The sequence below is a fragment of the Tympanuchus pallidicinctus genome, unplaced genomic scaffold, assembly GCF_026119805.1.
Source record: "Tympanuchus pallidicinctus isolate F22 unplaced genomic scaffold, pur_lepc_1.0 scaffold20, whole genome shotgun sequence".
NCBI classification, from domain to species: Eukaryota; Metazoa; Chordata; class Aves; order Galliformes; family Phasianidae; genus Tympanuchus; species Tympanuchus pallidicinctus.
This window is the reverse complement of record NW_026294722.1, coordinates 12,259,574-12,823,708: the sequence shown is the minus strand read 5'-3', so window position 1 is coordinate 12,823,708 and position 564,135 is coordinate 12,259,574. Positions and strand designations below refer to the sequence as shown.

The window sequence follows — 564,135 nt, the reverse complement described above, 5'->3', positions numbered from 1 at the left end:
AAGGTCTTTGTTTTGCTGCAGTGTAAACCAGCAAGCCACACGAGTTCCTGGGCCTGCACTCTGCTTGCTCAGCATCACTGCCAGGGATGTTGTCATGAGGTGAATATGGCCCCGAGGTCCTCCTGCAGTGACCCCAGACCGAGCCTGTTCTGACTCACACTGCTGGGAAGTGGTCCTAAGCACCTCCTCGATGGCCACAGAGCAGCGGTGGCCAGATCTCTGTCCTTCTTTGCTCTCTGAGAGCTCTGAACTGCCGGGCCCTTGCAACAGCTCACAAGGCCTGGTGGCTGCAGCCCAGCCGCAGGCACATGGGCTCCCTGGGCGGGCAGACCTGCCGTGTGCCACAGCCTACAGTGGGGCGATACTGAGAAACACCGCAGAAAGCTTTCATACATGTGATGTCTTTGCAATAGCTCAGCACAGTGACTTCTGCCTGCAGAACTGGGCATAACTCGGCCCAACCCATGCAGTAACACAAAGTGAAGTGGGTCAGAATACTTGACAGGAGCAGGGTGACTGAACAGCCTGTTCATAACACACACTTAGCACCTGAAGCTCCCCGTCACACACCTGAGACATTCCGGTGCTTCCTGCGGCTCAGGGCTGTGCCCAGGAATCTTGTCTGCCTCTGAGCTCCAGGTGGGCTCTCCACAAGTCCTGCTTCTCCCAGCTGAGGCCACTGCCAGGACCACAGCAGCTGACCACAGCTCTGTGCCAACTGCCTGTGGGCTTTCCACAGAGCTTTCAAACCAAGGAGTTTTGAATCCTAAGCTTCACTACAAGCTTCTATCTAGACAGACTTTGCCTTTGTAGGAGAGAAAGCATTCTCCTGCCAGTCCAGAATCAAGAGAGTGTGTTCTGAACTCCTTTCTGCCCATTCTGCTCCAGCACTTCTTTTCTTCTTCCTGGCTGCCTTCTAGGTGGCTGGCATGCAGCACTTCATGCTCCTTTCCCCCATGCTGACCCCAGCTGTGCTCTGCAGATGTTGGGTGACCGTGAGGAAGGGCGTTCTCCTTCCCCAGTGTGCTGCTCCCATGCATGTGCCTGTTTGCATGTTCCTAGTGGAGCCTCTGCTCTCATGTGTGCCAGTAACAGCACCAGCGCATCACTCCCCTGAGTGGAAGGTTGAGAGAAGTGGTAATTATATATGGAGTTTAAATCAGCATGTAAATGGAAAAGAGTGCCAGGATTCTGTGATTATCTCAAACCAAACAGAGAAAAATTAAAAGAAACGCTGATGTATAAAGGTCTAAAAAAGTGCTGGTTGAAAAAGCTCCAGAATTCTGGTAGGTAGTTGACACAAAGTTTAAACAAACTTAAAGCTAGAGACACTTCAGTACTGCAGTTAGCTCCTTACCGCACCAAAATCACCAGATCCTGGGTTTGGCCTCAACAGGGCTGCTGACTTTCACTGTGGTATGAATGCATCCCAGCTCTTCCGTGCTTAAAGCTGCACTGCCCGAGCCATTGAGGTCATCTGGTGCAAAAACCTGTCTCTGTAACTAACTGTAAGATATGGAATGGTTACGATCACATAAATCTGCAGTGATGAAAGCCTGCTTGTCTCAAAGCTGTTTCTGTAATTCTTATATCACCCACAACTTCAACAGGCACAAGAAGAGGCTGCCATGGTGAGCTTTTTGTTGGTAGCCTTAATTCCATATATGCATTCAATTTCTACATTTCAAATCTTGTTAGCTGGAGTGGAAACTCGTATTGAAGCTCCCAAGGAGTGGGATTGGTGGCCATTGCAAATGTTCCTGATTGTAGAACGCCCAGAAGCAGAGCCCAGATGGACACATTTGGGCCTCATTCCTCTATGAAAGCAAAGGTTCGGGGACAGGGCACCGTGTGGGACTTCACACACAGCAAAGAAATTGGGAAGAAACCAGAGCACCTTGGGACTGCAGAAGTTTGGCACCGCTTTCTTTAGCGCCGTCATTACACAACGTGCAGAGATAGACACCCTAAGTTATTGTCACAGCTTTCCTCCCGTGGGTGAGGCAGTGTTAGCAACTGGATGGCTGAAACGTGTGGAAACCTGAGCTGTGGAGCAATGCAGGTTAAAAGTTCAGCTTTCCACCTTTATGATGGCAGGTCTCACTCTCTCACTGAGAATGCCTCATTTGTATTTACTTTTTAGGGTCATTATCTGTCCCACGAGAGTCTTTGTGAAGGTCCAAATTTTCAAATAAACAGTACACTATAAGACAGGTATGTGTGGATAATTTTTGTTGTATTTGGCTAAAATGTGGGTACTAAGCTGAATAGGTAAACATAAAAGTATGCCATTTAAAACAATGCATTCCCATTAGTGTTTGAATATGTGCCTAAACTCCATGTACACTTTTACATGGTTATGTCATTTCCTGTGTAAAATGTGCTTGTTTGTGCAGCAGCCATATGAAAGAAGCAGTAACCCGCTATGTGGGCTATTTGAAGCTTTCTGTAAGAAACATAAAAACCCCTTGACCCTTGTATAATAAAAGGTGTTAAAAGATACTGCTTTTATAACATCTTAGCCAAGACTAATAAGAATGTACAAAGAAAACAATTTTTTTTTTCCTCCATAGTCCTGGTCAATCACGTGGGTTTTTTTATGAATTTGCTGTTGCTGTTGGGTAGTAAAACAATATTTAAAAATAAAATCGCGTGAGCTTTCATTGCTTCTCAACAAACTTAATGAAGAAGGAAATCTTAACATTCTTTGAAGAACAATAAACGCAGTGCCGTAAATACGCGTTGCTGAGTGCTCAGAACAGCCCATTTGTTGCCATCCCGGGTTTGCTGATATTTTTGCAGAACTCATTCTGGTTTTCTGCAATGATTACATTAGCTGAAGTAGCACAACCAGATTCTGTTTTCCTTGGTGCCCTCCCTCCCCAAGCTGCACAGAGGAAGGGCTCTGCTCACAGTGAGCGCTCAGCTGGCTCTGCTAGAGGATGGGAGATGAGCTTTGTGATGGGATTCCCTGGGAACCTCAGAGCAGTGCCTTGTGCTGGGCTTTGCCATTCAGGAATCAGGGCTGAATCCCAGAATCACAGAATGGGCAGGGTTGGAAGGGACCTCAAGGATCAGGAATCTCCAGCCCCCTGCCACACACAGGGCCACCAACCTCCCCATTTCATGGCAGCCCAGGCTGCCCAGGGCCCCATCCAACCTGGCCTTGAACACCTCCAGGGATGGACGGGGCATCCACAGCCTCTCTGGGCAGCTGTTCCAGCACCTCACCACTCTCTCTGTAAAGAACTTCCCCCTGACATCCAATCTAAATGTCCTCTCCCTCAACGTAAAACCATTTCCCTTGTCCTGCTGTTATCTACCCTTTTCAAGAGTTGGTTCCCCTCCTGTTTGTAGGCTCCCTTTAGGTACTGAAAGGCTGCAATGAGGTCACCCCACAGTCTTCTTTTCTCCAGGCTGAACAAGCCCAGCTCCCTCAGCTTGTCTTTCTAGGGAGCTGCTCATCTCTGTGGCTCCTCTGGACCCCTCTCCAACAGCCCTCTGACTTCCTCGTACTGGGGCTCCAGACCTGGACACAGCACTGCAGATGGGGCCTCACAAGAGCAGAGCAGAGGGGGACGATCACCTCCCTGCCCTGCTGGCCTCCCCTCTTCTGATGGAGCCCAGGATACCATTTACTTTCCAAGCTGCAAGCACACACTGCTGGCTCATGTTACGTTTTTCATCCATCAGCACCCCCAGGTCCTTCTCCGCAGGGCTGCTCTCAAGGACGGCTCCCTTCAGTCTGCATGGATGCCTGGGATTCCTCCAGCCCTCACCAGGTTCGCCTGTTCCCACCTTTCCATCCTGTCGAGGTCCCTCTGAATGGCCTCTCTTCCTTCCACTGTGCCAACCGCACCACTCAGCTTGGTGTTGTCAGCAAACTTGCTGAGGCTGCACTCGATTCCCTCCTCGATGTCATTGATGAAGATGTTAAAAGGCACATAAAGATGTTAAAAAGCACAATAAAGATGTTAAAGAGCATAGCCTCTGCCCATTGTGCCACCAAGGCAGCGCCGTTTAAATGAGCACAATACTTCTGCACATTCAGGAACTGTCTGCTTGCTTTTGACAAGATGCCATTTATCAATGATAATAGCTTTTTATTGGGGAAAAAAAAGAAACAGCTGAAATTTGTTTTTTGCTTGTGCACGTGGCTTTAAGACATTAATCTTTCTCCAGAAGTGCTGAAAGAGAAACACAGCTTGGGTCCTGCACAGGCAAAGAGAAGGGGCTGTGGGTCTTCTCTGCAAAGATGCAGTAACAACACTCACAAACTTCAGGCAGCAAAGCTCATCTTGTTGGTGATCAGATGCCAGGAGCCCAGAGAAAAGGGAGAGGGGTGGCACGGGGAGAAGCACACGCAGGAGGTGCTCTAAGGAAGCACCCCAGGGAACCTGGAGTGGGAGGAAGGCAGCAGAGAGCCCACATGCCAAGCACTTTTCTTCTGTGGGCTTGGTATGAGCAATTCTCCTTTGTACACTGGCCAGTGGCTCTCAGTGGCCTGGAAGCTGCTGCAGGCTCAGAGCAGGCTGCTGAAATCCAGCAGAACCAACCAGCTCTGCCAGCAGCACCGCACAGCCAGCGCAGCACTCGCTTCAGCTCAAGGACTGACTGCAGCTGTGTGCGCTGCTGAGGAGCATCCAGAGCACCACAGCTGAGAAACCTGAGTCTGTGAGAGGAAGCACTTGCATTTAGGAGGCATTCAGATGGATGGTGTGTTTCACTGCTGGGCTGCTGGGCTGCAGGCAGGCAGGCGGTCTGTCCCCGCGCAGCCTAACATCAGAAAGACGAACCATGTGGCTCAGGGTGGTTACTTGAAGAGCTTTTACTTTGTTTTTTTTTTATGTTTTCCACTACACCCTTGGCTCTAGCTGATTTTGAACACTAAAGTGGCTTCACAGTCAGCACAGACGGGAGAGTCCGGTGCAAGACGTGAAACATCCAAGTGCTGAGCTGGGGGCTGCCGGGAGGAGCCAGGCTCAGAGCTTCCTCTCACCAAGGTCAGGTTCCTGTGGGCCAGGGCTGGATCCCTCCCCTGCAGTGTTCAGAGCCATTGGGAGACACAAGGAGAGGAGTGGGGACTGCATACCCCTCACCCTGCAAGAGGGAATGGAGCAGCTGCCTGGGCACGGCTGAGACAGAAGCCTTTCAGGCATACCTCACAGGGAGCACTGAGCTGCCCGGGTCTGTGACTCCAGGAATGCAGACAAAGGACTTGCACTGTACATTGCAACACTCAGCCGAGCCCTTTAACTGCTGGGCCCTGAGATAAGCAGCTGTGTTACAAAAACATGGATATTGTAGGTATGCTGTGAGGACAGCTGCTGGATGCATCCACCAGGCAAGAAATACTGAGTGTGGAGAGGGAGAGGGGAGAAAGAAATGGCTGGAGTGACTGGCGGCAGCACTGCCAGCATTTGGGCTCTGGGCATACATCCAAACCACCACTCCTTCACGTGGAGGTGTTTGCAAGAAGCTGTCACTGCTGTCAGTACTTTCACAGACCCCTGAGCCACATCCTGGTGCCCAAGCTTGGTCAAAGCATCCAGTGACCATAGTCCCTGGCCTCCACTTCACAGCATCCTCAATGGAACTTCACCCTTGAGGTGGGGTGGGGATGGAAGACCAAGTATTACGGAAATGGGACAAGTGCATTCTTTTTTTTTCAATGGAATGTCACGTGGTTATTATCCGATCAATAAGTTCCAGAAGATATAAGAGGCTGCTGGGAGTTTTCCTGAGGTATGCAGACTTTAAAAACAGATCGATTCTTCGGAGCTAAGAAAAATGACCTGCTATCCATCTCAAAATATAAATGCAGCAGAGCTATCTTTCTCTCCAAACATTGCAGTATTTTCGTCAGAGAAAAAGCCATATGAAATAATTCACTTCTTGCAATAGTAATGAAATATTCCCCGTGCCAGTAAGATAAGAAAGTGATGAGGAGCATGTGCTGGCGCTGTCCAAGTTTTAGAACATTTAACCTCCACCATTAAGCCTACTGATTTTTAATAAATCTTGGAATTCTGGGGAAATTCCAGAGGTTTGGGAGGCTCTGGAGAAAAGGAATTCAATTCAGTTCTATAAAGGGTTGCTGTGTTGACCCGGCAATTATAAGCAAATTATGGGACTGTTGATACTGACTGAATTTTATGATGTGAACAAAGGATGGTAGTTTAATTCATAGGTGATCAGGACAGGATGGACATTAAGATCATTTAGCCAGATGAGCTGCACACTTCAGGTATAAAATTTTACCTGGGGACTCCGCATCTCTGAAAATGCCATCTCAGTTTTCACAGCCATCAAGGCAGCAAACGCCATTGCAGCAAGGGCTGGGAGAGAAACAGAGAACAAATGGGAAAACAGTGTGCAGGCACTCCAGGGACTGACATGGCCCTTGAACACTGCGATATGGCAGAGCTGGAAGAAGGCAATAAGGAGGATTGGAAGCATGGAACAGCTTCTGTGAGAGGAGTAATTAGATAGAGCAGAGCTCCTCTGAGTGAGGTGGTTGGGGCAAGAAGGAAAGGTGATGAGGGCTAAGAATGTGGATGGGGAGCAGGCTTGTTCCCAGATGAGAACCACAGTGCCCTAAATGATACCAGTTCTGGGCAGGGTTGAAACAGAGATACTGATTCCTACAGTGTAGCCCAGAGGTACAGCGCCCGACCACTCGCTGCCTGGATGCTAAATGTCTCCATGTGTTAAAGAAAAACTGACTGCACAAGTTCATGGAAGAAAGCTCCATGAAAGCTGGTGGGCACAAGGCCCGCCTGACTTCCTGAGCCACTGCAGCTGGAAGCTGAGGAGCTGTGATAGGAAAACCACTCCTCATTCCTCCTGTCCTTATTGTCTTTAGGGACCCATCGCCCACTGGAGGCAGGCTGGATGCCCCACATGGTCTCACCCTGCAAAAACTATTCTCACGTTCTCTGTGGAGACCAAGGCTTCCAAGGAAACTGTACAGCAGGACCTCCTGGCTGGAGCCATTGGGCAGGACTTGTGGAGCCTTGGCCACTGCCTTGTTAGAGAAGCATGGCTTTCTGATGTGGGATCTCTTTTCCCACCAATTTGTTTTTAAAAGGAAGTCTATTTTTAAAGTTCCTTGGAATTAAATGATACTACATAATAGCTGGGTATTACATGTTTGGAAAGAGAGATCCAGGATTGATTTAAAGACCAGAAGTTTTAAAAAGCTCACCACAGTCAGCTCTGAGCTAATTCTGTGAATATTACCACTTCATTTTTTTAATAAGCAGCTTATTTCTACCTACTGTCCAGTTTCCACTTTGACTCAGTGAATTGCCTTCTTTGTCTGCTATGCTGAAAAACTTATTCCCAATGGCATTGTTCTACCTAGAGAGATGGTGATGAATTTTTCTCTTTTCTTTTCTATGGAGAACATAAATCAACTTGGTCATGCTCTTGCTGTGCTGCGTACCTTTCTTACCAGATTCTTGGTTTTTTATTATTTGTTCTTTCTTTAGATGTTTTTTCCATTTCTCCAAATATTATCTGCAGCACTGAGCGCCAGGTCTCATTTGGCTTTGGGTTAACAGTAACAGTCTCATCAGTGCCACAGACACAATACTATTTCTGTACCTTTCCTGGATTGTGACCTTCACTACAGTCCCTCCCAGCTATGGTTCCACGTTAGGAGCTCAAACTCAGCCTTCCACTATGATCAACACTGCTCTTCCATTGCTGATGAACAACTTTCCAGCTCACAAGTTCTTGCTTTGCAGTTGAAAATCCTAGTTTACAGACGAGTTAAAGAGCAGCTGAGTACCACAAAAAGGTTTCTGTCTGACAAGATTTATTTTATTCCTGTTAAAAGTAAAAGTTGCCCTGTTTTTTAGGACGAGGCGCTGAGGCAAGGCACCGGCTCACGAGCTGTGTCAGCAGCAGCCCCAGGAGCAGACCAGTGCCTGGCAGCATTTCTCGACACCTTCCCGGGCTGCCAGGGGGAGAGCTCCTCAGCAAGGGATTATAGGCAGCAGTCTGCACTTCCCAAATGCTGACCAAGCCCTGGGCAGAGGACTGACGGATCCTCTCCTGCAAACACGCATTTGCTGAATCCCTTTTTCTCAGGACGCTCTCCAGACACGTAGAGATGTGAAGATCAAGACGCGCTCCTGTTGGCATGGATCTGAAGGGGACATGAAAGCTGCTCTGGCACAGAGATGTGATCGGTACGGGTGTTGTTATCCACTCAGCAGGGCTCACAGGCACCCTGCTCTCCCTGGGGAATGCTGGCTGACACAAGGAGACCTCAGTGCTGGGCATCAGGCTGTGTTTGGTGCTGCAGCTGGCAATACGGTCACTGCTCACTGCCCAGCCCAGTGGAGGCGGGCGGCACTGACATTCTGATTGCAATATGGGCAATATACGGATGCTATGTGAGCCATCCCGTTGCTTAGTCCCTCCAGGATGCTTCAGAGCAGCAGGAGTCCCAGCCACCACGGGGGAAAGCTGCTTGCTGCCCTGCTCCCAACCTGGCCCGCTCCTGTAGCTCTCACTGGGAGCTGCGTGAAGGGGGGAAGAGGGACTTACTGCTGGACGGTGGGGGTGTTTCTCAGTGAAAATTGTTCAGTCTTTGCTAGGGGGGACTGACAGCACGCTCCTGATAGATTACCCCGGATAGCCAGGCCTTTCCCCATATTATGTGGTTTTGATCACCAGCATAAATGTACTTGGTATAAAACAGAAGGTCAGGAAGGTTTAAGACATGGTATATGAGAAAACATTTTCCAGATTTCAGCTTCCTCCAAGGTAATATGCAAGTGTAATTAAAACAGAACCTGGAAATATAGAGTACAGTACCCTATTGAAAGTGTGTTGTATGAGCTGAACTCCCTTCATTGATAGTTTTCCAAAACACACAGCTGCAATAATCTTTATCCAGGAGAAGGGAATAAATTAAGTCTGAACACCTCTGCATATAGTGCAGTACAGTGTACGGCGCTGCACCCCATATAACCTCCGAGCGGTAATGGAAAGCCGAAGGAGGCGCATGTGGAAAACCTCTCTGACCAGCAAACATTTTCTTCTTCAGAAAGCGTACAGATGGGAAGAAAAGCTCATGAAGCAGAGGCGGCTTAAGTACTGGGATGTCTTGTTCCTGAAGCTGTCTGCTCAAGTCGTTGAGGCTCTGCAATGGCAGGGTGCCAAAGCACACTCCAAGCTTGACAGGTGGGGAGGGAAACGTTCTGGGCTTGCCCCAGCAAACAGCGACTGCTGACAGCAAGCTAAAGTGAACAAATAGGAGTTTATCATATTTAACAGTAGCAGCAGCCACCAGGATATATAAGCTTGGAAAAAGTTATCAGGTCTGACTTTGACTTCCCTTGGACGGCTCAGTCATGGAGTTCAGACTTTGCTCACAAGGTTTCACCAAGCGCAGGCAGGGCAGCAGCGAGGAGCCTGCTGTGTGTCACATCTGCGTGTCCCTGCATTGCAGGGCTGGTGCAGAACAGGGGGAGTTTCCTCCTGCAGAACAGAGCAGGGACCACTTTGCACCCCTGGCCAAGGAATTCCAGGTCAGGGAATGGATTTTTCTCCTTGTCAAACCTTGCAGGATCCATTGGGCGTTGGCAGGACTGTAATTCCACTGAAAATTCGCTTTTTGCATTTTAAAAATAATGTTTAGCCTGGAAAGCAGCGGCGGCCAATGTGTTTATAGTGACACTCTAAACTGAGTATTCAGTCTTATGGAGAGGACTAAGCATCTTTATGTTGTTAATAATAGAATTAACTTCCATTAAAATTCCTTTTTCAGCAGGTGATGTTGCCTCAAAGGTGGACTTAATCTCAAAATGTCCAGATATATGCAAAGGAGAAAGATTCTGTGAAAGCAGAATTTGACAGATCCATTATAAATCACCAGTTCAATCCCAGAAATGTTGCTTTCCTTCAGCACAGAGCCCGAGCTGAAAACCAGCCGAACCTGGGCTTCCCCATGCCGAGTCAGACGGCCCCTCGCTGCATTTCTGGGACTGGGAGTTCTGGGAAGAGCAGCGCAGAGACATCCAAGTGAGTCTGGAAGAAGTCAGTCCACATACAGCAATGCTCCAAGGGCCCGTTATCGCTGATTTGTGCTCCAGCTCCTAAAAGGGCACATTAGACAGGATGCAGTGCCAGACCTGCGCTGGCTCTGTTGGTACATACAAGGCCCTTTCAGAACCTGGAGCACTGGGAAAGTGTGCTGCAAAGACAGTCAAATAGCTGAGGGGCCAGCTGGCAGTCTCGTAGTGTTGGCACTGAACCAGAGTTAATAAGACCTGCTGGACCCGAGCTGAGTTTTTGCAATTGGGTTTCTCTTGATCATGATCTCCAGGGTGCCCTGTGATATCCATACAGACTGTATTCCCTCTTGTTATCTGAAGGACCCCAGCCCCACTTGTTCCAGATAGCTGAAGAGATCCTGTTTCTCCATATGTTCATTACATTTCCTTCAACTTTTCCTCTGTGGAAGCAGCAACACAAGGTTAAGAAGGAAAATCAATATAAATTCTGCAGTTAGATAGGAACTCTAGTCTGATTAGAGAAGAGGCTGAAGTGGAGAGATCTCTACTTTTGCCCTAGGCTGAGCTGTGTTCGTCTTTCCGAACCAAGGAGCTTTCCCCTGGAAATGTTGGGACAGCGATTGCCTTAGGTTGGCTTTGATTCTTCATGAGACCGAGAGGAGAAAAGCTCAAGAAGTTGTCAAGGAACTATCAGACTATTATGAAAAGTTTGATTTACCTGTGCAATTACTTTTTAAAAGACTGAAATACATGCCTGCATAAAAATGACCAGTGAAACAGGAAAAAAGCACGTTCTGTGAAAACATCTGAAATAAAATCAGATGCTAACAGGAAATTAGGAGGACAGAAACGTTAAAATATTTTCAAATGCCTTTGTTTAAGAGCTATATGTCATTTCTTGTCTTTGTAATAATGACAACTGTGCTAGCTTAGAATAGGTAAATGCACACATAGTCTCAAAGTCTCAACAGCCCAAAGAGCTCTGTGCAGTATGTGGAAAGGCTGTGGGGTCTTCTGAAAGTGGACAGAAATCCAAAGAAATAAATAGAGAAAGATTTACCTGTCAGAAGGTCTGACTGCAGAGTGGTCAGCGTAGAAAATCATCACCGCTGGAGAGGAGGAAATGTAACAAGTAAAAAATAGCAAAGGTGTTCACTGAGGTGCTTGGTTCTTAAGTCTAAAAAGTAGAGAATTCAGGAAAGGTTTGGCCTGGGAAATTCCAGTTTAGCAGATCAGGCAATGCCTTCCATGCTCAATTCCCAGGTGCAGCCCCTTCATGCTTTGGGCGCTGCATTGCTCACTGAAAGACACGGGCATTCTGCAAAGCAGAGGCCACGTAGGACCTGGATTGCTGCGTCACCAAATCACGTCTGGTATTTTTTACAAACCTGCTTGTCTTTCTTAAAGGCACTCTAAGGACCCATTCGAAAAATAAAATAAGAATAATAATTTTAAAAGTCACTTCATTCTTTGAGAAAATCACAGAATGGCCAGGGTTGGAAGGGACCTCAAGGATCATGAAGCTCCAACCCCCTGCCACACGCAGGGCCACCAACCTCCACATTTCATGGCAGCCCAGGCTGCCCAGGGCCCCATCCAGCCTGGCCTTGAGCACCTCCAGGGGCATCCACAGCCTCTCTGGGCAGCTGTTCCAGCACCTCACCACTCTCTGTAAAGAACTTAAAGTAAACAGTAAAGAAGTAAAAATTAGTAAAGAACTTAAAATTTGTGTGTATCCACCAGCGGGGTGAAGAAAAGCCAACCTGCAAAGCTGCATTAAGAAGTCTGATCTCCAGAACAGCCAACCAAGTGCTTCTCCGCATCTCTACAGATCTTCTGACAGCAAATAGCCTGAGGCCCATTTACTAATGCCAAGCTCTGCTCTCACCTAAAATCTTCAGAACTGGACATCAAAGGGAGGAGACCAGGGCTGACACTGAGCGTCTTTATGGTAGGTATGAAAAAATGTTCACAGTGGAAGACTGGAATGAGTTTCATATGGAAACGGGGAATCCCTCTATTGAAACTTTTAGGTGCGCGTAAAAGAAACACGCATCAGAGAGATCTAAGAATATTTAGTACTGCCTTGGAAGTGGAGGATGGTTTAGGTGATCTTTTTAGCTACATACCTATAGGATTTGCAAATGTTTGTAATTAATTATGCCAACCAAGGAATAACATAACTACCTGGAATCAAAGTCATAGCCTCGCACACACAAGCAAGAGCAAACATTTTAGGACTAGTAAATCATCTAAGCATCATAGCTGGTTTGAAACACTTCATCTAAAAATGACAGTTCCTCCAAACTGGAGTTTGGGACTAGATAAATACTCAGTTTAGACAAGGTGGCATTCTGAGTTCAGCACTGAATTATTGGGTAAAATAGAGTCCCTGTGAGCAGAGTCCAGCAGCTGCCCTATGTTAGAGGACAGCCAGCTCCACCCAGCTCCAAGAAGAACCCACAGTGGAACAGTGCTTGGAGAGCTGCAGCCTGCGGGAAGCCCACCCTGCTGAGTTTGGGAAGGATGGCATCCATGGGAGGGACACAGCAGCAGCACGGGAAGGGAGTGAGGATGAGGGAGTGGCAGGGGCTGACCACAGCTTTCATCTTCCATTCCCTTCTGCTGCTCTGGGGCAGGAGGCAGGAGAAGGGGATAGGATCAATGTGTTTCAAGTTTGCTTTTAGTTCTCACTACTCATGCCTGTTACAAATAGGCAATAAATTACATTAATCTCCCTCAAGCTGAGTCTGTTTCATCCATTTAAATTCAGCTGCCCATCGGTGTGAAGCCACCACATTATGCTAGAGAGACATTGCCCTCCTCCAGTCTTTCTTGTGGCATTTTATATGATTAATTAGCAGTTCACTGAGTCAGCAAGTCAGTTTCTGTTCTGACAAATATTTAAAAAATATAACAGATGTCTGAGACTCCCAGTTGATGATAGTCAAATATTTCTCCCTCGCAACTCTTCTTTTCTTACATATGCTGCAAATGGACTACATGCCATTAAACAGGGCTGTGGTCCTGACAACTAAGTCAGTAGAAGGTGACCTGAGAGTGGATCTGTACAGCAGCAAGATTAATCATAGAATCATAGGATCGTAGAATCATGGAATCACCAAGGTTGGAAAGACCTCCAAGATCATCCAGTCCAACCACCCACCTACCATCAGTATTTCCCCACTAACCCACGTCTCTCAGAACAACATCTAAACATTTCTTGAAATTCATACAGCGGCTTACAGGGGCTAAGCTAAATTGAAATGGTCAAGAAAGAATGTCAGGCACAACTTGGATCTGTGAGTTGTTTCAAAGCGCTTAGTTTCAGTATAGCACCTTAGCACTGAAGAAGTTTCTGTATGCTTGTAACTAAGCTCCCTCCTGCTTCTGGGCTGTGAAATCACGGGGCCTTGTTGGTATATTGGATCCTTATTCCGTCTTCACTACCTTGATAACAGGTGGATGCAGACTTTTTCCTCCCTGAGTTTTCCAAGTCTGAACAAGCTTCAATCTTGCCCTTTGTGTGTTGATGCTTGCTGGTCTGAGGCTTTAATGAATAGGCTAGAATTATATCCTCTTTCCTCTCCTGCACAATAGCCAACTTGTCAAAATGAAGCCTTGGGCTAACTCAACAACATTGAGCTAGATGTCATGTGCTCTAGAAAATTTTATGCTTCTGCAGAACAAAAGTTGATCCCAAACTGAACACAAAGCAGCCCACAACACAGTGTTTTCTCTGCACAGCTTCAGGAAATGTTTTAATTGTTCTCTACATCTGGGCTATAATGATCCCATGAGGGTCTGAGATGGCTTCCTGCCTGGATTCTGCTGTAAAATACCAGTGCAAGACCTCATCAAGAGTGGTTCAAGCATCCCAGCCTCTCAAAATGGCCTCTTGGGGAAAGGGAGTTTTCCCCTTTATTACTTGAAGGAAAGGAATCACTATCACTACCTTAGCAGAAGGACTGACAGCAGCAGCAGTTGGGATGGAGGTTTCACGTGGTTTGACAACACAGCTAAGCTGACAGAACAGCCAGTCTGCTCTCCCCACCCTGTCCCCAGCCATGCATTCCTGGCATTTCTCCGATCCTAAGAAGGGCTGGTTCAGGTAGATACGTTCAGAGAAAATGAATCCTATTAAAAACACCAAAAAAGACAATTTTCAATGGTCTTGCTTCTTCAACCAGCTCACTGGCTCTGCATTCTTTTCATGAGAGCCAGTTGCTAGTACAGCCAGAAGAACCTTCCAGCTATTTTAAACTCTTTAGCTGCATTAAACACTGGCACCATTGAACCAGACTTGCAGGAACAAAGAGAGGCCTCTTCCAGCTCTACCCTGACACATGTAGATAATCACTGCACCCATCTGAATGCATACAACATGTTGGACTGCACAGCACATCCCCAAGCATTAGAGTAAAGGAGCAACCATTCCTGCTGTCACCAGGCTTCTGTCACCACCAGTGACAAAGAGCAGACTTGAGGGCAGGTGTGGAGAGTCAACTCCTTTTTTCTTGCTTTCTGCAGCCTGCTTCTCTGCCTTTAGCACACAGCAGTCCATGCCCCTTATTGGTCACACTTTGAAAATAACCAATATCAGCTGTTTGGAAGATTCTGCAATTTTTCACTCTCCTTTTTAGGAGAGTTCCTTTTTTTCTCCCCTAAACTCAATCTTCTTTCCAATTCACTATAACCCAGTTGCCAACACACTTGTTGCCATTGTTAATGTCCTTGGATGAACAAATACCAGCACCTAGATGGAAACTTCACTGCTCTGCTGGTGGGACTTCTTGGTGCTGTTTGAAAATGCTCACCCAGAAGCAGCAGCATGCTGAAGAGTCACTATGACAGGTAAGACTCATGCAGTCGTGGAACCACCCACCAAACAGAGATGAATGGTAGGAACTTGGGGATAACAAAAATTACATGAAACATAAAAAGGAGCAGATTGCCAGTGTTCTGAGTGACAAATCCTCCTAGAGTTGACATTGAAATTCAGATCCACCACCAAATGTTCTGTCTTCACCCTTCACCAGACCCTTTGGATTCAGTCCGATATGCTGTTTGGCGTGTGAGATAGAAAAGTTTGGCTAGATTGCCATGAAATCGGAGAATGAAATAACAGCAAAAAAAAGATAGAGGAATCTTAGGTGAGAGCACTAATTTTCTGCTACTGAAACATGTCAAAATTCTCCTGCGCATTATTAGCTGACACTGGAAGAAACATAGGCTGGTATCAGGAACTGGCATACTCAAGTGTATTTCTGACACACAGCTCCTAGCTGAAAGTATCTGCTGTGGTGGACGGATTACTGCACAGCACCGATACTCCTCTGCTGCTGACGTGAAGTCTTTTCACTATACAATTATATGGCAAAGGGATTCTTGAGTTTCATCACTTTCAGGGACTCTAACTCACTCGTGGCAAAAAGGAAGCTTCAGAAATGGGTATGCATTCCACTCCATTGCCTTCTCAGAAAAGAAAAATGGCTGCTATGAATGGTATTCAACATTGCTATGAGTCAAACACGCAGAGGACAGCTAGGCAAACAGAAAGCAGCAGAACTTAGCTCTGACCTTCCTCCCTAGAACTGGCAACAGGCACAAGAGCCAAATGAAATAAGAGTGCATCCCTGAGAGACATCTACAATCTGCCGTGTTGCTCAATATCCAGCACCGCATCAGAACAACTTGTTCAATAAACACGTTGTCAGATAGTTAGACCTGTTTTGACAGCGAGTTGCAGTGAGCCAGAATATGTCAGAGAGCACTGGTTGTGTGCATGGGGATCAGGGGCGCCTGCAGAAAGGAATCCCAAGCAGGTGTCTCCATTGGCCCTGTGAGAGCTGACATTTAGGAACATATGAAAGAATTCTAAAGACTACTGTGGAGTTTCAGGGCCATTAAAACAGCTTCTACTGCCCTCTGGAGAAGCTGCCGTCCCCATAAATACGTGGGGAAAGAAGGGAGGAGAATATTATGGCTCCCTGAGCCCTTCAAGCCAGCAAGCAGCACGCTGAGAAGCGCAGCCTCCATCCTCCCCAGCTGCTGTCACACATCTGCAGCAGCCTCCACGCATCAGCACGCGCACATTTGTGAGGTGACGTGGATGCGATCCAGAGCAAGCCGTGTAACCTGGCAGAAGCAGCAGCCCGGCTCTGCAGCCCCACGACAGCCGGTGGCAGCTGGAGGGCAGCGCCCTGAGGCGGGCGGGGCAGCGCGGCACCTCCAGCGCTGCAGGCTGCCATCTCTACAGAGACGGGCAGAGAAAACCGCTGCTGCCCTACCCATGCAGACGAGATAAAGCGCAACCGCCATCACTCCCACGAGCGGGGCTTTGCAGCAGAGAAGCCTCGCCAGCAGGTTGGCAGGGCATCACCACATTTATCCGTAAGAACCTGCCCCAAATCAGCCCCGCTTCCACCCCGCTCAACCACGCGGACGCACCCCCGCCCCTCTCCGTGCGGCACTGCGCCTGCGCGGCCTGCGGAGCGGAAGGGGCGGGGCCGCTCTACCGGAAATGGTGTGAGGAGGCATGGCGGCGCTGGCGCGGGCCGCGGTGAGTGGCATTGGCGGGTGGTGCCGCCGAGGGAACGTGCGGTGCTTCATGGCCCCGCCTGCCCGGCTCCGTCCCTCTGGCTCCGGCGGTTCGCCCGCCGCTCTGTGAGCGACCAGTTCTCGTCCTGAGCTTACCGGCGTGCCTCGTTGTGAGCCGTGCGCACGGCGCTCTGCACCGCGCTGCTGGGGCGCTCCCACTTTTGATGCACGGGGCCGGCTCCGATCCTTCCTTCAGAGCGTGTGATCCAGCAGGAGCCTGGGCAGACCTGCGCGTTCCGGCTGGGGCTTTGCCCTTGAGGCCTTCTTTCTGTGCCCCTGGGGCTTTGCTGGGCGGTGTGGATGTGCGTTCTTGCGGGCTCTCAGTTGGAGGTGTTGGGGTGGGAGGAGACGTTATCAAGTTGCAGAGTTTGCGTCGAGTGGCAAGAAATTGGATTCCCTTGAGGATGGATTCCCTCGAGGATGGATTCCCTCTGACTCCCCTCCCTTGTTTTTTCTCATGCATTTGTGTGCTTTTCGTCTGTCAGCTTTTAAAGCCCCTGCAGCACGTTGCCAGATGTCAGCACAGAGTTTACAAAAGGGCGCTTGGAGGCTGCAGCTGATTTGTGCCACAGCACAAACACAGGGGTGGCTGATGCTGTCAGATGGAGACAGGCTGGTGGCAGAAATGCAAGGCCTGTAGTCACAGAGCAGTGCCCACTTCTGAAAGTAATCCACCTCGTTTCTGGAATTGATGCCTCGGGTGTGGTATCACAGTGGTGAACCTCTCAGCCCTTCAGCTGAAAACAGCTGAGAGCAAATCTGCCTGAGAGCGACTGGAATGCAGTGAGCTGAGCTCCTCTTTCCTGCTTCAGTGGCTGTGCTCTGTCCTCGCCTGTGGCACTGTGCTACTGCATACCTCTGCATGCCCCAGCATTTTCCTTGGCCCCTGTGCTCTAATGCCAAAGCAGCAGAGCTGGGGCAGTTATGAAGTTAGTTTCCTGCTGTTTTAATGAGCTGAAGAGGCAATTGCTAGAAAAAAGCGAGAGGGAAGCCAGGCGGGAGCGGAGTAGTGAGTCACTGAGATCTTCCTTGGATCTGTGCCCCAGGGAGCCAGTTTCAATGTAAAGCTGCATGCAAAAGGTGCAGGTTTGTCTCCTGTGCTTCCTATCCCCATGCAGTGTTCCTCTCTCATCTGCTTCTGGTATTCATATTGCAGAGGAAGCTGCTTGAGCTTTTTATCCCAGCCGGAAGAAATTCTCTTTGGACAAGATGTCTGCCATTTTGGGGTCTGAAGCACCTTGCTTTGTAATTAGAGAAACTCAGGAGCTGTCATAAGTGGTGAGAGTACACAGATACAGATAGGAGGCAGGGGATTTCTAGCAGAAAGCAACATAGTTCTGCTCACGTTATGTGATATTGTATGATTGCTGATACATGATGTTCCATGCTGTCATCTTTTGCAGTAGGATTTAATAGTTGCCTAATCAAAGGAAGGCAAATCTTCAGCCTTTAAACATCTCTTCTTTATACTGAAAACAAGAAGGGGCAGTTTTGTTTTCTTCTAATCTTCAGGCTTTCTCAGGCATTTGTTGTATGATACAATCCTGGGTATTTTCTGAACGTTTCAGTCAATAGTTCTGTTGTGGTGAAACCATCCTTTATCTAAGAAGAGATACTAAAGGGTAGTTTGTCTGCTAACTATGGCTTTCCTAAAAGTTGCCAGGAAAGGTTTAGAAGGCCATAGGTATTTTCTTTCACCTGGATCTTGATAGGACAGCTGGCTGCAGGCTACCATGGAGTAACTCCTTTTGATTTAGACTGGGCATAGACCAGCCATATTGTAAAGAAGGAGCAGCATTTGTGGTTTAAATGGGAGTTGATGTTCTACAGATAGTGATAATGGCTTAGGGAAGATACCTTAACACACTGTTTTCCCTTATTTCCTTGTGTTTTTAATGGTGAATATCCCAATTTGTCTGTCCTGTCCTCTGGACAGATCTGCTATAGTTACACTTCCACTGGCACCATATGGTGGTTTGGCCATATCTGCCCTCATCCCAGTGCCTCTATTTGTGCACATTGGTAAAATTTCCCTGGAGTTTTCTTTTCTGAAAGCTGAATAGTCGTAGCTCTTGCAGCCTATCCTCACATGTTGGGTGCCTCAAACCCATAATCATCTTTGTCTCTGTTAAAAAAATAAAGCTATTTTTATAAGAAAGAAAAAAAAAAAAAAGCTTTTCCTCTCTAATAATATATCCACTGTTTCCAATACTGATGTAGATCATGTATGAAGGAGACAAGTATTATACTAGCTTGAGTATAGCAAGCAAATGAAAGATGCAAAGATAACCCTCTTGCCTCTAATTCCTATTGAAGGAATTTCTTATTGTTGAAATTGACTGGGATGATTTGTGTTTTGGAGTACTAAAGCACAGTGCCTGAGTATGATGAAGATGCATAGAATCTGAGTGTTTGAGTGCTTTTTAGAGATCCTTCAGTCAATGGAATACGTGTCTGAATTTATTCTGCAGGTGTAAATGTCATGCTGTGTTTCATGGTTTGGACAGCCCACTGCTTCCTCTGATTGATCTGCTTCTGCCAGCATTCTCAGGTGGCATGACTTTATTGGAGGGGAAGGGATTTTTTTTATAGTCAGAATTTATGCTTCTGTCAAATGCAAGTTTGGAATTTAATCTGAGGCTTTTGTTTAAACGACTAAAACCTGTGAAAACAGGAGGGCAGTTAAACTCTTCTTGAGTATTAGAACCTTCTTTTTCATTGCTCATCTTCCAGAGCTGCCAGGCTGAAGTAACTCAATGGATAGCAGCTTGCAGTGGCTTATTACAGACAGCCATGGTCCAAGGCCAGTGTAGGAGGATGCTTCATGGTATTTTCCAGGTAAGGTATCACTCTACATTAACTATGTAACAACTGGGATGTGTTTAAATCTGTAATAGTTTCTATCAGGCTTCCAGAAATGCTGTCCTTGCTTCGCTGTTGGTATATTGCTGAAACATCAAGGCAGCTTAAAAGGTTTTTGCTGCTGCAAGAGTGAGCTCCCCTACCCTCACTGTGTACCCTACACAGTTGTCATCATTCTAACAATGTAGTCTTGTAGTGGGAAAGAATATGAAGCTGTTTTGAGTAGATGACACACCAAAATTGAAATGTAGATGTTGTTTTTCCAAAGCAAATGTTACAAGTTTGTCACATTTGCAGTTAATTGCCAGCACTTTATTGTATTTAATATATATGCCACAATAGCCTTAGGCTTTCTGGTATTGATAGTATGTTTGCCTTGCGCAGTGCAACATAGAGTAATATTGTTTCAGTATAAAAGCACTGCTTTGCCTTTTTGCTCACAGTTTTCAAATAGCGTTCATTGCCTCAGGTTGTGTCTATCCACAGTAAGCTGACCATAAGATTGCTTAATAGTTGGAGGTTAAGAACCTATATATGAGAATGCAATTCAAAATGCAAATGCAGAAAGATGCAGCCTATCTGAACAGGATCAAGGTATGTCTGAGTGCTTTCTTCTTGCAAGCAATAAAGCCAGAGATTAAGCCTCCCCTTCTCCTGTATGTTACATCTGGACGAGTATTGTTGGAAGTAGTGAAGGAAATGAGTAGTTTTCAAGTTGACTGTTAAAATTAAAGTTAACTCTGAGCCACCAATTTGGGTTTAGTAGGCATCTGGGAATGACTACGCTGAACAAGACAGCGTATTTACTTTGTCTGAATTTATTCTTGAGCAGTTGACCACTGATCTGGGAAAATACTGTAGATGTGTGTCCCACTTCTTATGTGGAGATGCTGCTTGCTTTTACATGTTGTTCTTTATGGTATAGAAGCTTTGTAGCACAAATCATGTGCCATGTGGATGTTAAAGTGATCGCCGTTACTGTGCAGCTTGTTTTACTCTGGCCTTGGCCACAAAGGCAATTGAATGGACCATAGAGCTACAGCTGAAAATAGCGTGGTCTATTTTCGTGCCAGGCCAGGAAGAAGAATTATTCTTTACTGAAAGATTAAAGAAATGTAATTGTGAGGAAATGAAAGCAAATAACTTCTCGTTCTTGAGTTCTGCCAGGCCGTTCCATCAGTACATCTTCAGAACATTTAAAAACATGTAGAGAGAAGCATTAGGCATGGGCAACCATCTTGTTTGTAACTGTCAGTAATAGAGTTGTGCTTTTTGTTGCATAAGGTTTTTCAGAATTGTACCCAATCAGCTTGGAAACAAAGTAAGGATCATTGTTGTAAAGTGAAGTATTCACTTGTCAGCGATCTCTTCAATTTTTCCTTTTTTTCCTTTGTTCTGTCCTTTTTACTAGAGATGCAAGACCGGCCAGTTCCAGCTGCCTAAAGCCTGTGGTGGATTGATTGAAGCCAATAGAGCCAAAATGCATCCGAATAGATTGATTTACAGTACAAATAAGGTTAGAAGAGTTTGATGTTTTTGTTATTGGAGGGCACTTTATGCTAAGAATTAGTCAGATAGAGGTAACAAAATGCTTTGAAAGCACGTATCTGATCAGTCTATGTCAAATGGTTTAGAGTAGCATTCATAATGGGTCCAATAATTTGAGAAATGTTCTGTTGCTTTCCAGAAAATGAAGTGCTAGTGTAGGAAAGTCAAATCACAGCTGCATTATTTGTGGTGAAGCTTCTTATAATAAGCCCAGTAAGGAAAGAAGGTGGGTTAAGGAGAATAGTTACTGGTGGCAGGGTGGCAGATGCTCCCTTCTCACCTTCAAAGAAGGAAATGCAGAAGTTGCCCATACATACTGGCAGTAAATAAGATGAGTCCTGATTCCTTATCTTGGAGATAACCAAGATCTCCAACCTTATCTTGGAGATAAAAGTTTGACCATCTGCTAAACTGGAAGTTGTCACGTTGCATATTAATAAAGACTAATTATTGTTATACTTGGTATTGTTATCTGTATTATTTTGTTAATTTGTGATGTCTGCATCTCTTACATTTATTTCCTTCAGCTTAGTCTAGGAGTCTTCTGGAGCATGAATCACCTCCAGAACTTAATCAAAGGGAATCAGCATCTATCAATTAGTGAATGTCCTGATCCTATTCTTGCTATTTCATTGTGAAGGGAATGGCAAAAAGGAACGTTCACAAAAGAAAAGGGAGGGCAGGAAAAGGGCAGTAAGGGATTTTTGGGTAAAACTTGCATAAAAATCTCATTTTGCTGTCTGTCTGATTATGTCTTTTGCTGGTGTGTTAGAAATGTTTGGAATTTGAATTGCTTATTTTGACATGGGCAGTTAAAATGAACAAGGGGAGGTGTGAAATGAAGAACTACTGGCTGCTCTTTGCACCTAGTCCTTTTTTCAACTAGTTTTCACCTTTTTCTTCTTTTTAGCCAGTTTCTCAGTTTCTTGAGCTGGTGAAGCAAACCAAATGTGTGGTGTTTTTTTTTGTTTTGTTTTGTTTTTTTCTCAAAGACTGAAACAAAGTGGCTTGCACCACTTACACCAGGAATTGAGCTAAGAATAGAATCCAGGCCCTCAAAGCTGGGGCATGGCCTAATCACCGTGCCAGCCTGGGACACCTTTCACATTTGCAGAAATACCATTTGGAGGGCAGATCTGGGAGAGCAGAGTAAGATGACAGATCTCACAAGGACCATGAAGATCTTCAGGTTGGGAGTGAGGGCCCTTGGTTTTGATGTATTTCTCATTTATCCTTTTCCAGTGCAGAAGTAGAGAGAGGTGTAAGGGAGCTTCCTTAAGGTTAAAATAGCCTTGATGTAAGAATCTGTGCAGAGAGGAGGTGTCTTACTACAGGGTAGGTAAGGTAGATAAGTTTTTGGACTGCAACCTTGTTGTTTTGAATAGAAAAATACTTGTCTTTGAAATGTGAACTCGATGAGCTACTCCTAGTGGAAAAGTGGTTTAGATTTAAAGGCAAGCTCCAATTGTTTTTTTTTTTAATATATATTTTTTGACAAAGTGAAGAGGAATTTTATTTTGAACTCTCAGTTTTTGTGTGTTGAGCAGGAAAGATGGGCTTGTGTGCCTTGCAGTGTTTTTGGTGAGCTTGTTTAAATTTAAAAAAGAAGATTTCAAAAATGTTTTCTGTTTGGCTTTATACACACTTAAATGACTGTTTAATTGCATTTAGCTACAGTTTAGCATTGTCAGGATGAACTGTACATGTCTGTCCATACACTGAACAAAGAATTCACTGCTTAAAGCCCTGCTGCATTTCCTGAGCTAGTTGAGTCAGACTTCTGAATGAAGTAAGAGTCGTGGCAGTTTGTAGCAGAAGGCTGTTCTCAGCTTTTTTATGCTTTTTGGTGATGGGCTAACAACAGTTGAATCAAGAAAGTGTTGGCTTTTAACTTAATTTCCTCTGCATAATGAAAAGTCTGTAGCAAAGGAAGCTTCATAATGAATTTGTAGACAAGAGACACGTTGTAAAATTGGTGTGCCTGGGTTCACTAGGGATTTAGTATCACATTAATTGATGTGGAAGTTAATTTAGTGAGCTTCGTGTGACAGTGGTCATTGGGACCAAAGTTTCCCATTGAATGTATCCTGTTGTTGCCTGCCTGTCTTATGAAGAGATTCTATGGCATAAGATTAAGGGGTCATTTTTAGTGTACAGAAGAATAATGCATGGGATAATCTTGAAAAGCCAAGTAGTAAAATGGGATTAAATCTTTATTTACCTATTCATAAACTCATTGGGTCCTATCACATGTGGCAGAGGTTTGGAAAGCACCTGTAGGTGTGGCTGTTAGCAGTGGGTTGGTGAGCAGGTTGAACAGCCAGCATTCAAAGCAAAAGGGTCCTGGTAGCGGGGCGCTGTCTCACTGATCGCTGATCAAATGGCACTGAGCACATTGCTTCATACTGAGCTGGGCACGGTGGAGGTCCAGACACGGGCTGTACATGACACCTGTGGGCTGTACGTGAGTACAGACCGTTTTATCTCACGTGCCCTCTGTATGCCATGAGATCGATTCTGTCTCAAACTACAATTTTTATCACCTTTGCAGTCTTTTTTTTTTTTTTTTTGTGGAAGTATACCAGCTTGAGCTGAATATGTGTCAGTATTTCAATGCTTATTTGTCACTTACGTTGTTTCAAAAATTATTTGCACTAAGGACGCTATAGAGAATGTACAAATGAGAAATCTGGAAAGCCTGCTGTATGTGGCTTTCCTGAATTAAGGACTGTTAAATGGTGGGCATATACATAATACTAGTCTACAAAATTTGTAGAATAGATTGAGAAAGGGAATAGGTAATGGCAATCTGTATCTTCTTATAGATAAGTTGGGAGCTTTCAATGAACTTGCAAGATCTGAGGCACAAGGGAATTGATTTTACACAACAAAGCAGTGAAATTCATGTAGAAGCGTGCCATGGAGGTTAAATATTCAAAAACTGTTTGGGGTGCTGAAATTGTAGCTTCCAAAAACAAAGGAGTGCATGCATTTCTAGTAGAGGGACAAATCTTTAAAGCTGGGCAAGTACACCCTCGGGAGCTGCAGTGTGACTGTATTTCCCTGCTCTTCTAAGTAGCTCTTCCAGCAACTGGTATCTGCAACTGGTCCTTGCTGGAGCTGGGGCACTGGTCTGAGTGTTCTGGCCATGCATGGCAGTTCTTGTGTTCCTGAATTACTTCCCTACTGACGAAATTTTTGGTATTTTCATGTCTTAGGAGGAAGTGCGTTGTGAAATTCCATCAATTCAAAGCAATTTAACTTTCCTGGTCAAGGAACTTTCTCAGATGAAAAAGGTTCACACCTGTATTCCTCAAGTATATGTAGGAGATTCACTTGCAGTAGGTTTTGGTTTGAATGGTGAAAGTTAGTTTATTGCTGACATAATACTTATACCAAATCATTAGAATTAAATATACTTGATTCATTAGAAATTCTTTTCTGGAGTACAGATGGCAACTACATATTGTTGTTCAGTGCTGCAGTGATGTTTCAGGCAGAATACCATGAACTTTTCTTATCAGCCTAGTGCTGTTTGAGATGTATTGGTAAAACCTTTATCTTCGTGTTTGCAGGCACTGCAAGTCATTGAGGACTGAATATTTCCCTGATCTAGATTTTCTGCAAATAAAACTGAAAATATGTAACAGGATTAAGAATCAGGTGGAGCTTTTCAGTTAAAACAGTGGGTTCTTGTAGCTTCATTAATTTTAAGGGCAGTTGATTGGTTTATATCATATATAATTACTGTAGAATACAATATGTCTGTGAGAATGAGAGAAAATGTGGAAGGACCCAGAATTTATCTTATTTATGATTTATTTGCTCTCTTTCTGTGATTTATTTCCTCACTTTATCTACTCAAGTAAAGGGCAGTCACTCCGAAAGAATATGGTAATCCAGAATAGGAGAGCACTGTATTAGAAAGCAGATTTCTGTACAATCAGAGCCTGAGCTTACAGTGGAGTGCTTGAATTTATAAATAGAGGAAAGTAAAGTAAGAAAAACAGGATGCTATTCTGCAGAGAAAGCTTAATTGTGTTTGTGTTGTTGAACAAAGAAAGTAACCAGAAAATCCAACATTCTCTAAGCTTGTAGCCCGCCTCTGATCTGATGTGTCAGGTCTAATTGCTGAGACTGATGTGACAATCCTTCTGTTTTACAGCAACTTTCTGCAAAAGATTCTGTGCAGACATCTGAGGAGAAAGTGGGTCCTTTCACAAGGATGATAGAAGCCATGGGTTTCACAGGTCCACTGAAGTACAGCAGATGGGTAAAGCGTTTATTTGTCATCTTCTTGGTTGTCTGATACTGTTGGCTTTCTTAAGAAAAAAAAAACAAACCAGAAAAACCCATAACCAACTCTCTTTTGGTTGGAAGCAATGCTTACATGGAACAGTTCTAATTATTACCCATAAGAGTTACTGCTTTGTAATGTGGGAGTCTGGTAGTCCAGAGCTGGAACCTGCCCTGGTTGCTGTGTTGCCATTTTGGATGTAAGCAGGGGTATTGGATTTGATCTGTAGAGTCTTATCTAAGCCTTCCTAAATTTGTTCCCATATCCTATTTTCCTCTTTGTTGGTGCACCAAGGGACATGATAGCAGCTTTGTTATCTTAAAGTAAGTGCAGTGTCCACATAGGCCAGCTTCTTGTCTCTGATAAATGAACCAATAGCAGTTATCTAGAAAGAATTTAATTACAGGAAAACCATGAAATGGTATTTCTCTCACATGCTGCTCTACCTTCCAGCAGTTGTCTATTTCAGGACAACGTAAGCAGTTTTCTGTAGTATCCATTGACACTACATTGGTTTTTGTTCTGTCAATTTGTGCAGTTGCACTTGAAACTCTCATAAGCTTATAGTGTGTACAGTGTCCTGTATCACAGAGCTCCATAGCTGAAATACATGCTGTGGGAAGAAGTACAGTTGTTTTTATTATTTTTTTTTTTAAGAGGTGATTTTTTTTCTTTCCTTGGGGTGAATGTTGACATTCTCCCATTCAGTTGTGACTTTACAGTCTCAGATACACCCTATTAGCTGAGCCTTCCACTGGACTGAAGGGTGCCTGGTCTAACTTGTTTCTATTGCTGGATCTCTGTCATGTTTTTGTTTTTGTTGGCTTTCTTTGATTCTTTCAGTGCTCCGTATTTCTGTGGCAGGAGGATCTCCCACATGGACAGCAGTGAGATGTGTTACCACTGCTGTTTGTGTTGCTTTTCAGTCACAGCTGAGCCAACGTCACCCAAATACCTTCTCGTTGGTGTTTTTAAAATAGTCCTTCCCTAAAGCTGTTGTTAACAGTGATTAAATGAGAACAGCTCTGTAAAAACAGCTTCAGTTCCATCTGCAGAAAGGAAAAAGGCAAAGATGATATTTTGAACTTAGCTTTGATCAGGACATGGTATAAAGCAATCACTGGAAAAGGTGCCATGATTCTATGACTGAGAAGGGCTGAGTCCATCCCTGCCAAAGTCAAAAGAGCTGCTCTGAATACCTGCAAGGCAGAGTGGATGTTCTCTGATTCTAGTATGGTGGAGTTGCTTATTGCATCTCGCCCCTCAGAAAGAAAATACAAAGAAAAGATAACTGTATATTAAGGGAGTGAGTTATTTTGTTTAAAAATCAGTTTCTTTTATCAGGGGCTGCTAAACCTCAGGAGAGGGTAGTTTCTCTCTCATGTGTTTGTATACATATTGTTGTAATAAAGATTCTCATTAGCTACAAGTGTTGATTCAGAGTTCTCCTTAATTGCTTCTCTTTACTGCTTGCTTTTGGCTGGGGAACGTGGGTTTGAAGAGAGTTATTTTGTGGTTAGGGCCCAGGAGACCTGAGTTCATTTTTGGCCTTGCCAGTGCTCTCTATGAGATCTTAGGGAAGTTTCTTAATATTTCTGGTTTTTTTCCACTTTCTTCTCCCTCCCCCCTTACCTCTTTTACCCACCAAAAACTCCATGATTAAATTTCACCAGTTTCTCCTGTGTTACTTGCCTAATTTAAAGGCTGGATTGCAGAAACTGCTCTTTACAATATGTTTTTAATGTCTAGTAATGCCTGTTCTGGGGCTGTGGCTTTCACAAGGGAGATCTTTACTCCCAGGCCAGGCAGTGTTTCCTTTAAAATGGAAACCTTCACAACTCCAGTAAATGGTGTAAATTATTTTACTGCAAGAATTTTAGACATGCACTCAATTGTTGAGGAAGCTTCTAATCCTTCATTTTTGACAGAAACCTGTAAAAATATAATAGCCCCAGTGTTTCCACAGATGATCAGTTGTAACTTCCATGTCCTGGTTGGAGGATATACAAATATTACTTGGGTAATTTGAAGTGTCATTCAAAAGGTATAGGGTGTTTATCTGTAGCATAGTAATTACTGACACAATCCTTAATAGATAGCAATTAAAAACAAACAAATCAACCCAGGATTTCTTCCTGGCCTCCAATTTTTTATTTCTTTTTTGCTTTCCTTGAGATTGATGGAAGGAATGGATAGTGGTTCTTCTCTTTCAGATCTTTCCTGTCATTTCTTGTTCTTTTTGAAGCTTAAGCACATGTATCTTGTTTATATATTATGCCCTGAGGTGTTTCTGAACAAAATTAAGCTCTGAAGCACCTGAAATAAACCTCGTATCATTCATCGTGTGGCGTTATTTCCTTGACTTTGAAGCTTTGCTGGTCAGTTTTCATTACTGTGGGGAGGAAGAAGATACTTGTAGTGCATGTCTGGTATATAACTTCTTAAAAATTAAATTATACACAACACTCTTGCATACATAAACAGTGAAAATTATTGGAGGAAATTAAGAGTTGTGAATGGGGATCTTTGGAGTCTGTAGAGAAAGCCATTTCAATTATTTTTGTGATGCAAACATTATATTCAGCTAGATTTAGAAGGGCATTCAAATTAAGCCATTTGGCCATGTGTTTATTCTTTGGTAATTCCTGAGATGATGTTTAATGTGCTCTTGAAAAATCTCGAGGGATTGTGATTCTCAGAAGTCTTTTTGGAAGATGGCAGTTTAACAAAATGAATGGTGTTTAACAAAAGCAGTGGTGTTCACTAGCTCTTCTCATGAATACTTTGTGTATTGTCTTCTCTTTTTCTTCAGAAAATTAAGGTAGCAGCCCTGCGCATGTACACCTGCTGCGTGGAGAAAACCGACTACGAGGAATTTTTTAACAGTAAGTCATGAATTTGGTGCTACTGGAATTTGAAGTGTTACCCTGATGAGAGAAATGCTGGTGAAAATTGCATGTAACTATAAATAAGAAAGCACTTAGTCTTGCCAGGGGTTGAACAGTGCATGGCCAACAAGAAGCTGTCTGTGCTACACCGTTATACAGGACAGAGGTGCAGGGGAGAGCTCTGGAGCCTGAAACTGTTGGATTTGGTGTCCTGTAGTGATTTACAAGGGTGGGATAGGTAAAATCTCAGAATAACCTGGAATTGGAAGAATATTGCCTTTTTTTATTACTGAGAGTGAGGTAAGTGAAGAATTCAGATACCTATTACTTTTTTTTTTTTTAATGTGGTCCAATGTGTCCTATCTGTCCCTTGACTAGTTCTGAGAAGGTTCAGTGTAAGGCCTATCTTTGTCTGTTCACCTAGTGCAAAATGTACTGAGAGGGGTTTGTTATATGGTGTTGCTGCTGCAAAAATTTCCATTGCTTTTCAGAAGGTTTTCCAAAACTCTGATGTGGTTTCAGAGGTGGTAGAAGTGAGAGAACTTTATAAGCAGTTGGAGTCATCGTTAGTGATCAGAAAACTGGAACCTCATTTTTGCTGTGCAGGTACCTCTGCTCAGCTGCATGCCCTCTCAAACTTTGCCTTCATCATGTTTGCCTCTCAGATAGAGGTGTTACTGTTTCTAGCTGTTGTTTCACTATCTCTGCTTAACAGATTAATTGTAAAAAGGTGAATAGAGTGAATAGATGTTTCCCTAGATAAAAGGGATTTCAAAATGTGTCTGGGAAGGAGATGCCACATATTTTCTTTGCCACAGATTTTCAGGCTCAGCACTGAATAAAAATTACTTCAGTTGTATTCTTGGCATTGTCTTACTGTGTTAAAGCAAAGATACTCAGAGCTCTCAGCTGTAAGTGTATCACAAAGAGCAGGTGATCTTTCCCTCACGTTTCCCCGTTTTCTCCAGAACATCACTGTTGCTGTGTTTTTCTTTTTGCTCTACAGTGTAAGTTGTAGCCAGTCCAGCTCTGATTTTACACTTAAGGAAATCTTATTGCATACACTTGAAGCCTTTGTTCCATAAGGAAATCACTTGTTTTGCTCAGATTGACAGTGTGTGATGTGTCTGTTGCTGTTATAAGAATCCTGTGGTGTTGGAGTCATTGTGGCTCTAAAGAAACCGTTGCTCTGATACAAAAACAGGTGTAAGGAGTTTCTGTTATGGTTCTCTACCTGCAGCTGTTTGGGAGATTGGCTTTAAAACCTAACAGGCAAGTGATGCGATGTGTTTAAAGAGTAGTTTCCCCTAAGGCATGGTTTGGATGGACAGGGACCTTTTAACTGATGTAAAAGAGCTTAGGCTGTAATTCCATGGGTAGCTGAGTTGAAGCAGTGGCCGAAGGGAAAAGGCTCTGTGCTCCTCACGAGCTCTCTGCCTGTTCTCTGGACAGGAAATTACATATCTACTGAAGTGTGTAGGTCACTGTAAGAAACTAGTTCAGTGTTTTGCTGGCTTACTGTTTTGTTGTGTTGGGGAACTAGTGGCACATAGAAGGGTCTGATGGCAAGCAGCTGGCATGAATTGAGTGGTGAGGAATATGTGTTTAAAAGATGGGAAGCATGGAACCATGCAGGATATCCAACTTTTCTGATCGTTTTTTTTTTTTTTTTTTCTTCTTTTTTTTTAATCAAACTAGATCAGTGAGAATGGGGTTCTCCTGAGTTGTTCCTTTTTCAAGTAAAGATGGGCAAACCTTAAGCTAGGACCACAGCTTGTTCCCGAATGAGCAGTCTGGGTGACTGGAGTAGCAGAAACCCAGGAAGCAGTTACCCTTAGCTCTGTCTCTCAGTGATGTAGCAGGCAAAGGTGCACCTGAGACCATGCTGGTGTGGGTGCTGCACACCTACACGATAAATTGCACTGTTCAGGACCCTTAAGAATAGTAATGCTGTGGCACGGGACCCAGCTCAGGTCTATCCTCACTGAAACTGGCTGCACGCAGACCTAGCAGAGTACTTTTTACTTTTTTCTTGGCTTTGCTGCCCCCAGCACTTCTGGCTGAAGTTGTATGGTGTTGAGATATCCAAGTGAACTGCACAGAGTCAGCTCTGGTCTCTGGAGAGCTTATTAGCTTTTTCTCTGTAGTTTGTGAAAGCTGTTAACCTACTGAGCTGGCCTTGAAAACAGTACACCCATGCATGTGTAAAACCATTTGTGGGCTGATTAACCCTGTGTGATCCAAATTGGTTCTTCAGTGTTTCTGGACTTGCTTTTGTGATGTGGTTGCGCTGTGGCTTGAATCATAACTGCATGACCACGCAGATCTCATAGTGGTGTGCAGATTTCTGTAAGGTGGTTTTCCAACAGGTGAGATAGAACTGCCAGGATATTATGGTGTAGTGACAGATAGTATTTCACATCTTAAACTACTGCGCTTTCTCAGTGCCTTTCTGATGATACCCAGTGAACTTTCTGAGAGTTTCTCTAATGCAGAATGAGCCCTGTGAACTGCCTTTCTCTGTGTTATGCTTTTGAACAACAGTACCCAAAATACAGGAGTTGTGAATCCACCTGACATGTGAAGGAGGTGTTGCAATTGAGGCTGTCTGGTGTTCGATGGCAGTTAATTTTATTGTACCTGCCATTCTGCTGTCCCTTTGTCCATAAATGATCATCAAGCACAATTTTGGGAACTTTTGTTAAGGGCTGATGTCCCAAATGTCTGCTATCCTGTACTGCTTATATGGAAAGTGGAGCTGTTTTGGGACTTCAGATATACTTTGTGTAAAAGGGAACTGAGAAATAGTAGAGGGAATAGCTAGATTACCAGCAGAAAGCTTTCTGTGCATGAAGCTTGTGAAGTTTGGGTAGTTATAACAAATGAAGTACCTATTTGTGAGGATAATGCCTATCTTATAACTGAAAGACTAGAAGAGCTCTTAGGATCAGGTAGGTGATACTGAGAGCTGAGCTGGAATTGGTCGATGAGCCTGATCTATGGGGTTGCTGCAATTCATCTTGAACTGTTAATGCTATTAATTGCTCCACGGTCCTGCAGTTGTTGTAGCAAAGTGATGGCTCTATTTCCAGTAGTTTCTAGTGGGACTAACAAAGCAGCACAGAAGGGCTGGAGTTTACCTACAGCACTCTGAATCCTTCTGTTCTCTGCAGCCTTTGGGGCATCCTATAGATACCTGCTGCTCTCCCTGTCAGTCAGTACGAGTGGAATGCTGACACAAAAACAAGCCTGTTTTATGTTTTTTTTTGCAGGATGTGGAGATGTCATCTTATTTCATCCTTCCTTAAATTGTGGTAGTTGCATTTTCCATCATGAAAAATTCTACATTAAAGTTTGTTTCTCTTACCTGATGAATTTTAAGTGCAGTATATGGCTGGAAAAAGATATATGTCCCCATAAGCCTGAGTGTTTATGTCTCTTAAATACACAGATGTGAACAGAGTGTGTTCTGCAGGCAAAACAGATTTATTCCCCAGCTGATAATATCACAGTATTTCAGAGGTGGTTTTACAGTCTCACATTTTTTTTTTTCTCTATCTAACTACATTCTGAAGGGAATAATTTTCTATTGAATTTTAGGATGGATATTTCTTCCCTTTTAGTTTTCTGATACCAGGTCTCCCGAAACTCCAAATTTTGGAAATGCCTCCTTTCTAAAAGACTGGTAACCAAGGACAAAGTTGTTACTCTAAAGCAACATCCCTCCTTTGAATTAGGACATAGCCAGTCCTAATACAGAAATTAGAAAGTGAATGAAGAAACAGAAGTGCAACACTTGGGAAGTTAGAGGAAAAAATTCTTCCCTGAATTCTTCTACTGAATAGGTCTTTAAAAACTTTCAGAATTTCCAGCAGTGGAGGTGTGAGCTTTGCTTTGCAATGAAGAGCAGTTTCTGTGGTAGCAGACTGATGCATGCTAACTTCTATTTCAGAAACCTCTGTCTGTTGAACTAAGTGTTTCACTCTGAACCTTGTCTGTGGAACCCTCATTTAATTAACTGGTTTGATTAATGCAAGCACTGTGCATTCTTGCTCTGGTTGGAGATCCTTTGGCTTGCCTTTAGATCAAAGTATTCATTTTTAAGGACTTGAACTGTTTCTGCTTGCAATGAGACAGCCAAAAGGGGAGAAGGGTGGGGGAAACCTGTGGTTAACCTCCAAAACATACTGTTAGTTAGTGACTTTATATGCTCTTAGTGGTGGTGTAGGTGATGTATAGGCATTGATGCTGAAGCTTGGCACGTTCTGTCCCCTGATGGCATCGTCACTTTGAGGAGGAGGAATAGTGATGAGTTGCTTGTTTGCTGTGGTGGCTGCCTGACCGTGGTTGACATATAAAAAGAAAGAGCCTGTAAAAATTTTGCTTCGTGATCCATGTGAGCCTCCTTGTTACTGCCTGAGAGGCAGGAACTATAGGAATTAGGAAAGAATACATTGCAGTACCGAAAAAGGGATTGACTTCCCTGAGGCAGATCCAATGGGAAGGTCTGCTTCTGAACACTCTGCATCCCAGGTTTGAGTAGTCCAGAAGATGAGGCCAAGTGCTGGGTAGGCCAGGGTGTCAGATGCTTTTCATTAGGTACTTCTTCAAGGGACAGCTGTGGAAATGGCTTCCCATGAGGAAGCTTTAAATCTGAGAGGAACTGAAGGACTTCCTGTGCGCATAACCCCTAAGTCCATGCTTTCCTAGCATGAGGAAGAGTGGTCTGGTTGCTGTGGCATAAAGCCTGAATCTCCAGCCTCCCAACATCAAGACATGGATGGTTTTATGGTGTAATGTCCATGTGCATGTAGACATTTCTGGGAAACCCAGCAGCTATAGTAGTAGAACAGAATATGGAAAGAGAGATTATTTCCGTGTCTGGTTTGTTCTTTTAATCCTGATGTGTGATGGCTTGAGGCAAGGTGCTCCGAGAGAGCCGTGGGTTGTGCAGCCACCTAGCAAGTACAGCAGCTGAGTGAGAGCAAAGTGCCAGCTAGCACAGTGAGCAGCATCCTGCCTCTGGCAGCAGGAATCAGTGCGTGCTAAAGGAGGAGTGCAAGAACTGGGCAAAGCATCCACAAATACTTCCTTGTTATTCTTTCCTGCTCTGGGACGTCCTGAGGTAGAAGCCATATCTTTTTCTTTGTGATTCTTCATTGTGTTTTTTTTTTTTTTTTCCTCCTGTTAGTTTTACCTCAGTTCTAAATATATGAAGCCTTTTGGTATCTACAGTGTCCTGTGACTGCACATTCTAGATCTTAATGATGTCTGACAGTAAATATTTGCTCCCAATATGTACTTACTGAGTAAAGCTAGAAATTTAATTACTAATATCTATTCAGATTTTGGTGTAGTGAATCTGTTAGGTAAAAAAAAACAGATTAAATTTAAATTAACATTTGTTTTTATTTTTTTTTTCTCTCTCCCATCAAGGGTGCCAAATGCCTGATACATTGAATTCATGGTTTCTAGTAGCCCAGCTTCATGTCTGGTAAGTGAAGCTTGAATAGCAATATAAATAGTCTCAGGAAGTAAAATGATACGTACCTTACTGTGCAAAAAAGTAGGCTCCATGATTATTGATAAAAGTGGTAATATTCAATTTACAAAATAATGAATTCTAATAGTTTTCTACTAAGGAGCAAAAAAACCCATGGAGAAACTGACATCTTAAATCTCTGTATTTCTAGGTAATGGAATAACCCGTGCCGTGAGCTTTCTAAAAGCCTTACTCAGCCTGTGTGGAAAAATCCCATTTAGGTGTTTTAGGAAAAGTTTAAATTTATGTAGAAGCGGTTTAAATTGTGAGAATTTGTGGTGGTTGAAGTTTGCTGCTTGTCAGAAGCATTTAACAAATTATAGCACTGGCATTTATTCTTGCGCCTCTGAAATGTACGCACAGGTTGGTGAATGCCAGCTTGGCTACATCTAAAAATATTTAACACCTTAAACATTAAGTTTTTTTCCTCCTTTTTCATTTGTGAAAAGAGTAGCCAAAAAAATCAGTTTTTCATCTAATGTTACATACTTATAAAGGTCAGCAGGATGCACAGGGGAGTACAGTAATTCTTGTTAAGTGCCAGATCTTTCATGAAACTGAAGTCCATAGACTTACATTTTACTACCCAAAGACTCGAAAGGAAGTTTGTACTAAAATAGTTGCACTTAAGAACAGGCCTCTTATTTCCTTGCCTCCTTTTTTTTTTTCCCCCTTCCCTCCTTTTAATTTCCTGTCTCCTCAATATATTGAAAGATGGGGCAGCTCATTTCACTAAGGAATGAATTAATCAGCGGAACCATTGAATTGGTTAATGAAATCAGTGGACTCAATTAATGGGTCGCCCTTGAGATTTGCAGTCTATTTCTTACTGTTCCATGTGAAAAGGGCTTTAACAACTGAATTAATAAGCTAATCATTTGGTTTGATATTTGGGAAAACTGCTGCAATAAATTTTCAAACCAAGCCATTTGTAAGTACTTGAGGAGAAACAAAGGCAGATAACACAGAACTGCAAAAAACACACTTTTTTCACAACAATTTTGCATTGACAGGGAAATGTGCCATGTATTAGCATGGCATTTTGAGGTGCACAGTATTCTTTCACAACTGACAGGCATGAAAATAAATAAGGGAACGATGATAGAGAAGGTAGTATTTGATAGACATGGACCATCTGAGATCACAGTTATGTCAGAGGAAGCCAACAGTTGCTTCTCTTCGAGCCTGTGATGCTAAGGAGACCCTTGGGGGAAACTGAAACATTCTAATGCTTAACCTATAGTCAGTGTGTTAACAAGAAAGTCCTGAACAAGCAGAAAGGAACAAAATCACTGTTTTGTTGGACAATGATGAAAATGTGAATCTGGAAGGTAGTACTAGGCTAATTTGTAATACGAGGTTCGTTTTTTCTGAAGTTTTTGTACCTGGCTTCTCCTTGTTTCTGGCAGCTTGACCTACATGAATGCTGTCATTCTCACAAATCAGAGATCTGGTTTGATGCTCTAGAACACAGAGAAGCCTACTCACTACCGGGGCCACTGGCACATGGCTGCATGTTTTGGTTGTGACTATCTCAGTGGCCAAGATTCTGCTGTGACATGGCAGATATATCGCTGCGTTCTCTCTGATTCTCTTTTTTAAATCAGTATCTCAGTAAAGAGGGAGCAGGACACGAGGGATTCTGCTAACACTGGCATATGTAAAGGCACCCTACTTCTGAAGGCTCGAACACCTATCTCTCCTTCTAGCCTTTTGTCTCGAGCTAGAAGTCTTTCTGATATGGCAGCCAACAGCCGTACCATAGATTCTGTTTGCCATCTGTTAAGATGTTCCTGTTCCCCCTCATAAGTCTAGATCACTTTCTGGATTACTCGTTCCTTCCTTCTTCGCCTACAGACACTGGCTTTCAACTGATTTAGAATATCTTCTGAAGCAGGAAAGGATAAGATTTTTTTATATATACTTAGGTAAAAACCTTTCTCCTCTCTCGCTGCTGTCATTATCCATCGTGTTCCAGTCAACTCTTTGTACTGCTAGATCCCACCTCTTATAAACTTTAAGATGCTTGTCAGACCATACTCCTTGCATTACAGATTCTGATCGATTCACTGTTGGAATATCTGTCTCTTATTTTCTCTCCTTTTCTATGAACCAAATTTTGTATGTAACCAGAAAGGATGGAGAGAATCAGAAACTCATTTAGTTCAGTTTTCATTAACTTATTTAAAGATAACGTTCCTGCAGATACACTCCATTTCTTTCCAATGTTCTTCTAAAATTATACTTTAGAAAATCAACCTACTAGTGTTCTTCCCTGAGTTTTATAGGTTATTTCAGTTACCTCCCACTCTTGATGTCAGGAGGACATCAGGCTCAGAAGCCCATACCTTCTAGGAAATCTCAGGCTTTTCATTCCTTCTGCCACGTTGTTCTTTTCTTGTGACAGTCTGATTGAAGTATAGGCTGTGTCCACACAGCTTCTGAATTGCAAAAGAGATGACTTTGACTGTAGTAAGAAATGTCTTGTCTTATGTCTTATGTGGTACATCCTGCTTTACGTAGCACTTAGGGTCAGAATACAGCAGAGCTTCAGTTCCCTTTCTGAAACTCAGCAAGGTTTGTTCACTGCTTTCTGTAAGAAAAACTGTGCTTGTGAAAGTGTTGATCAGTTTGAGTGAGTGTAGAGGAGAAGAACCATCAAGTTTGTGCAAAACAGTTCCAGCAGGGATAGAGGTATCAGATTTGCAGAGAAAGGTTTGAGGCTGCTGTATTATTTTGAGGTACGCTGTCTCAAAAGAGAGTAAACTGTCCATGGTTCATCCTAGAAGAGCAGAGTGGAAGGAGTTTAAAATTACAGCAAAGAGAGCAATATCTTACCTGAGAGACATTTTAAGAACAAGTTTATCTGGGATGTCTTAAGGTTGATCCTGCCTCACCATGGGCAAATGGGCTGAACAGCCTAAGTGCAGGCATCAGGATGGAGGGAGACTACACAGCCAGGCTGAGGTCTGTTAGCTTGTACCTCCACAAAAACCTGAACTTAGCTATAAATACTGTACCTAGTGAGCTTGCTAGCAAAGGGTATCATGTGAACTTGCTAAAGGAGATAGCAAGAGTTCAGAATTCTGCCCTATACCATTATTCTGAGCTTCCATTCATGATGGAGGTGCATATCTCCACATCTGGTTGAAGTCTATTCAGGAGATTTCTTCTCCTGTCTTGAAGTTGCTGGCACTTCATGGATGATAGGTTAAGCAGAACAAAACAACAGCCTTCTTATTTGGTTGGTGTTACACCTGTTGTTAAACCAGAGTCATTTATCTGGTCTGGTATGATGTAACCCTAGAAATAATTGCCTTGGAACACCTGAGGAAGGCAGAATGCCTGGTCCAGTGAAAGGGGATAGCAGGAAGCTCTGAGTGGGCTTTAACCTTGGAGGCTTAATGCTTCATCAGGCATGGGCTGCATAGCACTGAGCTGCATCTCAACACTTGGATACAGTAGTGCTGATTTCTGCTTCTGGAGCTTAAACCAGTGTGTTTTACTGTACTGGCAGAAGCAGTCACAGCCGAGGCTCCTGTTGGAAACTGCTGCTTCTCACCTCAGGTGGAAAGAGGATGTATGTGCTCACGTTTCTTTTCAGGCATCCTTATGTATTATTTTCTTCTAGTGTAATCTTTCTGCCTAATTAAATATGACATAAATTATCCACCCCAACCAATAGTAGACAATTTTCTAAAGATGGTTTGGAATAGATTTGCTTTCGTGGTTTGACAAAGATGAGTCAGTATTTCAGTAAACTGCAGAACAGATTTGGTAGTGAAACGACAAAATGTTTCACACTGTGTTGACCCAGTTAGAAAGTTTATAGTCTTTAAAGAGTGTGTGTCTTTTTAAACCTCAGACGGCAGGTGTAGTAACAAACTACCAAACTTTAAAATAATCTGCAGAATTCCATGATCTCACTCGTGGTGCTGCAGAACAGCTCTATGACAGCACTGTGCATCCAAACACAGAGCTGCCTTTTAGGCTTCGAGGGTAGCAGGCTTTCCTCTGAGCACTGCTCCATTCCTGCTCATCGGTGAGCGGTTGTTAACTGCTGGTCTTTGTGCTGCACTCTCCTCTTGGTTCACTGCTGCTGAAGGGAGACGGATGGGAGCTTGTATTTATGCATGTGGGGGTGATTGCCAAGTCTCTCTTGCTATTTTTTTTTTTCCCTGAGGTTGCGAATTGAGTGAGAGCAGTGTAAAAATACTTCTCTCAACCCAAAGTTAGGCTTCCAAGTCTTAGGCTGAGGGGTTTTTCTCTTTGACTTGGTAAGAGTGAGCAAAAAAAAAACTTGGAATACAACAACTCTAACTAATTAACTGTTTTGTACAGGTTAATTAAGTAAAAGCATAAGAGGAACAAAGGTTTTGAAGCTGATGAAAGTAAGACAAGTTTTAAGCTCACAATGTGTCTGGCTCGTGTCAGGGCTGATAACTAGAGAGGTGTTCCGAATTCTGGATCATCATTCTAGCTGAAAGCTTTGCAGTTTTTCTTTTAGCAAGATGCTGATAGGTTTACTTCTTGCTACCATCTTCGCAGAATCTGGAGCACCTCTCCCATGGAGAAAGGTTGAGGGAACTGGGCTTGTTTAGCTTGGAGAAGAGAAAACTCCAGGGAGACCTCATGGTGGCCTTCCAGTACTTGAAGGGAGCATATAAACAGGAGGGAGAATGGTTGTTCACAAGGGTGGATAGTGACAGGACAAGGGGGAATGGATTTAAACTGAGACAGGAGGTTTAGGCTGGGTATTAGGAGGAAGTTTTTCACCCAGAGGATGGTGAGGCTCTGGAACAGGTTGCTCAAGGAGGCTGTGGATGCCCTGCAAGCATTCCAGGCCAGGCTGGATGTGGCTCTGGGCAGCCTGGGCTGCTGGTTGGGACCCTGCACACAGCAGGGGGTTGGAACTGGATGAGCGCTGTGGGCCTTTGCAACCCAGGCCATCCTATGATTCCCTGATTCTTTGATCTAAATTGTAATTGTTTGCTGGGTGCTGTTAGAAATGGAATTGTCACTACCACCATATATATCTTGAGAATCCTTACAGCTCTGTTTCCTGAGCCAGGAATTGCTGCTCTTCCCTTTGCTGACTGCTGTCCTTCCCCTTCTCTCCCTATTATCCTTTCCCAAGGCTCTCACTCACTTACCCTTTTCCATCACTGATCTCCTTGCCATGCCTCAGTCCCTCTCCAATCTTTTGACCTCATTCTGCCAGGACTGTTATGCTGGAGCCTGACCTGCCTCTCACCTGGTGGCTGCCATTTTCAAAAGCATTCATGTAGAAATCAGGTTCTGGCTCAAGGGCTTTTCTTCTTTTGATACTGTAGTGTGAGTGGAATGGACCTTGTATGGGACATAAATGTATGGTTCTATTTAGAAAAGAGTATAGGAGCAATGCAGCTCTTTCAGCTTGTTTTACCTCTGTGACTCAACATTGGCAGTAAGTTTTGCTTCCTTTGCTGGTTAAAAAAAAAAAAAAAAAAGAAACACTTTCCTTTACTAACTGGCAAATCAGATAGAATCCATCATGAAGATTGGCATCTGCCCTTTTACAGGTCAGCCCAACAGACAAGTTTCAGATGTTTATGATTTTCCCTGTTGAGCTGGCATTCACAGAGCACTGAATACTTCTAATGCCTGAAGGGAGGCCCAGATCTTATCTCTGCTGTAGAAATGAACAGATACATAAATCATTTTTACCTCTTAACTCTTGCAGTGCTTTCACTATTAGTAACACGGCTGCTTCAAAGTAGCCTATAGCAGCTCTGCTCTCTTGCTTTTTCAAAAGGTGTGAGAAAAAGCTTTTACATGAACAGCCTCCCAAGCATAGCATGTCTCTGTGCAAATCAGTGACTTATTTCAACTTCAGTGTTGGAGCATCCTGTCATCCCAGCTTTCTGCCTTGCAGTGCAGCAGCAGAGCTGACTAGCGAGGTAATGAACGTGTTCTGGTGGGGACTCACCTCCTGGCTCAGTGAGGGAGCAGCCTGCATTTCAGTTCATGCTGTTTACAGATGTAATTTTAAAAAAAAAAAAAGTATGGTTGTGATGGCTTGTTTTTTGGACTGAACAGCACCAGTAGCTTGAGTGGCTTTAAGGTAAAACAGCCCAACCTGGTATTCTCATTAAGATCCTGCTCACAAACTTGTGATTTCTTCTCGCATGTAGGGGTTTTGCCAAGTGGTTGGATGTGTATCCGAAGACCCCTGTAGATGAAATAATTTAGGACATTGCTAATGTGAGTTTGGGTGAAGTCTGTGACCTGCTTAAGCTTTCACTACTTGGCTAGTGCAGTCTTTTCCAGTATTTTAGTATACCAAGCTGAATTACAGCTGGCTTGTAGCCTAGGATTAGAAAAGACATTTGTTCTTGCTCCAAAGGATGGTATGTTCTTAAGGCTCTGGAATTTAAGTTGCAGTACTGCTTAACTAGATTACAGTGCTGTCAGCCAAAATAGAATCCACTGTCACTCTTCCGTAGCTGGATTGGCCAAAATCCAGGAGATACAGCCCTCAAGTACAGGATGAACAAGTTTATGATAGCTGCTTTTTAAAAAATCTTATTTTTATTACCTGATAATTTATTAACTGATTTTATAACTGACAAAAGCATGTACTGTAAGAAGAATCTTAAGTGAGCTGAAGCTGATTAAATTTATTGTTTAAACTTGAAGAAAAACTAAAAGCTATGGATGTGTTTATGTTCCTGCAGGATGTGTCTGGTGCGAATGAAGCAGGAGGGTCGAGCAGGAAAATACATGTGTCGCTACATCGTCCACTGCATGTGGGAGGATGTTGAGCAGCGTGGCAAGGTGATGGGGGTAAGCTAACTCTGGTGCTGGTAATCTTGATGACTGTAATGACTGAGTTCTTGCAATGGGTTTGTAATTTTGCATATCTTGGAAGAATGCTTAACAATAAATCTTAAACGTAGCTACGCGTATATTTCTTTATGAGCTCAAGCTGGTACAAGTGGATGTCATCTTGGCCACTCATTCCTGCAGCTGTTGTACTGAGCCACTGACTTTGTTTTGATAACTGTATCATGGCCTGGATGTGATGATGATTTGCATGGAAGTCATTAATTTTTCAGATATTTGCCATGTGATTACATAAACAAGGACACTGCTGTAACAGGATGGGCATTTGGGGATAGGAAATAAGCAGTTCGAGTAGGAAGATACGTCACTAGTGCCATGCTTACAACTGCAATTTAAGTCATTCCAGAAGAGCTTTGAGTTTTCTCTGTATCCAGGATGGTGAGCAAAAGGAAGGTCAAGGGACAAAGCTATTATGTTAAGTTCCTGCACGTGACTACGTACCTTTCATTAGCTTAATTTTCATTCTGGATTCTTAATATATCTAGTCATTTCAAAAGAAAAGTGTTAAGGAAAGCATAGCTCCAAGGATAGTTGATTTGGAAGTCTGAAAGAAGGAGAGACACGGTCTTCTTGGCCTATACTATGAGCAGGGTTATGCTAGGTAGTTGTAACAGTTGTTTCTGACCCTGTAGTCTGTGGATACGTTTCTCCTTCATCGTGTTGGTGACAGTGTCCAGTGGTGGCAGTAGCCTGATGTAGTTGAGAATATCAGTATTCAGGATACTTCTAGTGAGAGACCAGGGCTAGGAAAGGTCTCCTGTAATGCTGGAAAAAGAAGTATAGAATTGTTAAATTATTATATAGAGGTTTTTCTGACGAACAAGGAAATTAACGAGTGAGTTTATGATTTGGTGTGAGATCACACCAGTAATTCAAGAAGTTTTCTTTTTGTTGATATTCTGTTTTGCATGTGGTCAGTCTTAAAAAGCATTGATTCTGTTGCAACTTCAGTGATTCTATCGATCTTTTTATTTTAGTTTTTTCTTTTTTTCCCCAATCTGTTGGACGTTAACTTTCCTTGTTACAGATTGGTTTTTAAGATGGGTCTAAATTTAGGCATCTTAAAATTTCTGGCTACATTAATGAGCAAGACAAAAAGAAATGGGAATCCTTCTGTCCTGGTCAGATGCCATGAGGCAGTGTGATCAAGCCTGGGCAAATTAGGTGATTGCTAGTACAGAGCATTCTTCGTAGCACTTTCTTTTTCTGAAGCTCTTAAAGTATTCTTGCATTCTAGGAGACAGACAATGATATAAATACTCATATAACAGGTTTCAAACAGCTGCTTTGGTGCAATGCCTGTTGGGCACAAGCACTTCACAGAGCAGAGGAACTGAACCAGTTTCTGGAAGTCTTGAAGGCCAGATGGCAAACACCTCACATTATTAACTGGCTATTCTAATGTCTCTGTATTTACTTTAAGCATTGCAAATTATTAATTAGCATTCTAAACTCATCTTTAATTGTATTTCTCACTTATTTTGTTTTCAGTATTTCATTGTCCTGTGCTTTTGGCCTTAATTTCCTTTCTAACCTACTCCTGGCTAGAGAGAGAAACAAAAACATTAAGCCCATGGTGTATGAAAAGTATGAGGAAAAAGATGGAATTAAATGGGAAACTTAATGCTTTTGTCCTTTTCCTGTGCCTTCCATGTCGTAGCAGTGGTTGCTTCATGTTTCTGAAGGAACTGAAAGCAATTCAGATCCTTGATATGGGTGTAAATTTAAGGTTGCTTTTTTATAAGAGCAAACAAAGAAAAAAAAAAACCTACATTGCTGCTCCCCAATCCTCCAAAAATCCCTTTGGGGTTTTTTGAACTCCATCTGGGCAGAGAGTGAATGCTACTTCTGGACAGAAAGCTGTTTTTCAGTTCCTTTTGACACTGATTTTTCCTAATACCAACTAACCTCAAATGCCATCACCTAGTTTTCCTTGCAGGGTTTGAAACAGCAGAAAGCAGCAACGAGAAGCAAAGCTGTTTGCTACTCTTAAAATCATGCTGAACTCAAAAATGAAGCATGGTGCAAGTTGGAATTGTATGAAGTTTAATGAAGAACTTGAAAGGGAAAAAGATAAAACTCATAGTCTGTTCTTTGTGAAGAAAAGCATGCAACCATTTCTGCAAACTGAATTATTCCTTTGCTCTCAAAATTCCCCCCAGAATGTTTTAAATGAGAAGAAAAAAGTGTGTCCTTATGCTTTTCATCCAATCTGGAGCTTCGAATGTTAATAAATGCTTGTTATAATTGTATGGTTGCTGTATGATGCAACTGTGAAGAGTTCTTAAGTGGTTTGAATGCCATTCATTCCCTGCTTGACAAGCTAGGCGCCTTTTCAGTTTGACTTTGAGTTTAAATTTCACAATCTTTAATAATGATAATGCAACATAATAGCAAACAGGCTCGGATTGTAATAATGTGATTCCTGTGATGTGTTTTACATTGGTTCTAAGATAGTTTTTGGCTGTAGCCTAGTCTTAACGTAGCTTTTATGTAGCAATAGCTGATGCTTTAACAAAGTATGTACACACTTAAAGTCTTGATCCCACAAACAGCTTCGTCTGTGCCTATATTTAATGTTGTTGAACTGCACAGAGGCCCTTTGATTTTAATTACATTCCTTGTAAGAGAAGGTAAACTCTGGAGTGACAGCTAACTAGATGTGTGTAGATGTGAGGTGTGTCAGAAAGTGTGGTGAAGTGTGCTAGATAGTAAACTAGAAATCAGGACTGCTCTTTTCTCCATACTGTTTGTGAAGGTACAGCTTATGTGACCATTTAATGTTTTTCTATCTTTTAATTATTCCTGATCTTTCAATCACTAGTTTGTCAGCTTTGAACTCTTTAGTTTCTTCAAGTAGTGTTTATTGCGTATTGGATGAAAATAATTGTATACATTTTATGCACTTTATGCCTTAGCTCCCTTGCTTCTTATCTCTATTCCTTTCCTCTGTGCTGGTGATGTTACCTACCATCCCATTCTGGCCAAGACCCTGCGCAGGTGACCCCTGTTTTGTCCCTGCCTGCTCACCCTTCCTCACTTTCTTCACTGCACATCCATGTGCTCTGCCTGAACTCCTTCCTTACATCTCACTTGAGCAGTTCCAATGGGGAGAGAGGATAGGTGAAGGACATTTACCCTCAGTATTAGATTCTGCCTATTAGTCCTGATATATTATCCTTAGCAAATGAAGTTGAGGTCATGCTTTGCCTTCTCTCTCAAGCTCTGACAAAACATTTGTGAGCTGACTGAGCAATACGAGTAACAGGTACTTATTCTCAAGCATTTCAGTCTTGCAGTCAGTATATACTCTGCCTTCAAAAGAAGGTAATTAAATCTATCAAAAGAAGAACAGGAGATACAAAGATGATGGCATTACTGTTTCTCTGCTGATGATTTCAGATTTCATAATCTGAGCCTTTCTCAGAAGTAAGTCAAACGAAAGGAAATTTTCCTGGATTCTTTTAGGTCACTAAGCTGTCACCTGCATGGCTCCCAGGTGAGGACATTCTATACCCAGCTTTTTCTGTCCTGCAATGTCTCAGTGGTCAGCATTAAGCAGACTGGTACACTGCTGTATTGTGGTATAGGGGACAGAGCACCTGTATGAAACTTGCTGCTTGGATGCAATTAGCTGAACTTGCTGACAGGCCAGGCTGCAATTCTTCAGCTCGTTTTCATATCTAGCAGCAATTCCAGCACTTGATGTAGAAAATGGATATTATATTCCTGAATTGATACTGATGGTTTATTAAAATATGCCATCTGCTCTTAAGTACACAAGTTCAGTGGAGCCGAAAGTGATAGAATGCCAGGCATTTTAACTGCTAATTTACATCAGCTCCGACTCCAAATGGAGTTTGTATTATTTCAAAAACTGGTTGTTAAAATTGCTGAAATCTAAATCTCAGCTACAAAGTTTTGGGACTTGTTAGCCTGAGCTCCTTCAGCACTCCTGAATGTCGGCAAGAGTCAGAAACCAAAACTTGACGCAGCTGTAAAAACACACGGAGAGCCTGTGGCCTCAGCAAATTCTACTGGTGCAGGCATATTTCAGATATAAATTTTACTCTGCTGTCCCTACTACTAATGAAGTCAGTTTCTTTTGGTGGGTTTGCAGCCAGGTGTGTCCAGTTCTGTGGCTAACCAGTGCTCTTTACTTAATTTTTCCACTAGTGACATTTCTATCAAACTTTAAAAACAAACAGAAAAATTGGCTTGATGCAATGGCTCCAAGTGTTAATAGTAACATTAGGCTGGGTACAAGGCTTCCTTTCGATCCTGCTTTGCCAGAGATCTCCACCTTGTGGCTTGCACTGAATAGATTTATACTCCTCAAACGAGCAGATGCTTCATCCATTTGTAAGGGGAATTCAGGCAATACTGGAAACTGCAGCTATTTGTCTTCCTATCAGAGTGCTTCCCCAACGTGAATATTAACCTGAGCCGAGTATTGTCACAGTAACTGTGTATGTGAAAGCAGTTATTGTGGGTCTGAGTGTATTTGAACACCTTTAGATGATGCAGAAGGGCGTCTGGATGCTGGAGTTCCATGGAGCAGAATTTCAGCTGATTGACAACAGAAATATGATTTTTTTTTAAAGGAAAAAAAAAAAGAGTCACTCAAGAACAACGAAAACTGATGCAAATCACATGCTGTCTTAGATGCATCAGTCTTTATCCAACTACATGCAAGCTGCTGTTGGGCTGCTCTTGGCAGCGATATTCCAGTGCGTTGTGGTAGCGTTGTGCTTCTGAAATGAGTAACACATTTTCAGTGCAAAAGAACAATTCCAGTTTATAACCATATGTGTTCTTATCTCTTTTACAGCTTTCAGAACAAGAGGGGCTGACAAGCCAGGCATGCCAGACCTGTTTTAATTTATCTTAATCCCACTTTCCTGTTTTCCCACCAGACCACTCAGGACCCCTGCCCCCTTTTTCCAGGAACACATCTAGGTGTCTTTTGAATTCATTTATTGGCTCTGCAGCGCGTAGCACAATGCAGCCTTTGTTATACTCATAGCCAGAGCTGTTTATATACAGTGACCCATAATTTGCTCTCAGTTACATTGGTGTACATCTGAGGTAACACCATCAGAATCAATAACGTGGTTCACATCAGTGTAACTGAGAGCAGAATTTAGCTCTGTAAACTTGAACACAATTTTGTCTTTTAACTGAGAAGAGACATTAGAAGATTAAAATATCGTCTTGCCTTACACTAACAAAACAAGCAAACAAAAGCCAGCCAGAACTTAGGCTTACATCCTCCATTACTGGACTTGCCTAAACATGACACAGTACACTTCAAGTTGTTGTTTTTTGTGGAGAGTTAAAAGTTTGACACTTACCTAAGGACTCAGAAATCACAGTCAGAGTGAGACCAGTGTGATTCTGGAAGAGTTGAGGACATGGCATAAAGTTGATAGCATTTCAAGATTGAAGTCAGACTTTGTACTGACTGTTATTTGCTGTTGATTCACCCACTAGAAAGTGCTTGAAAGTTCAGGAGGTCCTTTTCAGGCTGGTCTTTAAAATCTTGTGGGAAATCATGGGTCAAATGGGGTTGCTCAGAACGCAAATTGCGTTGTTATGGGAGAACAGGAACAGCAGGAAAGTGTGATTTTTGTTTAGTTTATCTGTGCAACTGAGAGGAAAAGTTGAAATTCCAAATGATCCGTGTATTTTTAAATATGCAATGTTAATAGGACGTTTTAAGGAGAAAAGTGTTAGGATGCTAACAGCTGTATTCACAGAGCATGAAAGCCAAGCTGTGTCGGTTCTGTACACCACTCGTGGATCCAGTAATTCTTGTGCTCTCCTGCTGGTTTTTTGTTATCAGAGCTCTTCATCCGCAGTTCGTCAGGACAAGAAATACAGGAAAATACATTTATTGACAGTTCTTTAGTCCAATATAAGGTGATGGTGTTTGTTTTTTCTCTTAAGAAAATAATCCATGCATAAAAAGTTTAATACTTAACTTCTCTAGGTAGAGAAGCCATGTATGTAGACAACACTTGTTTAGAATGTGAAATACTGTGGACCTCAAGATCCTTGGCACAGAAGAGCATTGCCTGTGATCATGTAGAGTGAATATTTGTTCCTTTTTGGTGGTTGGAGTGTTCTTGAAATTGCAATTGTAGGACCTGTTTATTTAGCAGTATGAAGGCAATCAAAGAGACAAATCATGTAGCAGATGGGGTTCTTGTTGCTGCTCTTTTACCAAGATAAAGCAGCCTGCCAAGGATCTGGTGACCAATGGAGCTGCAGAGAGGCTGTATGAATAAAAGGGGGGAGAGGATCCACCAAAGCCATACCTGAGGACAGGATGGATTGCCCTTTGAGAGCTTCAGGTTCTTCTCCACTGGATTGAGAGAAAGGCTAGCTGACCAGTTTGAACTGGATGCTAAACTTCTGTCTAAATAGAAGTGAAAAATACTCCAAGGAGAATGTTCAACATCCTAAAGAGCTAAGAGATAGAATAATTTACATCTAGTTATCAATATTGTATTTGGAGTAGGAAAGCATGATGGGGTCACACCATATCCTGGGAGCTGCATGCTTCAGAGGGAAGTTGCAGACATGTATTGTGTGCTTGGGAATGTGTGTGAATACAAAATGATTAGCTGTTATCTATGCAATAGAGTAGTTAAAGTTTATTTAATAAAACTAAAAATAATTTTAAAAAAAGGGATACTTTCCCCTTAAGGGTAATCTGAAATCTTGAGTAGGTGGCCATGAAAATTTCAATAGATTGGTTACTGTCATTGAGGTTTTAATTAGGGAAGCCAAAAATGTGTGTTTTATGTCAAATCAAGTAAGATGGAACGTAAGAATCTTTGGCTGTTCTCAGAAGCTTTGTCTGTGGTGAAACATTGTTCTTGCTTCATCAATAGGACATGAACTTCGATTTCTTTGCCTGCAGTCACCTTCAGAATGTCACCGGGAAGTGTTTTCACAACACCAAATTCAAAGTCAGAATTTCATTCCGATTGCGTGAAGTCCACCAGCATGTAAAAGAAACAGGGATGCAAGCAGAAAAGGAATGAAGCATAAACTTTTGATCGCTTTTCAAAAAGCTCCAAAGCTCGTAGCAAACTTCCATTAGTTTGTCATTTAATAAGTGAGAAAGAGAGCCAGACACTGCTTCCAGAGCATATTTAGTGTGATCTCCTTTAACTTAAGTACGCAGGAGGATGTTTGTGTGTGGAATGTTACCTTGAAAACACCCAAACCATGATGAAGCCTGGCACAGGTAGTGTGGGTGGTGATAAGAGCTTAGCTTTGCCAGGTCGTAGAGGTTAGAAATGGGCTATTTCACAGGTCCTGTTTTTAATGTAGTTCTAGAACCAGGGTCTGTGGGACTAACATCCCTGACGGTCTGAAATAGGCATGTCCGCTGCGTGCCAAGGATACGTGGCATTGAAATCAAAGCATAAGATATGCTTGAATTCTTTTCAACTGGCCTGCCTCAGTTTTCTGTAGAATTTGACATAAAAATGTTGATTTCAGTTTCCCAGATGTGTTGGATGTTATTGCTGTATAGCAGTGTCCATAGTCTGTTTTGTGCCTTCCTCTGATGCCTACACTGGAGGCTGCCTTGTGCCTTTTCTACAAATACTTCTGCCATTATTCCCCACATACTACACCTGTGAGATTCACATGCCAAAACTGATGTTACTGTGCAGTGGCTGTAGGCACTAAGTGCTGCCTTGCACTCCTCAAACTCCTGCAGCGTAGCATAGCTCCAAAATCCAGTGCTGAGCAACAGAACTGCTGCTCACCACAACTGTATTATTTTTCTTTTGACAGCATAGCGATGACAGTGGAAACAGGGAAGGGACCCATATCGAACCTGCAGCCATCTCCAGGCTCAGCAGAGCTGGAATAGCAGTTAGAACTGGCTCAGCACTTAGGTTGTCAGTGTTGCCTGGCTTCTGCCATTGCTCTGTATATCACTCATGGTTCAGCTTGTGCTTTGCCTACAGTCAATGCAAAGTTAAATAACATGGTATTGTACTGGGTATTCTGAAATTTGCTATCAACTTCCTATCCTTTTGGAGTTTGTCCCAAAATTCCACAACCGAGTTCAACTGATCTTCTTGGCTAATTCTTGTGAGTCTCTTGGAAGCGAAGTATTTTATGTTATGAATGTAGTTCTTTGATAATGTTAAGCTGCTACAAGGAAAACACGTGCACTTTTAAGCAAAATATCTAGATCAGTGTCCCTTTTAAATCAAAGCATGTGGAGTTCTCAGTGCATTTTGATTATATTGTCGCCTGTGATTTTCACTGTGACTAGAATGTCACTGATACCTTCTGCTTCCTCTTCAAAGCCTGTATGATTTAACTGTGATTGAGGTGCTGTGTTTTGCATAACTTCTGGACTTAGCTCTAGGGCACAAATGGCACCGGTGAGATCTGCTTAGTGTTTGGGATCTCTTCTCTAATCTTTATTTTGAGGAAGAATTAGCAACTATTTTTGATTCCTGTGTTTCTGATGGAAAATGTGAAGGCAGATTCTCAGGCTACTCTGTTTACAGGAGAGAAAGGGGCACAGTTTGAGGGACACTGTTTTCTCTGTGACAGGCAGTGCATTCAATCTAGAAGGATCTTTGTCGTGCTTCAGCAATATCTACAGCTGTGCTGAGCAGCCTTTACCTGTGCTGCCTCGTCTTCTGTAATAAGAATGTGGTGATGCTGTTTTGATTGCCTTCTTTGCATGACTCGGTTTTTTTTTCAGGAGCAGCAAAAGTAGAAGTTTACTTCCCCATTTATGACTCTCCTTTGTGATGAATTGGCTGTACTGATTTCTGTTATGCCTCATTTTGACATTTACTTGCAGTACATGGGCAATTACTGAAGGTCTAATCTCACCAATTCTGAATGTTTTCTGAATGCTTCACCGAGGGAGGGTTGTGCCTGACCAGTCTGATGGTCTTCTATAATGGATTGACAGCATCGGTGGACAAAGACTGCCAATAATGTCATCTACCTGGACTTCTGCAAAGCCTGTGACATGGTCCCCTGACACATCCTTATCTCTAAATTAGAGAGATATGGCTTTGAGGGGTGGATAGTTTGGTGAATATTGAATTGTTGGGATGGTCACAATCGGAGGGTTGTGCTTAGTGACTCTATGTCCAGGTGGAGGCCAGTGACAAGCAATGTCCCTCAGGGGTCTGTGTGGGTCTGGTGTTTTTTAACATCTTTATCAGTTAGATAGATGATGGGATCAAGTGCACCCTCTGCAGGTCACTTTGACTCTAAGCTGAGTGGTGCAGTTAATATGGCAGAAGGAAGGGATGCCATCCACACGGACCTTGATAGACTCAAAAGCTGGGCCCATGTGAACCTAATCCCAGGTATGTATGCAGACTGGAAGAAGAACTCTTTGAAAGTAGTCTTGCTGAGAAGGACTTAAAGGTCATGATAGATGAAAAGATTGACATGAGACAGCAGTGTGTGCTTGCAGCCCAGAAGGCTGATAGTAATCCTGGGTGGGTGGTCCAGGGCAGGGGTGTGATTGTCCCTCTCTGCTCTGCCCTCGTGAGGCCTCAGCTGGAGGCTGCATCCAGGTCAGGGACCCACAGCAAAGGAAAGATGTGGAGCTTTTGGAGAGGATTCAGAGGAAGGCCATGGGCACCTCAGAAGGCTGGAGCGCCTCTCCTATGTAGACAGGCTGAAGGAGCTTAGGGTGTTCAGCTTGGAGAGGAGAAAGCTGTGGGGAGACCTCACTGCAGCCTTCCAATATTTAAAGAGAGATTATAAACAGGAGGGAAATGATTTTTTGCATGAGTAGATAATGATAGTACAAAGAACGGTTTTAAACCAGAGGAGAGAAGACTTAGATTAGATGTCAGGGGGAAGAGAGAGAGAGTGGCGAAGCATTGGAACAGGTTGGCTTGATGGGACCCTGGGCAGCCTGATCTGGTGGTTGGGAACCCTGCAGCAGGGAGGTTGAAGCCTGACGATCCTTGAGGTGCCTTCCTACCCAAGCTATTCTCTGATATATTTTTTTTCTTTCCCTTGTTGGCCTTGGTCATTTTTTGTTATGCTGATTCCTGAATTCGCTTGAGCTTCCGTCTTCCCTTTCTGGGGCTTTTGCCTGCTTTCGTATCTGTCATGTCAGCATGTCTCATACTTCTTTCCTACCTCTCATTCTGTAGAGAAATTAGCCTGTTGCTGTACCATTTCCTCTTAAATGTCTTCTGTTAATTATCTTTGTTTCTTTGCAGGACATCTTTTTTTATGTCACATTCTTGCTTCCTTATGTTCTTTCATGTTCAGCTAATCAGTTTAATAATTATTTCATTCAGCTAATAATCATCAGTGCCAGTTATGCCTGCCATGCAGCTTCACTGATTGCTTGGTCACACTGCCTCTGCTCAATATGCTCTTCCAGCAACTATGTATTGCAGAGGTCCACAATGAAGGCTTGGGATGTGCCCTCCTTTCTGCTTGTTTCAAACCTACACTTGTATGTTGAAGCATTTTCATGGCTTTGCCTTTTTCAACTCCAGATCATTTATTTTTCTTCAGTTTCATTATTTCTCTACCTGAACGTTTGCTTTTAATGAGGAGTCCAAAACCAAATACAGTATTTGAGGTGCAGCCTCATTGTGCCATGAACAAGGAGATGGTCACTTCCCTAGTCTTGCTGGCCACGTTATTTCTGATGCACACCAGACTGCTGTTGGCCTTTTTGGCCACCTGAGCACACTGCTGGCTCATGTTCAGCCAGCTGTTGTTCATGACCCCCAGGTCCTTTACTGCCAGGCAGCTTTCCAGCCACTTTTCCCCCAAGCCTGTACAGCTGCATGAGGTTGTTATGACCCAAGTGCAGGACCTGGCACTTACTCTTGTTAGATGTTATGTGACTGGGCTCAGCCCATATACTCAGCCTATTCAGATCCCTCTGTAGAGCCTTCCTGCCCTCAGGCAGATCCACGGTCCCACCTAACTTGGTATCGTCCAGAGACTTACAGGTACACTTTCTGCTCCTGCGGATGGTTCTGTGCCGATTGAATTGTACAGCTCCTTCATAGATCAGGTCTTAAATTCTGCTGCAGATGCAGTGTCTTCATGTTTGTAATGCACCTACTGTGGTGCCTTGTAGCCTGGCTACATAAGTGGGTTGCAAATGTTTATATTTTTCTGTTAGAACTCAGTTTATTTTTTTACTTCATTTTCTGACTTCTGCAGCCCATTTTACTTGTTTATAAAACTCTCTCAGTACTGTGAAGCCCTTTATGGCTGCTTTTGCTAATGACTCCCGCAGTAAAATAAATGACAATGGCTATGGAGTGCAAATACAGTGCATTCGAGTAATTTCAATGATGTCTTTCATGCTTCTTTACTGTCTTTTACTTTCATACAAGCAGTGGTATGTGATGCTTTTGTGCACACCTAGACAGACTTCTGTTTTCCATTCTATATTGGGAATCTCTGTAGATTCCGTTATTTCTGTTCCCTTTTGTTTTGGGACACAAACACCACTTGCTCAATCTCTCTTGGTATTGAGTAGCTAATTATCATTACACTTCTGAACGAGCTTGAATGTTGTTTCTATGTTCAAAGGGCAGGAAACAATGCAAAAAGTTAAAACAATATTACCAGAATACCAGCGTATCTGATCTTAGTAAGCGATCCCTATTTATTGCTTGCATCGTGTTGATTTTCAGGCTGGTCAGTTGGCCTTGTGGGCACAAGAACAACTGCATGTACAGAGGGATATTTGTCTTGCACTGTGGGATAATGTAGATGGGAGTCTGGATTGGTGAAGTCTTGGTGTATGTAAAATAAGCAACGCTGATCTGAGTTGATTTTCAGATGGCTTGGGTATATGTATCAAATGTAGGTGGTAGATAACAAAAAGCTGGCAGGCCTGTGAATGGTGGTTGTTCTGAGAATGTCACCTGAATGATAAATTCGTTTGTCTAGTTTGTGATACAGGCACTCCCTGCTTTCCTGCTGGTGGTTTCTATTGGTAAGCTTCTATGTGAAGTCTTGGTTTTTTTAAATTGAGGAAATGGTGGAGACCACGTAGTTGGTGGAAGTCCCTGGCTGTAGCCCTGCAGACAGCTTTGTACCAAAGAGCTGGAAAATAACGTGATTGAGAGCATCCTAAATTTACCCTTTTCTATTCCCTGTTTAATTCTGTTCTTGATGATGGTCCATATGCAGGTTTAATATGTGCTACTTAGGAAAAAGTGCACGAGGAAATTTTTGCCCTCTTAAAACCCTTGCCCAATCTCTCAGGATCTTCTGCAAGTTTATTTATCTACAGTAGCATCAAGCCTGAATGAAATGCTGAAGTGAGATGGAAAGCTCACAGTATCTCTTACCATGCGGCTTTTTCATGGTTTGCTTTCCTCCTTTGCCTTTTACTTGAGGGCAGAACTAGGGTAGAGAAATAATTTTTGTTCGCTTCTGAAAGGTTACAGTAATAAAGAAACTCTTGTTAACATCAGAGTATATGGCAGGCAGGAGTTTTCACAGTCTGGCATTGTTTATTTTACCAGCAATTTGGAACCTTCTACACTCTTAAAATATTGGCAAGAAAATATTTAACTGTTAACTATTCCGTGCCATGCGTATGCTGGAAGCCCTGGGGAGGAGGAGTGCTCAGGGAAATTGGGGTTTTTGCAGCTTATGATTGAAACCAGAAGGTGCAGGATATTGGTAGAAGGTGAAAGCAATGCGACTTCAAATTTCAGCTTTACCCAAAGGTCCAGCTGATGGCAGAATGTCCAACAGGTCACGTATAAAAGGCTGTGAAGATAGCGGGACGTCTGGAGCAAACACAACCAAGCTTAGATGCAGCAGAAAGGAATTTCAAAGATAGAGTGTTTGCATTTGCCTTGGCCTCTGTTACTGGGTAAAGACTGTAGCAGAGCTAGGTATTAGCATCAAAGTTTAGGCTGGTTAATTGCTTATTGATTGCATGGAATCTAATAATTGTCCCTCTGTTTTGAAAAGAAATTAATTCTTTTTTTTTTTTTTTGTGGAGAGGGTTTTTGGAGAGGAGATGGAAGAGCTGCTTTGGGTGACTTGCTGCTACCAGAAGAAACTTGGAGACTCCTTGGAAAAGGCATTTCCTTATTTTTTTCCCCAGGGAGAAATAATTATTTGCTACGAGCAGGATCATTCTTCTAGCATTTCTACATAATATGCAGCCTGTTCCTGTAAAACTACTAATAGCTGTGCTACAAACAGCATTTCTTTTCTAATTACACTGGCTTATTTCAGGTGAAATTAATAGGAAGTCAGCAAAGCGAGCTGAGGATCAGAATTTGTGATCTAATGGGCTGCGGCTGTGCTGCTGTGAGTTAGGGGGGAGCAGATGCCCAGAGAGATGTCAGTCTCTCTGCAAACATCAGTGAAAAAAATAATGAAATGGAACATATTCAGTGGTCATCTTCTGGTGTCGGATGAAGATCCTGCGTTCCACTCTTAACAACAACCAGAGATATTTGGGAAAAGGAATAAGAAGCAGAACAAATGTATAGCAGCTCTCTCCTGGTATGCCCTTTCACATTCACTACTGAGTAATGTGAGAGTCGTGTGGGAATTGTCACATGCACGGATACATTAAATACAATCATAGTGTGATGGGTGAGCAGCTGGCTGGCGGGCAGGACTCAAGGCTTATAGTAACCGAGGGTACATCAGGCTGGTGCCTGGTTACCAGTGGGCTTCTGCAGGGCCCTGTTCTAGGGATAGTCATATTTTTGTATTTTTGGTTTTTAATGTCCTGTGAAAAGACATCTACAAATTAATAAGAAAACTTTCTCTACATGAGAAAGTTTTTCCATTTGTTTTTCAGGTATTTTTTGGACCCTTCATCAGCTTTTTTTTTATGAGAGAGGAATAATTCCTTGTTTATTTGCTCCATACCACATGATTTTACCTCTCCCATCATCTTCCTCGTTCCTACCTGAACAAAGCTAGCACATCCTCACGTGTCTAATCATCTTGATCTTCTCTGTTTTCTACTTTTTAAAAATGTCTTTTCTGAAACGAAAATATAAGAAGTTTGTGCAGCATTTGGCATACAGGCACTCTATGGATTTGTGGCAGAAGAGTTTCTGTTCTGGTTTCTATTCCTTTCTGAACAATTCTTGAAATTGATTTCTTTCTCCACTATTGAATGTTAAGCTGAAATTTTGGAGATTTATCCACAAAAACTTTTAAGATCCATTTCCTGAATTATAGCTGTTAAACGGGGCACACTGTTCTGTAGATTTTATGGTTGCTTTTTCTTATCATTTACTACTAGTACATTTATCAGCACTGAATATTACTGGGCAGAGTCATCCGTGATTTTTAATTTCATTCATTACTGTATTTTCTACTAATTTTTACCAACGTCAGTCAGATTTCTATGTTTGTGCTGAACTGGATCACCTGAAATACTTGTCCAAATAGACTCTGTGCTTCATGGCTCTTCAATCTAATATTTTTCATGTAGTTTAGAACTTTGGGAGCACGGGGGTTTCGGTACGCTTGTGTTCTGTTAAGCCTTTTTCTGTGGGCAGATCATACTACATGGAACACAGTGGATGCTCTGAATCCTGTATGGTGGTGAGGTGGTGAAGTACTTCTTTCAGACTCATGCAGAGAAACACCAGGACCATCAGATGAAGCTAGCAGGCACCACTTTCAAAAGAAGCAAGCAGCAGATGGTTGTTCTCACGAGTAGTAGACCAGGGAACTGAAGCAGATGCAGCAAGTTCACTGAATAAGTTGTTTGAAATAGAGACCTTCTAAAGGCTGCTGTGTAAACACATGAAGGTTTAAGAAATGCCTGAGCTCAAAGTGTTTGTGAGAATGCTTCGAGGAAGCGCATGTCAGCTTGCACTCCTGCTATCTCTCCCAGTGTCTGGCTGCTGTTGAAGCCGGATGGCGTGTTGGGTGGACCCTCAGTCTGCTGCACTACAGTTGCATGTGACTCTTTCTCACAGTTACTCAAGTTTGTCTCAGTAATGAGATCAGGTTTTTTGGGATCTGTGTGAAGTGCTCATGGTGAGTATCTACCCTAATGATTTATTTTGCTTCACTACTGTCTTCTCCAAGTGCCTCTTTTAAACTGGATTGTGTAACTTCCTTTCAGTCTCTCAGTCAGAATTCTTGCTTCTGGTGCGTTCAGAAACATTTTAATGATCAGCTTTAGGATTTTAGCAAGTGATTTTTCTGAGAGGCATTACAGCAAAAAATCTTCTACACCTGCTCACCCCTACAGAGAATCAGAGCAACTAGACAGAGAGCACAGCAATTCGACCTTTCTTCCATGATCTCAATCTTCAGAGATCGTCAGTGAGCTCTGCCAGCCGTGCACCACGGAGAAAAGAAAAATTCAGAATAAGCCCCCATGTATTTAGTATGATTAGGATTGTATGGTGACCTCCTGCATTTTTTACTGTTACCATGGCAAAGTTTCCAAATTAATAGAGTGTAAGATAGAAACATACCTCCTAGTAGACATCTAGGGATGACCATCATTATTTTTGCTGAAATATGTAGATAATGTAGTATAACTTGCTTTTCTACGTCTGCCTGGAATACAGGCGTGCTCTGAGGTGTGTTGTTGGTCACTGCAGTTACGAAGGTAGCAGAGCATAAAAGAACTCTTTCCAATAGCATGTTGTTTTAATAGATTTAACATTTGGCAGAAACTGGTTCTGATACAATCTAAAATATATTTAGGTTAGTGCAATGTTGAAATAGGTTGTCACTGAATTTTTAAGAAGGCTTTAAAGACCATTTACCGAAGTTAATTATCTGCTGTGGTGCATTACAAAATTAATGACTTTTAATTAGAATCGTCAAAAAGTTAGTATTTTAAAGCATATGGGGAGTCACAGCTGCAGCTAATTGCAAGCCAGTAAACTTGACCTTATTTGCAGGCAAAGCAACAGTGGTTAATAAAAGACTCAAAAAATGAAGGTTGGAAAAATAATTTCTGCAATTTCTTTGTCATTCAGCTATGTGAGGTTGCCTGAAGGAGCCTTTGCGGCCCCTTACTAAGAAGCTATTTTTAATCTGCTTTATTAATTCAATCTTTTTGATCTTAACTGCAGTCTCAGTCGTTTTCAAGATTATTGTCCTACAAGTAGTAGTTATGTTCTTGGCAGAAATAAAAGGGCTGTGTGCAGTCTTCTCCATTTTATGCCATGTGCATTTATTAAAAGGGCAGCAAAACACTTCAAATGCCTGTGTATAACTGTATGTGGCTCCTTTATTTACAACTCATGTAAAGGTCTGCATACAAGTCATTCTTTCCAAATGCAGATTTAGGAAAGGTGTGGAGGGGGGAAAAAGAAAAAAAGCCTGAATTGCAGAGAAATGGCAAAAAAATATTGTGGAAGGTTCGTCCTATGTCTTCTTCAGGAACTTCTGCTGACACTGACTGTTCCAATAATCAAAAGTGTAAATAAGAGTGATTCATGTTTATGACAGCGTGGCAAGCAGAAGTCCTTGGAGTAGACTCAGTCATAACAGCAGAAGGGTTCTCATACCTGTGTGACTTGTTTTGCACAAGAGATGGACTGATTTCACTGCATCAGCAGAAAACGCTACTTTGCTGCCACGGCTTCTGAGCACTGCGGGTGTGCTCTGATGGTGCAGCACTCAGTGCACCCAGCACAAACTCACCTCTGCAAGCCTCAGTTTGGTGGAGAAGATGACTTTGGTGGCACTCTTACCATGTGTGTGTGCAGAGCAAATACATTGTATGGCACAGAAGAAGCTTTATATTCTAGCAGGAATGGTATAATGGGAATGAGGGGGTGGAAGCTAAAGCCAGAAAATTCAAATATGAAATGAGATGCACATGTTCAGCTGTGAGGGTGATATGCTGTAGCCAAGCACAACTTACTGAGCTTAGTACAGAGGGAACTCAGTGAAATGTAATGGCCTGTGATATGCAGAGGGTCAGGTTCTATGATCTAATCATTTCTTCTGGCTGAAATCTCTTCATAAAAAAATCTAGTTCAACCATAACTTATGGCCTAAAGAGAGGAATTGCTGCATGAAATTCAATGACCAGTGCTTGCACAAGGTGAGGTTAGAAGTGTCCCTTCTGGCTTTATAGTCTATGGATGGATTAATGTGTTAAAGTAGCTTAAGGGCAATACATGCTGGCAAAAAAGAAAAAAAAAAAGAAACTCCTGTTAAAGTACTTTCAACTAATGTAGCCTGTGGAGATGGCAGCTCTGTCAGCAATCACGTGTGCTATGGCCCAATAGGGAACATCTACGCTGAGGGGAACAGCTGACAATCCAGCATCCCTGTGACATGGTCTGCTCTTTGTGCTGGTGCTGGACCGATCCCGTGGGGCGAATGTCCCTCTGCAGGCAGAGCACAGCTCAGCACGTTATTTCCCTGTTTCTGCACTCTGGGAATTTTCTGCAGCGTAAACCAAAGATGGTAAGTGCAGGTGAGGAGATTCATGATGAAAGAACATTCTCCATTCAACAGAAGAGATTAATGCAGACTTATCCTAAAGCAGCTTTCAATTTAACTGTACCTGTACGTGAGATATTTCCATGTGTAGCATAAGCAATAGAGCAGTGTGCTCTTACATTCCTAGAAATTTTGTTAGAATAAAAAGGCCTCAACTGCGACATGATATAATAAGTTGCCTGGTATAACAGTAAGCCTCAGCATCTGGCTGCTGAACAGTGCATGTTGGACTTGCTGAAGCTGAAGATAAGGTTTCTTATTGCAATACAACAGTGCAGAATGAGGTTTTGCAGGCAGTGTGGGATGATGGAGTGTTTTAATGAAAAGTCGTCACGTGTAGGAAGATGTACAAAACCACATTCTGTGTTTTGAGCTAAGATGGTTCTGTTTGTCAATTAAGGTGATGGATGTAAACTTATTGTGGTGATGGCTCTACAATGGGTTGTTGCAAAGAAGGCAAAGGGCTCAGTTCTTAGAAGAGCTCCAGATGTTATTGATTTCTTTCTTGTTATTAGCAATTACTCACTTGGAATTGCCTGGCAGTTCTAGTTCTTAATAATGAACTGCAGAAGAGTCTGTGGAATCATGACCAACCAGGCCGTGAAACTGGCTAGTGGTAAGAATACGTACATCTTTGAGAAGAGGAAGCATTTCCAACAAACCCTGATTTGGGTTTGCTCGTTTTTCTTGCTTTACAAAGAAGAGTGGCTTTTTTCTTTTCCTGCAGCGATTGTGCCTAACGCAGGCTGTGGCATTCCTCAGAAAGTGCAGTATTCCTTTAAATGTAATTTTATTGCCTGAGATACTGCTTCATCCCCAAAGTCACATTTTACATTTTAAACTGTTTGTCTTTTAAGATGTATTTATTGCCGTGTTTGTTTAACTTGGTTATCTCCTTCATCAACCTATTTCTTGCTAACTTAAAGCTGCTGCTCTTTGTTTTTAGTACAGAAAGCTGTGTCCCGAGGGACGTATAGTCCAGGACTTGTCTCTGTAATGGGACTATTTGTTTTCTTTGCCCCTTGCAGTTGCCTGCTGTAACATTTGTAGTATGTGTTAAGTAATCCTTGAGGTAACATTTTTATTATGTCATAAAAAGTGCGTGGCAAATATATAATAACTCATGGAATTTGTTTGTTTAAAAATGGAAGGATAATTTATTGAGTGTGTTACATGAGACCTGCTCCCCCTTATTAGAGCTGTAGAAGTGCAGCTTATTTAGAAGTACGTTCTATTGAGAAAAACCACGATCTCTGACATGCATAGAAAGTTTGAGCATGGTTGGGTAGAAATGACATCATAGTTTATGTACTCAATAAAAATTTAATTAAGTCATTACAGAAGTTGCAGTCATCATTTAACCCTCTGATTTCTTATGTTTAGTTCTTTTTTTAAACATTCAGTAATAACCAGTCACCAAATCTTGATAGCCTATAAAATATCTGCATGAATTTTAATAGTTTATATTAATGGAAAAATATGAGTAACGGACATGAAAGGAATTTTCCTTGTGTTTGCACTATATGCATTTCTGTAAAAATCAACTGATGAAGAAAGATAGTGGTTTAATGGAGGAATATGTGAACTGGAGATTTGCTAGCGTGGTAAAAACTAAATCACATTCTGGTAGAAAAAGTTTGTCGTATTAGCACCAAGTTGAGTCTCTTGGGGATGCCAAGTATGCATTGGGATGTGGCTCACGCTGTCATCAGTTTTAAGATTCTAGATGTGATTATTTCACAGCTTTTCTTTAGCCTTGTCACAAGCTGTACGTCAAAGACAGTAGTGCTCACTCCACTGGAGAACTGGTTCTCTACCCCAGATCCCTGTTGTCAGTGCTTTGTTATTTGTAAAGCTGTCTCCAAGATGTGAGGTGTGTGAAACAAATAAAATGATGATTTACCAGTGGAAGCACAGCTCATCTCTCGGGAGAAGCGCTGTGTATTAAATTGTTCTGTTGGTAGAGGTAAAAGATCCAGGCAGAAGGAGCAGGCAGTTTGCACCAGGGAGGTGCATGTGAGTTATTCCAGCCATCGCTCTGGACCTAGCAGTTGATCGCTTTTCATTCTGTCTTCAGCTCACACGTGGGTCAGTTGTTCAAGCCAGTGAGTGGCAAAGACCAGGCGAGCATCTATTTAAGCAATTGTTAAATTATGTAAAAGTTAAATTATGTAAAAGTTCCATTAAACTGAGCCGCAGAGCGTGGGGGGAAGTAGCTGTAAGAAACGTAGTGTTTGTGAACAATAGCGAGTCTGAGCTTCTGGTGAGATGCTGTAAGAGCAGAAATGTGACTCCTGAATGCAATCTGGATTGAGAAGTAATTAAGAAGTGGTGGGGATGCTGCCTCTATCTCTAGCAGTGCATCACTTCTCCTGGTTATGGGATGTCCAGCTTTGGAGTCCCTTGCTTTAGGAAAAAAATTCTTGAAAGACTACAGAGTTTCTAAAAGCTCTGTGTGAATGAACCCAAGGTCTGGAAAACCTGCCCAACAGTTACAGTGCAGAAGTCTTCATTGTGTTAGTCAGTGCTGCTACTGAAAGTGAACTGCATTGCCTTCACTCTTCACCCAGTTGCTTTTTTTTTTTCCTCTACTCATGTGCCTGTACATCAGCTGTGGTGACTGAAATTCTTGTGCTATTTGAACATTCTAACATGGGCTGTCTTTCTTTTGTGCATAGACTAAGAGTTTTGTAAATTGTTCTAAAACCTTTGGCAACGTGAACATCACTGCTTACAACCAAATCCTAACCTATTTGGACCAAGGCACTTTGCCTTCTTTTCCTACAGCTAATGTTTCTTCATCACCTCCTGAGAACCTATACAATTGTGTTTCTGTTTTATTTTTCAGATTAATTCTGTTGTTCTGAAGCAAGATTTGAGAAGTATGGTAGAAAATTTCTATGCAGCTCTGTTTGGATATGATGAGGTAAGAAGGATGTTTTCAGAGAATGTGCAAGAAAAAACAGGCTGAGCAGAGAATGCTGCAGATGAGTAGCAGTTTGTTGTGAGCATCCTCAGAGAAATGTTAACTTGTGGAAGCAGAATTCTTAGTGATCACCTTAGGTCTTGAATTGCAGTGTTTTTAAGGAGAAAAGGAAGCATTTAACATAGCAGTTTAAACCATGGCACATGGAAGAAGGAATGTTCTTTCTTGTTCTTCACCATCCCTGCTGTCAGTAACATTTTCTCCCTCTGAATCCCATTGTATTCAGTTATACTTCAAGAGCAAAAAGTATTTATAGGCAGTGACTAAGTGAGAGAGTTTTTAAGGAATTATCTGGTAAATAATTGAAGCCAGAAGTGCTGCTGTGCACAAGCATCTATGGGGCTTCCAAAGGGAAAAATACATTTGTATTCAGCTCCTCTAGGAGTTAGTATATTTGCTCTCGTGGATATTGATCTTCAGATACTCTTATCGTTCACATGATGATGTTATTTTTTTAAAACATCGATTTGCATTATTATAAACTTGTTATTAAACTATGCTTTATATATATATACTTATTAAATTATAGTTTATTGTTATAAACTATAGTAAACTTAGATTGCAAGTCTTAATCTAGTTTTAAGCATAGCCAGGACATGTCTCCTTATCTTTTTTTTTTCCCCCCTTACAATCTCTTTGGAAACAAGATGTCTAGTTAAATTAAAGGCAAGTGCTGACCTCTTTTATTTTTAACTGAATTTTTTTAAGTCCTCTCTTGCCTTTGGCAAATGTGTCAGCTGAAGACAGAAGTTACAAGACTATGGTGCTAACACCATATAATCTAAAAAGACAATAAAAGTAAGAGAGAACTTAGACAAAAGTGCCTGTGGATGTGGTTCTTGTGTAAGCCAAAAATAATATTAGATTTAACTGGAAAAATGTAGATAGTTCTTGATGAATAATTCATTTTTTCCTCATTTAAACAGAAAATGGACAAGAAAAGCAAAATTGCAAAGCTGTGATTACTTTTCTGCAGCATCATGTTTTATATCCTTTCAGTTTTTCTTCTCCAAGCATCACAGCCTTCATGCAGCTTTGTGAGGTGGTGCTGTTTTTGAGGATATTGTAAATATCTGATAAGCAGAAGTCAGGTAGATGGGGCCAGGCTTTGCTCTGTGGCGCCCAGCAATGGAACAAGGGGCAACAGGCACAAAATGGAACATGGGAAGTTCCATCTAAACACAGGGAAGAAAATATTTACTGTCAGAGTGATGGAGCCGTGGAACAGGCTGCCCAAAGAGGTGGTGGAGTCTCCCTCTCTGGAGATGTTCAGACACACCTGGATGCTTTACTGTGCAACCTACTCTGGGGAACCTGCTTTAGCAGGAAGTGGGAGATCTCCAGAGGTTCCTTCCAGCTCCTCCAGTTCTGTGATTGTGTCATTTCATAGCTTCTAGAAATGCATTTATCAGCTTCTACATCAGGAATACCCTAGCCTAGGCTTTTTCCAGATTGATTTGCCAGAATATTTGTTACAAGCTGCTCTGTAAATCAGTTAATTTAAGCCCAGGGTTGTTTTTCCATTCTGGAAAAGAGTGATGCAGATGTCTTTTTGTACTACAGTCTACACCAGCTGTGGGTTTGAGGCATCTAATTTTGTCAGGTGCCAAGTAGAGTAGAATCATAGAATCATTAAGATTGGAAAAGACCTCTATCAAGTTCAACTGCCAACACACCACCACCATGCCCACTAAATCACGTCTCTCAGTGCCACATCCTACGTTTCTTGAACGCCTCCAGGGACAGGGACTCTACGAGTTTCCTGGGCAGCCTGTGCCAGTGCATTAGCGCTCTTTCTGAGAAGACATTTTTCCTAATGTCCAACCTGATCCTCCTCTGATGCAACTTCTCTCATCCTGTCACAAGTCAGCTAGGATAAAAGGCTGGTTCCTACCTTGTTACTGCCTCCTTTCAGGGAGGTGTAGAGAGCGATAAGGTGTCCCCTGACCATTCTCCAGACTGAACCATCCCAGTTCCCTCAGCTGCTCCTCATAAGATCTGTGTTCCAGACCCTTCACAGCTTCGTTGCCTCTCTCTGGACATGTTGCAGGGCCCCAGTGTCCTTCTTGTAATGAAGAGCCCAGCAGTGAACACAGTACCTGAGCTGTGGTCTCCCCAGTGCCAAGTACAGAGAGACCAGCACTTCCTTAGCACTTCTGACTACACCGTTTCAGTTGTCTTTAATTCAGACCCTCTTCGTGTGCACTTTTTAACCCCTCTTTATACTTCCCGTAGGGAATCCTGTCTGATGATCACGTTCTGGCAGCAGCTCTATGGAGAAACCTTTTTAACAGGAACTGTGAGGACCCTCGGCACCTGGAGTTGCTCGTGGAGTACGTGCGCAAACAGGTACACGGCAGCTCCCAGCACGGCTTCCCTCCATTCTCTTGGTTGGGGTATTGACTTTTGCTTTTATTCATTGGGTACTACATAGCCCCGTTGTCTTTATCACTTTTTTTTAACCTGTTGAATGTTTATAAGAAGATAAAAGTAAAAACATAAAAACTAACAGATTCATTGCAGTTTGAATAATATCTGGAGAGAAATTCGCAGAAGACTGGGAGCATCCCTGCTTATCCTTTTCCTGGACCCACTTTATGAAGGGGCTCAACAGAACGTTCCAGCTGTGGATGGTAACTTGTTGTGCAGTTACACCTGCTGCTGCGGAGACCAAATCCTCTTGATGATGAAGTAGATTACATACAGTGATTGAAAGTCTTCTGATTGCTTGGGGAAAGATGTAAAGTATTTGTTTTCCAGGTTCATTCCGTTATTACATGGAGGAAAATATGTTAAATAGTGTTTGTCCTCTGAACCTTTAGGAGGTTTCTGAGCCAGATTTCTAGGAAGCATTGGGTAGGAAAATGTGGTCCATGTGGGTACCAGAGACAGAAAATGGGTGAGAGAGGGCTGGAGGAAGGGTGTACCTGTGGGACAGGAAATTGGAGACCAGAAACTCCACAGCAGCATTCTCAGTAGAGTCTCCAATGCTGAATTTAGGACCAGATGGAGAGTTGGAGATATATTTCAGTGTAACTCAGAAAATGGAATGGAAAATGAGGGGAATTTGTCAAAGAGATTGAGGACGCTTTTGGAATGCCAGCAGGCAGTGTATGCTGGCTGTGCACTGCCATCTGGAAAGTGTGTAGCAGCTTTATAAACTGAAGCAGAAGATGGGAAAGAAGCTGTCAGCAGCCTAATAGGAAATAGAGATTACACAGATAAACACAGTACGTTGGAGAAAAGTCAGCACAGCTTCTATGGAGGCAGGTCACGTCTCACCCATCTGTGGCTTGAAAGCATCAGTGTAGGTAACAAGTATCTGATTTATGTCATGTTTATGGATTTTTAGGGAACATCCAAAAAAACACCTCTACAATGATTTCTTTTAAAAGCAAGAAAAAAATTGAGCAGTCACAGGGGAAGAGTGAATGTATTCACAGACAAGCGATTGAAATATAGACAACAGAGGTCAATAAATCCTCAATTTATTGAGAGAAGGTTCATTGCAGTAAGAATTCATAACTGCATGAAGAAATGGTTGATGCACTTGAGTGTGAACAGTTACAAAGTGGTGCACTTAAGGAGGAAAACAAATCCAACCTTACGTTTAAAGAGATGAGCTTTTAGACCTTTGTGGTCTAAATGAGTCCTTGAGATTATAATTTTAATATATAAATGACAACTCAGTGCTGATTAGTGTTTGAAAAAAAGTAAAACAAATGCTCAGAACTACTAAGGAAGGAATAGAGAGTAAACTATAGTGCCGTGGTGCCACTTTTTGAGTCCATGATACCATTGTGATTTTGAGTAATCTATAAGGGCCCAAAACAGCAAGAAAGATAAAAACTGAACTGAAAAAGGCTCAGAGAAGAGCAGTGGAATTGAGAGGAAAGAAATTCTGTAGCAGCAGTGACTAGATTCCTTGTCTCTAAAACAGTTGTGAAAGAATGTGAGACAGCTCTATGAGACCTGGAAGGTAAGGTGCATGGAAGGTGAGTGAGTGTGTTAGTTGCATACTAGTGAGAAGCTAAGCTTCACCACACTGTTCTCTCACTCCCCTTCCTCAGAAGAACAAGGGAAGAAAATATGATAGGGAAAAAAAGCTCACAGGTTGAGATAAGAACTCACCAATTACAATCACAGGCAAAATAGACTCAGCATAGGGAAATTAGTGTGGTTTGTGCTGCTAACTATTAACAGACTGGAACAATGGGAACTAAAAGCAAACTGAAAACACCAGTGGTGTTTTCATGCCCCAGTGGTGCTAGGGAATGGGGAAAAGGGGCTGTGATCAGTCCCTCATGCTTCCTTTCTGCTGTTCCCTGTTGGTTGCTGCCTCCCCCTGCTCCACATGGGGAGTTTGCTTAGTTTGTTCTTCCATCTGTTCTGCCATAGACCCAACGTCATTCCTCTGGCCAATGGCAGCTCCATTTTGGAGGGGGCTGGAGCTGGCTCAGGTCTAACATGGGGCTCTGCTCACAGACCTCTCCCTCTCTCTTGCATCCCTTCTCACTACCAAACCCTTGCTACTTAAACCCCATACAGCAAGGAAAGGCTGAGCATGGATTGCCACACGGTGCTTGGGATGCTGTGTCAGCTCCAATGTCACTGGCAACGCTTATGGAAGAGAAACCTGTCTAGGGGTATGAAGTACAGAACAACCACTTCAGGCTCAAAATCTCTGAACTGACAAATGGTAACACATGGAGGGGTGGGAAATAAGGAAGTAAGATGGTGCTTGTGCATTGTATTGAACAGCTGCTGGGAAGTCTGTTGACTCTCAGTAACACAGTGCTGTGCGTAGGTGGCTTTTCAGTCTGATCCTGTGACTGTTGCTGTATTCTTTCCTCTGTTGAGAAACTGCTTGTCAAATTATATTGTGTTTCTAGTAAACACTGTAAATCCTTTGTGTATGATATCTTTTGCACAAGTTCTTGCTGATCCTGTCTTTAACAGTGACTATTAGTGGATGCACAGAAAAGAATACAACAACAGGGCTGGTATGGGTACTAATTCCCTGTTGACTCTCCCAGCAATCTGTGTTCAGAGACGTCCTGAGCTAGAGATGGTACTTCTGAGTTTTAATGCCTCCTGATGGGCCCTTTTTCTTCTCCCATGCCCATTTCCCCCTCTCAAGTCCCTGAAATGTCCTGTGGCAGCAAGCTCGCATTTACAGTGTGTTAACAGTGCCTTGCCTGACAACAATACTGAAGTGTTCACTGAGTGTTTTGCTTACATTACACCTTAACGTTTCTTTTGATGTCAGTTATTTCTTGTAGTGTTCACTCTCTGTTCAGCTGCTCCAGCCTGTGTGTTTTTATAAATCTCAGCTGTTCCCTGCTGGTCAGGTCCTTTTCTATAGGAGAAAGCCCTGGCTGACATGAAACCACTCCTGTTAGAGCACTCCATGCAGGTAGTGACACCGGCAGTGTGTCATTGGAATTAACTGCCTGGAACTCGAAATGCTTTGCGTGGCTCTTCTTTGTCCTGTTGCCAGACTTTCAGAGGAAGCATTAGCTGAGGCATAAGCGGACAGCCTTGTGTGGTTAACTCCAGTTGATCTGCAGATGCTTATCTCCTTCCTTTCTGCAACGCTGAAGTAATCATGACTCTTTTTCACTCCTCAAAAATGACAAAGCATGCTAGAAAGGAAGATGTTTGCGTAGGTCTTGAGGACCTTGAATGGAGTGCAGGACTTTGTGCTAACACCCCATCTCCTGCAGGTGCAGCACCTGGATGCACTGAGCGGGGAGGACCTGCTGCTGACAGGCGAGGTGAGCTGGAGGCCTCTGGTGGAGAGCAACGCTCGCAGCATCCTCAAGCCCCTTTCTCCTGTTTACAACGACGAAGGACTCTGAGAGCGTTCGTCAAACCAGCTTGGGAAACAGGCCTGAATTGGGCTGAAGCTGTGGGATCAGGAAGGAAAGTTTGCTATTGAAAAGGAATGTATTTAAATAGATGTCTTACCTGTGGTGACTTGATAGCAAATTGGACAGCCATAGTCTTCTGAATTTTCACCCGGTTTGAGAACCTCTGTTCTTTTTATGGCACAGAGTGGTCCTTGCACACAAATTGCAAGACCTGCCTTCCATCTTTGGGAAAACAGCTGCTTTAACCGTGACTTAGTTATCTCCAGAAGCCATTTCTGTCCCTTGCCTCATCTGGAGAGCTGCTACCTACAGAAACAACGGTGTTCTTATGCTGGCTGAATGGTTGTGAATACAAATCTGTGCATTGCATTGTAGATATTAATGAATTCTAAAAGCCTGGTATCTAGAAAGAACAGCCCGTTTTTCTTTAATAGAGTTTAGAGTTACTTTATCAGGTTCTGAAGGATTTTCCATGAAAATCCTTCTTAGGAACTCTGCTCTGTTGCACAAGAATAGGAGGATGCAAAGAATAATGCACAGTCCTCAGCAGTCCTGTGACTGTAGCCATCTTAATGAGGAAAGAGTCTGAAGAGTGTTTGGGCTGCCACCCAAGGCTGCCTCAGAGTGCTTGGTATTTCAGAGGAGCTCTGCCTTGCTGATAGTTCCATATTCTTTTTAGAGCTGTGGTCTAAGAATTTCTTCCTGAAAATGACATTGCTGTTTCTGTGCGTGGCCCTTAATGGCACAGGACTGTGCTGCCTCCCACCCCCAGAGCAGTGGCCCAGGGCTTTTCAACAAGACCTGTCAATCCCAGCTAAAAGCTGATATGGCTCTGCAAGCAAATTACACCGATACAGTAATTATGGGAGCCAGAGCTCCACTAATTAAACCAGCAGAGGCTGAGGTGTACTGCGTAGGTGGATGGTTCACAGGGCTATTTCCAGGCCAAAACAGTTTTCATTTCACTCCTGTCAAAACTGCAGTTGGTAATAAATGCCATTCTGGGTACAATCCATGCGTGTGCATTTTCTGTGCTCTGCAAGACTTTGATAAGAATCAGTCCTCTGATATTAAGGCGTATTCCTAATAATACTATGATGCAAAAGTCGAGGATGGTAATTCTGTAGTGGATGAGGTGGTGTTTCCGTAGAAATTGTGACTGCCTGGATGTGACTGTTCTTCTTTCTGAAGCTGTTTTGGTGAGTACCTGACATCCCTCCTCTGAACAGCAGTTGGGTGCAGCAGACAGGCTCCCAAACACCGGCTTGCTTTTTTTTTTCCCCTTTGCCTCTCTTAAGGAGCCTTCTCTGTATAAAAAAGGCATTTTGTTATTTTTTTTTTTCCAGGGCGAACTTCCTCAGTTTAACTTGTTATAAAATGAGTCATGTAAAGAAACCCTCAATGTGTGAGGTGTATCCCTTCTCTGTGAAAACATTACAGACCAAACAACTTGCTTGCAGTTTATTTAAGATGCTTTTGTTGAAAGCTGAGCTAAGCAGAGAAACCTCTTATGTGTGAAGTATTATACAGTGTGTGTGAGATAATAACACCTTGTAATTCATTACAGCTGGGTTGTATTTACATAAAAGAAGGCTGAGCTGTGTAGGAATTTGCTGATTAATTTATTTTTAATGGGAGTGAAGTATACCAAGTACCAAAATAAACTTTACTTTGTGTATCTTACTGCTCCTGAAATAGGTGGAAAAATTAATGGTAGATATTTTGGCTCAAAGCTACATACATTAATTCACATACAAAACAGTCATTTAAACTTTAACCCCTTTCCTGCTACGTAATTTAAACCTGGGCTCGTGTTATCCATGCCATGGGAACACGGGACTGGGATACATCACCTCCTGAGGCAGAGCACCGGGTGCTGGGTGCCGCTCGGGGCTGCGTAGCGGCTGTGGTGCTGATGCTGCAGGGCCAGCAAGGCAGCATCCATGGGAGCGTTGGCGTGGGGGCAGCACGTGCCTTTGGTAGTGTGTGTGTGGGGCAGCCAAGTGGCCAGAACGTGAAGCTTCTCCTGGGTTCGTGGGCAAGAGGCTTCAGAGTTCACGGCGCTGGTTTGTGGTTGATGGCGTCTGCTTTTGCAGTTATTAATATGAGGATGGAAGACTTATAATCTTGCTGCAGAAGATGCCTTCAACTGCACCACTGTTACGGAGCCGAGCCAGCTGTCACGGTGTGTTCTGGACAGAAACGTGTGGGACATGCTAAGAAAACAAGGTAGATGCTGTCTGTGAATTAAGAGTGATCTCTTTTAAGGAGGAAACATACATGGAGGCTGCACGGGGCCAGAGAAGACTGCTTCCCAACCATTAGTAACCTGGAGACAGCATTTGGGTGCAAAGTATGACCCCTGCTCTTCAGAGAAGTGTGCCAATAGGCTAGAAGCACCACTGCCTACATCTTGTGGCACCTTTACAACCAGAACTTAGGGTCTTTTAGTGAGAATATGCATTGCCAGTAGCAAAATCTGCACCTTGCAAGCACTGCAGCAGCAATGATTAGCAGCTAAATGATTGCTACGTAATGAAGTGCAACAAAACACAGTTATTTTCACCAAGTGTTCCAAAGGCTGCTTTCCCATTGTGAAGGTTTTGCAAAGGGAATCGTTAGAAGTGTTTTGTTTATGGGCAGTTCTTTCTGTTGCATCAGCCTGGGGGCACTGACTGTATTTTAAGTGAATAAATGGATGTACATTTCTTCTGGAAGGAGCCATGTTGAGCACTTAGCCATCCAGCCTGCTCTCCCCTGTCACCTACAGAGTTTGGAGATGGCTGTTTAATCTTAAGGAGTTGTTCCCCTTACTGTCAAGAGAGACAAGTCTCTGCAAGCACTCTTTTCAGCTACATTGTGGCTTCCTTGTTTCTGTGAACAGAAAGCAAAGGCTGACCCTTGGTGTCCTTTGGTGTCCTTTGCTCTTGTGCAGCAGCAGGAGAGCAGGTGTGTTCTGCTTGCAGAGCCAAACCTGGGATGTCTCTTGCTGCAGTTATATTCTGAGATGTGCTGAGGCTGGGGGCAGCCATCCGATACCCTTGGATCCCTGATCTTTATTTTGGGTGGTTACATGTTTTTCTCCTCCTCTGTTCCTGTAGTTCACACTTCTTGTTGGTGTTTGTATCTAACAGTTTCTCCTATTTCTCACGACAGCTACAGCACTAAGATTGCAAGCATCCTCGGTGATGTGAGTGTTTCCTGCCCTGTTAAAATGCAGTTACCACTTCCCAGATTTCTGCAACCTGTCCTCACCTTCCACAAAGTGCAAATTTTAGTCATGTTCCTGCCACGCCAAGCCCTCAGGTCAGAATTGTGGCTCCTGACATAGCAATGGGGCTGAACCACTGCCCCATCTTGTTTATACTGCCTTGGGCATGGCTGATGAGGCGAGCAGAAACTGGAGATGGAGTAAGAGCAGATTTTTCCACTGGAGCTTTAAATTGTTGGAGAGGATGATGGATGATTCTACAAGTGTGGTCCCTGTGGTCTGTGCCACTGCGTGATGCTGTTTGAGAAGCAGGGGGCACCAGACCTGTGCTAGTTTACCCTGTGACCCACACCCATTCCTTTCTGTGCTCTCCTGCCCCTGCAGCCCTCCTCATTCACAAGCATAGACCTGGTGCAATCTGCTTGCAGCATTCTCTGGCATGAGCTGAATCCTCAGAGTATAAGAAAGATTCCATGCATCCTTGATGTCCTGAAGTACTGCTGAGGGCATGTGGAGAAGTTTACAGATCTGCTCAACAGGTGTGCAGAGCAATTCATCGCCCTTCTCTTGAGCTCCGTAGCTGAGCCGTGTGTGCTTTCTTCCAGGAAGATGAAAATATTGCTGTTGGAGATGGTAAATGTGTATCATACCTACAAATTACCAAGCATGCTTCTAACTCTTTTGCTAAGAGTTGTGCCACAGATGTGGCACTCCTGCCCTCCCCACGTGCCTTTTCTTTTCTTTTTTTTCCATGCTTTGTCCCATTTCTCTTATGATCTCTCATATAACGAGCTCCAATCAGAACTCCTTTTTGCCTGTTCCTCACCTGCTGAGCAGCACAGGGCCAAGACTCGCAGGGTCCTGGTGATCCCAGGGCAGTTATCAGTTCCTCCAGCGGTGGGGCTGATGGTACCATCACTGCAGCATGCCTGCACGAGCAACATCTCCATCTTTTGGGCACACCGTGCCTGCACAGCCTGCCTCAGCCCTGTGTTTTCTGATGGTCTGAGAGGTTAAGCAGAGGGCAGGAGCTTATACAGGAAGCAGAGGAGCTTGGTGAGGGCATGGGAAGGACCCTGAGGCTCTGCTGCATGGGCAACTGTGCTGTGCTTGGGAAATGTCCCGCTTGTTCCTGCCTGCAAGGAGTATCACTCACTGCTGCTGCTGGGCCTCTGCGCTGTGAGGGGCCGGCTGTGTGTTAATCATCTGCTGACCCTTCCCACACTGCTCTGCTGAGCTTTTCTTCCCTGCTGCATTTTTGACTGCCCTGTACATCCTATGTATTCTGTCTGAAGCTGCTGGATGTGCTGAGGGAGTACTGGAGTACTTGTTTCGCTGAAGTCATTTGACTTTGTCATTTGATTGCTCAGCGGCTTGCTTGGGGACAGCAGAGATGTTGGGGCCTCGTCTTTCCGCTGGGAATGCAGAGCAGGAGCTCATATGAGTATAATCCCATATTTTTCTACTGCATTTCAGTGACTGCACCCCAGGGGTTCAGGGGAGGTGGCAACAGAGCTGCTTATGCCTGGGGCAGAGCGGTGTAAACAAGAGAAATATCTGCAGCCCTGTTCTGGGGCAGATTTCTCTCTTGTGAGGCCCTGTGAGGTGCTGCTGAGGTTGGGTCCTGCTAGTGACAGAATGCTGCTGCAGCTCTTCCAGGTGCTGTGAGCCTCCATTACGCTTCTTTAGGAAGCAAGGAGTCTTGCAAATGCAAAGCTCTCATTAACAGTTACGTCACTGACAGAAGGAGCTGCCCCACATCCTGCCGGAGCACGGCATCCTGGGGGGGGTTTGCTCATTGTCCACATCCTTCCCTTCATGCCCCCTTCCTGCTGGTATCTAAACCCAATTCCACTTCTGTTTCCTTTGCAAGGAAGAGATGTCTGGAAATGCTCTACAACATGCCCAGCGCAGAGCAGTGCTGTGGGGCAGAGGGACTCTGTGGCCCTGGTTGGCAGCTGCCCATCTGCACCCACAAAGGGACCCTAAAGGGACAGCAGGGTGACCCCGTGGCCACGCAGAGGATTCCCACGTGGCACAGAGGCTGTAGGAGCCTCGGAGTGGCAAACATCTACTGCCACTGAGTTAGGAGAGCGATTCCAAAATGCTGTGATCAGAAACTTCAGGAAAGAAGTGGGAGGTTTGGCACTGCACCGTGCTGTTTGTGAGCTCTGCATCGACACGGATCTCTGTGCAGTAACTAAAATCCAGGGTTTTGTCATCTAGTTGCCTTTGCTGCATACACATGGCACAATCATCCACAATGGAACATTTTGGGGCTTTATGAGTTTCCAGAAACGCCTGTAGATGTATGTTTGAATGCCACGTCGTTTTGTGGTCGAGGATAAGGCTTGCAGTGCTAAGACAGAGGGACAAAAAGCCCACAGGGCTTCCTGTGTTCCTGGCTGCACGGCCTCCATGCAGTCCCAGCCAGGTGCTTGTGTTTGCTGAGCACTGAGAACACCTGTAGTCATCACTGTCTCTTGACTGCAGGAGGAACGTAGACAATGCTGTCAGATAAGATCCTTGCTTTCAGCTGACAAATATTAGCTGTGTGCTTCCCACATCCTGCCGGCTGATCAGACCGAGGCGTGCCAATTATAGACGTTTATCTCTTTCCCAGACAGGGAAGGGATATCTCTCATCTAATTTTAGATGTCTGCATGGTAAACCTCTGTCCCTGACTCCGACGGCCTGTGCTTTCCTTCTGCTCAGTGCAGAGAGATAAACAGCTTCATGGCACGTTTCCTCCAACCTGCTCCTCACATCTGCAGGGTGAGGTGGCTCAAAAGATCTCTGCCCTTCCCCTGCAACCCAAAGCAGCCCAGGCTGACAGCTGTGGATGGAGAAATTTACACCACAGGTGCTTTTGTGTGCTGGTGTGCATGAGAAGCACTTGGAGGCAGAGCAGCTCCCTACAAACCAGCTGGAGACGGTGGAGAGCCCTGCACAAAACTGTAAGCAGAGGTTTTTGTCAAGCATAAAACACACATCTGATGGCTTAAAAAAAAATAAAAGACGCTCCTTTAGCTCTTTAGGAAGGCAGAAAGAAGGGTGGTGGCGGTGCATTTCCTGTGTTCTTGATGGGGAGATGGTATCACTCTGGCAAAGCACCTAAAGAAAAACGCCCATTGAATGCCATACTCTTTTGCTTACTTTGCTGTTTTTTCCCCATAACTTCCTTATATTGTTTGTCTGTTCACCTCGCCACCTTATGCTATTCTCCAAGTGGCTCTTGCACTTATTTACACTTACTAAATTTCTTTTGTCCCAGATCTTTTGTCCACAGCAGCGAACTCTGCACCTGCAGCATGCAGCTCTGAGCCTCTGACCACACATGCCTGTGCTTCTGCTCCAGCACTTTGCACTGTAAGAGTTCCTCCTGACTGCAGCAGCCCAGGGACCAACAGCCCATCCCTATTGGCCCTCCTGCTGCTGTAGCCAATGGAGGTGATGTAGAACATAGTGTCCAAATGTGCTGGTTCACACTTAGACATGGCTGTGCGTCCCCACTGACTTCAGCCCGCTGATGATGAGGGAGCAGGCATCTAGCATTTAGGTGTATTAACTTAGCCTGGGTGAATGTAATCCCCAGAGATTTTGTGATTTGTAGATGAAAGGCTGGCTGACCGGCTCCCCACGCAGCCAGTTCTGCACTGGTTGGCTGTATGGAGTTGGTGGCTCCATGGGAAGGGAGGTGATGGGATGGAGGAGGTCCTGGCTGCAGCCTGGGGACTTCGGTGCACCTCCTGTGCACAGCTTTTCCTGCAGTGCGTTATGTTCTAGGTGCACTCCTAACGCAGTGTTTTAAATCCTGTATTAATGCTGCTCTGTACTGTTTTTCCAAAAATAACCTCATGATACACTGGAGTTCACTAGCCCAAAATACACAGAACACGGACAGTACTGTAAGTCCCAGTGCACAGGGATCAGACTCGGTTTGAATGGCCCCTTCCTCCAGGAAATCAGATGCAGAAAGAGCAAACGAGCCACTGCTCTCATAGCCTGCAGTATCTAATGACTGTGGATGGATCCTGCCACATTCCAGATTAATACCAGGGCCTTGTGACACCAAAGGCGGCTCTGAGCACCCGATGGAGCTGCAGCTGTCCCAGTTCATGGCAGGGGGCTGGATTACGGGACCTTTAAGGGTCCCTTCAAACTCAGTGATCCAGTGATTCTATGAAGGTGATGTTTTGGCTTCTGTGCCAGGCACCATGTGCCAGAGCCTGGCTCTCAGGAAATGCTGAGCAGGAGAGCAGCAGAGGTTTGGGGATAACTGAGCCTCATCACCCACCAGGGGTATTTGCACTTCCTTACAACTGCCATCGAGAAGCACGTTTGATTTGGAACAAATTTCAAGCAGGAACAAGTTTCGCCATCTGCATTTCCACTGTAAGCACAAGGAGGGACAAAACAGGTCGGAGCCTGCTTGGCTAAGGGTGGGGACCTGTCAGGAGCAGAGGGGAGGGCAGTGCATGAATCAGAGGCCGGGAGAAGGAAGGAGCGGCTGGGAGAGCCGACCTTCCTCCCCCTGGAGAAGGGATCTCCCAGCACCGCTGCCAGGTGCGCGCTGGCGGGGCCGAGCGGAGCCGGGGAGCAGCTCCTCCCCCGGGGTGGGAGGCTGAACCCGGTGATTAACGTGCGAAGGAGTGGAGCTCGTGCTGAATGCTGAAGGAACCTGTTGGGAGGAACTCGGGGAGGCACGAGAGGGCCGGAAATTACCTGGAGTCCTTCGGAGGACTAACGCAGCTGGAGAGGCACTGCTTAGCTCCGGTCATGTTCAACTACCTGGCAGTGGAGGTGAGGCCCCAGTCCCACCGCAGCTATGGGAGCCAGCAAGGGGTGTCGGGGCCGCTGAAGAACCGCCTGGAGCAGCTGAAGAAGCCGTGGTGGAGGGAGCCCACCCCGCTGGTGCTGCAGCACAGTGAGACAGCGAGGCTGGCCGTCGACGCCTTCCTGGAGCAGGGGGAGCGTGGCTACGTGAGTGCCATCACTGAGGAACGGGAACTGCCTTTTCTTTCCAGCCTGGACATGGAATATATGAGCCAGCAGAGAAGCCAGAGCTTTCCAGAGTCCAGTGCAAGGAGAGACAAAGAGGGTGAGCCTGCTGATGGAGATGGGTCCTCCCTCTACTCCGAGCTGACCTCTGGCACCTACTTTCCTCTCATGTCTGATGTGCACCCTCCAGAGCTGGAGCTGGGCTGGCCGGGGATGCCGATCGTCACCGTGACAGGCCAGACTCAAGCCACCATCATTTTCCAAAGAAACAAAGCTAACAGCATTAAGGATTTGCTCCGGTCTCTGATCAGCCGGGCACGGACGGTATGTACAGCGCAGCGTGGGCTCAGGGGGTCTCCTGTCCCGGCACAAATCCCAGTATCTGGTCCTACAGCTGCACGCCACCTGCTCCGAGCTGCTGCTGCAGTCTGGATGCCTGGCATGGTGCAGCTGCTCTTCCTCTATCAGATCTGTGACTCTTCCCGCTCCTTTCCTTCCCTGTAATTTCTTTCCCATTGGGATTTCATGTCATCCAGGCAGTGTGCTTTAAGGCATCCTGTCTGTGCTTGTGGGTGCGCAGAGCGCGGTGCCGAAGCCCGCAGCAAGCAGCAGGGCGCGCAGCGTTGGTACTCAGCTGTGCTCAGCCCGCAGCTGGGCCCCATCCGTTCCCCTCTGTGTGGCCTCAGGTCAGGGCTGTCTTGGCCTCTGGACCCCTCATGAGGTGGGACAGGAGGACAGCACTGGGGGTGCTGCAGGAGAACAGAGCGAACCAGTGGGATGAGAAGCCCTGCCTGTGGTTTGGGGTAGGCTAGAACACATCCTCATGTCTTCAGACTCCATGTGCGTGCTGCTCCGGGATGAGGGAGCTCAGCCCGTTTTGTCCTGTGGTGCCGTTCCTGCTGGGTGGGATCTCCAGCCCTCAGATGCCATCAGCACCATGCAGCTGCAGCGTTTGCCTATCGAGCACAGTCCTGCTGGGGATTTTCTTCTTCTTTTCACTCTGCTGTCATACAGCGTGCTAAAGCAGCCTCTCAGATGCATTTCCAGCTTTTATGAACCTTATACCCTTTATGGTTCTTTCAGTCTCTTCCGCGTTCATTTTTCTTTTGTGCTATTTTATTTCACAACTTCAGGGATACTGAGTTAACTTCCAGTGCAAAGTTCACTTCTAATCAGTCAGCTCCTCAGCAATTACTCTTATCACCCCAGTAATTTCTTGTTTCACTCTACAGGCATTCCTTAAGTGCCCGGTAGAGAAAGCAGGAACTGCAGAACTGCTAAGCCTGGACATTAGCTGTGTCAGGAACGCCAACAGCAGAAAGAAGGAAGGTGTTATCTTTACCACCACCTGCAGAACAGAGTGAGCAGGTGAAGCTGTGGCTGTGGAGCAGCCCCAATTGCTGGGCAGTATTTTAACAGCGCCTGACAGCTGCGTGTAGCTGAAATACAGGGGAAATCTCCAATTGTTTTGCCCAAAGGAGGACAGCTTGGCCGCAGTGTTTCATGCTGAATTTTGATAGCACCCTGTAGGTAAATATAGGAAGTTTCATCCAGGAAGTAACCAACAAAGCGCTCTGTTTGCCCTTACGGCAGCTGGGTTATGCACCTTCCATCACCTGAAAGGTCCCGTGACGCTTTTCAGCAGTGGGGATTAAGGCACAGCCATGGTAGAAGGCACAAAGTGAATGACTCCAAGGAATGGCCCCTTGCTTCTTAGCACGTGTCCCAGATCTCAGACAACATTTTGATCCTTTAAACACCTGAAAAATATCCTGCTGCTCTTCAGCTCACAGGAGCTTCCCTGGAGCTGCAGGGAGGCTGCACATCGGGGGATTTTTTATATCTAAGGGCATGTTGAGCTTTTTGTTCTCGCTTGGCTCAGAAGATCACTGACATTCTTCATCCCGTTGTGTCCAAGCTGGAGATTTTCGTGCGGCGTTTTTGGCTGTTGTGTAAAATGGGCTAACGAGCTTTCAGCCATTTTTTGGCTCTTTGCCATGTTCTGCTGGCTCCTGTTAGCAGCCCGCCAGCACTTCCCATGATTAACTCTGATTGACGGCAGTTCCAGCTCACTCACAACCCCAGTTACTCATCTTTAAGCAGTTACTGAGTCATTTTGCTCTTCAAACCACCCAAAAGGATGCTAGGTGTATGTCTGTCAGTGCTAAAAGAGCGACCAGAGGTGGAAGCACCTTTTGCCTGAAGTGCCAGTAGCAGCTGTGCAAGGAGCTGCTTGCTGCTTTGCAATGTTCTGGAAATACTTTCTGCATATTTTGCAACAGCGAAACATCCTGACAAGTGATCAAAATGGGCATTTGTTTCATTGGTCCTTTTTGTTGGTGCGGTTTGTTTTGCTCCTTGGCTACATTTATCAGCTTCTTTGGAGGTGTATTTTCAGATTGGAGCTTTTCCTTTTGCAGACATAAGAAGATGAAGCACAGCCACGCCTTAGCCTGCATTTGAAAACGCTCTCGTAAATGCTGTTTGTGCTGCCTGCACTCTGTTCGCTCCTCCTGTGCACCTTGGACCCTGGCTGTGTGTCTGCATTTGTGAGTGACAGCAGAAGGGTCCTTGATGGTCCCCCAGAGAGGCAGTGTATTGCTTGGAATGGCAGCACTACAGTAATGACCCAAACCATGCTATTGGCAAATACCAGTAAAACCAGCTGTGCTGGTTAGAAACCAGACAGATGGCAGCCCCAGCGGGATGCTGCTAAGTGCTGTAATTCCCAAAGTGATGACTGCAGTAATTGCTGAATTTGAGTTTCCAGAAGTTGATGCAGAAACATCATGATTTCACCCTACAACGGCAAGGTGTGAATTTTCCAGAGCCCGTGGGCAGCTGTCATTGCTGCGTCTTGGTGAGGAGCAGGGAGGCCCTGAGCCAGCCCCAGCTTTGCAGCTCCCACCTCTGCACCCATGGACATGTATCACTTAGGTCTGTAAGCCCAGGGTGACTTAATTGCTTGTAAGCTTGAGATTGAAGATGGCAGGAGCCTGAATGAGAGAGGATTCAGCTCAGTGCTATAGCTTTGAGGCTTTAAATCTCATTTTTAGGAAAATTTAAAGGGGAAGATTTCCAGGGACTTCATCTCTCGAGACGTATAGGATCACAGAATCTTTTGATTTGAAAGGGACCTTTAAAGTCCATGTGGTCCTGCAATGAATGGGGACACCCACAGCTCCATCAGCTGTCCAGAGCCCTGTCCAATGTGACTTGGACACCTCCAGAGATGGGGCATCTCTCACCTCTCTGGACAACCTGATCCAGTGCCTCAGCACACTCACTGTAAAAAACTTCTTCCTTACATCCAGTCCAAATCTTCCCTCTTTTTGTTTGGAACCACTTCCCCTTGTCCTGTCACAACGGACCCTGCTGAAGAGCCTGTCCCCTTCCTTATTATAGCCCCCCTTTAGATGCTGAAAGGCTGCTATACTTTCGCTTTGAGCCAATGTTATTACTAGAGCTGCCTGCCTTGTTTACCAAGAGGATATGTTAATGGAGCTGCAGCTGCCCTGCGGCACCCAGACTCTGTACAAGGGACCCCAAGGGCTCCTGCTCCTCCACCACGTGGGGCTGTGCTGGGACACATCCTCCCCTCTGTCTCCGCTGCAGTGTGCAGTGCCAGTGGGGCTGCTGGCCTTCTCCCCAGACATTGGCTTTGGGTGCTCACCAGCACCACCAGGTGCAAACCTACCATGCAAGGAGGGCACGAACGGAGCCAGCATTTCTTCCAGCTCCTGATGCCAGGTGAAGGCCCATTTTGGAAAACATGAGTCTGGCTGTGGCGTGGGGCTCCACCCAGCTTGCACAAGCTGCTGCCCTGCTGCCCGAGGCTCTCGCTCCCACAGCGACGCCAGAGCCCTGCCACAGCACTGCCAGCAGATGCAGATCTGCCTGGCAGCCAGCTGTGCCCCTGCCCAGAGCTCTGCCACACGCAGCCATAGCAGTGCCTGCTCAGCTGCATCCCTCTCGTGGCAAACACTGCAGGTGTCTGTGCTGCTGTGCGAAAATCCCAAATTCTGTGAAAAATGCTGGAGAAAAGCAAGCTGATGTGACCTGCTGCACCCACCTTGCACCCATGGGGCTTTTCAGCGTGGAGGAGCCAAGGCCAGAGAATCAACAGCCTCTGTTCACTGCATCTTATTGACTTTCCAAGGCATGTTTAGACTGTCTTCCAGGCCAAGCCTGCCCCAGGAGTTAAGCTGGAGACGAACTGGGCTATCATGAGGCAAGTGTGTCTGAGACGGACCTGCCTGGGGCCCCACACAAAGTTTGGGCTATAGATTTTTTCTTGATTCTTTTTCATTAGAGGATGAGTAGCCTACCAAAGTCAGTTGAATTGCCTGGTCTTGCGACCCTTGCTCTTTGGCTGAAATGTGGAAAGACAGGGCCAAGTAGTCCTACTCTTTTTTGTGGATCTCAGCAGTACCCAGTGCTGCCAGCACAGCAACAGAGTCAGTTTGGGAAGCTGAAGATGCTTCCCACTACCTTCACAGTGCACACAGGGCTGACTGTGATGAGTGGTGGGATTGCAGCATGAGATACTGGTTTGCCAGAGCCTCATAAGAGCAACAAGAACTATGAAAAATACCTTTTGCGCTCAGGCTCTGAAGCTCATATCTGCCAGAGTGAGGGTAAAGGAGACATGATTTTGGCCTGGATGGTAGGAATGGCTTTTAGTGCTTGTGGGAAGAGTACATCACTTTCCTACAGCTGCCTTGTGTCCCACATATATGTCTCCAGGAAAGTATTCCTTCACATCCCTCTGTGGTGGGCTGGGCCTGGAGTCTCCTGCAGGAGGACCACTGTCAGTGCGAGGTATGTGAACAAGATGGTCTGTGGCTCTCAATTCAGATAGAGCCAGAAACCTTGTCCATCCATGAAAGTCAGCAGAGGAAAGCTCACCCTACATGCCACCCTCCGTAGGTTGGCTTTGGCTATAGAGTACTGTGCATTGCTGTGCTCTAGCATGAGCAGAAGACGTCCAGACAGGCTTCCCACCCTGCTGGGTGTATGATGGGCAGCAGGAGCAAGCTCTGTCTCAGATTGTGCACAAGGTGTAGTGCAGGGCACAAGCACTGAGTGGCAGGGTGAAGTAGGCCATTGGAGTTTCACTGCAAAACTCGGAGCTTTTGGGTCATCCTTGTTTGGACATCCCATTTTGGGTGCAGAAACTCAAAATCAGACCTAAGAACCATTTATCTTACTCACTTCTAAGATATGGTAAGAACTCAGATCCTTGGTTGGTAATTCCAGTATTTCTTCAGCTTTTAAAATGAAAACAGCCTGTCTTAAAATCCTTTGTTACTTTTATTTTTCAGTCCCCCAGAGTGATGACCACTTCCCTGAGTTCTCAGTGTTAACTGATGCTAGATTAAGGTCTAGCTCACTAGATTGCTAGGATTGCTTCATAAGCACCTTCAGATGAAGTTCGTCAGGCCTGGCTGATTTTCCAGCTCAGCAAGCGCTCTGCTTCCAGGTTCTTCAATCTCCAAGCTGTCCCCCTATCCCCTATCCCATCACTAATGGTGATGACCTGCAGATGGATCTCAGCAGTCTCTTCCTGATCCGAATAATGGCCTCATTGCTGTTGCCTGCAGTATTTCTGTGAGGAAAAGTGGAACAGCTTTTCCCCTTACACCCCAGTGTATTTACGGCCGATTTCCCTTGGTCTGTTGTCCTCGCTGCAGGCCATGCTGTGCTGTGAACTTCCTCGTTCTGGTACAACTCACTGTATTAGGTACTTGTCATGACCTACCTTCTATTTTCTGTGTTTTCCTTCTAATCTTTGAAGAATACATTTAGGTTGTCTGCTGTCTCTCCCAGCTCCATCTTTCCTCCTCAGTGGGATGAGTTGCCATGGTCTTCAATCCTTCTTCTTCGTAAGACCTTATCTTTGGTGTATTGAGATGGACTTTCTTGACATCTGTTTTTTTGTTGTTGTTGTTTAATTTTTATGTTATTCGTTCTTTCCACTCTTGGGATTCTTAACTGCTCCTTCATGGTCGTGCTTAGAAATACGCGTTGAACTGTCAGTCTGCTTACAGGCAGAGTCACATTCAGAACAGCTCTTCCATTGGTCGCTTCTCACCTTCTGTATGAAAACCATCATGAGTGTATTCATAGTCAGTATCTGTCCTGCTGTGTCTTTGCCAAAAAATAACTGGGTAGTCAGTGATTCTGCCTTTCCGCCAAAGCCTGAGCTCTGAGCAGCTGCCAGTCCTGTGAAGTGCCCCATCTACGTGATCTTTCTGGCCCAGTGATCTGTAGGCAGTCGATGCGTACGTTCCTTTCCGCGTTACTTACGAGGCAGATTCTTTCAGCCTGCTGATGTCACTGTGAGGCCACTTTCTGCCATCTTCAAAATGGCATTGCAATTGGGGGAAGTTATTCATGCCTGGAAAAGGGCAAACACCACACCCATCTTCAAGAACTGTAAGGAGAGTCCAGGGAATTACAGGCACGTCAGCCTCACCTCTCTCCTGAGGAAGAAAGTGCATCCTGGAACATAAATCCAGGTACAGGAAGAACAAGATATGAATGTGAATGCCAGCACACCTTGCACCAGTCTGACACAATTCCCTTCCGTGAGGAGATGGCAGACGATGCGGATGAGGGAGGAGCAGAAGGCGCTGTGTTCCCTGAATTTAGCAAAGATTTGACGTGGTGTCCTGTAGTTCACTTGCAGCAAACTGCTAAGACGGGGTTGGGACTCGTGGACCATGAGATGGGTGAAAGGAAATGGGTTTGACAGCTGCACTGAGGTGGTTCAAAGCCTAACTAATGGTGTTCCCTGGAGATCAGTGCTGGAGCCAGTACTGCTTCTTGTCTTTGCTAATGATCTGGAGGATGGGATAGAGTACAGCCTGAGCATGCTTGCAGGCTATGTGACATTAAGAGCAATCAATAAACTCGAAAGTAGGATTTCTGTTCAGAAGGATGTCAACAGGCTAGAGAAATTGGCTGATGGAAACCTCATGAATTTTAGGAAAGACAAATACACAGTCCTGCCTGCAGGAAGGAACAACTACACAGAGCAGGATACAGTGGGAGCAGCAGCCTAGGAAGCGGCTTTCTAGAAGAATGTCCTAGAAGGAAAGGGGTACTGATGGACAAGAAGTTAAGCAGACATCACCGGTGTGCCCATGAAGGCCAGCTGCATGCCCAGCTGTGTTAGCAGGAGTGCCACCAGCAGGGAAGGGGAAGGGACCCTTCCCCCGTATGTTCCATGATTCTGTTTGGTGTCCATAGCAGGTGATTTTGGAACAAGGACACATGAGCTACATACCTTCTTTACCTGTCAGCGTGCTCCTCGTGAAGAAAGCATGCTTCTCTAGGTTCATACACTAGTCATGTGCGGAGTCACTCTTACACCAAATGAATCATGATTTTGGTCAGTCTCTGTTCTTCCTGTTTGCATGCCATGTTTCTGGCACATTTGCTTAAGGCAATGCATATTTGTTGCACCAGTGACACCAAGTTTGTGCACATGCATGACCCTTTCAGCTATTTCTTTCTGTGAAGGACGGATGGCTGAGGCAGGCGGCAGCAGGACGAGGAATGTCTTCACAGTTATTAAGAGTGATTTTATCTCCCGTGATGGGGCAAGTGCTATTAAATGCAAAGTTCCAGAGGCAGTTTTTGCTCACGTGGCCATTGCTACTCTTTGAGATTTGAATACTTCATTCTTAGTTTAAAGTACATTTGCACGTGAGATTTCATCTGTCTCCTTTTTTTTCTTCTTCTTCTTTCTTTTTCTCCCTTCTAGGTAATAGCAATTGTGATGGATCTGTTTACAGACATGGAAATACTGTGTGACCTGCTGGAGGCCTCAAGCAGACGGCACGTTCCTGTTTACCTGATCCTGGATGAAGAGTACTTGAAGCATTTTGTGGAAATGTGCAATAAAATGTCTCTCACTCAGGACAGTTTCCCAGTAAGTGTTCAGTCACACTCCAGATGTGACAACCAAGTCTTGGAACCGATAAAAATCGATTGTTCTATTCATTCTGCCTGGCCTTTGGGACCTATCTGTTGACCTCTCTCAGTCCTTGCCCTAGGAAACTGAATTGCAAGATCTAACTGGCTCTTAGTTCAGATCCCTGAGACCCCTCAGATCAGCTTTAGGTTCTGCCCAGAGCTACAGTGCAGCTCTGTGGCAGAGTGCGGGGAAGGAAAGCTGTGTGCCCCTTTGGAGGTCCTGATGCAGAAGCCACCATTTCCTCCTAGCCTCCTCTCGGTGTAAAACCAGAAGTTAAAAAAGTCACGTCAGGATTTATTTCTGGGCTTGTGATTCTTTGTGGCCCCCGTGTTCATGAAGGATTTGTGAAAAGCTTGATTCCCCACTCATTGGGGTGTCATCAGCAACCATCTGTGGTGCCCACATATGCACTAGGAGTTCATATTGCAGTGAAACAAGCACTTTTGGCTCAGAAACTCCCAGGCTCAGAAATGTCCCCCAGCATCGTGCTGTCCCCATATAACTTTCTGGCTGTCACCTCCCAGTGGAGGATGATTTTGATGTCATTTTTCAGTCCTACAAGGCCAACACTACTGGCTGTGCTCCTTCCTTCATGCTTTCCCTGGAGGAAGGGGCTGGTACTCTTCCAGCCATCCATTTAATCTTTTCCTCACCTTGGGAAAGCTCAAAAACAATGTTTTACAGCATTTTAAATACAGATAGATGCAATTGCAAACATCTAATTTCTTCCTCGTTTTTAACCTGTCTACACAAAGTGTAATTTAGAGATGCAGCTTTCTTTCCCCGTGTTGGTGATGCTCTGTCCTTTCTCACTTCTCACAAGCCAGATCCATTCTGTCTTGCCTCTTGCCATGGCAGCTATTAGAGAAAACTACTTGCCAGAGCATGTTTGGTTTCATAAACAAATGAGTCCCTAATGTCACCTGGCTGATCCAGATAAATTCCACTTCTTCAAAATCTATTTTATTCACTTCTTATCCAAGAATCTGGCCATTGTTTTAAATTCAAATCAGCATTGGTTTACATCCATGGAGATGCCTGTGTCTTTTTGTTAGACCCGATGTCACCTCTTGTGCTTTAATGGTTAATTAACGCTTTCCTCCCCCATTCAGTGACTCATCTGCAGGTTTCAATGTGAAGTGCCCCTTAGGCTGCTGCATCTCAAGCAGTACATTAACACACGTGCTCTGATATTCACATCTAACTGGAATGAATGTACATATTTTATTCCTGGTTCTGGGTTAAGACCGGATATGATGGAAAATCTCCATCTGGAATAATTAATGACAACTCCAAGTGTAATGGGGAATTTTCTTACTTCTAAGAACTTTGTGTGAGCCTAATGCTGTTGAATCTTGCTGCTGAGCATCAGCAGATCTGACAGGAGTGCATCAAGCATTGGCAGCGGTCCCAGCAGAAGGTTTTTGTATCTTTTTCAAAGGGACATCTATTGAAGCTAAAAGTATGCTAAGTGGCAGTGACACATGGTGGTCTGGGTTTCCTGCAAGACTGCAGGATTCTCATCCTGCTTGGACAGCTGAAGGTCAGGATTGCCAAGGGGAAGAAGAGGATGAAAAAATTGAGCCAGATGTCAGAAACTCATCCAGTCTTGGAAAGGAGAGAGGGAGTGAAGGTGCACTATGGAAATACATCTATGGGATATCTCTTACTTGTACTTGTTTCAACTTATGTGGGGGAGAAGGAAGCTGCTCTCTGTGAGAACCACTATTACTGAAACCTCAGCACTGGAAGAAAGAAAATTCCTGAATTGAATGGCAACAGGATTAGGTGATCACCTCCCCAAGCATATCTTGCTCTATTTCAGCAACTTGTGGTGGCACTTCATAGTAGAACAGAACAATTCAGGTTGGAAGGGACCTCAGGCAGTCATTAAGTCCAGCATCCTGCTCAAAGCAGGATCACCTGAGAGGTCAGCCTGAAAATCTTCAAGCACGAAGATGGCACAGCCTGCTCTGTAACGCATTCCAAAGCCAGGCTGTTCTCATGAGGAAAGATTCATGGTTCATCCCTTCTCATAGGTGACAACTCAGGAATGTTATGGGTTGCAAGAATAAGTGAGATCCACAGTGCAAAGCTCAAGAAGCTTCGGCTCTGTCCCTGCTAAAAGTTTCAATGAGCACAAGAGAAGACTGGAAAAGTACTTGGACAACTACAAGTAACATGAGGGGCAGCATCATAAATGGTTGCCTTGTTCCTGCTCTTCCCCTATCTCCCTATCATGGCCTATGGCAGGAGATAGACTATAGGATTAGTTGGACCTTTGTCTAGAGGAGATTCATGAAGCCCTGAAGGCAATGGTACTGTTTGCATGGGCGGAGAGACTTCCTCAGCATGATGTGTGTGTTGAGCCTTTCCCTCCCTGCCGTGCTGAGCTCCCAGCAGACATTTCCAGGAAGCCCACCTGCTGCCCACAGGGCTCTGGCAGATGAGGAAGGTCAGAGGAAGCAGAACTGAGCTGGGTCTCCTGCAGGTGGTTGCCCCCAGCTCCTCCCCGAGGCACAACTTCTGTGCCAGGAGCTGCACATGAGGCCACAGACTGGGCCAGCCGGTCCTGGCTGCGTACAGGCAGCCCTGCAAGCCCACGCTGCTCATCCTGCCCTGGAGGAGGAGAGGCCACAGCCATTCCCAGGAGCAGCTGCTGGAGAGCAAGAAGATAGATGGGATATGGGTCTGTGCACTGTGGAGGACGTCTGCAGGCAAATCACAACTATTTGTCATAGAATCATTGAGTCATTACGGTTGGACAAGACCACTAAGATCATCTAGTCAACCCACCACCACCATGCCCACTAAACCACGTCCCTCAGTGTCACATCTACACCTTCGTCCTTTGTCTTCAGCTTGCCAGTTGGGTGTTAATAACTGCTTTCTAGCTGGACTGGAAGATGCTGCGTGGTGTGGGCCAGCACCCACCTCTGCAGAGGAGCAGAACAGCCCTGGCAGCTTGTGCCACCCATAGTGACCACTGCGGCCACAGCGTTCCCATGTGTGGATGCTGGCACTGGGCAAGGATGACCTGCCCACAGAGGTGTGCCTGCCCAAATGCAGTGGGGACAGGTCGTGGCACTTCCCGGCGTGCCAAGGCCACTGCAGGTGGCCATGAACTGGCCTGGAGGGGCAGAAGGGGATGGGCTGGCAGGTGCCTGGAGGTGCTGCCTCACAGATGCTCGAGTTGTTTTGTTCGGCACCATTTCCTATAGACCTGTCCAGTAACTGCTTCCAGCAGCTGTTCTCCTCTCCCGTTTGCCCCACCTCAGGTGCAAATAACTCCTATTACTGGCAAAAACCTCTCCTTAAGACAAAGGCTCCTGTTGGATACCAGGAACCTCATTTCCTTTTTTTTGTGCTGGACAGTAGGTTTCATGGCTGAAGGTGGATCAGGGAAGCTCTTAAGACAGGTGAGAATCAGCTCTGCATTCACCTGAATGCAGCCACGTCAAATGTTAATATCATTTTAAAATATACTGATAAAGGGAACTCTTAAAACACGGACATACTTTCTGTAAATCTCTTATATTGAGCAGTATTTTTTTAAGAAGTCTGTCAGTATAGAAAAATCAGAACAGTGTACTCAATTTGATGGAAAAGCAGTTGTTTTGGGTCTGAAATCAGCTTTAATGCAGAGCCACAAACTAGTGAGGTTAGCTGAGTATTAGCAATATTCTGGAATAAACTGTACTCTTGCATACTTCAGAAATGATTTTTTTTTGTACCTAAGTACAACTTCTTCGTATTTACTGGCATTTTTATTTTATTTAAGCATGCATTGTGATAGAATACGTGGGATGTGGGACCCAGCAAACACTTGCTGCCACGCTGCATTCTACCTCTGGGCACAGCAATCCTGCATGAGATTTCATTGCTGACAAATTGTGGAACATCCAGGTTTGGCTCAGTGTGTGTTCCTTTACCATCTCTGCTTTCTTTGATTTCAGAACATGCGCATACGATGTCTGAGCGGAGACACGTACTACAGCAAAGCAGGCAAGAAATTTGTAGGCCAGGTTCTGGAGAAGTTTATCCTGATTGACTGTGATCAAGTTGTTGCTGGTACATACAGGTGAGAAAAAACAGCAACTGCTGACGCTGCATAATACTCCATAATTCCTATTTTCTTTTCCCTGTGATAAAGATGTGCAGCTGTTCTTCTTCATCTTACCTTCATAAGTGTCAGTTTTCACTCTGGTGCTTCATCCCTCACTCCATCAGCTCGCCTTACTTTGCTGTTTTGTTATCAGATCGCATTAACTGCCTGTCTGCCAACACTGACAGCTCCTGGAAGCAATGTCTATGAGTATCACCTAATTTCTTAACGATGTAAAAAACGCCCTACCAGGTCAGACGTTGCCCCACCTTTCCTCCCACAGTGCACACAGTGTTTGCATCAGGCCTGGTGGAGAGCGCTTCCCTGCTTGTTCCCTTCTGGGTCTGTTTTGGATCTATTATTCCTGACAGTGACCAGCTTTCATTGAATTTTTTCAGCTGCCGTTGTGCAGTCAGCGTTTTTACCCAGTTACCTTTCCTGAAATTGAATTTGCACGTGCTGCGTTTATTTAGATTGCTCTCTCCCACCACAGGGTTGAAGTTGTACTGTGAGCAGCATTACAAAGTGGCTCTTCCACTTCTGCCTCTTGAACTGAGTCTCATGCATCATTCCTGCCCACATCCTGAACGGCATCTTTTCTTGTGGGTCAAACCATTTAGGCTAGTTAATTCTGGGAAGTAATTGCTTATTTCTTCCAAGAAGTTTTTCTCCACAGCTCATCCCCTTGAAGCATTGGCCTTATTCTGGATGTGAAACCTCCTGCTCTTACACCTGCCCTAATTTTGCAGCTCTAATCTCACTTCACACTGCCTCATGCTGTTGCACTCTGTACTGTCCACCACAAACAGTGCAACTCCCCAGGGCGGATTGTTTGGCCATTTCTATTGATGCCCAGCAATACTTCATCCTCCCTCCACCAGATCTCCTTGAGCACTGCTCTCTCTCCTTCTTTCTTACTCTTTTCCATCCCCTCCCCAGAGCCAATAACCATCCAGTCAGCCACTGGTGCTGGAGCTCCTAGCTGCACTTCCCTTCTGCTGGATCACCACTGAGTGTAGAGTTCTCCTTCTACCAACCTCTGCCACTAAAAGATACAAGTACTCGATCCCAACTGGCTATGTCAGTTTTCTATTTAAACAGCAATGGAGAGCAGTGCCTTTGCTGGCATTTTGGCCATGCTAACACAGGGATGTAAGATGGGGTGCCTGGAAACATCACTCCATCTCTTTTGGCTGCACCGGGGGTTTGGATAACTGAAAGTACTCATTTTAAATGGCTAAAGTGGGGCATGGGTCTGCTGGGCTGCACTCCACAGCCGTGAGAACGTTTTGTTAATTTCCCTGTTGCCCTGAGTCAGGGGATTGCTTGAAACACAGATCAGTTCCCTGGGTCAGTTCCTCTCCTGCTGACCTGGAGCAGGGCTGTGGATCCAACGCCTGCTTGCTCTCCCTAGATCGCTGTAGCTGAATCTTCTCAGGTTGTAGAGGATATCTGCTCAGCTGGATATGGCCTTGTGTCTGATTCCCTGCTGTCCCACCAACCACCCCATGTTCTGCACTGTAAGAAATTGTCTCTGTCTATGGAATTTGGACAGAAAAATTTCCGCAGGAGAAAAGCAGGTACACTGCAGCTTGGCACTGTACCAGGTACAGCAGCCAGATAAATAACTCTCCCTGCAGTTGGGAAAATGAGATTCAAAAGACGAGAGCAATTCCTGAATGAAGCCAGATACTTTGCTCAGGAGACTTGTGTGCCAGGATCAGAGGCTTCAGGAGCTCTGGGGCTGGATGTTGTGCGTGCTTCTTCATGCTCACTTTCCCACAGCAGACTTTTCCCACCTTGATTGTTCCGTCTTTGGCTTCCACAACAGCCTCTGGCAGTGAGTTATGCAATTTAATTTATGCTTTGTGTGAAGTGATCTATTGTGTTTACATTGTCTTCTGCTGTACAATTATATTTGGTGCCCCCAAATTTCCATAACTCGGGAACAGTAAATCACTGTTCTCTATTTATTTCCTTGACTGCATCCATGATTTCATCTTCCTCCATTACAGTCTCTGTGTGAATCATCCCACAGCTGAAGTATCCTTAGCTCTTCAGTCATTTCTCATGCAGAACTTCCAGACCTTTAATCATTATTGCTGTCTTTTGAGAGACAAATTGACCAGAACTGCATGAGGAGGTCAGATATCCCCACTCACTATACCTCAGCATAGGTGTAAGGGGGACGTCCCTCCTTGTCTCCACTGTGGCAGTTCCCAGCCTGCTGTTTGCCTTTCTGGCCAGTGCGAAGCACAGCAACGATTCTTGTTTAGAACTGTCCATGGGCACTCTGGCCATTTTCCTAAGGAAATATTATTTCCTGTAATATCTGAGAGCTCATCAGTATATACAGAACATCCGATTTTTGCAGCAGTTTGCTTCTAGTGACGTAGAATTTTGTCCACCATCACGTCACTATACCATAAAATCCTCTCACCACTTCTTACATTGTCCAGTTTTCCCAGGACAATGTTGTTGGGTACAAACTGCTTTCATACAGCTTTCCAAAACTTGTGGGATTCCAGTGAGTACATTAAAATTATCGTTAGCGTTTGCTTCCCATCTTCATCCAGCTCCTTGGGAAGACATTCTTCTATAGTCCACGATCACTACAGCTTTCTAAGAGTCCTCGATGAACGGCTGTGTCCAGATCTCTGTAAATTCACCCATCGCACACCAAGCAGACGGTGCACGTCTGTGTGCTCCCTGCCTCCTCCAGAGAACGGCAGCAGGCTTTGAGGCATGGCTTCCTTCCACAGAAACATGCTGAGTCTTCAGCGTTATGATTATAGCTCTGTATGCATCTCATCATGTTACTTTCTGTTTGCTTCTACCAGTCTGTTCAGTATGGAAATAAGCCTGGCTGCTTCGTAGTTTTCCAGTAGCTCTTTGAAAGGTTCGCATTGACGACTTCCATTCCTCTGTTACCATCTTCAATTTGAAATGATAGGTTATTCTCTGGTTAATAATTGGAAAATTGCTGACTTCCATTTTTTGAAGGCTATTTATTTTAGTGTTTTCTTTTACTGTGCCTTTTGACTCTGGTGGCATTTGGATGCGTTGTCTTTATTTTATAGCTATATTTGCTCTGAGCCTCCAATATAGCATCTTTAAACAATCTTCACGCAGCCTCTTTGAGCAGTAACCTCTTTGGTTACTCATTTAAATTATTAATAGCATTCCTCACTTTCTCTTTTCAGTTAAACATTACTGTTGTGGATCATTTGCCTCCTGAAAGTATATTTGATAGGTGTATGTCATCGTTATTTTTGCAGAGTGGCGTTTCCGAAGGAGCTATTTCTCCTTTTGTAGGTTTTCTGGTTAGTTTCTCCCCAAAGCAGACATTTATAAAGGGCAAAATGCAGTTTCTGCAGCTCTCCTAGTCATGGCCTCTATTCAGTGCAGATATAACTGATGATCTCTATATTCCTCTGCCTTGAGCACACCATGTGCACTGTCAGTTCACAATACAGACCCACTCCTACATTTTCCATATTTGGGAGTGGAATTGTAATCTAGCAGGGATATATTTCATTTAATGATGCATTATTTACATTATTTGACTCATTTTTCTTTACTGTTTTGTGCCATTCCCCCAGCAACATATCTCCTATTCATTCTTTCTGTAAAATTTCTACACTTCAGTTACACTGTTCCCCAATTTCTTTTCCTCAGTCCCTTTCTGAGATGATTGCTGCATCAAAGGCATCATTCCAGCTCAGGCATCTCACAATATCTGTCACTTTAGTTTAGAAAATCTGTGCATGTGTCTATCTGTGTGTATCTGTGCATGTGTATCTGTGCATGTGTATCTGACCAGGCTGCCCCACACTGACCACTTCTCTAAACACAGCTTTATTTTTTCAGCTGTTACTTAACTCTAAATCCTTACTGGCGTTTCATTGATTTCCCCCTGTCCTTAAATCAGAATACGTTTCTGCTTTTATTCCTAAGTTAGAGTGGGCAGCTTCAAACTATTCTGCACATCACAGAATCATAGAATCATAGAATGGCCTGGGTTGAAAAGGACCACAATGATCATCTCATTTCAACCCCCCTGCTACGTGCAGGGTCGCCAGGCACCAGACCAGGCTGCCCAGAGCCACATCCAGCTTTGCTTCAGATTCTCATTTCAAACCTCCTGAAATGTTCTTTTACTTCTCTGTTCCATTCTGAATGTTGTAGAGGGAGCATTTTATGAGGCTATCAGAAAATCCTGTTTGCTTTCTGCCTCCTACTTAGATGCTCTTTTACTTTACATCCAAGAACCTATACAGGCATTGACCACTGGCTTCTCTGTAGTGCTCCATAACTTCGATCTGCCATCCTTCATCCTACTGTCCTTGATCTCATCTTCGTTCTTTGCTGACATCCTGTCTGAGCCTTCCCACATCTATTTACTTTCAGTACTTCCCTGTTGAATTGCATCTGTTTATTTCAGGACCCTTTTCAAGTTCAGGCCCACGCAGCTCCTCCCCATTGGATCTGATTTGCTGATGTAATGGGTGCACACTCATTCATGAAGCTGCTTGTGGAGATATGGAATAGCAGCTGAGATCCCTTCGAGTTTCAGTACATATTCAGTGCTGACAGTGAATCCATCCGGGTGCTTGCTTTGCCCACACTCTTTCCTTCAGGGGGGGTTTTCTTTCTCTGTTCTTGACCACTCAGGCATTTGGTGTCTCTTAATTCTTCAGCTGTAAGAAGAGAATACTTTCTCCTCACATAGGTTCTCATGTCTTGCCTGAACTTCTGACCTCTCCCCATGTCTGTAGCTGTAAGATTCCCTCCTCTGACTAAATATTTCCATTGCTTCCCTTCCTCACCATTATGTTTCCTGTCATTAACAGGGACATTCCTGTCATTAAAAAGGAAAACAAGGCTCAATGAGCTAAGCAGATATCCAGAAAAAGCAATAATCTAAAATTCAAAATATAATTGTATCTAGTTAGTATCATTCTGGGCACCAGAAGAAATAGCATTTCCCTGAGCACTTTTTAACCTCACAGAGTGAAGGGCACAAATACATTTATTAGTGCAGCAGAAGCCCAGGGGCAAATGGGGCTAGAGCTAAGCAGATTTTGAACAGGAAAACTTGAGTAAACATTTGCCAGGCTAGCGGTAGAGAAAAGAGGTGGTACTGTCAGCCTGAGGGCAGTTACAGGGCTGTTTGTGCTGCCCTAGGGGAGGTTTCTCAGTTGAAAATGGAAGATGGTCAAAGTACATCCTGCCAGTGGCACAGGGAGGAAAGAGCTCGTTGTGTGCTGTATATTCTTGAAAGAAAAGCAGTACTTGGGCTCGAAGCTGACACGACCCATGAAACTGAAAAACAAGGGAAGAAAGCTAAGAGAGGGTTACAAAACTCCACCCCTGGCTTCAGCACGAAGGAAGGCAAAAACAAGTGCACAGGTGTTTGGCAGAGGGAAGGTAAAGCTACAAGGGTTTGAAGCTGGAGGAGGCTTGGCTTTTCTTCAGGAGAGAAGTGCTCATGCCCTCAGGTAGCTGTGCCCCACACAGGAGGAAAGAGCTTTTAAGAGAGAGCTCCAGATCTAACCCAGGGAGCAGTCATCTTCAGAAATGAATTGCCAGTAAGCAGAAAGTGAGTGCAGGGGGAATGGAAAGCACAGCGCATCAGCCAAGGAACCCCAGGCTGAAATGTAAAGCACTGAAGTGCCAGCAGATAGGCGATGTAAAGCTCTGCAGAGCACACCAAATCAAAGAGGAGGAAGTCCTCAGGTGTACAAATAAAAACTGAATCCAGAAGGAAGAGACGAGGCATTGTGAGGTGAGGGTGAATAAGCAATAAGGGATGACCAGGATGGGATGCCCAAATTAACTGAATACATTGCACTGTAATATATTTATATTTTTAAAATATATTTAAATATATTTATATACATTTTTATATATTTATATATAAAAGATGTAAAAAGAGGGATGAAAATGATTGCAAATGCATTGGAAACAAGTTTAAAGAGCTTATCATGATAAAAACAGGTTATTATCATCTCAGAGAGGAAATGTCACATGAAATTAAACGTCTGGAAATAGTACGTATAGTAAGTATGCTTCATGTACTACATAGTGCCTCTGTTGAGCAGTGATGCACAGAGGCTGTTTGGGCACACAGAATGAGGACAGAACGCTTGGCAGCGTCAAGCAAGAAAAAGACGAAGACGAGTAATAGGAATTCCAGAGGGAACAAAACTGCTGCTGCACGCTGTTATCTTCTCAGCCCGCTGCAGTGAAGCAGAGCGGCTGAGCGCGAACAACGACAGCACGGCTGTGAGAAGGCAGCGGCTCCCCGGCCGCCACGCGGTGCCCCAGGGGCACGCGGAGGGGCTGAGCCCGCTGTCCCGCTGACACAGCTCGGCTGAGACACGCGGAGCGCCGGGCGGGCGCTGCCCCAGCCCTCGGTGGTGCTGTAACCCCATCTCCCGGCCGAGGGCTGAGCTGCACGGCCCCGTGCTTACTGCACTCTGCTGCCGCTCTGCCTGACTGCAGGGCCGGGGGAGGGCTGCTGTCCTCCGGCCTCCCGGGCGCCTGCCCCGGGGCGACCTGCAGCTGGCTGCTCCCCGTGCAGCAGTCCCTCGCGGAAGCAAATAATGGCAGTGTATTCAGTTAATTTGGGCATCCCATCCTGGTCATCCCTTATTGCTTATTCACCCTCACCTCACAATGCCTCATCTCTTCCTTCTGGATTCGGTTTTTATTTGTACACCTGAGGACTTCCTCCTCTTTGATTTGGTGTGCTCTGCAGAGCTTCACATCGTCTATCTGCTGGCACTTCAGTGCTTTACATTTCAGCCTGGGGTTCCTTGACTGGTGCACTGTGCTTTCCATTCCCCCTTTTGAACCCTTGTGAACTTTCAGCATCCAAAGCGCCCTGCAGGGAGGACACCCTCAGCTTGCTGTGCGTTGTGCTGTGGTGGGGAAGCACCTCTTTTTGTCTGCACTGAGTTTGTAACCCATTAGCTTCATTCAGTGCTTCGCTTTTATACCAAAATAGATCAGGAATGACCATTTTTGCTTCTCTTTGCCTTAGATGGGCTGAAGGAGTTGGGCTTGTTCAGCCTGGAGAAGAGAAGGCTGCAGGGAGACCTCATCGCAGCCTTCCACACTCAAATAGGCAGGAAGTCAACATTTAACATGGACAGATAGTGATAGTACAAGAAGGAGTCGTTTTAAACTGTAAGATGGGAAATTTAGATTAGATGCTGGGGAAATTTTTCACTGAGGACGGTCAGGCTGTGGCACTGCTGCCCACAGAAGTGTGAGTGCCTCGTCCCCGGAGGTGTTCAAGGCCAAGGTTGGATGGGGTCCTGAGCAGCCTGATCTGGTGCCTCATTTAGTGACTGGCAGCCCTACACACACTGGGTTGGAACTGAATGATCTCTGAGGTCCTTTCCAACCCACCCAGTCTATGAGTCTGTGATTCTATGAGCCTGTGATTCTCTGGCTCTTTCCTCCATGGCATTCATGGAGAAAAGACATTCGTCAGTTTGTGTGAGAGACTTCTGCTTTGCCCTGCCCTGTCCACCAAGCGAGTGCCTGCTGTCCTCAGCATGCAGTTGTCTCCAGGAGATGGCTTTGGGTAGCATGGCAGCATGCTGTGCCTAGCCATGCACTGCCAACAGCTGTCATACTCCTGGCGTTCCTATTGCATACAAAGACACCGGATCTTGGTCCGCATTGTCCCATGTCTCACCATAGGCTGAAGAACATGAGTTTGTTGGCACAGGGCTGGGTGGAAGCTGTAGTGGTGGGTATAGCCATGGCTGGCAAGGCCACATCATCCTGTCATGGAAATGATGGCGAGGAAGAGCTGTGCCTCAGCACAAATCCAGAGCTCCTTCATCACGTCAGGGTGCTTCAGGTCCTATTGGGATTTGAAGAGGGCAGGACCTGTTGCATTAGCACAGGAAACTGCAGTACTCCAGTTGGACTGAGGAAAGGAAGAACCACGAGAGGAATGGGTGGTGGGACAGTCATAAGGCCAGGGGGTTTCCCCTTGTGGGGGAAAGGCAGGTTCCTGTGGTAGGGCAGGGAGAGCTGCCTCATGTCTTGCTCTAGGGAGATGGACCTTGGGCCAGAGGGTGGGAGAAACTGAGGCAGAAGGTGGAAGTCATGGTGTCCAGAGAGGGAAAGAAAACTTAAACAAGCTCTGTTGTTTGCCCACTGATAAAGTGGGGCCAGAAGCCTTGATGGGTAGCTGTCGTGGTGCTCCTGCTAGACTGTGCAAGTCTATGAGACATGAAACCTCCTAGCCAGCACGAGGAGGGCCTCTTGCTTAGCTCTGCTTCCAGCTCTCCTGGCAAAAGTGGTAGATGTGGGTGGACAGGGATGGCAGCATTTTCTTCCACTTGTTTACTCCCATCGTTCACAGGATGGTGCTCACGATCTGAGGGACATAAGCCTGCCCCTCCAGAGCATGGGTGCTCAGTCCTATCAGCCCATTTGTGGTTCTGAGGAGTTCAAGTGAGCTCAGGTGTTTGTGCAGGCATCCCATAGCTGTCCTCAACAGCCTCATGGCCTATGAGCAGCTGATAGACTTCTCAGTAGATGGCTCCAAATAGTGCCTGTGCCATGCCATGGGTGACAAAACGCTGCGGGTCAGCCCTGCACTGGGGCATCTGGAGTTGTAAGGACTGCAAAGTGTGGACACAGCACACCTGTGCAGAAGGGCAATAGCTGTCAGTAACACAGATGGGAAGAGCAGCATCCCTGGGAGCCAGGCAGTGCTCCTGAGATCGATGCCTTTGAGGAAGTAGATATGGACTACATGAAATTGTCCGTCTGGGCTCTCAGATTTCTTCAAAGAACTCATGTAGCTTTGTGAGAGATGACTTTCCTTTACAAAAGCCACCTTTCCTATTATATTGTATTTACCTACGTGGCCATTAATTCCATTCTTGAGAAGGAGTCTCTGCTAATTTGTGCTGTGTGATTATGAGACTTAATGGTCTGGAACATGAAAAAAAATTGTATCACATTAGCAACCTTCTGATAATTAAAGCACTTTCAAGTGAGAGATTATACATCCTACATAGTTGTTGAGCTGCTTTGTCCTTTGGTGCTCTCAAGTTAATGTTAAGTGGTCCTGCAAATGTTTTGCTGATATGTTTCCTAACTTCTTCTACACAGGTTTCAATGTGAGACTCATTCTCTCATTGTGTATAAAGGTGGATTCAGGGCAGGGACCGTCCCAAGCTCCTGCATGGTAAACACCAATGCAGAATTCTCTTAACTTGCCATTGCACCACACATTAACCCCAGAATATTACTGAGTATTACTTCTTATACCTTTTGTAACATGTGACTTACATCATTACGAGCCATAATGACTTTGTACTGCTCAGGAAGAAGCCAAGAGCTGCTTTTCCTACTCTGAGTTCCCAGATAGCTGTACTGTAACATAAATATCGATGAGGTCCCAAAGCACAGTGTCAGCACCTTGTCCTGAGATGACATTTACTTGGGAACAAATGCAACCTCCCACTGCAATTGCTTTCCCATGGCTTCTGTGATTTCACCCTACTCTTGTGATATGCTATCTTGTTTTAGCAACTGATAGCGCAGCCTTAAGGTGGCACTTCTGCCCACAATGGTCCTGTTTCATTTAACACAATTAGTCTGTTTACTACAGTGAGAATAAAGGGAGAAGCTGAGGATTGGGATATCCAGGAGCCTGTGGAGCTTACCATATAGATGAAGCTTCCCTGTTTAATCAGGGAAAATGAAAACTGGGAGGAGAAATGTGGTTACTATCTGTAGATATGCAGTGGGGAGCAGAGAGCTCTTTAAGTTACAGTTGGCACAAACAACAGGTAGGGTTAAACAGGTAAGGCAGATATGCAGACTGGTAATAAGAGAATGTGCTTCATCAGCTGGAACAAAACTGATTATTTTTTTTTAAGAGTATAACAAGCTCTCCCAAAGGATCTCAGTTCTAGCGCCACATCTTTCTCAACTGGATGGTGACGAAAAGATAAAATGAGTTGGGGAATCTTATGGCAACATAAAGACATTGGTTTTCCTGTCCTGTGCTATCTCTTTGGGGCTCTGGAGACCTTCTCTGTTCCTCAGGACAGTGCTTGAGATCTCCATTCCTGCCTCACTGAGCAGCCCCCTCGAGCCCACCGTGTTGCAGATCTTAGGGACATGAGGACAGAGGACATGTCGAGGCAAGGGAAGAGAAGGGGAGTCCAGGCATGCCTTGATATCCCTCCAAAAAACTCTCCTTGCACTCTGTGAAAGGGGATGAAGCACTGTCTTGTACAGGACAAATGCTGAGCTAGGAGGTCTGCAATGCAAACTGGGCAGAAAGAGCCTTTCCATTCAGAATTCAAGAAGAGTTTGAGCAACACTCTCAGAAACACAGTTTGAATTTTGGGTGCTCCTCTGTGAAGCCAGGAGGTGGACCTGATGATCCTTGTGGGTTTCTTCCAACTCAGAATATCCTATGACTCTATGAATGCCGCGTGGATTTGTGTTTCAACGACCCATAGCCTCTCCATTGTCAGACAGCTGCAGGTCTCCTTGCTGCTGCCCAGTGGGTGCAACCCACACCTCCCACACAGGCTGACCAGCCTGCCCATGAATGTTTCACTGGTGTTCTCCACCACCTGAATGGGACTGCGAGTGGGAAAAGATGCTTGTCTGTGGGCAGAGTGCTAGCAGAAAGAAGAAGAAACAGCCAGAAACACACTGATGTGCTTTTTAGCACAGGGCCCATTTGCTGCTCTGTGCCCTTAACGAAGCTAAGAAAACCTACTGTTAGTGTATTAATGGTTGCTACACTCGCTGTACAGGATACCTCTTGTCTGTTGCTTATATTTTCATACACCTCATCATATCATCAAGCTGAAATTAAATGACCTTAAGTAATTATATAACGTGTATAGCCATTGCTACATGTAACCTCAGTTTGCATACTTCAGAAGAAGTGTTAATTCAGAAACATGAATGGGGTAGCGATACATCACTTAGATGTCAAAATCAATGCCAGGTGTCTGTATGAACAGAAGTTACATGTGATTTTTTTTCCTTTTTTGCAGTTTCACGTGGCTTTGCAGCCAAGTCCACACCAGCCTGGCAACCCATTTCCGTGGTCAAATAGTCGCAGAGTTTGACAAGGAATTTCGGTACCTGTATGCAGAGTCCAAAGCAGTGACCAGCTTCTGTGTGCCAGATTCCTCACTTCAGATCCCCTCGGAAGGTGACGATTTCCTTTTGAAACCCATCCGCATGAATGACGCAGAAACCGTGAGCGCCTCCAGCAGCCTCTCCAATGTAAGCATCAAAAGCGTAAAAATGTCTCCCTTCATGAAAAACTCCAGCTACAACGTTCACCAGGACAGGCAAGATTTGAGCCCTGATTCTGGTGATAAGAAGGGGAAGGATGATGCGTCTCTGAAGCCCACTTGCCCTACGCAGCAAGGGGAACCACCAGATTCGGCTAACAGTCCTCCGAATAAATCCACGCTGTATCACAAACCAAATCTCATGACAGGGAGGACATTCTTGCAGCCAGAGCTATCCCCTGTCTTTGGCTCCTATAAACCTTATTACCAAGGCAATGACAGGGCCAACAGCGGCCACTGCTCCACGCTGACACAGGAGCCGACGCAGCAGTGCCCTTCTGAAGGCACCAGCAGCACCGGGCCGAGCACGAAGCAGAAAGGGCCTGCTGCTCCCTCTGGGGAACCAGCAGCAGAAAATGACAGCAGTTTTTATGGGATGGAGAAAAGACAGGGTTTTGGACAAGGGAAATTGGACTTGCTGTCTCCGTACAACCAGCCAAAACGTGAGAAAAAGCCTGTAGTTCCTTCCTACGATAAACTCACTGAGGACATGCTGTCGGAAAAGAGCAGCGCGTACGGGGCTGAGAAAAGAATGACTCTTGGGCACAGTAAACTGGATCTGATCACCAAATACAACAAGTTGAAATCCAAACACATACACAGTCGGTTCGAACTCTGACCTGGTTCTCCCGCGCCCTGCTGTGTCCTTTGGTCTGAGTTTCAAGCAGTTACCACCAATCATTGTATCTGGGGCTTGAAATCAAAATATGGGTGGGAAATTGGTCTTGATGCTATTAAAGGGTGTCTGTGTTACGCTGCAATTTCTGATATATTCAGATGACTGATTCAGATAAGATTAGCAAGATTAATTCAAATTTTCAACTACAAGATGATAGCAAGAGGGGCAATGTGACATAAAAACGATGCACACTTCTACACACTTCTTACCCATTTCCCCCTAAGCCTAAAGTAAAACCCCCACAAGAGCTGCAAACTGGAACTGAGGTTTCCAGGACGAACCCCTGTTCTCTTTGCACCAAGCAATCCCACTGTCCACTTTCTGAAAACGAAATGAGCAAACGGGGTGATGTTAGAAATAAAAGTGCTGTTTCTGCTGGAAAGAGCCGTGTTGGGTCCCTGCTGCATGGGGAGCAGCCCAAGCTCAGCCATGCCGTGCATGGCCATGCCGTGCTGCGCCGTGCTGTGTTGTGCCGTGTTGTGTAGTTTTGTGCTGTGCCGTGCCGTGTTGTGTTGTGCTGTGTTGTGCCGTGCCGTGTTGTGTTGTGCCGTGCCGTGTTGTGTTGTGTTGTGCAGTGCTGTGTTGTGCCGTGCCGTGTTGTGTTGTGCGGTGCCGTGCCGGCGCAGAGCCGAGCGCCCGCATCCCTCGTGGAGGCGCGGAGGCAGCACCTCCCGGCCGGCAGAGGGCGCTGTTCCCTCTGGCGCTTCCGGGCCGCTCTGCCCCGCGGCTTCCGCCCTCCGCCGTCAGAAGCGGAAGCGGCCGTGCCGCGTGGGGTTGGCTGCGGCCGCCGCTCCCGGACGTCCATCGGTCCGTGCGCCGATCGAGATCGCGGCCATGGCCGTCCGCGCCAGCTTCGAGAACAACAACGAGCTGGGCTGCTTCGCCAAGCTCACCAATGCCTACTGCCTGGTGGCTATCGGCGGCTCCGAGAACTTCTACAGGTGAGGGAGCCGCGAGGGCCCTGCCCGGCCACCCCGAGCCCCGCGCCCGCTCCTAACGGCGCCTTCTTCTTGCAGCGTCTTCGAGGGAGAGCTCTTCGAGACCATCCCGGTGGTGCACGCCTCCATCGCCGGCTGCCGCATCATCGGCAGGATGTGTGTGGGTAGGTGGCCGGAGCTCGCAGCCCGGTGGGAGCGGAGGGACAGCGGGGCCGTGCTCTGCCCGTGCCCGCACCGAGGGGCCCCGGCTGCAATGCGGAGGCCGGGCGGAGGGCAGCGCTCCTCGTCCTTGAGGCTTTTATTTGCATCGTGCAGAGAAGTTGTAAAGCTGGAGTAAATCTTAGAATCGTTAGAGTTGGAAGGGACTTCTGAAGGCCATCTAGTCCAACTCCCCTGCAGTGAACAGGGACAGCACTGTCAGATTGCCTTGGGCCTTATCCAGCCTTAGCTTGGAACTCTCCAGGGATGGAGCATAAACCTCATCCCTCGGTAACCTGTTCCAGTGCCTCAATGCCCTCACTGTCAAAGTCTTTTTTATGTCTCTCCTGTTCTGAGGACTGCACTCCTGGACACAGTACTCCAGGTGAGTACTGTGCAGAGCAGAGGGGCAGATCCCCTCCCTTGCTTTCGTGGCCACGCATCTTTTGACGCAGCCCAAAGATACAATTGGCTTTCTGGACTAAGGGCACACTGCTGTGCTGTACTGGTTCCCACCCACAGTACCCCCAGGTCTTTCCTGGCAGGGCTGCACTCAGTCCTTTCATCCCCCAGCTTGTATTGGTAATGGGGGTTGCCTCGGTCCAGGTGCAGACCTTCACTTGAATTTGTTGGATCTCATGAGGTTCACCTGGGCCCAATGCTCAGCCTGTGTAGGTCCTTCTGAATGGTGTCCAGTCTTGAGCATGTTGACCCCACCCTACAGCTTGGTGTTATCAGTCAACTTGCTGAGGGTGCCCTTGATTCCCCTGTCAGTGTCACTGATATTAAAGAGCATCTGCCCCAGCACTGACCCCTGGGGGCACCACTCATCACTGATCTCCATCCAGACCATTGACCACTGCTCTTTGGTCTTGATCCTGCAATCAGTTCTTTGTTGAAGAGTCCACCCATCAAATCCGTATCTTTCCAATTTGGAGAGGAGGATGTTGTGGGCTGCTGTGTCAGTGAAGTCGAGGTAGATGCCATCAGTGCCTCTTCCCTTGTCCATAGATGCAGTGAAATAAAAAAAAGCTTGGCCAATACAAACAAATGAAACCCAACAATAAAGCAGCCACCCAAAATAGGGTTGCAGGGAGTGTCTGGTGGTCAGGACCTGAAGAGAGGTCATTGATGTGCATAAATTGGTTTTGTATAAACAGGGAGAAGCTGTTCCATTTCATGTGGAGGTTAGTGATTCAGAACCATTGCTGGAGGGAGCATTCCAGATGTGGAGGTCAAAGAGAGGGCTTTCCCTGACTGGCTGCTGACACGCTGTTTAGTGGAGCACGCTTTGTGCTTGCTTTTTGTTCCTGGAAGGTCTCTGCTCACGCAGCCTTACAGCCTTGCTAAAGGAAAGCAACAAAAACGAGCTCTATGGGGGCAGTCAGCACCTTTGGGGGAAATCATTCCATAGCGTTGTGTTTGGAACCTTGTGTGTCCTATTGAAAAGGCTGGATAAAAGTAGTGCAGTTTACCTGTTCATATTCTTAAATCTTTGTTTTATCTTCGTTTTCCACCTCACTTGTGCTTTTGTATTAATAAATGGTCGCATTATTTCTGTGGGACTGAATTTTGGGCTTGAAAAGAGTAGAGAGAGCAAGAGCCCCAAGCCATTGTGTCAGCATCAGGAAAGTAGTAAGCACAGTGGAAATGCCTGCTTTTTTTAAAGTTCAAGTGGAACTCTTTGTCTTCTTCTCTTGTTTTTGGGTCACCTTAGGGAACAGGCACGGGCTCTTGGTGCCAAGCAGCACAACAGACCAGGAGCTGCAGCACATCCGCAACAGCCTCCCCGATTCCGTGCGAATTCAGCGAGTGGAGGAGCGGCTCTCGGCGCTGGGCAACGTCACCACCTGCAATGACTACGTAGCTCTTGTTCATCCGGACCTGGACAGGGTATACGGCTTCTGAATTCAGTGTGGATACACCTGAAATTGCTGCTAAGTTGCAGTTTCAGCTTGTAGCTATTTGGGGATTACTGTAAGTAGTGTGAATGCCAGAGGAGCAGCGCCACCAGCTGAGCTAACAGCACGTAGGAAGCTGTGTTCCCTGTTTCCTTTCCTCTCAGGAGAAGAATCTCAGTATTGGATTTTGAACTTATGACTCGGTTTCAGTCCATCTGTTTCTTTTCCTATTGTTATCTTTACTTGCAGGTGTGGAGCCTGTCCTAAGTATGTAGTGTGCATACTGCATTGAGCATACTGTAGTTAGCTGTGCTTGTAGAAAGAAAGGAGTGGGTTATGGGAGAGTACTGTGAGGTGCAATTAGCTTTGCACGTGTAAAATTGAAGCAACAGTGTGTGTGTATGCAAAGAACATAGAAAGCTTAGAAAGTAGTAATAGTAATAAGATGTCACTGACCTGCTTGAAAGTTCTGTAATATCCATGGTCTCTGCCAGCACTGTAGTGGTGTGTGTGTCCATAGGGAAAAATAGAAGCTCTTGTATAGGCAGGGCAGAAGGAGGAGGGGAAAGCAGTGCTCAGTGGGGTGTGTTTGTTAGAGTTGTGCTGGCTTGCAGCTCACAGTGCAGGTAACTGGGTCCAGGTTAATCCAGAAGAGGAAGAGCATTCTGTAATGTCTGAATTGCAGTGGGTTGTGAAAGTGAGGGCAGGCTTTCAGTGGGGGGATCCCAGCTGGTCACTCTTTGAAAGAATACTGTGACTGCAATTTGTACAGTGCCATTTTGCTGAGGACTTTGTTCTCTTTGCAGGAAACTGAAGAGATCTTGGCAGATGTACTGAAGGTTGAAGTTTTCAGACAAACAGTAGCAGATCAGGTGCTGGTAGGAAGTTACTGTATATTTAGTAACCAAGGAGGAATTGTGCACCCCAAAACTTCCATTGAGGATCAGGACGAACTGTCTTCATTGCTGCAGGTCCCACTTGTGGTAAGGCTTGTGAGGTTTTGTGTTTTTCCTCACGGCTCCCTTCCATCCCAGTTTGTGGTTTTAGTGTTTCTGCATTCTCATGGGCTCCTAGACTGGTTTCCCTGTGAGGCTGCTCCAAATGGGAGGTGAGGAGAAGACCCGAAGGAGATCAGTTCTGAGGCACGTTCCCCTTCTTTTCCGTGTTTGAATAAGATGCACAGAACCTTCAGGTTGCTTCTGAAACGTTCTGCCAGGGTTTTGGGATTTGAGATGACTCGTTCACAGTGTGAAATGGCCGGTGGTTTGGCCGAAGGCAGTGTTGAAAAAGAGTTGAGCAATAAAATCCCGTGTCTGCACTGTGGGATTTTTAAATCCAGGGATTGCTCTGCCTGTTTGTTTCCTGTTTGTGATGGGGTGTTAGGATTGTTTTGGTTTTTGTTCTCTGGATTTCATGGACTTTTCTTTCCAGAGGATAAAGGCTGAGTAAGGAAGCATAATAAAATGTATTGATATCAGAATGCCATGCTGACTTTTGCCACTTTGTTTATTTTCCAGGCTGGAACGGTAAACCGTGGCAGTGAGGTCATTGGAGCAGGAATGGTTGTAAATGACTGGTGTGCCTTCTGTGGGCTGGACACAACCAGCACTGAGCTCTCGGTCATTGAGAGCATCTTCAAGCTGAATGAAGCTCAGCCAAGTACTATTGCTACCAACATGAGAGATTCCTTGATAGACAGGTAAGGAGGATCCAGCTCTGTGCATAATTGTAATCAAAACAGAGAGGATTTCAGTACAAGGAAGCTATAAAAACTAGCTGCCTCTCAAAGTTGATTGCTCTCTTCTTGTTTCAAGCATGATAGGGAAAAGAGTGGGGGAAGGGGGGCCCCTTTCACCCTTCTGTCCCTCTTTTGGAAAAGAAAAGCAACCCCACTCAGATAAGGAGAGATAAAAGATTTACTACAGATGGTAGAAGACTGTAAGATAATAAGAAAGAGTTACAATTAACAAAGAAAGCAAAATGGGAGAGAAGGGAAGGTTCTGACTGTGCTGCTCGCTGTGCTGCTGGAAGCTGAAAGAAACCTTCACCCAAATATCCAGAACTGGAGATCACGTGGGAATGGTTGGGGCTGGTGGTTGGGATGGAGACGCATCTCAGTGTGTCCTCCTCTTGGAGTTAGAACTCCAGTGAGGCTGCTGAGAGCACAGGACCAGCAGTGCAGTGTCGCTGTGTGCAGTGCCTACAGCCACCAGCCTGCTGCAGGATGTCCTGCTGTGGAATGCTGATAAAACCCTGACAGATTCCCCTTTGTTTTTATTGGGTTATGGATGAGAATTATTTTGTTGCGGAAAGATTTCTTTTATTGTAGCTGATAAGCCACTGAAGTCGCACGTGGGAGGTGTGACAGTTCCTGTTCAAAGTCAGGACTGGTGGTGCTATTGGACTTTTCCCATTCATTGATGAATGCAAAAAGTTCTACAGGCTTTAGGAGCCTGTATGGGTGAAAATTGGTTTATTTGGGCTTTCAACTGATTGTATTTCACTTGGTGATTGCTGTAATCCTAGAGGTGTATTCTGGAGCTACTCAAGGCACTGCAACTTCTAGTTCTCAGCTCTTATAGAAATGTATGGGAGTGCTTTATGTACAGGGAAAGAATAAGGAATTCCTTGAATGAAGAACCCTTCCAGAGTTCTTAGCTGCCCCTTCACTGTTCCTATTTAATGGCTCGATGCACAGTTAAACATGTGCTTTTAGCAACTACTGGGACAAGACTGTATGTGTTGCCTTTGCCAGCCTGACAAGCATGTTCTTAGAGCTGGCTGCCAGCAGTCACCAGGCCTCCTTCAGTCTTCTCCCAGGTTTATGTTTTAGGAGGGGAAATTACTGATGGTCCTTTATAACTGGAGGCTGAGAACTGGTTATAATGGGGTTTTGAAATGTGTTCTGCACTCTGGCACTTTTCTGCTAAATCTCATTTCTGTTTTGTCTCTTCAGCTTGGCGTGAGCAGTGTTGGTTCGTGCCATTCCAGAAGCTCCTAAGGAGTGAAGAGTCAAGCTGCAGTTTGGATTACAGGCCTCTAGACCTTTGTTTCTGCAGGACTGGCACCAGGAAGAGGCTCCCAAAACACCACCTTTTTTGTAATGTTTTGTAAACTAAATATTATTGCAAAAAAATGGCAAATAACTGACTTGAGTTCCAAATATGGAATGTTCTCCATCCCTTTGCTGATGCTCTTCATTTCTTCTTCAGCTGTGCTTTCTCTGTGATGCGGACCGCAGCCTTTAAATTAGCCCACAATATTCACCTGTTTGGATTTTGGTTACTGATAACTAGAAAATATTGCCTTAAGTAGAGGATTAATATTCTGCTCTGCAGCAGGAGTTTCAGCACATATATGGCACTGCCCACTCTTTCTTTTTGTGCTCTTGGTGTTTCTGCTGTAGGTAGGCATAAGAGCCCCTGTGTTTCCTGTACCAAAAGCACAGTAGTTAATTTGCTACAAGGAGTTTCAGAAGGCACCACCTGCTGTCCTGCCCTGACTTGCTGCTATTTTCACGGGGTTGCTGATTCTGAAACGATCAGCTCTGATTGAAAATGGAGTTTCTCAAAGAAGTCAAACCAGGCACTTAGCAGCCAGTTGCGACTGCCTGCAGGAGTTCGATCTGTTGTTTGCAGGTGTCAGACCTGTGTGGTCCTTCCGAAACATCTGCAGAAGATCCCTGAGAAACATGCAATTGCTGGTAGGCTCTGCTGTGCTCTGTGCAGTTGGCACTTCCCTGAGAAACTCGCAGAAGTCAGCAAAGCAGAAAGAGTTGAACCATGTGATCCTGAGTTGCCCTGGAGGCGAAGGTTAATTAGCAGTTCTAAAGGGTTGTTGCATTCAGCTGTACTTTCCACGTTTGAGGGTGTGCTGTTGAAGAGTTCTGCCCTTGCCTGGCAGTAATGGCGATGCAGAGGAGCTGTAGAGTTCACAGTTTCCATTTATATGTATATATATATATATAAATTAAGGGAGCACTTACAGCTCCCTTAATGCAATGGACAACCTTTCTTGGCTGATTCCATGTCTCCTCCTTGTGTCAGTGTTTAGCATCAGAAGCTGATTTCCTTCTGTTATTAGGAATAGGTAAAGAGCCTGACTGCTGCTGCGCCTGTTGGCATGGAGTCACCAACTGTAAATAAGTAATGCTGAGCTTTTATTTTAGCAGCTTTGTGGGGTTTTTTTCTTCCTGATTCCAATCATTAGGCAGAAATCCTAGATTGTATCAGTGATCTCGATAAGCGTTAGAATTGCCTAAGCAAGAAAAATAATCCAGTTTCTATGAAATGCAAATCTGTTAGTGAGAAAGATTCTGGGATGGTGGTGAGGGTGGTAAAATGCCAATTAGAGACAGACAGGGGGAGGGCATTGCTAACTATGGGGTGTGGGTTCTGATGAAACTTGCACTGAAATTTGGGAACTGGGAGGTGGCAAATACAGTATCAGTTCTAAACAAAAGGTTTGTGGGAATTCTGAACTGGGAAGGTGGGCCTGAGTGGGAAGAGAATGAACAGGAACTGTAATACAGAATGAAATCAGTAGAAACATCACGAGGCAGCAATAAACTGGATGCTTTAATCGCAAGTCATGTCTCATAAGGCCTATGGAGTAATTTAAGGTTTGGTTGTAATCTCTCTGAATTTCTGAAGAGGCTTTTGGCAGGGCTTTGTGCCGAAGGCTTTTAAGGACCCTGGATATCCTGTGGGATAATCACAAACATAACAATGTTTGTGCCAGATGGGGGAAAATGTCAGAGTAAATGATTGGATCTTTCACTGGGATGTCAGAGGGAGCTCAGCTGTGCCCTGTTGGGGCAGGGCAGTGGGTCAGTGCAGTGCAGTTTGCTCAGACTGCCTCACTCTCACTTGTAAGGCTGAGAACTGACTGATGTGTCAATGGCAGGGTGAGACAGGAGATCCCTCTGAGGTTTAATGCCTGATTACAAAGGACCACTTCTGTTCTGACTAGTGGTTGGTGCATCCCAGCATACTTAAACTTACCTGGAAAAATGGACCTGCTGTACTGGTGATCAGATTATTCACGCTGGTCAAGAATGAATGAATCAGTACAGAACGCTGAGTGCAAAATAGAGCACGTAATGGGCTGCTCTTTGCAGGAGCTGCAACTGCTGTGCTTAGGGTGCGTGTGCCAGGACACCCCTCTTGCTGCCCAGATGGCCCGTGCTGCAGAGCAGGGTGTGCTGTGCCAAGAACACGCTTGGAAGAGCCCCGTGCTTGTGGGGTAGAGTTGGGTAAGCGCTGATGTTCCTCCTCCCCTGTGGTGGCAATATGTCCTGGTGCTGTGCTGCTGGGCAAGAGCTGCAGTGTGGCCACCTGTCTGTGGAGATGCTTTACCTGTGCTGGTGGGAGACGGGCTGGGTTGAACTCAGATGCTGTGCTTGTGTAGCATCAGACAGGATCCCAGTGAAGAGCTTGGATGTGGGAGCCTAAGGAGCTGTGTCCTACATGGATATCTGCGCCTGGATCCAGGCCCTCAGAAATCACAGAGCAGTACGCAGCCTGCACCTCCAAAGTGAGCGCGCACTAGGAGTCAAATTATGGGGTTACAAAAGGTACCAAGTTCCTTAAAGCTGCAGGTCTTGAGTTCTGGCACTGTGGGGCACAAGGCTTACCTCACTGCTGCAAGGCAGAGAGCTGAGCTTCCTACAGACCCTCACATTGTGCTCACTGCACAGCTTGGCACTCAGCGTGAAGTCCTGAAGGAAAGCAAAGCCAACCTTTGGCTACGAGGAGCAAAAAAACCCAAATGAACAAAAGCAGACATTTCTCCCGGTTGTAAATTATTATTTTTTTAATGATGGCTGTTGGAAGTTGCTCAAGGTTCGGGCTGTCACAGTCCCAGAGATGGCAGCGTACAGATGAGTTCGATGTGCCATGTGGCTGTGGCATTCATAGTGTGCATTCTACCACATAAATAGTACACATAGCAACTTACGGAGTAGCGTGTATGGGGGGTGTCTAATTAGTAGCTCTGATTTCATTTGGTCCTTTGCACTCCTTCACCCATCATAAGACATTACCACATTTTTTCACTAAGATTCAGTTTTGCATCTACTAGCTTCTCACTTATTTCATAATATCTTTGTAATACATTTTATGCTTAAACAATAAGAAAATGTGGCTATGGAAATTAATCATGAAAGACAAAATACAGGTGGAGACCACGTGTTGTGCAGTCCTAGTGGGCTTCACTATGAAATACCTATTGGTCTATCTGGCTTCGCCATAGCAATGTTTGAGCACTAGTTAGAAATTCAGAATGCAAACAATCTTTCTGCTTTTTCATTCCTCATCGTTGTAATTACAAATACTTACAGCACGTTTGTCAAGAAAATAAAAATCCTTGGATATTTTTTTTTTCATAGATGATATTACGGGGTTGTACTTTTCTAAACTAGCTGGACATTCTGTGCATTGCACTTCCATTGCACTGAATAGCATTCAGTTATATAGGCAGAGGGCTTGCACTAATCACCTGTTCCCTACAGTGGGCGTGCAAAGCAGTTCATATGCTTATGTGAATGGCACTTTCATAGGGGGCTGGATTTAACCATCAGATTGCACTGCAAGAGACTTCTCTTATTTGATGTGGTGGGACTGTCAGAATCAACAACAAAATGAGCTGTGCACACGTTAGGGTCAGGACCCAACATCCCAAACCATTCACAGTGGTCACAGGGATAAGCAGAAGCTACCGCTGTGAGAAGAGGGCTGTGAAAAGTTACTGACTGGAGGCCCAGGAATTTGTGTAGCCTCTGCCTGAGGTTTATGGCTCTGTCAACTGCAGCTAGCGATGAACTCATTCTACTGTGTGACATGCTTCCTTTGGTCCTTGCCAAATATTTGCACGTGAAGAAGTGAGCAAAAACAAAATTTCAAAGGCATACAATGTTTGTAACATCTACAGGGATTGGATTTTGTCTTATAAACAGGCCTAATTCTTACTGTACCTCGACTATTGCAGCAAAACATACTGACGATCTCACTCCAAACACATTTCCATTCTCCTGAAACCCAACGTACAAATTCCACAATCTAGTTACACATGCCACATAACAACAATTCACCTTTTCCCAGCATCTTAACGGGGGCAGAGTGCAGTCTACATTTATACATTTTCCATTACATTGGTAACCACGGCTTCCTGGCTCGTGGGAGCTTAAGATCCCATGACATCATTCTTTCACCAATAGCTCCCAAAACAAAAACGTGTATTCCCATAATTGGTGCTGTTATATGCAATTAGCTTGTCTTCAGACTGTCCCAAGTAGGACTCAATGTTGCCAAGTAACATTATGGTGTCTGGTTTGGTGCTTGGTGAGCTTCTGCTCAGCACTCGTTGACCTCCTGGAGGGCTGAATGGTTCCTCGTGCACGGTGCTGAGTGGCAGCGTTGATTAGTTATGAATGTACAAAACATCTGACCAGCAGGTATTGGAAAATTGTTTCCAGGTTTATTCCCTGGTTTTTGTAATAAACTAAGAAGATCTCTTAGAATGGCTCAGCATCAGAATGTCTTCTGCTTACGACACTGAATTGTTCCTGTTCATAGGTTTCATGATCTTAATTCATTTATGAGAGCTATTAAAAAAATGGTTCTGTTCAGAGGTGGTTTAGCTACACTGGAGAATGCTGGGTTTAACAGGGAGCACTGGTGCAGGGAACTGACAGAAGTTTCCCAGAACAGCTGAGAAGGTTGAAGAAAACCTGTCTTGAAGTCTCTGATGTTTGCAGAGTGGGCCTGTGGAGAATGGCACACCAAGACTTACACGACTGAGGCATTTCGAAGGAACGAGGCTCCACACCGCCTGTATTGTTTTCCAGTTTTCCTGCTGCTTTCAGTCCCAGGATGTCCAAAACTTTGTAAGTCACTGAAGTAGTTTTGTTTGGTAGGCTCTGAATGCATTTTTTTGTTTGTTTTTTTTTTTGTCCATATCCTCATCGGTCGATGTGCAGCTGGCTGTGTCATACCCACTCCTGGACAGGTCTTTTGTAGTACACAACATTCTGCTGCACCTCTTTGTTTTTAAACTGGAAGATCGTGTACACCAAGACAAGGATACACAGAGACAAAATGCAAGGGATCACAACTGCAATTGCATTTACAGTGCTAGGCACATCATTTATTGTCACCATAATATCCACATCGTCGTGGGGGAGGCGTCTGTCTTTGCTTCGCTCGACATCCTTCTGGTTGCAGCCCATCCAGTCTTTGAGGATTGACCTGGGGTAGCCTGGCTCCACGTTCAGCCTCTGGTTATCAAACTTCCAATACTCCTTCCCCTTGTAGAAGTAGGTATAAACTAGGAAACAAAACAGAACAGTTCTCACCAAACCATTTCCAACTGATCAAACTCTGCATGCATGAGGGTGTGCAGAGAGCATGAAAGGCTGCAAGGTGGCAGCTCTCATGCCAACAGCACACACATCCCAAAACAAGGAAAATGTGCAGGCATAGTTGGAGCTTGATTAAAAGCTGAAACCCCAACCTTGGCTTGCAGGTGCCATGCTGTTCACAGAGCACCACTCCCCTGGGCCAAGACAAGCTGCTCACTTTCCCCATCTTAAAGTGTTCTGCATGATTTGTTTTCCTTTTTGTTTGTTTCTTTGTCTGTTTGTTTGCTTGAAGTTGTTTTAGTTTAAAACAAACAAACAATAACAACAACAACAAACATCTGTAAATATGCACTGCTTATTACCAAGCTACTAGCAGTCTTCAGAATGAGGGTGCCTGGCTGTGATAGTGCTTGGATGGATTCTTGGGTTTCTGTTCTCATTCTGAAAGACCAAATGCCAAATAAAACCAGTCCTCTAAACAGCAGAATCTGGAAGAGTTGGGTGTTGTTGAGAAACAGTCTCGTCCTGCTGCTAGTAACAAGCAGATGGTTTACACTACTTGTTGTCTCAAGTACCCCTCATCTCCCCAAGGAACTCCAGGATTCCTCCCCTAATCACTCTTCCGTGATCAGTGAAAAAGAAAACTTCACACCACAGAGAGAAATGTACTGGAGGAAACCTATGGAAGACCAAACCCATGCTCAGGGCCTGGCTAACTTTAAAGTACATCATGCAGGCTGGAGACAGCAAGTGAGCTAGCTACAGATAACAGACCAGAGAAAAATGTAGCTCATAATCACGGCCCAAAAAAACTTAGGCAGGGACTGCTGAGGAAGTAAAATCAGGAAAAAAAGTCCCTTTCCCATCCCAAAGAACTGCCTGTGGTTTAGCAGCTAAGAGGCTGCCTGGGTTGGGATAAGGGAAGAATCTGACTGTCTGTACTCACAGGCGTCAATGTGACCTCAGGCTGCCTGACACTTGAATCCTACCTCACCAAAAACACCCAAAACACCCCAAATCCAGCAACCCAACTGCCAAGCTAGACAAGCCGTTATCCACGTAATTTGTAAAACGACTGCAGATACATACAGCCCTCTTTGCTGATAAAAGCTCCTTGTGGAGCCTGAGGGATTCCTCTCCACACAGTGATGGGCTTTGGGTATCCTGGGTCCGTCGCCCTCTTGTCCTCGTTGTACCTCCAGTACCTGTCTCCTTTGAAGAAGTAGGTCTTGCCTACAGGCTCCCAGCGCAGAGCCGTGTCGATGCCTTCCCGGGGCAGGCAGTTCCCCAGCTCCACGAGACTGTGTGGGTATCCTGGCTCTGCTGTCACTTCCTTGAAAACCCAGTATTTATCTCCTAGAGTTGAACAGGGATACGGGCAACGAATGAACGTGCAGAATTTGTAGTTAAAGCAATACAAATGTAAAACAGCCACCACGAAGCACAGCATGGTGGAGATTAACTGTGCTGTATTAACGTGAAAGTTTCCCCTTGCAATTTTAGACCTGAAACCTCTCAATTTCATTTGGTGCTCCTTAGCTCTTGGTTTGGAAAGTTAGACAACTCTTTCCCATTCATCTTCTCTAGGCCAGTCTTCATTTAAAAGATTTCTCTCACATCCTGCCTTTGTCAGCCCTCCTTCAGGCTGAGGAGCTGCAGGATATTTAATTGTTCCCTGTAGGAAGGCCAGTCCATTTCCATTGCCTTTCTCAGAGCCTTCTCTAGTTTTAAAATGTTTTATTGAGCTGAAGGTCTGAAGCTGTGTGCAATAATTCAGAACATGTTTTTGTACAGGAGCATGGCAATGCTTTTCTGACTTACAACCTGCTGACAGATCACCTTCAGAAACTATCACAGTGAAAGGAGCTGCCGTGGGCTCCACATAAGGATAGGCATTTTGTTTCTTTAGGGAAAACACCCCTAACACGTCTTCCCAGCACCTCAGAAAAGATGTGAGCACATGAAGCAGCAGAAGCTCACGCTACACTGGCTGCAGCAAACAGCAGTGTGTCTCCCTCAGACCAAAGCAAGGACAGGGACCATAACTGCTCACCTAAACGCCACCACACGCTCTGTAAGTCAACACCCATATTGATGCCTCACCTGCAACATTCTGTTACAGATGGTCAGTGGGCACTGGCTGGAATTCAAGGTATCCATCAAGGATGCTGGTTACATTCTTCCCCAAATCTCCCCAAGCTTCTCTGACCAGGGCACCTAACCTTCATCCCTGTCACAAAATGTGGTTTCTGGTAGTCCTGGATCTGGAAAGGCTCTAACACTGTGCCATAACATATCCAAGGAGACAGCCAGGAGCCTCAGCTCCTGCTCTTCAGGGAGCATCTCTCTTGTCATCAGATGGAAGCCAACATCCACTGAACCACATTAGTTCTGCAGAGTTTCCTGGCAAGGCCAACCCACACTAAGGAATATTTTAAGGACTGGCTATCACACCGGAAGGCAGAAAGCAAAGGAGGACATTTATATATGGCTCAGCTGTTAGTACAACCAAAACCCATTAGCAAAAATGAAGAATGTGTAAGAAAAGGCCAGGTCTGTGCTAACAGCCTCTCTTTTCAGTGTATTCTTATGCCACCTACCTTCTTACCAGACTATAAGATTATGAGGGATGTTGCCACAGCAACCATCTTTGTGTTGCAAGGAGGAGAAAAGGAGCCCTGCACGACTTAGCTGGCATGGCAAATGGTCACCAAGGCACTTCTGCAAGCATACACAGATTTTTTTTAAGGCTGCAAGAGGTCTTATGGCTGAACTTTGCAACCCAAGCTGCAGCTGACTCGTGTAATTCCTTTTATAGCAGGAAAGCATCTGAACACAACAGCACAAGAGCTAGCAGTAAAACCTCAAGAGGCTGTGCAGCACCAGTGCCCTGCGCTGCTACAGCACTCCACACCTGACATACAAGCAGAGAGGCTGCTTCTGCTGTGTAGCAACACATCTTTTCTGTCTTTTGATGAAGCTGGTGACTTGGTTAGTGGCTTGGGAAACATTGGTTGCTTGAAATGCCCTCCTTGGAAGGATCCAGTGAACCTGTCCTCACCACTTCAATGCTGTGGAAGTGTGAGGCAAGGCAGGTGTGGTAGGCTCGTACTGCAATATACTGTACCTTTGAAGAAAACAAATTTTCCATCAGATCTCTCATAGGCTGCATCAATCTTTGCAGGGAGCCCTTTCCAGAACTGCTCAATTTGCATGGGATATCCCTCCTGCACCCGGTTGTTGCGCAGACGCCAGAACCAGCGATCCTGAGAAAACCAGAAAGCTCTTCAGACTGACTGTTTTTAGCCTGCAGTCACATCAGGCTGCACATCCAGCAGCTAACATTACTAATTCTTGCCTAAGCCTGTAATCAACGAAGAAAGAAGTCCTGGTTTGTTGGTTGTGCTGCCCAACACCTTTTCCAGTGCAGGAACATTTAGTGGGGCAGACAGCAGCCAAAGGGGCAAGAAGTTCACAAGTGGAGATCCTCAGGAGTCAGTACTGGGGTCTGCCCTGTTCAATAACTTTAATGAATGATCTGCATGAGATCACTGAGTGCAACCTCAGTAAGATTGCAGATGACACCAAGTTGGCAGGACATGTTGGCCTGCCTGGAGGTAGGAAAGCCCTACAGAGAGCCTTCTCCAAAATAGTGGCCAGGTGCTGGAATGGGCTGCCCAGGGAGATGGCTGAGTCACTGCCCTGGAGGAGTTGAAGAACTGTTTAGAAGTTGTACTGAGGGACATGGGCTAGTGGAGAAACGTTGGTTTTAGGATGATTTTGGGTGTCTTTTCCAGCTTCAGCGATTCTATCAATCTATGATTCCAAGTTGATTACTGGGACTCTGACAAAGGGTGGAAAGAATGAGAGGAATGAGGAGCAGGGAGAGGGAAGTCTACAGCTCTAAGTATTACAAGCTCATTTGTGAGTGACCTCTGTGTGTCTCTTGCTGAGATGTCACACTTGTACAGCTGGTGTTCAACTCCTTGACCTGGGGACAGCCATTCAGCATTTCCACGTGTGATGCTGTGAGCTTCCCACAATCATGAGTTATTACATACCCCTTTAGATATGAGATCATCAGTTAAAGCTGTAGCGAACGCTCAAGAAAGAGCAAGAGGATAACCTGGTTCAAGTGTTTTCTGTGGCTGATGTGTTTGTCCACTTGATGACCTTGCACATCTATCCCTCTCCACATTCACAGCCAGGGGGCAGAGTGAAAGCTGTGAGTGGGACCATGTTTTTGAGATTAGAAGTGTTCTAACATAGGTTACTGACCAAAGCCTATCCTTCCCTGGCTGCAACTTGTGACTAAGGTTGATACAAACTCCCCAAGAGCTTCAAGTACAATGAAACCCAGGGTTTGGTGTGTGCCATCTCGGAGGCCATGAGGCTCAGTGCCTGCTCTGTTACTAACATTGCTTTCTTGCTTTACAGGTGGCTCCCTACTCAGCTTGGTGATGTTTAAATTCTCTGCCAATGCTTCCAGTTAACTTTCTGATGAACAGGCTGCCTTGGAATTCTGTTTAGCTTGAAAATCCCAACAGACAGAGTTTCTAAATACTACAAAACCAATCTGCTTACACTTCCCTCTAATGTTACTCATTTCTCAGCCTCAGAGCTTCATTCAGGAACATGACAAACGTGACCCTAACTGCCTTATACATCTACTTGTCTTTTCCAGGAACAAAGCTAAAGAAAACTTCATGAATAAGCATAATTTTTAGTACCTTGAAAACAAACATTTCTCCTCTAAAGAGAGCCACGGTGTTAAAATTGCCATCGCAGATGTTTGGTTTTGTGCCAGGAGGAGATGGCCTGTCACCTAGAGGAGGACTGGGAGGCCTAGGCTGTCTCTCGTGTTTTCTTTCCGAAGTGGAATGAATTCTGCGAACAGGAAGAGTCGGTAAAGGCCTGGTTGGCTCCAGAGGCTCAATAGGAGGACCTAGAAATGAAAAGAAAAGTGCTCAGCAAAGTCACAATTTTGGATTTCCAATGCTTCCCTCAGGTTTTAAACAGATTGGATGAACAGCGTTGTGAGGAATTTCTATGTTCTTTATGAACTACCTACAACTAAGAGCTCGCTCCCTAAAAACAAGAGGCACAACAAGATGCATCCACACATGAAGGATGTCCCAAAACAGGCGAGGGATAAGAACTGCAGAAGAGCCAGTATGTTTTCATAGGTCCTTCCAAGGAGGCTGCAGATAAAACAAGGAGGATGCACACTAATCACACTCCCAGCTGAAATGAAAGATAATTGCCACTGAATACAAACGTTTATTAGCCTACTGGAAAAACAACAACCAAAACAACAACAAGGTCAGAGTGCAAAAAAACTGCTGCAATGTAAGGGAAACTGCAGTATTAGCACACTGGACAATGCTGATCCTCATAAAAGGAGTTACCCTGTTGTTCATGACTGTCTTGTTCACAGAAGGAATCTACTGGTAAGGATTATGATAGCCACGGGGGCTGTACGCCCATGGGATCAGAAGAGGAGATCTGCAAACAAACATTCTGAACTACAGCACTTAAAATGGTTGAGCACTCAGCCCCGTGTCAACTTAGCCCCTAAATGTTCCCTTTTCAAAAGGTTCCTATAAAGAACAAACACTTAACATGCCTCAGAAGGGTGACTGAGCCACTGAAAGTCATCAAAAAAGTCATCACATTTAATTTTTATGAGTTCCTACCAAGAACTGTGCCTACAAGGTTCACGATCGTAAGTTCAGAGTGCACCACTCTGATAGCTCAGACTAACTTCTGCATAATCAGGCCAGAAGCCTTCAGATGCAAATCCTCTGACAAATCAGAGTTTCTGTTACAAGATGCAGCGCATTTTCCAGACAGAGACATGCAGCTTGGGCCTGAAGCCTTCAGCAGGAACTCCTCTGTAACGCACAGCAATCTGCTCCAGTAATTAAGCCCTGGCGCTCTGAAGGCTGTGCCTTACCCAGTGTCTGAGTTTGTGCAGGTTCAGATTCAGCATTTTTTCCATTTCCTATTTCTAGTGGCTCATCGTTTAAATATTAGTAGGTCTTGATATGGAAGAACTTCAATTTCCCCTTAACAAACTAAACAGACTAATTACTGCTGTTGCTGCAATGTCTTTTGGTTTTGACATCCTGAGACTTACAGCTGCTTTATAAAGACTTTCATAAGGATCTCCATACTTTCACAAAGTGACATGTCCTTATCCTATGACATCTCCTATTTTTATTAGCAACTATCTTGATTTTCATCCCACAACTTTGATGAATGAGTCTGTAACAATCAGAAAAATCAACACAACGGAACGGTGATACAAGAGGTGCAATAACAAAGGGACTAACACAACAGAAAGGTGCTATAAGGGAAGGAAAAAGAACTGCTCACCTGTCTCAGAACTTCTAGGCTCACAGGTAAAAACCCCACAAAGGAGGGATCTCCCAAAAGAGATCCTTCCCCCACGGCAGTCAGCCCTCAAATGAGATCTGAGAGGTGCAGCCAGGCTCAAACCCTTCTGGTTCCAAAGCTGAACTGCCTTCACCTGTGCTCCCAGGGCTGACCAGGTCCTTTCCCCAGGTGATCAATCAGTGGTTCAGCCTGGAACTCAACAGTTCCCATATAAATATTTGAGGTGAGGATTCTCTGTTGACAAGTTACCCTTGGAAAGGTGCCAGCTAATTTGTCTACATTAATTGAAGGAAAAATGACACTGTTACCATGTATTTCTCATCTACCTCTGCCCTTAGCTGGTCGGTGCCCAGTACCTTAGCAGGCCATAAAGTTTTTTTAATCAATTTCCCACACTGTGACACTGCTGTTGCTAATTTCCCCACTGCTGTTGTGAATTTCCCCAAATATTACACAGCAAGGATTTCCAGGAGCTGCCCATCATAGAAGCCAGCAGGGTTAGAGCCCCCGGTTAGCTGATCAGTATGGGAGCATCTACACTCGTGCTTTGGTTGAGGTAGGAGTGTGCCTTTGAAGAGAATCTCTCAACCAATTGCAATTTCTGTGCTTAGATTCTCATCAAAACGCAAGAAATACCTTCCTTTTCTGTGAAACTAAACTTGAAAATGCATTTCTGGAGCACATCTAGTACAAGGCAGATGCAAATAGGCATCACGGGGAAAGGCTAAAAGTAATCCATAGTTCTGCCTTCTACCAAATACATACAGAGTAAGAGACAAGTTCTCAGAACTCTATTTACCTAATGCCATCCCCAAATACCCCTGCATCTACAGACATGCTACTAGTAATCTTGCTCTCTGCCCAGATGTAAACAGCCATAGGCAACACACTGCCATGCATAGCACGTGCAACAGCATCTCCTCCAACAAGCCACCCTCCAGCTGGCACTTCTGATTCAGGCTGAGAGCTGGTGGAGGCAGGACTGAGTTGGTACAGCAGGACAAGCTGCAGAGGAAGGACTGGAACGTGGAATGAGGCCCCATGCTGATCTCACTCACTGAAAGCCAGTGCTCTGGTTTGTTCAGCTGTGTGATGGGAGCGTGGTCTTCAGCTCCTGCTTTGGCAAATTAAAAGGGGCAGAAAATTGGACGCCTGTATGGCTGCCAAATTGGAAGCCTGTGCAGCTGCCAGAACTGTTATAAAATCTCTACTGCATGTTCTGTATGATGAGATTCCTATGCCAGCACCCCACTGCAAAGTTCACCTTTCTAAATGAGATTGCAGCATGTTGCTGCAACAGAACAACAGAGGCACAGTTCTTTGTTCTCCGATTTGCAAGAGGCTAACAGTGCCGTGCACTGACCTACACAAAGGTGCATTTCTTGTTGCCACGTATAGATCAGAAAAAAACTTATTTGGTGTGAATTTGACATGGTGGAACGTTTTCATGAGACAGCTATTGGGCAGCCTGTGGAAGCCCACCAGCAGTTTCAGCACAAAGTCTACACCTGGGATAGATCCTTGTGCTGTGCAAAGCAGCTAGAAGCAAATTCCCAACATGGGAGCAGGAATTGCTCTCTGGAGCACTGCTGCCTTTAAAAAGGGTGAGATGAGCAGCAATTTGCAATGCAGAGAGGAACACCTGCTGTCAGAGGGAGCTGTCTGGGAGGGAACCAAGAAGTCTCTGTGTTATGTGCATGTGTGATGTAATTCACAGTGCCTGCTGGAAGGACCCACATAGAAAGGGAGCGACAACCAAGTCCAGGCCATTCTGCTTCTTATACGCAGCAAACAGACAAGGACTGAAACTGTATCACTGGAAGTAATAAGATTCATTAATTAAAGGCGTGGTTTCTTAAAGGCGAATAAATTTGGTTAAGAGGGAGAAAATAACAAAAAACAAAGCAGGCTCATTTCAGATGAGTATCTTCACCTTGTTAGAACAGCTCAACTATTATGGAAGGATGTGTAAGAAAACAGGTTAACACAACCAGAGCCTGGGAAACTGCAGAATGAAGCAGTGGGAGTGGGTTCTCTTGGTTCAGCGATGGCGAAGGGAGAGGCAGAGAGGAAGAAGACAGGGCAGTGGAGAAGAACTGGGGTAAATTGCCCGAAGATGCTGTGGACACTCCAGCCTTGGAGACTTTCCAGGCTCAGCCAAAAAAAGCCATGACAGGTGGCAAGCAATGCTGGCAACAGTGCTACTGTGGGTGACAGTTTTCACTAGAGACTCCAGAAATCCCTTCCAACCCAAATGCTTCTACCGTCAAAAGACTGACAGTGTAAGTGACAGGGGGAACAGAACAGCTTTATTTCCAGAGCAGGGACAGAAACATGCACAGTGTGTGGGGACAAGGGGCTGCTCAGGGGAAAGGAGCTGCGTGCTCCTTGTGAGCAGGGGATACCCAGTGCTGGACACCCGCCTGCTGTGTTGGTGACTGCGGCCAGTAGCATCTTGTTTCACAGTCAAAGCACCAGGAAGGAATAAGCGGCCATCTCGTATCATCTGCTATGTAGCATGTATCAGTATATCATTCCTGTTGCAACTAAGCTAGTTTTTGAATATATTTAATATTAATAAGATGAAAAGCCAGAAGTGAAAGACTCATTGCAATCCTTACTAAAACTGTTCCAGTCAAAAGACACTGCAGGAATTAAAAGTACTGCCCTTCATTTACACTCTGGGTTCACGGAACTGGAAATGGTTAACCTTCCCCAGTGAAATCTAAAGGCCACTCTTGTAGTTTGGTTTTCTGAGCAGGTGCCTGGCCTTGATCCATAACCAAATCCAGAGATGTGAGCACAGACTGTTCCCACTTCAAGGCTTCCAAGCAACTTCAAGGCACCAAGCCCAGGGGTGCCACCTTCAGGCTTTGGTGCTCTTCTCCCCAACAAGAGATTGGATGAATGAGATGCCCCACACAGATGCTTCAAAGGCAGCAATCTGGAGCACAAAAATGTGGCTGAGGGGAGAGCATGGCTTGAAGGCCATCACGTGGGGTTGAGAATCTCCACAGGGAGCTTTTTCTGTTACACTGCGGGCTCGAATTCACAAGGGAGGACCACTCATTACAGCCAGCCCTACCCACAGCGCAGGACAGCAGTCGCAGTCTCTCTAAGGCTTATGCACCCAGAGTCACAGACTTAGTAGAGATGAGGAAAGTTAAAATAGCACCTACAAGCCTTAAAGGCTTTAATTAATTCTAGGATGCCACTGAAATAGAATGCAGGAGACTTGTGAGGGAGATGCAGTTGTTGCAGACTGAGGTCTTGAAGTTGAAAGTCACTGGACCAACAAGCTGAGCTGGGTCACCAAATGCTTTGATTCCTTGCAATGGCCAAACTAGCTGTGGGCACTGCTCTGAAGGAGACAGCCAGGCTTCCCACACATTTTGCAGGTGGTACTGCAAATCGCTGGGATGCAGACTCCACCATTTCACTTACAATGCTGCTCTTACTGTCTTTCCTTGCCAACAATGGCTTCTTCCTTGTTGTTTTTCACTTCCCTTCTTGACCTTACGCATTCTGGGCTCCTGATAAATACTGACTGCAGCCTTGCCTCCTGTTTGTAGTTACACACATTGCATTTTTATTTTTAATTGCTGCCTTCACTTTGTCACTGAGTGTGGGTTTAAGGATAAAAGTGTGGAAGATAATCCTTTGTGCAAGACAATTCTACAGTTGGGCACACACAAAGAGCATAGAAGTCCATATACAACATTGAAACCCATGGCTCCAAGTGCCAGCAGGAACAATTTGCTCTGCAGTTAGGGGGAAGAAAAACAGCAGCAAAGCCTGCTCACTGCTTAATAAAGATGCTCTCTTGTAAACCTGAGCCACTTTAGAGCCCAATCTGGTACAAAACAAGGATGAATAGACCCTACAGAGTTTGCCAAGCATTGCTATTATGTTATTGTCATGACAGTAACCTAACTAATTCGAAACAGATGGCTGAAGGCAGAGCTTAACAGCTTTAACAGCAGCAGAGATGACTGTGAATGAGTTACTTAGGAGACACTGGCACCTTGCTATTCATTACAGAACCTGATGATGCCCACCTCGCCATCACTAACCAGGCAGTATCACACACACATCACAGCCTCTATCAACAGATCTCCGAGCAACCTCATTGAGAGAAAATTAAGTGAGAGGCTTTAGCACAGGTCTGCAACGGGTCTGATCCCATCACCTAGCTGTTGTGTGTGACTGCACGAGGGGCAGGGCCCTCCCTGGGGACTGAGCCCAGGGCCACTAACATGCAGGAAGCAGGTAGGAGCCCCCTGCAGCTGCAGTCTGTGATCTGGAGGGAAGCACCTGGCTGGAGCTTTACACTGTGTGGAGAAGAAGACTTTCTTCCTCTCTAGCACAATCAAGGCAAAAAAATGTCAGAAAGCTTTGGGGTCACAGCAGATCACCTTCGGAGTGTGACTTCCGCCACTGGCACTTAGCCTCCTCCCTTCATGCTTCCTCTGTCGCAGACCATCTGAATACCAAGGTGACCTGTGAAGATAACACAGAGAGAGGAGGCATTTAGGAGCCACTGTGTCGATAGTTGAGGACAAAATATAAGTGTACTGTCCTCCCGGCTATTGACAGAGTGTTCCCTCAACTGCACTGCACCTCCTGGAGGGATCCTGGAGGATTGGTGCCACCAGGGCCCACTATGCGTGAGCCTGCCAGCACCAAGCACGGCCTTTGTTTCAGGTCAGCTCCACCTGCAAACAAAGGGCTTTCCTGGTATTCACCCCAAGAATAAGATCACTTACAGGCAGGCTTTGGAATAAAATATAGGGTGCTTGCAGAATAAAACACTGAGCTGAGTGTTTCTGCAGGGCTGTGGCAGCTGTCTGCATTCATGGGAGGAGCTGCTCAGGCACAAAGTAAAACGTGTGATCCACAGGAGCCAGGAGATAAGAGAAGTTTGATGGGATGCTCTGACCTCAAAGCAGTGGAGAGAGGTCCCTGGTCCTACTAAACCTGCCTAGCTGCCACCAAAACAGCTCAGGGACAAGGACAGTCCCCCAGTTCAGCTCAGCACTCACTCCACTGTTCCAGCACCCACAGTGTAGCCAGCAGCAGGGCAATGGGGTCCTTGTGAGCATCACAAAGGCAGGATGGCTTTCAGAGGTGTTCCTCTGAATGACCAACTGCCACCCAGGTAACAGAGCACTCATCTGGAAGACAGGAGTCCAGGGCTGAAGTCATTGCTGTAAGCAAAAGAAGCGCTCTCCTGTGCTCTGTAACAAGGTGATTCACCCTGCAATTGGGTTCTCTGCTTTGGGGGTAAGAAAACAGTGTCAAAAATTGGCAAACTGATCTTAGGCAGAAGGAGGAGGAGAATTTAGGGCTCTGCAGGATGCTCCAACTATGGTGCCCAGGTTCAGCTCTGGAAAAAAAACTTGAAGCAGCCTGACATTTGCTCCACTGCAAAGCTGAGGGTTATTAAAAAAAAAAAAAAACCAAAAACAACTTGAAAAGACCTTCAGGGTGAGAGAAACATTTAAAGCCCAGACGTATTCATAAAGCAGAGCTCTTGCTTCAGCTAAGGAGCACTGTCAGTTCCTCCAGAAGGCAGCTGATGGCCATGGGCCAGCTCCCTCCTCTCACAACCAAGGCAGATCCAAAGTTGGTGTGGTCATGAGCAAGCCCTTGCCTCATGTGTGGCAAGGACTGGTGTGAAGCAGATAAGACTCAGTAGGTGAACCAGAGGAAGAATCTGGTATTTCCTTCTGATGTCAAGAGTCACTGGAAAGGAGAAATGTGCACATATAGGGTTGCAACACAGCAAAGGAGCCTGGTCTCTCTGCAGCATGCCAGAGATGTGGTACCAGGCAGGGCCTATCCCCGCCATGTGCTTCCTCCTATGAGCACAGCACTGTGTGGCATAGATCTAAAAGTTCCAGATCTGAGAGCTCCTCTGAACACTCCGTGCTGTTCCAGGGATGTTGGCAGAATGTGTGTGTCGCTGGAGAAGGGCCGATGGGTGGTGTAGGAGGCCCAAAAATCCCCCCAGAGATGCTCATTTCAGTTGCTGCTGCTGCTACATAAGTACTGGAGAAGGACTGCTGGGAACGAGGATCCTGCTTGTCTCTATTCTCTGCACTCAGTGAGCACAAGGAGACAGGATTAATCAGTCCATCCAAATAAGACAAAAGAAAACAAAAACCTCATTCCCCCCAGCAAAAGCAGCCTACTATTTCTACCATTATGAGCCAGTCTTCCAGCACAGATAACACAGAGAGAGTTAATGCTGTCAGCTCATCAGCTGTAAGTCTGAGTTCTTTTGTGACACAGTGAAAAAAAAACATTCATCATCTTTGCTTTGAAAGACAATAGTATTGTCAGTTTGCCAATGAGGTGAAAAGATGATAACAGCTTTCCAAAGGAAGACTGAAATGAGCATTTTAGAAACCTGTTCTGCTGCCTTCAGCACTAATACTTTAGAGATAACTGGCTATCTCAAACTGCAAAACTCATTGGTGGCATCTGCATGGCCTTTGATGCCACTCATGCCCGTGCTGCTGGCAGTCCAGGGCTCACAGTCCTTTTGGATTTCTGGAAGTGTTCAAAAGGCATGATCTTGGGCTCACTGCTAGCATGCAGCCCTGCTTCCAACTCACCTGGACCTTGCCACCTTCCCTGCTACTGCCCATCCACCTGCTCACCTAGCACAGAAACTCACCTTCTTTGCCCTTTTAAAGCAGAAGCTCTAGATGGGATGAGTAGCCACAGGGAGAATCACTCTGTCCTCAAGATCTGGGATCTCCCAGAGTAGGTACTTCAATTTTGCTTGTGAAGATTACCCTTCCAAGTTCTTTCTTCTGGTACTCGTTCTTCAGGAGGTGAACATCCATCACAGTGCTGTAGAGGACTGTCATTAAACTACTCCTCTTTTGGCACAGGAGGTATGCTAGAGGCTTGCAAATCCATCAAGCAGAACATACTTCTCTGTCTCACAATCACTAAAATCATTTTCTATAGATCAAGGTCTTGGTTATTACTCTATACCACTCCCACTTTCAGAGGGCATTATCATGAAACACTTCTAATACAAACACTTCTGGTCTGATGGTTTACAAAGCAGGGTTACCACATGGAGCTTACAGCCTTTTGGCATCAAGTCTTTCTGCCATTTCATAAAAAGCTACCTCACACATACACATACGTCATACAGATCTGGGATTGCTCTATGGGAAGCCATTGGGAAATGTGAGTGAAGCTATGAAACTGTGCTTGCAGCATAGGAGTAAAGGGGCCAGAAGAAGGTGCTATTTGCTCAGGAACTGCTGACACCCTGATCCTGGATGTCAGAGGTGGTACTGCCCAGCAGTGATTAATTTGTTCCTTGGACAGGGGCTGGTGGGGTTTTCATTACCACCTTGGACCTCAGCCCTGATGGGATGCTGCACATGCACTGACTTGGAGCTCCCGGGCTAAAAGATGTGGAGGACTGAAATCCTTGAGGTATTCTCCAGGATTAACAATTTGGTCTATCTTTGAGCAGACAGAAAATCTTCTGTTAGTGAGCTTAAGCTTCAGAAAGCCCTTGAAAGCAATGGCCTGGCTCACCAGCTCTAGGTAGCCACGTGGATGTGAGTTTTCTCTGCACATCACGTTGACCACCCTGCTCTCCAGACACAGTGTCAGAAGAGTCACTTCTAACTATGAGAGCTACCTTATAGTCCATTACAAAAGGCTGCCTACAGCAAGACACGAAGAACAGAAGCAGCAGTGCTGAAAGAGGATCAGTTCAAGTTGTGCAACAACGCCATGTTTGAGTATGCTGCTTCTCTCTAACTGCACAGTAGCTGCATGCAGCCCTGACTTCAATACTAGGACAAATAACAGAGGCAGAAAACCTAGCAGAATATCCAAGGGACCTACATTATAGTGTCATTTCCAGTTTAACTCCTTCCTGGCCATCCCACTCATAACATGGGCCCCTAAGTACAATGGGAGCTATCATTCTGAGAAAGACACAAGAGAACAGTTATGATATTTCCCTTTTTTTTTGTCAAGGAACGTGCTGCAAGAAGCACCTTTCGGAAGACAAAAATCCTGCTGACTTTTCTTATAGTTCACTCTTTGCCACACTCGGTGAGCTGCTGCCCCTTTCATCATTAGCTTGTAAGTCAGAGCAACATTTTAAACATCGACCTTACACTAACACGACAAGGCACAAGCAAGATTTCACACCACCTGCTGTCTCTGTAGGTGAGTTTTGAAATACATCCAGCAGAAAATAACTTAGTCATGCAGCAAATTATTAGATGACAGACTTAGACATTGTTTCCCAAGGGATAAATGAAGATGCAACATAAAAACACATTTAAAGTGCAACATTGTCAAAGAAGACAAATCAGGCTTAAATTTCAGTAGTGTCTCTGTTCTTTGATCTGCAAGTTCAGTGGAATGAAAATCTGTAGGTTTGAATTTGATTTTTAAAAAAAGGATGCTACATGCAAGGCAGTGCTTTATGACTTATTTTACATAGTATGTTCCAACATCATTCATATTGAGCATCATAGAAAATGTCAGGGCAGCAAATCAGGACATCCTGTTTTTTTGCTAGTGCTTTGGTAGACAGCACCCTCAAAGCAAGACAAGGCAGACTGGTGTTGTGGAAATAAGGCACATTCATGAAATGTTACTGCTATAGCTACAAGAAAGATATTTCAACAGGTCCTTCTCAGCCCTAAGGCACTCTGATGGAAGGATTTGTTCTCATATCTCCTGTTCCAGGGTGAAATATAATCTGCATTTTCCACCTTTTCTCTGTGACCTTAGCAGAGAGATTCCAGAACCCTGTGCTTAGAGATGAAATCTCCACCTTGGGAAGCAAAGCTCCCTATGCAGAAGCTGTTACTTATTCTCCCTCCACAAGTAAGTCTCTCTACAACTACCAACACCATTCCTAGCCCACTCCAGTTCACAGGTCTCAGAGAGCAGCCTCACACGACTCTGTGACAGTCGACAAACTCATTCCTGATTCCAACCTGTACAGGTGGTAGTTCATTCACACCACTTTCTTCAAGCTGAGTTTAAATTTTAAGCATATTATATTGCATAAGGAGAATCTTAACGTAGCTAGTGGCTAAAGTTTAATGTCAGCAGGTTGAGTAAGAAACAACTTGAAGTCTAGCGGCGCTGCTGGAAAGCTGTGAGCAGCACAGTGCTGAGCTCTCTGCTCTGTTCCAGCTATGCACAAGCTGCTATGCAGCTCTATTAGGAACTGTCAGCCCATGAGGACATGAATGAGCCTTAATGGCCCTTACCAGCCTCTCTGGTACCTCCAGGCCCACCCTGTCCATGGGCCCAGAAGACATTTCAGCTCAGCCCTGGAATTTGGGTCCCTGCCTGGGCAGTGCTGACATTGGCTTGAATCACAATCATGGAAGAAATACATTTGTCAGTTCCTCATCTGTTCCCTTTGCAAAAAGGTATCTGGAAATAGAGAAGCCAGTCATATTTTCTCAACTGTATTTTCACCGTCAGCATGTATTCTTTTTTCTTTCTAATTCACAGGAAATAAATCAGCATTTCAAAATAGAAACAGCGTAGTGACATTTTATGAGCTTTCTTAAATGAAAGCGTGGGTATTTAATGAAGCTTTAATGCTTCCTACCCCAGCACTTAATTTCAAAACCATCCAGAGTCTCTGCAATCCAGGTTTCTTGAGTACATACATACTGAGTGAAATAAAGCATAATTAAATAATACTGCATGACAATTGCCAAACAACTTTATCCATTAATGAACAATGAAAAGAAATCTTCAGTTGTGCTAATGAAAAGAGCCAGTCCTCCTGGGTGTACTTCATGCCATCTTATTTAAATGCTGGATCTCACCTTGATATCTGCCTTCCAGTTTGGGTGAACTACAGTCATATAAATGCCTCTTTTTGAATTTTTTCCCATTACCTAGGCAAGAGTTAGTGAAAATAGCCCAGATGGAGATGCCTGTTCTTTGGATATGTCAGTATGCCTATGAATCTCATTCCAGTCACCAAAATAACAGACTACAACAATCAGCATACAGCTCAGACCTCTGAAGTCTCCCTGTGCTTCTTTAGTTTTATGGGTTTTGGCACAAATTCCATCAGCAGTAATTTAAAATTTACTGGCAGATTATTGCTGCAAAAGCTGACTAGTATTGGATCTGTCACTGATTCCAGCAGCAATCCCTTAGAAACACCACCGTTCTGTGATGATTTTCCACTGACAACCATCTTATCAACATTTAATTCCTATAATATTTGCTCTAATGGTACTGGGAGCTAACTCCAGGTGGATACAGCTGTGAATATCGTCTAGCTACATAGCTAGCTAGCAGCTAGCTACAAGTATCATATAGCCTATCTGTCAAACTTGCTCTTTTCCGAAAAAAGGAAATCAGGCATGTTTGACAAAACATTTTCTACAAACTACCATGCACAGTATCAGATCAGACCTCCCAGCCTCCATTAGCATCTCCTAGCTCAGCCTGCCACTTTGACTGTGGCTTCCCAAACCCATCTCTCCCACTGCTCCCAGTCTCCTTCAGTCAACCACTCCGAAGATTCCTGTTCTCAAGCCCTGATATCCACCATTCCATCAGATGGTGCCATATCATTCCCAGCCCTTGATCTTCTCATGTAATCCCTCCATCTCCTCTCTTTCTCTGACCTGTATATATGTGGCACAACAGTGTTTTCATTTAAGCCAAAAATTAAACAAAGTGCTCCCTAAGCAGATCCAAGCTTCTTTTACCCACCCCCGTATATGGAGAAAAAGAACATGAGAGCATAAGTACTTATTACTTTCCTTAATATGCCAGGTTCCTCACATTCTTCCCTTCCATTTGCACTGGCTGTTCCAACTGGCTGAATTCCACTGTCCAGCAGTCCTTGATATTGGGGACAGTGAGGGATGGAGCAGCAGTGAGATCACACAGGTCTGGTTATCCTCACCTGCACAACGATACTGCAACTGCAACAACTGGTATTTGGCTGTGGATCGAGGGCTTTTTAACAGTTCCCAGTCAGCTACTGCAGGAAATCCATCCAACTGTAATTATTTTAGGTGCTACCTGTCTGTGGTTGTAAAATACTCGCTGCACTTGGGCACAGTGTAAACAGATGAGTGAATATTGTTGCTCACCATAGATTTTCTGAATTCCTTGGAGGTCATCCTGGGGCAGTTTGAAGTTGTGTGTTTCCATGTACTGGTAGAAAGGAGCCATGATTGCGCTGGGATCATTGGAGTGTTCCAGACCCAGGGCATGTCCCAGCTCATGGACTGCAACCAGAAAGAGATCATTCCCTGTGGAAGGAAGGCACAACTGGGTTAATATGCAGCCAGAACCTGACACAATAACTGATCAATAGTGCAAGAAGTAACTGCTTTGTGATCCTAACGCACAGCGCATCACGTGCCAGTGTCAGCTGAGGGACAGGGCTTCAGTCCTGAAAGCTTGGGTAGCCTTTACAGTCGTCACACAACGGGCAGGAGGCGCCTAATGATGGCCAGGTGGAGATCCAATAGACCAGTTAAAACAGGTGAATGCCTGGAGTGAAAGTCTGTGGTGTCTTTTGCAGAAAAGAAAATGGCCAGCAGGCTCCTTGGATACCACAGGCTCCACACCCCAGTGCTGCTAACAAAGGTGAGAGCATTGCCAATCTCCCAGTCAACAACGGTGTATGGTGGGAAAGGAGACTCTACCTCATTCCAGGTCCCCCAGTGACATCCTCTGGTCTGACCTGGACCACCAAATCCAAGGGGTGAGCAGCAGTGCACCAGCCAGGCCTACAAAGGCAGGAGCTGGGACACAGACAACTAGGGCTAACACACCACACTTGTGATATCAGGAACAGCATCATCTCCCCCAGCACAGGCTCCTCAACATGCTTTTACTTTGCTAAACTCCTGGCACTGCCAAGTCAGTGGGAGGAGCTGATATAACACAGCCCTATAGGACACTACGTGCCACTATCACAGACATACACTCCTCTTCAGCCCCATGGATCTGGGGCCCCAACCTCCTTGATCTAGAGTGGTCCTTGGATGCTCTACATCTCGAGGGCATCTTGACATGGAAGGTGACACAGGCAATGCTTCTGTGAAGGGTGAAGACACAGACAACAAGGCCAGATTTAATAATTGCCCCAAGCCAATAAAATGAGCACTCAGTCCTCCCTAAATGGGTCTTATCAGTTTGGTGGGGTTTTTTGACAAGACACAAAACAAGAGCAAAAAACTGGCAACCAGGCACAGGAGAACACGGCAGCATCCAACTGCACTTCTGCATCTTCAAACCGCCCGAGTTAGAGCAACAGACTTCAGTTTTGTGCACATGGCTGAGGTGTCCTTGGGACAGGAGTCTCAACAGGGATTCAAGTTTAAGAAAGATGGCCATGCAGAATCAGAAGCCTGCAAGTCTTTAGAGCAGGGTACTTTGCCAGCATCTCAAGACATTCTTGCCAAAAGCCAGTAATAAACAGTACTTAACTGGTCATATTTATCACACCAACATGGTTGTACCATCAAAACATCTGAGTTGGAAAGAATATGCATGACATGTAAAAATACACATTTCAAGTAAGTATTCAAATACATTTGCTCAAATAGAACTGTCTGAAGAAATAGATGGGTTAAAATCTAGCCATGCATGTATTTTAAACACCAGAATTTCTGTAATCTGGAAATCCAAATGGAGACTTGCTTTTCTTCCTCTATTGCTGGAAAATCTGATGTGTACTGAACTAGTCAGTAGAATATTCAATTTCTTAGTGTAAAATGCATTTAGTGGTTACATGGTGAAGCTTGGACCAATCGCTTTCCATAGGTTTTGAAATATACCCAAGCATAGAAGATGCACTCAATTTTCAAAAGCAATTCAAAGACTCAACGCCATGTTAGCAAATGGACTTTGTTTCCTGTAGCACTCTAATGTTCATGAAAGCACAAATTTTCACTGCCACAATTCACACACAGGAGTCCAACTAAAAGCCACTCCATACTGACTTGAAGGAGAAAAGGGCTTTGCCCACGCTAAGTGGTTGGAGACTTTCTCCCCTCACCAGTTTGGTGGCATTCTCTTCCTTGCTGAAGTATCTGAAGAGTTTTTGTACTGACAGCATGTCTACAATTTGTAACTCTGCAAGTTTGCATACAGGTCTACCTGAATCACTTGCCTCTCCATAGGCTGTACTAAGCTCTACCAGGAGCATAATATCTGACACTATCTTTATTTAAAGTAGGTTTAAATAATCTTCCATCACTTCTTTCTGCCCCAAACAAGTAACAGCCCATTCTACAGCTGGAAAGCAGAACTACACAAGCTCATTCCAGGTCGAGGCTGGAGATTGCCTAGTCCAACCCCTCTGTCCAAGCAGGGCCAAGTAAAGCAGGTTGTCCATATCTGTACCAGTTTAGGTTTCTTTTCCAAAAAGCCCAAAACTGGGCACAACACTCTATACACGCCCTCACTGCTGCTGAGTAAGAGAGGAAGGATTGCCTTCCCTGACTTGTTGGCTTTTCCTAATGCAGCCTGATGCTGTTGGCCTGTCTCACCCCTGGCTCACATGCCCACCAGGACTCCCAGACCCTTCCTGCAAAGCTACTTTCCACTCTGTTGCCCTCTCAGATGTGCACAGTGTTATTTCTCCCTCTGTGCAGAACTTTGCATTTGTCTTTCCTCAGTTTAAGGAGGTTGCTGTCAGCCCGCTTGTCCAGCATGTTGATGTTCCTCTGATGACAACGCTGCCATTTGGTGCATCAACCATTCTCAAACTGAGCATCATCTGCAAACCTGCAGAAGTTCTCTTTACTGTAAAAGGCTGGGAGTTTCACAGCATGAAATGCAACATATTGCTCATTTTCCTTTTCAAATTGTTGGCTATGATCTCTGAAAAGAATATATCAACATATAAATCCATTGCCTAATAGGTGCACTTTTCCAGCAGCCCTCTGCATACTCACACTGCTTGGAAACTTAGCTGATCTGCAGGCACCTTCAAAGGAGGTGAAAAAAACCTCTGGGACTGTTTCTGACAGTTCTCAAGCACATTACAGTCTCTGTCCATGTTCTGCACGTGTCTTGTCTGAATACTACTCTCTTATTCACGTCCATCTCTTTAGGAGCAAAAAAATCAGGAGGATTCAGATCTAGCCCGATACTCTCCCGGTCTACAGAAACATCAGGCACTCAGATAAAGCTCCTTCATTCCCTGTTCAATCCTGGCCACCCACAGCCAAGAGCAAGGGACCAGTTAACTCTGTATCCAATATATACCAGCCTCCCATAGCAGGGAGCACAGTACAGAAAGAATGGGCTACCTCTGGTTTGTGTTTGCAGGGGAAGCTCTCCAGAGATGTCCAACACTTCTTACTTGCACCATCTGTACAAACTAAATATGCTTGGTCAGAGACCTGCCAGCACTGCCTCCCTCCTGGTTCTTAGGAGGCATCCCAAAGTCTACCAGAAATCACCAGACAGAAGATAAGTCCACACAACCAAGGAGAGTTTCACAAGTTGGTCTGCTGAGTAAAACAGGTCGATTTGCTATGCTAAAACAGAGTAACAGTTCATTCATGGTGTATGCTCCTTACCAAAACAATGTTATCACCAGAGAAAGTTTTAATTGGCAGCTCACCTGTAACAACATAAAAACATTTGTTTCTCATTACCATCATCCAGACAAACTGTTCATCTTATGTTCAATTTAACAGTTCTGTTACTCTCCACGTGTACACGAGACAAAGAATATGCAAACTATAAACATACTTTTGTGTTGAATTTCCTTAATTAAAATAAAAATTAGAATAAAGCCCCTTTTAGCAGATGTATTCCCAGTTGAAGTGGCTGAGTTAAGATATATTGCAATATAGTCGTATCAAAACCAGGTCTTCAGTCAAGCACTCTCAAACTGTTTACTAACCTTCCCTGCAGAAACCCATGGTTTTACTGCACCAACATAAAGAACACTACAGATAAACAGATTCATCAATTATTCTCCTTCTAGACATGTATTCCAGGCTTCTTTTAGTTCCATCTGCAGCTGGAGAAATGACTGCTGAATCAGATAACAGGCATCGTGGGGAAGGTTTCTGTGGAACTGCTAGCACATACCTTCTTTCACAGTTTTATTCATTTTGACCATCAAAATTCATGTAGAAATATTTGGCTAAGAAACACTTTGCAGATTAAGGTGTCCAAATTATGGAGATAAGCAAAAAAACACTCACTAGCACATCCATCAGCTTATAGCAATGGGTCACAGAGCTACTCCTGCGGATATACTGTGATATTGCTATCAGTATTTATCACTGATTATGAAAGCTCTGCAGAGCATCTGGCACAACAGAGTGTAAAACCAGGGCAGAGCTGTAAGACAGCAGGTGTGTAATTTAATAACACTGTACCTCTAGTTAATAATAGCAGAGCAACTGTGGATCTATGATCTCTACCACATTACGCTTTAAGCAGCATCATCATGACAACACTGAGCTACTTACAGCAGCTTACTCAGACAACTGAAAAGACGTGTAGGTTACGTTTTTGAAATTTTATTGGAAGTAAAAATGATACTGAAGAAGTCAGATCATTGCTTGTGACAATACCATACCTAGAGTGATTACAGAAAAAAAATGGTGTGAACTATAAACATGCTTTTAAAATACACTCAAATGACCCCTTCAAGTCCAACAACTGTTTTCCAAGCACAACTTAAAGAAGCTTTAGGGCTACTCTAAGCTATGCCTTGGTACTTGCATCTTCAGACCTGGCAGGTGTCAAACAGAATATGCCATTCGTGTTGTGCTCCTCCATTCACTCCCACAATATGCTCTGCTCAAGAATGCTTTCAACCTTCTTGCACATGACGACCTGTAGAAGTGATGATATTGCTCCTTCATTTATTTGCATTGGACAATGAAAAGCTGTTTCCCACATTCCATCTAAAAAGGAAAAAAAAAAAAAACCATGTTAAAAAGAAAAAGAGTCTTCATTTGGTTCCTAAGCTGTTAGAGTTGTAAACCTACCAATGAATAAAGATACATCTTAAAGATCTAATTTTAGAATCTTTAAACAGCTTCACTAGAGAAAGAAGAGAATGATATGCAGTCTTAACAGAGATCAGCCAGATAATGAACTGTTAGCATACTCAGATTGCAGGGAGTATCTCCATAAAGACAATTTGACCAACTTTTCTTGTCTGCAACACAAACACATTGAACAACTGCAACGTTAACTGATACAAGATGTGAGATGCTCTTCTTAGTTTTCCAGCCCCTTTAAAATTATTTATTTATTTTGAAGTTCTCACCTGACTTTTCTGGACAGACTTTCTCAAACTCAATTGCAGCTGCTCAGTTTCATCAAGGCTGATGAACCACAGGTGCAAGTGCTCAGTAGAGCTCACCCTGCAGGAACTGACCTGTAGCCAGCAATTCAAGGTGAATAATCCTGGTCAGGGCAAACAACTCCTAACTTTTAAAGCCATCACCAGATGGGAGTCACAGACCCCTCTTGGAAGTCTTCATGTGCCACAGCACACCTTTCATAATGTTTTGTGAACAAATACATTAATATTAGCCCTCAGGACTCCTGGTTCAGGGGAGTGCTGAACAGCCTGCACAGTTACGGTCAGCATGGTCACAACAGCCTAGTTTAAACTTTTACCATCTGGATAAACAGTTCATATCACTGGACAACTCAAAGCAGCAGTCTCTGTCAACTAAGGTGTCAACTCTGTTGCAGACATGCCAATAAGAGACTCACACCCTTGTAAGATCAAGTGACTGCAGGACAGAGAATCGGGAATCATGAAAGATAGGTTTGCTTTACTGTCTCCACAAGGCAGTGTGCAAACTAGGTTTGTTAGTTGTGTTACAGACCTAATTGATGCTACAGGCTGTGCTTCATCTGAGATAGAACTGAGAGCACTATGAAACCAATCTCCTGTAAAAAATTTGAGAAAAAAAATATGATTTTTGTCTGGAGTGGTAAAACCTTAACTGACTAAGGGATGTGGGAGCAAGAGCGAGCAGTCAGAAAGAGGAGAAGCAGTGACTACTTTCAGCTGGCTCAGCAGGCAGGCAGGGAAAGAAATAAGAACGTTCTTCTCAAAATCTGTCCTATGCATTCCCACAAGTACAAATTTAAGTGTAGCTTGTTACTCAGTGAACTAATACTAAATAATCATAGAATCCTAGAACAGCCTGGGTTGCAAAGGCCCACAACACTCAATCAGTTCCAACCCCCTGCTGTGTGCAGGTCACCAACCAGCAGCCCAGGCTGCCCAGAGCCACATCCAGCCTGGCCTCGAATGCCTGCAGGGATGGGGCATCCACAGCCTCCTTGGGCAACCTGTGCCAGTGCAATCATCCCCAAACTGGAAGCTCTTATTTAACTTCTGTATCATAAAGATGTATTAATCTGCTCCCTTCGTAACTCACGAGAAGGATTTTTACTCAGCTCTGACCACAAATGACCTCTGTTACTCAACAGCAGTCAGTCAGTGGCAGATGTTACCTTTTTTGCTCTGAAACCTTAAACAGCATGGAACACAACATTTTCAGGGTTTCTTTCTTTTTTTTTTTTTTAAAGCAGAATTTTTTTAATAGAAATTTTATTAGCATAGCATTGCCTTATCTGGTAGAACATATGGTAAAGAAAAGGGAAATACTTATAAAAACAGAAAACGTAGATGACTTTCATTCCATTAGTCTACAAAAAATGTAATAAATAACCTAGAGCTTTCCTTTATCTCTTTTTTTTTTTTTAAAGAGAAAAGCAAATACTAAAAGCTAAAAGTTTGTAAAATCATAAAGCAAAAGTACCAAATTATTGTTCACACAGATATGGCCGATGAAGAGACAAAATGCAAGTCCAAAAAATGCTAAAGTCTACCATACTGCAAATAGTAAGGTGTACAGAGATCTGACCCAGCTGGGGAACAACCAGGAGCATTCCATAACAATTCAAAGGCTGACCCAGTGTGCTCAAAACAGACCTGGCACAGGGAATGTGGACAAACTGATTTGTATTACTTAGGGCTTTTATTGCCAACCAGCTGGAAATGATTCTTGATTCCAACTGCTGGCAACAGGGAAATGTTGTTCTGGGAGCTACAAGAGGAGCTTTTTGCCACAGAGGTGTTTCCTACTACAGACAGGAGACCTATCTCATTATCTTTGTCCTTCTGACATAGAATGTTCTTGATGGGGCTGCAAGGACTGAGCAGGTCTGAGAAGTAAGAAGTAACTGGGATGCAAAGAGTTTCCCCACTCCAAGTGGTACTCTTGGTAGATCTGGGTAGAGAAGGTCACACTGGTGAAACTATCTTCAACATCTTGTACTCCCTCTTCTTCCAAAACAGGAGGACAAGGTCTGGAGTACTGGCTACTGTTTCAGTGCTGATGCTGCAAACCACATCTGACTACAATTAGAAAAGTCTTTTGAAATAATTCACTTATTTTCCTTTATTCTCTTACTGACTGTCTATTTACTGCCCCATCCAGTGGAATAGAGCAAGTTTATTTGGAATACTGCTGTGTTTTGGCTTGCTTCCCATTATCTGTTCTTGGATCACAAAGTCAAAATGCAAAAAGATTTTGTGTCTCACCTTGACTCTCATGTTCTGCCTTTGTATATTTTTTTCTCCTTTTTATGGGAATGACACCATTCTGATTCCTACTGGCTCCTTCCTATGAACCTCAGCACATCCGATTTTCTGTGGAAAGAAGTGAAATATTTAATTTTTTTTTTATAAAGAAATCAGTAGGTTCCAAATACCTAAATACCTCCATTCATACACTGCAAATCAAACTAACATTGACAAAGGCAACAGATATTTTCTTTTCAGAGAACACTGCGAGCAGAAAGCATACTTAAGAGCATACTGTTTTGAAAGTAGAAATTGCATTCAGCTGTAATCAATAACTAGCACTGTCAATATTGCAAAGCTTTAGCATTCTTTGCTCTAGCAAATTTGTTGCACTAGCTCAGCATACTGCAGTGCCACTTCTATCTTTGTACAGTGACTGCACATAACACAAAAGAAAGCACTACTTACAGAGATGCTGTCCAGTAGTGAAGAAGAATCTGAAGACAGAAGTCCTCCATGTGTGCTGGTGGGCTTTCTCTCCTCGCTTTAGTTCTTAATTCACAAAGGAAGTGGAACATCTGTTCCATGAGCAGCTACGACAGCTAACAAGTTTCTCTGGTGGAATTAGTTTTTGTTTAAATTATAATTTTCTGGTCCTTTACTTAAAGCCTTCTATGTTTTTGTTGTTGGGCACAACAGGGACATAACCTCCAACTGTTGCTTATTTAAACTACTTGATTTTTTATTATTATCATTGTTTTTTAATACCATGCATGGCTGTTATGAAACTATGCATCTATATACTTGCTCAAATTCAGTTCAACATTAAATTTCGATTTCAGAGAAATCTGGCTTATGGGAACTGGTCTTTGAGCAGTCATGGGATGAAACCAATGTTAAGTAGGTATGAGACTACTGAACTGTTTGGTTTTGTTTGGTTTTTTTTGTTTGTTTGTTTTTTTGTTTTTTAATGGAGTGAATTACTATAAAAAAGCCTGACAGAATAAGTGGAAATCCTAACACAATCTTATGCCCCAGAACTTCCAACATCTATACAAAAGTCTTTCAGAGAACAGGTCTTCTGCAACAGAAGATAACCAAGTAGCTTCAAAGCACTTCTGGTTTTCACTCTGAAAAGCTCTGATGCTTGTTTTCAACAACAGTGTCAGAAGCCTGAAAAATAATGATGGATTCAAAATGCCATTTATTAGAATAACACTCTTTAGATGTGGAGATGTTCTTTACCTGAGAAATCAGAGAAAGAAAATTAAAAATGTATTTAACAGCCAAAAAGCAACATTATAGGTATACTGTGTTACAACTACACCTGCTGTTGAGTTGCTCGTTATATTGATACTCTGTAGATTTTCTTCCTTGTCCTCAGCATTTCCTTAGAAAACTAGTATTAAAGAAGTAGTGCAATGAACATAGAGGAAACAGGAATACATTTCAGAATAAATTGAGGATAAATTGTGAAGGGGTTAAAAGCAGCTGTATTTTGTTTTTTAGCAAGCATGCACTGTATCTGTACAGCTCAGATAGGTGGACTACAAGCAGGCTGTACAGACATCCCAGAAAAGTGCAAATAAAGAAAATTCAACAAATCACACTACTTTAATCAAAGGCATCAGGTAAAAGTTGTATAACAGGCAGTGGTTCCAAAGTGATGTCATATGATGACCTGTCTAAATAAAAGGCAAAGCAACTCACAAAGCCTGCTTAATAAAGGCAAACCTTTACCCTAACACACATCCAGTACATTTATAGTACTCATCAGTGATGCTTACAGCAACATATACATAAAATACTGCCATCTACCTTTCCATGCACATCAGTCCTCCCTCGTGAATAATGACAACATTAAAAGATTCCCTTCTTATTAAAAGGAATCTTTTACTAAGAAGGGAATTTGCTGCCATCATTTTGTAAGCTGAACACCTTCTTACAGCTCTGAGCTGCTGTGGGAAGATTAAAAAAAAAAAAAAAAAGAAGTCTAACTAGTATAGAAATCTGCCTGACCTACACCCACTACAAAGAGCAGAACCTTTACAGTAAAAGTACAAAGAAGTCACGGTCATCACGGTCTGATGCACGCCTAAATAGGGACTAAGTGAAACAGAACCTTATATTTTCTAGTATTTAGTGCTTCTGTAACCTGATTTGAACAGTTTTCTGTGTGAAAATTCCTCTTTAACAAATGAGAAGCACACACTAAGCGATGCAGGTCTTCCTGATGTTTATATCCTGGAAGAACCCCAGTCCCACCTGCCAGCCTTGTGAGCATGCCTGGTACCCACGGGCGATCTGGGGCTCTGAGAGCATGGAGAAGTGCCTCTCTTTGTGCAACTGAATTCCACAGAGGAAGCAGGGATGAAAGGCTTCTGTCTTTAGGAAAAAGGATACACTGCCAAGACAGAAAACAACAAACCTCCAGCAGCAGACACCATTCGACCACGGAACAGTTCAGTTCAGTCGGAAGGGACCTACAAAGATCATGGAGTCCAACGGCATGAGCAGCTCAGGGTGAACCAAAAGTGAAAGCGTATGATGGAGTGTGTTGTCCAAATGCCTCTTGAAAGCCAACAGGCTCAGGGCATCATCAGGAAACCTCTTCCCATCTCTGACCACCCTCACAGTGGGGGTCGTTCCCTGAAGCCCACACTGAGCTCCCCTGGCTCAACTCTGTGCAGTTCCCATCCCACCACCACTTCCCAGCAGCAGATCCCAGCAGCTCCCTCTGCTCCCCCTCCTCAGGGGCTGCAGGGCACAGTGAGGCTGCCTCTCAGCCTCCTTCAGACCAGGCAACTCCGGTGCTCTCAGGCTCTCCTCACAGCACTGGTCTCCTCACCCTGCTGCCCACTCTGTGTCCTACTCAGGGCGCCTCCAAGGACATTAATGTCCCCTTCACATTGTGCAGCCCACACAGAGCTGCACACAAGACTCAAGGTGAGGCCATACCAGTGCTACACACAAAGGGAGAATTACTGCTTCTGACCAGCTGGCCATGCTGGCTGCTCCAGCCAACGGCTCCAGGCTGTGTCCGCACGCTCTGCACGCTGCCTCCACAGATCAGATGTCAGCTCAGAGCCGTGCACCTCCTCCCCACCAACAGGCAGATTTTCCCCTCAGAGGCTGTAACGCTCACTGGCAATCAGTAAGATTCTCCTCCAAAATCAAATTCTAGCCAGAATTTCCTCCTTGAGGTCCTTGCTGAGCACTGACACCCACCAGCTTTAATGGCCTCCAGCTGTCCCGAAAACCCTGCTGAGCATATGCCGTGTCCAGATGGCAGCTTGAGCATTTGTCCTGCTGTCCAGCAAGCTGTTCACTGAAACAGCGCTTGTCCTTGTGGTGGAAAAACAGAGAGAAGCCTCTCAGTTCTTCTCAGGGCTAACAGGAGCCTTCCTGCCAAGCAGCTCAGACACTTCTCCTCCACAACTCCTGCAGAAGCTCCTGGAGGCACTGCCCCTTGCACCGATGGTGACACAAGCAGGTACTGGCACTGCAAACAGGAGCCGATAGCTGTAACAGGCTGGCACACACCGCACACTCCCAGGTGTGGTGCTGACAGCATGCAGGGACAGCAACAATCTTATTTTAAAAACAAAAAAGAGAGAGGAAGATTTGACTGGGATTATTAATGATGTTATTTGTAATGTTAATTGGGGGATTAAAACTGATTTCCTGTAATTAAACCGGGTTACACAAATGTTTGAGTAGTCAGGCATAAGAGCAGACATGCATAAAGTGGATATTTAACATGACAGTTTCGTTTCTGACACTTGGTAGGATACTTTTTCCAGCTATTATTGGAGATTCATACAAATATATTATTAACCATTTCATATAAAGGCTAGAAAATACTTGCTTTGGCCCAGTTAACAAAGGATTTCATGCAGCACGTCGATGCCTGATTCAGGTTAGGTAAGATACTGAGGCAGCCAAGCGAGCAGTCACAGCACAGCCCAGTCTGGGTGCCCTCTTTCAGGCACAGGCTTTGCTGCCTACAGTGAACAATGTATGGAAGCAGCTGTGAGTTCTGAGACAGCTATTTTGAAGTGTGCTCAGCTTTTCCTACAGTATATTTTACATGAAAAAATGCCCAGGGCTTGGGGAAAGCATGGCACAGTTATCTTTGATGTGCTTTCTGGTAATAGAAATGACTGAGATACTGAGGCTGCATTCATGAGCAGAATGCTCCAAGCAACCTCCTGGCTCACAAGCAACCCATACCAACGTACCACTAAAAGACAACAAATTCAAAATGGCTTCAGCTGCCTCCACGTGCCCACACACCGAAGTCTAATAAACTGGAGCCTCTGCTGCCACAAGTTTGGGGTGCGCTGAGGGCTGAGTGCTGCTGCTTTCACTGCTTCTGAGAAGCACCTTCCAGGAAAAATTAGAGATACGTCCTCCTACTGCAATCACCTCAGTGCCTCCTCATTGCATGGCGTGCAGCTGATTTACCTCTAAATGAAAACCACGCTCCTCTTTTTTGGTTGCTTCCTGTTTGCCACATCGCTTCTTTTGTTTGCCTTGATTCTTCTGAATTCCAAGCCTGCCTCATGCTTGTAGCAGCTCCCACTGACACCCTCCTACAAAAACTTGCAAAGGAATTCTGTACACGCGACAAGGACAGCTCCATGAATTCAGCTTCCTACTCAGCTTTGCATATCCTTCTATTAGCTAAATTAGTTTTCTCCATAGCTTACTTATGGCAATGTGAGAGAAGGTAGTAGAATTAACATGATAAATCAGCAGTCATGAATTGAAAGCACAGTATTACTTAGCTAAAGGAACTGTATGCAGAAGAGAAACTGTATTTAAAATATAGCATGAAGGGGACTGCATTTCTCTCTTCAGAGCAGAAGATACAGATGTGTTGGTGCACACACCCCTCTGACCTCAGTCTCAGACAACCAGCATCATGCCTAGAACATCACTGATTTCAATGGACATGGTAACACTCATGATGTCTGCAATAGGCAAAGTCAGTACAGTGATGATCATGCAAAATAATGAGCACACGAATTTCAACTGACTACACACTGGCTGCTGTGGTAAACTGCTATTGAAGTTCAGCTGGTTACTACGGGGTGTCTTCTCACTATTGATACTTTGATGAATGGGAGCACTAGGACAGGCTGTGCAGAGGGGTGTACTGCCCTTCTCTCACAGGCACTTTGCTGCACAACCTGCTCTGGGGAACCTGCTCTGGCAAGAGTTGTAACGACAAGAAATTGTGAAACAGAAGGAAAAACCCTCCTACAAGGCCTGCGCCACCTCTGGCAATAACACAGGACATTTTCACATTGGCACATCAAGGCTAAGAATGCAGGCAAACCAAATTAGTCATATTCAGTGCCCACATTTACAATGCTGAGTACAGGCTTACCCCGTCATCCTCCAAGCATGACACTCCCCTTCTACCATCAGCAATTCCTTTAGATATAGAGGACAAATATGACCACACTTCCCTTACTGGCCACTTTTATAGACATTTTAAAATAATTATGCCATCCAGATAATGCTGCACTCAAATGCAGAAGTGACATTTATGCTCTGGAAAGGAAAGCTCAACATTTTAATCCACAAGCAGCAGAATGCACACCGTTCCACAAACACCAACCAGAGGCACTCTGAGGACATCACCCAGCAGTCTGGCAGCGCAAGAGAGAAATGCACCACGTGTTTTAAAGAGCCACCATGTAAGACACAGTTTTCATACAAAAAGAGACCTTCAACTCATTGTACACATTGTTCCCAAATGATGTCCTAAAACATACACAGCGAAAAAAAAAGAAACAAAATCTCAAGATTTCAAGACGGCGATAGTGTCGTACCATCACACCAAAGAGGAAGTTTTTCCCAAAGCCACTCCCCGAGTCTTTAAAATGCCTCCCATCCCTGCTGAGCTTGTTATAAGAAGGAAGCTTGTGGGTTAACAATAAAGTACAACTTGCCAAAAGCTCTCCTTCCACCTTCCTGTAAGGAGCTCCTGTCCCAGCGCTCCTGAGGAGTCCTGGCACTCACTGTGTGCATCCACTGATGGCACACAAAAGCAGCTCTCACAGGGCAACTGCTCACTCTCTGATTCTCAATCTTGATCTCATAGAAACCTATGAACTGCCTATCAGCCACAAACACAGGAATTGAAATTCATAACATCTCAAAGCTAGCAGAGTGCTTTTCTGCCACACCATCATCTCCCATGCTCCCCACAACCCACAGGCTATAACCTCTCTTTATTTCATCATTTAAACATGCCAGGAAAGATTTCTTCTCTTTCCCTGAGAAAATAATTATCTCATAACTGCTGCTTTCCTTCAAATTTGCATTTCCAAATTGAATTTAGCAGCTCTATTTCTTATCAAAGATGATCTGATAGATATCAATTCAAAACCCGGGGATTTTCTCCTCTTGCATTCCATTCTGACAGGAAGCAGCAACAAGAATACTGTCTGGTTGAAGAAAACGTATCACCTCTGCATTTGTTCTTAGACATCATGGCCACACAAAGGCTCCCATGCATTTATACTATTTAAAAATCAAGCCATTTACACGCCAAAAACTCCTAATCTTTATAAAATGTCCCAAAAATGTGACTTTTGAATCCATGTTCTTTCTAGCACATTAAATTACAGATCACTGTTTCCGAAAATTTCTGAATTCTGAAAATTCTGGTTTTCCAACTTCAGAAGTTTTACAAATCACCACAATCCTGAATCACAGGTTTTAAAATAAATCAGAAAGTGCACGTTGTCACCTGACAGCAAGATAAAGCCACAAAGACACAGAAGCTTTTCACTGCTTCGTATCAAAAGAACAGCTCTTCTAATCATCTGCCTTCCTTAACAAGGCAGCCAGCCCCATCCTCTGACAGAAGGAATAATGACTGCACTCACACTGTGGGAAAATAAATACAGACTCAAACTATTTGAAATACAAATGCCTTCACTCTCTTCATTTTCTGTCCATCACTACAACCATCTATTCACCCACGCTAAGCATTCCGTGGGACACAGTTTACATTCCATGATCCTCCTGTTCATCTCGTCCCTCAGGAAAACCAATCTTCTGCTGCAACAGTGGCCCAGATTTCAAGATACCCAGTGAGCAAGAAGATGCATCCCTCTGTCCAACCCTCAGCACGAGGCATGCACTCACAAACCTATATTTAAGACAGAATGCGTGCGTTAGAACACATCTGAACTGCAGTTTGGAAAGCGAAGGCTCTGCTAAGCACTTCCCAGTTAAAAGCCTGCCACTGTGCTTACACTCAACTTTTTCTTATTCTGAAAAATAGCTTGCTCTCTTACCATCATGATTGGAATTTCCCAGGGTCCACGGCTCATCTGAATCAAAGTGAGTGTCCCCTCCTATTCCTGGTCCAGGAAAGTAAGCGTGAGCTAGGAATCCACCTTCTCCATCAAACGGAGAGCTGTCTCCATGGAAACCAGAGGCAAAAAATATCATAATATCTGCCTCCTTCCTGTCATTTTTAATTTCGTGGTAGGGGACCTCTTCAAAGGTAAGCGGTGTCACTCTTTGCCAAACATCAAATGCCTGACGAATGGCTCTCCTTGTATCAAGCTCTCCAACCTTGGGGGTATAGTTGTGCACACTGTGAACGAGAGAGAAGGAGCATTTAGAAGTGCAGATTCCATTCAAGACTTACTGTAACTCCAGTACTCATCTACAGAATTTTTAGTGATTGCAGACTCTACTTTGGCCATGACAAGTTTTGCTGTTAGACAGAATTACCAACAGACTAACAGCCTTGATCTGGACCACACTTACTAGTAAAAATAATCCCAGTACTGAGGTTCATTTTATAACAATCTGTGTGTGCTGACACCCTTCCAAATCCTCACCAGTAGAGTTGAGGAATTAAGTTTAAAAACAAGTAAATTATTCCATATTTCTCCTGAAAACACCATGCTAAAACAGAATATATCATACAAAAACATCTAACTAGTAAAATTCTTTTTGAGAAACAAACCTTTCAGAAATCTTTTCAGATTAAAGGGCCACTACTGTGAGCCTCAGTCCATGACAGCTAATGCTGGAGTTAATAAAAAAAACTTAGGTCCCTCTTAGAGCCATGTCTCCCATTTGTTGCTGTGGAAACTACAATAAGTACAAAGAACACAATAACATTACCTGAACGAACAAATCCTCAACTACAACTGTTTTTCACCACAGTCACCATCATCAGCTCTGCACCTTTGCCAGTGATGAACAAGAGCCTGTATGAGCTGCCCAAAAATCCGTGTGTCTATCGTGGCACTGTCACCACTGCTAAAATGTACCACCACCAACTCACTGTGCTCACATTCACTGTTTGGCCTCCCTAAATGTTCACCAAGTGTTGATGAATGTCAGTGGGTGTTGTTTTTTCCACATAGAAGAGTTCAATTCCACACCTTTGCTCTGTACGTGCTCCCGTGTCAGATGCCATTTTGTCAGGCTGCCCCCCTGCTACTGTCTGTCATACAGCAGCAAAATGAGGTTCAGCCTCTATTGCCATGCCATCTTCCACCTCTGGCATTGTGGAACAAAAGCATAACTTTCAGAGTAAACCTCATAGCTTAACTGCAGGTAAATCTTTCATACTTGTGAACTTCAGCTTAAAGAGCACTGCTCTTGGAGTTTTGGTTTTGTTTGGTGGTGGACATGTAGCAGACTCATGGCCCAAAGAACATGAAACATCCATCTATGGTAAAGCAACCACTGTTTAAAGAAACTAGTTCAATTTAATAGAATGATTGAGTGATGAAACATCCTGCAATACATTTAGTGGTAAAATAAGACATCCAAGACTGCAACGTCACATATTTTGCCTCTCACATCTTCACATATTTCAGTTAAAGCTGTAAGTTCTGTTGAAAGATTTTATCTAGGCCCCAGAAATAATCACTTCTACCACTCTCAGCACTCCCTCATTGTTGAGTGGAAAAATTCTCCTCCTCTCTCAGCAGAATTACTGAAACTCCACAGACCCTACTTCTCCTTCCCTTTACACAGTCATCTTTCTTGCTACACATATACTCAGGCAAAATCCTCACGGTGTCATTCAGATTTCTACCTCTTCAATACCAATCTCTTTCTTTCCATCTAAACTTTGCTCATCCATATCTTCTCCTTAGTGTTTCATTCCTAAGTATTCCTCCCCCAGAAATTAGAAGGCCATGTTTCTGGAACTCTATCTGCAAGGGCTTTACATTTTCTTCTCACAGTGACAAACCATCGTGGACATCGTTCAGCATCATTCAAAAGCAAAGGACCAAAACAACCAACACAAAGGTTTCTCTGGGAAATAACCATCACCACATAACACCCATTTTACACTTGTTAATTACTTCAGCATCTTGGCTTAGCAGGTCTAAGTCTGGACAGAAGCAGGAGTTTCACTATGTGAGCAAAATTAAGAACTCTGCAAAAACAAACACACAGTAGAACGTTGCACATCAGTAGAGGGAGAAAGCATTACTCCCTTAGACAGTAACATTCCTTCTGTTTAAGGGGACCATTTGTTGAGAGAACATATTTAAGGGTTAGAGTCCTGCTGATCCCAATCTTAGCTGCAGTTGCAAGGGTTACTTTTCATCAGCATTTAGGCTTCTAAGGCAATGCGCACCCTCAACAGACACAGAACATTTTTTTCCCCCTAAAAATAAAGAGTGAGTGAGCAGACATACCTGTAGGTTATGTGCTTCTGCCTCCATTTTTGCCCTGTCAGTGCATAGCGCTTTTTCCTCCGGCTGTGGCCTAAGTGGGGATGATCAGGAACTCCACATCGAGGCTTCTTCATCCACCTAGAGGAGCCAAGGAGCAAAAAAGGAAGCTACTGAAGAGTTCGGAAAAGAGATTCAGAAGAACTCAATGGTGACCAGAAGACCTCCTGGGAACGACAAACTCATGCTGAGAAAGGCTCAGCATTCCCTCCTTGTGCAGAGCTATAAACTCCATCTCTGCTGACATTCCACACACATCAGCACATCAAAAAGGCTTCATTTTTCCTTTTGGAAAGAGATACCAGGGACAGGTAGCCCTCATTCTTGAAAACAACTGAACAATGGGACCACAAGGGACCCTGTGCCCAGGTGCCTGTGTGCTGGGATCAAGTTCTTTTACCACCTACTGCACCCGCTCTACCTCTGCTGAAGCGCTCCTGCCCTGGTCAAAGCAAAAGAAAACCAAAACACCACCAACAAAAGCGGCCCCAAGGCTGAACTCACAGCACAAAACCAAACAGGAGCCAATGCGCCCCTCCCGCCTGCTGACTGTGGGGTCTGCAACCACCAGAACTGGACCTCAAAGCCTGGGGTCTCAGCCACCCAACTTCTGCAGCTCCTCCCAGTGACCCCTGTCTGTTTGGGTGGCACTCACAATGTAGGAAACTCCTGCTAATACATTGCAGTTTTCAGCATATCTTTACACAAAGTGCAGTGTGAATTCGGATTTTCTTTCATGAGCTTCTCACGAACCGATCTTCTCAACGCTACTCTCCTCAGGCCCTGATTACACTGTCTGGAAATTATCTTCTATTTTATCTCTTCCAGTATCACTCAGAAGACAGAGGCCAGCTGCAATACACTGCTCTGGGCTTTAAGGACTTCTGGAGTCAAAGCTCCTACGGCATCAGCGCTTGCAGAGCTGTCAGCAGAGTTTCCTCACGCACAGCTGCCTCGTTCCTCTTTGGATCCCACTGTGCTTAGGCCGGACTGAACTTCTGTGTACCACAGCTTAGTCCAGAGTTCAGCCACACGTTGCTCAAAATACATCTAATACAAAATGCCTGATTACCTGGTGCCCTGATTCTAGCTGGGTTAGTTATTTTTCTTAACACACCAGTCTTTTAATTGCTGCAGAATTGTGTGGACAGAGTGAAGGGCATTTCATCTTCTTGCGCTGACCCATCAGTGAGGAGGTGAGGCATACAGAACCTGGACAGCTGACCAAAACAGACCAAAGGGATATTCCATGCCAGATGGCTTTACATTCAGTGATAAAAGCCAGGGGGAGAGAAGGAGGGTTTGTCTTCCCAAGAAACTCTGCTTTCCCGGCAAAGGAAAGCAGTGTGCAGCTTTTGCTTTACCTAGCACAACACCTCAACTCACCAGTTCTTGCACTTTACCCTTCTAATTCTCTCCCTCATCCCACATGGGCACAGCAATCCAGCAGCTGGGTGGTGCTGAGCTGCAGGCCAGGTTACACCACACTACCTGGCTGCAGATATATTTTTAAATAGGACACCAAGAGCATTTAGATGTCATCAGATGTTCCACTTCACACTGTTTAAGTACAGCCTACTGCATTTCCTCCAGCTGCCTGGCATACAGAACCAGGGGTAGTTTCCTACAGAAGGGACAGCCAGCTCTCGACCAGACACAGCTGCTTTCCCCAGTTCAGGCTCCAAGTCCTCCACTAGCCTCTCCTGCATAGAGGAAGCTGTCACTCTCAGTCTGCTATCATTGAGCAGATGGCAGTGGTACCTTTAAACTCCCTGAGGTAAATAATAAAACAAGACAGCTGTCCCTTACAGCTCAATGTGAGGGACCTACACAACAGGCTTGAGATGATGCAGAACACATACAAGACACGTCCAACACAACTATTTCCTGGTTCTCCTCAGGTCTTTGTGATTATGAGCAATATAATAGTGAGCACTTCTGTTAGGTGCTAGCGCGCCTTCTCTCCCCGCACACTCCCAGGATTATATGCTTGCTTAGCTGTTAAATCAAATTACTATTCAACCCACTTACTGCAGGCAGACAAAGTTTGCTGAGGTGCTGTTGAATGCAGAGTAGGAGGAGGCTGTTCTAAGTATTCTCCCACGCTCTTTTCACAGGAAATCATACATCCTCAACCTGTTCTCTCAAGACATCCCCCCTTGTCCCTCTGGTGCTGAGCACCACCTTCCCTATAAAAACCAGTAGGCCACAGCATCTTCCTTCCCATTTCCCACTCCCACTGGCAAGGCTTGTATGACAGCTTCCACACACTTGGACACCACTCTTGGAGGAAAGCCCAAGCTCAGGGTTTGCGTGTGGAGGAGATAAAGAACATGAGGCGTCTATAATAAGTGTAAATAGAAGATACAGAATTTTCTGCCTGACAAAGAAGCCATAGAAACTAATAATTTTGCACGCTGTCTAGTTGCACACCAAACCTTTAAAGGCACAGAGCTTATGACACCAACAGAAGTGATAGAAAACATCACACATCCAATCTCCACACCTATATCACAGATTGAAATAACAACTTGGCAAGCACCTCACTAACATGGAGCCCTTAGAGCCAGTCTGCATTGCTGGTTCTTCTCCCTTTCCTCAGCTTCCAGAACAGTATGACTTTCCATAGCTGGGTCATTTCTGCACAACTTGATCCTTGAAATAACAGAGCCCAATGAGGCCCAGCAAGACTTTCCCCTCCCATTCAAAATGCAGGCTCACAGCAGTTAGGACTTCTCTTTTCTTTAGCCTGACTCCTAAGAAGGTACTCCTGCTCATCCCTGTCATATAACAAATGGGCCTACTTGTTACACACAGCAAGAGCACAATCCAGCACAGTACACACACATTTGGTTGCAGATTTCAAGTCTTTGTTTCAGAAGATTTTTTCACCAGTCTCCATGCAGTGATAAAACCTGCCTTGAGTACAACAGGGGCACCACCTTCTTCTCCTCCAGAAAAACCCTTTTGCTTACTAAAGCAGGGGCTTCCACACACAGTTTGCTCCCTCCGCCACCATCCACAAGGCAGCAGCTGCTCATGGCCCCTTCTTCACCACCCTATGTCAACTCACAAGTGTTCCACCTTCAAGCTTCTATACATCAGCTACACATACAAAGCCTTGCTCTCCTCTAGCTCTGCTTCAATGTAGACTATCGCAACTCACTTCAACTCAGAACTGGAGCTCTCCAAGGCAGCATCTACACAGATCCACTGCTGCAATTCATTAAGAAATACTCTACCATTGGTCATTTCTGGAGCAAGCTTTTCACCTAGGTCTAGACAGAGACGCAATAAATGAAACCCTTGAGGTTCACTGCCTTCAGAAGCCTCACTGCCTTCAGAAGCCTCACACTTCACCTTTGCACTAGCAACAGGGATCCCCATATAAAGAATTATATATAACAAGAGCTTCTCACACTCCCAAACAGCACTGCAGACAATAAGACCAAGCTGGAGTTGTCCACATGTTCATTAGGGACACCTCCTTGTGAACACTGAGACTTCTCTGATGGGGCTCAGTCAGGCAAATCTATCTCTTCTGAAGACTTCTGGCACCTGGGACAACTACCGAGGTAACAAGACAAGGCTGTGAAAATGAAAGGTAAAATGAGCCCACATTAATCTTACTCAAGAGTTGTTTGGTCCAAAACTCCTGTTACTGGGATCCCATAAAACTGTTGCATAGTGGCCACTGCAGACTGCACAGCTTTTCCCGACTGCGCGGCAGACATTTGGCTGTCAGATGGAAGCAAGTAGCCATAAGTTTTTAACCAACCCTGAAAAAGAAAGAAACAGATCATAAGTTTCTGCCACGGTAAGTTTCAGCTTAACAAATCGAAGCATTTTTCAAAAGAAAGCGTGACAAACTAGCAAAATAAATTCAACAGCCTCTCTTTTTCAGTGAGCTCTGGGAGCAGCAGTGGATCTCTGGGAAGACTCAGCAACCACCTGTCCTAACTGGATGATGCAGGCCTGGCAATTAGAAACAGCCAGCGTTTTCACTGTCTAACTGGGGAAGACTCAGGTTTGTGGTGCAACACAAATGCCCCAGGAGATCCATTCCTAGCGCAGGCTGCGCTCATCCCAGAGACTTCCTGCACGCCTTACCACCAGCCCGTCACCACCAGGCTGCTCAGCTCCCACAGCAACATGCTCCAAATAGCTCTGCTGCTCCCAGACCACAGCTCGGAGCCAACAGCCCAGCAGCCCTAGGCAATTCCCATGACTACAAGTTCTGCTTTATGCCTGCTTTGAGCACAGCAGCATCTCCTCCAACAACATCTCCCCAAACAACTCAAAGTTAAGCAGGACACTCAGTATTGTTCTCTCAATACTGTACCTCCCCACAGTTTTCAGAGTGGAACAATAGAAAGAAGCGTTGTTTATCTCTACCCCCTGAAACACAGCCTTAGATAAAACCACACCAAACTTGCAGGCCAGGGGCAGCATTTTCAAAACCAGCCAAGTAAACTAAGACTTTCTTTTGTATTGCTTTACTATCATGAGAAAAAGTCACTTTAATTCAATGTTAAATAAAAAAAACACAAATGAAAACAAAAACAAACAAGAAACCAATTCTGAATGCAGGCTTGCTTTCACAAACTTTCAAGGTAACATTCAACAAACGCACAGCGTGAGAGTTTGTCTGGCCAATACCCAACAGAAATCAATGCAACCCAGCTGACAAACGCCCCAACATCCAGAAACACAGCAAAGAAACCTAAAGCATTAATAACCAAACAGAAGGATGCCCAACTGCCCTGGCACAGTCCATATCCCAAGAGAGATTTATAAAGCCTTTATAATGCCCGGCTGTCTGAGGCAACGCTTGCTTTGGCCACAATTACTATAAGCCCTACACAGAGCCCAGCAGCTCCTCTGGCCAGCAGGACGACATGCCAGCCACCAACTAACGAGCTGAGAGCAGGGAGGGCAGGAGGCAACATCCGCCTTCACCTGATGCAGTGCAGGAGAGGAGCGAGGGGGGACGGCGAGTCCCATCACGAAGATGCAAAGGAGATAGAAAGGCTTTGCTTCCTCAGCTGGAAAAACAGCACAATTCAGCAGCAGGGCTGGCGGTGCCAAAGCTCACGAAGTAACTGGATTCACAGCGTGGCCACCAAAGGCATCGCTAACAGCTCGAATCGCAGAGCTGCTCGGATACCAGGCATTTTCCGCGCTGCCCCGCACCTCAAGTTGGCCTCCGACACGCACAGGACGCCCGGAGACACCGACCGCCGTCCCACCAAAGCCCGCTGTCCCCGAGCACCGCCAGCCCCGCTCCGCCGCAGCCCGGCCCAGCCGGCGGGTCCAGGGCACGGCCCGGCCCGGCCCGCAGCACCGCACCGCACCGCACGCTGCCCTGGCAGTTCGCAGCGGTGCACGGCAGCCGGTTCGGCCCCGAAAGACGAAGGCGCTCAGAGCAAGAGCTCGGGCACGGCCACGGGAGCCGCCGGGCAGCGAGGCCGCGCCTCCGAGCCCCGCGGGGCAGCGGCCCTCAGGGCGGGCGGGCGGCGCGCGGAGCGGCGGGACCCGGAGCGACGGCCCGAAGCGGAACGGCGCGGAGGTTTCGGGGCCGCCTCCCGGCCCGGCCCCGGCCGCCCACCCGCCCCGCTCCCGGCCGCGGAACTCCGCGGCCTCCCGGCACGGCCGCCCCGCTCCCCTCAGCGACGCGACCGGCACCCACCCGGCCGGTGCTGGTATCGGCGGCGGCGCGGAGCAGCGCGCAGAGCAGCGGCAGCAGGGAGCCCGCCGCGGCCAGGCCCCGGCGCCGCCTCGGCGCCATGGCAGCGCGGCGGGGCTCCGGGCAGCGCTCCGGCCCGGCGGCGCGGGCTGCGGCTGCGCGGGGACGGCGGAACTGGGAGGCGGCGAGCAGCGGCGACGCCTCTTCCTCCGCTGGGCCGGGCCGCGCGGGGCGGCGGCGGGTGCTTGTCGGGGTGCTTCTCCGGGCTGGGCCCCGTGCGGGCGGTTCCCGGTGCAGAGAGCGCCGGCGGGCTGGCGGCGGCCCCTGAGTCCCGGGCGGCACCGCGGCTGCAGCAGCGCTCCGTCTCTCCGTCTCGCCTCTCCTCGCGGAACGCCCTCACTCCCCGGTCTCGGAGGCGGGCGGAGCTCCGCACGGCCACGCGCGGTGCCGCGGATGCCTCGCGTGTCTTCTGTGCGGCTGCAGCGCGTGAAGCAGAGGACAGCGGTGCAGCTCTGTTGGTCGGGAGTCCAGAAGCTCCCGTGCTCTGCACAGCAGCACCCCGACCCAAACCCTCCGGCTGAGCTCGGTGTCCCAGCGCCCCCTGAGCCCCAGCAGCTCCGGCCGTGCCGCTGCCTGGCAGCCTGTGCCGCAGCCTGGCCTCTCCCTGACCCCAGCCGCCCCTCCCCTGGCGCAGCTCAGTGCAGACGCGGCTTCGTGCCGTTCCCTCAGCTCCTGTCGCTGTCACAGAGCAGAGCTCAGCTGCCATGAGGGCTCCCGTCAGCCAGTTCTGTAGTATCGATATTAGATGAGTTATGAGGACGAAATTCTTCACCATCGGGGTGCTGAGGCACTCAAACAGGCTGCCCGGGGAAGCTGTGAGTGCCCCGTCCCCGGGACTCTTCCAGGTTGGATGGGACTTTGAGTAAGTTGTTCTAGTGGGAGATCATCCCAGATGGGAATAATTACACCATACACTTCACTTCTAGAGAGAAGCAGGAAGATATTTATTGAAATGATTTAGTTTTAAGGTAGTGAATGGGTCGTGGCAACCCCCACTACAAGCTGGCGGATAAGAGGACGCAGCACAGCCCTGCCAAAATGGATGATGGAGTACCGGTGCATGGCAAGCTGGAAATGGGACAGCAGTGTTTTCCCTCACAGTCAAGAAAGCCAAGCAGGTCCTGGGCTGCATCCAATGTAGCATGAGCAGCGGGGTGAAGGACGGGACCCTGGCCCTCTGCTCTGATGTCTCACTTAGAGCACTGCATCCAGATGCCTTCCTCAGTGCAAAAGAGACATGGATCCATTGTAGTGTATCCAAAGGAGGACCAGAAAAATGGGAAGGAACCCCTCCATGACTGGCTGAGAGAGAAATGGGGCTTTGCAGACTGGAGGAGATGGCTCCAGGGAGACCTTGAGAGGATCAAGTTGTGCAGAAGCCCCAGGCGCAGGAGGTACAACAGTGTACACCTCCTTATGGTGTGCATGAGGCAGAGGGCAGGAGGGCTGGTTCAATCCAGCTTAAGTACAGTGGGATCCCAAGAGGAGCGAGGCATCTGTGCAAGGGGAAATTTGGCTGACAGCTCTGTGAGTGCTGATGCCAAAGGAGCTTTGGATCGAGAAGTCCTTAAAGCCCAGAGCAGAGCATTGAGGCTGGCCTCTGTCTTCCAGGAGATAACGGGGGAGATTTAATTTTCTGGCAGTGTACTCAGGGTCCAGGGAGAGTGACACTGTGGTGATCAGAGTTCTCATGAAGCTCCACAAAAGAAAAACCTAATTCACATTGCACTGTGTGCACACTGCAGGAAGGAGGGCAAGGAAAGTGGGAAGCTCAGTAAGTGGTGCTCATGGACTGATTTAGCAGTGGGTTGTTATGAGTCTAGGGGCGCTATGGCTAGGCTGAGGTTGGACTTCATCATCTTGAAGGTTTTTCCCAACCTGAGCAATGCTTTGATTTTAAGCACAGCAGCTGCAGACAGGCAGGGAATGCAGAAGAGGTGAGGGCTGTGCTGGTAGGCCAGGCGCTGAGGTGTGGAAAGGGGAACCCAGCTCAGAGCTGAGCAAGCAAAGGATGCGGGTGTGTGGGTGACCTGGAAAGAGTTCAAGCAAACAGTGTGCCAAGGGTATCCCTTCTCTTCTGCTCTCACTGAGCAGCTGAAGCAGAGTGCTGGTCCTCACTCTGTGTAAGGCAGCAGCAGGCAGGGAGGGCTTTTGGAGATGAGTGCAAACCTAAAATCACTGTCCTCTTCCAGAAGGAGCTACGTCAGGAGATGCTCCAGCAGAAGAAGTTTGCCTGCAGACTGATGATGGACAAGGACACATCTTGCCTGGGCTCAACCACTTATGTGAACTTGGTTGTGGAAGAGGAATCCAGCTCTCTGCAGCCTCACAAACCAGCTGCCCCTCCTCCAGGCAATACTCTCCAGTCTGGCCAAAACAGAAGGCTGAAAGTGGTTTCAGTTCAACAAGACCTTCAGGGAGATTCAAAGAGCACAGGACATGCAATGAAGTTGCCTGACAAGTTGCCCAAACCTGAGTCAGGCAGGGAAGGCTCCAAGCTCCCTGGAAGCATCCATGCTGATGCTGCCTCAGCAAGAAAGCCACGCTTCCCTGGAGATCAAGAGTTCAGAGCTGTGTCTGAAGACCAGAGTCTTCAAGAGGCAGTTAAGGCTCAGGTGACAGAAGCGTTGGAGGGAGTGAAGGTGCTGGATCCATCTGCCACTGCCCTAAGTAGAGCCTCCTTCAAAATTAGACAAAGATTGCTAGGAAATTCAGATAGAACAGAGCCTTCAGAGATCTCCTCTTTCAACCATGAGCAGGAAATTGCACTGTTGGCAAGGAAAGTAGTAGCGTGTGTGCTGCACAACGTTGGGAAGCCCTTGAAATCTAACAGAAAGGAAGCTCTGACAAAGCATCCCCGCAGGCTTTCCTTGACAAAGCCATCCGAGAAGCTTCTGGAAGTGCCTGCAATATGTTGCAATCCTTTGTAGCTTCTCACTCTGAGCCAGAGTTTGGTGCTCAATATTCTGATACCATTGAACTTCCCAACAACCATCTCCCTCAGTGGCAGCCGCAGCCATCCCAGGTGCCTCTGTCATGGCAGAGCAGGACAGAAGGACGAGGCTCATTGGAAGAGCAGAGCTTGGCAACCAGGCTGAGAGAAAAGCTGCCCTTGATCCAACCAACGCCAAGCACTGCTGTGGTCTCTCATCTGAGTTGCAGCATTGTAAAGCATTGAAAATGCCATCTCCAAAGTGAAGGAGGAGGAGGAAGAATTCCTTCCTGATTATGCCAAATCCATTGTCACTGAAGTAGTTTCAAGAGCAAAGAAAAGTGTAGAGAATGAGCTGTAGCAAAAGCCTTAAGCACAGCCCTGTCTGTCAACACCACGGCATCTGGGACGGTGGGCTCCGTATCAGAGCAGAGCTCCAAGGCTCCTGGCATGCTAGAAGACCTTCAGAAGTCCCTGGATTGCACCTCTGTGCCCACAGAACCTTTGGCAGGCACATGGGAAACCCCAACAGAGCGGAGACCGTGGAATATTACTACAGGTACCCCACAGGCCTGCAAGTCTGCCAGACAGCCTGTTCCTCTAGAGGTTCCTCTAGAGGTGTTGAGTCCCTTCTTGAGGAGCTTGCATGGAATCATGCTTCTCTGCAGAATTCCCCGGGGAGACAATCAGTTCCACATGGAAACAAATCAAATTCAGAACAGGAAACAGAACGTGGCCTCTTTAATTACAGCCAAGATTCTTGCTGTGTCTTACCTCTGTCTGCCACAGCATTGCCCTTTTCCCAGAAGACTCCCTTAATACCTTGCAAGAACAGAGAAAGAGATCACTAGTCAAAAGAAACATAAGCAGCACCACTGCATGAAGTAGCCCAGTTCCAACAGTGTCCTTTGCAGGAGTCAGCTGGGGGGTGGTCTGCACCTAAAAGGTAGCCTGGACTTTTCAGTTGGGCTGCCAAGGGCCCGTCACAGCTGGCTCAGCAAAGACAGAGAAACTGATCACAAGAGCCTGTAGCTCTGCTGGTCTCGCCTGTGTGGTTGCCTTTCTAAGCAGTTAGATGGGACAAGGAAGGAGAAGCCTTCTTGCTTCAGAGCAGTGGCAGTACCTCACTCCTGGACCAAGAGGCAAGGAAATTGACTCTGGGACATCCCTATATCACAGAATCAGAGAATTGAAGGGGTTGGAAGGGACCTCTAGAGATCATCGAGTCCTACCCCCCAAAAAGCCTTACTTTAATCTAGCCTGAAAAATCCACCTGCTAAATCATTATCTATTTGTTTCTTCAGGAAAGCAAGAAATCTATCTAAAAACACAGTGTGGAAAAGCTACCTGGCATCACTGAGAATAGTATTTCTCCCAGAACTGGGCAACTTCTGACATAATCAACAATGCTGTTGCATAAGGACAGGTAAAAACAGCAGTTACATTACACACTGATACTTAGTGCTTTAGAAACATAGATGGGTGTATTCAGTCAGTACTTGGAAATAATCTTTCTTTCCATATTGATACTCCTTTATCTGATGAAAATCCTACAAGGGTCATAAGCAAAAGAAAGAAAACATAGGACCAAGCAAAAATCTCCATGCAAATTTAAAAAATAATGGGATACTTGTAATTTGTAAGTTGAGCATTTAGCATGTCCTGTTGTTTTCTACAGGTTCAGTTCCAGAATGACTGTCATCGCCTGATCTTAGCAATGAGCAGTGAGTTATTTACAACTTCACTCACGTATGTAAGCACAGGAGGCAAGCATTCCTTATAAAAAGCAGGATGATTAGGATCTTTGATGATTAGGAACTCCGCTGGTTTCCAAAATTCCAGGCATAAGGATGAGCATAGCAGGGAAAGCCAGAGAGGTGAGCACTGTGTTCTCAAAGAGCGCTGAACGCAGCAGCCTGCGTCATGTAGGACTGCACTGGGGCCAGACAATGCTCTGCAGAAGCTGAGGGGTATTTTCTCATGAGCTGCAGAAGGCTTGCAGGGAATCACATCTCTGCAGATTACAGCTTAAGGTAAAAAATGAGAAGAGAACCACAAGAGGGTAACAGAGGTGGGCTGAAGGAAGGACTGAAGACCTTGAGTGCCAAAGCATATGCACAGCATTGCTATCATGCCAAGGAGGCCTTAAAGGCACCTGTCTACAGCAGGTGCTGTGGTATCTCAAGGAAACGTGCATGATCCATCTCTAAGCTGAGCAGTACAGGCAATACACTGGAAGGAAAGAAAGCCATCCAGAGGGACCTGGACAGGCTGGAGAAGTGAGCCCACGAGAACATAATGAGGTTCAATAAGGCCAAGTGCAGGACGCTGCACATGGGTTGGGGCAATCGAAGGTGTTTACACAAACTGGAGGAACATCTCCTGGAGAGCAGCCCTGCAGAGGAGGCTTTGTGGATCCCAGAAGGCCGTCTTTGTTCCGGGCTGCATTAAAATAGGGGCGGCCAGCTGGGAGAGGGAGGTGATTGTCCCCCTCTACTCGGCTCTTGTGAGGCCCAGGCCAGCAGGGGGAACGGCTGTTTACGAGGGTGGGTGGTGACAGGACAAGGAGGAATGGTTTTAAACTGAGACAGGAGGTTTAGGCTGGATATTAGGAGGAAGTTTTTTCTCCCGGAGGGTGGTGAGGCACTGGCACAGGTTGCCCAAGGAGGCTGTGGATGCCCCATCCCTGCAGGCATTCAAGGCCAGGCTGCGTGTGGCTCTGGGCAGCCTGGGCTGCTGGTTGGTGACTCTGCACATAACAGAGGGTTGGAACTGGATGAGCACTGTGGGCCTTTTCAACCCAGGCCATTCTGTGATCTCCTCCAGCTGAGTGTGCAAGAGGCTAGACTGTGTGCCTGAGAAACCTGGAAGCATCTTTGTGTGTTTGCTGCTCACTCCACCCCCAGTCCCAATTCTGGAACACGTCTCTTCCAGCTCAACCAGTTCTCAACTTGATCTGGAAGATCCGTGCTGTTCTGTGCTGTGCAGAGCACAACAGCCTGCATAACCCACTGCAACCACAAAGCCAAACTGCAGAAACCTGAAGAGCCAGCAATGGCAAAGAAGGTTTGAAGATTGAAACAACCAACACTGGCCTCCTCAGGATGGGTTTCCAGAGCACTTGCTGCAGCCACCTGTCACTGGTGAGGGACACAGTCATGCTGCTTTCCCTGGGAACATGCTTAGCCCAACACCCTGTTGGCAGTTCCCACTCCTGCTGTTGTCTGGCTGCCTTGCACTGCCTGAGTGTTGAGGAGGCAGCTGGGATGGGCCAGGTGCTAGAGCAAGGAGTCCACCCATTCAGCTCTGTGAGGGAAGCATCAATCCCACGTGTTGGGGAAGGGAGGGTGGAGAGAGGAGCAGCTCTCCTGCCAATGGGGGCCTGCAGAATTACAGAATTCGCATTCTGAACAAACAGTAATTTTGCCCCCAAAACAAAAAGGGCTGAACAGGGGGCTATTCCTCTAGGTTATACACTTCTACTGCCAGTTTTGTCTAGTTAGCACATACCATTTTCTCCTCTGGCTACTGCCTAGGCAGAAAGGATCTGGAACCCCGCATTGAGGCTTCCTCATCCATCTGGAGAAACAAAAAAGCAAGAAAGAAAGCTGATGAGTTTGGAAAAGATTCAGAAGACCTCCTAGGGATGACCAACACAGACACCAAGAAAGGCTCAGCCTTCCCTCTATGTACAGAGTTGTAAACTCATTAATAATGTTGACTTACCTTTTTAAGACCTACTGTCATTCAAATGCAGCAAAGTCAGAACAATAAGAAAAAGCACATCTTTCTTGTGCAACATTTACCAGCAAGCATAACAAAAGGTAACAAAGCCCCCAGGATACAACACTTGCCCCCAGCTTCTTCAGGGTTCCAATCCCACAGTCTTGGCCAACTGGGATGTGAAGGTAAGGAATGCTGGGAGACCTGCGCCTCAAGCTGCAGAGAAAGGATTCAACTTTATACACAGTGACCAGAAACTCCTCACAGAACAGAGATTTGATCCTCTTAAAATTGGTTACATTCACACACAATTAAAATACCAGCTGTACCTTCCTATCTCAGAAGAGCCATTCCTTCTTCCAAAACCAAACCGCTTTCAACAGCCTCCTTGAGGCACTTGATGTTAATATGGCCAGTAATTTCAAAACGAGGTTCTCTGCACATCTTTCCCAACACTGCAGGAAATACAGATAGCACTGGAACTTCCACGTCAGATGAAGGGAGCTGAGTAGAACTGTAGCTCTTCTACAGACTCATTTCCCCACAGATGCATAAACAGAAAGTTCAGTAGACCTTTCAGTTCAACCAGCATCCAACCTCCCGATGTCCGCCCTTCACAGCACAAAAGTGAGGTGAATTTCACTGCCAGGCCACCTGGGCTCAAGGCCTCTGCCAGTATCCTCTGCAGTAATGGGCAACGTCACACTTAAGTCTAAGAGCCCCACCTGAAATCCAAGTCCTGTCACAGCAGGCGCTGTACGAACAGCAGGAGCTCAGCTCCCTCCTGAAGCACAAACACTTCTTCCCCCAGAACTGCCCCCTGCCTGGGTGGGGGGCAGCAGCCCCAGTGCTGAGGAGCGGAGAGAGGAGCGGCTCCCACGCCGTTGGAGGCCCGCAGGTTTTTGGAGGGCCATGTGGGTAGGTGCCATGTGGGAGCTTTCTGCCCTTTTCTGTCCGTGGCCCATGCCAAATATGTCAGTTTATGGAGTTAACAAGGAGTGGGAGAGGAGCTGCGAGATGAGGTGGAGTTAGCCTGGAGAAAAGGGACTGGAGTGCATGAGTGTGCAAGTGTGTCTCTGTGTTCCCACCTCTGACCCAAAGGACAGAAAGTCAGAGCAGGAGGTAGCGGGCTGCTGGACCTCCCACTCGGGGTCAAAATCCTTGTGCAGCCTGGCACCAAGCCTGTCTTCTGCAGGGCAGGGCAGGGGAGAAGTTGTAACATGATGATAAGCAGACAGCCGCTGTCCCCTGCCACGTCTAAGAACTTCTGGCCCCATAGTACATCATTTAGTGAAGCTGAAAGAATCTAATGATTTAAAAACTGTAAAGACAAACATTTTTGCAAAAATATATGCATAAATAACCACCACTCTATTCAGTGTTGTGCTTGCTTTGTGAATGACCAGCAAACAGTTAATTCTGCTGAATAAAAATGGAGACCTTTGTGTGGATTCTGACTCTATACGTTCATTGCTACGCACATGGCGCACAAAGATTAGGGATGAGAAGGGCTGCGGTACCTCTCACAGATCAGCCAGGTGGAACAGGGAGGATTCTCCTCCTTCTGGAGGAGAAGAGTGGAGAAAACCTGGGAGGAGGGAAGAGGGAGTTGAAGGAAAGAAAGAGAGGCAGAAAGCCCTGTGCACTGATGCAGAGCCTCCTGCCTTGCTCGATGTGGTGCAAGAAACTGAGGGTGACACTGCAAGAAGGAGGGCCAGGGAAGCAGGAAGCACGGCAGCTGCAGACAGGCTCCACGGGTCTTTGGGTGTTTTGAAGGTGAAAGCTGTGGGGATAAGTGAGAGGTGTGGCCCTCCTGATACACTCCTACACAGCTACTGAAGATGATTTTGAGGCAAAAAGAGAGCATTTCAGAAAATACCCTGCAGGCACAGGGCACGAACAAAACCATCAGCAGCAACTCGGGCAGAGCATCTAGTCTTCTCTGCTAGGAAGTGCAAAGGAAGGGAAGACACTGAAATGCTACATATTTTCTGTCCGTGCTTTTGGCTGGAAAACAACTTTGGCTGAGCACTCAGGGAGGTTTCCAGCACTGCTCAAGGCTTGTTTAAAAGCAGTGATTCTGTGCAAATCCTTCCAACTCCAAAGCTTTTTTCTCCCATGAGGCAACTCAGTCACAAGAGTTACCTAACAGTATGTCACAGGTAGGTTAAGGATAACCACATTGCTATCCAGTGCTCTGGCCTATAAACCAAGTTTCCACCTTTAGTTTCGTCCCTCTGCCAGACCTTGGAGCAAGCAGCACCAATGGCTGGGCATACAGTGTGCCAGCAAACATGAGGAACATGCATCACATATACATCACTTACCTGAGGGACGCACCGACAGAGACAAATGAGATGGAAACAAAACATACCTACAAGACACAACTTGAATGTATATTTATTATATATATATATATACCTTTGTATAGATTAAACTGGGTGGAATTTTATCATATACATTTTTCTGGTATAATACATGAAAAACTGGAACGGGGACATAGCAAATACAAATCCATACATTCCTTGAGCAAACTCTTTGCCACACTGAGACTGAAAGACTGCATGCAATGGGGAGACAGAGAGAAGGGAAATAATTTTTATTAAAAAAAAAAAAAGAAAGACAATCTAGATACAACTGTCATCAGAGGAGCAGCATTAAATATGGCAAACCTGTATAAATTAAAAAGTAAATTCCACTCGGACATCTACTATGCCTTAAAGTGCAACAAAGCTTGATTGACTGCCCTACAGAATACAGGAAAGATCACCCCTCTTCCCATTCCAACCTGTCCCTCAAAAACAAAAGCAAACAAAAAACACAAACCAATAAAACAAATCTAAAGGATATACATTATCCACAGTCATACAGAGACGCCTACATCTACTCAGTAGCACCAAGAATCTGATATGGGTGTAATTAAAATCAATTAAAACTCAGGAGCAATGATTACATTTGTTGTTTTTGCAGACTTTCTGCCCTTTACTAGTGTCTGGAAGGAGGAGGCAACTCTCTTTGTACGGAAAGTGAAGGTGACAGTGTCCTGTCCTCTCTCCACCAGCAGCCAAACTGTTTTGGCAGCAGGCTGGGAACACACACACACGCGCACACAGCACAGCGAGAGCAGCAGGAGGTTACGTCGAGGGGATGGGATGGGAAGCAGAGGCCTGATGTGTGTGCCTGGCTGCCTGTATGTATATGCACACACACGTGTGTGGATGGAGCGGGGCTAATCTACACAGAAGTGAAGGGTTGTGCGAGTCCAACACACGCCATGAGCCTCTTTGGTGAGAGGGTGATGGGAAGAGGGAGGAGGGAGAGACAGGGAGTCAGCGCTGTCCCCCTCTCATGAGCCTCCGGTCGTGGTCTCCCAGGGCCGGGAGCTCATGTGCCACAGTTATTCTGTCTCCACGTGCCACCTCTCGGCAGGCCTCAGTAGCCAAAGGTCTCCTGGGAAGCGTAGACCATGTAGAGGAAGCCATCCTCATCCTTCTCCTGCTCGTAGATCTCTGAGATGGGAGTAGACACGCTCACCATGCTGTGCTGGTTCACCAGCAGGAAGAAAGCCTGGGTGGGATTCAGCTGCAAGCGGCGCCTGTGGGAGCAAGGGCAGGAGGTCTGGGTCAGCCCACTGTGAGAGCGAGTCCTGCCTCCCCCACAGCACTGCTCACACGGGGCCAGGCTGGCATCAGGACGTGCTGCTGGTGAGCCACACTGAGCTGCTGGGGGCTCTTGGCCTTCTGAGCTGGCAGGACTCAGCAAAGTCCCTTTCCCCAGGCACTGCTGCAAAAGCAGAGGGCCTTCCTCCTCCATCTGAGCTGAAGGAAGGAGACTGGAGTCCCCCTCAGGAGTATCCTGAGGAAAAGGTAACGGCCACGTGCCCCTCACACAAACAACCGGCAAAACTTGCTGTGGTTTTCCTGTCCTCCATCCGCTCCCTCAGCAGCTGCCTCTGCCTCATCCTCACCCCACCGCTGTGTGTTCACAGCACGTCAGTCAGGGCCACCCTACTCACCGGATTATTTTGACCAATTCACTCATGTTGACGTGGTCTGGGACAAGGAACTTGGTCTTGTCCAGCACTGGCAGCTGTTTCTCCCCTTTATAGCGTTCAATGATGACCTGGGAAGACAGCAAAGAGGAGGTTTATCCACAATGTTCCCAACCCTTGGCCACAAGATCGTACACAGATCAAACTGATACAAATGGAAAAGCTGAGGTGAGACCCCACCTTGCTTCTCGCTGGCAGAGCAGCAAAAAGAGGTCACAAGCAGTGACCAGAAGGTTGGCTGCAGACCATCTTCAGCAGAGCCATCTGTCTGTTTGAACCCATCCACAGACAGCATCCAAGATAAGTGACTAAAGCATCACCTGCTACGGATGAATGTGAAACAGTGGGCCATAGTGCACCTCCCCTAACATGTGGGAGATCTTAACAGCAGCAGTGTACCAACACCACTTTCAGACTTACCAAAACGGAGCCGAGGACCTAACTTCTTCTTATGTGGTGGAAGGGACCAGAGGCAGGGAGAAGGGAGCTGGCCCAGCTTGACCAGTCCTGACCAGACAGCCTCTGCACAGCAAGAGATGTTTTCCTTCCCCTTTGCACCACGAAGCTGCACTTCAGCATCACTCAGCCTGTTTAAGAAAAGCTGTAGGTATTCCCAAACAAAGTTCTTAAAAACAGCTGCGAAGTCACCTAAGGCATTTCTTCAGAAAGAGCAGCTGGGTTTCGCCAGTCCCGTTCCACACGTTAACAGCCAGACATCAACTCCACAGCTCATCAGAAACCCACAGCCACTTCAGCACAGTGCCACGAGGGAACAGCCCGGCCTGTCCTCCCCCACCAGCAATAAAGTTCTCACCACACCTACCTTCTGAAAAGACAAAACAAGGATTTCTATCCACCTTTCTCATCCATTATAATTAACGAATGTCTTTCCTGACAGCTACAATTACTATTCTAAGCCAACCTGGAAATGTGCTGTTTGTTTACTAAGAAAGAAGGTGGTAGGCATTTATAGTAATTAATGATCTTACTTAAAAAGCTCAATTCATGCCCCTTAGAGTGACGTTTGGACTCCCACATCTCTCCAGCACCCAGTTATTTTCTCCACAGAGTGACGCTTGTATACTAATCCATTCGCTGTGCTCTCCAAGTTGAACTGAACATTATTTTCCACTTATGGCAATTCCCAGAAGCCGTTTTCCCAGCTCCTTCACCAGAGAAACAGCCAGGAGACCACAAACGCCTTTGGCAGTGTAGGAGCAGAGATCACAGGGCCCAGGAGATGGCTCTGCAGAGCTAAAAGGAAGATGTGAACTCAGGAAGCATTGCTCCATTCACCTCTCTCAACCATCTGATGATGCACACTGGCTTCTGCCACCAGCAGCAATGCATTTCTTGCTGCCGGGCACAAACAAAAGCAGTAAGCATTCCCGGGGCCCCTGCAGACACCTGTCAGAGGGGTGCTGGAGGAACATCCAGATCTCTTCCCACTGCAGAAAGCTTCGTGCCCATCCCACGTCCTTTCCTGTTCTCTCTGCAGCAGAGGCTGCCCTGGGAAAGAAGCAGTTCTCAGCCAGCCACTGGCAGGCCTTCACCACCAGCAACAGCAGCCCTGCATCTCAAGCATGCAATGCTGCATGCCCTGTGCAGACCTGATGGGGAGCGGTGGGGCCGACAGCCTCCGCACCATCTCCCCATGTAGGAGCTCCTCCCTCTGCTGATACAACAGGACGCTGTGGGAGCACAGAGCTCACCCAGAGGCTGCCAGCAGCACCCAGTGCCACAGCCGGGCTGAGCCGCACAGAGCCTGCACACACACACCGTGCTCTAACTGTAAACTAATGTAGAGCTGAGCAGTGTGGAGACTGAGTATGGGGAAGCACCCAGAGAATGGAGACAGCTGTGGGGAACAGAGGAGATGTAAGGAGAAGAAGAGCTGAGCAAAGCTCTCAGACTCTCTTCATCAGAGCCAAATGAGACACAGGTGCTGGGATGCTGCAGTACCAGCAGCAAGCTGGAACATCTGATGAGTGCCCCACACCATGGGGCACATCTCATTATCTCACAGCCCACCAGCATGGGCCGAGCTTCATCTCAGGCAGTTCCCAGACATGGGAGCAAGGCACTTTGGTAGGAACTCTGCACCTCAGTACCCTCTGAAACTCACATGGCAACCCAGGAGCCCAAGAAACAGGACAACTAGCATACGAAGGGCCTCTGAGCCCTCTAAGATGCTCTCATACTGGCCACAACCCCTCTTTCACCAGTGCAAAACAGCATGAAAAAAATAGGTACTGCTCCTTCAGCCCCTCTTGCCATATGGGGCCTTGCTGAAAGAACAGTTTTCTGTACCAGGACGCCTCTTACCAACCTGCTAACTTCCCTTCCCCTCTGCAGGAGGGATGGCAAACTCAATCAGGGCCACCCCGCTCTACTTATTTGAGTCTCACTTTCACAGATGATTACTTTGGCTGCAGGGAGATGAAGAGACTGGAGGGACTGGGTGCTCACAACTGCCACCTGCAGAAATACAGAGGCAACACCCAGAGCTTCAGATTTTAACAGCAGTTTGCACAAAGGGTGACAGTGACAGGCAGCTGCTCACACACTGTGTTCTGATGTAGAGAGGGCCCTGTGCAGCCGCACTGAGGCTCATTTCTCACCTCTAAGAGGAACAGAGGAAGGCATCTCTAATTACCAGCCAGCTCCATGCCACAAACAAATGCCTCTCAATTACCCCAAGAATGGGCTGAGGAGGATGTCCCGGCTGCTCAAGAAACAGCTGCCTTGTGCCTTGAGCAGACTCAGGGTCTCCAGGAGTTTCTATTTCCAGAACACAAGCTGCTATTTGGGTAACCCAGTTAAGGGAACAGGTGGCCAGTGGACACAAAGTTCTTGTCTAGCCAAGGAGAGAAATGTATGATCAAACGCTAGTATTACATCCCTGAGGCCTTGGGCTTGGCTACAAAAGCACCTCCCTTCTGGGTCCTCTTCCAAGCTGCTGCCTCAGATGGGGGGTTTCTCCACAGGGGTACCCACCAGTGTGGGGAACCCTCTGAGAGCCAGGCACAGGTGGGAGGGTCAACAGCAGAGCCTGGGTAGCACCTGCAGACACGAGCCTTGTTGTAGGGCCAATGCTGAAGAGCTGGAATGGTTTTGTTAGGGAGTGGGACCAGACATGGCAGCCTGACAGAGGCAAGGCAGCTGCAGCTCCATGTCTCCAGGTCCGACCACCAGCAAGACTCAGGAGGCACAAACACAAATGTGTGTTTAGAACACACATCACACAGGATGTGCCTGTGCATGGCAAGTCACACAGATCAGCACTCACATGGACATCACCAACAGCTTCCTGCGTCCTCCCCAGCAGGGTGGAGATCCTTCAGTAGAAACATACACAGTAATGCTCAGCCCCAGCGGGGCTCATCCTGCTGCCTACCTGCCCTGGACAACGACAGTTCTTGGAACAACCCTGGCAGGAACCCAGAGCAACCCGTTCCTTTCTCTGAGGATGCAGCAGTTTAGGTTTCCATCCACCACTTTGGATCCCCTGCCTTACGCCTCCCCGTGCTCCTCCGTGGGTGTGAAGATGTGTTTCTTTTACCACATAACCTTATAGATATTTCTTTGTGCACACCAAACAGACCCTAAGCCTTTGCTAATGCATCCTATGCAACAATACTGCCCGTGAGTCACCAGGTCTCACTTAGCTGAGCAGGTTGGATCAAACAGCATCGCTCCCCTGTGATTTTAGATTCTTCAAGGCTCACAAGAGCTAGCTTTAAGCCCTCAAAGGGCCCAGCCTCAACGAGCTCCAGAAAGAGATGCTGGAGCTGACAGCCTGGGCAGGCATAGGCTTGGTCTGTCCTCTAGTGGGCAGATGATTTCTAAAGTACCTGCTGCAGGCTGTGGCCAGAGCTCCTAGCAAGGAGGCATGAAACTGAGGAGGCAGTCCTGAAGCACAGCCTGCCAACACTCCTGCCAGCAGGAAGGTGTGACTGCAGCCATCTCCACCGGGGCCATCTGCCCCATCAGCCCAGTGCTGCATTGGCACACACTGCCACGCACAGGCAGCCCTCTGATGCAGGTGGAGTGATTTTAAGAGACCGTTATGAGAAGAGCAAGAATCGGCACTTACCGGGATTTTGTTTGGATGCTGCTCTCGGATCTGCTGTACTTCTTTACAACGATCCGCTGGAAGGAAAAAAGTAAAGCAAGGAAGTTAGAAGTAGCTGACTGTGCCCTGCGAGCCACAAACACACAGCAGGGACATGGCAAAAAAAATACAAATGCTTCCTCAGACCATTCCCACAGGCCTTGCAGCAGGCACTCTCAGGCAGATATCAGCTGCAGCAAGGAGCCCTTTGGAGTTTCTCACCACCCTAATCAGCCCCCAGAGCAGCTAAGTGCCACCCTGCCCAGTAAAACACGTGGAAATGGAGTGACTAACATGAGATATAAGGATCATAAAGCCATACTCTGAAATCCACATGAGCGAGTGCAGCTCACACCCATCAAAGCTGGGCAGCAGCAGCTTTAGGGTCTCAGCCCTGATCAGCGTCCTCCCAGCAGCTCCTCCAGGGGAGCCTCCAACCAGGGCTGGGTTCTGCCCATTTCCTCTGCCTGCACTATCTGGCAGAGTGCCTCTGTCCTAAAGAGATGTGCCTCACCAAGAAGAAATCCTGCACTATTATAGATCTGCTGCTACAAGAGCTCTTGGCCTGAGAGAATGCATCTCTAGACCTGTTGTGGAAATAAGGATAAAAATTAAGCAAGAAGAGTGATTTCTCTGCAACCATCCTCAAACATTCTAACCCACTTTCCTCCAGGGTTCATACCCTGTGACACACAGCTCATTCTCTCTGTGCACATTCCTCCATGTTTCTCCCCTGCAAGAAGCAGGCGGTGCTCACCCACAGTCCCCATCCTGCCTGGGAGGTGGGCATGGGTCCTCATGAAGGCAGCCACCATGCCACACAGGAATGGCTGTAACACCGTCTTTCATTTAACCTATATATGTGGCCTAATTATGTAAAATTATGTAAATTAAGCAGCACTCCTGACTGGCAGGGACTGAAGCAGGAGAGAATGGAGCTGTTGTACGGAGGGGCTGAGCAACGATGTATGAGCTGCCCCCACCCACGGGGAAAGCCCCATTCCATGAAGCTGGGCTGCCCCCACACCACGATGGGAGAGCTCAGCACAGCAGTAAGGCAAAACCCGCACCTTTTATTGGCTACTCCCAAAATACTCCCTGCTGTGGCCCACTGAAAGACAGGAGTTATTTCTGTAGCTGTGCACATGACAGGAAAACCGCCTCTCCTCCGACTGCAGTTTCAGCTGTTGAGTACCATCAGCAATGCTGCAAACCGTACAAAACACAAGAATCTCCACAGTTTTCTTCAGTCAGGTCCTTCCCAGGCTGTTCTCCCAAAGATTTGGGCATACAGCATCTCCCACAGCAATATGGGATGAGGTCATTACGCCAGCTAAGGAGAACAGTGAAAGAAGTTACGGCTTTTCAAGCACTGACCTCTACCAGCAGTGCCATGGGACACTGCTCTGCCCTGCACACACTGCACACAGGCGAGAGGACAGCACAACAGCTCCACCCACCCCACATACGGGTGGGGAACACAAGGAGAACGCATGGCAAATCCTGCAAGAGTGTGGTTGTGTAAGGGGTGGCATTTTGGGGAGGGGGGGAGTCAGGCACCAGTGCTGCCCTAAGGCAGCAGCCGGACACCAGGCCCAGCCCTGCCGGCTCTGACCAACAGCACTTGCACTAAGAATACACCACATGGACACAACGCCAAGGTCAGCAGCTCCCAAACCCAGCCAGAGCTGCATGGGAAGGGCAAAGCAAAGCAATGGACTCAGTCCCAGCCTCAGCCTTGCCTCCGGCAGTGGCCCACACAGCTCAGTGCACATGAGCAGGGCACGTGCATGTGCCAATGCCCCCAGCAGCCACGGGGCTCTTGCTGCACGCCCTGCAGCCCACATGGGGCTGATGTCTGTGGTCAGCCCCAGGACAGAGCACTGTTACTGTGGTTCTCTCACCGGGAGATCTCCGGCGTGGAGAACTGGATGGTGTGAAATCAGGATGCATCTGGGATGAGCTGGTGATGGCTGAAGGGGCGGGCACATTGCACAGCTCATTTCAGATGAAGGTCAATAAATATTTACGTAATGCACTGCCCTGAGGACTCTACCTACCAGGAAATCCACCCATGTTTACGTGCAGAGCTCTCACAACAGCTGACCTGCCATCCCTGCCCAGTGTTGCAGAGCTCATTCCCGGCCAGGGCACTGCAGGAGCAGCAGCAGCCTCCCACACCTGGAAAGCAGGACAAGGCCCGGAGGCCAGCGCTGCCCTGGGAGCTTACATGGGACAGCAGTGTCACAGCAACTGGAAGTGTACACTCAAGTCAGGACAGTTGATCTCTGGTCACACAGCATGGTGCCCCCCTGCTCCAGGTCATGCAGGGTGCATATCAGACCCCACTGCTCAGACAGTGCTACTTCTGCTGGCAACTTCAGGACATCCACAACACCAGTGGGCATCTCCATGTACCCAGCAAAACACGGAGACTCAGAAAAGCACAAAATCACATCACCATAGGGGATGCCAAGCAAAGAGACACGGCTGCAGCCAGGCGAGTAGAGCTGGGTCTGGGCAGGTGGACGGAGCCTGAAGAACAGAACAATGCTTGGGCTTCAGCCCCTCAGCTTCTTCTCTTTACTTACAGCCCAGGGGAAAGGGATGCACCTGAAGCTGGCAGCCCACAGTTGGGGCAGTTGTAGTCTTCACTGGGTGGATGGCCAGGTCCAGACAGCGGTGGTGAATGGAGTTCCAGTCACCAGTGGAGTTCCCCAGGGGTCAGTATTGAGACCAGCCCTGTTTAATGGCTTTACAGATGACCTGGGCAAAGTGACTGAGTGCTGAGGGAATGGGACTGTTCAGTCCGGTGAACAGAAGGCTCAAGGGGAGACCTCACCACCCTCTGTAGCCCCCTGAAAGGAGGCAGGGGCTCAGCCTCTGCTCCCAGCTGATTAGTGACAGGATCCGAGGGAATGGCCTTAAGCTTTAAGGTTCAGGTTGGATGTTAGGAAAAACTTCTTTTCTGGAAGAATGATGATGCAGTGGCGCAAACTGCTTGAGGTGGTGGCAGGGTAACCATCCCTGGAGGTGTTTACGAAACACAGAGATGTGGCACTGAGGGACAAGGTCAGTGGGCACAGAGGGATGGGCTGGCAGTTGGACTTGATGATCTTAGCAGTCTTTACCAATTATAACGATTCTATGATTCTGTACCCAGGAAGTATCAGCTCTGATGCTCCAGAAAGGATGGATATGGTACAATCAGATAGGGAAAGAAATCACCAGCTTGTTAAATCCAACCAGAGGTTTACACATCAGTTGAAGGTAATCAAGCAAAGGTTGTTGTTTCTCACTAAGTTTCAGGGCACCTTTGCTACAAAAAGGCATAAGGGAGCCAACAGCTCTGCTTCCAGGGAACAGGGGCTGTGTGAAAGGCAGAAGGAGGTGAGAAGGAGAAAGCAGATGTTGAGAGCTTTCCCTTTGACATTCAGGAACATATTTCCCACATGGTGTTTGGACTGTGTACACGGTGCTCACATTAAGTGTTCCAGATGAAGGACTGTTTTTTTCTCACTGTTTAATCACAGTTTCACTAGTCCTGGAAAAAGAACAACCAGTTCCTGTGTGACGAGCAGGCTGTCCTGTGCCAGGGCTTTCCTCTGCCTTCTGTTTGACCTTTCCTTCCAATCTTCACAACTTGACAATTACAAATCTCTGAGCCAGCAGGAACACGCTCCTATTTCTCAGAATTGCTCAGGACACTTCAAATTGCTCAAGCAAACAACTGGCATTTTTGACAGAGCTACATTTGGATGCAGCAGAACACACGCATGCATGTACAAAGAGACAGCGGCCGGTCACTGGAGCACATGGGAGCAGGGAGCTGTGCAGGCACGAGGGCCAGGCAGGAGCTCCTTCCTTTTCCTTGCAGCCTGTTCCCAAACAACCTTCTGAAGACAAGGGGCATCAGACAGCACCAAGAGCTCAACAAATCCAGCAGGTGACACAAACAGACAACGCATGGAATGCTGCTGTGCGAGTGCCAGGGCTGCTGATCCTACCGTCAGCAGCACCTCCACCCTGCTGGTTCAGTGGATACTTCATGCTTTTTGTGCAAAGACAATGTTAAATAATCAACATGCAGGCTGTATTTTGTATTACTACTGGCTATTGGTCAGGAGCTTTTGTTTAAAAACAAAAACAAAAATAATCAGCATTTGTGGTCTGTATACCTCACTGGCATTTGTCGTCGGCATCTGTTCACCTTCTATCATCCATTCAGCATTTTCGTAAGTGCTGTTAGTCAGCCCCACATCAGCTCACGTCACACACTGCCCTTGGCAAGTAACACAAGCAGATAGAGACAGCCAGGCACCAAAGAGCAGCAGCAAACCTCATGTCGGGGCTCTCAGCTCTTGCAGCACCATTACATGAACCCTCATATCACGGTGTGCAGACGAGCCAACCACTGAACAGCCCCAGCTCCAGGCCAAATATGAAGCATAACAGTTATGACAAGCACAGGATGGCACGTAGGACACTCTGTCCATTAGTGGTCACCTCCAGGAACAGGGCAACCCCAGCTCTGGGCAGCAATGCCAGTGCTGTATCGCCCTCTCAGAGAAAAACTTTCCCCTGACATTTAATCTGAATCTTCCCTCTAGTTTAAACTGTTCCTCCTTGTCCTCTCACCATCTACCCGTGTAAAAAGTTGATTTTCCTCCTGTTTATATTTAATCTGAATCTTCCCTCTAGTTTAAACTGTTCCTCCTTGTCCTCTCACCATCTACCCGTGTAAAAAGTTGATTTTCCTCCTGTTTATATTTAATCTGAATCTTCCCTCTAGTTTAAACTGTTCCTCCTTGTCCTCTCACCATCTACCCGTGTAAAAAGTTGATTTTCCTCCTGTTTATAATCTCCCTTTAAATTGTGCAAGGCTGCAATGAGGTCTCCCCGCAGCCTTCCCTCCTCCAGGTGGAACACTCCCAGCTCCCTCAGCCAGTATCCACAGCAGAGGTGCCCCAGCCCTCTGAGCACCTTTGTGTCCTCCTCTGGACCCGCTGCTGCAGCTCCGTGCCCTTCCTGTGCCAGCAGCCTCACGGCTGGATGCAGTACGGAGGTGGGGTCTCACAGGGGCAGAGCAGAGATGGACAATCCCCTTTCTCACCCCGCTGCCACCTGGTGAAGGCTGCTCTTCAGTTCTATGCGCCGCTCTCCCTGCTTGCTGCCTTTCCTGTACCAGAAGTACGCTGCCAGAAGCAAAGGCGAACTCCCAGAAAACCGCACCTGGGATGGGAGTATTCAGCCCAAAGATGCTCTCCTCATAGGAAGCACCACAGGGTCAGCAGGCGGCCGCACACGGGCTGCAGCCAGCACACCCCATTCCTGTGACACAGACCACAGCTTAATTCTGGGAACTGTTCTGGACTCCTACCATGGATCTGACTAAGCAGAATGCAGCTCCCTCAGCATCCACGGGCAGGTTTGTACATGGCAGCTGAGGGGCTCCGTCAGACCTCACCTCCAACCCAAAGACACTGCCACACACACAGCAGGGAGCACAACCCCCAGCAGGCACCCCCACGGGTGTGTATCAGGCACTGGGAGCACCCCGTGCCTCAGCTCTGTACTCGAGTCCTCAAGAAGAACTCACAGAAATCCAGAAAATGTATTCAGAATGGACCCAAGACAAAGCAGACGAGCATGCAGAAGAAACTCGATGGAAAAACAAGTCTCAACACTTACAAGAATGGGGAAAACGGGCACAAAGAACAACAGAGCCTCAGCTCAGGGCAGTGGGCCAAGGCCTCACCAAGCCACGTGCTGTGACACTGGAGCCTGGGCGGCTCTTGTAAACAGCCACACTCTGACTCTGCCTTTTCTGCTCCTTTGGAGCCGTTCCACTTCTCTACAGCTTCGCGGCCTCACAAACAGAGCCGTTCTGAGGGTGCAGTGGCACTGGAAATATTTTCCATCGGCTCTCTCCAACGGCACTGTAAACAATTGCTTCCTGCTCCCGTTGTGCAATGAGCTGAAGATGAAAACAAGCCATGTTTACTTTCTCCAGCGATCCCAGCCCTGACCCAAAGCGGCCTCCTCGTCCTCCTCCTCCCGCTGAGCTCTGCAGATCAGTTGGGAGCCAAAGGGCAGAGGATGGTGCAGACACCCGTGGCTCTCACAGCACCCAACTCCCTCTCCCCCTTTTCCCTCCTGGTCTATTTTAATCCTGCTCTCCTTCAGGCACTCGGAGCCTCGAGTTTTGTTTTCCTCCAGTCTGAGCAATGCACAAAGGCAAAGCAGACTCCTCCCGCTCCATTCCTACCAGCTCAGCAGCAGGCGGTTACTAAGGGTGTCATTTAGGATGCTGCTGCTTATAATAAAAAGCTTCTGAGAAGGGCTGAGGGTCGCTGGGCTCAGCCGCCCGGCCGGCAAAGGTCAGAAGAAGCAGCAGCTCCAGCAGCCAGCACTGCCGGGCCCGGCACAGCGCTGAGCCCCGTGCGGGTACCGCCGCCTCATCGGAGATTTCCCACAGCCTCCATTCAGCAAAACGACGCTTTCCAGGCGAGCGCGGAACCCGCCGGGCCTCGGCAGCGCGGCACGGCGCCCTCGGCGAGCCGGGCGGGGGCACCGGGGAGATTTGCGAAGAGGCGACCGCCCTCCGGCAGCCCAAAGGACCGCGGCGTGAGCGGCTCGGCCCGCCGGCCCGCCCCGCACGACACGCAGCGGGCCGAAGCGCGGATCCGGGCGGCACAACGATGGGAAACGAGGGACAGCGCGGTGCGCTCTGCGGGTTGCGCTCAGCGCCGCGAGGAGAAGGAACCGGAGGGCACAGCCCGGCCGGAGGACACAGCCCGCCCCGCGGCACCGCGCGGCCCCGGCCTCGCCTCACCCTCCGAGCGCCGCGCCCCCTCCCCGCCCGCCCGCTCGCTCACCGAAGGTGCGGCGCTGCTTGAAGGGCCGGTCCGAAGGCATCGCGGCGGCCGGGCCCGAGCGCAGGTGCCGGCGGCGGCTCCGTATGGCGCGGCTGCGCGGGCTGCGGCGGAGCGGGCGGTGACGTCACCGCGGCAGGCGGGGCGGCGGAGGGCCGTGACGTCACCGTGACGTCACCGTGACGGGCCTGCGGAGGGGCGGTGCCGCCTGTCCCGCTCTGATTACCTCAGAGTAATTAATACTCCTCTGAGCTGAATCTCCCCTCTTGTAGTTACAGCCACCCCCCCGTCCCACCACTCTGTGCCCGTGGGTGAAGCCCCCACCCGCTCTGCTTATTGCCCCTCGCACCCTGGAGCGGCCCATCCTGCTGTCTCACCCCGCTGCGCACGCTGCCTGCGTGCCTTGAAGACCAAATCACACCTACAAATAGAGCGGGCTATTTCTAGAGCTGTGAATGAATCAAACCCAGCAGCAACCAGCGACGACGTTTTGCAGAGAGCCACACTTAACGTCCCCATGAAGGCATGCTGCAATGAAAGCTGTGTTATGAAACAACGCCCTGCGGTGTACGACAGGCTGTGGAAACGGGCAGACATGGAACACACCCCTGCTTCAAAAAGACATAAAGGCTTCCATGCATCTTTTAAAAATGCTCTGATTATCAAAAGGGTCCTTTTCATCAAAAAATGAAGAGGTGGAAGTTGCAGTACTGAGATAAAGCAAGCGGACTGACGTTACAGACTGCAGGCTGACATGAAGAATTTGTTAACTGTTACTGTTAAGCGTAACCATTTCTGATGAGGAACAGATGGACAGACCGACCCGGCGGGATCAAAGCAGCCGCAGCAAGCCGTCCTGCAGCAACACAGGACCAACAGCCAGCTTTATACACGCTAGCATTCATGCAGGGTGAGCCCCACTGGTGATAAGCACTGCACGTCTGTGACTCTACGGAAGCTCCCTGAGGAATGCTGCCGTGCTGCTGAAGTACATTTCTGCCGACACAGACCGTGATGATGCTCAGACTTCTGCAGCGATGGTTCTGTCCGAGCTCAGCGCCCCGCAGCCCCGCACACACAGCTCTGCATACAGCCTGCACTGCTCAGGGCTAACTAACGGGCAGCCTGCCCTGCTGGAGGCCTTGCCTTCGTTCCCTTCAGCTGTGCCTAGCAAAAGCTTTAATAAAGACAAGGTAAACAGATGTCCTGTATGTGAAAGAAGTGCTGCTCAATCACAGCGGATCTCAGGCAGACAAATAGCTGCTGAAAGATCCATATGTCCATAGCAGGCGAAAGACCTGTCTGAAGATCCACACGTGTTTCCACTAGTCTGTCTTTGGCGATCTTTTAGGTGTTATCACCTCCATTCCTCTGCCAAGTCCTGATCTCAGCAGGAGGCTGGGCCTCGAGTGCTGCTGCTTGCGGCGCAGAGCCGTAACTCAAACCCCTTTCATCAGCTTGTTAACGCATCAGGGTTTGTTTGCTCCGTCTTTGCAGCAAGTGCTTCCTCTGCCTTCGGAGAGGTTTCCCAAAGACAGCAAGTCGGGCCGTTCTGCAGTTGTAACACAGAACAGCTCAAAGCCACAGAGCGCAAGTGTTTTCCAAGCCAGTTCTTTGAGTCAGTGTTCTCTGTTTTCAGGCTACGAAACAGAGCCTAGAACACAGTGCATATTCTTCTGTCTTCTTCAATTTGCTGTTGTCAATAGTCTTACCTGAATGTCAGTAATTCCCGTGACTGACTAGGCCCAGGCGCAGCAAACACAGGTAAGCAGCAAAACATCACCCAGACTCTTTCCTGGCCTTCGCTTTTCTACAGCCACCCTACTGAAGACCTCCCTGACACCTATGCAGAGCAATTCCTTCCTGTCAGATCTCTGGGACTCTGCTGATGCTCCAGATCCAAGAAGCTTTATCTCCATAATACGTATGTTATGTGCATATATACATATATATGTACATGTATATGTAATACTTTAAAAGAGAGTACTGTTCTTCACCTTGATCCACCCTACTTGAAAAGTAAAACAGAAATGAAACAACTTTGATTCACCTGGCGTAAAATGGGCAATAGCATAACATAAACAAGGCCCTGCCCTCACCAGCTGGATGTGGCACCCCAAAATCAGCTTCAAGACCCTTTTATTCAAGTTCCTCAATATATTCAAAGTCAGATAGGGAACAGCACCTTGGAATACACACACACACGTATATAATCAATTTCACTGGAAGTTTATGCTCTCATTTACGGCCTCAATGCAATGCAGAAAGCACGCATGATCTTCGTTGTTCCATTGGCTGCCTACAGGCTCGTAGGGGAAAACAAACATCCCTCTGTCCTAAAGGCGGGCAGGATACAGGCAGGATAGCAGGACAGTTACCTTAAGGAAGAGTCAAATAGAATGCTGGGCACCAAAAACTCTTCGGCACTAAGAGTAGCAGTAGCACCTCCCAGGGAAAGCGAAAACACACCAGCAGGTCACAGCCTGCAGGGAAACGTTTCTCCAGCCACAAGCAATAAAAAATAAAGGAAACGACTGAAGACATATTTGTGTTCTGCCTTGCCTCATTATTCAGATATTATCCAGAGCTTCCAGCTTGCTGGAAGTAATTTTCTGGAGACAATATTTAATTGAATTGTAACAGATGGCATGTTTCATATAAGCTGCTGTGTATCAAATCAAAATGAAATAATAAAAGTCAGCGTATGCGTGCTATGTGAGCTATCTGTCAGACTTCTAACCTAGGAGATGGATGTTTACGTTCATCACTGCTTGGCACAGAACCTGACTGCAGGGAGGCACCAGTTTGGTGTGGTCAGACATCTCCTGATGGGAGAAACAGTTCACGAACTGAGCAGCAGCCAACCCTGAGTCACAGTGATGACAGCCGAGATGCCCAAAATACGAACAAGTTCTTAAAATACCAAAGAATATGGACAGGCAGTTGCTGCAGGACTGACCATGGGTGCGATTTCAAGTTAGGATTTCTGTTCTCTTCTGAAAACATTTCACAGAATCACAGAATCACAGAATCACCCGGGTTGGAAGGGACCTCAAGGATCATGTAGTTCCAACCCCCCTGCCCAGCAGGGCCACCAAACGCACACATTCAGATCAGGTTGCCCAGGACCCCATCCAACCTGGCCTTGAACACGTCCAAGGACGGGGCATCCACAACCTCCCTGGGCAGCCCGTTCCAGGGCCTAACCACTCTCCTTGTGAAGAACTTCCCCCTAACATCCAACCTAAATCTTCCCTCCTTCAACTTGGATCCATTTCCCCTAGTCCTGCTGTTGTCAGCCCTTTTGAAGAGTTTACTCCCCTCCTGGGTGTAGGTTCCCTTCAGGTATTGATAGGCTGCAATGAGGTCACCCTGCAGCTTCTCTTCTCCAGGCTGAACAAGCCCAGCTCCCTCAGCCTGTCCTCATAGGGGAGGTGCTCCAGCCCCCTGCTCATCTCAGTCGCCCTCCTCTGGACCCTTTCCAAGATCTCAATGTCTTTCTTGTACTGAGGGCTCCACACCTGGACACAGGACTCCAGGTGGGGCCTCACAAGAGCCGAGTAGAGAGGGACAATCACCTCCCTCTCCCTGCTGACCACCCCTCTCCTGATGGAGCCCAGGATCCCATTTGCCTTTCGAGCTGCCAGAGCGCACTGCTGGCTCATGTTCAGTCTCTCGTCCATCAGGACCCCCAGGTCCTTCTCTGCCGAGCTGCTCTCAAGGACCACTCCTCCCAGCCTGTACGGGTGCCTGGGGTTCTTCCGGCCCAAATGCAAAACCTTGCACTTTGCCGTGTTGAACCTCATCAGGTTCACCCGAGCCCAGCCCTCCAGCCTGTCGAGGTCCCTCTGAACGGCATCCCTTCCTTCCACCGTATCAACCGCACCACTCAGCTTGGTGTCGTCAGCAAACTTGCTGAGGGTGCACTCAATTCCCTCATCGATGTCATTAATAAAGATGTTAAAGAGCACCGGTCCCAAGACAGACCCTTGGGGGACACCACTTGTTACCGGCCTCCACCTGGACACAGAGCCATTGACCACCACCCTCTGTCTGCGGCCTTTCAACCAATTGCTCATCCATCGGGTCGTCCACCCATCAAATCCACTTCCCTCCCATTTGGAGATGAGGATGTGGTGGGGGACCATGTCAAAGGCCTTGCTCAGCTCCAGGTAAATGACATCGGCCGCCTTCCCTTCGTCCACCAATGCCGTCACTCCATCATAGAAGGCCACAAGATTAGTCAGGCATGACCTTCCTTTGGTGAAGCCATGCTGTCTCGGATCACATGCTCATTCTTTATGGGATCGAGCATGTTGTCCAGGAGGATCAGTTCCATGATCTTCCCAGGCACGGAGCTGAGACTCACCGGCCTGTAGTTCCCCGGGTCCTCCCTGCTCCCCTTCTTGTATATGGCAGTGACGTGACCCTTCCTCCAGTCATCCGGGACCTCACCTGACAGCCACGACTTCTCAAATATGATGGAGAGCAGCTTGGCAACCACCTCAGCCAGCTCCTTCAGGACCCTGGGATGCAGCCATCTGGCCCCATAGACTTGTATTCATTCAGTCTAAGGAGGCACTCTCGGACTTGCTCTGCCCTTACAGTGGGGAGGGATTTACCTCCTTGGTCCCCACATAGAGGTTTGGGGGTGCAGGGCTCAGGGACGTGAAGAAGACTAGAATCCTGGCCACCATTTCTGGCTTTTACGGTCAAAAACACCATCTAAAAAACCAGAAACGGTCTGTAAATTAATGCCCAAGTCTGAAAACACGTTCTAAAATGCTGAACATTCAGGTGACCTTTGCTGCTTAGTCACCACATACACACCACAGAACTTTCTGCTCCCAAATGCAGAAAAGCGTCCAAACCAACACCAACGTTTTTACTAACAGACTCCAAAGCTTCACTGCAGCCAATTGCCCGGTTGATCCCATAACCTGCTGAGATCACACACATTCTAATTCCGTTCCCAGGTGTAAAACCAGGCACCAACCAGGCATTACCCTGTGTTCCCAGCACTGCCTGTAGCTTCCAGAAGGCAGATCTGAACACAGGCCGGGCACTTCTGCTAACACGGATTTGTCAGGCAGGAGCAACCCCTCGCCAGCACAAGCAGCAGCATCCCCCAGTGAGGCTGCAGTTACTGAATCGAGGGAAATCCTTTCGTGCTGATAAAACTGCCATCACAGAACTGCTCGGTCAGAGGGGTGAAAAGGAGGGAGCCCAGCAGGCAAGATGGAACAGCTCCCTGCACAGCCCTCCCATCCCATGGGACAGAGCAGCCTGGGGAGGAACAGGGCTCTCGGAGCGCTGCACGCTGCTGATGCCGCTCCCAGTACTGAGCTGAGCACACAAAGGAAATGCAGCACAAGACAACGTGCATCACTTCTTAACGTGGGCTGTGGCATTCTGCAGAGCGCAGGCACATTTCGGTACAAGGCAGAGCTGTGTCTGCCACATGGGACTAACTGGGGACACAAACACTGGGCACAAATTCTTCAACTCTGCATGCAGTTACAAGACCTTTTCAAGGCTACTGAAAAACATTTTCTTTCTTATTTCGGAGGAACCAGATAACATTTAACATAACATTTTTATCTTTAATAACACGCACAGAAAAATGACGAGAGCAAGGATCAGATGAAAGCAGCTCCTGAACTGCGACAGCTGAGAGATGCAACAGAGCCTCGATGTCTGCATTCAGGCACAGCACCTCTGTCGCTGCCTGAGACAACAAAGAGACGTGATGGAAAAACACTCCAACCTCTGAGGCAATTATAAGCATGCAGCAGATGTATTTTCAGTGAATCACTGTTCAGAGAAAGCAGCAGAGAGGTAAAACGCCCTACAAAGGTTCTACTTTTTGAAGGAAAAAAAACAAAAAACAATTGTGACAATAACTGAATTCCTTACAAGACAAGGAAAAACCAGACAAAAGCCATCACTGATGACACTTTTTAAATTTATTGTGACCAGACTTTTTCAAGTAACTTAGAAAATAAGAGAGAACAACAGGACAGGAAGGTTTCATATTTAGTCATTCAAAAGTAACAGTGTAAGAGCTCAACTCTAATAATGGCGACAGGATCATGGAAACGTACAGAGAATAATCTTGCAGAACGTTACTAGGGTTTTTTATGTTATCTTGTCAACTATTAAAAGCATCTGTTGCATTTTTTACTTTTTTTCACTGCCAAGGTCACCAGGTTCTAATTCACCATTTCCTTCTCAAAATGATGAGTGATCCCAAAAGAAGCCATTTTTTCTATATGTAAAAAGCATACAAACAAGAACACCTGCTTTGGTTCCTCCAAAACATCGCAGAAGTGGCACAGCAGAGTTAATACCAGAGCTCTACTCTTTAGCATTAAATTAAAAAAAGAAAGTTGGGCAAAGGGAATAAAGCAGATCACGTGAGTGGAATCATGCGTTTATATTCTGGATGATAATCAAGAGGTAGTCATTTTCTGGAAGGGAAAAGAAAAAAAAACAAATTATTCTCTCATTGTTGATACTTATTCACAAAGAAAAGCATCCCTGTTGCTCAATACAGGAACTTCCAGCTTTGTCTCTTTCTGGTATCTCACTGACACGCTGTCCTGACATTCATCCCCAGTGATCAGAACAGGTTTGACGTGTTGGATCCCTTATCTGAGTCTCGTGGTGGAAAAGTCTCACGTGCTCAAGAGCCACATTTAACACCGTTCATCCCTAATAAATGAGAATAACTGACACGTGCAATGATTGAAGCAAACCAGGCAGCGCAAGACAGCGATTTCCCATATCTCACAGCCAGGCTGCAGGACCGAAGGGGTTCCAGCTGCGTTTGTTCTGGAGTAATGGTTATTTCTCTTTCCACCTTTCGTATGGAAATGAGGGGATGCACCAGCACAAACCCCAGAGCCTCTTCCCCAAGCACTGCTCCCACCAGCTCCTGCACAGCTGCCTGCTGGAGCACCAGCCTCCTGCTTTGCCTCCCCACCAGCAGAATGCCACTACAGTCCAAAGGAACAAAGCTGAGTTCTTGCACCATTAATGCAACTCATCCCTGTTTCATAGCTGGCCGAAATGCCCAGGAGTATCTCCAGAAAGAAGGCTGCTGCCACATTCTGTGACCCAGTACAGCTACAAGTTAAAATCCTTTCCTCTGAGCCAGAAGTGGAACGAGTACTCACAGGTACTGAGTGAGCCAGCCAGGACAGAAGCCCTCCTGCACTTCAGCTACGAAGAGGGAAGGCCCTATGGGAGCTGTGACAGCAGGCAGCCGTCGTGGCCACAGGGATCATGAAGTGGTTGAGTTCAAAATTTTTAGTGCAAGGAGGAAAAAAAAAGGCAGAATTGCCACCACGAACTTTTAAAGAGAGCAAACTTTAAGCTTCTCAGGGAGCAAATTAGCAGTGTCCCCTACAATTCTGCTCTCCAGTATCCAGGGGCCCACGAGAGCTAGTCACTTCTCAAGAAACACCTTTCAAAAGCCTGGGAGCAGGCAATCTCACTGTGCCATGTGCCAAGCAAGCGGGGCAGCTGGCCTGGATGAAGAGGGAACACCTGGAACTGGGGCAAAACAAGAAAGCACACAGCATCTGGAAGCAAGGTCTGGTTTCAGAGGGAAAGTACAGAGCTGCAGTTCGGATCTGCAGGGAGAAAACAAGAAAAGCCAAAGCTGTGCTTGAGTTGATGCTGAGCAGTGTGGTGTGAGACAACAAAAAGGCTTTTGCAGGTTTGTCAGCAGCAAGAGGAGGTCAAAGGAAAACAGGGGACTGATACTTGGGGTGAAAGATCACCTCACAGGTGGAGACGTCTAACGCCTTTTCTGCCTCAGCATTTAACAACAGCAACAGATCTTGGTTTGCCTGGACCTCTCGGTTGGAGGACATCACAGGAGAAGCAGTAACTTTCAATTAGCAGACATTACAATTGCTCCTCTTACCTGGAACAAGTATGATTTCATTTTTCTTGGAGCGGACCCGCAGGACGCTGAGGTCATTTCGGGGATCGATGTTTCGAACGGCGCTCCTTGCCATCATGATTAAGCTGTTCATTAGGCCAACATACTGAATGGTTGTGGTGTGGTCCATATTGCTTCTGATAGGAATACCTGCAAGAAGCCACCACGGGGACAGCAAGGGTCAGTAACACAGCTTTTGAACCAACTCCCTCCAGGTATCACCGTATCCAACTGCAGTGGCCAGTGAACCTGACTATGGGTCAGAGAGCTAAAACAGGGGGGTGGGAGCAGGAGTGCTCTTTTGAAAGCTTAAAAGAAGAGCATGAACAGAAATAAGACAGAGAGGTTAAGTTCTGCAACCACACATGAAGGTGAGAATAACCGCTTCCCTCTACTAGCCTCTGTGGTTTCCTTTTGCTTTGCCAGTTATTCATCTCAGATGTATAAACAGATAAATAAAAACAAAAATAAGTGTTTTAGGGGGAGAGTGGAAACGTCTGCCATGTTTTCTAAGGATTATTTCTAGAAAACATTTGGCTTAAACTGACACACAATTTTAACAAGCTGAGCTTAAGCACAGGAAAATCTCTGCTGAGAGAGACATCAACTGCAACTCCTTAAAAAGCACGAGCGGTGTAAGTTATGATCTGAGAAAACAGACTGACAGTACCTCCAGGATTAACAACAATGACTCCTTGCACTCCTTTCGCTCTCTGAATTCGCTTCAGCGTTTCTTCTACCTCAGCCTGCAAAAAACAGAAAGCGCAAATCAAAAGATCACAGGTGCTGGTTGCCTTCAACTAAAGCCTCACAACAATGTGCCTGACAGTAAAGATGCACAAAGATGACACACAGACACGGCCTGCACCTTTCCAGAAAGCACTGCGTGCTTCAGTACTATTTTCTCTGCCTGGTCTTTTTAGTTGGTTTCCACTCATTTTGGATATCAGGGGGAAGTTCTTTCCAGAGAGAGTGGTGAGGTGCTGGAGCAGCTGCCCAGAGAGGCTGCGGGTGCCCCATCTCTGCAGGTGTTCAAAACCACGTTGGATGGAGCCCTGGGCAGCCTGGTCTGGTGCCAGATCTGGAGGTTGGTGGTGCTGCCTGTGGCAGGGGTTGGAACTTGATGATCCTGATGGGCTTTTTCCCAACCCAAGCCATCCTATGATCCGTGCTCTTTATTTAGAATTATTGTTGGTGTAGGGATCACTACTTTGGAAAATCAGCTCCCCCAGAGATAAAAGAAAAAAAGATGACTGAAGGCCCAAGCATCGGTTTTTATGTTTTTGGTTCCCTGTAAAGGAAACAGAGGCGTGCTGCACATTTCAGATCCTGCAAGACCTGGCACAGAACAAAAGAATCAGCTAAAGTCATGGGAAAGGCCAGAGCTACAAGGGGCACGTGGCAACGGGGCTGCATTTGTCAGGCACCGTGAGTAACCCCCTGCCCACCTCCCCAGCTGGGAGAGGTGATTTGTGTCAGCAAAAAAAAGCATTAGTTCAGCCTAAGAACTGCCAGCAAACCTTCCACGGGGCTTTGGGAGCTTTCAGAGTAATGCAGACTGCTGCTATGATCACACAGCACCACCTGAGCTTCTTTTGACAAAGCAGAATTATTATCCTACACAGAAAAAAAAAATAATCAAAAAACTGTAATTGCTTTGGCGGAGGCCTTGATTTCTTCTGAATGCTGGACAGCTTCCACTTGGGAGACAAGGAAAGAGAAAAAAAGCCCAGATAACTACAGGGTGTGAAAATGCTGAGTGACAAACAGAGGCTCTGTTCAGATGGAACTCTTTGTTTCATCTGAAAAACCGTCCTGTCTTCTTCATAAATACACCTGAGCCCAAAGTCATCAAATACCTAAACAGATCTCAACAAATCTGCTTTGGTGCCAAGAAGCATCCAGACAGAACTACGCTGACTTTGAATCTCCTCTACCAACCAGCAGTTAACCCAACTCAGAGGAGGGGGAGCAGCTCTGGCAGCTCACAGCTGTTTGTTCAGGGATGTCTTCCGGAGCTGCACACAGAGGAGACTCCTCCCCAACACCACACTCAGCCCCTGCCATCCACCGGGCCAACAAAAACATCACCCAGAAAAACATCACGAACTGAATCAGAGCAGCAAACAAAACCTTAATCCCTGAGGAGCGGCCCCGGCCCGACCGCATCACTCACCATCGCGACCCGCTGCCTCAACGCCCAGTAACGCCCCGCGCGCATGCGCCGCCAGCGCCACCAATCAGAGTCCACAGAGCGCTGCTGACCCGGAAGGACTCCTTCTGAGAGGAGTCAACCGCGGCGACGCGGTAACGGTCGGGCCGGCGGCCGGCCCAGAATCCCCGGCGTTCACACATCGCAGCGGTGCAGGGCAGCGCCACGGCCTTCCCCCGCACGGCTTCGAGCGGTGCCGGCCGCCCCAGCGCCCCCCGCGGCTCCCAGTAGCACCCTAGCGATCCCGGCAGCGCAGTTCCCGCCCCAGCAGGCCCGGACCGCGCTGAAAACCAAAGCCGCGCAGCACGGCCTGAGCAGCGGCCCCGGCCCGACCGCATCACTCACCATGGCGACCCGCCGCCTCAACGCCCACTAACGCCCCGCGCGCATGCGCCGCCGGCTCCACCAATCAGAGGCCACGGCGCGCTGCGGACCCGAAAGCACTCGTTCTGAGAGGGGTCAACCGCTTCGCCGCGGTAACGGTCGGGCCGGCGGCCGGCCCAGAATCCCCGGCGTTCACACATCGCAGCGGTGCAGGGCAGCGCCACGGCCTTCCCCGCACGGCTTCGAGCGGTGCCGGCCGCCCCAGCGCCCCCCGCGGCTCCCAGTAGCACCCTAGCGATCCCGGCGGCGCAGTTCCCGCCCCAGCAGGCCCGGACCGCGCTGAAAACCGAACCCGCGCAGCACGGCCTGAGGAGCTGCCCCGGCCCGACCGCATCTCTCACCATGGCGACCCGCCGCCTCAACGCCCACTAACGCCCCGCGCGCATGCGCCGCCGGTTCCACCAATCAGAGGCCACGGCGCGCTGCTGACCCGAAAGCACTCGTTCTGAGAGGGGTCAACCGCGGCGATGCGGTAACGGTCGGGCCCGGCGGCCGGCCCAGAATCCCTGGCGTTCACACATCGCAGCGGTGCAGGGCAGCGCCGCGGCCTTCCCCCGCACGGCTTCGGGCGGTGCCGGCCGCCCCAGAGCCCCCACGCGCCCCGCAGCAGCTCCCTAGCGATCCCGGCGGCGCAGTTCCCGCGCCAGCAGGCCCGGACCGCGCTCAAAACCGAAGCCGCGCAGCACGGCCTGAGGAGCTGCCCCGGCCCGACCGCATCTCTCACCATGGCGACCCGCCGCCTCAACGCCCACTAACGCCCCGCGCGCATGCGCCGCCGGCTCCACCAATCAGAGGCCACGGCGCGCTGCTGACCCGAAGGCACTCGTTCTGAGAGGGGTCAACCGCGTCGCCGCGGTAACGGTCGGGCCGGCGGCCGGCCCAGAATCCCCGGCGTTCACGCATCGCAGCGGTGCAGGGCAGCGCCGCGGCCTTCCCCCGCACGGCTTTGGGCGGTGCCGGCCGCCCCAGCGCCCCGCGTCCCCAGCAGCTCCCTAGCGATCCCGGCGGCGCAGTTCCCGCGCCAGCAGGCCCGGACCGCGCTGAAAACCGAAGCCGCGCAGCACGGCCTGAGGAGCTGCCCCGGCCCGACCGCATCTCTCACCATGGCGACCCGCCGCCTCAACGCCCACTAACGCCCCGCGCGCATGCGCCGCCGGCTCCACCAATCAGAGGCCACGGCGCGCTGCTGACCTGAAGGCACTCGTTCTGAGGGGGGTCAACCGCGGCGACGCGGCAACGGTCGGGCCGGCGGCCGGCCCAGAATCCCCGGCGTTCACACATCGCAGCGGTGCAGGGCAGCGCCACGGCCTTCCCCCGCACGGCTTCGGGCGGTGCCGGCCGCCCCAGCGCCCCCCGCGGCTCCCAGTAGCACCCTAGCGATCCCGGCGGCGCAGTTCCCGCGCCAGCAGGCCCGGACCGCGCTGAAAACCGAAGCCGCGCAGCACGGCCTGAGGAGCTGCCCCGGCCCGACCGCATCTCTCACCATGGCGACCCGCCGCCTCAACGCCCACTAACGCCCCGCGCGCATGCGCCGCCGGCTCCACCAATCAGAGGCCACGGCGCGCTGCTGACCCGAAGGCACTCGTTCTGAGAGGGGTCAACCGCGTCGCCGCGGTAACGGTCGGGCCGGCGGCCGGCCCAGAATCCCCGGCGTTCACGCATCGCAGCGGTGCAGGGCAGCGCCGCGGCCTTCCCCCGCACGGCTTTGGGCGGTGCCGGCCGCCCCAGCGCCCCGCGTCCCCAGCAGCTCCCTAGCGATCCCGGCGGCGCAGTTCCCGCGCCAGCAGGCCCGGACCGCGCTGAAAACCGAAGCCGCGCAGCACGGCCTGAGGAGCTGCCCCGGCCCGACCGCATCTCTCACCATGGCGACCCGCCGCCTCAACGCCCACTAACGCCCCGCGCGCATTGGCGTTCACACATCGCAGCGGTGCAGGGCAGCGCCGCGGCCTTCCCCCGCACGGCTTTGGGCGGTGCCGGCCGCCCCAGAGCCCCCACGCGCCCCGCAGCAGCTCCCTAGCGATCCCGGCGGCGCAGTTCCCGCGCCAGCAGGCCCGGACCGCGCTGAAAACCGAAGCCGCGCAGCACGGCCTGAGGAGCTGCCCCGGCCCCACCGCATCTCTCACCATGGCGACCCGCCGCCTCAACGCCCACTAACGCCCCGCGCGCATGCGCCGCCGGCTCCACCAATCAGAGGCCACGGCGCGCTGCTGACCCGAAAGCACTCGTTCTGAGGGGGGTCAACCGCGGCGACGCGGCAACGGTCGGGCCGGCGGCCGGCCCAGAATCCCCGGCGTTCACACATCGCAGCGGTGCAGGGCAGCGCCACGGCCTTCCCCCGCACGGCTTCGGGCGGTGCCGGCCGCCCCAGAGCCCCCACGCGCCCCGCAGCAGCTCCCTAGCGATCCCGGCGGCGCAGTTCCCGCCCCAGCAGGCCCGGACGGCGCTGAAAACCGAAGCCGCGCAGCACGGCCTGAGGAGCTGCCCCGGCCCCACCGCATCTCTCACCATGGCGACCCGCCGCCTCAACGCCCACTAACGCCCCGCGCGCATGCGCCGCCGGCTCCACCAATCAGAGGCCACGGCGCGCTGCTGACCCGAAGGCACTCGTTCTGAGAGGGTGCCTTTGGTGACACCTCCGAGGAAGCATTCCAGCTGATCCCAGTGTCCTGTGGGCCTTCTCGCTCAAGCCCTGCTTGGTTCTTTTTGCTCTCCTTCTGGGCTTTCTTCCTCAGCAGAGCAGCACTTGCCTTGGCTTTCTTCATTGCCTCGCCAGACTGAGTCCCAAGACTGTGCCAGTCCTACAAGAATCAAGGTCAGGGAACCTTCACAGGTAACAAGTGGCTGACGGCTCGCTTGGGGAGCTCAAGTCACCCGCCCGGGCAGCTTTGGCTGCCAGCACTGGAAACCGCCTTCCTGCCATCAGGGCACGCCGGAAACTCCACCTCTATCTCCTTCCCCAAAGTCCCATACGAACTGGAACCCAAAGCCATCTCCTGCAAGGCAGCGCCTGCACACGGCTTGGACACTGCCTGGCAGCACACACAGCACAGCAGCAGAAGCAGCAGATGAGCTTGCACCCCAAGGCTCCTGGTGCGCATCAGGAACACGCGCACACGGAAGGAAGGGCAGGACAAACAACGGCACTCTCAGCAGTGCTGGGGCACAGCACCGTAGGCCACAGCTGCAGATTGTTCTCTCCCTGCCCATTGCCCGTGCCTTTCTATCAGCCTCAGAGAGCACGACTTACTGGCTTATGGCACCTGGAAACCGGCACGATTACAGCCAGCGCACAGAGCAGCTGCAAAGCGGCTCCGCAGAAGAGACCGCGGCGCAGCACGTTCTCCGCCAGCGTGGGCTTGGGGATCTCAGCTGGGAGAAATGCCCTTCAGCACCACACAGCAGGCAGCCCGCTGCTCTCCTGCTCTCAAGGAGGCTGCTTTCTACAAGAGGGGAGAAGGAGTCGTTATTCTCTCGCGCACACTGCTGTGACAGGCGCACTTAGAGCTGTTCTGAGCATCTCCTTGCTCTACTGACCCAATGACAAACAAGGACACGAAACTTGCAGCTGCGTCGTCTTTTACCGCCTGCAGAGGAAATGATTCCTCAAACTTGAGCATTGCTCCACTTGCAGGCGAGGGGAGCAGGAGCTGAAAAGGACAGGTGGGCATAAAAGAAGGGCAGAGCTTAACAGAAAGCAGACCTGCTGCAGACAGTGCCACCAGCTGTGTTTGAACAGCAGTGCCTTAGCGCACGCTCACAGTAAGGCACACCTACCTTGCAAGGGCCGCTCAGGAAGGTTGTGACACAGGCACCCGTTGCTCCATTGCTCCCCTGAGCCCCAACTCCATTTCTCAGCCACTCACATGCCTCGATGTTCTGCAACAGTCACAAGACAGAAATTCAGTTCATCGCAGACGTCCTCAAACCTCCCTTCTCAGGGCAGTCGCACTCATTTCTCTGCATGAGAACTCTGGGAGGGCTTACCGAGTGAGCAGCATTTACTGCCACTTGGGAGCAGGAACCTCTGCCCAACTCTAACCTCCTAACAGGAACCTCTGCCTAACTCTAACCTCCTAACAGGAACCTATGCCCAACTCTAACCTCCTAACAGGAACCTCTGCCCAACTCTAACCTCCTAACAGGAACCTCTGCCCAACTCTGACCTCCTAACAGGAACCTCTGCCTAACTCTAACCTCCTAACAGGAACCTCTGCCTAACTCTAACCTCCTAACAGGAACCTCTGCCCAACTCTAACCTCCTAACAGGAACCTCTGCCTAACTCTAACCTCCTAACAGGAACCTCTGCCCAACTCTGACCTCCTAACAGGAACCTTTGCCGAACGCTAAAACTGAACTGAACACTAAAACTAAGCTAACACTAAAATCAACAACAAAGCCCAGAAGTGGCACCTAACTCCTACAGGGGGAAGATGGAACCGGGGGCCCGCAGAACCGCAGAGGAGCAACAAGGTGGAGGAGGAGCAGATGTTAGCAATGCCACCCAGCTAATGCCGGGGGCTGCGCAGAGGGTAAGGAGCCGAGCGCCCGGACCAGCGATGGCGGAGCTGTGAGCGCACCAACATGGGGCCTGGCACGGTGGTGTGGTGCCAGGCCAGCTGTGCCGCAGGCGGATCCACCTCCATGGGCTCATCCAGAGGTGGATCCACCTCCATGGGCTCCCCATGGTCGCTCACATCGCTGGCCTGGGCACGATGGAACCGGGCTCCCTTCCTCCTCTCCCTCCGCTGCCTGATGGTCATGGTGGGCCCCCTCCTCCTCATCGGTTCTGGGGCCCCCAGCTCCCTCTTCCCATTTAGAACTATGCTCTCCTCAGCTCTCGCTCTCTTCGTGCTGGACATGGCTGCCACCTGCCCAGCACGCTCAGAGATGAGTGCGCCGAGTGGGGCAGCAGTGACCAAGGTGACGGCTGTGATATGAGGAAGGTTCCACAATGGCACCTGTGCTGCTGCTGGGAGTGGCGTTCTGCACGGGATGAGCAGGGGGCTGGAGGACACGGCACGGTGGCCAGAAGGCGCTCCCTGTGCCCAGCGGGCAGCCCTTCTCTGCGGCGAGCAAGAGGGCACAGAGGAGCCAAAGCCGAGGAAAGGGCCCTCGGCCTCCTTCGCCCTCTCCCTCCTGCCACGTGGGAATCCCCTTCTGGGGCTGGGCCACGCAGCACACAACACTCAGGGCACGCTCAGGGATCTCCTGAGGTCAGCGCAAACAACGGCGCGCTCCAGAGTGGAGCTGAAAGCGCCTGCCTGCGGGGAGACAGCAGCCCCGGCTTCCATTTCTTCTTAAACCTGGGTTTTTCCCCTTAAATATGGCTTTTTCTGCCAGAAATCCCTGTTTTTTTTCCCCTTAAATCTGGGGTTTTCTACCATAAATCCCTGTTTTTCCCCCTAAATCCACGTTTTTTCCTCTTAAATATGGCTTTTTCTGCTACAAATGAAAGTTTTTTCCCCTTAAATCTGGGTTTTTCCTCTTAAATATGGCTTCTTCTGCTAGAAATCCCTGCTTTTCCTACTTGAATCTGGTGTTACTCCCCTTAAATATGGCTTTTCCTGCAAAAAAATCCCTGTTTTTCTTCTTAAATATGGCTTTTTCTGCTAGAAATCCCTGTTTTTCCCCTTAAATCTGGGGTTTTCTCCCAGAAATCCTTGTTTTTCCAATTATATCTGGGTTTTTTCATTTAATATGGCTTTTCCTGCAAGAAATCCCTGTTATACCCCTCAAATCAGGGCTTTTTCCCCTTAAATATGGCTTTTACAGCTAGAAATCCCTGTTTTTCCCCTTAAATATGGGATTTTTCCCCACAAATATGGCTTTTCCTGCCAGAAATCCCTGTTTTTCCAATTAAATATGGGATTTTTCCCCTCAAATATGGCTTTTTCAGCTAGAAATCCCTGCTTTTCCCCTTAAATCTCGGGTATATGCCCATAAATATGCCTTTTTCTCTTAGAAATCCCTGTTTTTCTCATTAAATCTCATTTTTTTTTGCCATTAAATATGGCCTTTTCTGCTAGAAATCCCTGTTTTCCACCTTAAATCTGAGGTTTTTACCATAAATCCCTGTTTTTCTGTTTAAATCTTGGGTTTTTCCCAATAAATATGGCTTTTTCTCCTAGAAATCCCTGCTTTTCCCCTAAAATCTGGGGTTTTTCCCCTTAAATAAGGCTTTCTCTGCCAGAAATCCCTGGTTTTTCCCCTTATAAATATGGATTTTTCTGCAATAAAAGAGTGTTTTTCCTATCAAATCAGGATTTTCTCACAGAAATCCCTGTTTTTCCCCTTAAATCTGGGGTTTTTCCCCTTAAATATGGCTTTTTCTGCTAGAAATGCCTGTTTTCCCACTAAAATCTGGGGGTTTTCCTTTTAAATATGCCTTTTTCTCCTAGAAATCCCTGTTCTTCCCATTAAATCTGGGGTTTTTCCTCTGAAATAAGGCTTTTTCTGCCTGAAATCCCTGTTTTTTTTCCTTAAATCTGGGGTTTTCTAACAGAAACGTGCCGTGCTCCTGACTGATGGCAGTCCGAAAATCTCCCTCTCCCTCCCCCCAGCCCACTAAGGCAGCAGTTCTCCCAAGCAACCAACACAATCACACACAACTGCAGCCCTGGCTCGTCCCGACAACGGACGTCCAGACGAAGCACATCTTCACAAACCTTCTGCCAGCTCCGCACCCTCCGGCCAACACAGCGCCCGGGCGCCTTGCTCCACTGCCCGCCCGGGCTTTGCTGGCGACAACTCGGCCCTACGGGGCCTCCTCCTTCACACGCCCCAAACACCAACACAGCTCCGCACTCGCACGGCCTTCCCTGAGAGGAAGCCGCCCCCCGACCCCGCACCACCCGCCGGCGCCGCACGCATCGCCTCTGCGTGCCGGCAGCACCGCCAGCTCCTCCCCCGAGCGCCCCTCCATGGCCCCGCACCGAGGCCCGACCCCGTTCCCAGCACACAGCCCGCTCCTCCCGGCCCCGCTCACCGGCCCGGCGCCGCCATGCCGCGCTGCCCCGGAAGTGCTCTCCGCCGCCAGGAACCACTTCCTGCCCCGGCCCTACCAACCGCCGGCGGCGTCGCGTTGCTGAGGGCGGCCTGGGGGCGGCCCGGGGCCTGGAGGAGGGGGACGGGCAGCTGGCGGGGTCCGCTGCCGGATTCCCCTCGGGTGGCGCCGGCGGCACGCAACTTGTCTTCTTCTCCTTTTCTGCCTTTTCCCTTTTCCCCCTTTTGCTTTCCTTTGCCTTGCTTTTCTTTGCCTTGCTTCTCTTTTCTCTTCCTTTCCTTTTCTCTTTCTCTCTTCCCCTTCACATTTCCCTTTCTCTTTCCTTTCATTTCTTACTGTCGTCCCCTTCCCTCCCCTCCCCCCCATTCCCCTCCCCTCCCCTCCGTTTGCTTTCTGTCCACACTCAGTCTGCACATCTGCAATGGACATGCCTGGAGAAGATCACCTATGCAGGCAATAAATGGCTTGTGCTGTGCTTCACCGCTTTGTGCTCTTGAAAGACTGATTTGTTTTGCCCTTTCCTAACCCCCAGGTCTCAGGAGGGCTCGGCTGGCTTTGCTGCGGAGCCTTATCACCCCACAGTCTGAAGACTTGGGGGAAAAGCCCAGCAGCTCCGTAGCTGCCAAGGGAAGACTTCATGCCCTGGCCTTCACACAGCCCGCCTCTCCCCGCTCTGCTCTGCGCTCCTGCCATCCCCTGCAGCCCCTGTGCTGCGGCAAACACGAGCGCGGCTCGGGCCCAACGCCCTCCCTGCTGCACGCCCTCTCACGGCCCCATGTGCTGCAGCCACACCACTGCCCCAGCCCCGCAGCCCTCCTGCCCGCAGCGCAGCCCCACGCACCGGGCTCGGCCCCAGCCCCGAGGAGCTGATGGAAGTGACTCAGCCCCGCTGCATCCACACCCAAACCTCACACGCACTAACCGCTCCTCAATACTCCGTTTCCCTCCTTTGCAGCCAGCTCCTTGGCTGCACGCAGCCCCACAATCCGCTCTTTCCTCTCCAGCAGTGCAGCACGCAGGCAGGCAGGCAGGCAGCAGAAGGCAGGGCCGTGTAGCACGCTGGACCCAGCGCACCGTGCAGGCTCCTTCGTGGAAGGAGGAAGACGCCGACGCGCCAATCCAAAATGGCAGGCAGACACTCTTGACGTGCAGCCTCCCCAGACTGGGGACTGGCATTTCATTTCCTAGTCTGGGGGTAGAATCTGGGGTCAGTCTAGAACTCGTGAACAGTGAAAGTGAACTGCACTGCTAAAGGGAAGCTGAGCACTTGGAAGGTGGAGGGATTTTAGTTAGACTACTGAGTGCTTTTTTTTTTCTTTTGTAGTTATCTGTTGCTTCAGTAATGGTGTAACAGTGTAAGAAGGAACAAACTCCATCTTCGGGAGCCTTTAGCACTTCTGTGGCAAACCCAGAAAAGAGTTCTGTTTCTTCTGTGAAGTAAAAAGGGAGGACTCTTTCTTCCTGTGCTTGTGGCTCAGTTTTCTTTTCTTTTTCTTTAATATTTTCAATACAAAGCCATTTAAGGCTTGTTTTTTTTTTTTTTTTTTTTTGCACCCAGAAGAGACAAACACAACAAACTCATAATTTATAAACAAGAAAACTGGTAGTTTATTTTTACTGTGTAGTAGTAGAGGACAAAGTAATCAAGTTTCTGCCATCAGACCAAGCTCAGTTAGTCTTGTGCTCAAAATGACCAAAAAACCCAACTCAATAAGTTACAATAACTCAAAGCTGAAACTCTGAATGTTTTCTACTTATTTTCTTCTTTTGACAAGCTTTGCTTGCAATGTGTCTGCACGGCATATATCATCTAGTTGGTACTTGATTAAGCCTCTGAACATGTTCATTCTAACTAGTCACTATTTTGTGTATGACGGTTTCTTATAGCTGGCTGGTATTTTTACAGGGCATTCGATACCAGTCCAGATACCTTACTGAAGAGCTGAAGAAGATTTTCACTGAAGACACTGATTCTGAAACTGATGCATTTGAAGGCTTTGCTTCTAGTGGGGAGGATGTGAAGAGGAAAGCAGTTCCAGTAAAGGCAGTATGTATATGTTGATGTTTTTTTCCTTTTTTTCTCTGTGTAAATTTCTATCTTATAGTCAGTGTTAGCGATGCACCGTGATGTTCATTATACAGCCTGAAGAATATTGTAATATACGTATTATATTGAAAGAGGGGAAAAAAACCCACCCATTGAGTGCAGTATCTCATATTAGAAATGAGAACTCCCCCTCCTTGTATGCTGACTGCTAGGCAATACTGTTCCTGATAGCCCTGTTTGTAGTATCTGAGCATTAATGTGCAGACTTTGTGTTGGGGGAAGTTGAATGCTGCTAGCTTTGTAAAACCTGTTGATTTGGGTGAATTTTTGTAGCACTTGGAATTTGAAACTGCTGCCTAGAATTAGTGATTAAAAATAACATTTTGTGTCATAGCAGCAAATATAACATGGTTCTTCCTGCCCATAGGCGATGGTGTCAGACTTGAGTGATGAAGAACATGGTAATTTATTGGGTACTGAAGGAGAAGAGGAGGAAGAGGCAAAGAAGAAAGTATCTCTCAAAAGAAGAAGCGTTGGTCTTCGTGTTGCCTTGCAGTTTCCAACCAGGAAGTCTTCTGAGAAAAAAGTGCCTGAACAAGCTTTTCCTAAGCTACCATTAAAGGACAGTAAACCCTCCACTGCTCTTTCAAAAGAAAGAAATTGCAAGCGATGGGACAAACTAGAGGGCTCTGCTTCAGAATCTGAAGAAGACATGAAAGAAACACAAGAAGAAAATTCCAGTGCTCTCCTTAAAAGAGATATGAATATTAAAGAAAATAAAGCCATGGTAAGACTAAAGGGCACTGTAACAGTACTGTGAACACTGTTACAGGTATCCATGTTACAGGCTTATGTTTGGAACCTGTCAGCAAGCCATCGGGTTCCTTCAGGTCATTCTTGCTGTTTATTCAATAGAGTTTCTACTTTCCTGTTGTATCTGTGGGGTCTTCTGTACTCACTGGTTGGAAAGCCTGCCCAAAACTGCTAAGGATTATAAATATAAGTTTTCAATTATGTGGAATGTGGTGTTTAATTATACTTTACTGCTAGTACTGAAAGTGTGTATGTAGATAAGGGAGAAGCAAGACTGATAATTGCCAATTGCTTTTCCCCCTGTCTAAAATTCCACTAGATCTCTTAATTTTCACGGTGGTGTGCAAATCCAGCACTGTAGTCTGTTGATTTTGGATCTTTTGTGAATCCTCCAGTTTTGCATTGTTCCAGGTTGTGTTGTAGCCTCCAGGCACTCTTTGTACAAATCTTGGGTCTGCTTCCACCCTTCCTTTTAATTCCAATTTTACCACTGTAAACTTGATTAGTTTTGAGGATACTCTTTTTCAGTGCTGTTTTGACAAGATTGAATGTAATGTTAGCTGCCGTGTTCCAGTAAGAATTAATGGAAGCTGTGAAGTTGCAAAACTGTGGAATTTTTTTTCACTCGTACATGAATGAGCCCCTTTTTTGAGCCCCACTTTATTTAAGTGCCTATTGAAATGTTTCATGTGCTGAAATTTAATACGTTCAAGTATTTCTCAGAGTGCATGCAAAGACTGGATGATGCGTGTCAAAAATATGCAAGTTTGTAGTGACTTTTCAATATGATATTACTATTTCTTTCAGCTTGCCCAGTTACTAGCAGAACTGAATTCCAATCCTGACCTTTTCCCAGTGCAGACACCTGCCTCAACTCCTTCGGTAAGACTCTGTGCACTGGTTAGAGCTGATGGATATTTATGCTAGACTTTTGATTAATATGCTTCTTGATAAAACACTTTCACCAACTTCTGTTTGGGTTTTCCTTGGTTCTGGTTACTTTGTTTTGGATTTGCTCTTGGTATTATTCAAATACTGAAGCTTTTGTGAGGAAATGGTGTTTTATAAGATAATTGTATGAAGAACTATGGAGACCAGGATTAGATGCTACTTAATAATTTTTGTCACGGAAATTCTTTTGAGATACTAGACAGATACCTGCATTTGTGCAAATTAGGAAAATTGCTTTCCTTTGTGTTTAGATCCTTTACATTTCCCAGCTAATTTTTCTTTTTACTTTTCTCTTAAAATCCACACTTCCCAATGCTGATAAAATTCAACCAGTTCAACATGAAACTAGGGTAGTGATACTGTAGTTTTTCTTAGCCAGAAGTAGATTACTGTCTGTAATGTTTTTTCACATTACAAACTGAAGAGATGTAAAGTAAAATTGAAGAGCCATGTCTTCAGAAAACCAGCATGTAAATGCTGCTGTGTGACAGTGGTAATGTGAATCAGAATTACGAAGTCTGTGCAAATCTTGAATTTAGCTGTGGCTAAATGTGTGTCTGTGTATTCAAGGAATGGTTATATTTCCATAGCATGTTACTTTCATTTATTGTCCTTATTTGAGGGGTCAAAAAGGCATCAGGAATGTTCTAGTTTCCTTTCTGCTTGTTTTTTGACTTCCAACCTCTCTTCTTGTAAAGTGTCGTTCACTTCTTGCTAAGGAAATATGATGGCAAGCAGATATAACTTCTTTCATCTTGTTCTTGTAAAGCTGCCGGATGTAGCAGAGTGACACTTTTATGGATAATTTTACGGTAGGTGGCCCATGCAGGACTCCTGTTGCATGAATTCAGTTATTCCATAATTATTAAGTCTGATAATATCAAGAGATTGTTGCCATTCATTGGAATGTAGAAGAGGAGATTTATTCATGCTGTTTCCGTGACCCTTTAAGATGAAAAATATGGAAGAAAGCCTGGACTTTGGTTTATTCATTAAAGGTTTGTTCGTATTGAGGGAGCTTCCGAACCTTCAGCTGCTGAAGAGCAGTGAGAACTAGCTTTAAGCTTAATATGCTATCCATAGAGTTGTGGTACAGTTCTGTGATGTTAATTGAAATATAATCTGACTGTGAAAACTGGTCTTTTAAAAGGAGCAAAAAGGTATAGCATGTAGGGAAAATTTTCTATCTGCTAGAAATTGTCGGCTTAACCGACATAATAAATGTGGCTTAACAGATAAGGAGTGGAAGAAGAATGAATTCATAAAAGCGCTAGTGCAGCAGACTTTGAAATCTGTCTGGTGTTTAACACTACAAATGAAACTGAAAAATACTAGAAATTACAATCACTAGGTTTTTTTTTTCCTGATTCTATAAACAGAAGAAAATACCAAGGAGGACGTTTTCTGAAGGCCAGATAACACGTCGCATGAACCCAACCAGAAATGCTCGTCCACCTGAGAAATTTGCCTTGGAAAAATTTACCACGTCGGCTGTCAGATTTGCAGAACACTTGCAAAGCTATAAACAAGAAAACCTCTTGAAGAGGAGCCTGAGTGTGGTATTTGCTCGACTTTGATATTTTCCATAGAGAGGAACGTTCATATAGATTGTTGGCCAGTGCTTAGGGTAGACATCACTTCCTGGAGGAAGTTAACAAGAACCTTTGGTTTGTTATTAGCAATAGAAATTGGCTTCAGGCATTCCTGCCTCAACTTTCATCCATTTTCTGGCTCTAGTTGTGATTTATCTTGTCCAAGCATAACAAGACAGTTTACTTAGGTTCTAGTGTTTGTTGTCTGAAAGTTGTTAGAACTCAAATGTATAAGGCATTTGAGTGGCAAGACAGTGGAGTGGTAAAGCAAATCTTCTGAATCTTCAGACTCAGCATAAAATAGCAAGAACTCCTCTCTGGAAATACCAGAGGGAGGTTAGGAATTGCATAATTAAACTGAGAGTGAAGGGAATCTGCACCAACAAACCATCTGCATTTGTCTTGGCTTTATTTACCACATAGTCTTTATGAAAAAGATTTACTTTGTATCTGTATGTTCTGGGGACTGGATTCCCAGTTCCCAAAGCACTGTCCATAGATGAACAATTATAGCAGGAACTTGGCCACTAAAAAACATGGAATGAAAATTGCTCTGTTCTGGAAAAAGCAGATCTGACTTAGATGAAAGACAAAGATGGGGTAGGGGGGAGGCTCAGGATTAGGTGAGACACATACATGATTGAAATCTCCTGATAGGTATAATGATGATCCATGATTCAGGATTATAAAGAATCTATGAAAGACAAAAAGAGCATGTAGTGAGTAGAGGACTCTTTTCCACATAACTAGCAAGATAATAATGAAAGGCTGGACTAAACTAAAACTTAACTAAAGATTTTTAGTGGAATATTAGAGATTGTCTGTGGTGAAAGCAATATGAGAACATGCTAGGAAACCAAATGAACAAAGCTTGGGGAAGGCAAGTGGCTATAATTTAATTTTGTGAGGAAAGTAGTATGAAATTAGTAGAGGTGTGCAGGGAATGCAAAGAAAAGCAGCAGAAAAATGGGCTTTGTGGAAGCAGAAGTAACAAGGAGATAACTGTAAGAAGGGATAACTAAACAGACCAAATAAGTGGAGTAGAGAAGTGACTGGGGAATAGGGGAGAGAAAACAGGCCAGTGGGTTTGGATAGTTGCTCAAATCTACTCCCGGTTCTTTCAGTGATCCATGAGCCTGTAGACTATACCCACTAAGTTACATGTGCATTATAAATGACATAATTTGTCATCACTTGTGGTGACAGTCTTCATGCCACCAGACAAAAGGTGTTGAGATTAGTTTGTTTAACAGGGGAATTGTGGCGTGCGCAAAAGGAGGGGATCATCAAAGTATTCATCTTAGTGTCCAGTGGAGGATATTACTGAGGATGACTTGGACAACATTGCAATCACTGTTAAAGACAAAATCTATGACAAAGTTCTAGTAAGTGGCTAATATTTTCTGTACGGTGTCCATTAACGGTCTTCTAACAGCATATCTGATGCTTGCTGAAAGGTGCTTTCCTGAAGTTCTGTAGAGCATAGCTCTTGCTACTGTATTGCTCAAGCATGACCTGAAAGTGTTGACAGTCTTCTGTGGACTTGCTCATGCTGATTAATGCTGTCCCAACAAATTTTTGCCTCTGCAAATAAATGCTTCCTTGCCATAGAATGAAATGGAAGTTGTTACAGCTATGGCTCTTCACTGATAAGAGTTGAAAACCTATTATCTTTCATTCTTATTTAATTGTTGCTGTTGTGGTTGTACAGCTAAATGCCATTGATCCTTGCTGTCCTTTATACCTTCAAGAAACTACATTTCTGTAAGAGTTGGCTAGTTTCCAGCTAGGTTGCTGGAACCCTTCCTTTCCTTTATCTGATTTAGCTATTATTAATAGTCGTCAAAAGCTGGCAGATCATCTTACTGTGTGTTTTATTCTTCACTGCTGTATTAGCAGAGATAGTCATTTTCTAAGTATGCAATAACCATAAGTAAGCTCACTGCCAAATTGGGGTGGGGAATAAGAACTGTAGCATGAGCTGCATGGAGTCTGAGACTCTAAGGCTAAGGACAGGCACTGTTTCTGTAAAATCTCCAGCGTCTGAGATACTATGTAATTTATAATAATGACAAAACTTACAGTTCTTACTAAGATGTTCATTGCTGAATTTTAGTTTGGTTTGAAGTCTGTGCTTTTCTATCAGCGGATGTATTAGGATTGTTAACCAATTAAGCATTTAAGATGCCTTTCACACGTGCTTATTTTTCCTCCTTCTCAACTTTTTTAGGGCACTACTTGCCACCAGTGTCGACGAAAGACAATTGATACAAAGACCATCTGTCACAACAAGGGCTGTGGAGGTGTGAGGGGGCAATTTTGTGGACCGTGTCTTCGAAACAGATATGGGGAAGATGTGAAATCAGCACTGCTTGATCCAGTAAGTATTGTTTCAGGTTTGGGAACAAAGTATAAGTAATATGATTTAGTATTAAGCTGTGCTGAATGTATGCTTGTAGTAATGTTGTGGTTTAAAGCCTTTTACTCTAAGATCTGCAGTACCATTGGGACTGATGCTGATTTTTGTTGGAGTGCAAGGGGGAAGTATTGGACCTATGTTACAGCTTATCTGTCCTAGTGCTTCCAAGCTCCAGTTGCTTACCAGACAGCAGAGAGAGAAAGCATGAGAATTTTTGAGAAAAGAAATCTGTCCCCTTATGGAAAAAGATCAAAAAGTGCTTTCTTTTTATGATTTCAGTAATGTCGCCCGCAAAGCAAGCAGGTTCTAGATGATAAAAATTTGTGTGACAAAAAAGGAAGAGGGTACCTAAATGTCTTAGAGTTGTTTTTTTTGACTCCCCTGATATGCTGAGCAAGGAGTATGCATATACGACAGCCAGAAAATGGGACTCATGGGCACATAAAGGTATCTGGCAGAATCAATCTTTTTGTACTTAGCTTAACTTCTGAAAAGGAGCTCTGCAGAGAAGGACCTAGGTGTTCTGGTGGGCAACAGGTTGTCCACAAGCCAGCCGTGTGCGTTTGTGGCCAAGAAGGCCAATGGTACCCTGCAGTGCATTAAGAAGAGGTGATCCTTCTTTTCTGCTCTTTGTGAGGCCACATATGGAGTAGCGTGTCCAGTTCTTAGCTCCTCATTTCAAGAAAAGCAGGAGAGTTCTAGAGAGAGTCCAGTGTAGTGCCATTAAGATGATTAAGAGCCTAGAGTATCTCTCTTATGAAGAAATACTTAAGAGACCTAGGACTCTACAGCCTGGAGAAGACTGAGAAGGGGGTCTTATCAATGCTTATAAATAAAGAGTGGGAGTCAAGTGAATGAGGCCAGGCTCTTTTCAGTGATAACCAGTGACAATGAGAGATAATGAGAACAAACTGGAGCACAGGATGTTCCATGTGAACATAAGGAAAAAAAACTTATTTACTTTGAGGATGACAGAGCACTGAACAAGCTTCCCAAGTAGGTTGTAGAGTTTCTTTCTCTGGAGATATTCAACAGCCGCCTGGATACTTTCCTATGTAACATGCTCTAGAAAACCTTTAGCAGGGAGGTTGGACTATGTGATCTCCAGAGGTCTCTTTCAGTGCTAATGATTCTGTGATTCTTGTAGCTGAAGCAGGAAGGCCTCTCCACAAGCTCCCCTTGGTCAAGTGTCCTGTAGGTAGACTGTAGCCAGATATCCTTTCTTGGTCTGGTCCCTAATTTTAGCCCAAATCTCTCCACATGATCATGGCTGTTTCTCAGAGGCAGCTCTTCAGAGTCTGTCCACTTCTTAACATAGAGGGCAAGTCCCTCAGCCCTCTTCCAATGTCTATCCCTTCTACAATACATGTAGCTTTCAATCATGGTATTCCAGTTCTGTGATAAATCCCACCATGTTTCCCTGGTAGCAATTAGTTTGTAATTTTATAATTGCACTATGGTTTCCATCTCCTCCTGCTTATTCCCTGTGCTGTGTGCATTGCTGTAGAGGCGCTTCAACTGGGCAGTTGGCCATGTTACCTTCTTGGAGGAGCTCTCCCACATTTCTCTGGGGCAAATCTGAGGGTTTTTTTTTTGCTGCTGCTTCCTGTAATGACAATGTTTACTGGCTCTTCTCTGCCACTTAAAAGTACGTCCTCTTTCCCCATTGAATTTAGCTTAAAGTTCTGCTAATTGCTCCACTCAGCTTGCTGCCCCTTCTGGTCCCATCTAACATCGTCATGCCCAGTCTCTCAAAGGTGCATCCAAAGACATCCAAAACCCTGAGAGTGATAGGCAATATTACAGGTGCTTTTTGTCTGTTTTGAATTAATAATGAGTAAGTCATCCAGAGAGCTTGAGCTTGCAGACTAAGACCTATTGAAGCAAACAGAGTAGCATTGATCTTATTTTAATCCTGCAGTATGTGGAAAGTGCAACAAGTTTGGCTGACTTGTTGATTACCCTGAATAACAAGGCAAAAAGGAAGCCATACTCCTGTCTGTTAGAGCAGTGCAGAGGATGGTATAACCCTACCTACAGCTGGCCTTTAATGACACCCCCATTCTTCCTTGCAGGTCTGGATCTGTCCTCCTTGTCGCAGTGTGTGTAACTGCAGTTACTGCCGCAAGCGTGATGGTCGCTGTGCCACAGGGATGCTCATCCATTTGGCCAAGTTCTACGGCTATGACAACATGAAAGAATACCTGGAAAGGTGAGGGTTGTGCCCTGTGGTCCCTTCAGCTCAGGTCTGCAACACTGCTGCCTAAGCTTGAGTTGAGCGCTTTTAAAATGTCTTCATTATAGATCTAGTGGGCACAAATTCTCTTCACTTTCGGAATTTGCCATTTCAAAATAGCTTTACAAATCCTTATTACTGTGTGACCTTAAATTTAGTATGAAATTTGGTCTCTGAGACAGCAAATAACTGCAGTGTATTTCTTTATTTTGCATTCTCAATGGAGACTTCTTAAGCATGGGTAATTTTGCTTTAATAACAACTGTTCAATTTCTGGGCTTTAAGCCAAGTTGCAGCTTCTTTTGCTAGTTGGCCTTTTAGAAATGCTGAAGCCCTTCAGTACTTCACTTCTGCCAGGGATAGATCCTTTTTCTTTCAAAAAAAATCTCTTCAGAATTTTCCTAGGATGAGATCGGCTTTGTTGAAGCAAGACATAGCCCTGCATAAACAACTAATTTGCTTTTCCCTGTTTTGAAATCCGTATGAGCTGCTTCTAGCATTTACAGTTGTTGTTTTGGAAACTATCATCTTCAGAAATTGAAATAATGTGTTCTTGGGGAATCTGAGTTTCCTAAGATGCACTAACACTGTTTTCTTATATCTTCTAGTTTACAAAAACAACTGGTAGAAGGCAATTGAGAGCACTGAACTCAAGCTGTGTCTGCAACTGTTTAATATGTTGACAAGTTTTGACTTCAAAAGTTTATTACTGTGTTTTATATAAGATGGAATTTTAGAGTTTAGTGAATACATTTCAATGTGTGAAATTTTTTAATTAATGTGGTCTTATGCGGTCTTATCTCTCAGGAAAATGTTTTGGTAGAGAAATCTACATGCACAGACCTACACATTAAGTGGAATGGCACTCTTCAACCTTAGAGTGGTTAATTTCTAACAGGACTAGACAACTACATGATGGAGAACTTTGTTAATTTGAGCAATATTTTTACTTACGCAATTGTGTGAAGTTTCAAAAAGAAACCTGACAACCAATCTAAAGCTTCCCTCAGCTTGCTTCCCTCAGCTTAAACCATTACCCCTTGTCCTATTGCTATCTACCCAACTAAAAAGTTGATTCTCCTTCTTTTTATAATCCCCTTTTAAGTACTGGTAGGCTGCAATGAGATTTCCTTAACGACTTCTTCAGACTGAACAAGCCCAGTTCCCTGGGCCCTATCCAACAGCTCCACATCTTTCCTGTACTGGGGTCCCCACATCTGGATGCGTTACTCCAGATGGAGCCTCACAAGGACAGAGTAGAGAGGGACAATCACTTCCCTGTCCCTTATGCCTACCTCTCTTCCGATGGAGCCCAGGATACCATGCGGGATCATGTTAAAGGCCCTGCAGAAGTCCGAGTAGAGGACATCAGTCACCTTGCCTCTGTCCATTGATGCTGTCACTCCATCACAGAAGGCAATCAGATTGATCAGGCATGACCTTCCCTTGGTAAAGCCATCCTGGCTGTTTCAGATCACTTGCTCATCTGTCATGTGCCATAGCATGTCTTCTAAGAGCATCTGCTCCATGATCTTCTCAGGTACAGAGGTGAGGCTTACTGGCCTGCAGTTCCCCAGGTCCTCCTTCTTCACTTTCTTGTAAATGGGAGTGATGTTTCCTTTTTTCCAGTCCCTGGGGACTTTGCCTGACAGCCACGACTTTTCAAATATGATGAGTAGCTGCTCAGCAACCACATCAGCCAGCTCCTTTAGGACCTGGGATGCGTGTCATCTGATCCCATAGACTTGTATATGTTTAGTCTCAAGGACCTCAGCCTCGCTCAGCCCTTGCAGCAGAGTTGGGGGGAGGTGGAGAAGAGGAGGGAGGGAGGGAGGGAGGGAGGGGGGCTTTGCTGTCCAGGCTCCCACCTAGAGGCCCACAGATGTGAGCTTCAGGGACGCGAGAAATATGAGAATCCTGGCTGCTAGTGAAGACTAAGGCAAAAAACTCATTTAGTGCCTCAGCCTAAAACTCTCCACCAAGAAGCCTCTGAAAATTCCAAGACACTTGTGCTTGTTCCTCTCCATAGAAATCTTTGGTAAGATGCAAAAGATGTATGATCTGAAGAGAATCCACAATATATGATATTTGATCAATTCTTGGCTTGTCAGAAGTAGTGATCCCAATCCATTTTGCATACAAATGTTCATCACATAAAGAAATGACCTAAAAGATGATGTCCCTCCCCTTCTTTTCTGCCTGGCTGTTGACACCCAAAAGCTGGACTAGAAAAATATGCAATTCCATTCCTTCTCTCCAAACGCAGGTGTCTTGCATGAAGTTTTGTCCTGATGCTTTCTCCTCCGTGAGATAGACTCTGGTGATAACTTTCATAGTAGAAGATGAAGTTATCAACCAGCTCAATACTCAACCAGTTACTATTAACTGGGCTGTTCTGATAGAACAGGCAGGTCCTCTGCAGGGTCCTGACCTCTGACTGATGATAGAACTGAGTAAAAACTGCAGCAGTCATACTTGTTTTCCAGTCTCCCAGCTCCTGTGCTGTAAGGACTTTGGGATTCACTGAATCACAGAATCGCAAGGTTGGAAACAACCTGCGAGATCATCCAGTCCAACCACCCTCCCATTCCTGTTAGTATCACAAGCACTAAACCATCTCTCGTAGCTCCTCGTCCAGGCGCCTCTTGAACACTGCCGGGGACGGCGACTCCACCACCTCCCTGGGCAGCCATCCCAGTGCCTAACCACTCTGAGAGAAAAAGTTTCTCCTCATGTCCAACCTAAACCTCCTCTGGTACAACTTGTGGCCGTTTCCTCGGGTCCTACTATTTGCCTGGGAGAAGAGGCCAGACCCTTTTACACCACAACTTCCCTTCAGGAAGTTGTACAGTGCAGTGAGGTCTCCTCTGAGCCTCCTCTTCTCCACACTGAACAATCCCAGCTCCCTCAGCCGCTCCTCATAAGACTTGTGCTCCAGACCCCTCACCATTTCATTGCCCTTGTCTGGACACGCTCCAGGGCCTCAATGTCTTTCTTGTAGTGAGGGGCCCAAAACTGAACACAGTACTCGAGGTGTGGCCTCACCAGCGCTGAGTACAGGGGATGATCACCTCCCTGCTCCTGCTGGCCACACTATTTCAATGCAGGCCAGGATGCCATTGGCCCTCTTGGCCACCTGGGCACACTGTCGGCTCATGTTCAGCCGAGCATCAACCAACACCCCCAGGTCCCTTTCCTCTCCACAGTCATCCAAGCACTCATCCCCAAGCCTGTAACTTACTGCAAACTTACTCAGGGTACACTCAATCCCTTCATCTAAGTCGTCAATGAAGATATTAAACAGGATGGGCCCCAGCACCGATCCCTGGGGGACATCACTTGAAACAGGTCTCCAGCTAGACTTCACTCCATTGACCACCACCCATTGAGCACGGCCCTCCAGCCAGTTCCTTATCCAACAGAGGGTAAAACTGTCCAAGCCGCGGGCAGCCAGTTTCTGCAGAAGGATACTGTGAGAGACCATGTCAAAGGTTTGCTGAAGTCTAGGTAGACGACATCAACAGCCTTTCCCGCATCTACCAGTCTGGTCCCCCAGCCATAGAAAGAGATGAGGTTGGTCAAACACGACCTGCCTTTCATGAACCCATTCTGGCTGGGCCTGATCCCGTGGACATCACGCACGAGCCATGTGATCTCTCCCAGGAGGATTTGTTCCATGACCTTCCCTGGCACTGATGTCAGGCTGACAGGCCTATAGTTTCCTGGATCCTCCTTACAGCCCTTCTTGTAGATGGGAGTCACATCAGCAAGCCTCCAATCCTCTGGAACCTCTCCAGTCAACCAGGAGCGCTGGTAGATAGCTGAGAGCGGCTTAGCAATCACCCCTGCCAACTCCATCAGCACCCTAGGATGAAGCCCATCCGGTCCCATGGACTTGTGACTGTCCAGATGGAGGAGGAGCTCCCTAATGGCCTCCACCTCAATCTCCGGGGAGACATTCTGTGTATTAGCCCAGATATCCAGATCAGGGCACAAAGTGCCCTGAAGATAACTGGTCTGACTATTAAAGACAGATGTAAAGAAGGTGTTGAGGACCTCAGCCTTCTCCTTGTCATCTGTGGTCACATTCCCTGCCGCATCAATTAAAGGACAGAGATTATCCTTGTTTCTTCTCTTGCCATTGATATATTTGTAAAAGGATTTCTTATTCTCCTTTACTGCAGTGGCCAATCTAAGTTCAAGATGGGCTTTCACCTTCTGGACTTCCTCCCTGCATACCTTAGCAACTTCCTTGTAATCTCCCCTAGTAGCCTGTCCCTTCTTCCCAAGGACATAGACTCTCTTTTTCTTCCTGAGTCTTGACAGTAATTGCCAGCTCATCCACACCGGTTTTCTCCTCCTATGGCTCACCTTACGGTATTCAGGGACAGCCTGTTTTTGTGCCTTTAAGATTCCCACCTTGAGGAGTGTCCAGGCTTCCTGGACCCCTTTACCCTTAAGGAGTGACTCCCAAGGGACCCGTGCTACAAGCATCTTGAGCAGGTCAAAGTCCGCCCTCTTGAAGTTCAAGATAGCAGTTTTGGTAGTCTCCCTTCTGACATCTCCAAGAATAGAGAACTCTACAATTTCATGGTCGCTCTGCCCTAGACAGTCTCCAACCTTCACATCATCTACCAGTCCTTCTCTGTTAGCAAAGAGCAGGTCAAGCAGGGCATCACCCCTGGTAGGCTCTCGTACCAGTTGTGTAAGGAAGCTATCTTCCACACACTCTAGAAACCTCTTGGACTGCTTTCTTTGTGCCATGTTATATTTCCAACATATATCAGGGAAGTTGAAATCCCCCACAAGAACGAGTGCTGGTGATTGCACAACTTCCACAAGCTGCTCATAGAATGCTTCGTCCATCTCCTCATCCTGATTCGGCGGTACATAACAGACCCCAACTACGATGTCTCCCCGACAGGCCTTCCCCCTGATCCTCACCCATAGACACTCCACTTTATCATTTGCAATCTCAAGCTCTTCAACATCAAAACAGTCTTTAATATAAAGGGCCACACCACCACCCTTCCTTCCTTGTCTGTCCCTTCTGAAGAGCTTATAACCATTGATCTCAACACGCCAGTCATGGGAGCAGTCCCACCATGTTTCAGTAACAGCAGCTAGATCATAGCCTGGCGCACAATTGGGTCCAGTTCCTCCTGCTTGTTGCTCATGCTGCGTGCATTGGTATAGATGCACTTGAGCCGAGACATTTGCCTCACTCCCAGCTCTAAAATCGTTCCCCTAGGCTCTTCTTTTGTGAGGCCTGTACTGTCCCCTTCCCCCGTCATAATTAGTTTAAAGCTCTATCAATGAGCCCCGCTAGCTCCTGAGCTAAGATTCATTGCCCCCTTTGAGATAGGTGGGTTCCATGGTTGGACAGCAAGCCAGGGGCCGAGTAAACTACCCCGTGGTCAAAGAACCCAAAGTTTCTGGCTTTGCACCAGCCTCTGAGCCAGTTATTCATTGCTTGCACCTTCCGTGCAAGCTCTGAGTCCCACACTGCCCCTGACAGCACAGAACAAAAGACTACTTGTACTCCTGCACCTTGAACTAAGCGCCCTAAACCCTTGAAATCCCTTTTCATTGCCCGTAGGCTTGTCTGAGCAATTTCTTCACTGCCCACCTGAACTATGAGCAACGGAAAGTAATCAGTGGGCCTCACCAGCTTTGGTATTTTCCTGCTTATGTCCCCAACCTGGGCCCCAGGAAGGCAGCACACTTCTCGGCGGCTCGGGTCTGGTCTGCATATGGGGCCCTCCATTCCTCTGAGAAGGGAGTCACCCACCATGACCACCCTTCTTTCTTTCCTGACAGAGGCAGTCTGGAGGCATGGGGGTGGCTGCCTTGCCTTAGACTCCCTCCTTGCCTTGGGCTCCCTCCTCGGCAGATCCTCCATGACCTCATTGCTCACCTCACCTTCCATTTCCAGCATGTGAAACCTGTTGCTAAGGGGGATATGGGGAAGTGGGGTGGGCAGGCAGGGGGGGTTCCCATGACGTTGAGCAGAGACTCTCGTCCAACCTTCCTAATCAGTCAGGTCTGTCCTACTCTGATGGGGCTGGGGGTCCACCACTTCTGTGAGGGTGTCTCCCTGGCACCCTTTCCTCTGACATGCCAGCCAGTCACCCCACCAGTCTATCTCCCACTCACATTCCCTGATGGTCCTAAGTTTCTGTACCTCTTCCTTGAGCTCAATCCCCAGCTGGAGTAACTCATCCACCTGCTCACACCTCATGCAGGTGTAATCCCTGCCATCTTCCCCAGGTAGCAGCAGGCTCAAGCAGTCCCTGCAGCCAGAGTTGAACAGCCACATTCCTGAGCAGCCCCTCCGTCTGGGTTGCCACAGTCTTCTTGGAATAAACTCGTTGCCTGGTGGAAACCATGTTAGCCTCCCTGTTCTCAATAGGCTGAAACACCTGCTCTGCTGTGTGGGTGGAAGATATCTTCTGCCCTCCCTGACGCTACTTAAGGATTATTAGAGGGTGTGAACTGCTTATCAGCATTCAGATTCAGAGCCTCTCTGAACTCAACACAGACCTGTCTGGGATTTAGGCTAGACTTGCAAGTTATTGCTGCTGTGAACTATTTCTGACTGTAAGTGGTGCTTTTCACAGAAGCCATTTTTTGCTAATGCAGGGTCCTATCCACAATATCACAATAAAATTTAAAGGCTTTTGGCATTTAGAACAGTCGACAACAAGCTACTGCTCAAAATAATACCAAGAAACACTTATTTCTGAAGTAATCTTGGTTCTGCAACCAGCCATTTATCTACACTGAAGCCAGCACAACTAACCTCATCCACAATAAGCTGTGCCTTAAGATGCCACTTCGAAGCAATGCCTGGGTGTTGAAAAGAGTCTTGTTATTCATGTCGAGTGAAAGATCAATGCCATCAGGCTGCGGCACTTACTGCTCTGTGCTGGCACTCCTGGAGCCTCGCGTGCAGCCGGAGCTGCAGCCCACTGAGCTCTGTGCAAGGACCCACCACCATTGTGTCCCTATGTTGTAACCCAGATGAGGGACAGCAAAGCTGACTTGTGCTGCCTAATTCTAACACACCTTGCAAAAGGTATTACGGCTAAAGCAATTCAGCAGCAACACAGGTGAGTAAAAGACAAGGCAATCTCCCCAGCAAATGCAGAATGGAGATCCATGCACATCTGTCCTGTTTGCATTCATTTGACCATCAGCCAGTGCATACAAGTTTCTGTTTTCACCAGTGCTGTAACATTTCCCAATTACAGCAGAGAGCCTGGAAAGATATAATCTCATTCTCTGAAACAGCAGCGGATCCCTGCTCGGGGTTGGGTCTCTAAACTTTCCAAAGGCCATACAAATAGCAGTGATTCTCCTCAGGTTTCACCACCTATACTTATTTTACAATTATTTGAATGAAAGTTCAGGCTTGTGAAGGTTAATGGACTGCCTAAACGGGAAGCAGTCATTCTTTACTCACCCAGGGGCTGGATGCAGAGCAGGGACAGGCAGAACCAGCTTCCCCGTGTGCCCCCGTGACCTCCGCTGTCATTTGGAGAAATCATCCTGGCGGAGGTCACAAGTACAGTAATGTTTAGCCTCCTCATCTCCATGGCAACTTCCTCTTGGGCCTCTTCTTCAGAACAGTTCCTTCCAATTGCGTTAATCTGCGTGTGGTTCTTCGACATATGAAAACCCACTTGGTAGGGACAAGGAGATGTGAGCAAACTGATATTGACCAGAACCTTATGGCAGAGTTAAGGGTGAAAAGTGCACTTTCCCTAAGCTAGCCAGGCTCAGCAAATGAGCTGTTCCAACACAACTTGCTATTTTTTTTCTCTTCCAAAAAAGCTTTTTACTTTTGGACAAAGAAAAATAACAAGTCTGGAAAGGGCACTAGAAAAAGCTCTCGGGTGATTTCCACAAACTGTATGCAGTAAATGCTCTGAAGTGACTAGCTCAGCAGCAGAGGGGAATCAGCTAGGGTTGTTCTTATCTGTATATTCATCCATACTCATCCACATTTTATACAGATCTATGTGGATGTTCATATATGAAAACAGATTAAAGTATTTCCCATGCAAGAGTTTTAGAACTAAAAGTAGCATTTTCTTCTTGTACCCTTAGAAGTTCTGCCCTTCGTTTCTGAACAGAAGCAGCTTTGGCAGTTTTGCACCTTAGGCTCTTAGCTGCTCTGCATGCCATCCGGGACCAAAACTCAAAGGCAAAGTTCAGATCATGCAGTACACGTCAGCTGGTGGCAATTTGACAAAGCTGGAGCTACAGAAACAGATGTGTGAGAGAGCTGTGAAGAACGATGCGCACTCTAATAAGCTGTTCTCCCTGTTTTGGGAACATGAAAATGAAAGGAAACGTATAATGTTTTCATGCTATTATCTATCCAGAGAAAAAGACATTTAAGCAATTAGATAGAAGTCTCGAGGGTTGTGCCACTCTGGACTGCTGTATCAGGGGAATCTATCAATTAAAGTGCAGCTTAATAAAAAGCATATCTTTATTTCTGACCAGGCATTTCTAAATAGTAACCTCTTAAAACAAAATAATTAAAATAGGAAAATTGAGACCTAAATACACTGAACCAGAAAGTGACTAGGCTGGCTATATAAAGCAGTGTTACAAAACACAGAATCCAAGTTGCCAAGTAAGTGCTTGCAAAAGTATTTAAAGAAGCAGTGTGCCAAGTCGCAAACCTTTGCAGACAAAATCTTCTGGTGATGAATCATTGTGCTCATTTCAAGTCAGGTAATTTATTCCACAACAGAGAGTCAAATTTCTGGTATGATGGGACCATAAAGACGAGAAAGCTTGTGGACTTCCCCAGAAGGCTCCAGTCCTGAAAAATGAATTTACCTCGAGTTTAACAAACTATGTATATACATTCAAGAGGTTTAGGTATGAAAGTTATTAACACAGACAAGGTGATGAATTCTGGCAAATGTATGAAGCAGAGCCTGTAGTCCCAGGCTTCAGTGGTGTGGACACCAAAGAGACAACCCAAATCCTCCTGTAGAATCTACCCAAGATCATTAGGTGAAACAACATCAGTTTTCAAAAGAATAAAATCAAAGCTGCTCATAATAAATACTGTTATGAGAAACAAACAAACAAAAAAATCCAGTATTTCCTTACACAAAGCTTCATAGTTAAGTATTCTCACTGCTGTTTTTTTGTTGTTGTTTCGGACATAACTACACTGAAGTACAGATTTCCTGGCTTTCTTTCTATTATTATTATTTTTTTCAATCTAGCAAGAGGTACCTATAAAAACTTGAGTAATAATATCAAGTTTATGACTATAACTGTCTGACGGTGTAAAGCAGTCTCATCTGAGCCTAACGTCATATTTTCTAACTTATCCCTCCTAAAAATCTTTAAGGAGAAAAGTGCATTTTCAAAACACTGCATGGTATAAGAGAAAATAACTCATTAGCAAGTGAATGTATTTTCCCATGCAGATCTTTAAAAACATAATCCTCACGAGTGACAGGAAGGTAACCTACTGTGCCTTTCTTAGAGGAGAAATAAAAAAACTTGCATCTGATTGCAGCCTTTTATATTGCCTCACTAGGAAACACCAAGTAACTGAAATTCTACTTCATTTGAATTTGGGATTTATTCAAAAAATTCAGTAAAAATTGAATTAATATTAATCCCATTGCTGCCACATCACATAAGCATTATGTTTATTGTAGAACTCCAGCCATAATGTTGCTGTTATGCTTTGTGATTAGCAGCAGTAACACATTTTATTCAAGGAACTACTGTCTTTCTGCTTCATTTGGCTTCACAGAGTTTGAAGCTTCTTTTTGCTACCCTTTGGTTTGCAAAATATGCCAGTTTATGATGAAGCCTTTCCAAACAGGAACCCTTACGCCCTTGGGTGCAGTATTTGCCTCCCAACAGTTCCAGTAAAAACGTAATTATAGGCTTTAAATATTACAAATGATATGACAGAACAGAACACGTAAAATAGCTGCTGCTATTCCAGTATGCTTGCTGCAACTTTATTTCAATTGGAATATGTGAGACTCGAATCCATCTTTCTTTTAAATCGAGTGGAAGAGAATAGAGGGGGAAAAAAAGGAAGAAAGGTAGAAAAAAAGGCCACCAGGACATAATGAGCAATGTCACACACTGGTGATGAGAAGCCTAAGCCTTGTGAAAAATACCAACAACTTTGGCTTAAAATGGGACTTCTTTGCTGTCAGAATAAGCTTGCGCCTCTTGGTCAGCAATAGAAGCACATGTAATGCTTTTTACATTTAAAATATATTTGTCTAAAGGAATGGTTGCTTCCCTTTGTATTTTGGAAAAGTGTATCAGTATTCTAACTCTGTAAGGCTCATTCAGACACGTACCCTTAGAAATGTTGATTACATGGGAATAATCAAAGCTCATAAGAGGGACATTTTCACTGCTGCAAGAAAAGTGAGGGCTTTGTATTAGAAATTATTTGGGCTGTCAGGTTTGCATAACTGCTGTTGTAACTATGAAAAATTGGACTGTGTCTATTCAGAAGGGCCTAAACCATTGCTCACTGGATGAATACAGAGAGGAGAGCTCACATCCCCCTCAACACCAAACAGCTCCATGTATGTGCATACATGGACAATGCAGTGGAGGGAAAAAGTGGGACACTGAGGTGAGGACACTTCACCTTAGTTGCCAGTGTTGAGTATGGCAGAATTCATCTTTCCAGTGGGAAAAAGTTTTAAGTCCAAGTGAATGTTAAGTATTCATGTTAATTAATGTTAAGAATGTTAAGTATTAATTCACAGCACAAACTGATGCCAATGATGACAGGAGATGGGAAACTCTGCAGTAGCTGATGGGCTAGCTAATGCTTTCTAGTCTATTATTCCTGGTTGTAATGTGATGGTAGGTACTGCAATAATAGTGGGGTGGCACAACCCGAGGCTGCAGTATATGAGAACAAACCCTGTACAGCAGCTGTGGATGCAGAAACAAAAAAGAAGAAAATGTGCTTACCTTTGTAAGGTCTCAGGTAGATAGGGACCTCCAGCAAGATACCCTTGCCTCCACTGCCAACCCTTAAATGAGGTCTGGGAAGGGATGGATCCTGGCTCCAGCCCTTCCGGTCACTGAGAAGCATTGCTTGCACGTGAGCTCTGCTGGGGTTTGGCCCTGCCTTCCCACCAGGTACTCAATCACTGGTTCAAGCTGTGATTCAGCATTTCTGCTACTCTGCTCAATCCCTATTTCTAAGAAAGAAGTTTGTTCCCGAAGGGTACCAAACTGGGAGCTATATCAATATATATGTATTCACACACATATGCACATGTGCATTTGCATATGAAGTTGCATTTTGGAAAGTCTTTCACTCTTCTCTCTACAATATCTATGTTAAAAAATGCTGATAAAGCCACAGTGTAATGAATCACTAATCTCTACAATGAAAAGGGCCAGTAAGCATTATTACCAAAGGGAGAGCTGAAATAATTCTTGCTCTTACACACCTTTCTAGTCCTTCCTGCCATCAGAATCCTCCTTCTTTTTAATTAGCAGAATTAATTATCAAGCTTATGAAGTATGGTTTAAAAAGAACTAATCTTAAAGAGTGGTAAGATTAATAGCAAAGAGAACTGAAAGTTGGAATCAGCTGATTTTAAAGACTTGTTTTCTAAATGAGAAACATTATTAAATCATCACCATAAAATTAAACAATAATTTCAAAGTGACATCAAGTACTACAGAAAGGAAAACCAGTTTCATGTCCTAATAGCCAAAAAAAGGTCAGTAGGGGAAAAATTAAAAAGGAAAATTAATTTCTAAGAGTAAATGCAAGTTAGGAGATACAGAGGAAAGCATATCACCAAGGGGTAATATTTCTTTTTCTTTTTTTCTTTAAAGCTATAAATATCTCTCATATTTCATTAAATTCTGACCACAGGAGGACCTGTTCTGTACTAACCACATTATTCAGCAGCAAATAATTATTGCAATTATTTAGACACTGCATTTACAGAACTTACATAAATGACCTCAACTGAGTATTTAAACTACACAAGTGTAAAATATGCTGTAGCTCAGAAATAAAATCAGTCATCTACACTTAACTTCGACTCAAGGGGAACATTACTGAGAAAGTCACAACAAGGTGGCATCCTTAATACATAATAATGACACATGCAGGAAATGCACCATTATTTATACATGTGACGTGCTGTAAATTGCTTCCATCATCAGAACTAATTGTAGTGATTATTAATGCAGTGTTACATTTGTGCAAATGCTTCATTACCTGCCTAATGAATTTGGCATATACGCACATGTAAACCACTGTTTTTGTTAACATAATGAAGGGCATTTTTTTCCCTATTAGCTACTGATGTGGAACTGGTTTGACCTAGATTATAAAGTTCAGGCACCCACCACTAGGAAAAAAAAAAGGAAGAAGCTTTGATCTGGTTTATTTTCATTCTCAGCAACAGAACCTCATAATGCCAGATATTTAAATAACTGCTTCAGAGAAAAACTATATCCCCATTATTCAGTACGAACAACTGACTGAGACAAACTAACCTTGGTGTGCATTTAACTGACCACTGTGTCTGACCTCTCTGTGATTGGCTAAATAGTTACAGAGGACTCTGATGCAAACAGTGAGATCTCTAGAATTGAATGGGTATATCTATGTTTGCGGCCCGGAAGGCTAGAAGATTCATGAGTGTGAAAATAACAAAAAGAGAAAAGGATGCTCTTCAACTCCGGTTCTTTGTCACACAGTTCAAGGGTATCCTGCCAAAGGAAAAAAAGGAATACATTTATCCACTTAACAGCCAGGAGTGTTATTGATAGCTGTGCCTGCCACAGCTGCTGAAAGGGAACACACACTGGCCTGGGGTTTGGAGGAGAGAGAAACAAAGATGAACAACTACGCCACAGTGTTTGGGGCAGTACTTCCCAGAAGCAAAGTTGTTGATGGTTACCTTTTTATTTACAACCATCCCTTAGGAATTACATCTTTGAACAATTGAAACTAATAAATATAGAGAATTTAAGTAGAAATCTGTCAATAAAAACCACTATCGTTTCTTTGCATGAGCCACCCACAGGCTTCATTCCAGGTAGAAAATATGCAAGTTTGACATTTTATGAAAAACATATTGTTCCTTCACATTTTACACCATTTCTGAAAAAGTCATGTTTGAAAGTGAAATTTAATCAATTTTTTTTTTTTTTTTTTTTTTTTTTTTTGCTTTTGGTTGTTTGTAGTAGTGGCAAAAACTGAGCAAAATTCTGTGAAGATTTCTAGCTGGTCTTAAAACTACTGAGATATTTTGGCATTTCCCCATAAATCTTGCAGAAATTAATTCTTGACTCCTTGACAGTTCTCTGTGTTCTACCTTTTAATTTTAAAAGAAACAGACATAACAAATCCGACTTTTGATACCCATAGAGACATAGATGTGTGGAAGAAACTTCAGAGGGATAAACTCTTGGCTGCCAAAAGTAAACAAGTCATTGTTAACTGAACAACAGGTTGCAAAGTCTGAGCAAAAGTGAAGATTCTGTCTGACAAAAAAAAACCTGTACTCAAGTCACCATCTTGAGTTTAACCATTAAAAATCCAAGACAAGCTTCTATCCTAAAGAAACAAAACATGAAATTTGAAATTTATTCCACCTAGCTAATGTGTAGTTTCATTTTCTCAGTACTGTTTTTTCCTCCAAAGAATTAAAATACCTTGACAAGAGATGTGTTAAGTGTAATGTCTGCATGGGAACTTGCAGTAAGTTTCAAACACCAATGGCTTGAAACAAGGGGGAGGAGGAGAAAGGAGTGAGAGTGATTCCCAAAGTACCAAGCTTAGAAATAAGCTAATTAAAACACACATATATATTTTTTGAACTGAAAATAGTCTGAAGTGGGACAATAATGCATATGGGTTGCTTTTATTAAACATTTTGTCCAGCATTTTCTTTCAGCTTTCCATTAAAAGCATTACTATAATAACTTATGTATATAAAAAAGGAAAAACATCAGTAGATGTGTACAACAGCAGTAGAAGATATCCGTTTAGTCACAAAACTACAGCTATTCTCATACTGCCATAATTGATGCCTTTGTAGCTACAGCAGCTGTGACACAGCTCCTTTAGTGCACAGCTCTGCTTTTTCAGGTACTGGTTGACAGAGCTTCTTTTAGAAGAAACTCTCACCCTGCTTGCATCCAGGCTCTGCCTTCATGTATCCTATGTACACATAAAGACATGCTAATAGTATTAGTGAATCTCCAGGGTTGGAAGGATGGACGAGAATAATGGGGTTCAACATCTGGCTCCACACATGACCACCCAAAATTCAACTTGTATTTCTGAGTACGTTGTCCAAATGCTTCTTGAGCTCTGACAGGCTTGGTTCCATGACAACTGTCCTGAGAAGCCCAAATACTTTACTAGGTGGCTAAAGTAAATTATTTTGTTTGCTGTTATCATGGTATGATTTTCTGACATGACACTTGCTACTCCCCAGCTGACTGGCACCAAATGTGAAGATCTGTCTATAAGTTCCTCAGAGTAAGGAGAACCAGGGTCTTAGAGGGAAGCAGGCAGAGCCCATCCAGGTCTTCTGCATTTCTACCTCTTTCTTTGCCTACTTCCTTCTATCAAGCAGTGCTCACACAGGAGAAGAGTGAAAGACAAAACAGTGAGCAGTACGTAACTCTTGCTCATAAATTCCCTTCTTTATGCCTAACTACAAGAATTCATACATAGGGTACTGAAGCAATGCCAGAATATCTGGATGCATAAATCTACTCTGTGTGAGAATGGATATGGTCTAACCTAGCAATAACTAAGAGCCGAACAAAATTAGCGGGTACCATCAAATGGAAGACCATGGCCAAGTGTTTTGATGAGACTGTGCCACTGGGTACAGCTGGTACAATAAACATACCTTTTTTTCTATCTTTATAAACATAGCTATGTACATCCATACCTAGATATTTAATGTGTATATATGTACTATTAATACAACTTTCCCCCCAAAATGAATGGAAAACATGGAGGTTGCACGTGGCAAACAGTACCACATACTGTCCATTTACTATGGAAACAGAAGCTAGCAAAAAGACCCCAAAGTTCTGGTCTGCTACACGTTAGTCATCAACACCATCAATTCTCCCCACAGAGGAAGGAGTAAATAAAACATGAATGAAAAAAGTCCATCTTGCTTTTACCTGGTCAAAACTGTAGAGGGCAGCGTATAGATTAGTTGCGTCCTTGCTGGAGTTCCTCCGGTAATTTTAATCTAGTTTTCAAGTATTCCTTGAAAAACAAAGTGCTCTTCTGGGGCTGGGGCTGGTTCAGCACTGGTGAAGACGGAAATCAGAGTGACTTTCTTCACTGTATTGCTCAAGGAGTTTTTCCAAGGTTCCTAGCCCCTTGGCTGCCACACAAAATATTCTGCTGGAAAACAACCAATAGGCTTATAGTGAGATAACAAATACATTTGTTATCCTTAGGACATCGTTTTTGTTCCAGGCCTTGATTTTGAACCTAATGAAATTATAAACCTAGAGTTGAGTGATATAGTGGCATTACTCACATATAAAAATAAGTGTAAAGTGGTAGAGCACTTGAATGTAACTTAAATTCTCCATAGAACATGAAGCCTAAGACAAAACATGTCCAATACATACCAGGAATGTGACTGAAGAAGTGCTAGGCAAAGGGAAATGTTTACAGCTATCTATAGCATACATAAAAAATGTTTCATACCCCATCAGAATCTTTAATATTCTTAATATACAAAGTGAATGGAATGTCACTGACAGATAGAAGTTCTTTATAAATGTAAAGAATTTGTCTCCAAATCACCAGCTAGGAAATGATGGAAATATCAAGATTTAAAATGGAGGTGTGTGAGTTCCACCCATTCACTAGCCCACAATCTATACCTTTTTGTTACAGAACTAATAATTTAACTCAAATTGCAGCTAAGCTATCTCTGACTCTTCACTGCTGTGCAAAAAAATGATTGACCTTGTCTTCTCTCTCCATGCAGTGGAAGAGGAATTAAAACTCCACACACACACCAGCCAAAGAGTAGGAATATCAGCCTTGCTTGATGACTACTGCATCACTTAGTCACAAGAGCTTAGGAGGATGTTAGGAGGATGTTCCCAAATTGTCCCTTGATACGTGGAAAAAGGAATGAAGGGATAGAAAGAGACTTTCATGTCACATGCTGTGGCAGTGGCCCAGTGACACCTGCATTTTCATACAGGTTACATTCATCCATGCAGAGATGAGTTTATTTCCCATTTATTCCTGTGACTTCAGATCTGCAATGCTGTCTGTTTAGGGTTTCCCATTTTCTTATTTTAGTCCCCAAAGTAACACTGAAATACATCTGAAAATCAACTCTGCTCTTGCTCTCACAATACTTCTCGACATTCAGTAGAAAAAGCCAGGACATTTTCAGGCCAGCTGAAGTAGCTTACTCCTATGAAATCTAGTTAAAGAATTCTTTCAGCTGTAGTTGAATGATGAGGCCAGTTTGCACATGTTTGCAGACTCTCTGGCATGTCAAGGCCTTTTGGTGATGCTATTTCAGTCGGTAATGTACCCAGAGTCCAGCCCATTTCCTCATTTATCGCTGACAACTTGGTGGAGAGCTGAACGTGTGTTGCTGAGTTTAAATCCAGATGACGAGGAAATCACCTGTAATCACCTAAGTATCAAGGATGGGATGTGCATTACTCCTATGATTTCTGGACAAAGGAATGTTGCTTTAGCAAGAGGGAATCTCAGAATCACAGAATGGTTGGGGATAGAAGGAACTTCTGGAAGCCATCTGGTCCAACAGCCTGCTCAGGCAGTTCTCCTAGAGCAGGTTGCCTAGGCTCATGTCCAGGAGATTTCTGAAGATCTCCAAAGAGGAGTCTTCAGTGCTTGCCTCTCTCACAGTACAGAAGACTTTCCTTATGTTCAGATGGAACTTTGAGTGCTCTGTTTCATGCATGTTATCTCTACTACTGCTGCTACCTTCTTTCAGTAGCACTGATAGTTGCAGTGCTCCTGTCAACACTGTCTTTATATGTCATTTGGTTTGCTAAGGCATTGCATGGGGTTTTTGTCTGCTGCAGAGTTTGCAGTGCTCCAGAGCTGATCAGAGCTGTTGTTGCTATCTGGATGAGCAATTCTCCAATAGTAATTACACAGCTTCCCAAGAGCTAGTCAGACCCATTTTATTAAGGTCTCCATCACTGTCCAGTGAATGGAACTCTAGTTCCTAATTACGTGTGGAAAGCATATCCCTGAGAACAGCCCTACCTACTCACCAGAGGCTTTCTGTGTTATCTCTCTTGCTCCTCCTGGGAGGGCAAGGATAACATTAAGAAAAATATAGCATACAGTCTATTAATATAATGTTTATCCTGTTACAATTAAGAGTGAAAAAGAACAATATTATTAGCCATTTAAAAGTTTTGCTGTAACCTTCTCCATATTTTGTTTGTAGTATGGGAACATCTCTCTAACTGAGTGGACAGTTGCCTTCAGAGAGGCCGTATACCACCAACTTGGAGAAGAAGCCAGTGGCCATACTTGGCAGCCTTATCAAGTCCTTGTCTGCAACCATCTCCTGCCCTTGTCCTAAAGAGATATGAAATCTTCTGGAGTCTATAGTGAAGCTTTTTGTCTGTAAAAGAAATAACTGGGGGAGAATGACAGAAGGGGAGGAGATTGGAAAATTAGCAAAGCAGAAAGGAAAAAGAATGATAATGCCCCCATTAATTTCACTATCACTTGTGCAATGCATATTACTTCTGAAGCACTTCACTAAACCCTTAGAATTTCAACAAGCAAAATTGCGAGCTCTCAACAGTGGCCTTGTTGCTGGTATTAGAAAAAGCCTGCAGAAATCTGTTCCCTTGGTTTTAAGATAATGAACCTTTTGACATTTTGATAGATGCTCAGCATTGTTACTGAGCTTTAGAAACTCTTACAGGCGGTACAGAGCAATTCCCTTATAAAAAAGGGAGCAACATGTGGTAGATATCACATCAGTTTTTTAACTGATTGGTTCAGTGGGTAAACGCACAAGTCTCTTACCTTGTGAAGCCTGAGTTTAAATTGAGCGCAGTGAGGTCACAGCTGTATTAACCTGGTATTCTCACTATTGTCTGTAGGGAATAGTAATCCTAAGTATAAAGCGACAGAACTCTATACAATTGAGTATAGTTTGTATAATGACCATTATTTAGTCACAGGGGGCACAAGATTACATGAGCATGGAGAAAATTGCCCTCTGGCCCTCATCTAGTCAAAAGGCAGAAAACAGTACAAAGAAAACCTGCATTATGCCAAGCAGAGGAATGCTCAGTCTAAACATTTCTTCACACTGCAGCACTTATGGCCTTACACTTTTCATCCACCCAATTTACTATGAATATGGTGGGGGTGGAAGAAATTTAGAACTTGAATCTTCTGCTGAAAATAAACCCTGGCCAACTTTTCCATGGTAACGTGTACTCCATTTTAACGACAGGTCATTCTAGAGGGCTTTGATTTATTTAGTAAAAATAAACTCATACACACTCATGTATGTATGGGTACATACATAAAAGCATAAATACAAATATCATATATTGGTATGTTTACATATATGGCTCTGTGTGGTCCATTTCAGTTGGGAGCTCATTTTATCTTTAGTTAAACATGCCTGTGTGATCCTTGCATCAGAAGCAAATAAGAAGCTTACTTAGATCTCCATGTCTTCAAATGAGTTCGCTCCTGGAGATGGAAAGAAAAACAAAGGAGTGTTTGGACTGCTTTCTTTGTATGACTTTACTAAATCCATTCCTTTGCCTTCCACATGTCTCAAGCTACACTCTGCCTCCACGAAATTCCTGAATGTACAGAAAATATGTTCTTAAATAAAAAATGTTCCCTGATGTAGACTTTAAGCCCTCACTATTCTTGAACTTGAAATCTGATAATGATGGCCTAAGCAGTTTCATTAAGGACAGTGTCAGGAAAGTGAATTGCTATAAAAAAAATAGCCAGATGGTGATGTGTTTCTCAGTGGAATAGAGACCACATAACTGAAAAGGACTTCTTCAGTTACAGAATCAAAGAAGTCAATAAATGCAGGCAATGTTGTCTTGTAAATCCAGGGCACTTGGGCACAATAAACACCAACGACAGAAAAACTACTTTCTCAGAAGACATCTAAATGGATAAGAATAGTGATGCTGTGGTGTGAAGGATCAGGTCTATGAGACCACCACTTAGGACCAGAAGATTAAAACAGTACAACTAGAAAGTAACTGAGATAAGAACAGATTGAATCTTTGCTGAAGAACAGAATTTTTCAAAAAAAATATACTGAATTTTAAAAAAGAAATCACAAACACATATCTCCAAACATGCCACAACTCATGTCTCAACAAACCACCTGTTAGTAAACTTTCACCAGCAGAACAGTCTGGGAATGGCCACAGGAGTTTATTTCAAATTTTGGGCAATCACCCAGTTTTATAAGTTCTTTGCCTACTTCTTAAATCTTATTTTTTCTCCTTGTATTTACATACAAGCTACTCTCACACATACTCACCCTGGCAAATGTCCTCAGATTTCATACCTATGAGCATATGTCATTCTTTCCGGATGGATTGCCAGCAGTATGATTAGTTTCTGAAGAGAGTTTTGTGTTTCCATTCCCAGGAGAGCTTTTCCTTTTTCGGACATTTTTGAGTCCACTCACTTTTTCCCCCTCTAGGTGGATACTTCAATATCTTTATCTAACCTCTTGAATGCATCCATCACTGCCATAGCCTAGAAAAATACCAAAGGCAGAAATGTAGATGACACACTTTCATAGAATCAAAGAATCTTGGGGGTTGGAAGGGAACTGTGGAGATCATCGAGTCCAAGCCTCCTAAAGCAAGTTCTCTAGAGCAGGGTACGCAGCAAAACATCCAGGAGACAACAACCTCTCTGGACAGCCAGTTCTGATAAACAAGTTTTTCCTATGTTTTCTTTCTGTGGGAAGGATGAAAAGAGAAAAATATTGATACTTCCAGGAATATGTAAAAAAAGTTTGGTTTAACCAATTGCAGAAGACTCAAGGTGTACCTTAAGATACTAAATCATACATCCACAAATACTATTATTTTTAATAGTTGATTTTTGCCTGCATTGCTTTACCATCTCCTTATTGTTAAACATTAAGATATACCAAGGTAGAAACCTTGTGTGGAACATTACTAAGAAGCACTATGAAGATCAGTGATACCTTTCTAGGACACAAATTATAGTATAACTGGATTTCTTCACAATACACAGTGGCTGAGGAAAAATACATTCAAAAGGGAAAGACAACTCTTTGAAAGCATCACTATTTCTACCACAAATTCCTTTGAAATGTGTGACTTTATCTGAGATTGTCTGGTTGTAGCATGTCTCCAGAAATAACATAAAAAATGATTTAGAACTAAAAAGCAATTTTCACAATCTTATCTAATGGCACTTCATGACTGAGCACTTAGGAAGTCAACAGGACTCTGGTAAGTGCATTCAACTCTGAATCAAAGAAGGAAATCCAATTCAAGTACTTCTACCTCTTTATTTCTTAGGAGAATCTTGACAGTGTACAAAAATCAAAAAAGGCCATCAGACTTGGTTCAGAGCCACTTCAGCCTTAAAGTATTCAGCACTCAAAGTTTAACTGAGTAGGGAGCTCAGAGCTACAAGGACTCCTATGGCTGCTTTTTCTGAATCTCTGACATAAGAATTTACATCTTGGTTTAAAACACTAGGTTAAAATCTACTGCAGATAGAATGGTATTCAGAAATATTTGTTATAAAAGATTTTGATAGATTTTTCCAAAACCACTTTTTCACACACATGCAGTTGAACTTACCTTTACTCTTAAAATCACCTTGAAAATCAAACTCAACCTGACTCATATATTTTTGCAGAATATAGAATTGTTGTTCATTTATGTGCTGAATGGTAAATTTACCTAATTTTTAAAATGAGCTAACAGATATCAGCACTTTTTTTTTCCTTAGATTGGGGGAACATAAGCAAAAATATAAATCTTGAGCACTGAAGATAACTTTACATAAACTTGGCTACAAATTATTTCACACTGCACTACAAAAGAAGTAATTATTTCTGAATTCCATCTAATTATCTTCAAGTATCCATTTTATGTCTCAAAAGGCAGAAGTACAAGTCATGCACACCTGTCCACATCATCTTTCTAGGCACTCTTCAGACTGCAAGTGGTCACAAACCTTTGGGAAATTTGCCATTCCTGAGTTGCTTCTTTAATGATGATAAGTTTTTTTTTTTTCTTTTTTTTTCTTTCTTTTTTTTTCTTTTCTTTTCTTTTTTTTTTTTTAATGTTAGCAGTGGAATAGATTTATTATTATTTTAATGGAAATTTCAATTTTGTAGAAGTAGGCTACAAAACTATAGCAACCAAAATAGTTCTTGCACTTGGACTGAATGCATATCAATAAAGCTTCTTCCATGTCTAATAGGGTTTCTTCTGGTTGTTTTCCCACTTTAATTGCATATATTCAGGAATTTTCTTGCTTTCCTGCATGCAAGATAATCAATTTTCTTATGAATGCAGGCTTCTAAGAAGAGATGTCCAAAGCTGTCAAAAACATGAGGCACTGGGGGTTGAATCACTTCTGCCAAGAATCTTTTGAAGAAACTTTCAACAATCCATGAGCAAGTGCTAAAGACAGCAGTACTCTTCTTCTTCCTTAATTAACTCAGCAGATGTATCCCTCTCGCTCAAGAAAGCCAATAATTTTGAGTCCTTTCTCATAGCATCAGTAGTTTGGAAGATTTGCCACAATGGATCGTTTACAGAGAATCCCTGACAGCTCCTCCTCCCTGACTCTGTGGGATGGCTGCAAAAAAGGCAGGTGAGCTTGAGAAACAGTCAGAAAGCTTCATCAGAATGGAGGCAGCCAGCAATGAGGCACCTTTATGGAGGTACTGTAAACCAACAAGAGGCTACATGGCATTGTCCTTTCTCAGACTCACAATATTGTCATCATCTGGTACAAATAATAATCAATACATTGGACTTCACTGCTGGACAGCACTTCTTGCTTTGTGAAACCAAATCAAGAGAGAGAATTGTGTAACTTCAGTGAGTAATGGTAGATGGGGCTGATGCTGTCCAGACTATTCTAATGAAGTAAAGAGATGGATCAAAAGGAAAAAAAAATATTACGTGACAATTCCTTACCATAAATAAGAAGCTGTGAACTTATGGGTAGACAGCACTTGCTGGACAGACAGGAATTTGACTGCTTCTTTCTCATAGGAGTAATTTACTAAAAATAATTAACAATACACATTTTACAGGTGAATTCAAGATGTTAAAATTAGTTCAGCAATTATTCCCTTGCAATATATTTCTCCTGCAGTTGACTCAAATTTCTCAACAAGTTCGCTGTCACCTACAAAGCTGCTCTGGGCAGCTGACAGACTGAGCAGCATTTTGGTCTCAAGCTGCTTGAGCTTGATTTCAAAGAGGTTCTTCTGCTTCTCCAGCACTGACTAGCAGAGAGAAGGAAAACATTGCATTTAAGCAATAAAAAGTAGCATTAAAAATACTGTTTTGTAGCATCTGTGAGCTGCATTTTTCATTTAATTACATCTGTTGATTTAATTTAATTTCTGTAAGAGAGATCTTCTGGGACACTAAAGCAAGAATGTCAAGGTCATGGTCAAGGAGAGCACAGTCAGCACAGAGTAGAACTTCAGCTCTTTCCTAACCTTCCTTTTCAGATCATGCAAAAGGGTTGGGATCTTGCCAGAGATGGCAATCAGTAACCTGTATGTAAGCTGAAAAAAAACAAGAGTAGCTCCAGATTTAAAAACACCACTTTGGCAGCAATCAGGGTGAGGAAGCATGGTTGTAGTCTGCTCTGCTGTACAGACCTTCTAAAAGAGCAATAGCTTGACTGGTCTCCTTGTGATTTTGCCAATGTCACACCAAAATCCAAAATGACAGAGGTGTGCTAAGCATACAGCCCCATGTGGAACTACGTTTTGATGGAGAGAAAAATAGCCAGATGCTTTTGCATCATGGTCTTTAGCATTCTTCTAAAGATGATTAAATTCTCAGAACCAGCTTGCCATTGCATGAAGCAGCAAGGAGATGCAGTGAACTTTTGCTGGTGAAGTTTGTAAAGCACATGAGTTAAATGGACATAGATGTTAGAGAAATAGGAAGCATTCTTTTTTTTCATTTTGTATCTGTAAGTAATTTTTTTCTTTTTTAGCTCATAGATCAGTCTGTTCAATTTCCCCTTTATAATCATTTGTTCAGGTATTTCTGCTCATAAATTACTGTGTATTTGTTATGACGCCAACAACCACAGAACTGCATCTTGCAGAAATAAATTATGATTTATTAACCAAGTGCCCCAAGTCTTAACAGTGCCATCATATCCTCTTATGGACTGGAATGAAATTTATTTGCACTTATTGGCTCAAGATCATTGAAGCACAAAGCACTGCAGAGGGTTTTAATCCTGTACTGTAAATTGAAGGCAATGCACAGAGCAAACTGAGCAGTAGAAAGAAGTGTGGGAAAAACATCACAATTAATTTAATTTCTAGCAGAGCTTTAGGTTGAGCACAGCTCTCTGCGAGCACCAATTTAAGCAAATCTATAGAAACACTTTCAACAGTTTACAGTATCTGACCCTTAAAATCTCTTTAATGTGTGGGTTACTAATAATTACTGTACAGCAGTTGCAAATAGGCAGATTAAAATCTCAGGAGCAACAGAAAGATCAAAATACATTTTTTACCTTATGGTTTTCCAAGTCAGGAAACTGGTCCTCAGAAAACAGCTGTTCTTCCAGCCTGTCCCTGGTGACAGTGAAAAAAATGAGGGTGGTCTGAGCCTTCAGCTCTGGCTTGTAGGGAGGGTTAGCAAGTTTAGTGTGAAGGATGAGATGGAAATTCCTGTCAAATTCACTTTTTTTTTTTTTTGTCTTCAAGCTGGGTCTACTTGAAAAGGAATAAATTGCACAAGATTGGGGGAAATAAAAAAAATCCTAATTGATGGGTATTGTATAATTTTGGCAGCACAAGAAACAGATGCAAACCAAACTTTATGTGCCTGCAGTTTAAGGAACAAAACAATAACTGAAGACATTAAAACTATATGAAGAATTCATACAGCATTTCTTAATTGGCAGTTTCATTTGCATATACAGCAGACATCAGTTTATTCACTGCTGTGCTGAAGAGTCGGTGACATAGGGGTAAACTCACCTATCTTGTTTGCTTAACATAAGCTGAGAAATGTTTTCAAACGGTTCTTTATCACATAACTGTTAGTTCTTACAATTTTTTGTTAAGTGGTGTTTTTTTTTCCCAGTTTTGTTTTGTTTTTATCATTTGAAATAGCTTTGCAAGAAATTGTACAGCACTAAACAGATATGAAAGAATGAATCATTCTGGGTTCACTTTTTATCAGTTGAACAAGAACCCGTTACTGAAGAGATGCCATTTTCTCAGTGAATCAATTTTCAAAGTGATTGCAATACTGCTATGGCTGAGTATTGAAATGCAAGTCATGAAAACCTTAATGAAAGCCTGAATGGAGCAAATCTGTGCAAACATAAGTACTGATTTGTTTTTAGAATATCAAAGCGCACTTCCAGGGACAGGGGCATATATTTCAACTTTTAGTATCCTTGCCTACTTCTAGCATCCCCTTAGCCAGAAGTCAGAGACTAAACAAAACAATGTTCTGAATGTACTTTTGCATTTCACCAAGGACCAGGAAGAAAAGGCAGCCAATTATGATACACTGCAAATGAATTTCTAAGAATAACTTAATGTGTTGGGAAACCCATGACTCTAAAAGACAAAATTAGACGTGTGCATAATGTATGCACTAATGCAATGCCATCTACTGGAGGTGGCCATTCCTGGTTTGCGCTCACACACCGTAGCCATGTCCAGCTAGATACATTCAACCACACAGCCTTGCAGCCTTCCTTAGATGGAGCCAAATTCTCCTCTCAGCTCTGCAACATGGATTTCAGTTCTAACAGCCAGTAACACTACTAACTCCTCTTCACAGCCTTCAAAATTGTCTGCAGATGGAGATAATGGAACACTACAGCTCGATACAGAGCCATTTGGCTGTGCTTTCAACACGTAAGGTAAAAGACAGAAGCAGAAATCTGACAAAAGGTGAGCTTTAGTTTGCCTTGACAGTGGAAAGAAAAACTTTACTAAGAGAATTGCACTGCTTACTTTACGGGTTCTCAGTTCACAGGAGCAATAAATCAATTTTTGTGATTGTCATCTATAAAAGGCAAAAACTACATAATCACTCAGTTTTAATACTGCTACTATTCTAGGTTTTGTGATCAGATCTGGGAAAAATAAATGTTATGTATTTGCTCTTGCTTGGATCAAGGAGTATAAGCAATAACTAAAAACACAAAGGTAACTCAGTAAACTCAGTAGAACTACCTTTTTTGTTTTGTTTTGTTGTTAATGAAATGCATCCATTTAAAGTTTGCGTCTGGATTCTGAAATAATGCAGTAGGTATAGGTACCATTTATGGAAGTGCTTGATGGATGGCATAGCAAAAAATGAACTCCAAAGAAATTACTAAAGATAAAATATACTTTTGATAATTTTTTCTTCATAATCATATATTCCACCAACAGAGACAGATAGAACTGACCAAATTAATGTGTCATTTAGCCACGAATACACAGAGTGATTCATCTAAGATCTAGCTCTCTGTTATTTTGAAATATACTGTTTTCCTGTTGGAATTCTCATGGATCATGAAAGAGTAGATTAAAGGATTCAAAAGTGGTTCCCAAAGCACTTTTAAAATCCTGTGTAAATATTGAGGAATAACTGGTTTTCAATAAAAGTGTTAAGAGTGAATAGAGCTCAGAAGCTAATGCAGGCCCCGAGATCTCACCCGTGAGAAGCCCAGGAATGAGTGCAGTACCTGTTCTGACCTGCCAAAATCTGAATTCTCAGCACAACAACTGCTTTCTCCTGTGCAAGTGCTGCCTAAAGAAACAATGTGTAGGACTTTCAATCAGAGCACTGAAAACAAAGATAAAAATATGTTGATCATTCAATAACAACTTCCTATCATGAAATGTCTCAAGCTTATTAAAAAAATTCTTATCAAACACTTTAGTTCAATTCAAAATTATAAAGAGCATATAAATATAAATTGAATTATCAGCTACATAACATGATTTTTCACCACACACTACCATTAGCTGCGCATTTTCATCAGCAACAAAAAAGATCTCAGGTGCAGCACTTGTAGAAACCTGCATCAGTGGAGGTGACCCACTGTTACTGTTGCCAACACTAAAATGCACCACCCACCCCCTCGCTGTGCTCACATCCACTGTTTGGTCTCCATAAATGTTCACCAAACATCCATAAGCTTCAGTGAGTGCCATTTCTTCTGTATGAAGGAATTGAATTCCACCCCTTTACTTCACATGTGCTTACATGTCAGACACCATTCTGTGAGACTGCCCCTCTGCTGCCATCTGTCACATAGCAAGAACATGTAACAAAATATTGATAGGAAGGCTCAACCTCTACTGCCATACCACCAACATCTGCCTCTGATATCATGGACCAACATAATAAAATGGGAGGAATTGCTTTCAGAACATCCCTTGTATATAGATCTATTTATATAATCTCTCTATTATTATCATTACTGTTATTTCTCTCTTTCTTTTCTGTCTTAGTAAGTAGTTTTTATCTCAACCCTTGAGTTCTACCCACTGGGAAGAAATCACACTGGGAGGTGAGGGCGTGAGCAAAAAGCTATGTAGTGTTCAGCTGCTTGCCAGCTTAAACCACAACAGAAAATAACTGATAAATTCTTGGATGGGAAAAGAAAGGGAAATGAAAGGGAAACAGTATTTTTCAGTGTGAAGAAGGAGGGAAAAACACGTTTTCCAGAGGAGCCTTTTTTTCACTTCCCACTGCTTAAAATTAAAAGCTTCTGGAAAAGACTTGCAAACTCCAGCAAGTAATGTAGAGAGAGTAGTTGAACAAATCAGGTGAAAACAAGTGCAGAAGGGAACAGTTATTAGGCAGTCTCAGTAGGCAGACTGTGTAAGTTGGTCAAACTTGTTCAGGGAAAATGCTGCCTTAGAGTTGCACAGCTGGCAAGACGTTCAAGGCAAGGAAAGCCATCCCTGTAGAGAAACCAAGGGAGTTGTCTTGCTGAGCATATGTGTGAATAACAGTCATGCCTCATGAGAATGGAAAGTTGTTCATTCAAACAACATTTGCACATAAATCAAGTTTCTAGACATCTTAATCCTGAATAGCTCAGTCTTGCAGCTGAAGAAACCTGACTACTACTTTGTGAAGGCGCGGAGGATCTGAGTGGGTGTAGCAGCTCATATGAGTGCAAACAGCAGTCTTCTGAGCAATGAATTTAGTCTTTTACCATCTCCATTGCTAGTCAAAGTGACATTGACTTATTATAGCTAATGCTTACATACAGTTATCTCCCTGGATCAGGGAGGCAGAATAGGAAATACACAGATAAACCTTAAATATCAAAGTTTGTCCAGACCAAACCTATTCATTGGCATCACTTCTCTTCTGGAATAAGCAGGCTAGGGAAAAAAAAATAAAAAAAAAAAAAAAATTGTACAAAACGAGTGCTTGCTTACTTCCATGCCTTGAGCTGTTTGTTTCAACAAATCTCAGTATGTGCAGTCTGAACCATTTTTTGCATATGCTGCCAACAAATAGCACCTAAATTTTACCCCCTTTTTTTTTTTTTTTTTTGTATCACCTGTGCTTACATAGAGCTGTGTACCACAACAAATAAGGTTTGAAATTAACAACTTTTGTCTTTTTTTCTCCTCTCTAAGAAAAAAAATGAAATGAAAATATTAGCATTTTTTAGTTCTTTTCAACATGGGATCAACATACACGAAGATCCACTGAGCAGGCTTTCAGCTCCAGAAAGCTGAACTAAACTAAAACTTGAGCACCATAAGCTTGTTAAGCTTCTGTCTACTAGCTAAGGCACTTGAGTAAAAAAATCTAGTTTTCAGAGATAACAAGCACCTGTAGTTCACACTATAATCACCCAAGTTTTGAAGAAAATGTAAATGAATACCTATATTTGAAGTGTCCTGAAGCTGAGAGTCTCTTTTTTTGTTTTCATTCAAAAAAACAGTGGTGAAAGTGATACAAAATATCTGATACAATCTTGGTCAGCAGTATGGGGAGGAATAGAATTTTATGAAGCTGCTTCACAGAACAGAAAGTTCTCTAATATGCAGGCCAGTAAATTTGCTTTGGAAAGAGTACAAGCTGATAAATCTCCCTATCTATGCTTTCTGTCGATTGATACGATAAGATATATTTTACTTAAAATTAGGATTGTCTGAAGCTCAGTGGATTTAATTATTTGTAATTATCCAGTTGTTGTCAGTCTGTGGCCATTTTATGACAGTGCTATCTACTGTGTGGGTCAGGTTCAACTGTATATCTTTTCAAACACAGAAGTAATGTACTATTGATGAAACCATTACTAGAACCAAATTAAAGTCTGGACTGATGTATTGGTCCACAGGGTGCTGTCAGACATGAAAGGAGTAATTCGTATTCATTACCTCATACTCTGCAACATTGCAATTATTAATGAACTTCAAGTGCTGGACTGCACCGTATCTATCACAAATACCTTTCTAGTCTTTCTTTATTACGAAGAAAAAAAATATCAAAGTGCCTCACACAACTACAAAAATAAACAAATAACAGGAATTAATCCAGAATGAGGGAAACTCTCCTTCTTTAGTAATACAGGGGTGCAGATATTACTGGTGCCTCACAAAGGAGACCTGCCTCATCTTCAGCAAGCTGTGGAACACGTCAGGTAGGTCAGGTAGTGCTGCTAAAATACTCACCCAGAGAACTTGATTTCAAGTCTTGGTACAGGGCAGGAGTGCATCTTCCAGTAGCTTCATGTATTAAAGGAGATACGAGCTGTTGCTTAAAGTTACAGCATGGGCACAAATGCTTGAAATTCTGGATAGTGGAGGAGGGAGATAAGTCTTAAGTGATCTGTACAAAACCAAATATCAGTTTTATTGAATATATCTTTCATATATTCTCCTGAAATAATCTCAATCTGTGCAAGCAGTCTGGATGTTCTTTGAGTATTATTTGAGGCCCGTCAAGAAATGCTTTGGGAATATCTCTAATTTTTACCAAAAAGAGAATTTTATTCTCAAACATGAAAAGTCTACTTTGTGAATGTGTTGACTGAAAACAGAAATAGAATAGGAGAAGCCTTTAGGACTTTAAAATAAATTCATAATTGAGTGGAAAAAAAAACAAGGCATTTCAGCCAGCCAGATCAAACATTTAATGTGGTTTACGTGGTTTATTCATGCGACTTAAAATCAGTATTGTTCTTTAGGCTGACAGGTGCATGGGAGACTCAGCAATTACACTGGAAGCTTTCATGTAAAGTGATAGAAGACATCACAGTCTAACATGGTTTTGTACAAAGTGTTGTGGATAAACACAAAGATTTTTCCTATTGTCATCCATGAAAATGTATTTAGAGTACCTTAACTAGATCACAGGAGTTCATTTTGATGGTATTTTCTTATTTTGATAGCTTTTTTTTTTCCCCAAAAAAAATCTAGAAAAAAAAAGGAAGGTGTAGAAACAAAAGTTGAGATTCATAGGCACACCCAGAGCGTGTTGTATGCCTGCTTACTAGGTGCAACAGTTTCAGAGAGAGAAGACACAGTAAGTCAGTATTGAATTACCTGGTTTGAATCTGAATCTCCCTCTTGAACACCTATCTCCAGACATCTGAGTTGGAGTGCTGCTACCTTTCCAATGAGAGTTTGGGACAGCTTCTGTTCTTGGACTTCCTTTATTTATCTATTTCTTTGTTTTAAAATATAGAAGTATACATTTGCACTGAGGAAATCTCCTGCATATCTGTATTACATTTCAAGTCCAGTTCAAGAATTGAGAAGGTTTTTTTTTATCCAATCAGGTGCAAATACTGACATTTTAATATCCATTCATCATCAGTTTTTAGGCATTGAATTTTAAAATAAACAAATAACTTCATGAAAGGTTATGAAATAGTAAGCATAAAGTGTCAAATCAAAGCAATATATATCCTGCTGTCATGGACAAATTCTGATTACAAAAGTATATCTTCCCTTTTTACCTGTATGCCTTCCAAGTAGGGAATCAAGTATGGGATCGATAGATTCAGCACTGTTTCTGATTAGTATAATCTCTCCACAAGCCAAAGTTGTATCAACAGTCTTCAGAAAACTTTCCATGAAAAGGAACAAAACTCTTCAAATATTAGAAAAGTGATGATCATAGGCAGAATTCTATAATAAAACTGAAGAACCTTTTCTAAAATAGCTTCGTTAAATTGTGCAAAATTGTTCACAAAGACTTCCTTGTTAAGAGTTCTAAAATTTGGATTTAAACATATTTACATTTATGCTTTTCTAGTCCTAGAAAATATACTGCTGGAGATTTTCTTGTAAGCAAACATGAGAATCAGGCCCCACACTGAAGATCTAGAAACCAGGGAGGGAGAGAACACATCCACTAACATTTTTTTTTAACTTTATACTTAAGTATTGTAGATTTCTACATAATAAACATTTTCTTCACTGGTTAGACTGAATAACTTGGGAGACCTCTGCTTCAGTAGGCAGCAATTAGGGAGCAGACAATTGTGGAAGATAAATAATTAGGACAAGCTAGCTTTGTGCAGAAGCGTATTGCAAAGTATGAGTGAAATTCACAAATATTTATAATGTTTGGGTAAGGGAAAAAATAAGGGCAGGTGGTCAAAAAGAGGAGCAGACAGGATAAATGATTAACAGTTTTTAAATATGAGACATTGCTGTGACCACTTGCTATGTAATCTCATGTTTTATCTGGAATTCAGTAAAATTAACTCAGATAACTCTTAACTGGAGCAGCTCAAGACTTAAATAGTTGCCTCCCTAAATCAAGGTAAACATGAAAAATAATATGAACAGATCAATTGCATGGAAGTGCTTTCAAATTATGTGTCATCCAGTAAAAGCAACAAGAATTAGAACTGTACTTATCTATCTGCGAAGGACCAGGTATTACCTCATGCCTTGAATGCAGTACTCTGGATTGAATTTTCTCTTCCTTTAGGTGCATGTGCAGTGTTTTGCTGACTACACTGTACAGAACAAGCTATGTCATACCATCAGGATTTGCACCTTACCATGGAAAATTGATTTGCCCTTCCCAACTTGTTTTTTATTCTCTCCTCAACACTTGAACACAGTACAACAAAATGCCTCCTTTTAAGCACCATTTCAAATGGAAAATGATACTACAGGTAAATATGCTGCAGTGTTTTTAGTATTCCAAGTAGTCAAGTAAATGCATTCCAACACAGAGCAAACACAAAACTTGGGGGAAGTTCAGAGAGCATGAAAGCCAGCCTTTCAGCACACACATAACCCTTCTCTCCTAGATGTACGTCTTTAAAATCCGCTCTGTATTTATTCTTTGTCTGTTTAATACGTGGTTTCTAGGGATCCATCATCACAGGGCAGTGCTCAGAGTGTGTCAGAATGGTGTCAAGTTCTGCTGACATCTCATCACCAAGCTTCTTACCTTGTTACTCTGTGCTGCATTTGGAGCATCATCCATCAGGTTAGCATGGTCTGATCATAGGAACAGGAAACTTCGAGGCAGAGTGAAACACAACAAACCACCAAGATCAGCAGGCACCAAGACGTGATCAGTGCAATGATAACTGGGCTGAAGTAGTTTAAAGATTTTCCTGGCAGGATATTAAAGAGGACCCTTGCCAACTCAAGATGTAAAATAATCAGTTTATGGTATTTATCTTGGATTTTCGAAAATGTATTTTCATTTAAGTTGCTTACTTCATAAAATACATTTATATTTGAGAAGGTAAACCCATGCATTATAAATTTCAGGGTGTATGGATTCTGATATTGCAAATTCAATGCTCAAGCATGCTCTTGAGCAGGTATTTCTGGAATCAGTGTTTAATTTAACCAGTGAAATGCAGGACAAATTCCCACCAATTTCTTTGCCACGTTATCCCAGGTTTCCTTCCTTAGACATATATAGTCCTTTCTGCTGGCTTGCAGGCTTGAGATTATCTTAAAAATGCACCTTAACATCTAAAAGCATGCACAGTTTTTATACAAAAATCATTACATATATATAAGTTGAACCAAATTTTCTCATTAGTAAGAATTAAACAATACATCCAATGAAGTTTCTGTGACAGAAACGTCACAGTTGCCAGAGTAGGATAAATACATAATTCTGTCCAAAAGCATCTAAACCCTGATTCTAATCACCAAGTCCAAAATAAAAGAACCAGACAGACATATATCCTTGAAAGCATTTAACATACATATCTCCTGCATATAACACCTTTATTTAAAAATACCAAAATATGACAAGGTGATTTCTTCTGTCTCTGGACTGTAAAACAAACAATGTACTCACTTCCATGAACTGAAATACTTCTTTGTGGATAAAAACAAGCAACAGAGTATTATCAGGATTTCTACACAAGTTTTTACACAATACAATAAATGTGTTCTAAGATGAAAGCTTATACTTCATGACATGGTACTGGTTGTTTTTCTTTCTAAAGATTATTATAAATTACTAAAACTAACAATTTTTAACATCACCTTCTATATGCACTTCTCAGTCTTTTCCATTTGCAGGAAAATAAGGTCTTTTATTTATGTCTTTTTATATATAACCATCTTAAAAATACAAAATTACAGTGTAAACTATTTTTATTTTTAAAAGTTTCCATCCGTTGCATAGGATGCTTAAAAAATAAAGAATGATGTTTTTTTCCAGGGCCCCACTGTCAAAACTGAGTAAAGGGAGGGCATTTTCCTACCTAGTGTTATGCTGCAAGGTGGAAGGAAGTACTGAAAGGACTTTATCTGCAGACAATGTTTTGGTTGGAAAGATCAGGGAAATGTTTTGAGCAAGACATAGATCCACATAAATTATTATTTTTTTAACTCTCAAAAAGCAAATAGCTGCAAAAAAAGATGGCATTGAAGCTCTGAGTGCTGACCTTGGGAAGTCAGGATTCAGCTTTAACTGTGAATTTCTGGAGTGTCCTCAGGCAACTTAGCTCATCTGCTGTGCCTTAGCTCAGTGATTTAAAATAATGGCAAGCATTCCACTCTTCACATGCATCTTCAGCTCTAATTGTGGTACAGCACTGAGATTTGTGGCAGACATGAAATGTGGAACAAGCTGGAAGAAGCCAGGAGCACCTACATCAGTGAGGAGGAAAGGAACAAGGAAGGACAAGGAAGACAAGGTGTCCGTGCTGCAAAGGCAGCGACACCAGAACAACCCAGCACAGAGTGTGCAGCAACACAGGCATAATGTGAGTTTATGCCAGTCACACCATGTCGTGCTACAGCCATACTCTATGAGCAGTGTTAGATAAATGAAGTGGCAGAAACAGGTGAAATATAGGTCTCCTATTTAGTAGACTACAGATTAAAATACTGAAGCATCCAAGTGAGAAAGATTTGCGGATACAACTTCAAGGGTTAGAGGCTCTCATAGAATTGGAAATGGGAGGAAATTTCTTTTCCTTACGTCCTCATTACCATTATGCTCAAAGTACTGATGAAAGTATTTTGTACTGGAGTGTATATACTGGAAATCAGACTGTGACAGGTATTTCATAGCCACTTTTAAACATGATTAATGATCAACAACAAATACTCCAAATTTTTGAGAGACTGTGACTTTAGCAAACTAGACTCCTCAGTTCAGACTGCCATTTTGTATGGTAAAATATCACCGTTGCTTTAGAAAAAGAATCCAGAAATGTTCCATCTTTTCCCGACTGTATGGGTTTGTGAAGGCTCCAAAGAAAGGTGCAAATGCTGCTGCTGACATAACATCATCACATACAGTTTTCTTTTATGTTTTGAGGTTTTCAACAGGTTGGCTCCAATGCACTTTTTCAGACTGCAGAGCAAGACTAGACAATATTTCCTGAACAACTTGGAAGTGACAGAACGTTCAACCCTCACATTAAAAACAAAAGAAAAGCACTACAGGAAATGTTCTCTGTCAGTCAGGGATAGACTTCCTAAGGCTCTCAGGCTTGGAAAAATTCATACTTTCTGGTGGCAATTTGAACCCTTTGAATCTGAAAAATTCGGATAGAACTCTTCATTAAAAGCTTTTTATGTTTTTCCCTTATATTTTTTCCTCCCCTTTTTTGATGCTTTTGCTTAGGGCAAGTACACTGTGGTAGGCATACTGCATCACTGGCAGTATCTGGCATGTGCAGGCAGATACAGCAAGGTGAAGGTGCTTTGAGTCAAGGCAATCGCTTTTGGACAGATTCAGAAAAGGCAGTGTAAGGAAAGGAGACTTTCAGGAAGAAAAGGAAGTACGAAGGGGGAAGGAAATGAGGTTCGAAAAGCCCACTAACTTCATCCTGTCCAACTCTCAACCCATCACCACCATGTCCGCTGAGCCAAATCCCTCAGTGCCACATCTACATGGTTCTTGAAGACATATTAGAGTCACCTTCACCATATTTCAGAGGGCAGAATGACTGATGTAAATCAAGGGTGAGCAAGAAAGGAGGGAAACACACTGTTCTTTACCCACTATCAGTACAGACATTTTTCAGAGTGGTGACATTAATAAAAAAACATTTTTTTCCAGACATTTACTTGTTCTAATCAAAATCAATGAAAGGCTTGGAATAGACAGAATTCCCCCATGGTTTCTTCCATTTAAAAAATAAACCCCTGTGTTTAAACAAACAAAATAATACAACAACTGGTAAAGCTGATATTTATGAAGAATATTACTTCTATGTTTTTCAGGCAATCAGGAAGTAAAGTCGTTAACCAGAAGACATGAAGAAATGGAACTCTGTAAAATACAGTGCTTAATTGTTAGCATTGAAATTTTTTACAATGAAAATGCAGTAAGGCAGTGTGAGAAGGCCTCCCAAGCCCCAGTCACATTAATAAGAGCCACTTAACCAGTGACAAGTAAAGGGTTACTTCCATGGAAAGCTAAAACGGTAATATTTATATAGAAGAGTCTTGTTTTGAAGTATTTTAGACAGCAGTTTTTTTCCTATAAATATCACAGTATTCTTCCTTAAATCATTAAGTGAAGGCAACAAGAAAAAAATCCATTAATTTACAAGAGAGCTTTTTGATTTATCCATTCTCTCCTCTTGTTGTCACTGACTGGAAAGTCATAAACAATAAAGAGCACCCACCTCATTCTCCAAAATAGCTTTGGAATTTGAAGATTTACTAAACATAGAATGATTGTCTATTTAAATCTTCAGTAATTTTACCGTACCACCCAAGCACCATAAATCACTACTGACATTGGCTAACAAGGGTTTAAGAGTTGGAACATGCAGTGTAATAAATTTCCAGACAGTTAAAAATCACTATAATGTTATTCTAATGCATTATAGATTGCCTGTAATGTCATCCTGGCTGGGGTGACCCATTTCTAATTTTGAACAGCTGTTCAGCTCGGGAGTTAGTTAATGATTAAATATAAATTGCCTGATTTATTAGTCTGAATGGTTGAGCTTGCAGGTCAATGCTATATAGACAAAATCATCAGTCTTGATGCTTTTCAGAACATAAGTGTCTCCTGTTCTAGTCAAAAAGAATTTATTCTCAGCAGAAAAGATGTGACATTCTCAATTAATCCTTTTAAATATTTCCCCCCTTAACTTACACAAAAACATCACTAATAAGAGCTCATATCTTGTAAAAAAACTTAACTAGGCATAAAGCTTCAAATCCAATCCAGAGTACTCACTGTCAGCAAGGCCCATTGGCTTCCATAGGGTCTCCAAAGGCTTTGAGGATCTGCTGGGCGAGGTCTACAGGGACTGACTCAGGCATGTTGGGGAAACAAGAATACTCATATGCAGATAACATTGTTACACACCACTGACTTCACTGTTGTTCTGCAAAGAAAAGATTATTCACACACTACAAGTCTCTGAGTGTACTAATCTTAGAATCAGAGAAGAAAAATGGATCTGTTTTAATTTCCAAAAATGGAACTGTTCAATTATTTTTTTTTTTAAATTATTTTTAGCTTTATACTTTAATGGTGCATTTCTTACAAACTGATTTAATCTTTTTAATTGCCAATTTCTGCTGAGAGATTTGCAGAAACAAAAATATTCTTTCTGTGAACCTGGAAAGAAACAACACAATGATCTTATGAAATCCAAGTTAAAACATTTATGAAAAAGTTATTAAGCCTGTCTTTGGTATAGTATTTTAGCTATTCTGTGAAGCCCTCATTTACTGTTATTTGTACTTCTTTGTGAAAAAGGAATGAATAAAACTCTAAAGGGTGAACCAAGACAGACGATTTGTGTAAGACTTAGGAGAGAGCACCGCAATGCTGTGGCTGATTTAAATGGCCAGTAATCATTAAAGAAGCATGTGTTAGCTTTAATGATGTTTGTCTATAAATAAAGGCAAAAACCACAATGAAATATATGCATAATTCTAATGTAAATGCTATTCATTCTTATTTAGAAATGAATGGTTTCTACAAGAGGGAAAAACAGAAGCAAGCAGCAAATATCGGCTTGGTGCCTTCCACTTAGGTACAATCAAAAGTGCAGTGAAGGCAGATGAAGGGTGACTCCATCCTGACCTAGAGGATTATTCAGTCTTTCTGCTCATTAACTAGAGGCTGCCCAGGCTGTCAGGATGTGTTCTCAGTTATGTATAAATGCGGTGCCTTACTTATTGAGATTTCTCCTTAGCCAGTATCAGTCATTCAGTAATACCTGCTTTTTTTCTTTCCTTTAGGAAATGCGAAGTTATATTCCTCAGTTGCAGTGCAGCACATTTTGCTTCTCAGGATTTTATTACTCTCTTTTTTTCCCCTTCATTTAACAGATTCCTTACAAGGGTCATCTCAGGTGTCACTCCCAGCATTTTGTCCTTACAACATCTTCAAAATTTGCTTCCACGTTTAATGGAACATTTCAAATATTTCAAAACTCACACCAACTACAATATTCAGGCAAAGTCCTCTTACCTCAGGTCCCTTGACCAACCTGTTGGCCATCTCACTAGTGCTGTTTATTTGGATGCTTGACATCATCTCTGTCTGTCTTCCTCTGCAACTGATTTCTGAAACGAAGATGTGAGTTTACATAAATTGCTATCCAAGACTTACTAAGTAAAGGGATTCATTTAAATGTTGAAGTGTAAGGTTGCTTTTTGTTGCTGTTTTATTTGCTTTTATTTCAAGTAGCATATTTTAATAATAATGTTAGGTAGCGCCTTTAAGTTCAAAGGATAAAAATTTCTGAGGAAATGTTTTGTTGTACTCTTTGTTCTTTCTGCTTCTGGAACAGCATAATTAAGCACACTGTCATTTAGACAAAAAAAAGTAAAAAACAAAAAAAGAAAGAAAGATTGGAACCCCCTACCAAAAGTTGATTTAAATGGAAGAGATTAGGTGCTTGAAGATGATTATAAGTGGATTAAAATTTCTGCTAGATGACAACGAACTATATTACTGAGGGATCTGAAGACCCCACAGAACTTTTAGTATTCTAGATGGCTAAGAACATTGTAAATATCTCCTGGGTGCTTCAGATCATTTAAAATTGCACCAAAGAGGGGAAAGAAAAAGCAAGAAAAAATAACTAGCTAACTTTTTTATAAAGAGCTCACGGCATAAGATCCGGCAGTTTGCTACTGGGCAAACAGGATGGCTTTACCAGTACCAGGAAAGAGACAGATATCCTGAGTGCCTCTCCACATTTTAACCATCGTCTGTTGCACTCTGCTTGAAGCACAGCAATGTGCCCTCTCTCTGCTTTCAGGCATTTCCTCCTGAACTCACCTCAACTCAGGATCAGCCACTTCTGCCATATAACTGGTGACTCACTTAGCTGTAGTATTTTCTCCAGATTTCCTTTATAGAGCATTCAGGTTGACATTGCATTCTTAAATAAACCACATATATATATATATATATATTTTCTGTTAATGCCTGTGTAGTTAAAGCAGCTGAAAGATGCTTGGAACAGGAACTAATTTTTTTAAATTGCGGTTTAAGTTTCAACATCCTGTTCTGAAAAAAGTCATCTAAAAATATGGTAATAGTCCAGAATAGTTCGTGGAAGAAGAAATAAAAGATTCTTCTGGTTGTAAAAATAAAAATCCCGTCCTTTCCAGCTCAGCAATCTAGGAAATTGCTGTAATCTATGGGATGATTCACACACAGTCCTGTAATGTGGACTGCTACTCGTCAGTGAGAAGGGTAGCACCAGGAATTATGCCCCACAGTTCAGAGCAGGGAGCCATTACTTTATACAGAGTATTTTCGTCATATTTAAGTACCCTTGTACATTAATATTGATAGTAAAGCAATTCTAATGATAAATAGTACAAATTGCACCATATCCTCCACAAAGAATGCACTTGGCCCAACTTTTTAGCTTTAACACTAATGATGTATTACCTTACATCCTCTTTTATTTTTGCGTATGATAGTCGTAGTTACTGTAATACATACATGAGCGTACAATCAGAATTTTCACAAATACTTTTGGAAGGTAACTGCAGTCTTTCAAAGGATGGAGATTCAATTTCATTTAACTTAAAAAATTTGTGAAAAGAAATCCATTTTTTAATTTTCTGTTTCCTAATCTGTTTTTCTTTCCATTCAGTATAAATGCATAGCAACTGTTCAACTAGGTGGACAAATGTCTATGCTTGTATATTAAAATTTAAACCTGCAATGTATGATCTGCAGTTATCACCATCCAAGGAATATTTTTTCAATCATCTTTAAAACACAGTAAAACAACATAGAGCTTTAGTAGTAGTACTGGCTTGTATGTATTTGACATTAAAAAAATTACTGTGACAATACTCATTACAATAATGCCCATGTTTGATAAGAATTTAATTTGTCATTTAAAGATATATTCTGGAAACCATGAAAAGTGGAAAGAGGTTTGTTTACTGTGCTGTCTCTGCTGAAGATGTATTATTGATTACCAACAGCTGCAGCAATTATCATTACTGAAAATTGCTGCCCACAAAAACTTCCGTATGAAAAATATGTACAACTCTCCTCTCTCTCTCAACCAACAGAAAGAAACTGAATTATGAGTCAGGGAGCACAGCACAGCAGTGAGTGCAGGAGCAGAGATCACTAACAACTGATACTCTGCCCTCACTGTCTATTCTTCAGAAAATTAGATAGAGGAAGGTTGGAAAGAGACAGGCAAGTAAATGAGCAGAAGGAAAAAGGACAAGGAAAAACTGAAGTATAGGGTGCAACTGAACATAGGGATTGACTTGTGGATGCTGATAAGAAAACATTAATGTCACTTTAATGTGTTGAATCAAAAGAGACAAGATAGAAGAGTAACTGACTCATTGCTCTTACTGAATTTGTTGAGCTCCAGAATAGAGAGGGCTATCGAGAAGCTAACATTCATAAATGACAGACAGAGTCTCTCTTTTCCGTTCTGCTTGATTTGATGCAAATGTGAAAGGATTTACACTGGTGGAGTACTTTCTCCTGTGGCTGAACATAGAGATCTTGTGCAGGCTTAAAAGAAGTTTAACTCCTCAGAAGACAGCAGATAGGGCAGCACAGCAAGTTGACTTCTGAAGAAGTGGTGTGAGATGAAACCTTCCCGCAAATTGGATCCAAATCAGATAGAGAGATATACGTAAGAATGGCTGTGCATCAGGAGTTACCTTCCTTCAGGATTAGAGGACTTCTATATTTTACAGACTGTGGAGGCATACAGGTGAAATAAGGAGCAAGAGCGTTCTGCATACTGACTATGTACATGGAGTTACCAGTACCTAAGGTCAATTAAATCTAGGCCTACTTTTTTTACACTCTTTCCCAGAATAAATACAAGTTTGCCTCTTCTTTATACTCATTTCACAGGCTCCTCTCTATAGCCAACTATACCTTTAAAATGTCTCCTATAAGCCAACTGGAACAGCTTGCATAGGGCAGAGGGACATATAACAAAATACTGTAAAGCAGATAGGAAGTTAACCACCGTTGGGAAAATGGAGCTGATGAAAGCTTCCTGGATGTAAAACTCGCTGGAAAAGTGGAAGATATTGGTTAATATTTACACAGTACTTCATGCTAACTCTAAAAATGAATGCCAGCAAAAAGTCAATGTACATAACAGACTTTGCCGTGGGACATCATGTTGAACATCCTGTCTTTCTGCTTGTGGATTAATGCAAGTTTCGAGCTGAGGAACTCAGTATGATTTTAAGTGTAAGACAGGACACTGCAGTCCCTTAATCACATAAGACCGTTCAGGAGAGATGAAAAACTGCACACTATGTTATTTCCTGTTGACAGTTGTTTGCATGTTCAGTTGGAGAACGCTAAGCCCTGAAAGTGGAGGACCTGTGAAATGCCAGCTATAATTATGGTTAAAACAAAGCCAAGCATGTTGCTGGATTTCATGGTATAAGTGAATATGAATTCAATTAAAAAGCAGAAATGCAAATACAGGAGTAAGTCCTGTGGAGTTCCTTCCACCTGCTGAACCTCTCAGTAGTGACTAAGTGACTCAGCCTCTTATCATCCTCCAGCACTTCACAGGTACTATTTGACACTGAGGAGCAGAAGCCAGTGTAATTGTGTTTCTCTGTGATACAATTTTTTTATAGTTGAAACTTCTTGAATGATAACTTCATAAAGTAGGTGTCAAAGAATTCTTATAAAAGATGCTTAAACTTCCTTCTAAGATTTGGAGGTCTTTTTAAGTTCTATTATGCACTAACATGCAATTTTTGTTTTCCTATAGTTGCCAATTGCAGGGGAAAAAAAACAATGGCTTTTATACACACATCTTCATGGTTTCACAGGCACTTTGATCATTTCCAGTCTGGCACACAGTTATCAGATTGGACACGATTTAAACATGTAATTAAAAGGAAGTTGCTCCAAACACATCCAAATCTTCTTTAAATCTCTTTCTCCTGATTGATGCCCCAGTGATTGACCAGATTAAAAATGCCTGGGAATGCATCTAATAAGTGATACATAGTAATCAAGAATATTCTTGAACAGCTCATTATTTTCCTTCCAATATGCACTATTTTCCATCAATCAACAGAGAATTTAATCTACCACAACTCTCTCCATTCAACAGTATTGGGAGCTCTGGAGCTCATACTCTTACAAGTAATATCTACTGGAAAATCACAAGTTAAGAAGCTAAAGACCTACTTAAAGATGTTCATCAAGTTATCAGCTGTTCTATGAATCAGTTATCTGGATCCTCTCACAGTGCAAAAGGAAGCCTGTCAGAACATGCAATATGGGCTGTATAAAGCAGTTAGCAAAAAAAATCAAACTCATAATAAGTGGCAGTGTGACAAATGTTAGCCTAACACAGGAAACAGATAAGTGCAAATGGAACTGCAGCTTTTTCTGTGGTGCAGAACTCTTTTCCCACCAGGAACTCAGTAGAGTTGAGAAAATACACTGCTGCTAATCAACTCCAAAAAATTTATGGAGAGATGGAAGTGGAAGCCAATAAATAATAAAAGTCAGGACTAGGCTTGAAGTTGGAAACTTACTCAGCAGCAAGATCACCTTAAATAAGAAAGGATTTTTGGAGATTCTGTCAGACAAAGAATAGAGATATATTAGTGCTCTCCTCTGAGGGACGCTTAAAAAAAAAACAACAAACCTCTCTGAGTTTCAAGGGTGACTGCTGTGTATTAAAATTAATAATAAAAAGTAATTAAGGGAAATTTTGTCCAAAAAATATTTGCATTTAATAAACACCCATTGGTGGAGCTAGATGCAATAATAAAAAAGACTTTTCAATCGAGATATTTTTTAGTGTAGATACAACATTCATTAGGGTCGATGAGATGAACAGGTCACAGGAAGGCTATATCACAAGTAGGGAAAAATACATGTTGTACCAGCTGGTGGGATTTTGGGGGTGAAGGGCAGAGAGGACTAGAAGAGGAAGGTTGATCAATGCTATTTTTGTTTAACCATTAAATCTTCATCTCCAGAACAGGAAAAGCTGGATACTACAGTAGCAGGAGAACTAATTGGGAATTACTGAAGGAAAGAATAAAACTTTCAGATACCGTAATCCACAGTTTTCTAAGAGTTTCATTAAAAGCAAGTCTTTTTCATTCTCTTGAATTGATACTTTAAGAGAAAAAATTGAGAACAGTCCCCACATTATGAAACCAATCAGCCTTCATTTGTTGCTTGATAACTTAACTTGAGATTCCAGGTCTAAATACTCACAACAGAAAGAGTCAAGACAAAGCCTTCTGAATTTAGTTAATGCTACGTCTTTTGAATCATTTAAAGTTGTATTTGGTAAGTCAGAGTAATTAGCTTGCAGTAGAGGAACTCTTTCCACCCACCTTCTCCCAAGATACCAAAAGTGTCTTTGTTTGTTTCAGGAGTGTTTTGTGTTGCAGTTACTCCATTAAATGAATAATTTAATAAACATCCACAAATAATCCCTCAGAAATGTTCAGTGGGTACTTGCTGGTAAACATAATCCATCCAGTCAATGCAGAAAATATTTTTGTCAGTAAAAGTACGCACATAGTCAAATGTTCTGCTTCTAATGCACGTACGCATGTGTATGTGTTTGGAAGTCTTTCCAAAAAATCAGAGGAGGTTTGATGATATTTTAATGACAAGCTTGAGCACAGACGAGCTGGAAATGCCACAGTCCTTTACTCCAGTTATTCTGATAGTCCAGTAGCTTACTTATAAACGCTCAGCATATATATCTAGTAAAAATCACAGCCAATGATTTGTACCAACTCTTATTTTGGTTTACTAACCTATTTGGTATAACATGTCCAGGTGGCTTTTGGGATATTCAGCAATTTCTTAGGGACAGCTTCATGTACACTCACCAAAACCACTGAATGTTGTGCAGTAGGAAAATATAATGACAATGCTTGATGTAAATATATCCTTAATACTTTAGCTGAGAAGTAATAAAATAGATTAAAAACAGAACAAAATAAATAGATAAATTAAATGGGCTCAAGATATTAGAAAAGTATGCACATAAGTTAACTATTGCTTAAAATGAGCTTCTTCCTGATTGTGTGTAGATTCTCTTTAGCTGTTGCTAAATTAGTATTTGCCTAGATCAGTGCACAACATTTTGACTCTACTTCACTGTACACCTTAAGAAGACATACAACATAAGTACAGCAGACAAAATGTTGGTTTCATATTCGTTACCAAATTTGCAAATAACTTCTGTTGAAAGATTTTCATGTTACTCTGTTGGTCTTTTATTACAAATATTTGCTTTATAACCATTCATCTACACATCAGCGAAACACGTAGAGATTTCTTTCAATATATAGGGAGAGACTAGAGGATATGCAATTATAGCTCATCTAAGGGTATTTTAAGCAGAACCAAGTACATTCTCAGGAGGGCCTATTTTTCAGCTGAAATTAATCTATATATAACTTTTTCATAGTTTTAGAATACAAGTGTAAGAGAGGCATTAAGTTTAAGTACATTTCTAACCTGATTATCTATCTTGTAATTAAATGATAATCTGCTATCATACTAGAATGAATGAAGCAAACTTGCTACCAAATGTTCAAGGGAATCACAGATGATGAGCTATATGTCTTACACTCTAGACAGCCAGACTCGGATGGACATTTTGATTTAAACACTCACATTTGGAGATGAATATTTCCCAACTGTTCAACATAATGAAAATTGAAAGGATGTGGACACCCACACCTCTTTTCCAGCTTTTATTATTTCTAAAAATAAATACATATATACATTCTGTCAAGTACAGAATATCTTCCTTGGAAGGAGGCTGCATTTTCCTTAGAACACTAAATTCAGCTTTCTAAGATAATGAAGACCTTCAATAACAGAAATTTCCCCATCAGTGCTAGTAAAGAGAGGAATTGGTACACAAACAACTAAGTGAAATTTACTGTATCGATAACCCAGGCACACACTCCTTATCATAGTTTATTAAAGCTTGAAAGAAGTTATCAACCTGCAAGAAAAGAAGCTCCAGTGCATTATTTCTTTTCCATTTCAAAGAACCAGAAGCTAACTCCTAGTTTCATCACAAATGCAAAACTGAAATCTTGCATTAAGTTGTAATAAGTTGTTGCTTTGGAAACATTATGCTGTAAAAGCAAAAACATTATTTCCCTCCAAATCCTGAAGAATTTACCCTCACAAACTTATTTTGTGACTCGTGTAAGAAGTTTTTAGAGATGAGATAAATATCGCAAAATTCTCTCCCTTTGTCTTTTCATCTATTTTTCCTATTAATAAATTCCCATGGTTCTCAGGCTGGCTTAAACTTGTCACCAAACTCATGCAGAAGAGAACAAAGCAGAATCAGCATTTATCCCCAGAGACTTAAACTGTGAGAAAATAAATATATTATTTAGTTTCTCCTTCTCTGCCTCCAATTTTTAAGTATCCTTTTCTCCTCTAATTTCAGATCCTATACCATACCCACGGGCCATGAAGTTTCCCATAAAGACTTCCAGAGATTTCTAGCTTTGGTCATTGGGCACTTTCTCTTATAAGTCAGTAAAAACCACTACTGCAGCAATACCATTTGTTGCAGCCACTGGAGGGTTGGTAAAGGCTTTCAGATCTATAAGATTAACCTGAAAAAGGAAAAGCAGAGAAACACGTGCAGGACTGTGCAGTAACAGTGGATTTGTTCCACAGAACTATAGATTAGCAGGAATTTTGAAGGCTATCACTAGCATTACACTACAAAATATTCATGATCACAGCCTCTGCAATTCTGTGTGTAAGGTGCAATGTAGGCTGATGGGAAGTGTAACACCAGTTCAGGTACCTGTTTTTGCACAGAAAAACAGAAAATCAAAGAAAACAGCAGGGAGACAATAGTCAGTCTTGGCCATACACTGTGGTGTTCCCTGCAAAGTAAAACATTCACTGTATTTTTCGAGCATAGATAAATGCATCAGATTTGTTAAAACAGCCTCCATCTTTTGGTAAATTTGCTTCATTCTTTTTGTTTTCCTGTGCTAAATCTGAAACTGTAGGGCTAAAACAGTATTTATTTCATTTTGGGCTTGGAAATTAAACATATCAATGTAAGCAGATTCAGATTCATCAGAAGTCTTTTTTTGGCTCAAATTGACTTTATTTCACTTAGCTTCAGTTTTAAGTGAAATCTGAGCACCTTCACAACTTCCTGCACTGACATAACTAGCAGTTTAAAAGCTGATTATAATTCCATGGGTGCAAATCTATCTGGTAGATTTTCCCTGGAGGGCACTGTGACATCTGCAGTTGCACATTTGGGAGATTATCATGCATATTTCTCAGGACACATTGCTTGGGGCTGAAGTTGGTTATACAAGCTCATCATTATCCTTGTACCTCATGCTCATCTTACAGGCATGTTTCCTGTTGGGTCTTGCTTAAACAAGTCTAATTAGAGAGAAGGAGGATATCACAGTGATCAAGATGTTAATATTTGGATCAAGCATTGTGCATTAGCAATAACAAGCCTCTATAAGAATGCAAGATCCTTACAAAATTTATTTTTACAACTGCCAGGGGCACTTTCCATGTATCCATTTCTTAGAAGGGACATAAACAGACATTAGCCATGGAAACAACGAGGATTAAAAATCAATATTCCTTACGCCAGAAGTGTTACAAATAAAGTTAAACCTTTGTCTCTTGTGAAAGAGAAGTGCTGAACAGAACTGGTGTAGTTTTTAGGATGAAATTCCCAGTTCTTATTGGTTTGCACCTCAGTCACAGTGCATTTTAAAATTAATAAATAAATAAATTAAATAATGGATATACAGTTGCAGCTTTGAATTGATCGAAAGTTTGAGGCCCACGTTATCAAAACTAACTTAAAGGAAGAAATTTAAAACTCAGTCAAGACACTCCTTTGGTTAAACTTACTCAGCATTTAAGCAGGTGAAAAAAGGATCACTCCAAGTATGTAGCACTTCTTACAGGAGGCAGTATTCTTCATTATAACAAACAGTTAATATAAGTCACATAAATTCCATTACAGTTCTGTCTCTTTTTTCCTTACACTTAGTTACTTATTGTGTGCTGACGCTCACATCAAATACAGGACAAGTTCACTTTTCTTAAGGGAGAGAAAAACAAACAAGTTGCAGATAACGTTTAGAAAATTATTTCTCAAATATATTTCCCTTCACGAGAGATGAAGGAGATTTTCACTCTTTCTCCAGAAGTTTAGTCCCCTTCACATCAATAATTTCTACGCTATGGAGATCTTAAGTGATGGCCAAATTGTTAGAAAAGCTAGAAGGAATGTACCCTATTGTGTGCCATTAGCAGTCAGACCATGAGCAGAGCACCTTAAACATGCAATGCAAACAGCATACTTCAACTGAGAGGTAAATCAGAAAAGCTGGTCGGTGTGGATTCATCTTTGTCCCCAGTCCCCAGCTCATGTCACTGTCCTGTACCCACCTACAACCTCCCAGGTTGTAGGTTCCCATCTAAAAAGGCAGTGTCACATGCATCTTTCTCTGGGAACCTCTGGCTGGAAGCATTCAGAGCACACAGACTACTCATAAAATGACAGCAGTGTTACTGCCCAGTATTTTAAACCTCAGTAGTGCAACATTCATAGTCAGACCCTTGTTGATTACTGTATGGATATGTAGTTCTGCCATGTTTACAGGACATCCAAGCTGTTCCCATGTTTCCTGAGGAATCTGATCTAAAGTGACTTTCCACTCTTCATCTTTTTTTACATAATGCTTCACTCTGGGGAATACCTCTGGGACATTTAATGGCTCAAATGTTGTAAAACTGAGAACATCTTTATAAACAAACCACAGTCTGAAACCTGCAGAACAGGAAAGCCAGAATAATTTTTAAAAAGCAGTGCATTTTAATCAGTTCCAAAAATTAATCACAAATTATTAGCTGGTGGGTTATTGGTTTGGGGACCTTTGGTAACAAAAAGATTAGGAGAAGATTAATATTCAGAAGCCTCCATTAGCCTTATAACAATGTAGCATTAAACAGCACCTTAATTCCAGGGAGAATGTTTCACAAGTGCAATTAAACAATGAGCAGGAGAATATGGTAGTCATCAATGCAACATGCTGAATGTCATCTCTGAAACAAAGTATCCTACAGGTACTATTGTCCCATGACAGTCACTCAATGTGGTTACCTAGTTGCATAATGAATGCTTTATTTTTTGATCATCTTAAATTGTAGCATCAAAAGCACATAGATCTTATAGGGGGAAAGCACCAAAGAAAAGAGATTGTTAGGACATTGAGCTTTTGATCCAATTTGCTCAAGTTTAATTGATTGCACTGTTTTGACTTGAAACTTCATAGCAATTTTTGATCCCAACAGAAGATATGGACTAGTGAAATGCTGAAATCCATAATTAGCATAATGCAAAGAAATATAAAGGTCCTGACCCAGCCTTCATTTATGTCAGTGGCAAAAACCACTTTTCCTTCATTAAAATTAGGGTGAGGCACAAGGTTATTATTGAAAGTACTAACTATCAGCTAATAATAATGTCTTTTAAAAAACCAAAACAGAAGTGAATGAAAGTTTTGACTGCTCCTAAACAGCAAAGCTTTCTCCATTCACCAGCATCTGAAAGAGGTTTACAATTTTTTTGGCAACTTAAAGTTTCCATAGCTCAAAATCAGATGTGAACAGCTATTGTGAGTTCTTTAAAATTTTCTCTCTGCAGTACTGATAAATGACACAATGGACATAAGGTCTTGTAGAAATGCTGGAGTTGGATGAGTCTTTCAGATTTAAAGGCAGAAGAGCTTCAGTTTATAGCATTCGATAATTTGGTGTTTAATTTCAAAAACTGCACTTTTAACAGTAGATTCAAATTATAGAATCAAAATGAAACTGCATTTCTATCCAGTCTGTGGTGAGAGCAAATACACTAAACCTCTATGTTTCCAATGTGGAAGTTGAAACTAATATTTATAGGCTGAACTGAGAGGAGTAGGAGGAAGATTCAACATTGATGACGCATACAATTAGGAACTCCATTATAATCTTAAAATGCAAGGCTTGCACCTTGCAGTATTGCAATGTACTGGAATGGACTTTTGTATCAATCCAGTTGTTCAATTCACCTAGAGCCTCAAAGCCCTTAGAAATCTGAAGTGCTCAGAGATGACTCTCTGACCTTTACTGTATTACAAATAGGTCTGATTCTCAAGATCCACATCCATTAAATGCTTGAATGAGCTCAGTATTTATTGTTCTTTCATCTCATTAAAACAGCTAAAAGGTTGGGAAAAGGCATAAGGTAAAGAAAGGTCAAGTGGTAATGATGGTGTGAAATGCTGTTACATGTGTAAGTATAATAATTCTTTAGACTTTATGCTCCCTGGAGAGGAAGTTGTTCAAAACTATTCACCTAAAAAGGCTTATTTTCTACTAAATATAGCTCAACAGCACTAAACGAGGGAATTAGACCGACCTTTTGCTCCTCTGCTTTGACAATGGCCTTTTCTTGGCTCACTTTCTCAGTCTGAAATCCTATCTTAGCAATCAAAGCTTCAGCATCTTGATTTCTCAGTTGCAGTTCTGGCTCTTGTGAAGCAAGTTTGAATTTTAGATCTTCTACCTACAGGGAAAAAGATAATGCATTATTAAGGAGTCAGGATCATTAGCTATCATTCTTGAGAAATTCTAACAATATGTGCCCCAGGAAGTTGATCTACAAACAAAATTCACGTACACTTCATGGATCTCTATTAAAAGCATCACCTTTTGTTTCCATATGACAGCTCATATTTGTAGCTCACAGAATTTTGATGACTTTGAGAACTTTGTAAGAATAGTCTAACTGCACCTGCTGCACAGCTCCCTCAGGATGCTCAAATGTCCATCTAGTTGCTGAAGCTGTTTTGTGATCGGGTGTTTCAGCATAGTATGATAGACTGGTTTAGGTTGGAAAGGACCTTAAAAATCTAGTTTCAACATTTCTGCTGTTGGCAAGGACACCTTCCAGTAGACCAGAGCCTACTGGACCTGGCATTGAATAAACACGTTACCTGTGTAACCTGCTTCAGTGCCTCACCAGCCTACAAGGAAGGAATTTCTTCCTTACATCTAATCTAAATATACCCTCTTTTAGTTTAAAGACTTTACTTCTTGTCCTATCACTATATGTCCTTGTAAAAAGTTCCTCACCAACTTTCCTGCAGGCCCTCTTTAGTTATTAGAAGGTTGCTATAAGGCCTCCCGGGAACCTTCTCTTCTCTAGGCTGAACAATTCCAGCTCTCTCAGCCCGTTTTTACAGGAGAGGTGCTCAAGCCTCTCATCTTTTTGGCTCTCCTCTGGACTTGTTCCCACAGCTCAATATCTTTCTTGTGCTGAGGTTCCCAGAGTTGAATGCAGTACTGCAGGTGAGGTTTCAGGTAGGCAGAGTAGAGGGGGACAATCACCATCCTTGCCCAACTAGTCATGCTTCTTTTGATGCAGCCCAAGCTGTCTTTCTGGACTACAAGTTGTCTTGTGTTGAATTTTTCATCATCCAACATCTCCAAGTCCTTTTCTCTCAATATGACTCAATGCAATCTTTGTCCAGTTTGTATTTGTGCTAGGGATTGTCTCAACCCACGTGCACCTGACCTTGTTGAACTTCATGAGGTTTGTGCAGGCCCACCTCTCAAACCTGTTAAGGTCCTTCTGGATGGTATCCCTTACCTCTAGCTCGTTGACCACACCTCATAGATGGGCATCATCACCATCTTGCTGAGGGTGTACGCAGTCCCACTGAACATGTCACCAACAAAGATGTTAAATAGCATCTGACCCATTACTGACACCTGAAAATCCTACTCCTCACTGATCTCCACCTGGACATTGAGCTATTGACTGCAACTCTTTGAGTATAACCATTCAACCATCCAAGTGATCCATCTGTCAGATTACCATTTGGTCATTGTCAAATTAGAATTCAGAGTATTTTAATCATTATTTAAGCTATGCTATTTCTAATAGACAGCAGTTACACTTTTCTGACTATTTTTGCAGGGCTTTAGATGGAGAAGTGGGAATGAATCAGTCAGCTCCCGATGTTAAACTCGTGTAGCAATACAAAGCTGTGATGCTATGCAAAGATGTAACTGAGCATTTCATTTATTTCATCTACATTTTTCATGTGAAACACACAGGGTGGTTTTTTTGTTTGTTCGCTTTTTGTTTTAAATAAAGATATTACTAGATTACATCTTGTCATGAGTAGGTGTATGTGTGGAGAAAGGCTGAAAGCAGCCTCCCCATCCCTGACTTGCCACAAATGAGACAGCAGCACTGAGTGGGGGCTAAGTGGCGCTGACCCCACAAGAAGCAGACTGCTGATGTAAGGCTCCAGCTGTCTTTCTTACCATTCAGTTGGCCATGGGCCATGCACAAAAAGCCCCACATACAGAGCTTCATCTTCTTGTGATTTGACTTTTACGTGACACTTGCATTCCACCACTACCCTCTAGGTGCATGTCATAAGCCCTGAAATTGCAAATGGATTCCTGAGTGAGTGGCTGAGCATAACCAAGGAACAGGAACAAATGAAATATGAGAGCAAAGAAAGGTCTCAAAAACGACGGAAGAGGATACTAAGGATGGCTCACTCATAACAGTATTCTTCAAAGTTTACCTAAAACATCATTTTGTCATCATGTAAAGGACATTGAACCTAAATGAGTCTCCTCCAACTTTTTTTTGCGTACAAATTAGTTAATTCTGTGCTGGCATTCATGAAGCCTTCATTCCCATAGGAGCAAAGTGCTTCAACAGTTTTGTTTTGTTTTGTTTTTACCTAAAATCTAAAAGCACAGATGATGTCAATCACTACAAATACAGAATTAATACAGTTAGTCATGGTTAGACCAGATAATCTTAGTGATCTTGTCCAACCTTAACTATTCTATGATTCTGTGTACAATATATGAATTTTCTATTCCACCTCTGAAAACCCCACTTAAAAATATATCCCATAAAGAAAATACAGTGGTTACCCTAAATCCTCTCATCTCCACATACTTCAAATATTGTTAAATTCCCACTCAGAACAGAGTGATTTTTTTATTTTTTTTTAAATGCTGTTTACTTCGGATCAGACAGAATTGGCCATCCATTACATACCCTCAGCTCAGACCAGAGGCCCTCAGGGAAGCACAATGTGAGCAGAGGTGAAAAGATGTTGGTAACTTTGCCAGCTACTGGCTGTTGGTTTCCTTCATTTTTTCAAAAAGGAGCTTTAAGATTGTACTTCCCTGGGATAAAGGAACACTCTAAATTCATTTATCTTCATTTTAAAGGACCATATCTACCTGTAATACTAAAATATATCCAAATACAGGTCTAAGCTAGGATACTGCATGCTAAATTAACAGGAAAATACTAGGAAAGCCTATTTAACTCCATCATTGTAACTAACTTCCATTATGTCCTCTGTGACTTCTAGCATACTCAACTTTATAATTTGTGGAGTCACATCTCCTTCATTTTAATGACTATTTATTGCATTCTGTACAAGACTAACCCAGTTCAATTAATCAAGGTAAGCCTAAAAATCAATTAATATGAATTAAATGAGCTACACCAACTCTTAGGAAAGTCACACGTAATCTACCAAAGCATTGTCAATAATGCTTAGAGAACTTTGGGGAAATTGCTCACGAGTGGTTGTTGATGCAGTTAAATGTTTTAAGCCTACATCATTAATATTACAATCAGGCTGATGCAAAAAATCTTGCCATTTTTCTCAGTGAGAAACCTCATTATTTTCTCATGACTTTTAAAATCCAGCTTAAAAGAATATGTATCTCACCTGCAATTGCTACAACAGAAATTAATGCAAGGTCTAAACAAAGAATGATTTACACTTAGGGAAAGCAGAAAGAAATTGCTTTACAAATAATAATAATAAAAACATACATTAGTTGAAGCAAAGCTAGCAAAAATCCATCTTATGTTACATGCACTTGTAAAAAAAAGTTTCTAACAGCAAGGCTGGTCAGCAGGAATCAGCATTTTATGCAGATTTGTGCAGCACTTGGCTTCACACTGACATCTCTTACAGCCTTTTTCTCCTTTCCCATTGTGTACGACACGCACACCCTGCCATACAGACCTTCCTAGGCAAAGATAGTCTTCTCACACATGATCCTTATGAGAGGTCTCTACTCAGCAGCCCTGAAAAGCCCTCTAACAACAATTTCATTTGTAAATCAGCGAGGGAAGAAGTGGGTTCCGGTAGAGCTGGAAGTGGCCAGAGACAACTTGTCTCAGTGGGGCAAAATAACTACTGTTACAGAGCTTAACAAAATGGCACAGCATGGGAAACACGCCGAGCCAGAGAGCAGCTGGTTGTAATTCACACTGTTTTCCACAAAGCACTAATCGTTCCCAAACAGACCTCTTTGATGATTGGTCTTCCCTGCATTTCCAATTTGTCACTTTCTCTTATGATAAGGTCAGCGGTGACAGCACTTCCTGACATTAACAGCTGTGGCTTTTAAAAGGGTCATTGTGGAACTACTAACTGCAGTAATTTCATTAGCATAAATTATTTATTCTGCCATTCATTTATCCCCAGTTTTTTTTTGTTTGTTTGTTTTGTTTTTTAATGCTACATTGTATTTTTCAGTATATGCCTATTCAGGGTTTTAGGCAAAGGAAAGTATTCTTGCTAATTTAGCCTTATTACAAAAAATATTGAACAAAATGAGTTGATACAGTAACAAAATCTGATTTAATTGCCAGTCACTAGAAAGCATAAAGTAGCTTGAAACCAGTAGTGAAGAATAGGCTGTCACAATTCAAATTCAATAGTCCTAAAGATGAGTGAGAAATAAGCCTACTTTAAACATGAAAGAACATATATGGGCAATGTCTTTTGTTTGTTTGAGATGCAGTCTCTCTATTTTGGACCTTGGCTGACTGACATTAAGCATCCAAAAACAACAGTGCATGTTACGAGGAGGACTTAGGAGCTTTGCCTGAGTCCTCCTTGTTGCTTTCCTTGAGGTGTAAATCTGTCCTAACCAAAATGATAAATCAAGCAAGACTGGGTGCATCTCTGAACTTGAATATGTGGGAGGAGTATAAAAGGCAATAGGAGAAGGCCAAAAAATGTTATTTCTGTCTTCTTTTCCATATCATAGTTGTAAAATACTTTGCATTTTGCTAAAAGCATAATTAATTTATCCTTGGTATACTTACTTGTATGTGATGTTTAGTGCTGTGTCTTGAAGGAGCAGCATACAAGACAGCAGTAGCAAAATAAATATGAAAAGCATATATCAGAGACGTACTTTGAGTTATTTTAAAAGAGATAGATTAATTAATTTGATTCCTTTACTATGTGCTATGGTGATACACGAAACCAGTAGAAAGTAAGGGCAATTGTTCACCACAATGAATGTAGAGACAGACATGATTTTAAAATAATTTTAAACTAGTTTAAAATACCTTAGAGGATATTTTATACCAAGTGAGCTACAAAGGCATTTTTGGATGTTCATTCAGCTCAGAATACAGATTTTGGTATTGCTGCACAGTGTTCTTTGCTTGTGATCTTTGTGTATCCAAGTTCAGCAGTTTGAGTATTCAGACAGAAGAGGGCTCTTTTCCTCTTTCTTTTTTACTTTTTTTTTTTCTTTCTTTCTTTTTTTTTTTTTTTTTTCCTCCTGCCAAGGTGACATCCAATGAAAGGCATCTAAACCAATTACATTTCTCATACTCTCAGTTTTCTGACTGTGTCTAAACTCACTGCCCCTCTTGCCCTTCACCCCTACAGGAATAAAGTGGGGATTTATGTGGGAAAAGGAAATTCCAAGCAGTGCTCACACCCTCCTTCGTAGCACACGCTGGCACTGCAGCTCACCTTCCTCCCACAGATGAACTGCATCCTACAGAAAAGCACCTGGAACTGGCTTAAAAATAGATAGGGAACTCAAGCCTTCCTCCCTGGTTCTCAATCACCCTGATTTTTTTCCTAGATTTCCTTTATCATTTAAACTCAGAGATGTTCCTTTTCCTGTTCCCCATCATGTAGGTATAATGACATATTTGTATAGAATACTAAAAGTAATACGTAACAAGCAGAAACATTCAGTATGCTTCCTAAATAGTGAAACAGGAAAGCTAAAAGTTAATTATGACAAAATGATACAATAACAGATCTTCCACTGCTCTTTACAATGCCAGCAGTTTCACTGTGTGCCAGAACTCCAGGTACCTCTCCTACTTTTCTAGTCCAGTTTTGATTCTCTTCCCTTACAACACTGTCACAGTTTCTCACGTTTCCATGCCTTCCTATGCTATGTCTCTGCTCTGGGTCCACTCTTCTCATCACTTTCCAATCCATCCTGTCTCCTCTTCAGATTTTTCATATCCTGTCTATTGTTTAACTCAGGCACTGCCCTACCTGTGTCGATGCTGCATGAACTTTCAATCACAAGCAGTAAAGCGTTCTGTTCTTTACTATAGATTTGAATTCTAGAATCAAGAATTATTTGAGTTGGAAAGGACCATTAAAGGCCAACTAGTTGAACTCACCTGCAGTAAACAGGGACATCTGACTGTCAGATCACGTTGCTCAGAGCCCCATCTGGGTTGACCTCAGATATCTCCAGGGATGGGGCATCCACCATTGACTGCTCTGGGCAAACTGTTCCAGTGCCAAAAATTTAGGAATTCTTCTAAACAGCTACAAAGCAATTACACAGGAATATAATCCTTAAGTAAATTATAACTTCCATTTGAAAATCCTAAATCCGCTGACCAGACGTACTTTCAAAAGAGCAAGATATAATATTAATTATGGATCAGGGTCCAGAGGAGGGCTGCTAGGATGATCAGGGGACTGGAGCACCTCCTCTATGAAGACAGGCTGAGGGAGCTGGGCTTGTTCAGCCTGGAGAAAAGAAGGCTGTGGGGTGACCTCATTGCAGCCTTCAGTACCTAAAGGGAGCCTGCAAACAGGAGGGGAATCAACTCTTGGAAAGGGTTGATATGTGTAGGACGAGGGGAAACAGTTTTAAGTTGAGGTAGGGGAGATTTAGGTCAGACATCAGGGGGAAATTCTTCACCCAGAGAGTGGTGAGGTACTGGAACAGCTGCCCAGAGAGGCTGTGGATGCCTCGTCCTTGGAGGTGTTCAAGGCCAGGTTGGATGGGGCCCTGAGCAGCCTGGTTTAGCATTAAACATGGAGGTTGGTGGCCCTGCGTGTGGCAGGGAGGTTGGAGATTCATGATCCTTGAGTTCCCTTCCAACCCTGGCCATTCTGTGATTCTGTGATCTAATTTTAAAAAATAAAAAAGAATTTAAGTTAAAACAAATGTCTATTTTCATTATGCCCGCATTGACCTGTTATTATTATTTTTTTTGATAAACGCGAATATGTAAGTTGGCAACAGGTTGGAAAAGAACAACCCCCAGACATCCCACCAGACATAACCGCGCGCTGCTGGAATACCGCGGGCGGTGCTGCAGGAACGGAGCGCACAGGCGCAGCAGAGCTGCACTTCCCAGCCTGCCCTATAGGGGGCAGCAGCGCACCGCGAACTGACGGCCCCGGGCGGCCGCAGCGCCCGCCCGCCAAGAGGGCTCTTGGCTCTATCCCCCGACCCGACCAGAGCCAGAGAGCGAATAATTATCCAGGCAGCAAAGTTCTAAACGCATTTGTCATGTCACGGGGGAGATTTTAACTTATAGCCTTTCTTTAGTTAGCCTGGAGTGTGTACTGCAAAATTTCAGCCTTTACCCTGCTTGCAGCGTAAGTGAATACATTCAACTGTGTTGAGAAGGGCAAAATGAATTCTGTACCTATGGTTCCTAAACAGCTCAGGATGGAAGGATCCTGCAAAGTGCTATTATGAATTACAGCACACTTTCCTTTTTCTGATCCCTTCCCTGAACTGCACTACGTTGACCTCCCTAAATTAGAATCACAGAATCATTAAGGTTGGAGAAGACCATAAGGATCATCAATCCAGCCAACGCAACCGCCTCTCCAAAGGAACTGGGCAGTGGCATGCTCATGAAGTGCAGCTTCTACCAGGGGAGAGCTTGAACAACATTGAAAACAGTATGCAAGGACTTTAAAGAACATTCAGCTTATTCAGTTACCAGTCTTTCAGATATCTCTGTTGCTTCCTTACAGGGCTAACAAGCTAAAGGCTCTGATCTCCCTTCTGGTGCCCCCAGTGAGCCTCCCACTGCCCAGCATGGGGCGTCCTGCAGCCACAGATAGAGTTAGTCAATAACACACAGTTAGCAACACTGGGAGCATTCAGCCCAAGTTCCTAGCATGAGTCCAGGCAGAAACACAGAATATCTGCAGGGAGGAAAGGAAGGAGAATTATACAGTGATGGAGACCAGCAAAGAAAAGCGTGCAGTGAACCATGAACCCACACTGGGGTGAGCCAGCTCACAGCTGAGGCTCGGAACAAATCTGGCAGATACAAAACTTAGTCAGCTAGAATGGTACCTTGGGCAAATAGATTTTACTCTCTTTCCACTGTACATACCTTACATACAACTTCTTCTCCCTCTCCCCACGTGACTAGCAGTTTTCTCACTTCGATAACTGTAAGAAAGAAAGCAGCTGCACAGAAATGAAGCACGCATTCGCCTAGTCCCTGTGACACCAAACCAGCTCTTGGGTTTCTTAATCTGTTCGAGCCACTTCCAGACATTTTAATATGCACTGCAACTCTGTCAAAAGAATGTAAGTGAAATGAGATTGGGATTTTGGTTTCTACATGAATATTTAGAAACTATTTTTAAAAAAGAGGAAAGCCCCAAACCAGGCTAAAATAGTCAAAGAAAAATAAATTTGTATTTGGCCACTGGTATTACTAGGCCTATCCAAAGCAATTCACATTTGGGAAGGAAGGATTACTCTATCTTTCTGTTGATATTCATGGACCTACTTACTGCTTTTAAAGCATGTTTTGGCCCTGGTGTTTGCTTTTGTTTAATTAGCAAAATTAGAGACATTAAAATCTTAAGACAGGTCTGTGTTCTTTCCTATATACTTCTCATTAAATGAGGCATCCTTTTGCCTTACAAGACTTATCACAGAATGGCTTGGGTTGCAAATGGACCTTACAGATCATCTTCTTGCAATCTCCTGCCATGGGCGCAGTTGCCAGCCACTAAATCAAGCACTAGAGAAGATCACCCAGGACAATGCAAAGGGGGAACAATCACCTCCCTCCCCATGTTGATCACTCCTTGTTTGGTGCAGCCCAAGATACAGCTGGCCTTCTGGGTTGCAAGGACACTCTTTTGGCTACTGCCTGTCTTTTCATCCACCAGAATCCCCACATGCTCTTTGACAGGGCTGAGGTCAGAATCAATCAATAAATGTCCTTTGCTCACAGGCCAAGTCAGTCCGTGTCACACAAAAACTTTTTCTTCATGGCTGTGCAAACTGGATGGGATTTTGAGACAACTGCAAGCTTCAGATTAACGGCACCATTTTTAGAAGGCCAATTGTAACAGCAAGAAAAACAGAAGCAGTCCATTTCTCTTGTTGCGCAAATAGAAGAAAGGTAGAAGAGAGGAACAATGATAAAAGAAAGAAGACAGAAAGTTGAAAAGGGGTGTGAGGAAGAAGCAAGAAAGACAAACAGAAATAATGATTTTCCAAGTTCTGGCAGACACCAAGAGAAAATGCTGCAGACTAAAATATTAAGTATTATAAAATAAAATAAAATAAAATATTAAATAAAATATAAAGAAGCATAAAATAAAGAAGAATTCATTGAAATCTTTCCTGGTTGGTGAACCATAAGTATTTAATAAATTAGGGTCCCCAAGTCTGTGCTTTAGACTGCACTATGAACTAACTGCATGTTCCACTTTTTATTTAGTCCATTTACTCCTTTACATTTCTGAATGGAGGGTATTCACTAGAACCTTTTCCATTTCCAACATATTTATCAGCTTCCCATGGGTTCTCATAGTACATTTTTAATCTGTCTTATGGAACAGGATATGGATGACTATTTCTTGTTAGAACAGTGTTTTGAATTGCTGTAGTAATTCTGGTCCCCCTGCTGATGTATTTTATTATGAAACTGCTTAAAATACCTCTCTAAATTTTCTACAGCCTAAAGTTCTTCTAACACAGCTGATTTGCAAAGTGCCTATAAAGTATCTGAGAACAAATCAGCAAGAGAAATCAATGGTTTTAAATCATTTGTGACCTTTGACTCTTGCAAGAATTACAAGCAGCGGTACATGTTCTCATGCTTGAAAGAAGAACATCCCACACTGTCTTTAAGAGTGCCAGCAGAAATGTAGCCACTGGTCTATGTCTGTGTAAAAAGACAATGGAATCCAGCTTGTACAGGACAGCAGAAAGATCTGTCAATCAGCAAGGTGGCCTAATGTACAGAGAAGACTTTATTTGCTTTTTTTTTTTTTTTCTCAAAAAAAAATAAGGCAAGTGGCAGAAATACCCATGTAGAAATCCATTCTAGCAAAATGATGGCAACTATGCTAAAACCATAGAAAGACCATGGAAAGATTTTGGAATTTACAGCAAGATCTCATTATGCTGATGAGAAAGAAAGACAAACAAAGAAGCAGCAATCAAAAAGATTCAAGAATAAACAGTCTCCATTTCAAAAGTCTGAAATAGAGAAGTAACGTAGGTGGAGAATATGTTGTGTGTTTCAAAATTGTTGAACACCTGGGACACTTCTCATAAGTTTCTTCTCTTTTACACCACACGTTCTTCAACTAGATATTCTCCCTCTCATTCATGTCACCTTGCTTTCTGATAAAGTTGTATAGTTATATTATCAGACACATATCAAAAAATGTTGACGTTTGTGGCACCTCATTTTCTCCTCTTACCCCTCTAGCAGCCACCTCCTCACGTAAACATACCACCCTTGATATGGTAGCAATAGTAACAGAAAGCCAAACTGAATCTATCACACCTTCAAGTCTGCAAACCATAGTCCTGGAAGCTGGAACTTGAACCTTTTTCATGTTCCTACAAGGCTCATATTGGTCATATTTGGACTTAACTCTCTAAGCAAGGAAATGCAAGAAGTGTCCAATTCAAAGTCTTGCACAATTTGCCAAACAGAAATTAGTATTTTTGTCTTGTGTCCTCAGTAGTATTTTATCCTTAGTAAATATTGTGCACAATTCTTTGTATGGAATGTTTCAAGCCCTATTTACATCAGTCTTGTGTTGAGCTTCAAAGAAGAAGGGACCTTCTCTAACATTATTTGGTGGGACTTAAAAAACCTAGTATCTATAAGACCTACGTAAGGTTATATAAACTGTAGATCCCTGAAAGATGATGTTGACATCTTGAAACCATTCTCTCTCTAATTTCCTCCTAGTATCTAAATGCTAGATTTACAAAATCATACCCAGAATCCATTTATTTCCTCTTTGTTTTCAACCATTCCTCCAAAAATATTTGGACTTCTAAAAAAGAGTTATTACAGTAACGTGTTCTAATCTCTATTCTAATCCCATGCTAGTTCAGCACAGTACCAGTAGATCTCATGCGGGTTACCACAGGACACAAAAGCTCTTGACACTTATCTTCCATAAAGAGTTAGTAAGGAACAGAGTGTGAACAGACTGATGACTGAAGGCAGGCAGGAGAGAAACAGAAGAAGCATCTAGCAAAAGCTGGTAAACCTAATAAGCAAATAATTTTCATGCAGGCAACCAAGATATAAGCACTGAATGTTTCTCATATAGTAAAATAAAGTTCTCCCAGATTAATCCATTGTTTTATTTAAAGAAACAGATTTCATGAGCAGAGCAAGGGAAAAAGCTAAGTCAAGTGGATGCCAGTCATGTCACACCACAGGCAGGTCCTTAGGATTGTAAAACAGCCTTCAAATACGCTAACATAGATGTAGCCTTACGTTACTCAAAAAAAGATGGCTGACATTCAAATTAAAAAAACCTTGGAGCTTTCCACAGAGAACTCCATAAGAACCTGCCAACTACAGAAGAAGCTAGGTTTTGCACTACAAAACTTAAGAATCCTGGGACATTCTTCACTGTCTAATAACCTGAGACTTCATTTAGTGGGGGAGAAGTGTTTGTGTGTTTCTCCACATGCCTCCTTGCTGGCATTGGTTGCTGACTTCAAAGATTAGTCAAGAGGTGCAGTTGGTAAGTGATATATGATACCACCTCTTGTACACTCATATCCTCGTGAATCAATACCAGGCTAATATTAGCCAAACACAGAGTCAGGAGTTCTCTAGCTGGGATTAAGGCATTCAAGCTGAAAGGCATGTGCATTTATTCTCTTGAAGAAGTAGCTGTGACAACTGGCCAACAGCCCTGCTGGGATGGGGCTGCAAAATTTACAAAACAGAGCGCAAGAAAAGGCCAACATGTCTTGATGAAAGAGGATTTGGAAATGGAGATAATTATTTTAAAGAAAACTATTAGTAATATCATAGATGACACTGCTTGCAGTGATGCAGGGCACCTGCCACGTGATACTAACTCTGACTGAAATTTGAAGCTGCTGGAGTCCCTCAGAAAATGGAGAGGAAACTAAACATTGACAGGACTATGTAAGGAGAAGAATGTTCTCCTTGCATAAGGAGATGTGATGGATGTGATGGCTAAAGTATTTCAGTCCAGTCTGCTTACTGGAAAGGCAATGGAAAGAAGATGTCCCTCGACAAAACAGCAGCAGATAAAATTCTTATTGATGGGAATTCATAACAGGTATCATCTAGGGACCATAAACTTACAAAAGTGAGAAAAGCAGACAGTGAGGAAATATGTTCAAGAAACGGGAAAAAGCATTTGCAGTAGAGACTGGCAGCTTGTGAAGAATACTGGCTACGCAGGGACTGAGTAACAGAAACGCCGTTCAGAAGAAAAGCCATATGTATTTATACTATATAAACATGTTTAAGAGCACTGAGAAAACCAAGATGAGCTATTAAGACACGTGGAACAAAGAAAAAAGGCAAGGACAAAAAGGTGGAAAGAGTATGTTTGTCAGGAAATTTACACTTAAGAAGTACGTTTCTGTAGGACCTGTGAGCTCCAAGGTATTTCAGGCCTGGTATTCCCTTTTTTTTTGGGGGGGGGAAAAAGTTGAAAAGTTTCTAGAATCAAAAGAATATTAATATCAAGTGGAGATCAAAAGACAACAGTTCAGGATCTTCACGAGGATCAACTGTCCTTGTCTCATACCCATGCCTTTGAGAAAAAGTTGCTTATTCTGCCTTTCATTTTCTAAGAGATTTTGGTAACTTCCAGAGTATTTAAGAGTGGTTACTGCACAGAGATGCAGGATATTAAAAAACTTCTGGATCTCCAGCAAATAGGAGTGAGCTCTAGAAACTTTTTAGCCTATGCAATGGCATATCTTATCTCTGTCAGCACAATACCATTTAGAGTGCTCACCCATCAGAGTTGTTTGCTTAAGCACATTCTTGCTTTTTATTTATTTCACTGCTCATCACAAAAGCTTTTGAAATTCTCAGCTACGTATCCACGCACAAACTTCAACTACAGTCCCCTGTGTTATAATGGTGCAGTCCTCTGTCTTCAACTGACATGCTTCCACCTTACACTGACATAAACATATACCTGCATAAATGACATGTTCTCAGTATACTAATAGTGGAATTGATTGTGACTTCCAGACTGAAGAGAATCAAAGCAAAAGCTGCACAAAGAGCTGCAGTGGTCCAAAGAGCGGCAGTCTGTTCTTGAGGTGTGTTCCTCATCATAAAGAGAACTGCAGGGTATAGAAACACAGAACTGTAGTGGTTGGAAGGGACCTCTGAAGGTCATCCAGTCTAACCTCCCTACTAAAGAAGGTTTCCTATAGTGGATTGCACAGGAAGTCATCTAGACAGGTTTTGAATATCTCCAGAGAAGGAGACTCCACAGCCTCTCTGGGCAGCCTGTTCCAGTGCTCTGTCAGTCTCAAAGTAAACAGGTTTTTCCTCGTGTTCATATGGAACTTTCTATGTTTCAGTTTGTGCCCATTGGCCCTTGTAATCTGACTGAGCACCCTTGAAAAGAGCCTGGTCCCATCAACTTGACTCCTGTTCATGAGATATTTGTAAGCATTGATAAGATGAAGGGTGAGCAAAATGGAAATGTGGGCTTAGCATAGAATCCTGATTTTTTAGAATGAAATGGTAAAATGAGACCATATTACTTCACTAAGCCTCAGTATACTGAAACTGTCTGAATTCTTTCTTTTTTTCTTTTCACATTTCATTAGTCTTTTATTCTTCAAATTTAGTGACAGTAGAAGGCAGGAGGTTGCTTGACACTAACTAAAAGTCCATAGAGATATCTTGCAGTGTGTTAACTCATGAAATTTTATATCTTCTTTAGTACTACAGCGTCTCTACTTTGCTTCCCTGCAACATCAATAGATATTTCCTGTTCTTGTCTCCAGAAGCATTAATTTGCACAGTAGGGGACTGGTGAAATTGTTGCAAGGTAAAAGGTAAAGGTGTTTGAAAGCTGGTTTTCAAAAAGCCCTTAAAAAGAAAAAGAAAAAAAAAAAAAGAAAAAATGTTAGAGGAATAAGGAAAACACAAAGGGAAAAGGGAAAGAAAAGAGGAATAAGAACTTAAAGAAATGCTAGACACCTTGTCCTAAAACATGTAACAGCCACAAAACAGAGACAAATAGCACTGACTAGAAAGAGAAACACTGAAGGTAAGCACTGCTACTGGTTATGTCACTGAAGTCCAGAAAAGTAAAATCAATATGTAAGACTAAATCCTATACAAGACTCCATTGGACTTTAGGTTACAGAGGAAATTTGCAGAAGGCCAGAAATGATGGCAACAGAATTAGAGACAGGAGGGAATATCAGCAAAACTGAAGCAGGAAAGAAATGAAGAAAAGGTGAGAGGAAAAAAATGAGAAAATGGTATGCTATAATGTTTTTAACCTCATGATAACCACTATAACCTCACAAAGTTCAATAGGAGTTACAAAATCCATCATCTGCAGAACAGATCCATGCACCAAGCCAGACTGGGGGCTGCCAGCTGGAATGAAGTCTGCAGAAGACCTGGGAGTCCTGGAGGATAGCAGTTTGAATATGAGCCAGCAATGTGCTTTTGCAACAAAGAAGGTTAATCCTGAGTTGCATTAGGCAAACTGTTGCCAGTAGGCTGAGGGAGGTGGTTGTTGACCTCTGCTCAGCACTAGTGAAGACTACCTGAAGTGCCATGCTCAATTCTGAGCTGATCAGTACGAGAGAGAAGAGACATGCTGGAGGGAGTCCAGAAAAGTTTCATGAAGATGACGAAGCACCCCTCCTACAAAGAGAGGCCAAGAGCTGGGACTGTCTTTCAGGAGAGGTGTGCCAACATATGAAGGGTTGTGAGAAGACTGTAATATATTGTTCTTTTAACCAACTCACTCTCTGCTGCCTTTTTTCCCCCAGGCATACCTTACTTTTAACAACTACTGCACTCCACTGAAGAAGAATTTCCATTAGCGTCCACCAAGTCCAGGTCAGAGACTTCTTTTCTGACTCCTGCAACTTTGCCCTCCACATCTTCATCAGTGAACAGATCAGGAAGATCTGAGAAAAGACAAAAGGGCAGTTAGGAGAAGCCTTACAGAGTACACTCAGAGAAAAAAAAATATATATAGTATTTAGCATGATGAAGTTTTGGTACATAACTAGAGAATTGTTCTGATAGTCAATCAAACACCATCTCTCCTATTCCCAACACCTTTTCACTTACTTAAAGAGAACAATTCTTTTTTTTTTTTAAGGGAGAGGAAAAAATATTGTTTTAAAAAGGTAAAAATATTTGCCAATGGGTAATTCACACATTTATGATGTATGCCACAGAATAGCAGTTCTTCTCTTCCCAGATGTTTTGTCTGGTTACAAATAAAAATAATATTTTTAAAATATATTCAAGATGCTCCCCAGATGCATAGCATGGTTTTTGTCCTGTTTTCCTGGTGTTTTGTTTTTTTTTTTCCTTCTCTCCACCCCCCTCTTTTTTCTCTCCTTTCTTCAGATCTCCACAACTGGAATCCAGATCCTCATATTTTCAAGATGGGTGCAACTGCATTATTCTTTTTTACACCTTTACAGTCACAAGGAAAAAGCTTGATGTCAGTAAAATCATATCAAAGAAAGCATATTAAGTGAAAGAGATACTTATCTCCCAAAATCGATGCACTCATGCATGACAAGCCTTCGCAATTTGTTTCCTCTGTGTTTTGTTAAGCAAGTTAGACTTGATGCTCAAGCTGGCTGGTTTTATTTGGTTTCTCCAAAGGCTTCTCCTACAAACAACTGAAAGAGAAATAATCTCTTTAAAGTTCACTGAAACCACAGATCATTTGTCATTGGAGATCTTTCAAGAAATGTGTTTGTCTAATCACCTGATGCCAACAAGTCATTAATCAGCACAAGAAAGCGTTCATCTGGAACTTGGGCATCTGTCAGCAAAAACACTGTGGATAAGTTCTTGGCACCAGTCTTGATGCACATTCTGGCAGTATCTACCTGAACAGAAAGGAGGCAATCGTTCATATTCTGTTAAAATGTTGATACAGAGAAAGTATGAAATGTACATTAGTGAATAGCAACACACTGCTGACTTTCAAGGAAAACCGATACAAAAGGAACAATTTTCCGAGAAAAGTAAAAGTACACTCTAGTGGTTGGAAGTGCACAATTTGGAGATGGAGAAAATGAAAACTGCAATGTGTTTCCACGTGTACAGTGATGTACTTGAAGAATCATGTCCACAGACAGATTGCTGCCTCTCCTTTCTGGTGAAGGCTCAGGTGTTTCCTCTAAGTTACTAACAACATCACAACAGAAATACTTGACATTCCTGCTAGTTAAACATTATGCCCAAGGCAAGAAGCTACCACTGCTGCAAAGAGTAACGAGAAGGGAAAACTTCCTTGATTTCTCTTTATCACTTACTCAGCGCCTGCTTTTCCTCATCAAGGAAGGTGCTTATAGTGGGAGCTGAAGATAAAAAAAACTGTTCTACTGCTACTCATGGTTCCAGTAAATAAGATCTTTGCTATCCAGATTTCAACCTGCTGGCATTATGTAAAATATTTTCAAGCTATTGACATAACTCAGAATATTTGAGCATAGCATCCATCATTGTTTTATGGAGGAAATTACAGCCTTCATTTTTGACTAGTTTATCCCCACAGACATGTATTGATTCATGCAGTCAAAGCTGCTGGCTGTCATTGGGTTGCTGCAAGCACTCGGGTGTAGCTAAAAAGTTAACACTGCTTATTTTTTCAGCACTCTCACTTGGTATCAAAATGTCAGTCTGCAGAATATTAGCCAGATTCTCACCTCAAAAAAGTTAATTGTGCTGCGTAATGCCAAATATACATTGTGCTTGAAACTATGCCGCCTTCAACACGAACCAGAATTTCTCTTTAAATTAGTGAGCTCTACAGCCAGCTGAGTCTGCAAAAGTATAATTAAAACAAAGGTCTGCTCTCTATGGACTAGCACGAGGTGACTCATGGTCTGTAGCCCTGGTGCAGCACAGAGCACAGGGAAGCATCAGTCAGGATCTTACATGTTCAGTACGCCTGCTTTGCAGAAATAGAAAAAACGAGACAAAATTCACCACAAACAATTTAGCACTTTCAAATCTGTTAGTCCAAACTTCTTTCTTTAAAACATTCTGTGCCGGGTTGGATTCAGATATGGTGAGGTTGACCAGTTGTATGGGAACTGCTGAGTCACGGCCTGAGCCTCTGATTGATCACCTGAAGCGAGCCATGAGCCAGCCAGAGGAGCAGAGCTGAAGGCAATTCACCTGTGCTGCTGGAAGGGATGGAGCCAGGCTGCACCCCTCCTGGACCTATTGAAGAGCTGGCTGCCAGAGGGGAAGGGTCTCTTCTGGAGATCGCCTCTCTTGGTGCTTTGTGGTGAGCTCAGCCGAAGGGTAAGCTCTTCCACCTATTCTCTTTTTGTGATCGTTGTCTACTTTACTTAAATTTTGCTTAAACTGATTGAAAAAATTATTTACTCTCTTTTTACTGAAGTTTGCACAACCATTCTGTATCAGCTCAGCAAAATGAGAGGAAAAGATCACACTTAACTTCTTAAAATTAATGCATTGAGCTTTTAACAATTAAATTCCCTTTTAAACATGAAAACTCATGTTCTTAAAAGAAAAAAAATTGTTTTTACAATTTATTTGCATAAAGAACGTGTAAAACAAGTTAAAAGAGCAGTGATCCAATGGAATAAGAGGAACAGAGAGTCAAGCTGGTATAAACCACAGTGTTCTCAACAGTATCAAAGATGGCAGCTGCTATTAAAATGCAGATAGAGAATATCACTGTATTTAGATGGAAATAGATTCTCAAAAGAAGTAAACAATAGAATGGGCTAAGCTACAACCATCATCCAAAAGTTACATTCAGATTGTAGATTTGAATTTCATTACATTACAGCATTTATAGGGCCACAAAGATGGTGAAGAGCCTGGAGCATCTCTGCTATGAAGAAAGGCTGAGTGATCTGGGTCTGCTTAGCCTTGAGAAAAGGAGACTGAGAGGGGACCTGATCCAGGTCTATAAATATCTAAGGTGTGGGGGCAGAATGGCGAGGCCAGACTGTTTTCAGTGGTGAGTGGAGACAGGACGAGGGGAAACGGCTGGAAACTGCAGCATAGGAAGTTCTGCACCAATGTGCACAAGAACTTCTTTACAGTGAGGTGACGGAGCACTGGAACAGGCTGCCCAGAGAGGTGGTGGAGTCTCCTTCTCTGGAGATGTTCAAGACCTGCCTGGATGCCGACCTGTGCGACCTGCTGTAGGGAACCTGCTTTGGCAGGGGGATGGACTCGATGAGCTCTGGAGGTCCCTTCCAACCCCTACGATTCTGTGATTTGGAACAGTCAAAAACATTGATTTAACTGTGTAACTAATAAGAAGGGCATAAGAAGTCTGTTGTTTCTTAAAATGACTTAGATTTCCTAGTGCCAGCCTTCTCTGCTACAATGACATGAATACTTAATTCACAAAAGTTTTAAATCCATTTTGAAAGGCTTTCCAAATGCCAGTTTCAATGATCTTATGATTGACATCTTGAATTACATCAGCTCATACACTAGAAGGCACAATCAGCCTTACAGTAAACATAGGAATCTTGAAGCCTTTTAGGCTTGACAATGGCTTAATCAGATGCCAAAACATCACATTGCAATAATGAAAACCAAAGAAATGAAAGGACCGCATGCAGAAAAACTGTCTCCAGAAAAAATAAAGGAGAAAATGTGAAAACATACAGAGAGGAAGATAGTGCTTCTAAATTGCTTACCTTGATATCATCAGTATCATTATTGAATGACTTAATCCACATTAGATCTATATTCCCGTCCAAAACTAACCATTTTGGACCCTCACAGGTAACTTTAGTTTGTTCTCCGTAGAGAAGACAGTAGACCTGTAAATTGTATTTCAAGAGAATCACACAATTTTAGTAGTGTAAAACAATTAAAACTTCAGTCTTAATTTATCACTGAAATAAGAAGATTTTGTGGCATATCAAAACCATGCTTTGCTTTTTAGATTGCCAGTGTAAAACAAAAATAGATTTACTGAATAATTTTGATACAACAAAACAACTGCATTTTATACAGCAAGAGTCTATTCCTGTGTGTCAGTGGTCTTAACGACATGGGGAGATATGAGAGGTTCCTCTGTTCTAGAGAGAAAATAATTCACCCTCTAAGGCAGTTGAATCAGCATCATTACGTTCTGCACTTTTCTGCTATTACCATCATGTCCTGCCTCTGGTATTTCCACAATTACCAGTGCTGCGCATTCACATCAAATTGCATACATAGGAAAAAAAAAAAAAAAGCCACAGAAGGATTCAGTCTCTAACACCTTCTCTGAATTCCAGCATCGCCTATTTCCAACAGGGTGCTGTGCCTCCAGGAACAGAGGTCTCCAGTAAGAAGAATGTGCGCTGCTTACTATCTTTCCGTTCTTGGGTTGCATGGTTTATAAAACCAAACAGCTCACCAGCTGTCAGAGCTTTCAGATTGAGGTTATTCCAATTTGACTTGTGTTTCATGTTCATACAGTATGTAAAGAGGAGGGACAGACTGCATGTTAGTGCAAATTTAGAGATAGTAGGAATCTTTGATTTTCTCTCTAAACTGGATCTCTGCAGATCTCCACACTAAAGCAAATCTTCATCTTGTTGTACTCTAGCCTCTGTGCGAGTGTAGCACAAATTTCCACTAAGTCTAATGACTCAAAGGGAGAATCTCATTCCAATACAGCTCCACTCCATAGTTAATATTCTCTAATATAAAATGTTGAAAGAGAAAGTAAAAATACAGACCTGCCAAAGTTTAGTAGCACAAACAGGCAAGCACTATCTATTCAAGACGTTTACGTAGTGTTTGGCAATATATCATTCAATTTCTGTCCAGAAGACTAAATCATTCTGCTTCTCTTTCTAATACAAAATATTACTTAGTCTATCTGTCAAATATTCCGTTCTTTACTTTCTGTCATGATTTTCTTTTGGGACATGCAAACAATGTAGAAAAGTGTACAATTTTCTTGTAATGCTTGAATTTTGCCATTACACATCACAGGCTGACAGGATGGCCTGAACTGCATGCTATCATACAGCAGCCTACAGCAAAGGCAATGCATCAAGCACAATGTTTTCTGCAGGAACCATGATAATTTCTTTGCAATTGAAATGAGATTGAAAACACTTTGCAGGTAGGCAGACACCTTGCTCTTTCCAGTGCATGCACTGCCAACCACAAACACAGTGATGCACTACCACTAGCTTCTCCAGCTGTATGACCTATCACACAGTTGGAATATGAAGCAAGAACATTTGCTCTACTGTTGTCCTCTTGCCAAACAGAGGCACATACACAAAAAAAGTTATCTTTCCATTCCTCTTTCCTATCCTCTATAGTAAGAAATGCCTTCTTACTTGACTTGCCTTTGTGGAGCCAATGTTGCATCAAGAAACATCATTTGTTTCCCAGAGAATGAGGAGCACTGGCTTATTTTAATGAATGAGTGAGAACAACTCATATCATTGTGTTATACAGCTATACACCCATAAGAACAGTCAACCAAGGATATAGAAGAGTTATCACAAGTTTGCCATCACTTTAGAGGATCACAATTCCACAATTAAAACAATTTTGCATATATAGTTTGGTTAAATACAGTATTGGTCCACTAAAGGAATATGTTTCTTCCAAAGAACTAGTTCTGTGGGAAAAACAATGGAAAGAGCTTGACTGATTATAGATTTCTGTCTCAGTGAAGAGAATCCATGTTGATTTTCTCAAGTCTAACAGGAGCAAGTTCATATTCCTCAGTGGTCATTTTCTGATTCACCCAGTTAGCAGGGATCAAAGCACCCTACAGAAGGCTGACTCAAAAGTTCCAAGGTATAGCTTATTGGTTTTGGCACTTCTGCCAAGATGGTGGAACAAGATAGTCTGGAGCAGAAAATCCTTTATAAATCCTGAGATTAATCACATTTAACCTGATTGGTTATTTCAGTTTCCAATAAAGCTTAATAAAGCAAAGCAGTGTGCAATTTTATACTGCAAATGTGGATGGCCTTTGAAGCATGGTGAGAATATGCTTTATCAGTAGTCCAAATTTGGTCCATACACCAACTTATATTTCAATATCACTGTTTTAACTTTTCAATCTGTCTGTAACTCAAGGTATAATTAGTGTTTAAGTTTAGCTTGTGGACAACTAATTTTTATGTGTATGCACATGCATGTATGCTCATGCACTCATATCTCACACCTAATGTGCATTATATCATACAGAAAAACCCAAACAAACATGAAAAAATAACACAGGTAACCCAACATTCTATATCTACAGCTTCTTGTACGTTTTTTTTTGTTGCCTTAATCTTCATTCTTCCCTGTAAATATTCGCCAACTATTACAATGATACCAAGTACAAGAACTCGGTGCTCTGCACAAATAAACATGTTTGCCACTGGAAGCAGCCTTTTTGAACAGAGCGTATTTCCTTATATTTGTTGTACTGAGGTGCTGTACTGCCATGTCTTTGAAATACTGAGACCTTGAGGACACCTTATCAGTACTGTAACATACTCAAAAATAACCTTCATTTCTAATATAGCCTATTTGCAATTATTTTGATTGAAACTCTTAAGGGGAGTAATTAAAGGCAATGAATTATTTTACCTTGAGAATTAAGATCTCTTCAGGCTACCAGCGAAACTCCAGGGTAGACTGTATGGCCATCTGTTTAAATTGCAGGTTCTTCTTTCTCAGAACATCCAGAACTTGAAACAGCTCATTAGTTAGGCCCATGAAAATTGGGTTATCATCTGTCATCATTATAGGCAAAGTGAAATCTCTTAAAGCTTGCATAAACACCTAGAAAAGGATGGCAAACCACGGATCACAAGGGCATTAAACCATTCTCTTTTTAGGATTTTAATTTTATTCCAAGACAAAACATCAGGAACAGCTACTCCTGCACCTTCCAAGCGAAGGCTGCATCTGGTCCTCAGGTCTGTTTTTGTCTCCTTTCAGTGAACCAGCAGCTGTCAGAATTGACAGTCTCCAGTCACAGTGGCACTGGGAAAACATTTTAATGAGTCATGTTACCATAGGAAAAGAAAACAGGTAGTAAATAATCAGAAGACAGTGTTCAATTTACACATGAAGTAACACTTTTTTCCCCTTTTTATAGACTTGGGGTCAGCATCATAAGTAAGGCAAATGTCTAAAAGGATGAAAAATGTGTATCTATTTAATTTTTAATACCCACATGTATTTTTATGTGGCAAAACGTGCACCAGAAGATAAAAGACCTAGGATGATACTTTGAGAATGTGATTCCATAAACTTTTGGATTCATTTCAGCTTTTGTTCCTCTGGTGACAATCTCACACTAACAAATACCATTTACAAAAACCAGATAGAGGGATGGATGTGAGAAGCAGGCCGCACACAGTTCTTCCAGTGATAAAGAAAGATGCAACACATCTCCTTCATTCTTCAGAAGTATAACAGACAGGTTTGAGATGTCAGGGTGCCCTCTCAAAAAAACCAGTAGTTTCTTACTTGTCAGGTGCAAGACACCTCTATTACTCTACCATCACAGGAGTAAGGCTGTAGGATAGGAACTATCACAAAGAGATCAAAAAGACCAAGTTTTCCTGGGAAGCTGTGCTTTTTCTTAGAAATTTTCAGCATTTCCCACAGGATGTATTGAACTGAATTCTTTTACCTCTTCCACTATATTTTCAAATATTATTCATTGCAACTATGTCTCCATGATGAACCAAGGCAAGCAGAAAAATTGCTGCCAAACATCTAATTTGACCTGATGTTAGCAATACTTTTTTGCTTCCTGAAGAGAAAATTGGGTGGACTAGCAACGTATTTTGCATTTAACACCAAAATTAAACAAGAGACACAGGTAGCTCTTCAGCCAAAAAAATCTAAAAACACCTGTATGGAAAGCTATAGATTTTTATAAGATATTTATAGATTTATATGAGTTACAGATTTCTAAGGTATTCTGAATAAAAATAATTCCTAGTGTATTTATTTAGGAATGTGTTGCTTCAATTTTAAACAATCCTTCACCATATTCACAGACAAGAGTTTAAACAAACATACATCCAAACATTATATATTTGTTATTCATAACAGTTCCTGATTTCCCTTGAGGTTCTTCCTCTTACCAAGAGGTACCTTTGATTCTAATAAGATACCACACAATCACAGGAATTTGTTCAGCCATCCCACATATTTATCAATGACGTAGAATTTTTAACATCACAAATGTACCAAGAACAGAAAAAAGTCATTCATTCATTTAGAATTTATGTCTAATGATATATAATGGATGATATCCGATATATCTGATGATGAAATAGGATGGATACATGATTTCAAGCGTCTTCAAAATAAAAACACAAGATTGTACATTTAACAAACAAAAACCACCACCATAATTATTATACGATGTCCTTCTACACTGTTTGCAAGTGAGTGTGTAAATTAACATGTAGAAAAACAAGAACCTCAGAAACCCTCACCTGTTTAGAGAGCAGTTCCCTGAGGAAAGTACACAAGGTAATAAACTTCCTGGCTAACAGACTTGCATCAATAAACCCCGCAGCAACCAACACAATTTCATAGGTCAGTTAAATGTCAGGGATGACCATGGCACAGGGTTTAAGGAAGAAAACAAACCCCATAATCCAGATACACAGATTAGTGCTTAAACATGGTAAACATAAGTCGCTTAAATAAAATGACTGTTGTGTGCAAACATTTTTAAAACACAGCTCCAGAGAGTCACAATCAGTCAGAGCTAACAAGGACCTTACTTCAAAGCAAAAGGAGATAATTAGACATAGTTGATTGTCAGCATTCAGTAACATCACTGTATACAAAGGCAGCAGCTGAGAGATGCAGGGCCTGTAGAACAGGAAACACTGGGCAGGCACATTCAGCTGCAGCATCATTTGCTGTGAATGACTGAAAGATATCAGCAGGAACTGTGCAGGGGCTGGAAGTCAATATAATACCTTGACATATCCAAATAAAAGGACTTCACTTTTAAGGGTGGTTAATACTCCTCCAAGTTTTTGCCTGCCTTCAGAGGTTTAATTGCTTATTTTTTAAGCATAACCTTTAGTTCAAACATTAAGAACAAAACCATTTTAATTATATGATTTAAAAAACACCTGTAGGGAATGCCATTGTCCCTCCAATCTTTGCTAAGACTAAGGTATAGGACATTAAAAGATCAGTTATAACTGATCTTACCTGAATACTGAGAGAAATTTCTTCTCAGAAGGAGCAGTGATGCTTTAGAAAAGACTTCAGAGAGATGACAACCTTCAGGGGGGTGATGGAGTCATCATCCCAGGAGGTGTTCAATAACTGTGTAGTGGTGGTACTGAGGTACAAAGTTAGTAGGCATTGTGGTGATGGCTTCACAGTTGGAACGATGATCTTACAGGTCTTTTTCAACATTAATGATTCCACGATTGCCAGGTTGCTGTAGCAAACACTACTTGCCAGCTCCATCCCTCGTAGTCTAGCTACTGCTGCATCCATATCGTGGTGTGTTACATTGTGTTACAGCTTAGGAAGGCTTCCCAAGGTCGAAGACTTGAAGGTCATCTGAATTAGGGAGGTTTCTTCTCAGAAAATGAGTAGGGAATGTAACAAGAACCAGTAATCTTTATGTCTGGAGCAGTGCTTTGCCCCACATTGTGTGTTGTAAAGAGAGGACTAATGGTGGCCCCTTCATTGATAGTCTTTGCAGAGGGTTGTTAATTCAAATCTTAACCTCCTTCTTCTAAGCAGATGTTGCTTACTACTTGTTATAAATTTAGGCTCAAAACCAAGAAAGCTAATTCCTGCTGCTGCCTGGTCCTGTCATCTGAAGCAGAAAAGCAATGCCACAAAACAAATCCCTACTCGTACTTCTCCAGACAGCCTGACAATGCCCTGCAGCTCGCCCCACTGAATTTCACAATGTTGAGAAATAAAATCACCGAATTACATTTTTCTCAAGTCTTGCTTAAAACAGTGAAAAGGTTAATGCAATCTGCATGAAATCAAAGACCATCATCACATTGCTTGATGTGCAACTCCAAAGCTTAGTTGGAATAAATCAGCATCGTTTTCCTGCCCATCACAATGGAAAAACAACTTGTGGAATTTATTCACTCACAGAACATCATTTTGATTCACAAGCACAGCGTGAAAATATAGTCAGATCTTGACATTCAAAACTTTCTCTCTTGAAAGACTAGTCTTAGCATACGAAGTATAAATATGCACTGTAAAAAAACAAGGGGCTGTCCTATAGTGCAGGAAATTGCTTTTTGTGCACCACACTTTTTGAAACTTATATATGTAAACCAAACACCAATTTTATTTTATTTTTTTTAATCAAGGAGTAATATTGCACCTGTGGTCACACAAGACAGGAAACTTGAGGATGTTTGTTGCTACTTTGCCTTATTTATAGGAATGGTTCTTGGATATGTCTATCCCATCTGTGGTTTGTGACTACCAAGCCAGCCAGGATTGACAGATGCACCTTCTTGAATCACTGATTCTAGCAAAAAAAATCCAGATAAAAATCTTTATTGCATGTGATGTGAAAAAGTACAGTTTTTTTTAACATATTGGAAAAAAAAACCTAGAAAGATTTTGTTGAAAAATCCCTATTAACCTTGGTGTAGATCCGCTCACACTCTTCTTCAGATTAATCACTTTTACACATTATGCAAGAAATATTTAACTTATTTTTAAAATTAAGAGATATTAAGTTCATGTGCTACTTAGGTGTGCACACTTACAAGCATACACATGTTTGAAGATGCTTGTCTCAATAACAGGTCTAAGAAAACCTTATAAAATTAATATGAGGTATGAAAGAACACTGAGCCATTAATTTTTTATTCTCTGAAAGAGAAAAAGCTGACACTACTATTAGCAACATTCATTACTTGTCAGTCAAAGGTGCAAGAAGTAGCCGAGGGGTATTTCCCAAATACTCGTAAAAGTCCTGAAACTGAGCATCACCAGTGGTGCCAAAGCAGTGTTTCTGGGCATCATCCCATCTACGGTGTAGACGTGACAGCCAAGCAAAACCTCATGAACTGATGACCTAAAAAGCCATTGCAGAGTCATTATGCCTTGTAGGAGCTCTCCAGATGAAAGCAATGAGACACATCACAAAGCTATAGCTGTCATCAGTAGGTCTCAGACCTCATTCCTCACCATTTATGAGTGGTAACTACTAGAATCAATTATAAAAGATTAAACTCACCTTGAGGCATTGGTGATTTTATACAGATGGAAATGTATCATAAGATCTTTGTAATAGAGTTATTATAGCAAAGTACATTACTACTTATTAAGCCAAAACCCTTATGAACCGTGCTGTCTTCACACTGAAATGGATGTTGCTTTTTACCAGATCAAGTCTAATTTTGCTTCTTGAGTTTCTTTTTGGCTTGATGCCATTTTAGAAATCCACTTTGCTTCATTTTTACAGCTTTCAAATCTGTGTGTCTTTAATGTTTCCATTTAAACAGCAGCAAACAGCGTGTCAGATGGTGTAAGCTGTAACACTAATCTACAGGATATGACTGGAACATATACCTGAGGCCATAAGAACCCCTGACCAAATTTCTATGCACTATGTTAGTCTGAAATTGTAATAAATAAAATCTCTGGCAAAAAATAAAGTCATTGAAACCTCTCACCCTGTAGTGAAACTTGCTAGAGAAACACTGGAGGGAGGCACTGTTCTCATATGCTTTCTTGGGTACAGAAGCATTTTGAAGAAATCTGAAGCTCAGAAGGTCAAAAGAGAAATGAGAGTTATTTCATATTTCAGTCCCCATCTAGTGAAACCTGGTGTGGATCCAAACTAGTAGCATGTGACAGCCTCCTTAGTTGTTGCATCTTAGTTATACTTGGAGAGAGCATTTTGATTAAAGCATGCATTCAATATTGTATGTGTATGTACTTATAGTCACCACAGGAAAAGATTATCTTGTTCTAGAAATTCACATATATGCCTTTAAAAGGAAAGAAAACACACTGTGAAAGGCTGAAGATGGAATAATTAAGACATAATAAAAACTTCAGAATGCTTAAGGATCATCTGCACTCCAGGTAATTTCTCTGGGCTTCCTCTTTTTTCTGTAGCAAATCATGATGATGTACTAATGCAATTATAAGGGATACACCAATAGCAGCATTTTGTATGAAATTGCCCAGTATCCCAAAATGTTACAGACCTTTTTTCTTTAAAAACAACAAAAACACACCAAAACTCCACTTTTCCATTGCGGGGGTCCAGATGCTCATTCCTAACCCACAGTCCAGAAGTCCTCAGCACAGATATCGTCCAGACAGGAGGAAGTGACAACGTGGGACAGTGCTGCACTCTGCTTGCAGAAGAATCACCGCATCACATAGAGGTTCATTGTGCATCAGTCTGTCTTTCACAGAAGCTAGAAGATATGTTTAAAAGGGCACATGAGAAGCAAGCCCAGGAGATGGATACTGCAGGAATAATATAGCACATCAGCAAGCATTTACTAAAAAAAAATAGCCACTGCCACCAAAATAAAAATGACCAAACAAAGCAAGACCTTAAACCAACCAGAAAAACAGCAATCCCCCAACACAAAAAACCACACAAGAATCAATAACCCACATACTCACTGCATAAAATCACACTACCTGTTTTATCATCATATTTAATTATCAGTAGTGGAAGTGTGACAACACTTCTTTTGACCTTTTAAAAAATAACTTGTCATTCTGTAGCCAAATGTTCTGTATTTTGAACTGCACACTGTGTGAAAATATTTCTTTTGTTTAAGCCTACTGCCTAATAGTTTCAGGTAACACAATTTAGTGCTTGCATTGTGAGAAACAAAGTTGAGTGAACAAAGATTAACCTTTGTTCTCTATTATAATGATACATTTTAGGTAACTCCAAAGATAGATAAAGCTCAGATAACTCCTTCCCCTCCTTATGAGCCTCCTTCCCATGCTGCATATCCACTTGGCAGATTCTCCAGGTAGGGAAAATAAAAAACAGCAGAACTACTTAAAGTTTTCACAGAAAGAAAGAATATTCATACCAGAACAGAAGAAAAATCCATATATCAGAAACTACTCTTCTGAAGCAGGTCTAACTTAAATAGTGGTTTGTCACAAACAAAACCAACAGTTTCTGTTCCTTACACAAATGCATGGATTTAACATTTGGTGCTTGCGTACTCTGTTCTTGCTGTGCTAGTGTGGTCAACTCTGTTAGTATCTTTGCTTTTATCTTTCATTTCAGGTCAGAATGGACTCATGGAAAATCCAGTAATCAAGATGTGATAAAAACACTCATGAGATAACAGAAATGACATGTTCATTTATTTCCCAGTACATACTAATGGCATTTGATTTACTGTTGGGTTGAAAATCTTACATCTTTTCACGAGATCATTTTCACACTGTGCAGATTTTCACTGAATTAAACAAAAAGAAAGTATGCATACATGTTTCTTATGGTAATCTTCAGGGCTAACCCATGCCCTCTTCCAGTCTAGAGAATGCATTTGTGCATCTGAAACCCATCAGATTTGTGAACCCATAAGTTCAACCAGGGCTGAGTAGCCAAAAACCCAGTGTTCCCTGTGCTTTTCTTCATAAGTCTCCATGATATAGGGACACATTATTTTCTGTACAGTTTCATCTGGGTATTGAAACCAAGAATCTACCTTTTGATAAAAAGAAAAAAGCATAAACCTGCCCATGTAGTATAAATGCTACAATCTATACTGACAAAATAGGAAGCTCATCTCATTAACCTTTACAAAGGATACTATTTACATTAACATTCTTCAAAGACTTGAACTGAGAGGTTGTTGTTGCTCTTCTTTTCCCTTTTTCTCTCTCCACGCTGTCTCTTCAGTAGGATTTAATTCTCAGGGAGTCTTTTCCAATTACTGGGATAGCATTGTTTTAGTTTATATATCCATTTGGTGTAAACATACAGCGATATAATCTTAGAGCTCCAAATGTAAAAGTCTGAGTCACATTGTTCTGCAGACAGCGTAAGCACAAACAATACAGTCTTTCCTATTTCCATGCACTCAAATGTATCTTGGAGAATCCATCTTTAAGAGGTGAACTGCATGTATTTGCCCATTCAGACTGTGGCCTCCCTGCTGAGACAATCAATCATTAGAACCACATGCAAGACTGATTTTATGCAATGTGAATGCCCATCCATTCAGCACTGTTGCAGGAACAATACATTATTGTCTCAGAAGCTGCTGATCTGCTCTTTCTGACCTACCACTAGCCAGTTAGCATACATCCTGGATGGCCAATTAGCAAACAAGAGGCTCAAAAACAGCTGATATTGGATACGGGTGAGAGCTGGAGGTCTGGAGAGGTATGCCTTAAAGGATAAGAGGGGAAGGGATTGGAAAATTATTTAAGATGAAAGGAGGGCAGAAGAAGAGAGGAAGTATGAGAAATGCAATATTCAACCAAAAACTTCATTAGTTCTGTGGTTTTTGGTAAAATTTTTCTTTTCTGATTGCTCCTAAACACTTAGCCCTCTATCCTTCTTCATAAACCTACACATAAGGGGCAACTAGACAATTCATTCAAATATTAGTTCATTAGGCAATTTTGGGCCTTGTAATTATAACAGTGATATTTTGAAATTTGGAAAAAACAGCTGTAAGTTTTAAAATTTCTTTATGCTTCTAAGAACTGACATTTCATGCCAGTCTATAACACAAAGCAGAGAAAAATCCATGAAGTAAATTCCACAGAACTCAGCACACCTGACTGTTGCAATTGCACCCTTCGTGGAAAGAAACACACTCCTTTTGTATGCTGTACATTGCAAGGGCAGTGTTTGTTTGTTGATGTTTAAGAGCAAAAGTTTTGTTCAAAAGTCTGTAAGATGATGAGGCACCTGCACCAAAAACTACCAAAGGCAGAAAGAAACCATTTGCCTTAGATTTGCCTCAATCGCTCTACTTTTACACGTATTTCTATTAAAGCAGCTGTTAATGACAATACTGGGAGTTGTCAGAAGAGTCTAAATGTCTAAGATAGAGCAGTATAAAACTGAGAAGATCTAAAATCATTATTAATAATTGCTGAATCATTAATAACCGTTAATGTTTATGTCATGAAGATTTGTTTATTCAGGTATAAATACCTTGCAGAAAACACTTCTAATTGAGGATTTTGAAGACCATGCTGGTGTGTAGACAGAGGTCTACTCTTGAGAAACAGAACAAAAGATTGTTTGCCTGCTCTCCTCCTCATATGTGGCATAGAGCAATTAACAGATGAAGCAGGCCACTGAAGTTTATTATTTAAAAGAATCTGTGAGAATCCATGATCCAAAAAGACTGAGTGTTCAAGCCAGTCAAGTGCTGGAAAAATTTCAGTACTTCTGTTACATGTCACATCCCTTCTAAAAAGAAGCTGTGCTCAAGGCATGCCAATAATTGTAGTACTCAGAGAACTAACAGCCATAGATGGTCATCACTGAAGCCAGGAATATCACCTAGCATGTAGATAACAGTATCAACTTCTGAAAAGCAAAGTGCTTGTGCTTTAGAACAAATTGGTCTCAAAATGTCAGAAAATGTAGATCATTATTTAGGAAAGGATAACAGAAGGATGGCTACAAAAACATCAAAAATATCTCATATAACGATCAATCCCAATTGCTAACAGCACAGCAAAGATCATTTATCTTTCAGCCTTATCATCACTAAACACTGCAGGTCTGAAAGTTGATCAGTTAGCACTAGAAATAGAATAGATTTGATCTCATTGGAATTTTCCATGTTAACTCCAGAAAACCGATGACACAAGCAAATGCAACACAGCTAAATTTCCAGGAACAGAAAGCACAGGATTTGTATCATCTCCTCAGAATGATGGTGCAATCTATAAGAAATACAGAAAGTAGAACTTACATTTCCTTTCTGGGAAATGAAACAGAACATGTTCTTCGTACTGGTCCAGACCAAGAAGCCTAAGAGAGTGAAATACAACCAGAGAAATGAGAAGGTATGTTTGGCTATGTGGAAACTCCCCTCCGATATTCCAAACAGCCCAGTTTGAGAAATCAAGGCATAAGAAGACTTCATTCTTGACAGGGGGTAGGGAAGTTATTTGCAGATAACAGAAATCTGAAAACAAACAAAACACAAATCACTACTCTAATGGGAGAGCAAAGTGAGTGTTCTTCCTAAGATATATACATTTTCATGTATGAAGAATAACAAAACGAAAACACATACTAATATTGACACTAAAAGTATTAAGACTCAAAGCTCTCAATTTCATGCCTATCTTAGCAGAAAAAGATAATAATTGTTCATGCATAACAAAGAATGATGCTCAAACCAAGTGGTAGGTTTTGTTTTCATTTTTGTTTTAAATTTCTTCTGATTGTTTCCTCAAAGGAAGAAAGAATATCATTCCTTCAAACTCAAGGCATGCTAGAAATTGTACTGGAAGAAGACGTTTGCAGTACAATTCAGTATGTCCTGCTGTAAGCAGGAAAGAAAGACTCCCAGTCCCAATTTGGGAGTGGGGAGAGAGTGAATTAAATTCAAACTGAAAGAATTTTTAAGGGATTTGACAAAGTTTTACAACATGAAATCCATATTTAACAAAACAATTCTTCAAATGTAACTGATCATCTGAAAAGCAGTGCTAGTTTCAGTATGTCAGACAGCAACAAAAGACAAAAAATTATCATACAAATTTATATATAGACAAAAACCAACCTGACTTAGCAGTTCATTTCCTGACTGTTCCTGTCAGTCTTCCAAAAAAATCATAACTCTCTGTAAGTTTTATCTCCACAGCAAATCTTCAACTCTGGTTTGGTGGTAGCTTCTATCACATTTTTTGTATTCATTGTATTAGTCACTAACTTCTGAATAGAGTTAGAAGAAAAGTAGTTGCAACATGTGGAATAATACTCAGATGTTTCCATTTCATACCTTTTAGTATAGTAGGAGAAAGAAAGTAAAGGGAAAAGATGTGGAAGAAGACACCTCATCAGCTTGTTTGAGATCTTATTTCTTAAGTGTCAAGAAAAGAAAATCCACAACCATTTATGCATTACAATGTTTAGACTGAACATGAAGGAAATGCAAAGGAACTCGGATAACTACCATTTGATTATGCTACCAGATCTCTTCTAACAAAATAAAAATGACAGATGGCAGAGAGAAGCATTAACTTGCATGACAATTCTGCTTATGTATGTGAGATCAGTGCTTTTCTCAACACGTACCATGAAGAAATTTGTGCCTGTTAAATGCCATAAATAATTCCATAATTCTTGACAAGAATCTCAACTAGCCCAAAGGTGAGAACGTAGAATTTGTGTGTACAATTAGGTATGCTGCAGCCCACATTGTTTACATTGCAGATTAAAATAATTAGAAATTCACTTAAGTTTTAAATGTAGAATGTCCTTCTGATATGATCGTTATCTTTTCAGAAGTTTGTATAGCAAACACTCACAAATTTGTCTGACATACGTGGAGTGAATCATAGGTATGTCGGCAACACAAGGTCTTCTCTTTACTCATCAAGATTTCAGTGACTTTTTTGTTGGAATGAACAATGAAGACCTAGTATTTCATCAAAAGTAAAAATGTTTAAGCTAATACAGAGCCATGTCTGGCAAAAGAAATTAATTACATCATAGCCTTGTATTTCACTTATTGCTGTCATAAATGTCAAAGAGATTCACAGAAAGGATTTCTGTAAATCAAAAGTATCATCTCTTTGTGCGACTACAGGAGATTAAAAGCTAATGAAGGGTAAATACAAGAAGATTATAACAAAATTATAAAAATAAAAATACATTAATAAAAATAATTCATCAAATAGAGGAACAAGGGCTAAGGTAGTTTCAAGAAATTGTCTTGTTATTATTGTATACAATAAGAAAAGACATTTTTAAATGCTGCAAATGGACAGCATAATATTAAGTGATTTTTAACAAAATCTAGAAAAACGTAATAAAAACTGCAGCTTTCCCCTCTTAACTCCTATATGAAGATAAGAATGTTCTTAGAATACACATAGTTACATAGCACATATAATCTCACATGAATAACATCTGAAGAAAACAAAAGTCACTGATAAAAATTCAGGAAAAAAGTTTTTGACTTGAAGTGTAACAAGGGAGGGAATAATAATGATATACTAATCATATTTCTATCAAGTCCTTACTTGATTGTTATCTAGAGTCCCAAGCAGCTGATCAACTGACTAATAAAGCAGCTCTGTTCCTGTGATGCTCTTCATAACAAAATTCCATGGCAGCCCACATTCAGCTTGTTCCTGCCAAAATCCGAGAACAAGAACAGCAGTTATAACCTCTGTTTATACATATCACATTTCATATTTTGAAAGCTTAAATTAAATTGTATTCAGTGCACAATGTTGTAAACTACACTGCATGCAAAAAGCCACTGAATGTTGCTCACATGAAACTATTCACTTGTATCATGAATTTCCTGTAATAAAATCTAATCAAGACAGCAATCTGTACATATCTTTCTATGGAAATAGAAAAGGATGGACACCTCTCACGTTTCAAGTACCCAACTTTAGCACAGCTCTGTGAAATATAGCATGGATTTCTTCTACTTTATGGAGTCCTAGAAGATCTGTCAAGATAGTATCTTCTATACTAATAGCTTGACCTAGAAAGCAAACAATAGCAGATAGCAGAATGAGTAAAGGGGTAAGAAAAGTCACACAAAAACACATAACAAAATGTCCAATGGAATACAAGTGAAAAACACTGAAATATTATATGCACTCTAGATACCAGATATGCTGTCATCTTTGCACCAAAACTTTGGACCTGATCAGCCTAGATGAAGTATTATTTTGACACTGTTCCTTCATTATTATTATTTTTTGTTCATTTTGAAAGTCTATTTATGGTATTCTGTGTGTTTTTCTATTAAGACATAGCTCACATCATATCACTAAATGGCAAGTTTATTTGACCAGCCACAACAGAAGTTGAAATATGCTACAGACAGATACAGTACTTCACAGTAGAAATCTTATAGGCTGGTAAGGGTATTTGCTTTTTGAATTTTTCCTTTTTAAGTTTTTTACTGCCTGGCCACTTCAGGGCTAACCAAAAGTTAAAGTATATCACTGAGGGCATTGTCCTGATGCCTCTTGACATTGACATGAAAAGGGCATCAGCCATCTCTCTAGGAAGCCTGTTGCAGTGTTTGACCACCCAAACAATAAAAGACATTTTCCTAATGATTACTACCTTGCTGATAATAGAAAAATTGAAGAAGTTCGTCAGAAAATCTATTTTCCTTTTTCATATGCAGATGTTTGGGACAGATGTAGTTAGCATAAGACTAGGGAAGAATTCACTGGGCTCATTACTTTATGTGGTAAATAAATAAAGGCTCTGGAAATGTACTTTCTGGTATGGCACTTTAAATAATGAAGCTGTTAATATTGTATCTTCACAGTGATTATGTGACTCGAGCTGGATCAAGCCATTTACTTCATCACAGCTCCAATTTAAGTAATTTTCCTATTTATTTTTTCACTTCAGATAAAAACATTCATGAATTTAATGTATCCAAATCTTTCATTCACAGAGAGTTAAGGGAGATGCCTGTGTACACCTGAAAATGAAGAACATGGCAAGTAATCAGCTTGTGAGCATCACTGGTGTCCATCATCATCTTCCCTTTTCCATAATCTGGAGTATGCGCCACAGCGAACGATGTGAAAGTAGAAGAGCAATGCATGGATCTTAGCTCTATCCTTGCCTTTATTACTCCAATCACCCCTGGTATCACAACTGGCTGCGTGAAGCTGTATCATTTTGAAGTGGTTTAAGACAAGAAGTCTGCTGTAAGTGCATTCTTTTAAAGCACTACTAATTGGGCATGCAATTAAACCTCCTCATTTCTGCATGTAACAAGTGCATAAATAAGAACTATAATGTCCTCTAGGTTTAATATTTTCTTCATTCCATACTGAAGTATTACATTATCTGTGGACCACAATTATTCCTTTAGTGTCCTGCAAATATTCAGGGGGACTCTGTTCTTATTTTCACTTATTTCCTCCCTTGTTCTATTAGAATTGACTTCTTCAGAATTATTACCAGCAACCCACAGCAAATTCTTCAAGTGAAGAAAATGTCCTCCCTTTGAAGTGGAGCACTTTGCTGAAGCTATGGAGCAAATCCAGCTACTCTGGACCTGTCTGAGGGAAGAGCAGGTAAAACTCTTAGAATCCTATTTGTCTCAGAAAATAACGACTTTCATTTGGTCATTTCTTAATATTTCATTATGCTTTCACACACTGCCCAAATAAGAAAAGTGGCAACATGGCTTTACCATATTCTCCCACAGGGATTAGAAACTCAGCCAGAAAATACTAAATTTTAAAGGAAAGCTCCAAACCAAACCAGAACATTCAGTTTGGACATGAGCAACAAATCCACTGAAGCATCAAAGTGGGTGGGAAGAGTGAGAAAGGGGTGTCACCAAGACAGATAAATTGTAGGAGCAGACAGCTACGGAACCTGCCTTGGCAAATCATCTCATCTCTATATCCATCTGTTCCCCATTAATCTGTCTCCACTGGGTTTTAGTCCAATCATCGATGCTGCTCTGAAACAGAAAGTACAGATAAAAGTGTCAACAACATTTGGTAAAAACAAGCTTCTGCTATATATAATCTGCTATAACAGATAGATGGATGCAGAGGGGAGGTCTAGCATGCAGAAATACCTCCTGGATTTTATTCTGTTTTTTCAGCCCTGCACCACCGCTACGTCGAAAGCACACCAAATATTCCATCTTCTTGAAATCCAACTCAAAATCCAAGCATCTACATTACTTCACGTGTCAACTTCTGATAGCCTTCTGGCACTATGTGTACATACTATTAAATACACTCAGATCCACAGGGATTATACAGAAGTAGCTGGACTATTTGAGAGAAACCGCCCTGTTTCCCCTTCATGACAATATATCATATTTTTAACCCTGACTATGAAACACAACTTGAGGTAAATAGTACTTCACAAGGCTGATTTCCTACTCACACTATTCTGGAATGAGGATCTAATTGAGATATAACCACTGGTGAAGTGATCTTGCTTGTAACCTTCTACAGTTTTCTCACGAAGAATTCATCAATTCTGAAGTGGAATTTTTCTGGCTCTCATAATTTCTATTCACTGATTTTAACTATTCCAGACAATTATCGGAATCCAGCTTAAAGCGAATCTGCAATATTTTGGGTTGTCTTGATATTTGCTAAACTGAGATTAGAGAAATTTTTAATCTGTTTATCTGAAAGTATAGCAGGAAGATTGCAAAACCAAAAAGAATATGATGTATTTCAGTATGATTTTTTAAAATCAAAACTATAAACACTTCTAGGAGAAAATTAAGAATGTAGCATTCATATAGCATATATTAACTTTATAATTCTTTCTTAAAAAACCTGCATTAACATAATCATTCATATCCTACCCTTTCTTGAACAACTGCATTTCTTTCTGCCATTTGACATTCCTCTGATTTTGCTTGCAAAGACTGATTTGCTTGCCAGATAATTTTATTGGAATGGATGTGGGACAGAACATACGCAGTAACGAATGGCTAAGATACCTGAAAATACTGTTTGATTGACATTAAATCCCAGGTTTCGTATCCACAGCTAATCAGAGTCCCAAATTACTGCTAACTGCTTAAAGGAATGTAAAGCAACATCAGAAATGGAGATTTTGTATAGCTAAGCTTCTGCAAGGAGACACGAATACCAAACATGATTTTGCCAGTAGAAAAAAAAATGTTAAAAAGTTACTACAGATCTTCTCAGAACAAAATGCACCAATGAACTAATTGCCATCATCCACATAAAACAACACATTAAAGGAACCTAATAAAAACTAACAGCTTTATACCTGGCATTTTAGAAGGACAGAAAAGAAGAATGGAATTATTTTACAACTCTGAGGTCAAACGTTGCTATATATACACATATGTAAACATGGAATATTACTCTTCATACACTACCTCTACTGGATACAAACTTGGTCTGGCATCTTCTATCTGTAGAACAGATAGAACAGTGCAACAATTCTTTTAAAGGTTCAAAGGGTTTACCAGCAGCTGTCTGCCTCTCTTTCACAGCTAAGAGGTGACCAGTGATTTCTGCCAGTGCATAATAATGCCTCTCTCTTTGAAGTCCAGCATGTCGCTTTTATAAAGCCTTTGAAGTCAATCAGATTATCAAATAAAGAAAGGTAAAATTACAAGCAAACACTGCTTGCTGTAGTGAATAAACATGTACTAAGCTCTACTGGTCCTGCCATTGGCACTCATGCTGTAAAACTATATAATTTCAAGAGAGTTTGAGTCCACCTTCCAGATATGGCAAGTACTACTGAGAATTAACACAAGAGGATTTGCGAGAACAATATTTAGGAAACAAAAGCAATCAAAAATAACCTTTAAAAAACTCTAAAAAGCAGCAAACACAGCTCAGTAGTACATGCAGAAGTATTACATACAAAGACCCCTATCTTACTATTTCGATAACACACTCCATTTAACCTCAAAATGACTTATCCTAAAAGATACTCCTTAAACATCCAGACCCACTTCTTAATAACATTTAGAAAGGTTATTTTGAAAGTCTGCATTATCACCCTAAAGCAGCTTTCAAAAATTCTTGAGACTTCAGACACAGTCATCTGAACACAGAGATTTTCTTAGATCTCAATCTAAAGCAGAAGAGAGAAAAACTTGCATATACATCTCCAAATTTTTCTTACTAAACAGCCAGTTATTAAGACTAGTTGCTTTCTTGCCTGCTCTTTACATTGTGAGGCCAGCAAGAGACTTCAGATGTAAGAGAGATCTCTGTGGGCATTAAACCATGATCACAAGGAAGAAATTGTCTTATAAACTCAGGCTGGTCCTCTTGTCAGAGATCAGCACAGTTATCATGAAATTTTCTGTACACCAGGTCTTTGTTGGTGACACTTGTTACTCTCTCCATACTCTCCCACCTGAGTTCAGACAGATCAAACACACTGTTCATATCGACCTAGAAATTAAAGGAAAAGTTTTATTATTTCAGTAACAGAGAAACTGTAATACCAAATGGTTAGACTTGTACTCATGCATGAATGAAAGACTGGAATTCCATATATTTTCCCTAGAAATCTATTAACAAGAAAAATTAAAATTCACTGAGCTCTTCCTTGTTTGGGTATATATTTTCTGTATAAATGCACTAATCCAAATTGAATATATGGGGTAACGGCTTTAAACTATGAGGGTTTAGATTTAGATGACATATAATAAAGAAACTCTTCACCCTGAGAATAATATTGTGAGGGGACTGTGCGTTCCACATCTTGAATGCCCCAGACCTGGAGGTTGAATGGGGCCCTAGGCAGCCTGATCTGGTGGATAGTAGCTCTGCCCACATGAGGGAGTTGGAATGAGGTGATCTTTAAAGTCACTTCTGACCTAAGCCACTTAAAGGCTATAGAACTCTACATATCTGTTTTAAGCTATTCATCAGTAAATGTGCTATATATGATTCTGGTCATCAGTCTATTAGACATTCCCTTATTGCCATACTTCTAAGGTTAAATTTCTGTTACTGATCTACAGATCTCAGCATGGAACAGAAACAGAGAGAAGCATTCAGCTAATTTTAATCAGCTTTGCGTAAAATGGACAACTTCATTCTCCTGCTCACAGATACAGAAGTGGGTGAAAGCACGAGTAATCCTTTGGAAATTAACAGGACTACACTTCTATAAGCTTTGCAACTGAGAGAACAGATGAGGCTCAGAATTTCAAGACTGATGCTATTTAATGAGCTTGTAACTAAAAATAACTTCTTGCTGCTTGCAATTCTTTGGATTCTTTATTTCTAAGCACAAGAAGAAAAACAATATCTCAATGTTCTGACTACAGGTGGGCTTCTACTATTTTCACTTGGGCAGACATTCAGAAAATATCACCTAGCAGTTCATCTGTGAGGGCATAAAAGCCATCATCAGCCTCTTTATCTAGAGAAGGTTTAAAATGAATTTCTGTGCCAGGCAGGGTCACTGGTGTTTGAAGAAGTGGAGCTGGATTCAAATTTTCTTCTGAATTCACAGAATCACAGAATGACCAGGGTTGGAAGGAACGTCAAGGATCATGAATCTCCAACCCCCCTGGCACATGCAGGGCCACCAACCTCCCCATTTAATACTAAATTCTCCAAAAAGAAATCTGAAGAACACATTACAATGTTAAATAGACCATCAACCAGAATGTTATCAGTGTACTCAGTGGCTTCCACTCTTCCAAGTGGCTGAGGAGGAAATTTGAAGAGATTTAAATTTACTTGATTGAGCAAACAACCTTTCTACAATTAAAAAGCATTTTAATTTAAAGTAGTGTTAACGTAAGTTTTCTTTTTTCTTTATTATTTTTTGTATTTGATGCATAGTACAAAACCACAGTAAGTTTTAGTATCTATATTTTGATCAGTACAAGAGGCTTCTTGAACTTCCTTGGAATCACATTTACATTACCAGAACTCTGTATAAGGGTGAAGCAGGTCTTGCACTGAGATTATGGCTTACAAAAATCTATCCTACAATGGAGCAAATTTGATGGAGTTACCATTCTTTAAGAATATCTCTGTCTGTTTGTTCTGCAAGAGTATTAACTCTTATTATATTTAGCTAAACACTAAACAGCAACCCTTACTTTCATTTCCTCCTTAAAGAAATATCAACAGGATAGATAAAGGTAATAATGCAAATAAAATGAAATACTTTAAAAAAAAAAAAGAGCTTATTTCAGAAGAACCATAGTGTCCTTTTAGTTTCCAATTTCAGTTGGTGGCATATTGACATGTGTATTAAAAACACCAAAATACTTAAAGCTTATTGCTGCTTAAAGATGCTGTTCAAACACATTCACAGTTGTTGCTGAGTAGGCAGGGAACCTTTAATGGAGGTAAAACAAAGTTATACAAAATTCATACAGTCCTGAGAAAGGGAGACCACAGGAGACCACAGTTCCCGCAGCCAAGGACACCTCAGAGCATCCTGCTGCTCTTGGAAGTAAATTAAAAAATCAGCAGAATATCCCCACTTCCACTTACCTCTTTCTGAGTGGCTTGGTATCTTTGTGCAAGGACAGGCAGGAATTTAGCATGCATCATGACAGAGACCAGCTCAAGACGCCTGGGACAGACAGGCTCAGGCTCTGGTGGCGCAAAAGCAATCTTTATTGTTGTTACAGGCTTTTTATATCTTTTAGCTACAGGGGTATACAATACTTAAATCAGATAACATTCATGCAGCTGGCAGCAATACGTCATTATTTAATTAACTCTTTTGTGGATTATGATCAGTACAGTGATCAAAAGGCATTCCATTCACAGAACACGTTCTGCTCTTGGTCACGGAACGAAGAAGCTGTAGCTTATGCTTGCCAGTCTCACATGGCAGTCCTTCCCTTTCAGGAGGGGCCGCATGTTCCCTGTTTGACCCTTTCAGGCCAGCCAGGTCTGTTTTGCTTCACAGTCTTCCTCAGCATCATAAGTGAGTTTACAAGGAGTGATGACGTTTAGAAGTACCTTATAGCGACCACACAAGAACATGGGATAGTTTGATTTGGGTGTTACGGTGCCAGGATTTTTAGCCTAAATGCACAAATAACTTTGAAAGGCTTCTGCATGAATTAAAATTCCACTGTTCATACGGTTCTGATTTGCATTCATTCTTCCAGTTTTAATTACCTAGATTAAATCACTTGTTTGAAAAAAAAAAACAACCCAACAAATCAGCATGCATGCACACAGAGGCTTTGTTTCCTACCATGTCAAATAGAACAGAATTTTCCCCTATTTCTTAAATAATTATTATTACTTTAATAATAACAGCATTAAGATTTGGATTTGTTTCAGAAAAACTGCTTGTAAAAATAACACCTTACCCAAAATACTCTCACTGCATACACTACACTCGCTCTCCAAAAAGAGCAGGCTGAGCTCCCACCCACTAGCAAAGTTCTCTGAGTTCTCAAAATACTCACTGAGGGGCTGAGCCCACCTGTGCAAACTCAGCAAGGCTTGTGAGCACACACGAGCATCAGAAGTGCAGAGAACCAACAGGGACGATAGGGACAACTGGTTTGCCTGAGGATTTTTTGTTGTGGTTGAGGGAGGGTGTAAATGTAGAAACAACAATTGGTTGAAGTAGAGGATAATAATGTCATCTGAATGGAGTTTGGTCAGCAAACAGACAATCATGTTGTTAAGGTAGATTATTTGAAGTGATTACATTCTGCTTATGATACATATTTTTGGACTGATGGCAGAGAAGGGGCTCCATGGCACCTGCAGCTGTTGCTGTGCCCTGAGGCACACACCTGCATCCAGCAGCACCACCACCTCACAAGGTTTAATCACACCCTGTGGCACCAGGACAGGGCCCTCTGCCCATCTGGCTGCTTTCCTGCCAGAAACCCCAGGTGGGCCAAAAACAAGCCCTGGGCCATTGGCTGGGGGACTCACCTGGGAGCGAGCAGCTCTGTACTCCTCACGTGTCTGCAGACACCAATTGATGCAGCTGCACAGCACATCCCAAGTGCTGGACCAGAGCCTGAGGTGAAGACAACCAGGTGCTTGAGCCAGGAGGCAGCTGTGCCAACAAGGAAATAACGAGATAGGTAATGCTTTATTTGAATGGATATATATAAAAAAAAAATTAAACTTTTCAGAACAAAAGCTCATTTCCAAGCTTGCAGTTATTTATATGAATGAATTAACACAGGAATCATTAAAACAACGGAAAGACTTATATGGAAAGAATAGTAATAAATACTCTGTTTTATCAAACATTCACTCAGTGGCTGTTATTAGATATTGTTTTAGGGAATTATTTTAACTATCATTGCAAAATACCACTGAACACCAAACATTTTGAAAAGTTTTGGCATTCTTTAAGTAGAATCAATTGATTAATTATCTACACCGGAGCTGTGCAGATATTGCATCCTAACCCTCAGGAAAAAAAGCTTACAAAACAGACTGTGGCAAACAAACAAACAATTAAATATTTCTTAATTAGTTAATTTTGGGAAAAGTTAGTAGGAGATTTTTTTTCATGTTATCCATATTTTATTCACTCAAATTTCTATACAGATAGTGACTGCCATCTGAACGTTTCTCTTTAAGTGGCACTTCTAAATTATTCAATCACATGATGAGAAGTATGCAGAAAGACTTTTCTTAAGAAAATGAATTTCTGGTTCAACATGAAGTTGCAGGCATGCCTACTTCTGTTCAGCCTTGTCAATTTCCTTGTGCCATGATCTCCAAGTTCATCGATACTTTAAACGAGTCTACAGTGGCACAAGTGCCCATCTGCAGGGTGAAATATTGCCATGTTGTTGTAATCTGGAGGTTGTACATTCTCTTTGTACACTCTTCACAGCTTTCCAATAACTCTTCATTCTGAAGATCTGCTCACTTAAAATTTTCCTGTTGAAACCACCACATTCCAGTTTTTTCCAGATTTTGGAATGCCAGCATATTAATCAATTTAACAAAAATTCATTATCAACTATGAAATAAAAAGGTAGTAGTAATTCTGTCATTCAAGATTATTTGGGCTCATTTGACTTTCTGTCTTCTGGTTTGGCAGAATGAGAAGTTAAAACATATAAATATCTGAAGAAATTAATATGAAAAATGTGGAGGAGCAACAGGTAGTTTCAGAAATATTTTAAGTTGAGTAACTTACAGGATTAAAACACAAGTGGAAACAAACTGTTCCATTGAACATACGTATCTAATTCCATTTTATTTTTATCAGATTAAGTTTCAGAAGTCTGATCTGAAATGAGCATGCACAACTAAACACATACTTTCATGCATAATGATTTATTAACATAGGCTTACACAGAATGTTGCTATTAAAATTGAGACAGGTGGAAGTGAACCCACTATAACCCACTTTATAACCTGCCAAATGCATTTCTATGGTCTCCGATTTCACTTGAATGTAATAATTCTTTTCTGGCCCAAAGGGATGAAAACAGCTGCTTCCCAGTACATTTAGAAATATGCAATCTCTCTTCAGCAGCGAAACAGCCACAAGTTCTCCAAGCAGACTCCTGCTGGGTGATGAACACATACAGGTAGAAGAGTGTATAGGATACCTCTGACAGCTGGGATCAGCCACTCTCACAGAATTGTTGAACAGTTTTGTTCCTAAGCATCAGCACCGAGCCAGTCTGAGCCCCTAGACCTCTCTGCTGCCAACAGACAGCTGAGTCCACGCACTTACCCCACTGGGTACTCCCAGCTTTTCCAATTAAATCTGGGGTTTTTACCTTAAATATGGCTTTTCCTGCAAGAAACCCCTGTTTTTCCAGTAAATAAGGCTTTTCCTATAAGAAATCCCTGCTTTTCCCCTTAAATCTGGGGTTTTTCACCTGAAATATGGCTTTCCCTGCTACAAATCCCTGCTTTTCCATTAAATATGGCTTTTTTGAGAAGAAAACCCTGTTTTTCCCATTAAATCTGGGGTTTTTCCCATTAAACCTGGGATTTTTCCCATTAAATCTGGGATTTTTCCGGTAGAAATCTCTGTTTTTCCCATTAAATATGACAATTCCTGCAAGAAATCCCGTTTTCTCCTATTAAATCTCTGTTTTTTCCCCTTAAATATGGCTTTTCCTGCAAGAAACACCTGTTATTCCCCTTAAATCTGGGTTTTTTTCCCTTAAATAAGGCTTTTTCTCCTAGAAATCCCTGCTTTTACCCTGAAATATGGCTTTTCCTGTAAGAAATCCTCGCTGTTCCAATTAAATCTGGGGTTTTTCCCCTTAAATATGGCTTTTCCTTCAAGATATCCCGGTTTTACCCCTTAAAACTGTTTTTTTTCCTCTGAAATATGGCTTTTCCTGCAAGAAATCCCTGCTTTCCTCCTTAAATCTGGGTTTTTTCCCCCCAAAATGGGATTTTTCACCGTAAATATGGCTTTTTCTGCTACAAATCCCTGCTTTTCCATTAAATATGGCTTTTCCTGCAAGAAATCCCTGTTTTTCCCCTTAAATCTAGTGTTTTTCCATTTAAATATGGCTTTTTCTTCTAGAAATACTTGCTTTTACATGAAATCTGGGGTTTTTCCCCCTTAAATACGGCTTTCTTTCCTAGAAATCCCTGTTTGTCGCTTTGAATGTGGTGTTTTATCACAGAAATCCCTGTTTTTCCATTAAATCTGGGGTTTTCTAACAGAAATCCCTGCTTTTCCTTTAAATATGGCTTTTCCGGCAAGAAACCCGTTTTTCCCCTTAAATCTGGGGATTTATCACAGAAATCCCTGCTATTCGCCTTAAATCTGGGGTTTTTCAACTGAAATATGGCTTTCCCTGCTACAAATCCCTGCTTTTCCATTAAATATGCCTTTTTCGAGAAGAAAATCCAGTTTTTCCTATTAAATCTGGGGATTTTCCCTTTAAAAATGGGGTTTTTCTGCTAGAAAACCCTGTTTTTCCCATAATACATGGCTTTTCCTGCAAGAAATCCCGTTTACTCCTATTAAATCAGTGTTTTTTACCCTTAAATACGGCTTTTCCTGCAAGCAAACCCCGCTTTTCCCATTAAATCTGGGGGCACTGCCCTTAAATATGGCTTTTCCTGCAATAAATCCCTGCTATACCCCTTAAACTGGGGGTTTTCCCTTTTCAATAAGCCTTTATCCCCTAGAAATCCCTGTTTTTCCCCTTAAATCTGGGGTTTCCTAACAGAAACGTGCCGTGCTCCTGACTGATGGCAGTCCGAAAATCTCCCTCTCCCTCCCCCCAGCCCACGAAGGCAGCAGTTCTCCCAAGCAACCAACACAATCACACACAACTGCAGCCCTGGCTCGTCCCGACAACGGACGTCCAGACGAAGCACATCTTCACAAACCTTCTGCCAGCTCCGCACCCTCCGGCCAACACAGCGCCCGGGCGCCTTGCTCCACTGCCCGCCCGGGCTTTGCTGGCGACAACTCGGCCCTACGGGGCCTCCTCCTTCACACGCCCCAAACACCAACACAGCTCCGCACTCGCACGGCCTTCCCTGAGAGGAAGCCGCCCCCCGACCCCGCACCACCCGCCGGCGCCGCACGCATCGCCTCTGCGTGCCGGCAGCACCGCCAGCTCCTCCCCCGAGCGCCCCTCCATGGCCCCGCACCGAGGCCCGACCCCGTTCCCAGCACACAGCCCGCTCCTCCCGGCCCCGCTCACCGGCCCGGCGCCGCCATGCCGCGCTGCCCCGGAAGTGCTCTCCGCCGCCAGGAACCACTTCCTGCCCCGGCCCTACCAACCGCCTGCGGCGTCGCGTTGCTGAGGGCGGCCTGGGGGCGGCCCGGGGCCTGGAGGAGGGGGACGGGCAGCTGGCGGGGTCCGCTGCCGGATTCCCCTCGGGTGGCGCCGGCGGCACGCAACTTGTCTTCTTCTCCTTTTCTGCCTTTTCCCTTTTCCCCCTTTGGCTTTTCTTTGCCTTGCTTCTCTTTTCTCTTCCTTTCCTTTTCTCTTTCTCTCTTCCCCTTCACATTTCCCTTTCTCTTTCCTTTCATTTCTTACTGTCGTCCCCTTCCCTCCCCTCCTCCCCATTCCCCTCCCCTCCCCTCCGTTTGCTTTCTGTCCACACTCAGTCTGCACATCTGCAATGGACATGCCTGGAGAAGATCACCTATGCAGGCAATAAATGGCTTGTGCTGTGCTTCACCGCTTTGTGCTCTTGAAAGACTGATTTGTTTTGCCCTTTCCTAACCCCCAGGTCTCAGGAGGGCTCGGCTGGCTTTGCTGCGGAGCCTTATCACCCCACAGTCTGAAGACTTGGGGGAAAAGCCCAGCAGCTCCGTAGCTGCCAAGGGAAGACTTCATGCCCTGGCCTTCACACAGCCCGCCTCTCCCCGCTCTGCTCTGCGCTCCTGCCATCCCCTGCAGCCCCTGTGCTGCGGCAAACACGAGCGCGGCTCGGGCCCAACGCCCTCCCTGCTGCACGCCCTCTCACGGCCCCATGTGCTGCAGCCACACCACTGCCCCAGCCCCGCAGCCCTCCTGCCCGCAGCGCAGCCCCACGCACCGGGCTCGGCCCCAGCCCCGAGGAGCTGATGGAGGCGACTCAGCCCCGCTGCATCCACACCCAAACCTCACACGCACTAACCGCTCCTCAATACTCCGTTTCCCTCCTTTGCAGCCAGCTCCTTGGCTGCACGCAGCCCCACAATCCGCTCTTTCCTCTCCAGCAGTGAAGCACGCAGGCAGGCAGCAGAAGGCAGGGCCGCGTAGCACGCTGGACCGAGAAGGAGCCGGAGGGCACAGCCCGCCCCGCGGGCTGCTTCTGCTAACACGGATTTGTCAGGCAGGAGCAACCCCTCGCCAGCACAAGCAGCAGCATCCCCCAGTGAGGCTGCAGTTACTGAATCGAGGGAAATCCTTTCGTGCTGATAAAACTGCCATCACAGAACTGCTCGGTCAGAGGGGTGAAAAGGAGGGAGCCCAGCAGGCAAGATGGAACAGCTCCCTGCACAGCCCTCCCATCCCGTGGGACAGAGCAGCCTGGGGAGGAACAGGGCTCTCGGAGCGCTGCACGCTGCTGATGCCGCTCCCAGTACTGAGCTGAGCACACAAAGGAAATGCAGCACAAGACAACGTGCATCACTTCTTAACGTGGGCTGTGGCATTCTGCAGAGCGCAGGCACATTTCGGTACAAGGCAGAGCTGTGTCTGCCACATGGGACTAACTGGGGACACAAACACTGGGCACAAATTCTTCAACTCTGCATGCAGTTACAAGACCTTTTCAAGGCTACTGAAAAACATTTTCTTTCTTATTTCGGAGGAACCAGATAACATTTAACATAACATTTTTATCTTTAATAACACGCACAGAAAAATGACGAGAGCAAGGATCAGATGAAAGCAGCTCCTGAACTGCGACAGCTGAGAGATGCAACAGAGCCTCGATGTCTGCATTCAGGCACAGCACCTCTGTCGCTGCCTGAGACAACAAAGAGACGTGATGGAAAAACACTCCAACCTCTGAGGCAATTATAAGCATGCAGCAGATGTATTTTCAGTGAATCACTGTTCAGAGAAAGCAGCAGAGAGGTAAAACGCCCTACAAAGGTTCTACTTTTTGAAGGAAAAAAAACAAAAAACAATTGTGACAATAACTGAATTCCTTACAAGACAAGGAAAAACCAGACAAAAGCCATCACTGATGACACTTTTTAAATTTAATGTGACCAGACTTTTTCAAGTAACTTAGAAAATAAGAGAGAACAACAGGACAGGAAGGTTTCATATTTAGTCATTCATACAGACAACAAGAACACCTGCTTTGGTTCCTCCAAAACATCGCAGAAGTGGCACAGCAGAGTTAATACCAGAGCTCTACTCTTTAGCATTAAATTAAAAAAAAGAAAGTTGGGCAAAGGGAAAAAAGCAGATCAAGTGAGTGCAATTATTCACTTGGATTCTGGATGCCAATCATGAAGTAGTCTTTATCTGGAAGGGAAAAGAAAAAAAAACAAATTATTCTCTCATTGTTGATACTTATTCACAAAGAAAAGCATCCCTGTTGCTCAATACAGGAACTTCCAGCTTTGTCTCTTTCTGGTATCTCACTGACACGCTGTCCTGACATTCATCCCCAGTGATCAGAACAGGTTTGACGTGTTGGATCCCTTATCTGAGTCTCGTGGTGGAAAAGTCTCACGTGCTCAAGAGCCACATTTAACACCGTTCATCCCTAATAAGTGAGAATAACTGACACGTGCAATGATTGAAGCAAACCAGGCAGCGCAAGACAGCGATTTCCCATATCTCACAGCCAGGCTGCAGGACCGAAGGGGTTCCAGCTGCGTTTGTTCTGGAGTAATGGTTATTTCTCTTTCCACCTTTCGTATGGAAATGAGGGGATGCACCAGCACAAACCCCAGAGCCTCTTCCCCAAGCACTGCTCCCACCAGCTCCTGCACAGCTGCCTGCTGGAGCACCAGCCTCCTTCTTTGCCTCCCCACCAGCAGAATGCCACTACAGTCCAAAGGAACAAAGCTGAGTTCTTGCACCATTAATGCAACTCATCCCTGTTTCATAGCTGGCCGAAATGCCCAGGAGTATCTCCAGAAAGAAGGCTGCTGCCACATTCTGTGACCCAGTACAGCTACAAGTTAAAATCCTTTCCTCTGAGCCAGAAGTGGAACGAGTACTCACAGGTACTGAGTGAGCCAGCCAGGACAGAAGCCCTCCTGCACTTCAGCTACGAAGAGGGAAGGCCCTATGGGAGCTGTGACAGCAGGCAGCCGTCGTGGCCACAGGGATCATGAAGTGGTTGAGTTCAAAATTTTTAGTGCAAGGAGGAAAAAAAAAGGCAGAATTGCCACCACGAACTTTTAAAGAGAGCAAACTTTAAGCTTCTCAGGGAGCAAATTAGCAGTGTCCCCTACAATTCTGCTCTCCAGTATCCAGGGGCCCACGAGAGCTAGTCACTTCTCAAGAAACACCTTTCAAAAGCCTGGGAGCAGGCAATCTCACTGTGCCATGTGCCAAGCAAGCGGGGCAGCTGGCCTGGATGAAGAGGGAACACCTGGAACTGGGGCAAAACAAGAAAGCACACAGCATCTGGAAGCAAGGTCTGGTTTCAGAGGGAAAGTACAGAGCTGCAGTTCGGATCTGCAGGGAGAAAACAAGAAAAGCCAAAGCTGTGCTTGAGTTGATGCTGAGCAGTGTGGTGTGAGACAACAAAAAGGCTTTTGCAGGTTTGTCAGCAGCAAGAGGAGGTCAAAGGAAAACAGGGGACTGATACTTGGGGTGAAAGGTCACCTCACAGGTGGAGACGTCTAACGCCTTTTCTGCCTCAGCATTTAACAACAGCAACAGATCTTGGTTTGCCTGGACCTCTCGGTTGGAGGACATCACAGGGGAAGCAGTAACTTTCAATGAGCAGACATTACAATTGTAGGGATGCAGCTGTACCAGCTGAACGGCCATGGTCCATGGAGTTTGGCAGGACTTGCTTCTGAGGGAATTAGCAGATGTTACAGCTAAGTGGCTGGAGCAGCTCAGTGGGAAGGGACTGAGGGCGCTGGTGGCAGCAGGCTCAGCAAGAGCCAGCAGTGTGCCCTGGCAGCTGAGAGGCAAACGTTTTGGGGTGTATTACACAAAGCACAACCAACAGGTCAAAAGAGGTGATTCTTCCACAATATTTAGCACTGGTGTGGCCTCAGCTGTGGCCTCACTGTGTACAGCTCTGGGCTCCACAACATAGCAGGGTTATTGAGGTTCTTGGAAGCATGCTGAGGAGGACACAGAGCAGCAGGGAGACGAGTGCTGTGAGGAGAGCCCGAGGGCACTGGGGTTGCCTGGTCTGAAGAACAGGAGGCTGAGAGGCGGCCTCACCGTGCCCTGCAGCCCCTGAGGAGGGGGAGCAGAGGGAGCAGCTGGGATCTGCTGCTGGGAACCAAGGACGGGACGTGCAGTGACGGTCCAACCTTGTGCCAGTTCCCAATTGAACTGTCCCATGTCAATGCATGACACTGGTTTGTAAGTTCAGCACTCAGCGAGGTGAAACCGGTCTCGAAACATTTCCTTCCGACTTTCTGGATTCCATATTGAAAAACACAAAGCCTGAGAGGCTGCAACACGCTGTCAAATGCTAATTAACCATTTCTACTCCGAGAAAATTAAACGAGGAAAGTGATTTCGCACACTGCGGCATGAAAAAGCAAACTAAGGTCAGTGATAAAATTTCCAACTGAAGAAAGCAATGAAGGGCAAAGCCTTTGGAAAAGAGCAGAGTAGGTAACATGAATAAAAGCAGCATGCAGAACGCATTTCTCAGGCTCACAGCATCTCTACCGCAGAGAAGCCAACAGGTGACTCTGGCAGACCTCACGAGAGAACTATCTGCTGGGTGCTTTCAGCCTGCTTCCTCTTACCTGGAGCAACCATGATCTCATTTTTCTTGGTGCGGATCCGCAGGAAGGTGAGGTCATTTTGGGGATCGATGTTTCGAACGGCGCTCCTTGCCTTCATGATGAAGCTGTGCATTAGGCCAACATACTGAATGGTTGTGGTGTTGTCCATAGTGCTTCTGATAGGAATACCTGCAAGAAGCCACCACGGGGACAGCAAGGGTCAGTAACACAGCTTTTGAACCAACTCCCTCCACGTATCACCGTATCCAACTGCAGTGGCCAGTGAACCTGACTATGGGTCAGAGAGCTAAAACAGGGGGGTGGGAGCAGGAGTGCTCTTTTGAAAGCTTAAAAGAAGAGCATGAACAGAAATAAGACAGAGAGGTTAAGTTCTGCAACCACACATGAAGGTGAGAATAACCGCTTCCCTCTACTAGCCTCTGTGGTTTCCTTTTGCTTTGCCAGTTATTCATCTCAGATGTATAAACAGATAAATAAAAACAAAAATAAGTGTTTTAGGGGGAGAGTGGAAACGTCTGCCATGTTTTCTAAGGATTATTTCTAGAAAACATTTGGCTTAAACTGACACACAATTTTAACAAGCTGAGCTTAAGTACAGGAAAATCTCTGCTGAGAGAGACATCAACTGCAACTCCTTAAAAAGCACGAGCGGTGTAAGTTATGATCTGAGAAAACAGACTGACAGTACCATCAGAATTAGCAACAATGAGTCCTTGCACTCCTTTGTGGCTCTGAATTCGCTTCAGCGTTTCTTCTACCTCAGCCTGCAAAAAACAGAAAGCGCAAATCAAAAGATCACAGGTGCTGGTTGCCTTCAACTAAAGCCTCACAACAATGTGCCTGACAGTAAAGATGCACAAAGATGACACACAGACACGGCCTGCACCTTTCCAGAAAGCACTGCGTGCTTCAGTACTATTTTCTCTGCCTGGTCTTTTTAGTTGGTTTCCACTCATTTTGGATATCAGGGGGAAGTTCTTTCCAGAGAGAGTGGTGAGGTGCTGGAGCAGCTGCCCAGAGAGGCTGCGGGTGCCCCATCTCTGCAGGTGTTCAAAACCACGTTGGATGGAGCCCTGGGCAGCCTGGTCTGGTGCCAGATCTGGAGGTCGGTGGTGCTGCCTGTGGCAGGGGTTGGAACTTGATGATCCTGATGGGCTTTTTCCCAACCCAAGCCATCCTATGATCCGCGCTCTTTATTTAGAATTATTGTTGGTGTAGGGATCACTACTTTGGAAAATCAACTCCCCCAGAGCTAAAAGAAAAAAAGATGACTGAAGGCCCAAGCATCGGTTTTTATGTTTTTGGTTCCCTGTAAAGGAAACAGAGGCGTGCTGCACATTTCAGATCCTGCAAGACCTGGCACAGAACAAAAGAATCAGCTAAAGTCATGGGAAAGGCCAGAGCTACAGGGGGCACCTGGCAACGGGGCTGCATTTGTCAGGCACCGTGAGTAACCCCCTGCCCACCTCCCCAGCTGGGAGAGGTGATTTGTGTCAGCAAAAAAAAGCATTAGTTCAGCCTAAGAACTGCCAGCAAACCTTCCACGGGGCTTTGGGAGCTTTCAGAGTAATGCAGACTGCTGCTATGATCACACAGCACCACCTGAGCTTGTTTTGACAAAGCAGAATTATTATCCCACACATCAAAAAAAAAAATCAAAAAACTGTAATTGCTTTGGCGGAGGCCTTGATTTCTTCTGAATGCTGGACTGCTTCCACTTGGGAGACAAGGAAAGAGAAAAAAAGCCCAGATAACTACAGGGTGTGAAAATGCTGAGTGACAAACAGCGGCTCTGTTCAGATGGAACTATCTGTTTCATCTGAAAACCCGTCCTGTCTTCTTCATAAATGCACCTGAGCTCAAAGTCATCAAATACCTAAACAGATCTCAACAAATCTGCTTGGGTGCCAAGAAGCATCCAGACAGAACTACGCTGACTTTGAATCTCCTCTACCAACCAGCAGTTAACCCAACTCAGAGGAGGGGGAGCAGCTCTGGCAGCTCACAGCTGTTTGTTCAGGGATGTCTTCCGGAGCTGCACACAGAGGAGACTCCTCCCCAACACCTCACTCAGCCCCTGCCATCCACCGGGCCAACAAAAACATCACCCAGAAAAACATCACGAACTGAATCCGAGCAGCAAACAAAACCTTAATCCCTGAGGAGCGGCCCCGGCCCGACCGCATCACTCACCATCGCGACCCGCCGCCTCAACTCCCAGTAACGCCCACTAACGGCCCGCGCGCATGCGCAGCCGGCTCCACGAATCAGAGGCCAGGGCGCGCTGCTGACCCGGAAGCACTCCTTCTGAGAAGGGTCAACCGCGCCGCCGCGGTAACTGTCGGGCCCGGCGGCCGGCCCAGAATCCCCGGCGTTCACACATCGCAGCGGTGCAGGGCAGCGCCGCGGCCTTCCCCCGCACGGCTTTGGTTGGTGCCGGCCGCCCCAGCGCCCCCCCGCGGCTCCCAGCAGCTCCCTAGCGATTCCGGCGGCGCAGTTCCCGCGCCAGCAGGCCCGGGCCGCGCTCGAAACCGAAGCCGCGCAGCACGGCCTGACGAGCGGCCCCTGCCCGCCCGCATCTCTCACCATCACGACCCGCCGCCTCAACTCCCAGTAACGCCCACTAACGCCCCGCGCGCATGCGCCCCCGGTGCCACCAATCAGAGGCCAGGGCGCGCTGCTGACCCGGAAGCACTCCTTCTGAGAGGGGTCAACCGCGGCGACGCAGTAACGGTCGGGCTCGGCGGCCGGCCCAGAATCCCCGGCGTTCACACATCGCAGCGGTGCAGGGCAGCGCCGCGGCCTTCCCCCGCACGGCTTTGGGCGGTGCCGGCCGGCCCAGCGCCCCCACGCGCCCCGCAGCAGCTCCATAGCGATCCCGGCGGCGCAGTTCCCGCCCCAGCAGGCCCGGGCCGCGCTCAGCACCGGAGCCGCGCAGCACGGCCTGAGGAGCTGCCCCGGCCCCACCGCATCTCTCACCATGGCGACCCGCCGCCTCAACGCCCACTAACGCCCCGCGCGCATGCGCCGCCGGCTCCACCAATCAGAGGCCACGGCGCGCTGCTGACCCGGAAGCACTCGTTCTGAGAGGGGTCAACCGCGGCGACGCGGTAACTGTCGGGCCCGGCGGCCGGCCCAGAATCCCAGGCGTTCACACATCGCAGCGGTGCAGGGCAGCGCCGCGGCCTTCCTCCGCACGGCTTTGGGCGGTGCCGGCCGCCCCAGATCCCCGCGTCCCCCAGCAGCTCCCTAGCGATCCCGGCGGCGCAGTTCCCGCCCCAGCAGGCCCGGACCGCGCTCAGCACCGGAGCCGCGCAGCACGGCCTGAGGAGCTGCCCCGACCCCACCGCATCTCTCACCATGGCGACCCGCCGCCTCAACGCCCACTAACGCCCCGCGCGCATGCGCTGCCAGCGCCACCAATCAGAGGCCACGGCGCGCTGCTGACCCGAAGGCACTCGTTCTGAGAGGGGTCAACCGCGGCGACGCGGTAACGGTCGGGCCGGCGGCCGGCCCAGAATCCCTGGCGTTCACACATCGCAGCGGTGCAGGGCAGCGCCGCGGCCTTCCCCCGCACGGCTTTGGGCGGTGCCGGCCGGCCCAGCGACCCCACGCGCCCCGCAGCAGCTCCATAGCGATCCCGGCGGCGCAGTTCCCGCCCCAGCAGGCCCGGGCCGCGCTCAGCACCGGAGCCGCGCAGCACGGCCTGAGGAGCTGCCCCTGCCCGACCGCATCTCTCACCATGGCGACCCGCCGCCTCAAGGCCCACTAACGCCCCGCGCGCATGCGCCGCCGGCTCCACCAATCAGAGGCCACGGCGCGCTGCTGACCCGAAAGCACTCGTTCTGAGAGGGGTCAACCGCGGCGACGCGGTAACGGTCGGGCCGGCGGCCGGCCCAGAATCCCCGGCGTTCACATATCGCAGCGGTGCATGGCAGCGCCACGGCCTTCCCCGCACGGCTTCGGGCGGTGCCGGCCGCCCCAGAGCCCCCACGCGCCCCGCAGCAGCTCCCTAGCGATCCCGGCGGCGCAGTTCCCGCCCCAGCAGGCCCGGGCCGCGCTCAAAACCAAAGCCGCGCAGCACGGCCTGAGGAGCTGCCCCGGCCCCACCGCATCTCTCACCATGGCGACCCGCCGCCTCAACGCCCACTAACGCCCCGCGCGCATGCGCCGCCGGCTCCACCAATCAGAGGCCACGGCGCGCTGCTGACCCGGTAGCACTCGTTCTGAGAGGGGTCAACCGCGGCGACGCGGTAACGGTCGGGCCCGGCGGCCGGCCCAGAATCCCTGGCGTTCACATATCGCAGCGGTGCAGGGCAGCGCCGCGGCCTTCCTCCGCACGGCTTTGGGCGGTGCCGGCCGCCCCAGATCCCCGCGTCCCGCAGCAGCTCCATAGCGATCCCGGCGGCGCAGTTCCCGCCCCAGCAGGCCCGGACCGCGCTGAAAACCGAAGCCGCGCAGCACGGCCTGAGGAGCTGCCCCGGCCCGACCGCATCTCTCACCATGGCGACCCGCCGCCTCAACGCCCACTAACGCCCCGCGCGCATGCGCCGCCGGCTCCACCAATCAGAGGCCACGGCGCGCTGCTGACCCGAAGGCACTCGTTCTGAGAGGGTGCCTTTGGTGACACCTCCGAGGAAGCATTCCAGCTGATCCCAGTGTCCTGTGGGCCTTCTCGCTCAAGCCCTGCTTGGTTCTTTTTGCTCTCCTTCTGGGCTTTCTTCCTCAGCAGAGCAGCACTTGCCTTGGCTTTCTTCATTGCCTCGCCAGACTGAGTCCCAAGACTGTGCCAGTCCTACAAGAATCAAGGCACAAACGGTCAGGGAACCTTCACAGCTAACAAGTGGCTGACGGCTCGCTTGGGGAGCTCAAGTCACCCGCCCGGGCAGCTTTGGCTGCCAGCACTGGAAACCGCCTTCCTGCCATCAGGGCACGCCGGAAACTCCACCTCTATCTCCTTCCCCAAAGTCCCATACGAACTGGAACCCAAAGCCATCTCCTGCAAGGCAGCGCCTGCACACGGCTTGGACACTGCCTGGCAGCACACACAGCACAGCAGCAGAAGCAGCAGATGAGCTTGCACCCCAAGGCTCCTGGTGCGCATCAGGAACACGCGCACACGGAAGGAAGGGCAGGACAAACAACGGCACTCTCAGCAGTGCTGGGGCACAGCACCGTAGGCCACAGCTGCAGATTGTTCTCTCCCTGCCCATTGCCCGTGCCTTTCTATCAGCCTCAGAGAGCACGACTTACTGGCTTATGGCACCTGGAAACCGGCACGATTACAGAGCAGCTGCAAAGCGGCTCCGCAGAAGAGACCGCGGCGCAGCACGTTCTCCGCCAGCGTGGGCTTGGGGATCTCAGCTGGGAGAAATGCCCTTCAGCACCACACAGCAGGCAGCCCGCTGCTCTCCTGCTCTCAAGGAGGCTGCTTTCTACAAGAGGGGAGAAGGAGTCGTTATTCTCTCGCGCACACTGCTGTGACAGGCGCACTTAGAGCTGTTCTGAGCATCTCCTTGCTCTACTGACCCAATGACAAACAAGGACACGAAACTTGCAGCTGCGTCGTCTTTTACCGCCTGCAGAGGAAACGATTCCTCAAACTTGAGCATTGCTCCACTTGCAGGCGAGGGGAGCAGGAGCTGAAAAGGACAGGTGGGCATAAAAGAAGGGCAGAGCTTAACAGAAAGCAGACCTGCTGCAGACAGTGCCACCAGCTGTGTTTGAACAGCAGTGCCTTAGCGCACGCTCACAGTAAGGCACACCTACCTTGCAAGGGCCGCTCAGGAAGGTTGTGACACAGGCACCCGTTGCTCCATTGCTCCCCTGAGCCCCAACTCCATTTCTCAGCCACTCACATGCCTCGATGTTCTGCAACAGTCACAAGACAGAAATTCAGTTCATCGCAGACGTCCTCAAACCTCCCTTCTCAGGGCAGTCGCACTCATTTCTCTGCATGAGAACTCGGGGAGGGCTTACCGAGTGAGCAGCATTTACTGCCACTTGGGAGCAGGAACCTCTGCCCAACTCTAACCTCCTAACAGGAACCTCTGCCTAACTCTAACCTCCTAACAGGAACCTCTGCCTAACTCTAACCTCCTAACAGGAACCTCTGCCCAACTCCAACCTCCTAACAGGAACCTCTGCCCAACTCCAACCTCCTAACAGGAACCTCTGCCCAACTCTGACCTCCTAACAGGAACCTCTGCCTAACGCTAAAACTGAACTGAACACTAAAGCTAAGCTAACACTAAAATCAACAACAAAGCCCAGAAGTGGCACCTAACTCCTACAGGGGGAAGATGGAACCGGGGGCCCGCAGAACCGCAGAGGAGCAACAAGGTGGAGGAGGAGCAGATGTCAGCAATGCCACCCAGCTAATGCCGGGGGCTGCGCAGAGGGTAAGGAGCCGAGCGCCCGGACCAGCGATGGCGGAGCTGTGAGCGCGCCAACACGGGGCCTGGCACGGTGGTGTGGTGCCAGGCCAGCTGTGCCGCAGGCGGATCCACCTCCATGGGCTCCCCATGGTCGCTCACATCGCTGGCCTGGGCACGATGGAACCGGGCTCCCTTCCTCCTCTCCCTCCGCTGCCTGATGTTCATGGTGGGCCCCCTCCTCCTCATCGGTTCTGGGGCCCCCAGCTCCCTCTTCCCATTTAGAACTATGCTCTCCTCAGCTCTCGCTCTCTTCGTGCTGGACATGGCTGCCACCTGCCCAGCACGCTCAGAGATGAGTGCGCCGAGTGGGGCAGCAGTGACCAAGGTGACGGCTGTGATATGAGGAAGGTTCCACAATGGCACCTGTGCTGCTGCTGGGAGTGGCGTTCTGCACGGGATGAGCAGGGGGCTGGAGGACACGGCACGGTGGCCAGAAGGCGCTCCCTGTGCCCAGCGGGCAGCCCTTCTCTGCGGCGAGCAAGAGGGCACAGAGGAGCCAAAGCCGAGGAAAGGGCCCTCGGCCTCCTTCGCCCTCTCCCTCCTGCCACGTGGGAATCCCCTTCTGGGGCTGGGCCACGCAGCACACAACACTCAGGGCACGCTCAGGGATCTCCTGAGGTCAGCGCAAACAACGGCGCGCTCCAGAGTGGAGCTGAAAGCGCCTGCCTGCGGGGAGACAGCAGCCCCGGCTTCCATTTCTTCTTAAACCTGGGTTTTTCCCCTTAAATATGGCTTTTTCTGCCAGAAATCCCTGTTTTTTTTCCCCTTAAATCTGGGGTTTTCTACCATAAATCCCTGTTTTTCCCCCTAAATCCACGTTTTTTCCTCTTAAATATGGCTTTTTCTGCTACAAATGAAAGTTTTTTCCCCTTAAATCTGGGTTTTTCCTCTTAAATATGGCTTCTTCTGCTAGAAATCCCTGTTTTTCCTACTTGAATCTGGTGTTACTCTCCTTAAATATGGCTTTTCCTGCAAAAAAATCCCTGTTTTTCTTCTTAAATATGGCTTTTTCTGCTAGAAATCCCTGTTTTTCCCCTTAAATCTGGGGTTTTCTCCCAGAAATCCTTGTTTTTCCAATTATATCTGGGTTTTTTCATTTAATATGGCTTTTCCTGCAAGAAATCCCTGTTATACCCCTCAAATCAGGGCTTTTTCCCCTTAAATATGGCTTTTTCTGCTAGAAATCCCTGTTTTTCCCCTTAAATATGGGATTTTTCCCCACAAATATGGCTTTTCCTGCCAGAAATCCCTGTTTTTCTCCTTAAATATGGGATTTTTCCCCTCAAATATGGCTTTTTCAGCTAGAAATCCCTGCTTTTCCCCTTAAATCTCGGGTATATGCCCATAAATATGCCTTTTTCTCTTAGAAATCCCTGTTTTTCTCATTAAATCTCATTTTTTTTGCCATGAAATATGGCCTTTTCTGCTAGAAATCCCTGTTTTCCACCTTAAATCTGAGGTTTTTACCATAAATCCCTGTTTTTCTGTTTAAATCTTCGGTTTTTCCCAATAAATATGGCTTTTTCTCCTAGAAATCCCTGCTTTTCCCCTAAAATCTGGGGTTTTTCCCCTTAAATATGGCTTTTTCTGCTAGAAATGCCTGTTTTCCCACTAAAATCTGGGGGTTTTCCTTTTAAATATACCTTTTTCTCCTAGAAATCCCTGTTCTTCCCATTAAATCTGGGGTTTTTCCTCTGAAATAAGGCTTTTTCTGCCTGAAATCCCTGTTTTTTTTCCTTAAATCTGGGGTTTTCTAACAGAAACGTGCCGTGCTCCTGACTGATGGCAGTCCGAAAATCTCCCTCTCCCTCCCCCCAGCCCACGAAGGCAGCAGTTCTCCCAAGCAACCAACACAATCACACACAACTGCAGCCCTGGCTCGTCCCGACAACGGACGTCCAGACGAAGCACATCTTCACAAACCTTCTGCCAGCTCCGCACCCTCCGGCCAACACAGCGCCCGGGCGCCTTGCTCCACTGCCCGCCCGGGCTTTGCTGGCGACAACTCGGCCCTACGGGGCCTCCTCCTTCACACGCCCCAAACACCAACACAGCTCCGCACTCGCACGGCCTTCCCTGAGAGGAAGCCGCCCCCCGACCCCGCACCACCCGCCGGCGCCGCACGCATCGCCTCTGCGTGCCGGCAGCACCGCCAGCTCCTCCCCCGAGCGCCCCTCCATGGCCCCGCACCGAGGCCCGACCCCGTTCCCAGCACACAGCCCGCTCCTCCCGGCCCCGCTCACCGGCCCGGCGCCGCCATGCCGCGCTGCCCCGGAAGTGCTCTCCGCCGCCAGGAACCACTTCCTGCCCCGGCCCTACCAACCGCCTGCGGCGTCGCGTTGCTGAGGGCGGCCTGGGGGCGGCCCGGGGCCTGGAGGAGGGGGACGGGCAGCTGGCGGGGTCCGCTGCCGGATTCCCCTCGGGTGGCGCCGGCGGCACGCAACTTGTCTTCTTCTCCTTTTCTGCCTTTTCCCTTTCCCCCCTTTTGCTTTCCTTTGCCTTGCTTCTCTTTTCTCTTCCTTTCCTTTTCTCTTTCTCTCTTCCCCTTCACATTTCCCTTTCTCTTTCCTTTCATTTCTTACTGTCGTCCCCTTCCCTCCCCTCCCCCCCCATTCCCCTCCCCTCCCCTCCGTTTGCTTTCTGTCCACACTCAGTCTGCACATCTGCAATGGACATGCCTGGAGAAGATCACCTATGCAGGCAATAAATGGCTTGTGCTGTGCTTCACCGCTTTGTGCTCTTGAAAGACTGATTTGTTTTGCCCTTTCCTAACCCCCAGGTCTCAGGAGGGCTCGGCTGGCTTTGCTGCGGAGCCTTATCACCCCACAGTCTGAAGACTTGGGGGAAAAGCCCAGCAGCTCCGTAGCTGCCAAGGGAAGACTTCATGCCCTGGCCTTCACACAGCCCGCCTCTCCCCGCTCTGCTCTGCGCTCCTGCCATCCCCTGCAGCCCCTGTGCTGCGGCAAACACGAGCGCGGCTCGGGCCCAACGCCCTCCCTGCTGCACGCCCTCTCACGGCCCCATGTGCTGCAGCCACACCACTGCCCCAGCCCCGCAGCCCTCCTGCCCGCAGCGCAGCCCCACGCACCGGGCTCGGCCCCAGCCCCGAGGAGCTGATGGAGGCGACTCAGCCCCGCTGCATCCACACCCAAACCTAACGCACTAACCGCTCCTCAATACTCCGTTTCCCTCCTTTGCAGCCAGCTCCTTGGCTGCACGCAGCCCCACAATCCGCTCTTTCCTCTCCAGCAGTGCAGCACGCAGGCAGGCAGCAGAAGGCAGGGCCGCGTAGCACGCTGGACCGAGAAGGAGCCGGAGGGCACAGCCCGCCCCGCGGGCTGCTTCTGCTAACACGGATTTGTCAGGCAGGAGCAACCCCTCGCCAGCACAAGCAGCAGCATCCCCCAGTGAGGCTGCAGTTACAGTTTACAGTTATTTCTTTATTATTTCGGAGGAACCAGATAACATTTAACATTTTTATCTTTAATAACACGCACAGAAAAATGACGAGAGCAAGGATCAGATGAAAGCAGCTCCTGAACTGCGACAGCTGAGAGATGCAACAGAGCCTCGATGTCTGCATTCAGGCACAGCACCTCTGTCGCTGCCTGAGACAACAAAGAGACGTGATGGAAAAACACTCCAACCTCTGAGGCAATTATAAGCATGCAGCAGATGTATTTTCAGTGAATCACTGTTCAGAGAAAGCAGCAGAGAGGTAAAACGCCCTACAAAGGTTCTACTTTTTGAAGGAAAAAAAAACAAAAAACAATTGTGACAATAACTGAATTCCTTACAAGACAAGGATCACACACATTCTAATTCCGTTCCCAGGTGTAAAACCAGGCACCAACCAGGCATTACCCCGTGTTCCCAGCACTGCCTGTAGCTTCCAGAAGGCAGATCTGAACACAGGCCGGGCACTTCTGCTAACACGGATTTGTCAGGCAGGAGCAACCCCTCGCCAGCACAAGCAGCAGCATCCCCCAGTGAGGCTGCAGTTACTGAATCGAGGGAAATCCTTTCGTGCTGATAAAACTGCCATCACAGAACTGCTCGGTCAGAGGGGTGAAAAGGAGGGAGCCCAGCAGGCAAGATGGAACAGCTCCCTGCACAGCCCTCCCATCCCGTGGGACAGAGCAGCCTGGGGAGGAACAGGGCTCTCGGAGCGCTGCACGCTGCTGATGCCGCTCCCAGTACTGAGCTGAGCACACAAAGGAAATGCAGCACAAGACAACGTGCATCACTTCTTAACGTGGGCTGTGGCATTCTGCAGAGCGCAGGCACATTTCGGTACAAGGCAGAGCTGTGTCTGCCACATGGGACTAACTGGGGACACAAACACTGGGCACAAATTCTTCAACTCTGCATGCAGTTACAAGACCTTTTCAAGGCTACTGAAAAACATTTTCTTTCTTATTCCGGAGGAACCAGATAACATTTAACATAACATTTTTATCTTTAATAACACGCACAGAAAAATGACGAGAGCAAGGATCAGATGAAAGCAGCTCCTGAACTGCGACAGCTGAGAGATGCAACAGAGCCTCGATGTCTGCATTCAGGCACAGCACCTCTGTCGCTGCCTGAGACAACAAAGAGACGTGATGGAAAAACACTCCAACCTCTGAGGCAATTATAAGCATGCAGCAGATGTATTTTCAGTGAATCACTGTTCAGAGAAAGCAGCAGAGAGGTAAAACGCCCTACAAAGGTTCTACTTTTTGAAGGAAAAAAAACAAAAAACAATTGTGACAATAACTGAATTCCTTACAAGACAAGGAAAAACCAGACAAAAGCCATCACTGATGACACTTTTTAAATTTAATGTGACCAGACTTTTTCAAGTAACTTAGAAAATAAGAGAGAACAACAGGACAGGAAGGTTTCATATTTAGTCATTCATACAGACAACAAGAACACCTGCTTTGGTTCCTCCAAAACATCGCAGAAGTGGCACAGCAGAGTTAATACCAGAGCTCTACTCTTTAGCATTAAATTAAAAAAAAGAAAGTTGGGCAAAGGGAAAAAAGCAGATCAAGTGAGTGCAATTATTCAGTTGGATTCTGGATGCCAATCATGAAGTAGTCTTTATCTGGAAGGGAAAAGAAAAAAAAACAAATTATTCTCTCATTGTTGATACTTATTCACAAAGAAAAGCATCCCTGTTGCTCAATACAGGAACTTCCAGCTTTGTCTCTTTCTGGTATCTCACTGACACGCTGTCCTGACATTCATCCCCAGTGATCAGAACAGGTTTGACGTGTTGGATCCCTTATCTGAGTCTCGTGGTGGAAAAGTCTCACGTGCTCAAGAGCCACATTTAACACCGTTCATCCCTAATAAGTGAGAATAACTGACACGTGCAATGATTGAAGCAAACCAGGCAGCGCAAGACAGCGATTTCCCATATCTCACAGCCAGGCTGCAGGACCGAAGGGGTTCCAGCTGCGTTTGTTCTGGAGTAATGGTTATTTCTCTTTCCACCTTTCGTATGGAAATGAGGGGATGCACCAGCACAAACCCCAGAGCCTCTTCCCCAAGCACTGCTCCCACCGGCTCCTGCACAGCTGCCTGCTGGAGCACCAGCCTCCTGCTTTGCCTCCCCACCAGCAGAATGCCACTACAGTCCAAAGGAACAAAGCTGAGTTCTTGCACCATTAATGCAACTCATCCCTGTTTCATAGCTGGCCGAAATGCCCAGGAGTATCTCCAGAAAGAAGGCTGCTGCCACATTCTGTGACCCAGTACAGCTACAAGTTAAAATCCTTTCCTCTGAGCCAGAAGTGGAACGAGTACTCACAGGTACTGAGTGAGCCAGCCAGGACAGAAGCCCTCCTGCACTTCAGCTACGAAGAGGGAAGGCCCTATGGGAGCTGTGACAGCAGGCAGCCGTCGTGGCCACAGGGATCATGAAGTGGTTGAGTTCAAAATTTTTAGTGCAAGGAGGAAAAAAAAAGGCAGAATTGCCACCACGAACTTTTAAAGAGAGCAAACTTTAAGCTTCTCAGGGAGCAAATTAGCAGTGTCCCCTACAATTCTGCTCTCCAGTATCCAGGGGCCCACGAGAGCTAGTCACTTCTCAAGAAACACCTTTCAAAAGCCTGGGAGCAGGCAATCTCACTGTGCCATGTGCCAAGCAAGCGGGGCAGCTGGCCTGGATGAAGAGGGAACACCTGGAACTGGGGCAAAACAAGAAAGCACACAGCATCTGGAAGCAAGGTCTGGTTTCAGAGGGAAAGTACAGAGCTGCAGTTCGGATCTGCAGGGAGAAAACAAGAAAAGCCAAAGCTGTGCTTGAGTTGATGCTGAGCAGTGTGGTGTGAGACAACAAAAAGGCTTTTGCAGGTTTGTCAGCAGCAAGAGGAGGTCAAAGGAAAACAGGGGACTGATACTTGGGGTGAAAGGTCACCTCACAGGTGGAGACGTCTAACGCCTTTTCTGCCTCAGCATTTAACAACAGCAACAGATCTTGGTTTGCCTGGACCTCTCGGTTGGAGGACATCACAGGGGAAGCAGTAACTTTCAATGAGCAGACATTACAATTGTAGGGATGCAGCTGTACCAGCTGAACGGCCATGGTCCATGGAGTTTGGCAGGACTTGCTTCTGAGGGAATTAGCAGATGTTACAGCTAAGTGGCTGGAGCAGCTCAGTGGGAAGGGACTGAGGGCGCTGGTGGCAGCAGGCTCAGCAAGAGCCAGCAGTGTGCCCTGGCAGCTGAGAGGCAAACGTTTTGGGGTGTATTACACAAAGCACAACCAACAGGTCAAAAGAGGTGATTCTTCCACAATATTTAGCACTGGTGTGGCCTCAGCTGTGGCCTCACTGTGTACAGCTCTGGGCTCCACAACATAGCAGGGTTATTGAGGTTCTTGGAAGCATGCTGAGGAGGACACAGAGCAGCAGGGAGACGAGTGCTGTGAGGAGAGCCCGAGGGCACTGGGGTTGCCTGGTCTGAAGAACAGGAGGCTGAGAGGCGGCCTCACCGTGCCCTGCAGCCCCTGAGGAGGGGGAGCAGAGGGAGCAGCTGGGATCTGCTGCTGGGAACCAAGGACGGGACGTGCAGTGACGGTCCAACCTTGTGCCAGTTCCCAATTGAACTGTCCCATGTCAATGCATGACACTGGTTTGTAAGTTCAGCACTCAGCGAGGTGAAACCGGTCTCGAAACATTTCCTTCCGACTTTCTGGATTCCATATTGAAAAACACAAAGCCTGAGAGGCTGCAACACGCTGTCAAATGCTAATTAACCATTTCTACTCCGAGAAAATTAAACGAGGAAAGTGATTTCGCACACTGCGGCATGAAAAAGCAAACTAAGGTCAGTGATAAAATTTCCAACTGAAGAAAGCAATGAAGGGCAAAGCCTTTGGAAAAGAGCAGAGTAGGTAACATGAATAAAAGCAGCATGCAGAACGCATTTCTCAGGCTCACAGCATCTCTACCGCAGAGAAGCCAACAGGTGACTCTGGCAGACCTCACGAGAGAACTATCTGCTGGGTGCTTTCAGCCTGCTTCCTCTTACCTGGAGCAACCATGATCTCATTTTTCTTGGTGCGGATCCGCAGGAAGGTGAGGTCATTTTGGGGATCGATGTTTCGAACGGCGCTCCTTGCCTTCATGATGAAGCTGTGCATTAGGCCAACATACTGAATGGTTGTGGTGTTGTCCATAGTGCTTCTGATAGGAATACCTGCAAGAAGCCACCACGGGGACAGCAAGGGTCAGTAACACAGCTTTTGAACCAACTCCCTCCACGTATCACCGTATCCAACTGCAGTGGCCAGTGAACCTGACTATGGGTCAGAGAGCTAAAACAGGGGGGTGGGAGCAGGAGTGCTCTTTTGAAAGCTTAAAAGAAGAGCATGAACAGAAATAAGACAGAGAGGTTAAGTTCTGCAACCACACATGAAGGTGAGAATAACCGCTTCCCTCTACTAGCCTCTGTGGTTTCCTTTTGCTTTGCCAGTTATTCATCTCAGATGTATAAACAGATAAATAAAAACAAAAATAAGTGTTTTAGGGGGAGAGTGGAAACGTCTGCCATGTTTTCTAAGGATTATTTCTAGAAAACATTTGGCTTAAACTGACACACAATTTTAACAAGCTGAGCTTAAGTACAGGAAAATCTCTGCTGAGAGAGACATCAACTGCAACTCCTTAAAAAGCACGAGCGGTGTAAGTTATGATCTGAGAAAACAGACTGACAGTACCATCAGAATTAGCAACAATGAGTCCTTGCACTCCTTTGTGGCTCTGAATTCGCTTCAGCGTTTCTTCTACCTCAGCCTGCAAAAAACAGAAAGCGCAAATCAAAAGATCACAGGTGCTGGTTGCCTTCAACTAAAGCCTCACAACAATGTGCCTGACAGTAAAGATGCACAAAGATGACACACAGACACGGCCTGCACCTTTCCAGAAAGCACTGCGTGCTTCAGTACTATTTTCTCTGCCTGGTCTTTTTAGTTGGTTTCCACTCATTTTGGATATCAGGGGGAAGTTCTTTCCAGAGAGAGTGGTGAGGTGCTGGAGCAGCTGCCCAGAGAGGCTGCGGGTGCCCCATCTCTGCAGGTGTTCAAAACCACGTTGGATGGAGCCCTGGGCAGCCTGGTCTGGTGCCAGATCTGGAGGTCGGTGGTGCTGCCTGTGGCAGGGGTTGGAACTTGATGATCCTGATGGGCTTTTTCCCAACCCAAGCCATCCTATGATCCGCGCTCTTTATTTAGAATTATTGTTGGTGTAGGGATCACTACTTTGGAAAATCAACTCCCCCAGAGATAAAAGAAAAAAAGATGACTGAAGGCCCAAGCATCGGTTTTTATGTTTTTGGTTCCCTGTAAAGGAAACAGAGGCGTGCTGCACATTTCAGATCCTGCAAGACCTGGCACAGAACAAAAGAATCAGCTAAAGTAATGGGAAAGGCCAGAGCTACAGGGGGCACCTGGCAACGGGGCTGCATTTGTCAGGCACCGTGAGTAACCCCCTGCCCACCTCCCCAGCTGGGAGAGGTGATTTGTGTCAGCAAAAAAAAGCATTAGTTCAGCCTAAGAACTGCCAGCAAACCTTCCACGGGGCTTTGGGAGCTTTCAGAGTAATGCAGACTGCTGCTATGATCACACAGCACCACCTGAGCTTGTTTTGACAAAGCAGAATTATTATCCCACACATCAAAAAAAAAAATCAAAAAACTGTAATTGCTTTGGCGGAGGCCTTGATTTCTTCTGAATGCTGGACTGCTTCCACTTGGGAGACAAGGAAAGAGAAAAAAAGCCCAGATAACTACAGGGTGTGAAAATGCTGAGTGACAAACAGCGGCTCTGTTCAGATGGAACTCTCTGTTTCATCTGAAAAACCGTCCTGTCTTCTTCATAAATACACCTGAGCCCAAAGTCATCAAATACCTAAACAGATCTCAACAAATCTGCTTGGGTGCCAAGAAGCATCCAGACAGAACTACGCTGACTTTGAATCTCCTCTACCACCCAGCAGTTAACCCAACTCAGAGGAGGGGGAGCAGCTCTGGCAGCTCACAGCTGTTTGTTCAGGGATGTCTTCCGGAGCTGCACACAGAGGAGACTCCTCCCCAACACCTCACTCAGCCCCTGCCATCCACCGGGCCAACAAAAACATCACCCAGAAAAACATCACGAACTGAATCCGAGCAGCAAACAAAACCTTAATCCCTGAGGAGCGGCCCCGGCCCGACCGCATCACTCACCATCGCGACCCGCCGCCTCAACGCCCACTAACGCCCCGCGCGCATGCGCCGCCGGCTCCACCAATCAGAGGCCAGGGCGCGCTGCTGACCCGGAAGCACTCCTTCTGAGAGGGGTCAACCGCGGCGACGCGGTAACGGTCGGGCCCGGCGGCCGGCCCAGAATCCCCGGCGTTCACACATCGCAGCGGTGCAGGGCAGCGCCGCGGCCTTCCCCCGCACGCCTTTGGTTGGTGCCGGCCGCCCCAGCGCCCCCCCGCGGCTCCCAGCAGCTCCCTAGCGATCCCGGCGGCGCAGTTCCCGCCCCAGCAGGCCCGGGCCGCGCTCAGCACCGGAGCCGCGCAGCGCGGCCTGAGGAGCTGCCCCGGCCCGACCGCATCTCTCACCATGGCAACACGCCGCCTCAACGCCCAGTAACACTCCGCGCGCATGCGCCTCCGGCTCCACCAATCAGAGGCCAGGGCGCGCTGCTGACCCGGAAGCACTCCTTCTGAGAGGGGTCAGCCGCGGCGACGCGGTAACGGTCGGGCCCGGCGGCCGGCCCAGAATCCCCGGCGTTCACACATCGCAGCGGTGCAGGGCAGCGCCGCGGCCTTCCCCCGCACGGCTTTGGTTGGTGCCGGCCGCCCCAGCGCCCCCCCGCGGCTCCCAGCAGCTCCCTAGCGATCCCGGCGGCGCAGTTCCCGCCCCAGCAGGCCCGGGCCGCGCTCAGCACCGGAGCCGCGCAGCACGGCCTGAGGAGCGGCCCCGGCCCGACCGCATCACTCACCGCCTGCCGAGGAAACGATTCCTCAAACTTGAGCATTGCTCCACTTGCAGGCGAGGGGAGCAGGAGCTGAAAAGGACAGGTGGGCATTAAAGAAGGGCAGAGCTTAACAGAAAGCAGACCTGCTGCAGACAGTGCCACCAGCTGTGTTTGAACAGCAGTGCCTTAGCGCACGCTCACAGTAAGGCACACCTACCTTGCAAGGGCCGCTCAGGAAGGTTGTGACACAGGCACCCGTTGCTCCATTGCTCCCCTGAGCCCCAACTCCATTTCTCAGCCACTCACATGCCTCGATGTTCTGCAACAGTCACAAGACAGAAATTCAATTCATCGCAGACGTCCTCAAACCTCCCTTCTCAGGGCAGTCGCACTCATTTCTCTGCATGAGAACTCGGGGAGGGCTTACCGAGTGAGCAGCATTTACTGCCACTTGGGAGCAGGAACCTCTGCCCAACTCTAACCTCCTAACAGGAACCTCTGCCCAACTCCAACCTCCTAACAGGAACCTCTGCCCAACTCTAACCTCCTAACAGGAACCTCTGCCCAACTCCAACCTCCTAACAGGAACCTCTGCCCAACTCCAACCTCCTAACAGGAACCTCTGCCCAACTCTGACCTCCTAACAGGAACCTCTGCCTAACGCTAAAACTGAACTGAACACTAAAACTAAGCTAACACTAAAATCAACAACAAAGCCCAGAAGTGGCACCTAACTCCTACAGGGGGAAGATGGAACCGGGGGCCCGCAGAACCGCAGAGGAGCAACAAGGTGGAGGAGGAGCAGATGTCAGCAATGCCACCCAGCTAATGCCGGGGGCTGCGCAGAGGGTAAGGAGCCGAGCGCCCGGACCAGCGATGGCGGAGCTGTGAGCGCGCCAACACGGGGCCTGGCACGGTGGTGTGGTGCCAGGCCAGCTGTGCCGCAGGCGGATCCACCTCCATGGGCTCATCCAGAGGTGGATCCACCTCCACGGGCTCCCCATGGTCGCTCACAGCGCTGGCCCGGGCGCGATGGAACCGGGCTCCCTTCCTCCTCTCCCTCCGCTGCCTGATGGTCATGGTGGGCCTCAGTGGAGCTGACGGCGCCTGCCTGCGGGGAGACAGCAGCCCCGGCTTCCATTTCTTCTAAAACCTGGGGTTTTTCCCCTTAAATATGGCTTTTTCTGCCAGAAATCCCTGTTTTTCTCCTTAAATATGGGATTTTTCCCCTCAAACATGGCTTTTTCAGCTAGAAACCCCTCCTTCCCCCTAAAATCTCGGGTTTATGCCCATAAATATGGCTTTTTCTCTTAGGAATCCCTGTTTTTCTCAATAAATCTCAATTTTTTGCCATTAAATATGGCCTTTTCTGCTAGAAATCCTGTTTTCTGCCTTAAATCTGGGGTTTTTACAATAAATCCCTGTTTTTCTGTTAAAATCTTGGGTTTTTCCCAATAAATATGGCTTTTTCTCCTAGAAATCCCTGCTTTTCCCCTCAAATCTGGGGGTTTTCCCCTTAAATAAGGCTTTCTCTGTTAGAAATCCCTGGTTTTCCCCTTAAATATGGATTATTCTGCAATAAAACAGTGTTTTTCCTATCAAATCAGGATTTTCTCCCAGAAATCCCTGTCTTTCCCCTTCAATCTGGGAATTATCCCATTACATAACATTTTTCTGCTAGAAATCCCCATTTTACCCCTTAAATCTTCGGTTTTCTACCATAAATCCCTGTTTTTCCCCTTAAATCTGGGGTTTTTCCCCTTAAATATGGCTTTTTCTCCTAGAAATCCCTGTTTTTCCCCTTAAATCTGGGTTTTTTCCTCTTAAATATGACTTTTTCTGCCAGAAATCCCTGTTTTTCCCAATAAATATGGCTTTTTCTCCTAGAAATCCCTGCTTTTCCCCTCAAATCTGGGGTTTTTCCCCTTAAATAAGGCTTTCTCTGCTAGAAATCCCGGGTTTTCCCTTTGCTTTTCTTTGCCTTGCTTCTCTTTTCTCTTCCTTTCCTTTTCTCTTTCTCTCTTCCCCTTCACATTTCCCTTTCTCTTTCCTTTCATTTCTTACTGTCGTCCCCTTCCCTCCCCTCCCCCCCATTCCCCTCCCCTCCCCTCCGTTTGCTTTCTGTCCACACTCAGTCTGCACATCTGCAATGGACATGCCTGGAGAAGATCACCTATGCAGGCAATAAATGGCTTGTGCTGTGCTTCACCGCTTTGTGCTCTTGAAAGACTGATTTGTTTTGCCCTTTCCTAACCCCCAGGTCTCAGGAGGGCTCGGCTGGCTTTGCTGCGGAGCCTTATCACCCCACAGTCTGAAGACTTGGGGGAAAAGCCCAGCAGCTCCGTAGCTGCCAAGGGAAGACTTCATGCCCTGGCCTTCACACAGCCCGCCTCTCCCCGCTCTGCTCTGCGCTCCTGCCATCCCCTGCAGCCCCTGTGCTGCGGCAAACACGAGCGCGGCTCGGGCCCAACGCCCTCCCTGCTGCACGCCCTCTCACGGCCCCATGTGCTGCAGCCACACCACTGCCCCAGCCCCGCAGCCCTCCTGCCCGCAGCGCAGCCCCACGCACCGGGCTCGGCCCCAGCCCCGAGGAGCTGATGGAGGCGACTCAGCCCCGCTGCATCCACACCCAAACCTCACACGCACTAACCGCTCCTCAATACTCCGTTTCCCTCCTTTGCAGCCAGCTCCTTGGCTGCACGCAGCCCCACAATCCGCTCTTTCCTCTCCAGCAGTGCAGCACGCAGGCAGGCAGGCAGGCAGGCAGGCAGCAGAAGGCAGGGCCGTGTAGCACGCTGGACCCAGCGCACCGTGCAGGCTCCTTCGTGGAAGGAGGAAGACGCCGACGCGCCAATCCAAAATGGCAGGCAGACACTCTTGACGTGCGGCTTCTGCTCTCCTCCCCTCCCCTCTCTCGGGCTCCGGCTCAGCAAGGTGCCCTCGCAGCACCCAGACGCTCCACACGCGCCGCTGCCCATGACGCGCTCGAAGCCATTGCAGCTGAAGCAGCTGAAGCAGCACGGCTCGCTGCCCTCCCGGCTCACGCCTGAGCTCTGGGCCCCAGGCGCGCTCACCTGCAGCCCTCCCGCTGCCCTCTCCTCCTGCCCCACTCCCAGCGCTGCTCTTCACACCAGCCCACCCGCACTTGAACTCCTCGCGGCTCAACCGGAGCCTGACGTGCAGGCCACGGCTGCCCGCAGGTGCAGCTGGCCTTCCCAGGGCAAGCAGGAACAGTCCGTGCTACAGAAGGCTGGAAAAGCCACCAGGCAAGCTGGAGAGACACGCTCAAGGGGCTGAGTGCAGGGACACCTTTCTTCCTCGCGCGCTGCTTCCTCTCCTTTCGTTTCTCTCACTCCTCACAGAGCAAGCTGATGCTCACACGCTTCGCTAGCAGTTACGCTTTGGCTGAAAGGCCACCGCTTGGCAAGACCAGCATGGAAACGCGGGAAAAGCAGCTCCATCTCCAGGGAGGGACGTGAAGCCGGCCGGTTCAGCGCCCTGCCGCTGCCAGCCCAAGCCAGGCATGTCTGGACCAGCTACTGAAAGAGGCAGCACCAGGTGGAAAAGGTTTCTTTCCCTTTTATTTTCAACGAAGGGATTTGGGTTGCCTTTTGTAGATACGTCAACAGACAGTAAAATAGCCTGGACACCGCTCGTGACCAGCGACATGCGCTAAGTTCACCTCATCATCAACATTCTGAAACAGCTATCGAGCTGAAGGACCCTGAAGGAACGCAGCGTCCCCAGCTCTTGCCAGACATGAAATCCCACACAGGCAAAGTCCCATTTGTTGGTCACGCATCAGAAGCCCTGCCAGCTTCCTCAGCTCCTCTCCAATGTCCGTGCAAGGGAAAGCACGGCCACGCCACAAAACCAGGCGTACAGTGCGCTGCCTTTGGAGCACCTCTCAGCAAGCATTCCCGCTGCTCCCTTTGGCCTTCGAGGCTTAGCGCTCAAGCCCTCACCGTTTCTTTTTGCTTTCCTTCTTGGCTTTCTTGCTCAGCTGTGCAGCACTTGCCTTGGGTTTCTTCACCGTCTCCCAAGTCTTAGACTCCAAGCCGTCCGAGTCCTACAGGAATCAATTCACAAACAGTCAGGGAACTTTCTGACAATTGCCTGACAGCTCGCTTTGGGAGCTCAAGTCACCTGACTGGGCAGCTTTGGGCGCCAGTGCTGCACATTGCCTTCCTGGCATCAGGCCACTACAGAAACTCCACCTCTCTCTTGTTCCCAAAAATCCCACGGAAGCTACAGTCTACAGGCCTTGCCTGCAAGGCAGTCCCTGCACAGGGGGACGCCCTGCCTGCCACTCACAGCCCACTGAAGCAGCCGCAGCGGCAGCAGCACGACGAGAAGATGAGCTTGCACCTCCAGGCTCCTTGCGTGCCACCAGGAACAGCACGCACGCCCAAGGAAGGGCACAACAAACTGCCGCACTCTCAGCAATGCCGCGGCGCGCTACCGTAGGCAACGGCTCCAGCTGCTTCCCTCCCAGCCCGTTTCCTCAGCATTTCTATCAACCTCTATCAAGCAGAGCGCTACTTACTGTCTCTGGGCACTTGGGAACTGGCAGCATTATGGCCCACACGCACACAAGCTGGAAAACGGCTCCAAAGAAGAGGCCGCAGCGCAGCACGTTCTCCATCAGCGTGGGCTCAGGGATCTCAGGGGCCGAGAAATGCACTTCAGCGGCCATAGCGCAGACAGCCTGCTGCTCTGCTGCTCTCCAGGAGGCTGCTTTCTACAAGGGGGAAACGAGAGCCATCATTCCGTTCGTGCGCTCCGACGGTGCGACTTCCTGCTAGCAAAAACTCCCAGCCTGACTCACAGACGTGCTCTGAAGACAGCCTTGGTCTTCCGACCCAACCACAAGGAGGGACGCCAAACTTGCATGTCAGCAACAGCTGAACAGGCAAGAATCAACTTCTCCCTGAGCTTGATCACACACGCACGACCACTGTCTCATGAACACTAACAACAACAGTATTCATACCGTCAGTGGCACATTTGCATCTACCTGGGCACGTACGTGTTCACGGCCTTGCTGCTGCTGTGCCGGACGGCACCAAGCACAGCAAGAAAGCACGCAGAAAGCCCATCTGCTGAGCACAGGGGGATGAGCTGGGCTCACGCCTAAGCACTGCTTACTGCAAAGGAAGGCACACCTACCCGGCAACGGCCACGCAGGACGCTCGACACACAGTCACACACTGTTCTCCTGAGGCCCAACGCAATGGCGCAGCCACTCACACTCTGCTCCTCGACGGTCTGCAACACAAAAGTCACAAGCTGGAAATTCAATCCATCCAAGATGCCATCGCGCCTCCGTGCTCACGGCACTCGCACTCATGTCTTGGCAGGATCAATCAGGCGTGTGCTTACCGAGTGAGCGCTGCTCACTGCCACTTGACACCAGCAATCGACCCCGAACTGTCCAGTATGAACAGGAACCTATGCCTAACACTAAAAGACTACAAGTAACCTATGCCTAACTCTAACATAAGAACAGGAACCTATGCCTAACACTAAAAGACTACAAGTAACCTATGCCTAACTCTAAAACATGAACAATAAGCTACTCCTAACACTAACACTAAACTTAACACTAAAATCAACGAGAAAAACAACACCTAAACTATAACTCCCGCAGCATTTAAATGGGAAGAGGAGAACTTGGCTCCCCAGGAGGCTCGGAGGAGGAGCTGATGGAAACTCATGCCACCCAGCTAATGCTGGGGGCGGGGGCCGCGCAGCGGGTAGGGAGCCGAGCGCCTGGACCAGCGGCGGTGGAGGGACGGCGCCGATGCGGGGCCTGGCACGGTGGTGTGGTGCCAGGCCAGCTGAGCCGCAGGCGGATCCACCTCCATGGGCTCTTCTGGAGGTGGATCCACCTCCATGGGCTCATCCGGAGGTGGATCCACCTCCATGGGCTCCACGGAGGTGGTCGCAGCGCTGGCCCAGGCGCGATGGAAACGGAATCGCTGCCCCCTCCTCCGCTTGATCTTAAAGGCGGCCCCCCTCCTCCTCTTCGCTTCTGGGAAGCCAAGCTCCCTCTTCCCATTTAAAATTGGGCAAAGTTCGCCCCTCGCTCTCTTTGCTCCTGCCATGGCTGACAGAGCTCACAGAGGCGAGTGCGTTGGCCGGGGCAGCGGTGACCAAGGTGACGGCTGTGATGCGGCGAAGGTTCTAAAATGGCAGCCGCACTGCTGGCAATGGCGTTCCACATAGCATGAGGAGGGGGCTGGAGGACAGGGCACGGGACGGCAGCTAGAAGGCGCTCCCTGTGCCCAGCGGGCAGCCCTTCTCTCCGGCAAGCAAGAGGCCACAGAGGAGCCGGCCCCGAGAAAAGGGCCCTCGGCCTCCTTCATCCTCTCCCTGCTTCCACACGGCAATCTGTTGCGGCTGGCACACGCAGCACACAGCGCCATGTTCAGGGGCCTCCCGAGCCCAGCGCCAACAACAGCAGGCTCCACAGCGCACCTCACCACGCCTGCCTCCTGGCACACACCAGCTCCGCTTTCCACCTTAGCACCCAGCGCCTCTTCTTGCGCCTCACGGCTGGGGATTCAACCATTCCCTACCATCAATACGGCCAGCTGCATTTTCATTACAATCACTCTGACTCCATTCCACAGCCGCGCACAATGCTGGCACACACACACGGGGCCACCCTGGCTCACCCATGCTTCGCGGGGACCCACACAACAGCATGAGCAAAGCAGGCAGAAACGTGCCGTGCTCCTGACTGATGGCAGTCCGAAAATCTCCCTCTCCCTCCCCCCAGCCCACGAAGGCAGCAGTTCTCCCAAGCAACCAACACAATCACACACAACTGCAGCCCTGGCTCGTCCCGACAACGGACGTCCAGACGAAGCACATCTTCACAAACCTTCTGCCAGCTCCGCACCCTCCGGCCAACACAGCGCCCGGGCGCCTTGCTCCACTGCCCGCCCGGGCTTTGCTGGCGACAACTCGGCCCTACGGGGCCTCCTCCTTCACACGCCCCAAACACCAACACAGCTCCGCACTCGCACGGCCTTCCCTGAGAGGAAGCCGCCCCCCGACCCCGCACCACCCGCCGGCGCCGCACGCATCGCCTCTGCGTGCCGGCAGCACCGCCAGCTCCTCCCCCGAGCGCCCCTCCATGGCCCCGCACCGAGGCCCGACCCCGTTCCCAGCACACAGCCCGCTCCTCCCGGCCCCGCTCACCGGCCCGGCGCCGCCATGCCGCGCTGCCCCGGAAGTGCTCTCCGCCGCCAGGAACCACTTCCTGCCCCGGCCCTACCAACCGCCTGCGGCGTCGCGTTGCTGAGGGCGGCCTGGGGGCGGCCCGGGGCCTGGAGGAGGGGGACGGGCAGCTGGCGGGGTCCGCTGCCGGATTCCCCTCGGGTGGCGCCGGCGGCACGCAACTTGTCTTCTTCTCCTTTTCTGCCTTTTCCCTTTTCCCCCTTTTGCTTTCCTTTGCCTTGCTTCTCTTTTCTCTTCCTTTCCTTTTCTCTTTCTCTCTTCCCCTTCACATTTCCCTTTCTCTTTCCTTTCATTTCTTACTGTCGTCCCCTTCCCTCCCCTCCTCCCCATTCCCCTCCCCTCCCCTCCGTTTGCTTTCTGTCCACACTCAGTCTGCACATCTGCAATGGACATGCCTGGAGAAGATCACCTATGCAGGCAATAAATGGCTTGTGCTGTGCTTCACCGCTTTGTGCTCTTGAAAGACTGATTTGTTTTGCCCTTTCCTAACCCCCAGGTCTCAGGAGGGCTCGGCTGGCTTTGCTGCGGAGCCTTATCACCCCACAGTCTGAAGACTTGGGGGAAAAGCCCAGCAGCTCCGTAGCTGCCAAGGGAAGACTTCATGCCCTGGCCTTCACACAGCCCGCCTCTCCCCGCTCTGCTCTGCGCTCCTGCCATCCCCTGCAGCCCCTGTGCTGCGGCAAACACGAGCGCGGCTCGGGCCCAACGCCCTCCCTGCTGCACGCCCTCTCACGGCCCCATGTGCTGCAGCCACACCACTGCCCCAGCCCCGCAGCCCTCCTGCCCGCAGCGCAGCCCCACGCACCGGGCTCGGCCCCAGCCCCGAGGAGCTGATGGAGGCGACTCAGCCCCGCTGCATCCACACCCAAACCTCACACGCACTAACCGCTCCTCAATACTCCGTTTCCCTCCTTTGCAGCCAGCTCCTTGGCTGCACGCAGCCCCACAATCCGCTCTTTCCTCTCCAGCAGTGCAGCACGCAGGCAGGCAGCAGAAGGCAGGGCCGCGTAGCACGCTGGACCGAGAAGGAGCCGGAGGGCACAGCCCGCCCCGCGGGCTGCTTCTGCTAACACGGATTTGTCAGGCAGGAGCAACCCCTCGCCAGCACAAGCAGCAGCATCCCCCAGTGAGGCTGCAGTTACAGTTTACAGTTATTTCTTTCTTATTTCGGAGGAACCAGATAACATTTAACATAACATTTTTATCTTTAATAACACGCACAGAAAAATGACGAGAGCAAGGATCAGATGAAAGCAGCTCCTGAACTGCGACAGCTGAGAGATGCAACAGAGCCTCGATGTCTGCATTCAGGCACAGCACCTCTGTCGCTGCCTGAGACAACAAAGAGACGTGATGGAAAAACACTCCAACCTCTGAGGCAATTATAAGCATGCAGCAGATGTATTTTCAGTGAATCACTGTTCAGAGAAAGCAGCAGAGAGGTAAAACGCCCTACAAAGGTTCTACTTTTTGAAGGAAAAAAAAACAAAAAACAATTGTGACAATAACTGAATTCCTTACAAGACAAGGATCACACACATTCTAATTCCGTTCCCAGGTGTAAAACCAGGCACCAACCAGGCATTACCCCGTGTTCCCAGCACTGCCTGTAGCTTCCAGAAGGCAGATCTGAACACAGGCCGGGCACTTCTGCTAACACGGATTTGTCAGGCAGGAGCAACCCCTCGCCAGCACAAGCAGCAGCATCCCCCAGTGAGGCTGCAGTTACTGAATCGAGGGAAATCCTTTCGTGCTGATAAAACTGCCATCACAGAACTGCTCGGTCAGAGGGGTGAAAAGGAGGGAGCCCAGCAGGCAAGATGGAACAGCTCCCTGCACAGCCCTCCCATCCCGTGGGACAGAGCAGCCTGGGGAGGAACAGGGCTCTCGGAGCGCTGCACGCTGCTGATGCCGCTCCCAGTACTGAGCTGAGCACACAAAGGAAATGCAGCACAAGACAACGTGCATCACTTCTTAACGTGGGCTGTGGCATTCTGCAGAGCGCAGGCACATTTCGGTACAAGGCAGAGCTGTGTCTGCCACATGGGACTAACTGGGGACACAAACACTGGGCACAAATTCTTCAACTCTGCATGCAGTTACAAGACCTTTTCAAGGCTACTGAAAAACATTTTCTTTCTTATTTCGGAGGAACCAGATAACATTTAACATAACATTTTTATCTTTAATAACACGCACAGAAAAATGACGAGAGCAAGGATCAGATGAAAGCAGCTCCTGAACTGCGACAGCTGAGAGATGCAACAGAGCCTCGATGTCTGCATTCAGGCACAGCACCTCTGTCGCTGCCTGAGACAACAAAGAGACGTGATGGAAAAACACTCCAACCTCTGAGGCAATTATAAGCATGCAGCAGATGTATTTTCAGTGAATCACTGTTCAGAGAAAGCAGCAGAGAGGTAAAACGCCCTACAAAGGTTCTACTTTTTGAAGGAAAAAAAACAAAAAACAATTGTGACAATAACTGAATTCCTTACAAGACAAGGAAAAACCAGACAAAAGCCATCACTGATGACACTTTTTAAATTTAATGTGACCAGACTTTTTCAAGTAACTTAGAAAATAAGAGAGAACAACAGGACAGGAAGGTTTCATATTTAGTCATTCATACAGACAACAAGAACACCTGCTTTGGTTCCTCCAAAACATCGCAGAAGTGGCACAGCAGAGTTAATACCAGAGCTCTACTCTTTAGCATTAAATTAAAAAAAAGAAAGTTGGGCAAAGGGAAAAAAGCAGATCAAGTGAGTGCAATTATTCAGTTGGATTCTGGATGCCAATCATGAAGTAGTCTTTATCTGGAAGGGAAAAGAAAAAAAAACAAATTATTCTCTCATTGTTGATACTTATTCACAAAGAAAAGCATCCCTGTTGCTCAATACAGGAACTTCCAGCTTTGTCTCTTTCTGGTATCTCACTGACACGCTGTCCTGACATTCATCCCCAGTGATCAGAACAGGTTTGACGTGTTGGATCCCTTATCTGAGTCTCGTGGTGGAAAAGTCTCACGTGCTCAAGAGCCACATTTAACACCGTTCATCCCTAATAAGTGAGAATAACTGACACGTGCAATGATTGAAGCAAACCAGGCAGCGCAAGACAGCGATTTCCCATATCTCACAGCCAGGCTGCAGGACCGAAGGGGTTCCAGCTGCGTTTGTTCTGGAGTAATGGTTATTTCTCTTTCCACCTTTCGTATGGAAATGAGGGGATGCACCAGCACAAACCCCAGAGCCTCTTCCCCAAGCACTGCTCCCACCGGCTCCTGCACAGCTGCCTGCTGGAGCACCAGCCTCCTTCTTTGCCTCCCCACCAGCAGAATGCCACTACAGTCCAAAGGAACAAAGCTGAGTTCTTGCACCATTAATGCAACTCATCCCTGTTTCATAGCTGGCCGAAATGCCCAGGAGTATCTCCAGAAAGAAGGCTGCTGCCACATTCTGTGACCCAGTACAGCTACAAGTTAAAATCCTTTCCTCTGAGCCAGAAGTGGGACGAGTACTCACAGGTACTGAGTGAGCCAGCCAGGACAGAAGCCCTCCTGCACTTCAGCTACGAAGAGGGAAGGCCCTATGGGAGCTGTGACAGCAGGCAGCCGTCGTGGCCACAGGGATCATGAAGTGGTTGAGTTCAAAATTTTTAGTGCAAGGAGGAAAAAAAAAGGCAGAATTGCCACCACGAACTTTTAAAGAGAGCAAACTTTAAGCTTCTCAGGGAGCAAATTAGCAGTGTCCCCTACAATTCTGCTCTCCAGTATCCAGGGGCCCACGAGAGCTAGTCACTTCTCAAGAAACACCTTTCAAAAGCCTGGGAGCAGGCAATCTCACTGTGCCATGTGCCAAGCAAGCGGGGCAGCTGGCCTGGATGAAGAGGGAACACCTGGAACTGGGGCAAAACAAGAAAGCACACAGCATCTGGAAGCAAGGTCTGGTTTCAGAGGGAAAGTACAGAGCTGCAGTTCGGATCTGCAGGGAGAAAACAAGAAAAGCCAAAGCTGTGCTTGAGTTGATGCTGAGCAGTGTGGTGTGAGACAACAAAAAGGCTTTTGCAGGTTTGTCAGCAGCAAGAGGAGGTCAAAGGAAAACAGGGGACTGATACTTGGGGTGAAAGGTCACCTCACAGGTGGAGACGTCTAACGCCTTTTCTGCCTCAGCATTTAACAACAGCAACAGATCTTGGTTTGCCTGGACCTCTCGGTTGGAGGACATCACAGGGGAAGCAGTAACTTTCAATGAGCAGACATTACAATTGTAGGGATGCAGCTGTACCAGCTGAACGGCCATGGTCCATGGAGTTTGGCAGGACTTGCTTCTGAGGGAATTAGCAGATGTTACAGCTAAGTGGCTGGAGCAGCTCAGTGGGAAGGGACTGAGGGCGCTGGTGGCAGCAGGCTCAGCAAGAGCCAGCAGTGTGCCCTGGCAGCTGAGAGGCAAACGTTTTGGGGTGTATTACACAAAGCACAACCAACAGGTCAAAAGAGGTGATTCTTCCACAATATTTAGCACTGGTGTGGCCTCAGCTGTGGCCTCACTGTGTACAGCTCTGGGCTCCACAACATAGCAGGGTTATTGAGGTTCTTGGAAGCATGCTGAGGAGGACACAGAGCAGCAGGGAGACGAGTGCTGTGAGGAGAGCCCGAGGGCACTGGGGTTGCCTGGTCTGAAGAACAGGAGGCTGAGAGGCGGCCTCACCGTGCCCTGCAGCCCCTGAGGAGGGGGAGCAGAGGGAGCAGCTGGGATCTGCTGCTGGGAACCAAGGACGGGACGTGCAGTGACGGTCCAACCTTGTGCCAGTTCCCAATTGAACTGTCCCATGTCAATGCATGACACTGGTTTGTAAGTTCAGCACTCAGCGAGGTGAAACCGGTCTCGAAACATTTCCTTCCGACTTTCTGGATTCCATATTGAAAAACACAAAGCCTGAGAGGCTGCAACACGCTGTCAAATGCTAATTAACCATTTCTACTCCGAGAAAATTAAACGAGGAAAGTGATTTCGCACACTGCGGCATGAAAAAGCAAACTAAGGTCAGTGATAAAATTTCCAACTGAAGAAAGCAATGAAGGGCAAAGCCTTTGGAAAAGAGCAGAGTAGGTAACATGAATAAAAGCAGCATGCAGAACGCATTTCTCAGGCTCACAGCATCTCTACCGCAGAGAAGCCAACAGGTGACTCTGGCAGACCTCACGAGAGAACTATCTGCTGGGTGCTTTCAGCCTGCTTCCTCTTACCTGGAGCAACCATGATCTCATTTTTCTTGGTGCGGATCCGCAGGAAGGTGAGGTCATTTTGGGGATCGATGTTTCGAACGGCGCTCCTTGCCTTCATGATGAAGCTGTGCATTAGGCCAACATACTGAATGGTTGTGGTGTTGTCCATAGTGCTTCTGATAGGAATACCTGCAAGAAGCCACCACGGGGACAGCAAGGGTCAGTAACACAGCTTTTGAACCAACTCCCTCCACGTATCACCGTATCCAACTGCAGTGGCCAGTGAACCTGACTATGGGTCAGAGAGCTAAAACAGGGGGGTGGGAGCAGGAGTGCTCTTTTGAAAGCTTAAAAGAAGAGCATGAACAGAAATAAGACAGAGAGGTTAAGTTCTGCAACCACACATGAAGGTGAGAATAACCGCTTCCCTCTACTAGCCTCTGTGGTTTCCTTTTGCTTTGCCAGTTATTCATCTCAGATGTATAAACAGATAAATAAAAACAAAAATAAGTGTTTTAGGGGGAGAGTGGAAACGTCTGCCATGTTTTCTAAGGATTATTTCTAGAAAACATTTGGCTTAAACTGACACACAATTTTAACAAGCTGAGCTTAAGTACAGGAAAATCTCTGCTGAGAGAGACATCAACTGCAACTCCTTAAAAAGCACGAGCGGTGTAAGTTATGATCTGAGAAAACAGACTGACAGTACCATCAGAATTAGCAACAATGAGTCCTTGCACTCCTTTGTGGCTCTGAATTCGCTTCAGCGTTTCTTCTACCTCAGCCTGCAAAAAACAGAAAGCGCAAATCAAAAGATCACAGGTGCTGGTTGCCTTCAACTAAAGCCTCACAACAATGTGCCTGACAGTAAAGATGCACAAAGATGACACACAGACACGGCCTGCACCTTTCCAGAAAGCACTGCGTGCTTCAGTACTATTTTCTCTGCCTGGTCTTTTTAGTTGGTTTCCACTCATTTTGGATATCAGGGGGAAGTTCTTTCCAGAGAGAGTGGTGAGGTGCTGGAGCAGCTGCCCAGAGAGGCTGCGGGTGCCCCATCTCTGCAGGTGTTCAAAACCACGTTGGATGGAGCCCTGGGCAGCCTGGTCTGGTGCCAGATCTGGAGGTCGGTGGTGCTGCCTGTGGCAGGGGTTGGAACTTGATGATCCTGATGGGCTTTTTCCCAACCCAAGCCATCCTATGATCCGCGCTCTTTATTTAGAATTATTGTTGGTGTAGGGATCACTACTTTGGAAAATCAACTCCCCCAGAGATAAAAGAAAAAAAGATGACTGAAGGCCCAAGCATCGGTTTTTATGTTTTTGGTTCCCTGTAAAGGAAACAGAGGCGTGCTGCACATTTCAGATCCTGCAAGACCTGGCACAGAACAAAAGAATCAGCTAAAGTCATGGGAAAGGCCAGAGCTACAGGGGGCACCTGGCAACGGGGCTGCATTTGTCAGGCACCGTGAGTAACCCCCTGCCCACCTCCCCAGCTGGGAGAGGTGATTTGTGTCAGCAAAAAAAAGCATTAGTTCAGCCTAAGAACTGCCAGCAAACCTTCCACGGGGCTTTGGGAGCTTTCAGAGTAATGCAGACTGCTGCTATGATCACACAGCACCACCTGAGCTTGTTTTGACAAAGCAGAATTATTATCCCACACATCAAAAAAAAAAATCAAAAAACTGTAATTGCTTTGGCGGAGGCCTTGATTTCTTCTGAATGCTGGACTGCTTCCACTTGGGAGACAAGGAAAGAGAAAAAAAGCCCAGATAACTACAGGGTGTGAAAATGCTGAGTGACAAACAGCGGCTCTGTTCAGATGGAACTCTCTGTTTCATCTGAAAAACCGTCCTGTCTTCTTCATAAATGCACCTGAGCTCAAAGTCATCAAATACCTAAACAGATCTCAACAAATCTGCTTGGGTGCCAAGAAGCATCCAGACAGAACTACGCTGACTTTGAATCTCCTCTACCACCCAGCAGTTAACCCAACTCAGAGGAGGGGGAGCAGCTCTGGCAGCTCACAGCTGTTTGTTCAGGGATGTCTTCCGGAGCTGCACACAGAGGAGACTCCTCCCCAACACCTCACTCAGCCCCTGCCATCCACCGGGCCAACAAAAACATCACCCAGAAAAACATCACGAACTGAATCCGAGCAGCAAACAAAACCTTAATCCCTGAGGAGCGGCCCCGGCCCGACCGCATCACTCACCATCGCGACCCGCCGCCTCAACTCCCAGTAACGCCCACTAACGGCCCGCGCGCATGCGCCGCCGGCTCCACCAATCAGAGGCCAGGGCGCGCTGCTGACCCGGAAGCACTCCTTCTGAGAGGGGTCAACCGCGCCGCCGCGGTAACTGTCGGGCCCGGCGGCCGGCCCAGAATCCCCGGCGTTCACACATCGCAGCGGTGCAGGGCAGCGCCGCGGCCTTCCCCCGCACGGCTTTGGTTGGTGCCGGCCGCCCCAGCGCCCCCCCGCGGCTCCCAGCAGCTCCCTAGCGATCCCGGCGGCGCAGTTCCCGCCCCAGCAGGCCCGGGCCGCGCTCAGCACCGGAGCCGCGCAGCACGGCCTGAGGAGCGGCCCCGGCCCGACCGCATCACTCACCGCCTGCCGAGGAAACGATTCCTCAAACTTGAGCATTGCTCCACTTGCAGGCGAGGGGAGCAGGAGCTGAAAAGGACAGGTGGGCATTAAAGAAGGGCAGAGCTTAACAGAAAGCAGACCTGCTGCAGACAGTGCCACCAGCTGTGTTTGAACAGCAGTGCCTTAGCGCACGCTCACAGTAAGGCACACCTACCTTGCAAGGGCCGCTCAGGAAGGTTGTGACACAGGCACCCGTTGCTCCATTGCTCCCCTGAGCCCCAACTCCATTTCTCAGCCACTCACATGCCTCGATGTTCTGCAACAGTCACAAGACAGAAATTCAATTCATCGCAGACGTCCTCAAACCTCCCTTCTCAGGGCAGTTGCACTCATTTCTCTGCATGAGAACTCGGGGAGGGCTTACCGAGTGAGCAGCATTTACTGCCACTTGGGAGCAGGAACCTCTGCCCAACTCTAACCTCCTAACAGGAACCTCTGCCCAACTCCAACCTCCTAACAGGAACCTCTGCCCAACTCCAACCTCCTAACAGGAACCTCTGCCCAACTCTGACCTCCTAACAGGAACCTCTGCCTAACGCTAAAACTGAACTGAACACTAAAACTAAGCTAACACTAAAATCAACAACAAAGCCCAGAAGTGGCACCTAACTCCTACAGGGGGAAGATGGAACCGGGGGCCCGCAGAACCGCAGAGGAGCAACAAGGTGGAGGAGGAGCAGATGTCAGCAATGCCACCCAGCTAATGCCGGGGGCTGCGCAGAGAGTAAGGAGCCGAGCGCCCGGACCAGCGATGGCGGAGCTGTGAGCGCGCCAACACGGGGCCTGGCACGGTGGTGTGGTGCCAGGCCAGCTGTGCCGCAGGCGGATCCACCTCCATGGGCTCATCCAGAGGTGGATCCACCTCCATGGGCTCATCCAGAGGTGGATCCACCTCCACGGGCTCCCCATGGTCGCTCACAGCGCTGGCCCGGGCGCGATGGAACAGGGCTCCCTTCCTCCTCTCCCTCCGCTGCCTGATGGTCATGGTGGGCCTCAGTGGAGCTGACGGCGCCTGCCTGCGGGGAGACAGCAGCCCCGGCTTCCATTTCTTCTAAAACCTGGGGTTTTTCCCCTTAAATATGGCTTTTTCTGCCAGAAATCCCTGTTTTTCTCCTTAAATATGGGATTTTTCCCCTCAAACATGGCTTTTTCAGCTAGAAATCCCTCCTTCCCCCTAAAATCTCGGGTTTATGCCCATAAATATGGCTTTTTCTCTTAGGAATCCCTGTTTTTCTCAATAAATCTCATTTTTTTGCCATTAAATATGGCCTTTTCTGCTAGAAATCCTGTTTTCTGCCTTAAATCTGGGGTTTTTACAATAAATCCCTGTTTTTCTGTTAAAATCTTGGGTTTTTCCCAGTAAATATGGCTTTTTCTCCTATAAATCCCTGCTTTTCCCCTCAAATCTGGGGTTTTTCCCCTTAAATAAGGCTTTCTCTGTTAGAAATCCCTGGTTTTCCCCTTAAATATGGATTATTCTGCAATAAAACAGTGTTTTTCCTATCAAATCAGGATTTTCTCCCAGAAATCCCTGTCTTTCCCCTTCAATCTGGGAATTATCCCATTACATAACATTTTTCTGCTAGAAATCCCCATTTTACCCCTTAAATCTTCGGTTTTCTACCATAAATCCCTGTTTTTCCCCTTAAATCTGGGGTTTTTCCCCTTAAATATGGCTTTTTCTCCTAGAAATGCCTGTTTTCCCACTAAAATCTGGGCTTTTTCCTCTTAAATATGCCTTTTTCTCCTAGAAATCCCTGTTTTTCCCCTTAAATCTGGGTTTTTTCCTCTTAAATATGACTTTTTCTGCCAGAAATCCCTGTTTTTCCCAATAAATATGGCTTTTTCTCCTAGAAATCCCTGCTTTTCCCCTCAAATCTGGGGTTTTTCCCCTTAAATAAGGCTTTCTCTGCTAGAAATCCCGGGTTTTCCCTTTGCTTTTCTTTGCCTTGCTTCTCTTTTCTCTTCCTTTCCTTTTCTCTTTCTCTCTTCCCCTTCACATTTCCCTTTCTCTTTCCTTTCATTTCTTACTGTCGTCCCCTTCCCTCCCCTCCTCCCCATTCCCCTCCCCTCCCCTCCGTTTGCTTTCTGTCCACACTCAGTCTGCACATCTGCAATGGACATGCCTGGAGAAGATCACCTATGCAGGCAATAAATGGCTTGTGCTGTGCTTCACCGCTTTGTGCTCTTGAAAGACTGATTTGTTTTGCCCTTTCCTAACCCCCAGGTCTCAGGAGGGCTCGGCTGGCTTTGCTGCGGAGCCTTATCACCCCACAGTCTGAAGACTTGGGGGAAAAGCCCAGCAGCTCCGTAGCTGCCAAGGGAAGACTTCATGCCCTGGCCTTCACACAGCCCGCCTCTCCCCGCTCTGCTCTGCGCTCCTGCCATCCCCTGCAGCCCCTGTGCTGCGGCAAACACGAGCGCGGCTCGGGCCCAACGCCCTCCCTGCTGCACGCCCTCTCACGGCCCCATGTGCTGCAGCCACACCACTGCCCCAGCCCCGCAGCCCTCCTGCCCGCAGCGCAGCCCCACGCACCGGGCTCGGCCCCAGCCCCGAGGAGCTGATGGAGGCGACTCAGCCCCGCTGCATCCACACCCAAACCTCACACGCACTAACCGCTCCTCAATACTCCGTTTCCCTCCTTTGCAGCCAGCTCCTTGGCTGCACGCAGCCCCACAATCCGCTCTTTCCTCTCCAGCAGTGAAGCACGCAGGCAGGCAGCAGAAGGCAGGGCCGCGTAGCACGCTGGACCGAGAAGGAGCCGGAGGGCACAGCCCGCCCCGCGGGCTGCTTCTGCTAACACGGATTTGTCAGGCAGGAGCAACCCCTCGCCAGCACAAGCAGCAGCATCCCCCAGTGAGGCTGCAGTTACTGAATCGAGGGAAATCCTTTCGTGCTGATAAAACTGCCATCACAGAACTGCTCGGTCAGAGGGGTGAAAAGGAGGGAGCCCAGCAGGCAAGATGGAACAGCTCCCTGCACAGCCCTCCCATCCCATGGGACAGAGCAGCCTGGGGAGGAACAGGGCTCTCGGAGCGCTGCACGCTGCTGATGCCGCTCCCAGTACTGAGCTGAGCACACAAAGGAAATGCAGCACAAGACAACGTGCATCACTTCTTAACGTGGGCTGTGGCATTCTGCAGAGCGCAGGCACATTTCGGTACAAGGCAGAGCTGTGTCTGCCACATGGGACTAACTGGGGACACAAACACTGGGCACAAATTCTTCAACTCTGCATGCAGTTACAAGACCTTTTCAAGCCCGGACCAGCGATGGCGGAGCTGTGAGCGCGCCAACACGGGGCCTGGCACGGTGGTGTGGTGCCAGGCCAGCTGTGCCGCAGGCGGATCCACCTCCATGGGCTCATCCAGAGGTGGATCCACCTCCACGGGCTCCCCATGGTCACTCACAGCGCTGGCCCGGGCGCGATGGAACAGGGCTCCCTTCCTCCTCTCCCTCCGCTGCCTGTTTTTCTCCTTAAATATGGGATTTTTCCCCTTAAATCTGGGGTTTTCTACCAGAAATCCCTGTTTTTTTCCCCTTAAATCTGGGGTTTTCTACCATAAATCCCTGTTCTTCCCCTTAAACCTGCGTTTTTTCCCCTCGAATATGGCTTTTTCTGCTACAAATGAAAGTTTTTTCCCCTTAAATCTGGGTTTTTTCCTCTTAAATATGGCTTTTTCTGCTAGAAATCCCTGTTTTTCTCATTAAATCTCAATTTTTTGCCATTAAATATGGCCTTTTCTGCTAGAAATCCTGTTTTCTGCCTTAAATCTGGGGTTTTTACAATAAATCCCTGTTTTTCTGTTAAAATCTTGGGTTTTTCCCAATAAATATGGCTTTTTCTCCTAGAAATCCCTGCTTTTCCCCTCAAATCTGGGGTTTTTCCCCTTAAATAAGGCTTTCTCTGTTAGAAATCCCTGGTTTTCCCCTTAAATATGGATTATTCTGCAATAAAACAGTGTTTTTCCTATCAAATCAGGATTTTCTCCCAGAAATCCCTGTCTTTCCCCTTCAATCTGGGAATTATCCCATTACATAACATTTTTCTGCTAGAAATCCCCATTTTACCTCTCAAATCTTCGGTTTTCTACCATAAATCCCTGTTTTTCCCCTTAAATCTGGGGTTTTTCCCCTTAAATATGACTTTTTCTCCTAGAAATCCCTGTTTTTCCCCTTAAATCTGGGTTTTTTCCTCTTAAATATGACTTTTTCTGCCAGAAATCCCTGTTTTTCCCAATAAACATGGCTTTTTCTCCTAGAAATCCCTGCTTTTCCCCTCAAATCTGGGGTTTTTCCCCTTAAATAAGGCTTTCTCTGCTAGAAATCCCGGGTTTTCCCCTTGCTTTTCTTTGCCTTGCTTCTCTTTTCTCTTCCTTTCCTTTTCTCTTTCTCTCTTCCCCTTCACATTTCCCTTTCTCTTTCCTTTCATTTCTTACTGTCGTCCCCTTCCCTCCCCTCCCCCCCATTCCCCTCCCCTCCCCTCTGTTTGCTTTCTGTCCACACTCAGTCTGCACATCTGCAATGGACATGCCTGGAGAAGATCACCTATGCAGGCAATAAATGGCTTGTGCTGTGCTTCACCGCTTTGTGCTCTTGAAAGACTGATTTGTTTTGCCCTTTCCTAACCCCCAGGTCTCAGGAGGGCTCGGCTGGCTTTGCTGCGGAGCCTTATCACCCCACAGTCTGAAGACTTGGGGGAAAAGCCCAGCAGCTCCGTAGCTGCCAAGGGAAGACTTCATGCCCTGGCCTTCACACAGCCCGCCTCTCCCCGCTCTGCTCTGCGCTCCTGCCATCCCCTGCAGCCCCTGTGCTGCGGCAAACACGAGCGCGGCTCGGGCCCAACGCCCTCCCTGCTGCACGCCCTCTCACGGCCCCATGTGCTGCAGCCACACCACTGCCCCAGCCCCGCAGCCCTCCTGCCCGCAGCGCAGCCCCACGCACCGGGCTCGGCCCCAGCCCCGAGGAGCTGATGGAGGCGACTCAGCCCCGCTGCATCCACACCCAAACCTCACACGCACTAACCGCTCCTCAATACTCCGTTTCCCTCCTTTGCAGCCAGCTCCTTGGCTGCACGCAGCCCCACAATCCGCTCTTTCCTCTCCAGCAGTGCAGCACGCAGGCAGGCAGGCAGGCAGGCAGGCAGCAGAAGGCAGGGCCGTGTAGCACGCTGGACCCAGCGCACCGTGCAGGCTCCTTCGTGGAAGGAGGAAGACGCCGACGCGCCAATCCAAAATGGCAGGCAGACACTCTTGACGTGCGGCTTCTGCTCTCCTCCCCTCCCCTCTCTCGGGCTCCGGCTCAGCAAGGTGCCCTCGCAGCACCCAGACGCTCCACACGCGCCGCTGCCCATGACGCGCTCGAAGCCATTGCAGCTGAAGCAGCTGAAGCAGCACGGCTCGCTGCCCTCCCGGCTCACGCCTGAGCTCTGGGCCCCAGGCGCGCTCACCTGCAGCCCTCCCGCTGCCCTCTCCTCCTGCCCCACTCCCAGCGCTGCTCTTCACACCAGCCCACCCGCACTTGAACTCCTCGCGGCTCAACCGGAGCCTGACGTGCAGGCCACGGCTGCCCGCAGGTGCAGCTGGCCTTCCCAGGGCAAGCAGGAACAGTCCGTGCTACAGAAGGCTGGAAAAGCCACCAGGCAAGCTGGAGAGACACGCTCAAGGGGCTGAGTGCAGGGACACCTTTCTTCCTCGCGATTCTTCCTCTCCTTTCGTTTCTCTCACTCCTCACAGAGCAAGCTGATGCTCACACGCTTCGCTAGCAGTTACGCTTTGGCTGAAAGGCCACCGCTTGGCAAGACCAGCATGGAAACGCGGGAAAAGCAGCTCCATCTCCAGGGAGGGATGTGAAGCCGGCCGGTTCAGCGCCCTGCCGCTGCCAGCCCAAGCCAGGCATGTCTGGACCAGCTACTGAAAGAGGCAGCACCAGGTGGAAAAGGTTTCTTTCCCTTTTATTTTCAACGAAGGGATTTGGGTTGCCTTTTGTAGATACGTCAACAGACAGTAAAATAGCCTGGACACCGCTCGTGACCAGCGACATGCGCTAAGTTCACCTCATCATCAACATTCTGAAACAGCTATCGAGCTGAAGGACCCTGAAGGAACGCAGCGTCCCCAGCTCTTGCCAGACATGAAATCCCACACAGGCAAAGTCCCATTTGTTGGTCACGCATCAGAAGCCCTGCCAGCTTCCTCAGCTCCTCTCCAATGTCCGTGCAAGGGAAAGCACGGCCACGCCACAAAACCAGGCGTACAGTGCGCTGCCTTTGGAGCACCTCTCAGCAAGCATTCCCGCTGCTCCCTTTGGCCTTCGAGGCTTAGCGCTCAAGCCCTCACCGTTTCTTTTTGCTTTCCTTCTTGGCTTTCTTGCTCAGCTGTGCAGCACTTGCCTTGGGTTTCTTCACCGTCTCCCAAGTCTTAGACTCCAAGCCGTCCGAGTCCTACAGGAATCAATTCACAAACAGTCAGGGAACTTTCTGACAATTGCCTGACAGCTCGCTTTGGGAGCTCAAGTCACCTGACTGGGCAGCTTTGGGCGCCAGTGCTGCACATTGCCTTCCTGGCATCAGGCCACAACAGAAACTCCACCTCTCTCTTGTTCCCAAAAATCCCACGGAAGCTACAGTCTACAGGCCTTGCCTGCAAGGCAGTTCCTGCACAGGGGGACGCCCTGCCTGCCACTCACAGCCCACTGAAGCAGCCGCAGCGGCAGCAGCACGATGAGAAGATGAGCTTGCACCTCCAGGCTCCTTGCGTGCCACCAGGAACAGCACGCACGCCCAAGGAAGGGCACAACAAACTGCCGCACTCTCAGCAATGCCGCGGCGCGCTACCGTAGGCAACGGCTCCAGCTGCTTCCCTCCCAGCCCGTTTCCTCAGCATTTCTATCAACCTCTATCAAGCAGAGCGCTACTTACTGTCTCTGGGCACTTGGGAACTGGCAGCATTATGGCCCACACGCACACAAGCTGGAAAACGGCTCCAAAGAAGAGGCCGCAGCGCAGCACGTTCTCCATCAGCGTGGGCTCAGGGATCTCAGGGGCCGAGAAATGCACTTCAGCGGCCATAGCGCAGACAGCCTGCTGCTCTGCTGCTCTCCAGGAGGCTGCTTTCTACAAGGGGGAAACGAGAGCCATCATTCCGTTCGTGCGCTCCGACGGTGCGACTTCCTGCTAGCAAAAACTCCCAGCCTGACTCACAGACGTGCTCTGAAGACAGCCTTGGTCTTCCGACCCAACCACAAGGAGGGACGCCAAACTTGCATGTCAGCAACAGCTGAACAGGCAAGAATCAACTTCTCCCTGAGCTTGATCACACACGCACGACCACTGTCTCATGAACACTAACAACAACAGTATTCATACGGTCAGTGGCACATTTGCATCTACCTGGGCACGTACGTGTTCACGGCCTTGCTGCTGCTGTGCCGGACGGCACCAAGCACAGCAAGAAAGCACGCAGAAAGCCCACCTGCTGAGCACAGGGGGATGAGCTGGGCTCACGCCTAAGCACTGCTTACTGCAAAGGAAGGCACACCTACCTGGCAACGGCCACGCAGGACGCTCGACACACAGTCACACACTGTTCTCCTGAGGCCCAACGCAATGGCGCAGCCACTCACACTCTGCTCCTCGACGGTCTGCAACACAAAAGTCACAAGCTGGAAATTCAATCCATCCAAGATGCCATCGCGCCTCCGTGCTCACGGCACTCGCACTCATGTCTTGGCAGGATCAATCAGGCGTGTGCTTACCGAGTGAGCGCTGCTCACTGCCACCTGACACCAGCAATCGACCCCGAACTGTCCAGTATGAACAGGAACCTATGCCTAACACTAAAAGACTACAAGTAACCTATGCCTAACTCTAACATAAGAACAGGAACCTATGCCTAACACTAAAAGACTACAAGTAACCTATGCCTAACTCTAAAACATGAACAATAAGCTACTCCTAACACTAACACTAAACTTAACACTAAAATCAACGAGAAAAACAACACCTAAACTATAACTCCCGCAGCATTTAAATGGGAAGAGGAGAACTTGGCTCCCCAGGAGGCTCGGAGGAGGAGCTGATGGAAACTCATGCCACCCAGCTAATGCTGGGGGCGGGGGCCGCGCAGCGGGTAGGGAGCCGAGCGCCTGGACCAGCGGCGGTGGAGGGACGGCGCCGATGCGGGGCCTGGCACGGTGGTGTGGTGCCAGGCCAGCTGAGCCGCAGGCGGATCCACCTCCATGGGCTCTTCTGGAGGTGGATCCACCTCCATGGGCTCATCCGGAGGTGGATCCACCTCCATGGGCTCCACGGAGGTGGTCGCAGCGCTGGCCCAGGCGCGATGGAAACGGAATCGCTGCCCCCTCCTCCGCTTGATCTTAAAGGCGGCCCCCCTCCTCCTCTTCGCTTCTGGGAAGCCAAGCTCCCTCTTCCCATTTAAAATTGGGCAAAGTTCGCCCCTCGCTCTCTTTGCTCCTGCCATGGCTGACAGAGCTCACAGAGGCGAGTGCGTTGGCCGGGGCAGCGGTGACCAAGGTGACGGCTGTGATGCGGCGAAGGTTCTAAAATGGCAGCCGCACTGCTGGCAATGGCGTTCCACATAGCATGAGGAGGGGGCTGGAGGACAGGGCACGGGACGGCAGCTAGAAGGCGCTCCCTGTGCCCAGCGGGCAGCCCTTCTCTCCGGCAAGCAAGAGGCCACAGAGGAGCCGGCCCCGAGAAAAGGGCCCTCGGCCTCCTTCATCCTCTCCCTGCTTCCACACGGCAATCTGTTGCGGCTGGCACACGCAGCACACAGCGCCATGTTCAGGGGCCTCCCGAGCCCAGCGCCAACAACAGCAGGCTCCAAAGCGCACCTCACCACGCCTGCCTCCTGGCACACACCAGCTCCGCTTTCCACCTTAGCACCCAGCGCCTCTTCTTGCGCCTCACGGCTGGGGATTCAACCATTCCCTACCATCAATACGGCCAGCTGCATTTTCATTACAATCACTCTGACTCCATTCCACAGCCGCGCACAATGCTGGCACACACACACGGGGCCACCCTGGCTCACCCATGCTTCGCGGGGACCCACACAACAGCATGAGCAAAGCAGGCAGAAACGTGCCGTGCTCCTGACTGATGGCAGTCCGAAAATCTCCCTCTCCCTCCCCCCAGCCCACGAAGGCAGCAGTTCTCCCAAGCAACCAACACAATCACACACAACTGCAGCCCTGGCTCGTCCCGACAACGGACGTCCAGACGAAGCACATCTTCACAAACCTTCTGCCAGCTCCGCACCCTCCGGCCAACACAGCGCCCGGGCGCCTTGCTCCACTGCCCGCCCGGGCTTTGCTGGCGACAACTCGGCCCTACGGGGCCTCCTCCTTCACACGCCCCAAACACCAACACAGCTCCGCACTCGCACGGCCTTCCCTGAGAGGAAGCCGCCCCCCGACCCCGCACCACCCGCCGGCGCCGCACGCATCGCCTCTGCGTGCCGGCAGCACCGCCAGCTCCTCCCCCGAGCGCCCCTCCATGGCCCCGCACCGAGGCCCGACCCCGTTCCCAGCACACAGCCCGCTCCTCCCGGCCCCGCTCACCGGCCCGGCGCCGCCATGCCGCGCTGCCCCGGAAGTGCTCTCCGCCGCCAGGAACCACTTCCTGCCCCGGCCCTACCAACCGCCTGCGGCGTCGCGTTGCTGAGGGCGGCCTGGGGGCGGCCCGGGGCCTGGAGGAGGGGGACGGGCAGCTGGCGGGGTCCGCTGCCGGATTCCCCTCGGGTGGCGCCGGCGGCACGCAACTTGTCTTCTTCTCCTTTTCTGCCTTTTCCCTTTCCCCCCTTTTGCTTTCCTTTGCCTTGCTTTTCTTTGCCTTGCTCCTCTTTTCTCTTCCTTTCCTTTTCTCTTTCTCTCTTCCCCTTCACATTTCCCTTTCTCTTTCCTTTCATTTCTTACTGTCGTCCCCTCCCCTCCCCTCTCCTCCCCTCCACTCCCCTCCGCTCCGTTTCTTTCTGTCCACACTCAGTCTGCACATCTCCAATGGACATGCCTGGAGAAGATCACCTATGCAGGCAATAAATGGCTTGTGCTGTGCTTCACCGCTTTGTGCTCTTCAAAGACACTGATTTGTTTTGCCCAACGCCCTCCCTGCTGCACGCCCTCTCACGGCCCCATGTGCTGCACCCACACCACTGCCCCAGCCCCGCAGCCCTCCTGCCCGCAGCGCAGCCCCACGCACCGGGCTCGGCCCCAGCCCCGAGGAGCTGATGGAGGCGACTCAGCCCCGCTGCATCCACACCCAAACCTCACACGCACTAACCGCTCCTCAATACTCCGTTTCCCTCCTTTGCAGCCAGCTCCTTGGCTGCACGCAGCCCCACAATCCGCTCTTTCCTCTCCAGCAGTGCAGCACGCAGGCAGGCAGGCAGGCAGGCAGCAGAAGGCAGGGCCGTGTAGCACGCTGGACCCAGCGCACCGTGCAGGCTCCTTCGTGGAAGGAGGAAGACGCCGACGCGCCAATCCAAAATGGCAGGCAGACACTCTTGACGTGCGGCTTCTGCTCTCCTCCCCTCCCCTCTCTCGGGCTCCGGCTCAGCAAGGTGCCCTCGCAGCACCCAGACGCTCCACACGCGCCGCTGCCCATGACGCGCTCGAAGCCATTGCAGCTGAAGCAGCTGAAGCAGCACGGCTCGCTGCCCTCCCGGCTCACGCCTGAGCTCTGGGCCCCAGGCGCGCTCACCTGCAGCCCTCCCGCTGCCCTCTCCTCCTGCCCCACTCCCAGCGCTGCTCTTCACACCAGCCCACCCGCACTTGAACTCCTCGCGGCTCAACCGGAGCCTGACGTGCAGGCCACGGCTGCCCGCAGGTGCAGCTGGCCTTCCCAGGGCAAGCAGGAACAGTCCGTGCTACAGAAGGCTGGAAAAGCCACCAGGCAAGCTGGAGAGACACGCTCAAGGGGCTGAGTGCAGGGACACCTTTCTTCCTCGCGCGCTGCTTCCTCTCCTTTCGTTTCTCTCACTCCTCACAGAGCAAGCTGATGCTCACAGGCTTCGCTAGCAGTTACGCTTTGGCTGAAAGGCCACCGCTTGGCAAGACCAGCATGGAAACGCGGGAAAAGCAGCTCCATCTCCAGGGAGGGACGTGAAGCCGGCCGGTTCAGCGCCCTGCCGCTGCCAGCCCAAGCCAGGCATGTCTGGACCAGCTACTGAAAGAGGCAGCACCAGGTGGAAAAGGTTTCTTTCCCTTTTATTTTCAACGAAGGGATTTGGGTTGCCTTTTGTAGATACGTCAACAGACAGTAAAATAGCCTGGACACCGCTCGTGACCAGCGACATGCGCTAAGTTCACCTCATCATCAACATTCTGAAACAGCTATCGAGCTGAAGGACCCTGAAGGAACGCAGCGTCCCCAGCTCTTGCCAGACATGAAATCCCACACAGGCAAAGTCCCATTTGTTGGTCACGCATCAGAAGCCCTGCCAGCTTCCTCAGCTCCTCTCCAATGTCCGTGCAAGGGAAAGCACAGCCACGCCACAAAACCAGGCGTACAGTGCGCTGCCTTTGGAGCACCTCTCAGCAAGCATTCCCGCTGCTCCCTTTGGCCTTCGAGGCTTAGCGCTCAAGCCCTCACCGTTTCTTTTTGCTTTCCTTCTTGGCTTTCTTGCTCAGCTGTGCAGCACTTGCCTTGGGTTTCTTCACCGTCTCCCAAGTCTTAGACTCCAAGCCGTCCGAGTCCTACAGGAATCAATTCACAAACAGTCAGGGAACTTTCTGACAATTGCCTGACAGCTCGCTTTGGGAGCTCAAGTCACCTGACTGGGCAGCTTTGGGCGCCAGTGCTGCACATTGCCTTCCTGGCATCAGGCCACTACAGAAACTCCACCTCTCTCTTGTTCCCAAAAATCCCACGGAAGCTACAGTCTACAGGCCTTGCCTGCAAGGCAGTCCCTGCACAGGGGGACGCCCTGCCTGCCACTCACAGCCCACTGAAGCAGCCGCAGCGGCAGCAGCACGACGAGAAGATGAGCTTGCACCTCCAGGCTCCTTGCGTGCCACCAGGAACAGCACGCACGCCCAAGGAAGGGCACAACAAACTGCCGCACTCTCAGCAATGCCGCGGCGCGCTACCGTAGGCAACGGCTCCAGCTGCTTCCCTCCCAGCCCGTTTCCTCAGCATTTCTATCAACCTCTATCAAGCAGAGCGCTACTTACTGTCTCTGGGCACTTGGGAACTGGCAGCATTATGGCCCACACGCACACACGCTGGAAAACGGCTCCAAAGAAGAGGCCGCAGCGCAGCACGTTCTCCATCAGCGTGGGCTCAGGGATCTCAGGGGCCGAGAAATGCACTTCAGCGGCCATAGCGCAGACAGCCTGCTGCTCTGCTGCTCTCCAGGAGGCTGCTTTCTACAAGGGGGAAACGAGAGCCATCATTCCGTTCGTGCGCTCCGACGGTGCGACTTCCTGCTAGCAAAAACTCCCAGCCTGACTCACAGACGTGCTCTGAAGACAGCCTTGGTCTTCCGACCCAACCACAAGGAGGGACGCCAAACTTGCATTTCAGCAACAGCTGAACAGGCAAGAATCAACTTCATGTTCAACTTTCATCTTTTTTACTGCTCCTACCGAATCCCTGCGCCACCAGCCTCCCGCAGATCATGTAACATGGCAGCATTGCCAGGATCTGTGCAAGAGATGCCACCTTTGAACTGCAAGCAGGTGGTGCCATCAGCCCGCTCCAGCTTCACGCCTTTCCCCTGCTCCACACCAAGCCATGCATTTGCACTGATTTTGAGATGATAAAAAGGACAGCCATTTGAAGGTGTAGGCTGGTTGAATTACTTTCCAAAGCCTCTGAAATCTGAGTGGGTTTCAAAGCTAACATTGGTTCAGCAAGCAGAAATGGCAATTGTGTCAGCACATAATTCTAAGCAGACAGAGCTCAGATGTGAAGTCTTCCTCTGAATTCAAATCATCCTCAGCTTTTTTATCTTTATAACTTTCTTCTGTGGTTTGCATTGCAATATTCCCTACAAGTCTCAGTAGCAAGACCACTTACTGCGCAAACACCATGAGCTTGTGCACTGATACCTTTTCATCCTCAGGTTGTATATTATTATTCATGCAAGAAAAGATGAGTCTAATTACTTCTGGTTGTTGTTTTTTTTCTTTTTCTTTTTTTTTTTTTTTTTTTGTCTTTTTTCTTTTTTTTGTTTCCTTCTTTTTCTTTTTTTTTCCCTTCCAATCCTTACCGGAAACAAAGCCTTCCTCACTCCCACTCTGTAAACCACTTTACTTTTTCGATATCAGTAACACATCTTACTCAAACCCTTTTTTTTTCAGCAGAAGCTTTCAAATCAGTGTTTGGAACACAGGGTCCTCAGGAGAGGCATCAGCAGCCGAGGGACCTCAGTGCACCTGAGCACCACGAACCAGGGACAAGGGTAGAATTAACGCCAGCTCCCCTTGTTTCTTGACTTTAGTTGTACTGTCCTGTCCTGTGTAACCTTCCAGACAAGGCTCCTTTCCAAATGAAATGAAAGTGGTAGACCGAAGATGCAGTCACTGCTGGCATCTGAGCTCTGTTTGCCAGTGAGGAAGCGGAAGGAGCTGGTATTTAGAGCTAGAAGTTGAGGAGCCAGTAACTCTCAGCTGACTGTAACATACTGACATCTGGCTGAAAGGCTCGGCAGTTCACTTGGGCAGTGCTGAAATGCTCCTGCTGCTCTTGGAGGAGATAAACAGAGGCAGACAGGTGCCGGCTCTATAAATGGTTTGCACCCACAGTGCACATCATGCCTCTGACAGATAGGATCCTGCAGGCTGATGCCATTTGTTCCATTGTAGTCTGGGTGATGTGGTAATGTTTGAAGATTAAGTAGGCTTTTCAAGCAGGCTTTTAACTCTCTGAGACAGTCTTTTCTAATAGCACATTCTTGTACATTTTGAATTAGGGAATTATTTTCGCTATTTTTAATCTGATCCCCTGCTTCAGACTCATTTTCATAGTCTAAACTGTGATCTCTTCCAGAAGGACCTTTTTCAGGAGATAATTTTGATAATTGTTTGTATTGAGGTTCCTACCAATTTGAATTCCTCAAGGGAAAATTCTGCCCAGGAAATCTATTACTGTTCAAAGGGTCAGCTTTGGAGGCTCTGAAGATCCACATCTCAACATTTTATCCTTTCAAGATGGAGAAGCCAAGACTTGCATAATTTTCTAACGGCAAGTCTTCCAATTTGGGGTTCTCCATTTCTTCCTTAGAAGTAATTATAAGTCTGATCAAACCTGGTCTTTTTCATCTCATTTTGTTTGCTTTCTTGCCACGGAAATTATTGCATTTTTGTAAAGAAGTTTGGAACAAAAAGTTCTGTGTTTTCATGAATAATGGACAATGTATTAAATGACTGATGGTAACTTAATTATAGTGTGCCTTTGGTCTACCATGTGGGATAAGACATTTGAACTAAAATGTGTACCATGCTACCCGTAAGGTGGCAAAGTTAGACCAAAAATATAACTCAGTCTTCTCAGTCCAGGGCATCTAATGTAACGTTAGGGCACTTGTGGCAAACTAGTCACCACCACGCTTCTTGAGTGAAAGAAAACCATAGGAAACACTTGGTTTTGTTCTAAAAGGAACGGGGAGACAGCAGCCACTGCTTGTGACATTTTGGAGAAGTGCAGAAACGCTTTTGACAGTGAAGAACTGGGGATGATTTTCTTTCTTGTCATTTGATGGGTTACTTCTTACTGTCCTTATGTTCGGCCTCCCAAGGTGAGTTAGGACCACTTTGCACGCTGCTCAGCTTATCTGGAGCTGTGTGCTACGCACCTGGAACAGATGGGAGATTTTTTAAAGCGTGGCATGCAGTCTGGAGGAGGTAAAGCGAAGAGGAAATCAATATCTGGGAAATTGCTGCAGGATCCTAACATTGTGTCCTTCATCAGCAAAGGACCAGCAGTGAAATACAGCTACCTGTCCTGTGCTTCACCCGGGATGGTCACATCTACACAGACATGACTCCAAAATCCAGCAAAAGATACCCGTGGTGGCCTGTACTTGGCCATAGACTGTTGCTTTGTACCAATGTAGGGCTAGGACAAAAGGCAGCTATTCATTGTGGGAGGCAACAAGACAGGAAATCTTGGGGACAGACCAGCTGCTCTGTTTATACTTTGGGAACTCCTAAGCTGTTTCTACCCAATGGAGCCTGGAGGGCTTTTAGAAAATTCTGCTGCCTCCCACAGTTGACCTGGTCACAAAGAGCTTTTTGTTGCGAGGCCTTTTTGGGTCCAGCTGTGCACGACAGAAGCCCAGTCCAGGCAGAACAGGGAAGCGCCTACCACCACAGAGATTTTTACATGGCCTTCTTTGACAGCAGCTCACTTAAGATACAAATGCAGATTATAGCTCTCATAACCCAAGGTGGGCAGCAGGCAGCTATAAATGAGTCAATTATCGACTGATTCCCTTTGAACTGAGAGATATTGCCCTGTATCTTACAGCAGCTCTGTGTAAGGCAGTGGGCCAGGCAGATCGAGAATTAGCTCAGAGACAATCTATAGGATAATATCTTGGAGCAGCATCAGCTCTCAACTGGTTTAACGGCGTGGGCTGATTCATCTGTGCAGCCGGTGTGGCACCAAGACAGTGGAAGAAAAATAAGCCACGCTGAAAAATTGGAGCACCTGGCCTCACACATGAGAGAATGTGAGCAGATTGTTTCAAAAATACAGACAAAAATCCTTTTCCAGTTGCAGAAACAGGGCGCAGGAGTGTGCATCAGTACAGCAGTTTTGGAAAACCCTGCTCTGTGCTATCCAAGAATACCTTTCTCCAGTGTCCAGAGTAAGGATGATGCACATCTGTCTGCCTGGTCTTACAGCAGATCCTCTCCCCCTGGGCAGGCTGATGCCACTTCTCACAGCTGTAAGGGAAGCAGCAGCTCTCACTTCTCTTCGTGGAGCTGTTTTGCTTTTGAATGATCTCGGAAGTCCTCTGGTCAGCTGCTTACTTGAGGGCCAACTCCAGCTCCTGCTTTGCTCCTTTCAACCCTTCTTGATCTCTTAGGGAAGTTGCCTGGCACTGATTTACACCAAAGGGAATGTGAGCCCTCAGAGCATGTCAAAACTGGAGGTTACAGTCTAGGTACAGAGTGGCTGTTGTTTAATCCTTTGTAGATTTGGCATGCTGAGCTCGCTCATACCTCTCTGTCCACTGCTTATCAAGACCTTCCAGTCACAGCTCCACTAAGAAGCAAGCCACAGTGACAATGCCGATTGCTTTGCAAGAAGCAAAGGGGAAGTGGAGTTGGACCAACACTGACCACTTGAATCTCCTGCACATTCCAGCTGCATTGCTCTTCCCTGCACTTGGCCTCTGCCAGCAGCAGCTGTGCTGAGTGCAAGGTGATGGCGTCCTGCAGTAGGCAGAGATGAGTCACTCACTGCTGACACTTCCACCCAGCACCAAGGCGAGCAAGTCCCAAGATGGGAAGATCTGGGTTTCTATCAGTTCTGTGCATTGTAAAGTCAGCACTGAAAACAGGCAGAAGTCATGCTTTTCACCTCCTTTGAATGGCCCCAGCCTTCCCAGTGCCCCAGGTATGTGCCCTTTTTAAGGGGGGCTTTCACTCCTTGCTCCAGCAGTGACAGCAGCTGCCAGCATGCAGCCCTCCAGGGAAGACATCTGCCTTTTGGCAGAGCACACAAGCAGAGCAGGGCTTCCCAGCTGCCGTGAGCCCGATGTGAAGCTGCTGTGTTTGTGAGGGACTGAAGCATGAACTGCCCCGCTGGTGCTAGCAGATGTGAGTGACAAAGGAGAAGGAGGAAAACGCTCATAATCAAAGAAAAAGAAAATAGCAAAGAGAACCCCCCCCCCCCCCCCCCCCCCCCAAGTAGGCAGCGTGAGGAACTATTAATGGTTAACTCTCTTTTATTGTTGGGTAGGAGGAAGAAATGCAATTGCAAAGGGAAAGATAAGTTTACTTTACAAAGCAAATTTGTCAATTACTCTGCCTGATTATCATTGTTGTTATTTGCTTTTCCCTCTCTGAATGATAAAGACATGCAAACAGCCCTAAGCCATAGTCATACCCCTTCCCCACAACCTCCCTGAACACACGCAAAAAAGAGGATGCTAAACACAGCCTTTGAAACCCATGGGGATAATTGATGCTGTGACGCGCAGAAGCCCACGGGACTCCAGAGGAGCACAGGTATAAGAGGAGGAGCGCACCTCCCCGGCAGGCAGAGGACAGCTGGGGGCAGATCTCAGTGCGCTCCCTGCTCACCGGGGGCCTGGGGTTGGTGCAGGGGACGGCTCCGCAGCGCGCACAGACAGAGGAGAAGTCGTTCCCCTGTTGCAGACACATCGGAGCAGGAGCTGATCCAGGAAGGGCTCGTTTTGAGGGAACGGTAAGTACGGGTCTCTGCATGTGGGTTCAGCAAGATAATTCCTATTTGGAAATCAGAGGCAATTAAACTACACTGAATTGCAATCTAAGCTCGCACTGGTAATTAGCTTTGCTGGATGTAACACCCTTTGTATCATATAGGATTCTGTTGTTTGAAGTTAGAGAAGGAAACAGTAACTGAACTATTGGATAAGGACAAAGCAGTACGGTAATAATACAGGGGAGCCTTGTAAAACTGCCAAGCAGTTACTAAACGAAGCAGAGATTCCTTCTTTTGCTACATCCGTGCAAATTCCTTTCGAAAAATGGATACCATTCTACTCACCAATCAGCAAAGCTGTGTTTGTGCCCAAATGAAGTGTGAGCAGGAATGCAACAGCGTGTTCCAGTAACACGGAGCCAGCTGTGAGGCAGTGAGCCCCTTCAAATGAAATATGGTGCTAGAAAAGCAGAAATCCTGGTGTAAAAGTCTGAACTTCACAAACCAGCAGGCGCAATAGAAGCTCCGTTTCATCTCTGCAGTGGTATTTTTGAGACCGATCAGGTAAGATTTTGGGAGTCATAGTCATCAATCTCTCCCAACATCATTCTCACAAACGCCGCTGTGTTAACACTGCACAGGATGGAACGGAGCTACTGTGCTTTATCTGTTGGAATGGTGCTAAAAGCTCTTCATCTTAAAGCGGAATTTATTAATCATTTTTATCCACATGCTGCCAGAGCAGAAAAGAAAGGCAAAATTCTCACCTCGGGAGAATGTGAAGGTGTTACAGCTTTGCAGAGCTGTCATCTGCCCATGTGCAGGGTGATGCTTAAATCCTCTTTTCTGAAACAGCAGGCACTTGTGAGGAGAGGCTGAAAGGCTTTAGGCTCCTTCCCAGAGGAGGCAGACATACCCAAAAAAGCTGAAGGGATGAGAGGCTGATGGCAGCAAGGGGAGAAAAGGCAAAGCAAGATGGGAAGAAAGGTGAAACAAAACAAAATAATCACATGAAAAGCAGAGAAAGAAGAAAGAATCTCAAAGGGACAAAAAGTGGCTCTGGGGGAAAATCCAGCACAGGCAGTCAAGGCTGCATCCTAGGAAGAAAAAAAGGGAAGTGGACAACATGGTGTGAGACTTTCTTCTCATTTACATCGATATTTCACTTCTCAGCTCACATAGTGGCTTTTCTTGGAACTGAATACATCTCCTGGTTGGCATGTCCTTTAGATGCTGGTGCCATGGTCTCCTGGTACCCTCCAACACATATAGAGTAATCAGTAATTCTGATTTGGAATTTGAGCTATTTAAGGGAGAGAGGCACTAGAGGGACATGCTTTTCCAAGCTCAAGTGAAAGATAGAAAACTAATGGAAATCCAGAGCAAGAGTCCTGTGTTTCTCAGTCACCTCTTACGCTGCTTCTGGGCATTCCTTGGCCATCCAAGGGGTGAAGCCCTCCTTTAGAGCAGGTTTGGAGGAAGGGTGCCCTCCTGCACCCAGCTCTGCTCAAATCGGGGCTGTTGGCACTACTGAACAGGGTCCAGAACGAGGAAGGGTTGCACTAAGGAACCCCAATTCATAGTGCACCTCTGTGCCGACTGGCTGCCACTCAGCACACCCCCCCTCCTCCTGTTACTCTCTCAGCAGCATGCTCCCTTGCACACACACACAGCACACCAGTGCGTAGAGAAACTTCCCCATGCTGTCCAGTGTGCACTCAGCTGAATGTGGGCAGCTGTATCTGTGCAATGAATCAGTGCTCACTGCTGACATTTTCCATCAGAGCTGCTTCCTGCCACCATCATCCAGAAAATCCACTGCTTGGAAGGTTCACTGGGGAAATTAGAAACCCAATTAGATCCTTTCCACTTGGAAACTGCTTTTGTTGCAAGTATTGTTAAACATTTGGAAGTTTCTTTTCTTCCCCCCTAAAAACATGAGCTTTTCTCTTTTATGGAGATCAAACATCTTTCTGCCCTTTTCTTGTGTAAAATAACACAGCTGAACAAGGAAACTTCATGTTTTAAAGATCTCCATCCACATTCTGCTTTCTTAAAGAATCTTCTTTGAGCTAAAGATCAATTGCTTTTGATCAAAACCGAGGAATGATGTTAACAGAAATATTCTCCCACCATCTCTTGCTTCCAGTAACAAAAGCATTGAGTTCACCTGCTGGTGCTGTGCAACCTTGGGCGATTCTTTGCTTTGAGCCGCCCGTCGGGGATGCTGGACACACAGCCAGCCTCAGGATGCAAAACACTGCAGTGTTTGTGTGCAGCACACACTGGTGGTGCAGTCCATCCTGCTTTCACCTAAGTGCTGAGAGCTGCACAGGTGTCTCATATTGGTGGAGAGGGGGCTCCTCTGGGCATAGCTGGGCAGGAGGGGTCACAGGGAGCACGATAGAGGTTGTTGTCCAGTGATGCGGGCTGGTGGGGAGGCTGCTCTGGGCAACTTGTGCCACTGAGTCACTGCTCCACGTTCCAGGTGACTCCAAAGGGTGGAAGATGCTGGATAAGGCCACCCTGTTCCTGTTCCTGCATTTAGTTGCGAGCTCCATCTCCTTTCCTCTCTACCCAGCTCTCAGGTAAGATGCTGAACGTTTCACCCATACTGTAACTCTCCGCCTCACCTCTGACCTTGTGCAAAATAAGCACATGTCAAATGAAGCTTGCCAGACCTTCTGAAAGCCACTGCTGAAAACGTCTTTACTCTGGCTTAATTTTTTGGGAATGCTGCTAGTTTATGGGTAGATTCCCAAGAACTGACACAATGTCAGACACTTAATGTGGAATATTTCAGCCCAGCAATTGGTTTTGGCATTGAATGCTCTGTCCTATAAAGGGAAATCTAGCCATCTCCAGAGCAGCCAGCGCCACCAGCTCCATCACCGACTGAAATTTGTGCCTGAAAGCTACCTGCACTGAAATCAGAACTGCAGATTCAGTATGGGAACTCAACAGCTGCTAATTAATATTAATATTTCAAGTATTTCCTTACCAACTGTGAAAAGTTAATATTACTTCCTACCATTACAAATTGATGGATGTACAAAACTGGGCATAGGGCTCTGTAATGTAGATTTGTAATTGTCTCATAGAAAATGCTTTATATTTGTGCTAAAGCCGTGGCACGACAATGCCATAATTGCTGGAGTTTTGCTTGACATTGCTGGCAGCTCAGAAAACGTATTCTGGGAAGCTTTACCAATTGCCTTTTCACTGCCTCAGGGCAGTTTCTGACTGGAGAGAGCGATGTACAAAATCGATGTTACTGAAAAGGTAGGGTAAGAAAAAGGAGAAAGAAAGAAAAAGCAGAATGCAGAGTAATGCTCAAGATGACCAACCCCTGACTGGTATTTGAGCACATTTCACAGCATGCTTTGGGATTTTTTTTTGAAGGTACAGCCCAGGACCTGTTACTGGCAAGTCTGTGAACTTCCATCTCCTGGACCACAGCCTGCTGCAGAGCCATAGTCCCTCAGCAGAGGAACAGGATGAGGAGGGTTTGTTAACAGACCCCACTGAGAAAAGGTTTGTACCTCACCTCTCAGCCCTGCTGCAGCACTTCTGCAGGGAGCACTGTCTTTCAGCAAGCTCTGGAAACCCACAGCATGGCTATTAGAGCTTCTCCTTTCCTCTCCTACCAAGAGACAAGGGATGGTTGGTTGTCTTAAAACCAATTCATCCTTGCAGCACTGAAGGCCATGCATATGGTTTATGCTTCTCTAACCTGTGGATTTTCTGTAGCTTGTGTCCAGGCACAGGCTGGAGAACTGCCCAAGGCTCACCCTGTGTCTGGGACAGGGGTGTCCCACAAAACCACAGTGCTGCTGTAGAGCACAGGAACTTCCCACTCCCAGCTCAGCCCTTTCCCAGTCTGGTTCTTCCTCTTCCCGTTGTTCCTTGACGTCACCTTTGCTTTGCTGGCACTTCTTAGTTGTGTACAAATATCGATCAAAAGATTTATTTTGCTTTGCTGGATGCCACCCTGTCAGAGCCAAACTCTCCCACGTCGTTTTACCCTCCACCACTAACTCAGTTCAGTATTCAGTACATTCACCTGGCACTGAGCTCAGCAGTTACATCTGGTCTGTTAAGACATGTGAAGCACCCACTCTGCAGCAGAAGGCTGACCCTGGGCTCGCTGAGCACACCTCTTCCTGTCTTCCCCCCCAGGATGCAGCGCCATGCTGATGCCATATTCACTGACAACTACCGCAAATTCCTGGGGCAGATTTCTGCCCGCAAATTCTTACAGACCATCATTGGCAAGCGACTCAGGTAAGGCATGAGGGGTCTGATGTCCTTGGGACAATGCTTTGCTGACTACATTTTGTGCACGTAGCAGAAATAGCTGCCTTCTGCTGCAACAGAAGCAATCTTTGCTGCTGCGCTGCACCCAAAGGACGTTCTGTATCCCCACTTCTAAGATGCCTCTAATCACAGCGATTATCAAGCGGCCCAATTAATCCTTCCCTCCAAGCCTATCAGTGTCACATCAGCTGAGAGCTCTACCGCACGAGCAACAAGCAGCAGCCTCTGCAGATTAACAGCTGCAACCATCATTCACTGGAAGGAAACACCCATTGTTATGCTGTTGTTCCAGGCCTGTTTGAACATAGAAAACCACCATTCTATCAGCACTAGGGTAGCTTTGCTTAGATAGATAAGCCCAGCTAGGCAGGTGCAAGCCAGCTCTGGGCAAATGCAGCTGTGCTCTCTCAGGGAGAACAGAACAGCCCCAGGCCCAGCAGGCTCTCTGCCATGCTGCTCAGCCAGAGCCATCGGAGCAAAGGACTGAAAGCACCTCACACAGATCTGTTTCTCATCTTCACATGACAGAAACAGCGAGAGCAGTCCAGGAGAAGGGCTGCACGAGCTCCTGACAAGGCGCCAGTCAGACAGCATCCTGATGGACAGCCGTTACCACCAGCAGATGGTACTGAGGGACTTCTTGGGAGCCATGCTGCAGCATCAAAGGTAGGCGGGAGCCACCTTGTTATCTGCTTGCTGCAGGAATGAGACAAGACCCTTTTTGCTGTCTGGCAAACATGAAGCAGTAGTGAAGCTACTGGACCAGGTGCCATCTTTCAGATACACCCAGGGAAAGAATAAAGCTCCTACCTGTATGCACAAGCTCACTCCTGGGCAGGTGGGGTGCAGGTAAGGCACAGTTCTGGCCAGCCTGCAGCACTAGCACCTCCCTGTGCTGCCTCTCACATCTAAAGCTCGGCAGCACCTCCCCACGCTGCCTCCTCACATCCAGAGTTCAGCCAAATAGCAGTGGGGGAAAAAAAATCATCTTGATCCCAGTTAAGGCATCATTCATCCTACTCTGTTCTTTCACAGGCCTCAGGATGTGACCAACAGTCGGTTAGAGGGGTTTCCCAGCACCCTGGCTAAGTTCATGTAAATATTTTTCCCTTTTTCGTCTCCCCATGCTCTGGTGAGTACCATCCCCTGTGCAATTCTGTAAGCACAGCACCCAGCACATGGCTGGAAGGTTCTGCCTTGGCAAAGTCAGCTGCCGCTGCTGTTCACAAAGGACAGAGCATCTGTTGCAATTTCAGGGGAAAAAACTCCCAATGAGTTTTGTTAAATATCGAAAGACCCATTAGACTGAACAGATACCATCAGTGCTGTGAAGACCCAGGCACATGTTTCCCCAGGATGCCAGCTGGTTTGACTGCTCCAGCGCTCACCCACAGGCACAGCCCTTACTGCAGATCTACCAGCAAGCCCAGCAGAACTCCAGTGCCCACTGGTGCAGCTGGGAACAGACTCACAGCAGCCATAAGCAACCTCATAAAGCTGAGGCATTGAGTATCAAGGCCATGGCAGAAGCAAACAAAATTCTCCCAGGGAGCAGAACCTACCTTTAGATGTCCAGAACATTTCAGGTTTTCCCTCTCAGTGCACTGAATGGGAAATGAAGCCTCACAATGTTCTGTACTCCCCAGTCCTAAAATTAATCATCTGAAACTAGAAATATGCTCTAAACCTTGACAGCCCTGTGGGACTGAGTCTCCCCAGATAGGCCATTGCTGCTATCATCTTCATTCACACAAATGTGTTTTCCATTATGCAGCAACCCCATCTTATTCCTCTATCTCAAAAATTAAGCCTGCCTACCCATAGTCAGCATGTTATGAAGCAGTGTGAAGAGACCAGTGCGAATATTACACAGAGAGGGGCTGTGGGTAGCAGGGAAAGACCAGAATGGTACAAAAGAAATGATGCCTATGGATACAGCTGGAAAGTGTGACATTTTGGCATCTTGCTTGCTTACCATGTCGGTGTTGGTGGTTCTTCCCATAAGTAAGATGAGCCAAAAAAATACTCAAAAAAGGGGGGAAAAAAATCTGCACGTGCTCACCAGTAGCTTTTTCTTAATTCTCTTTACCTCCTGTTTCTGTCCAGAATGATTCAGAGCTCGTGGATCTAACTGTACAGTAAACCATTCACAGCAATGAAGACATTCCTGGAGGTGACCAGCTGGAGACTGATGTATACGCTCCTCAAATCTGCTGAAAGGAATGCAGTTCTGATGCACTACTTCATTTACTTCAGTCTTTACTATTTAATTCCCCTCTCTAAACACTGGTTTGTGTAGTGAATCAGAAAAAAAAAACCACCAAAGCTCTGTGGTTTAACCTCAGGCTGCTAGAATAACCAGGCACTTGTAATCCTGGAGACATTAATTACTAACTAAAGCTTTCAGATCATGAAGAGCAGCAAAACTTCTGCCAAATCATCACTCTGTTTGAGGGCCCAATTAATGTACATGAGGCCACCAAAAAGCACCTTTGGGCGATTCAGGGAACTGATTACAGCCTCCTCTAAACAGATGCTGATGGCACAACCACCCACAGTTCAGCACAGGGTGAGGTCAGACATGAATCCACACGTTTGCCACTCATCACAAGCACTGCTGTGGGCCGTTGGCTCCTGGATAGAGCCCTGGCAGCAAAATTGAATATACAAAGCTTATTATAAGCAGTCACTGATCAAACTCAAGGTGTTTAAACCAAAGTACAGCTTTACTCTGCAAGAGTTAAGAGATCTCTGTGCATCAGATTGGGCTGACACTGTTTTAATTCCATGTGCCATGCAGTGGCTCTGAACTCCCCCGTGGCCATAGGGTTAAGCAGTGAATGTTTGCACTATCACTTACAAGTTATCTCTCACACAGCGACTTCCTTCCCTGTCACCTGAATTCTTCTACTGTTTGTGTAATATTTACGTCTTCTGCAATGTAAATAATGTCAGGATGGGGTCTGCACTCCCATCATTAGCAGGGAATAAAAGTTGTTCTAAATAAACCTGTTCAACAGCAGGTCAAGATGACTCTTTGTCTGTTGAGACACTGACTTTTTGACTGTGGGCACACAGTGGAAGACAGCACTCAAGGAGGGCTGGCAGGAGCACAGAATACAGCTCAGAGCTGTGCTCGCAAAGTACCAGTGCCAACCACTCAGGACCAGGCTGGAAATACACCTGCACACAAACACACTGGGGCCTCTTAAAGTATCCTCCTTGCACCAGAGCAATTCCTTGCTCATCTGCAGTATACATATCATCTCCTTGTCCCTGAAGTGACCACGTTCTACTATAGTAGGCTCCACCACACGTGGAAATGAGCTCCTACTTGCACCAAACCCCTACAGATCACATTCTCTCTGTTCAGATTCCAATTCCAGCACTACAAAAAAAGTACCAGCTGCCCAGCAGGTTGGAAAGGAACAAGGGGATGTTGTACATGAGTGAAGCTGTGACAGCAGTAAGTGCTCTAATGGGTCATCTGTAACCCTTACAGAGACAGGGAACTGTCACGGCAAGACAGACATCCTTCTGCTTCACAGTGCAGCTGGAGAATGACCTGCAACAGAATGAACCATCTGAAGTCCCAGTTCAAAGAGTGCTTGTAATGGCCTCAGGCATGTTGGCTGGCTGGTGTGTTGGGGGTTGGACTCGATGATCTCTGGAGGTCCCTTCCAACCCCTACGATTCTGTGATTCTGTGACAGAACACTCCAAGGAAAGGAATGTGCAAAAAAAAAAAAAAAAAAGACAAAAAACCCCATCCAAAACAGCAGATTCCTATAGCTGAAAATAAACAAGGTGACAAAAAAAAATTGCAAGTGTCATAAAAAAAGGCTCATTTGAACGTTCAAGTTGCTGTCAAAGCGAGGAAACAAACGCTCAAACTCTGGCAGATTAAATGTTTGAAACAAAACAAAGTGTCTGATGAATAAAAGGCCAGAAGAATAAATGCATCCTTTCCTAACAAAAAAGTAGAAAAAAACCCAATAGCAACAAGCAGAGTTTAGGAAATGCATCACAGCAGAACCACACGGTTGTCTTTTTGCATTGGTTCTCCTTTGGGAACGTGCCAGAGATCTTTGGAGAGTCCAGAACTGGGATCTCTGTCCTGCCGGGAGCAGCAGCAGAAAAACAAGGTTTGACACAAAGCTGATAGGCGTGTAGTAAAACAAAATCAAACACGAGGCTCCAAGGAACTCAACAGAAAAGGAATCCCAGAGGATATTACCACAAATAGTAGCTTAACTATTTCTTGGTTACAATCCCATTACTCCCAGAAGGCTTGAATCCAGCATGAGATCAGGCTTTTGAAGGAGTGCAGGAGAGTTCATCAAACCCGCACTATCTTCAGCGTCAAGTTCACCATGAACAAAGGTATGAGTTCAGCAGGAACCGGTATGAGAAAGAACAGACACGGTGAGCTAAGCGTGAACGACTGCAGAGGGGGAGGCGGCTGTGAAAAGCAGAGCCTCACACACGCGAGGTGCTGCGCAGGAATTGGCCCCGCGCCCCTCAGCCGCATATTTGCTGGCTGATACAATTCTCTCGGATTTCCAAGAGACGTTTCATGAAGCTCCTCTGCCAAAAGGTCTTTAAAGAAACCCGTCTGACATGGGACAAACGGGAGCCAACGCATGGATGCAGGGGAGGGAGCCAGGAGCAACTGCTAAGTTTTCCATGTGGAAATTGTTCATCAGGAGAACTCTCCAGAAATCTGCTCCATTCCCCAACATCCTCATCTTCTACCTCCCAGGTCATTAATTCGACGATACGGAATTACTGAATGCAACTTCAAAGTTCAGTGTTACAATAAACGTGAGTGAGAAGGGTCCCGCAAAGCTGCAGGGGCAGACACAGGCAGGCAGGAAGCCCACAAGGACACCCAGGGACTCCGGTGGGAGCAGCCCAGCAGCTCCACGCAGCCAGGCCTGGCTCCATCCTGAGTCAGAGAACACTGGTTAGCAGAGAAACGCCGATGAAAGCATCGCAGAGGACAGGCAGGAGTGGGAAGTGTCCCCAAATAAATGTGTACCTCTGGGAAAGGGCAGAAAAGAACAGGAAGCTCCTCACCGCAGTGACTAATACACAAAAATTACCCACCAGAAAAAGCTCTGTTCATGTGAGCCCAACTTCCAACCACAGGTTCTGAAACAGCCAAAACAGAACTCAGGACCGTTCTTTCCTCTTTATTCACAAACTGTTTAGTATGAGGAGAGGGCACCTGGGGAAAGGCAGAATTACATTTTCCTTCTTTTTCAAAAAGAAATTAAAACATTCTAAGAGCAGAGAAGGGGGACGGGGATGCAAGGAAGAAAGGACTTTCTGGTTTCATATGAAAAACACTCAAGTAGCATGAACACAACAGTGAAAAAAATCAAGATTTTAAAAAAAGTTTAACTGGAACCCTCTTGACTTCATATATATATATATAAAAAAAATCTGCTGCTGCTTTCATTCTTCTGCTCTTTCAATTACTTTTTCACTTCTATTCTGAAGGCATTTGCTCTGTTTTTCCCCATTTCTTCCATTCTTCTGGTGCTAGTGTGTCCTGGAAAGGGAAACCCAAACAATTAGCTCTCCCAGGCAACAAAGCACTTCTTCACATAGTACAAGTGCCCCCAGACCCCTTTTTCTCTCTCAAAGGAAGCTTCTCTGAGAGGAGGTGATAAAACCAGCACTACAACATAACCAAGGAATCAGTACAAGTAGTATGGAAACGTTCAGGCAAAATGAAGGTCTGGTGCAAAAGGAACAAATGAGCCTTGAAAAACACAAAACTGGACAAAAAAGCAGGGCTGAATGCAAAGTGGCCTGCAGCCGCTCTACCACTCCTCCACTTTCAACAGGACCATTATATCCAATTGCAACCAGCTGGTAAACACAAAGGAAAGATCTTCAACAACATGGGCACAGTAAGTCCACCTTTTTAGCGTCCTTCTCCCTTTCAAGGAGACAGATACAGGCGTAGCTGGGTGCACCTGACAGCCCAACCCCAGATGCTGGTAGCAATACAGTCTTAGCAGACATATCTGGGGCACCAGAAACCCAGCAGTGAGGAAAAGCGCTGTGGCTGCACATGGCAGCAATTACAGTTTGTGGATGAGTTATTTCCAACATCTTCCATGATTACTCATAGCCCACAGGGAATTAAGGAGTTAAAATACCCAGCTGAGAAGCAGAAAATTTGCAAGCTGTGGAGAACACACTTCCTGAGTATTTGGCAACAGGTCACTAAAGCTGAAAAACACTGGCTCCGAGCTGTGGTAAAAAGAGAAGCATCCAGCAACCAGAACACAGTGACAAGTGACACACAGCTCCAGTAACCTGTCAGAGACTGTTTGCTGCTATTATGCCTCTAAATACTCCAGGGAGAGCAGAGGTGGTGCCAGGCTGTTTTTCCTATGGGATACAATGCTCATAGTCCATAGGTAATTCTCCTGAAGCCATCCTCCATGCTATCTGATGTGCAAACAGGAGCTTATAGCACAGTGCACACGGTTTCTGAGATGCAGCCACCCACGCTGTTTTGCTCTGCACCACAAAACAGAGCTCTGTTCAATGTCTGTGTGAATACCTGGAGTGCTGGCTATGAACACGAGACCGGGTGCACCAGCACCAGCACATTCTGCAGTAGTTCTGTCCCCTGGACTTGTCCCACATTCTCTCTCCCTTCCCCTTCATGAAATAATGTGTGAATAAGAAACGAAGCCACACACATAAAATGGGCAACATGCAGAGCGGCAGCAGATCTGCCTCCCATCACACTGTGGATGTAACAAACTGGGACCTTACCTGGTCAGAGTCAAAGGAAATGAAGGGCTTTACATTAGCACGGGCTAATGGAGATCCTATCAGATGCCTGTATTCATTCATGGGGAGCTGGCTGCTGCTGCCACTGACTGAGCCATCGTGACCAGTTCAGTCTAATCGAAGGGTGAATCCTGGATCGTGTCCTCAGCTGAATGAGACTGTGCTGACCTGGCTTCTGTTGCATACAGAGCACTTGCCCTCCGAGCAAGGACTTAATTGAGCTCCACCAGCAGTCACAGTGCCAGCAGCTGAACAGCCAGGACACTGCAGATGGGGTAGGAGTACCCACAGCAGGACAGAAAGGCTCAGATGCGAGCCGCCTTCGTTATGTTCTCCTCTAGCCAGCACTGCTAATTATTTACAGGAACAATATTGCCTGAACTATGTTTATTCCTACACCCACCCAGCATATTAACATGCACATATCACCACAAGACGAGATTATTAAGGAATCTCACGAAGACCATTTAGTCTTCAGGGACACACACTGCTAGTATGCAAACCCAGCTGTAGCCAAGGTCACCCAAGGACTGATTTAAAGCCAAATAAACAACGCTGAAAGGAGGCAGCTTCAGCTCAGGTACCTTTTTGTGCAAGAAATGAGGAATGAAGTGAAATGAAGCAGACAGCACGCCCAAGAAAGTCAAATTCCAAAAAGACCCTTACTTCTAGAAGAGTTGGTCACTAGCAAAAGCCCTTTTTACCGCAGTGTTCTATACTTTGCCAACCTACTGCTCTGCTCTGCAGCGATCCTGCCAAAAGGAGAGAGGAAGAAAGGTTCAGAGAAGACAGGAAGGAGGAAAGCAGCTCTGCTCTGGGAACCAGAGCCCATGACAGAAATGCAAAGAGCAAAACCAGGCCTTCTGGTAACTTCTGAAAAAATATGGTTTATATACAGTTCCCCTCCAACCCCTACCTGCATTTTCCATAGTGGAACAGCAGCTTTGCCTCCAAGTGCTATTGAGTTGATTATCAGTGCACTTAACATCTGAGCCAGACCTGCCGCACATTAAAGTTGTCTTTTGGAGCTTTAAAGTCATGTACAAAGGGTTTAACTTTAGCCTAAGGTACAGGTTCTACTTTCAAATCTGCCACTGTGGTCACAGATTCATGTCATGTACAATGAAAAAGCAGAGACAGCCCCTGCAGTGTTTTGAAGTAGGAACCAGCCATCAGCATTTACTTGCTAACAGAAGCCCTGGTTGAGCTCAGACACTTAGAAGTAAACTTTGTTGTATTTTTTTCCCCCTTGCATCTGTGTGCTAAGAAATCTGTTGTTAATAATGATTTTATTGTTATCTGTTAAATTAAAAGTGAAACATTATTAAAATAAACAAGAGAACTTGCCATACTGCAGAGGGCTGGGCATTCAAGGGAGCAAGTCTGAGGCAGCTGAAAGGAGAGCATGTAGAGAGCTAATTATAATTGTCCCCCTGCTACAGCCATGCAAGTAGAGATGTTTGAAAGGCAACACACCAGCGTGAAACCCCTGAAAATTCTATTCTTCTGTGTTTGTGAGGTTTTGTTTTGTTGTTGCTGTGCTTTTTTTCTTGTTTATCTTTACTTTTTTGAACTTTTCTTGTCCTCTTGACAAGAGTAACAAAAATATGAGAGTTCAGGGCCACTTATGTAAATAGGTGTGCAAGGATAAAGGGTTCTAATGGCTCAAAAAGAAGAAGCAAGAAAAGCACAGGCTTGATGGCAAAGCAGGTCACGAGATCATCTTCAAATCCAAATTCTGTATGAATGCAAAAGTGCTAAAATTTAGATCTCTTGTGGAAACTCCATGCGGTAGAAGTGCAGGCGAGATAAGAGTTCAACTTCTGATTAACAGACAGTATGGAAAGCTTGGGTCAGCAACCAGACTGCAGGCTGCCTGGTGTGGCACAGGGCACAAAGATGAAGCATCCACACAAAGACTGTCCATACTGGGTAAGGCATTGCTGTACCACGCTTGCAGTACCCACCCAGGTGAGCACAGCACAACAGTGACACAGAGCTGCTATGGCACAGGTCCCAGCAGCAGCCCTGTCTCCAGCAGGGTTGCACAGCTTAGGAACAAATCCACACTGGGCTAGCTCTACAACCTCTAGCTGTAGAGAAATCTTGCCCAGGGCTGGCTGGTGTTTCACACTGCTTGATGTAGATACCTGAGTGCATTTATTAGAGAATCACAGAATAGTTTCAGTTGGAACAAACCTGCGGCGATTACTTGGTCCAACTGTGAGCTCAAAACAGAGCTAACTTTAAAGCTGAAGCAGATTGTTCAAGGTCATATCCAGCCAAGTTCTGAACGTCTCCAGGGAAATAAAGGTTTTACAATCTCTTTAAATCCTCCTTTCCAGTGTCTGTCCACCTTCAATAATTCTGCATCCCTAACATTCGTCAGAATGTTCCATGTTGCTCCTTGTGTGTGTTGCACTTTTTCTGCTGTTACAATGCCTCAAAAAAAACAGCTACCTCTCTTTCCTAATTCTGCTTCAGGTAGAAGACAGCAGTAAGATAATCCACAACTTACCTTCCTCCTCTTAAAAATGTACCTCACAAGCACAGTTGCATAGGAGCATAGATTTTCTGCATTTATACCAGCTTTAATTACCTAATATTATTAAAACTTGGTACCCAACTAAGTGAAACAGTAGTGTCAGGGAACACCTGTCCAAAAGTGGGTTTCCCCATGTCACAGTGTATATGCTTTCTTTCACTCATTGCTTTTTCCATGCGTCTGACCACTTCAGCAAGAAGACAGGCAGCCCATCTGCTCTGAAGGAGCAGGCAGCTGCATCCCAGGGGGAACCTTGTTGCCCCAGTCTGTTCATTCTAGGGCTTAACTTGAAAGCAGGCATAAGAGTCCCCCCATCCAAGAGTGAGGAACTAAAAGCAACGCTTGTCACTGTACCAGTTACTGATATACACTGATGTGTTCTCCTCCCTGCAAATTTAAAAGCAGCTCCCACTAATGCATCTATGCCTGGCTTACCGTTTTACTGCTTTCTGAGCCAGCATCCTATTGCCTGCCAGGAACGTGACACCACCCAAAATGGCCAAGTACTTCAGAGTTTGGAACATGTTGAGCTGAGTCCAGTAGACATACATAAGTCCCAGCATTGCTGTGAAAAAAGACAGAGTCCAGAGTTGAAACTGTACTACAAAGACAGACCATTAGCTATTCCCAGAACGATTCTTGCACTGCCACACCTAAGCACTTGGTTTCTAACTTGTCTCTGAAGCTCCAAAGGGACAGATTTAAGGACTGTGTATGTATAACTGCCAGGAGAAGGAGGCATCTGGGTTTCCAACTTCAGAAAAATGTGACACTGACAGCTTGCAACAAATCCTCCAGTGGCATAATTATGGACATATCACAGAGTTTGGAGGCTATTAAAAGATGGAGGGTATTCTGGATTGTAACAGAGGATATTAATCTTTGCTTACTTTTAAGAGCTTATAAAGCTTTCAAGGAAACTGGCTTGGATTAAGCAGAATGTTGTCATATGGAAAGCAGTAGATCCCAATGCTCTCCCGACCTGCTGTGCTTCTGAGAGTCTACCAAGGCAATAAATAGCTGTGCGACCAAAAGTACAATAAAACTGATGGCAAAACCTGGTCCAGCCTAAGAAGATTTTCACAGAAAGCAGCGTAAAAGATGTAGAGAGTAGTCCCACATGTTTCAATCCCTACAGAAACTCTACTTACAAAGGATAAACATGCAATAACAGAAGTGTGACCTCCGGAAATAAGAAGTCCTATTAAGTACTGATAAACAGTTGTGAGAGGAGCCCAGATAATGACCGTTGTTATAAGCTGATGGCCAAGACAGATTTATCATCATATTAACAATCGTGAAAAGCAGGAAGGCAGATGAAAACAAGAGAACAAACGTTATGCTATTATGTCATTATAGTTAATAGGCTGCAAGCCCATTTACCAACACGGCTCACATCTGTAACTCCCAGGTGAGAAGGTCAAACATAGCAGAGAGCTTCTGACACTTACCAGCATGTCCCATGTGGAAAACAATAGTGCTGGGAGCAAAGCTGAAGTTGGAGATGTTGGCACCAATCTTTATCCACTAAAATGAAAAGAAAGAAAACCTGAATAAACAGTCCTTGTAAACACAAGCTTTCATTTTAAACATCAAGGAAACAGTCGTCAGAGATACTTAAGTTCTTCAATGAATACAGTGTATTCTCTACAGAAACACATTGTTCCCTGGTACGGAGAGCAGTAATTTTGTCAAAGACAGCACCGTTGAGCTCCTTCAGTGGAAACTTCTCCTACTGCTTAAGTCTGCAAAGGCAGTTCCTCATTTCTCTTTCTTAAAGCAATGAGAGGGTATTATTCCAAATCTGTGTTTTCCAGAAAAAATAGTGTCATTTATTTCCAGCTGAATTAATTTCAATTAACAACAACAACAAAAAAAACCAACAAAAAAGGTAGCATTCAAGTTTTGGACAGAGCAAAAGACCACCTAGAGATGCAAAGATCTTTCTTCATAAGAACAACTTCAGTTTTTAGTGAATGGAAGAGAAAGGCATGAAAGATGGAGAAAGATGGAAGCAATAAAATTCCTCACTTAAGTGGTCTGTCATCAGCACACGTACTGCTAACTGCAGAGAGCAGCAGACACGACCATTTGAATGCCAACTTTCACTGAGAACAGCTAAAGGGAAATCACTGCAAAGCAAGTAAGGTATCAGGTTGACCCTCCAAACTATAATTTCACTTGACTAGATGAGATTTGATACACATTAAGTACAAGACACTGAATTGATGCAGTTGAAATAGAGCTAGATGTTTCAACTACCAATAGACAAATACCAATTAAGTCTAGAAATGGGAATCAGGCTGATGGGATTAAGTAATACAGATTTTGTGATGGTTATATAGGCAGAATCACTGCTTCTCTCCTGTAGAAGTCTGACATTAGTTATAACTTATCTGCTCACCATTACTGAGCATGACTTGCAGAACCACACTGGAGAAACCCCACTTCTAACTGGCAACAGTATTTTTCTCTTTTGACTGTAAACTTGAAAAACAGTTTAGGAGACAAAACAAACCAACATTCTGCACAGACACTTGCTAGCTATTACTGCAGCAGTGCTGTGCTGATTATAATTAACTAGGAATTATAACATAAAGTTTAGATGGTTGACTTTCAAAGTGACTTCAGATTGAATGGGAAGATTTCTCCTTGTTCTGTGGCTCAGTTCACTCACCAGAATGAGCAGCAAGAGCAGTGGTGAGAGAATCAGTGCTGTGAATGTGTTGGATACCACAGTGGGAGGCCTCTTCTCAGGTTCCCTGAAGAGGTGCTGCAAACAAACAAACTCAGCTGGTAAGAAAGTATTCAACAGAGCACCCTCTCAGCTCCACAGAGGGCCAGCTGCAGCCCTGCTGCTGTCTGGTGCTGTTCTGGATGATGAGCTGCAAAGCACAACTCTTTAAAGTAGCATCTATTGCAGTCTGAACATTTGATCTCTTACTCAGTTAACTTTTCCTCACGCTCACAGAAGCAGTGGTTAACTTGTCATCAGCACAAGTGTTCAGAATGATGCAGAAAGCTTTCTGTGGTGCCCACTACCTGCTCTACTTCTCTTGCTTGAGTCTTCTCACAGTTGCTCTCTGCTGGTAGGACACACAGCTTATCCATAAAGCAGAGGACTGCAAAGCATTTGTTTCCATTAAGTGGTAAATCTCTTTTCTTTAATTACATTACTTACACAATTAACACTTCCATGAGAGATTACTAATCAAAACAAAGTTATAATGAGAACAAAGACTAGATAAGCTAAGGTAGGTTCAGCCCCCTCCCTCCAGTCTCTGCACGTGGCTTTTGGTTTTGACTGTACCTTAATTTCAGGCTTGGGAACAAAGAGGTTCTTGGACTGGACTGTGGATGGCACATCTTCTTCTGGGAATTTAATCACAACATCAGCCTAAAATGAAATCAAATAACTTCAGGAACTTTAATATTTTAAGTTTTCTAAAACCTGCTACATTATTGGTGCCAGTTTGCCAATCATGACCGATTTTGTCTTAAAGGAATCTACAAAAAAGCCTCCAGAATTGAAAAAGAAACTTTTCCTAAACAGAAGAAGTTGGACTTACTTCCAGCACAGTGAGCACAGAAAGCCAAAGCCTTGAAGTATTTGCTGTGAACTTATAATCAGCCATAAACACTCTCAAGTTTCTATCTACGCTGTGAAGAAATAAACATTTATTTAAAACCCACTTTGAAGCTCACTTGGAGTTTGAATATTTAAACAGCAGACCTCAGAGTCCAAAAGTGGCCAAAAAGGTTTTGTTTCACTACAAGAACAAAAACATCTGAGTTTTTTTTCTTTTTAAAATTCCAAGCCTGTACAAAATCCTCCTGCTAGACTGTCAGTCATCTCAGAACCACATCACCACACTTCCAGCTCCATACCACATTCCACAGGATTGGATTTTCCAGAGTGGCATCTCCAATTATCAAGTACAGAGTGTAGGTTCCCGAGGCAGAGTCAAATTCAGTCTTCCTTTCAGAGGTATCCAGTTCAAACTTGTATACATTCTTGCTATCTGGTTCTGCAACAAAAACCACCTCCTGGCCAGTCTTTTGGTTGTGAAGTCGGACAAAAGTCTGAAAGGAAGGATTAAAACATTGCTGGAATATCTCACCGTGTGAAACCAGAGACTGGCAATGAGCTGGGAGGCCTGCTGCCTCCACTCCTGAACAATCAGAAAGTACAATGCCTCTTCAAATAATTCTATTAACACAGGATCAACACCGACCAGAGGTCTACCTGAGGTACAGGGCAGTATAATGAATGCTACTGGAGAGAGGAAGTACAACAACACACGAGGGATGCATGCATATCTGCTTTTCTTTGAAAAAAATTATACATTAAGAAAATAAACACTGCAATCGTGGACTTTCTCAGCCAACAATCTATATTCCAAAGGACAGAAATGTTCACAGTGCAAACTACTGGCGCTTATTTTGCTGCAGTACCTGCAGCATCTGAGCAGTGAGAGATTTCATGGAACATACAGACAAAACAAACGGGCTGAATCCACCTCCCTCCCACCAACACAAGTAATTTTTCCACAGTCCATGTCAAAAACATAAGGCTTTTCGAAGCCTACTGAATCTTTCCAAGAGCAACTGTCATCTCAGATGCTACAAAATGGAACACTGTGCTGACACAGTAATGACAAGAATTTGTTCTAACCTGGTGAGGAATGAGATCAGCTCCACTGTTCACATCTATCAGCTGGAAGGATAGAGCAAAATTCTGATGGCTGTCAGCGGTGAAGGAGCCCTTGGCTTTGGCTGGGTAAGCTACCCTAGGAAGCAGAAAACAAACAGAATTGAGGTGATCATCCAAAAGAAGGCCTGGTGTTCTGTGAAACCAAGGTGTGCAAGCTGCACTAACAGCACTGTAGTCTACCAGGCACAAGTGATCTATTTTAACAAAAAGTCAGGTCAACAAGTATGCCTTTCTGTTCTGACATAATTGAATAATAATAAAAAAAAAAGGAACAAAATTCCTCCATATTACTCCTGTGAGCTCCATATCTTGCATGTTTTCATGTAAAACATTAGTTCACTGCAGAGTTCAAAGGAACACAAAAGAAAATTTTGCTAATCCTACACCCCAGGTTTAAACAAAGCTGTGCTACAAGGTGTGATGGCAGCGTAACAGAAGAACCCACTCAGATTTCAGCACAGGAAGGCTGTAGCAATGCAGGAAGGACCTCAGTGAAGCCATGCAATTAAGTTAAATTCTATCCATTATGTTTTAACTGACGGCAGTCAAAAAAGCAGCTAAAAGTTCAAGTGAACCTAAGCCACAACATAACCAACCCCCACATACACTGTGCATTGTGTTAGAGCTTCTCTATCAAAGTCCAGTAATAACAGAAACATTAAAGCAAATATTTTAACTTGCTTTTGCTACAGAGACTCGACACTGGAGGAGCAGAAGATTAAGGTTGCCTGGTTTCTCTTAGTACTTATTTTAACACTAAGGAAAACCTTGTATAAAAATAATCACTATTTGCCTCCCCCCCCCTCCTCCCCCCCCCCAAAAAAAAATTGGGGGTTTAAGAGTTTAAGAGGAATAGCACTGGTATAGTTTTGTTGGCAAGATTTTCCTGATCTAGCTTAAGCAGGTAAAGCTCCTAGACCTGCAGTCAAGAGCCAGAATTGCCCCTTAGAGTCACAATGAAGTGTTTTACCTGGTTGTTTTTGGTGCAATGCTCTGATCTTTATCCACAGTAGAAAGATCTACATTAGTAATCCCAACTTCCGTGGACACTTTTACTTTCAGCTGCAACAAAACACAACAGAAAGTTACTGGGACCACTCCTATTAATTATGGTCAAGTTCACTTCAGAAGCTTTAGTTCTTCTGTCCCCTTCCCCACAAAGAATCCCTCACTAAGCCAAGACAGAACCCAACCAGAAAGGCAGATCTACAGCAAATTCCCTTTTGGCAAAGCTCCTACATCAGTCACTAACCCCAGCCCACTCCTTTCCCCTCCACAAGCTGCCATCTCTGAAGACAGCTGATTCTCAGCCACACAGGAGTTGGCTCCCCCTGGAGCACTGTTTTTAATGAAACAGTCCAAATATCCACATCCAGCTAGTTTTCCTCTTACACGAGCAGAAGCTAGCAATTAAATCTGGCATCACATGCAACGTGAAGTTGTACATGCATGCACTGTGTCCTGGACAGCAACCTGAGATGAGGGAAGTCTCCAGACAGCAACCAGCTATGCCTGCATTGGCTCCTAAAGCCTAAAAGGTTTCTGTTGGTTTCATTGTATTACCAGCAGGCAACAGCCAAATCATTCCTGCAGATCTGCAGGTTTTTTGTTTTTGTTTTTTTTTAAACCGTGCCTCTGAAGGAAGGCTTGCTATTTATCATTCAGTGCATGGCAGCCAATAAGGCTCTGCCATTTATCACAACTCTTCTGTGCTGAGTGCTCTACAAAGCCAAGTGGAGCAATAATTTCCTGCCCCTCCCACCCCAAACCACAGACTGTGAGCTTCAGTGGGTTTGGCCAACTCCATACCTCCTCTCAAACACAAGCAGGTCCTACAGTGTAGTTATTAATTAGCACATTTGTTCTCACAACTTACAAATGCTCCCCAGGAGAATCAGTTTCACTGCCAAGATATTTTCCATCATACACTACAATTTGTTGCTGCTGGTTTGCTCATGTGAAACAGCCTCCACCAGGTCTGACTTCAAACACAACAATTTTGACAGTTCCTTCACAACAAAAGGTGTAATTTAATAAAGAAGTTGGCACTGAAAATGGATCCATTTACATACAGACTACTCAGACTAACTGTAACAAAAGCATATTTCATTCCAAGGTGGGAGCAAAGAAAGATGGACTGATGAAATAACCATTAAAAAATAAAGTTACAACTCAGAGCTGCTGCACACAGCCCCTCTGACTGAACAGTACACAAACATCTCTCAAATATTTTAATGTCAGGAAATGCAGGCTCTGCCTGGAGTAATAACCCACTGGTTTAGCTCATTACTGTCAAAAACGACGGGTGCATTAAGGACAATTAATGCTAATAACAGCAAGGAAAAAAAAGCAGTTCCCCCAGCAGTCCTCCCCCGTAACAATGTGTCTTATTAGAAGCGGCTCACACAAAGCCACCCCAGCGTTAATGCATTCCTACTGGTACCTCTGTGTGCCAGCAGCGAGCTTAAGCAGGGCCAATCAATCCCCTTTTGACACTCCTAAGTGCCATTACTACTACAATGACAACATCAATTTGACACAGCTAAAGGTCAGCAGTTGTAAGTAAGTGTCTTCCTCTACTCCATGCTGATGATGTTGCAAGACTTTAAAAGCTAATCTTTTCCTTAAGTAGGGCAATTAAAAGCAAAAATTAACCCTAGGAATAGACAGCTGTAGGCACTACAACGAATACATGAACAGCCAGAGGACGCATGCTTCTCACCATCCAACCTGAGAAGGAAAGTAAAACCAAATGTTTAACACAAGACTCCCCTTTAGAGAGATACTCATACCCAGTTAGGAGGTGCCAAAAGACCAGCAAGGCTCTTTTTGTAAAGCTCGAGAGCTTCCACAGGCAGATGACACCAAATGCTCAAGTTCCAGACATCAGGCAAGCTCTAGACAATCACTCAGCCGCCAGCCAAGCCTTGTGATTCACAGGTTCTGACCCGAATGCTCTGAACAACATTGTTAGCACCTGTCTTTGCATAGCTACTTACAAATATGGGCTGCTACATGAACTACCACTACCAGCCTCTGTCCACAAGCTGTCAAATCAGCAAATATCTAAGTGGTAAGTTGGTTCTGAAGTTCACAGAAATCTCTTTTGATCATACACTAATCTGGTTACTGGTCGTAATCCTGAGCCAAAATCCAATCCATGTGCCAGGAAAACACATGCTAAAAATGCCATGCAACATTCTTAGCAGACAAATAAAAAGCTATTTCACTGTATAGCACCAAAATGAAATGCCACCCAAACACACACCCACCTCAACTTTGTTAGCAATAAATCTGTTGTCTCCATCAACACTGATAGAGAAATCATAGTATCCACTTGCAGGTTTGACATTCATGAAGTTCAGCTCAAAGACCTCCCTAAAAAAAACAAACAAAAAAAAAAGCAAAGTGTTAAGAACCCTCTAGGACATGAACAGAGTGGCCTACAATAAGTAACACATCTTGCTACCCAGATGTCTCTCAATCTATTAAACAGACAAAAAGAAATGCTGCATAGAACTAAAACTAATTAGTGTGGGGTGAGAAATGTGCACAAAGTTCCCTCAAAGTCAGGAGCACGCTGCAACTTTGCAATCAAAGGACCTATCCAACAGAAATTCAGCATCACAGCAGTGCTCAGTCATCCACCATCAACAAAATGTAACAACAGCACTTGGGGTTTTCCATCATACAAGCATACACTTGGTAGAAAAACAAAAAAGAGAAGCAAATACAACCCTGTTCAAATAACATTTATTTTCCCTCAACTCTAGAATAAGTTCTTACCCTGACAGAGCAAACGCTGTCTGCTGGAGGACAGTGGCTTTGGTAGATGCAGACTTGGCATAGTCTAGCTTTACAGAAGCTCCAGTGAGTGGCTTGGACATAGCATTGGTCACTTGAAGCTAGAAGAGCAAAACAAGAAATTCTGTGAAATCCACCATCTCACACGGACTGCAGCTGCACAGACTGCCCCCCTCTATATTTTGTACTCAGGCTTCTCTCCTGCCCAGAGACCCAGACTGCCTTAGTCCCTTTTACCACAGTGGAGAAAGCTAATGTTTGTAAAAAAGCTGACTTCGACAAGGTCTCAATGTGCTTTTTCAATGTAGCATCTGCTAAGCCTTGGGTAAGCAGAGGTTTGTAACAGTTTTCACAGAATTACTAAAACACCAAACCGACAGCAGGCTGGGCCCCGAGCCTACAGTTAAAGGTATCACCTTACACATCACACAGCTTGCCCAGACCTACAAGACAAAAGAGTGAGCCAAGAGATGAGTTCAGGTTTTCACACAAGGACTGACCCTAAGTACAGGCTGATGGTGAGACACAGCCGCAGGGCCGTCAGGGACAACGACCACAGGCACATGGTAGCGGTTGTGGGACAGCGAACCCGCGGCACAAGCAACGCTGAAGGCCTCCGAGAGCGTCTCAAAATTTTTCTTGCTAAAAATGGCATTCATCAACTGGATAATTTGATCCTGACAAAAGAAAAACCACACATTAGCACCAGCAGCTTACCACAGCTGGCTCAGTAAAACGCTATTAACAAAAGCACCATTCACGTAAACTGCTTAATTTCTCCTGTTTCATTTTAAAACAGCTGAAGCTACGAGGTACCCAAAATTAGCTATCCTTTGAATGCCACATTAGTACTCTTATTTTTGGCTGGAAGGTTCCAACCACAATCATTTTAATTGTGCTAAAATGCACAGAACCAGAATTTAGATCTACCTCTTCAGATTACATGTTTCAGAATGGAAGATGCTGTCGGCTCTATTCAGACTTCATGCAGGGCTCCAAGAGAAAATCAACTGCCTTCATAGAGCAGAGAAGGGCTAAGCTACAGCTTAGCCTGTTCTGGTTACCAGTAAAACTGGGACAACCTTAGAGTGGTGATGCAAACATGCTAATGGCTCTAGAAGCAGCCAGTCCAGGCCCACGCAGGCTTATCCCCTTGAGCACAGTAGCATCCCTAAGCTCAGAGGCTGTGCTTTAAAGCAGTACCCCTGAGAGCACAGATCTGACTAGGAGCACCCTGACTTTGTAGTGTTAATGCACCTGCACTGCTCTCTGCAGACTACACTGTATTATACATACACTGTATTATTTCCTGCTAGTATGGAAAATGAGGGTTTGGTTACCTGTGCTTTGATCCGAACAGAGGAAACAGTGGGCTAACTTGTTATCAGAAATGAGAAGGATCAAAGAATCCAAAATAAAGCAATAATTACAATATTTCATGACTTGCAGACAAGGAACACTTTTAAACGAAATCTACTGCACCTCAAATGTTCAGCCTCAAGCTTGTACACGAGTGCTCTCGAACACAGCACTTGATTACAGAAAGCATTCAGACAGATGCTACAGAACCCGCATAATGCAAACAGCTTTTCATTTATGTGAAGTGACTGGCATGGCTCCATACATTAACCAGCAACTGACACACACATTTAAATTCAGAAAAAAATAGTTCCCACTTTCTCACACACAAAATCTGTTAATTTTTAAAGCAAGTTTTGTGGCTTTTATGAGGCACTTCCACCATTCATAGGAGATGAAGCTTTAAAGTCCTAACAACAATGCTCCTGACAGCCCAATTCTGAGTCAATGCTAAGTTTTCCTTAATTGGTCTTTTTACTCTTTTCTTATATTGTTTGGATGCTGCCTGTTAGAATTGTGTGTAGCAGAATCACCACCTTGATGACATTACAAACATTACTTTGCAGTTAGTCTTCTGGCAGCAGCAAGGAAGAGAGCCAGCAGTTAACTCAGACACCTCACACTGCTTCTGTCTCAATCCTGACACTTTGGCTTGTCTTTCTGGAAGATGCCATTCTCAATCAAAAGATCTACTTGTTAAAAAAAAGTACCAGGTAGAGAACTTGAAATAATAATTTCTAGCTCGATCAATCTCCAAAGGAATTTCCAAACAATCTTCAATTTCAGTGTAGATGCAAGCTTTCAGATTCCTGAAAAAGTACAGTACTGATGTTGCCTCCCTTTTGGACACCGTTAATGAGGGTGACTGTATTTTGTCATAAGTAAATAACGTTTGTGAAATGCTCTGAAGTGTTGCAAAGTACCTGGAAGTGCCAAATACCTGAAGAAACTCTGAAACAAGAGGTTTTTTTCCCTCCCAACAGCTTCTCTCAACAAAGAAAAAGCAAGCCTCACTTGTAATTCCCTTCTGTACATTTGGAGAAAGAAAACAAACACCACAAATTCAGCCTATGAACTTGAAGATGAAATTTCCTTCTATGTTCTGTTATTCAACATTCACACTCCCTTTTTGCAGTGTGCTCATTACTTTTTCCAGTAGAAATCCTACCTAGTTATGACACACACTTGCAGTGTGCAACAATGACCAGGTAGGTCCTTCCTGTGAGCCACAGCGTGCAAGGGAGGAAAAGGCAGGTACAGACCTCCTTCATTGCTGGTTCTGTTCCCACGTGGTCTGACAGCTTATAGGCAGCAGCAACAAACAGTGCAGTGGTCTCGATTCCTTCTTCAAACTGCAGATAAACTCCACCCAAGTCATCCAGGCGAGCAACAAGATCCTGACAGAAAGAGTCATTTCTATTTAAACTGCATTCCAGTGGATCCACAGAAGTTAACTGTAGCGTTCAGTGCCTAATCAAGAGTATTGGCAGTGGATTCATTGGAGTACTTTATACATAATTTAGAAACAGGAAGAAAAAAACGCCTTTGGCCTTAACTGAATTTAATTCTATTTTAGTCAACAGACTTTGTGTCACAGTGTGACACAGCTGAAGTTCAGGGGAAATAACTGCTTGAAATTAAGAGCCAAGCCAACTCACATGATACAGAAAAGGAATTAGCCAGATTGGCTTTTCACTGCGCGTTTCACATTAACACATCCTTCAGCATTACAGACATCTAGCAGAAATTCCAGAGTAATTGGAGACCACAGTGTCTCCCTACCTCTATCTCTTCAACAATGCCACTTAAATCTGCCTGCTGAGACAAGTAAGATGCTGTCTCCAAAGCCTGGATGGTTCTGAAACAATAAAAAACAAACAACTGTATGATTTTTGTTCCTTAGAAGTCATACATCATTCAAATGAAAGCAACTACAGCCCCTATTCCAAACGATGTGTAAAGTAGCCGTTAACGAGTTCAGCTGACCCCACACAATGAACACGATGAGATTTACTGGAAATGTAGAGTTCCTTAGAGAATGCCACCTTAGCTGTATCAGCTTTGCAATAAACTCATAGATTCAAAGGCAGAGAAGAAACCAGACTTTGATCTTTGCATTGCACAGTCCTCCAAACATGCTGCTGAGGCTTCAGAAGCCAAGTCGTTACAAGCTTCCCTTTCTTTCCAGCTTTTAAGAGCTCTATTCTCTCCTCTCGTAGTAAAAATTACTTCAGCAATGCTTTGGTAGTAATTGCAAAGACTCCTGCTTACTGGCACATTTTCTTCCACCTCACAGTACATGCATCCCAGCCTACAAAGAAAAAGGTCTAAGGAAGAGCATCCAGCATCCCTCAACTCTAAATAATCAAGAACTATGTCTGGGTTTTAATTTGTTTTGAATCTTTTTAATTGGCACACATCATCCTCTGACCATTACTTGAACTAAACTGAGTAGATTAGATTTAGGCAAAATCACAGAGAACAGTTCAAAACACACTTTCCAAATTTTCCCAGAGAGTCGATAATGAACTGGACAAACATCCCAAGTGAAAATACAGTGTGGTCTACTACAACCAGATTACCAAACCAAACATTAAAATACCCTGTACTGCAAAATCCAATTGACTAGAAGGTACACACACAACAGTGAAACATTCCTGTTTGAAAGACTTACGCCAGCACGTTTTCTTCTTTACTGAGGCGAGCCGTAAGAGCACTAAGTGCTTCCTGAGATGCTAAAGGAAGGCCAAAGCTGCTCAGGGCCCCAACAGCATGGAAGATCTGGGTGATTGAAGAATCCTCACTGACAGCTGCAAGCAGCAGCTCCCTGGTCTCATTTGAAATGGTAACCTGAGGGAGAGCACAGGGAATACATTGATTTACACTTGAGAACAAATCTCTTCAGTCTTTCCACTGACTTCCTCCTGGGGCAGTACACTCGACTGGTGAACTACTGTCAGCTGCAGAGAAAAAGACATTTATCACTCATTATCTTTCAGTTTAACTAAGTACCTAAACACTGCTGTCAACTCTCAATTAGTCAGGATAATCCACAGTTCAGATTTATCCTGGTAACTCCTTAGTTTTATCTTACCTCACAAGCTTTTCATCTTACCTCACATAACGGCGCAGCACCCACTGACACTGATGAAAAGTGAGGTGTGTGCGACGCAACTGCAATCTACTAATAAGTGTGGTCTGTGTGTGTAGTGCTGCAGTGTTTCAATACTGGGCTTTCATTCCAACACCTTACAATTTTTCCAAAGACTGTGAGTGATTCTGCTTTGGTGAATCCTATTCAAATGCTCTTCTTTTTCCATAGCTACTGATGTCTCATAGAGAGACCTGACCTCCAACCTTCTCTATTATCACTCTTATCTACAAGCTGGCTGTGCTGCATGCATGATCAGCTCTGCATTCATGTGCACATCTTGCTCGAGGATGCTAGGAGTATCTGGGAGCATTCACAGCCATCCACGTTCTAACTATCAGTTCTGTGAAGAACTATTTACTTCTGTAGAAGTGAGACTGTTCACTGAACTAATTCACTGCGTGCTGGGTGCAAGAGCCAGCCATCATGCAGAAAGTCAGGAAAGAGCTGAATTGGGTGGGTAAAAAGGGAGTAGAAAACAAGAAGGATACCAAGCGTGACACTCAGACAAGGGAATAGTAAAGTCATTTACTCATTCTGTTATCATTTCAGTTATCTGGTTGGTATTGGCCGGGCACAGAAACCCTCTGTTAGATTTCCATGTCATTCAGGGCAGAGAAATAATGACACCTCTGAAGATGCAGCAGATTAAACAGATTTTACACATACCAGATTTAACAAAAAATGACTTCTTACAGCAGTGCCTAGCCTTGCCATTTACTGATTGACACGATGTTCAAAATAGAAGGTTAAGAAACAACAACTATGAAGGCTGCTCCAAAAGTAATGCCTCCCATTTAATGATGTTGGCCTGTGATACCAGAGCCAGACAGTGATGGTATGGCAGCAGGAGCTGTACCTTCCAGCCAACATTCTGTTACATTTCTGTGTGAAAAATGGCAGCAGAGGGGCAGTCTGACAGAACAGCATCTGACACGGAGTATGTATGAACAAAGAAGTGGAACTGAATTCCTCCATGCAGAAAAAACAGCACCCACTGACATTCATCAACACTTGCTGAACATTTATGGAGATCAAACAGTGGATGTGAGCACAGTGAAGCAGTGGGTGGTGCATTTCAGCTGTGGCAACAGCAACAGTGGGGCATCTCTGCTGGCTGCAGATTTTGATGAATGTAGGGTGCAGGTTCTTGTTCACTGCTGGTAAAAATGGATAACTAATGGTGTCAGTGTTGACAAAATCTTGTTTTGTAGCTGAGACTGTGCTCTATCAAACAGTGTTATTATGCTTTTAGTATCTGCTATAGTTTCCATGGAAATAAATACAAGGCATTACTTTCTGAGAGATGCAACTTCTACCCTGTTAAAACATCAGAAAGTGTCTGAGGAGACAGTATTGGATCAAGTACTCAGGGGTGCAGTGAAAAAAATACTTGCCTCCTATCTTTGAACTCTGCCATGTCTGGGATGCTTTGTAAATCATTTCCTTAAGACATAGAGCACAACCCATTGAGAGAAAGTCACATAGAAATTATGCTTACAAAATGGATGAATAAAGATATTAAGGTAAACGTTTACTCGGTAAACCTGTCTTCAGAAGTTAGGGCTCTAAACTCACCTCGCAACCAGACAGGACACGGATAGATTGTGCAGCATAGAAAAGGGAATCAACACTGCTGGAGTCCACGTGGGATTTGATGAAATTGCAGGCAGCCTGCAAAGGAATTTTAAATTATGCATCAGTCTTAAGCCACCAAGAAGAGTTTTCAGTTATACTCTTAAAGATGATTTCACGTATGCTGGTGTGTATTATTGCATTGAAAAAGATATAAAGAAACAAAAGAGTTTCAGTATTTGTGACACAGCAGAACACAGCTCCTGTTCAAAGAGGTGGGTGAATTTCAAATTAACTCCACTACAGAACACCTATCAAAGTAAAAGATCCATATACCTTTACTAAATAAAAGCTTGGGGGATAGATAACAGATGAGCAGTTATTCTGCAGGAAAACTTGCTTCCAGCTGTATATCACACATGTACTTATGGATACAAAATAAAGAATTTCAAAGCATATAGAAAGAGAAAAAACAGGCAAACAGCTACAGTATGAAACAAGCACATTACTGACTGACTGCATGGATCATTAGCATCCTATTTTAATCAGAAAATAACCAAGAACAGAGCAAGCCTTAACAAGTGGGACAGGATCTTAATGCTCCAGATACACAAGAACGTTATGTTCCAGTCTTATGCTTATTTTTACCACTATTATTTTTACTACTGTTACCTCTTTAACAGTCTCACGCTGAGAAGAGGTACACTGCCCAGAAAAGTCATTGTCAACACAAACTTTAAGGGACAAAAGAAATGACTGGTTACCTGCAGATGCAAAGGCTATGTTACTTTTGTCAAAAGTAGGCACCAGTAAAAAGCCCAGCCATGCAGACAAAAGGTAAAGCAACAATTCCAGGAGAAGACCACAGATGACCAAACATACGTGGTACAGAGCGCGGTTAAATAGAGCACCTTCAGTTAGAAGTCTGTGGTACAAATACACAACAACCCAAGAAAAAAAAAGAAAAAAGCCTGAATGGTTTCACAACTCTAACTTAGTTGAAATTATGAGGAACAAACTTATGTTCACAGCTAGGTGTTGGTGACAGAAACTAGATTATTCACTCTGGAGGAGGATCAGGAGAGAGCTCATAACTCTTTAAAATTCCTTGAAGGGAGACTGTGGTGATGCAAGGGCTGGCCTCCACTCCCAGCTAACACCAATAGGATGAGAGCTGATGGCCTCAAGTTGTGCCCAGGGAGGTTCAGGTTGGAAATTAGGAAACATTCCTTCTCTAAAAGAGTGGTGATGCAGTGGCACAGCAGCCTGAGGAGACCGGGGAGTCACTGACCCTGGAGGTGTTCAAGAACCATGGAGATGTGGCACTGAGGGACATGGCTTAATGGACAATAATGGTGCTAGATGGATGGTTGGGCTAGATGATATTACAGGTCTTATCCAACCTTAATGATCCAATACACCTCAGTAAGAGCACAGGAACAAACGAGAGCATTCAAAAGGGATACACTTAAGGCTGTAAAATTATCAAAGCTGGTAAGCATCACGCTGATGCCACCAGCCTTTTTTTTCTGACTTACACATAGAAAAATGTATTTTGCAAAGAAGAACAGTAAAATCGAGCAGCCTGACTGAGTTTGGCAATAGATCTGAAAGAAAGCAACGAGCACTCCTGTCTCACAGGCAGAAACTGCTGCCACAGAAAGGTGTAATTACAGTGCAGGTGAATTAACCCCGAGGTTGCCATTTTGAACCAGCAAACTGCAAGCTGTGACACGATGGACCCAGAGAGCGATGGAACAGCTTTATTCAGGCACCGCAGACACGCAAGGCGTTGCTCTGACGCCGAACAACACCCGGCTGCGTTGCTTTCTCTGCACGGCCCATCGGAGAAGCGGTTTCTCCCTCACGGCTCCGCCCAGCCCCACGGCGCACCGCACACCCACCTTCTCGTCCGCCACACTCAGCCCCAGGCTGTGGAGGCCCACGATGGAGTGATAGGCGGCCTGCAGGTCGGCGAAGGGCCGCTCCAGAGCCGCCCGCAGTCGGGCCAGGTCCCGCGCGGTGAGGTGGTGGCTGGGAGCGAGGGCCTGGGCGCCGACGAGGAGCAGCAGGGCCGCCACCAGGCGCAGCCGCCGGCCTGCGAACAGAGAACCGACGGAACATCTCGTCAGCACCGCGTTACCCCGCAGCGCGACCCGACCCCGCGCATCCCTCGCCTCACCCGGCGCCGCCATCTTGTTGCCGCTGTCCGCTAGGCCACGGTGCCGCTTCCGGTCCGGCGCGCACCACCGCGGTACGGAGGGGGGGAAAGGAGCGGAGCGAAGACATCGTTAGCCAGGAGGCCTCCGCGCCACGAGAGCCAAACGGGGATGACATGAAGCTGTAGAAAATGATAGAGCTCCAGGACCGGGCGAGCGGCGGCCGGCGGCGGGCCGGCGGCGGAGCATCCAAAAGTGCCAACGGGCACCCCTACATCGAGGAATGGTACGGTCTTTCCGGCGGCCTTCGGCAGCGGGCGGGGCGGCCCCTGGCAGGGATGTGGGCTGCGCTGATTGGTCGGACCGCCCGCGGCGCTCAGCGCGGCACAGAGCCTTAAAGGGGCCGTGACGGGAAAGTGCCATGTGTCGTTCCGTGTCCTGTCGTGGCGTGTCCTTTCATCTCATGTCATGTTATGGCGTGTCATGTCATGACTTGTTGTGTTATGTTATGGCATGTCATATCATGCCAGGTTGTGCCATGTTGTATCATGCTGCATCATGTCACGTTGTACTGTGTCACACAGTGCCTCCTCACGCCATACTGTGCCCCCAGCCCCAGCTCTGCTCAGCAGATGCCAGCACTTGGCCTCAAAACTGGGGGAAAGGGCCGCGCTTCCTCCTGCAGAGGGCACCGGGAACTTGTGCTTGGGCCTTGCTGGGAAGATCCCCTGGAGCACCTCATTAGGAGGCTGAGCATAGGCACGATGCTCCTGTCCCTGAGCAGGGGGTGGGCAGCACAGGAACATTTGTAATCCCACACCTTCTCCTGCCCCAGACCTCATCCCTAGGCTGCACTGGGCTGCCTCACCTGTTGTTTATGCAGCAAACCCACTGCTCCCTTTTGTTCCCCTTGGGAAGCAACAGTTCCTCCAAAATGCACTGCAAAGCTTTGCCAGGAAAAATGTGAGGAAAAGTGTTCTGCCTCAGAGCATCTGATTGTGCCACTCTGTCCTAGAAAGGGCTTTTGTTCTGCATGGCAGAGCTTGCATCACCTCTCAGCCTGCAGTGAGCAAGCAGCACATCTGGGCCCTCTGTGAAAGCTTCCGTCCCATGGGGTTTGTGGCTGGAGGGGAGCCAGCCTGAGAGACTCTTAAAATCCTTCCAGAAATGGCATTTCTCTTTTGCTCAGGTCCACGTCAGATGATAGCAAACTCCCATGCAGCCACGCTGCCTGGAGGGGAGGCTGGAGGCCTGCAGACAGAACGAGAGAAGTGTTTCATGAGACGAGAAAGAGCTGAAGGCTGCTCATGCAATTAAGTACCTCCAATGTGAATTTTATTTCAGTGCAATGGGATGGTTATTGCATATAAAAGATGGGCCAGATGGTTGTTAAAAGTGCATTTACTGAGTTCTAATAATGCATTCTCACTAATGCAGCTGACCCGTGTCCATTATGAGTTCTTGCTCGGACGCAGCCCTGGCTCATCCTCACTGGGGCTGGCCCAGTCTGTACTGGGCAGTGCTGGGGCAGGGAGTTCAGCAAGCACACAGTGAGCCCCACACCTGTATTGCAGTCTGTCCTGTCCGTCCCCCCCCCCCCCCAACCCTGTTGCTGCCGCCCTTCCTTCTTTGGTAAAGACTCCAACAATTCCCTTTTTAGGACCTATAGCACTACTCTAGGAATCTTCCCACTCCCCCAGCCCACTCCCAGCCCCGAACCCACTGCAGCACACAGCCTTTTGGGGCTAAAGCACACTTTGGGGCCCCTGCAAATGGATCTCAGGAAACCCTGACCCCAGCGGCCCCTGACTCCTCCTGCCCCAGCCCCATGGAGGGCTCATGCTGCTGAACCTCCTTCCCAGGAGTGCACCTCTCCCCAGTGGCATGTAGGTATTGGTGTGCTGGTTGGGGGCTGCCTGCCATGTTATTACTCCTGGAAAGCTCTCCCTGATGAATCTCAGCTGAGAGGCATGTTTTTGTCTTATTAAATTGTTTATATAAGTGTTCTGTGGGGCTGCTGCTCCTCCCTGTCTCATGCTGCTTCGTGCCCCACTGGTTCCTCTGTCCCTCCTTGCAGGAGGGGACCAGGAGTTGCTCAGACACCTGTACCCATCCCCATCCCTTCCTCCCAGCTGTCACTCCTCTGTGTCCCAAGGCTGCTGCCCCTCCCTACGCTGCTGCTGGGCTCTCCCATGTATCCCAACCCTTCCACTTGCAGCTCCTCCTGGACCCCCCCAACACCTTCCAGCAGCCCTGGTGATATACACAGTCCTGCCCCCCCATAAGCACTGGTGTGGGTCACCCATCCCGCGAGGATAGACGGAGCTGTGGGCTGGGTCTCCATGTGAAGGCTGCACCAGATGGGTTGTGTTTGCACTGTTCCTGCTGCACATATTGATGCTCTCAATCGTGGGGGGATGATGTCAGACCAGGCTGCTCAGCCAGATTCCCTCTTCAATGGGGAAGAAGATTGGGAGAATGTAGCAGTGAGGGCAAGGGATGCAGCCAGGACACCCCAGGGCAGTACATCTCTTTGCTGTGACCCTCACTCTTTCCTCTTTGGCGTTTTTCTCTCCCATGCTCCCCAGTAGAAGTCAGCCACAGGTTTGGTGCCTGCTCCACAGGACAGCGGGAGTGCTGGCATTCCCTGCTCCCCTCCAGACATGAAAGGGATGTGCAGACAGGTATCACACTGTTGGCTCACCCCACGTTTTTTCCTGGCTCCTGCTTTTGTCTGGCATACCAAGATCAGGTGTTTTTCTGGCAGCTTCTGGGATCCCACTGAGGTAAAACTGAAGCAGAAGGAGCTGGCAGGAAAATGTTATGGTTAGGGTTAGTGGGGGGTCAGTCTAGAGGGACTGAGAGGATTTGCATCCCCTCCCATCAGAGGCAACTGTGGGCATCTCTCTGTCAGCACTAGCACTCCCACTTCCTGCTTTTCCTTCCACCCATCTGACTCAAGGCAACCACAGTGGTTCGGCTCTGTCCCACCTGGTCCCAGGAAGGTAGGACACATTTCTGTCATGCCTGTCTGAGCACCACCAGCTCTGTGCTGGGGCAGCTGCTGAGAGCTTGACAGTTTGTTTGGATGGAAAGCAGGGGAGAGGCGTGCTGGGAGGGGCTGCTGTGCCCCATTGCACTCAGTGGGGATGCATCCCACCCTGCAAGCCTGCAATGTTTCCCATATGGCTGGTATGATGATCTGTACGAAACAAGGCGTATTGCCTCGTTTTGTTGTGGTGGCAAGCAGTGCAAAGTCGTGACCCCACTTCCCCAGATTTCCCCTGATTTCCTGAAGCAGCACCAGCAGCTGAGTGCGAACGCAATGCAGACTGCCCATGGTCCTGTGGGGGTCCTTACAGCTCTCCTTCTGTGCAGGAATACAGGCAAGGCGCTGCTGCCTGGAGAAAACCGTGTTCTTGGCTTCCTCAGAGCATGTAGGTGGTGACGGGCGGGGGGGACCTGCATGCACGCATGTGGTAGACATCCCAGCTTGGCTGATAGCATTTCCCTTCTGCTCCGGCTTTCCTCAAGCCCATAAATAAGAAAAGGAAAAAAAAAAAAAAAAAAAACCGCAGGGAGCACTCAGAGAAACTACTACAAATAATTAAAATAAAACCAAATAAACAGAGAGAGACCAAAGAAATAAACCTGCGCCGATGTCCCCGCAGCTTTGAGCTGCCTGATGGGTTTGTCTGTTGCCTCCCCGGGGGAGGAGCCAGTTCCTGAGTACTTTAGTGCCTCCAAGCATCAGGTTGGGTTTCCTGTGATTGCAGCAGCTCAGTTTGCAATTCTACTTTATAAATATTCAAGCGCCAGATGCTTGAAAATGTGCCTGTGATCCCCTCTGCCCCGCCGGGATGCAGCCTCACTGTACTGTTATGCAGAGCAAACAGTTCGTTATGCGGAGAAAGCTGGCTGCGGAGCAGTGCTCTCGAACGCCGGGAAGGCATCGAGGGTGGAGCTGCTCAGTGTGGGTTTGCTGCTTCTCCGGCATATTGGGATGTGATGCATCTGCCACCCTGCTCCATCCCGTGCTGAACACCACAACCTTCCCACAGAGGAGCTGAAGCTTCTCCCCACCCCCTCTCTGATGGCTTATGCAGGGATGGGGGGACAGCAACAGCACAGAAGGAAGAAACAAACAGGCGAACACCAACCTGAGGTGCAGAGTCTGCTGTTCGGCCGGGCTGGAGCACAGCAGTGATGCCAGCAGGGGACCCAGGGAAGGGGAGCAGCAGCCCAGCACCCCACCAGCCCCCATGGTGCCTGCGAGCCCCAGCTCCTACTTAGCTTTCCCATTTCTTGCCAGAAACACTCCGGTGCATGTCAGCACACTGTCATTTCAGGAATCTCATTTAGGAGAGGCTATTTCCCCCCTCTCTCCCCTTCTCTTTTTTTCCTTTAGATACAAACCAGAGACAGATCCATTTTATTGGGTGTAAGGGCAGGGCTACCACACATCCGGCCTCCCTCTGCTCCCACCCCAAAACGACGCCAGAAAGGAACTGAAGGACCTGGGCCAGCTTTTAGGATGCTCCAATCAGCAGCACATGGGGCCATCCATGCATGTATGTGTGTGCAGAGATGCCATGCAACCCTGTGTGGACATGCAGGAGAAGTGCAGACCAAGAGAAGGGACTTTAGGAGCCTTGTGGGAAAGAGGTGCTTGTTCTTCATGCTGGGTACTGGAATCCCATTCTCAAAGGAGCGCTGCTCCTTCACAGCACCCCTGGGAGGTACTCAGCACCCTTCTTTGCCCCTTCGCTGCAAGTGTGTTCCACCAAGGCTGCAGTCCCCTTACATTCTTCTCCCTCTCATTCTGAGTGATTGCCGAGATGCAGAACACTTTTTCTGCCCACCAGCAGGGCACCATTGCCTTTCCCTTGGGATGGGCCACAGCAGGCAAGTCCTGGCCGGGATCACTGCAGCCCCCCTGCACCCCAACCCTATGGCAAAATGGGGACTTCTCCAAATAATTCCTCCACCTTTCTGAAGCAGCAGAGAGGAAGGCAGATTGCTGCCCTTGGACATGTGTGAAGAATAGCAGCAATGAGCAGAATAACCTGTTGAAGAGCAGTCCTCATCCTCTCCAGGATGCCTGGCCTAGGAAGCAAGAATAATCTGCTTAGGTCGCTGAAGGATAAAACCTTCCCTCAGTCTTCTGAGCTGCCCATTTGCAGCTTGCTGCCCCAGGCAGTTCTGTGTCCAAAGGATGGGGCTGAGAGCAGCCCCCTCCCAGCACCAGCCCATCTGGAGCACAGCCTTGCAAGCACACGGGTTTGTTTAAAAGTTCACTGAAGTCTGAAGGGAGAGCTCGTCTCAGACGCGCCCTGTGATGCTTTTCCATCTTAACTCACATCAAATCATCGCTGGACATTTATTGTTTCTGGGCACACTCCAGTTCCTCCAGGAGATAGCGTTCAGAGGGGCCCTCTCTTTTTTCTCCCACTGTCCCCAGGCTCAATGCCCTCCCCCACAATTTCCATCCCTTAAGCATCCAACTTCAACACCCCAGAGCCCCGCGCTGGGCTGGATTGAGCCCTGGAGGGGTGAGTGCTGTGTGTACCTGCAGGGATGAAAAAACAGAGGGTCCAGACACAGAAGGTGCCATCAGGAAGGTGAGCAGTATGGGGAGGGCTGGATGGAAGCAGAGCACTGCAGTATGGGGAGAAACCATGAATTGCAGCCGCCCCTCCCTCCCAACCCATCCTCCAGAAGAGACAGAGGTAAAGAGATGCCGGAGCTGTCTGTGTGCCAGGACTCCTGCTGACCGGTGGTTGATGCTCCCTGCTGCCATTTGAAAACTGCTGCAGCCTCAGGATAAAGTTTCCAGCACAAATACTTGGAGGTTTTCACTCCAGATTTATGTTCCAAGAGTAATTTCTCAATATTCATGCAGGGAGTCTGCCTTTCTGCGGGTGTAAATTGGTGGACCTCTGCTGCCTGCACTGATTTATATTAGCTGAGATGCTGACCCCAAATTTGCAGTTTGCACAAATATTCCTGCCAATAAAACTGTTATTTAAAGTATTCACAGAGAGTGAGCCCAGGAGGCATGTGAACATGGTCCAAACAAATCTAATTAAAGCTTTCATCCAGAAAATTCTTCCTTGCTATACAAGCATCCATACATGAGTACTCACTCTCACCCCACCTGGCTGAAAAAAACCAGTTTGGAGGCTCAGGGTAATCAATACCTGTGCCACAGAGCTGTGCTGGGCACTTCCACACCACCCAGGCATTTGTCTCTGGATCCCTCAGTGATCTTTTGTCCTCCCCCTACATTTCATGTCCTAACAGCACCATTCTGGATGGCTTTTTGCAATATGGAGCAGCTCTGTGCTCCACTCAGACAAGTCCAAATGGGATGTGGGGAATCAGACGTGTGCTGCTGACTGGGCTGCTTTGGGAAAGGCTCAAAAGGAAAAGTCCTTGTGGGGGCTCAAGGACAGACATGACATCCCTGACCAGAACTGCTGTTTTATTGCCTCGTTATCCAGAGGACTAATGGTGCTGGAAGCATTCTGCACCCTGCACAGCCAACCTCACCTGATGCTCCAGCCATGAGACTGCTGGCAGGTGAAATATTTCTGCCCTGCCTTGGAAAACAGAGAATGAGACACCCCATTACCCCAGCCCGAATCCAAGGAGTGCAAGCAGTGGATCATCTAGTCTCTTCCCATTTCCTTTCCTCCTTCTTCCTGTCTATCTCCCTTGTTTAAGCTGACATTAAGTGGGAATCATCCCATCACTGTTTTCTTTCTTGCTGCCCCTCCAATAAGCTAAAAAAACAACCTTCCAAGCTCCAAGCCACCTCATTTCATCTGCCCTCCAAAAGCCCCATGTTTTTCTGAAGGATTCCAGCAAGATGACCCTGTGGGCATTTTCCAAGACAGGAGAAGCTTCAGACCGGCAAAAATGCATAGAATTCAGCCTATTCTATTCCCTTACCTTTTGGTGACCTCTGTGGAGCTGCAGACAGGCAGTGTGCTCCCTTGCTCTTCTGTCACTAAGCTGGAGAGCTGAACAGACAGAGCGGGGCTGTGGGTCAAGCTCACAGATGCAGCTCACCTGAAGAACACAGTGTTTGGGGTGTGGAGTGAACAGAGCCAAAAGATGTCTTGTATGGAATTGCAGCGGAAAGATGAGGCACACAGCTGCTCCAGCACAGAGGATGTTCTTCATGCAGCTCTCCATCACTCAGTCACCAGGGGTTTCACAATGCACTACAGGGAAACAACAACATCCCTGAGACAGTCCTTGGAAGGACAAGGGAGATTCTCCCTGAGCCACGGCCTCATGCAGTACAGAGCCCAAGGCAGGGATAGTAAGGGATGGCTGCTCATGGGTGGGTTTTTTTACCCCAGGTTTCCAGGCTCAGGATGAACTCCTTACTGCTGATACCATGGGCATTTGCCATCCATCACATCCAGAGGTATTGGTTACACCATGAAAGGGCCACCACAGACCCTGGGGGCTCTCACATCACCTCCACAAGGCACTGAGCATCCCACTGAGACCCCTCAGCAGAACAGGAGGCACGTGGGGCATGGTTTAGTGGGCATGGTGGGAGTGAGTCGACGGTTGGTGATCTTAGAGGTCTTTTCTAACATTAATGATTCTATTATTCACAGCAGGATGTGAGCACTGCTGTCTGCTCCAAAACTGTTTTACAGACATGGCAGACGAAACGAAAGCAGGAGAGCTGTAAGGGAGCTACTTTGAGCATCTCCCCAGGGCCTTGTCAAGTCAGCTTCAGTACGGTCAACACCTCATGTCAGCCAGAGACCAGCCAGGCCAGGCTGCCTAAGGGCCCATGAGCAAATTGCAGTCAGGAGATTCAGCAGGAGGAGGAGAAGAGCAGGTAACACTCTCTCTCCTTCCACCCATGTCCCCCATGAAGTTCTCAGCTGGCTCCTGGCTCTGCTCTCACATACCTTTTACCATGTGATGCTGATTCCCAGCCTACACAGCATGCATTTTGGAGGAGTTGTATTTACACAGTGGAAAAATATTCTTTCACCCCAAAATTAAAGTAAGATCGGGGCCAAAAGCAAGCAGAAGAGCATGAAATGGGCCTATCAAATCAGCTGAGATCATTAAATTTTCAGAGATCATTTCCTGACTAGGTCCCTTCCCTGCTCCACTTGTTTCCCTCCTCTGTTCTCCATGAGCTGAAGCCTTGCTCTGAGCCAGCAACCCACCTGTTTCTAAACCAAAAGCTTCTGCTGGGAAATGTGGCATAGGAGAAAAATGACGAGGAATTCAATGAAAAGAATAAAAGGTCAGGATGGAGCCATGCCAGGGCTGTAGAACAGAGCTACAGCTGGGAACAGAATTCCAGAAAGTGGCTCATCCTTCTCGGTGACAACATTCAGATGTCCTGGAGATGAGATACTGCATGCAGCTTGCCAAGGAGTCCTTGCTTTGGAGTCCGAGCATCATGGAAGAAGCCCACAGCAAACAAGTGGCAAGCAGGGAAAAAGTGAGAACTTGGTTTGCAAGTGTGAAGGAGCAGGAAATTAGGTAGGTGAGCACCAGATCTGTGACAAGCAATGCCACCAACATGTTAGGCAGACAATGAAACAGAGCCAGTGATGAACCTGGCAAAACCACCATACAGCCAGCAGCAGATGTATTCAATTAGCCCAAGAGCCAACATCCAACCAAACACCAACCTAGCCAGCAAAATATAGACAATAGACTACTTGTTCCACCAAACAGCTGAGTTAATAGCAAAAATGTGCAGGGAGTGAGCAAGCAGCCAAAAACCCACGCCAGCCACTCAGTAAGTCAATTAACCAAAGACCCACATAATCAACCACTTAAGTAGAGCCGAGCAAATAACTCACAATGAGTTATTTATCCATTGAATTTAGCCTCTAGTTTTGCTTGGGCCATCTCCATGAGTACATGTCAAGCCCCTTTCATTGATTTTCAATTAATCTCATTTTGGCTTGTTTACTCTCTGCATGGCTGGCCAGAAGTTAGTATATGAAGTGCACTCATTATCTGTGATTGCCCAGGAAGATGACATGCCTCCCTCTGTAGTCTCAGATTAGATAAGTGTAGTTTGGCCAGTGAAGCCCAGTCCCCAGACTGCCTGAACAAGACTGCTGTTAGTCATGTTGGCAGTCATATCATCCAAAGAATGATGTATGAAGCCATGCGTCCCACCACACTCCATGCCATCAGACCCCACCATGCCATGCCCAGCCCTATACCAGTCCTGTGCAAGGTGGGAATGTAGCGTTCCTGGCTTTCCTCACCCCGACTTGGCCAAGAAAAGCAACAAACCACAGCGACTGGCTGGGCAGGCTGCAAGTGTGGCCCCACACAGCTCAGGGAGCCATAACATTGCATTCCTCTCCTCCCAGGGCTGCCGCGAGCGCTGCATCCAGCGCTGGCCGAGGAGGAGGCATGTGCTGCTGTCCCAGCTCTGCCAAACCACATTGTCAGCTGCTTCACTGCTGCCTGTGAATCTTAATCCCGCAGGCAATATATAACCAGCAGGAACAACACCAGCTTTGAAGTGTGAAGCAGAATATCAGAGCAGTGCTGCTATCTCCTGCCTCTCCGCGGGGCAGGCGCAGGACTGCCAGATTAGCACTAATAGCACTTAGCTCGCTGTGGCAGCCAGCTGAATCAAGTGATCCTTGCTTGCCCTCGTGTCCTAATGAATTGCATCTGATCCTCGCCCCAGAGCAGCGAGATGATGCTCATAGTGCAGCTCAGACCTCGTTTCTTTTGCATCAGGGCTGGGCAGCATTCACCGCCCTCATCCTTCTTCCTCTATGGTTTTCATCTAGCCAGCCTCTCCTCTAGCTCCCACTGCAGATTTGGTTCGGAGCTCAGCTTTCAAAGAGAACTGACCTCTTGAAAGCCAAGCAAGTGTTGAGCTTCAGCTCCGAGACCAAACAAAACCACCGATTTCACATTATTTCAATGCAGAACTATAAATCAGCTCAGGCTCAGCTTGACTCGGGGCCAAAGCTTGACTGAGAGGTTCATGAACCTTAAGGAATCCTTTGACGAGCTCGATCTGAGATTCAAATTTGTAATGAAACCCCCAAACAGTGAAGTTCTGCTGGTTTCACGTAATTACAGGTTTTGTTGTGAACATTTCATGCAGCTCTGGGGACACAGTTACACCGACATAAACCCAGTTACTCTTTAAAAATCAATAGAGCTGGCCTGGACTCGTGCCGGTGTGAGAGCAATCAGCCCAGCCCAGAAAAAATGGTTATTTTTATTCCTTGGCTTCTGTTTTCCTAGAATCCACCCAATAAAAGCTCCCAGCCTCTGTCCAGACTGCAGAAATGCAAATGCCTGTAGAGCATAAACCTTGGCATAAATCTGGAGGAATTTGTATAAATCAATGGGGTGACTCCATCTGTGGGACTGCTCTGCCTCATTTGCAGATCGATCGAGTGAAATAAAACAAAGGGGAACCCACGGACCCCTCTCTGCTGGGTCAGGGATCCTCCCAGCCCCCAGATCGCTCCGACCTGTGATTGCTGTCACTGAGAATGGCCAATTTCTGGGTTTGTATGCTAGGAGGTGACTGCTGCTGGAGGGCAAGAAACCCTTATGCACCCAACCTACTGGGGTCAGTGAGCCATTGAGCTCCCACAGCACTGCTTGGGGGGTGCTGGGAATTCTTGCAGCCAATTTCTCATACAGCCCTAGTTCTCATCAAGCAAACTGAGTGTGTGCTTTGGAAGGAAAGCACAGGGCTCTGGGGATGCTGTTCTCCACCCTCACTGATTTTACAGAGTGCCTGCAGTGCTGGGGCAGCACCAGATTGCTTCTTGGGGAGAACTGATGTGAGGTGCTGAGCCAAACCCACCAAGCACCTTTCTGTACACTTTTCTTAAGTGCTTGCCCACATAACACAATCCTTCACTTGCTGCCTCTCCAGCTGAGTGGCTCCAGGTCCACTTCAACCTTCTTAGAGGGTTTGAGGTGCAATGGCTCAGAGGCAGTCTGGATGATGACAGCATCATTGCAGGCTGACTCCATGCCACATGCCCTGGGCAGGCTGGGAGCAGGGTTCAGCAGTGCTCCCATTATTCCTTTTGGGAAGAAGAGGACCTGTTTCATCACAAAAATTGGGTACCTACTTGAGCTTTAAAGGAGCTGAATCAAATTTCAAAGAGATACAAATCATAATGTTAAGGAGCTCCTTCCATATTTATCATCAATACCTTTAGCTATTTGTACTTCCATTATATCTTTTAAGCAAAAACAAAACCCCACTGCAGTAGAAAATGTACTGCTATTTTCCTACCAGGAGTGAGGCTCAGGAGAAAGATGGTTACAATCCATGATATTAGCACAGAGAAGCATCATCCAATCCAGTCCAACCCAACCATCTCAGATGACCTGAGCACAGCAGGTACTTGCACCCCAAGGCACAACTTCAAGAACAGAACAGACCTGAGCTGAGCTTACATAGAGATTGGGGCTAGTGCAGGCCTTGTCCAGGTGAGCCTATCAGGGTGCGTCCAGGTACACCTACTGGCTGTGGGTACACCAAAGAAAACAAGCCCAGACATTTCAGTAGCACCAAGAATTTTTGCATTCATCTCCCCCTCCCTGGCACTTGGCACACTAGCAACTCAGGCTCCCAGTGCTCTCCCTCCTTGCCACAGCTGTGCAGAGATGTTTGGAGGCTCCTTAGGGTACCCCACAGGGCAGCTCAGGCTCCCCCCATGGTGTTCTTGGCCCCAGTTTTGAGCTGGGGCTCTATGCTGAGTGATAGACATGATAGAATGATGCTTCAGCAGACACCATGTTTTGGGCTCTGAGCACTGCACATGAGTGGGGAGAGCCCGTCTGGGAATAGCGAGTTGTTCCAACTGGATGCGAGCTGCATTTTATCTTATTGGAAGGGGTTTAGAGGTGATGTAATCACTCTGTGTGCTTGTCCGCGTGGGATCGGGACGAGATGCTGTTTATCATGAGCTGACAAGTCAAGGAAGGATGCAAGCAAATGATCTGGGACTTCCCATGCTGGAGCGCTGGGCTGGGACGTGACTGGAAGCTGCGAGGATTAATGGCCCCGTTGCTGCTGTACAAGGCGCAAATGAATGAAATTCTGTTCCCCTTACGAAGGAATGCCATTAATTTGAGGGGAGATAGACCAGATTTTTCTCTAGTGTGATGAAAGCAGAATTTGGCCCTTGATCTCACAAAGAAAGTGCCTGTCTAGCAAATTTGAGGTGCTTCTTTCCGTTTCTCTTTTGATTTGATTATATTTTCCCCTATCTTTTTTTTTCTTTCCAGTGAATGCAGAGAAAAAGGAAGGGAGAGAAGGGCAGGCAGATGACGATGGAGAGGGACTGACTAAGGGGAGCTGTGCTGGGACAGGAGGGGCTGTGAGTCCCAGACCACAGGCATGGAGATGTGCAGCCCTTTGTCTGGAATCCATAAGTAAGCACCTGCTGCCACTGAAACCGCTCCTGCCCAGCATGGTGTAGAATGGAATCTGGGACAGGAGGGGCTGGCAGGTCCCTGTTTGCTCACATTCCTCTTCTCTTGCAGTTTTGGGATGATGTGGGAGCAGGGATGTGTGCCCAAGGGCTGATGGGCTCCCAAGGCTCACGACTTGGAACCCAACAGAACGCCATTCGTGAGCAGTTTGTGACAGCGTACAAGCAGAAGCGGCAGATGTTTGTTTAAAAAAAAATAAAAATAAAAAAAAAGAGGCAATAATCCAGAATTTTGCTGATATAAACACGATACCAGCACTGAACACAACTGAAGGAAGACAAAAACATCCCAAAGACATAAAACATCAGGCACCCTGGAGAACCTCCAGCCTACATGCGCCAAAATCCATCAGCCTTGGAGAAATGAGTGCTTAACCCCTGTTCAATCTCAAAGATTAACAGTGAGCTCTGAGCGAGAGATGCTCACCCCTCCCTGGGTGTGGACAAGAGGTACCCCCGGCACCACGGTCATCCCATCGATGAAGGCAATGGGCCCAGGGCCGGGAATTCCCCTCCACTGGCCCCGCTCCTTCCCCAGCGCTAATTACAGCGGTGCTTCGGGGACCAGCGCGGCTGGACCCGGGGTCAGGCTGAGCTCTGCTGCCAGCCCCACTCCACAGACAGCGCTGATGTGATTTGACAGGACTTAAGGACACCTGCTAGTTTCGGAGATTTTTCTCTTTTGCCAGTGTGTGTTGACAAGGGCAGACATCACTGGAGGGCATTGAGGAGGGAGAGCACGTCAGGAGGGATTGTTCCTGGCTGCGTACCTGGTGGTGAGCGTTGGGCACTGGGGACTGAAGGATTTACCTGCTTGCAATCCATTCCATCCCATTATTTTAGCAAGATTTCGGCTGTTTTATTGCCTTTGCTCCCCGGGACCATAGCCTGTTCACAGCCTCCCTGGCATGGAGCTGGAGAAATTCCGCCAACCCCAGCCTCACGCCAAGGTTACCGAGCAGAGCCTGGCCCCGTGTGTGTTAATTGTTCGCAGACTCATTACTGCCCTTTGTTGTTTCCTTGGCCAGGCAGGCTGGGAGCTGCATGCATGCTGGTCCCAGGCAGAAAAGCACTGTGGAATCAGAGCTGGCAGCTCCCAGCCAGGGGTGGCCGCAGGGGATTTTGTTCCACTACTGCTGCCGGGGCTTTGTTTTCCCATCTCCATCCAATGAAACAAACACGTTCACATGTCAGAATGTCCTGTGGATGGAGCCTGCTATGTCTCTGCAGAGGGGCAGCCACTTTGAGTCCGGGCCACATGGGGAGACCACAGTGCCCTGGTGGCACCTTCCCTAAGGGCAAATCCTGGATCCTGCGAGGCACTGAGCAGCATCGGGAGCAGAGGGGCCCAATGCCGCCTGGAGCAATGAGAGGAAGGAGGGAGCCTTGGGTGGACACCCCTGATCTTTCCACTGCTCTAATGATCCATGGCGCTGAACTGTCCTTCTTGTCCTTTCCTGCAAGCCAGGGGCTGTGGGCAGGAGGGGAAAGGGGTGTCCTTTGAGGGAAGCATCTCCCTTGGGTGTGAAGCCCTCTCTTCTGGGCTGTCCCTGCACAGAAGCTGTCACCTTAGTGGTGGAAGGTGTCCCCAGGTGTAGCCACAGTGAATGGGACAGGGCTGGGACCAGTGTGGGCACGTGAGTGGGACTATCAGCCATAAATCCAGCACTGCCCTCTGTCCTTCACATCTGCCTCCAGGTGTGGATCCAGCCTTGGTGCCTACAACATTAAAGGTCACATTCTCCTAAAAGCTGGGTCTGCTGTGGGGTCCTGCTGCATCCCTGGCATAAATATCCCAAAGTCCTGGGTCAGGGTCAGGCCAGAACCCCATCCTGAGTTGGATGCTCAGACATGGAGCCAAGCCGCTTGGGAACCTGGAGCTTTGCATGAGATCCTGCAGGTCTGGCTGCAGCTCTCCTTCCTTGTACAACCCCAAAGCTGGCATGTGCCCCCAGCAGGACACGAGGAGCAGATGCATCATGGCAGGGATGCTCATGTCTCTCTGCAGTTGCAGACAGGTGAGCCCAACCCTGCTCCTCTAGCTCTGCTGCATTTCAGCTCCACTTTCCTAATGCTGAAAGTAGAAGTGAAGATAAATAAATAACAATAAAAAGAACCCCATGGAATGAATCAAGATGACCCTGTCTGTGAATGAAGGGAAAGAAAAGGCGGCTCCCTCCCTGGATGTCTCGGGAGCTTCCAAAAATAGTCTCCAGCCCTCAGCCAAGGGGAGTGCAGTCTGGTTGGCTCAGCTGGAGCCAGTCTGGGAGCAGAGCTGTGGGGCTGCAATGCTTTACTGCTGTCCTCCTGCTGCCCTGCCCATGCTCCTCAAGTGGGCACAGCACAAGAATGGACACTCCTGTGGTATCAGGACCATGCCCAAATTTCAGTGTCTCTTGAGGCAGACCTAGCAGGTTTTCCTAGTTTTCCCAGAGGTTCTGTTTCTACTCTGAGAACAGTGGTTGGTGCTGGGAGGTATTGGGCTGGATGGGCTGCGAGGGTTTCTCCAAGCCTCACTGCAGGAGCATGCCTCGCACCACCGCTGTGTCCATGTCTGGCTGCCACGTGCTGCAGTGTAAGAGGGAGAGAACCATAAACGCAGCTGGGGCTTGGAAGTTTGAATTTGGTCCCGCTGGCACAGCCCACAGGGACCTTGGCACTCTATCTCCAGCGTGGGAGCAGCTGGAGGGCAGGGCTCGCCAGTAGGACAGGGACAGACAGGGCTGGAAATGCTCCTCTGCCTTCCTGCTCTTCTGCCAGAGGCGTGTTGCTCCGTTCACTCAGCATGCTGCAGCCCAGCGAGTGAGTGCATGAGCACACACGTCCTCTGAGAGCCCCAGCTGGTGGCCAAGAGGCTCCAGATGTTGAGGAGCTGTGCACAGCTGCTGGCCAGTAGTGGCAGAAGTGGAAAAAGAAACAAAACATTGACACTCTCCCTTCCCTTCCCTTCCCTTCCCTTCCCTTCCCTTCCCTTCCCTTCCCTTCCCTTCCCTTCCCTTCCCTTCCCTTCCCTTCCCTTCCCTTCCCTTCCCTTCCCTTCCCTTCCCTTCCCTTCCCTTCCCTTCCCTTCCCTTCCCTTCCCTTCCCTTCCCTTCCCTTCCCTTCCCTTCCCTTCCCTTCCCTTCCCTTCCCTTCCCTTCCCTTCCCTTCCCTTCCCTTCCCTTCCCTTCCCTTCCCTTCCCTTCCCTTCCCTTCCCTCCCCTCCCCTCCCCTCCCTTCCCCTCCCCTCCCCTCCCCTTCCCTCCCCTTCCCTCCCCTTCTCTGCCTTTTGCTTTGCCTTTCTTTGCCTGCCCTTGCCTTTTCTCTTTTTCTCATCCCCCCTCCACTTTTTTTTCCCTTTTTTCTCATTTCCCTTTTCATCTTTTCTCATTTTCCTTTTCATCTTTTCTCCTCCCATTTTTCCCCTTTCCTTTTTTTTCCCCTTTCCCCCACACACTTTTTTACCTTTTCCTTTTCCCTTCCCACCCCACACTGTTCCTCGTCCCACAGCCTGTTCCCTGTCACATATTTCACCCCATCAAGGTCAGATCAGCCCTGTGCACCACTCAGACAGCAAAAATTTCCCCACATAACGGGACAGGAGCCCCGTGAGCTGGGCTGTGCCGCTGCATGGGGCCTGCCTGGGAGATGAGAGCATGGAGCAGGAATGCCAGGTATTTCCTCTGCTCCCAGCGATGGTGGAGCCCCAGGTAAGGGGAAAGTGCAGAGAAGGGACCATTGCTGCTTCCTAAACACAAAGCAGAGATGTGGATGCAGAGATGCCCGCTCCCCAGAGTTGAATTCAGGTAACGCTCTCACTGCCCCCTACTCTTGTTTCTCTCTCTTTGTGAGGCTTTGTGGCTGAAGCTGTCCCAGCTCATCTGGCAGGAGCGGGGTTGCAGGACGCAGGCTTGGCACAAGCCTTACATTGGCTCTGCATAGCCCCCGGCCATTGTGCGTGATGGAAAAGCACAGTAAAGCTTTTGCTTCCTCGTTTGCACGAGCATCACCGCCGTTTCCTCGCAGGGCTGTGAGCAGCACAAGCAGCACTGTGGAGTAAAAACAGCCAGAACATGAGTGTCATTGCGCCTGCGGCTGCTGCACACCATGGCTGGGTGGGTTCAGGCTGCAAAGCCCCCCAGCCCCCATTCTGCTGGAGCAGCATTAGGTGTGCAACCCCTGCAGCTGCACAGCAGATGCGTGCTGTGCTCCCTGGTCTGGCAGTGCTCAGCTCTGCTGCAAACACTCTCTGGTCACACATGCTCTTCCGAAATGTGAACAAAAGGAAAAGAAAGGAGCAGCACAGCTCTGTCCTTCCCCTCACCAAGTCCAGGGGCTGTGGTGTCACTGCCATGATGCTCCTATCCAAGGATGGGGCAGGTTGCAGTTTTGCCAGCTCCCTGAAGTTGGTTATAAAATGGGAATCAAAGGGAACGGAGCAAAACAAGACAGCGCCAAACTTAAAATCTGTTATTTTGCTTTTATCTTCCTCCTCCTTATGCTTGTTTCTGAGCAGCAGCAGGAGGTCTGGCCATGCCAGCTCTCCCAACATGTGAGGTTTGGGTTCATTTAGCAGCAATGCCAGCTGCTTTCTATGAAGAATATTCAGTTTTACTTAAAATTTTTCAGCTGAAGATTGTGAGCTTGGAAACCCCAGCCTTGCTTCTTCTGGGGAGTTGCCAAGGCTCTCTGTGCTTACACCCAGGCAGAGCTCAGTGGACTACATTCTGCAGCTCTGCCCCATGTCTGTGATATGGCTGTGTCCTCCATCCCAGCCCCTGCACCCTACTGGTACCCCACATCACTGTATCCTCTCTAAGTGGCTCAAAGATAATTTCCCAATGCTCGTTTCCTCTCGTTTGGCTCCCTGGATGCTGGATAGCAGCTCCATAGGGATGCTTGTGGAGCTTCAAGCCCTGTGCCACTCACTGGGGCTGCATGGGTGCTTTGGCCCTTTGGAAAGGACAGCGGACCCCCGGTACACCCCCTGCCCTACCTGCAGACTCTGGTTCCTGCAGTGCGTGGGGCCATTGGGTGTTCATGCAGACCCCACAGCTTTTTGGCACAGGGACACTTCCCTGCTCGCAGATAGAGTGTGGGCTGGCTGCAGGCTGAGCAAAGAGCATCATCCCTGTGAGCCCTTCAGCAGGACAGGTTTCAGCCCTACTGTGGGGACATCTGCTGAAGTCTTGCAGTTCAGTATTGAATCGCTGCACAGCAGAGGAGTGCGGGTGCTGCAGATGGGCACAAGGCCTGGGGGTGCTGGGAGCCCTGGGGATGGCATTCGTGGAGCGGCATCCAGCACAGCAATGACAAGAGGAAAATGGGGAGGATTGGGCCATTCCTGTGCTTCTGGGTGTGGGGAGGGAGGAATGGTCGCCTGTATTTTTTTTTTTCCTCACAAAAATCAGGTACTTGCCAGGAAAAAAATGAAGCATATTTTCCGTCGCGCCTTGGCGGTGGAAGTGGGTCTGTGACAGCCATGGAAAATGGGAGGGATTAGGTAATGTGCTGGGGAGCAAATAAATAAATAAGTGTGGAGATGGAGGTGGGGGACAAACCCCAGGGCAAAGCACAACACCCCCAGCTGCAGCCCCGTGCTGGGGTCCTGCTGTGTGCTGGAAGGGAAGCACGCTCCCGACCACAGCGACAGGCGCTGGGAGCAATAAAAGCGGCTTCTCCTCCCCCCTGCCTTTCATTCATGTGCTGCATTTCCTACAATTCGATTTATTCCCTCCATCAAGCCCAGGTTTCACGTTCCCGAGCATCGCGCTGCGGTTTGAGAGCAGCAGTGGAAACTCCTTGGTGTGGAAAGGTGCCAGAAGGGGGGTGGGAGGAGAAGGGGCCGAGTGGGGCCAGGCTGGCTGGGGATGGGGAAGGAGCTGGGAGCTGCAGGGCCTGTGCTGCGCTGGGCTCCATCTCCTCTGACCTGCCAGGAGCTGATGGGGACAGTGCCACTGGGAACTCGTTTGCCAGAACCGCCTGGAGGTCCAAGGAGAGTGCTGGTATTCTCCTGTAGGATGGGTGCCAGTCAGGACACACAGGGCAGGACCGGGTGAGAGCTGTGGGACCGGCCATGGGCTCTTTAGGAACTAATTCCCAAAGGAGTTCCAAATGGGATCCCATCTCTGCCACCCACCCAGTGGGCAGTGCCTGGCTACCACAGCCCTCATCACATAACACGTCCAGGGAGAAAGAGAAATGACACTCTGGATTGAGTTCTGGCATGTGCGAATGCTCGTGTTAGAATCTGCCCATCCTTCAGGAACTGTGTTTTCCCAGTGTCAAATGCTCATGCAAAGAATGTACACACAATGACAGAGATTCTGCCAGTTACTACAGTGAGCAGAGCTCTGGGCTTTAGTTCATTACAATATCTGCAAAGCACTGCTTTCCCTGCTGGCTCCACTCACTATATCTCATGCTGTGGCACTCTGAGGCTGCGGTCTGCAGGAGCTGCCCATGGAAGCACCAGATCCTGCAGCTCCAATGCTCCTCCAGCAGAACAGTGAATGAGAGTGAGGAGAGAGCTGCTGGGAAATACCAAAGTGAATGCAAACTGAAGCAAATCTGGTCCTCTGCTTCTTGTTTGCCATCTCTCTTTGATAAAATTGGTATGAAGTCAGTAGCGATTCGAAGGGGAGAGAGAAAGCAGCATCAGAGGGGCAGTGCAGGAGGAATGGATGCAGGGACTGCCCACAGCTCAGGAGCCCTTCTCCCCAGCAGCCCGTGTTTCTGCTCCTTTGTGCAGGACTTTCCCATTGCTGACCAGTGTTTGAAGCTGTAAATTAAAACATGGAGTGGTGAAAAAGAAAGACCTCTTGTTTCCTAGGCCTGAAGCAGCCAGACAACATTTCCCAGAATGATGGCTTCAAAGAGGAAGCTGAGGGCAGGCACCAGACTCATGTCAGTGCCGAGCAGGGCTTTACAAGTTTTGTCCTTTGCTCATCTTGCTCTCACCCTTCTTCCTCCTCCTTGCATCTTGCTGGGAGCTGCCAGTTGATGAAGGCTGCGGGGAACAGGAACAATCTTACAGAGGTGGGAATCCAGGAGGATATCAGGGCTGTGGTAGTCTAAGCCAGAGGCTGCAGACTGGGAGAGGTCTTCCAAACAAAAGAAAGAGAAAAGGAGCACCAACAGCATTCTTACACAAAGGAGAGGCTGGGTTGAACTTCATGTCTTTGATAGCCTGGTGCAAAAAGTCCTTCTCCAGGGCACGGAAAGCCGGGGCCATCCCCGCACTGTCCAAGCTCACAGCGTTCTCCCTGCCAAGAGCTGTTAGGAAAGTGTTTGCAATCATCAGTCACTCTGCTCTTTTGCTGCTTGCCAGAACAGCTCTTACCACGTGGCCATGTGGGGATTTGTGTTTCAGACGCGTCCAGGTACACTTAAAGCTTCTTGCTGCTCTGGCGGCGTGGGGCCACGCTCACTTTCCTGCAAATAGATTAGCATGGAGAAAGGGTGTTCCGCAGCTGCACAGTGTCCTGAAGTCCCCACGGTCTCCCTTTGGAAACCTCAGAGCTCAGGACCCAGGGAACCCTGCAACTTCGCCCCATCCCTGCACCTGCCCTCAGCCTGAAACCTTCCCCCAGTGCCCCTGAGAGGGACGGGAAGGAAGCAGCCCTGCTCCAAGCAGGAGGACGGGGATGTTTTATGAGAAGCACTTACAGCCATTCTTAGAGGACTTTGGCTCTGAGCCCCCTCTGCCACATTCTTCGGAGAGATCATATCAAAAACTATTTTTACTAAAAATGTAGTGGTAACAGGCTCCAGATGTCTGTCGTTATGTAATAGGGTTTGTTTTAATGGATCCGACTTCCAGATGTACTGCTTGGGCTCGGGGTGCCTGCACAGCCCTGTGCGGGGCGGAGGGAGCAGCCAGTCCTGGGCATCGCCTGTCCTCCCTTCTGTTTAGCTATCCTGGGCCTGATCTTGGGACTTGAGATTTGGTTTTGGAGGAGGTCAGCAGGAAGGGTGGGCAGTGCTGAGAGCAGGGCAGTTCCTGGAACTTGCTGACACTGCCTGCAGGCATCACACCACCACCACATCAATGGGAAGAATGATGTGTTTGGGGATTCATCGTAAACAGGGATGGAGGGATTAATAGACTGGCTGTGCCTGGACACCCCAGGACTTCCCAGCTATGAGACAAACCTGGACACCAGGGCTGCTAGGAAGGGAAGTGTGCCCATCTTGCAGGGGAAAGGCACTTTTGCAGGGCTTGCTTGCAGGCAGGGCTGTGCCTTCCCACCCTTCTCTATTCCTCCCCATTCACACCTACTGTAAATGCATCAGGCAGATCCCTTGTGCAGCATCTGGTGGTGTGCCGGGCTCATGCTTGTGCCAGCTAGACCTGGGCTGTTCTCCTGTGTAGCACCCAGTGAAGGCACGAGGGAAAGGTTTTAGAGGCACGTTGGGATACAGTGGCTCCTCCCTCTCTCTGTGCAGGGCAGGGTGCAGCAGGTTTGGTGTCCCTGTCCCCATCCTGTGCTGTGTGCAGCCTGCAGTGTGCAGGGAGAGCTCCAAGTCCGGGATGCAGGAGATATCTGTGTCTGAGCTGCTGCAGGATGAGAGGCGCACGCTAAGACAGGGAGGATTTGAATTCAAAGCACGTGGCTCCAAGCCACTGCTATTAGCATCTGCTAATAAAATGCTAAGACTTATTAAGTGCCCAAATCCAGGAGGGAGGTTTAAGCAGGATGCACTTGGACTGGAAGCAAGAGGTCTGAGAGCACGGGAAGGCGGGTGGCTGTGCTCCAGCAGACCTGCAGCTTGCAGGGGCCCAGGCCCAGCACTGCACCCAGGATGGGGATCTCAACCAGCTAAGGCAGAACTGCGGCCAGAAAACTCTCCTTGGGTTTGTTCCATTTTGGTTTGAGCCTCCCTAGTGTCAAAAAATAGAAAAAAAAAGTGTATTGGACAAGGATCTTGTATGGCATAAAGAGGTGTGTGGATGGGGTCTGCATCCCCCTATGCATTCATTCAGCCATGGAGCTGATCAGAAATCCATCTGCTCGCATACCAGTGAGAAGGTTTCCTTGGTATTGTCGAGGAAAGGGACTCTTATTTTTTTCCCCCTTGCTCGGTATGATGAAGCCCTTTGTGTGCATGAATAGCAGTGCAAGGAGCGAGGTGTTAGGGGGTTTGTTGGAGGTGCACTCCCCCCAGCAAAGAGCTGAGAGGGAGAGGAGAAGGAAGCAAACACCAAGCATGGCCAGAGCAGAAAGGAGTGCTGGGAGGTGCAGAAAGCGGCACTGTGAGATCAATGAACACTGCAGCATGTCGTGTGAAACATGGAGATTGGTTGGAAAACTCACTGAGGGAGGAAATGCCTTTAGTAGAGCTGGTCTGAGAACTGTGTGCAATGACAGGGCACAGAGCCGTGGCAAGGGGCACTCAAGTGACAAAGTTTCCCACAGAGGTGGGAACTGGTGAGCTCTTGGCATCTCTTCTTATGGCAGGCAAATGGCTCCTCCATCATAGCACCTCACCCTATCCTCATGTCTGCTGCTGGCCTCCAGGTGAGTTAGGGCAAGGCATATCCCTGCTCTGGCTGTCTCTGAACAGAGAATTGTAGTGATGAAGGAGCAGGTAAGCCCCTGTATCTGCTTTGCTGTAACCATACTCAGCATTCCACACCAAAATGGTTTGATTATCCCCCCCAGCTCACAGCTACGAGGGTATAGGAGATGCAGTAGCATGGGACAGGAGGGCAGAGCACAGCACGGGCTGTGCACCACAGTGTGTTGGAAGTATTACTGCAAATTGCACAATGGGTTCCTTATGTTCCCTGGAAATGCACTGTGCAGGAGGACTCCCATCCAATTCATGTTTTAGGACAAATCAAGGCAATATATTACTCAACTCAGCTCCTAAATTTGGTTATACTTCAGCTCGTGTTTTCAGATGTTTGTGAGTTAGGTTGGCCAATGCCACAGAGAAAAGTGATGGGGCAATTATCCTAATTAGGAACAAATGTATTACTTCTGCAAATTATTTAGTACTTGGAAGAAGGCCTCCCCATCGCGTGACTGCTCTGCGCAGAGTTAACCCCTGCTGAGACCTCCAGGATGTCACATTTCTGGAAGACGAGAAGGAAACCCAGTGCCCATCAGATTGGTGAGGCTGAATGCTGTGCAACACAGGGAGCTTTCACTGCATTCAGAGCAGGATTGGAGACTTCCCTAGTGTAAGAAAGCTTCCTCCTTCTGTGGGTGCCAAGGACCAGCCCGCAGGACTCCAGCACCTCAAGCCATGTTGAGTAGAGCACCATCTTCACTACATGATGAGCAAGCTTTGTCTTGCTCCATCCTTAACTCACAGGCTACAGCTACCAGTAAAGCTACACGATCCTCATTTAACAGGTTTTATGTGATTTTCCTAATGCAGAGGCAGCTCCTTGTGATTCTGGGGCAGTAACAACTCCCTCACACTAGGGCTAAGCACTCCCCCTCTCAGCAAGAAATGACAATTCCATCCCTACCCATAGGGAAGACCAGATCCAACAGCCACCCTGCACAGCATTACAGAAAACTCAAGGCTGGAAGCTGAGCTCAGCTCACCTCACCTTCCGAGGAAGTTCTGGTGGCCTATAAGAATCGTTTGTTGTTTTTAATGAGAGTGATAGGATGCACCTGTGATTGGATGTCACATGTCTGCTGTTCTCATTTATTTACTCATCTATCTATCTGCTTGATTCTGCAGTAAGATTTTGATAGTTGGTGGCTGCAGAAGTGACTATTTTTTATATTTTTTTTAATAAAAAGAAGTTTCCAATAATTTCCCTGCGCTAGAGAAGAACCTGTTCCAGCTGGCTGGAAACACAGTCCTCTGCTTGATCATGCTGTGCTAATGAGTGACTCTGGCTACACTTTTTTGGTGACAGCTGAGTGATCTCCCCACCTTTATCTCAACCCATGAGCTTTTTTTTCATCACCTTTTCTCCCCCATCCCGCTGAGGCAGGCAGTGATTGAGCGGCGTGGTGGCGCTGAACTCATTACTGCTGTGCAGCAGCTGCTGCAACCCATTAGGAAGCATCAATCACAAAATCATTAAGGTTGGAAAAGTCTTCCAAGATCCTCAAGTCCATCTCCAGCCCTCCTCACATGCTCACTGTCCATGTTGCTCACTGCCACATCTCCATGGGTCTTGAACACCTTCAGGGATGGTGACCCCACCTTGCTCCCTGAGCAGCTGTGCCACTGCATCACCACTCTTTTGGAAGAAATTCTTTCTAACATCCAACCTGAACCTCCCCAGGCACAACTTGAAGCCATCACCTCTCACCAAGCACCCTTTCAGCCTGCACCACCCGACCCACAGCTGGGAGAGCTGCTCCTACCCCAATGCTTTCCTTTCCGCTTGCTTTCCTTCTCCTTTCCCTTCTTTCTCAACGAGGGCCCAGATGCCTTTCCTTTGGCTGCACTCCCTTGGCCGGCAGCCCGAGGAGGCACCGAAACGCCGTGTGTGAGTGCGTGTGTGCACAATATTCATGCACAGCAATGGAAGACAACCAGCGTATAAACATTCTTTACTGTTTGGGTCACAGCCCAGGGATCTGTAAGAGCTTTTGTGCAGAGTTTTGAACACAGACTAAATAGAGTGGGAGAGGGAAAGACAGCGAGGAGAGGAAGGGTGGGAGGGGGAGAGGGAAGGGGACGGAGGCTGGGCAGGGGTCTGCACATGGTCCTGGGGACCTGAATGGGCTGAGGGCTGATGCTGGGGACTTATTTCCATTCGTTTGCCTTTCCTGCATTTAAATGCAAGGTAAATAATAATAATGTTAAAAGGAACATCCGCCGGAGGCTGAAATAACCAGGATCACAGAGCAAACCTCGTCAGAAGGCTGACGTCCCTCTTTGGAAGTAGGAAGGAGGGGGCTGCTTGGAAGTGTTTTCCAGCAGCCCACAGACAGGACGGTCCCTCTGGAGCTAATGGGACCCATCTGGGTCTCTCCTGCAGCCGAGAGTGTTAAATGAGAAACTATTCCTCCAACAGCCAGTTTGGCCCAATATGAAACGTTAGCAGGGAATCAATGGCCGGCGCTGGTGACGCAGGAGCCAATAGCCCTGACTTCTTTTCCAGAGCCTCCATTAACACACTGGTCGTCTTGGCCTTAAAGGGACAGGCTGTGATTTTTGCATCCATCACGTGGCATCTGGGGGATTCCAGATCCAGTGGTGGTTGTGCTGCTCTGATCCACTGGCTTTGGCACACACAGGGCTCCTCTGCTCTGTTGGGCATCCCAGTAGATCCCACGTACCTGACCCCAGCCAAGAAACAGCAGCCATGGCATGTCCCAAGTCACAGACAAGCAAGACAGATAAATTACTGTCATGTGAAAAAGGGATTATTTGGGATAAAGGGAAAAAAGGCAAAAGAGAGTATCGGATAAATGCAAATTACTTGGGCAGTGGAACAGTATTTGCTGCAAATCAGCTCTCATTGCTGCTTGGAGGAAAGCAGTGCTGTTCTCTTGCCCAGACTGAACTTTGCTCTCTGGAGCCCAAATGCTGTGCCTGAACATGGCAAAGTCCTCAGGCACCCAGCTCATCTTGGGTGTCCATCCTCAGTCCCATCTCCAATGGATCACTTCCTCCATTCGAGATCCGTTTGTGCTGGAGCCCAAAGTGCCTGCATTGCACACTGAAGCCAATCCCCAGCAGGTGAGGGGCACTCTGCAGCCCCAGCCCTGCTGGCTGGACTTGGATCCCCATTTGTGGCTGCACTTATGAGTGTGGTCTCACCCCATGGTTGTGGCTTTTGTTGGTGGCCAGGGAGCTGGAGAAATGAGCCAAGCATCTTGTTTCTCTTTCCCTGCTGTAGGCAGCTCGCATTCCCACCAGCTGCTAGCATGTGGCTCCAGCAGCAAAAAGAAGCCTGCAAGTTCTCTTAGGAAATATATTTTGGGAAAAAGCAAAGCACATGGGGAGATCGACCTGGGGAAAGACAGGGGCTGTGCAGGAGCTGGGAAGAACTAAACACAGGAGAAGTGGCTGTCCTAAGGAAAGGGTCTCCAATAGGGCTTGGCTTTGGGGGGTGACTTAGAGCAACGTGTGGCCATGTGGCACCAGGTGACATCTGGCAAGGGCAGAGCTGGCTGCAAGGACAATGGAGGAGCCTGTTCCTGGGCTGTGTCCCCACTGTCCCTGCACCCATCTCTTGTGCTGGCAGCTCTCCGTTTGCTGTCTTTCCAGAGGTACTTCCAGTGGAAAGTTCTATTTAAAGGGCTTTTTTTCCCTCTCTCTTTTTTTCCCCTTTGGATGAGAAGCCAAAGGGCTGTAAAACACAGTTTCCCACCTAGCTGAACCAGAGGAAATGGTACTGACCAAAAGTTTAATTTACACCACTTGCAGCAGTAGCAGGCATCACTGAGCTGTGCTCTGTGTCTTGGCCCATCTATCTCCTAATGGAGATGCTGAGCAGGGGGGTAGGTATGCAAAAAGACACCAAAGGGCACGAGAAGAGTTTTATTGCTTTCTGCTGCTCCTACCCTTGCTGGCTGGAGCACAGTTCTGTGCTAGCTTCCCACTCCTGGGGCAATGCCAGGATCACTCTGGGATCCCTGGGCAAAGGGCAGCCAGGACCCCCCCTTGCCTGGGGTACAGCACACCGAGCTGCACACTGAGCGGTCCCTCAGGGATTAGGCTTAATTAATGCTAATTCCTCAGAGTACTGCATTTTCCCAGCCTCGGCTGGTTTTAGTGCCTGCTGTGGGAGCCGGCTGAGGGTTGGTTTTCTTGGTGGCCCTGATGGGTCTGCTCCCATAGGAGCAGCCACTGCGGACAGTACTGAGCTCCTGGAGTCATTGAGGTATGGTGGAACACGGCTGGGGACAGGGAGGGACAGCCAGAGGCCTGTGTCTGTCTGCTGCTCACACTAGATGGGGATCTGAGCACTGGGATGGCAAAGTTACCCCACATCTGCAGGCACCGAGCAGTGATGCTCATGGATGAGGAGAGGCTGCAGCAAATTCCCTCTTGCATGGGGCTGGTGACCACGTGACTTCAGGGACCCGAGCTTTTCTGGAAGCATAGTGGCTGAAGGCAGAGCAGGATGGACCCAACCCAGGGCTGAGCTGTGCCAGTGCCAACACATGGGGCCAGGGGTCAGAGCCAGCTCCGGGCTCAGTTACAGTGGCACTGCCAAGTAGCACGGCGCTGGCCCTCCAGTGGCCCCAGGCAGCGGGAGAATGAAAGGCACCCGAGTCCCGAGTCCTCACTGCTCAGCAGCAATGGGGTCTGCCCAAGACCTGGTACGTGCCAGGGGTCAGGGCGTCCTGGGATTGCCCACCCCCAATTAGCAGGTCGGCTGCATGCCAAGCACTTCCTGGCTCTGCAGGAAAGCAGCTCCCTGCCGCGGGGCTTGGCCCCCAGCTTCTGCCCCCAACCAGATCTCAGCGGAGGGGATGTTTGAATTCATGGTGAAACCTTGGATCGCTACAGCTGTGCCCCTGCAGTTCACATGAGTGCTGTGCTCTCCCAGTCTGCCCTGTACTCAGGATCCAGCACATCACCAACCTGCCTCGGGCTCGGAAGCACCACTGTGCACCGCAGCCAGCAGTGCATGGTGTGATACTGGGAGAAAACGGAGATAAAAACATCCTGTAGAGCGTGAGCAGGATGGTGATTAATCCTTGGAAAAGGCTAACTGACATGGCCATCAATAACTACAGTAACTTGTTATGGCTGCCTCATTCCAGCAGGATTACATGCCTGAACACCCCTTAAAACATCTAATGAATGTCATTTTGGTTTTACTCTCGGTGCTCATGCAAGTGAAGCACTTGGTGGTGCTGGCCAAAAGCATGGGGAGAGCTTCCCACATACCGACCACCTCCTTGCCAGCCTGAAATATCCCTGACTGGTCCCCACCAGAACCCCACGTCACTTGTGGGTTGCTGTGTGCTGGCTCTTGGTGACCACCCATGGGTGGTCACATCCTGCTGGAGGACACTTGTCATGGATGGTGACCTGAGCGCAGTACTGTTGTTGGGCAGAGCATGGCTTGGGTCTTCCTCCTTTGTCCATGTTGGCAAATGTTGCTCATGTTGCCCACGTTGCCCACATTGCCCATTATTGCCATGTTGCTCATAGTGGTTCTGTGCTGCTGCTCATGCCAGCAGCCTGGCCTTGTGGGCAACTCACATCAATCTTCCCTGTCTTCCTGTCCCCAGAGCCTTGCCTTTCCCTGTTTGCCGAGGACTTTTTTGCTGCTTCTTGTACTCTCATCCTCATATTTCAAATTCCTTCCAAGCCAGATCTGGTTTTCATTTAAACATATTGCATTTGAATATATATATATGTATATAGTACAATGAGAAAAGGATTTTCAAGGTAATAAATGGAACATGCAAGACTAACTATTCAGGATGACCCAACGTGGTTCGGTAAGACCAGAGCATTGTTTATGTTGGCCAGATGAGAGCAAAATATCATTGGATATGGTCATTACTCTTATGAGATTTCAATATATATACATTGTCAGGAGTCCCTGAGTTATGAGGTCCTCCTTGCTGGAGGAATAAACACGTGGGGCAGCGATCCTGGGATGCATGCAGACAACCCAGTAACACAGCACAGACCGAATCCACGGCACAGGTGTGGGTCATGGCTGTGGGTCGGGATTCCCAACAGGACCCTGGGGCCATGGTGTGGTGCTGGGGTCCTGGGGCTGCAGCTGTGGTCTGGGTGTATAAACCACCCCAGAGAAATTAACTTTGCACGGACACACGGCGAGGCTTTGGCTGCTTTCCACAGAGCGCCGGCTCCGAAGTCCGCACGGCCAGGAGCCCAGCAGGGCTCTGTTGCTCTGGTTTCACAGCGGGGTTGGCCAGCCCCTGTAATTATCCCCTTTTAACAAGGCAGTGTTTACACCTATGAGAAGGGGTCAGCTCCTGACATGCTCACGGCAGCGAGGAGCGGAGTATGGCTGATGGCAGCTGCAGTGCTGCGGTGACTGTAGTGGGGAAAGAAGAGGAGGGAAGAAAGAGAGATGTGAAGATAGGGAAGGTGATCAGATGGAAAATGCCACTTGTGATCTCTGCCCCTTCTCTCACTCCCCAGCCCTCCTTGCACTCCTTCCAGCCAGTATGAGCATCCCCAGGAGAACATGCACAGCTGGGAGCTGTATGGTTGCTGGATCTCCTAGCTCCTGGGCTATTCCATGTCCAGACCGGCTAATTTTAAAGCAAACAAGCAAAGGCCAAATGACAAATTGTCTGGGAAGTCCTACGACAAGAGGCTGGAGTTTTATGAGCACCAAGAGCACTGTTGCTGCCATTAAATCTGTGGACGTAGGGGGAAAATAAGGCCTGATTTATTTGGTGATGGTAAAAAATATTATCCAAGCTATAATTTATTGATAGTTGCATCCTTTTGGCTTTCAGGGACTCTCTCTTGTGCATATGGAACATATACATATTTTTCCTTATATATGAGGCTGAACACAGCAGTCCTCCTGCATTTGAGGGGTGCTTGCTTGCACGGTCTGCTGGCCATGGTGCGGGGGCTGTGGTGCTGACGGGCCAGGAACAGGCGGCCTGGGCACAGCGTGTCCTGGTGTGGGATGGTAGTGATTCTCCTGCAGGATGCACAGCTCCAGGGCTCGGCATCCGACCACCCCCTGCATCCCGCTGGACACCGCATTGCCAGGTTGCTCCGTGCCCTCCTTCCTCTTGGTCCTCTCTGGGAAGCTGTGCTATTGGTAATCAGCTGGGCTGCTGGCAGCAGAGCTGGACGTCTGGGTCTGAGATCCACTGGGGAGGTGTATGTCGGAGCCACGCTTCTTCCAGCCCTGCTCCAGCACTGCTGGGGTCTGCAGGACCGAGCGGAGTAGTGGTGTGTGCGCCTGTGGGAGCAGAGCTACGCTGGAGCCCTTCTCGGTAAGAGTGCACCAAATCCCCCGGCACAGCTGCAGGCACAGCACTGGGATCCTGCTTACTTCCATCTAGGAGCTCTGGACCCTGGGCCCCTACCACCATTGCCACAACCTCAGGGAGACTGTGGGCTGCCCCCGGGGCTGGTGATGCTCTCTCCCTGTCCCTGCGTCCTGAAGCAATGGAGCAATGGAGCAGTGCTGTCCTGAGGAAGGACAGAGCTGTGCGGATCCTCTGCACAAAGCAGGGAGAGGGCAGAGCTGCATGGGTTTGTGCTCTGCAAACAGGAACATGGTGCCGCTCTCCTGCTGCAAGTGCTGCAACCCCATGCTGCGTTAGGACCCCCCAAGCCATCACCTCCGGGCAGCCCCAGCGCTTACCCCCACCTGCTCCCAGCCGCAGGCTGTGCATGGTTTTCATTTTTCAAAGCAAACAAGGGCTCAGAGGATCCCTGCGAGGGGGTTGTGGACCCGGCTGCATCCTTACCTGGCTCAGATGTGAGCCCCTGCCAGGAGCAGAGTGTGGCATGGCAGGTGTGGGAGGGCAGCATGGCCATGGGGCAGGAGGCTCAGTGCCAGCCCGTCTGGTGCGGGGAGCTTGGCTCACAGAGACAGCTGGAAGTCACTGCAAGTTGTGCAGTTAGGTTTCCTGATTTTAATAATAATAGTAATAATTAATAATAATAACAATAATAATAATAATGCATGATGTGGAGAGAGCAGTTTTTAATCCTCTTTGCTTTCCCAGAGAAAGGCTCTCTCTACCCTTCTCTCTACCCTTCAACCCAATCCTGCTCTCCAAAACAGCATGGGCTCTCTGCAATTTGCAGCATTGCAGCCTCTCCCAGAGCTCGAGGTGTGCTTGGGGCTGCTGGGGTGCAGCGATGTGCTGAGCTCCTGTCTCCTGCTCTGGGGAGAGCATGGGGGCACAGCATCAGGGAGTGCAAAACCACAGCATGGCTCGTTTGTTTTCCTTGGTTTGGGAGCAAAAGCCCGGGGTCACAGTGGGTCACACAGACCACCCACAGCCCTGTGTGGTGACATGGGGCTGTGCTGTCCCTGTGCATGAAGCCCTGGCTGGGCACCGGTTGCAGTGGGGTATCGCCTGGAGATGAGCAATAGAGCCCAGGCAACAGGGTCTGGCTGTGAGTCCAGCTGTGGGTCTGGCTGTGGGACCACTGCATGACCCATCTGTCTTTCACCATTTGGAAATGAGGTGAGGAAAGCATTTGTGAGTAGGAAAGAAGAGGCTGGATGCATCCATTGGGGTGGGAATGCAGGGACAACAGGATGGATCGCTGTGTGCTCCCACTGCGTGTGCGCAGAGCTCCTGCCTGCAGCACAGATGCAGCACGATGTGTGTCCCTATGCACAAATCCCCTCTGTTAGGGACCACTGAGGGAACCAGTGTGACTAATGTCCCGACAGGTGCCTCTTCCGAGCCTCTGATACGCAGGGGAAGGGGATGTGCTATCTGAACAGATCAGCCACACAGGGGTCCTGGGGGTGAGGAGTTCCTGCTTTGGCACTGCATTAAGACAAGTGTTTTCTCCCTCTCTCTTTTCTCCTCCTTTGGAATCATTTGGCCATGCCATTCCCAGGAGGCAGCAGTGCCTTTCCATGCTCTTGCAGTTCAGCTGGAGCCAGGGTGCCACAGAGCTCCCTGCAACATGCAGGTCTCCAGATGGAGTCCTAGGGATGCACCAGGGATAGGGAGCACTGACATGGCCCCCCTCACCGGGAGCAGGCAGAGGGCATGGAGCAGCCCTCCTTGTGCCCATAGAGAGGAGCAGCAGTGGCACGGGTGCAGTTCTCCCTTCCCAGAGCGAGGTGCCCAAGTGCTGCCTGTATTTAGACACTGGGATTTTTTAGGAGACTGTTCTCTTTCCTTCCTCTGTCCCAACACATGAATATTTATCCCCAGCCATCAGCATTCCTGCAGGAATTCCTCTTTCTCCTGCTGCTGCCCAGTGCAGTGCCGGGCTGGGGTGAGGAGGGGGGCAGCCCCTTTTCATTTCCAATCCCCCCATCCTCGATGGAGAGCAAACATTGTTCTCGCACAAAGACAGGCATTGTGGCAAGGCTGGGGATATGGGGGGATGGAGCACAGGCAGGAGGGCGGCACGGAGAGCCCCCGGAGAGGAGGGCGGACGGGATGTGAATGTAAATTCTGTAAATATTTTCTTTAAGGTGCTGTGCGTAATCCCAGGAAATAGATCTGGTTTCTTGGGGAGTGGGGCTGTGCCGACTTTCTCCCCGTCAACCCAAGGCCTGGTGCAGGGCTGCAGGGCATCAGGGCCTCCAAAACACAGGGAGCACCCAGAAAACCCTGTCCTGTCCTCTCCACAAATGTCCCTGAAATGACAGTTCTGGGAGGGACATCGCCAGCAGGAGAGGGATGCTCCACGCCTGGCCTTCTCTACCAGCCCCTGCCTGGGGTTGCATTTGTTTGCACACTGCTCAGAGTGCAGCACTGGGAAAGCAAAGGTAAATGGGCTTTGGGTGATGCTGCTAAGGATGTGTGGCCCTGCAACCACACTGCCCCTGAGCTGCAGGGGAGGCAGGTTGTGCCAAGGCAAGGAGTAGAGCCCTCTGTTGGGTCACACCCACAACCCAGCTATTGCTTGCTGACAGCTAAAACTGCAAGTGCTGCTTCCCCAAACCTTGCCTTGGGTACCATGCCAGCAGAGCCATGCACTAGCATGGCCAGGGACTATGGCTGCCACTTGTGACGCATCTGTGATGTCCTCACAGTGTCCCCGTGACAAAGTGGTGCAAAAACTGTACAGCACCGTGCACAGGAATCCCTAATCCTTAGGCAATCCCAAATCCCACAGTCCCTCTCCATCCTTTGTGACTCCCAACACTCACAGGGCTCCCCATTGCTGCCAGCCTCGTGAACAGGCACCATTCACTGTGACATCTATCCCGCAGGCCACTGGGGAGGTCAGAGGTACAAGTGCATTGCAGAAGAGATTAGGGAGGTGTGGGGAGGGCTGCTGAGCCCCTCACAGGGTGCTGCACTCCTTTGCTGCTGGCTGCACCCAGGCACAGCTCATTCTCATGCCCTTGAGCACGACCTGGGAGCTGAATGGCACAGTGGGCAGCCTGGCTCAGCCCTGCTGGGGTACCCTGCCCTCTGTCCACATCGAGAGCCCCCTCGCTGGGAAGCCCACCTGGGCAGCCCCAGCCTCACATGTGGCCTCTGAGCAGCCACAGAACGGGTTTCAAATTTCACTTTCCATGTTTAAAATCTCCTCTCCCTTCTCATTTCCTTTCCCTTCCTTCCCCAGCAGATGTGTTAACCCTGGCTCCAGCCGGTCGCAGCCCATCCCAGGGTGGCTGATGGCCCTGCTGGCAGCAAGGCTGGGCAGTGCCTCTCTCTGCACTGATGCAGGCAGCGTGATGCTCACACGGCCATTCTGCAAGCGTCCCTCACCCCACAGGTACCCAAATCTGTGACTGCTCCATCCCAAACCCCCACAAGCGCTGCATCTCTTGTGAGCACCGCAGCTGTCCAAACAAGATGGTTTTGTCCAAAAACACCAAATAAAGAACGGAATGAAGGAACCTGCCCCTCCTGGCACCCCGATTCGCTGTGAGCCCCATCCTGATGGCAATCTGGACACATTGTGCAGCCCAAGCCGGGTTCGGCTCAATGCAGCAAGCTGGAGGGGTATGGGGGGGTGTGGGAAGGGGCCGCAGATTAGGGCTGATAGGGCCTGGCATTTTGGCAGAAGTTTCTAGGACAGTTTGTACAGTGTCCGCCCCACACAATGGCCGTGTCTCGCCGCCGCGCTGCAGCTCTCATTTCCATGAGTGAGGAATTCAACCGAAAAGTAAACAGGAAAAAACGTTACATCTCACAGTTTATAAATATGTGCAGCATTATTTAGGCAGTCAGGCCAATTTGCACAGATGCCGCGTATATGCTGTGACAGATCCCCGTGTTGTTTCGCAGCCACCCCTCGCGAATGGGAAGCAGTGCTGGTTCCTCGCCATGTCTGCGTGAAATATCGGCATCCTGGCTGCGAGAGGGAGTGCTGTGACTCTCTTGGGAACAGGGCTGGGAGCTGATGTGAGTTGTTTGCACGTAGTGCTGTAAAGCTCAGGCCCCTGTGTTCCCAGCTTGGGCTGAGGGAGGCTTTGGGAAGAGGCAGAAGTGCTTGCGTGGGGGACTCAGGGTATGAGGAAAACTCATTCTGGGGGCACTAGTGCACATCTCCACTGTGAGGAGGGCTACAGGACTCTGTTCCCTTGTCCCTGGGGCTCTGGCAGGGCAGACAAATCCCAAACTCCATGCAGGGCACCCAAACCTTGCTGCCGCTGGGAAGTGGGGACCCAGGGAGCATCCCACTCACCTCTCCCCAGCATCATCCAGAGGCACCCTGGTCCCGTGCCAGCACTGCAGAGAGAGACACTGTGACTGCGCTTTTCCAGCAAAGCCCCTTCCTCCCCCCTCGCCCCCAGAGGTTTATTCAAGCTGACAGCCGGGTGACTTGCTCGTTCCAAGCAACATCTTAATTACGGGCCGTCCTCCATGGGGCTTTGGGCTGTGGCCGGCAGAAGGAACTACTCCCCCAGGCAGCACCGAGCCGTGCGGGCGGCTCACACAGTGGGGATATTGTTTTGGCCATTGCCTGAACAGCCCCAGCCTCTCAGCTGTAAAATTACCTAGAGGATAACTAAACAAACCCCAGACAAACACTCCTTTAAACCCGCTGCTTGCTTTGCAGCGGCGGTTTCCCCCTCTGTTCTCGCTGGGTTTTCTTTTCCTTCCGCTCACAGGCAGCACTTTCACTGTGCAACAGAGAGGTGCTGAGGGAGAGGTGACATGTGGAGTGTTGGGGGGCACCGTGGGTCACTCTGGACCAGGCTCAGCCCCAGCCCCACTGGAAAGGGCTGGAGATCTTATGGGTGAGGGACCTCACCCAATGCTTCAGGCTGCTTGGTGCCAGACCTGGTCCAAAAGGCTCCATCCTGACCCACTGTCTTGGGAATGGCATCTTCCCCAGTACTCAGAGGATCTGGACTCACTGGCCTGGCCCAAATCCTGCTGAAAGCTATGGAAAAGCTGCCCCAGACTCCAGCATCACACATGACCCAGTGGGACCACTGGTTTCCTGGGGCTGAGATCAAGCATCAAGAGACGACAAAGCTCCTCTGGACAGCAGGGGAGGTCGAGACAGGTCTCCTCCAGGAGTTTTCTTCTCTTGCCAGCTGCCCCCAAAAATAGGAGAACAGCTTTGGCCGAGGTGCTCTCAGAGCCAGCGTCAGCATTTCCTGACTCAGTGTTGATTTCACAGATTAAAGCTGGTTGAAAAGGTCCTGGTGGAAATCCAGCCAGCATTAATTTGGGGAAGGAAAAAAAAAAAAAAAAAAAGAAAAATTGAGGAATTTCATTTGAGTTTGCTTTAAGGGGAAGGGCTGTGCTCTTCCCACCCAGAAGTTTGTTTGCTCTCAAAATCTGTGCAATAAACACACACGTGTCGAGCTCCCACTGCAAGCAGCGCTGCCTTCTGCTGCAAATGTCACAGCATTGCTTTTGGTGACAGCAGAGGATTTTGGTCAGTCTGAGGCTGTGCCTTTGCTTTCAGGTCAGCATGTGAACTGCTGACACGCAGTGTTATAACTGCACCAAAATTTCCATGTTGGCACGAGGGCTGCAGCACAGCCTGGGTCTGGCATAGAGAAGCCGTGTGGGATTTCAGAACCAAACCCCTTCTTCATCCCAAAATAAAGACATGAGGACATGGAATACAGCCTCACGCTCCCATGGGTGGAGGGGCTTTCCTTCTGCCCTTCCCGACCCGCTCCGATAGAGCACTGCCCCAAAACACAGCACGCAGTGTGTGCTCTGAAAATATCCGCAGCCCATTGAGGCCAATCCCAACGTTTGGCAGATTCCTGAGTTCAGGAAATTCCTTGAGAGTTCGGGAAGCCCTCCAAGCCGAACCCGAGCTATTTCACTTGCAGCAGATATCGAGTTCTCCTCCTCTTTTGTTTTTTTGGTGGTGGGTCAGTGGGACTTTGGCGAGCGCGTGAGAATAAGAGCAGCAAAACAGTGAGGAAGGCCAAGGGCAGACGCAGGGCTGCAAGAACAGCTGCTTGCAAAGGGAAGCGGAGCAGCCAAGGCTCGGCTGCGCGGTCCCAGTGCCGAGCAGGGCTGGAGGCAGCCCAGCAGGTATCGGTTACGCTCTTCCCCGCTCCTTCGCGCGTGCAGAAAGCACTGCCTGTTGTTGATGGCTGCTCTCACTGCACACGCTGCAAGCGTGATGCTGGGTCGGCCCAGAGGACGGGGCAGGGCTCGGGGCAGCCGGCGGGACCATCACACCCTGGGCTCAGCACACCCAGCCAAACTGCCTTTCGGCTCCAGCTCCTGCGGGTGGGATGCCGGGCAGCCCCTGGGCTCTGCAAGACGGTCATAGACAGAGCTTGAAGGTCACAATTAGCTCTGCTGTGCCTTGGCACTGGCTTCTCAATGACAGCAAAAAGGTCAGTTCATACTAGTGTCCTTCATTATTCCCCCGTTCTCAAAGGAGAAGTATTTTCTTTCCGCTCCTGTGGTATTTTTCTTCCACCATGTGCAGCAGTGAGGTCATCGAGCAGGGCTTTATGGCAAAGTCCCTGGGCTGCTGCCATCAGCTAAAGGAAAGGCAGGAGATGGCCCAGCTGAATGCGCTGCCAAGGAGGAACATGGACCTTCCCAAGAGGCGGAGGCACAGCTCTGCAGAGCACATCCGCTCTCAGCACAGGACCCAGCCAAGCCCTGGAGAAGCGATCAGATTCATTGGTTTGCAGCATTTCCTTAAACCAAAACACCAGGCTGCCACTCTTGCCACTTCTAGTTAAACATTTCTCACACTGGTAACAGTCTTTAGGCAAAAGCATTGTGCGGGAGAGATGGAAAGGGCCACCCAAAGTCCTCTGAACCCCTGCAGCAGCATGGAAGGGATGGAATTATTTGGCTAGCTACAAGGCTGCCTTCTGCTGCAGACCTCATGTAGGATATGGCAGAGCTGCTTTGGCACAGCCTTCCTAAGCACACCCTAAGCACACCCATAGCCATGCAATTTCCTGAAGTCAGAGCTCCTCGGTTGCTCCAGAACTCAGGATAATGTGTTGGGATGGAAGAGGCTGGGAAAGTCTTTTCTAAGACCCGTCAGCCCTGTCCCACCCATGGGACCTCCCCCCTGCCTCTCGCCCTTGCTAAGTCCATGCAGCCAGCTCTGCTGGAGGAAGGACACCAACAGGGCAACCTGTGTGCCCCCAGCAGAGCTCTGTAACCCACGGCTGACCCCTCCCCAGCCCCAGCGTGTGCTGCCGACGCTGCTCTGGCATTTTTATGAATGGCCGCGAGCCCGGGGAAGAGATTTGAGCATGGATTTGGAACAGCTCCATCCCTTCTACCGCACGCGCTAATCTTGACAAATGATCAGCGTGTGGCTTTCAAAACCAGAGATAAGGCCATCCGAGTGCTTCGTGGCCCCGCACTTTCCCACGAAGAAAGGGCTCTTGTTCTCAGAGCACAACATCCTCTGCAGCCCCCGCTGCCCCCACCCCACGGAGAGGCTCCTGCAGTGAGCACCAGCCCAGCCCCTGTGTCCGTGAGACCCCTCCAAACCGACCAACAGGAGCTGTGGCTCATGCCTGCTCCATCCCCATCCTCAGCCCGTGCACTGGGAGCTGCGGTGTGGCAGAAGCGTGTTCTGGGAGTGGTGGGAGCTCCCAGACCCCCTGGCTGGGGACAGTGCTGCAGGATGGCTGCAGTGCCACCCGGATCCTGCTGGGAAAACTGGGTTCAGAAGTCTGCCCCTCCCACAGACGCAGACCCACAGGCAGGGGAAAAGGCCTTGGCCAGCGCCAATGCAAAGACAGTTTCTATCCATGGGAATCACACCCTGGTCGACCTCTAAATTGGGCTGCTCTCTGGCCTTGCCACTTTGGGAAATGAATTTGTACTCTGAAAAACTCAGCCTGGAGAATGCTTGGGAAGACATCCAGTCCGCTTCCCTATTCCAAATTGATCCGGACAGACTTTTTTTTTATCTAACCTTTCCTTTAAGATCTCCAGATGGCTCAATATATTCTCCTCCAGGACTATATTAATTTTATTACTAGAATATCTCTTTTATTAATGCCCAGCTCAAATTCCTCTTGCTGAGGACATGCTCCTGTCCCTTTAGCATCATGGAGGGCATCTGTGTTCCACCATTGCACCTCACCACACCATGGTGGCTGAGGATGAGGATGGATGGAGCCGAAGGATGGGGATGGGAGCAGTGCTGCAGAAGCCCTGGAGGAGCCTGGAACCTTCAACCTCAATGTAGGTCTGCAGAGGAGTGTGAGGTGCAGCCACCAAACATTGTACCCAGGTGGGAATGGGGGTCGGAGCTGTTGACTTGCTGACCCATGAAGGGAGGCAATTATTCGGCTGATGGGGCCGTGCAAGTGTTAATTAAAAACCACATGAAGCAGAATGAGTCACTGTTCGGTGTCATCCGCTTGTGAAATTGGCCCTACTGCCCTGGGGCAGAGTGGGCAACCACTGCCCATGGGACATGTGCTCCTGAGCTCCTATTGCTGTGCACCTTTGGGTGCAGTTATGGACACCTCTGGGTGCAGGGATGCTCACAGTGGCACCAATGGGCACAGCTCCCAATGCCAGGCCCCACTGCACATCCCCTGGTATCTGTAGGGCCTCTCTCCTGTGTGTGTTCTTTGATGCCTTATGTGTATGAGTGAGTTGGAGGCTGAATCTATTTCCTCAGCTGGGACCAAAGCTTGGCTCTCTCAGCTCTGCCCAGATGCTTTCCCAACCCCCCCCCCAAAACAATTAGAGAATGGAGCAACATAAGGGAATTTATTCCCTCCGAGGACCTTGCTGTGAGATCTGGCAGCAAGTGACCCAACATTTCAGAAATGGGGTTGGACTGCAGGGACGGACAGACCGATAGGTGCCTACAGGCATGGCGACTCACACCTCCTTTCCATGGGAGCAGGCTGAGGGCTCCTGGCTGCCCTGCCATGCCCAGCTCAGGCTCCAGCAGCAGGGCCAGGGGCTGCAGAAACCGTGAAGTGGCAGCAGATGTTTTTTCCTGAGGCCTCAGACAGGCACATGCAGCACGCTGTTATTAAAACTGGATCGTGCTCCCTGCACACAGGGAAAAAAAATTAAGGCTGTATGCAAGGTTACTTCTCAGCTTTGGCATCCAGCAATAAGCCATGCAGGCTCGGTAGGCTTGTGTTTGTTTTTACAGAGCACTGCATACCCTGTCCTGCATATTTCAGCCTCCTGGGACAACGGGTTTCTTCTCTCACTCCCCCCCCACCCGATGGCAACGGCACAGCCTGAGGTCAAGAAAGCACCGGCTCCCACAGCCGGGTGGTTATGGCGTGGTGTCAGGGCACCGCAGGGATCTGTTGCTGTGAGGTACCTGTGTGCGCGATAACGGGGATCTCAGGAGGGGTAGACGGGCAGGGCGGCTTTCATAATACACCGAGAGAAGCTGAGGTTCTGTAGGCAAAAGGTCCCAGCGCAGCCCTGCCATGCAGCCGCACCCCTGGGCTGCACGTCTGGGTACCTGGTGAAACAAACGGGGAGCCTGGAACTAAAGGCGAATCTTCACGGGAGGGGAGGGGGTGGGGGGAGGGGGGGGAGCGCGATGCCGGCTCTGGAATTCTCTTTCTCTTTCTGAAAAACCCATGTGCTGGTTTCACCGGCCCTGAGCGAACTGGATGCTGGTGCGATCGGGACAGCAAAGGCTGCCCGGGGCCAAGGGTTCCCGTAGCCTCCCCCAGAGCTCCAGACGGCGCCCCGCAGCTCCGCACCCTGCCCTGCTCCGCGCTGCTGCACCTGCTGCCCGCGGGGGCAAACGCCCGCAGACGGCAGCGGGGCGGTGGGGGCGGTGGGGGCAGAAGGGGCGGCTGCGGGGCCGCCGGGGCTCGGAGTCCCATCCCACCCGCAGGGACACGCGGCTCCATCCGCCGGGCGGCGCGGGGCTCCTGGGGGCGGGGGGCTCGGCTTTGTCTCCCCGCCCGCGGGGCCGGGGGTCGGGGGCCGGGGGAGGGCTGGGGGAGGAGCGCGGCCCGCCCCTGCCGCCGCCCTACAAAAGGGGTCGGGCGGGCGGCGGAGCAGCGTGTGCCGGCGGGCAGGGCAGGGCAGGGCAGGGCAGGGCAGGGCAGGGCAGGGCAGGGCAGGGCAGGGCAGGGCAGGGCAGGGCAGGGCGGAGCTCCGGCCCCTCCGCAGCGGAGCCTGCGGCCACCTCGTCCCCGTTGCGTTCCGCCGGGCTCGGGACCATGCGGCGGGAGCTGCGCCGCGGAGCTCTGCTCGCTTGCTTCTCGCTGGGGACGCTGCTGGCCCTCGCCGATGCCAAAGGTACCTTCTACCCCCCCGCCGCCCCCCTGCCCTACGGCGGCAGGTACAACCTCTACACGACCGGCTCCAGCCCGCAGCTCGGCAAACCCGTGGGCAAGCACAAGTAAGCGACTCTGCGCGGCCGTCGGGCATCGCGAGATGGGCATCGGCGGTGCTGGGCTGGGGGGAGGCGGTTGTGTCTCGAAAGGGACCGGAATGTACGTGCGGGCCCCGTAGGGACGTGAGAGCTGTGGGATCGGGCGGGGAGGGGGTGCGGACGGGGCTGTGTGCCTCTGTATATCCCTATGTATGGGGCTTACTGGGGCTGAGATGTGCTGTTAAGTAACCTGGAAAGCTCAGGTGAAAGAGGAATGCAGGCTTTGCGTGTTCAATATGCTTTTCCATTCCCCAGCAAGAAGGGTGTTATGTCCTGGTGGGAGGCTCTCTGTGCTTGTTTGGTAGAGCAGTTTTGTATTTGGCCCCTCTGAAAAGGGGGGGATTTGGTGTTACAAACAAGCTGAAATGAATAAAGTAACATTTGAAATGAACAATACTGGCAGTGCCAGTGGGAGCTTTCCAAACCCTGTAACATTTTCCAGCTGCTCACCCTTAAAACATCAAGCTGCAGCTATAAAGCTGCTAGCCACAGGTGGGTGAGAAAGAAAGGGGTTTCTGCAAAGGGGAGTGAGCCAGAGCCATCCCAATCCAAGCAGCCACAAGTGTGCACAGTTCATCAACAGTGGCTAGCAGATCTGCTACTAGCTTAATTAAAGAGGAGGCTGGAGGTGTCTAAAAGCAAATCCTGGATTTATGGGTGAGAGTGATTCTAAATTTCCACATGCACACATGATCTCCCTTCCATCCAGCTAAGAAAAGTTGCTGGCCTTAGTTCTCAAGTAGCCCTGCACATGGATAAATGACTCACCCTGGAGCAGCGATCTGCAGTGCTGAGCCCTGTGCATGCCCGGGGCCTGGCAGCCTCTCAGTGGGGCTGAGAATGATGGGAATTGCTGTGGTTATCCCAGGAGATATGCGTGGAGAGCCCTTGGAGAGGGTTGGGAAGAAGAGGTTGCACTGCGTCCTCCTGCCCTGCCAAATACCTCCCTGATCCAGCAGCTCACTCAGGCCCATCTGCTCTGTCCTGCTGACCCTCCATTGCTGCCTCTACCCTCTTCTCCTCCCGCTCTGCCATCTGCTGTGTCCCTACCCTCAGCCCCTGCCTCACCACACGTCCCCACTCTCTGCCCTCATGGACTGCATCCATCTGCTCCGGCTGGCAGCCTGCCTCCAGCAGAGCAGCCTTGGCCTCCATCTGTCCAATAGGACTCCTGCATCCTTCCTTCCAGCTGTCTCTTCCTTGCTCCGGAGCTGGTGTTACCCAGTGGCACTCAGCTGTGGTCATGGTGGCAGAAGGGAGGAGACTCTGCTCCTTGCACTGCTGCTCTGAGGAACCTGAAGAGACTTCTTTAGGGCTGATGATTCCCAGAAAACCCATTTCTGGGGGTGTTCTCCTTGCCCCCATAGCTTCTCTTGTTGAGCACAGCTCCAGGTGACTGCAGGCTGTCATGCTGTGCCCCTGGGGCAGGAGGTGACACTGCGTTGCTGTGCTTCCCCCCCTCAGGAGCTATTGTGCCTATGTGGTGCAGCGCAATGTCACCTGCGTGCTGCAGGATGGCGCCGAGAGCTACGTCAAAGCTGAGTACCACAAGTGCAGCTGGGGCCCCAAGTGCCCGGGGAAAGTGCTGTGAGTATGGGGACACAAAGGGGCTGGGGGGCTGCCCTTCCTTGAGGGGAGGGGGAAGCAGAGCAGGCTGAGGGCTGCTGCTGTGGGAAAATATTTGCAAAACTCTCTGCTACCTCCTAAATGCTGTGCTGGAGCAGGGCAGAATGTGGGGTTTTGTGGTCACCTCTGGGCGGGGATGCACTGCTGTGGGAATGCCATGCTCCCGTGTCCTCCCTGCCCCTGCTGGGAGTAGGAGCACCAGGAAAGAAAGGTGTCCTTGCTTCATGCCACTGGTGGTGGCTGTCACAGCAGCATCCTGCTCTACTGCTGGCCCTGGAACCTGTGGGCAGAAGGAATAAAGGGCCACAACTTGGCAGCTTACAGGAAGAGTAACAGTGAAAAGAAGAGCTTATTTTCCAAAGATGTTTGAAACTGTCCTGGGTCTTTGGGAAACTGATGCTGGGAAATGTTAAAATGATTCAGATAGTGGGGGATTTGGGTTTTCTTTCTCCTTCTCCCCTCACTGTGAGCAGATAACTCCATGTGACTCCTGCTGCAGAAGCTGCAGCCTGGGTGGGGACACTGGGGATCTTGTGGGGACGGTTGCAGAAGGGCTGCCCCATGTGATGGATGGGTGAAAACACTGCTTTGCTCCTCACTGTCCAGCTCTGTGAGATGCACCTGCGGGCAGTGGTATGAGCTCACAAAGGCTTTGGCGTCACATCCATCATTCCTATTTGTGCTGCTCTGTGTTGGAATTTGCCCAACTGTTTAACATCTGTCACAGTGGTCATCTGTTTGCTAGCATCAAGCTAGCATCAAGAATCCAATGTTTTAAAAAATGATAATAAATAAAAATCAACTTATGCCTCGTTAACAAAAAACCCCTCTCCACCTAGCATGGTGGCACCTGGTTATTTCACCTCATGGTCCAGTCCTGGAAAGACTGGGTGATGCTTTTGCAATGCTGGTTCATGAGCTGTGTTCTTGGGCAGGTGTTGTTGGTGCTGCACTGAGCACTGATGCAGTGAGTGGGAGGACTGTGCTCTCGGGGTGTCAGCCAGGCTCTCCTCACGCCAACAGGACCCATGGCCCCACTCTTCTATCTTACTCAGAGCTGAGGTTGCCTCTCTAAAATGCTTTCCCTTTCTCTCCCCTCTCCTGGAAAGGTACCGCACCTTCTTCAGACCCAGGTACAAGATTGGCTACAAGACAGTGACTGAGCTGGCCTGGAGATGCTGCCCAGGCTTCATGGGAGAAGGCTGCCACGACAGCCCCACCGATCAGCCTGTCCTGGTGCCCCAGCACCCCGGTCCCAAAATGCCCCCTGGGCCGAAGATGTTCCCACTCCCCAGAGTGCCTCCCCATCCGAAAAGCCACCCTGACCTGTTTGCAGGACCAAAGAAGAATCAATATGGTGAGATCTTGCTCTTGCTTTGGGTTCCCACATTACTGCACCACTGGCCTTGGTCACAGAGCTCCCGGCTTCATGTTCCAGCAAAGGGCATGAGTGTACAGACTTTAGGTGGGTGACCTTTGTGTCCAGATGCCTGACCTCTCATTACTTTGAGGATCACTTTTCTTATTTACTACATTTCAGAATGTGTGGCTTTAAAATTGCTGTACCTCATTGTTTTAAAGCTTATGATAGGATGAGTGGGAATGGCCTCAAATTGTGCTGGTTCAAGTTAGATACTAGGAAGAATTGATGATGCATTGACACAGGCCCAGGGAGGTGGTGGAGTTACCATCCTTGGAAGCACGCAGGTTTTCCCCATCAAATTGAGTAGAGGAGCTAGGTGAAAGGAGGGAGACTGAGGCGATGTTTGGCTGAGAAAACAAGAGGCAGGTGGGAGCTGATATCAGAAAGGAGAAGGGTTGGGACTAGATGACCCCTTCCAGCCCAACCTGTTCTATGAGGTGATGGAAAGGACTTGAACCAATCAGAAGCTCAGGAGGGAGGTAAAGGACACAGCACTGACCGTCTTCTCTGTCTCCTGCAGGCAGGAAGCTGCCTGGCCTGGTTGGGGACCGCCTGGAGCGGCTGGAAGAGGAGGTGCGGCGCCTGGCCCAGGCCTACGACAGCCTGCACGTGCTGGTGAGTGGGCTGGGGGACCGCCTGCGCCTGGCCATCCAGGAGGACACCACCAAGATGATCGGCTCACTGATGAACAGCCCCAGCACGCCTGACTCCTCTGTGGGCTTTGGCATCATTCCTGATGGCCTGGTGGATGTGGCAGACAAGGCTGATGTCGCTTCGTATCCACCTGTTGGGGAGATCCTGACCAAAGTGGCGGAGGTGAGCGACGTGCTGAAATCCAAGGCGGATCTGCTCCATGAGGTTCGTGGCATGGTGCTGGAGCACGATGGGCAGCTCAAGCACCTGCTGGAGGCGGCCCGGCCATCACCCCTCACCTCCATGGAGCTGCTGGAGGAGTACGTGGCTGCACGGCTGGGCAGCCTGCGTGGGGAGCTGCTCGACGGCTTTGAGAAGCAGCTGGGCAAGATCCAGACCGCCTGTGACTTCCGCATCCAGGAGGTGCAGCAGCAGTGCGAGCAGGAGAAAGCTGCCAACCTGCGGCTGCAGCAGACTCTGGATGGAAAGGAGCTGGAGATCAAGAAAGAGATTTCCCAGCTGGAGACCCAGATCCAAGGGCTAACAGTGGTGGAGAGCTGCTGCAGCAGCCTGGACTACCTCACTGACCGCATGAACATCCTGGAGAAGGGCCTGCACAGCATCTCTGAGTCGCAGAAGAACTTGCACTCGCGGATGGATGGAGAGATCTCCACCATCACCCTGGGGAACCTCTTCGAAGGGCGCTTTGAGGACCTAGAGGCCAGGCTGAATGCTACCGAGAGAGAAACGGGGAGCTGCTGCTCCGGCATGGAGGATAGCATGAGAGGCACAGTGGTGGCGGAAGTGGATGGCATGAGAACGGCCTTCGAAGATAAAATGCAGACCCTGGAGGACAGGTTCATGAGCATCGTTGGGGAGCTGAACAATGTCAGTGCTCCCATGGGCATGGATGGGGTGGTGGTGCCCGTGCTGGAGGGGGAGCTCGCCAGCATGAGGAAACGCACGGATGAGAAGCTGGAGGTGCTGCAGAACCGTCTGGTCACGCTGGAGAGCACCTGTTTGTCGGGCTGCAGCTCCGCCTCCAAAGACGTGGAGACCTTCCGGACGGAGATCGAGGACTGCCAGAACAAGAACCAGGACCTGCTGCTCCGCATGGACAGCACCTCGGAGCTGCTGCGCAAGCTGAACGCCACCATCCTGGAGATCCAGCGGCGCATCGAGGAGGAGGCGGCGGGGGCTCTGCAGGGGGAGATCACCTTGTTGAAGATCAACCTGAACACCGTCAGCAAATCCCTGACGGGGCTCAAGGACTCCGTCTCGCAGTATTCGGACACCGTGACGCACGTCAACTCCTCGCTGGACGAGCACGAGCGGAAGATCGAGGACGAGGTGCACTCTATCCAGGAGAAAGTCAGCGACCACAGCTCCCAGCTCTTCTTCAGCAACCGCCGCGTGCTCAACCTGAAGGGCGACCTGGAGCGCCTGAAGGCGCGCATTGCCGGTGAGCTCAGCTCCTGCCGCGGCGCTGCCCGCAGCCTGCAGCGCGACGTCGCGCACTTTGATGAGCGCGTGGCAAGGGTGGAGGGAGCCTGCGGCCGGCTGGGGGCTGTGCTGGGCAGCCTGGATGGAGTGAGGGGAGAGCTGGAGAAACAGGCGGGCGGCCTGTGGGACCGCATGGACCGCCTCAATGGGACGCTGGCTGCCCACTCTCAGGAAATAACGGGGCTGAAGGACAACCTGCTCGACTGCCAAGCCAAGGTCTTGGAGCTGGCGGAGCAGCTCGGCCACCTGGAGGAGCGGGCGGGAGGGAAGCATTAGCCCTGCCAAAGCGCGCTGCTTCCTCGCTTAACTTATATCACACAGACTCCAATGTGACAACCTTTTTTTAATTTTTTTTTTTTTAATGAAAAGATAAATTAAAAGCTGCTACACCCTCTCCTTCATCCCCTCCTTTTAAATTTTTTTTTAATTTTTTTTTTTTTTTTAAATTGTGTTGTTTCTGGTGCTTGCCTTGCTGTGCAGCAGCTGTGCAGCCCCTGCAGCAGCAGGTACCGGCACATGGCCGGGGGTGATGCGTGGGCTGAGGGCTGATGACCCCAGAAGGACAATTCAGGAGGAAGCTGGAGGCGGGAAGGTTTATTTTGTTTATTATTTTGTTTATTATTTTTATTTTTTTTATATATTTTTTGTGGATTGGTTGCTTGTCGAAGAATAAAACCCTGTAGTCATCAGTTGAGGAACAGAAATTCTCTGACCTAAAGACCACCTGCATCTTCATCCAGGGACTGAACAGAGCCAGGGCTCCTTCCAGGGAACAACTCACTGCAGGAACTGTGGATTTCAAAGCCAACACGTACTCGCACAGCCCTGGGGAGCTGCACTCCCCTCCTCGAGCCGGCAGCCCTCCATGCAGAAGGTAAATCCATTTCTACTGCTGCCTTCTCCATGCAAACGCACATGCCTTATGGAGCATATGAGGATATGCATTAAGAAAACACATGCATATATATATATATGGTATGTGTATATATATTTTTGAACAATCCGCTGTCACCGTGCTCATCCCTTTGCAAAGCTTTCTTTTGCTGCCCCCATTTCCCTTGCTGTACGTTGGAAAGCTGCATAGAGCACCTCTCGCCAGTCCTAGCAGCATTTCCATGAGCCCACGTGCTCCCTTAGTGCTGCTGTGGTTTGCAATCCTAATGTACTTTTCTGTCTGGTTCCACCTGGCACTGATGCAAAGGGTTATGGAAAAACTTGTGTCTTTCCCAAAGACACGTGTGCGTAGATCTCTGAAGAGACAAAGCCAGGCGTGGAGCAGCCTCCTGCCCTCCAGCTCTGGTTTTCTCCTGTTTTATTGCTTAAACTGTGAACGTGATTTCCTCATCTCATCCCAGGGCAGGCAAGGTGCAGCGGCTCCAGGACGTGAGCATGAGTGCACACCTGCTCGTGGGTTTCCCCATCCTGGAGCAGGAGCCTGCTTCTGCTTTGGGATCCCTTGGGTCCATGGGGATGCTGAGGATTCAGGGACCCCAGAGAGAGGAGGCACCTTGAGAAGACCTCTCCTGAGCTCAGGCCTGGAGGTAGGCTGAGCTGTGCTCCTGGGTCAGCGCGGGACTGGAGGTGGTGTGAAAACCAAAGTGATGCACCCAGTGTCATCCTGCTTTCCCACAAAGACTGGAGAAGGTCAGTGTGTGCTGAGTGGTGCCAACCTGGCCCCATGGAGCGGGTGCCCACCTTTGCCAGGGGTTGCATGGGCACACTGCCGCTCAGCCACCAGGGATATTGTTACAAGGAAGGATGAAGAGGAGATTAAAGAGCCTCCACCCCACCAACTCTGGCACTTTATAGCAGAGGAACGTTCTTGTCTCAGCTCAGTGTTGCAGCTCGTGGGCCCTTCCAGCCCAGCTCCCACTCTGTGCTCTGCAAGTCACCCTCTGCACAATGGGAATGGTGAGTACTGTGCCTGGCTGCAGCTTTGATAATTGAGAACCTGCTCCAGCTGAGGAGCAACATCCAGCCACTTTGGGGTATCCCAAGAAACCTGCTCTTAAATAGCACAAACTCCTTTCTTCCCCCCAGCAGAGGGCAGGGAGATCAAGGCAGCCCTTGGTGATGGGCCAGGTCCTTGCCCTGCAGGAGCACCCTGCCCCAGGCCCCCAAAGGGCTGCAGCAACCAAAGAGAAAGCCCAGCCCCAGGCTCACCTCTGCCAAGCTGAGCAGCCAGGGCTTCTGCCCCAGAAAGCAGCAGAACAGCTTCCTGCAGCACAGAGCCAGCGCTGGCACTGACCGAACCAGGACAAGGAAGAAGTCTGAGCTTCCTGAACATGGTGCTATGTTTGGACTATTCCTGACTAGTCACTTGAAGATAGTTTGTATTTCAGTTCTCAGCTATCAGTGTTTAAAAATGAAAGGAATTGGTGTAAAATAGGGCATTTTTTTTTTCTTGCAGAGAGGGAAGGAGATGGTGCCCATGCAGTTGTTTTGTGCTGGGCAGCTTTCTGAGGCAGCTGGCAATAGGTACTGCTAAAAGGCTGTGTTTTATTGTTTTTGAAACCTTGTACATTGTTCAGATGTTAAAAGCTGAAAGGCTGTTTGTACTGGAAAGGAAAAATAAAATATTTCTTGCTGAGGTTTCCAGTATCAAAATGACTTCTGTGGCTTTAGGAAAGGAGAGAAGCATAACACCCGGCTTGTGTTAAGACAGGGAGCACAAGTTAAACACTGAAGCTATTTAGACAGGAAGAGAGGGAATCAGAGTAGCAGGAAGTGGTTCACACTCACACAGCATCAGAGAAGGAAAAGCTGGATGCAGAGCAGAGGAAGGAGCCCAGCAGTGCTCTGCCTTGTACTGCACGGGGCTGCAGTGGACAAGAGGCAGCCTGGATTAAAGCACTGTCTATTAATTACTGCTGCGAGTGAAAAATGCTCAAAGCCCAGCAACTTCCATGCAGCTTTACAAGTTAAGCCATGTGACAGCTTCACTCCAGCAGCTACACCACACAGCAGTGCTGGGTGTGCCAGAGGCTCATCTATAAATAAGGGTGACCCATCATCACCTTTAAAAAATCCATCTCTGAAGATGAATAACATTAAGACACTTGGCTCAGAGAGCTACGGTAAGTTTTCAGTAGTCAGAACTCTCTTCACTGCTGCCTTTGTGCCATGAGAAGAGCTGCCTTAGTGCAGGATGTGACTTGTGCTAGAGGTGCAGAATGGCTGAGCACCAAATGAGGAGCATCCGGTTCTGGCAGGACTCATGAAGAGCCCTGGGGCAGGTCCTCACAGATGATGGGGTCAGGAGAAGAATTTCAAGTCAATGGCAGGCAGGGGAGGTCTCCAGTAGATGAAGTGGTTGCACTCAGGGCACAGCAGAGCATTACTCCCCTCCTGCCCGAGGGGAGGGAAGCTCAGCTCCATCACCTCTGCTAGCTGCTCGTACCTATAGGGTGATGGGAGAAGCTGCAGCAGTAAGAATTAACATAATGGGGCTTGAAGCAACCCAAAAAACTGAATGCAAATGGGCGTTTGTCCACCCTAACCTAACAGGGATTTGGTTTTTTTCTATCCCTGCAAGATGTTTCTCATAGTTAAATCCACACTGACCCAGTGGTGTGAAGAACCAGCACATCCCTTACATTGATTTGAAATTCTTCATCAGCTCCTGGATCAGCTCTCCGTTGGGGTTGACTGTGTGAAAATGCAGCTCTCAGGCAGACCCACCTGCTTGTAAGCACTGACATCCTGACCAGGGAGGGTCAGAAGGCATGAGAGCTGCAGGGAGCTATCACCACCACGCAACCCAAGGCTGTGAGAGATGAGGGGTCAGAGTGCAGGTTGGACTACACGCAGACAGGCAAAGGGGGCTCAAAGAAGATACTTGGAGAGCAGAAGAGATTTTGTGCACTGCGAGAGCTTCACCATGAGGCTCTAAGGAAAACGAGCTGTGCCCTGCTCAGCCTCCCAGGAAAGGCATCCTGCACCAAGGAAGGCCAAATTTAAGGCTGATGCATCCCCCCGTGTAGCAGCAGGGAGGGGAATGCCATCCCCAGGTGCAGGACCGGTGATGGGAGAGGACTGTAACTGTGGGAGGCAGAGAAGAGGCTGGGGCTCCTGGGGAGGGCACAGCCCTGCTGGTTGATCCACTTGGGGTAACCCTTGGTGATGTGTGCCGCGAGGATTGGATGGGCTGAGCAGCAGAGGAACTTGTAGCCGTTCCTGAGAACATAGGGAAGCCTTTCTGCTTTTTCTGCCTTGCTGCCGAGAAACCCAGGGAGCAGCACCCCCACCAGCAGCAAGGCGAGCTGGGCACAGCTCCCTGCTCAGCCCGCGGCTCAGGCTGGGATGCACAGAGCTCTTACGTGACAGGAGATGGGGAGAGCCAGCTGAGGTAGGGATGAGCCATCTGCGGGCCCACAGTGCCTCTCAGCGGCCAGAGAGGATGGGAGCATCACTCAGCCAAGGGGAAATGACCCACTCTGCTTCTTCTACTGTGCTCCTACTCAAGCGGATTGCAACAAGAGCACCGAGGGTCACTTGAACTTCTCATGCCGGAGTTTGCAACAGTGCTGCATGGCACGTGCTTGCAGTGAAAAACCCCTGCCAGCTGCCCCCAGCATCTAAACCACAGCAAGACTTAGCCATCGCTGACAGCAGAAAGTTAAGGCTTGTTATCCAGCATCTGTGAGTCAGGAGCCCTCATGACAGCTCTTGCTCAGCTTCACTATCACCTCCCACTTCCCTTTGGGGTCCTAGCTGAGCTGACGCTTACAGGTGGATTTTGTGGAAGGGCTTAGCAACGCTGTGGTGAGTCCAGTCTTTTCCCAGATGTGGTAAGATGTGCCCAAAAGCATTGGAACTAAAAGGAAAGGAGACCAAGTTAGGCTGATCCAACCTGGTGGGCATCCAGAAAGATGGAGTATGACATCTTTCCTGGCTGCCTTGAAAGAACACTTTACCCCTATGGGTGAAGCAAAGGGAGGGAGAAGGGCCCTTTACTTGGTGATGGTGCTGTTGATGTCGGAGATCACCACCTTGTCATCCCAGTTCCACAGGTACGTGGTGGCCTCGCAGCAGCAATGTCCTGGTACCGTGTTGTCACACTGATCACCACTTCGTTAGGGCCATCCGTCAGGTTCAACCTCCCCTGCAGCAAAGGGGAAACAAGCACAGCTCAGAGGAGAGCTGCAGGGATTTCCTGTAGGTTGGCAGGGATTCCTGTGCAGAGGTATCTGTTGCTAATGCATCTACTCGATGCAGGGACTCATCGCCACTAGAGGACACCTCCTCCTCCTGTCTACACAGGGAAGAGCATGTTGGCTTCACTCTGCAGCCTATAGTTCTCCTCAGAGCATCAATGGAGAATTGGAGGGATCCAGGAGAATCCACCCACCTGGCCATGGAGGAGTTGGGCTGGGCTCAGACGGAGATTTAACAGAGCTTTCTGCCCTTGTACAGTAGGTAGACTTGGGAATAATTGGTTGTTTAGGAGGAGAAAATACCAAAAATCCATGCAGACCCCTAAAGGCAGCCTAGGTTCTCCAGTTAGAGCCCAGCAGCAGGAGGAAGGCACTCACATCTGCTGAGCAGACTTGGGTTGCAGTGTCGCAGCATTGACTGCTGCTGGAGGTGGAGAAGGGCATCATTAGCACCTTAGTGCCAAGGGCAGGGGCTGCTTTGCTGCCACTTGGAGCAGCAATACCAACACCCAAGCAGCACTGGTAATGCATCATCCTGCCTTCAAGAGAATGTTACCCAGTGGAAGAGGGGCTAGGAAGTCTCAGTTCTTCGGGCATTGGTGATATCCAGGTATCTAAAAAATCATCCCCAGGTACCTCTGTGGAAGGGACAGACCACTAAGCCTGTGGGCAGGAGTGATGGATGACACAAAGCCCCATGCAGCTTGACCTCCGCGCGCTTTGAGGCTGCTAAAGCCTGGCATTTTCTAGTAATGTCTTTATTTCATTTTCCAGACTCAAATTTTAAACATTTAAGCCCCTCAAGGCACAAATTGCATGTGCTACAGTTGTCAGGACCAAAGGACTGAGTCCTTTGGGAAAGGCACCCGGAGGCTGAGGGCTCAGCTCTTGGGAAAATGTGCCCTCTAACTCCTGCCTTGCAGCAGCTGGAAGCTTTGTGCAGCCAGGACTGAGGTGAGGAGGTCAGTGCCTTGATATGGAGATGCTATAGGTAGGCTGATATAGGGTCAGGTGGGATACGGCCACACAGGATGGGTCAGGCAATCACTACAGTGTTACTCCCTGCATTGCTGCTGGATATAAGAACTGATGCACTGAAGATCGGGAAGAAGAAGGGTTACTTTGTGGGGAGGCTGATGGGGTGGATGGGAGGAATGAGCCTTCACTGTCACCTGGTGTTTTTGGAGGATGCTTTTAGTATCTCCACTTTAACAGTAAGATCTGGAAGAATGGAGTTGGGTGAGCTGTTTCCCTATGAAACCTGCTGTCAGTCACAGAGCAGTGCTCTTCAGAGAAGACTGCTCAATGCATGCCTTGTGCCAGACCATGCTGCACCCAGCAGCCCAGCCCAGCCCAGCCCCTGCTTGCTGTTCTCAGAGCTCAGCCCTCCAGCAAGGGCTTTTGGACACTGTGGGTCTGGCAGGATGCAGGCATGACCTCTATTCCAAGCTTCCCATCCTGCTCTGCTCTGTCCTTTGCAGAAAAAGCAGAGGGGGTGATATTTCTAAGGTATTTAAATGTTATTACATTCCCTCATAGAGGAGCCAAAGCAGGACCAAGGCGTGCTTCAGCTGTGCCGGCTGCAGGTAGCAGAGGGGATAGAAGCACACAGCAGGCAAGCAGCACCCTGCCCAGCTTTTGTTTTCTGCAAGACATTGGCAGGCGCTGGCCATGCACATAGGGCAGCTGCCTGCCCTGCTGCCAGCACACCTGGAAAAGTCCCATGCACCCAGTGCTGCCAGCGAGTGAGGAGTCCTCTGTGCTCAGCGCCCTTAGGAGACGCACTGATGCCAGGGCGGGAGCTGGCAGCCTTGCAGCAGCACAGGAACACCTTTTCAGAAGAGGGCAGCATTTCTTTGCTAGCTGAATACATCCTCGGCTCCGGCGAAGTAGTAAAGCGGTGCGCCAGGAGCACACGAGCAGCACAGCCTTACTCTGCCTGCAAGCCTCCATTCTCTGCACACTGGGGCAAGCATTTGAGACTCGAGCACCTTGAGGAAGTTCATTCCCCATCCCATCCCTGCACTGAGGCTCCTTGCTCACCCACTTTTCTCTGCTGGCCCTTCCACCCTAACTCCCAGTGCAACACGTTTACTCCTTCCCCAACCCCCTGTGCATCCAGCACAGCCACACAGCAGCAGATGCAGTGCTGGGTACTTCCATGCTCTCAGAACGTAACTGAGGTACCCAAGGCTCTGCTGAGTCCTCACCAGCTGTCTCTGAGCCACACAGCATGCTGCTTATTGACAAGGTGAGCCCTGCAGATCCATTGCTCTCTGGACACCCCAAACTCTCTGCATCCTCTCACCAACACAGGTGCAGCAGGCAGAGCCCCGTTCCCCTTTTTGGGACCTCCACGACTCATGGATGTTCGCAACGAGACTTTTTCAAGCAAAACTTCTACTTTTTTTTTTTATTACCCAACCGAGATGCACATTCTCAGCCCCTTGCGTTCCAACGGAAAAACGACGCTCACAAGCACGTCTGTCTTGGCAGCTCTCCGCTGCATCCTGGGGCTCCTTGCCTGGCTTGGGCTGCAGCCTTGCTGGGCAGATACCAGCACCCAGCTGCAGTGCGGCAAGCAGCAATACAACGTCGCGGAGCGGCGCACAGCAGGGTCGGCGCACCGCGCACAACTCGCACCCCCTCGCCCCCTCCGCGCCCCCGCCACCAGCTGAGCCCCGCGCACGCGCACAAACGCCCCCAGCTCTGATGACGTCACCTTCCCTCTCGGCCCGGAGCTGGAGCTCAGTTAATGGCGCTGTGTGCCGCGCCCGCCCGCCCCGCGTTCGGCGCCGCCCGCCAGCCCCGCCCCGCCCCGCGCTCGCCGCCGGGGCCGGGGCCTCCGCCGAGCCGCGCCGAGCCGCTGCGGCGGCGGGGGAAACCTGCGGCCGGCGAGTGCCGGGCGGGCGGCTCAGCTCTTTCGGCTCTCCGTCTCCCGGGATCTTCCCCGCGCCCCGCGGAGCCTCGGGCGGGCGGAGGTACGGGAGCTGTCAGCGGGGGCTCCGGGCGCGCGGCCCGCGGGGCTGAGCGGGGAGCGGCCGTCCCGGTGGGGTGGCGGTGGGTGCGGGGCAGCTCGTCCGAACGGGTTCTCTTTAAGTGACGAGGAAGGAAGGGGGGGCAGGGGGGGAAGAAAAAAGCCCTCGGTAAGATCAGAAGCGAACGCATCCGAGATAGCGTTCTGTTCGCTGTTGGAGAAAACTGCCATCGGATGGCAACTCCTGCCGGCTGGGCGAGCTCTGTCACCTGCTGCAACTTCGGCTCAGTGCAGCTCTGCTGTCTGCTCCCCGGCTGTGATGGTGGGCTGGACGTGGCTGCCGGGCTGCGTTTGGTTCCCAGTGCGGCCAAATGGGGCCGGCGCTGATTATACTGGGGACGGCTGGTGGTTTTTCTGGCCCGCAGTTCCGACTGCCATAAGAGAGCCGTGTGCTTTGTAGCGCTGAAGTGACTCCAGGTGACACGCCGGCTATGGATGGCTGCTGTCCCCGTTGGTGGCCATGGGGCAGGGGGTGTGAGTGGCTCCTTCCCACCCTACCCTCACCTCTCTGCTGTTCTTCTCAGCAGAAAGATTTTCTCTTTCCTGTTCAGACCTCCTCTTCCTTCGCTCCAAGTACTTGGTGCCTCCGTGTGTGTGAGCTGTGCTGTTTTCCTTCCCTCTCTCTTGGTTACTATGGTGCTGGTGTGTGAAAGCAGCTCCCCGGCTCCTCTCACAGTGAGTAAAACAGCCAAAACTTGGTTTTGCCTCGCTGGTGAGATGCTGTGCTGCAGCCGTCCCTTATTGCCCTTTCCCAATCGCTTTGCCTGGGGGCTGACTGGATGTTGGGGCCGCTGCTCGGGGGCCTTTGCTGAGATTTTCAGTAAAGCAGTGGCAGCAGGCAGGGCTGCAACTCACTTGGAGAACTGCTGGGAATGGAAACTACTAATGCAGGCACTGTGAAGGTCCGTGCAAATGAAAGACAGAGAATGGGAACAATATCATGCCAAGGCTGGGACCTTCCCACCTTTGCCCAGGCACAGGTCTGTACTTCTGAGGGTGATCACCTCATCCAGACTCTGATCTTCCTCCTGGAGATGCTTCTCTCCGTGCATTAGAACAGGATGCCTGGGATGGAGGTGCCTGTGACTTAGGCACCTGTTCCTGGTCAGATAAATGCAGGTCCAATTATAGGGGCTGATTTGAAGGAGGTCCTTCTTGGTGGTGCTGCAGGACCCATGGTCAGTGTGGGGAAGCCTGCAGCATCTCCTTCCCTTCCCAGCTGCTATGGCTTTGTTGAGTAGGAGAGGAGTGATGTTTCTAATTAAGAGAAAAACAGTCTTGTACTTCTCCCCTTCATTGTTTGTTTGTTTTTCTCTCTTTTCTCTGGTCCGGCGTCCTAAATAACAATGCTTGAAGTGCAGATGGAGCGAAGTGAAATCCCAGGGCAGTGCTGCGGTGGGGCTGGAGAACAGCGATGACAGCATGGCACAGGGCAGAGCCGGGCTGCTCCGTTTGTCACCGGGGCACTCGCAGGCGCTGCAGACATCTTTGTGCAGAGGGTGTTCCCAGACTTGTCAGAAATGCCATCATTTCCCTTTTCTCTCTCCTTCCAGAGCAGGGCTGTGTCCTGGTGCCTTCTCAGTTTAGGGAAGAAGCTTTGTGGGAAGTTGTTCTGAATAAAGGAGAACCTTTCAGCCTTTTTTCTTCTTAATAAAAGCGTGCTTGAGAGGGCCACGTCAGGAATAGGGTGGGGAGATTGCCTTGGAATGTGGCCTTCAGAGCGTCCTTAACACAGAGCAGTGCCTGGGTGGGACAGGTTTATATCATGAGCTCTTGGAAACTTGCAAAGGCAAGAGGCAGTGGAAAGAGTATCCAGTGCTGGGTTTTGTGTGGGCATCCTCAACTCCTCCCTTGAATGGTGTCTTGGGGCTGTTCTCAGACCGCTGCTATTGAAGGGTTAGTTTGTTCTCGTAGGAAGATGAGGAGGGAGTGTGGCCCCACAGCTTAGCTTGAGGATCTGCCTTCAGCCAGGTGCGTGGTTTGGTAAATAAAGAGGTTTGCATGAAGCTTACAATAACTTCTCTTGGAAACGGGTCAAGCAAATGTTTATTGGCCTAAGGTGTCATGCCAGTATTGTGCAGATACTCTGATGGGGAGTCACTCTGTTTTTTTTGCTGCCTTGGTTCTCTTTGTGCCTGTTTGGTGTTCTTTGACAAACAACACCTCTTGATGGTTGTTTGGAACCAGAGGTGTATTTAATGAACCAAGATCTCTGCTTTATGGCTCCAACCACATCACTCCTGAAGCTCCAGATGGCATTTTGGAGATGAGCAGCACCCCAACGCAGTGCTCTTCCTGCCTGGCAGGACTGTGTAGGCTGCTGGTGGCACAAACGGGGCTGCTCAGAGTGTGGCTTGTTCCCAATCCTGTGAGGTGAGTCTGTGTGCTTGGTGCATTTGGGTTAATTGCCCCCTGGTGTGTTTATGTGCTAGGTAGTCATGTGGGTGTGAGTGCTGGAAACGTGTCATCCTCTGGCACGTGCAGGGCGTTGTGTGGAGCTGACGTGTTAGTTAGGCAGGATGGAAACACAGGCTCCTCTTCTGAAACTGGTCTTGTTCTCCCTTTCTTTGTTAAGAACTGTTTCCATGTTGGAAAATATTTAGGAAAAGGAGAGCCTTTCTAATATGGGCAGAGCTAATTTAGAAAGAAATCTGGGAGAAAGCCCCAGCTGTGTGAGCAGAGCAGGAGCAGGCATGTGGGCTGGGTTCAGAGCCAGCTGGGCAATGGGAATGTTCTGCTGGGGCTGCAGTCCACCTGTTCCTGGCTGCTCCGTGCCTCTGCTGCTTGTGCACCGTGAGTGCAGCGGATGTTGTGAGGAGCAGCCAAGTGTTTTAGAGAAATGCCAAGGATTCGGTGCTTTAACGGTACTTCACAGGCAGGAAGGGCTGGGGCGGTGCAGCAGCCACAAGGGATTTGCAGATCCCTCCCGGAGGCTCAAGGAGAGCTGGAGGGGCCTAGCTGTTACCGTGAGGTGTCAATTTGGGCTTGTTTGCTCCAGGTGGAAAGCCAGTTCATTTGGTCCTGCTCTGGCATGGCTGCCCTGGGAGGTGGGGGAGTCACTGTCTCAGGAGGTGTTCATGAATTGTGTGGATGTGGCACTGAGGGATGTGGTCAGTGGGCATAGTGGGGTGGGTTGGGGTTGGATGTGGAGATCTTAGAGGTCTTTTCCAACCTTAAGGATTCGATAATTGTTTGGAGCTTTTCTGCCCGCTTGGTGAGGAGTGCCCCGAGCTTGGCTGTGTGCCTGGAAGGGCCTTCAAAGCAAGGGACAGCATAGGACTTTGGCAACATAGGCTTGGCTGGCATACTGCCTGACCTTGCTTCAGGTCCATGCTGCTGCTTACTTGTGTCTACTCTTTGGATGTAGTTTTCCATCTCACTCTGTGATCTGGGGACACGTATGTGTCCAGGGCAGTGTTGTTTCCCATGGGAATCTCCCATCTGCAGGTTGCAGAGCAATACCTTTCCCCTGTATTCAGCACTGGTGAGGCCACACCTCAAGTACTGTGTCCAGTTTTGGGCCCCTCACTGCAAGAAAGATATTGAGGCCCTGGAACGTGTTCAAAGGAGGGCAACAAAGCTGGTGAGGGGTCTGGAACACAGGGCTGATGAGGAGAGGCTGAAGGAGCTGGGAATGTTCAGCCTGGAGAAGAGGAGCTCAGGGGAGACCTCACTGCTCTCTATAACTTCCTGAAGGGAGGTTGTAGTGAGCTGGGGGTCGGCCTCTTCTCACGTGTCATCAGTGATAGGACCAGGGGGAATGGTTTCAAGCTACGGCAGGGGAGATTCAGGCTGGACATGAGGAAGCATTACTTTTCAGAAAGGGTGGTCAGGCACTGCAATGGATGCCCAGGGAGGTGGTGGAGTCATGGACCCTGGGGGTGTTCAAGGAAAGGCTGGATGTTGTGTTGAGGGACATGGTTTAGTAGGAGCTATTGGGAATAGGTGAACGGTTGGACTGGATGATCTTTTAGGTCTTTTCCAACCTTGGTGATTCTATGATTCTATGATTCTATGATTCTATGATTTTCTCAGTTGGATGCCTGAGAGCAGCCTGTGGATCTCCAGCAGCGTGTGGGGAGTGGGAGCAAAACCACAGTTTCAGAAGGAGAAGAGCCGCAGTTGTTTAAAGGGACTTCAAAGTTTTCATGTTCCTGCTTTGATCTTCTCTGGTGTCTGGGATAGGTCTTCCTTCTTTCTTTTTATTTGTTTTTTTCCCTTGTTGTAGTTTGCAGCTTGCTGTCAGAGCAGTTGGAGCTGAGCGGCTGAGGGCAGAAGGAACTGCTGCTTTCAGGGGCAGCCACCACACAAATGGCACTGCAGGCAAATGCAGCATCCCGTGTGCTCACAGTTCTGCTGCTCACCAAGGTGTGGAGAGGCAGCAAGTCAGACTTGAAATGAAGACTGCAAATCCCTGCCTCGCTCTGGCGGTGCCTCCAAGATCCTCAGCAGCAGCCAACACACAGCTGATAGGTTCAACAGCTTGAGAAAGCAGCCATTGCAGGTGGCAACTGTAGGCTCTGTCCCTCTCTTATTTGCCAGCTGTCCTCTGGGGTGATGACAGAAGTCCCCAGGAGCCATGATGCTGCTGGAGCAGCGGACACGACTGCCTTCATCCTGCTGCTCCTGCATAGGTGTTTGCTGCAAGCTCAGCAGCGGGCTCCTAACAGAACAGAGCTCCTGGGCTTGGAAGTGAAGGCTTGTTGGCCATATGCAAGGAGATTTTCATTTAAAAATCCTAGCTGAGTGGAAAAGGGTGCGATTAGCAGGAGGCAAGAGAGATGCTGTTGTGAACACCAGAGAAGCTGGTAAACAAGGAAGGCTTGCATCGCCTTCCCAAAGTGTCTGTGCCAGAGATGTGGTTGTTGTTCTGCCTCTTAATGCTCGGAAATGCTGCCTGGTGCTGGGGTTGGCACTGGCTTCCTTGTAGGCATCAAGCTAAAAAGAAAATTCAAAGGAAATTATGCTGAATTTAAAATGTCCTCGATTCCTTTTTTTTTTTTTTTTTTTTATTGTGTGTGCGTGTGTTTTCCTGCTAATTTAATCAATTCCTCACGGCGTTGTAAATTCCAAATGTGAATGGGAAGTAATCCCACCACTATCATAATTAGCATGTAACCATTGCATGCAGAAGGCCCGGACTGCTGGGCTCATGGTGAATGCACGCTATTTTCTGAATTGATTTCAATAATCACATCTTACGTTAATAAGAAAGTGTTGATTTTCTCTGAGCTGAGTGATCTGTATGGGGAAGCATGGTGTGTGCAGTGGGGCAGTTTCCTATAGAAAAGAAATGGAGGTTCTGTACGCTGAATTGTGGAGACGGGGTGTTGCCAATCTTGCCACCGAGAGGCTCTGTTTCAGTTATTTTTTCTAAAATGGAAAATAGGAATTGTGAGTAAAATATTTGTGTGTGTAATTGTGTGTGAGTGATGGTGTGCTGCGAGGAGAAAGCGTTCCCCTGCGGAGGTGCTTTGTTGCAATATGCAAACATAAGTCCAGTGGTGTCGGTGAGTACTTGCGTTTGTTTCCTTGCTTAGCGTGCAGCCAGCAGCTCCTGAGCGCCTTGCTGTGTGATGGCTGCAGTACCCAAGAGCTGCTTGGAAAGGAAGCCATGATGAGCCACCAGGAGCAGCCTGCAGTGGGGTTACACGTGGGGACTGCTAGAGCAAAGGCAAGGAATCCATGGGTTGAATGGAGCACCTTGTGCAAGCAGGGCTTTGCCATGAGGTGCTTGCAGGATGGGGCTGCAGTGTCCCCGTGTGCCCCCAGGGCTGTGGCGCAGCCAACACTCAGAGCAGGTCCCCGCTTCCCTCCTGGAGCCTCAGGATGCGGTGACGTCCAAAATGTCAGATGTTGTTTTTAAAAACGTCCAAATGCTTTGAAACACTATTTATTATTTTATAAAAGCGGGCCCTGCGTTCTGTGGGAAGGTATGCGAGCGGATCGCCACGCTATTTTCTTTGCATATTTTCCTAATGTTAGAAACCGTCCCAAAGAAGTATTGCATTGTTTCATTTCCCCCTCGACGCTTCATATTTTTCTATAAATAAAAGCTGATGCCAACAGCAGTTTACTGACAAGTGGGTGAATCTGCATGGTGTGCACCCCGTATTTTTTGGAGGGTGGAAAAAGCAAGATTCAGCTGGTAATTGCATTATAAGACGTGCATAAAAATGGATCTTTTATAGCAGCGTGCCAGTATGTGTTTGTTTTTTTTTTGTTCTGTATAAAATGCCATTAATCCAGTTAGAGGCAGAAAATGCCCTCACAAAACAGGGGCTGGGAAGAGTCAGCTGAGGTGAATAAACAAGCAGGCTTTTTCAGGAGTGACCAAAAACCTGCTGCTGCTGTGGGTCTGAGGGCACCTTACATACAGCCTCCTTCAGAGCTGGGGCTGTGCTGGCAGGCATCTCCAGCACCTGGCGCAGCACTGCTCTCATTGCAGAGATGCTCTGCTCTCACTGCCTTCCACTAGCCTGGGTTCTGCCTGGCATCTCCTGCCCTGGAGCTGATCCTGTGCTGTTTGGGGCTTGAGTTATGGCCGTAGGAGCTGGCAGTGCTGATCCTGACAAGCTGATTCTTTTCTCTTTCGTTTATTTATTTCTTCCCCCCTTCATTTTAATCCTGTCTCCTGGGAGATTCCAGTTGAAATCTATTCATTGCTGAAATATTTCTTCTCCCTCGTGCTGCAGATGCCCAGTCCGGTTCGATTGTGTGGTTTGTTCCTGGCAGAGGAGGAAAAGAGGAGAGGAACGGGAGGAGAGCTGTGCTTGGGGCTGGCTGTATGCGTGGACATGCATGCCCCAGTTGTGTTCCCTTTGCTCTGTCAAAGCTGAAGTTAGGAGTTGGTGAGGCAGCTGCTCATATGTCCAGAATGAAAGCTGATGTGCAGGAGGTCCTGCATGGGCTGAAATGTAAGTGATATCTTGGGTGTTTGGGCAGAGTGAAATGGGGAGATCAGCTCAGGAGCCTGCCCAGGCAGGCAGAATGCCTCTGTCCTTGTCTGGAGATGAGTGCTGGCACTGGGGCTGCTCAGTGGGTCTGCACAGTGTTTGGGATGGCAGCTTTCAGGTGGTGCTTCCACAGCTGAAATTCACAGCGTGGTTCTGCACCCACCCAAAAATTCAAAAGTCAGTACATGGAGAGTTGCTCTGCTTGTCCTCGGAAGTCTGGGTACAGTCTGTTCCTGCTTGACAGTTTTCCTCCAGAACCATGATGTCACTTATCTGTGTTGTCCCCTGCCTCAGGAAAACTCCAAATCCTCACGACCCTGGGAGCTGAACCATTTCCCTGCCTCATGCTCTCAGCAAGAGCATCTTTTCATTCTGCAAATGTTATGAAGCTTGTGATAAAGTTGCATGGCTTGGCAATGCCCATTTGGTGCTGTTTGCATGCCAGAACTGCTGAATAAGTCTTTTATCACGCATTTGTAACAGTAGCTGTTGGAGAGGGAGCTTCCAGGAGGAGTGCTTTCAGAAGAATGCTTTTGTAAAGCAACACTGTCCTGCAAAGAAGTGCTTTGCAGGGGGAGGAAAAAAAACCCAAAAAACACCAAGCCCAACATTTTTCTTGTGTTAGTGTTGTAAAAGTTGCTTGTTAATTTGGGTGAATTTTTGCTTCCATTTCTTGACAATTGTCTCTCTTCTTTGTGCTAGTGAGCACTAGTTGAGCTCCAAGTGTTTAGGGGAAAAGAGACATTTGGATTCTGAGCAACAAATGCCAAAGTGCTGGGTTTGTGTAACTCCCCATCGTGTCCCCAGGTGTGAGCCAGCCCTGTCCCCGCAGGAAGCAGGATGGGACACCTCTTGTGGCTCACAGAGCAAGTGCTGCCTGCAGCTCTGGGAACCTGAGCTGGCTCGGTGCATCGCTTCCACTCAGAGCAGTAGGAGAGCATGAAGAGAAGGAGAGCTGGGAGCGGCTGTGTGCCCCGCAGTGACAGAGCCAGGTGCCCTCTGTTGTGTTGGCTGTTGAGCTGTTTTCCATCTGTCCACAAGCTGTGCGCTTCTGGATGGCAGGAGCTTCAAGCTTGTCCTCCCCAGCCACTGCCACACAATTAAGGATTTTTAATGGTAACGCTGCTTTAAAAAAAAATCATGCTGATATCTGGAAATGGTTTGGCTGCTGCTTTATGACCAGCACCTAGCTGTGCTATTCCTGAAGGACCTCCCTGCAGTGAGGTGGAGCAGCGTTCTGCTCTGTTTTTAGCTTGGTTTTGGATTGCTTTGCACTGCTCTGAAGTCCCCAGCTCACTGTGTAGCCGCTCATCTCGCTGGCACTGAGGCAAGGGAATACAACATTAAAAGAGGAATGTGATTATGATCCTGTAAAAAAGAAAATGACAGAGGAATTTGGCAGTGGTTGCAGCCCGTGAATGTAATGTATAATATTTTATTCATTTAAAAAAATGATTAGATTTCAAGCTGACAGTTTAAATGACAAATCATCTTAAAAAGATTTTTGTGCACAGCGTAAGAGCTGTTGGCATGGCTCTCCCTTGCTAACTGCAAAGAGAGTGATATCCAAGGTTCCTCATCCCAGAATATCTGGGATGCAGCTCAGCATGCAGAACTCTTCAGGGATGTGGGAGCAGGGTTTGTGCCCCACATCCCTTGGGGATGCTGCCAGCTTGAGGTTGTTTGGCAGAAGGGAGAGCAGCACTGAGCTGAGCAATCACGCGGCTGATCGGCGCTCCATTGTGCCGAATGTAAAACCTGCAACAAAAGCAATTTCTGCTCTCAAACAATTGATGGCCGTAAGTAAAATTTAGATGCTTGGTGTCCCTGGTGTAAGGGCGTGTGGGAATCTCCTGTTTTATCTCCTTGCTTGGAGCTTGGTTGCCTAAAGGATGAGGAGCCCCATGTTTTGCCTGCAGGCCTAAGAGCAGCTGTATGGGCTGGGAAAAGAGTGTGAGAGGAGAGGAACCCTGCTGTCCTGGTCCCTTTTGCTATGGGGAGAAGCTGACTGCAGTTTGAGCTTTCCTGCATGGTGCTGAGTTCTTAAAACCTGATCCATGCAGGATTTAAAGTTTTTAAAAACACCGCAGTAGGAATTTTTAGCTTAATTTTGTAGTTCCTTCCTTTTGGGATGGAAAAAATGATTCGGGTAGAGGTGAGTTGGGCCAGGGCTGCATCTGCTTGGGAAGTCCTGGGAATGGGAGCTCCTTTGAAAATAGCTGCCAGAGCAGCTGGCTGCATGGAGGTACCACCAAGGGAAGGCTCCTTCATCCTCAGCTGTTGGCACGAGAGGAGAGGTCAGCTGGAGGGAGGCCAGAGCATCGTGATTGAGTTGACTGGAGGTCTGGAAATGCTCGTTTGAGAGAGCCTGGGTTGCTGGGCTCCAGCTAAGAAAGGAAGGAGGGAGAGAGTGAGTCTGTAGGTAGCTAGAAGTGCATGGGGGGGAACGTGGTCTCTCTCTGCCATGGTCACAGTGGATAAGAAAACAGGTCAGGGTCTGATTTGTGAGAAAAGACTTGAGATTAAAGTATTGTCAACGTTTTCCCTGAAAGCCATGACTGTTAAACACTGGATTTGGTGGTTTGGGAAGCTTGGAACATAAAAATGCATTAGAAATGTTGTTCAATGATGCTGGAGGTGCATCATGCAGGTGTTGTCCAGGTGCTTTCCTGGGGTCCTTGTGCTGTGCACAGCCCTAAACTTATTTTCAGTCTAAGAGAAGCAAGAGGTGACAGGTTATGTTTTATGGCTTCAGTTTTCAGGAGTCTTCAGAATGCCAACTTGTCTTTGTCTGGAGGAAATAACCATTTTGTAGGGATGAGCAGCCAAGGGATCTGTGTTGTTGATGGGTGAGCAAGGTGTGCAGTTCCAGGAAGGAGTTTTTCTGGGCTGCAGATGTGAGTAGCAGGACATCATTTTGGGTCTCGCCGGGTGGGTGAGCTCTTCAGTTTTGCTGTGGGTTCCAGGACTCGCAGCAGTGTGGCATGGGAACTCTGTTGTAGGACAGAAGGTCCTGTGCTGCCACAGGGACGTGGCTGGGCTCCGTCAAAGCAGCAACTGTGCAACGTATGTGTGTGTGTCTGAGCTGCTTCCCTGCCTGGAAATGGAAGGAGAGCCTGCAAGTGGGAGGTGGTGCTGCTCTGGGGACCAGAGTGGACTCATTTCTGTCATTTGAGGATGGTTTTGTACTTCAATGGCTTGTCCTCCTGCAGGGCAGGCTGATGGGAGCTGGGTTCAGGCTGCCTTCTTCACTGCCCTTGGCACCCAACTGGGCTGCGAGTCACTTCTGCTGGTCTGGAAGGAAGCTTTGTTCTGGAACAGCACTGTGCAGTTTCCAGTAACATCGAAAAGAACCCAGAGCAGAGCAAGAGGAGGGCTTAAAAACTCAGAGGCGAGATTGCCAAGTGAGAGCAAACCAGAGCAATCTCTGCTCTTGGGGCTTTGAGCTCTCAGCACCGAGACACCATGTGTGCACAAACACAGCAGTGGATCCTGCCTGGGGTTTGGGTAATGCTGTTGTGGGACCTGCTGTTCTCCCTCTCTTTTTACAAACCTTCTGTGCTACGTGGCTCAGGCACTGCAGATTGTAAACCACAGGTATGTTAGAGTGACTGATTCTCTGTGCCAGGACTTACATTTTGGGAATATATTTGTCTTCATTCTTGAATTGCAGCTTTTGAGCCGTTTATTCAGTCCCAAGGAAGCTGTAATGCTTGGGAGGGAGGTTAAGTTCTGTAATGAATAGTTCTGGCACAGAGTTGAAACCCCTAATGCAGAGGGACCTGAACAACCCTCTGAGTGTGTCATAGCTATCAGAGTGCCTGGGATTTTTGTATATGAAAGAAGTTAGGGGGGAAAAAAGCATTCCTTGGTTGCCTTTGGCTGCCCATGGTTTCCATGACAGGCAGCCGAGCTATTGGCATGCACTGCTCAAAGGAGCCCCCAGCTCATGTTCCTTATCCCCACCTCTCCCACACATTGTCTTACTGGCAATTCAGCCTCAGGCAATTCAGGCAGGAGCTGCAGAGGGTAGTATAGCAGCTCATGCTGCCAAATGTGCAGTTCTTTTGCTCTGTTTCCAGAAGTAGGTTTTAGGAACCTGCATTTTGCTCTGCCTTCAGCCCGAGTTTCTATTTAGAACACCTTTAATTGCAGAATCGAAAGGCGCTCAAACCGTTACAAGCAAGGTCACTCTTCTTAACTCAGGTACCCCAAGGATCAAGAAATCTTGTTTGTTAAGCCTCAGGTGTACGTTTCATCCCTAAAGGAGCAGGCAGATGCTATTAAACCTCCATAGCCAGGTGAGTCTGTGCAGTGGGAGCAGCAGGAACCTGTGGCACAGTCGGCAGCTGGCTGTGCTCCCTGTGCTGCTGTCGGAGCAGCAGTGGCAGATAAGCAGCTGTGGCTGTTCTGCTATCACATCGTTTGGGAGGCTGCAACGTTTTGCAAGTTGTTGCAGGAAAATTACACACATTGCTGGAATAAAAAATGCTCCGTCAGCAATCTAATATTTGTTTCCTATTATATGTTCAACTTTTGCTGGCATCTGAGAGGTCGTCACCTGTTCTGTCAAGGTCCCTTCGTTCAGCACTGGGATCTTTCCAAGCGTGTTGAAACCTCATTGGCTTTCAGTTTTCACTGTGGTCGCTGGCCATGCTGCAGCAGGAGAGTCAACACGTAAACATTGTCCTTTACTTTGGAATCACAGCGTAGCTTTCCTGTTTTCCATCCTTGCTGCAAGGCCTTTTTCCAGGGTGACTTTTGTTTTTAAATATGCTGCTTTCTCCCTCCTCTGAAGTCAGACCCAGAAATCCTCTTGGCTGTTCATCCCTTTATACAGTTAAGTGTAGAAATTATGAAATGCATCGGGCTGGCTTTGCTGCTTGTTGAGGAATGAGGGAATGGGGACTGGGCAGCAGCTGAGGGAAATGGAGGGCAGAGAGGAAGCGCATAGCTAAAAGTGAAGCTGTGGGTTATATATAGATGCCTGCTGCGGCAGTGCTGCTCAGGTTGGAATTGCTTCTCTAAATATGACCCAGCTGAGTACTGGGCAGTGTGGTTAGAGGGCTTGGCTACCTGTTGGTGAGCAACAGCTTCACTGACTCGGGGGAAAAAGCACCTTTTGGGATTCTTCAGTGAAGATTTGCTGTGCCAGGTGGGGTGGGTGGCATGGCTAAGGGCAGGGGTGAAGCTGATTGGAGTTACGTTTGTACTTTTGGTGTTTACTAACCAAGGGTCACCTTCTCCTCTCCAGCTGTAGTGGTAACTTTTGGTCCAATGTGCTTTCTTCTAGCTCTGAGTTGACTACTGGCACTTTAAAGATGCGTACAAGCAAAGAAGAACAACTGGAAAATGAAGGGTTAAGGACGTGCTCCGTTCTGCAGGTAGGACACAGCTGTGCTGCCAGAATGTGCTCAGTGCATAGTTCTGCCTAACCCAGCTGGGACTGTTTGTGTTATAACTGTGGGATAATTACTGATTTCGGTGGCTGACCATGAACAGTAATTGTGAGGCACTGGGAAAGGGGAAAGGTGGGAGAAGGGGGGAAGAGAAATTCTTCCTTTAAGGCTGCAGAGTGGTGTTTTCACAGGTTGTCTTGTGAATGGCTTTCTAGTCCGATGGCTGAAATAAGTTATCTTGTGATGGTTTGCTCTGTTAGCCTTTGAGCCATGCCCTGCTCTGTGCTTGGTGAAGCCCCTTCGGTTGTGCTCCAGCATTCTGAGGAAGGGACTGGTTTTTCTTCCATCTGTATGTTGTGCCTTGGACAGGATGGAGTTTAAAAGTCCTGTGCAGTTGTACTTATCTCCTGGCTGGTGCTCACATGTGTTTGTGCTGGACCACTGATAGGTTTTCTTCCCCTCAATCTAAAGAATACATGTCACTTAGTAAGTGTGTGTTTGCCCTGTACTGCGGGTGAGGGGGCGAGGAAAGTGATGCATTTCCCTCTTGGCTTCTGTGGGTGGATGATGTGCTCTTGGAAATAGCCCTCCCTTTTTCCATTATGCCTCTGAACAGCTTTGAAGAAAAAATTGCATCTCATACCAGAGCAAAACCATCTCCTATGCAAGAAACAAAGTTCTGTGGCTAAGCCTTGGTGAGCAGACAGTAGCTGGTGGGGAATTCATTCCCTTGGTTTTTGGTTGTAGGACAGTATCCCAATAGAAGGGGAGATTTTCCAACCCCAAAATGACTTCTACCCCAGTTGTGCCATACCTGGAGTCTGCTTGCTGCTGGGCTTCAGCTGTCCTTGACCCTGTGGGGAGCAGAACAGGACTGACACTGCCACCATAACTGTTGCTTTCCCGTCACATTTCCAGTTCTGCAGGCTAAATCCAGACTGCTTGGCTCATGGAAATAGGCTGATGGAGTCTGCTGTTGCACAGGGTGTGCTGGGGTCTCCTCAGAAGTGTCCTCCCTTGAAGTTGCCTTCATTGTTGATTAATCACATACTAGATGGATCCTCAGATACTATCTGTCAGTCACCTTGCCAGTGCAGTGAATGTTGGTGCTTTCTCACAACTTGGCATTGCCTTCCCATTGAGGATAGAGAATTTGGTGAGATGAAGGGGGGGGGGGGAAGCTTTGGACCCTGCCAGCCCGGCTTGGTAAACAGAGTCAAGGCCTCTTCAGAGAGGGAATAGGGAGAAAAGGATCAAGTTTTAGATCCTCAGTATTTGCCACTGAAAGATAGTAGTAGTGCATTTGGATTATTTGTGTGGAAGGTCACTGGGTGAATGGAAAGGATTCCTCTGTGTTACATCTGCAGAAAATAATTTGAGGCTTTGCACACAGGCAAATCATGGTGTTAGAGCAGCTTGTGTCATCCTCTCTGCGTGCTCCCAGCCCTGCTCTGGCACATGCGGGGTGTCCAGTATCTTCTGGAGGAGCTTTGAGAGCCAAACTTTCAAGATCTCTGCTTTTAAGACTTGGCCCCTTTTCCTCAACAATTCCTTTTCCCCCCACCCTCCTCTGATGTCCTCTCCCTCCCAGTTCATTTGTTTTTAAAATGAGTGTGCTATTGTGTTCATCGATATGCACATACCTCGTCTTGTTTTTCTCTTGGACTAAAATTGCAAAGCAAATCTGTTTATGGTTTTGGTGAGCTAATTCTTCCCCACCCTAGATTTTTAAATAGACTCTTTCTCTACCAGGCTTGTAGAGCTTGCAGGATCTACTGAAGTAATGAGAAAAATATGTTGTGTGCTAACCTTCCTTTTTTGTAAAACTTTGTTTACAACACCCTATTCCTAGCAGTGCATTTGTACAGTGCCTTTCTTGATGCTGATGCAAATAGACAACTTTGAAGGAAAAAATGTTCATTCAGTGCATTCAGAGGTGAAACCTTTGGAGTTTTCCACTTGAAGCACTTGCGTTGCGTGGCAGACGCTGGTGAGCTGTGCTGAGCTGTCATGAAGGCTGTTCAGGGCTCCCTCCCTCCTTGGAAGCTGCACTGCGTTGGCTTGGATCAGGCAGCTGCAGGTAGGGGCAGGGACAGATGCTGAATACAGCTCATGGATTGCCAGACAGGGCCGTGTGGCTGTGAACCCGGTTTGGGAACTGAGCTGTGCTTTCATTTTCGTATCGGCCCGTTCAGGATGTGTAGCTGTGAAGTTTTCCTAGCTAGCAGCCCAGTGCTTTCCTGATGTGTTCACATCCCTCCCTTCCCACTCCACCCAGAAGAGCCACGCTCTTTCTTACTGACCTGTCTGCTCGGGGTATATAAGACATCACTCTGACAAGTTCAATTGCTTGTATGCGGAGGCTGAGGCCACTAGATGCTTAGTGCATAAAGTTGTTGGCTAGACCCACGCCGCGTTGTGTTGCACTAAAAGCAAATCCCATCCTGTGTGGCCTTTTCCAGACCTATTGCCTCATACTTTTACTGTTGTCATCAGCTGAAAATGATCTGAGTGCTGTAGATATCCACAGCTTGGTTTGACTGTTGGATTGGGAACACGTCTCCTTGCTGGAAGGTTTTGCACCTGCTGCTGTTTCTGTGCTGGAGCTGAGTGGGGTTTGGGCTGAGGGCAGTGTGGCTGCCTGCCCGGTGCTGTCCCCATCCCTGCTTCCTTGGGGATGTGCAATTTTGTTACAGCCACTTTGCTCAGCCAGGGTGCCCAGAGGCTGTGGAAGGTTTTCTGCCTTCTGGTGTCTGTGAATGGATGAGCACGTGCTTAGAGCCTTGGGGCTGATGAAATATCTCAAGTTGTAAGGAACTCGTAAGTATCAAGTCCAACTCCTGCCTCCACACAGGACCACCCAAAAATCAGACCATATATCAGAGCGTTGTCCAGGCCAGGTTCAAGGGTGAGGCATCATGCAGAGAGAAAAGGCTTTTTGGCATTCAGAGCAGCTCTAGAGCTGTGATACTCTACTTCATCTGGATATGTACACCCGCATTTCTGAACAAAGTTGCAAACACAACTCTCACCATAGGTATGTTCTGACTTGCTGGAGGTCACCTTCAAAACAAAGTGATTAAATGTGAGCCAAACTCCCGTCTCCAGCTGGATCTGAGGTCTGGCAAATGCTGCTGGTGGGGCTATCTGCAGTGCTGAGTTGTCTGCTTCAGCATACAGCAATTTAGGTTTTATTTCCAAAGCAACACTTTGAGCTGAAAGGGAAGCTCATTGATAAATCTGTCTCGGTGTAATTCAGTGTAATCTCTTAGCTGTGTGCTTGTATGCAAAGTGGGAGAGTTTCTGAAAAGGTGACCCATGAGGAGGGAGATCTCTGATAAATAAGTATGTGGTGACTCACATGTCCTGGGTTCAGTCACTTCCTGGGACCTTGAGTGAGTTATTGAACATTGCTCAGTGCTGCAAGTCCTTTTCTGTAACAGCATTTCCCTTCCAGCCCAGCAGTGCTGTGGCAGTAAAGGCAATCAGAGCCTCCTCTGTAGACAGTGAATGAGAAGCCCAGAGCAGAAGGCAGAGCAGAAGCAGAAAAGAGAACAGCAATAACTTCAGTGGTTGTACCAATGTCCAGGGACCTTGCTGTCACTTTGAGATCCCACATAGAGCTCCCTGTGGATGTTCCTGGCAGGCAGCTGCTCTTTCAGTTAGGCAGCATCCCTTAACATCACATTCATTGTTTTCCATTAGCTTGAAGTCAACAGTCAGCTTTGGTGGAGCAGGTTTCCAGTGCTCCTCTACCTTTGTCCTTTAAAGTATTCTGCTTTTGCCCATTGTATACCTGTGGTTATGTAGCTGGGTACAGTGCCTTGTGCACACTGCTGAGGAACCCACTAAAGCACCTTAATGGCAACCTTTTGGGGATGTAAGCTGGGACCAGCTCTTTCATCTTTGGGGTATTTGTTAGATGAAGTTCTTATTGGCTGTGGAAGGGGCATGGCCCAGTGGTGAGGAACTGTGTTCCTCTTGCAAAGAAGCTTTCGCCTGATCAGCGTGAAGTCTGTGCTTCTGCTTGTCTGTGGCAGCCCTTCTCAAAACCTGGAGGCTGGGTTAAGGCTCTTGAGGAAGTTGGAAGCTGTTTTTGAGGTGGTGTGGAGTTTTCAGGCACGTCTGTAGCCAGGAGGTAAAGCAAATCCCCAGTATAAGGGATGCACTGCATGCAAGCGGTTCTCCAGGGTAACGCTGGGCTTTGTGATTCTTACCCTGGGGACAGTGAAGAAGAGACACTGGAGAAGTGTTCCTTGGCCAATGGAAGGCTGAAATCCTGCGGGACCATTGCCAAAGACAGCAACTCGTTTAAACTAGAAGGTGAGAGTATCATCCCTGCTAGCAGCTTTTCACCACTCGGCAGCACTTGCCAGGTGCAGTGAGACTTGAACCAGATTTAGAAGAGGGGAGAGGACTGCTAAGTCCTTTGGGTGTGAAAGCAGATCGTTTAGAAGAGGCTCAAAAATTGGGGTGTTAGAGCTGTGTAGCATTTGGGGTAGCATTGCACGCCATTTTCCTGGCTGTTGCTGGAAGGTGCATACAGTTTTGCACCATTCATCCAGGGAGCTCATCTACTGAACTTGGTTATTTTCCCCAACGCTGGCAACTCAAGCAGCTCAGCATGAGGATTTGTGCGATTGATCTGAAGGGATCTGACTGTGGAGCTGCCTTGTGTGCTTGTGAGCTGATGGGAGCTGCATCCCACAGGCTGCCGTGTTTCTTCTCCTTGTTTTCCTGCTGCTTCACACATCCACCCACTTCATTTCTCATCCATAGGTGATTATGGGCTTTGTAGGGGGGAATTCCTGCTGTCCTGAGTCTTATCCAGCTTGACTTGCAGCCTTTTGCTGCAGTATCATTGAGATGCTTCTAAGTCCACTTCTCTACCAGCACAAGGAAGAAGGCAATTGCCTGGAGAAACAGTGCTGGGTTGTTGTTTCCCTCCTTTGTCCACAGTGTCTGGTTGTTGGTTGTGTTTTTTTTTCATGCCATTGGCAGTAGCTAAATAACTTCAGCTCTGGGGTTTCCAACGCTAAGCAGAATTAAAGTAACATTAACCCGACTCGGGCCATTCACTGAGAAAATGGCCTGCTGGCAAATGAAGGCTGCATTTGTTCATGGTATGTTTCTGTGCCTGTTCTCCCGCTGTTGTGCACAACAGCCGGGCTCCTGCTGGCACCTCACCTCCATGAGATGCTCCTGTCCCACAGAACTGGTACGTCATTCACCTTGTCTCAATGCTTGCCTTCATTTCTGTGAACGTGGCTCTGGTTTGAGCTGCTGACCTGGAAATGAAAGGCTCTGTATTGCAGCTACCGAGCCTTGAGGCAGCCCTGGGCTCACAGGCAGCCTGCTGACACAGCACTAACATTATGGTTACGTTGGTCTTCTGTGCTGCCTCCTCCTGCAGTTCAGTGTCTCACGCTGTTCTCTGAGTTATGTTGAACTGAGTTAAAAATTTATCCTGTGCCATTCACCCTAATGATGATGGTGAGTGTTTCAGACTGCTGCAATGTGGCTGCTCTTTGTGTCTGAAGAAGAAGAAAGGCTTTTGGCTTGTGTGCCTCTGAGTGAATAATATGGGCTGTGATGCTTTTTGGTGGTGTAGATATCCATAAAGACTCCAGATAGGAGCTTGAGAGGAGTGAGTGATGCAGCTCAGCGACTGCCTTAATTCTGCAGCATGCTCAGCCAAAAGCATCACCTGTTCAAGGCAGGCTGTCTGTAGGGCTGAGAGTGAGATTGCTGATGTCGTGGCACTCTTATGGGCCAAGAACACAGGAACCAGAGTCACATGTGGTGGGGCCAATGGGTTGACTGCCAGAACTCATGGCAGTGAGACTGCTGGTAGGGGCAGTGAGCTGGGGAAGCGGGCTGGCAAGAGCTGTGTGCCTCTCTGTGCCTGCGTGGACTCAGAAAATAGTGCGTGCATAGAGAATACAGCTGTTGGAGATGTGTTGATAACCTCACACCTGGCTGCACCCACAACAATTGTCCACTTGCTGCAATTTGTACGTGTATAGTTTCAAAACCCAGGGCAGCGACCTGAAGGTTGGTTCTGTATGGCTTGGCAGTAATTGAGCACTATTTGCATAATGACAGTAATTTCCTTGTTCTCGTTTCCTTAATTTGGTTTGCAAGACCGTGCTGAAATGTGACTTAAAGCTGTAAGTATTTCTGTCTGTTGGCAGTCAGAAATGGAGGTTTAGTCGCGACTGTCTACAGAAATAAAATGCTCAGTGTTGGAGCTAAATTGAATAATATGGTGGTGTTAGTGTCTTAATCTTCCAAATAGTGCTCTTAAATTCTCCACACTGATGTCTGAAAAGCTTAAAAATAATAAACTCTATTGTACAGAGCTCTGAATGCAGAGGGGAGGCTTAGTGATTGCTGGCACTTTGCGGGTATGCTTGCTAATGCATGGCAAGGAAGCAATTCTCCCAGCACGCCTGAATTTCTTAAACAAATTTCCTCATATTAAGGCCTTGTGATCTGCAAATTAATGAATGCATCGTTATTTGGAATAAAGGATCACAGGAAACCTCAGCCCAAAACCCAAGCCCCTTTCCTTAGGCTGTCACACTGCTTTAAAATAGCTGCCGTCTTCCCCCATGTGCCTGCCAAGGGCTGCTTCCCCCCTGCAGCTGTATGGGAGCCAGCTCGTGTTCCACCACATGAGAAACACGTCGTGGATGAGCCACAGCACCTGATTGTCCTTGCATCCCTGTGGTAAGGTAACAAATCAACCGCTCACCTTCTGCTCTTCACAGGAAGCGCGTGGTGAAAGCAGCCTAATGCTTCCTGTTGTTGTTGTTATGGTGTGAGGAATTCAAAAATTAAAGTCCGGGAAATCAAAAGTCTTAAGGGAGAGCTTGGAAAGGAGGGATCTTCTGACTTTACTGCTTTCGGTTTGGTGTCTGTTACTCTGCATGGTTCTCCTGCGTCCTGCTTAGAAATCCAACAAAAACCCCAAATAACAGAAGGGGGAGGGGAGGAGGACGTGATTTGTTTATCGCAACTGTACTTGAAACTAATTTTAAATGTCAGTCTTTTGAGAGTAAGGAAATTCCTCCAGCTTCCAGCAGTAAATAACTGGGATGCTTTTAGCTCACAGCTGACCTACAGAGGATGGTGAGCTTTCAACGCTAATCCATTCCAAGGCCCACTAAACAGCCAGAGGAAGTGGAGAGCCCTGTCATGAATGGTTCATACCACAAATAACCCTTGAACTTTGCTCAGTTTCTCTGCGTACTGTCCAGAATGCCTTGACAAATGGTGTTCAAACCAAAGAGCAGGTGACAAAGATTGCTTCTGGCTGGCAGATGCTCAGCTGTGACTCCTGTACTTTGCCCATGGAGATCTAGAACGAAGTCCCCACTCCAGGGGACTTCTGGAAGTCTGTCTCTTATGTAGGTACTAAAAAGGGCTCTTTTGGAAAATCTTGTTCCAGCTGAAGCTGAAAACTTGCTGGTCTAACCAGATGCTGCTGAAATCCTGTGGTTCGGTGCTTTAGGTCAGGGTGTTGTCTGAAGGCAATGGAAGAAAACCCTGTGCCTGTCTTGCAGAGCAGGTATGTCAACTCAAAGCTTTAGGACCAAATGGTGACTCAAGAATTAGATGGTGTCCCTAATTTCCCTCTTCAGTTTTAAGTGGATGCAGCATTCTTCACCCACAGTCTCAACTGTTGGGTTGCATTGTTGTGTGGGGTTGAACATCTGCCCCTTCCAGCCACAAAAGTGGCTGTGTTCCAGTGGCGGGTGCTGTCTTTCTATTCAGGGATCCTCTGGAGCCTGGAGAAGCTTCAGTATTAGGCATTACATTCTGTCAGCTGCTGCAGATCCCCTAGGCTCCCCTCCTCTCAACATCTGCAGGGCCATCTTGCTTTGCCTATGCACCATACATAGCACAGATGGACCTGGCCCTGCTGGCTGCTGCAGCGCGGGGCCAAGCAGAACTGCAGCCATCACAAAACATTTTGATCCCAGCTTGCTCAAGAGAAGAGGAAGCTCTGCTGTCAGCTCCTGACCTCATTTGGGTATGCTGATGGTGGATGCAGGTGGAGCAGACCTCCGTGGGAACACCTCACCCCACGTTAGAAATGGTAGAGATGCTGGAGCAGAGAAGTCCCACCCGGGTTTCTCACTGTATTTCCTTCCCCCGGCATTGTGCTGGTGATTGACTGCTGTTTTCTCGGGCGGAAGCCTACTGAATATTCATAGGGCTGAGGGAGGTGAGAGGCTGGTAGCTCCCTGCAATCAGCAAGGGGGGGGAGAGGCATGCAGGGCAGACTTTTTTCCTGCTGCTCTTGCTGCTTAAACTGTATCGTGCACATACTTCATGTGGATAAATCATTGCAGAGACCTCAGCCTACCTCGGTAAAGGAAAAAATCGTAGTGCCTGCATACTTGCCATCCTCATTAAAATCACTTTATGCGTATTATTTCTGCTCAAAATGCCATTCCTCTTCTCTCCACCCATTTCCTTTACTGGCTGTGACATACAGGAACTACACCCATCGCTTGCCTAGCCTCTCCTGACCTTTTGTAACTTGGCTCCAAACTCATTTTTTTGGGTCTTTTGCAAAACACTGTCAGAAGGGAAAAATCCTTTGTTAAAACACAGCCAACTCCTGCCTCAACGTGGAACAGTTTGTTCTGCTGAAAGAATGAGCCAGTTCAGTGAGCAGAAAAACATTGCCATAAACTGGCGTACTCAATAAGCTGCAAAAGTGATCGGCTGCGCTCAGGGTCTGAAAGGAGGGCTCCGAGCTGCAACCAAAGGGGAGGAAAATCCACGAGCCCAACCTGCCAGCCCCGTTTCCTTGCTTTCAGCTGACGTGTTTTGCAGCTGTCTGTTTGGCTATAGCAACTGCAAGCAGGGGAATGGGAGCTGATGGTGAGCCAGAACACGAGGCAGTGTTCGGATCTAGCATATTGCAAAAGGGCATGGTGAGTGAAGTAATGCAGGAAGGCTCAGCTAGGAAGGATGCAGTGCTGTCTGTGCTGCAGATGATGGGCTCCAGCACCCTGTGCTTGGTGTCTGGTACTGGTTAATAGCTCAGTTTGGTCCTTCCCACCCACGTCCCACATCTTGTTTTAAAACTCACGGTATAAAAGCTGATGCAGGGTTTCTTTTCACAATGTGTGTTGTAACAGCTAGAGCTGAGGTTCTGAGTGTGGAGTGATGGCCCCAAGCTGGGTCACCCCTATGGGAATGGGTGTGCGCCTGGAATGGGGCTGGGAGGAGAACGGTGTGGGAAATGCAGCTTGGAGGTATCCCACAAAATGCCTTTCCGTGGTGCTGCTTTAAAAGACTTGAGTATTTTTCCAGAAATGTAATGTTGGCCAAGATATAACAATGGTTCTCATTCTGCCTTGGAGCCCTAGAGCCTTCCCTCCGAGCTCCCCTGATTTTTAGCACAGAGCTCACTGAGCAACTTCAGCTATGAAAACACTGAGAGGTATATTGTAGGTGTAATCTTTCCATTTTCACATGCGTTCCAAAGAGCTTATTTCTGCCAAGGCCAAAGTTGCTCTGTCTAAATAGCAACACTCGACAGAGAACTGTATGTGTAGAATTGAGAGGTGCTTTGCAAACGGACATGAGTGTTGCAGAATATCACCTTTATACCATACGTGGCCATTTTAGGTGTCTGTGATCAGGGAATGATAATGCAAGCAAAAGCAAACCTACTAGAGAAAGAATGAGGGGCTGGAATCAGAGCCCCTCTGTGTCTGTAAGTGGCACTGATGCTCTGCTGCCTAGGCTGGACACAGACCCACACACTGGAGCTCATGAACTGGGTGCCAGTGGTAGGAAACCCAGTTCTGATGAGCACAGTGTGCCCTGCCAGTCCTCAGGCCTATGCTGGTGGGTGCTGCTCTGTCTGACTGCCTGTTTCCTTTGGGGGAAGGCCAGGGATGTTCAGCAACTTGGACGAAACGTGAGGATGGAAGCTGTGTGTGGAGGTGAGAGCCCTGCAAAGGTAGAAGAGCTCAGAGCAGATCTGTAACGCAGCTCTGAATGAGGGTTTTGTTTGGAGATGTCAGGGGTGTGATTGCATAATGCTCATCTGGTCCCTGATCAAATGGATGAGAGCAGAGGAAAAAGAGCGAGCGAATTGGTGTTAGTGATGTTCAAACAGAAGCACGCAAAGCTCGGAGGGATGATCAGCGGTTTTGGTTTGATGTGTGTTGTGTTTTTTATTCCCGACGTTCTGCTGAAATATAGCACGCAGCTTGTCTCTGAGGGGGGCACGTTGCCAGTAGTCTAAAGGTTATATTATCCCAGTGACCTATTTTTATACTCTAATCGCGTTCTGTTTCAAACACCCCTCTCCAGCTCCCATCTCGCTCGGGTTTGTGCTTGGCTGAAAAAGAGCGGAGATAATTACCTTTGGTCCCTGGGTGCCAGCACACAAAGGCAGCCTCTGCCCAGGTAACAGAGATGAAGGCACAGTGCTGCTATTCTGGAAGTACAGCTCAACCCACAGACTTGTCTCCTAGATTGGAAATGGCTTGAAACAGGTCAATGAAATACGTGCAGGATGGAGGAGAGGTCTCTTCAAGGCACATTTGAAATGGAGAGGTGCAGCAGCCTATAGAAGGGTGAGATCCTAATGAATAGCTTTCTTTTGCTGGTCTGAATGAAAATGATGCCTGTCTGTTTGAGGCCTGCCAAGGAATGGAGAATGCAGGCGATTGTTTGGGCCGTGGGGTCCAGTGCCTTCAGCCCAGCCATGCAGTGCAAAGCCAGGCTTGGGCTGCAGCGCGCCCCAGCAGTCGGCATAAAGAGAAATTGTTCCTTAGCACAAATGTTTGCTGTGCGATGCTGCTCGCAGCTCGAAACTGCTGCAACCGGTGCGTGTGTTTGTACATTGGTGTGGTGTGAGACAATAAGACATGGAGAGGCTGTTCCTGCCTGCAGGACTTGTCTGGAGCTGCTGGTGCTTTGTGGCTGGTTGAGAACATCAGCAGTGGCAGAGCCCCAGTGATCTGCACTGGTGGGGAAGGTGTCATGAGCTGTTTGTTCGTGGGAACTTGCGGTTCCCTGTGGGGTTAAACCCAGCAGAATGTTGTGTGCTGGCCTTGCTGTGTGCTGAGACCAGGCTGCTGGTGGCAGGTCGGTGGCACTGCTGTCCCCGTGCTGATGAGCAGCAGCCACACTGCTCGCAGCTCCCTGTTGGGGTGTGATGTGCTGTACGCCCTCACCGCATGTTGTGTGGTACCCAGTGCCTGTGACTTGAGGCCCATGGCTGCTCAGAGATGTTGGGGACAGATCTCACCTCTCCTATGTTAGTCTGGAAACTCCAGGAGCCTGTGGCCTTCCTGCCTCCTGCCAGCCCCAACAGGGCATGTTTTGGCAATAAGCTGGATAATTAATGTAACTGGTGAACTCCTACATGATTTCTCATGAAAGGACTAAAATGAAAAACAAATGTTAATGACTAACCCAAGAGGAAAGAGCCCTGGCACTGCAGGGCCAGTGGCAGCAGGAAGGGCTGCGTCCTCAGGGCTGCGTGCATCAGGTGCTCCCTCCCCTGCCAGCACCCAGGTAACTGCACCCTGAGCTGAGGCAGGACCGCCCTTTGGGGAGCAGGAGGTGGCAGAGGAGAGGACCAGCCCTGGGCTGCAAGGCTCAGGGATCTCCCCTTGGCTGGGCTTTGGCTGCTGCTGGAGAGCTTCAATGACTTCCCAATGGAAGGATTGCTTCTTCTGTGCTGTGCGGCAGGTAGTAAAGGGAAAGCTCTCAAGTGTCAACTTTTCTTCTTCCTTTAATTTTCTTTTTCCATATTATGCTATCAAGTGGGGCCCGCAGTGTTTCAGCTGAAAAACAAGCTGCTGTTGTTTGAAGTGCCAATATTGTGCTTGGCTCCGCATGAGACAGAAACATCAACTTTGTCCCTGACCTGGGGAGCGCGTCTGCCTGCCTAGCAGGCACAGAAAGCGTTGAGAAAACTGTTATTTTACTTCTATTTTGGTGCTGATCTTTTTTTTTCTTCCCTGTAAGTGAGCATTTACCCTTCGGCAGAGCTGCCCGCAGCAGGACTGCGCCATCCGACGTGTCCCTGGTGCGGATGGCTGCTGGGTGCTGCGGGGTGGCTTTCTCCCTGTTGTTTCTAGGGGAGGTTTGCAAAAGGTCACCGAATTAATCTTCTAACTGAGGACCTTGGCACCGCGCAGAATGAGTGTTTTGCATTAACGACCTAACTCATTAATTCACTGAAACATTTAAAACCAAACCAGTTGTATCCAGCCAAGCTGGAAAAAGCTGAAAGTTCATACTCAGCAGTGCCGATTTCGAAACCTCCCTTTGTTAATCTCTGCAGAAGCACAGTTTCTGAAGCTCTGGGCTCCCTCTGACTGCTCTCTGGGCATTGTTCTCCCAGGCGGTGCAGAGCGGCTGCGGGGCCGGTGGTTCTCCCTGGCCCAGTTGGTTTGGGGGCTGCCTGGAGCAGAAACTCTGTACTGTGTTCTGGGACTGGGATCCTGAGTTTAGCAGTTTCCATCTTCCTTCTCCATTCCTTCTTTCTGAGCAACCAGACCTGGCCCGAGGCTCCTGGCTGCCTGCCCGTCTGCTGTGAGCTCTCTGAGCATCTCTGATACCAAATTCCTCCACTTGAGGTCAGTTTGCCTTCACATTTCCAGTGTGCGAGGCAGGTTTAAGTCCATGGGTCATCAGGTGGTGGCTGCTGCTTGCTGTGCTGCCTTGCTGTGGAATTAGCAGGTGTGGATTGGAGAGGATGATCTCTCTTTCTTCCCGTCCGCAGGGTGGATATTGCATTCAGCTCATCTTTCTTCCAGTTAATCACAACGTAATGCGTAGGAAATCAAGTTCTTCTCACATGGCTGTGCAGATGGATCTGAGGCATTCACAGTGGTGGCACGCTGAGCTCCACCGTAAGGCTGCTTTTTAATTGCACAATTTTTCTGCTGTTAATTTAACCTATCCATTAAAACAGCCTTGCTTATTTCAATGACAGAGATCAGCGAATTGTGCATTCTGTTATATATTATTGCTGTATTAAAGAGTTAGTACATTCCAGAAGGTGAGCAGTGAATAAAACATGCTCTTAACATGCGGTTATGCAACTGTTCCATGGAAATGAAGCGGACAAACTGTACACTCCATTAATTTTTTTTACCAGTAAATTGGCACTGTGATGCACTTCCAGCCAGATTTGCAATCTGTGTTCTCAGGTGGCATTAATATTGGATCCCCAGCAGGAGAGCTGCGTTGGCTGTGCTGCCCTGATTGCATTTTTAACAAAACTCATCGGAGAGAGTGCTGAGCATGATGCAGGCGTGCTGGTTAATGAGACAGAGAGCTTTCAGGTTCTCCATAGGTGGGACAGACCGCGCACATTCACCCAAAATAATACAGACTGCACGCCCTGAAGAGGCACTCTGCTAACGAGACACAATGGGGATCTTTGTGTATCTGGGTTGCTCTGTATCAAATTCACTCTGTTGACAGATAAAATATAACCTTTTTGTGGAAACGCCGTAGCCACAACATGAGCTCTGTCTGGGACTGGAGCTGCCTCCAGAACTGGGGGTGGATGCTGAAGCTGGGTCTGCTGGCAGCTTGCTGGAAGGGGCCGGCAGTTCCTCCCTTCCCTGTATGAGAGCTGCAGGGTGAAGCTGCCACGCCACCAAACTCCAGCCTCTAAAGGTGTATTTTGTAGCCCTCAGGCTGCTCTTATTGTTTTTTTCCTAATTGACTCAACTTGGAAAGGTCACTGTACCCAGCTAGATTGTGTAATATTTAACTTAGCATCAAAAATGAGGATCCTGGGATTGGTGTCAAATGGATGCTGTTCCCTGCTGAATAGCAGAGCCCATTCATAGTCATCCAAGTATTCCACTTGCGAATGCTCATGAATAACTTTCTGGCCTTCTGTAAGGGAAGGCTGGCCACGAGGAGGTGGGAGAGGAGCAGCATAAAGCAGGTATTGAGAACGCACAGCTCCCACCATCCAAATCCAGCACGCAGCTTTAAGGCTGTTTCATTTACAGATTTGTGAAAGTTATGATTTCTAGCTTTTTGTGAAGCTCCATCACAGCAAACAGTGTTTCCTGATGCCAGTGATGACTAACGCTATTTACAGGACTGTTTTGTAATCTCAGATCGGCCCACATTAACGGGAAGTTACGTTTTCCCATCAGTCTTTTAAATCGTGCCCGAGAGTTGCTGAGCCCAGAATTGCCCATCCGGGCTCTCCTGTTTGCAAGCTGACATCATTTTTTCCAGAACAATATTTCAAAAACTTTTAAAGAAGTACAGATGGAGGTCAGACTGTACTTCCTCGGTTTGATTTTAGCACTAGGATTTCATATTGCTCTGTCCTAAAAGCTGCCATCAAAAAGCAGCAGTGTTGGCCCTGTGCACGCATCACAAAGGCATTTCCTATCTGCATTTCTGTGTGCACGGTGCGGCACTGTATGTGGTAGAGGAGCTCTGGGTGCCCAGCTGCTCTGATGGGTGGGAGGTGCTTCTGGGCTCATCGGGCAGGATGGTAAGTTGGTTTTTTTTTTTTTTTAGTTCAGGTTTTTGTTTTTACAAGAGTAAAACTGATTTTCATCAGGTGTTGTGATGGGAAGCAGGCAGGAGCCCAGGAGGCTCTCCCGGCACACTGCTGGTGTAGGGCATGGCAACGGGACATCCTGGTGTCTGTGCTCCTCAAATGAGGACTTGGTACAGCCTATGAAAGAGGCACTGCACAGTTGTGCTGCACAGGTAGGAAAATTGCATTTTGCTGCTCACTGCAGAGCCGAGCAGTGGAGCGGAGCTGAGCGCACACAGCACCACGAATACCTTGCATTCCTTCACAAGAGATTCTGGGGAAAAAAAAATCTTCAGCTCTGCCATACAGCACCCATGGGTGCTTACAGCACTGCTGTGGTGGAGCTGGGTGCTTCATGTTAAAGGATGGAGCTGGAGGAGGTTGGGGATGTGAGCTGGACTGGGAGGGAGCAGCAGTGTGAGCAGCAGGTCGGCTTCGCTGCCACAGCGCAGCTGGCTCCTGCTTGTGTGTTTGTTTTTCAAACAGGTAATTCATAGTCTGTGAGTCTAAAAATATGGGAAATCCAAGGTCAAGTTATTTTTTTTTATTTTCCAGCAAAAAGCACTGAAAGTGATTTATTGAGTGAAACGGTTAAATACAGTTGTGCTTTGTGTGATGCCAAGGGAACTAACACCACCTCCCTCTCCTTGTCCTCAGGTTCAGTGGCAAATATGAACATTTGTCAACATTTGACATCAGCTCCTTGGGACATCATGAATTTGCTGGAATCTAGAAGGCAGAGCACTTGCAATAGCGCTTTTTAAATGTTAATTTAATTTAACTTTAATAGTATCATCCAGATTAATTGTAGCGATGGCTAGCAAAAGGAAATCTACGACTCCTTGCATGATCCCAGTAAAAACACTGGTGCTTCAGGAAACTGAACTGGAGACTGTTGAAGAGGAACCCGAAGGAACACAGCAAGATGCTCCCACTGAAGGGCTGGCCTCGAGCAATGCTGGTGCCACCACCAGCAGCAGTGAAGCATTGTCCAACGGGTACCGCAGCATCACCGATGGGGACTCCTACATCTGCAAGGGTTGTGACTTTGGGTCTCAAGACGTTCAGCATTTCTTCGGGCACCTGGACTCCGAGCACTCAGACTTCAGCAAAGAGCCCACATTTGTGTGCGTTGCGTGCAACTTTCTGGTGAAAAGCCATGAAGGGCTCTCACAGCACAACACGGAGTCGCATGGCAGCGAAACGAGCTTTGTCTGGAGGGTGGCTAAGCAGGACAGTTGTACGGTCGTGGAGCAAAGCCTCGCGGAAGCTGCTGGCAGCCATGACCCTCCGGGAGAGGTCCCTGAGGAAGTGGCAGACGGTCAGTCTGAAATCATCATCACCAAAACCCCCATCATGAAGATAATGAAAGGCAAACCTGAGGCCAAAAAGATCCACATGCTGAAGGAGAATGTGCCGAGTCAGCTGGGTGCTGAGTCAGAGACAAAGGATGGAGAGGCTTCGTTCACCAGTGGCTCGGTGCCGGTCAGCCAGGCGACCACGAGTGCCACAAAATCATCTCATGTAGTGAACGGCTCCATCATTGGAAATGTGCCCGTTCTGCCGGCGGGTGTTGCACAGCTCGTTTCACTGCAGCAGCAGCCTCCCCTGCATCAGCAGCTACCTACTTCCAAGTCCCTTCCCAAGGTGATGATTCCCCTGAGCAGCATTCCCACGTACAATGCAGCCATGGACTCCAACAGCTTCCTGAAAAACTCTTTCCACAAGTTCCCCTACCCCACAAAAGCTGAGCTCTGCTACCTGACCGTGGTGACAAAATACCCCGAAGAGCAGCTGAAGATCTGGTTCACTGCTCAGAGGCTGAAGCAGGGCATCAGCTGGTCCCCAGAGGAGATAGAAGATGCCAGGAAGAAGATGTTTAACACGGTCATCCAGTCCGTGCCGCAGCCCACCATCACAGTGCTGAACACGCCTTTAGTTGCCAACCCTGGCAGCGTCCCACACCTCATCCAGGCAACTCTGCCGGGCCACGTGGTGGGGCAGCCCGAGGGCACGGGCGGGCTGCTGGTCACACAGCCCATCATGGCCAATGGGCTGAAAGGCACCAGTTCCTCCTTCACCTTGGCAGTGAGCTCTGTCCCCAAGCCCCCACCGGCAGCTCAGCACAGCACAGTGAGCTCCGGCAGCGCCTCAGCACTGAAGGTGGTCACAGCCACCCCGTCGGTGCTCACTGCCTGCCCGGCCATCTCCTCACAGACCTTCCTGGATCCCAACGTCTTCAAGAACAAAAAGTCTCACGAGCAGCTCTCTGCCTTGAAGGGCAGCTTCTGCAGGAATCAGTTCCCTGGGCAGGCTGAGGTCGAGAGGCTGACAAAAATAACTGGCTTGTCCACAAAGGAGATTCGGAAGTGGTTCAGTGACAGGCGATACCACTACAGGAACGTGCGAGGCGGCAGGGCCATCTTCCCCGGCGACAGTGCTCTCGACTCTCTGCCTGAAATTCCCTTTGAGGTGCCTCCCAAGGGAGTGGAGCTGACACCTGCGGCCGTGCCGGTCCTGCAGCACCCGGGCAGGCGGCAGTCCTGGCACCAGGCACCCGACTTCACGGCCACCAAGTACAAGGAGCGCGCGCCAGAGCAGCTGAAGGCCCTGGAGAGCAGCTTTGCCCAAAATCCTCAGCCCCCAGAGGAAGAGGTGAATCGCTTGAGGGGGGAAACAAAGATGACGCGGAGGGAGATCGACAGCTGGTTCACAGAGAGGAGGAAGAAGAAGGTGGCGGAGGAGAGCAAGAAAGCGGAGGAAGCAGGGCAGCAACAGGAGGAAGAGGCTGAGAACGGCCGTGCGGAAGGAGAAGACTCTTTGGATGACCTGAGGGCCCTGGGTGAGAACTGCTCGCTCGATGCCTCCGCCAACAACCCCAACTCAGCCGAGCGCAAGGTGAGTCCCATCAAAATCAACCTGAAGAACCTCCGTGTGACAGAATCCAACGGCAAGGGAGAGGCCCCCGGCACCGCTGCAGGTGAGAAGGGGGACAGCGGCAGCAACCAGCCCCCCAGCCCTCCCAAACCCAAACTGAACTTTAAGAAAACAGCCCAGCAGCGGCACTTACTGAAGCAAATGTTCGTGCAGACGCAGCGGCCGACCAACCAGGAGTACGATGCCATCGTGTCGCAGACCGGCCTGCCGCGGGCCGAGGTCATCCGCTGGTTTGGTGACAGTCGGTACGGCTACAAGAACGGGCAGCTCAAATGGTATGAGAACTACCGGCGGGGCATCTTCCCCCCCGGCCTGCTGGAGGTGAGCGCGGCGGGGCGGGAGGTGCTGGAGGAGCACTACAAGAAGCACAAGGCGCTGCGTGAGGATGATCTGCCCGGGCTCTGTGAGCGCACCCAGCTCAGCGCCCAGCAGGTGAAGGTGTGGTTTGCAGCAAAGGCGGAGGAGGAGACCCGGAGCACCTCTGAGGATGCCTTCTCCAGCAGCGAGCAGTCGGGGAGCCAGAAAGGGCCGCCTGATGCTGGCTCGGAGGTGTTGGAGAACAGCGAGCCCTGGGAGCCGGGCGGTCCGGAGGGGGCAGCTGAGCCCCCTGGAGCCCCCGTCCAGCCACCTGCTACACAGCTCGGTAAGAACCGATGTGTGCTGGGGGGATGTGTGCTGAGCACTCTGCTTCCCACTGGAAGCTGAGGCTATTTGGGTTTAAACTGAGGAAGCTCTTCCCTGGGTAAGGGGATCGTGGAAAGGTGGTAGGAAGCAGCCAGCTCCAAAGCCACATCCTGGCTTTAGGGGTAAAGCCAGCAGATGTGCTTGTCCATATACCTTCCTCTGGGGGAAAGTGGCCTTTAGGTTTATTTCTGAAGTGGTGGCTGTTTGAGAAGGCAGAGGTCTGACTGCTGATTGCCAGTACTCACAGCAAGTTCTCCCATGGCCCTGGGCAGCACACGTGCCCTTGTGTGCCCACACTCCATGCCTGTGCAGAGCAGAGCTTCTTCCTGTCCCACTCCTGTTTTGAACCTCTGTTGGCTCACGTGATGTGAGCATCATTATCTGGAGCATGGCAAGGCCTGGGCATTGAGAGAGACTGCAAAGAAGAATGGAACAGGCAGGGCCAGCATGGCTTGTACATCTGCTGGCCCTATCCCTTCTCTAGAACTTGCTTTTGAAAGGCATGTGTGGAAGAGAGGAGGTTTCCACACAGTGTCCCTGCTGGCACCCTCCAACATGGCCTTCTGCCATACAGCAAGGTCCTGAGGCCTGACAAGACACAGAGGTTCCTTCTAGTCCTTCTACTGGGCAGGACCCAGCCCTGCTCCCAGAAGGATTTTGGGTATCCCTCTCCATCCCAACTGGATGCTGGGCTAGCTTTTCTCTGCAGCTGCTCCATCAGGGCTCCTGGTTTGCTATCATGAGGTGCACCTACACCCCCTGTTCCCTGCTGCAGGCACCTGCAGCATGCTGGAGCATCTCTGATACCTGTATTGTTTTTTTTTTTCTAGAAACAGACTGAACTCAAACCACTTGTCCCAGAGGATCCACTCTTACCTTTGAGAAGTTTTTGGTCTTTAAGAAGTTGACGGGCCAGTCTGATAGAGACGTCAGGAACAGGACACGGTGATAAAGCACTGCCATAAATGAGACCTTTGAGTGCAGCACGAGAGTGAGAGTGCGAGTGTAAACTGGGCACTGAGTGCAGAGCTCTGGCCCAGCCCAGGAGACGGCTGAGGGCTGGCAGAGATGGGGGCTGTGGGCTCAGCTCACGCCCAGGAAATAGGATGCTCTTGTTTGCTTTTCAGTGGACGAACTTTCAGATTTCATATTCATATACTGATGCCTACAGCTGCCTATACAAGCATAAGGAATCTCAGACATTGTGTAAACAAGGTCATTGCTTAGATATGGACTATTATGGCACAATACATTTTTTTCATCTGTCCATTAAGGTGTTTGTTCTCTAAAGGCTGGCGTGGCTGCATATAACCTCTCTGCCTTTTTCATTCCCTAAGCTCTGGCTTTGAAGAGTTCTGCAGGATGCACACGTGTGTGTATGTGTGGGTGCGTGTCAGAAAAGGTACCTGAGAAAGAAGTTGCCAGTCTTGCATTGAGGCCAGGTGGGAGCTCAGTGTTCATCCCGAGGGGTGAGGTCAAATTTAGCATTGCGTACTCTCCATTAAGCAGCAGCAAACCCAGGAGAGGGAGTTCAGAGTTGTTTGTCCCTTGTTGGCCAAAAGCGTGTTCCCTTTTGCAGATGGAGACTGACTGCAGCAGGCTGTTCAATCTCCAAGTCTCCCTTTAATCACTGAGAACTAGCACATCATAATTTTTCCATCCAGACCTGGAATCCTTTTCATTGTTCGGAGAGAACGAGCTGTTCCTTCAGAGGACAAACACAGAGAAGCACAGAGCTGCTGAGAGTGGTTCAGGCCATTGTTGTCTCCAAGGGCTCTGTGAGGCAGCAGCAGTCGGGCAGTTTCCCACTTTCAGCCCTCTGTGACTACGAGTGATCCTCCGGCAGTGGTGCTGATAACTTCAAGTCTTTGCTTTTTCCACTTTTTGTTTTGTTCCATCCACAGCCGTTCTGCCTCCATGTGACAGAGCCAAGCATTTTTCTCTGTTAACCTCTGCTTCCACACCCTGCTCCTTTTTGACGTGCTCCTCTTGTCTCAGTGGTTGCTGCGTGATGCATTTTCAGTATCCCTCCCTAACAGAACACAAGGTCTGGAGGAGCACTGAGCAACAGCCCAGCCAAGTGCTGTGTCAGACCATCCTGTCGTAAACTAATCACTTCCCAGCTCAAAATTGGTTCCATGTCTTGCCTTCACTTTTGCTCTTGGAAGACAGCTCCAGAGCTCCGCTGCCTTTGAATGGTTAGAAACTTTCTTTAAATTTCTAGTTTGAATTAATTCGTGGCCAGTTTGTTCCTGGTTTGTTTTGGAGCCAACATTGTCCCTTAACTTAAATAGTTTTTGGTGTTTACCCGCTGATGTATTTATGGAGAGTAGTCACAGCTCCTTATTTTTGCCAAGCTTTTTTTCTGTAGAAGGGTTTTATTTAGTGAGAGCTTTTTAATGTGGGAGACTTTATTGTTAGTGGTAAATGATATTTATTAGAAGGGTGGGTAGCAAGCCTCAGAGGATCAGATCCAGAAATTTACAAAAAAATCTGTTTTAAAAACAAAAAGCTCTTTCAGAACCTCTTCCAAAGATGGTGTCTGATTTCTACCTTTAATTGCTTTTGCTTTTCCAGTTCATTCTCTGTCCCCTCTTCACGAGGCTGCCCAGCGTTCTGGCAGAAGCTCTCTGTGCTGCAGGGGGTTCTCACGGTACGTGCCTGCCTGCTGGGCACTGAGATGCAGACGTGTTGTTGTAACCCCCTTAGCAGTCACAAATCCTCCCCAGGGTGCCATGAGCTAGAGCAGGCTCTGATTCCTCTCTGCAGCAGCACTGCTGCCTGCGTGCCTTGGTCGGAGGCACAGCAGCGATGCCACCTCCACCCCACAGTGCCCAGGAGATGGGGGACAGCGAGGTGCTGCCAGAGACAAGGCTGCCAGAATGGAGTGTGAGTGCATGTCCAGTGCTGCCTTCAGAGAACAAATGCAGGTAGGTAATTTACTATTGTCTATGTACGTGCAGGTTTATTTAAGTACACATATATACAGTTCAGATATGCCATTGATTCTTTATTGCATTAAGAGGTACATTAAAAATGTACACTTCTACTAACTACTCGCTATATAAATATGTTGGGAATGTAGTTTGCCCATTCAAGGCGGTTTTCTGTGGGATTTTGGTGTGCACTTATAGGCCTGTGGCTAATTGGAAGAGTGATCCCTGCTCATCTACAGAAATGCTTAAGGATGATGGTGTGGAGTGGTCCCTTGAAACTGTTTTCCCATGCACTAGCTGAAACGTTTTGCACTTGGGTTGTTTTTTGGCCAGTTTTCCAGCAAATTGAGAAGCCTTGCAAGCTAGAAGGAGAATTTCCCGGTGTACACAGAAAAACAGCCTTGAGGGTTGGAAGCTGCTGAGAGTTCTGAGCTTTGTCTGCATGCATTCATAGAAGCACAGCAGGAGTCTTCTTTCTTTTGGGGCAGAGGAATTCTAAGAAGTGGTTCCATGCAGGCTCCCCCCATCCGCAGGGCCGAGCTGTGCAGGGCGGGGAGATGTAAGGACAAAAACCAACATAAAAAGTAACTGAGTTTGCTTTCTGACTCCCACACATTCCTCCTTAGCTGCATTTTTAGTTGACTTGAAATCTCTGTGGAAGTATAAGCTGAACGTGAGAGGGTTTAGCTCTGTGGTCCTCTGTTTCCCCTATCATATCAGTTGTGAAGCTAAAGAGAAGCAGGTGTAATCTCCAAATTGATTGAGGTTAGGGGCAGGGCATTAGAAATTGTGTGTTTGCATCTGGAACTTAAATAGAGGAGGTGGCTCAGCAGTCCCAGAACAGCTGTCCTGGTGGTGAGGGCAGGTGCCACTGCAGCCCTGCTCTTAGCATGAACATTTATCATCATCAAATCAAAGATGATGTCTTGACTTGAAAGGAGGAAAGTAGGATGGAGGTCATGTAGCCAGCATCAGTAGGGAAGGGAAATTACTTTCTTCACCTCAGCTGTGTGTGAGCTTGGTCTCAGTAAGCACAGCAGTGAGCATCCTTTGTAATCCATATGAATCTTGTTACTTCTGTCTCTGAAGCTGCTTAGATTCAGGTCGCAATCCAATTGCTTAATCATCTGAAACCCTGATCTGTGCTGTGCCTGACTTGCTTACCTACAGGGCTTTGGTTCTCCCAGTGCAAGAGTCATCCATATCAGCAGCCAAGCTGTTTCATTTCCACATTTGCTTTGTGTTCTACGTGGGTTGCTAATTCTTCTGCTCCCTAACTAGCATCCTGGAGATCATTCCTTTTTAAAAATTATTATTTTTTTTTGAAACAGAACACTAAGCCATGATTTGCAGGCTCCTATTTCCATTTGCCTGCAAGCTGAGCAGTGCTGCCCATCAGGCTCACAGCCCTGGCAGGAGTGGACACAGCCACATGTCCTGCAGCACTCACTGTCAGCACGCAGAGCTCCAGTGCAGGTATTTTAAGGTGGCTGCGTCCCCTCCTGCCAGGGTTTCCTCTTGGGCACTGCTGGCAGCTGTGATCTGAATCCCCCCGCAGCTCAGTGCAGAGCTGCACCCTGGCCAAGCAGTGCTCGTGCAGAGGAGCCGCAGGGTATCTGCTTGGCTCATGCTAGGCTGGTTTTGCATTCCGTGTTTGGGCCACTTATTGTGTATTTGCTAACGAAAAGTAATGATTTTTGGTCATGGGGGAAGTTTTGCGCTCTTCCTTCCCTACAGTCCCTCTCTCAGAGCCAGTTCAGAGATGTGACCAAGATGTTTGGAAGCTGCTGGGGTCACTGGGAATCAGAAGGGAAGGATGACTTCAGCACTTAGGCACAGACTGGAACATTAATTTCTTTCTCCTGCTTCCAGATAACCGTGGCTTCACCTTTCAAATCCGTCTGATTCAGCTCACTGCATAACCTCCATTTTAATTTCTCAGTTGATCTCAAAACCAGCAGGGAAAGATTAGGCAGTGGAGATGGCCTTGCAAGCTCTACTTTCATATTTTTTTTTGCAAGTTTAGCTTGTGCAGTGTCTCCTGCTGGCAGTGGTGGTGCCAGGAATACTGCACTGGCATCACAAGCCGTTAGAGCAGAGCAAGTGAGCGCTGTTACCGAAGCAGCAGTGGTTTTGCCTTTCTTTTTTCTCATTGCCTATTTCAGCAGAGCGCTCTGCTGGCCGCCCTTGGCCAGATGTGGATGGTGCAGCCAAAGCCATGGATGGAGGGCAGGTCAGGAGGGCCCTTGCTCACTGGTGCTAGCGAAGGTTGGGCTTAGGAATTCGTGGCATAGAAAACTTCTTGCTAAAAATTGCACTTTCTGTCTGCCCCATCTGGCTGGCGGTGTTCATGGGTACGTGGCTGTGATTCCCCTTGCACATACTAACATTGCACTAAAGAGAGACTTTGGGAACAGCGTGTTGATCACTTTGTTTCTCAGCAGACCATAAAGTCAGTCTAGTGGGGTCTCTTTTTTTTTTTTTTTTTTTTCTTTTTTGTTTTAATTATTATTATTTAGAAATCATGCTGGTGCTGAATGACCTGGATATTTTTTTTTTTTTTTTTTTGGCTTGGATTTATCCAAAGGAAAATGTAATTGTAGCTGCACCGGGACCTTTCATAAGGGTGGCCGTGCAGCTGGGGGCAGAGCAGAGGCTCTGCTGTGTCTTTGTACCAGGGGGTTCCAATTCTTACTGTTTTTAAGACCACGATTTTAGATGGTCACCTTGGCAGCCGGGCGAGACAGGAAATAGTTTTTACTTTTCATAAAGGTTTTAAAGAGAAAACAAAGACAAAAAAAAAACAAACAACAAAACAAAACGAAAGTGAAGCTGCCTGTGACTGTGGGCTGTGGCTATGACTTGGGCTAGGGTAGCTTGCACTGCTATGGACTTTACTGCTCTCATTCTGAGGGCACGAACTCCCTGTAGCAACAATGCCACTTCTGAGAAGTGAACGGCAAGATTCCCTTCCTTTTGTATATGTGGACATGAGGGTGGGAGAGGGAAAGAGTTTGCTTGTACAGTTTGTTGAGTTTGTTGAAATGAAACCAGACATTTTTGATTGTTCCTAAATAAAGAGCGTAAAATACGAACGAGAGTCGGCTGCTGATTGAGAGGCTGCATCCCCCCCAGCCCTGCCCCCCTTGCAGCCATACAACCTCCGCTTCTCGCCCCAGCTGTAACCCTGGGGCAGCTCCTGCTCGTTCCTCCCAGCACGTAGGAAGACAAGGGCAGCAAAATGAGACAGCGTGCACGTAATACTGACACGTTTATTAGACTTTAAGCTAGTGGCCGTGGAGCTGCAGGGCTGCTGCTGCCCTGGAGGCAGAATACAGCCCTGTGCACACTGAGACAGTGGGTGGAGGGCGGGCGGCGCAGTGCTTGGTGCTGTTTGCCCAGTTCCTTGTGATTACAGTTTTGTCTCTCACCCGGCGGCTGGCAGACTGTGCACATCCATCCGCTTCATTAAGGGCTTGGTGGTGGAGGTGGGTGGGTGTTGGGGTGGGTTTTTGGTTGTTTATTATTTTTTTTTCCTTTTTTTTTTTTTTTTTTTAGTTCTCCACTCGAACACACTTCAGCAGAGAAACTGGAAAAGCTGCCTGAAAGTAGGCCATAGCAGTGCCGTTTCCATAGAAACCAGTTCGCAGCGTGCCCTGAGACTCACAGGCACAGGAGGTGCTTCCCGCCGGCCCTACAGCCGGTTGTCCCCGTTGACCCTGGTCCTTCGCAGCGCCCTGCGGGGACACAGAGCCGACACTTTGCTGCATCCCCACCCCAGTTCTCTGTGTGCCCCACACTGAGCTCCCACCACTCTGAGGTTTCTATTCCCAGCTCCTATGCCCATGCTTGAGCAGCACAGAAGCACAAGGGCATGGAGCAGCTCACAGCACCCCTCCATGCATCCCCCGCTGTGCATCTCATCACCCCCACCCCGACCCATTAGCAGTGAACCCCCTAAGCCTTGCCGTTACTTCCCAGCTTAATTCAGGGTTTCCAGAAGGCAGACAAAGCTGCAGCTCAGCCCTAGCACGAGACTCTGTTTCACAGCCTGCCCCCCAAGGACCCCAATGCTCAACGTCTCCCCTGCTTGCTGGCCCACCTTCGCTCCCGGCTCTCAAAGTGCTCCGCCAGCTGCTCCTGTGACACTCGGAAGTCCTCAAAGGGCTGCTGGTACCGCACCTCGAAGGAGCCCTCCCTGGCTCTGCTGGCCAGCAGCTGGCTGGCCATGTCCCCGCCTCGCTCCCGCAGCACGGAGCCACCAAAGAGGCTGATGTCACCATTTTCCTGCTTGGGTCAGAGCAAAGGACAGTGAAGGGGTTGGGATGGTGCAGAGCTATAGGCAAGGCTGCCCTGAGCCCCAAAGATAACCTGCGGTGTCCCAGGCTTCCAGATGCACCATGGGCTCCCATCAAAATGGACTCCTAGGTTGGAAAACACCCTTGAGCTCACTGAGTCCGACCACCAACTGGACCACCCTGCTTCTAAGCCACATCTCCTACTGCCACTACCTGCAGGGACACACGACCACCCAGGGCAACCCATTCCATTGCATGACTTATATGTTTCTTTGATTTCTTCACTTATCTCCAAGAGCTCTTCCCAATGGCCCTGAGCCTAGGGACTGGATGGGAGCAGAAGCCAGGACACCACAGCTGCTCTCTGCGGGATGGGTGCAGCAAGGCCCTCTCACCTTGCTGGGGAAAATGTCGATCTTGACAAGCAGGGAAGCCAGCTCCAGGTTCTCACTGTAGTTGTTCTTCAGGGGTACGGCTCGGAACCCTGCAGCACACACAGCCCCACGTCATTTGCAGCACAGCTCCTTGACTGCCCCATGCTCAGCAAACGGCTGAGCACCAACACTGTGCACACGGCAGCCCTGAGCCCTTACCTGTCTTCAAGCCTTTCACCAGGAAAGTCGCCTGGGCCAGGAAGTTCTCATCGCTGAACATGTCCTCCTCATACACCACAAAGCGGAGGAAGGCAAACTCAGGGTTGCTGACCTGGAAGTGGAACTGCTTCGGGCTCCAGAGGGGGTTCAGGCCATTGTCCGCTGTGCACAGAACGCTGCCGTGAGAGGGCAGCCCCAGCACAGCTTTGCTCCTTCCACCTTAAAGGTGAGGGACAGAGCCTGCAGCCCCATCTCCTCCCTTGGTGTGGAGGTGTCTGAGCATCACCCTCAGCCCCTCCCCCCACTGCTGCCAAGCCCCTGCTAAGCACATCAGCCAGCAGAAAGGCTGCATCGGGGGGGAAACCAACCCACCCATGCCATCTCTCCTTCCACACTCACCCACAATCTCTGTTTTCTGCTTTGCGTTGTCGTACTCTGCCCCAGAAACCTCCACCTCCACAAAGGGACAAACGATTCCTCTGCCGTTTTTGGGGAGGTGCCGGGCCCCCAGGACCTGGGGAACAGAGACTGAGTGAAGGCTGGGAGCCAAGGAAAAGACTTGTTTGTATACACAGAACTTTGCTGTCTGAATAATTCCCCCGCCTGGGCTGCACTAAGTGGAGAGAGATGCGGACGCTTGGAGGGATGCTGCTCCCAGATGTGGAACTGCTGCATCTCACCAGTCTTACCCTGAAGCCAGCAGCAAGGCAGCTCAGCTGTCTGCAGTCCTGCTGCAGCTGCACAGCCCAGCTGTGACCACAGCATCACTCCCCCAAGCTGGGCTCAGACAATAGATGGACCTTGGCACTGGACCCCCATGGCTTCATCAGAACTTCTTGCTCCCATTGCTTTGGCTGAAGGAAGCTGTTCCTCCCCTCTGCCCACAGCAGTGGGTGCTCAGCACAAAGGACAACCTGCTTCCTCACAGCACAGCTCCCTGCTCCTCCTGCCAAGGGCCATATGTCACCGGAGTTGGGAAAGAAGACACTGCCAACACCATATCACGTGCTTTGAGTCATGCTGTGCACCAGGCAGCTTCTCCATCCATGAAAGCTGGTTCTGGTGAGGACACCAGGCAGCTTTGCCAGGGGACAAGAAGCTGAGCTCATCTCTTCAAGGAGATGACTGTAGCATGGGGTCCCTTGATGCCTGGAGGCTGCAGCTCTACCCTAAGATGCAGGAAGATTTTGGGGGGCAGTGCTTTGGTAAATGGAAGTCACAGAGAAATGGTGCTGGGGACTTTTAAGGAGTTATGAAACGGATGGTGCCAATGCCGTGCCCTCCCCAGGCAGAGCAATGGCTCTGTTGGGTGCCCCAGCCTTGGCCAACATCTGCAGTCCAACCCTGTATGAGTAGGAACGGGGATGAAAGGCCCTCTCCGAGGGGGTTGAGCCCACAGCAAAGCAGCCACCTTGAGCCCTTACCAGCACAGGGGACAAGGCATGGCTGTGTCACTGCCCTGGCAGGGATGTGGCACAGCACAGTGCATGATTGCCACCTGCTGGCACCCCACAGGCCTCGGGGTGTCCTGCCGCAGAGCAGCAGCCACAGGCTGGCTCTCACCTCGATGGAGATGGAGAGCGGCTCGACGCCGCGCAGCGTGCTCTTGTCAAAGGGGTCAAAGATGTCGTCCCGCATGTTGGCTGGCTGCAGAACGTACCCGCACTGCCCGCTGGACAGGAACAAGGCCTGGTTCATCTGCATGGGCTTGTCTGGGGAGCACAGGAGGAAGGAGGTGAGTGGAGGAGGTCATGGGATCACAGAATGCCTTGAACTGGAAGGGACTTCACTGATCACCTAGGTCCTAGGCCCTTTCCATTTGTGTTCTTTGTGCCTTGCATGAGACTCAAGCTCCCAGAACCCTTGTGCCGCACAGCCTTGCTCAGCGCACACACATTGCTTGCATTCTGCCCAGGGGACGTGTGATCCACGAGTCATCTCCTTTCCCTCCCCTCCCCCCCGCCCCTTTTCAGCTTATCAAACCAACCTGCAAGACATCTCAATTCACAAAAGCAATGGAAAGCCCAGCAGAAAGAAATATAAAGGTCATTTTTTCTGGTGAGCCTATGAGCGGGCTCCCAGAAGGGCCTGGCACACAGAGCGGGGGCTGCAGGACCCTCCTCACCCCAGTGTTTGCCACAGGAGGCATGTGAGGACCCCCTGCCCTGCCTGCTGCTCTCACCAGGAGTCTGGAAATTGAGGGCCACCAGCTGGCTGCCACAGATCCACATGGGCAGGGGGTCGTAGTTGGAGGAGTCGAGGCGCTGGCCCTTGGGGTAGATACGGGAGAGCTGCAGGCGGTTGTACTGCAGGAACTTCTTGCCTTTGATCTTGTTGACGTACTTCTCTGCCTTGGTCTCAGGGAAGGAGGACATGTCTCGGTAACAGGCCCTCTCTGTGCCGATCTCTGGGAGGAGACAGAGCACATGTAAGGCAGGAGCAGTGGTGGAAAGCAGCCGCTACGGAGCGATCCAGCCCCTGGACAGGAGCACATTCCTGTTCCAGGCACCTCCACCAAGCCCATCCTAGTGCTGGCTCAGACACTACCAGGCACGTGTAACCCCTCCTCTGCCCTTAGAAGCATTTGATGGATGATAAAGACTGGAGGTTCCCTGCCCCCCTCCCTGGGGCTGCTCCAGATGGTGCCACATCTCTGCAGCAGTGCAATGGAACCTTCACAGCAGGATCTGTACCACCATAGTGGCTGCCTGTGCTGACCATGGGCCCAGCAGGTGCTCACTCTCTTCATCGAAGGGCACAGGTCGGCAATAGACCACTAGCTCTGAAAGCTCCAAGGCGATCTTCTTCCTCCTCTCCATCATCTTCCCTTCAGAGAGCTGCCAGGAGAACAGAAAGGTCTCACAGAATCACAGAATCATAAAGATTGGAAAAGACCTATAAGATCACCAAGTTCAATCCCAACCCACCCCACCGTGCCCACTGACCACGTCCCTCAATGCCACATCCCCACAGCTCTGGAATATGGGACAGTGACCCCACCACCTCCACGGGCAGCTGTGCCACTGAATCAACACTCTTATCAGAAAAAAAAAATTTTCCTAATATCCAGCCTGGCACAATTTAAGACCATTACCTCCTGTCAGGGCAGCAATGTGGGCCAACCCAGCTCAACAGCCATGGTCAGCTCTGCATGGAGGTGCTGGCAGCCACCTCACTGCTATCCTCACCAACCAAACCTCTCTTTGTGCAACGTGGAAATCCTTGAACTTGACTCCACTGCCAAGGGCTCTCCAGACTCACCCGTGCATCAGCTGTCTGGGCTGCCTCCCGGATCTTCTTCACCCAGTCCAGCAAGTCCTCGTGTGTATCGGCTGCCACGTCAAGGGACAAGCGTGACACAGAGGCCATGCTAATGGAGAAGACAAACAGGCGGTTGTTCTTTCCCTCGGGGCGGATGGCTGCGTGGGAGAGGGAGCAGAATAATGGTCATGAGCAGAATGGTCACACCACAATGGGAGGGGACAGGCACTGAGGGACCTCCATGACCAGCCCAAGTCTGGGAATTAAGAGGAGAAGCTCCTCTTTCCACCCTCTTGCAGCCCCCTGGCATATTATGCAATGCCTTCGGGGCTTGTGGGATCAGAGAGACGGGGCAGAGCAGATTCAGAGCGCGCTGGAACAGCTCCTCAGCATAGCACAGAGGGCTGCCCCCTGCCACCAAATGTTTGGGTTCCAAGATGTCCAACACCCAGCATCTGAGCCCATCAGGCATGCACAGAGGCCATGTGCTCAGGCACAAGGTGCCCGGAGGCTGAAGCCCTGCAGCCTACTAAATCCCTCTACCGGAGCAAAGCATCTCCTCCACCCCTTCCTTGGGGCTGGATCAGATGATCTCCAGCGGTCCCCTCCAATCCCTATGATGCTGTGGTTCCCAGTTCTCACCAATCTGGCAAGACGGCACATCCAGGACACCTCCCAGCAGGTCTCCCAGGGGGCTGTTCTCATCCAGCTGCTGCTGGGAGCAAAGCACAGCACTGTCACCAGGCACTGCATGCTGCATGCACACGCTGCTCCCTACTGCCTGACCCCAGCTCACCTCCCGCTCTGGCTCCAGGCTGCTGGGGCTGCTGATCTCCTCCACATAGTTGGAAGGGAACCACAACTGTTTCTTGCCACCATAATCCCCCCTCCACCTGGGGGAGAGGGAAGGAGACACGTCAGCACCCACTGGGGACCCCAGGTCATGCTGGCTCAGCATCCCAGGTGACAGGCAGATGCTGTGCCACCCACAGGGTTCAAGACTTGGGGCTGTGCAGCTTGTGGGCAATGCGCACCCCAAAGGGGACACACAAGGTGACACCATGCTTTGATCACATTCTCTAGGGAAAAAGGAGGGTCAGAACTGACTCACCAGCCTCCTTCCTGCTTCTCCACATTCTGGATGATGGCATTTTTGGTGAAGGTGAGCTCATCCTCCCTCTGCGCCTTGTAGTCAAACAGAGCTTTGACTGCACACTACATAGAGGAGAGGGGAGTTCAGTGAGCGTTGGACATGGCACAGGGACAAGGAGGTCACCTCCCACACCACGGGGGTATGACGTGCCAAATAACAAGGTTTTTGGGAAATGGAGGCATTTGCTGAATGCTCAGGCCCTGGGGATACTGAACCCTATAAGGGGTTGGGAGCTGGGGCTGGGGCAAGCTCTGCAGTTTGGCTGGATCAATAGAGTGAAATTCAGAGCTGGAGGCTGAGGTGTCCTCCCTGAGCCACTGAAAATGAAGGCTGCAGTGCCATGAAGGTGTCAGAAAGAAACTGCTGCACAGTGAATTTCTTCAGGAAGCCTGCAAACAAGGGCAGGCACAGTGCCACCTAGCCTAGCATGGAAAAGCCAGGAAGAACTCTGATTCATCAATCATTTAATTTTTAACTGAATAACAAACCCAGACTGGCCCAGATACTCAGCCTAGTATGGCTGAGCTGGAGAGAAATCCAGACTTCATCTTCCACAGAGTTCTCAGTAAGAACATTTGTTTGGAGATGAAACTCAGCAGCTTTGAGAGAAGAGCAGATGGCAGCAGAAGGGATTGGGTCTTATCTACCCTACAGAAGGTCCTCCCTCATCCTGACACCTGCAGAGCCTAGGAGGGCAGGGTGTGATGGGGATGGGGAGGGGGCTGAGGGGAACAGCCAGGCCTGCAGCTTGCAGCATGCTGCAGTGGGACATACCTTGAAGGTCGGCATGGGGTTGGCCTCTACATAGAAGCCAGGATGGCGTCCCTCGTAGAGCGCTCCATAGTCCGGCTCCTGCAAAAGCAAAGGCCAGCAATGAGAGCTGCAGGTTGGCAGGACGACGTGGGCCTGCCTTGGTGGAGAGGGGGAAAACACCCCAGGGAGGGCACATTGCACTGCCGTGATACTGCACAGAGCAAACATGCACGGCCCACACTTCCTGGAGCCTTGCTCAAGCAACAGACAGCAGTGGGGCAATAAGAGATGGCTACACAATGCCGCTCCAGGCATCAGCTCACAAGCCACCCATGCAGCACCCCTTGGCTTAGCCCTTCTGAAAGCTGCCCACACTCACTGCTGTCCCGATCTTCTCCAGCGTCTCCTCGTTGATGGGGTACCTCAGCTTCATCTTGCGGTACAGCGGGTGCTTCTCATAGTAGCTGATTAAGTCCACCAGGCTCTCGAACTCAGAGTTGCCCAGCAGCACAGTCTGGCCTTCCTGCTGCACACGGCAGTGCTTGATTTTCCCTTCCGCCCTGGCATGTGGAGAGGGAGAGGGGCTACTTGGCACGTGGCCGAGGATCTGACCCAAAATCAAGGCACCCAGACTGAGAGCAGCCATCTCCCAGTGCAGGTGTGTCACCACAGGGGTGTATCTGCATGCCACTAGCACCACTAGCACTGGAGAAGGGATGCCCCACAGCATGCAGTGCAATGGGGACATGAAGCCAGGTGCCCTTTTCCTTGCAGAAACAGGGATATTGGTCAGGGAGAGGGGTAGAAGATGGCACAGCCGAAGAGCAGCAGGGTCCTGGAAAGGCCACACGAGGGTAAACGCTCCAGCAGCAATGTGCCAGAACCCCCTGTCACAGCACCTCTCAGTCCCATTGCTCTGCTCCTTCTTCCCCAGCATCCCTTCCCCCATGCCTGTCCCACTGTGCTCCCTTGGGACGCACCTGAAGGAGATGGCGTAGGAGCTGGGTTCGCTCCTCTTGCGCACCAGGAAGGCTCCGTCCCGTGGCACCCGCATCAGCATGTGCTCAGCTTGGGCACGAGTGAGGTTGGCGTGGTACCACCTTTTGGGAGACATACAGATGGATATGATTCTCCACGCAGCCACTGCAGCTCACACCCGACCCAATGGGGAACCCATGGGGACCACCACCCCCCAGAAGGGACTGCAGAGAGCTGGGAGGGCTTCCTTTGGGGTACCACTGCCACGACACAACTCATCACGGCCACACTCACTCTTTGCTCTCATGGGCGTTGGTCTGAGGCACCGGCTCTGTCAGCCTCATCTCGAACTCATTGCACCTCAGCGGCACCTCCTGATAGTGGGTGATGAGGTCGTAGAGGCTGTCAAACACCAGGTTGTCTGTCAGGAAGAACTTGGGGCTGCCGGCGTCCTGCCGTGAGTGGATGCGGCAGTGCTGCACCTTCCCATTGCGCCTGTGGGATGCAACAAAGGGGGGGGGGTCCGTGGGGAGATGGCACCTCCCAGACACAGAGCAGGGAGATGCAGCGCTCTGCCCCACGCAGACTCACTGCACAATGCTGCAGGGATGCAGTGCTGCGAGGAGCAGCGGCAGGCAGGGCCCTCACCAGAAGGACAGGGTGTAGTCCCCAACAAAGGTCTCGCTCTCCCTGACGAGGAAGGAGCCATCGGGGGCCCCCGTCTCGATGCAGTACTCTGTCAGCAGCCGCTCAGCGATGTGCCGCCCATCGCGCCCTGCTCCCAGCTTGCCGTGGAACCACTTCTCTGTGGAATGCAGCTCAGTGCTGTTGCTGACCTAGGAGGGGACAGGCACGGGTTGGGGTCACTGTGGGAGGTACCAAGGATGCTCAGGGGGTTTCACAGGACCTTTTGAAGCTCCTCCTACAGCATCTCCCACCGAAGCTGGTGACAGAGGTGCTCAGCCCTTGGGCAGTGAGGTGGAGTCTCGAGGGAACTGTTCACCATTGCACAAGGCAGCCCTCACCTCCTTCTGCTCCTCCTCATCCTCATTTCCCTGGTCGCTGGTTGTCTCCCCCGAGTAATAGATCTTGCTGCTGGTCAGGACAAAGTAATGCGGGTTCCACTCCTACAAGGAAACACATGCCAGGTGAGGGCCCCCTGAGGCAGCACCCATCACTGGGACCTTCTCTCTTCAAAAACCACAAGCAGTGAAGGATGATCTGTTTGTGCAGGAGGCAACAACAGCACTGATTTCAGTGGGAGCTTCTGTGGCACCTCCGTGATCTGAAGCACCCATTCATCCGTGGCACAAACAAACCTGCACACGATAGATCTGACACACAAACTGGCTGCACATCACGCTGAAAGACACCCCAGTACAAATTAAGAGATGACTGAATGAAGAGCAAAGCAATGCAAAAAAGGGAATGATTGGCATGGATTTGGCAGAGGGATTATCAGAGATGAGCTGTCAGAGATACAGCCACGTGGCCACTGCACTTTGCAATCTTCCAAATTCCCAGTCCTTCTGTATGGACTTTTGATGAGATCCTCATCAAAGCAAAGCAGCTGAAGAAGCAGACTACGGATAAGGAAGGGCACATGTTGGGTGCGCTGCAAAGCTGGGTATGTTGCAAAGCAACATGAGACCATGCTGAGCTGCAGTAAGAGGTCACACATTGACAGGAGGCAGCCAGGCCTGGAAGCTGAGACTGGCCCCAGAACTTACTGCAGGAGCAGCTAGCAGTTACCACAGGAGCTAAGAGTTACAGGGACTACAGAGCAGCACAATGGCTGCAGTGCAGCAGCTCCCTCTAGCTCAGCTTTCTGTCTCTAGCAAGGCCCAGCAGGAGATGCCTAGGGCAGAGCATAGGAGACAGCCAGCACAAAGAGCCCTCGGTGCTCAGCTGCCCGAGCAGCAGGATGGCCATGGGCCCCTTGCAGTGTTTGCACAGCATGGAGGCATTTGCAGAGTCAGGGTTAATGCACGGGACAAGGTGGTGGCGGCAGCACCTACGTGATTGATGGGGTCTTCCAGGTAGAGGATCCCGTTTTTGATGGAGTTGCTGATGTCGTTCTCTGAATACATAACAGAAGTGGGCAGCTCCTCGTACGCACTGCCCTCTGCCAGTTTCTTGTGCTGTGGGACAAGAGAGTGGGTCAGGCTTCCTGAGAAGAGCAGGCACCCAACAACAGCACGGGTTTCATGCTAAACGGCCTTAAACCTCCAGGTCTGCTGCAGAGAGTTCCTCTCACCTGCAGGGACCAAGGCACAACCCAGGCCACTGAGATGATCATCAGATGGCACCGAAGTCCCACCACCCTTCCTGCCCAGAGGAGATTTCTGCAGCAGAAATACCAGCATCCTCCCAAGAAAGGCAGCATCCAGCTACTAAGCAAATTGCCCGGCAGCTCCTCTGAAACAAGAGAAGCCCTCCCCTTGCCTCCAGCAGCAGATCTGCTCCTCCATCCCTCACACCATCAGCCAAACAGAAAGCATTCTCTTCTGGCTGGGATGGGGCCATGGTAACCCACACTGAGGTAATTCAGAAGTGGAGTTAAGCAGTCAGCGTGAGGAGAATGGGGCTACTGATGAGACCTGGAGCCAAACTGCCCCAAAACTGTGAGGAATTCCTATTTGCATTCACATCCAAACCTTTTTCTCAAGGTAAAATTAATCACAGACATCAACACAAGAACTCCTTCCAAAAGCAGGCAGTTCCCCATGCTCCCTAATCTCAACGTGTTCCCATTCTCTCCTAAATGCAGTTCTGCTAGAGAAGGGAGCTCACCTTGATGAGAATCTTCCTCTTGAGTTGGTTTGGGGACGGAAGTCCGTCAGCAGAAATATCTACGGGTTTGGTCAAGAGCATGTCCCCAAAGACCTTCTTGAAATTCTGAGCCATGTTCCTCTGCTGAGCGATGCTGCAGTGATCCTCAATGGACAAAATGACGGGGAAACTGCAGAGAGGAAAGAGCCATCAGAACCAGAGTGGTGTTTGGAAGGGGAACTCCATTCAAAACCTGGCTTCTCAGAGCAGTCTGCCCCAGCACCCATCTGTGCTGCAGCTGTGTAGTCTCAAGCCTTCGGTGGAACCATTCTACAAGCAGTGTCCTCAGCACTGCTGGCAGCGAGCAGACAGACACGAACCAGCCCACTGCTGAGATCTGCTCAGGGCCTCTCTTCCTACCACACTTTTCTGAATGAAATCTCCCCTTGGCTGGAACCACACCAGCATGTTCCCTTCCCTGTTGTGCCAGGGTAAAGGTGGGCATCACCTTGTGGCACCCCACTTGCTGCCTCTCCTGGAAGCCCAGGCGCCCGCTGTACTCACTCAGAGGTGACAAAGGCATGCTCCTTGATGGTGACCAAGACGTCAGAGAACTTGATCTTGGTGGTTAAGGTGTGCCCGTGGTAGATGACTGGCATACCATCGGGACCATCCCAGCAATCCACTGAAAGAGACCCAAATGGGAAGATGAGTCCATTTCCACCCAAAGATGGAACAACGTCACAAGAACGCTGACAAAGCTGCCGGCTCTGCTGCTACTCACGTTCGATACAGCGGCACCCCATGCGCAGGCAGCGGGCGTACGCCTCCAGCGAGGACTCACTCGAGAACTGATCCCCCGTCAGGTACCTCGAGGTGAGAGAACGTGTCAGCCAGAGCAGCAGGGCGGGGATGTGTGCTGAGACACGGCAGCCCCGTCCCCACTGCAAGGGCTGCAGGCACAGCTCGAGCTGGCTCTTGTGAAGAGTCCTTGCACTTCAGCTAACGCACTGCCTCGGATGGACGGAGCACAGACAAAGGACGTGAGCTGCTCCAACCAGCAGAGAAGCAAACGGACCACAGAAGCAAATCACCCTGCCTGGCTTTTAGAGTATCTCTTCTTAAAGGCCCTGCAGCACCGTGTCTGTCAGGAATCCCTCAGCACAGGGTGCAGGGAGCCGTTCCCACCCCGGGGTCCTTACGTGTTGTGTGAGGAGGAGATCCAGTAATGGGACAAGGGGTTGTTCATGTTCTCGGGACACACCATGTCCAGCTGTGAGTTCCAGATGCTGTTCTCTTTGGAAAACAGGAAGGTGAGAAACTGCTCAGGAAGAAACAGAAGTGTGTTATTGGTGGGGAGGGTCTGGGTCCCGTGGTTCAGCGTCACACACGCCCCAAGCATGTGAATGAACTCAACCTAAGCTGATTCAGACTGACTCCTGCAGTGGGAGCGCCAGCTGGCCCCACCACCATTAGGAGACAAAGACCTGACCAAACCCTGCCAAGGGCAGCCCAGAGGGTGCACAGCTCCCTGCCCACCATGCTCAAGCAGCCACAACGCTGGGCATTGGCACCTATCCCTGCGCCCGGCCACGTAAACACATATAAACCCTACAGCTGACCCAGCTGCAGATAAATAATCAGCTCTGCCTTTCATTTTACACATCGATCGGGGGACTATTGGGTGGGACTTGGGCCAGAGTGCCAGTGACATGGAGATGGTATTACTGCTTCCAGCATAGCTCGTCACTGGTTTCCTTGCTTTGAAAAGACAGATATGTGCTGCCAAGGGACACTCACCCCATTTACTTCTTAGTCCCACCTCCTACCAGGGATGTCCCACCCCACTGTAGGCATGTTGGTGTTGGAAGTGCCTCACCTCATCTAGGGAGAAATAAGGCTCGTCAATCTCTCTCAAAGGGTCTCTCAGAAAGTTGAACATGAACTCCTGTACCTGAAGGCTGTCTGCAGCCCAGAGCTCCTGCAAACCACCAAAGAGGAATAAACAAGAGAGCATTTTGGGAAGTGTTATTCAAAACTGCAGGCAGCTCATCCAGCTAGAAGCTTTAACCACCCCTGCCTGGGAATTCAGCTATTAGCAAGAATATCAGACTGACAGCAGCAATCCCAACCATTTTTAAGCTGTCCTCATTTTCTCAACATTCTGCATTTTCTCTGAGAGCTCCTCTGCACAGATCTGCCTTCCCAGCTCCCCCTGCAGCAGAAGCCACTGCGGCTTCCTTTTGTCTCCCCCTCCCTGGTTGTCTTTCATGAGGTCATCCAAATGGCTGCTGCTTAATTTTCTGCTCCCTGCAGCTGCAGATGGGGAGGATGGTGCAAAGCAGGAGGCCCTGTGCTCTCACACGGAGCGTGACATTGCAGGAGCCTACAGAAAGGGTCTGCACACTCTGCAAACACACTGAGCGCATCCAAGCATGGGTCAGAATGTGCACGCTGTGCTGCTGCTTGCCAGAGGAAGATGGCTTTTAACAGCACAGGCAGCAAGCAGATCGATCAGCTGCTGCTCAGGGGGAACCATTGGCCTTCTGTACCATCAGCCAAGAGCACAGGGGGTGGGTGAAGCTCCAGCCCTGGGAGAAGCACAGCCCCACAGCCCCACAGCCCCCTGTCCATCGCCCAGCCCCACAGCCTATGCTGAGCTCACCCTCTGGTACTCGAGTAGGAACTTCTGGAACTCCATCAGTGACACCCTGAAGTGCTCAGACCTTTCTCCACCCCTGAGAGCACAGGGAGAGAAACTTCAGTCACTGCTCCACCTTCTGCTGCCAGCAAAAGGCCACCTATGAGCCATAAGGCAGCAGGGCAGGACAGACAGAGCAAGCAGCAAGGGATGGGAGAGGGTGGAGGATGGAAGGGGGGGACCATTTGCAGCTGGCTATCTCAGCAGACATCCAGGAGTACTGAGCTGTAACGGCCAACGGGGGCCATGTTGGGACTAAGATAAGAAGGCAGAAATGGAGCTGGCAGTGCTGACTGCCCTGGGCAAAGGGACATACATGGTCAGCTCTTTTTTTCTGTGATTGTGGGAAATAAAAGGGAGAGAACCATGGGATGTTACCTGGGCAAGTCAACAAATCTTTAGCTTCCATGTCTACATCAAAGATTTTTTTTTAAATCGCAACAGCTGATCTGAGCTGGGTCTCACTGGAATGTCTGGGAGGAAGAGCCCTGCTGACCCAGGCTGAGTGTCTACAGCAAAGGTGCACGGAGCACAAAAACATGAGCAGTGCCACCACAAGAAGCACACAGTGTGCCACATCCCTGCCAAGCTGCTGCAGGCATCCAAGCACAGCACGGAGAGAAAAAGCAGAGCCCCTTCCCCTGCCAACAGAAAGAGGCACTCACCTATCTAGGAATGGGACATCCATCTGCAAAAGAAGCAGCATGAGCTTAGGGTTGCACTCAGGTGAAAGCAATAACTGATTTACTCCCTGCCCCAGAGGTAGGAAATGGGAACCACTAGCTGAGGGAGGCAAGGTTAAAAAGGCAATTAAGAGGGGATGCCCAGTAACAAATATGGTCTCTGCTTTCTCTTTTCTGCCTTGGAGAACTGAGCTCTTACCGTTTTCTGGGCACTGAACATCAGGCTGCGGTAGAGCTGTGCAAACTGCCCGTATGTGATATCCCCATTCCTCTGCTCCATGTCCTACAGCCAAAAAGAAAAAAACATCACCAGAGGTGTTGCAGGGGCCATAAGTGAGGGGTTTGCATCCCTGTGGCCAGGGGTTGTCACCTGCCCACAGGATTTGGAGAAGCGACAAAACTTGGCCAGATTTCATCTCCTGGATGTCTCCACTGGGGCCAACGGGACCACACAGCACCCAGGCTTCTAAGCCCCCACTATGTGCTTCCACAAGCTCGTCCACATAAAAGCAGGGATCCCACCAAGCAGGGGTGGGAGCCTCAGCACCACCAGGTTTCACCCCAAGAAAGGACACACTCTGCTGAGGGTTCCTAGTGAGGAGGGAGAGCAGCGGGGCCAGAGCTCACCGTCAGGCGCTCCCGCAGGAACCTCATGTTGGGCACGCGGTAGTTGACCTGGGACAGCATGTTCTTCAGGTCCTTGGCAGAGATCCTGGTGTGGGACAGAGGGGAAACACGTTCAGGAGCTGTGAGAGCAAGGGGTCTCACCCTGGGGCTGGGCGGTGCACACACTCAGAGGCACCAGCTGTTAAAGCGTTGGATGAGCTCTGACAAATAGTTCGGTGCTATTTGGAGACTGGAAAGCAGAATAAACAAATAAATAAACCAACCAACTTCTTGTAGGGAAGGTTTTTTGAGGCCTCACCACAGCTAAGCCAGAGGACGGATCCAGCCCTTTCAAAGGGCATGACAACATTCCCCACTCCTGGCACTGTGACTCTGCAGCTTTCCTGGCCAGAGGTGAAACCGCCTCCTCTGGAGCTAGGAAAAAACCCAGCATCCTGTTATCCTCCTCTTTCTACCTAACTTCCCTTGAAAAAACAAACAGCCATCAGCCAGCGCCAACCCACAGCATCTGTGCTGCCAGGGGACGGGTCACGATGGGCTCTGCTGGGTGAGCACAGCACTTCCAGCCCTGCAAACCCCTGTGGGTTCCAGCAATGGGCAGTGGGTCCTCAGCCTCCCCACATCTGCCTGGTGTGCAGAGCACAGCTCCTTGATTCATATTCTAAGCTAGCTCCCAGGCCCAGAAGCAAAAGTCAACAGCCCAGTGACAACACAGAGACTTCAGCCAAGAGCTTGTATGGGACCTTAACTGCTGGCTTTATGGGGAACACGTGGGTGCCTGTAAAACAGGGAAGCCAGAACCGTTCTGCATTTCCCCTCCACGCTGCAGCATTTCTATCGTGCTCCCTGCTCAGCCTGGACTGGAATGCTTTCTGCTTTGCATGTAACTCACTTCCCCGACTGACAGGTAAAGAATATTTGGCATTTTCTTAGCTTAATTATAACACAGAGGTGGTATGACAAAAACGGAGTGATGCAGGAGCGCAGCTTTCACCCCACTGACCACATCTCAGGGAGAGCAAGCAGCACATTCATCCCCTCTGTCCTGGGGCCATTTCAGCAGTGTTACTGTGTGACTGCATGAGAAAAAGGTGCAATTTTTTCCATTTCTCCTGTATTCATGCTCCAAACTCCCACACAGCTGCTCCCACATGCCTTCTCCGTCACTGAGTTAAAGGAGTTTTCAAACAAAGGGCTCAGTGATGCACGTGGCTGGAGGATGGCTTCCCTCCAGGGCTCTGCCCGAGGGAGCAGTGCTGCACTCCTGCCACCTTCCCCATGTCCCATCACTGCATGCAAACCCCAGCCTTGACTTGAAAGCTGTGTGGCATATGCAGAGCAGCTGCAGCAGATTAAAGGTGATTTACCCCTCCTCTGCAACATCCCAGTGCTTCACGCTGCTCCATGACACAAAGCCTTGCAAAGCAATGCCAGGAGGAGCCAGGCCAGTTGCTGGTCTCAAATTCCTTCTCATGGCAGAGGACATCACCCCCTGGTTGCCCCAAGCCCAGCTCCCAGCCAATGATCCCTCTGCAAGGAGCAGGAGGGAGACTGCCTCCAGCAGGTTGCTCTTCACTGACACAGAAATCAGATCCTAATTTTGGGCAGGTCAGCTCTTTGTAACAGCTATACAGGACAGAAGGGGCTCAAATCTGGAAAGATTCAGGTGGTATTCCACCCTCTGAGTACCCCTGGGCTGCCCTCAGCAGGGGGAGGTGGAAGAAGGAGGGTGCCCAAGGACCTGGGGGAATTAACAGCTGAAAATGTCCTCTGCTTTGGGATTTCAGTCATGCAAAGCCTCTCTGGCTCTGCCTCTCTGGAGATGCTGGTTGGAGTGATGGGGTCTCAAAGGTCTTCCTGGCTGTGAGTGACTGGGAAATAGGGCTCTGATCAACACTGGGATTCAGGCACTGAGGACTTAAGCCTTGCTCCTGGGAACACGTGTGTCTGTGCAGCTGCTTCTTGCTCCCCTTGTTACCTGTCCTCCCGGTTGCGGTCCAGTGTGTAGAACTGCTTCCGGAGCCACCTGGAAGGAAAGGAATGCAGATGGTATCTGGCCATGGATGCTGTGACATGGCAGTCAATGGGAGATGCTCACACAGACAGGACATGGGGTCACCATGGCTCAGAGGGAGAGGAGATGTCAGCCCACCCCAGCACTGAGGACGCTCCTGACTACGTGCTGCTGTACAGCCCAGCACAGTGCTTTGGGGGCTGGCAGCACAACAGGTGATGGAGAGGGAAAATTACACAAGCACAGGACAGAGTTGAGCTCCCACCTTTCAATCTGCAGAGGAGTGGCAGCCCTCAGAGTATCTGCCACCAGCCAGTTCAGTCCCTTGATCCACATGTTGACCTCATCCTCAGAAGTGGCTGCAGAAAGAAGAGAAGAAATGGGAGAAAAGGACACAGAAGCCCGTCACCAACCTCTGAGGCTGTCCCCAGTGCCTTGAATCCCTTCCTTCTTCATTCACCCCATTCAGACAACTCCCTCCCATGCAGATGCTCTGTTAGGCTGCTCTCCCTGCTCATCCCCAGGACGCATGTGGCTGTCTGGTCCCCATGCCCCACAACCTTCCATGCTATCCCTAAGAGCTGTGCCACCTCTGTCCCCAAGGAGCATTGCCCAGTCCTGGGTGACAGGGGCAGCAATTCCCTCTGAATAAAGAAGGTTGTCTCTGTCCCATTGAGCTGCAGCCCCATCCAGAAGGCAGATCTGACAAACATTCAGGTGTCAGCAGAACTTGCCTACACGGGTCTAAATGAGACAAGACTGGGTACTGCTAGGATAACAAGGCATCACCCACCAGCCGAACTGCAGCACATGACTGTGAGCCCATCCTCCACCCAAACAAGATGAATCTCAACAGCAGAAAGCACTGCGTTAGCGAGGCACCAGGCTGAGAGCCCTGAGTGCAGCTTAAGCCAACGGACAGGATGTTCAGGAAAGCTGAGAGCAACGCACGGAGTCACCCTGTGCCACCAGCCGGCACTGAGCTGCAGAGCAGGAACCAGTGAGCTCTGAGCACTGGTGTGTGGCTGACAGCACTCAGCTCATGCGTGATGTGTCCAGCTGAGAGAAAGCACTACATCCAGTGCTTTGAAATAAAGCGTCTTGTTACCCAACTTCTGGCTTTACCAGATCGGTTACTGACTTAAGCAGTGCCTGTCACAGCGCTGCTGCCACCTGCTTCCAAAGCCATGCCCTCTGCAAGGCAAAAAGGGCATCTGCCCAGGATGTGTCCCAGAGTCCGTCAAAAGGATGTCTGAGAAATGTGGCGACTGTTTGGCCTGCCCCCTGCCCTTTACCTTGCAAGCTGAGGGTCTTCAGCCTGAACTCTGTGCCATAGAGGACCACGAAGCAATGGGACTGGTCTGGTCGGAAGCACGGATCCTCCTGGTACCGGTCAAAATCACGTGAATTCTTTCCAGGACGAATCTCTTTGATTTCACGAATATCCACTGAGAGACAACGTGGGGAAAAAACAAAAGGGATTTCAGCAAAGAGCTCGAAATTCCTGAGAAGATGAGGGTCTGTGGTTCCTTAGGGGAGAAAGAAGGGCAGTGCAATGCTCACACGGCCAGCGCAGCATGGGGAAACTGAAGCATGGCAGGATGCAGTGTGCCAGGATGCTAGCATGGGAGAGAAGAGGGAGCTGGAGAGATGCTGGAGAGGGCGGCCTCAGCCTTCTCCCCAGAGGAAATTCTGGGAAAGGACACTCATTACCATCAGACAAAGAGAACACAACAGCAGCAACAACAGCACAAAAAAAAACCAAAAACAAAACCAACAAACCCAAACCCAAGAATCTTTGCTTCCTGGAAAAATAGTTTCTGAAACACTCGGGGGAATCAAATAACAACATTTCTGAGTCACGTTTTCAAAGCAGACGATGCTTCTGAGCAATGTGGGATGGTGATTACTGCAAACCTGGAGTGTAATTCATCCCAATTAAACTCCACTTACCACTGTCACTGTGCACTGATCTGCTTCTCGCTTCCGTTTGATGCAGTTTGAGAGCAGACAGAAGTGTGAGCTAACCACCAGTCTGTAGAGGCTGACAGCACGGGGTTGGGTCGTGAGATGCTCACTCCCAGCAAACCCAAAAGGAGGCTGGGATACAGCCTGGCACTTGTTAAAAACCTTGCATAGGGAGCCTGGGATGGCCACAGCTTACTCGTAACTTACTCTGGTACAGCGAAACCCTGCCTGGTGCTGCAGTAACACAAAGCTCAGCAGCCGAGGCCACGTGCGGATCCAGCTCCCCAGGTGCACGAACAGCTGGACAAGCCCCCTGCAGCCAGCAGATGCCTTTGTAAGGCATCACCTACCCTTTGGAAACTGGCTGCCAGGACGTTCATGGTGTCCCATTGTCATCTGTCTGTGTGTCACATCCTCAGTGACATGGCATGTCATCTTACCACTAAAATAAAAACGCATCACAGCTGCGGTCTTTGCATCCGGGACGCGCACAGCAAAGACAATTCCTGTCCCGGGACCTGACAAAAGCAGTGGGAAAGAACAGATTTCATGGCAGTTTACCAGGCAATAAGTACTTGCTGCAAAGCACACCCGCGGGATAGAGGAGGCTGAGCTACCCTTGCAAACTGCATCCCCAAAATGCACGCTAGGGAGAGCCCCTGGAGCAAAGGAACGCGGTGCAGGGAGCTGCTGGGCTCACGGCTGCTGTTCTGAGCACCCTGCACACCGAGCCGGTAAGAAGCTGCGGCCCACGCCTGCCTGCAGCTGCTTGCTCATCTCTCATCCTCCCAAACATCCCCATGTGCACTGGGTGCACGAGGGTTTGGTTTCTGCAGCCCGCACCTCACCACGAGGCAGCCCTCAGCCTCCTGCAACCCCCCCCAGCCTCCTCGCACTGTGGAAGGAAATGAGCTCTCAGCAGGAAGCTCAGTGAGTACAGATGCCATCGTCCCAGCCGTGCAGCACTGCAATACTGCATCCCTACAGCATCCCACGTCCCCATTGGGCAGCAAAGCCCCGGCAGCAGCGCAGGACCTGCATGCAGCCTGCGGGGGAGCAGAGGGAGGGCAGCCCCAGCACCAGACCCCACTTTTCTCTTGCACCAAAATGGAGTGTTGTAAGGATAAGGACGCCCTGAAACAGAGCTGCAAAATCTCCATCTCTGGAGGGTTTTTGGAAAGATGTTAGATTGATTTTAAAATAATAATTAAAAAAAAAAAAAAAAAAAAAGGATTTGGGCCAGGTTACCTTCTGGGATGAATTTCTCAGGGACAACCTCCAGGAAAACACCCATCCATCCACACCACGAGCACTGCACAGTGCAGAGTGTCCCCATGGGGACCACAGGGCACTGACATCCACGTGTTCATCGTCACTGCAGCTTGACCTCACCTAGCATGGACTGACCCTGCCCTACGTAGGTGGAGAGGACTGCCATCTTCTTATCCCAGTAAAAAAAACAGTGAGAAATGTCTTCTTTGCACCACAGATTCCCCCAGCCACAATCTGTGTGACAACTTCTAGTCTTCCCATAGCTCCCAGGGAAGGCCTGGCCACCGGGGAAAGCACAGCAGGTGAGGAAGATGGAAAAAAAGCCCCAACTCATAGAGGCATACAGGTAGAAATGACAGAAATCTGTTACGTAGCACCACAGGGAATAACAGCGGTACCTCCCTCTCACTATTTCAATAGGAGGCCACTGAATGCACTGCTGGGGCCAGCGCTGTTCATCTTTGGAAGATGGGTCCAGCGAGTGCTGAGTGCTCTGCTGGAGGAGGGCCAGGGCCTCCTGCACCAAGCACTGCAGCCATGCGCTGCTCTGCAGCACCGCCGGCACCACGCGCTGCTCCTGGCAGCACTGTGCTGAGCTGCACCCACCGAGGTGCCAGCTGTACCGTGAGGATCTGAGCTTGGACATGGCTGCTGCACCCACGGGGCACACGAGAAGTGGAGACCAACACTTTATATCCTATCTGAAAGAAGGCAGTTACCTTGACTCAACAGAAACCTATTTCAGTGGGAAGAGCCTTCTCTCATCAGGACAGCTTTTCACAGTGACAACAGCTCAGCCTCTCAGCCCTACGCACTTTTCTCAGTAGATGAGAACTAAATGGGATAGTGCAATGGTAATTAACTGTCTGTGCACAGAGATGCAGTGCTGGGTTTCTGCTCCTTCTCCCTGGCCACACACACAGCCATCAGCACTCAGGTTTCTGGAGGAAGGTGATCCCACAGCATCAGCAAATGGCTGATCTGGCTAGAGCAGCAATGAACCCGCTGAGGCCTCTCATCCAACCCAGTGGCTTGAGCATCCTTAGAGGCCAACCAAAACACCCGCACAGCACAGCTCTGCACCCCAGCACATTCCTTGTCCTTCTACGAACTGGAAACAGATGAGCTACCGTGTTATTAAGGCACCCAAAACCCCTGCAAAAAGCTCACTCTCTGTCATGGCTGCACTGGGGAAACACAGCAGTCCTGGTACTCGGCAGCACACTCATCCCACTGCTCTCATTGCTGTGATGTGCAGGAACCTCTCCTGCCTCAGGAAAGGACACAGATTAAGCTGTTTTTCCCTCCAGCCTTGGCTCAGTAGTGCCATGGCTAGCTCTGGCAAGCTGCTTCATCTCACCCACTCCCACAGCAAACTGCAACCCTTACTCTCAGCTGCTGCATTTTGCTATGAACTGACATCTGTGTTAGCTGTACAGCAGAGGCAGCTGCATCCACAGTGAGCAGGGATGGTGCTCTAAACAACTCAATGGGCTGGAGGCAGCAGGGAGCTCCTAGTTAGCCAGGATGGATGGAAGCGGCCTGATCCCAGCTGACCACCAGCAGGGGGATGGGGCAGAGCGCTCTGCTCTGGGGGAGCCCCAGTGCCCCCACATGCACAACCACAGGAGCAGCTGCTCCGTGGGCACAGAGCTTCCTGCCTCGCCTCAAGCTGCTCTGCACCCCTGCATCACGTGCCCTGTGGCTTCTGAGCTCTGACTCCTCCCTGTGTCCCCAGAAATTCTCAGGGTGGGCAGAGCATGCTGCAGGAGATGGGCAGGAGATGAGGTGATTCACAGCTCCTCATCCTTACAGTCTGAAGCAGAGAGGCGAAGGCTCTGCCCAAACACTGTCCTGCTCTCATAGGGCAGCACAGACCCCCAGGCGGCTCCTGCCTTGCTGCTCCACCAGCCCTGGCCTCATGTAAGTGACCTTCAAGATCTCATGAGCATCCTCCCAGTACCAGGAACAGAGCTAGCTGGGGGCTGACGGCTGCCTATCTGGCATCATCAGCATATTTCTCCTGATTACTCTCAAATGCAAGAAAACACATGTTAAAAAAAAACAGAACTGGTCCCCCAAGTGAGCAAAGCAGGATGCTGCTATCTCAACATCTCTGCCCACAGCCCAGCAAGCAGCAGGCACGTGAAGGCTGGCAGTTTCCACCGCACAGTCTCAGCTACCAAGGCCAAAACTTCACATTTGGGCGCTGCTGCTTCCCCCCAGCACTGCCACCCTTAAAGCAATGCATCCCCACTGCAGACCAAACACGGCCCTGGGCCGCCTTTCAGTCACCGGCCCGGCCTGTTTGAGAAGCAAAAGCTTCCACTGACTCAAATGGAAAGAGGAAGGTCCACAGCAGTGCTGCTGGATGGATGGCGGGCTCCAAGGTGACCTCCTGCACAGCATGGAGGATCCGTTCCCTCAGCCCTGCCTCAGCTAGAAGCATCACGGCCTCAAGGGAACGCAATAAAAGGGTGGGAGGATGGGGAGCTCCTGCAGCCCGCCTCCCTCCTTTCCTCCAGAGTGGACGTGCAGCGGTAACCAGATCTGAAAGGTACTGCAGAGGACACGGACGGATCGATGGAGGCATCTGACACAGCGAGAAGCAGAGGGGAGCTGCCAGGCCAGGTTTCTGCAAATGAACGCAGCAGGCAGCAGCTCTTTCCTTGTGCCTAGAGAGATGTGGAGACACACAGCTGCCCTCCCACCCACAGCCCTTAGGGCCTCTGAGAAGGCATGGGACCAAGAGCAGGGACAAGGGCAGGCACCACACCGCCCTAGGAGAGGGGTCAGCCAGCAGCACAGCAGACAGCATGCCATCCATGGGAAGCCATGGTGGACGTGGGCCTGGAGAGTTCCACAGGGACTTCTGTATTCCTGACTTGAGCCCAGGGAGCCATGCCTACCGTGAAGCTGTGCTTGGGATGAGGATATAAGGAGGGCACAGAGGTGAAGGAGTGAAAACCAACGGCCAGAAAAGATCTGTCACGCTCGCAGCAAATGCCAGCGGTGCTCAGATGCTGTGACTCAGTTTTCACCCATCCCACCCGTCGACACAGTTGAGTTTCCGTGACAGTAATTTACAAGCAAAGATGACTGCTACGCAGCACTGACAGAGAGCACCAAGGAGATGCCTTATTTCTGTCTTCATGAGCACCTGAGTTCTTCATTGCCAGGGTAGAAATTGGGAAGAAGAGTGCAGAGATCCCATCTGCTGCACAGCCACCCACCACAGCAGCGTGCAGCAGAGGAGCTCCAAGCACTGAGCAGACAGCAGCGAAGCCCAAGCGGTGCTGTGCCCTGCAGTTCAGGTGGAAGATGCAGGAGCTCTTGGCGATGGCCTTCACGTCATTACAGCCAGACTCCACCACTGCTTGGCTTCACCTCATCTTAACCACCTCACCTGGGATTTATTTGGTCTCCAGCACTGGAGATGAGCTGCTCCAAGGCTCATACCAAAGCTGGCGTGCCAAGGCTCTTGCTCTTGTCTTGGTGCTTTCCCCAGCCGTGCTCCACAAGCAGCGAGGCCTCTCCAACAAACCACCACAAGGCATTAAAATGACTGATGAGACACTGAAGAGGAATGAAAAAAAGAGGAAAAACCACTTTCTGATGCTTCCCTGAGAGCCAAGCTGCATCTCAGCCAGAACAAGTGGACGAAGAAAGCCTGCAGGATGGCAGCTGGTCACAATGAGAGAGCAGATGCCCCCCGCTCAGCTATCTGCTGCTGATCTGATACGGGCTGGGCTATCTGCAGCTCGTGCTGAGAAAGATCACGTTGTCAGTCGATGACTGAGTGCTGGGCAAACAAACACGGCCACCCCACCCCTCTGCCAGCTGGAAGGCAGATTTATGGGCTGCAGATGTACAGGGTGGGTGCTGAGGGGGTTAAAGTCCCCTGGGACAGCCTGCACTCCCACGGTCCCACATCTCCACCCAGTCCATCCCAGGAGCTGATGGACGGCCGGGTGGCTCTGGGCAGCAGCTGGGGCTGGGAGAGCAATTAAGACAGGAGTGTGGTCCCCAAAGCTGGAAAGCAGAGGGGAAAAAAATGGCAAGTGAAGCAACCCAGAGAAGCAACCAAATAACCTGCACCATCTTCACAATTCTCTGCCAATACAGCAAGAGTGTGACCCTGTAGATGGGTCGGGAGGAGGAGGGACAACAGGCACAGCCGGGAGAGATGGCTTTTAATCAGCACGTTACCCAGCTCTTCTTGGAGCAAGTAAACAGGAAAAAGCCTCTCGAGCAGCTGCTCTACCCAGCCTCCCTGCAGGGAGCAGCCTGCCTTGATGTCTCTCCAGCACGCGTGCACTTGAAGTCTTCTCAGGGACAGGGAACGCAGGGAAACCACTCACCACGACATGGAGAGCCGACCTGCCGGCATCACTCCATCCAAAACCAAACAGGCCACTGCTGCCATGGGCCGGGAGAGCCCCACACAGAGATGCAGGTCCATATCTGACAGATGTGTCCTCACCCTGGGCAGGGTCAGCAGGCAGGGCCCACAGATGCAGTGCTGGAAGACGAGTGACTGTGGTTTCAAGCCCCATCTGATGTGACCATAGTGCTGATAGATGCTTGCATGAGATACAGAAAAGGGAAATGCACTGCACGTTCCTTAGGCTTCACTCAGCCACCTCTCCAGGTAGCTGGAGCAGCACCTCGGATGCAGCCTTCCAACAGCCTGCCCCTATCCCAGGGTGGGACAGCAGGGTGACCTCAGGGAGGATTGAGGACCCACAGCACAGACAGTGAGAGGGCACTGCCATGCTGCAGCAGGGCACACGGCCACTAGGCAAGGCTGACAGCAGGAGACAGCGAAGCGATGCCACAGGGAGCACAGCAGCCTGCAATGATCATTGTGTGACCATCTCATACGTCCAGACAGAAAGAGTCACGTTCCAAGAAAAGGAAAATAAATGCTTTTGTAATGGTTTGGGGAGGCCCTCAGCCTCCACTGTTCCTCAAGGCTGCGTGCAGTCAGCTCAGCACATCCCACGTGTGGGAGCTCACTGCTGGATTGCGACCTTTGTCTGGGTAATCTTTAGAAAAACAATGTGGGTTGGTTTGCCTGCAGAATGCCAGGCACGCCACCGGGCACCGCATTAGCAACAAGAGAAGGGATTATTGACTGAAATCTCAGAACCACAAGTTTTGTAAATAGAAGGTACAAGCTGCAGGGGGAAGCAGGAGAAAGGTCCATTTGTGAGTCTGGGTGGTTTTATGTGGCTTTCCAGCCAGCTGAACCCAGAATCCACAGCTTCAAATGGAGCTGAACAGCCACCCGACCACACACTCAGCATGAAAAAGCAATGTAAGAATCCTGGTTTTGGTGAGCCTTTGCAGAGCGCGGGCTGCCAGCTTCTGCTGGCTCCTGCACACTCACAGTGCCAGCCTCCATCGTCCTTTTTGCTTTTTGGGGACAGCAATGACTTTTTCCCCACAGCCCTGTGTTCACACTGCAACCTGACCTGCACTCACCCCTGCCCCTTGCCATGCAAAAAGAAATGAAAATTTCCAATTCAAACCAGCATCAAAAAGCTCAAAAAAGAAGAGTGCTGTTTGCACGATGCACAGCGCTCTGCACAACACAAAAACCCTCCGAGCCCAAAGGCTGGAGGAAAGTCTGCTCCCCTTCTGACAGCTGTGGGAAGGGAACCGCCTGCACTGCCCAACCCAGCACCTCAGCAGTACGGATGTGAAGCGGTGAGCAGCTGTGAACCCAGCAGTGCTCTGTCCCCACACAGAGCACATGTGAGATATTCAGGCGATCTCACATGTGATACTGGGATGAGAGACCCAGCAGCAGTCACAGAGAGAGCCAGCAGCCTCCCATCAAACTTGCTCAGAGCTCCCAGGACTCTGAGCCCGCGGGCAGTGAGCAATTCTTGTATCGCCTCAGCTCTCTGTTAAACACACAAACCTTCCTCTGGCTCACACAGCTTTTACCCTGTGCTGGGCAGGTGCCCTTACCTCTCTCTGTCACAGCATCCCCACACTGTCAGCTCTCCAAATTCAACAGGCCAAGGGGAAGAGGTATGAGTGGATGGGGTGTAACTTTCTGAAAGCATTCTGAGCACCTTCCAAGAACATTCTCCCTGCCATGCCATGCTGCGCACCAGGTCTCACTGCCTGTAGTAGCCCAGGAGCAGATACATGGCACACACAGTCCCTGCCTGGGCTCCCAGGGAAGCTGGCAGATTTGCCCAGGGATGCCCTGGACCACATGCCCTCCTGTTCCACTCCTGTTCAGCCCTTTTCAGCAGGGAGATGCTTATGGCTGCACTCGAGGAAGCAAAGTCTGTCCCACGGTCGATCCTGACGGGCCACATCCTCACTCTGCATCCTCATCACGGCACGGCAGCGTCACTTGGGTCCCCTCCTGGGGGACAAGAGCTCCCTGGAGGAGCAGATCTCAGCCCAAGAGCAGCGCCCGCGTTCCCAGGACCACCGAACCCCACGGGAGGCTGCGCCCTTTCCTGCAGCACGTCGGCCACACGCAGACCTGAGCACCGACTCCTGCAGAGCACACAGCGGAGCCTTTTGGCCTCCACCTGCAATCTGCCAGATAGGCAGCAGGCCGCCCGCCCGCTCTCCAGGGGCCGTGGGACGCCGATGGCCATCGCTGGTGGCCGCAGGCGGCGCCCTGATAAGATAATGGGGCTGAGCGGGCGCTGTGCTGGCACTGATAGCAGCGACCACCGTGTGATGCGGTGCAAAGGGCAGCAGAGGTCAGCAGCTGGGGGGGGGCTGCTCTGCTGCTGGGGGGCACGTGTCCCCAGACCTGATGTCCCCAGGAGCCTTCCCGTGCAGCAGGCTGGGAGGGAGGCACACAGCATCGCTGCTGGCCCCGAGACACAGCAGGGCTGCCCTGCGGGGTCGCTTTGCGTTCCTGTTTTACAGTTCTGCCTTCTTCCTGCACTGCCACAATGGCTTCTCTCCACCTCCACAGGACTGAGCTCATTTCACAGAGCACTAGAACGCATCCAAGGGCTTTGTCGAGGTGTTTACCCCCTTCCTCCCCCCCTCTCTCCTATAAAACAAACATCTGCTCCAAATTTGCAGCTCGTGCTCTGAGCAAACTCTCTGAGTTTTCAGATGCGGTTCAAGAAAAACAGATCAATTAGGAGCCGGCCCGCAACCCCCCCAGGATGCAGAGTTATGAAGGCAGGACCTTCTTACATTAAAAAAGAATTACATAACACAGGAAGTAAAAAAAAAAGTGCATAAAAGACAAAGGACTCCGGGGATCGGCTCTGTTGTGCTGTGGGTGATTAACAAAAAGAACAGAAAATTATTAGAGCTCTTCCCACCGTTACAGCCCGGCCCTCGGCGGAGTTATTAGCAAGAAAGCTATGCGCTGATAATGAGAGCTGGCTGAAAACACCCAGCGTAAAGACAAATATTAATGGACAAATGGCTTTTTCGTGTGCGCACAGATTGCTCTTTTTGCACACGATGTTGGTTTTGGAAAAGCACTTTCCAGGCGAGATGCTCCCCCCGCCCAAGCCAATCCCTCCTCCTGCCCCAGCAGCCTAACGAGGAGCAGCCTAACGAGGAGCAGAGATGGGCCCGTGCAGACAGAGGAGGTTCTTCATCCCGGCCCAGCTGGCAGTGCCCGCTGCTGAGTCAGAGCTGCTGCGAGGGCAGTGAGTGCTGCCCATCACACAAGGTCACTCTTTATGTGACATGCACAAAGCTCTACACAGGGGTCACCCAGCCAGGTCCCCCCTCCTCCTGGTACCAAGGTATTGCATCCCTACACCCCAACCAGGGTCATGCTAGCAGTGACTTGCCTGCACCTCTGTGTGCGTATCCAGCCCCAGAGAGCTCCAGTGCTGATGCTGCTCATCCCACCGTGAGCACATCTCTTCAGCCCAACCTCACTGCTGCTGAGTGCACGGTGTCCTGAGAGAAGGAAACTCTCCCTGACAGGGATGTGACCCAAATCTGAGACCCCTGGGTTACCTGTAATTGCTTCCTCACTCTGAAATGGGCTAAAGGGTCATTAAGATTTGAAAAGACCACTAAGATCCCCAACCCATCACACCACACCCACTGACCACATCCCTCAGAGCCACATCCCAACAGTTCCTGAACTCCAGGGAGGCTGAGCCCAGCACGCCATGGGCAGCTGTGCCACTGCATCAACACTCTTTCTGAGAAGAAGCTTTTCCTAATACGCAACCAACCAGAAACCAGCATGATTCCTACCCAGACAAATCAAGCACAGGACCACCTAAAGCTCCCTCCAGCTCTCCATACCCCAGCAAACATCCATTCCCAACCCATGAAGGCAGCACTTGGTGATGCACAGGCATTGGGGTAGAGGCGCCGCTCCACGCAGGGCACAGCACACCTGCCAGCTGCCTGCTTCGTGCCTCACACACATTGCAGGTCACATCCAATCCAGTGCTGCCACACAGAGCAGCCCCCAGCCTCCTGCTCACATCCCAGCACAGCTTGGCCTTGGGGAAAATGACACAAACCGATATTTCCACCTTGTACTGCCCAGGACATCTCACAAAGGAGCAGGGCAGGAGGACAGCTTCTGTCTGGGAGCTGAGGGACACCATGGGGGGCACCGAGGGCTGCAGCCTGGGGGTGGGCCATGCTGTGCTACTGAGCACAGGACTGCTGGTGCCAGCAGCAGATGGGGATGGATGGATGGATGGATGGATGCATGCAAGGGATGGAACCTCTGGTAGGAGTTCATCAATCCCCATTTTTCTCTTGCTAAAAACCTATGGATTTTTAAAATTATTCTTATTTGATCATCTCTGTCCCTGGGATGCACTCTGTACTTTTTCCGTCCCGCTCCTGGCTGTTGGCACAGCAGCAGAACCCCACAACCACATCACCAGCACAGCTGAGCACGGATCCCTTGGAGGGCACAGGGAGTCTGCCCATGGGGAGAAGGGAGCCTGAAAGCTCCGTGGGGAGCTCAACACCTCCGAATGGCCGCAGAGCCCTTCCAGAGCAGCATGGAGATGCTGCGGGGCACAGCCTCAAACAAAGCCTCCAGCTGGGACAGTTGCATTCCGGGGTCCCACCAGAGGAGCACAGCAACCACCACACCTCCATCCTTCATCTGAGGACCCAACAGGGCTCTGAGCTCCTGCTCTCCCCACTCTGGGCCTGCAGCACTTGCAGAGCAGTTCGGCCTTGCCACGGCTCTGCTGTATTATGCCATCCACGTATGGGATGGTCAGCAGGGAGACACAGCGTTGGGGATGGGAGCTCAGAGCCCAGAGCCCAGGAAAGCAGCACCAGACTCGGAAGTTTCCCAGCGGAGGGCCTCCCCTCCTCCCCTTCCCACCTCTCCCTGTGGTCTCCAGCAGCTCTGACAAATCTCTGCCCCCGCAGAGCACCGTGTGAGGGAAAGAGCCGCCACCAACCGTGTCCCACCGCAACCCTGCCGGGGTCCGCAGCGAACCCGGCGGTACCGAACCCGCCGACGCCCCATCCTCGGCTAAGCGGGAGGCGGGAGCCGCGCTGCCGCGTTTCGCCCCGCTTTGCGCTCCTTCCATCCCATCTGTTGCGCTCAGTCGCGGCCCCCGCAGCTCTCGTTCAGCTTTCGGGGCCGAACCCCGCACGGGGCCGGGACGGATCCGCACCGCACGGCACGGAGGAGCTCGGGCTGCCCCGGGGGGGGCACCGAAACCGGACACCGTCACGTGCGGCCGCGCCGCGGGATGCGCACGGAGCAACCCGGGGGACTGGGGGGGGGCGGGGGGGAGATTGGGTTCCTTTTGTCTTTTTTTTTTTGGGTGTGTGAGTGGGTGAGTGGAGGCGGGAGGGTGCGGAGAGGCTCCCACCGCCCCCATCCCGCAGGAAGCAGGAACACCTCGTCCTGCTTTTCCTGCCCGGTGCCGCGTTCCCGGGGCGAGGAGGTGGTGGTTGGTGGTGGTTGTGGGGTGGGGGTGGGCTCGGCTCACACTCACCGGCTCCCTCGGTCTTCTCGGAGCCACGGCTCCAGGTGACCTGCCGCGTTTCCAGCTTCACCTGGAAAGTTTTCCTCTCGGGCCGCTGCGACTTTTTGGAGTAGAAGAGGGTCATGACGGTGCCCACCTCCAGGCTGCGGCAGAGATGCGCCGCCTCCGCCTCGCTGGGCGCCCCCGGCCCCGCCGCCATCAGCGCCCGCCGCCCGCACCGCGCTGCGCCGCGAACAAAGGGGAGCGGAGCGCCCGCAGCGCCACCGCCGCCGCGCCCCGACCCGCCCGCCCCGCGGCCGGGAGCTGCGGGAGGAGGAGGAGGAGGAGCGAAGGGGCGGAGCGCGGCCGAAGGACGGCGCCTCCACGCGTGGGGCCCGCGCCGTGCGGGGGGGGCGGGGAGAAGCCGCCGTCCCCGGGGGCGCGCGCGGAGCCGGGGCCGAGGTGCGGCTCTGCGCTTCAGGCGGACCCACGCGTGGATGGAAGCGCCTCGGGGTGCCCGTGGAGAAGCAGATGATGGTGGTGGCGGCACCAGAACCCTCCGGGCCCCCCAGCCCGGCCCCCAAGCCGCGCTCAACTGGCCGCCAGATGTGTGCTGCCAAACAGCTGCCCCGGGATGAGGGGGACGCGCGGTGTGGGGGCCCGGCGTGGCAGAGGGGGCAGCGGAGGGGCTTATAGGTTGCCATGTCCCCTGGTATGGAGCAGAGCGTGGGGGTGGGGGGCTGCCGCGTGCTCCCAACACCAGCAGCAGGGCAAGCGGGGGGCAGTGATTTGCCGAAGGCCCCCATATAGCACGTACAGTTCTGTGGTTGTTTGTAGATACCTATTTGCTGCACGCATCATTTGAGGCCAGGCTGGATGTGGCTCTGGGCAGCCTGGTCTGGGGGTTGGCGACACTGCACAGAGCAGCGGGGTTGAAACGAGATGATCATTGTGGTCCTTTTCAACCCAGGACATTCTATGATTCTGTGATCTGTGCGGTCTGAGTGCTGCCTGGCACAGGGGTGACCCCGCAGAGGGCACCACTTGCTAAGCTGGCACCAGCTCACCATTCTGGATGACCATCTCAGACATATGGTCTGATTGTTGGGTGCGCCTGTGAGGAGCCAGGAGTTGAACTCAATGATCCTTTTGGATCCCTTCCAACTTGGGATAAAGGATTCTACGATTCAACAGATCCCACTGCTGCTGCTTCTGTCTTCACGCTCCACCAGGCTCCAAAGGGACAAATACACGCGTGCAGAGCAGCCCTCCAAGTTTCACAGTTCAGCATCTCACCCATTTTTGGGACAGGAAAAGATGAACAGAGTGAGATACAAACCTGGCCCACCTGTGCTACATGGACAGGGCAGTGCCGGCAGGCAGCCACGTGAGCTTCATGCCAGGTCCCATAAGGAAGCTGCTCCCCATTCATCCCTGTTGAGGACCAGCAGGAAGCAGCCTGCTCCCAGGACTCCTCAAATAGCAAAGTGCTGTGGGCATATCATTGTTCTGAGGGCCAAACCTAGGCAGTAATATGGCTGTGGGAGAAACAGAGGCAGTGATTACTGTGCTCCCAGACCCGTCTGGCTGTGCTGTCAGAGCACATTGCCCAGCTCCAAGGCCCTGCAGGTGCCACTGGAGAACCTGAGCAGAAGCCCTTTTGTTTGCTGCCTGCCCAGCACAGCCTTTTCTCCTTGGGCTCTTTCAAAGAAATCCATGCTCCCTGAGCAGTGGGGTGAGCTCTTCTAGCAGGCACAGTGCAGAGATGGTCTCCAGGGCTGGGGAAGCAAAACCCTGCAGCCACCCCCGTGTGCCTGAGCTCAGCATCCTTCCTACATGAGAGCCCAGGAACTGCCGTGTGCCATGGCAGGGATCAGCACTGACAACAGCCCCACGGTCTCCAGTGAACAGCAGCATTAGGGCTGTTGTAGCCCAGGATGGAAGCCATGGGAATACGGAGCTTCTCCTGCTGGGCTCTCCAAAACAGTTCCCTGCAGGAACGCAGGCTGCTTTTGTCTCCCAGCTCACCTGTTTTCAATTTGCAGCCTGTGAGGCCGTAGGGGGATGGGGCTGCAGCCAGCAGGGTTTGCAGCCTTCCTTGGGCTGCCAGAGCAGATGCAGTGCCAAGCCAACTCACCCTTTCTGGTCCCATTAGTGCTCGCTGCCTCAGTTTCCCCCAGAGGAGAGGTGTGTGCTCAGCCCCCGTTGCGCTCTGCCCGCCCCAGCACAGCGCTCAGCAGTGTGGGATGGGAAGATCTTTGGGGCAGGCTGCAGAAATAGAGATTTTTCACGTGCTGCATTGTTCCGTGAACCCACCTACAGCTCAACTCGGCCTGCTGGGTGCACCCCAGCCCCCGCCATCCCTCAGCACCTCGTGTGGCCGTTTGGATGAGGAAAGCTCCACGTCCCGCTATGGGGGCTGAGCCCCTCTTCTCCCAGGACGCTCCAGCACAGCATGCTGACCTTGGGGCAGGGCTGGGGCCCTCGGTGAAAGAACACACCGACGCCAACGCTCAGTTAAGTCGTAGGAATTTATTTTAAATAACCTACAGTTGATTAAAAGGGAATTCATGATAAAAATAGAAGATACTTGTTGAGGAAAGGCTGCAGGAAATGGTCTTCGCACACACACTACGCTAACAATGCCTCTAAAACTAATGATTATAGCAAAAAAAGGTTTCACATTAAAATTCTGCTTTGTAATTTTTTAAAATTTTTTTACACAATTACAAAAGGAAAAAAAAAAAAAAAAAATAAAAGCCCTAAAATCTGGATTATTTTCCTTTTTTGGACCGATGCTCATTTCCCTCGAAATTTTTGACCTGTGAAACTTCTTTTTACACAATAAAATCTTTCAAGTAAAAGAGAGGGGGCTTAGAAAAAAAAAAAGGGGGAGGGGGTGTGGGGGGGGGGAAGGTAAAACAGTCTGACAAACCTAAAAGGAAATATTCTTGAAGTGTACAGAGCGCGTTCACTGCAAGGCGTGACGGGAACGGCATTCGCTGCCCGCTGCATTTGTGCTGGGATCCCAAAGCACAGCCCCCCCCCCCCCCCCACATCGACGTGATCTTTGAGATCAAGAAGAAGGAAAGAAAAACGGCTTAAATATTTTAAAATAATTAAAAGAAATAAAAATTCACATTTAAAAACAAAACAAAAGGAACGCACACAAGGCGGGGGGGCCGTTTCCATTTCCCATCACGCTCTGCTTCCGACGGATGCGGTGGATATTTGTTATTTATGTTCCAATGCCACGACCGTTTCAGGTGACAATTAAAAAAAAATAATAATCTCGGATAGTTCCATGACTGTAAGTGACAGCTGTAACAGGTGCGTTGGGTTTCTTCAATCGGATCTGTTAGATTCTGAAATGGGGCGGGGGAAGGGCAGGGGTTAAGGAGTCCATTTTCTATTAAAATATAGAAGTTATTGCAAAACCCTAACTGTAAAAACGCACCAATATAATTGGATTTTGTATACAGTAGCTAAAGATTCCCACGCTCTCAGTGTGATGGTGAATTTGCCTGGCGGAAGGTTGACAAATCCTCCATCCACTTGCTCTGCCTCAAGAGAAAAACCACACAAACCAGACAGCTAGAATTTGGATCTCTGAAACATTTTTAAATAAGTTGTCCATAGGACAACTGGCTCAGCTCCTTTAGGATATTTCCAGGTTATGCTTTCTACAAGATGTTGGCTGTTTTATCCCATGCTCACTTGCCCCTTTTCTCCCCCCTCCCCAGCATCCAAGGACAAGTAAGGCTCACAGTTTATCAATCTTCCTAAAAACCAGGCTACTCCCCCTTTTATTCCCATAACATTCATCTCATTAAAAACAGGTTAAAACTCATAGTCTTCCTCTGCCATGTCGATAGCCCAGGCAAATTTCTCTCGCTGGGTTTTGTTATATATCTTCTCTATAGGAATTCCCCACTTCTTACACCTGCAGAAGAAGAGATGCCGTTAAGTGTCAGCCCAGCACGGGTTCCCAAAGCCTTGTGGTGCAGCAGAACCCTCCCCAGCACTTCCCTAGCTCAGCTCCGTTACAGGACACGCAGCCACCAGGCAGGACCAGCCTTCCACTGCTGCACCCTGCACAATCTGAGCCATCACCTCCCAGCACAGTGCTGGCTACGACTGGCATGTGGCACCTGACCCAAGAGATCCACTGAAAACTTCCCCAAAGCATGTGGAGACAGAAGAGAAGGCCACAAAGAGTCAGACCTCCTTGGCAGCCCAGGGGCACTGCTCTCAGCCACAGCCCTTGCCTACAGACAGTGGGATTACATGCACGTGAAGATGCAGTTCTGCACAGCCCAGGGCAGGCACTTACCAAGCAACAGAGATCCTAGGATCCAGATAGTTGAGTTTGGAGGTGCTCAAGGCGATCTGCTTGTTCTCCTCCCTATCTGTAGCCTGAACCTCCAGCTTCATCAGCTGCTCCTCAATCCTCTGCACTGCTTTTTTCTTGCTCTCCACTGCCCTGGGGTGAGGGAGGAAAAAATAGTTAATGCCTAATGACCTGCTGGGCTTCAGGCAGCAGTGTTGTGGGAAGGCAAAGGGACTCTGCTCCACGTAAGCAATGCTACCAGCCTCAAAAGGCAGTTGTGTCAGCACAGATGGTGACACAAAACACTCAGCACATGCAATTAAGAACCGACATTTTGAAAGATGCAGCACAGAAATCCTAAGCAGTAGTTTTGTTTTAAAGGGTTGGAAGCAACAGCCTCAACTACACTGATGCTACACCCACTTTAAAACCAACCCACCTATCCCTCTGTAATAGTCATGTTGGATTCTGCTTTCAGAGCTCCCTTAACCCAGCAGCCCTGTGACTACTCTGCAGAGCACAGATGGCTTGAAGGCCATTTCTTCATGCACAGAAGAAAGAGGGGATAAGAAAGCTTGAGAAAGTCTTCCCAAATCAATTGGATCACAGGCTGGGGAAACAGAACAGAGGGCTGAAGCACCCATTTTGAGCTGGAGGTGCTGGGAGCATTGCACAGCCTAGTAGGACCAGCCTTACTTTTTAGACTTCTCATCCCTCCGGACCTTGGCATCAGCTTTGGCGCTTTTCAGTTCTCTCCTGGCATCAGCTAACTGCTCCTTCTTGGCATCGATCTAGGAGAGGCAAAACCAGAGGGCGGCACTGTCAACAAGCTGCAGACAACTGTGGCAGTCACCCCTGGGCAGCATGACCAAAGGAGTGAGTTTGTGACCGAGTTCAGAAGTTATCAGCGCTCAGGTGCACTTCTGCAGAACAACGAGGCCACTGGCTTTTCAGTTTGCTGCAAATCCTATCGTAGTGAGGAGTTTCCCTTGGAAAACGGGGTTCCAGTCATTGCCAAAGACAAGGTGGTGTGCTGGCAGAAAGCTCCTGGAAGCCTTCTAATAAAGCTACAACAAAGCAGGCAAAGGGACCTGCCAACAGCCCATCTAGGCAGCTTGCCTATCTTTAATGTATCCCAGCAGTACCGGTTCTGAAAATACCATGGAAGAACGATCCCTCTTCCCTCAGCAGGGATCTGTTCTTGCCTCCAAATCTTTCTGGCTGAAAAGTATTAAAGCTTCAAGCAGTTCTCCACTGGTAAATTCAGGATTCAGGGAGACATAGCACTATGCAGCCCCTTCAGCCAATCCCCTTAAACATCCCCCCAGCTCTAAGATCTAGGGTGAAGGCAGCCATGTTAGGTGTTACAGAAGCAGGGGTCACTGCAGTGCAAACCAGAAGTCCTGATTGTGAAGGTTATTCTAAAGCCAGACCAGAAGCAGACCTAACTCCTTTGGACCTCACGACCTCCACCAGAAACAATTTGCAAAGGAAGAGGTCAAGTCAGAGGGGCACAATGTGTCACGTATGCAGCCTGCACTGGGTTTCACACAACTGGAGCAGATGCCCACTCTGAGCTCTTTAGAGGATACAAATCAGAGCAAGGCTGCTGCTCTGAAAGTTTGATGGCAGCAGAACTCAATGTCTGATTAGCAACAGAATAAAGGGGTCTGGTCATGATCTTTATAAGTGTAAGAGTACTACAGCTGAAAGGTGGCTCTTCCAGCACAACACCGTGCTTCTAGAGTCTGCCTCTCCAAGCAGGCCCACCTGATGCAGCACCAATCAGTTCCTGACAGGGAAAAGCAGGCTCCGCTTCCATTTCACCTCAAGTGAAAGGAAACACGACTCCTGGGCTGCAACACTTGGAGCCCTGCCCCAACCCAGAGGCTGGGGGGTACCTTGCTCTGCAGGTTCATCATGGACTTCTCAAAGGTCTTCGGTGGAGCCCTCTGGTGGTTACACAAAATGGCAACCGCTCTGTTGGCACGGTTATAGGAAAGGATCTTCGCTGGGATGTTATCATCCGCTGCAAAGCAAAAGAAAGCGGTGAACAGTTCGTGTTCTACAGGGCTGAGCAGCCCCAGCCAGCACTGCCCAACAACTCTACAAGCTCACAATCACTGCAGGAATGACCATGCCCTCTGATGGGACAGTCTCAACACTACACTTGAATCCTTTGCCAAGAGCCTGACCCCTTCCATTCCAAACCTTAACTCTCTCAAGACCAACAAAGACAACATTTGTCTCTCAAGAGATAGAGGAAGCACAGCCATGCTCAACAGCAGAGCACTGCTCAAGGCAGCTTCCTCCAACATGTTCACTTTGTACACTTGTTGAAGTGCGAGCTGGCAGTTCTCAGTGTGTCTGTGAATGAGCAGCCAAGAACCATAGGGCTGTTTACAGATTGCCTGTCACCTATGGCATTTTACAGTTAACAAGTGGAGATTTGGTAAAGGCCAGGCATAGCCTATCAGGCAAACTGTAGTGTGCTCACAGATGAGCTCTGCACTGTCCCAGCACCAGGCATTTCAACACTCCCACAATAGGAGAACAGCAACCAGGCAGGCAGTTAGAAAGTTAAGCCATGTCTGTAGTGCAGGATGGGAACTACAAGGACAGGACTTACGGTTAGTGAGCTCCTTGAGCTGCTGCTGTAGCGTGATGGAGGCATTGTAAGTACGGAATACCTTGGCTGTCAGTCCCTCCATAAGGTCTTGAAGATGTTTATTTAAGATACTGGTCTAAGGAAGCAGAAAGGAGAAAATAGAATTAGAAATGACTACAGAACTGACATCTCTGGGCACACTGATGATGATACAGCTCATGGCAGAAGCATGGCGCACATACTTGGACCTGATACCCAAAGGCCAAAACATCACTGAAGCCACAAGTGAAAAAAGAACTGGTAAATATTAGACCAGAATCAAGCACCACGAATGGTCAAAGAACTTTCCTTCACTGTGGAGGTTATGGTTCCCAGCAGGTACAAACATGCCTATCCCATCCCAGGGAGTGTGCTTTAATCACCACGGTGCTCCCATACAGCCGAGTGCGTTAGGGATGGCTTCTGAAAGTCTGTCAACTCACAATCATCTTTTCCGAGCTGTGAAAAAACCTATCCAAGTCAGAGCCAGCCAGGCTCTCCAAAGGAAAAGCCCATCACTTCAGGAACCTGCAGCCACAGTGAACAATACAGACAACACACTGAGACTCTCACTCAGGTCTCTGAGGCCAGCTCTGGAAAAAAAAAAAGACAACCTGCCACTGAAACCATTTTTTGGAACAGAGCAGCTGTTGTTGCCTAGTGCAGAGTGAGCCTGTTTATGGTCCTCTACCACCATTCCCTTCCAAATAACTAGGTGCTTACATTGAGGCGGTCAAAAAGGTCATCCTCAGGCTGCTTGTTCTCCATGAACAGCTGAAGATTCTTAAAAACCTGTAAGAAAAGAAAACCCACACCTTAAGACCCCAGGACTGGACGGTGCTGGACAGCAGTAATATGTGAGGAAGTAACACGGCCAAGATGCCATCTAAACTGTTTTCAGGCAACGGTGACAATGCTGGGCCCAACCTCCTAATAGGAGGCAAAGATCCATCTCTTAAGACGATGCTCATGTTTAAAGTTCTGCCTCAGCAACAGGAGTCCTGGGCATTTAATGCTCTTTATTCTTTTTCCTTTTGATCCAGATTGCAGGAGCCTTGATTCTGTTCTGCTTAGCAGCCTAACTGAGGAGACCTCAAAGCCACCTGCTCCCCTTTCTCTCAGTAATTATTCCAACCAAAGAGACATCTGAGCCATTTCCCACATAGTAAAGCTACCAAAACCCCATCCCTTTGCACTGCAGCGTTAGATGTTTCATCCAATTCCATCTTAAACAAGTCTCATTGGGATGGGGAAAGAATTGAAGCCTTTTTGATTATACAGAGACCACTAATCCCAGCTCTGCGTACTCAAATCCCCAGTTTCCAGCTTCTCATCAACACACACATCCTTCCTCTATAGATACCTTACACTGAGAGATTTCTAGTTCCAGAATAATCAATTCCCCATTGTAATCTCTGAAGAAGAGACATGAAGGGAGACCAACACCAGTATATTGAAACTGAAAAATGTTCTCTTCCTTAAACAAGGGAGTAACAAGTCTAGCATCTGCTGATTTCTATACCAGCCATAGTATGTGGTTCTTTTTCTCCCATCTTTTTTTGCCAAGAGGTCAATATTTGCTGCACTGTGTCATTACAGTTAATACAGTACTGTATGCGTGTGATCCAACATACTGTGCTAACTGCAGAGGTGTGGGCCAGAGGTGTGCTGACATCCATACAACCAACGTCCTTCTGGACAGTGCCCTCCAGCTCCAACTGCTGGACGGGGATTTATTTTGGAATAAGGCCAAGATATGAAACTGGTAGACAACAAAAAAATAAAGGAAGAAACACCGTCCAAGAAAGTTTTGGCTCGTAGGTCCCAACTAAAGGTGCTACCAGTAAGAAGGGAAGAACATGAACTGATTTGTTTTCTGGCTTGCTGTATCTGACCAGGAAAAAAGCCCCCTGTTATTGCCAATAAGACTGCACTGCCCACGTTTTCCTGCAGTTCAGTGGCTGTGAGTGTTCCAGGAGATCCTTACCCTCTTCTCAACAGGGACTTTGTTGTAGTATCGGATGGAGTCTTTTCCGAGGAAGTCAAACTCAACCACGTATTCCTGGCCATCAAGCTCAGGATGCAGCTTGATGTGTTCTACTCGCAGAGAGCAGCAGCCCACGGTGTCAGCTGTTTCCCCTTCTTCTTTTTCATTGCCAGCTCTCAGAGCAAGCTACATTTACAACAAGACAAGAGAGGGAAGCATTTCAAACCATCCCTGTAAAGGACAGATGCTAGAGGCTTTCAGACTGTAACGGGGCTATAATCATGAGTGCCCAGTAGAAAGAGGAGTGGAAAAAAGCCAAAACTTTGACAATTTTCAAGAACTCCCTAGATTTTCCTGAAATCTATTTTAAATAAAGCCAAAAATCTTCTACCAATCTATCAAAATCTCTTTTTAAAAAATGTTAATTTCAAAATGCTCGACATTTAAAGAAATCTGAGATCCACGTGAACTCAATCTGGCACAAAATCAAGAAGTTCTTTAGTTATACATCTTTACTTTTCCCCGCATGCTAAAGAAACAAACTTCAAACAACATATATGATACTTTCTTTAGGTTATTTAAGTAACCTAAAGGCTACATTTGGCTGCATAAAAATGCATTTTAACTGTCTCGGCTAATTCAATTTCTAATTGTTTAAGAAAAACCAGTAATAGTCATATGAAAACACAGTTACTCAAACAGAAGTTCCATCAGACTATTCTGAATAGGAACTGTTAATTTGGCTGGTCAAAATATATAGCAGCAGGCAACAGCTCTACGAGAGCAGGCTTTAAATAGCACCAAGTGATTCAATATAACTTCAGTTTTCTTTATGCTGTGGTGAGAAATTTAGCATAATTATGAAACCTCATGACCATGAGGTCAGCTGAAGAGTTGACAAAGTAGCAGAAATTCCCAGCAGGAAAAAACTGAAACAGCTGGAGACAAAAGGTCCACAAAGCTCCCAGTAATCCAAACGGGAGATTCAGCGACCCAGCTGTGAATTTTGCCCGAGCTAAAACAATGCTGCCTGAAATAACCATGGTCAGTACAATAGTTTATTGCTCTTGATTTCCAGGTAATGGGAAAGGAAAAGGAGATGGAGGCCTGAGCACCAGGAAGTCTCAGGATACCTCAGTAACTGGGCACAGTCCTGCCTTAGGAACTGACAGCAGTTCTGAGTATCCCAAAGGGGCAAGAAGGGGGTGAGCCTTACTTTGTCAATGAAGTACAGTGCCACAGCCCTCTGCCGTACTTTCATCTCTTTGGATTTCCAATCTTCTCTGTATTGATTTCGGATTTTATCTACGCACTTCTTCAACCTCCGGGCCGTCTCATACTTTTGCCAGTCCTTCTCACCCTGAGAGAATTGAAGTACAGTCAGCATCAGAAAGCAGGCAGAGAACCAGCCCCAATCTGCTTCCCAAGTCGTTACGAACACGAGGAGCAAACAGTCTCACTGTACAAAAACACTGAGATTTCACTGCTAAAGCAGCTCAGCTCCAAACTGTGCTGCTAGGCAGCTGTAAGCAATTCAGATTTCCAGGATATTAAATGCTTGTACAGAAGCAACTACGAAGACACCAGAGACATTATGTCTTCCATGCTTCTCAATATATAAGTGGTTTCTTCTGCTTTACTCAGATAACACATTCTTTCAGCTGTGTAATTAAGCATCCATAAAATGTAAAGGCAATAGCACTCGTTCATCAGTATTATCATATATTTAAGCCATGGCAAAAAGAGGGCATGAATTCACCAGGAACAAAGATTTCCTCCATACCTGTAGGACACACACCTTTCCAACCCAGGAAAAAATCCCTTACAAAAATGATTTCATGAGAAGAACTTAAATTCTAACCCCTGAATCGAAGACTGCTTCTCTTTCAACAGGCTTTTATGAAACTCGTCCCCTGTCCAGTTATTTGCTCCCACAGCACAGTTTGTTTTCCTTCAGTCATGAGCTTGTCATCTTCTCAGCCAGAAACGCAGCCAAGCTTTTTATTTTAGGATTGACTTAGGGCCAAAAGAGGATAAAATACCCACCAGGGCTAGTTTGCTCTTGACTAAATTATTTTCTTTTCAGCTAATAGAAGGTACAGGATTCCTATCAGGCACGGCACAATGCTTTTCAAAGGATGTATTTTTAGATTTCATCTGCTGTCCAGTGCTGCGGTTGCATCCTCCCATTTTTTTTCCAAGGGAGAACAGAAGTACTTGTACTTCTTATTCTCTCCTAGCCTGCAGCTATATTTGCAGCATGCAGACATGACCAGTAATTTTTTTTTTTTTTCCCAACTAAATTTTTACCTTAATTCTTGAGCTAGGGTTCAACATTATGTATTTGATAGAGCCTTGGATGTTCTCTGTCCATGACACTAGCCAGGTGACCTTGTTATCGTGCCGGACCTCCTTCCATTTGTGTCCTGGTGGAGGGGGAGGGACCTTGGAATCCCTGCACAGAATTGTGTGAATTAGTTAGTAAATGAAAACTATTCAAAGATATTTTAGACATCAAAATGCTTTAAGTAACGGATAGCACCACACAAAGAAAGCACAAGGTAGAGGAACCAAGGCAAAGTAACTACAAATGTTCAGAAGTAGGAAATCAAGTGAATCAAAGAGCGTAGTCAAAGATAAAAGTAATTGCTATCAGTGGAACGCACGTTCCTAGGAAGAGCTTTCATTTGCTGACAGTGCAATAGAACAGATGCTTATCAGGGCAGGACTAAAGAAAAGCCCACCGAGATAAGGAGCTTCTACATGATAAGCATCAGCCTACCCAGGCTTTTAGAAAAGAAGCTGTCCTAAGTACAAAAGGTGCAAAACACCCAAAGCTCACTTGCTGCAGTTAATGATGATGTCTTCTGGCATGATGCGTCTCTTCAACATGCCCATTTTGGGATGGTTCCCCCGGCCTCGGAAGAGACCTGGAGGTTCAATCTTAAAGTTAGCAATCCTTTCTTTGTGGTTGTCCATCACACAGTAACCATATTCCTTCAATAGCCGCTCGTTCTCCTCTTTGATTTTCTAGAAAGAGCAAAAGCATGAATCAAACAGCATGGCCAGCACCACACGTCCCTGCATTCCAAGGCTTACAACATTTCGATATTTGCACTACAGAAACATGGAAGACCAACTCAAATCCAGATTCTCATCGTGCCAACGCTGCACACACAGGGCCAGCAGACAGCCCAGATAAGTATTCACAACAAACAAGCAGCAAAACAAGCAGGAGCAAGGGCAAGAATGCACAAAAACACTTAAAACTTGTACTTGAGAGAACGGATTAGGGCTGGTGAAGGTGACTGTTTTTTCACAACAGAAGCCATCACATAACACAGCCACAAAGGTTGTCTAAGTTCAACAGCCCCATTACAGTTCTGATGATTTATATTCATTCCCCAGAATAAGCATATCACATCTACTGGATGTTACATTTTGTTGTTAATGTAGAAAACGTTCAGCCTTCTGTGTTTGAACTCAGCATCAGAAAGCAAGCAGAGGAATGTCTTCAGCCTGCTACTGAAGGCATGTCAGGCCTGTGTCAGCAAATGGTCTCGAAGGCAGAACATGGTCTCCTAACTAAGAATGTGCTGAGATTTCACTGCATATTTCTTTGCTTGAACTCTAATAACATGGAAGGAAAAGCTGGGAAAAATACAAACACTGCAGCCCAAAATAAACTATCTGACCCACAGACAGCAATGATGTGCCAGCTATGAAACTTAGCAGTAAAATCCATTCTGCTCTATTCTAAGTAATAGTTACTATGGCTGGGAACTGGGAACGACTCACTCAATGTTTACTGAACAGAAACAGCAATATGGCATGAGTTCTCTAATTTGGCAGGACTCCTCTGTCTCCAAAGGCCACACTTTTTCACCCTACCAGGCCCTTCAGAATTACTGTAGCATTGCAGAGGATCAGCAGAGAATCTGGAGATGAGGTTCCAACTTTTAGTTGTAGTATGTCTCAGTCATTCAAAATAAAACAAGAAAAACACTACTTTTCTCTTTACAAGCTGCTGTAGCCATCCTACTGAAAATAAAATTGCATTTTTAGTTGGAAGACTGCATCAAAAAAAAAAAAAAGACCTGTTCTCAATATATTTTATTCACTGCTGTCAAGGCTGCATCCCTTCCACTATCCCTGATTTTTCTCCTACAAACCTAAGGATGTCTAAAATAAAAATTAATCCTTAATTGAACTGCCACTGCTCATTACTGCCATGGACCAAGGCTCCCATTGACATAACACCTCTGACTCTCATCATTTACTTAAGCAAGATCAAGAACTTTAGCCCTATCAATATCATTTTGAGTCAGGATGAAGGTTCAGCTGTAAACAGTGCTTTGTGCTACTCGAGCTGCAGAGAAAATATTCCTACAATTAATATGAAAGTTAATATTTTGAAAGCTAGTAAACATTGGCAAAGCGAGTAGAGAAACAATTACACAAAGATGCTGACAAGTCAGCATCAACAATTCCAGAATCCCCTCTGGTACCTGTTTCTCCTCCTTGGACATCTGTTTCCTAGCTTCCGTCTGAGCTTTGAAATACTGGCTCATGTGGGTGAAGTCACACTTGCTGAGGCTGGTGATTGTGCTCTTCTCTTCAGAGGTCATTTCCTAGCAGAAGGAAAGCAGTCCTTTACATTTTCATACGAGATAATAGAGCTTATCCTACCCTTGACAGTTTCAACAGGGACCACAGATAGGTTCTCACAATAATCCCCCAGGAATCCTCAAATTCTTGCACACACTGACTCCAGCTAAGGTCAAACAAAGACAAAAGAAAAAGAAGAGCGCATGCCGCGTTGGCCCTCCAGTGGTCTGATCTGTGCAAGCACCACCTTGCAAAGTGCTCTCAATTGAACAGCTGCCAGGAATGCTGAGAGGAAAATCCGGTAGCTTGCCTAAGAGAACTGCCTCCATAGGTTTACCTTTCAGCTGACAAGTTCACTGAGGAAGTTCTGGGTTCTAGGTCTTTGGAAAGGGCTTTCTACTGCTACAAAGACTGCTTTCCAAGGGATCTGACAGATCAGCTATGCCCTTCAAGCTTTGCAACAGACAAATTTGGTTTGGAGAAGTTTGACTTTGTCAGTTTAGAAATATATATAAAATAAAATATAAATTCTCTTCCTGGTGAAACCATGGGATGATCTGGAAAGCAGATCATCTTTCTGTTGCCAACAGCTAACTGCCATGCATGGAACATCAGCCCCTTTCCAGTGCCTAGCACTGAGGGGACACCAGCCATGCCTGCAGTCATCACAGCCCAGGATGATGTGCATACCTTTCTCCAGTCCTTAAAAAAGTTTTTCCTGAAGATCTCCTTCGTAGTGTATTCATGGTCAAGCATTTTTGCAAAGAATGTGGCAACTTCTTCTGCTTTGGTGCTCAGCTTCATGACTTTACCTACAAAGAAAGATTTTTAAAGCATGTGGTTTCCTCTGGAATTTAAACATTAAAAAAGAAAGCAAGAGAGTCTGATGTGAAACAAGCCAGAGATGCAGGGCAGGAAGGGGAAAAGGGCTCCTGCAGGAAACCCTCTGCTGTGGCAGCCTGGTGGTGCGTATGCTCCTGAGGAGATACTGCTGTTTGAAGTGAAAAAGGCAAGGAATGTTATTAATATTCATATTCTGGCACTTGGACATATGGGAAATACAGTCTCTGTATTCCTTTTCAACCCACAGACAGACATGCTCTGGAACACCCCTTCTAGCCTTTAGCTATTTCTAGCTAGGAAGAGCTTTTCCTATATGTATTGCAGGCCAAAATAATATATATATATAGTATGTATCTACACCACGCACAGGCTGAAAAGTGATGCCAATATTTAATTCCTCTTCATCACAGGGAAACGTATCAGGATTCTGCTAATAGTCTGAGTCCTTTACCGTGGGAACAAGTTCCTGTCTCCCCACATCAGGCTCAAAATACAGTCATTTTTAAGACAGACTGAGTTTGCAGTGAGCAAGGAGGTCACATTTCAGCTTATCTGCAAGACTGCAGTGCAAACTGAAATCGCTGCAAGGAAAAAGACTGAGGCACGAGGGAAAAGAGGCTGCTGCAGTATCCAAGCTGTGGATCTAACATTCCTATCGGATCTTTTCTGTCCAGATTGCACTCCTGAGGTGCCTGTGATCCCTGTGAAGGATTTTGCATGCAACTCACATCTCCAGCAAGTTGCAAGGAATATTTGAAGTCCCAGTGGGCTGGCAGACAGTCAACACCTGTGGATTCTGTAATGACTCTTACTGCACAAAAGTCAATACAAGAAGCACCACTGTTGATTCTAAGTTATTGGGAAAAAAAACACAACTTTGATGTTTTTTAAAAAAGTTACGTCTCCAAAAATAAAGCACAGGAGTTTTCTATAAAGCCTTAAGATCTATAAAGACTTGTAAACCAGGATTTCACAAAGGTCTTCCCGATGATCTAAGAATATCCCACAATTAAATGAAACCAACAGAAACTCTGCCAATTTGTAAGCTGCAACCTAAAATACTGCATTTGTTTTCCTACAACAGGAAATGGGGGAAGGGAGAGACAGCAAGGGAAGCTGTTTTTTTCCAGGCTGCAAGTCTGGCTTGAAAGAAGCTATCGAGTAAATAACACATTATGGGGTTTAAATGACTGAAGCTGCTCCCAAATTGCTGAAGAGTAGTACAGGCTCAGTCATCCTTATCTTACCACTTTAACACGGATTCCATTCTACTGAGTTTCCACTTTTCATAAAAGTTTGAAAAGGCTCTCCCTGGCAGTAATGTATATTTAAAAACAAACAAACAAAAAAAGATGTATTTCAGAGCCTTGAGCTTTAGTTACTGAACTTAAAATCTGAAAACCAGAGAGCAACCCAGTGACACAAGGAGCAGAAGAGATCACACTGCTGTGACAAGCACCACTGCCATCACCCACGTCCTTACCTTGCCCCATCTGCAGAAAGAACAGTGCAAGTTTAAGGCACCTTTGTGATACAAGCAGTAGCAAGTTAACCCACTCAAACACGTAGCCAAGTCCTACAAGATGGCTTTTGGCATTTCAAGCTCCTTCACCAAATCTGGTGTTGTAATCACTACCCATAGCTCAGCAGACATCAGTTAGATGAAAACAAGCGGCCTTGATGCAGTGCAATCGCTAGACAAGGGATGGATTCCTCCAGTGAGAACTGGCAGCTTGGCAGCTGGCTGGCCAGCCATAGTGTGGTTATTGGATGCTACAAATCATCCTAGGATAATCCCAAAATTAGACAATGCCTTGTAAGCATGGGGAGCAGCCCTCAGCAGCTGCTGCATAAATCAGACATCTGATTTTTATTTTTCCCCCTAGCTTTTCAAGGAAGACTTATGTGATTGCTTTGTTTGCCAGAATCCATCCCTGCCTCTAATTTTTGTGCCTATTCATCAATTCTTACCATGACAAAGACAGATATTGCAAAAATCCCTGCATTTCCTAGAGGCTTTGTGAAATAGGTGGCAGGATAAAAGCTTACTGCTGCCTGTGCCAAAGGGATAATTATAGCATAATTTGCCCTTCTCCGTCTCTAGACAGGAGAGATCACACATTCTTCAGCAGAGGAGAAAAAATATTTCCAACATGGTAACAAGTTCTTATCAAACCCTCAGACAGACAGCTGCAGGAAAATAGACATCCTTGATCATTGTGCTACTCGCTTAGAGATAATCTTTACAGGATGAAATCTGTTTATTTCACTATGTTGTCGCTGCAAATGAATGCCACCTATTTCTCAATATTTAAAAATGTGTCATGTCACATGAAAATACCACACTGCTTCTGGAAGAGTTCCATGCACAGATGTCCCCTTCACCAAAAATCACATTTCTACCCTTCCAAATGCCTCCCACTTAATTCAATCCTGGGTTAATTTGATCCTTCATTTAACATGATCACAGGGCTACAAGGAAACACACGGGTCATCAAGTCCAGTCTCCAGCAGGCATCACATCATATAATCCCTTCCACATGAGACTAACAACCAGCAATCCCAGCACACTAGAATCCCACATCGTTTAGTTCTACTACTCTCAGTAATTGGTAAATGGGAGCATGACATACACTGGAGGGGTGTATCTTTGAGGCCAGGATGATCTCATGCATTTGTACAAAGTTCTCATCATCTTTATCAAAATTCAGTAGACTTATTCAGTTAATGTCATCAAATGATGGCGAATTTCAACACAAATTACGGAAATTACAATCAGTGATATTGAAGAAAACAGATGAGCAGTGGTGCAGCAGCTACAGTTATGTACTGTACTGGTCACACACTGCTACTTTGGGCACGAGATCCCCTCACATTGTAAAGACAGCAAAGAGATTTACCACTCTAACAGTGAGCATAAGTTCATCTCTGTCAAGTCAGCAGAATTCAGCAGACTGTTCCTTTAGTTCTACAGATCCTCCCTTTTCTGAGCTGCTGAGGAACTTCTTCTAAACCAGTCACTGTAACAAGGTCACCTTCTCCTCTCCTCAGTCCCTAGAAAAATACCCCAAGAATATTCATGTCCCTTCCTAACCTGCTGGAAGTGGAGATTAACTCACCATCATAGTAAAATTTGACATTTTCAGGCAGTGGTTCATATGGTGGAGCAAATACAGGACCTTTATGCTCTAGGAACTTCCATTTAATTCCTTCAGGGTAGCGCTCTTCTTCCCACCTTCAAAATAAAAATACACAACAATATAATTCAGTTTCTGCTCTTTGCTTTGTTACTTTGGGGGTGTAAGAAACAGAAATTCATAAAGTAATGACACTGACTAAGCACAGATATTTACACTTCTTCAACAGACAAAATCAAAACAACAAACAAGCACAGGAACATCCACAAACAGAACGCCTTTGGTCACAGGTATCTGATGGTCAGTCCTCACCTCCCACTTGCTGCTCTTTTCACAAAAGCACACAGATGAAAAAGCTTAGAACTCTAGAAAATGAAGAATTCAGTCCTGTAAAGCAGCGAGGATCATGCCAAATTAGAGTCAGCTGTGATCTAACATCAGGTCCGGAATGCCTGCTCAGCAAAGCCAAACAATTGTGGTATATTATGCAGCTGCTTTCAGATGTGGGCAAGTGTCCCATTAAGGGCAGAGATAAAGAAACAGATGTTCATTTACAACCTAAACGAGAGCAAACCTGCTTGGACAAGGAAGAAGAAAACCTGCTTTGTCTTTTTAAATTCATTCCAATTTTTTGGGTATGAGAAAGTGTTCTTGAAGAAAAGCAGAGTAGCAAAGAAGATAAGAAGCTTGCCTTAGAGCACCTCTATAAAAACGTTTTGTAAATGATGCATTAGGCAACACAACACAGCAAGGCAGGCGCCACCAATCCCAGGTTCCAGCTGAACAAACTCACAGAGCCAGCAATTCATTTACAGAGTCACACCAGGCCTGCTTCCTCCCCAAGCTCCCAGTACCCACTGCCCAAGCCACTGATTCCACACTCCCTCCCCTTACTCTTCTTTCATGATCACTAGGACATTACTGTTACATACCGCCGGCACAGGACTCCCTTCTGAGACAGGCTATTCTACCTTAGTGATTCATCAACTGCAAGACCATTAATCTGTCACAGTATTCAGTCTTTGAATTGCACAGACAACTCTGTTGAGCAGCCAACGACAATAAAATATGTCTAAGCTTCCCTCTCGTGTCAGCCCTATGGAGTAGTTCCCTTCTCAGCACACGTATCTCTGGAAAAGTGATGCACAATTAAATACTTCATTCCTGAAGGGAGATATTGGCCACTGCACAGAAGATGGGCACTGTCCAGAGAAAAGAGCTTCTGCTAGAAAAGGCTCAAAAAAGCTCCACTGGTGCCTTTATGCCAGTAATTTAGGAAGAACAACAATTGCATGGGATAGCACTTCACTACAGTTAGTTAGGTGCCATCTTTGACTGAAGCACCAGACCTCAACTTTTCTTTTGAGAAGCACAGTGCCATCTTTAACAGCGAAGCACACAAGCCCAGCTGTCAGTACACAACCTGCAACGTCACGTTTCAGTGGAGATAAGAAACTGATATTGACATTTGGTCCAGATCCCTAATATTTACAGTCCTAATGATTGTTTTTAAAATTAATTAGAAATTGGAAATCTAAATGTTTTGTCAGAGATAGATCTAGGCTCTTCTACCCAGAAGCTCTTTCCAGTAAAACGTATTTGAACCATCAGTCTCCACTTAGCCAGGGAAACACTCTCTCTACCAGTATTTAATTGTGCTAAGAAGTAACAAGGGAATCACCTGCAGTGAGTGCTACTTTATAGAACAGGTTTGTCATTCCTAAACATTCTGTTCTTCTTCCTATTCCTGTTCTCTTATTAAGGATGCATGTGCAATCAGTATTAGAAAGGTAATTGTTTAAGTAGATAGCTTATAGTAGATAGCAGATTATGCTGGGAGGCCTACAAGGAAACATGGGATCCATACGGTGGTTTCCAAGCCCACAGCTACCATGAAGTTTGCTGCCAAAAGACCACAAATAATTCCGAAACCTACTTCCACTTTCCTAAACCTCATACATAAACACCAAGACAAAAGATCAAAAAACCAGCAACTCCACCACCACAAAACACCAACTCACAGCCAAACTGCAGAAGCAGCTCCCGGTCCCATGGCAACATTCGAGCAACGTCTCAGCAGGAGCAGGGAGAATGGTATTTATGAGGAATGTCACTTCCCTAATGTCAGCACAAACTGTGCATCCGTCACCCAGGTTCCATAATCAGGTCTCATCCAAAATCCAAAGATTGCAAAGGAGGATCAGGAAGAGAGGAGGGTTGTTTACTTGGAATGCAAATAGGGAAGATTCTTACAAAAAACACGATATACCTCAGGGATATGTTATTTCACAGTAATTAATTTATTGTAACACAAGGTGGAAGGAATGCTTATAAGGTATAATCCTAGATCATATTCTTCACGCTGAAGAATGTGAAAGGTGTGAAAACGATCTCTGAAAAAGAACTCCACATGTGATGCACAATGCCAGCGTCTTGGGAAAGTCTGGCACCAAGCATCCACGTGAGCGAGGATGGAAATACTCAGGGCAGAAAGCACTTCAAGGAACCAGCCAAGAAAAGACATCAGATTTTCAGAAAACTGACTCAGATGGAACATAAGATGTCCTTAAGAGACACAATCAAAGTGCAGATGAAACCCTGCTCAGCAAAGCCATGCTGTACAAAGCTGCAGATGGATGACAGGAACCATCAGCAGAAGAACGCAGTTACCTACTGCCAGATTTTGTAAAACATGCTTTCAAAGGCAATTTTCCCTTCAGCAGGAAGCACAAATTGCAGAGCTTAATGCAGCTACTTGGGATCGTGCTGCTGAGGCAGATGAGGGGAGAAACGTATGGCTTTCCAATAAAGATTTGCTGTTGAAGGATACAGACTACAGTAAAAGGGAGCTGTGGTTAACAATATAGCAAAGTTAGACAGAACCAGCAAGGACAGCTGAGACAGAGCCAAAAAGACAAAGATCACAACACTTGAAGAGACTTCCTGTGGCTTCCTATTCGTTGAAGTCCCTGCAGTTTGTTCATTTCAAAGCACATTATAAAGAGGCTGTCAGAGGAGCCAAGGAAAAGTGAGTGACTCAAAAGGAAAAAGAAGTCAGGACAGCCTTTGGGAAAGGCCTGAAAAGCAAATTTCTGGGAGAGAACACAGGTATGAAAAATACTCAAGTGATGATGCTCTATTTGAAGAAGCTGTGGAAAATCAAAGAAATATGCAAAGACTACAAACGCTGCAGAAGGCTTTTTTTTTTTTTTTTTTAAGGTGGACCAGTAACAGTGACAATACAAGGGTATAAAAGACTGAGCCTGAAAGGATTTGAGACTGCAAGATGCTCCCTGACATTACAGATCTATTAGAAAAATAAGAAACCAGCCAAATGATCTGAGAAAAGACTGAAACATCTTCCCAAAAAGGTCATAAAAACACATTAAACAGAAAACACACATGCATTAAACTGAGTCCAAACTTCAAAGCACATCAGCATTATCTCCTCAAATCTAGCCATAACAATAGGTTACATTACTGCAAATAGTTAAAACAATCCAGCAAGTTTCTTACACAGCACAGTACCAACACAACACAGGCCTGCCTTGCACATGAACCACAAAGCTCCTATCTGCTTTTAAAAAGGCTTTAAAAATGTTAAGTGTCTTTGATAATGCAATTTTAGTTACTCAATGATGTTTTACTTCAGAATCGTAAGCGAGGAAGTGCTTTCCATTCCATTTCCATTTCAAACTTATTTTCAAAACTTATTTTCCCTACAGCTCGAGCTTCACCACTCACTTGAGCAGCCTTCACCCTCATGCCTGAGGCAGGAGCAGTTTGCAGAGGTGCACAGCTGACATCCAACTAGAAGAGCAAAGTGGTACTCGCTCACATTGCACCCTTTATGTAACACAGAACACCTGCTAGAACACAGCTATGTATACAGCCACACACCTTCATATATTCCTGCTGGTACCTCAAGCTCACAAGCTTTCACATTGCTTTGAAGGGTGTAAGTAAAGGCCAGGTTCCAAGTACAAGAATACCAATAGTGAGTTTTTATGGGTAGTCTCTACATGCGACAGAAGGAAACGTTTCTCATCAGTGGTACAGGAAAAAAGGGATTTGCACTTCTATTTCAGAGGATGAACATACTGAATGAGAAGTTCATTTAGAGTTTACGAGAAAGTAAGCCAATTATTCAGAACAAATCCTCATGAATCAACCAAACAAAAGGCAGATGTGCTTACTCAGTTAGCATGGGAGGTAACAGCGATAGTGCAGGTGCTGAGGGTAGCCTGCATCATCAATATATAGTTACCATTTCCATTTCTGCTCCTCTTCTTTTTTCGGCTTCTTTCTTTTGTCCACTTCAGGGCTTTTCTTATCTTTGTTCTTAGCTTTCTTTGCTTTGCTGTCCTGCAAAATGTTAGAACAAGCTAATGCATTCCAGCCTTCTCATCCTCCAGGAAAAGGTGTTTTAAAACTAAACAACTATCTTTCGGCATGCACTAGTTTGACCACAAACAGCTGAATTACTGAAACCTAAATGCAAACAGGATGATCGAAGTGCACGTTTAAGTCAAACTCTGCTGACAGTCACACTTCAAAGTTTTAAACCAAACTATTTACCTTAGAGGTGGAACATATTAAGTGCACACAACAACCACTTATTCTGCCTCACCTGATAAGTGGTAAGTTTGGGCCACGGTGACATGATTGCTTAATTATAGGAACAGCCTCCTTGGTGTGCACTAGTTATATCCACCCTGGCAAATGCTACAGAGCATAAATTACATCACTATGAGGTGGCTTCTTGGAAATAGTATATGCTCTCTATAAAGACACTTTCATTAAACTAGAGAATTAATCAAGTTTCCAGGAGCTGCCTGCAACATGTGCTTCACAAAGGTGCCTTTGCTAGACATAGCAGCATAGTTCTCAAGACTCCAATTATGGCTAACCTCAACACCACCTCCCTTTCCAAATTTACATCCTGGGTTTCATCTAAAAGCTTTAAATGTCTTTCCAGTGACTAACCTAAGCTTCATCTCCTCTGTTTCTGAACAGCCCTACATTACCTGTGCAGTTACCAAGTGCTGTCAGTAAGGCTCTTCTACTCCCTGCAGACTATACTTAGCAGAAAGATTGAACCACCCGGAACACACTGTGAATTCTGGAAACATCCCTTCCATCCTTTACTTTAAGTGTAGCAGACAAAGTTCCCCTGACTTTATACATTATGGCCCAGATGAGTTAACCTGCACTCCAAGTCTGATTGCTACACACAGCTTTGTCCCAGGACCAATCCTCGCCTCTTTCCCTTTGAATTTGACTCCTCTTGCTCTACACAACTCAATACCAAATTGTCAGTCTTGCTTTTCTTGCTAGGAGCAAACTTATCTTTCACATTACCTCTTCTTCTTCTTGTTTCCTTTTCTTCGCTTTTTTAATGTCTTCTGTTTTGATTTTCTTGGGTTTGTAGTCAGCGCTGTGAGAACAAAGACTAGCTGATGAAAATCACCCATCTTCCAGTACAAAAATATAAAGTCATACATGTTCAAAATGTGTGTTCAAGTTCATAGTATTACTGGCACGTTTAATCTCTGAATAAAATCATTTTGCACTCTGTTCTCAGAAGACAGAATAAGGTTTATCCAGCAGAAAAGCCTACAAACAATCTAAAATCCATAGGCTCTAACTGTAAATAGTTGCCCAGAAGAAGTTTCAGACTGCTGACACAAAAATTTTACTCGATGGAGAAGCAACTAAAGAGTATTAGCAGTCACCCAGTGATTACATGGGATAGAATAAATCAACAAAAGCTCAGCGGCATGTTTCCCCCAACCCTGCTGTCCCTCTTGTAATCATCAGTCTGGGACCTGCCTCCAAGGCCCACTTTTTGCATCCCCCACTAGTTTGAACAACAGCAAAATTGACTGCTGGCAAATTCTTAATCTTTCCATTGCAGACATGAGATGGGAGGTCTTAACATAAGGCAGCAAAAGATTACACAAAAGAAAAGATGTCACACCCATGTCTCTTGGACACTGGGAAATATCACATTGGAACTGAATGCCACTGTGGGTAAACTCCTCCAAGCCTTTAAGTCTAGGCTACTAATAAGGTCACACTCTAAAAAGCTGGACATACATAGATGGTGACAGATCACAGCATGATGTAACTGCCCTTTTATTTTACTGGGCAGGCTACTATACATCAGGCAAATCTCACATGAGCTTTCTTTTGACTTAGAGAAAACTCCTCAGCATAATCCACAACATATTTAGACACTTTTAAAAGGGAATCATGCCATGCAGTGCATGTGAACCTCTCCTCTATGCTGAACAGGATGACTGCATTTTCTTCCTCTTGTATAGTCATTTGCTCACCCAACAGAAACCACTGCAGCCACTTAGCTAGCGTTAATACCACACTTATTCAGACTTATGTTTTATAGTCTTCATTGGTCCCTTCTCACTTTTTTTTTTTTTTTCCTTTTCCCCCCCATTTACTAACACTGCAGCTCTGCACAGAACTATCTGGAGAAGCAGATAATGGTATTTTTTTCCATGGACAACACAAAAGCTACCCTTATCCTGTTCAGAAAACTTCTAACAGCACAAGGAATTTGGTCTCAGGTCTCCAGTTCCCCAGTCCAGGCTGAATATCTCATATCCTACTTGCTCCCTTGGTGTTCTCTTTTTAGAGCCAAGCATTCAAGTCCCCAGTACCCAGGCCACTTACTCGTCATCTTCTCGAGGCCTCTTCAGGGGTTTGGAGTCCTCTTTAGGAGAAGCATAAAACCCGTCATCATCTGGTTCATCTTTAATACGCGGTGGACTACAGAAAGAAACAAATAAAGGTGGTTCTCAACTTCAAAGTGCATGCTTCTTCGTTTAAGAAATGATCAGATGCAAAACAGACACATCTTCTAGTTTGGGAATGGGTCTTCTTCCTCACATGCCAAAGACCCAAAGTTCTCTCAACTTCTGCAGGCAGCACAAGCAGAAAGGCTTTCAGCATTCCCATATTTTCTATTTTTCAAGCTACATCAAGACCAATTGTTTACACACAGCTTAGATTTCACTGTTTTTACTGAAAGTCTCAAAGAAACAACTGCAGCTTCCAGCACTTTTAAAACAAAACTGAAATCGTGTATCTTGTAGTCAGATAGGAACATCATATAATTTCAGTTCAGTATCCTTACTGAGTCCGGTAAAAGACTGCCAAACAAGCAGAGATTTGAAAGCTATATTACTGAATGTTTTGCAAACTAAATATTGATACATATGAAAAAGCAGAGAAGAAAACAAAGATCTGGCAAACTTAAACTGATTAGTCTCTCTTCAGTATCCAAACTGTGGGAAGCAAACAATCCTGTTCCCTTCAAACCACAAGTACTAAATTAAGCTCAGTGCTTTCAGACATAATAATCCCCCTGAACACCAGTAGCAAAAGAAAAATAGGGTATGAGTGGGCACAGAGGCCATCTCTTTAAACAAACTCATTATTTCCAGATTTCACAGAAGCATTTCACTTATCTTCAAAAATAAAAAAGACATCACAAAAAGTCCAGAATTACATTTGGAAGCACTTAACGCCATTTCACTCAGGTACAAAAAGTTACAGTGCTGTCTTGGGCTTTCCTATTTGTATTCAATCAAGTTTCTATGTCAAACTGACTCAGTTTCCAAGTCAACATGCAGAATCTGCAATTGGGGGAAAAAAAAAGCCGCATTCTGCTTTGTAGATGGCAGGCAGCAAGAGACATTCTGGAGTCTTATTTTAGCTGATAATGTGCCCGTGAAGCAGAACAAGACAGTTTGCTCTTTCACAGCTGTAAAGCCTCTGCAGTGCTGAAAGATGCAGAAAGAAAACAGGTACGTTTTCTTTGCTGCTGTTAAGAAGCCATTTCTGTGGGATTGCTAAGACATGAGTCTGCAGTATGCACAGTCGCAAAACGTCTACAGAAAAACAGGTATTTGTCCCATCTAATTATTCTTCCTTCAGGCAGAAACCTCGTACTACTGCTTGTTAGGCTGTTAGGAATTTTATCTCATCTATTTTAACACAGCATTTCCCAACATTTTGTAATAGTGCAAAATGAAGAGTGATCACATTAAAAGAAGAATGACCAAGCTGAAGCTTGACTCGCATTGTTCCCAAGACTGTAATACTGCTTCTCCAACCAAGTCTCAAAGAAGCAAATCAAAACCATCTGAACTTGTAAATGAACGTTTCAGCAGGAGACTGATGGCTCTTCACCAGATGTTGGCCTTGAAGAAGGCACAACTGCAGTGATTACTCCGGGTTTCTTTCACAAACACAGAAGTCACTTTTAGACCAATAGAGGACCCAGTTACTTTAACGTGAGAACATCCAGCATCTCCAGTGAGAGCAGCACACGCACACAAAACTGCTAAACAGCTGGGCCTGGAAGATCATTGCTTTCTATTTCCAGAGAGTTCCCAAAAGGACCTGGAGAGGGCGCCTCTCTCCTGTGCCACGCACAGCCACAGAGCTGGAGAACGGAAATAAAACAGACAAGGGCACGTGCAAAATGTGGAACGAACCACTACCAGGCGCTGTGACTTAGACAGGTTCCTTCTCCCATTCCTTCTGCATCACAGTGAGACCAAGGAGATGCTGGATTTTTTTTTTTTAAGTGGGTTCATGGAACTGGACAAAGGATTGAAAACTATCCTGAAAGCATATGTGGACACAGCTATCACACCATGGTCCGATGTCAATGGACCAGAGGTACCATCTTAAAAATAACCAATGGCTGGATTTACACAAGTGACAGATCTTAGCTGGTCAAACATTGCAACAAATTGATATTTTTCTATCAGTTACTCACTTCATGATTTTAAAAGTAAGACTATTAAGTAACAGTACAATATTTAAGCACAAGTAGCACAATATTGAAGTTCATTTAGTTCACATATGCTTAAGTTCATTTCTAATTAGTGGCAGGAATTTAGTAGGATGTCCAGACTTGGAAGGCGCTTCTCATTTTACATAATCATCTTTCTTACCCAGAAAGGCTTTAGCCTCTAGTTGCTTACCTTCACAAGGCCATCTCCAAAAGACAGCTTGCAGGGTTCAGGTATCACTTTTACAATTATAACAGAGGTTCTTTCAACTCCAGCTAATATTTTTTCCCATCATTTAATCCGTTCTCAGCAGAATTTAACTGCTTGATACCTGGATACACCCAGCACGTGCAGGATGATACCAGGTGTTCAACAGCTCCATCACAAATCAACGAATGGATCAATTACCAATTTCTTTAATTGAGATGTATATATATCATCTGAAGAGGTCAAAAGCATTCTTTTTTTTCCCCCACGACCAAGTGAGAAGAATCAAAATTCTGAGCAATGAAAAGTCAAAATGCTACTTTTTCCAGATCATAGGCCTTATTGCTTACCTGGAGAAACCATTTTCCTTTTCCTTCTTTATTTTTATATCACCAGAAGATAATTTAATCTGAAAAACACGAAAAGTAGGACCTGATCAGTATTGCCCAGAGCCACTTGTTTTTTCCAACACAAGCAGAGTATTTAACTTACTGAGGGAACCAAAGGGCACTGTGACCAGCACTTTTATCACCTGCAGACTTGAGAGAACTACATGACACACCAAGAATAGCAACAATTTTTGCCGAGCAGTCATCAGAAGTCAGTATTTTCTGGCCCTTGGCTTTTTACTGAAGGAACTGAAGCGTAGAATTCATGCAGCACTCACTACTCATCTGTTTGTCCTCACACAGCAATGCAATTAATAGATTTTCTTAATCTTGTCTCTGAATCTTAAGTTTGTCAAAATACTAACATGGAAAAATGTAAAAGAAATGGACACGGCTCCACTGTGAAACTGTCTTCGCTCACAATATCTGCAGATAAAGCCCTTGTAATCTCTCATCTGGCACCCCACAAAGCACATCTCCAGTCCTCAGGGCTGGGATACATCTCTCCAGGTCCACAGAACTTGGAAATGTAAGCAACGTGTATCCACTGACTTTTTCTTCTTCTTTACCATTCAGCTGTGTGAAACAGGCTCATCCTCTTGTCTCCCCTGCAGGAGACACCTACCTTTTCCTCCTTTCTCTTCTCCTTGTCTTTATCTTTGTGTTTGTCTTTGTGTTTCTCTGAGCTGCCATCTTTGTGTTTGGTTTTCTCCTTGTCTTTATGTTTCTTTTCCGAGGAGTCTTTGTGCTCACTGCAAGACAAGAGGATGTTTGGGGATGCCTGAGAAGAACTGAGCAATACAGTTAAATCCCAATGATAAGAACAGATCCAGAAGTTCCAATCATTACCAGCCCCAAAACAAAGGTGATCACTAGCAGGAAGATCCAGCAGTCTCCCATTACATGTCATCCACCCTCCTCAAGAAGAGGATCAGGAAGGGAATGTACCACAAAACCGCAACAAGCAGTTCACATCAGGAAACCCTGTCAGCCTGTGCTGCCAACAAGATCCTCAGTCACTGCACTTTAAGTTCAGTGCTTTAGGTTCAATTCCCCCTGTTTCTGCTTTTCTTTACGTCCATATAAAGGTCAGTGAAATAGATCTGCCCGTCTCATCAATGCCCATATGAGCTTTCATTCAGGCACAAGTTTATCTTTTTAACAGCTCTCATCTCTGAAAGTAAGAGAAAGATCACTGATCTTTACTATTCCCAAACAGATGGGAAAGTAGTGCAGACAGGATATGTGATGTCCTTGTGTTTATACAGTGCTAAACAGAAAAGGCTGTGAGGACTGCCTGAGCCCACCCTGGGCTGAAGCAGGTCAAAGGCACAGAGGAAATCAGTCTCTCTTCTCGTCGGGCAATAGCTCACCAAGTGAGCTGCCTTGCTCACGCTGCTGGTTCCCAGTCCTCCACCCTTGGCTCGCTCCACCCCTGCTGCTCTCTGAGGCAAGCTGCTACAGACAATGCAACATAAAGCAAAGCTTTACTAGAAATAGGCAGCTTCCTTATTTTGCTTATTTCAGCACCAAAGCACAAGCCCTAACCAATCTGGGAGAATGCAATCCTGCAGAACAGCAAGCCTAGAACGTAGGGTAAGAGAGGAACTTTGGAAGAAGACGTGCTTCAAGTCATGTTTCTATTAAAAAAACAAAAAACAACCAACTGCAAAAGACCTGGCTGTTTGATGGCTACATAAAGCACACAGCACACTAGCCAGCTCCCGTGAAGCTTGTATGATTAAGAGGAAGGCAACTAATCACAAATATTTCAGTCCACACCCAGCTGCAAAGTCCAGCGAGTTTCAGCACCCCAAGTAACACCAGCACAAATGGCCCAGGACTAAGGGCCATCTACTAAGGGCCTCAATTATTCATGCCTAAGGCAGCACACAGTGCAATAAACACACGCTTGGCCTTCCACGCCAAAGCAGCTGAAGTAAGAAAATTTAACTCTAGAGGAACTCAGCACACTCATATGCTGTGTTGCATCAAGAGATCAGTAGGAAGAGAAACCGGTTTCATTTTTAACTCTCCAGCAACTTCTCTTCATGCTACATATAAAACAGTATGGAATTACACAAACATTAAAGGGCAGCGGCACTCTAGAAATTCTTGCAGACAGACACACAGCACATGTTGGCTGTGAGCAAAGTTTCAACAACTGCAGACTATTCTTACCCTGCAGATCGTGTTATGCACGCTGCGTGATCAAGACATGCGAGCACATACAGAACATCCTGACACTGGATCTCAGACACCCAGGAGATGCCCCTGCTGCTCTTGCTCAGACCTCACATCCCATTTTCTCTCTCCTGTTCATCACTGTCTCTGAGGCTCAAGATACCCATCTCATTTTCTTTTGCATCAACTAGATTCAGTGAGCATCTGAAAGCACAAAACCCCATGTGTGTGTTTAATCATTTTTAAACTCAGAGAAATCTGAAAATTCTGACTTGGTACCTTGTTCTGTGATCTGTATGCAAGATGGGCACCTCACCCGCCAAAGAGTGAAGTTTTTTCATTACAAAGGTGTATCACCATGTACATACAAAAAACCCACAACAACCCAAAGAACAAACACACACAGCTGAGATCCATTTTATTCTCTGCAAGTCTGCCTGTGTCTGCTTTCCTACGCTTTCTTGTTCTTATTTGGTTTTTAAATTCTACCTGCAATAACATGTTTTACTGAGACAACAATTTGCATCTCCAAAGCATGGCATAGGCTGCCATCAGTGGAGTTGGCTCTCTAACGTACAGTTCATCATGGTGCCTGTTCCTTGGAAGTTCAGAATAGCAAGAAAAGAAGAAAAGGCTTTACTTTTGGCTTTAGTTTTTGCAACCACACTCTTTTTTACTGGTAGCTTTCAGTGTGATGAGTAGAGCATTGTGAGGTACACAAAATGTTACTGAAACAGATTGTTATTTATTAATCTACGTCTGCAAAGCTAAATCTGAAAAAGGCAGAAAACCCACTTGGCCTAGAGAAATGGCAAGAGTTTTTGTATGTGCTGAATGCTTACACGTATGCTGGAAGGAAAAGGTTCCTAAAAACTTATTCTTGCTTATGTAGAAACCCAGACGATATCCCTTATTGAAGAGGAATTGAAAGGGGCCATCACTAAAAAGCAGCATGTAATCTACAGCTAACATTGGCCAGCACTGGGGTCAGAATCAACAAGTTTGGCTTCCTGAGTTGGCCTTATTTTCATAAAAAAAAAAAAAAAATAATAATCACAAGATCATCCCTCCTCTTCCCTTGGCAGCAAGCTGTAGCATTTCTCACTGAAGCACCATGGGCTCAGATAACCCAAGATAAGTCAGTCTCTCGTTTCACTCTGCAGCTCATTTTCAAAACAGCTGGTACTGGTGACTTGTCCTGAGGTCTTGGCTTGTTGGTCCTGGTGATGAAGAAATTCCCCACATAAACATCTGATTTGGAAACACTGATAACAAAGACCTCAACAGACAATCCTGAGAAAATGTACTTATTTTTCTCTAAAAGCAAAGCAAGTTTCTCACGTATTAACTTCAGCCAGCAGCTGAGCAATTGTGATGTTTCAGATGGCTGAGACACTCAGGCGAGCCTCTGGGGGAACACAACCACCACACTACTCTGAAAAGAAGAGAGAGGGCAATGGGTTGCCATCATCCCTGACCTGGGGAAGAGGTTTCAGCCTTCCATCAGAAGCTATTTCCAGACATTCCCAATGCTATTATTAGGAGGCATTGGGAACAATTTAAAGATCAGAAGTCTGACTTCCTTGCAGATTCAAAATCGGAGGAAAAATATGCTTTTCTTTAAGAAACAGAACAACAAAAGAAAAAGGGGTCAAGACCACGCACACCCAGGTATTTTTTTTTATCTCAAATCCACTTCTCAAAGCACTGTGGATCCTTCGGTGTCGTTGCTACACGTACCCCTCTGCTGAGAATCCAGCCTGCAGTCACTGAAGTAGGACAGCAAAGCCCCTCTAGATGGAGGAAAACTTCACTGCAAGTCAGCTTGACTAGAGAACACGTGGATCCTAACAAAGCTGCCCCCAACCTGCTTTAGAAACATCCAGGCCCACTGAGAAAACGAGAGCTTCCTCTGCACCCAGACCTTTACAGCTGAACCACAGCACTCCAAGACACATCTCTGATGGTACTTAACGCTGACAACCATTTATTTGTTGTTATTATGACATACAGCCGAGTAGGATATCATACCATACAGGCAGAACCAGAGACTGCATCATCCATAGCAATCTCCTGGTGCTGGCTCAGTTCAAACAAAGGCCAGATAAGCAGTAACGCTTCTCCTCGGACCCTGCAGCCCTTTTGCAAGCTTACTGCATTTCACTGAGTGTTTGAGTACGAACAAGGGCATTTGAAGGCTTTGGAGGGCTCAGGCTGAAGCAGAGGCAATCAATGCAACAGAAGCAACCATTTCCCCTGGAAGCGTAGCTGTATTTCCCAGTAAGGGGGCCTGCAGGAAGGGGAATGGGGGAGATCAGGCACCTGGCAGCAGCTGCTGAGGCTCCTCTCACACTGGAAAGTAACAAGTGGAAAGAGCTGCAGATGTGCAGATCACAGCTTCCTTCTTCAAACCGCAACAGCTTTGCCATAATTTAACCCCGCATTCTTCAGGTGCCATTTATGCACGTTAATAATCCCTTCCCAGGCCCTTTCCATTCCAGCTTCAAAATCACAAGCTGGGAAGGACGCTTTATCTAAAGTGTCTCTTATTTCCCCTCTCTCATTTTCTCAGCTGTAATTAGCTTGTGCCTGGGAATCTGCTATGAGCGAGCATCAGAGCCGGCTGCAAGCTGAGCTCTGCTTGCCTACTCGCTAACTGCTACAACGCAACTGAAGCGTAAAATAAAAAGGAAGCTGTGATTTTAGCCTAAATCTAACAACACAATAGGGACAAAGCGTAGCTTACGCAGCCCATGTCCCCTTTGACGTAGTACAGCACTAATGGAAAAATGTGGTCATCCACGAATGCGCACCGAGGAAGGGCTGACTGTGCAGGGAGCGTTTCAGAACCAAGGCACCCCACTGAAGGACAAGGTTTCAGCTGGCTTGCAGAATTTCACACTCGCTGTTATCAGGTTATCATACAGTATTACAGGGTATGAACACGTGAGCCCCAGTGGTTCTGCTGGGATTTCAGCAGTATAATAAAAAAAAAAACAAAAAACAACCAACCCTGAAACTGCTCTTCCCAGAGTTAAACAGGGTCTTTCCTCCAGAGCTCGCAGATAACAGATCAAGCCTTCAGCGAGAAGAACAAGATAAAAAGCTGGGTTAACCACTAGCTGATAACACGAGGAAACAGAATGGTACGAGCACACTGAGGCACGTACTTTCATTTCAATGCTTGCACTGGAATCAGAGCATCAAACAAAGCAAAAATTTTTAGTACTAGGAGGCACCACGTTAGAAAATTGATCAAGGTCAACTGTGTGCTTCAACATCAAAGAAAAACATACACCCACACAGGAGGCAGAGGGCTGAAATCCTCCCTAAAATGGCTTTTTTCCCCCCTTTAGGTCAGATATCTCTGCATCTCCATTCCCCAAATGCACACAGTTCTTAGCAGATAGGGATCATGCAATAAATCAGTCAGGAGGTGCAAGATGACAGAACTGAAATTTATCGTCATTCTCCAGCAGCAAGCATTTGGAATATGTTTTTCCTAGCAAAACCATGAAATGCAGAGATGCCAATGGAGATCAGGTCAATAAACCCCTTCTGTTCCATGCCTCTGTTCATCTGAAGCTGTGATCATAAGAGATTCAGTAAGCAGAGGGAATATGCAATCTGACGGAGGGTGTTTTCCTGCAGCAGAGATGCCCATCACACTGACAAGAGGGATCAGTGTGCAGGAGCAGCCACTGCACTGCCATTCACTGTCACAGCCCTTCCTGCACCGTGCAGCCCACACTGTGCACAAAGCCCAAGACATCGAGCAGAAAGACACTCATTACTGCCAGTGCTTCTTACCCAACCTCTAACAAGCCCTGGTTCCAAAGGGCCCATTACTTCATTATTTCACAGCCTCCTTGTTTGAAAGGCTTGTCTCCCAGAGATCAGAAACCTATTGTCACATCACATTTAGTTCGTTTTATTTCATTTCTTAACTGCTGACATTTGTATCTGATGGATGGTATAAGATTTTCCTTAGGGGATCAGGAAATAAAGGGTTGAGAGAAGGAACAAAAGAAAAGAATTTGATAGTGATATGGATTTACACTTTGATAAGGATTTTACTCAAATGGGCTTTGCATTTTCTTTCTTTGAGGGGTGACCACGAAGAGCTGCGTCGTATGAATGTTCTCTCCCCATTTACTACAGCTGCAAATGTAGTTAGCACACAGAACTGTCATCTTGTGAGTGGGAGAGGAGGAAAGCAAGAAGCAAAATTAAGAAGTTCCACGTACCAGTCCACACATTTCTGCCACATGAAATCAAGATTATCTATTTTAGATGTATCTGAGACTTTATCTTGGCAGTTTAGATCCTTCCTTCAAAGTCTGCATACAGAAAACATTCGTTCTCCTGCAGAGCAGTTTTTCTGCCTTCCTGATGTAGGCTTTATTTTAGCAGCCTAAAATACAGGGCAGCAGATGAAACTGTCGAATTATTACAGATGGATAAAAAATGCTCTGCTCCAGGCACACCCAGGCCATCCTCCAGGTTTATACAGCATGCAGTGCAACGCTGTGCTCCTCAGAACGCAGTGAAGGGACTCTTCACACTCTCTAATATATCAGCGGTGCCAACCCAGGTTTCTCCTGAAAAATGGCTTGGATTTCTGCTAAATCTCTTTGAGAACTGAAAGACACACTGAATGCTTCTTGCAATAACAAAGCAGCTTTTTTTTTTTTCTTTTTGATGTACTGAATGGATTTTCTGAAGATTTATGTGCAATTCTACTTATTTAAAACTTTTTGGAATCATTCAGTTTTAGCATCAGGCTCTTATCAAACGCTGTAAAAAATCCCCATGTAGGTAAAAGTCATTGGAAAACCCCTTATTACTGTGAAATTTCTCATTTTTAATGAAGTAATGGCTATTTTTAAACTGCTATTTCATTGCCAGAGGAGGAACTTCACTATGAAGAAGTAATTTTATTTTCTAAGGTTCTGCAAAGAAAATGGCTATTAGGATCCTCACCAGCAGGGCAGGGCCTCAGAGCCAAACAACCACTGTGTGCTCACCTGCTCTGATTCTGTGCTGTTTCCACACCAAGAAATTACCCCCACTCTGACTGCTGGTGAAATTAAAAGCGATTAAAACAGCAAAGCGATTGAGAATCCACTTAAGGTGCCCAGTGCAACCTGTTTGCTTAGCAGTAAGGGAGTCACAGACGCTTGGCAGTCACTCAAATGATTCCCAACCATTTCACACCAGTTGCATAGTCATGGAGACTTTCCTAAAGCCCAGACTTCTCATTGCGTCTTAGTTGTGCCCAGGCAAGTGGTTTGGTACAGCGACTGTAATGACAGCCCCATAACTGCAGTTCATAGCACAAGCAAGCCTAGGAGGAGTTTCAGGATGGCCGACACTGCTTTTTGCCCTCTTTGAGGCTCACATTCTATTTAACCACAGAAGTTTTATCCGGCTGAAACTCCCCATTTTCAGCAAAGGCAGGAATTCTGTTCCCACACCAGTCCGCATTCAGCACACCTCAGTCCTTCCCCACTGTGCCCAGTCACTCAGCAGTGTGCCATGCAATCCTGGGGTCTTACCCTGCACGTGAAGACCCAGCAGCTGCCAGGCCATGGGGATGTACTGCATTCAGAACCTTCCCACCACTCTGCTTCACGTAATTAATTCCCAGCTCGCCACAGATCTCCCTCCTCCTCCACTGTCACGCAGTGAGCTGCTAGGCTGCCTCCTTCACGAGACAACTGCTGCCTAAATCCATCCCTTACAGGCACACCTCGGTATTTATAGAATTACATGAATGACAGCCGAATCAAAAGATTTGGGGAAGAAGTGCTTACATTTCAATTATGAGTCAGTTATTTCTGACAGGTTTGTTAGAAGTCAGCTGGGTTTACACAGCAAGCAGCCACATACCTTGTGCATGACTGAACACGAATGGGGCAGTGCAGACTGCAGAGGGCTCCTGAAGGAGGGATCCAAAGCGAGCGCTGCACACATGGCTGTGTACATTATCTTCCCTGAATGACATCTTCAGGGCTGCGTGTCTTGTGATTCAACATATGATACATTCACCTTTGAGGTGTCAGTTTAAAAGGCAGAAAATACCATAGTAAAATGCTACAGAAAATATTTGGAAGCTGTGCACTCAGCATGGGGAACTATCCCACCACGTGTAGGGGACTGAGGAGCAGAGCAATGTCACATCCTCCCCCCAGAACATGCCTTGAAGCACAGCTCTGCACATAAGTGCAGCAGTCATACTATCTACATAGCTGCACGCTTTTAGGTAAGGAAAAAATACAGTATATTGTGCTCACAGAACAAATCAATACTTAATAGCCAGATGAAAATATCTGAAAGCTTTATGTACAGTGCCTAGAAAAGGGCTCCCTTTCTTACAGGGATTTCAAGGCAACGCTGCAGGGAGGAAGGAATTACTTCAAGATAAAGAACGTTTACATATCTCATGGCAAAGCTACAACTTACACAGAAGATTAGCCTTTTCACTGCTTTGATACTTATTTACACAATTAGTACTGGGCAGCTTTGAGTTACAAATCATGTGCACTTGGTAAAAAATATTTCTGCTAGTTAAAAATATCTTTCTACCTCCCACACAAATAAAACAAAATCATTAATGAGTTCTGGAAATTTAAAGACTGTGCTTACACTACTCCTCACAAAAGAATGTATTTTGCTAGGATTGTAGGAGAATGGTTTCCAAGTAAAGCAATCAACTCTTGGAACAGGGAGGCAAAGTCAGTACTGGGTGCATGCTTGAAAAATCAGAAAAATGAGAAATAAGGCAATACAGATATGTCAGCAGAGAAAAGAGCAAACAACACATCCAAAACGTGCAGTCTTTGCCATGGAAGTCAGTAAATGCTGAGAACTATTTGCCAAGATTTTTCTTTTCTGTCAACTATTTATTTTCAAAAAAAAAAAAAAAAAAAAGAAGAAGAAGAAACTTCTTTTGAACAGCAAGGTTGTGTTATTTTTCTAAAAGGTCACAGGAAACAAAGCACGACCCCAAAGGAACAAACCCACTGCTCAGTAAGGACTCATTTTTCCCACCCGTCTTCTACTTTAGTTAACAGAAATTGTTAATCCAGTCTTCTACTTCAGTTTGTGTTCTCACAGTTGCACAGCCATTAGCTAATAACATCTGCCTGGCCCTAACACAAACACTGTCTGCCAGTTACCGGGCATCACATCAGCAGCTGACCCTCCTGTGACTGACCTGCAAATAGGCAACGCACATCTCATGGCACTTGTAAGTCAGGAGATACAAGCAGGAAAGCTTTTCTGAGTAACACTGTGACACTCACCCTGCGCTGCGTCACACAGCTTCACCGAGGACAGAGCTGCACCCCCTGGTTCTTGCAATTCTGCACCTACACGTGGTTACCAACTGGCCCGCAGCATCCACCCCCAGAGCCCAGCACCATCACAAATGCTGATGCTCGGTGTGGGTGGAATCGCTGCTGACTTCCACACAACAGGTTCCCCAGGCAGTGGGGGTGGAGTCACCATTCAGAGCAGACAAATCAGCAGGCAACCCTTGCACACCTACCATCTAACCCGGCTGGGATGTGCTCAGAATGCCTGACAAACATACAGGCTGCCCCACAACACCGCCTCGTAGCGCTGACATCTTCAGGCTCTGTGGGACAAGGCCAACGGCGATGTCATCACTCTGGGGACCATCTTTCCAGCTACCACTAGTTATTAGGAAGCTGAATAATCACATCAAATTCCACAAGCTAAAACAATGGGGCTTATTTAAACCAACACTCATATGAGCTCCAAATTTCTGACAATGAATTGGAAGCACACAAAGGATTACGAGCAATATTCATCCATCTTCATGAAGATGGGGTTAAAATAGCTTTCAACACCTTCAGTCACACTATGCTTTCAATACAATAATCTTTCATACAGAAGTATTGGCTAAAATCTGCAAGATGCACAAACTACCCATACGGAAACACATGCATCACATGTCGGGCTTTAATCACTTCCACTCATAAACCCCATTCAAAATGCAGCAATTCCATCCTCATCACAACAATTCTAAGACTGCATGAACAACTGCGTTTTAGCCTCAGAGGACTTAGTTTTTTCCTCACCTATTACTGTGCTTGGACTTTTCCCGGTCTTTCTCCTTGTCCTTCTTGTGCTCTTTGTGCCGGTGTTCTCGGTCTTTGTGTTTATCTTTGTGTTTGTGAGAATCTGCAAGCAGAGAGGCAAAAAAATATAATTAAGGAATGAAGGTGGGAAAAAACCCTGTGCCTCCTTCATGAACCTCTGCGTTTCCCCCCACCCCAACCCACTATTTTGCCAGATTCCAAATTTCTAACAAAAATCCTGCTTTTCAGAGCTCCTAAATGGATTCATTGTTCCTGCAGGACAAGTTAATTTATCTTGGCGACAGTTGCATTTATACAGTCTTTAGTTCAATGATCTTTAACTGCCTCACAGACCGGGAGGAAAAACAACCCGGTTTGTTACATAGTTAAGTATGGGAGGTGGGAATCCTAGCTTGCATGATTGTCAGTATTTCACATCAGATGTAACTAACAGATGAAGAAACAGAGCATGAAGCTGAAATGTAGGCTTATTGGTACCAAAATGATACTTCCATAAGTACCTAGTCTGGATAAAGAATCTTTCCATTGAAACCTCAGCCCTCCCCCTACTCCCTCCTATTAAAATCTTGTTTTTAGACCCACGTGGCATGACAGACACACAGCATGGGAGAGGGGGCGTGACGAGGGAAGAGGAAAAGATGGGAGAAAGAACAACAGACCAAGAATGCTCTCCTTGTGCTCCCCTCATGCAGGCACACTTACTTCCCTCCAGCAACAGACCCAAGACAGTTCAGTGCAAGAGCTGCAATGAACAGGTAAACATTTTTCAGGCCCATAAGCAAATCAGGAAGGAGCTGAGGCTGATCGAGCACTTCAAACCCACCCCAACAGGCACAACAACGGCCTCCACTCAAAGTCACTCCTATGGTGTTGGACGGAGTGTTTGCAGGCCAAAGGATTCCCCTCATTTCATTTTACTTTTCATATGCACTTCTCAACACAACTAAAACTAAACAGCTCTTTGGGATATCTAACACGCTGCACTGATTTTGGCAACTGCCTTCAGATAACAGTGCCAGCACTTCCACCACAGATCTTGGATGTAAGGTATTAAAGATTAATTAATGTAAAGGTGTTAACACGCTCCTAAAAAGGCTGCCATCCTCATATAAAGGAAACTGCAAGACAAAGGTGTTGCAAATTCCACAGTCACAAAGGAACAGCCTCACCCTCCTGCCTCCCTGTCTTTTGCCACAAATTCATTTTTTTTCCTCCTTGACCAACACCAGCTCTTATAACCTCAATACATTCAGCAGGTTTTAGTGCAAACATACCCATGTTCACGTTGCCACGCGATATAACCAGCTGTTCCCCCAACTTCAGGTACTGCTGTCAGACACCCACAGTCACACAGCACAAACCAGGACACCAGTGCTGATGGCGAAGCCCCCAGCTTGCCTTCTGCAACTTCCCTTGATCCTCCTGAACCTGGCAACACTTTTTAACACTTCAGTTTATACACTGCATACATTTGAAGCTCAAGGTTGAGTTTTCTGTATTTTGATATACAAAAATCTGTGGAACATATGGCGTTAGAGCATAATCTACCCAAGAGTTTTCAAGTACCCAAACAGGGAAATCTCTTTCACAGCAGGCTGGAGCTTTGCAGCCATCTCCAACAAACCGCAGGACTGGACACCCACTCTGAGCTGTCAGGAAGCAATTCCTTGGTAGTCTCCTTCCCACCAGGACAACACACATTTTGCTGGCACAAGTGTTTTTGCAGCGTATTTCACACTTTGGATTCTGCAGTTCAGCAGTAGCTGGGAGCTCAGGCTGTTTGCCTGGGTTTTATTCCACAGACTGTACTCACCAGTTCCTAAAGCACTGGCCGAAGCAAACAGCCATCTATTGATGCTTGATGAATAGGTAAATGGCTTGAAAAAAACCCTCATGATGCTATATAAAGACATACACATTTTTAACATGCTCACTTCTTAACGAAGAGTCTTTTTTTTTTTCCTACCAACCAACTGATGGGAAATACGTGCAACCATTCAATGTTATTTGCTTTAGAGATTATTGGTTTGTTTGTTTGTTTTTCTCTGCAACACACTGCAGAATGAAAGTCTTCAACCTTCATCTCCAGACGCCCTTCCAACTGACTGGTGCTTTCCAGCTGAAGTTTGTATTTGCTATTGAACAGTGGTTCTAGGCCATACCCTGGAAACACTGGAGTCCAACATCTCAGTCCCCTACTCTGCTCACAACGGCTCGTTATTTTCAGGCAACAGAAGCCTGGTGCAGTGGTGAAAGACCACACCGGTTACACCAGCGGTGCCTGGTGGCATTTCTCTGCCCAGCTTTCAACCACTCATTGCTGATACTCTGCAGAAAGGCCCTTGGTGGGGGTGTCGGGGATAAAGGACAGGAAGAGAGCCTGGAGAACAGGAGGGGGTGTGGAAAGCAGAGAGGAAAAGCTGGCAGGAGAGCTTTGGCCTGTACAGTCAGCACTGGATACGGACTTGGCCTCTCAGCAGAGTGAGCAACGCTTCAAATTCCACATAGTGCCTCCCAGACACATCTCCTAAGAATTAAATTACTCTGCAACATTTGCTCGGTACTCAGACTCAGCAGTGCTGCCTTCTGACGTAATGCCATCAGGTAGGTTAAGACTGAACTTCAAAAGCTTTCATTAAATAATCTCAAGCTGACATATGATCATCACCAGAAGGCATTAAAGCTCTCAATTTTTCATTTATTTATTTATTTTTGAGGATTGAGCTAAATGTAGCTCAGCAGATGGATTGCTAAAAAGAGGGACAGCACTTTTTCTTTGGCTTGTCTCAGGAGACCTTTTTCAGGCTGCTGTTGTCTAGCAGACCAAATTGATGGTTATCTTGTGGCTGACAAAACGAGTTTGGCCATTTCCCCCCAGTCTGTGCACCACATCCCAGACACCCGGACAACATCCTCTGCACTGTCACACAGACAACAGAAAAGTGAATTTGGAATGAAACCTTATGACACCACAGGGCATCTCACACCAAACCTCATCAGCAGGGAACAAGGAACAAGTAATTACTGCCCATAACCTGTTTCCTCTGATCTATGTGTTCACGTATCAATTCCTAGAAGCCTCCTCTCAGCCTCCGGTAACATCCCCAGCTTTCAGCTGACTCAGCTGACTAGATCCAGCCTCATTCAAGCTGCTGAGGTCAGACACTATCACACATGCATTTGTTTCCTGCCTCTTATGCCACCTCTTAAGTACGTCTCCTCCCCATTGTGATAAACAAGGAGATAAATGCTGCTGCTTCCCCAGGAGCGTTAGCAGACTTCACTATCCACTGTGAGCAAAGTTCAAACCCCAATGGGTCCGCGTGACATTCAGAGGATGGCAGAACAGAGCGTGTCTCCAGCGCCAAGGCTACAGCAGGGACAGGGGTTACACCTACTGGGCAAGGCTCCATCTCCCCAAGGCTCTCCCTTCAGTATCTGCTAACCCAAACAGAGTTTGGCATCTCCTCTGTTCACAGAGCCTGATGTCTCTGGCACCGTGTCTGGCAGTCAGCACTGGGCCTGGTGTGCCTCCAACAGCTTACCAGAGTCCTGTCCTATTCCTGCCTTCCTCTCTGCATCTCCAGCAACCATGAGCAGCCCTGCATTTTTGTATGTTGATTCATCTTTGGACTCTACTTAATTACAAGGACAGCCAAGTTAAGGATGGGAAATTCTAAGCACTTCTGGTCTGCGGCCCTGCTCCCCCCCCGGAGGTCTCCAGGGAAAGGCTGAGTCATAACCCTATTTGCAATACTTGTACGCGCAGCACTACTCCAACAGCACAGTTTCACTCTTTATTCAGGATCAGGGCTGTAGAAAGCTCAGCAGCTCCTATAATGAGCAGAAGGGCAGCAAGGAGCCCCTGCAGCCTTCTCCTCCAGGCAGACCTTGCCCCAGTGCCCTGCTCACAGAACCCAGCTATATGGAATTACACACAACTCCTATGAAAAATTCATTTGCTTTCACAATCCTTTTGAGCACCCACCTCTCCCCACTCCCCCAATAAAGATTACTTACAGACCAAGGGGAGCAGGTCTGCTCCCTACATTAATGTTTCAGTTTACATGGCAACTTTCCTAATTAAACCCTGCAGCCAGCAATAGGACCTGGGAGGGCACTGCAGGCACACAGCACAAGACCATGCAGACACCACTGGATCCCGCTCCCAACACCCACTTTCACCTGCTTCCCATTCCTCACTTTGCTTTAGAACCATCTTTTTAAGCACTGAGAAAAGGATGTGAGCAACAATCTGGTTCTCCTCGTTTTTCCTAAATTAAGTGAAATAGCAGGCAAATTAACCCTGATAACCCCAATTCCTGGCCAATGGGAGCTATTCCAGATAAATCTATTTGCCTTCTGTATTTGCTGTAGTTGGGTTCACATTCTTGTAAGCTTTTGCAGGCACAACTTGAATGCAGTGATTTACCTGCATACAGAGAGGTTTCTGCCAGAAGTCTTTGCCCTTTTGCTGTATCTTGCTAAGTCTTAGGGACAAGGACTTTGTGCAGTTTACTTTCTGGTTCCAGCAATATTCCAATTGTTTCTCTTATTAGACTACCTAGAAATTCCCCAGCTGCTGTATTCTGTCCGTTCTAAGCATCACCTCAATGTGTCCCTGTGCTGATGTCCAGAAGGGCAATTTAAATTTACTTGATTCTTGGGACTGAAAGCTATGTCCAAATCAGAAGACATAGCATAAAAAAAACCACAATAATACCACCTAAAAAACCATTTCTAACCACTTGCTACTCACACAGCACTTCTGGTTTAGCTGAAGGGTTCCATTTCTGCCCTAAGCCCAGTGCCTCAATATTAGCTACTGCTTACAAGAGAAGCATACAAGCTTTGAAGATTTTTTCAGAATCACTGGTCAGTTTGAATGCAGTGTGCTTCCTACTAGTGGTGCATTTACCCATCCTGAAACCGAGGAACAGCAAGAAATCCTTCCCCATCCCAACAGAGGATGCTTTGTGTAAACAGCAGGGTGACTGCATGCATGCATCTTTTCAGCCTCTCTTCTAGAGAGCAGAAGAAAGTCTTAAAGGCTTCTCCAGTTCCACTGCTAAATTATGCAGCTGAGGGCGAGATAAGTCAGTAACACTGGATTGGGTTCAAGAACTGGTTGAGTTCAAACCTTCTCCTGAGCCGTGCTGTCATCTGAGCAATGGCACTCGCTGTGCAGCTGAAACATCTCACTCTTGGACCACACAACTACAGTACTTCTACAGTTTAGGCCGATTTCCTTCTCACCTATTGGGACATGAAAGCAAAGCACAAAGACCCTGCATGATTCCAGTGAAACAATTTCACAGATTTTTTCTCCTCCCTCACAGGCTCTTCTCAAAAGCAGCCACTGTAAAAGTTCAGATCAGAAGACTTCTTCACTTTCCAGTTTTCCTAGTCACATTTTACCATTTGGCATCATTTATTGTGCCAAATCATATTAGGGATTTAACTTCCTATCTGCTGGGAACAAAAACTGTTAAATTCGTTAAGGTTCAAGTGCTGAAAAGATGCCTAGAAGAGCTGTGAATCTTCAAACATGTGAATGCAGTTCCAGGTGTCTAAAACACACTTTGTATTCCTGGCAAAGACCATATTTTTACCTCAGGCATCTGATCGAAAGAATGCAGTACTGGAGTACTTTCTACAATATAGAGATTACATTAGCAAGTAGAAAGATTGGAACAGCCAATACCCAAGATCTTTAGCACGAACAGCAGTGTGCTTGGCAGGTGACCTGAACGAGCAGCGGCGAGTCCATGTGTGTAAAGGTTGCTCTGTCAGGCTCTGGTTTGAGGCACAGAGGACTGAGATCCTCACTGCTGGATAGGTTATGGCTTTAGACAAGTTATCTGACTTGACACGTTTTAACAATTGTAAAAGGCACATACAGGAATCGCTCCTGACCGGTGTGGAAGGTTTAAATTCTATGGTATTTGTCCCGCAGCTGCAGGAAGTCACAGTTTGATCGTGCTGTTCCAGTAACTAATTACATCTCTGCAGTTTGTTTAAATGGATTGCCATTGCTGCAGCCCTGAAAGGGAGAGGAAAATCTATTGGGCAGAAAACAAAACTGCACCCAGGTATCAGGGACAACATCTATGTGCACCTAGCAGTCTCAGAAGCAAGAAACACGCAGCCAGAAGGCGCTGTACAGAGAGCCAATAGTACTGCGACGATACTCCGGAAAAGCAAACTGTAATCTAACAGAGTGCCCAAGTGAAACTGGACAAGTCACTTGTTGGCCTAATGGTCCTACTTACGAAACTGCAGAATACACATAAAACGTTTATTCTGGAAAGGTATCGCAGGTCTGTTTGCTCTGCTGCCTGATTTCTCTAACAGCCGACTGTGAAAGACCTGAAATGAAAGCGATTAAAAAGGGGAGGCCAGGATTGGAGTCTCCATTACTTGGATCAGAGTAAATAACAGAAATAGCACCTGGGGAAACAATGTTTCCTAAGCATGACATTCAGTAAAGAAGCAGGACTTGGTGCCAAGATGAAACATCAGCAGTACCCAAGCAGACTGCTGGCCTTCTGCTTCACGCAGAGCTGCACTTAGCAGAACAGGCACAACTTTCAAAAGCAGCTTCACATCCAATCCTTTACCACAAGTGTTGAAAGACATCTCCACTATCAACACTGCTACAGACTGCAGCTTGCCGAGGTTATGTTCTGTTGTGATGGTGGTGGTTTTTTTCTTAAACACTGAAATACTTGAATCCAAACTATGACAGAAAGAGCATGTTCCGATTGTAAGCAGATATCAGAAAGCTATTTCTAAATCCTCAACCCCCCTGAAGCCAAATTCAAATGAACTACAATTGCTGTGCTATGGCTTCAGGCGCAGCAGCCCAGCCAGGCTGCCGCTCTAAAACGCTGAAGAAACAAACCTCTCCATCCCATCACACTTTTCCTCCCTCCCCACCCCCCCCCAAAGAAGAGCAAATCCCAAGTTTTCTACCTTGCTGCCAAGCATCTAAATCAGTTTTGACTGAGCACAAGGAGAACAGACAAAGCAGCTCACGGTTAGGAAGCTTCAGATCCTCATAATTCATTTTCCAATCATGCAAGGGAAGAAATAGAGGAAGAAAAGCATGAAAGCTTCATGAGAAGGGAGCCTGGAAAAGTACAACAGAATAAGCAAAAAGTTTATCCTTAGGCAGAAACTTCAGTAATAAAGCAAGATTTCAACATAGTGCATTCCCTCTTTTCCAAGGGTTCAAATGCAGGAATATATCGACACTGAACAGATTGGAGTCAACCTATTTCCCAGAGTATAGTTTCCCAAAGAACTGCTGCAAACTCTGCCACCCATGAAGGAGAGCAAACAACAGGGCTGGGCCAGAACCGCACCACACAGCACCAGTTCTGCTCTCCTAAAGCAAAGAGACTTCGGAAATCTGATGGAAAGACTAAAGCCAGTGACCTCTCCATACTTCAACAGTTACTTAAGGCAAAAGATGCCATACAGGCAGGAGACATTACAGCTTTTTCCTTAAAAGGGCTGTGCTGGGATACTTGGCTTACCCAAAAGACAGACCCCTAAGTTGCTGCATTCTTTGTTAATCTTGTAATCCAATAATAGATAAATTACTGAAGAAATGTCTCTAGTCTTCCTCTGTCCCTGGCATTACGAAATGACTGAGAAGTTCCGTTTCATTACACAAAGCAAGGATCTTACATGCATTTTTGAGATACAAAGTTTGCAAAACAAGATGAACACACCTTCTGCCTCACCGAAACCCCAGGGCTACATCAATCTAGGGGAGAAAAACGGTAAGCAACGTGACAGCAGCGCATCGGTAATTAATGCTGAAGTAACCGAGATAGCTCCATGGTGTGATGACCTTAAGCTGCCATACTGAAAACACTTTGCAGAAAAAACAGCAGCAGCAAGCCCAATAACAGCCAATGCTTCCCCACGGCCTCCTTCTGAAAGAGATGGCACGTCCACGTCCCCCTGTCCCGCAGAACATCTCACTCTCTGGCTGACAAACACATAAAATCACTGCTAGAACAATTACACCAGAAGGCACTACACAGAGAGCAGGGCTGGGGAAGCCTTACAAAGCATTAAAACATACGTTTGATCAGTACAGAAAGGCTAAATTAATAGCTGTCTCTTACACGCGCCAAAGGGCTCCCGACTGAGAGGCAACAATGAAATTCCAATCCATTATTTGCATTCAGCAAATAAATAAATAAATAGAATCAATGTGAACAGAAACATGTGCTTCCAGGGATGCCCAAGATGTAAAGCATTCTCCTGTAATTGCATAAATCAGAGAACGAAAGCCAGGAGTATGCTTCCATTAACAAAGCAGACTGAAACACAGAAGCAAGTTAAGACTTTGGGGAAACTGTCAGCGTCAGTATACAGCTTTAAAAGCCCCTGGCATGGAGGAGACAAATGTCAAGCACCATCTCTTATGAAAATAAGCTAAGAACCACCCTAATGAACTTTATTCTTTAAGGCTATACTACCTTATGAGTAGAAGTACTTTCCGCAACCTCCTCCACTCAGAATTTGAGTGCCTTGCAAACTAATACAGTCCTTCCCCGCTGGGGTAGAAGTGTTTTCAGCATGTTTTTCCTGTTGGTTTATGCATTTGTAGCCACATGTGTAAAGCTACAGACTGCACGTACATCTTGAAAGCAGCAGCAAAGCAGAACACATGCTTCCACCTCAAGCTTCCAAAGCCATTGCTCATCACATCTCTGTGCAGCAGAAAGATACAGCCAGGGAAGAACAGGAGAAAAACCACCCAGTGAGCACAGTGGGACACAACAGCACTCCAGGATACCAGAACTAAAGCCAAGTTGGAAACATGTGAGAGTCACGTGGTATATAGCAGCTTCACTCCTAGCCCTTATCATGTCCAGTTTACCTTCCAGAAGCATTAATTCCCCCTCCTCCCACCTCACACCAGTTCAGAATTACTTTTCAGAGTCAGTGAAGGGGGCCAAATAGATAGAGAAGAGGAAAGCCAGCCATTTGTAGCAGCCAGCTACCCATTTCTGTCAGCTCTGTGTGCACCTGAGTATCCCAACCAGATCCTGAGCATCAATATCAGACCCAAAAGGGAAGAGTGAACAAAAGGCAGCTACAGGCCTAAGCTTCATTTCCTCTCTAGTTTCAGAAGCCTCATGCTCATTACAAGCCAATCTTTGTTCCAATTAGCTCACAGACATCTATACCAGACAGGCTCTGGAGAGGGGTGGGTATAGAAGTAAATGTTGCTGAGGAACACTCAAATGAGAACCAGCTTCAGAAAAAAGATTTGCATAAAACAGAAGATGTAGGTAGGTTCCCAATGGATTTCCTTGAGATCCTCTCTAACACTGAATGTTGTTCACTAGACCATCTAATCTCACACTTCTAATTCACACCCATTTCCTTCCCATCGTGCAAAATGCAGTTAACATCGCAGGCACAGCAGGAAGAGCAGCCATGGAGAAAACCTGGACAATTGCATGCAGGCCAGCTTAGTGTGTAGAAACACAGAATTAGCTGAAAATAATGACAGAAGGTAGAACTCCAGCCCAATCAAACGGATAATGCAAGGGAGCCTAATCCCATTTCCAGAGTTTAGAAGCAAGAAACCTTCAGCACATCCCTGAGGTCCAGTACAGTCTGCTGCCACACACAGCCATCCCACAGAGGGACAAAGAAGAGACACAGGAGAGACAAAGGCAGCCACATGGCACCACAAAGACCAGGGGCTCAGGTCAGTGGGTGCTGGGAGCCCAGCCAGCTTCACACACCACCCAGCACTGCTCTAGAGATTGCAAAACAGAGCCTTGTTTAGACTGTGGAGTAATCAGCGACTGCACAAGATAACCTCCCCTCTGCTTCAAAACAATTCAAAGCAAAATGGCTCACTTAATCCTTGTTTTCCTGCTTCTTTCCTCTTCTTGAGCAGAAATGCTCATCTTACAGTTCAGGCTGCAGAATTTTGGGGACGACACATGGCTCCAGCAGTCCTCCTTTCCAGCAGGATGTGCAAAGCCAGACACACTCACTGCTGCTCAGCCTCACCAGACACCTGCTGTCTGCGCTGCTGGTCCACAGCCTGCTTGGGAAAAGGCAGAGCATCCCTAGGGCTCATACCCTTCTGGTATTGCCACAGCTTGTCCAGCCTGTGCTCTGCTGCCAGGTCAAGCACAGAGCCTGCTCCTTCCTCACTGTCACAGGCAGGTGGGCTCCATCACACTCTTGAGACTTTCCACAAGATATTGCCCAGGGAACAGCTTTAACAGTTCCTTTAGCAGACTGGGTCAAGAGCAAAGCAAACCCTTTGGTACAAGCTGTGACAAACCCACAGTGCAATCAGGAACTTGATGTACTGTGCTGCATTCGCAGACTGAGCCAGTGTCCCCCAGCAGAAGGCTTTTGTGCCTCCAACTGCTCCTCATGCCACCACCAGAAAGGTGCAAACACTATTTGGAATGCAAAGGCAGCACTTGCAGATTGCAGCCAAACTTCCAAAGCAGGTGAATAAGGAGAAAGAAAGGAGAAAACAAATTCCTAGTCCTTAGAGAGGATCATGGAAAGTTCAGCCGTATTGAAAAATAAGGAGATTCATCTCATTTTGGAGCATAAGAAAAATTTCAGTCCTAAAAACTGCATTAGGCAGCAGGAAAATTGCTGTGTTGTAAGGAATAATTACACTGCAAGCAATGTCAACTAGGAAAAATATTTTCTCTTGCTTGCTGTGTAAATAACTGGTAGTTTTGGGTTCACTAAGAAGATGTTTTTGAAGATTCTCTGAAATCCTGACACTTCCTTGGCACAAGCAGAGTCCACATACGTCCCAGCACTGCATGACGATGAGGCTCAGTGCTGGCTGCCCCCCATTCAGTCATTTTTCCACATCCAAGGTGTGCCCATAGACCTGCAAGTTTTACAATGCACAAGGCTGTGCTTAATGAGCACTCAGTAAAGCTCCTACAGGCAGCACACCAGCTCCTCTAGAAGTCTTCAATTTAATCAATAGATAAATATTACTTTAAGTCACTGATTTTAATCTTGTTATGCATCTGTAATCTGTTTATTCTGCTAAATCCAGGTCAAGTCTCACTGCTGGCAGCTGTGAAGTCACATGGATACAGATAACTGAATGCAGAATGTAACCTCTCATTGCAGTTTAATATGCATAATGAACTCCTGACTTCAATTAAAGCAGCTCCACACTTCCCCTCTGCTTTCTGAATGGCTTGCATCTCTGGCTGGAAATCAAAATTTTGCTAAATTCACAACTAACATTTTCAGATTACATTACACACAGAACTCACATCTGCCTTGAATGACTTAGGAATGGGAGAAAAACATTTACTTAATTTGTTTCGCATCTGAAGCCTCTTAAAAGGAAAGAAGCATAATCCCCAGGAGCCGAGCAGCACCAACCACTTCTGCTCACCTTGTTCCTCAGTGTTAAGAGCAGACCTCTCCTTACCTATGCAGAGATAACTAGGTGTGAAAGAGAGCTTACTTTCCTCAGCTTTTGAACAGCTTCCATTACCACCATCACTAAATGAGCTGTTTAAACTGAAGGAAACATGCTGCAGGTGCAACCATCACAAGCTGGTTCATCATCGCTCTTAAATGCGAGTCCTTATCTAACGATGTGCATCACACAGAGGTTCTGCTTCACAACCTCTGCAACAGCACGGCGCTCTCCAGGTTTTCTGAACGTGAATGCTAACATATTTCAATACTTCAAGTTGGTTGGTGAGGCTCAGAAAGATGCTTGAGTAACTCTGAGCACTACCAAAGCGCCCAACAGTTTGATATTCCTGGTTAACATGATCTGAAATGAGAACACAAAATGGTGCAGCTGATTTGCAGCAGTATTCCAAAGGAAAAAAAAAAAGTTGTTTTTTTGCACCTGCTCCTTTGTTGGCAGAAATAGGCACAGGAAGAAGGACAAGAGCAAAGCGTATTTACAAGCTAATAATTTATTCCTGAATGATTCAATTACAAGCTGTGGGGAAAGATATTTTTAAAATGTTTCTTGATTGCCAGCCTTATTTCTGTTGACAGATTTTTATATTTTTTTTAAAGTTTATAATGAATCTTATTAGAGCTCAACCCACACACCTGGTACAGTTTCACACAAACATTACATTAAGGACTGGTGCCACCTGCCCGCTGCAGGGATGCAGCAGGTCATTCCCAGGCAGGCACAGCAGCAGCTGGCTGTGGCCTTCTGCCCTTCCCTCTCCTCCTCAGCCTTCAGGCCCGTGCCCACAGACAGCACTGCAGCATGGCTCACACTCCTACAGCAAGTCCTGCTGGCCCCAGAGGAGCACAGCAGCCTGCCGACCCTGCGGCTCTGGAACACACTTCAATCTGGTTGAGTTGACAAGTGCTTCAGCAAAGCTATTCTTAAGTTTTATGGTAAATGAGTTTATTTTCGACCTCGGATCTTTTATAATTCACAATGTTGTTACTTCCTGTGCTCTAGGCTCCAGCAGATCAGAAGAAACTCCCTGTTTTTCCTGTAATCACAACTGTGACCTGTGATCAGCTTTGCTTGATACTATCAGATGTCAAAAGGCACTGATACTGCAATACCAGAGCCTTAAGCCTTTATTAATGCATAGCAGTAGCATTAAGTAAAGCCTGTAAGTGAGAAAACTATGTGATGAGTACTCCTCATACGGTAAGGATGAATATGAAAAACCTATACTGAAAACATTCACCAACGGCAAGAGATATTCAACTACACATTCCATCCCCAAAACAGCACGGACACATCAAAACATCCCTGGAGATAAAGCTATAATCAAATAGAAAATTAAATTAGCAGGGTTAACAGCAACGCCTCACTTTTAGTAATGATGTACTGAGCAGCCTGTACTAGCTGAGGACAGTCCTAAGCCAAATCTGGTTTCCTAAGGACATTTGTTTGCACTCTAAGAGGTGAAGTAGCTCAGTAGTCAGTGCTCAAATACTACAAATGTATCTGTGAACAGAGAAATTGTTTAAAGGTTTCCACGCAAGACTATAAAGCATGCAACTGTTACCTGGTGACTAAAATAAAAGCCAAGATACAGTGACCACAGTGGCAGCTACTCAGTTAGAAAGTCTGTGCTTTTTTTTTTTTTTTGAGTGCAGAAAGCATCCATACAAGTAAAACAAGGAAGCAATTTGCTAAAGCGTGGCATTCTCAAAAATCTAACTTCACCACAGGTAAGTGTGCACTTACATCAGCATTTGCTCGATCAAGGAGTGTGTTCAAAGCTGCTTTATAAGCTGCATGTGCATCTGCCTACAAGCCTAACTCTGGTTAGGTCTGAAGTGCAGGAACACATCTGCTGTGACCAACAGAACCATAAGACTCCTGATAGACAGACATCTGACAACCTATTTCCATACTGATGTCTTCTATAAGAGTATCAATCTCTACTGGTAATGTGACTTCAACGTAGCTCTCTATACATTTAGAACCATTCAGAGCACAGGACTTGCTACATCACGAACCAGTAGCTTGCAAACACTACTGACACACTGCTTGGTTCCTCCGGAACGATGGGAAGGAGGTGGTACAGATTTAAGAAATTATTTATGGGATGAAGAACTGAGCAAATACCACCAACACTGCTGGCCAAGTGACGCTGACTTCAGAACACAAAGGTCAGATCTGAGACATCTTCATTCACAGCTGATGCCACAGATCTGCGTTCTTCCTAAAGCCCTCACGGAGGCTCAGAGCAAAGCCCTTCTGAGTATCAGACTTCAGACAAAAAGAGCAGAGCACTTACCTTTTCAGCTCTGAAACCACCAGAAGAAAATGCCACTACTGCTGTCTGTAGACTATGAATCATAAAAGTATTAATAATTTTTGTGATATTGGGGAAGAGCAATTGACATGAGCATTTCTTTGACAGTGTTCCCCTAATGAGCTAATTGTCAAAGACTAATTCCACAACTCTGCTGAGATTAAACTGTCAGTACACACCATAAGGCACTGCAAAAACTCAGCTCAGAAAAAAAGTCTAAGAGCGTTTTTATTTCTGCTCCATTCAAAAAAGTTAATATTTACCATGTGCCAGTTAGCAGACTTCTTCCCTGGGACTTCTCTGTGGAAACGAAACTGGAAAGCGTTCTCTAGCTCAACTGCCTTCTCAAAACAAACTCGCTGGCGTGATAAAAGAGGACTCCTTGAACTGCATGCTAACAAGTTCCCCCGGGGATTTAAGGTCTCATAGTCTGGGTTAGAGACTGAGCACGAGGCTGCTGTGCCTGGCAGACAGACGGGTGGGGTGTTTACAAAAAGGCAGAAAAACATAAGAACTTAAAAACAACCTAATTCTGACATGAACAAACGAGGATCACATCTGTTTTGAACGCTGCTTGTTTGCTGGCAACACAGCTACAGGGGATTTCACAAAACAATGCTCACAGCTTCATTCTCTATAGAGGACTTGATTTGAAAACACACTCTGAGTGCAGCACATCAAGCCCCTGTAAACTTGTCGATCCTTCAGGAAGGTGACCCGGGGTTATTGTTGTTTCTCATCCTAAGCCAGCACACCATGAGCCAAGCCTAAGCACAGATCAGCTCCCTGCAGACCCAGCCCACCTTGTGAACCAGCTATCCTGCTGCCAGCACCAACGTCACCTGTTTGCGAAACTGCACGCAGACAGTTTCAGCTGGCTTGCAAAGACAACAGCAGCAGCTTCAAACAAAAAGCTGTCAGCCTCCTGGAAAAAAAAAAATTGTTGCATAGGGTGAATATTGTAAGGTGTGTTCTTGGCACGGGAAAACATTTTAAAATCAGGCCATGGTTCAACAGCACATTCTCTTTTCCTCTACACACTCGAGCTAATGCTTTGACAGCGATGCCGTAAGTTGGAGATTTCACACCATGGTCAAACAGATCAGCAACAGACCTGAGCAGGAGGGAAGGGGCACAACACGGAAGGCAATGCTCAAGAAGCTGAGGAGCAACAGCTTTACACCTTCATTTATGAAATAAGAAACTGATGGATCCATCCATCCAAGCGCTTGTCTTCTGCACAAAACCCAATGCAAGATCTACGTGACTGGGACAGCCAGCTTAGTGCCTGCTGGCTGCTCTGCTCCATGCACTGCAAGACACACTGTGGGTCAGGGCAAATACAGCCACGCTGCTGAACTCTCTCGAAACCAGACACTGAAAGCTAAAGAAGCCAAGCATGGAGCATCGAGTTTCAAGCCATATTTTCTCTTCATATCCAGATAATTAAAGCTGTCTATAATCTAAAAGGAAGCTTGTTTTAGATATAAGTGATGCTGAATAAGCCCACTTGATGATAAAAGAAAAGCTTAATTGTTTATGACAGCCATCAAACTCCAGAGAGAAGCACATTTTAAATTAGAAAACTGCATCTACTCATAAAAACAAGTATTTCAAGGACAGTTCTTACACTTCTCCTAATAAAGTACAGGTGACATATCCAGCTATAATACTGTGACTCAGACAAGATGCTAGCTTCTCAGAAACAGTTCCTGCTTCTGGAGTAGAAAGAACACAAGAGGATATAAGAAAACTAAAGAGAAAAAGGCTCTTGAAAATAACAACACATTATCCACGTCCATGAGCAAAGATGTTCTGGACAGCTGAAGAGCTGTTTCAATCTGCTGGAGGAAGATGAAGTGACCCAAATGTCTCAGCAGCTCCAGGATGACGGCTGGCAGGAATCAGAGTTAACAGCACTGATATCCCAACTGATTTGTGCCACTGTTTCTTGGTTAAAAATACAGCTCAAGACACTTTTATCATTACATCAGGCTTGGGCAATACTGCAGGATCAGCATCAGTTCTGTTAAGAGTTCATTTCTCACACTGTATTTCCCATCACACAAAAGGTGTTGCTGCCTCCTGATCTGGCAGCTTATGCCTGTGTGCTGGAACACAGCTCGCACATTGCTTTCCTACCACGAGGACTTTTATTAAATCCGAAACAACATTAAAAACCAAGCACTGAGGGAAATGTCAGGAAGGAAGGCTTACTCTGATCCACACATGAAGGGGTTCACTGTGCACGTGGAAGCGTTACAACAGACACAGCACATTTTAATAGCTTCATGACATTCTCAGCCCTCCAAAGAGGAGCAGGCAGCTTTTATTCCCCATCTGGTGGTCATTAACTCTAGAGTACAAACCTCAGACTACGTCATTATTGCTACTCCTTCCCTCCATTTTGTACACGCTGCCTCTGTCGCAATGAATGGTGCTCTCAGATCTCTCTATAGCACTCCTGCTCCCAGCTTCCCAAACTGCTAGATTCAAATAGAGAGCGCTCGTCTAACCCGTAAGTGTACCTGCTTAGGCAAGTTCAAACCAGAACCTGCCCATCCTTGCCGTTTTATCTCCAGTAATTGATCTTACTCACACACTGCTAGGATTCGCAAACTGGCAAGAGACATAATATGCTGTGTTGATGCTCTTCCTATTGCTCAAGGCAGTTAGCAGACACTCGCACCAGCTGGCATCCATGGTGCAGAGACAAACCTGAGAAGCGCTCCATGCCGGCACCCTGCACACACACCAGGCAGCCACTCATCTCACTGCTACAACCCCAGCACTGTCACTACAGAACCCAACATGCAACGTTTTACTATCTGTGAAATAAATCAGTACACGCGCACGCGTGTGTGTGTATACATACATATATATATATATATATACACACATATATACACACACACACAGGCATTAGTTGCTGAGATGCATTCTGCATCTAAAACATAGTGCAACATAAGCTGCAGAAGGTTGTGTTTTTGTTTTTTTTTTTGTACTTCCCATTCCTAATCTCATCAGTTCTCAGCTGGAGAGAATTCAACATAAGAAACAGAAGCCCAGGTTGGAAGTGAACCTTAGACCCAGGCAGGCAGCTCTCTATCTATTCCCGGGGACACTCCAGCTCTGTTCATGCTCCTCCACCTCTGAGCTCAGCACAGTCCTCCCCCCACCCACTGCGCTGTCTATTTAAGCACGATGGCCTTAGGACAGCATAACAATGTATAGAGCACAAAAGACGTTAATCCCAGACACAGGGTCCACATGTACCACATGCCCCCTCCCCCCCCAGAGCTTCCTGCCTCCACTTCAGAAGGGTCTATTTCTGCATTCAGCCCTTCATCTTCACACAGCCCGACACAGAGCATGGACCGCTGGCAAAGCAGCACCACACAGAACCCAAAGCTGGAACTGTCAGCTCATTCAGCTATTCAGCTACCAAATTCCCTGGGAATGCAGCAAGCTCACTCTGACTTGCACCCACTGCAGGAAGATAGAGGAGGATGAGGACAGCCCTCCTACCTGGCTATGGGGCGTCCGCACCATTTCCAGTTGCAATCCATGTGACAGCCTGGCCCCTGCCATCATTTCTTCTTTTCTCCTCACAGAAGTCTGCTTGCAAACCACAAAAATAGAAGCCTGTCTCCTAGTTATGCTATTCTGACTCCAGAAATCCCTGTGTTTTGGTTAGAAGACCAAAGTTAGGAGTTTCTCAATTCTATCTCCGGTTACTTCAAAACCCACAACAGACATTTACTGTACGTCAAAGGAAAACAGATGTTTACTGTCTACTTTTTCCTCATCCTCTCCCCAAAAAGGTCTTCTTAGGCCACTTCAAACCACTTCTCCAAAACAAGAAACTGCAACATCAGAGGAAGACAAGCAGCTGTTTTGACAGGTCTGGCCCCTGTTCAAATATTGCAATACAAGCCCTGAGCAGTAATACATTGCCATCAATAAAAAAGTTCAACTAAAGTACACTGCCCTGCCCCAACACACTGATCTACACCACTCTATGTACAAAGACAAAAGCTACCATGTTGTCATTCAAATCAAAAAGGTCTGCAGGAGAAAGGTGGTAAATAAAGGAAGAAGGCAGGCACCGGCTAAGGCTCTACGAGTGTGTATTCTGCTAAGACAGGAGCAATGTTAGGCAATAGATCAGAGGAAGTGACAAATACCAGAGGAAATTTAAAAGCTATCTGTGCTTGGGCATTGCTCCACTCTTGTTTTCTTGTATTTTTTTTTTTTTTAAACCACAAACCACACCTCTGCTCACAGTCTAAAAAAATAATTCCTCAAGATGTTAACGCTGTTCCATTTAGATGCTGCCACACAAATCTGGCTGCACCAACGTGACAGACATTTGGATGGAGGCACCATCCAACCCCATGTGCTGCACACTGAGCAGGGGGGCAGCCCAGGAACCACCGTGTGCTGGGAAAGCTCCTTGCAGTGCAGGTAACAGCACTCATGCATTAACACAGTGACTGTCAGACAGGACGAGCTGTACGTGGGCTTTGAATGTAAGAGCTCATATTTCATTTCTGCCCATCATTTATCCCCTCACCCTGCAGAATCCCATGCTCTTGAAATCCCGGGTGCTTGCTGCAAAGATTATTATGAAGTTGCAAATCAATGGCAGCAATTTCAAACTGAGCAGCAAGTGGCCAAGTCTTATTTTTAGGAAATCTTTGAAAAATGGTATTAAAGGAGAAAGAGATATTCTGAAGAATCAGAACTACAGTTACATTGAGGATGCGAGAGCTTTTTTCTCCCAGTGTTGCACTACATGCTGAAATATTTTATGTCTGCATAAGACTCTACATTATATCACCTAGCACACACAGCCAGCATCCTTATCACAGAGCATGTCATTAAAGGACACAGATGTGTCCTAGCCAGAGGTGAGTGTACAGACTGATCAAAACATTCCAGTGAAGCTACAAGAACCCTCCAAGCTGTCTCGAGGCAGAAATCCATCTCACTTCAGTCAGAACGATGCAGGCAGCTGCAGAATTGCTCTGCTCCAGTGCTGAGTCCCACAGATGTCCATCTGTCTTTAACAGACAACCAGGCAGAACTAGGCAGCAGTCAGTCTCTGTTTTCTGGTGGGCACCACAAAGCTAAGTGCTCTGCAATACTCAGAAGGAAGCTACCATCTTTATAATGTTCCTTAAAAAAAGCCCTTCTCCCTGACGAAGGTAGGAGATAAAAATACACACATGCACTCCCACACAGCTCACAGCTGCACAAAGCATATGGTAAGCTTGTGAGGATGAACAAATACATTCGTGTCAAAAATATTGATAGGGAATTCAAGATATCAGCTGATTGGAAGCTTTGTGAGAAGCAATCTTTGGTTTTAAGAGATTGACAGGACCCTGATAACAGACTTCCCAATGGCCTGATGTTGCCTCTGTTTGCCTTGCAATCATCCCAGCTTCAGAGGATGCACAGCATTCAAACATAAGAGAGGATCTACTGAAGACAAAGTGTTTTCCTTGGTGCTGTACTGTTAGCTGAGGCTAGCTAGATAATAAGCACCCCAACCAACCCTGCTCTGCTGCCCACCTTTGAGCCTGCGCTGGCCCCATCCCACTGAAATACACACTTCAGAGCTCTCCAGCCCCTGCCTCCAGTGCTCCCCAGGACAGGAGGCAGTCAAGCTCAGTGCTGCCCATCTTGTGACTCCTTTGTGCTGGGAGCTGGCAGAGTCCGATTGCACAGCAGTTGTCAGTGCAAGTGAATTGTCTGAGCCGAGCCACTACAGCGACCATCTCCAAGCGAAGCCATTGGGATCCAGCTAGCAGCTCAGAACAAAGGCAACTTCCTCTGGGTGAAACAGCACTACGAACGCAGCACTCACAGGAACTATCTGTCCTTTCTTTTTCCACACAGAAATATGCTATCCTAGCGGGCAAAAGGTCCTAAGACTATAGAAAACATCCTCACAACTCTGCAATAAAACTCCAGCAAACTTTCAGGCAATTCTTAGTCAAAGCATTGCCTGCTCTCTACTCATCTTCCTTCCCTGTACAGCTCCTCTCTATCATCAGCAGTTATGAGGAACTAATTGCTAAGGTCTCCCACTTCCCCAAGAGCATCAAAAGGATCTCCCAAAGTTTTGGTTACTGCAAGGACTGGCACAGAACTATTTCCTATCACCATATCCCTGCTGACACTGCAAAACAGACGAAGGTACAACAAAATACTGTTTTTATCCCCAAGAAGTTTGAGAACCATCAGTGTTAAGCATTAAGCAGGCGTATGAGAACAAGTTTCAGGAGGGCTGACGGCAGCTCAGGCTCTTTTCTCCATTCCCAGTGGAACTCTCACTGTTGATCAGCTGCAAAATCTACATTCCAGAACCACATTTCAATTTCAAAGAATGCTTGTAGGCTCACATTCCTAAAGCCAACAGCAACTTTCAGCTATGCTTTACACCTGGTAGGGCACAGATATACTACAGTAACATCACCCCTTCTTCACATCCCTTTCTGAGTGCTCCTAACTTTCACTGTGATACCAGAAGATGTTACTGCAGTTCACCCCTCAGACTGTTAGTTAAAAAGCAAGCACCGAAGGTGAGACCACTCCTAACTGTAAGTCTGATTAACTCTACTGGAAACGTTTAGCATTTATGTGAGCCAGGACATTCTGAACAAATTCTGTGCTAAAAAACTGTTAGTCCTGTAAGATGCTGGAAAGCCCCCACAACTCGTTCAGCTCAACTACTCTGCCCAGAAAAGCACATCAACCCTGTGTTAATCCCAGTGTTACACCAGTGAGAGCAGGAGCTCCCTGTTACCAGAGCCGAGGACAGCAGCCACCAGGAACGCTGTTTAGGACTCCCTCCACTCTAGCTGCAAGTTTGTTTCCAAGCTGCAATTTTCCAGCAGTTCATCTGAAGCACAGATCAGCAGCTACTCACACGCTGCGGAAACAACAGCAAACCCATTCCCTTCCCTGTTCTTTTAAGGGGAGAAAGCATTTCAAAGTCTAATGATGATACATATTTAAACAGTGACGGTGCTAGCGAGCTCAGAGCTGACAGTCATGCAGGGAGAAGGCACGGCTGGGCTGAGCTGTCACCTGACGCTGCCTCAAACACAGCCCCAGAAAAGCAAGGTGATAAACACCGGTTCCTACAAGCAGTATCCTCTCTCAGATTTGGAAACCTAAGACACAGACCTTTAAAGATGCAAGCAGGAGCAGAGCACACAGCACTAGATGGTATTTTGCTCTCCAGTTCCAGTGTGATGTTTCATATAGAAGTTGGGGCAGTTTCTATAAAAGTAGCTGTCACTAAAGCAATTCAATTTAATAAGACAGTAAATATTTCTGAATGTCTGTGTCTCTTACAAGAAATTTTATTAGCACAAGCAGTCTTGAAAGAGAAACTGTTCCATCTTGAAAAGCCAACTCAAAAAAGTCTGCACTGATTTCTTATGCTAAATTACCCTTTCCATAAAGAATTTCCTGCATCATTAAAGCTCAGCCCTCCAGTCCAACAACAAAAAAGTATCAGGACGCCACCGATTTTAGCGGAACTACAGCAACTTATGCTATCAGAACAAATCTGACTGAGAGTCCCTCTCTACCAAGGCAGACTGGTGCTATTTCAGTAGATATCACTTTAACAGGAATCCAGTGAAATCATTAACAGAGGAATCTGAGTCAATGAGATGTTAAGTACTTGCTATAATTACATATTATTGCTATTTCTGCTGACAGTGCAGCTCAGGAGGTAGGAATTCAATGATTTATCCGCCAAATATTTGAAATTACAACCATAAAATGAAATCAGATCCGAATTTGTGCTTGACCATCTTTATTTGCTGTGTGCCCGCTTTATGGAGAGCCATGTGAAAAGCCACACTTCTACATAAACGTTGGTTCCATGGTTAAATCTTGTCACGTTTTACAAAGTAAACAAAAAAGCCTTGATGGGATATTAGAACAGATATTGCTTAATGCTGAAAGCAAAATGAAAAACATCTTAAGGAAATCTGAAAGTAGGAAGCAGACAGGCCATTAACCCCCAGAACACATCTTCCAGCACATTTAGGTAATTCTGCTGAGTTTTAACAAAAACAGAAGTTGGCCACAGCTAACAGGAAAGCATTCAGCTCCCCACTCCCACAAGACACCCATTAAATTTTAACCTGAACGCTGAACGTGTCAGAACAATTAACACAACAGACCTCTGGGTCTTTGGTAAAGCCCTTCCGAAGCTATTGCTGGGAAAATAAATGCAAATAACTTATGGAGCACATGACATACAAGAGCTTACCAACGATATTTTTATTTACATTTCACAAGGTCTCCCTACAGTCTGCATTTCTGAGACGTGTCAGAAATAACCAAGTGACAGCAGCATAACCTCACTTGCTGCATCTTGAAGACTCCCTTAGCAAAGCGACGCTGTTATGTTCTACAATCCTGATAAAGATGCTGGAAACCCAAAGAAATTTTGCAAGGTCTGACATTTAAGTGCTTTTAAAATCCAAAAGCGAAGTGGTTTCAGACCTCGAACCACCCCAAGCATTGTTCTGAGCAGGGGCTGCGGGCAGCAGTCCTTGTAGCACAGGCTCACCAACATCCCACTTTGGAAAGGAAGGCAGGGAGTGATTCAAAGCTTGTGCTGGAAGGAACAGGCTACATTCCTTAACATTCACGTTTCCATGTATCACAAAAAAGGGAAAGGAAATTCGCAGTGGAGATATCAATCTGTTTCTAAATACCACTAACTACCTTCGCACATTGGATCCCCAGCCAAACATCTGACATTTAAAAGCACCGATGACATCACACTCCCAGGGAACTTAAAAGCCACTTTTGCCCTGAAGTACAACAGGGACAGAGCACAGGAGCTTATCTCGCAGCTCCCTAACTTGGTGAGGTTTGTTTTGCTCTGCAGCTCTAGCAGCAGCACTAGGGCACCCAGCCCTCTGTCAGAAGCGGCCCTGCTCTCCTTTGCAGCAGACTCTCAGCCATCCAGGAGGCACCAATGAAACACAGAGAAGGAAGGACGATTCAAGTCTCCAGCAGAGTCTCACAGCCACTGAAAAAATCCCCAGGATCTCTGCTATGCTGCTGTTCAGGTTGTTAGCATTTAAGCCATCCCCACCTTCTGCGTGTCCGGCTCTATCATCAGAAAGGAAACATGAATTTAACGTGAAACAAAGCATGCAGGAATTCCACAGCTTGTAAGGCAGGCACCCTTGTAAGTCTGCCACCCTTGCTATTTGGATTAAGTTTCCTTCTTGCTTACTCCCTCCCTTTCATCCCATCACTCTGATATTCAGAGGTGCCATCCAAGCACTCAGTTCAACCTGCCTGTTTCTGATAAGGTGCAGAAGCTGGAGCAGAAAGGTTTTTTTCCCCCCCTCCCCAAACTACTATTGATGCAAGCCTCTCATTCAAGCACAAGTGACTTCTAGAAGCCATCTCTGTAATACTGGTCAATGAAATTCACACTTCATTCCTGCTGATACACACTAATGGCTACAAATTCAATCTTAACATCATTGGTCAAGTCAACAGGAAAGGAAAAAAAACAACCACAACACTGCTTAGGGTGATGGCTTCACTTCCTACTGGAGCAGTGCTGGATGTTACAGAAGTTCTGCATGCAGACCAGCAGCTGTTAGTGCCATTCAGGAGCATTGGTGAGAATTTGATCATTTTGCAAACAAATTTTTATCTACTGCACACCACAAACACAATACGACAACTGAAAGTCAAGATAAATTCCTTTTGGAACTGCCCTGAGAAGAGACTGTTATATTTGAACTCAGTAGGAAAGCTCTTAAAGGCAAAACTAAACAGAATCTCCGAGCAGGTTTTGCATCTGAAGTGATGCACAATTTGCCAAGTGAGAAAAAAATACCACAATTTCTTCTTGTACTCGAGTGCAGAGTTGTGACTCAACATTCACTGCTGTGAAGAAGGGGTCATTTTCAATGACCAAGCTGTACTTGGAAATGACAGTTTTAGGCTACTGTATCCCTTCTTGCTTGCTTGATGCTTCAGACTGTAGGAGGTTATTTCCAAAAAAAAAACCCAAAAAAACAAAACAAAACAAAAAAAACCTCACTGCTTCAGCACAGCCCTGTTCTCAGGATGGTTTGCAAACAGCCACTCTTAGACTGAACACGGAAAATTCTTTGCAGATTGTTCCACCACTGAAAATACAGTTAAGGTGAAAAAAATACCCTCTATGGCCAAATTAAACAGGAGGGAGAATCTGGATATTGAGATGGAATGCAATTACCCAGGTTGGAACTCACCCAGGACACTCTTGCTTGGAGTAGCCGGAGCGATCTGGCTATCCAATGCTAAGAAATAGCCAAGAACACATATTTACAAGTGACATCCTTTCTCATCCCTAATACCACCCCTATGTCAATGAAACTGGAATGCAACACAATCCAAGCGCTCTGCTGCAGCCAGCACCCTCCTGAGACCTTCAGCCAGCCAGCACATCTCCTGCACCCGCTCTCCTTCAGCTGCAACAATTTGTGCCATCACAGCAGCATGGACACTGACCTAAATATGAGACATCTGTAACAACAGGAAGCACTGAAGCTTCTAAGTTGCCCTGTTACTGATACACTAATCAGAAGTCACCCAAAACACTCCTTGTTAATGAAAATGTTTACTGCTTTTAGATCAATGCTTACATTCAACACTCAGAATTAGCCGGCTCTCACAAAAACCTCCCTTCTCCCTAAATATAGAGGCAATGCAGTCTGAAATGAGACTTTTGCCTCTGCTGCTAAGAGCTGTCTAACAATAACCAAAGTACAAACCAATTCTAAACATCTGGGAAATGTACTTGAGATTCCCACCACCCACTTCTGCTCTTTGCCACTAAATAGGATCAGAACAAGAACATAAAAGCTCGAGTCCTAACGCTGTGCCTAAACGAGACGTGCTATTCTCAGACTGCAGGGCAGAGCACAGAGAGGAAAGGAGCCTTGAACAAGCAGAGGTGACAGGTTTTCAGGAAGATCAGCCCTGGCCACAAGGTGGGGGAGGACAGATGTCTATTCAGCGTTATTCCCTTACCAACACTAACAGCCTTGCGTGCACCTCCCAGCACTTGAAGGTGATTTGGGATTTTAGGGGCCTCTAACCAGCCATAAAGATGTTTCATGACAGCAGTAAGAACAACTACAATACAAGGAAAAGAGTGCTGATGCAGTGGTAGGAATTCACTGCGTGTGTCTGAGCTACCAAAACTCAGTTCTTATGTCAAGGTGTCCTTAAATTTGCACAGCGGATTCCTTCAACACATGCTAGAAATCAAAACTGGAGGAGTTTTAAGTACCAAATGACTAAGATCACTGTGAGAATAAAAGGGTACATGGTCATAATGGGGGAGAAAATGCCCCAAAGAACTTCACTGGAAAGGGTCAACGTGCACAATTTCCCCTACGTTAAGCAGCACATAACTGAGCTTTCCAGGGAGTTCTTTCCCCTAAATAGACATGATCCTTAGGCAAATATTTTCCAGCACAAGAATGCTACCAGTATTCAAATACACGCTGGTACTGAAGTTGCTTCAGGAGTTCCTACTGCCGTTCTTTAAAAATCCACTTCATATTTTTCTCTGCTAAAAATCATTCACAGAGCTTTGCTCCAGCATCGCCATTTAAATAAAGTTCAAAAGCTGTTTAAATCCTACTGCACGTTCCCACTGCACACACACAACTGCATTCCAACGAAGGGACAGGAAGAAAGGTGCACACAAAGGTAGAATTGTAAATATTTACACATAGCAGCTTTCAGGGCACGTGGACATTGCCCAGAAATCACTATAAGAAAGCACCGAGTAAAGCAAAGATATCTTCAATTCACTGTTTTTGTCCTCTGCCACTCCAGTGCTGAGGGCTGCTCTACCACCCCCAGCAGTGTGACAGTAACACACAGCTAGGTGACACCTGGCCCATTTCCCCCACATGGCTCCAACCCTTTGATTTCTCACCTAACAGCACAGGGAGGGGGTTAGCATCCTAAATAAACACCAAATGAACACCAAAAAAACCCAGCTGGTATCAGGTTCACTAGAGAATAAATATATATTAATATAAGCATCAGATAATATATCAATACATATGAACGTGTACATTAAAAAAAAAAAAATCAGGACTCCTACAGCATTTCTAAACAAAATGCACAGCTACAGCTGCAAACTTTTGGAAGAATGCTGCCTACATTTCTGGAACTGCCTATACAGCTTGTGCTATCTTCTATTTGTCGTTTTGTTTTTCCCTAACGTGGGATTTTAATTTTAATTTAAAAGCCCCACCCAAGAAGGTGAACTTCCATCAGTTAAACGGGGAGGAAAGAACTACCAAGGATCTTAAAATGGATGCGGCAGATTCTTTGAAAAAGAGCAACATGTTGCAATCACCTTTCATTTTAGGGGAAGGGAGGGATTCCCTGAAAGGAACAGAGCAGGGAACGTGGGGGGGGGGAGGGGGGGGGTGGTGGGGGGGAGGTAGGCTGCGATAAAAACGGCTCCGGGCTTTATTTTAGCTAAAAACTTCGCTTTCCCCTTTGCTAATAGAAGGCTGGAGCCGGGGATCGCCGCCCGCCCCCACCGCGGAAGGCTGCTCGGCGGCGGCTCGGGGAGGAGGAGAAGGAGAGAAAAGCCACAGAGAGGAGAGGAGAAAAAGAAAATGGCGCAGAGACTAAGTCCCGACCGCCGACACGGCGACTTTCCAGCGTGGAATCGGGGCCTAAAGGGAACCCCGGAGGAGCCGACGGGAGCGGATCGGGGGCCTCCGGTGCCCCCTCTGTGCGAAGAGGCGGTCGGGGGGGCGCGGAGCGGGCGGGCGGGGGCGCCGGGGGCGGCTCGATGGGAACAATGGGGCCGGTGAGCGCGGAGCCGGGACTTAGTCTCTGGGACGCCATGTCTGCGCGGCGCGGGGCGCGCCGGGCCCACTCACCGTTGGCTCGGAAATCCGCCTCGATCTGCGGGGAGAGGAGACAGGGAGAGGCCGTGAGAAACGCCGAGCACGGAGGGGGGGCCGCGTGCGTTTAGCGAGCTATTCGGGGGAAGGGGCGGCGGGCCCGGATCCCCCCTTCTTTTATCTTTCCTTCTCTATTTTTTATTTATTTATTTTTTTCCCTCCTCTCTCCCCGGAAAATTAAATACCAAAGAGAAGGCAGCGGCACGATGCGGAACGCGGCCGGGGGGGGGGGGGGAGGGGGGGGGGAAGGGGGTGTTGAAGCAAAAAGAACCGGTAACCATCCCCCCCCCCTCACGGGGAACCCCAATCCCATCCCAGCGGCACCGACCGGGAGCAGCGAGTCCCAGCGGATCCGGGCGGCCGTGCCCGGCTGACTGCCGTCCCCCAGCCTCGCTTGGCAGCGCCGCGGTGCGTCCCGACCCGGCGGGAGCTGAAGTGAAACGCTTCCTCGGGGCCCACCGCGACGGGAAGAGACGAACGGCCCCGCGCCGGGCTCCCCCGGGACTCACCTGGGAGTCGTTGTGCAGCTGGTCTCCGCTCATGCCGGAGGGTACGGGAGAGGCCGAGCGGAGCGAAGCGGGAAAAGAGCGAAGCGGAGCGGAGCAGAACTGAGCTGAAGCCGCCGGGGACGCGCGGAGCGGAGACGCGACGCAGAGCGCAGCCCCGGGCTCCTCAGCGGTTGTGTAACAGACACTAAGTCCTGGTTTCGGCGCACTGCGCAGACGCGGCGCCTTTTACCCGCGGGGCGGAGCCGAGGCGCTGTTAGGCAGAACGCTGGGACGGGCGACCGGGAAACGGCAGCTGGATCATTTGCATAGAAGCCCGGTCCGGCGTCGCGATTCATTTGCATACAGGCCACGCCCCCACCCGTCCGCTCCTCCGAAAGCGGCTGACTGGCCCGCTCCCACCCGCGCGCTCGTAAAACACACGCGGTCCCGCCCCTTCCTCTTCGTCCTCCAATCGCGGAAAAAGACCTTACCTTTCATTTGCATACTAAGCTCCGCCCCGGCGCTCCCCTCCCCGCCTCGGAAGGAGCCCGGCGCATTGTGTAAGAAGCCGTCCCCCACTGTGCACGGAGTGCGCATGCGCCCCACCACACCCTGCCGACGGCCGACTGAATTTGCATGACGAGCCC

General features: G+C 47.0%; 15 protein-coding genes, 1 long non-coding RNA gene and 1 other non-coding gene across 61 annotated transcripts; 7 read left to right on the top strand and 10 right to left on the bottom strand.

Annotated features, from left to right (window-relative positions):
- The first annotated feature begins 16,452 nt into the window (after positions 1–16,452).
- Positions 16,453–67,994, top strand: LOC128081084 (ubiquinol-cytochrome-c reductase complex assembly factor 1). Of its 2 annotated transcripts, none has more exons than XM_052684006.1 (10): positions 16,453–16,593; positions 19,365–19,469; positions 20,905–21,009; positions 25,207–25,314; positions 28,151–28,223; positions 33,663–33,720; positions 40,485–40,593; positions 60,971–61,048; positions 63,344–63,457; positions 66,835–67,994. In XM_052684006.1, exons 1-10 carry the CDS (start codon positions 16,570–16,572, stop codon positions 66,967–66,969), a joined length of 909 nt encoding a protein of 302 aa, XP_052539966.1. In that variant the 5' UTR covers positions 16,453–16,569; the 3' UTR covers positions 66,970–67,994. The 2 variants fall into 2 exon arrangements, with proteins under 2 accessions (XP_052539966.1, XP_052539965.1); XM_052684005.1 differs by lacking the exon at positions 16,453–16,593 and adding an exon at positions 16,781–16,933.
- Positions 67,995–74,803: 6,809 nt separating this feature from the next.
- FAM83C (family with sequence similarity 83 member C) lies at positions 74,804–99,698 on the top strand. The gene is made up of 4 exons (XM_052683995.1): positions 74,804–75,517; positions 82,965–83,132; positions 87,134–87,258; positions 98,343–99,698. Exons 1-4 carry the CDS (start codon positions 74,861–74,863, stop codon positions 99,265–99,267), a joined length of 1,875 nt encoding a protein of 624 aa, XP_052539955.1. The 5' UTR covers positions 74,804–74,860; the 3' UTR covers positions 99,268–99,698.
- A 371-nt stretch (positions 99,699–100,069) lies between these two features.
- Positions 100,070–105,543, top strand: EIF6 (eukaryotic translation initiation factor 6). The gene is made up of 6 exons (XM_052684013.1): positions 100,070–100,268; positions 100,344–100,429; positions 102,181–102,356; positions 103,171–103,347; positions 103,882–104,063; positions 105,321–105,543. Exons 1-6 carry the CDS (start codon positions 100,162–100,164, stop codon positions 105,328–105,330), a joined length of 738 nt encoding a protein of 245 aa, XP_052539973.1. The 5' UTR covers positions 100,070–100,161; the 3' UTR covers positions 105,331–105,543.
- Positions 105,544–110,238: 4,695 nt separating this feature from the next.
- Positions 110,239–151,273, bottom strand: MMP24 (matrix metallopeptidase 24). Of its 5 annotated transcripts, none has more exons than XM_052684001.1 (9): positions 151,135–151,273; positions 149,076–149,224; positions 145,410–145,526; positions 143,028–143,332; positions 128,261–128,422; positions 115,454–115,668; positions 113,851–113,989; positions 111,813–112,079; positions 110,239–110,689 (listed from the first exon to the last, which is right to left on the bottom strand). In XM_052684001.1, the coding sequence occupies exons 1-9, from the start codon at positions 151,231–151,233 to the stop codon at positions 110,352–110,354; spliced, it is 1,791 nt and encodes a 596-aa protein (XP_052539961.1). In that variant the 5' UTR covers positions 151,234–151,273; the 3' UTR covers positions 110,239–110,351. The 5 variants fall into 5 exon arrangements, with proteins under 5 accessions (XP_052539961.1, XP_052539956.1, XP_052539958.1 ...); XM_052683996.1 differs by lacking the exon at positions 151,135–151,273 and adding an exon at positions 150,405–150,638; XM_052683998.1 differs by lacking the exons at positions 145,410–145,526; positions 149,076–149,224; positions 151,135–151,273 and adding exons at positions 129,104–133,057; positions 135,727–135,834; positions 136,177–136,881 and having other exon boundaries at positions 143,028–143,147.
- An 8,948-nt stretch (positions 151,274–160,221) lies between these two features.
- Positions 160,222–173,033, bottom strand: MAP1LC3A (microtubule associated protein 1 light chain 3 alpha). The gene is made up of 4 exons (XM_052684014.1): positions 172,890–173,033; positions 165,994–166,049; positions 161,862–161,968; positions 160,222–161,441 (listed from the first exon to the last, which is right to left on the bottom strand). Exons 1-4 carry the CDS (start codon positions 172,927–172,929, stop codon positions 161,279–161,281), a joined length of 366 nt encoding a protein of 121 aa, XP_052539974.1. The 5' UTR covers positions 172,930–173,033; the 3' UTR covers positions 160,222–161,278.
- Positions 173,034–178,834: 5,801 nt separating this feature from the next.
- LOC128081185 (uncharacterized) lies at positions 178,835–302,370 on the bottom strand. 3 transcript variants are annotated; one of them, XR_008207029.1, is made up of 5 exons: positions 301,946–302,370; positions 300,048–300,123; positions 299,360–299,527; positions 296,756–296,927; positions 178,835–179,188 (listed from the first exon to the last, which is right to left on the bottom strand). XR_008207029.1 is itself a non-coding variant. In XM_052684197.1 (4 exons), exons 1-4 carry the CDS (start codon positions 302,339–302,341, stop codon positions 296,884–296,886), a joined length of 684 nt encoding a protein of 227 aa, XP_052540157.1. In that variant the 5' UTR covers positions 302,342–302,370; the 3' UTR covers positions 296,639–296,883. The 3 variants fall into 3 exon arrangements, 2 of the variants coding, with proteins under 2 accessions (XP_052540157.1, XP_052540158.1); XM_052684197.1 differs by lacking the exon at positions 178,835–179,188 and having other exon boundaries at positions 296,639–296,927; XM_052684198.1 differs by lacking the exons at positions 178,835–179,188; positions 296,756–296,927 and adding an exon at positions 296,955–298,094.
- Positions 178,835–323,811, bottom strand: LOC128081186 (dynein light chain roadblock-type 1-like). Of its 13 annotated transcripts, none has more exons than XM_052684200.1 (6): positions 323,468–323,811; positions 305,177–305,230; positions 187,208–187,247; positions 181,508–181,583; positions 180,820–180,987; positions 178,835–179,356 (listed from the first exon to the last, which is right to left on the bottom strand). In XM_052684200.1, the coding sequence occupies exons 2-6, from the start codon at positions 305,200–305,202 to the stop codon at positions 179,313–179,315; spliced, it is 354 nt and encodes a 117-aa protein (XP_052540160.1). In that variant the 5' UTR covers positions 305,203–305,230; positions 323,468–323,811; the 3' UTR covers positions 178,835–179,312. The 13 variants fall into 13 exon arrangements, with proteins under 13 accessions (XP_052540160.1, XP_052540159.1, XP_052540171.1 ...); XM_052684199.1 differs by lacking the exon at positions 323,468–323,811 and adding an exon at positions 308,040–308,390; XM_052684211.1 differs by lacking the exons at positions 187,208–187,247; positions 323,468–323,811 and adding an exon at positions 307,720–307,962 and having other exon boundaries at positions 305,129–305,230.
- LOC128081187 (cell division cycle-associated 7-like protein) lies at positions 192,292–201,468 on the top strand. Its single transcript, XM_052684212.1, is given in 8 exon segments — positions 192,292–192,484; positions 192,912–193,271; positions 194,105–194,179; positions 195,628–195,804; positions 197,094–197,225; positions 198,071–198,220; positions 200,335–200,471; positions 201,104–201,468. Coding segments are annotated over 8 exon segments (1,239 nt in total). The 5' UTR covers positions 192,292–192,307; the 3' UTR covers positions 201,135–201,468.
- On the bottom strand, positions 202,464–202,576 carry LOC128081254 (U5 spliceosomal RNA). The gene has a single exon (XR_008207048.1). It is a non-coding gene; the product is annotated as a U5 spliceosomal RNA (small nuclear RNA).
- LOC128081184 (dynein light chain roadblock-type 1-like) lies at positions 310,532–343,849 on the bottom strand. Of its 11 annotated transcripts, none has more exons than XM_052684188.1 (6): positions 343,576–343,829; positions 338,926–339,024; positions 331,537–331,638; positions 314,012–314,087; positions 313,324–313,491; positions 310,532–310,891 (listed from the first exon to the last, which is right to left on the bottom strand). In XM_052684188.1, exons 1-6 carry the CDS (start codon positions 343,723–343,725, stop codon positions 310,848–310,850), a joined length of 639 nt encoding a protein of 212 aa, XP_052540148.1. In that variant the 5' UTR covers positions 343,726–343,829; the 3' UTR covers positions 310,532–310,847. The 11 variants fall into 11 exon arrangements, with proteins under 11 accessions (XP_052540148.1, XP_052540151.1, XP_052540153.1 ...); XM_052684186.1 differs by lacking the exons at positions 310,532–310,891; positions 313,324–313,491; positions 314,012–314,087; positions 331,537–331,638 and adding exons at positions 319,822–320,327; positions 320,805–320,999; positions 321,428–321,526; positions 338,303–338,497 and having other exon boundaries at positions 343,576–343,847; XM_052684187.1 differs by lacking the exons at positions 310,532–310,891; positions 313,324–313,491; positions 314,012–314,087 and adding exons at positions 325,966–326,325; positions 328,758–328,925; positions 329,446–329,521 and having other exon boundaries at positions 343,576–343,830.
- Positions 343,850–346,106: 2,257 nt separating this feature from the next.
- On the bottom strand, positions 346,107–355,253 carry LOC128081182 (uncharacterized). 3 transcript variants are annotated; one of them, XR_008207024.1, is made up of 4 exons: positions 355,170–355,250; positions 349,531–352,406; positions 349,109–349,223; positions 346,107–346,199 (listed from the first exon to the last, which is right to left on the bottom strand). It is a non-coding gene; the product is annotated as an uncharacterized LOC128081182 (long non-coding RNA). The 3 variants fall into 3 exon arrangements; XR_008207025.1 differs by lacking the exon at positions 346,107–346,199 and adding an exon at positions 348,747–348,825; XR_008207026.1 differs by lacking the exon at positions 346,107–346,199 and having other exon boundaries at positions 349,114–349,223; positions 349,531–349,860; positions 355,170–355,253.
- GHRH (growth hormone releasing hormone) lies at positions 351,259–356,108 on the top strand. 2 transcript variants are annotated; one of them, XM_052684184.1, is made up of 6 exons: positions 351,259–351,351; positions 352,166–352,297; positions 352,943–353,047; positions 353,609–353,746; positions 354,116–354,175; positions 355,187–356,108. In XM_052684184.1, exons 1-6 carry the CDS (start codon positions 351,272–351,274, stop codon positions 355,209–355,211), a joined length of 540 nt encoding a protein of 179 aa, XP_052540144.1. In that variant the 5' UTR covers positions 351,259–351,271; the 3' UTR covers positions 355,212–356,108. The 2 variants fall into 2 exon arrangements, with proteins under 2 accessions (XP_052540144.1, XP_052540145.1); XM_052684185.1 differs by having other exon boundaries at positions 354,116–354,212.
- Positions 356,109–358,254: 2,146 nt separating this feature from the next.
- Positions 358,255–379,325, bottom strand: RPN2 (ribophorin II). Of its 2 annotated transcripts, XM_052683752.1 has the most exons (18): positions 379,229–379,325; positions 378,951–379,144; positions 377,050–377,145; positions 374,995–375,170; positions 374,103–374,178; positions 373,583–373,717; positions 371,462–371,638; positions 370,944–371,062; positions 370,430–370,535; positions 368,128–368,219; positions 367,119–367,233; positions 366,332–366,526; positions 365,754–365,840; positions 365,121–365,216; positions 363,895–363,970; positions 362,879–363,008; positions 360,565–360,650; positions 358,255–358,636 (listed from the first exon to the last, which is right to left on the bottom strand). In XM_052683752.1, exons 1-17 carry the CDS (start codon positions 379,239–379,241, stop codon positions 360,599–360,601), a joined length of 1,935 nt encoding a protein of 644 aa, XP_052539712.1. In that variant the 5' UTR covers positions 379,242–379,325; the 3' UTR covers positions 358,255–358,636; positions 360,565–360,598. The 2 variants fall into 2 exon arrangements, with proteins under 2 accessions (XP_052539712.1, XP_052539713.1); XM_052683753.1 differs by lacking the exon at positions 360,565–360,650 and having other exon boundaries at positions 379,229–379,323.
- Positions 379,326–418,773: 39,448 nt separating this feature from the next.
- Positions 418,774–427,738, top strand: EMILIN3 (elastin microfibril interfacer 3). The gene is made up of 4 exons (XM_052684016.1): positions 418,774–419,038; positions 420,536–420,658; positions 421,807–422,054; positions 422,641–427,738. The coding sequence occupies exons 1-4, from the start codon at positions 418,857–418,859 to the stop codon at positions 424,530–424,532; spliced, it is 2,445 nt and encodes an 814-aa protein (XP_052539976.1). The 5' UTR covers positions 418,774–418,856; the 3' UTR covers positions 424,533–427,738.
- A 4,509-nt stretch (positions 427,739–432,247) lies between these two features.
- ZHX3 (zinc fingers and homeoboxes 3) lies at positions 432,248–469,025 on the top strand. Of its 8 annotated transcripts, XM_052684233.1 has the most exons (5): positions 432,248–432,393; positions 433,001–433,124; positions 444,699–444,789; positions 460,031–462,953; positions 463,825–469,025. In XM_052684233.1, the coding sequence occupies exons 4-5, from the start codon at positions 460,187–460,189 to the stop codon at positions 463,833–463,835; spliced, it is 2,778 nt and encodes a 925-aa protein (XP_052540193.1). In that variant the 5' UTR covers positions 432,248–432,393; positions 433,001–433,124; positions 444,699–444,789; positions 460,031–460,186; the 3' UTR covers positions 463,836–469,025. The 8 variants fall into 8 exon arrangements, with proteins under 8 accessions (XP_052540193.1, XP_052540192.1, XP_052540199.1 ...); XM_052684232.1 differs by lacking the exon at positions 433,001–433,124; XM_052684239.1 differs by lacking the exons at positions 433,001–433,124; positions 463,825–469,025 and having other exon boundaries at positions 460,031–462,353; positions 462,464–462,675.
- On the bottom strand, positions 468,402–499,196 carry PLCG1 (phospholipase C gamma 1). Of its 5 annotated transcripts, XM_052684231.1 has the most exons (33): positions 498,954–499,036; positions 492,410–492,579; positions 487,059–487,211; positions 486,029–486,122; positions 485,728–485,775; positions 483,750–483,834; positions 483,322–483,405; positions 483,105–483,127; positions 482,404–482,476; positions 481,618–481,719; positions 480,941–481,059; positions 480,523–480,608; positions 480,303–480,423; positions 479,760–479,928; positions 478,985–479,107; positions 477,992–478,093; positions 477,615–477,802; positions 477,261–477,461; positions 476,969–477,088; positions 476,368–476,548; positions 476,010–476,087; positions 475,194–475,297; positions 474,879–474,975; positions 474,725–474,797; positions 474,083–474,240; positions 473,562–473,658; positions 473,004–473,228; positions 472,385–472,533; positions 471,221–471,335; positions 470,822–470,983; positions 470,624–470,712; positions 470,033–470,220; positions 468,402–469,667 (listed from the first exon to the last, which is right to left on the bottom strand). In XM_052684231.1, exons 4-33 carry the CDS (start codon positions 486,097–486,099, stop codon positions 469,625–469,627), a joined length of 3,474 nt encoding a protein of 1,157 aa, XP_052540191.1. In that variant the 5' UTR covers positions 486,100–486,122; positions 487,059–487,211; positions 492,410–492,579; positions 498,954–499,036; the 3' UTR covers positions 468,402–469,624. The 5 variants fall into 5 exon arrangements, with proteins under 5 accessions (XP_052540191.1, XP_052540187.1, XP_052540189.1 ...); XM_052684227.1 differs by lacking the exon at positions 492,410–492,579 and having other exon boundaries at positions 498,954–499,196; XM_052684229.1 differs by lacking the exon at positions 492,410–492,579 and having other exon boundaries at positions 470,033–470,217; positions 498,954–499,196.
- Positions 499,197–501,435: 2,239 nt separating this feature from the next.
- On the bottom strand, positions 501,436–563,820 carry TOP1 (DNA topoisomerase I). Its single transcript, XM_052684240.1, has 21 exons — positions 563,510–563,820; positions 562,977–563,001; positions 536,189–536,291; positions 526,522–526,648; positions 525,858–525,916; positions 523,169–523,264; positions 521,837–521,912; positions 520,743–520,840; positions 516,458–516,573; positions 513,186–513,307; positions 512,396–512,518; positions 510,730–510,917; positions 510,198–510,342; positions 509,104–509,247; positions 507,888–508,073; positions 506,624–506,692; positions 505,883–505,997; positions 505,155–505,282; positions 503,950–504,044; positions 503,257–503,406; positions 501,436–502,866 (listed from the first exon to the last, which is right to left on the bottom strand). Exons 1-21 carry the CDS (start codon positions 563,540–563,542, stop codon positions 502,764–502,766), a joined length of 2,301 nt encoding a protein of 766 aa, XP_052540200.1. The 5' UTR covers positions 563,543–563,820; the 3' UTR covers positions 501,436–502,763.
- Between the last annotated feature and the right edge of the window lie 315 nt (positions 563,821–564,135).

Excerpts from the sequence above, each read along its gene's own strand:
- RPN2 (XM_052683752.1), bottom strand. Across the intron at positions 371,639-373,582 it reads CAGAACCAGCAATGAAGGAG|GATCAAATTATCCAGTTGAT; the intron begins GTCTGTACCTGC and ends TTCTTTTGTCAG. Across the intron at positions 363,009-363,894 it reads TTTCCACATGGGACATGCTG|CAATGCTGGGACTTATGTAT; the intron begins GTAAGTGTCAGA and ends CTTTTTTCACAG.
- ZHX3 (XM_052684238.1), top strand. The coding sequence starts at position 460,187 with ATGGCTAGCAAAAGGAAATCTACGACTCCTTGCATGATCCCAGTAAAA.
- MAP1LC3A (XM_052684014.1), bottom strand. The coding sequence starts at position 172,929 with ATGCCTTCGGACCGGCCCTTCAAGCAGCGCCGCACCTTCG. Across the intron at positions 166,050-172,889 it reads CAAGCAGCGCCGCACCTTCG|CGGATCGTTGTAAAGAAGTA; the intron begins GTGAGCGAGCGG and ends TTTTCCTTCCAG. Across the intron at positions 161,442-161,861 it reads GAATTGGTCAAAATAATCCG|GCGCCGCTTGCAGCTGAATC; the intron begins GTGAGTAGGGTG and ends TTGCTCCCACAG.
- EIF6 (XM_052684013.1), top strand. The coding sequence starts at position 100,162 with ATGGCCGTCCGCGCCAGCTTCGAGAACAACAACGAGCTGGGCTGCTTC. Across the intron at positions 102,357-103,170 it reads TTCATCCGGACCTGGACAGG|GAAACTGAAGAGATCTTGGC; the intron begins GTATACGGCTTC and ends TTCTCTTTGCAG. Across the intron at positions 103,348-103,881 it reads TGCTGCAGGTCCCACTTGTG|GCTGGAACGGTAAACCGTGG; the intron begins GTAAGGCTTGTG and ends TTTATTTTCCAG.
- PLCG1 (XM_052684227.1), bottom strand. The coding sequence starts at position 499,143 with ATGGCGGCGGGGCCGGGGGCGCCCAGCGAGGCGGAGGCGGCGCATCTC. Across the intron at positions 478,094-478,984 it reads TGGAAGACCCCATCAATCAC|GAGTGGAACCCGCATTACTT; the intron begins GTAGGTGCTGCC and ends GTTTCCTTGTAG. Across the intron at positions 473,229-473,561 it reads TGTGCCCTTCGATGAAGAGA|AGATCGGCACAGAGAGGGCC; the intron begins GTGAGCACCTGC and ends GTCTCCTCCCAG.
- TOP1 (XM_052684240.1), bottom strand. The coding sequence starts at position 563,542 with ATGAGCGGAGACCAGCTGCACAACGACTCCCAG. Across the intron at positions 521,913-523,168 it reads AGGCCTCGAGAAGATGACGA|CGCTGACTACAAACCCAAGA; the intron begins GTAAGTGGCCTG and ends TTGTTCTCACAG. Across the intron at positions 512,519-513,185 it reads TTTTTAAGGACTGGAGAAAG|GAAATGACCTCTGAAGAGAA; the intron begins GTATGCACATCA and ends TCCTTCTGCTAG.
- LOC128081184 (XM_052684186.1), bottom strand. The coding sequence starts at position 343,725 with ATGGCCGCTGAAGTGCATTTCTCGGCCCCTGAGATCCCTGAGCCCACG. Across the intron at positions 321,527-338,302 it reads TTCCCAAGTGCCCAGAGACA|ACCGTCGAGGAGCAGAGTGT; the intron begins GTAAGTAGCGCT and ends TTTGTGTTGCAG. Across the intron at positions 320,328-320,804 it reads TTCCCAAGTGCCCAGAGACA|GACTCGGACGGCTTGGAGTC; the intron begins GTAAGTAGCGCT and ends TGATTCCTGTAG.
- GHRH (XM_052684184.1), top strand. The coding sequence starts at position 351,272 with ATGCTGGATAAGGCCACCCTGTTCCTGTTCCTGCATTTAGTTGCGAGC. Across the intron at positions 353,747-354,115 it reads GCCATGCTGCAGCATCAAAG|GCCTCAGGATGTGACCAACA; the intron begins GTAGGCGGGAGC and ends GTTCTTTCACAG. Across the intron at positions 354,176-355,186 it reads AGCACCCTGGCTAAGTTCAT|AATGATTCAGAGCTCGTGGA; the intron begins GTAAATATTTTT and ends GTTTCTGTCCAG.
- FAM83C (XM_052683995.1), top strand. The coding sequence starts at position 74,861 with ATGCTGAAGGAACCTGTTGGGAGGAACTCGGGGAGGCACGAGAGGGCC. Across the intron at positions 75,518-82,964 it reads TGATCAGCCGGGCACGGACG|GTAATAGCAATTGTGATGGA; the intron begins GTATGTACAGCG and ends TCTCCCTTCTAG. Across the intron at positions 83,133-87,133 it reads TCACTCAGGACAGTTTCCCA|AACATGCGCATACGATGTCT; the intron begins GTAAGTGTTCAG and ends CTTTGATTTCAG.
- LOC128081186 (XM_052684200.1), bottom strand. The coding sequence starts at position 305,202 with ATGGAGTTGGGGCTCAGGGGAGCAAT. Across the intron at positions 187,248-305,176 it reads TTGGGGCTCAGGGGAGCAAT|GGGTGCCTGTGTCACAACCT; the intron begins GGAGCAACGGGT and ends CAATGGAGCAAC. Across the intron at positions 180,988-181,507 it reads CATTGTTGTTAATCCTGGAG|GTATTCCTATCAGAAGCAAT; the intron begins GTACTGTCAGTC and ends GGCTTCTTGCAG.
- EMILIN3 (XM_052684016.1), top strand. The coding sequence starts at position 418,857 with ATGCGGCGGGAGCTGCGCCGCGGAGCTCTGCTCGCTTGCTTCTCGCTG. Across the intron at positions 419,039-420,535 it reads AAACCCGTGGGCAAGCACAA|GAGCTATTGTGCCTATGTGG; the intron begins GTAAGCGACTCT and ends TCCCCCCCTCAG. Across the intron at positions 420,659-421,806 it reads AAGTGCCCGGGGAAAGTGCT|GTACCGCACCTTCTTCAGAC; the intron begins GTGAGTATGGGG and ends TCTCCTGGAAAG.
- LOC128081185 (XM_052684197.1), bottom strand. The coding sequence starts at position 302,341 with ATGGTGAGAGATGCGGTGGGGCCGGGGCAGCTCCTCAGGCCGTGCTGC. Across the intron at positions 300,124-301,945 it reads TGAGGCGGCGGGTCGTGATG|GCTGAGGTAGAAGAAACGCT; the intron begins GTGAGAGATGCG and ends TGTTTTTTGCAG. Across the intron at positions 299,528-300,047 it reads CATTGTTGCTAATTCTGATG|GTATTCCTATCAGAAGCACT; the intron begins GTACTGTCAGTC and ends GGCTTCTTGCAG.
- LOC128081084 (XM_052684005.1), top strand. The coding sequence starts at position 16,796 with ATGCACGGGGCCGGCTCCGATCCTTCCTTCAGAGCGTGTGATCCAGCA. Across the intron at positions 21,010-25,206 it reads TGATTTACAGTACAAATAAG|CAACTTTCTGCAAAAGATTC; the intron begins GTTAGAAGAGTT and ends TCTGTTTTACAG. Across the intron at positions 25,315-28,150 it reads CACTGAAGTACAGCAGATGG|AAAATTAAGGTAGCAGCCCT; the intron begins GTAAAGCGTTTA and ends CTTTTTCTTCAG.
- MMP24 (XM_052684001.1), bottom strand. The coding sequence starts at position 151,233 with ATGGCGCCGAGGCGGCGCCGGGGCCTGGCCGCGGCGGGCTCCCTGCTG. Across the intron at positions 143,333-145,409 it reads CAGAAGCACATAACCTACAG|TGTGCACAACTATACCCCCA; the intron begins GTATGTCTGCTC and ends TCTCGTTCACAG. Across the intron at positions 112,080-113,850 it reads AAAATTTGTTTTCTTCAAAG|GAGATAAATACTGGGTTTTC; the intron begins GTACAGTATATT and ends GTTCAACTCTAG.